Consider the following 500,842-nt stretch of genomic DNA (forward strand, 5'->3'; position numbering starts at 1 on the left):
TGTGTCGGTACCCGTGTCGACTGACTGAGGTAAGGGACGTTTTACAGCCCCTGACGGTGTCTGAGATGCCTGAACCGGTACTAACTGGTTTGCCGGGCGTCTCATTTCGTCAACTGACTTTTGTAATGTGCTGACATTATCACGTAATTCCATAACCAAAGCCATCCATTCCGGTGTCGACTCCCTAGGGGGTGACATTACCATCATCGGCAATTGCTCTGCCTCCACACCAACTTCGTCCTCATACATGTCGACACACACGTACCGACACACACAGCAGCCACACAGTGAATGCTCTATTGAAGACAGGACCCTCCTAGCCCTTTGGGGAGACAGAGGGAGAGTTTGCCAGCACACACCAAAAGCGCTATACAGTATATAACAACCCTAGAAGGTGTTGTTTTTATATATGCGCTCTCAATATATATTTATATCGCCAATTTATGCCCCCCCCTCTCTTTGTTACCCTGTTTCTGTAGTGCAGTGCAGGGGAGAGTCGTGGGAGCCTTCCTCACCAGCGGAGCCGTGCAGGAAAATGGCGCCGAGTGCTGAGGAGAATAAGCTCCGCCCCTTTTCCGGCGGGCTTTTCTCCCGGTTTTTCTAATAAACTGGCCTGGGTTAAATACATACATATAGCCTTAATGGCTATATGTGATGTATTTATTTGCCTCTAAGGTACTCTATATTGCTGCCCAGGGCGCCCCCAGCAGCGCCCTGCACCCTCCGTGACCGAGATCCGTGAGCTGTGTAGCAACAATGGCGCACAGCTGCAGTGCTGTGCGCTACCTCTATGAAGACTGAAGTCTTCTGCCGCCTGTTTCCGGACCTCCGTTCTGCCGTTCTTCAGCGTCTGTAAGGGGGATCGGCGGCGCGGCTCCGGGACGAACCCCAGGCTGACCTGTGTTCCGACTCCCTCTGGAGCTCAGTGTCCAGTAGCCTAAGACTTCAATCCTCCTGCAGGCAGGTGAGTTGCAAGTCTCTCCCCTAAGTCCCTCGTTGCAGTGCTCCTGTCGCCAGCAGGAGACACTGATTAGAAACCTAAAAAAAAACTTTTCTAACTAGCTCTTTAAGAGAGCCACCTAGATTGCACCCTCTCGGACGGGCACAAAAACCTAACTGAGGCTTGGAGGAGGGTCATAGGGGGAGGAGCCAGTACGCACCATGTGACCTAAAAGCTTTTTTAGATGTGCCCTGTCTCCTGCGGAGCCCGCTATTCCCCATGGTCCTGACGGAGTCCCCAGCATCCACTAGGACGTTAGAGAAATTATATTTGTAGCGTTTGGAGGTCACGAAATGATTAGAGAAATGTAAAGTTGAATCTCCACAATAGGCACCAAATCCGCACGGATGAGGCAGCATTACAATATAAATGTTACAGCTGCAGAAAGTAGCTGACTTACCTATTACAGGTTGAGTATCCCATATCCAAATATTCCGAAATACAGACTTTTTTGAGTGAGATAGTGAAACCTTTGTTTTTTGATGACTCAATGTACACAAACTTTGTTTAATACACAAAGTTATTAAAAATATTGTATTAAATGACCTTCAGGTTGTGTGTATAAGGTGTATATGAAACATAAATGAATTGTGTGAATGTACATACACTTTGTTTAATGTTGAAAGTTATAAAAAATATTGGCTAAAATGACCTTCAGGCAGTGTGTATAAGGGGGGTAATTCTGAGTTGATCGCAGCAGGAACTTTGTTAGCAGTTGGGCAAAACCATGTGCACTGCAGGGGAGGCAGATATAACATGTGCAGAGAGAGTTAGATTTGGGTGGGGTGTGTTCAATCTGCAATCTAAATTGCAGTGTAAAAATAAAGCAGCCAATATTTACCCTGCACAGAAACAAAATAACCCACCCAAATCTAACTCTCTCTGCACGTTATATCTGCCCAACTGCTAACAAAGTTCCTGCTGCGATCAACTCAGAATTACCCCCAAGGTGTATATGTAACATAAATGCATTCTGTGCATAGACTTAGGTCCCATCGCCATAATATCTCATTATGGTATGCAATTATTCCACAATACGGAAAAATCCCATATCCAAAATACCTCTGGTCCCAAGCATTTTGGATGAGGGTTACTCAACCTGTAGTATCATGTAAACAAACATAAGTACAAAGAGAACGGTCATTTCCTGGTCAGAAATCCATGAGAAATGCAGGTGTGGCTTAATAGATCTACAATGCCTAGGTAGACAACATATGGTCGACAGGTGCAATAGGTCAACAGGGTGAAACGGTTGACATGACAATCAATGGTCGACACAAAAATTGACAATTTTTTGTTTTTTTTTAGGCCACATCTTGTATATTCCATGTTATATGACCACCATCAGTACAAATGTGTACCCTTGTCAACACTTCAGGCAAGGTGTGTCCACCTGGATAGTAAATTAAGCAATTGTTGGTAAAACGTGTGGAATCTCCCCCTCAAAGAAACAATTTGCCGACCATTGTCATGTCGATCTTTTTCTTTAAGAACGGTCAACCTTTCATCTGTCGACTTTCGTACCTGTTGACCTATTGACTGTCTACCTAGACACTGTACATCAATTATCCAGATACCATCAAATGCACTTGGTTCTTCTCATGTGTAGATTAAAGCGCACCATGACATCTCTAATAAAAGTTGATCCAATTAAGAATATAATCACACATACACACACAATTTGACACTGTTTGTTGTCTCACTTATTTTTGTCATCAGTAATAGTTTACAGTTCTTTCTGCGAGTCCGATGGCTGACTAGGGGCTTTTAGACGCTAGAGGGGTCATAGTGCCGCATGCCTAATCCCTGCAGCACCATGTGTGAGGTCATCATCACATTCATAGTTTCCGGTCAGGTCTGGCCATTTGACCCATGCAGCGGACTATGGGGGTAATTCAGATCTGATCGCTGCTGTGCGTTTTCGCACTGCAGGCGATCAGGTCTTAACTGCGCATGCTCTGCAATGTGCACTCGTGTCCCGCAACAACAACGGGCATCGCCGGTCTGCGATGGTGTAAAAAATCCGATCGCACGGGCATTCGCAAGAGGATTGACAGGAGGAGGCCGTTTGTGGGTGGCAACTGACCATTTATTGGGAGTGTCAGGAAAAACGCAGGCGTTACCAAGCGTTTTCAGGGAGGGTGTCTGACGTCAGCTCCGGCCCAGTTCAGTCGGTTCTCATCGCACTGGAGGAGTAAGTCCTGGGCTGCACACAAACTGCACAAAGTGGATTTTCACAGCTCGGCGTACACGAGATCGCACACTTGCACTGCGAATTTACACTTCCTCTGGAGGCGGCGACTATCTAAACGCAGGATAGCAAAATTAGCAGCCCAGCGATCAGATCTGAATCACCTCCTATATACAGCGGACTATATATGGATAAGCTCTTACGGGTTCCCTGACAGATAGTTTACTGCGCATAGGAAAAATTGTTGTCTAAAATTTGTACAGTTGTGATGTGTTATTAGTAGCTAAAAGTCACCTAATATAGGGCCTAATTCAGACCCTGTCGCAAGTGTGCAAAAATCGCACCTCTGCGCATTCGCGTATGTGCAAGGTCCTAAACTCAATGCTTTTTGTGGGCGTCAACGCTACGCTTAAGGGGCGCGGTCCAGACAACGGAGGCGTGTCCGGACCATTGCTGGGGCGGCTACGTGACGTCACATGCAGCCGCTGTAACCTTTAACCTTCTCAGACTTGCCCTGTGCTGGCGTCCCCCCGCATGTCTAAGAAGTTGGTGGTAAATGTGTGTTTTCGCACATCTACGATCAGGTCTGAATTGCCCCCATAGTGCGTATGATGCATATTTGCTGACATTGTAAAACAGATTCTGGGGCACCTGGCTGCAGAGCCTGTGAACCTAATCAGCATGGATGGGATGTACTATACTGTTTTTTTTGTGGCCCTTGGAGCAGGACAACTCCCATAATGTAATGCTCACTCATTTGGAGTCTAATGGCATTATGAATATTCCTCTACAATACAAGCCACCTGTAGATTAGACTAAGAATGACATCTTGCATGCAGGAAGACACATTTGGCATTTAGAAGCTATGCACGGAAATGAGTGCTATTCCTGATGTGCAGCTAATTCATGCTACAGCCCATTTTTTTGTCATTCCGTTAGTAAGAGCAAGCGTTTCCGGATGCTGATCACTCATTTCCCATCTAAGCCATGTGTAGGCGAGGGCTGCTGACCTGTGCCGTGAGGAGCAAACACAAGTAAGTGGCCCCGCGTACTGCAGCTGGGGGTCACAGCAATAAGATAGCTGTGCGCAAACCATGGGGCCAGTGAAACAGGTTTTTATTTCAAAGACCTGCGCTCAACTACCATGCACTTAGTCGCTAGGGATAAGTAATTAATGCAGAGCAAGCTGTAGTAGCCAACAGAGAGCATTCTAGTGATCTGATACAAAAAGTATTCTGACAGCTTCAGTACAATACAGATAGCGTTCCAGTGACCTGTATACATTACAGAGAGAGAATTTTACTGATCTATATAAAATATAAAGAATGTAAGTGACCATTGTACAGTAGAAAGCACATTAGGGACCGATGCACTGTAGAAAGAGCTAGCTAGTGACAAATTAACTGTATGAAGACCATTTTATTAACCTTTGGAAAAAACAAACAAACAAACAAACAACAGCCCATACTAGTAGCTGCTATGCAAGGCTGCCCTGTTGTGGTGGCCACTACACAATAAAGGACCCCTAACATCTGTTGGCTTTACAATGTAAATCCTAAAGCATTGGCAGCTCTGCAGTGTAGCCTTTTCCAAAATCTGGCGTCATTAACACTGCAGACCTCTACAATTCACTCTTGATGTTAAAGTGTAATGTTTTCTTATCAAGATGCCACACACATCGTTATTGCAATGGAACACTGAGCAACAGAACAAAACTTTCTGTCTAAATATCTGTGAGTGCCGCAGCATCTTCCCTTTCTCTACTCATAAGCACTGAAGGCACCCAGGTGTTAAACTTGTCTACAGTAGGAGTGACGATCCATTTGCAATCCTATACACACACACACACACACACAGTATATGCTGTGTATATGCCCTGGAATGCAACCCAGATATCTGAGTGGTTTACTATGCAAGCCCCCAAACATCTAAAAGGTTTATACTGCCAATCTCAAGCACAGATGTAGTTTGGTTGCCGTCATACCCCACAGATGGTTCCCATCATTCTGATTGGTGGAGAGTGCTGCCAGGAGTGTCAGGACAAGCCACCATACAGAATGCTGACAGCCACGCTCCCTGCTGGGCTGGCCAGTCTGTCCCTGAATTATATGGCAGAGGGGTGGAGGAATGCCTCCACTGCCACTGACCATTTTGTAATGTAGTGCAGCACAAAGATACAACACATGGAACATTAGAGCAACTGACCCCGTACATGCTGTACTGTCTTCAGGTTTGGCTATAAGGACGCTATCTAACAGCATCTCATGTTAATGTATAGTATGTTTATATGCTATAGATCAAGGTTAGGTAACCGTTGTGGCACTACAAGTTACAACATGCCTTCCCCAGCTAGCAGGGACTCGTGTTCTCGCCATCTGCCCATATTAGTTACAGATTTGTGGAGGATTGGTGCAACAGATTTAGAAAGTGTCCAAAGCTCTTTTCAAACTGGCAAACAAAACGATTTATCAAAATGTGTTATCATACTTATACAGGTTGAGTATCCCTTATCCAAAATGCTTGGGACCAGAGGAATTTTGGATATGGGATTTTTCCGTATTTTGGAATAATTGCATACCATAATGAGATATCATGGTGATGGGACCTAAGTCTAAGCACAGAATGCATTTATGTTACATATACACCTTATACACACAGCCTGAAGGTAATTTTAGCCAATATTTTTTATAACTTTGTGCATTGAACAAAGTGTGTGTACATTCACACAATTCATTTATGTTTCATATACACCTTATACACACAGCCGGAAGGTCATTTAATACAATATTTTTAATAACTTTGTGTATTAAACAAAGTTTGTGTACATTGAGACATCAAAAAACAAAGGTTTCACTATTTCACTCTCACACAAAAAATTCCGTATTTTGGAATATTCCGTATTTCGGAATATTTGGATATGGGATACTCAACCTGTATATGAAAACGGTTAAATATAAACCCATAAAGCTAATCTATAACACTGCGTATGAATAGAAACACAAAGCATATGCATGAGAGATCCCGTATACAGGCGCACACGCCACCCAATCATAGCACTTTATCAGCCTGGACAGAAGGTCGGGCAGTGTTTGCCGGGCATTGTCATATTCCCTCTCCTTGGGCACAGCCTTTACTTGGCATGCAAGAATAAGAAAATGTCAGGAATATATATATATATATATATATATATATATATATAAAAAAGTAAAAGATAGTGTAATATATCCAGTCACAAAAATGTAAAGTCCCCTCCACCATCACTGTTTTCGTCACTTATTTTGTGCTGAAAAACTAAACTTAAGCGAACCGCTCAGGCCAATCTAGCACCAGCGATAGCGACGCGCAGGGTCACACATCGCTATCGCTGTGGGGGGTACACACGGAGAGATCATGCTTAAAATCTAAGCAATCTAGTCAGATTGCTTAGATTATCGCTCTGTGAGTACCCCGCTAAAATGATGCAAAAGCAAAACATTGGGAATGATTCAGTGGTGCGTGTAGTAGCATTTGCAACTGTGCTTTCGGATGCAGCGGACTCAGCCAGCAGCCGCTGTCTTCTGTTAGATCCGTCGCTTATGTACAAATAACGCAACGTGGAGAACAACGGTCGCATGATGGAACTTCTGAATCTATGGTGTCCAGAATGTCCGTCTCAACTAAGACACTGGACCAGGGTAACTGAAAACGAATTCACAATGGCTTGACTAGGACATACCCAGGAAAGTGGCGACATGCCCGCTTTTGTAGCCAATGCCAACCCATCCCACGTTACCGTCACCAAATGGTCACTGCAGTTATCATGTCGTTATGTGACTGTGAATATCCATCCTTAGCTGAAACAATCAAAGAAAAAACTTCCCTGATCTAGCGCCTTTCATATCACAATGAGAGCAGTGTTGTGAATGTCCTGGCCTAAGTATATACAGCAGAGTAAATGGGACGCATCATCGTGGCGTTATGAAAGCACCCATTTACCAATATCACATATATAGTGGGCTGGATGCAATGACACCCGAGTTCAGCAGCCGTGTGGGATGCCAGCAAACTCGGACATTTTTTAAAGCGACAAAAAGTTTGGCCGCTGAACTCAGGCGTCATTACATCTGGCCCATGGAGTTTTTATACAGGCGTTTTATTTATTGGGCTTAATTTCACTTGAACTGTTCAGTTTTTGCCATCTAACATCATTATTTTAGTGAGCCAACCTCTTACCAGTAAAGTACCTCAAACCTTTGGACACAACACATCTCATCTAGGACACAGAGTTCTGCTTCAATTTCTTGCACTTATTACCCAGTTAAAACTATTTGGCCCAAATTAAATAATTAAAGCTAAAAGCATCATTTCCACAAGTTACTTTCAATTATTTTACTCAGCCAAGTTTTCGCAAACTGAAAATAAGGCATGGGAAAATAAAAAGATTAAATAAATCATAGATTAAATTATTATTCATGTTGTAAAAGTATCTTACCTCAGCGGATGTCTGCCAGGAAGTAACATGGCTGCTATCAAATTTTACCTCAGCAGATGTCTGCCAGGAAGTAATATGGGCGCTTCCAAATTTTACATCAGCTGAATTCTGCCAGGAAGTAATATGGCTGCTATCAAATTTTACCTCTGCAGATGTCTGCCAGGAAGTAATATGGCCGCTTCCAAATTTTACCTCAGTGGATGTCTACCAGGAAGTAATATGGCTGCTATCAAATTTTACCTCAGCGGATGTCTACCAGGAAGTAATATGGCTGCTATCAATTTTTGATAGCTATAAAACCGTGTTTGCATCTCAAAAATACAAAAAAAACAGAAGTACAAATGTACACACACCAATACGAGTTAAATCACTACATAGTAAGAAGGCAAAAGTGGTTATTACTGGAGTACAAAAAATATATCAATATACTGTATATTAGTATGGTTATGGAGAAAACTAGCTGATTTACTTGCAGCTCTGTCAGCTGTGACAAAACTAGGATCTAAAAAGTTATTTTGTAATGACAATGATATTTATATCTTTAGAATACAAAAAAGCTTTTATTTTTTAGTATATATAACAGATAATAAAAGTTCAAGTGGTTATGTACATTTTGTCTTTAAAAGAAGATACATTTTGATGCTCAGAATAGAAGGAAAAACACAATTTATGATTGTGAACGCCATTTGTAAATGCAATGGGCGGGATGTAATGGAGTCTAAAATCGCCGGACGGTCTCTGACGTTTTTTTCAAGGGGCAATCATTTACAAGGCATAGTTTTGCCTTGTAAATGATTGCCCCTTTAAAAAAACACCCGAGATCGTCCGGCATCCCGTACTCCATTACATCCCGCCCTATATATCATAAACCTAACATAAAGCTAAAGAACACTCTTCTGACAGACAAAGCTGATTCACCTACTATTACTAAATGATGTTAACGCCGGAGGCGTCTGGTGTAAATAAGACACCTACTGTCTTCTGTGATCTGCAGCTGTTTTCGATGAAGCAGCCATCGAATCACTTGTGCGCACATCGGCCATCTGCGTAAGCCTGAGGCAACTCCGATTAGCCATTGTAGCTCCGTAGCAGAGTCCTGGAAATCTGCGTCAAGCTTGGCCACGGCACGTATAGAAAAGGGGGGCGCTCCTATTTTCAGTAAAGCTGCCCAGCACTACCACCTCCCCACCCCCAAAACGGCCACAGCCTGTCAATCAAGCTGCGGCCTAGGGAGCATTGCGTGCAACGACACAGGACCTTCGCAGGCCTCTCAGCCATCAGAGTTGTACTCAAACCATTGGGTTTGTGTATAGCTCTGAAATCAGGCCCAGACACTGATAGGACCTTTGAATTTGTCAGTATCAACAGATAACAGAATCACATTATTCAGATTGTAGTTATAATATATATTACACATGTCAGGAAAAAAGGTTCACTCTAAGCGTATGACAAGGCACCATAACAGTGGTATGATTTTAAGTTGAAGTATGTCAGCATTTTAATTATAAACAAATCTAGATGCTTCACAATAGAAAAAGAGGACACAGATGCCATGCTGGTGAATGCTAAGTGGATAAGTTAGAGGGTCGCAGAATGCAGCCACTGCATGACGAAACACTGAGATCACGCAGTTGTCTCAACTGTGACAGTAGTGGAGCATCCTGCATCCTCAGTCCTGCCCCACTCAGTTACAGGTCTAGACCAATGGCACGGAAAGGGTTGTCATCTGCCTGACACAGGTACAGATACACCAGAAACCCAGCGAACAGGACAAACAGGAAGAGTTGCAGCCACAGTGGTAAGAATCGCTTCACGGGCTTCTCTTCCTCCTCCTCCTTCTTTTTTGGACGGATAGGTTTCCGTGGCTCCACCCCTTGTGAATAGCTGGACTGATGACGTACCTGGGATATGTTTTGGTACATGCTTCCCGGGCTGCTGTAGCTTCTGTAAAGGTGTCGATAAAACGGAAACGTGAAATCAGAAAACGTGAGTTTCAGGGAATAACACACACAGTACATTCCCTCCCTAGGAAGAACCCAGTGTATGGGGCCCTTAAGTTTGTGAGTTAACCTCAGATCTCAGATTTCAACTATAAGTGACTTTTGTGTTTAATGACTTCACCATTTATGTACAAATCAAGATTATCATAGTTTGTAAAGATTGCCTGTTATGACCAGGCCATAACAATAATAATATTAATGATTATCTGGTTTTCTTTATTAGAATCCCCCATTTAGCCCTGCAGCCATTGGCTGGTCTCCCAGGCCACACATAACGTAGACTACGCTCCTGGCTCTTAGAATAAAAAATATATCCACTATGCACACTTACGTAGCTAGAACCTAAGCATATTCTATTTTAGGAATAATCGCCTTCTCTAGCTGCCATGGTTTGATAGATACGCTCTGTAGCAGAGTGTACACAACAGTTGCCTTAGGATCTCCTGTATGTATTCTATGCACTTATATAGTGCACATCTTCACCATGCTTTTTGTCTGACTTCAGGGGGTTTGTAAATCTTTATTATGAGAAGCTATCGCCACTGGGGTAAGACAAATAGTGTGGCAGTAGAACCCGTGGGAACTGCAGTAGTTCTTTATGAGGGAAAAACAATGGAATACTGAATCATAATACTTACGGTTTATTAATGTAAAATACGGTGCACATATCATTATCATGGTAACCCTATTGCTAGAATTACCACCGATTTCACCACCAATTGTCCTATTTGGAAGATTTGATAAATCCCTTACCATATGGGCTCTCCATACACCCTGATCCACACAGCTGCATCTACTATATAGCACCCACACATGTATAATATAATTTTCCCTTACCATGACAAAGCTGAATTAACTTTAAATTGTATATTATATACCCTTATTGTTATCCTGCCCTGTACAATCAGGCTCAGAGTTCCTCTGTGTTCTGTGATAGGGCATGGGTATCTCTACATTCACTGTAACTGCGTCCCACCTATAGGTGCAGCGTGCTTCTATAGCACACCTCCACTGTTCCCCCACATGCACTGTCTTGTATGGCCTTCAGAGGTGTTATCTCTAACTAATATGAAGATGAACCTTAGGAAATGTATAGTAATCTTACTATAATAAAAAAATAAGAATTTACTTACCGATAATTCTATTTCTCGTAATCCGTAGTGGATGCTGGGGACTCCGTAAGGACCATGGGGGATTAGCGGCTCCGCAGGAGACTGGGCACAAAAGTAAAAGCTTTAAGACTACCTGGTGTGCACTGGCTCCTCCCCCTATGACCCTCCTCCAAGCCTCAGTCAGGATACTGTGCCCGGACGAGCGTACACAATAAAGAAGGATTTTGAATCCCGGGTAAGACTCATACCAGCCACACCAATCACACTGTACAACCTGTGATCTAAACCCAGTTAACAGCATGATAACAGAGGAGCCTCTAGAAAAGATGGCTCACTACAGCAATAACCCGATTTTTTGGTAATAACTATGTACAAGTATTGCAGACAATCCGCACTTGGGATGGGCGCCCAGCATCCACTACAGACTACGAGAAATAGAATTATCGGTAAGTAAATTCTTATTTTCTCTAACGTCCTAAGTGGATGCTGGGGACTCCGTAAGGACCATGGGGATTATACCAAAGCTCCCAAACGGGCGGGAGAGTGCGGATGACTCTGCAGCACCAAATGAGAGAACTCCAGGTCCTCCTCAGCCAGGGTATCAAATTTGTAGAATTTTACAAACGTATTTGCTCCTGACCAAGTAGCTGCTCGGCAAAGTTGTAAAGCCGAGACCCCTCGGGCAGCCGCCCAAGATGAGCCCACCTTCCTTGTGGAATGGGCTTTTACAGATTTTGGCTGTGGCAGGCCTGCCACAGAATGTGCAAGCTGAATTGTACTACAAATCCAACAAGCAATAGTCTGCTTAGAAGCAGGAGCACCCAGCTTGTTGGGTGCATACAGAATAAACAACGAGTCAGATTTTCTGACTCCAGCCGTCCTGGAAACCTATATTTCCAGGGCCCTGACAACGTCTAGCAAATTGGAGTCCTCCAAGTCCCTAGTAGCCGCAGGCACCACAATAGGTTGATTCAGGTGAAACGCTGAAAACCACCTTAGGGAGAAACTGAGGACGAGTCCTCAATTCCGCCCTGTCCGAATGGAAAATCAGATGAGGGCTTTTACAGGATAAAGCCGCCAATTCTGACACACACCTGGGCCAGGCCAGGGCCAACAGCATGACCACTTTCCATGTGAGATATTTTAACTCCACATATTTAAGTGGTTCAAACCAATGTGACTTTTGGAACCCAAAAACTACATTGAGATCCCAAGGTGCCACTGGAGGCACAAAAGGAGGCTGTATATACAGTACCCCTTTTCTTTTTGGAAGAAAATTGACAGGGCCGAAATTTGAACCTTAATGGACCCCAATTTCAGGGCCATAGACACTCCTGTTTGCAGGAAATGTAGGAATCGACCTAGTTGAAAATTCCTCCGTCGGGGCCTTACTGGCCTCGCACCACGCAACATATTTTCACCAAATGCGGTGATAATGTTTTGCGGTTATATCCTTCCTGGCTTTGATCAGGATAGGAATGACTTCATCCGGAATGCCTTTCTCCTTCAGGATCCGGCGTTCAACCGCCATGCCGTCAAACGCAGCCGCGGTAAGTCTTGGAACAGACGGGGTCCTTGCTGGAGCAGGTCCCTTCTTAGAGGTAGAGGCCACGGATCCTCCGTGAGCATCTCTTGAAGTTCCGGTTACCAAGTCCTTCTTGGCCAATCCGGAGCCACGAATATAGTGCTTACTCCTCTCCATCTTATGATTCTCAGTACCTTGGGTATGAGAGGCAGAGGAGGGAACACATACACTGACTGGTACACCCACTGTGTTACCAGAGCGTCTACAGCTATTGCCTGAGGGTCCCTTGACCTGGCGCAATGCTTGTCGAGTTTTATAAACATGTGGAAGACTTCTGGGTGAAGTCCCCACTCTCCCGGGTGGAGGTCGTGTCTGCTGAGGAAGTCTGCTTCCCAGTTGTCCACTCCCGGAATGAATACTGCTGACAGTGCTATCACATGATTTTCCGCCCAGCGAAGAATCCTTGCAGCTTCTGCCATTGCCCTCCTGCTTCTTGTGTCACCCTGTCTGTTTACGTGGGTGACTGCCGTGATGTTGTCCGAATGGATCAACTCCGGGTGACCTTGAAGCAGAGGTCTTGCTGAGCTTAGAGCATTGTAAATGGCCCTTAGCTTCAGGATATTTATGTGAAGTGATGTCTCCAGGCTTGACCATAAGCTCTGGAAATCCCTTCCCTGTGTGACTGCTCCCCAGCCTCGCAGGCTGGCATCCGTGGTCACCAGGACCCAGTCCTGAATGTCGAATCTGCGGCCCTCTAGAAGATGAGCACTCTGCAACCACCACAGGAGAGATACCCTTGTGCTTGGTGACAGGGTTATCCGCTGATGCATCTGAAGATGCGACCCGGACCATTTGTCCAGCAGGTCCCACTGGAAAGTTCTTGCGTGGAATCTGCCGAATGGGATTGCTTCGTAGGAAGCCACCATTTTTCCCAGAACCCTTTCATTGATGTACTGAGATTTGGCTCGGTTATAGGAGGTTCCCGACTAGCTCGGATAACTCCCTGACTTTCTCCTCCGGGAGAAACACCTTTTTCTGGACTGTGTCCAGGATCATCCCTAGGAACAGAAGACGAGTCGTCGGAACCAGCTGCGATTTTGGAATATTGAGAATCCAATCGTGCTGCCGCAACACTACCTGAGATAGTGCTACACCAACCTCCAACTGTTCCCTGGATCTTACCCTTATCAGGGAATCGTCCAAGTAAGGGATAACTAAAATTCCCTTCCTTCGAAGGAGTATCATCATTTCGGCCATTACCTTGGTAAAGACCCGGGGTGCTGTGGACCATCCATACGGCAGCGTCTGAAACTGATAGTGACAGTTCTGTACCACAAACCTGAGGTACCCTTGGTGAGAAGGGTAAATTGGGATATGAAGGTAAGCATCCTTGATGTCCCGAGACATCATGTAGTCCCCTTCTTCCAGGTTCGCAATCACTGCTCTGAGTGACTCAATCTTGAATTTGAACCTCCGTATGTAAGTGTTCAAGATTTTAGATTTAGAATCGGTCTCACCGAGCCGTCCGGCTTCGGTACCACAACAGTGTGGAATAATACCCCGTTCCCTGTTGCAGGAGGGGTACCTTGATTATCACCTGCTGGGAATACAGCTTGTGAATGGCTTCCAAAACTGCCTCCCTGTCAGAGGGAGACATCGGTAAAGCCGACTTTAGGAAACGGCGAGGGGGAGACGTCTCGAATTCCAATTTGTACCCCTGAGATATCACCTGAAGGATCCAGGGGTCTACTTGCGAGTGAGCCCACTGCGCGCTGAAATTCATTGAGACGGGCCCCCACCGTGCCTGATTCTGCTTGTAAAGCCCCAGCGTCATACTGAGGGCTTGGCAGAGGCGGGAGAGGGCTTCTGTTCCTGGGAACTGGCTGATTTCTGCAGCCTTTTTCCTCTCCCTCTGTCACAGGGCAGAAATGAGGAACCTTTTGTCCGCTTGCCCACGAAAGGACTGCGCCTGATAATACGGCGTCTTCTTATGTTGAGAGGCGACCTGGGGTACAAACGTGGATTTCCCAGCTGTTGCCGTGGCCACCAGGTCTGAAAGACCGACCCCAAATAACTCCTCCCCTTAATAAGGTAATACTTCCAAATGCCGTTTGGAATCCGCATCACCTGACCACTGTCGTGTCCATAACCCTCTACTGGTAGAAAAGGACAACGCACTTAGACTTCATGCCAGTCGGCAAATATTCCGCTGTGCATCACGCATATATAGAAATGCATCTTTTAAATGCTCTATAGGCAATAATATACTGTCCCTATCTAGGGTATCAATATTTTCAGTCAGGGAATCCGACCACGCCAACCCAGCACTGCACATCCAGGCTGAGGCGATTGCTGGTCGCAGTATAACACCAGTATGTGTGTAAATACATTTTAGGATACCCTCCTGCTTTCTATCAGCAGGATCCTTAAGGGCGGCCATCTCAGGAGAGGGTAGAGCCCTTGTTCTTACAAGCGTGTGAGCGCTTTATCCACCCTAGGGGGTGTTTCCCAACGCACCCTAACCTCTGGCGGGAAAGGATATAATGCCAATAACATTTTAGAAATTATCAGTTGTTATCGGGGGAAACCCACGCATCATCACACACCTCATTTAATTTCTCAGATTCAGGAAAACTACAGGTAGTTTTTCCTCACCGAACATAATACCCCTTTTTGGTGGTACTCGTATTATCAGAAATGTGTAAAACATTTTTCATTGCCTCAATCATGTAACGTGTGGCCCTACTGGAAGTCACATTTGTCTCTTCACCGTCGACACTGGAGTCAGTATCCGTGTCGGCGTCTATATCTGCCATCTGAGGTAACGGGCGCTTTAGAGCCCCTGACGGCCTATGAGACGTCTGGACAGGCACAAGCTGAGTAGCCGGCTGTCTCATGTCAACCACTGTCTTTTATACAGAGCTGACACTGTCACGTAATTCCTTCCAACAGTTCATCCACTCAGGTGTCGACCCCCTAGGGGGTGACATCACTATTACAGGCAATCTGCTCCGTCTCCACATCATTTTTCTCCTCATACATGTCGACACAAACGTACCGACACACAGCACACACACAGGGAATGCTCTGATAGAGGACAGGACCCCACTAGCCCTTTGGGGAGACAGAGGGAGAGTTTGCCAGCACACACCAGAGCGCTATATATATATATACAGGGATAACCTTATATAAGTGTTTTTCCCCTTATAGCTGCTGTATTATTTAATACTGCGCGTAATTAGTGTCCCCCTCTCTTTTTTAACCCTTTCTGTAGTGTAGTGACTGCAGGGGAGAGCCAGGGAGCTTCCCTCCAACGGAGCTGTGAGGGAAAATGGCGCCAGTGTGCTGAGGAGATAGGCTCCGCCCCCTTCTCGGCGGCCTTATCTCCCGTTTTTCTGTGTATTCTGGCAGGGGTTAAATTCATCCATATAGCCCAGGAGCTATATGTGATGCATTTTTTTTGCCATCCAAGGTGTTTTTATTGCGTCTCAGGGCGCCCCCCCCCCAGCGCCCTGCACCCTCAGTGACCGGAGTGTGAAGTGTGCTGAGAGCAATGGCGCACAGCTGCAGTGCTGTGCGCTACCTTGTTGAAGACAGGACGTCTTCTGCCGCAGATTTTCCGGACCTCTTCTGTCTTCTGGCTCTGTAAGGGGGCCGGCGGCGCGGCTCTGGGACCTATCCATGACTGGGCCTGTGATCGGTCCCTCTGGAGCTAATGTCCAGTAGCCTAAGAAGCCCAATCCACTCTGCACGCAGGTGAGTTCGCTTCTTCTCCCCTTAGTCCCTCGATGCAGTGAGCATGTTGCCAGCAGGACTCACTGAAAATAAAAAACCTAAACTTAAACTTTTCACTAAGCAGCTCAGGAGAGCCACCTAGTGTGCACCCTTCTCGTTCGGGCACAAAAATCTAACTGAGGCTTGGAGGAGGGTCATAGGGGGAGGAGCCAGTGCACACCAGGTAGTCTTAAAGCTTTTACTTTTGTGCCCAGTCTCCTGCGGAGCCGCTAATCCCCCATGGTCCTTACAGAGTCCCCAGCATCCACTAGGACGTCAGAGAAAAAGTGATGCTAATATAGCTTAAAAAAATAAAACCTGTATATACGGTGAGTTCTGATATTATTACGTATTCATTAGTAACCTTGTGTATTCTAGGTAATAAAGAGCCCCCTACTGAAAGTTACAGATATTGGAAGTGACACTGGAGATCTGGAAGCCATTAAAAACAACCAAACTTATAGCCTTGAGCTACTAGAGATGTGTCCTGATACAGCTAACCTCAATACGCTATGCAGCGCAAGAGACCTGGCAAACGTTAGCCGGCAGATGCGTGAAAGTCTCTAGCATCAGGCGTCTTTCTTTGCTGAAAACGCATCATAGTCGTCATGTGATGCGTCCAAGACCCAGCAGGAAACTCTGCTGATTAATTTGATATGTGATACAGGTATACCGTGTGTGTAACTGTCTGTGTACAAAGCACAATGGGACTGGTATTGGAAAAAAGCTGCGGCTGCTACATTGTAGCACTTCATATACAGATTCAGAGACTCAGTCGCACACAGATCTACAGGTGTCATATCAAATTAAATCAGCAGTGTCTCCTGGTGCGTTCCAGCCACATAGCGTTGCGACTATGATGCATTTTCGGAAAATAAAAAAAAAATAAGATTTTACTCACCGGTAAATCTATTTCTCGTAGTCCGTAGTGGATGCTGGGACTCCGTAAGGACCATGGGGATTAGCGGCTCCGCAGGAGACTGGGCACAACTAAAGAAAGCTTTAGGACTACCTGGTGTGTACTGGCTCCTCCCACTAAGACCCTCCTCCAGACCTCAGTTAGGATACTGTGCCCGGAAGAGCTGACACAATAAGGAAGGATTTTTGAATCCCGGGTAAGACTCATACCAGCCACACCAATCACACCGTATAACTTGTGATACTATACCCAGTTAACAGTATGAAATATAACTGAGCCTCTCAACAGATAGCTCAACAATAACCCTTTAGTTAAGCAATAACTATAAACAAGTATTGCAGACAATCCGCACTTGGGATGGGCGCCCAGCATCCACTACGGACTACGAGAAATAGATTTACCGGTGAGTAAAATCTTATTTTCTCTGACGTCCTAAGTGGATGCTGGGACTCCGTAAGGACCATGGGGATTATACCAAAGCTCCCAAACGGGCGGGAGAGTGCGGATGACTCTGCAGCACCGAATGAGCAACCTCTAGGTCCTCCTCAGCCAGGGTATCAAACTTGTAGACTCTTGCAAAAGTGTTTGAACCCGACCAAGTAACAGCTCGGCAAAGTTGTAAAGCCGAGACCCCTCGGGCAGCCGCCCAAGAAGAGCCCACTTTCCTCGTGGAATGGGCTTTTACAGATTTAGGGTGCGGCAGTCCAGCAGCAGCATGTGCAAGTTGAATCGTGCTACAGATCCAGCGAGCAATAGTCTGCTTAGAAGCAGGAGCACCCAGCTTGTTGGGTGCATACAGGATAAATAGCGAGTCAGTTTTCCTGACTCCAGCCGTCCTGGAAACATATACTTTTCAGGGCCCTGACTACGTCCAGTAACTTGGAATCCTCCAAGTCCCAAGTAGCCGCAGGCACCACAATAGGTTGGTTCACATGAAAAACTGATACCACCTTAGGAAGGAATTGGGAACGAGTCCTCAATTCAGCCTTATCCATATAAAATACAGATAAGGGCTTTTGTATGACAAAGCCACCAATTCTGATACACGCCTGGCCGACGCCACGGCCCACAGCATGACCACTTTCCACGTGAGGTATTGTAGCTCCACGGATTTAAGTGGCTCAACCTAATGCGACTTCAGGAAATCCAACACCACGTTGAGATCCCACGGTGCCACTTGAGGCACAAACGGGGGCTGACTATGCAGCACTCCCTTAACAAAAGTCCGAACTTCAGGCAGTGAAGCCAGTTCTATTTTGGAAGAAAATCGATAGAGCCGAAATCTGGACCTTCATGGAACCCAATTTTAGGCCCATAGTCACCTCTGACTGTAGGAAGTGCAGAAATCGACCTTGCTGAAATTTCTCCTTTGGGGCCTTCCTGGCCTCACAGCACGCAACATATTTCCACCATATGCGGTGATAATGGTTTGCGTTCACTTCTTTCCTAGCTTTAAATAGCGTAGGGATAACTTCCTCCGGAATGCCCTTTTCCTTCAGGATCCGGCGTTCAACCGCCCTGCCGTCAAACGCAGCCGCGGTACGTCTTGGAACAGACAGGCCCCCTGCTGCAGCAGGTCCTGTCTGAGCGGCAGAGGCCATGGGTCCTCTGAGATCATTTCTTGGAGTTCTGGTTACCAAGCTCTTCTTGGCCAACCCGGAACAATGAGTATAGTTCTTACTCCTCTCCTTCTTATTATTCTCATTACCCTGGGTAAGAGAGGCAGAGAAGGGAACACATACACCGACTGGTACACCCACGGTGTTACCAGAGCGTCCACAGCTATCGCCTGAGGGTCCCTTGACCTGGCGCAATATCTTTGTAGCTTTTTGTTGAGGCGGGACGCCATCATGTCCACCTGTGGCCTTTCCCAACGGTGTACAATCATTTGGAAAACTTCTGGATGAAGTCCCCACTCTCCCGGGTGGAGGTCGTGTCTTCTGAGAAAGTCTGCTTCTCAGTTGTCCACTCCGGGAATGAACACTGCTGACAGTGCTAACACATGATTTTCCGCCCATCGGAGAATCCTTGTGGCTTCTGCCATCGCCATCCTGCTTCTTGTGCCGCCCTGTCGGTTTACATGAGCGACCGCCGCGATGTTGTCTGACTGGATCAGCACCGGCCGGTGTTGAAGCAGGGGTCTAGCCTGACTTAGGGCATTGTAAATGGCCCTTAGTTCTAGAATATTTATGTGTAGGGAAGTCTCCTGACTTTTCCATAGCCTTGGAAGTTTCTTCCCTGTGTGACTGCCCCCCAGCCGCGAAGGCTGGCATCCGTGGTCACCAGGACCCAGTCCTGTATGCCGAATCTGCGGCCCCCTAGAAGATGAGCACTCTGCAGCCACCACAACAGCGACACCCTGGCCCTTGGAGACAGGGTTATCCGCCGATGCATCTGAAGATGCGACCCGGACCACTTGTCCCACAGATCCCACTGGAAGATCCTTGCATGGGACCTGGCGAATGGAATTTCTTCGTAAGAAGCTACCATCTTTCCCAGGGCTCGCGTGCATTGATGCACCGACACCTGTATCTGTATTAGGAGGTCTCTGTCTAGAGACGACAACTCCTTGGACTTCTCCTCCCGGAGAAAACCTTTTTATCCTGTTCTGTGTCCAGAACCATACCCAGGAACAGTAGACGCATCGTAGGAACCAGCTGCGACTTTGGAATATTCAGAAACCAGCCGTGCTGTTGTAGCACTTCCTGCTACTCCGACGAACAACTGCTCCCTGGACCTCGCCTTTATAAGGAGATCGTCCAAGTACGGGATAATTATTTCGGCCATTACCTTGGTAAATACCTCGGTGCCGGGGACAGACCAACGGCAACGTCTGGAATTGGTAATGACAATCCTGTACCACAATTTTGAGGTACTCCTGGTGAAGAGGGTAAATAGGGACATGCAGGTAAGCATCCTTGATGTCCATTGATACCCTGAAATTCTCCAGGCTTGCAATAATCGCCCTGAGCGATTCCATTTTGAACTTGAACCTTCGTATATAAGTGTTCAAGGCTTTCAATTTTAGAATGGGTCTCACCGAACCGTCTGGTTTCGGTACCACAACATTTTGGAATAGTAACCCCCGCCTTGTTGAAGGAGGGGTACCTTGATTTCACCTGCTGGAAGTACAGCTTGTGAATTGCCGCCAGTACTACCTTTCTCCGAGGCAGCAGGCAAGGCTGATGTGAGGTAACGTCGAGGGGGAGTCGCCTCGAACTCCAGCCTGTATCCCTGTGATACTATTTGCAGAACCTAGGGATCCACCTGTGGGCAAGCCCACTGGTCCCTGAAGTTCCCGAGACGCGCCCCTACCGCACCTGTCTCCACCTGTGGAGCCCCAGCGTCATGCGGTGGACTCAGAGGAAGCGGGGGAAGATTTTTGATCCTGGGAACTGGCTGCTGGTGCAGCTTTTTCCTTCTTCCCTTGTCTCTGTGCAGAAAGGAAGCGCCTTTGACCCGCTTGCTTTTCTGAAGCCGAAAAGACTGTACCTGAAAATACGGTGCTTTCTTAGGCTGTGAGGAAACCGGAGGTAAAAAAAATTTCTTCCCAGCTGTTGCTGTGGATACGAGGTCCCAGAGACCATCCCCAAACAATTCCTCACCCTTATAAGGCAGAATCTCCAAGTGCCTTTTACAGGCAGCATCACCTGTCCACTGCCGGGTTTCTAATACCCTCCTGGCAGAATGGACATTACATTAATTCTGGATGCCAGCCGGCAAATATCCCTCTATGCATCCTTTATATATAAGACGACGTCTTTAATATGCTCTATGTTAGCAAAATATTATCCCTGTCTTAGAGTATTAATATTATCTGACAGGGTATCAGACCACGCTGCAGCAGCACTATTTATGCTGAGGCAATTGCAGGTTTCAGTATATAACCTGAGTGTGTATATACAGACTTCAGGATAGCTTCCTGCTTTTTATCAGCAGGCTCCTTCAAGGTGGCCGTATCCTAAAACCGCAGTGCCACCTTTTTTGACAGACGTGTGAGCGCCTTATCCACCCTAAGGGATATCTCCCAACGTGACCTATCCTCTGGCGGGAAAGGGTACGACATCAGTAACTTTTTAGAAATTACCAGTTTCTTATCGGGGGAACCCACGCTTTTTCACACACTTCATTCACTCATCTGATGGGGGAACAAAACACTGGCTGCTTTTTCTCCCCAAAAATAAAACCCCTTTTATGTGGTACTTGGGTTCATGTCAGAAATGCGTAACACATTTTTCATTGCCGAGATCATGTAACGGATGTTCCTAGTGGATTGTGTATATGTCTCAACCTCGTCGACACTGGAGTCAGACTCCGTGTCGACATCTGTGTCTGCCATCTGAGGTAACGGGTGTTTTTCTGAGCCCCTGATGGCCTTTGAGACACCTGGGCAGGCGCGGGCTGAGAAGCCGGCTGTCCCACAGCTGTTACGTCATCCAGCCTTTTATGTAAGGAGTTGACATTGTCGGTTAATACCATCCACTTATCCATCCACTCTGGTGTCGGCCCCACAGGGGGCGACATCCCATTTATCGGCCTCTGCTCCGCCTCCACATAACCATCCTCATCCAACATGACGACACAGCCGTACCGACACACCGCACACACACAGGAAATGCTCTGACTGAGGACAGGACCCCACAAAATCCTTTGGTGAGACAGAGAGAGAGTATGCCAGCACACACCAGAGCGCTATATAATGCAGGGATTAACACTATAACTGAGTGATTTTTCCCCCAATAGCTGCTTGTATACATATATTGCGCCTAAATTTAGTGCCCCCCCCTCTCTTTTTAACCCTTTGAGCCTGAAAACTACAGGGGAGAGCCTGGGGAGCTTTCTTCCAGCTGCACTGTGAAGAGAAAATGGCCCCAGTGTGCTGAGGGAGATAGCTCCGCCCCTTTTTCGCTGACTTTTCTCCCGCTTTTTTATGGAATCTGGCAGGGGTATTTATCACATATATAGCCTCTGGGGCTATATATTGTGATATATTTGCCAGCCAAGGTGTTTTTATTGCTGCTCAGGGCGCCCCCCCCCCAGCGCCCTGCACCCTCAGTGACCGGAGTGTGAAGTGTGTATGAGGAGCAATGGCGCACAGCTGCAGTGCTGTGCGCTACCTTGGTGAAGACTGATGTCTTCTGCCGACGATTTTCCGGACTCTTCTTGCTTCTGGCTCTGTAAGGGGGCCGGCGGCGCGGCTCCGGGACCGAACATCAATGGCCGGTTCCATGCGGTCGATCCCTCTGGAGCTAATGGTGTCCAGTAGCCTAAGAAGCCCAAGCTACCACCAGTTAGGTAGGTTCGCTTCTTCTCTCCTTAGTCCCTCATTGCAGTGAGTCTGTTGCCAGCAGATCTCACTTTAACATAAAAAACCTAAATATACTTTCTTTCTAGGAGCTCAGGAGAGCCCCTAGTGTGCATCCAGCTCGGCCGGGCACAGAAATCTAACTGAGGTCTGGAGGAGGGTCTTAGTGGGAGGAGCCAGTGCACACCAGGTAGTCCTAAAGCTTTCTTTAGTTGTGCCCAGTCTCCTGCGGAGCCGCTAATCCCCATGGTCCTTACGGAGTCCCAGCATCCACTTAGGACGTCAGAGAAAAGGTGATAGCAGAGCCTCGCAGAAGCTGGCGCTGAGAGGTGCTGTTTGGTGCAACTGCAGCAATGAAGTACAAGGACACATCTGTATACAGGGCCTGAAGGTTGGTTAGCAAACCAAAAAAGTTACCAACTGGGCAAAACCATGTTGCACTGCAGGTGGGGCAGATGTAACATGTGCAGAGAGAGTTAAGGGCCCCATACACTAATGCGACACGTCGGACCCTCATCTTGCAGGCGATTACCCCGGCAGCCTCCCGGACAGCAGGATCACATATGATACATCGTATGCGGTCCTTTTGCTTACAAAGTAACTTGTGCGATCCCAGCCAAGCCTGCGGGGTCCGACATATCACGAGTGCAGCACAGACAATCTGGGGGATCCGATCCAATGCTCACAGGACCGTGCATCGGATCGGATGTAAAACACATCTGAAATGCCCGATTTCATCCGATATATCGGCCCAAAATAGGATGAAATCGGGGAATTATCGTTCTAGTGTATGGGGCCTTTTAGATTTGGGTGTGGTGTGTTCAAATTGAAATCTAAATTGCAGTGTAAAAGTAAAGCAGCCAGTATTTACCCTGCACAGAAACAATATAACCCACCCAAATCTAACTCTCTCTGCACATGGTACATCTGCCTCCCCTGCAGTGCACATGGTTTTGCCCAATTGACAACTTTTTTTGGTTTGCTAACCAACCTGAATAACCCCCCACGGTCCCATAACTCCTCCAGGACTTTTAATATCACATCATTAAATAAGGGAAAACATTATTTATGTGTAAACCTGTAGGTGGGATTTCTTCACTAGTAGCTTGTACTGTATGCTAACATTTTGCTAGTTCTGCACGATACAAAATAGAAGACAAATAACAGCTTACTTGTTTTGCAGATCAGGCTGTAAAAAAAACAAAACAAATAACACATTTAGTTGAGCTTTGCAATTATCACAATATTGAAATCATGATGATGATTCACTATTTCTGGCATATCTCTCCATGTAGCAGCCAATCATTCTATTACAGGTTGAGTATCCCTTATCCAAAATGCTTGGGACCAGAGGTATTTTGGATATCGGATTTTTCCGTATTTTGGAATAATTGCATACCATAATGAGATATCATGTCGATGGGACCTAAATCTAAGCACAGAATGCATTTATGTTACATATACACCTTATACACACAGCCTGAAGGTCATTTTAGCCAATATTTTTTATAACTTTGTGCATTAAACAAAGTGTGTCTACATTCACACAATTCATTTATGTTTCATATACACCTTATATACACAGTCTGAAGGTCATTTAATACAATATTTTTAATAACTGTGTGTATTAAACAAAGTTTGTGTACATTGAGCCATCAGAAAACAAAAGTTTCACTATCTCACTCTCGCTTAAAAAAGTCCGTATTTCGGAATATTCCGTATTTCGGATATTTGGATATGGGATACTCAACCTGTAGTACATTTTTTAAAGAACGCTTTCAAAGCCACTGCGTCTTCTGCAGTTTCAGCCTCTGGATGTAAAGAGTCTGTTTTCTTTTTAATTTAATATTATCATAAGTCAATGGAGCTGTGAAAGGCGCTGCTTAGTAAACTTGCTCCCAAGACGGGGGTGGGAAGTGTAGAGGCTGCATACAATGTATTTAGCTTTTAAAATACCCATCAATAAAAGTGAAATGGTAGTTATTGTAAGAGCCATTTGTGCATTTCAGACCCAAAATCACAACACTGCTGTAAAAATAGGACTTTACCCAGACATCTTGGGAAGCTGGTGACTACACTAACGGACATCAGGGTGTATTTGGCGAATATTTTTGTGCAAAAGTTATCCCGATAAACTATAGCGACAGCTCCTCAGTGTCCGCAGAGTTTACAATATTATGGTATACTGACCAAAAATAGGCTTGGATGTCTCTTGCAGACTCGCAGCACAGCAATCCGCATATAGGGGATCATTCAGAGTTGATCGCTTGTTAGCAACTTTTGCAGCGCTGCGATCAGATAGTCGCCGCCTATGGGCGAGTGTATTTTAGCTTTGCAAGTGTGCGAACGCTTTTGCAGCCGACGGCACAAATACGTTTTTTGCCGTTTCTGAGTAGCTCTGGACTTACTAAGCCACTGCGATCACTTCAGTCTTTTTGGTTCCAGAATTGACGTCAGACACCCGCCCTGCAAACGCTTGGACACGCCTGCGTTTTACCAAACACTCCCTGAAAAAGGTCAGTTGACACCCATAAATGCCCTCTTTCTGTCAATCACCTTGCGATCGGCTGTGCAAATGGATTATTCGTAAAATCAATCGCCCAGCACCTATCCTCTTTGTACCCGTACGACGCTCCTGCGCAATGTGGCGCATACGCATGCGCAGTTTTGGCAAGAATTAACCTGATCGCAGTGCTGCAAAACGTTGCTAGCAAGCGATTAACTCGGAATGACCCCCATAATTCTAGGGGGCTGCAATGTGCCCATAGGCAACAACGTCCATATAGTGTAACTTCTGGTGCATCTTCCTGAGCGGGTGATATAGAAGATCTACTGTGTCTGGGTTGTCATTAGGTCAACCCCATATGGTCGACATAGACAAAAAGTTGACAGGTAAAAAGGTAGATAGTGGGCAAGGCCGACAGGTACAAAAGAGCGACATAGAGATGGAGCCATGCTCATCTATCCCTTTAATAGGATTAACTGAGCCAGTGCTGTCGGACTTAATTCCCTGCTGTACTGTTCTCTCTGTCCTGTATTGCAGCTGAGAACAATAGATGAAAGGCTTATGCTAATAAGCCTTGGTGCACCTAGGTGCAGCAGAGAAGGCTAGATGAGCAAGGCTCCATCTGTAGCACAAGAATGGTCGATACAAGTTTTGTTGTTTTTTTTTTGGGGGGGGGGGGGGGGGGGGTGTCATTTTGTATGTTTCTTTTAAAGTGACCACAATCAATAGAAACGTGTACCCACTCGCAGCTCACTTCACTCGACGCGCACAGGTTACTATTCATAAATCGTAGTCCATGTGGATGGTAAATCAAGCAAAAGTTGGGAAATCTTGTAAAAAATAAAAAAAACACCTAAAAAACAAGTGTCGACCATTATCATTTCCACCTTAGCGCATGTTGTCATTTCATAAGTTGACCTTTTATACCTGTTGACCTAATGCATGTCAACACTGTTGACTTATCATCCAGGTAATGTTCCCGACAGGTAATGCCATCTATAGATAACGTTGCCTATAGAAGCCTATGGACTTCTTTCCTAAAGAAGCCCTCAGAAAGGGATACGGCTGCACATGCGCATTTGGACTCTCGGGTTATCAACTGCGCCAGTTATGTGGGTAAATGGAAAATGTACATGGTTAATATAGGGATTTTTGTTTACTTACCATAAAATCTCTTTCTCCGATTCCATCTGGGGACGCTGCGCACTTACTGCTGGGTTAGAGTGTGTGGGTAAGGAGTTTGGCACAGAACCTATAGAAAACTAACTCCTCCCCCTCTAACCCCTCCCATCTCCAGCCTGACTAACAAGTACCTCAGTTAACGTTCAGATTCGGTATGAGACAAATAACTGCGTAAAGGCCTAACCACGTCCAATAAGACCAAATGGTTATTCTCTCCGGAGGAAGATGGAGTAAACGCCGGAAGTACAATGTCCTGATTTAGGTGGAAAGCAGACACCACCTTTGGAAGAAAGGAAGGTTTCGTACGCAAAACCACTCGATCATCATTAAAAACCAAGAAAGGCGGCCTGCAAGAAAGGGCCGCCAACTCCGAAACACGTCTGACCGAAGCAATAGCCAAAAGGAAAACAACCTTGGAGTGTGAGGAACCTTAAGTCCACAGATTCCAATGGTTCAAACGGAGACTTCTGAAGAGCCGTAAGAACCAAATTTAAGTCCCATGGCGGAACCAGGGAAACAAATGGCGGTTGAATTCTAAGTACTCCCTGAAGGAATGTCTGGACCTCTGGAACGAGAGCCAATCGTTTCTGAAAAAGCACAGACAAAGAGGAAACCTGCCCTTTAAGGGAGGAAAGCCGTAGGCCTTTGGCAAGACCATCCTGAAGGAAAGACAACAGCCGAGGAAGACGAAATAGGCCTGGTGTCAATCCACGTTTCTCGCACCAAGCAATGTAAATACGCCACACCCTGTGATAAATTCCAGAAGTCACTGGTTTCCTAGCTTGGAGCATTGTGTTCACGATTGAACGAGACAAACCTTTTGCTCTTAAAATGCTGGATTCAAGAACCATGCCGTCAAAGCCATACGATTTAAATCTCGGTGGCGACACGGTCCTTGAAGAAGAAGATCTAGTCGCAGAGGTAGATGGAAAGGTTCCCCGACAACCATGTCGCACAGAAGTGTGTACCACTGGCGACGCAGCCTATCCTGAACCACAAGAATGACTGGAAAGCCTTCTCTGCGGATTCTTTGAAGTAGACGTGGAATTAGAGGAATCGGTGGAAACACATATCCTAGGTGAAACTACCATGGAGCTGTCAAGGCATCAATGAGTGTTGCCTGAGGATTCTGCGTACGCGACCCGTATTGAGGGATCTTTTTGTTGAGACGAGACGCATTCAGATCTATGTCGGGCATGCCCCACAGAGACACTAGAGCAAGAAACACCTCCTGGTGAAGCTCCCACTCTCCCGGGTGAACTGTGTGACGGCTTAAGAAATCTGCTTCCCAATTTTCGACTCCCGGAATGTGAATTGTGGAGATGGCCAGGACCCAATGCTCCGCCCACGAGAGAATATGAGAGACTTCTTTCATGGCGTGCCAGCTTCGAGTTCCGCCTTGTCTGTTTATGTAAGTCACTGCTGTGACGTTGTCGGACTGAATATGCACTGGATGACCCTGGACCATGTCCTGTATTTGAATGAGAGCATACAGGATCACGCTCAATTCCAAAGTGTTGATCTGTAACTTCGACTCCTGACTGCTCCAGAGTCCCTGAAAGTGATTGGTTTGAAACACCGCTCCCCAACCTGCGAGACTGGCGTCCGTGGTGAGAACATCCAAGACCAAATTGTGAACGGAGCTCCCCTGGTCAGATTGTGGCTGTGAAGCCACCAGTGGAAAGATTGACGAGTCTGTATCGACAACCGGAACAATTGTGAGTCCAGGTGAGGTCCCATCCAAGTCCAACAGCTGAGAAGTTGAGCTTGAAGGGGTCGGGCATGAAATCTGGCATATGGCACTGACTCGAAGGTTGCTACCATCTTCCCTAACACCTGCATGCATCTGAGAACTGAGACTATCGGTAAATTTAACAGCGCTCGAATTCTGTACCGTAGGTCCCGAAACTTTTCCTGAGGAAGAAACACTTTCTGACTCCTGGTGTCGAATAACAGTCCTAGAAACACCATATTCTGAGAAGGAAGCAGTGACAATTTTGGAAAATTTATTATCCACCCGAAAGACTGCAGGGTGTCTATTGTGAACTGTAAGTGCTGGTGAAGAACCGTCTCCGATGAACAATCTACTAATCAAGGCTCCAAGTAGGGAGTAATGTTGACTCCCTGACACCTCAGTACCGCCACGACATGGCCCATGATTTTTGTAAACACCTGAGGGGCCGTGGAGAGTCCAAACGGGAGAGCCTGAAACTGAAAGTGCCAAGGCCGACTGCAAATCTCAGAAGATATTGGTGACCTGTCCAAATGGGAACATGTAGGTATGCATACTTTAGGTCTATGGAAGCCAAATATTCCTCCGTTTCCATGGACGCGATATTTGAACGAATGGATTCCATTTTGAATTTCTGGACAGAGAGATACGGATTTAAAGATTTGAGATTTAAAATGGGCCGAAACGAACCGTCCGGTTTGTTTACGAGAAAAAGACTCGAGTAAAAGCCTTGACCTCTTTGTTGGTTGGGAACTGGAAGAATCACTCCGTTGTGCAAAAGCTTGCCGTCTGGAGGAATCGCTTGGGAGAGGAGTGGCGAAAAATCAGTGTGGGACTGGTTCCTCGAGGTCTAAGATATATCCTCAGGAGATGACCCCCGTCACCCACCGATCTGGTTTCGACAGGAGCCACACTTCCTTGAACTGTAGTAACCGAGCCCCAACCACCAGTGATCCCTTGTCACAACTGAGGGCCTGAGCTGACGGAAGGCAGCCTCAGTTGTAGGGGCTGAGATGTACAGGAACATGGGAGGTTGTATCAGACCCCTGGACATGTAAGTAACATGAAGAGAAACCGCCCGAAGGCGTGACCACGACAACTTGAGTAAAAGTCAATGATATTTATTTATGACAAACTCCATGCATCACAGTAGCAGTAAAAAGTAACATAAAAATCAGCAGAGAAATAATAATACAGTTCCTGGGTACTACAGGGTGGCAGGGGCCACAGAGCTCTGGTGGTATGAGACAGTTCTTATTATCTGCAAGTTGGAAAGTTCTACCAGGCTCAACTGTAGCAATGAGGAAAGCCCAGGGTCGTACCAGCTGGTGTTCCTGGGAAAGCTGGACTGCTGTAGATAAAATGCTGCTGTGGGTACTGGTTAGAACCAGACAGGTGTTGGCACGGAGTGGATACTGGCTGGAACCAGTTAAATAATAAATAAAGCTTGAGAGCGATGCAATGTAGATGAAATGTAGAATTTGAGAGCGGAGAAATAATAATACCGGTGGAGAGTGGTAAACTGCAGAAAGGACACCGGCCCTTTAAGAGAAGCTGTACACTGCTGGAAGCTGAGCTGGAAGCAGGTGATGTTGTAGCTGGAAACAGGTGAGTCCAGAATGGATCGGAGAGTCAGGCTACACCGCAGATGGAATGCTGGTGCGGGTCTCTATAGCAGAAGTCTGGAGACAGGAGCTGGAACCTGAAAGACATTCACAGAAGAGAGACAAACTGGAACTAGGTTTGACAACCAAAGCACTGACGCCTTCCTTGCTCAGGCACAACCTATTTATACCTGCAGCAAGGAAGGCATTGGCTAGGCAATTATGCAAATTAATAATACTGACAACGGATTGGTAGGAAAGATCAGCTGACATAATCCAAGATGGCTGCGCCCATGCAGACACTTGGAGGGAAGTTTGGATTGTAATCCATGTGGTCTGGAAAACAGTAATGGCGGCGCCGGCCACCGGAGACAGGAGACGCCAGGCTGACAGATGCACATCCGACCACGCGGACACAGCGGAGGCCGCGGCTGACGTAATCGCCACTCTGAATGCAGAAGCTCAGGGACGGCGGCGGAGGCCGCGGGAGACGCCATGCCAGATGTATAAGGCGTTACTGTGACTGCGTCCAGAGAGACAGGAGAGGATGCGGGAATGTGCACATCAGGATAACAGATGGGATCCGGTCCTGGAGCGCTGGGCCAGCCTTAGGAGGCATCTGATAGGTAAGAAATGGCGTCCAGATACCCGGATCGTGACAGCACCCCCCCCTTTAGGAGTGGCCCCAGGACACTTCTTTGGCTTTTGAGGAAACTTGGAATGGAATCTCCGGACCAAGGCAGGAGCATGGACATCAGAAGCATTGGTCAATGAACGTTCCTCAGGGCCATAACCCTTCCAGTCAATAAGATACTGAAGTTGACCGTAACGGTGACGTGAGTGCAGGATCTTGGCTACTTCATACTCAACGCCTCGTTGAGTTTGGACTTTCGGAGTTGGAGGAAGTGAGGAATGAAACCGATTCAAGATTAGCGGTTTCAACAGGGAAACATGGAATGTCCTGGGTATCTTTAAGAAGGGAGGCAACTGGAGTCTGTAAGCAACAGGATTGATGACTTGATCAATTTTAAAAGGACCGATGAAGCGAGGTGCAAACTTCATACTGGGAACTCTCAACCTCAAATTCTTCGTGGATAACCATACCCGATCACCCACCTTGAGAGCAGGAACTGCTCGAAGCTTCTTATCCGCAAACTTCTTGTACCTGAACGATGCCTTGAGCAGAGCTGATCGTACGCTCTTCCAGATATTGGCAAACTGATGCAAGGTGATATCCACTGCGGGAACAGAAGTTGCTGGAAGCGGTTGGAACTCAGGGACTTTAGGGTGGAATCCAAAGTTGGTGAAGAATGGTGTTGAAGAAGATGAAGAATGATACTGGTTGTTATGACAGAACTCGGCCCAGGGAAGTAATTGAACCCAGTCATCTTGAGAGGAGGACACATAGATGCGGAGGAAGGACTCCAAGTCCTGATTCACCCTCTCAGTTTGACCATTGGTCTGAGGATGGTAAGCCGTGGAAAACTTTAGCTTGACTTGGAGGACTTTGTCACAACTGAGGGCCTGAGCTGACGGGAGGCAGCCTCAGTTGTAGGGGCTGAGATGTACCGGAACCTGGGAGGTTGTATCAGACCCCTGGACATGTAAGTAACATGAATAATAACTGCCCGAAGGCGTGACCACGACAACTTGGATAAAAGTCAAATGATGTTTATTATGACAACTCCGCAACACAGCAGCAGTAAAAGAAAACGTAAAAGTCAGCAAAGAATAAATACAGTTCCTGGGTACTACAGGATGGCAGGAGCCACAGGGCACTGGTAGTGTGAGATAGTTCTTATAATCTTCTAGATGGAAAGTCCTTACCAGGCCCGACTGTAGCAATGGAGATAACCCAGGATTGTGCCAGCTGGTGTTCCAGGAAAAGCTGGGTTGCTGAAGATAAAACGGCTGCTGTGGATACTGGCTGGAACCAGACTGTTGTTAGCACGGAGTAGATACTGGCTGGAACCAGTTAAATAACAAATGAACTTGGGAGCGATGAAATATGAACTGAAATGTAGAACTTGAGAGCGGAGAAATAATAATACCGGTGGAGAGTGGTAAAGTGTAGAAAGGACACCGGCCCTTTAAGAGAAGCTGTACTCTGCTGGAAGCTGAGCTGGAAGCAGGTAATGTTGTGGCTGGAAACAGATGAATCCACAATGGATTGGAGAGTCAGGCTACACCGCAGGTGGAATGCTGGTGCGGGTCTCTATGGTGGAAGTCTTGAGACAGGAGCTGGAACCTGGAAGACAATCACAGGAGAGAGACAAACAGGAACTAGGTTTGACAACCAAAGCACTGACGCCTTCCTTGCTCAGGCACAGTGTATTTATACCTGCAGCAAGGAAGGGATTGGCTAGGCAATTATGCAGATTATCAATACTGAGAACAGATTGGTGGAAATGATCAGCTGACAGAATCCAAGATGGCTGCGCCCATGCAGACACTTGGAGGGAAGTTTGGTTTGTAATCCATGTGGTAATGAAAACAGTAATGGCGGCGCCGGCCACCGGAGACAGGAGGCGCCAGGCTGACAGATGCACATCCAACCACGCGGACACAGCGGAGGCCGCGGCTGACGTAATCGCCACTCAGACACTCTGCATGCAGAAGAGCAGGGACGGCGGCGGAGGCCGCGGGAGACGCCATGCCAGGTGTAATATGGCGTTTACTGTGACAGCGTCCCAGAGTGACAGGAGAGGATACAGGAATGTACACATCAGGATAACAGATGGGATCCGGTCCTGGAGCGCTGAGCCAGCCTTAGGAGGCATCTGATGGGTAAGAAATGGCGTCCAGATACCCGGATCGTGACAGCACCCCCCCCTTTAGGAGTGGCCCCAGGACACTTCTTTGGCTTTTGAGGAAACTTGGAATGGAATCTCCGGACCAAGGCAGGAGCATGGACATCAGAAGCATTGGTCCATGAACGTTCCTCAGGACCATAACCCTTCCAGTCAATAAGATATTGTAGTTGACCGTAACGGTGACGTGAGTCCAGGATCTTGGCCACTTCATACTCAACGCCTCGTTGAGTTTGGACTTTCGGAGTTGGAGGAAGTGAGGAATGAAACCGATTCAAGATCAGCGGTTTCAACAGGGAAACATGGAATGTCCTGGGTATTTTTAAGAAGGGAGGCAACTGGAGTCTGTAAGCAACAGGATTGATGACTTGTTCAATCTTGAAAGGACCGATATAGCGAGGTGCAAACTTCATACTGGGAACTCTTAACCTCAAATTCTTCGTGGATAACCATACCCGATCACCCACCTTGAGAGCATGAACTGCTCGACGCTTCTTATCCGCAAACTTCTTGTACCTGAACGATGCCTTGAGCAGAGCTGATCGTACGCTCTTCCAGATATTGGCAAACTGATGCAAGGTGATATCCACTGCGGGAACAGAAGTTGCTGGAAGCGGTTGGAACTCAGGGACTTTAGGGTGGAATCCAAAGTTAGTGAAGAATGGTGTTGAAGCAGATGAAGAATGATACTGGTTGTTATGACAGAACTCGGCCCAGGGAAGTAATTGAACCCAGTCATCTTGAGAGGAGGACACATAGATGCGGAGGAAGGCCTCCAAGTCCTGATTCACCCTCTCGGTTTGACCATTGGTCTGAGGATGGTAAGCCGTGGAAAACTTTAGCTTGACTTGGAGGACTTGACATAAACTTCGCCAGAATTTGGCTGTGAATTGAACTCCTCGATCTGAGATAATTTCTTCAGGAAGACCGTGGAGTCGGAAGATCTCTTGTATGAATACTTGAGCCAACTTGGAAGCTGACGGAAGACCGGTGAGAGGAATGAAGTGTGCCATCTTGGTGAACCGGTCAACTACCACCCAGATGGTATTTAACTTGTTGCACATGGGTAAATCTGTAATAAAATCCATCGACAAATGGGTCCAAGGTCGACGGGGAACAGATAGTGGAACCAGTTGCCCCGCAGGCGACTGGCGGGATACCTTATGTTGAGCACACTTTGGGCAAGATGCAATGAACTCCAAGACGTCCTTTTTCAGAGTTGGCCACCAATAGGACCTAGAGATAAACTCCAGGGTTTTTTGGATACCTGTATGTCCGGCAAAACGGGAAGCATGGGCCCAATGCATGAGCTTCTTCCTTAGCATCGGTTTCACAAAACTTTTCCCTGATGGGGGCGTAGAGTCCATCCCTACCGTGGAGAATGCCAACGGATTTATAATAGGATGCTTGTCTGAAGACTCTGACTCATTTTCTTGCTCCCATGAGCGGGAAAGGGCATCGGCCTTGCGATTCTGAGAGCCCGGACAGAACTGGAGTTTAAAGTCGAACCTGGAAAAGAAAAGTGCCCATCTGGCCTGACGAGGGTTGAGACATTGTGCGCCTTTCAGATATAAAAGGTTCTTGTGGTCTGTAAGTATGGTGATTGAATGAGAAGCTCCCTCCAACAGATACCTCCACTCTTCTAGAGCGAGCTTGATGGCTAGCAACTCCTGGTCGCCAATGGCATAGTTGCGCTCAGCTGGGGAGAACTTCCGGGAGAAGAAACTGCAAGGGTGTAAATGGCCATCTTTAGCCCTCTGAGATAACACCGCTCCTACTCCAACGGAGGAGGCATCCACCTCTAAGATGAAAGGAGAGTCGATGTCAGGCTGTTTCAGAACAGGCGCAGAGATGAACCTTTGTTTTAAAAGATGAAATGCTTGCATGGCTTCTTCAGACCACTTGGACGGGTTAGCACCCTTCTTAGTGAAAGCAGTAATAGGCGCCACAATGGTGGAAAAGTCTCGTATAAACTTTCGGTAATAGTTGGCGAACCCTAAGAACCTCTGGACCCCTATCGGGTTAAGGGTACCGGCCAATTTTGGATTGCTTGTAGTTTCTCAGGATCCATCTCTAGTCCGGAACCGGACACAATGTACCCTAGAAACGGAATGGACTTGACTTCAAAGACGCATTTTTCTAATTTGCAATAGAGATGATTGACACGGAGACGGGACAGAACCTCTTTAACCCAAAAACGATTTCCTCTAAATCGTTGGCAAAAATGAGGATATCGTCTAGATAGACCACGACATGACGGTATAGAATGTCTCTGAAGATCTCATTGACAAAATGCTGGAAGACAGCTGGAGCATTGCTCAATCCGAAGGGCATGACGAGGTACTCATAATGTCCGTCACGGGTGTTAAAGGCGGTCTTCCACTCGTCACCCTCACGGATCCGGATGAGATTGTATGCACCTCTCAAGTCCAGCTTTGTAAAGATGGTAGCTCCGCTAACTCTGTCAAAGAGCTCAGTAATCAGGGGTAAAGGATAACGGTTCTTGATGGTAATGTCGTTCAAACCTCTGTAGTCGATGCACGGCCGCAGACCACCATCTTTCTTTTTTACAAAAAAGAAGCCTGCGCCGGCTGGAGAAGAAGAAGGTCGAATGAACCCTTTTGCTAGGTTCTCTTTAATATATTCCTCCATAGAATGCGTCTCAGGCAGAGACAACGGATAAGTTCGGCCTCGAGGTGGAACCTTCCCTGGAACGAGATCAATCGGGCAGTCCCATTCTCTATGAGGAGGAAGGATATCAGCAGAAGCTTTACTGAACACATCCGTGAAATCTTGATATGGAGGAGGTGGAACATCAGACGACCTGGGGGAGGAAGAACAGACAGGCAATACTTTAAACAAACATGTCTCAGCACAGGAGGAACCCCATGCCAGGATTTGCGTAGTCGTCCAATCAATTGTAGGATTGTGAAGACGGAGCCATGGAAGGCCCAGGACCACAGGATGTGTGGCTCTTGGAATCACTAAAAGTGAAATAAGTTCGGAATGAAGAACTCCCACTCTCAGACGAACTGGTAGAGTCCTTAGAGCAATAACTGTATCAAAAATTTTACTGCCATCCACGGCAGTTAAGGAAAAGGAGGAAGGAAGTCTCTCGGTGGGTAGGGACCACCGTTTAACATAGGCTTCGGTAATAAAGTTCCCAGCTGCTCCGGAATCCAGGAGGGCAATGACGTTCTGATAACGTTGAGCAACTTGAAGCGAGACTGGGAGATTACAATCTTGAGGGGATGGAGAGGAGATCATTACTCCTAGCCGGCCCTCTCCTTGGCGAGCTAGGGTCTGGAGTCCCGGACGTTTGGGACAAGCATTAACGGTGTGAGACGGAGCTGCACAATAAAGACAGAGAGACTCGGAGAGACGTCTTCGGCGCTCAGCAGGAGTTAAACGGGAACGGTCAATTTGCATGGGCTCATCTTTAGTTGGTGACAGTTGGCGAGGAGGAGGAGCAGAAGATTTTGGAGCAGATGATCTTCCACGCTCAGTTGCTCTCTCTCTCAAACGTAAGTCAACTTTTGTACAAAGTGAGATTAGCTCATCTAACTTGGAGGGTAAGTCTCTGGTAGCTAACTCGTCTTTAATACACTCAGATAAACCATGCCAGAATGCAGCATACAGGGCCTCGTCGTTCCATGCCAGTTCGGATGCCAGGATCTGGAACTGTATAAGATATTGTCCTACAGTACGTGATCCCTGGCGTAAACGGAGAATCTCAGACGAAGCTGAAGTTACCCGGCCTGGCTCGTCGAAGATGCGCCTGAATGTTGACACGAATGCAGTGTAAGAAGATAGCAGGGTGTCAGACCTCTCCCATAACGGTGATGCCCAATCAAGGGCTGAGCCACTGAGAAGAGAGATGATGTAGGCAATTTTTGTACGGTCACTGGGGAAATTGCCAGGTTGTAGCTCAAACTGAATCTCACACTGGTTGAGAAATCCCCTGCAGAATCTTGGAGAACCGTCAAATTTTGCTGGCGTTGGAAGATGAAGACGTGGAGCAGAAACGGGTAAGGTGGGTGGGGTTATAGCTGGAGTCACTGTGGTTGACGCACCGGACGCGTCTGATCCACGGAGTTGTCTGAATCCCATCCAGCCGAGTAGAGAGATCCTGGAGACAGCGGATGATGTGGCCCTGTGCAGCCTCCTGATGTTCAAGTCGGGCTGCCAGTTCTTGCATCGGCCTGGCCGCTTGATCCTGGTCTCCGGCTGGATTCATTTGGTCAGTGCTTACTGTCACAACTGAGGGCCTGAGCTGACGGAAGGCAGCCTCAGTTGTAGGGGCTGAGATGTACCGGAACCTGGGAGGTTGTATCAGACCCCTGGACATGTAAGTAACATGAAGAGAAACCGCCCGAAGGCGTGACCACGACAACTTGAGTAAAAGTCAATGATATTTATTTATGACAAACTCCATGCATCACAGTAGCAGTAAAAAGTAACATAAAAATCAGCAGAGAAATAATAATACAGTTCCTGGGTACTACAGGGTGGCAGGGGCCACAGAGCTCTGGTGGTATGAGACAGTTCTTATTATCTGCATGTTGGAAAGTCCTACCAGGCTCAACTGTAGCAATGAGGAAAGCCCAGGGTCGTACCAGCTGGTGTTCCAGGGAAAGCTGGACTGCTGTAGATAAAATGCTGCTGTGGGTACTGGTTAGAACCAGACAGGTGTTGGCACGGAGTGGATACTGGCTGGAACCAGTTAAATAATAAATAAAGCTTGAGAGCGATGCAATGTAGATGAAATGTAGAATTTGAGAGCGGAGAAAATAAGAATTTACTTACCGATAATTCTATTTCTCATAGTCCGTAGTGGATGCTGGGGACTCCGTCAGGACCATGGGGATAGCGGCTCCGCAGGAGACAGGGCACAAAAAGTAAGCTTTTAGGATCACATGGTGTGTACTGGCTCCTTCCCCTATGACCCTCCTCCAAGCCTCAGTTAGGTACTGTGCCCGGACGAGCGTACACAATAAGGAAGGATCTTGAATCCCGGGTAAGACTCATACCAGCCACACCAATCACACCGTACAACTTGTGATTTGAACCCAGTTAACAGTATGATAACAACGAAGAAGCCTCTGAAAAGATGGCTCACAACAATAATAACCCGATTTTTGTAACAATAACTATGTACAAGTATTGCAGACAATCCGCACTTGGGATGGGCGCCCAGCATCCACTACGGACTATGAGAAATAGAATTATCGGTAAGTAAATTCTTATTTTCTCTAACGTCCTAGTGGATGCTGGGGACTCCGTCAGGACCATGGGGATTATACCAAAGCTCCCAAACGGGCGGGAGAGTGCGGATGACTCTGCAGCACCGAATGAGAGAACTCCAGGTCCTCCTTAGCCAGAGTATCAAATTTGTAAAATTTTACAAACGTGTTCTCCCCTGACCACGTAGCTGCTCGGCAAAGTTGTAATGCCGAGACCCCTCGGGCAGCCGCCCAAGATGAGCCCACCTTCCTTGTGGAGTGGGCATTTACAGATTTAGGCTGTGGCAGGCCTGCCACAGAATGTGCAAGTTGGATTGTGCTACAGATCCAACGAGCAATCGTCTGCTTAGACGCAGGAGCACCCATCTTGTTGGGTGCATACAGGATAAACAGCGAGTCAGATTTTCTGACTCCAGCCGTCCTTGAAATATATATTTTCAATGCTCTGACAACGTCCAGCAACTTGGAGTCCTCCAAGTCGCTAGTAGCCGCAGGCACCACAATAGGCTGGTTCAAGTGAAAAGCCGAAACCACCTTAGGCAGAAACTGAGGACGCGTCCGCAGTTCTGCCCTGTCCGAATGGAAAATCAGATATGGGCTTTTGTACGATAAAGCCGCCAACTCTGATACTCTCCTGGCTGAAGCCAGGGCCAGTAGCATGGTTACTTTCCATGTAAGATACTTCAAATCTACCGATTTGAGCGGCTCAAACCAATGGGATTTGAGAAAATCCAAAACTACGTTGAGATCCCACGGTGCCACTGGAGGCACAATCGGGGGCTGTATATGTAGTACACCTTTGACAAAGGTTTGTACTTCAGGCACTGAAGCCAATTCTTTCTGGAAGAAAATCGATAAGGCCGAAATTTGAACCTTAATAGACCCCAATTTGAGGCCCATAGACAATCCTGCCTGCAGGAAATGTAGGAATCGACCCAATTGAAATTCCTCCGTTGGGGCCTTCTTGGCCTCACACCACGCAACATATTTTCTCCAAATGCGGTGATAATGTTGTGCGGTCACTTCCTTCCTGGCTTTAATCAAGGTAGGAAAAACTTCCTCTGGAATGCCCTTTTCTTTTAGAATCCGGCGTTCAACCGCCATGCCGTCAAACGCAGTCGCGGTAAGTCTTGGAACATACAAGGTCCCTGCTGAAGCAGATCCCTTCTTAACGGTAGAGGCCACGGCTCTTCCGTGAGCATCTCTTGAAGTTCCGGGTACCAAGTCCTTCTCGGCCAATCCGGAGCCACGAGTATTGTTCTTACTCCCCGTAGCCGTATAATTCTCAGTACCTTTGGTATGAGAGGCAGAGGAGGAAACACATACACGGACTGGTACACCCACGGTGTTACCAGAGCGTCCACAGCTATTGCCTGAGGGTCTCTTGACCTGGCGCAATATCTGTCCAGTTTCTTGTTGAGGCGGGAAGCCATCATGTCCACCTTTGGTTTTTCCCAACGGTTCACAATCATGTGGAAGACTTCTGGATGAAGTCCCCACTCTCCCGGGTGGAGGTCGTGTCTGCTGAGGAAGTCTGCTTCCCAGTTGTCCACTCCCGGAATGAACACTGCTGACAGTGCTATGACATGATTTTCCGCCCAGCGAAGAATCCTTGCAGCTTCTGTCATTGCTCTTCTGCTTCTCGTGCCGCCCTGTCTGTTTACGTGGGCGACTGCCGTGATGTTGTCCGACTGGATCAACACCGGCTGACCCTGAAGCAGCGGTTTTGCCAGGCTTAGAGCATTGTAAATCGCTCTTAGCTCCAGTATATTTATGTGAAGAGACGTCTCCAGGTTTGACCACACGCCCTGGAAGTTTCTTCCATGTGTGACTGCTCCCCAGCCTCGTAGGCTGGCATCCGTAGTCACCAGGACCCAGTCCTGTATGCCGAATCTGCGGCCCTCTAACAGATGGGCACTCTGCAACCACCACAGAAGAGACACCCTTGTTCTTGGTGACAGTGTTATCCGCTGATGCATGTGCAGATGCGATCCGGACCATTTGTCCAGCAGATCCCACTGAAATATTCGTGCGTGGAATCTGCCGAATGGAATTGCTTCGTAAGAAGCCACCATCTTTCCCAGGACTCTTGTGCATTGATGTACTGACACATTTCCTGGTTTTAGGAGGTTCCTGACAAGTTCGGATAACTCCCTTGCTTTCTCCTCCGGGAGAAACACCTTTTTCTGAACAGTGTCCAGAATCATTCCCAGGAACAGCAGACGTGTCGTCGGGGTCAATTGAGATTTTGGAAGATTCAGAATCCACCCGTGTTGTTGAAGCACTACTTGGGTTAGTGCTACTCCGACTTCCAGCTGTTCTCTGGACCTTGCCCTTATCAGGAGATCGTCCAAGTAAGGGATAATTAATACGCCTTTTCTTCGTAGAAGAACCATCATTTCGGCCATTACCTTGGTAAAGACCCGAGGTGCCGTGGACAAACCAAACGGCAGCGTTTGAAACTGATAATGACAGTTTTGTATCACGAACCTGAGATACCCTTGGTGTGAAGGGTAAATTGGGACATGCAGATAAGCATCTTTTATGTCCAGGGACACCATGAAGTCCCCTTCTTCCAGATTCGCTATCACTGCTCTGAGTGACTCCATCTTGAACTTGAATTTCTGTATGTACAGGTTCAAGGATTTCAGATTTAGAATAGGTCTTACCGAACCGTCCGGCTTCGGTACCACAAATAGTGTGGAATAATACCCCTTTCCCTGTTGTAGGAGGGGTACCTTGACTATCACCTGCTGAGAATACAGCTTGTGAATGGCTTCCAATACCGTCGCCCTTTCTGAGGGAGACGTTGGTAAAGCAGACTTTAGGAACCGGCGAGGGGGAGACTTTTCGAATTCCAACTTGTAACCCTGAGATACTACCTGCAGGATCCAAGGGTCCACCTGTGAGCGCGCCCACTGTGTGCTGAAAATCTTTAGTCGACCCCCCACCGCCCCTGAGTCCGCTTGCACAGCCCCAGCGTCATGCTGAGGGCTTTGTAGAAGCCGGGGAGGGCTTCTGTTCGTGGGAAGTAGTTGCTTGCTGCACCCTCTTACCCCTTCCTTTGCCTCTGGGCAAATATGACTGTCCTTTTGCCCGCTTGTTCTTATAGGAACGAAAGGACTGCGGCTGAAAAGACGGTGTCTTTTTCTGTTGGTAGGTGACCTGAGGTAAAAAAGTGGATTTTCCGGCTGTTGCCGTGGCCACCAGATCCGATAGACCGACCCCAAATAATTCCTCTCCTTTATACGGCAATACTTCCATATGCCGTTTGGAATCCGCATCACCTGACCACTGTCGCGTCCATAAACTTCTTCTGGCAGATATGGACATCGCACTTACTCTCGATGCCAGAGTGCAAATATCCCTCTGAGCATCTCGCATATAAAGAAAAGCATCCTTTAATTGCTCTATAGTCAATAAAATACTGTCCCTATCCAGGGTATCAATATTTTCAGTCAGGGAATCCGACCACACCACCCCAGCACTGCACATCCAGGCTGAGGCTATTGCTGGTCGCAGTATAACACCAGTATGTGTGTATATACTCTTCAGGGTAGTTTCCAGCCTCCTATCAGCTGGATCCTTGAGGGCGGCCGTATCAGGAGACGGTAACGCCACTTGTTTTGATAAGCGTGTGAGCGCCTTATCCACCCTAGGGGGTGTTTCCCAGCGCGCCCTAACCTCTGGTGGGAAAGGGTATAATGCCAATAACTTCTTTGAAATTAGCAGTTTTCTATCGGGGTTAACCCACGCTTCATCACACACGTCATTCAATTCCTCTGATTCTGGAAAAGCTACAGGTAGTTTTTTCACACCCCACATAATACCCCCCTTTGAGGTACCTGCAGTATCAGAGATATGCAAAGCCTCCTTCATTGCCGTGATCATATAACGTGTGGCCCTACTGGAAAATACGTTTCTTTCTTCACCGTCGACACTAGATTCATCTGTGTCGGTACCTGTGTCGACTGACTGAGGTAAGGGACGTTTTACAGCCCCTGACGGTGCCTGAGACGCCTGGACAGGTACTAACTAACTGGTTTTCCGGCCGTCTCATGTCGTCAACTGACTTTTGCAGCGTGCTAACATTATCACGTAATTCCATAATTTAAGCCATCCATTCCGGTGTCGACTCCCTAGGGGGTGACATCACCATTACCGGCAATTGCTCCGCCTCCACACCAACATCGTCCTCATACATGTCGACACACACGTACCGACACACAGCAGACACACAGGGAATGCTCTTATCGAAGACAGGACCCCACTAGCCCTTTGGGGAGACAGAGGGAGAGTTTGCCAGCACACACACCAAAGCGCTATAAAAATGTATATAAACAACCCTAAAAGGTGTTGTTTCTGTTATATGCGCTTAATATATATAAATATCGCCAAAATATGCCCCCCTTCTCCGTTTTACCCTGTTTCTGTAGTGCAGTGCAGGGGAGAGTCCTGGGAGCCTTCCTCACAGCGGAGCTGAGCAGGAAAATGGCGCTGTGTGCTGAGGAGAATAGGCCCCGCCCCCTAAAACGGCGGGCTCTTCTCCCGGAGTTTGCGATATATGGCAGGGGTTAAATACATCCATATAGCCTCAAGGGCTATATGTGATGTATTTTAGCCATAGAAAAAGGTATTATACATTGCTGCCCAGGGCGCCCCCCCCAGCGCCCTGCACCCTCAGTGACCGCTGGTGTGAAGTGTGCCGACAACAATGGCGCACAGCTGCAGTGCTGTGCGCTACCTTATGAAGACTGAAAGTCTTCTACCGCCTGTTTCCGGACCTCTTCAACTTCGGCATCTGCAAGGGGGGTCGGCGGCACGGCTCCGGGACCGGACTCCATGGCTGGGCCTGTGTTCGATCCCTCTGGAGCTAATGGTGTCCAGTAGCCTAAGAAGCAAATCCATCCTGCACGCAGGTGAGTTCACTTCTCTCCCCTAAGTCCCTCGTAGCAGTGAGCCTGTTGCCAGCAGGACTCACTGAAAATAAGAAACCTAAAAAACTTTTTCTAAGCAGCTCTTTATGAGAGCCACCTAGATTGCACCCTGCTCGGACGGGCACAAAAACCTAACTGGGGCTTGGAGGAGGGTCATAGGGGGAGGAGCCAGTACACACCATGTGATCCTAAAAGCTTACTTTTTGTGCCCTGTCTCCTGCGGAGCCGCTATCCCCATGGTCCTGACGGAGTCCCCAGCATCCACTAGGACGTTAGAGAAATAATAATACCGGTGGAGAGTGGTAAACTGCAGAAAGGACACCGGCCCTTTAAGAGAAGCTGTACACTGCTGGAAGCTGAGCTGGAAGCAGGTGATGTTGTAGCTGGAAACAGGTGAGTCCAGAATGGATCGGAGAGTCAGGCTACACCGCAGATGGAATGCTGGTGCGGGTCTCTATAGCAGAAGTCTGGAGACAGGAGCTGGAACCTGGAAGACATTCACAGAAGAGAGACAAACTGGAACTAGGTTTGACAACCAAAGCACTGACGCCTTCCTTGCTCAGGCACAACCTATTTATACCTGCAGCAAGGAAGGCATTGGCTAGGCAATTATGCAAATTAATAATACTGACAACGGATTGGTAGGAAAGATCAGCTGACATAATCCAAGATGGCTGCGCCCATGCAGACACTTGGAGGGAAGTTTGAATTGTAATCCATGTGGTCTGGAAAACAGTAATGGCGGCGCCGGCCACCGGAGACAGGAGACGCCAGGCTGACAGATGCACATCCGACCACGCGGACACAGCGGAGGCCGCGGCTGACGTAATCGCCACTCTGAATGCAGAAGCTCAGGGACGGCGGCGGAGGCCGCGGGAGACGCCATGCCAGATGTATAAGGCGTTACTGTGACTGCGTCCAGAGAGACAGGAGAGGATGCGGGAATGTGCACATCAGGATAACAGATGGGATCCGGTCCTGGAGCGCTGGGCCAGCCTTAGGAGGCATCTGATAGGTAACAAATGGCGTCCAGATACCCGGATCGTGACATCCCTGCAGAGACCTCGAAACGTCATGCGGCAGGCTTTTCGGTAGACTTGACGGCTGGTCTACGAGTTGCCTGTGTTCCTCTACCTCTGAATGCTCCTCTTCGTGGAAATCTTGAAAAGTCCCGAAAGGACTGGAAACTTCCTCTGCCCTGAGTACATAAGGACCTAAACTACCTAAACTTCGTGGGTTTCAGTTTTTGAGGAGCAACAGGAAGTAGTATTGGAAATAATCTTTGTTAGTTCCGAGCCAAAAAGAAACTCCCCTTCAAAGAGCATGGCTGTTAAAGTCTGTTTTGAATCTGATTCAGCATTCCAAACTCGAAGCCAGAGCGATCTTCTTGCTGTTACAGCTAAGGCAGATACACGTGATTGTAGCGCAGCAGAATCCAACAAGGCTTCACCTACATTAAGTCAAAGCTTCAGAAATTTGTTCCGCCAATTGAATAGCCTCCGATGGATCGTAAGACTGCATTCCAGCCACCACTTGTGCTAACCAGTCATCCACGGCCTTAAGAACCCAAGCGCCAGCGAGGATTGGACGTAGAGAAATACCAGATAGGAAAATAGAGGCAATTCTTAAGTCTGTGTTTACCCTATCTGTAGAATCCTTCAAGGTAACTGATTGTACTGAGGGAATAACCGTAGCCTTAGCCAAGTGTGTAATAGGAGCATCTACCTTTGGGGCGGTTTCCCAAAATTTTGTGTCCTTGTCTGTAAATGGATACAGAAATCTCAATTTCTTAGGGTACTGAAAATGAGAATCTGGTTTAAGTCTAGGTTCTTTCAAAATATCGGCAAAATGTGAACAGGAAGGGAAGACAGCTACTTGTCTTTTCTGCCTTTTGAAAAAGGCTGTTGAAGTCTCCGCCACTACCGTATCCTAGAGATTAAGAGTCTGACGAATGGCTTATACAGGTTGAGTATCCCATATCCAAATATCCGAAATACGGAATATTCCGAAATACGGACATTTTTGAGTGAGAGTGAGATAGTGAAACTTTTGTTTTTTGATGGCTCAATGTACACAAACTTTATTTAATACACAAAGTTATTAAAAAATAAGAATTTACTTACCGATAATTCTATTTCTCGGAGTCCGTAGTGGATGCTGGGGTTCCTGAAAGGACCATGGGGAATAGCGGCTCCGCAGGAGACAGGGCACAAAAGTAAAGCTTTCCGATCAGGTGGTGTGCACTGGCTCCTCCCCCTATGACCCTCCTCCAAGCCAGTTAGGTACTGTGCCCGGACGAGCGTACACAATAAGGGAGGAATTTTGAATCCCGGGTAAGACTCATACCAGCCACACCAATCACACCGTACAACTTGTGATCTAAACCCAGTTAACAGTATGATAACAGCGGAGCCTCTGAAAAGATGGCTCACAACAATAATAACCCGATTTTTGTAACTATGTACAAGTATTGCAGATAATCCGCACTTGGGATGGGCGCCCAGCATCCACTACGGACTCCGAGAAATAGAATTATCGGTAAGTAAATTCTTATTTTCTCTATCGTCCTAGTGGATGCTGGGGTTCCTGAAAGGACCATGGGGATTATACCAAAGCTCCCAAACGGGCGGGAGAGTGCGGATGACTCTGCAGCACCGAATGAGAGAACTCCAGGTCCTCCTTAGCCAGGGTATCAAATTTGTAGGATTTTACAAACGTGTTTGCCCCTGACTAAATAACCGCTCGGCAAAGTTGTAAAGCCGAGACCCCTCGGGCAGCCGCCCAAGATGAGCCCACCTTCCTTGTGGAATGGGCATTTACATATTTTGGCTGTGGCAGGCCTGCCACAGAATGTGCAAGCTGAATTGTATTACACATCCAACTAGCAATAGTCTGCTTAAAAGCAAGAGCACCCAGTTTGTTGGGTGCATACAGGATAACAGCAAGTCAGTTTTCCTGACTCCAGCCGTCCTGGAACCTATATTTTCAGGGCCCTGACAACATCTAGCAACTTGGAGTCCTCCAAGTCCCTAGTAGGTGCAAGGCACCACAATAAGCTGGTTCAGGTGAAACACTGACACCACCTTAGGGAGAGAACTGGGGACGAGTCCGCAGCTCTGCCCTGTCCGAATGGACAAACAAATATGGGCTTTTTTGAGAAAAAAACCACCAATTTGACACTCGCCTGGTCCAGGCCAGGGCCAAGAACATGGTCACTTTTCATGTGAGATGCTTCAAATCCACAGATTTGACTGGTTTTAAACCAATGTGATTTGAAGAATCCCAGAACTACGTTGAGATCCCACAGTGCCACTGGAGGCACAAAAGAGGGTTGTATATGCAATACTCCCTTGACAAAGTTCTGGACTTCAGGAACTGAAGCCAATTCTTTCTGGAAGAAAATTGACAGGGCCGAAATTTGAACCTTAATGGACCCCAATTTGAGGCCCATAGACACTCCTGTTTGCAGGAAATGCAGGAATCGACCGAGTTGAAATTTCTTTGTGGGGCCTTCCTGGCCTCACACCACGCAACATATTTTCGCCACATGTGGTGATAATGTTGTGCGGTCACCTCCTTTCTGGCTTTGACCAGGGTAGGAATGACCTCTTCCGGAATGCCTTTTTCCCTTAGGATCCGGCGTTCCACCGCCATGCCAACAAACGCAGCTGCGGTAAGTCTTGGAACAGACATGGTACTTGCTGAAGCAAGTCCCTTCTTAGCGGCAGAGGCCATAAGACCTCTGTAAACATCTCTTGAAGTTCCGGGTACCAAGTCCTTCTTGGCCAATCCGGAGCCATGAGTATAGTTCTTACTCCTCTACGTCTTATAATTCTCAGCACCTTAGGTATGAGAAGCAGAGGAGGGAACACATACACCGACTGGTACACCCACGGTGTTACCAGAACGTCCACAGCTATTGCCTGAGGGTCTCTTGACCTGGCGCAATACCTGTCCCGTTTTTTGTTCAGACGGGACGCCATCATGTCCACCTTTGGTATTTCCCAACGGTTTACAATCATGTGAAAAAAACTTCCCGATGAAGTTTCCACTCTCCCGGGTGGAGGTCGTGCCTGCTGAGGAAGTCTGCTTCCCAGTTTCCATTCCCGGGATGAAACACTGCTGACAGTGCTATCACATGATTTTCCGCCCAGCGAAAAGTCCTTGCAGTTTTTGCCATTGCCCTCCTGCTTCTTGTGTCGCCCTGTCTGTTTACGTGGGCGACTGCCGTGATGTTTTTCCCACTGGATCAATACCGGCTGACCTTGAAGCAGAGGTCTTGCTAAGCTTAGAGCATTATAAATTTACCCTTAGCTCCAGTATATTTATGTGGAGAAAAGTCTCCAGACTTGATCACACTCCCTGGAAATTTTTTCCTTGTGTGACTGCTCCCCAGCCTCTCGGGCTGGGCTCCGTGGTCACCAGCATCCAATCCTGAATGCCGAATCTGCGGCCCTCTAGAAGATGAGCACTCTATAACCACCACAGGAGAGACACCCTTGTCCTTGGATATAGGGTTATCCGCTGATGCATCTGAAGATGCGATCCGGACCATTTGTCCAGCAGATCCCACTGAAAAGTTCTTGCGTGAAATCTGCCGAATGGAATTGCTTCGTAGGAAGCCACCATTTTCTACCAGGACCCTTGTGCAATGATGCACTGTTTTTAGGAGGTTCCTGACTAGCTCGGATAACTCCCTGGCTTTCTCTTTCGGGAGAAACACCTTTTTCTGGACTGTGTCCAGAATCATCCCTAGGCACAGCAGACGTGTCGTCGGGATCAGCTGCGATTTTGGAATATTTAGAATCCACCCGTGCTGTTGTAGCAGTATCCGAGATAGTGCTACTCCTACCTCCAACTGTTCCCTGGACTATGCCCTTATCAGGAGATCGTCCAAGTAAGGGATAATTAAGACGCCTTTTCTTCGAAGAAGAATCATCATTTCGGCCATTACCTTAGTAAAGACCCGGGGTGCCGTGGACAATCCAAACGGCAGCGTCTGAAACTGATAGTGACAGTTCTGCACCACGAACCTGAGGTACCCTTAGTGAGAAGGGCAAATTTGGGACATAGAGGTAAGCATCCCTGATGTCCCGGGACACTATATAGTCCCCTTCTTCCTGTTCGTTATCACTGCTCTGAGTGACTCCATCTTGATTTGAACCTTTGTAAGTGTTCAAAAAATTTTTAGATTTAGAATAAGTCTCACCTAGCCTTCTGGCTTCAGTACCACAATATAGTGTGGAATAATACCCCTTTTCTTGTAGTAGGAGGGGTAATTTAATTATCACCTGCTGGGAATACAGCTTGTGAATTTTTTTTTTTTTTTTTTTTTCCATACTGCCTCCTTGTCGGAGGGAGACCTTGGTAAAGCAGACTTCAGGAGCCTGCGAAGGGGAAACGTCTCGACATTCCAATCTGTACCCCTGGGATACTACTTGTAGGATCCAGGGGTCCTGTACGGTCTCAGCGCCATGCTGAGAACTTGTCAGAAGCGGTGGAACGCTTCTGTTCCTGGGAATGGGCTGCCTGGTGCAGTCTTCTTCCCTTTCCTCTATCCCTGGGCAGATATGATCTTATAGGGACGAAAGGACTGAGGCTGAAAAGACGGTGTCTTTTTCTGCAGAGATGTGACTTAGGGTAAAAACGGTGGATTTTCCAGCAGTTGCCGTGGCCACCAGGTCCGATGGACCGACCCCAAATAACTCCTCTTCCTTTATACGGCAATACACCTTTGTGCCGTTTGGAATCTGCATCACCTGACCACTGTCGTGTCCATAACATCTTCTGGCAGTTATGGACATCGCATTTACTCTTGATGCCAGAGTGCAAATATCCCTCTGTGCATCTCGCATATATAGAAATGCATCCTTTAAATGCTCTATAGTCAATAAAATACTGTCCCTGTCAAGGGTATCAATATTTTTAGTCAGGGAATCCGACCAAGCCACCCCAGCTCTGCACATCCAGGCTGAGGCGATCGCTGGTCGCAGTATAACACCAGTATGTGTGTATATACTTTTTATGATATTTTCCAGCCTCCTGTCAGCTGGTCCTTGAGGACGGCCCTATCTATAGACGGTACCGCCACTTGTTTTGATAAGCGTGTGAGCGCCTTATCCACCCTAAGGGGTGTTTCCCAACGCGCCCTAACTTCTGGCGGGAAAGGGTATACCGCCCATAATTTTCTATCGGGGGGAACCCACGCATCATCACACACTTTATTTAATTTATCTGATTCAGGAAAAACTATGGTAGTTTTTTCACATCCCACATAATACCCTCTTTTGTGGTACTTGTAGTATCAGAAATATGTAACACCTCCTTCATTGCCTTTAACGTGTGGCCCTAATAAGGAATACGTTTGTTTATTCACCGTCGACACTGGATTCAGTGTCCCTGTCTGTGTCTGTGTCGACCGACTAAAGTAAACGGGCGTTTTAAAACCCCTGACGGTGTTTTTGAGACGTCTGGACCGGTACTAATTGTTTGTCGGCCGTCTCATGTCGTCAACCGACCTTGCAGCGTGTTGACATTATCACGTAATTCCCTAAATAAGCCATCCATTCCGGTGTCGACTCCCTAGAGAGTGACATCACCATTACAGGCAATTGCTCCGCCTCCTCACCAACATCGTCCTCCTACATGTCGACACACACGTACCGACACACAGCACACACACAGGGAATGCTCTGATAGAGGACAGGACCCACTAGCCCTTTGGAGAGACAGAGGGAGAGTTTGCCAGCACACACCAAAAACGCTATAATTATATAGGGACAACCTTATATAAGTGTTTTCCCTTATAGCATCTTTTTTATATATTTCTAACGCCAAATTAGTGCCCCCCCTCTCTGTTTTAACCCTGTTTCTGTAGTGCAGTGCAGGGGAGAGCCTGGGAGCCTTCCCTCCAGCCTTTCTGTGAGGGAAAATGGCGCTGTGTGCTGAGGAGATAGGCCCCGCCCCTTTTTCGGCGGCCTCGTCTCCCGCTCTTAACGGATTCTGGCAGGGGTTAAATATCTCCATATAGCCTCCGGAGGCTATATGTGAGGTATTTTTAGCCAAAATAGGTTTTCATTTGCCTCCCAGGGCGCCCCCCTCCCAGCGCCCTGCACCCTCAGTGACTGCCGTGTGAAGTGTGCTGAGAGGAAAATGGCGCACAGCTGCAGTGCTGTGCGCTACCTTTAGAAGACTGAGGAGTCTTCTGCCGCCGATTCTGGACCTCTTCTTATTTCAGCATCTGCAAGGGGGCCGGCGGCAAGGCTCCGGTGACCATCCAGGCTGTACCTGTGATCGTCCCTCTGGAGCTGATGTCCAGTAGCCAAGAAGCCAATACATCCTGCACGCAGGTGAGTTCACTTCTTCTCCCCTAAGTCCCTCGTTGCAGTGATCCTGTTGCCATCAGGACTCACTGTAAAATAAAAAACCTAAGCTAAACTTTTCTAAGCAGCTCTTTAGGAGAGCCACCTAGATTGCACCCTTCTCGGCCGGGCACAAAAATCTAACTGGCTTGGAGGAGGGTCATAGGGGGAGGAGCCAGTGCACACCACCTGATCGGAAAGCTTTACTTTTGTGCCCCGTCTCCTGCGGAGCCGCTATTCCCCATGGTCCTTTCAGGAACCCCAGCATCCACTAGGACGATAGAGAAATATTGTATTAAAATACCTTCAGGCTGTGTGTATAAGGTGTATAAGAAACATAAATGAATTGTGTGAATGTACACACACTTTGTTTAATGCACAAAGTTATAAAAAATATTGGCTAAAATGACCTTTAGGGCTGTGTGTATAAGGTGTATATGAGACATAAATGCATTCTGTGCTCAGACTTAGGTCCCATCACCATGATATCTCATTATGGTATGCTATTATTCCAAAATACGGAAAAATAAGAATTTACTTACCGATAATTCTATTTCTCGGAGTCCGTAGTGGATGCTGGGGTTCCTGAAAGGACCATGGGGAATAGCGGCTCCGCAGGAGACAGGGCACAAAAGTAAAGCTTTTACATGTCAGGTGGTGTGTACTGGCTCCTCCCCCTATGACCCTCCTCCAGACTCCAGTTAGGTACTGTGCCCGGACGAGCGTACACAATAAGGGAGGATTTTGAATCCCGGGTAAGACTCATACCAGCCACACCAATCACACCGTACAACTTGTGATCTAAACCCAGTTAACAGTATGATAACAGAGGAGCCTCTGAAAGATGGCTTCCTAAACAATAACCCGAATTAGTTAACAATAACTATGTACAAGTATTGCAGATAATCCGCACTTGGGATGGGCGCCCAGCATCCACTACGGACTCCGAGAAATAGAGTTATCGGTAAGTAAATTCTTATTTTCTCTATCGTCCTAAGTGGATGCTGGGGTTCCTGAAAGGACCATGGGGATTATACCAAAGCTCCCAAACGGGCGGGAGAGTGCGGCTGACTCTGCAGCACCGAATGAGAGAACTCCAGGTCCTCCTTTGCCAGGGTATCAAATTTGCAAAAATTTACAAACGTGTTCTCCCCTGACCACGTAGCTGCTCGGCAGAGTTGTAATGCCGAGACCCCTCGGGCAGCCGCCCAAGATGAGCCCACCTTCCTTGCGGAATGGGCCTTAACAGATTTAGGCTGTGGCAGGCCTGCCACAGAATGTACAAGTTGAATTTTGTTACAAATCCAACGAGCAATCGACTGCTTAGAAGCAGGTGCACCCAACTTGTTGGGTGCATACAGTATAAACAGCGAGTCAGATTTTCTGACTCCAGCCGTCCTTTAAATGTATATTTTTAAGGCTCTGACAACGTCCAACAACTTGGAGTCCTTCAAGTCGTCTGTAGCCGCAGGCACTACAATAGGCTGGTTCAGGTGAAACGCTGATACCACCTTAGGGAGAAAATGCGGACGCGTCCGCAGCTCTGCCCTATGTCGAATGGAAAATTAAATAAGTGCTTTTATAAAACAAAGCCGCCAGTTCAGATACTCTCCCGGCCGAAGCCAGGGCCAGTAACATAGTCACTTTCCATGTGAGATATTTCAAATCCACATTCTTTAGTGGTTCAAACCAATTGGATTTGAGGAAATCTAAAACTACATTTAGATCCCACGGTGCCACCTTAGGCACCACAGGAGGCTGTATATGCAGTACTCCTTTGATAAAAATCTGGACCTCAGGGACCGAGGCCAATTCTTTTTGGAAGAATATTGATAGGGCCGAAATTTGAACCTTAATAGATCCCAATTTGAGACCCAAAGACAATCCTGATTGCAGGAAATGTAGGAAAACGACCCAGTTGAAATTCCTCCATCGGAGCACTCCGCTGCTCGCACCACGCAACATATTTTCGCCCAATACGGCGATAAAGCTTCGCGGTGACTTCCTACCTTGCCTTTATCAAGGTAGGAATGACTTCTTCTGGAATGCCTTTTCCTTTTAGGATCTGGCATTCAAACGCCATGCCGTCAAACGCAGCCGCGGTAAGTCTTGAAAAAGACAAGGACCCTGCTGAAGCAGGTCCCTTCTCAGAAGTAGAGGCCACGGATCGTCCGTGACCATCTCTTGAAGTTCCGGGTACCAAGTCCTTCTTGGCCAATCCGGAGCCACTAGTCTTACTCCTCTTTGCCGTATAATCCTCAATACCTTTGGTATGAGAGGCAGAGGAGGAAACACATATACCGACTGGTACACCCAAGGTGTTACCAGCGCGTCCACAGCTATTGCCTGCGGATCTCTTGACCTGGCGCAATACCTGTCCAGTGTTTTGTTGAGGCGAGACGCCATCATGTCCACCATTGGTTTTACCCAACGGTTTAATAGCATGTGGAAAACTTCTGGATGAAGTCCCCACTCTCCCGGGTGAAGGTCGTGTCTGCTGAGGAAGTCTGCTTCCCAGTTGTCCACGCCCGGGATGAATACTGCTGACAGTGCTATCACGTGATTCTCCGCCCAGCGAAGGATCCTGGCAGCTTCTGCCATTGCCCTCCTGCTTCTTGTGCCGCCCTGTCTGTTTACATGGGCGACTGCCGTGATGTTGTCCGACTGGATCAACACCGGTCTTCCTTGAAGCAGAGGTTCCGCCTGGCTTAGAGCATTGTAGATTGCTCTTAGTTCCAGAATGCTTATGTGAAGAGACTTTTTCAGGCTCGACCACACTCCCTGGAAATTTTTTCCCTGTGTGACTGCTCCCCAGCCTCTCAGGCTGGCATCCGTGGTCACCAGGATCCAATCCTGCATGCCGAATCTGCGGCCCTCCAATAGATGAGCCTCCTGCAACCACCACAGAAGGGATACCCTTGTCCTCGGCGACAGGGTTATCCGCAGGTGCATCTGAAGATGCGACCCTGACCATTTGTCCAGCAGCTCCCTTTGCATGGAATCTGCCGAAAGGGATTGCTTCGTAAGAAGCTACCATTTTTTCCCAGGACTCTTGTGCATTGATGTACAGACACCTTTCCTGGTTTTAGGAGGTTCCTGACCAGGTCAGATAACTCCTTGGCTTTTTCTTCGGGAAGAAAAACCTTTTTCTGAACTGTGTCCAGAATCATCCCCAGGAACAGCAGACGAGTTGTCGGCATTAATTGGGATTTTGGAATATTCAGAATCCATCCGTGCTGCTTTAGCACCTCTTGAGATAGTGCTAAACCCATCTCTAGCTGTTCTCTGGACCTTGCCCTTATTAGGAGATCGTCCAAGTATGGGATAATTAATACGCCTTTTCTTCGAAGAAGAAATATTATCTCGGCCATTACCTTTGTAAAGACCCGAGGTGCCGTGGACAAACCAAACGGCAGCGTCTGAAACTGATAGTGACAGTTTTGTACAACGAACCTGAGGTACCCCTGGTGTGAGGGGTAATTGGAACGTGGAGATACGCATCCTTGATGTCCAAGGATACCATAAAGTCCCCTTCTTCCAGGTTCGCTATCACTGCTCTGAGTGACTCCATCTTGAACTTGAACTTCTTTATGTACAGGTTCAAGGACTTCAGATTTAGAATAGGCCTTACCGAGCCATCCGGCTTCGGTACCACAAAAAGAGTGGAATAATACCCCTTCCCTTGTTGTAGAAGAGGTACCTTGACTATCACCTGCTGAGAATACAGCTTGTGAATGGCTTCCAAAACCGTCTCCCTTTCTGAGGGGGACGTTGGTAAAGCAGACTTCAGGAAACGGCGAGGTGGCTCTGTCTCTAATTTCAACCTGTACCCCTGAGATATTATCTGCAGGATCCAGGGATTTACCTGCGAGTGAGCCCACTGCGCGCTGTAATTTTTGAGACGACCGCCTACCGCCCCCGAGTCCGCTTGCGAAGCCCCAGCGTCATGCTGAGGCTTTTGTAGAAGCCGGGGAGGGCTTCTGTTCCTGGGAAGGAGCTGCCTGTTGCTGTCTCTTCCCTCGTCCTCTGCCTCGTGGCAGATATGAATAGCCCTTTGCTCTCTTATTTTTAAAGGAACGAAAGGGCTGCGGTTGAAAGGTCGGTGCCTTTTTCTGTTGGAGAGTGACTTGAGGTAGAAAGGTGGATTTCCCGGCCGTAGCCGTGGCCACCAAATCCGATAGACCGACCCCAAATAACTCCTCTACGCATCGCCTGTCCACTGTCGTGTCCATAAAGCTCTTCTGGCCGAAATGGACATAGCACTTACCCGTGATGCCAGTGTGCAGATATCTCTCTGTGCATCACGCATATAAAGAAATGCATCCTTTATTTGTTCTAACGACAGTAAAATATTGTCCCTGTCCAGGGTATCAATATTTTCGATCAGGGACTCTGACCAAACTACCCCAGCACTGCACATCCAGGCAGTCGCAATAGCTGGTCGTAGTATAACACCTGCATGTGTGTATATACCTTTTTGGATATTTTCCATCCTCCTATCTGATGGATCTTTAAGTGCGGCCGTCTCAGGAGAGGGTAACGCCACTTGTTTTGATAAGCGTGTTAGCGCTTTGTCCACCCTAGGAGGTGTTTCCCAGCGCTCCCTAACCTCTGGCGGGAAAGGGTATAAAGCCAATAACTTCTTTGAAATTAGCAGTTTTTTTATCGGGGCACCCCACGCTTCATCACACACGTCATTTAATTCTTCTGATTCGGTAAAAACTACTGGTAGTTTTTTCACACCCCACATAATACCCTGTTTAGTGGTACCTGTAGTATCAGCTAAATGTAACATCTCCTTTATTGCCAAAATCATATAACGTGTGGCCCTTACTGGAAAATACGGTTGATTCGTCACCTTCACCACCGGAATCAGTGCCTGTGTCTGGGTCTGTGTCGACCGACTGAGGCAAGGGGCGTTTTACAGCCCCTGACGGTGTTTGAGGCGCCTGGACAGGCACTAATTGAGTGTCCGGCCGCCTCATGTCGGCAAACGACTGCTTAAGCGAGTTGACGCTATCCCGTAATTCCACAAATAAAGGCATCCATTCTGGTGTCGACCCCCTAGGAGGTGACATCCTCATATTTGGCAATTGCTCCGCCTCCACACCAATAACGTCCTCATACATGTCGACACACACGTACCGACACACAGCAGACACACAGGGAATGCTCTATACGAAGACAGGACCCACTAGCCCTTTGGGGAGACAGAGGGAGAGTCTGCCAGCACACACCAAAAAGCGCTATATATGACAGGGATAGCCTTATGATTAAGTGCTCCCTTATAGCTGCTTTTATATTAATATATATATAGCCATTTATTTTGCCCCCCCTCTCTGTTATACCCTGTTTCTGTAGTGCAGTGCAGGGGAGAGACCTGGGAGCCTTCCTGACCAGCGGAGCTGTGACAGAAAATGGCGCCGTGTGCTGAGGAGATAGGCCCCGCCCCTTTTCCGGCGGGCTCGTCTCCCGCTATTTAGTACATTTAGGCAGGGGTAAATATCTCCATATAGCCTCTGGGGCTATATGTGAGGTATTTTTAGCCTTTTTAAAGGTTTTCATTTGCCTCCCAGGGCGCTCCCCCCCCAGCGCCCTGCACCCTCAGTGACTGCCGTGTGAAGTGTGCTGAGAGGAAAATGGCGCACAGCTGCAGTGCTGTGCGCTACCTTAAGAAGACTGCAGGAGTCTTCAGCCGCCGATTCTGGACCTCTTCTTGCTTCAGCATCTGTGAGGGGGCCGGCGGCGTGGCTCCGGTGACCATCCAGGCTGTACCTGTGATCGTCCCTCTGGAGCTTCATGTCCAGTAGCCAAGAAGCCAATCCATCCTGCACGCAGGTGAGTTCACTTCTTCTCCCCTCTGTCCCTCGTTGCAGTGATCCTGTTGCCAGCAGGAATCACTGTAAAATAAAAAACCTAAGCTAAACTCTCTAAGCAGCTCTTTATGAGAGCCACCTAGAATTGCACCCTTCTCGGCCGGGCACAAAAATCTAACTGGAGTCTGGAGGGGGGTCATAGGGGAAGGAGCCAGTACACACCACCTGACCTGTAAAAGCTTTACTTTTGTGCCCTGTCTCCTGCGGAGCCGCTATTCCCCATGGTCCTTTCAGGAACCCCAGCATCCACTTAGGACGATAGAGAAAATCCCATATCCAAAATACCTCTGGTCCCAAGCATTTTGGATAAGGGATACTCAACCTGTATCAGTAATCTAACACCTGAGCTCGTAGATAGCTCCTCCTCATCCCAAGCTGAAGCATCCTCCCATTCGGGGACTACTTCACCTTCCTCTAAGGGAGAGACTGCAGAATCTAACTCCTCCCCTGGGAAAGTTAGAGCGGGTAACGGCTGTGGACGTTTAGTGGCAGTAGAAGTACCCGAAGGGGTCACTATTTTGTTCAAGGACTGGGCTAAATCAGAGAGACACTTGCCCATATATGTCGCCCACAGTGGCTTCTCGGAAGTCTGACTGGAATCAGCACTCGATCTGGACTGACGCAACTCCGATATGGCATCGGGCATGTTTTTGGCCCACAGAGACATAGACTGATCTGCAGAACCACCTGGCTGATCCGCTACTGCCGTTCCAGAGCACGTAGCAGAGAGTACCCGCATCCATGCTACCTTTTGAAAGATTGGACCCACATTGTGAACACGCAAAATAAACAACCGAGCCTACCTTCCCTTTTGAAGATTTGTCCGGCTTATTGGCCATAGTTTCTTTTTTTTTTCTTTTTTAAATTGGTCCACTAATTCAGTAATAAGTAATAAAAAACCTACACAACAGGGAATTAGAACTACGGTAAAACTCCCATATAATAATATGTCTAAAACACTAAATACCCCTCCTGTATGAATAACAAGTGAGATAGGTACTAATAGTGAACCCCACAGTAAGTAAAAAAGGTATCTCTAAAGAACTGCTCTGCAAATAAATAAAGGCAGCCCAAAATAAATACAGTGATACGAAGAATACTTGCTGTAGCCTGGTCCCCGTCTGTGATAAACAGAGTGAGAAGCACTGCATGTGTGGGAGTGTGTATCAGCTGGGCAGCATCTCCCATGCTGAAGCGCTTCCAGTGTGTAGAAGATGGCGCCCGGAGCTTCAGACCTCCCACAGAGATAGAGGGCGGATGTATGCGCTGGACTAGGAAGACGGGAAGTGTCTACTTCCCCTTCCGTCTCACCGCCACAAAAATGCCCTTCATGAAAAGGACCGTGCCAACACAACCGCCGCCCACGGCTCCCCTTCAATAAAAGGACCACGATAGTCACCGACAGTCTGGTGGCCAGCGGTAAGACTTCACCCCTGCACCGCCTGAACACAAGTCCGCTGCCCTGTTAAAAAGGCAGTGGTAAACATTAATGTGCACAGCGCCGCAGGCTCCGCTACCGCTTCGCTTGGCACAGATTACCGTTCCAATCGTAGTCCACATGGATCGTTAAGTATGAAAAAGTTCAAAAACAGGAAAAAATGTGAACAGCTCATGTCGACCTTTTGACCTGTTGACCTTCCAACCCTGTCGACCTAAACATTGTCGATCTTCAGACCGGATCCCAGGGGGGATACAACACTGAAAAGCCACACAACAAAAGGAGCAGCCCAATGCTGCCAATGCAGAAAGTGGCTGCCCTACCTGAGCCATTGCCTCCTCGGATTCTGTCCGGATAGAAAGCCCCAGTGACCGGAGTATGGTGACCCTCCAGAGGCATATTAGAGCGGGAATTTGCCCTCTACACTAGCTAACCCCACTCTAGTTCTACTTGCTGACTGTGTACAGGGACTAAGTACCTCATAAAACCAAAGAAAACAACAACAAAAAACCTAACTAAAAGCTATCGGTAAAGAAACTGTGTCTGTACTCCACAGACACAACTAAAATCCTTATCCACACACTCTAACCCAGCAGTAAGTGCGCAGCATCTCCCAGATGGATGACAGATAAATTAAGATTTCATTTTACCATTTTAATTGCTTATTAAAGCTGTAAACTGTTCAGTAAAACAAATGTGCATAAACAAACAATCTGCCCTGATTTCTTTGCATTGCACAATGGGGGTCATTCCGACCCGATCGCTCGCTGCAGTTTATCGCAGCGATCGGGTCGGAACTGCGAATGCACCAGCGCCGCAGTGCGCCGCCGCATGCCAGACGGCCAAAGGCCGTCGTTGCCTAGCGATCGCCTCTGAGGCAGAGGCGGTCGCTGGGCAGGAGGGGGCTGGACAGCGGCATTAAGCCGCCATTTAGGAGGCATGGTCCGGCCAACACAGTCGTGGCCGGATATTTGGGGGTTCGAGCCACGGCGGCTGCGTGACGTCACACGGGGCAGCGAAGAGGTTCTCCCGGCCAGCCGCAGGAGCTGCGCTGGCCGGGAGTAACTCCTGAGATGCAAAGGCGCTTTTGCATTTCTGCGGGGGGTTGGGGGGGTTTTGAGGGAGATGGCACTGACATGCAGGGCAGACTAGCCCTGTTCTGGGCGTCCCCCCGCATGTCTGAGTGCCTGAGCTAAATTTAGCACAGCTACGATCAATTCGGTATGACCCCCAATATTAGTACGAGTGAGACGCTCCATCTTGCTCAGCTCAGGTGATAGGATAAACCACAGACTGCAACAATTCAGCAGCCAAACAGCAGGGTAATCGTGAGGTTTGCAGTATACAGAACTTATTTGAATTCGCCAAGCAACAGCTTTTCTCAGACAGCAGAGCCTTTGTCTTACGCCCACTACCGCTCTCAGCTGCAGTGTGCAGGTGTGTCTGGCTGGGTGGGGAGGCCGAAATATCTTCAAAAGGTACATTGGGGGTAATTCAGAGTTGATCGCAGCAGCAAATTTGTTACCAGTTTGGCAAAACCATGTGCACTGCAGGGGGGCAGATGTAACATTTGCAGAGAGTGTTAGATTTGGGTGGGTTATTTTGTTTCTGTGCAGGGTAAATACTGGCTACTTTATTTTTACACTGCAATTTAGATTTCAGTTTGAACACACTCCACCCAAATCTAACTCTCTCTGCACATGTTACATCTGCCCCCCCTCTGCAGTGCACATGGTTTTGCCCAACTGCTAACAAATTTGCTGCTGCGATCAACTCTGAATTAGGCCCATTGTGCAAAATTGTAAAAGCCACATCAAAGTCTGAGTATCTACCCATTTAGTATTGAGCCTTTCAAATAAACTTTTTTACCCCCTAAAATTATATGATAATAAGTCCTCCTGCAGAGAGGAAATATCTGTCTGTTGCTCAAAAAAAAGGTTCCTAAAAATATGACCTCTTTTAATTTCTATTGCCTTTATATAATCTTATCCCATAAATTGAAATCTTCTTCAGTGCTCCACAAAATGAGGGTCACCATTATGGGGGTTATTCAATTAGCTGTTAATTTCAGATTCATTTCCGAGCTATTGAATTCACCCCCCTGCGTATTCGATTGCGGGCTGTTTTCTCCTGCTTTTAAGGCATTTTCGCAAATGCCTTTTCACCTTTTTTTTTTGTGTGTGTGTGTGAAAAGGCATTAGCGTGAAAAATGCCTCAAAATCTGTGAAAACAGCCTGCTTTTTCGCCGGCACAGATTAGAAAACAAGTGGATTCACTGGTCCACATGTTATTTCACTCCTGCAGAATTCTATGCCTAGGCGAAAAAACGTCCCTGCTATTGAATAGGGCGAATCCCCATTTGCCCTAAAAAATCGTGGAAAAAGTGCAGTTTGTTCACAAATTTATCGCGATTCACGGTAATTTAGCGTTTTTTTTACAGCTTAAACGCTAATTGAATATCCCCTAAGTCTACTTCAAATTCTATCATGGACATCATCACTTGGCCTCATTCTTTCCCTCTGTCTGAGTAACCAACTGCTCCTCCTTGCTCCATGAACCAATGCATCCCAGGGGAAACTAAGCATATTGGGGGTAATTCCAAGTTGATCGCAGCAGGACATTTTTTAGCAATTGGGCAAAACCATGTGCACTGCAGGGGGGGCAGATATAACATGTGCAGAGAGAGTTAGATTTGGGTGGGTTATATTGTTTCTGTGCAGGGTAAATACTGGCTGCTTTATTTTTACACTGCAATTTAGATTGCAGATTGAACACACCCCACCCAAATCTAACTCTCTCTGCAAATGTTATATCTGCCCCCCCTGCAGTGCACATGGTTTTGCCCAATTGCTAAAAAATTTCCTGCTGCGATCAACTCAGAATTACCCCCATTATTCAAACTGTGGCAAAACGAGTTCACCTGTGTATTTGCGCTAATGAGTGGCCATTTTGAGCTTCGTACATGAATACATAGTACTACCATTGTATAAGTCACTAGTTAGCCAAGCGTTTAATATGGCGTACAGTTTTGGGCACTATACAGCAAGGAGGACACAGGAGAACTTGTGAGTATTCAGAGGCTGGCAACCTCTATAATCAAGGCAATGGAAAGGTTTACTTATAAAGGAAGGCTAGAAAAAATGAGATTTGTGGTAAGAACTGACCGTTGTTAAATCTCTTTCTGTGAGGTACACTGGGCTCCACAAGGATTAACATCGGGGTGTAGAGTAGGATCTTTCTCCGAGGCACCAACAGGCTCAAAGCTTTGACATTCTTCCCAAGATGCATAGCGCCGCCTCCTATATCACCCCGACTCCGTGCACAGGAGCTCAGTTTCGTTAACCAGCCCAATGCAGTAGCAGTTACCAGAGACGACTGATAATGTCAAATATTATCTTAAAACATAAAGCTATACCGCTTTGTACACTATTACCGTTGAGCCGCTATGGCTGCTAGACCACGTGCACGTGCTACGCACTTTGTACGCTATTTGCGTACAGAGTCCTGCACGTGGTACGCACTTGGCGTACACACGCTGCGCTGAGTGTACGGAGTACACACAGCGGGCGCACACACAGTTGATAACCTTTATACCTTGTTAATGAAACAATGTAAGGATATGCTTATACTTTAAACCTTAACACAGTCAAGTACTGTAACGATGTAATACCTTAAAACCTTAACAATGCTTATACACCTTATAGCGATTAATACGCTATGGAAACCCTTTGCAGGAAAGTGAAAACACAACACCGGTTTGTGGTAAACCACTGGACTCTAACACCGCAGTGAATTATTCAGAGAAAAGGGGTAAACAGGTACAAGTTATACACTACAGACTAACAAGGAAATCTAGTGAAACTCTTCACCATAAATGGTGAAGAGAGGACAGGCGCTGTAACTGAGCTGGTTTCCTAAGCTGCTGTTGGAAACGGGATGATAGCTGTTCACCCCAAAAAAACATACATATGAATAAACAGAAAAATACCAACTGCGCTCAAAAATATATTTTTATATATAATTAAAACTGATGTAACAAATACACATATACAGATAAATACCTAAATACTAAAATCAGGCACTGCTGATATTGAAACATACATTAAGAAAATTTGAGCCTTATTGAGCCACTCTCCGGAAGTGCTTTTTCACTAGGGGCAATTCTTGTATAAACAAAAAATATTTAGCTGATGATCAGCTGATTGTTGGAGGATGTTGTAAAGTCCTGCAACGCATGCGTTGATGTGCAAAAAAATCAACAGGTATCCAGGTGAAGGAGGATATTTACCAAGTCCTTGGTGGTAGTTCAGCCGGGTATCCCACCTGGCGGGGTTCTGGAGCTTGCTCTCTATCCCTCGCAGCAAAGATGGTGGTTCTCCCTTGATTAATATCCACACCAAAAGGACTGGAATCTCCAGATGGAAAACAGCGTCCTGTATGTCACTTGCAGGAGTCCTCAAAGGTGCCCAGGTCAGAGATGTGGCCCCCCTAACGCGTTTCACTGTCACTTGGCAGCTTTCTCAAAGGTCTTTGAGAAAGCTGCCAAGTGACAGTGAAACGCGTTAGGGGGGCCACATCTCTGACCTGGGCACCTTTGAGGACTCCTGCAAGTGACATACAGGACGCTGTTTTCCATCTGGAGATTCCAGTCCTTTTGGTGTGGATATTAATCAAGGGAGAACCACCATCTTTGCTGCGAGGGATAGAGAGCAAGCTCCAGAACCCCGCCAGGTGGGATACCCGGCTGAACTACCACCAAGGACTTGGTAAATATCCTCCTTCACCTGGATACCTGTTGATTTTTTTGCACATCAACGCATGCGTTGCAGGACTTTACAACATCCTCCAACAATCAGCTGATCATCAGCTAAATATTTTTTGTTTATACAAGAATTGCCCCTAGTGAAAAAGCACTTACGGAGAGTGGCTCAATAAGGCTCAAATTTTCTTAATGTATGTTTCAATATCAGCAGTGCCTGATTTTAGTATTTAGGTATTTATCTGTATATGTGTATTTGTTACATCAGTTTTAATTATATATAAAAATATATTTTTGAGCGCAGTTGGTATTTTTCTGTTTATTCATAATAACAAGGAAATCTAAACAGAACAATAGAGAATAATGGCTACAGAGAATATACATACGTGGGGAATCGTTCGCAAGCGCGTCCTGGACCCAGTCCTCCGCTATTAGGTAGAAAGCGTAAAAGTCTTCTGACCGGCCAGGCAACAGTGGTCTTTTTATACACAACATGCATACACAATACAATGGTCACTGTAATCTCATTGTTCATTGGACACAGGGATATGTCTCTACATTACAGCAAAGGTCATAGGTGGATTTGAATAGGTAAGCGATGTTCTTTCCCAACTGCTCTGGTGGGAGGTATCCTCTGGATTCCTGCCGCATGTGTAATTTACAGCAAATACAGTTAATGTTCATATTCTACTTTTGTACATAACTATACGCAGGAGCAAGCGATCCTTTCCTAACTAACACCGGAATGTTACCCTTAAAATACCCTACAGCTGGATACTAGACATCACCTTCCAACCTTTATCTGACCCTTCCTATCATGCAAAGATGAATCTCTCTGTCCAGGAACTGTTTAAACTAATATTACTCGCTGTCATGGTCTAGGGGAACTACATCTACAAAATGCACTATTTGGGTTAAATATGCTATATTCTAATAGCACGCTACACACTCACAAACTCCGCCGTAAATACACATATCATGCGCACGAGTCGCCGGAGCGTCTCTTACGCAACTTGCGGATATGTGCATGCACGGGGGACTGGGTGCACGAGCAGCGGGCATGTGCATGAGGGGTAAGTACAAGGGATATGTATAACAATATTTTTCGACTTTGACACGACAAACATGAGTAGCCACATAGACCACACACACATCACAGGGGAGGGTGTCAGCGGCCAATGCCATATCAACCCAAAGAAGCAAAGTGCGTCAGGGTGGGCGCCTTGTGGAGCCCACTGTACCTCGCAGAAAGAGATTTAACAATGGTAAGTTCTTACCATAAATCTCGTTTTCTGCTGCGGGGTACACTGGGCTCCCCAAGGGTTAACATCGGGGATGTCCTAAAGCAGTTCCTTATGGGAGGGGACAGACACACTGTAGCGGGCACAAGAACCCGGCGTCCAAAGGAAGCATCCTGGGAAGCGGCGGTATCGAAGGCATAGAACCATATAAACGTGTTCCCTGAGGACCACGTCGCCGCCTTACACAATCGTTCAAGGGTCGCACCACGGTGGGCCGCCCAAGAAGGTCCAACCGACCGAGTAGAATGGGCTTTAATGGTAGCAGGAACCGGACGACCAGCCTGTACATAAGCATGTGCAATCACCATTCTAATCCATCTGGCCTGAGTCTGCTTGGAAGCAGGCCAGCCACGTTTGTGAAAACCAAACAATAAAAAAAGAGAATCAGATTTCTGAATGGAGAAAGTTCTCTTCACATAGATACGGAGAGCCCGTACCACATCCAAAGGCTGCTCTTTGGTAGACAACTCAGGAGAATTAAAGGCTGGAACCACAATCTCCTGGTTAAGGTGGAAGGAAGACACCACCTTTGGTAAATAACCTAGCCGCATTCGAAGAACCGCCGAGTCACGGTGAAAAATCAAATAGGGGGACTTACAGGATAAGGCACCCAAGTCCGAGACCCTTCTAGCTGAAGCAATCGCCAGCAAGAAGAAAACCATAAGGGAAAGCCACTTAAGGTCAGCAGATGCAAGAGGTTCGAATGGAGACTCTTGTAAGGCCTCCAAAACCACCGACCAGTCCCAAGGGGCCACAGGTGGCACATAAGGAGGCTGAATCCGCAACACACCCTGAGTGAATATATGGACATCAGGTAGGGTAGCAATTTTTCTCTGAAACCAAACCAACAAGGTAGAAATGTGAACCTTGAGGGAGGCCAGACGCAGGCCTAAGTCCAGGCCCTGTTGTAGAAAGGCCAACAGTTTGGCCGTACTAAACTTGAAAAAGTCATGAATGTGAAACGCACACCAAGCAAAGTAAGCATTCCAGACCCTATGGTAGATCTGAGCAGAAGCCAGCTTACAGGCCTTCAACATAGGTTGAACGACCGCCCCAGAAAAACCCTTGGCCCTTAGGACGGAAGCCTCAAGGGCCATGCCGTCAAAGCCAGACAGGCTAAATCCTGGTAAACACAAGGGCCCTGAACGAGGAGGTCTGGTCATTGTGGAAGTAGAAGGGGACGATCCCACGAGAAACCCAGTAGATCGGAGAACCAGTGCCGTCTGGGCCACGCTGGAGCGACCAGAAGCAGGTTTCCTCCTCCTTGCTTGAACTTCTGTATTACTCTGGGCAGGAGTGACACTGGAGGGAACACATACGGTAGCTGAAAGTTCCAAGGAATAGCCAGAGTGTCCACGAACGCAGCTTGATGATCCCTTGTCCTTGCTCCGAAGACCGGAACCTTGTGATTATGTCGAGACGCCATCAGATCCACATCTGGAAGGCCCCACTAGAAGTTGAAACGCCTCCGGGTGGAGGCTCCACTCTCCTGCGTGTACGTCCTGACGACTGAGATAGTCCGCTTCCCAGTTCAGGACGCCCAGAATGAACACTGCGGATATAGCCGGCAGATGGCGTTCTGCCCACTGAAGAATCCTTGATACTTCCTTCATTGCCATGCGGCTTCGAGTGCCGCCTTGATGATTGATGTACGCCACCGTGGTGGCGTTGTCTGATTGTACTTGAACAGGTCTGTTCTGTATGAGATGCTGGGCCATTGTCAACGCATTGAGCACTGCCCGCAGTTCCAGAATATTTATCGGGAGTAGAGACTCCTCCTTGGTCCACCGACCCTGAAGAGAGTGTTGTTCCAACACCGCGCCCCAACCTCTCAGACTGGCATCCGTTGTCAGAAGGACCCAGTCGGATATCCAGAAGGGACGGCCCCTGTTCAATTGTTGGTCCTGCAGCCACCAGCTCAGTGACATGCGGACCTCCGGAGACAATGAGATCATGTGAGATCTTATCCGGTGAGGCAGGCTGTCCCACTTGGTCAGAATCAACTTCTGCAGAGGGCGAGAGTCGAACGGAGCATACTCCCCCATGTCGAAAGCCGACACCATGAGACCTAGCACTTGCATTGCCAAATGTATCGACACTTGCAGATGAGATAGGAAGCATTGAATCCTGTCCTGAAGCTTCAGGACTTTCTCCTGAGACAGGGACAACCGTTGGTTGTGAGTGTCAAATAACGCTCCCAGGTGTAATATGCTCTGAGCAGGAACCAGGGAGGATTTCTTCCAGTTGATCAGCCACCTGTGGGCTGTCATGCACTGGACCGTCAGATCAAGATGATACAGGAGAAGTTCTGGGGAATTTGCCAGGATCAACAAATCATCCAAGTACAGTAGGATCCTGACACCTTGACGGTGGAGTGTGGCCATCATGACCGCCATTACTTTGGTGAAAACTCTGGGAGCCGTTGTCAAACCAAAGGGTAATGCCCGAAATTGGTAATGAAGGTTGCCTACCGCAAACCACAGGTACTGTTGATGAGATACCGCAATAGGGATATGCAGGTAGGCATCCTGTATGTCCAGGGAGACCATATAGTCCCCAGGTTCCATAGCCAGAACAATAGAGCGCAGAGTTTCCATATGAAACTTGGAGACCCGCACATGCTTTTTCAAGGACTTCAGATTGAGAATGGGCCGCGAGGACCCTTTCGGGACTAGAAACAGCGGTGAATAGTACCCCTTGCCCCTCTGAGCCAGAGGCACCTGTACCACCACTCCTGTGATCAGAATGGAATGTACCACCGAGTGCAACGTGTTTGCTTTTGCCAGATCCAGAGGCACATCTGTCAGGCAAAATCGATGAGGGGGACGATTCTTGAAGGGTACAGCGTAACCTCGAGCGACGACTTCCCTTACCGAGGCATTGGAAGTGGTCTTCAACCATTCCTGGGCAAAACCTAGAAGTCGGCCCCCCACCCTGGGATCCCCCAGAGGGAGATCCACCCCGTCATGCGGCAGGCTTGTCAGTTTTGGAAGCAGGCTGACGGGCAGCCCAAGCCCGCTTCGGTCTGGGCTTGACAGGTCTGGAAGCACGAGCTTGCCTTGGGTACGCCCGACCTTTTGCTTTACCTGGAGGACGAAAGGGCTGAGGGAAAGTACTTTTAGCCTTCTGCGTGGAAGGAGCCGTACTAGGTAGGCAAGTTGTTTTAGCAGTAGCCAGATCAGCCACAATCTTATTGAATGTCTCCCTTGAAAGAAAGCACCTCCAGGGTTTTCTTGGAATCCATATCCACCGACCACGATCTCAACCAAAGGATACATCTAGCCAAGACGGACGTAATAGTAGCTTGGCCACCAGCACCCCGGCATCGGAGGCCGTCTCCTTAAGCTACAGAGAAGCCGTGGTAATATACGAGAGACATTGTCGAGCATGCTCAGATGCGTTGGAAGGCAGCTCCACCTCTAGCACCTGAGCCCACGCCTCAACAGCTTCAGCAGCCCAAGTTGCTGCAATGGTTGGCCTAAGCATAGCCCCCATTAGGGTGTAAATCGCTTTCAAACAACCCTCCACACGTCTACCCGTCAGTTCCTTCAGAGAGGTGACGGTAGTTACTGGCAGAGCAGAGGAAACTACCATGCGCGCCACATGAGAATCTTCAGGGGGAGGAGTTTCCTAATTTTTTTACATAGCTCCGCAGAGAGAGGATAGCAAGCCAACAGTCTCTTATGCGGTGTGAATTCCGTTCCCGGATTATCCCATGAGTCCTGACGTATGTCAGCCAGGTGTTGAGAATGAGGTAAAACTTGTTTAACCACCATCTTACGGTTAACTCGGATTTTAAGAGACCGCCGCAGGCTCAGGATCCTCAGACACCTGAAGAATGAGCCTAATAGCATCAATCAAATCCGGGACATCCACCAATGACTTCCCCTCCCCATCAGAAACATCTGTGTCAGTGTCTGTAGGATCAGTATATGCGCCATCCTCGTCAGAGAACGTGTCTGGGATAGCAGTGGATTCGGAGGAGGTATTGGCCCATTTAGAAGACGACTTAGTCTCAGGCGGGCGAGAGAGACACTTGGATTTAGTCATCGATCGGTTCAAATGCTGTAACTGAGTGGAAAGCTGATCCTCCCATGGCGGGTTAACAGCAGGGACCATAAACTGTTGCAGTGGCAGAGGTGGTCCCACAGGGGGGCGTCAATTTAGTTACGAGCGTGTTTAACAATGTGGAAAATATATCCCAAGGTGGGTCTTGTGATGCCCCAGGTGTTACCGACCCACTGGGGGATAAGGAACCCCCTGAACCTAAACTCTCAGCTGCCATATTATCCTCCGTTACGTCCGTGGCCTCAGTACCACGCAGTGTGGGAGAGGCCCCAGCGTCGTTGCCACGTGAAGAAGACATAGCAGTGTGCACAATAATGGGCAACCTGGTACAAAGTGTAGCAGCCCTATACCTATCAAGAACTCTCAGAACAGAAGCCTAAGATGGCACATACCGGGAGTTCAATAGATATAGAATATATGGTGACTATAACTCACAAGTAAAAATACCCCGTCAGTATATCTTGTGATACAATCCTATATTATTATTATAGAAAAACCTGAAACACATGGCCCCCTCAGGTATAGCAATATAGGAATAGCACGCTGAGTGAAATACCCTGCAATACGGCAACCACGCAGCAGCTACATGCACACACACACACACACACACACACACACACACACACACACACACACACACATATAGTCACAAGTGTACCATGCAGAAATTATGAACCATAAACTGCACTGGACTAGCAATACAAAGTAATACTCAGTATGGCTATATGTGATAACTATAGATATAACAAACACAGTAAGCACTGGATGTATATCACAGGGTGCTTGTACCACACAACCCTGAATGTATGCACTCTTTCTTAACTAACACAGTCCCAGTGACAGGTAGAATACTCAAGTGTCCTGTAGGAAGCACAGCACTGGCAGTCAGGCGGTTCCACAGAGGAGGATTTTCCCCAGCAATCCCAGGAATAGCAAGGTTCTATCTGTAATGGCTGCTGACCGGGAATGAGGGAGAAGGAAGCAGCTCCAGGGCGGGAATATTGCATAAATGGTTCCGTGGGGCTGGGGGGGGGGGGGGGGGGGGGAGGGGCCTCAGGTCTGGCCTGCTCCCCCTGCTGGCATCCCCACCGGGCGTGCGGGCAGTAAAGAAAACGGTGGGGTAATGGTATATCGTCCCCCCTGACCTGTGCCCAAAAAGTATATCCCTGGTGGCTAGTGGAACATCAGCCCAGTAATCCGCGTCCACGACAGCGCGCGCGGCTTGCCTCCTACGGCCGCGCTGGATCGCGGTGCAAAGTGTGGCACAGAAGCCCCTTACCTCCCCCTTGTCAGCGGCCCCGCGATCCGGGAGACGGCGGCGTGTGTGTGACTCACATGAAGAGGGAAGAAGCCGGCGACTCCGCTGCAATGATCCGGCAACCGCGGCGCGGGAGTATACAGCGCCGCTGGGGGTGATGGAGCTGCATGCAGGAAAGTCTATGAGACTTTGCCTGCAGCAGCCCTGTAAATCTTCATACATTTCTTCTGTCTTTCAGTCTGTAAATGAAGCTCTGAAAAGGCTGCCTAGAGCAGCTCCTGTTAAGTGCCTGCATACTGCAAGGCACCAACTTACAAACTGAGCTCCTGTGCACGGAGGCGGGGTGATATAGGAGGCGGCGCTATGCATCTTGGGAAGAAGGTCAAAGCGTTGAGCCTGTTGGTGCCTCGGATCAAGATCCCACTATACACCCCGATGTTAATCCTTGTGGAGCTCAGTGTACCCCGCAGCAGAAATAAGGTTTATTTACAGTAAAAACAAATATTACATTTAATATCTAGAAATACTGTATGCATAGAAATATGTCTAACAAGCCAAGACAGAACAGACGAGAAACCTCTTCAGTTGCGAATGGAAGAAAGATGAATTGATCAATGACATTTTGCAGAAAATGCCCTTACTGGACTTTGGCTAGGTCTCCTTTATGACCCCACCCACCCCTCTTTGTTCAAGGAGTTCCAAGCGCGAAATGCTTCTCAGTAGGCGTGACTAAAAAAGAATAAGTACATGGGCAGAAATGCGTAAAAGCCAAAGGGCCACACTATGGGGTGAACAGTAAATGTGGCTCTACATGAAACCCCAAACCAACCACTTTCATATGTAACATTTCCATTTTGAGCTATTCTTTTTCTTGTTTAGCATTGCCTCTGCTCTTACCCTCTGATACACTTCTGGGTAACGGGAAGTTCTGGTGTAAACCTCTTCTTCATAAGTTTCATTGTCCCCTATTTAAAGGATAAAAGAGTAGTTACTAAGTGAAGCAAATGGGTCAAATTTGTACAAATACATATTCTAAAAGTAGTATGGGGGTCATTCCGAGTTGTTCGCTCGTTGCCGATTTTCGCTATACTGCGATTAGTCGCTTACTGCGCATGGTTCGTAGAGCGCATGCGCTTAGTTATTTTACACAAAAGTTAGGTATTTTACTCACGGCATAACGAAGCTTTTTCATTGTTCCGGTGATCGTAGTGTGATTGACAGGAAGTGGGTGTTTCTGGGCGGAAACTGGCAGTTTTCTGGGAGTGTACGAAAAAACGCTGGCGTTTCTAAGAAAAACGCGGGAGTGTCTGAAGAAACGCGGGAGTGTCTGGGCGATCGCTGGGTGTGTTTGTGACGTCAAACCAGGAACGAAACTGACTGAACTGATCGCAATGTAGGAGTAAGTCTGGAGCTACTCAGAAACTGCTAAGAAATTTCTATTCGCAATTCTGCTAATCTTTCGTTCGCAATTCTGCTATGCGAAGATACACTCCCAGAGGGTGGCGGCTTAGCGTGTGCAATGCTGCTAAAAGCAGCTAGCGAGCGAACAACTCGGAATGAGGGCCTATGTTCTGTATATTTAAGAGCAGTCACAGCGTGTTCTCAGAGGAGGTACAACAGGACATTGGTGGTCATTCAGAGTTGTTCGCTCGCTAGCTGCTTTTAGCAGCATTGCAAACGCTAGGTCGCCGCCCTCTGGGAGTGAATCTTAGCTTAGCAGAATAGCGAACGAAAGATTAGCAGAACTGCTACTAAATAATTCCTTGCAGTTTCTGAGTAGCTCCAGACCTACTCCTAGATTGCGATCACCTAAGTCCGTTTAGTTCCTGCTTTGACGTCACAAACACGCCCTGCGTTCGGCCAGCCACTCCTCCGTTTCTCCAGCCACTCCTGCGTTTTTTCCTGGCACACCTGCGTTTTTTAGCACACTCCCTGAAAACGGGCAGTTTCCGCCCAGAAACACCCACTTCATGTCAATCACACTACGATCACTCGAGCGATGAAAAAACGTCGCTCGAGCAAGTCTCCAAAGTTTTGTGTTAAATTAGTGAACACATGCGCGCAGTGCATGCGCATTTTTCACCTAATCGCTCCGTTGCGAAAAACGGCAACTCGGAATGACCACCATTATCCATATGAGATCCCGAAGCCTCGCTGTTAGAAGAGCATGCCGAGTTTTTGGACCATGTAACAAAGTAGTTACTCCTGACCAATGGGGGTCATTCTGAGTTGATCGCTAGCTACTTTCGGTCGCAGCGCGGCGATTAGGTCAAAAAGCGGCATTTCTGCGCATGCGTATGGTACGCAGTGCGCACGCGCGACGTACTTTCACACAAAACTATGCAGTTCCACACAAGGTCTAGCGGCGCTTTTCAGTCGCACTGCTGATCGTTGAGCGATTGACAGGAAGTGGGTGTTTCTGGGCAGAAACTGACCGTTTTCGGGGAGTAAAACGCAGGCATGCCAGTTAAAAACGCAGGAGTGGCTGGGGTAACGGGGGAGTGGCTGGCCGAACGCAGGGCGTGTTTGTGATGTCAAAACAGGAACTAAACAGTCTGCAGTGATCGCAAGGTAGGAGTAGGTCTGGAGCTACTCTGAAACTGCATGAAAATATTTTCGAGCAGTTCTGCTAACCTTTCGTTCGCACTTCTGCTAAGATACACTCCCAGAGGGCGGCGGCTTAGCGTTTGTAGTGCTGCTAAAAACAGGTAGCGAGCGAACAACTCGGAATGAGGGCCAATATGTGAAGCAAATAAAGGTTAAGTAAGTAATTTAACTATTCAAATAACTATTCATGAGACAGGGAAAAAAAAGTTTTAAACAGTAACTATACAATGACTTATGGCTTTTTCAATCACGTTATTATAAGTTAGACAAAAAAGAGCAGTTATATCCTGATTATATAGTGTCGGCATATTTTACAGCAAAGTATCCCACACCCATCGTATCGGTCATATACAAACTTCCTCTTACTCCATAAAGGAATAAATGGTGTCTCTTTAAACATGCAGCTTTATCCACAAATCCCTTTCTTAATTCTTTTATATCCTGGAAACACAACATTAATAAGGGACCGAGCTGTAAGCAAAGTAGCTGCAGTTGCAGCAGCCGGAATTACTAATACGAGTATCTGATCAACTAATGTGGGGGTTTATTCATGTTCAAGCTGAAACACATGCCGCCGACTGATTTTACACCCTCCGCCCTCTGTACTTGAGGAGAGGTCACAAATAGGCTTACCTACCACATACTGTAGGCATGGAGCTTTTGATATTCGCTCATGCTACTCCCACAAGGCAGGGTGGTTATGTGCAATCGCATTGTCACCGCCCACTCTGAGACTACCTATTTCATGGAAAGACAGATCAGGCTAGATTGTAAAGAACTCAGAATAGGAGAGACCTGCACAAATCTGCACGCGCTCTATGGGGGTCATTCCGAGTTGATTGCTCGCTAGCAACTTTTTGCAGCGCTGCGATCAGATAGTCGCTGCCTATGGGGGAGTGTATTTTCGCTTTGCAAGTGTGCGAACGCCTGTGCGGCTGAGTAAGGTCAGAGCTACTCAGAAACTGCAATCACTTCAGCCTGTCCGGTCCCGGAATTGATGTCAGACACCCGCCCTGCAAAGGCTTGGACACGCCTGCATTTTTTCCAAACACTCCCAGAAAATGGTCAGTTGCCAGCCATAAACGCCCCTCTTTCTGTCAATCACCTTGCGATCGACTTTGCAAATGGATTCTTTGTTAAATCCATCGCCCAGCATGATCCTCGTTGTACCCGTACGACGCGCCTGTGCATTGCGGTGCTTACGCATGCGCAGCTTTGCTGAGTTTTAACCTGATTGCAGCGCTGCAAAAAGTTGCTAGCGAGCAATCAACTCGGAATGACTCCCTATGTAAAAACTAACCATTTGTGTCCAGTAACAGAGATCCCACTAAGGGGTAATGGTGAGTCTTATAAAGTTTGATGTACAGGGCAAAACCGGGATGGTTGTACCATGTAAATGATTGCCACTTTAAAAAAAAAAAAAACAGGAGAACTCTCACAAAATCTCTCACTTTCTGATTCTCACACACTATTACATTCCCCCTAAGGGATCTATTCAATTGATGTCGGATTCTTTGCGACGGAAAGGATCCGACAGTTCAGTACTCAATTTGAGGCCAAATCTGACAGGTTTTGGCCGTTTCCGACAATGTAAAACCAACTTTTTTTAAAGTCGGATTGACACTGTCGAAAACGGGACTAAAACCTGTCGGATTTCGCCGCAAATCAGACAAAACACGTGGATCCGCGGCTAATCCGCCGATCCACGTTTTCGGACAAGTCGGAAAAACGTCAGCCCCACTGAATAGGTTGAATCATGATTTGACCTAAAAGAGTCGGAAACTGCCGTCTTTCTGATTAGACGGCAGTTCTCACTAGAATTGAATATACCCTAAAATGTACGAATTGTAGCAAAACATTGGGGGTCATTCAGAGTTGATCGCACGTAGCAACTTTTTGCTGCTTGTGCGATCAACTAGATGGGGAAGTGTATTTTAGCATTGCAGGGATGCGATCGCTTGTGCAGTCCTGCTATGCTAAAAAAGTTTTGTGCAGAACAAGACCAGCCCTGCAGTTACTTACCCAGTGCGACGGATCCAGCGATGAAGGTCCCGGAATTGACGTAAGACAACCGCCCTCCAAATGCCTGGACACGCCTGCGCTCGGATCTCCACGCCCGGAAAACGGTGAGTATCCTCCCCGGACGCCTCCCCGCTGTCAATCTTCTTGTGATCGCGCTAGCGATCAATTTCTTCTTTCTTCCGGTCATTGCCCGGCGACGGCTGTCACTGGGCTATGACACACGTGAGCATTGCGGGCGCCGCACATTTCCGACCCGTTCACACCGCATTGATGAACTGCTGCGTGCAAACGGGTTGGAATGACCCCCCCCTTAAGCATAAGAATTAAGTATGGAAACGGGTCCATAGATATTGAGGCTGCGTGTAGTCCCTTGACCAGCCTGAGGGCCATCATTACACAAGTATCATACTACTCACTTCAGTAGCCTGTCACTCTACTAAAGCACTCTGCACAACTTGCATTCTACAGTTTGCCCAATTATTGCAGAGGAAAGATGGTGCCACAAGCAGCGTGCAGACTGAGCCTGCAGCAATGAGATCAGTCAGTAGTCCATGCTCCCATCTACTTGTCCTCAGTGTCATAGTATGCATTACTTGTACTGAGCTGAATGAACGTGTGTGCAGGTCAGTGTATCATGGAGGAATGCTGTAAGTCAGCTAAAGGAGCAAAATGAAGCAACTGCCAACTTGTGCCTTGTATGTAATATCGAGAGAGCACACTAGAGCGAGGAATCTGCTTACACTGGGGTATTTCAGCCCAATCTATTATGTTATATATTAACAGTGCTAAATATGAAGAAAAAATAAATAAAGAGTTGTGTCCTTGTATTTGGTATTAAACAATAGTCCCTACTGGCCCTCATTCCGAGTTGATCGCGCGCTAGATGCTTTTAGCAGCATTGCACACGCTAGGTCGCCGCCCTCTGGGAGTGAATCTTAGCATAGCAGAATAGCGAACGAAAGATTAGCACAACTGCTAATAATAAGAATTTACTTACCGATAATTCTATTTCTCGGAGTCCGTAGTGGATGCTGGGGTTCCTGAAAGGACCATGGGGAATAGCGGCTCCGCAGGAGACAGGGCACAAAAAAGTAAAGCTTTTACCAGATCAGGTGGTGTGCACTGGCTCCTCCCCCTATGACCCTCCTCCAGACTCCAGTTAGGTACTGTGCCCGGACGAGCGTACACAATAAGGGAGGCAATTTGAATCCCGGGTAAGACTCATACCAGCCACACCAATCACACCGTACAACTTGTGATCTAAACCCAGTTAACAGTATGATAACAGAAAGAGCCTCTTAAAGATGGCTCCTTAACAATATAACCCGAATTTGTTAACAATAACTATGTACAGTATTGCAGATAATCCGCACTTGGGATGGGCGCCCAGCATCCACTACGGACTCCGAGAAATAGAATTATCGGTAAGTAAATTCTTATTTTCTCTATCGTCCTAAGTGGATGCTGGGGTTCCTGAAAGGACCATGGGGATTATACCAAAGCTCCCAAACGGGCGGGAGAGTGCGGATGACTCTGCAGCACCGAATGAGAGAATTCCAAGTCCTCTTTTGCCAGGGTATCAAATTTGTAGAATTTTACAAACGTGTTTTCCCCCGACCACGTAGCTGCTCGACAGAATTGTAATGCCGAGACCCCTCGGGCAGCCGCCCAAGATGAGCCCACCTTCCTTGTGGAATGGGCCTTAACAGATTTAGGCTGTGGCAGGCCTGCCACAGAATGAGCAAGTTGAATTGTGTTACAAATCCAACGAGCAATCGTCTGCTTAGAAGCAGGGGCACCCAACTTGTTGGGTGCATATAGTATCAACAGCGAGTCAGATTTTCTGACTTCAGCCGTCCTTGAAATGTATATTTTTAAGGCTCTGACAACGTCCAACAACTTGGAGTCCTCCAAGTCGCCAGTGGCCGCAGGCACCACAATAGGTTGGTTCAGGTGAAACGCTGATACCACCTTAGGGAGAAAATGCGGACGAGTCCTCAGTTCTGCCCTATCCGAATGGAAGATTAGATAAGGGCTTTTATAAGATAAAGCCGCCAATTTAGATACTCTCCTGGCGGAAGCCAGGGCCAGTAACATAGTCACTTTCCATGTGAGATATTTAAAATCCACCTTTTTCAATGGTTCAAACCAATGGGATTTGAGGAAATCTAAAACTACATTTAGATCCCACGGTGCCACCGGAGGCACCACAGGAGGCTGTATATGCAGTACTCCTTTAACAAAAGTCTGTACCTCAGGAACTGAGGCCAATTCTTTTTGGAAGAATATTGACAGGGCCGAAATTTGAACCTTAATAGATCTCAATTTGAGACCCATAGACAATCCTGATTGTAGGAAATGTAGGAAACGACCCAGTTGAAATTCCTCCGTCGGAACACTCCGATCCTCGCACCACGCGACATATTTTCGCCAAATGCGGTGATAATGTTTCGCGGTGACTTCCTTCCTTGCCTTAATCAAGGTAGGAATGACTTCTTCTGGAATGCCTTTCCCTTTTAGGATCTGGCGTTCAACCGCCATGCCGTCAAACGCAGCCGCGGTAAGTCTTGAAAGAGACAGGGACCCTGTTGTAGCAGGTCCCTTCTCAGAAGTAGAGGGCACGGGTCGTCCGTGACCAACTCTTGAAGTTCCGGGTACCAAGTCCTTCTTGGCCAATCCGGAGCCACTAGTATTGTTCTTACTCCTCCTCACCGTATAATCTTCAATACCTTTGGTATGAGAGGCAGAGGAGGAAACACATATACTGATTTGTACACCCAAGGTGTTACCAGTGCGTCCACAGCTATTGCCTGTGGATCTCTTGACCTGGCGCAATACTTGTCCAGTTTCTTGTTGAGGCGAGACGCCATCATGTCTACCATTGGTCTTTCCCAACAGTTTATTAGCATGTGGAAGACTTCTGGATGAAGACCCCCCTCTCCCGGGTGAATATCGTGTCTGCTGAGGAAGTCTGCTTCCCAGTTGTCCACGCCCGGGAAGAACACTGCTGACAGTGCTATTACGTGATTCTCCGTCCAGCGAAGAATCTTGGCAGCTTCTGCCATTGCACTCCTGCTTCTTGTGCCGCCCTGTCTGTTTACATGGGCGACCGCCGTGATGTTGTCCGACTGAATCAACACCGGTTTTCCTTGCAGGAGTGGTTCCGCCTGGCTTAGAGCATTTTAGATTGCTCTTAGTACCAGAATGTTTATGTGAAGAGACTTTTCCAGGTTCGTCCATACCCCCTGGAAGTTTCTTCCTTGTGTGACTGCTCCCCAACCTCTCAGGCTGGCGTCCGTGGTCACCAGGATCAAATCCTGTATGCCGAATCTGCGGCCCTCCAATAGATGAGCCTTTTGCAACCACCACAGAAGATATACCCTTGTCCTTGGCGACAGGGTTATTCGCAGGTGCATCTGAGGATGCGACCCTGACCATTTGTCCAACAGATCCCTTTGGAAAATTCTTGCATGGAATCTGCCGAATGGAATTGCTTCGTAAAAAGCCACCATTTTTCCCAGGACTCTTGTGCATTGATGTACAGACACCTTTCCTGGTTTTAGGAGGTTCCTGACAGGTCGGATAACTCCTTGGCTTTTTCCTCGGGAAGAAAAACCTTTTTCTGAACCGTGTCCAGAATCATCCCTAGGAACAGCAGACGTATCGTCGGAAAACAGCTGCGATTCTTGGAATATTTAGAATCCAGTCGTGCCGTCGAAGAACTACTTTAGATAGTGCTCTTCCGACCTCCAACTGTTCTCTGGAACTTGCCCTTTTTAGGTCGTGCAAGTAAGGGATAATTTAGATGCCTTTTTTCTTTGAAAAAACATCTTTTCGGCCATTACCTTGGTAAAAAGGCCCGGGGTGCCGTGGATAATTCAAACGGCATCGTCTGAAACTGATATTGACAGTTCTGTACCACGAACCAGAGGTACCCTTGATGAGAAGGACAAAATTTGGACATGGAGGTAATCCTTGATGTCCAGGGACACCATATAGTCCCCTTTTTTCCGGTTCGCTATCACTGCTCTGAGTGACTTTATCTCGATTTGAACCTTTTATGTAAGTGTTCAAAACATTTTAGATTTAGACTATGTGTCACCAAGCCGTCTGGCTTCAGTACCACAATATAGTGTGGAAAAATAATACCCTTTTCCTTGTCGTAGGAGGGGTACTTTGATTATCACCTGCTGGATATACAGCTTGTGAATTGTTTCCAATGCTGCCTCCCTGTCGGAGGGAGCCGTTGGTAAAGCAGACTTCAGGAACCTGCGAGGAGAAGATGTCTCGACTCTCCAATCTTTACCCCTGGGATAATACTCGTACGATCTAGGGGTCAACTTGCGAGTGATCCCACTGCGCCCTGAGACTCTTGAGACTACCCCCCCACCTTGAGTCCGCTTGCACGGCCCCAGCGTCATGCTGAGGACTTGGCAGACGCGGTGGAGGGCTTCTTTTCCTGGGAAAGGGCTGCCTGCTGCAGTCTACTTCCCTTACCTCTATGTCTGGGCAGATATGACTGGCCTTTTGCCTGCATGCCCTCATGGGAAAGGAAAGATTGAGGCTGAAAAGACGGTGTCTTTTTTAGCTGAGATGTAACTTGGGGTAAAAAAGGTTGGATTTCCCAGCTGTTGCTGTGGTCCCCAGGTCCGATGGACCGACCCCCAAATAACTCCTTCCCTTTATACAGCAATACTTCCATCTGCCGTATGGGATCTGTATCACCTGACCACTGTCGTGTCCCTGACATCTTCTGGGAGATATGGACAACGCACTTATCTTGATGCCAGAGAGCAAATATCCCTCTGTGCATCTCACATACATATATATAGAATGCATCCTATTAAATGCTCTACATGAATAAAATATTTTCAGTCAGGGAATCCGACCAAGCCAACCCAGCACTGCATCTCCAGGCTGATGGCGATCGCTGGTCGCAGTATAACCACCGTATGTGTGTATATACTTTTTAGGATATTTTTCCAGCTTCCTATCAGCTGGCTCCTTGAGGGCGGCCGTATCTGGAGACGGTAACGCCACTTGATAAGCGTGTGAGCGCCTTATCACCCTAAGGGGTGTTTCCCAACGTACCCTAATTTCTGGCGGGAAAGGGTATAACGCCAATATTTGCTATCGGGGTAACCCTACGCATCATCACACACTTCATTTTATTTTATCTGATTCAGGAAAAACTACAGGTAGTTTTTTCCACTCCCACATAATACCCTTTCTTGTGGTACTTGTAGTATCAGAAACACGTAACACCTCCTTCATTGCCCTTAACGTGTGGCCCTAATGAGAAATACGTTTGTTTATTCACCGTCGACACTGTATTCAGTGTCCGTGTCTGTGTCGACCGACTGAGGTAAATGGGCGTTTTTAAAACCCCTGACGGTGTTTCTGAGACGCCTGGACCGGTCCTAATAGATTGTCGGCCGTCTCATGTCGTCAACCGACCTTGCAGCGTGTTGACATTCTCACGTAATTCTCTAAATAAGCCATCCATTCCGGTGTCGACTCCCTAGAGAGTGACATCACCATTACAGGCAATTTCTCCGCCTCCTCACCAACATCGTCCTCATACATGTCGACACACACGTACCGACACACAGCACACACACCGGGAATGCTCTGACAGAGGACAGGACCCACTAGCCCTTTGGGGAGACAGAGGGAGAGTCTGCCAGCACACACCAAAAACGCTATAATTATATAGGGACAACCTTATATAAGTGTTTCTCCCTTATAGCATCTTTTATATATATACAATATCGCCAAAATCAGTGCCCCCCCTCTCTGTTTTAACCCTGTTTCTGTAGTGCAGTGCAGGGGAGAGCCTGGGAGCCTTCTCTCCAGCTTTTCTGTGAGAGAAAATGGCGCTGTGTGCTGAGGAGATAGGCCCCGCCCCTTTTACGGCGGGCTCGTCTCCCGCTATTTTTGAAGTTAGGCAGGGGTTAAATATCTCCATATAGCCTCTGTGGGCTATATGTGAGGTATTTTTTGCCTCTAATAAGGTTTTTATTTGCCTCTCAGAGCGCCCCCCCCAGCGCTCTGCACCCTCAGTGACTGTTGTGTGAAGTGTGCTGAGAGGAAAATGGCGCACAGCTGCAGTGCTGTGCGCTACCTTTATGAAGACTCAGGAGTCTTCAGCCGCCGATTTTGGACCTCTTCTCTCTTCAGCGTCTGCAAGGGGGCCGGCGGCGCGGCTCCGGTGACCATCCAGGCTGTACCTGTGATCGTCCCTCTGGAGCTAGTGTCCAGTAGCCAAGCAGCAAATCCACTCTGCACGCAGGTGAGTTCACTACTTCTCCCCTAAGTCCCTCGTTGCAGTGATCCTGTTGCCAGCAGGACTCACTGTAAAGTAAAAAACCTAAGCTAAACTTTCTCTAAGCAGCTCTTTAGGAGAGCCACCTAGATTGCACCCTTCTCGTTCGGGCACAAAATCTAACTGGAGTCTGGAGGAGGGTCATAGGGGGAGGAGCCAGTGCACACCACCTGATCTGGTAAAAGCTTTACTTTTTTGTGCCCTGTCTCCTGCGGAGCCGCTATTCCCCATGGTCCTTTCAGGAACCCCAGCATCCACTTAGGACGATAGAGAAAAATAATTCCTTGCAGTTTCTGAGTAGCTCCAGACCTACTCACAGATTGCGATCACCTCAGTCCGTTTAGTTCCTGGTTTGACGTCACAAACACGCCCTGCGTACGGCCATCCACTCCCCCGTTTCTCCAGCCACTCCTGCGTTTTTACCTGGCACGCCTGCGTTTTTTAGCACACTCCCTGAAAACGGCCAGTTTCCACCCAGAAACACCCACTTCCTGTCAATCACACTACGATCACGCCAGTGATGAAAAAACGTTGCTCGAGCTTGTGTAAATATACTAAGTTTTGTGTGAAAGTACTTAGCCGTTTTTTTACTTGATCGCTGCACTGCAAAAATCGGCAGCGAGCGAACAACTCGGAATGACCACCATAGGGTTAAGAATTGTTATGATAGTAAATAACTTATACATTTATAAAATATGAAACTAACGCAACAATTTCATGGGATAGGCCCCATGCAAATACAGGTTGAGTATCCCATATCCAAATATTCCGAAATACGGAATATTCCGAAATACGGACTATTTTGAGTGAGAGTGAGATAGTGAAACCTTTGTTTTTTGATGGCTCAATGTACACAAACTTTGTTCAATACACAAAGTTATTAAAAATATTGTATTAAATTACCTTCAGGCTGTGTGTGTAAGGTGTATGTGAAACATAAATGAATTGTGTGAATGTACACACACTTTGTTTAATGCACAAAGGTATAAAAAATATTGGCTAAAATTACCTTAAGGCTGTGTGTATAAGGTGTATATGTAACATAAATGCATTCTGTGCTTAGATATCTCATTATGGTATGCAATTATTCCAAAATACGGAAAAATCCCATATCCAAAATACCTCTGGTCCCAAGCATTTTGGATAAGGGATACTCAACCTGTATGTGTATTGAAACAAAAGATGGGACGAGGAAACAATTAAGGCTATGGGGGTAAATCCAAGTTGATCGCAGCAGGATTTTTGTTAGCAGTTGGGCAAAACCATGTGCACTGCAGGGGAGGCAGATTTAACATGTGCAGAGAGAGTTAGATTTGGGTGTGGTGTGTTCAATCTGCAATCTAATTTGCAGTGTAAAAATACAGCAGCCAGTATTTACCTTGCACAGAAACAAAATAACCCACCCAAACCTAACTCTTTCTGCACATGTTATATCTGCCTCCCCCTGCAGTGCACATGGTTTTGCCCAATTGCTAACAAACTTGCTGCTGCGATCAACTTGGAATTACCCCCTATGACCCTCATTCCGAGTTGTTCGCTCGCTAGCTGCTTTAAGCAGCATTGCACACGCTAAGCCGCCGCCCTCTGGAAGTGAATCTTAGCTTAGCAGAATTGCGAATATAAATTTCTTAGCAGTTTCTGAGTAGCTCCAGTCTTGCTCCTACATTGCGATCAGTTCAGTCAGTTTCGTTCCTGGTTTGACGTCACAAACACACCCAGCGTTCGCCCAGACACTCCCCCGTTTCTTCAGACACTCCCGCGTTTTTCCCAGAAACGCCAGCGTTTTTTCGCACACTCCCAGAAAACGGCCAGTTTCCGCCCAGAAACACCCACTTCCTGTCAATCACACTACGATCACCGGAACGATGAAAAAGCTTTGTTATGCCGTGAGTAAAATACCTAACTTTTGTGTAAAATAACTAAGCGCATGCGCTCTGCGAACCTTGCGCATGCGCAGTAAGCCACTAATCGCAGTATAGCGAAAATCGGCAACGAGCGAACAACTCGGAATGACCCCCACTATGCGGTATCCAATCATTACATTGTCATCAACATTGATGTTTGTGGAGTGCTAGGTGCTAGGTGATATTCTAAAAAAAAAAAACAAAAAAAAAAAAAAAACACAAATCATCTGCTTTACAAAATAAACAAAAACTTTTTTTCAACATATACTGACTATGGGGGTCATTCAGAGTTGATCGCCCGCTAGCTACTTTTTGCAGCGATGCGATCAGATAGTCGCCGCCTATAGGGGAGTGTAATTTCGCTTTGCAAGTGTGCGTACGTCTGTGCAGTCGAGCAGTGCAAAAACATTTTGTGCAGTTTCTGAGTAGCTCTGAACTTACTCAGCCCTTGTGATCACTTCAGCCTGTCTGGTCCCGGAATTGACGTCAGACACCCGCCCTGCAAACGCTTGGATACGCCTGCGTTTTCCCAAACACTCCCAGAAAACGGTCAGTTGACACCCACAAACGCCCTCTTCCTGTCAAGCTCCTTGCGATCGGCTGTGCGAATGGATTCTTAGTTAAATCCATCGCTCAGCAACGATACTCTTTCTACCCGTACGACGCGCCTGTCCGTTGCGGTGCATACGCATGCGCAGTAGTGACCAAAAAATAGGATTTTAATACCTACCGGTAAATCCTTTTCTCCTAGTCCGTAGAGGATGCTGGGGACTCCAAAAGGGCCATGAGGTATAAACAGGATCCGCAGGAGACATGGGCACACTATAAGACTTTTACTGGGTGTGAACTGGCGCCTCCCTCTATGCCCCTCCTCCAGACCTCAGTTATAGGAACTGTGCCCAGGTGAGACGGACATTTCGAGGAAAAGGACTTTTGTTAAACTAAGGGTGAGAAACATACCAGCTCACACCACACCACACAACTGGATTAACAGGAATACCAGATAACAGTATGAACGAAAAACAGCAACAAGCTGAACATAACAGATACACAACCTTCGTGTAACCGAAAACAACAACCAACAATACAACTGCAAGTAACAGTCCGCACTGGGATGGGCGCCCAGCATCCTCTACGGGCTAGGAGAAAAGGATTTACTGGTAGGTATTAAAATCCTATTTTCTCTTACGTCCTAGAGGATGCTGGGGACTCCAAAAGGACCATGGGGTCTATACCAAAGCTCCAGACCGGGCGGGAGAGTGCGGACGACTCTGCAGCACCGATTGAGCAAACATGATGTCCTCCTCAGCCAGGGTATCAAACTGGTAGAACTTAGCAAAAGTGTTTGAACCCGACCATGTAGCTTCTCGGCAAAGTTGAAGTGCCAAGACCCCTCAGGCAGCCGCCCAAGATGAGCCCACCTTCCTGGTAGAATGGGCCTTTACTGACTTTGGCAACGGCAACCCAGCCGAAGAATGAGCGTGCTGAATTGTATTACAAATTCAGCGTGCAATAGTCTGCTTGGAAGCAGGATTTCCAATCTTGTTGGAAGCATACAGGACAAACAGAGCCTCCGTTTTCCTAACGAGAGCCGTTCTGGCGACATAAATTTTTAAAGCTCTTACGACATCAAGAGATTTTGGCACTGCCACAGCATTCGTAGCCACAGGTACCACAATAGGTTGATTTATGTGAAATGAAGAAACCAGCTTCGGCAGAAATTGTTGACGAGTCCTCAATTCCGCTCTATGCACATGAAAAATCAAATATGGGCTCTTGTGAGACAAAGCCGTCAATTCTGGACACTCGTCTGGCAGACGCCAAGGCCAAAAGCATGACCACTTTCCAAGTGAGAAACTTTAACTCAACCTTTCGCAAAGGTTCAAACCAGTGAGACATAAGAAACTGTAACACCACTTCAAGATCCCACGGTGCCACAGGTGGCACAAACGGAGGATGGATATGCAGCACTCCCTTCACGAAAGTCTGAACCTCAGGAAGGGCGGCCAATTCTTTTTGAAAGAAAATGGATAAAGCTGAAATCTGCACTTTGATGGAACCCAATTTCCGGCCTGCATCCACGCTTGCCTGCAAAAAATGGAGGAAACGACCCAAGTGAAACTCCTCCGCAGGAGCGGTTTTGGTTTCACACCACGCCACATATTTTCTCCAAATACGGTGATAATGCTTCGCCGTGACCTCCTTTCTAGCCTTCAGGAGAGTGGGGATGACTTCCCCGGGAATACCTTTACGAGCTAGGATTTGGCGTTCAACATCCACGCCGTCAAACGCAGCCACGGTAAGTCCGGAAATACGCATGGCCCCTGCAGTAACAGGTCCTCTCTGAGAGAAAGCGGCCAAGGATCTTCTATGAGCAATTCCTGAATATCCGGATACCAGGCCCTCCGTGGCCAATCTGGAACGACGAGTATTGCCTGAACCCTTGTTCGTCTTATGATCCTCAACACTCTTGGAATGAGAGGAAGTGGAGGGAACACATATACCGACCGAAACATCCACGGAGTTACCAGGGTGTCCACTGCACTGGCTTGGGGGTCCCTTGACCTGGAACAATACCTCGGAAGCTTCTTGTTGAGGCGAGACGCCATCAAGTCTATTTGAGGAATTCCCCAACGCCTTGTCACTTCTGCAAATACCTCTTGATGAAGGGCCCACTCTCCTGGATGGAGATCATGTCTGCTGAGGAAGTCTGCTTCCCAGTTGTCCACGCCGGAAGAAAGACTGTTGACAGAGCGCTCACGTGCTGTTCCGCCCAGCGGAGAACTCTTGTGGCCTCCGCCATTGCCGCTCTGCTCTTTGTTCCGCCCTAACGGTTTACGTGCGCCACCGCGGTTATGTTGTCTGACTGAATCAGGACAGGTACACCTTGAAGAAGGTTTTTCGCTTGCAGAAGGCCGTTGTAAATGGCTCTTAACTCCAGAACATTTATGTGGAGACAAGATTCCTGGCTTGACCATTTTCCCTGGAAACTTCTTCTTTGTGTGACTGCACCCCAGCCTCGGAGACTTGCATCTGTGGTCAGCAGGACCCAATCCTGGATTCCGAACCTGCGTCCCTCTAGAAGGTGAGAACTTTGCAGCCACCACAGGAGAGAAATTCTGGTCCTGGAAGATAGATTTATTTTCCGGTGCATGTGCAGGTGAGACCCGGACCATTTGTTCAGTAGGTCCCACTGAAACACCCGGGCATGAAACCTGCCAAACGGAATGGCTTCGTAAGCCGCAACCATCTTCCCTAGCACTCGAGTGCATTGATGAATCGACACTCTTGCCGGTTTCAGAATCTCCTTGACCATGGTCTGGATTTCCAGAGCTTTTTCCGCCGGAAGAAACATTCTCTGTAGTTCCGTGTCTAGGATCATGTCCAAGAAGGGCAGCCGAGTTGTCGGGGTCAACTGAGACTTTGGCAAATTTAGAATCCAACCATGATGTTGCAGAACCGTCAGGGAGAGTTCCACATTTCTTAGCAACTGCTCCTTTGATCTCGCCTTTATCAGGAAATCGTCCAAGTACGGGATAATTGTGACACCCTGCTTGCGTAGGAGTACCATCATTTCCGCCATCACCTTGGTGAAGACCCTCTGGGCCGTGGAAAGCCCAAACGGCAACATCTGAAATTGGTAATGACAATCCAGCACCGCAAATCTCAGGAAGGCCTGATGAGAAAGATATATCAGGACGTGTAAGTAGGCATCTTTTATGTCGACTGACGCCATAAAATCCCCTCCTTCTAGGCTGGAGATCACAGCTCGAAGAGATTCCATCTTGAACTTGAAAGTTTTCAAGTACGGATTGAGGGATTTTAGGTTCAGGATTGGTCTGACCGAGCCGTCTGGCTTTGGCACGACAAAGAGGCTTTATTCGAGCCGTCTGGCTTTGGCACGACAAAGAGGCTCGAATAAAACCCTTCCCCCCGTTGGGACGGGGGAACCGGGACAATGACCCTCTGTTGACACAGCTTTTGTATCGCAGCATTTACTACTTCTCTTTCTGGAATAGAAACTGGCAAGGCTGATTTGAAAAAGCTACGGGGGGGCATCTCCTGAAACTCCAGTTTGTACCCCTGGGGACACTATGTCTAAGACCCAAGGATCTAGGCCCGATTGAAACCAGACCTGACTGAAGATTTGGAGACGGACCCCCACCGGCACGGCCTCCCGTAGGGGAGCCCCAGCGTCATGAGGTGAACTTGGCAAAGGTGGGGGAGGACTTTTGGTCCTGGGCGCCAGACACAGCAGGCGACCTTTTTCCCCTTCCTCTATCTTTTGAAGCGAGGAAGGATGAGCCCCTTCCTTTTTTGTATTTATTAGGCTGAAAGGACTGCATCTGATAATGGGGCGCCTTTTTCTGTTGTGCGGGAACATAAGGAAGAAAATATGACCTACCCGCAGTAGCGGTAGACACCAGGTCAGCAAGGCCGTCACCAAACAAGACACTACCTTTAAAAGGGAGAGCTTCCATAGCTTTCTTGGGAGTCAGCATCAGCATTCCATTGATGAATCCACAGCGCCCTCCTGGCCGAGACCGCCATGGCATTGGCCCTTGATCCCAAGAGGCCAATATCCCTCGCCGCATCCTTTAGGTAAGCTGCAGCGTCCCTGATATAACCAAGAGTCACAAGAATGTTATCCTTATCAAGGGTATCCATGTCAGATGCCAAATTATCAGCCCACTAAGCAATAGCACTACTCACCCACGCCGACGCCACGGCAGGCCTGAGGAGTGCACCAGTAGTGACGAAAATGGTCTTCCATGTCGTTTCCTGCTTGCGATCCGCCGGATCCTTGAGGGCAGCCGTGTCAGGAGATGGAAGCGCCACCTTTTTGGACAGTCGGGACAGAGCCTTGTCCACATTGGGAGACGACTCCCATTTCTCCCTGTCGTCAGATGGGAAAGGATATGCCATAAAAATTCTCTTGGGAATCTGCCACCTCTCGTCAGGCGACTCCCAAGCCTTTTCACAAAGAGCGTTCAGTTCATGAGAGGGGGGAAACGTCACCTCGGGCTTTTTTCCCTTATGCAAACAAACCCTCGTATCTGGAACAGCAGGCACTTCAGAAATATGTAAAACATCTTTAATAGCCACAATCATGTACTGAATACTCTTAACCAATTTCGGATGTAAACTGGCCTCACTATAGTCGACACTGGAATCAGAGTCTGTGTCGGTATCCGTATCTGCCATCTGGGTAAATGAACGTTTTTGTGACCCTGAGGGGGCCTGTACCTGAGACAAAGCGTCCTCCACGGATTTTCTCCACGTTTGTGACTGAGAATCAGATTTATCTAGCCTGTTAGACAATAACACCACATTTGCATTCAATGTACTCAACATATTCACCCAATCAGCAGTCGGCTATGCCGACAGTTACTCCCAAATCCTTCTCCGCGCCCCCAGTAACTTCCTCCGGGGAGGAACACTCAGCCTCAGACATGTCGACACGCGGTACCGACACACCCACACTGGCCAAAGGGGACAGACCCACAGGGAAGCCTGTAGAGAGAACACAGAGGGAGTATGCCAGCTCACACCCCAGCGCCCATATACTACTAAATAAATAATATATGATGTCTGCGCTGTAAATATATAGCACCAATTGCCGGTGCCCCCCCGTTTTGCTCCCTGTACTTGTAAGGAGAGTGGAGGTCCGGGCCAGCGTCTCTGCATGCACTGTGAAGTAGAGAAAATGGCGCTGGTAAGCTGTGCGGCTAAGCCCCGCCCCTTCCCGGCGCGCTATAGTCCCGTTAAAACTTAAAATATACTGGCGGGGGTACATACACAGTGCCCAGGCACCCCTAATATGTATATTTGCCAGTGGAAAAAAGGCTCCAGTAACCTGCTGCCCAGGGCGCTCCCCCCCAGCGCCCTGCGAGTGCCGTTGGTGTGTGAGAGCATGGAGCGCAGCGCGACCGCTGCGCTGTACCTCCGTTACTGAAGTCTTCTGCCGTCTTCTGTTCTTCTAATACTCACCCGGCTTCTTTCTTCTGGCTTCTGTGAGGGGGGTGACGGCGCGGCTCCGGGAACAAGCAGCTAGGCGCACCAAGTGATCGAACCCTCTGGAGCTAATGGTGTCCAGTAGCCTAAGAAGCAGAGCCCTTAACTCAGAAGAAGTAGGCCTGACTTCTCTCCCCTCAGTCCCACGAAGCAGGAAGCCTGTAGCCAGCAGGTCTCCCTGAAAATAAAAAAGCCTAACAAAGTCTTTCCAGAGAAACTCAGTAGAGCTCCCCTAGTGTGTGTCCAGTCTCTCCTGGGCACAGAATCTAACTGAGGTCTGAAGCAGGGGCATAGAGGGAGGAGCCAGTTCACACCCAGTAAAAGTCTTATAGTGTGCCCATGTCTCCTGCGGATCCCGTCTATACTCCATGGTCCTTTTGGAGTCCCCAGCATCCTCTAGGACGTAAGAGAAAACGGCAGTGTGCGAACGGGTCGGAATGACCCCCTATATTGGAAGCAGGGACTCCATTTTTGTATTTATCTTTTCTTTTTTTTTTAAATCAAGTGATTTTTATTGAGTTTTGTGTCACAGAAACATAACAAAACATCAACATTGAAATTTAACTATAACAATAACAATTGCCATCAATAAACAGATATTTTCAGATCACAATTTGGTGTGCGTGTTAATTCTTATCATATATATATCCACGACAAAGAGTATCCATATTATTACAAATGTCGCTCATGTGCTTAATACCTGCCCGCCCAGCCTTGTGCTACTCCAGCGGTCCCACATCTCCGTAAATCGAGAGGTGGAACCCCGTATTTTATACATATGTCTCTCATGACGAATTACCTCGTTCACCAACGCCCTCCAGTGCTCCACCCTAGGTACACCAGCAGAGAACCAGACCCTAGCGATAACCACCTTAGCTAGCGTAGTGAGACACAGGACATATTTGTACAGTAAAACAGAGTGTGTTTCCTCCAAATCTAACCCAAATAAACATATACCAGGATCTAATGTAGGGAGGGACGGTGCTGTCATGGTCACATCACACCACACTTTATGCCAGAAAAGGGAAATCTCAGGGCAATCCCACAGTAAGTGCCAAAATCCGGCATCGGCTGCCCGACACCTGGGGCAGTTTGAATCTTCCCTAAGACCAGCCCTCTGCATAGTAACCGGAGTGCGATAGGCCCTGTGCAGAATGTAGAAAAAAACCTGTTTATACCTTATACATGGCGTAGTGTATTTAAGGGAACTCATAATCTGGAGCCACTTCTCATGGGACAATTGCCCCAAATCAGTCTCCCATTTAATACGGAGATTAATTAATAGATCGGGATAGCTATTATTATTTAAAGCAGCATATATGGTAGACACCCTCCCCCTCTGACTCATAGAAGCAAGCAGCGTCCTAACAGGTGAGTCAGCAATCAATGGTGGGCCGCGAGGGAATTGGGTCTGTACAGCATGTCTAAGCCGAAAATACCGGAACATAGCAGTGTTAGGTACATCAAATTCGATCTTCAGTTGCTGAAATGACTTCAGCACTCCACCGTGGTATAGCTGACCCAGCGCCATGACACCCCTAGCAATCCATATATTATCTAGCGACATCTCATATAGCTCAGGGTATGCACTATTAAACCACAGTGGGGTACAGGTATCATGTCCCTCCCAGTCAAATAAAGTGTGCGCATAGCGCCAGATAAGCAAGGCTTGACGCAACAGGGGAGGCAAGCCAGACGTTGAGAGACCAGAAAGGAGAAGCTGAAGAGGAGAGAGAGAGAAAGCAGGAGAACACTCCGTCCGCTCAGCCAGAAACCCCCTCACCGTAGCACCCAGAGAATCCCCGGTCCACTCACTCAGATGGGCCAGCTGAGCCGCCACATAGTATAGTCTGAGATCCGGGAGACTTGCCCCGCCGGACATCTGAGATCTGCATAGTGTTCTGATAGAGACCCGCGCCGGCCTGCCACTCCATATAAAATGAGGATAAAACTCCCTCAATAACAGTAAAGATCTTCTTGGGAAGGTAGACGGGGAATTGTGCAGAACATAAAGGAACTTTGGCTGCATCACCATTTTAAATAAATTAACCCTACCCGGGACAGATAACGGTAATTTTTTTCCAGCTATGAGCCTTCTCTTTAAATGTCGCTAATATGGGGTCAATATTTTGGGCCACATAGCTACGCGCCATAGGAGTAATCCAGATGCCTAAATACTTGAACCGCAGTGTCCATTGCAAAGGATACGCCCCCCGTGTGTTTTCAGGGAGAAGGCCAGAAATAGGAAAAATGTGGGATTTGTCCCAGTTAATTAGCAGACCGGAAAAGATACCAAAATTCTCCACTACCTGTAACACTGTTTGTAGGGAGTCATCAGAGTCCTGCAGGAAAAGAAGCATGTCATCCGCGTATAGCGCCACCACATCCACATGACCCCCAATCTCAACTCCCCTGACCCCGCCATTACTGCGCAGCAGAGTGGCCAACGGCTCCACGGCGATCGCAAACAGTGCAGGAGATAGGGGGCAACCCTGTCGAGTGCCCCTCTCCAACGCAAAAAGCTCAGACGTGAAACCATTGGCCGTCACACGATCCACAGGCAAGGAATACAACAACTGGATAAAGCTAATAAATCGAGGGCCAAAAGCAAATTTCTCCAGCACCCCCCACAGGTACCTCCATTCTACGGAGTCGAACGCTTTGGCCGCATCAAGGGACACCACCACCGCGTCCGACCCCCCCATATCACTTCTCTGGAGATGACAGAACAATCTACGCAGATTTTGGGCCGTGGATTTACCCGGCATAAAGCCAGTCTGGTCTGGATGAATTATTGCTGCAATTACCAAATTCAATCGAGATGCCAAGATTTTTGCCAGTATTTTGACATCAGTATTGAGGAGGGAAATGGGTCGATAAGACTCGGGGAGCAGGGGGTATTTCCCTGGTTTCAACAGGACAATTATATTGGCCTCGGCCATAGAACGCGGGAGAGCCCCACCCTCTAAGAGTAGTTCAAACAATTGTAAGAGATAGGGGGCAAAAAAAGTAATGTATTTTTTATAGACTTCACCCGGAAGTCCATCGGATCCCGGTGCCTTAGACGCCGGGAGAGACAGGATCGCAGCCTCCACCTCCTCCTACGTGATAGGCGCATCCAGAGCCCCCGAGTCCTCCCGGGACAAGCATGGCAAGGTCAACTGAGCCAAAAACTCCCCAAGCTGATCATCAGAGTAACCGGCTCGGGAGGCATAAAGCGAGGAATAATAACTACGGAAGGTCTCCGCCACCATTGATCCAGAATAACACAGTTGGCCAGCAGAGTTTTTCACACACTGAATTACTGTTCTAGGGGAATCAGACCGGGCCAAAAAGGCCAAGTAGCTGCCATTCATCTCCGCCCGAAAATACTGCTCATGTCCCGCAAAAAGGAGTCTACGCCTGGATTTCTCAAATAAACAATCCGACCACTCACTCTGCGCGTTCTTCCACAACAACTCATCAGACCTCAAATGGGTAATAAGATATTGAGATTCCAGCCGCCGGCACAAAGATTCCAACCGCACCTCCTCCCTCTTACTGAACGCTTTAACTTCAGAGATCCGCTTTATAAAGGAGCCCCGCAAAAACGCTTTAAAGGCATCATGCTTCAGCGACAGAACACTGTATAGTAAATTATCTTCCTGGAACCCTTCCCAGGCGGCAATCAGATCCGCACCCCCCCCCAGTAGAGTCAACCAAAATAAGAATTTACTTACCGATAATTCTATTTCTCATAGTCCGTAGTGGATGCTGGGGACTCCGAAAGGACCATGGGGAATAGCGGCTCCGCAGGAGACTGGGCACAAAAGTAAAAAGCTTTAGGACTACCTGGTGTGCACTGGCTCCTCCCCCTATGACCCTCCTCCAAGCCTCAGTTAGGATACTGTGCCCGGACGAGCGTACACAATAAGGAAGGATTTTGAATCCCGGGTAAGACTCATACCAGCCACACCAATCACACCGTACAACTTGTGATCTGAACCCAGTTAACAGCATGATAACAGAAGGAGCCTCTGAAAAGATGGCTCACAACAACAATAACCCGATTTTTGTAACAATAACTATGTACAAGTAATGCAGACAAACCGCACTTGGGATGGGCGCCCAGCATCCACTACGGACTATGAGAAATAGAATTATCGGTAAGTAAATTCTTATTTTCTCTAACGTCCTAGTGGATGCTGGGGACTCCGAAAGGACCATGGGGATTATACCAAAGCTCCCAAACGGGCGGGAGAGTGCGGATGACTCTGCAGCACCGAATGAGAGAACTCCAGGTCCTCCTCAGCCAGGGTATCAAATTTGTAGAATTTAGCAAACGTGTTTGCCCCTGACCAAGTAGCTGCTCGGCAAAGTTGTAAAGCCGAGACCCCTCGGGCAGCCGCCCAAGATGAGCCCACTTTCCGTGTGGAATGGGCTTTTACAGATTTTGGCTGTGGCAGGCCTGCCACAGAATGTGCAAGCTGAATTGTACTACAAATCCAACGAGCAATCGTCTGCTTAGAAGCAGGAGCACCCAGCTTGGTGGGTGCATACAGGATAAACAGCGAATCAGATTTTCTGACTCCAGCCGTCCTGGAAACATATATTTTCAGGGCCCTGACTACGTCCAGTAACTTGGAATCCTCCAAGTCCCTAGTAGCCGCAGGCACCACAATAGGCTGGTTTAAGTGAAATGCTGAAACCACCTTAGGGAGAAATTGAGGACGAGTCCTCAATTCTGCCCTGTCCGTATGAAAAATTAGGTAAGGGCTTTTATAGGATAAAGCCGCCAATTCTGAGACCCGCCTGGCTGAAGCCAGGGCTAACAGCATTACCACTTTCCATGTGAGATATTTTAAGTCCACAGTGGTGAGTGGTTCAAACCAATGTGATTTTAGGAATCCCAAAACTACATTGAGATCCCAAGGTGCCACTGGAGGCACAAAAGGAGGCTGTATATGCAGTACTCCCTTGACAAACGTCTGAACTTCAGGAACAGAAGCTAGTTCTTTTTGGAAGAATATTGACAGGGCCAAAATTTGAACCTTAATGGACCCTAATTTGAGGCCCATAGACAGTCCTGTTTGCAGGAAATGCAGGAATCGACCCAGTTGAAATTCCTCTGTAGGGGCCTTCCTGGCCTCGCACCACGCAACATATTTACGCCAAATACGGTGATAATGTTGTACGGTTACATCCTTCCTGGCTTTGATCAGGGTAGGGATGACTTCATCCGGAATGCCTTTTTCCTTCAGGATCCGGCGTTCAACCGCCATGCCGTCAAACGCAGCCGCGGTAAGTCTTGGAACAGACATGGTCCCTGCTGGAGCAGGTCCTTTCTTAGAAGTAGAGGCCACGGGTCTTCCGTGAGCATCTCTTGAATTTCCGGGTACCAAGTCCTTCTTGGCCAATCCGGAGCCATGAGTATAGTCTTTACTCCTCTCCTTCTTATGATTCTCAGTACTTTTGGTATGAGAGGAAGAGGAGGGAACACATACACTGACTGGTACACCCACGGTGTTACCAGAGCATCCACAGCTATTGCCTGAGGGTCCCTCGACCTGGCGCAATATCTGTCCAGTTTTTTGTTGAGGCGGGACGCCATCATGTCCACCTTTGGTTTTTCCCAACGGTTCACAATCATGTGGAAGACTTCTGGGTGAAGTCCCCACTCCCCCGGGTGAAGATCGTGTCTGCTGAGGAAGTCTGCTTCCCAGTTGTCCACTCCCGGAATGAACACTGCTGACAGTGCTATCACATGATTTTCCGCCCAGTGAAGAATCCTTGCCACTTCCATCATTGCCCTCCTGCTTCTTGTGCCGCCCTGTCTGTTTACGTGGGCGACTGCCGTGATGTTGTCCGACTGGATCAACACCGGCTGACCCTGAAGCAGAGGTCTTGCCTGACTTAGGGCATTGTAAATGGCCCTTAGTTCCAGGATATTTATGTGAAGTGACGTTTCCATGCTTGACCACAAGCCCTGGAAATTTCTTCCCTGTGTGACTGCTCCCCAGCCTCTCAGGCTGGCATCCGTGGTCACCAGGACCCAATCCTGAATGCCGAATCTGCGGCCCTCTAGGAGATGAGCACTCTGTAACCACCACAGGAGAGACACCCTTGTCCTTGGAGACAGGGTTATCCGCTGATGCATTTGAAGATGCGATCCGGACCATTTGTCCAGCAGATCCCACTGAAAAGTTCTTGCGTGGAATCTGCCGAATGGAATCGCTTCGTAAGAAGCCACCATCTTTCCCAGGACCCTTGTGCATTGATGTACTGACACTTGGCCTGGTCTTAGGAGGTTCCTGACTAGGTCGGATAACTCCCTGGCTTTCTCTTCCGGGAGAAACACCTTTTTCTGTACTGTGTCCAGAATCATCCCTAGGAACAGCAGACGTGTCGTCGGAATCAGCTGCGATTTTGGAATATTTAGAATCCATCCGTGCTGTCGTAGTACTACTTGAGATAGTGCTACTCCGACCTCTAACTGTTCTCTGGACCTTGCCCTTATCAGGAGATCGTCCAAGTAAGGGATAATTAAGACGCCTTTTCTTCGAAGAAGAATCATCATTTCGGCCATTACCTTGGTAAAGACCCGGGGTGCCGTGGACAATCCAAACGGCAGCGTCTGAAACTGATAGTGACAGTTCTGTACCACAAACCTGAGGTACCCTTGGTGAGAAGGGCAAATTGGGACATGGAGGTAAGCATCTTTGATGTCCAACAACACCATATAGTCCCCTTCTTCCAGGTTCGCTATCACTGCTCTGAGTGACTCCATCTTGAACTTGAACCTTTTTATGTAAGTGTTCAAGGATTTCAGATTTAAAATGGGTCTCACCGAGCCGTCCGGCTTCGGTACCACAAACAGCGTGGAATAATACCCCTTTCCCTGTTGTAGGAGGGGTACCTTGATTATCACCTGCTAAGAATACAGCTTGTGAATGGCTTCCAATACCGCCTCCCTGTCGGGGGGAGACGTTGGTAAAGCAGACTTCAGGAACCGGCGAGGGGGAGACGTCTCGAATTCCAATTTGTACCCCTGAGATACTACCTGCAGGATCCAGGGGTCCACTTGCGAGTGAGCCCACTGTGCGCTGAAATTCTTGAGACGTGCCCCCACCGTGCCTGAGTCCGCTTGTAAGGCCCCAGCGTCATGCTGAGGACTTGGCAGAAGCGGGGGAGGGCTTCTGTTCGTGGGAAGAGGCTGTCTGCTGCAGTCTTTTTCCCCTTCCTCTGCCCCGGGGCAGATATGAGTGGCCTTTTGCCCGCTTGCCCTTATGGGGACGAAAGGACTGAGCCTGAAAAGACGGTATCTTTTTCTGCTGCGAGGTGACTTGGGGTAAAAAGGTGGATTTCCCAGCCGTTGCCATGGCCACCAGGTCCGATAGACCGACCCCAAATAACTCCTCCCCTTTATACGGCAATACTTCCATATGCCGTTTGGAATTCGCATCCCCTGACCACTGTCGCGTCCATAATCCTCTTCTGGCAGAAATGGACATCGCACTTACTCTTGATGCTAGAGTGCAAATATCCCTCTGTGCATCTCGCATATATAGAAATGCATCCTTTAAATGCTCTATAGTCAATAATATATTGTCCCTGTCCAGGGTATCAATATTTTCAGTCAGGGAATCCGACCAAGCCACCCCAGCACTGCACATCCAGGCTGAGGCGATTGCTGGTCGCAGTATAATACCAGTATGTGTGTATATACTTTTAAGGATATTTTCCAGCTTCCTATCAGCTGGTTCCTTGAGGGCGGCCGTATCAGGAGACGGTAACGCCACTTGTTTTGATAAGCGTGTGAGCGCCTTATCTACCCTAGGGGGTGTTTCCCAACGCGCCCTAACCTCTGGCGGGAAAGGGTATAATGCCAATAACTTTTTAGAAATTAGCAGTTTTTTATCGGGGGAAACCCACGCTTCATCATACACCTCATTTAATTCATCTGATTCGGGAAAAACTACGGGTAGTTTTTTCACACCCCACATAATACCCTTTTTTGTGGTACTTGTAGTATCAGAAATGTTCAAAACCTCCTTCATTGCCGTGATCATGTAACGTGTGGCCCTACTGGAAAATACGTTTGTTTCCTCACCGTCGACACTGGAGTCAGTGTCCGTGTCTGTATCGACCTGAGGTAACGGGCGCTTCAGAGCCCCTGACGGTGTTTGAGACGCCTGTACAGGTATTAACTGATTTGCCGGCTGTCTCATGTCGTCAACAGTCTTTTGTAAAGTGCTGACACTATCACGTAATTCTTTCCATAAGACCATCCAGTCAGGTGTCGACTCCCTAGGGGGTGACATCACTAACACAGGCAATTGCTCCGCCTCCACACCATTTTCCTCCTCATACATGTCGACACAACGTACCGACACAGCACACACACAGGGAATGCTCTGATAGAGGACAGGACCCCACTAGCCCTTTGGGGAGACAGAGGGAGAGTTTGCCAGCACACACCAGAGCGCTATATATATATATACAGGGATATCCTTATATAAGTGTTTTTCCCGAATATAGCTGCTGTATATATTTATATGCCAATTTAGTGCCCCCCCTCTCTTGTTTTACCCTGTTTCTGTAGTGCAGGACTGCAGGGGAGAGTCAGGGAGCCTTCCTCCAACGGAGCTGTGAGGAAAAAATGGCGCCAGTGTGCTGAGGAGATAGGCTCCGCCCCCTTTTCGGCGGCCTTTCTCCCGCTTTTTTATGTAAACATTGGCAGGGGTTAAATGCATCCATATAGCCCAGGAGCTATATGTGATGTATTTTTTGCCAAAAAAGGTATTTTTATTGCGTCTCAGGGCGCCCCCCCCCAGCGCCCTGCACCCTCAGTGACCGGAGTGTGAAGTGTGCTGAGAGCAATGGCGCACAGCTGCAGTGCTGTGCGCTACCTTATTGAAGACAGGACGTCTTCTGCCGCCGATTTTCCGGACCTCTTCAGTCTTCTGGCTCTGTAAGGGGGCCGGCGGCGCGGCTCTGGGACCCATCCATGGCTGGGCCTGTGATCGTCCCTCTGGAGCTAATGTCCAGTAGCCTAAGAAGCCCAATCCACTCTGCACGCAGGTGAGTTCGCTTCTTCTCCCCTTAGTCCCTCGGTGCAGTGAGCCTGTTGCCAGCAGGTCTCACTGAAAATAAAAAACCTACTTTAAACTTTTACACTAAGCAGCTCAGGAGAGCCCCTTAGCCTGCACCCGTCTCGTTCGGGCACAAAAATCTAACTGAGGCTTGGAGGAGGGTCATAGGGGGAGGAGCCAGTGCACACCAGGTAGTCCTAAAGCTTTTTACTTTTGTGCCCAGTCTCCTGCGGAGCCGCTATTCCCCATGGTCCTTTCGGAGTCCCCAGCATCCACTAGGACGTTAGAGAAAAGGGGTTAAGCTTCCACATTTTTGCACCCCGCTCCCAACCAATATTAACTGTGACTAATTAAATGTGACTATTATATGGCGGGGGGACATATACTGCTAATATATGAAACAATCGGCTGTTAATATGGGCTCGTAGGAAGACGTATCTGCCATATTGGTCAGTTTCACATTCATCCAGATGAAATTGTACGGACTTTCTAATCATTACAGAAACGCCTCTGGCACTGCTAGAGAAAGTGGAATGATACACGTGACTGACCAAGGGTTTTCTAAGTGCCAACACCCTACCTCCATGCAAATGTGTTTCAGAAAGACAAATTATATCCGCCTGATATTTTTTAACCTGAGTCAGGACTAACGATCTTTTGATTTTTTCATTCAATCCCCGAACGTTCCAGCTGAGCAGACGGAGCCCCTCAGAAACAGTAGACATAGAAATCGTAACGGAAAGGGGTAACAGGATAGGTTAAAGAGACATACAGCAAAACCTGGCATCGCAACATAGCAAGGCTGAGCAAATAATACATAGGGACAGGAACAACCAGTCCCCCTACGTCCCAGGAGGCAAAAGAGCACAGAGCAATATAATACAGAAATAACGCGTCATTGAAAAGTACGCACAGAACTAAAAAATGATAGCTTAGAAAAAAACAAACTAACCCCCCCCCCCCCCCGCACCCACCCTGTATCACCTCGCAAACTTAAGGCATACCTGGATCACATAACTCCCATTAAGTAACCAAACTAAGGGATAAGGGCCTAACCAAAGAACCTAAGGAAAAGCCCTTACACTATTTTCAGTAAGAGCTCTCCACAACTCGTAGAAAAAAAGTAGTACCCCAACCCTGAAAAAAGAAAAAATAGGATTTTGGTACTTACCAGGTAAATCCTTTTCTTTGAATCCATAGGGGGCACTGGAGTACTCTTGGGATATGGACGGGCGTAGCCGAACAAAGGCACTGAATATTTAAATTTAGGACTCTCCCCCCCCTCCATATCCCCGAGTACCTCAGTGTACTCTCTCAGTGTTTTTTACTGAGCGAACAGGAACTATATAGAGAGGTTGACAATGGAGAATACCTATAACATAACGGACAACCACAATGTTGACCCATAACCTTACTGTCAACTAAACAGTTGACACCATAACCATAACATAACGGACAACAACAATGTTGACCCATAACCTTACTGTCAACTAAACAGTTGACACCATAACCGATAGAACTTTATAATTTGAACCAATCGGTGAAAATGTGTTACCATAAGCTCCTCTGAGCTTAATATCAATCAAGTAAAACTGGTTACCCTAAGCTCCCTTGAGCTTAAAACAACCCAGGTAAAACTGCTCTGGGTGGGCGTCCAGTGCCCCCTATGGATTCAAAGAAAAGGATTTACCTGGTAAGTACCAAAATCCTATTTTCTTTATCATCCACTAGGGGTCACTGGAGTACTCTTGGGACGTACCAAAGCTTCCCTCGTGGGCGGGAGAGCTGTTTGATACTTGTAACAGTAGGCAGGCAAAGCTAGATGCTGATGCCGCCATGTAAACGTGCACAAACGTGGTGCACTGAAGGCTATGTAGCCGCGTCGTAGACGCTCCACGACCCGCTGGGTCTGACATTCCCACAGAACCTGTGGGATGAGCTATTACTGACGTAGGCGATTGTAACTTAGCCTTAAAGTAAGCCTGACTTGTAGTCATTATTATTATCCCACTGGATAATGTCTGCTGAGAAACTGGCTAACCCCAGTTGGCAGAATCATAGAGAACAAACAACGTATTCATATCACGTATTGTAGACATTCGGGACATATATAAACGCGTAATGCGTGTACCACAATCAGAATTCTAGAATGTGCTGTCCACACAGGAACCACTATTGGTATATTGATGTGAAGAATACGAAAGCGGAATTCGTCCGAAGATCTGCTTTGTCATGAGAAAACTCAAATACGGTGGCTTGGAATACAAGGCACCCAAATATGAAAACAAAACCCTTGCCGAAGCCAAGGCTAGAAGAAAAATGTTTTCCAAAGTGAGAAACTTAATCCCCCTTTGTAAGGGTTCAAAATATGAAAACTGTAAGAAATCTGAACCCAACCTCAAGCCACCTGGCGCTGTAGGTGGGATAAATAGAGTCTGAACTTTGATTACATCTTGTAGAAAGATGTGTACAGACGCAATAGAGGCAAACGTCTTTGAAAATAAGTTTACCATACAGATACCTGCACCCTCAGTGCAGATAAACGCAGTTTTCCATCCCACCCCGTTTAACAGAATACGGGTAACTTGAAGGATGATGTCGGATACTTCCGAGGTTTACCACCTATGTAAGCACACGAAATTTTGTAATAATGAGCTGCCTAAAGCGGCTTCTAGCTCGTAACATGGTTGTATAACCGATACTGTAACGCTCTATTTCTTAAGAGGGCGGTCTGAACCCCGTCAACCGCAGCTGCGGTACCTAGGTAATAGGTACATTGTACTTATGGGTAAAGGAACGTTCCCTGATGCAACAGGTTGGACGTATTATGAGTGGCCCAAGATCGTGTGCCAGTATTCCTTGGAGATTCAAGAAGCAAGCTCTCGGAAACCCATGAGATATCACCAGTATGACTGTGACGAACTGTCTTATTATCCGTTTTGGCAACGGAGAGAGCAGCGGAAAATGGTGGAGCCAGATACACGATGCTGAATGACCACATGAATGTGAGAGACTCCACCGCCACTGCCCTTGTGATCTGTTGTCTTGTACACATACTGAGCTTTTGTAATTGTGGCGAGATGCCATCATGTATACCTGAGGGTAACCCCCTTCTGTGGACTCACATATGAAACACCTCTGGATTTAATGTCCAGTTTTCAGGATCCAAATTCTGACGGGTGAGATCATCTGTCTAACAGATGTCCAGTCACGGAATGATCTCTTGACATTTTCACATAATGGTGTTCTGAGCCATTGAGGATTTGAGTTACCTGCCGCATTGCCATGCGGCTTCTTGGTTCTCCCTGGTTGTTGTGTATGCAACTCCCGTTGCATAGTCTGACTGGCCTTGGTCAGACTGAAACGAAACATGTAGTGCATTGTAAAATGCATGGAGTTCCAGGACTTTTATCGACAGCAATCTGTCGTGATTTTAGAACCTCTTTTTTAAACTACAACTCCTGAACCTCTGCGACTGTCGTCCAGAGTATATACACCCTCGGCCCTCTGTGGGAAACGCGAGTGAAGGCCGGCGAACTTAAAGCGCTTTGAAACACATCATTATTTTAAACAGGCGAATACACCAATGTATCGCTAGTGTGCGTGTTTAGCACTAATTACTAGATGTGTAGTAGGTAAATGTCTTTGATTTACCGTATTTATAATCCTACTTAGGAATCGCTTTGAACATGATCTGCCACCTATACATTAGTAGCGCAAATTAGAGGAACTAATTAGAGGAACTCTGTTGAGACAGAGTTTTTATGAGCAGATCATCTAAGATAGAGGCACTCTGGTGATACAGAGTTCTAATGAGCAGATAGTCTAAGTATGGAAAGATTGTCACCGTCAGGACTCTGAGATGAGCTACCACCAACATCACTTAGGTAAATACCCGAGGCGTTGACCAGAAGCCAAACGGTAGACCTGGAATGGTTAATAGTTGTGGCGTTTTGCCAGCGTTAGAACCTATTAACAACCAGAATGGGTAAATACGCATTGTGAAGATCACGTGCAATTATGCAATGTTGTGGCTCCAATATGCAAATGCTAACCGCTGAAAATCCATTTTCAAACTGCATTAAGTGACTTGCTGTTTGTTCCCCCAAACAGAGGGGAATAAATAACCCTGACTCTGCTGGTGTACTACTGACTGGATATAAAACAGCTGAAAACCAGCAGAGACTAAATGGCAACCTGCCAAAACTGTAAATAGCTGAGACCTCATGAGTTGATGTCTCCCGCAATGTAACGTGTAAAGACGCGCTTCCACAATAGGAACATGTAGATGGCCTAAGAGGTCATCAAGCCACTGGCTTGCAGACTATAGCGTCTTTACAAGTCGTTACTGTTTTTGTTTGAAAAACTGAAGTCTAAAGGAATTAAACGCCTGCACAAGTATTTCCGTTTTGATACTGGCTGCAGTAATGTCAAATTTAAGACCAACAAGCTATGGCCTTGTCGTGGTTAAACTAGCGACGATGAAAGTGACCGGCGTTAGCAGAAGCTTTACAGATATACTCTGCCGCTTCTTTAAAGCGTGATCGTCCCTGTTTCCATACATATAGTCTAGTGACTGAAATGTATTCTTTGACCAAGCCGCATTTACCAATGGCGGATCGCGTCTTTTTGGAAACGATTCAATAGAGCGTAGTGTACTCAGTCTATGTAAAATTAAAGACAGTGACGCACTGGGATTTAGCAATATATGTTGTCAAAAAAACCCCACTATATGCGTGCTGGTGTAATGCACCCTTCTCACTCGTAGTTATTGGTGTGAGATCTGACATAGAATCGTGCATTAAATTATAAGACCAGATAATTGAAAAGACTGTCTTTAGTCTTGAATTGCCAATGTTAACATAGGATCTTTCAAAATTATTTTTAGTCTGCGCTAGAGCCTTACTCGCTATGCAGACAGACCCCACAATAGGCAACGAACAGACACTTGCACGACTTATTGAAGTTCTTTTGTGTCATATATATATTTTTATTGCTGAAAAGCATATTAAAGGCAGCCGTAGCCTGGCCTCAAAAAATTATATGAAACTCATGGTTGTTTCCCTCTACGGAAATCTTTAGTAAAAGGCGAAAGATTTATTCCCTGTGAAGAGAAACCAGAGTATTCTTTATGTGAAAAGTTCACATGGGCATGTGCAACCCGAACCCAATTCCCACTAACACCCCTTCGCCTCTGGTGGCTTAGAGATGTAGGGCAGGAATGTTCCAGAATTATGTGAAAACCTGAACCAAAAATTCCCACTAACACCCCTGCGCCTCCTTGTGGAGTAAAGGTGTATGGCCGGAATGTTCTGGAATTATAAACTGGAAGAAACAGTAATGATTAAACTGGCCCTTCATGCATACACTGAAAAACACATGACAGGTTTCCTGTGCAGTGTTAATATATATGCTTAATAGCCTATTATACAGTTAATATAGGCTTAATAGCCTATTAAACTGTGATAATCATTTTAGCTTCCCAGTTAATAGAAACCCTTGTATTAACATTATATGGTAACCATAACAGAAAAAACAGGAAGCATGTTAAAAAATGCCTGCCCTGTTTACAATCAGAAACATAGTTTAGGTTTAAACGTGACTATATTACCATGCAGCCTTATGGCATTTACTTCCCCTCATCCCCCTTGCAGCTGCGCTGCTTGAGTTACCTGCAGCGGACGGGAGCGGGTGCAGGGAGCCAAGATGAAGCAGGGAAGCGCCTGTAAAGTGCCGGGGAGCTGTGGTCCGGACGAACGGTAGCGCCTTTCATCTTTCAGCAGTGGCCGGGTAATCAGCGGCGGCTGCGGTGGCGCTGGGAGAGCGGCCGGCGTCTTTGAGTGACGTGCGGCCGCTCAGAGCTGTGTCCCCGTCAGCACCTTCTACAGCAGTGGCCGGGTAATCAGCGGCGGCTGCGGTGGCGCTGGGAGAGCGGCCGGCGTCTTTGAGTGACGTGCGGCCGCTCAGAGCTGTGTCCCCGTCAGCACCTTCTACAGCAGTGGCCGGGTAATCAGCGGCGGCTGCGGTGGCGCTGGGAGAGCGGCCGGCGTCCTTGAGTGACGTGCGGCCGCTCAGAGCTGTCTCGCCGGCAACGGCTTTCATCCTACTGCAGTGGCCGGGTAATCAGCGGCGGCTGCGGTGGCGCTGGGAGAGTGGCCGGCGTCTTTGATTGACGTGCGGCCGCTTAGTGTCCCCGCGATCTCGTAGTGGTTACAGCGTCTAATCAGCGGCAGAGAGCAGCGGCGCGCAGTAAAGTAAACCTTTTCTCCCACACAGCAGGGCGGCAGCGTGAGCTGACCGCCCTGACACCCCACCATACCTTTTCTCAGTTTGACGGGGCTTTCTGGCTGTGACGGGCTTCTTTCTTGTAAGCTCCGTCTCATCTTGGCTGTGACGGGGCTTCTTCTGTAAGCTCCGTCCAGCCTTCTCTCCAGCTCTTCGTCTCATCCTGGCTGTGACGGGGCTTTCTGTACGCTCTGTCCAGCTTGCAGGAGACAGTGGCTGCCTGTGGCTGTGAGGGTGCTCTTTGTGAGGACCGACACGCCATGCGCTGCCTTGCAGCGCCTGTGGCTGTGAGGGTGCTCTTTGTGAGGACCGACACGCCATACGCTGCCTTGCAGCGGCACCATCCCGGACCCATGTTTTTCAAGAAACTGGGACGGGAAGTGTAAAAATAAAAAATAAAAAGTAAAATGAAAAATTTAATAAAATCTTCAAATGTGGGCATTCCCACAAGCCGATGTTCATGCTGTGAGCACCGAAAAAACACAGAGAGTACACTGAGGTACTCGGGGATATGGAGGGGGGGGGGGAGAGTCCTAAATTTAAATATTCAGTGCCTTTGTTCGGCTACGCCCGTCCATATCCCAAGAGTACTCCAGTGACCCCTAGTGGATGATAAAGAAAAACAACATAACCAGACACATACCCCAATACAAAGCAGCAAATAGCAGTAAAATAATGTGGGACTGACCGTTACCGCCTTATCATAACGATGCAGAGCGAGCAATAACATAAATTTGCCCCACTCCCATACGCCCCACATTGCATATATCCTCACATTGCATTTATATTCACAGGAATATGCATTAGATAAATAGGTGCAAAAAAAAAAAAAACTGAAAGCAGCCTCAGAGCAACAACACAGTATTAAGGAGGACGTGGTTGACGCTCCAGCCATGCACCGGCATCTTGAGGAGATGTGAAAAAATGTGTGGTGTTGTTAAGCACCACCCGCAACTTGGCTGGAAACATCATAGCATATTGTATATTGCGGTCTCTGAGCTGACGCTTGACTTGAATAAATTGAGATCGGCTCTTTTGCACCTCCAGGGCAAAATCAGGAAATACGGAAATATTATGTCCATCTTGTTGGATAGGGCCCTTTGTTCGGGCCAGACGGAGCACAGTGTCACGGTCCTTGAAATGCAGGAAGCGTGCAATAAATGTTCTAGCCGGGGCCCCCGGTGGCGGCGGTCTAGGCGGGAGCCTGTGCGCCCTCTCCACCGCAAATTGAGAGGTAAACGCCTCCTTGCCAAACAGATCAATAAGCCACCCTTCAAGAAATGACTCCGGGGAGTTGCCCTCCGCTCTCTCGGACAACCCGACAAATCGGACGTTGTTGCACCGCAATCTCCCTTCGATATCTGACATTTTAGCCTGCATAGATGTCACTTGGGTAGACCGGTCCGCCACTCTCAACTGCAAGGGTGGAGCAGCATCCTCCAAAGCCGATATCCGATGTTCAGTTTCACCTACACGCTCTCGGATCTTCGGCATATCCTGCCTTAGCAGAGAAACATCCATTTGTACTTGCCCAATCCGGTCCGTAACCCTCTGTTCGGACGCAGAGATAGCCTGCAATATTTGCTGGGTAGAATGTACCTGCTCATCATAGTCGGAGGTGTCCACCTCGGCCGCAGTCGAGGGCGGGCCGGCTTCACCCCGCTTTGCCGACGTAGATGCCTGCTGTGATCTGGCAAATTTCTTCAGTTTCGCAGCAGCGTTAGCCGCACTCTGTCCTCCCTTCACCATGGTGCCCCTGGACGGGAATGCAGATCCACAGGAGTATTACAGCAGGTTCAGCACACGGGTCAGGGCCGCCCGGGCCGGGCAGAGATGGCACCCCAAATAAACGGAACAAGTATGTGGGCACACTGCAGATAGTCAGGAAGCAGGTGTACGTTGTGTAAATTGCAGCAGAATAAAAGCTGAGTCAGGGACACCCAGGCTATCACCACAGGATAACAGGCAGTTAATGTAGGGCAGCCGGTTTCAGTGAAGTATATACAGTCCATCCAAGAGAAAACATAAAGGACACTGGCTTTGCGAGGCCTCGTGGAAGTATTAAGCCCAGGAGGGAGACAGGATGGTAACCATAGTCATCGCTCCACACAGCACCGCAGGGGGAGAAGGAGCAGCAGGGCTAAAAATGGCGGCTTTTCGCAGGTTTTTTCCGCCCAGGCTCGGTCTCCAGCGTCACCGCAGCGGGGCCTCAGGCATGCACCCCCACCGGACAGCAGATAGTAGGGTCCCCTCCTCTGCAGCCCCCAGCCGTAGGACCAGCTCACAGGCACCGCCGGGCGCGCGGACACGCGCCGCTCCCGGAGCTCCGGCGGCGGCCGGCGGGGAGGCAGGGAGCCGGGGACCTCGCTGGAAGGTCCACAGCAGCTCAACCGCGCCGCACAACGGGTCAGCAAGGGCAGCAGCAGAGGCAGCACACACTCAGGGGCCAGCTGGCAGGGAGCAGGATCCACGGGTTGGGGAAAACGGATGAGTTTGCAGGATTTTTAGTGGAGAGCTAAGGCTGCACGCAGCTACTCCATACCGATCCAAGCCACGCCCCCCCTTTGTATTTATCTTTTCAAAAACCTAACTAAATATTTGAAATAAGTGAAACATCTCCTACCATTGTCATCATCATAGTTTCTTCTACTATATTGTTCCCTGCTCGTATAGGAAGAATCTGGAGGTGAGAAAAAGGAAAAGATAACGGATTCATTTAACTATCTATCAGCAGAAGATCTGGTTAGTGAGATGAAGAAAAAACAAACAAATCTAAATCCTTTAAAAAAAGAGTCAATAAATACGTAAGTCCTAAATAAATCTTTATGTGCATTTCCACGGTGTATTTAAGTAAGCATACTTGTATGCATTTATACACAGTGGGACGGATGGTAGTAGTTCTGATACTTGGAAGGGACTTCTATATGTTTTCATACTATGCAGACACGTGCTGGGAGCAAAAACATCTTAACATCTTAATAGTGTCAAACTATTGTCTATTTTTCCATTTATTTGCATACAATATGGGGCAACATTGTTGGAAGTGTTGAAGAACTGGAAAAATACTACCTTCATAAGGATATATGTTGGGACAATCCAAAGGGCACATATGATCCAATTTTTTTTTTTTATTGAATCTTATATCTGTTGTGTGAGTTGGGAACTCATCGTTAGTGGTCTCTGCTGCTGTGGAGTGAAGCACCAGAGGATAATCTACTGTTTTATAGAGTTTCATGGCATCCTTCTATGTCCTCTGGTACATCCATACTCTTTTGTATCATTTTTTTGTAATGTGTTGGTGCCATTCTCCCCTACTTTCACCCAGTCCTGCTCGTGTAAGTTTAAGGACCTTAGATCCTCGGTGTGCTGTATTTTTCATTCATCTCATGGATTTGCGTCCTGCTTTCTGTACTGTATAACGGTCTTCAATAATCGAGAACCAATCTCTGCACTGCCTCCCCATAAACCTTTCTCACTGTCAATAACACTACAATGTCCTCAGATTACTGGGGCCCAGTAATATGATCTTGTGTGTTTTTCCACTTGCGACTGAACTTGATGTAACATGAAGTTGACAAAGTTTATAAAAGATGTTGACGCAACTGCGGACTATGAGCGTACCCAAAGATGAGCCTTTTTTCCAACAGATCTTTTGCACCAAGGGCAGGTGCAAGTGCGCACTGATAATCACCACAAAACTGGGTGACAATTGGGTGTTTGCATGTATGCTATGTTTCCTGAGGGCGCATCGAGGGCACATTCACAAAACTGCAGTCTGATGGGTACACAGTGGGACCGCTTGCACCACTTATAGTGCTGTTGCAAGCGCACGTCAATACCGCTGGCAGTTATGAAAGCAACCATGCAGGTAGGGGCACAGTGGTTGCACAGATAAGTACAGCTTGACATACGGGCAAATACCTGCATTGCTCCATGCAAGCAGTGAGGGTGCAATTGTGTGTTTGACTTGCATGCAATTCTGCATCAACCATTATGTTATTATTTGTGTTCTTGCTATTCTTATGGCTGGTCCTATTACTAATCCTTGCTTCCTTTCCTAGGCATAAAAAGGATTCTCTACGGTAAATCAAACAAGGCTTAATTTAGCCACAAACCCAAAAATTATTTTCAGCTACACTATTATATCTGTTGCACTCTGCTTCTCTTTCCTACAGGCAGGTACACATTTCAGAACGTTTCAAGGGGCTGTTGGAATACTTCACTGTGTGGAGGAATTCTGTCGGCATTTCAAAAAAGATTCTGAATACAGACTGTACCAGTAAAACCGGTTTTGTGATCTATGCAATGAATGAGACTATGCATTTTAGGTAATGAACAGTAAGAGAGAAAGGGCATGAGTTACACACGCTGGAAGTGTTCATGTGGCGAGTGATTTTTTTTGCAACTGTGCAAAAATTTCTGAAAACCGCTACGGTGCATGTGTTACACAGAGGTTCTGTTGCGTTCAGGACAGATGGTATAAGATGGGCGTTTACTGAAAACAAATATTTTATGAATATTTATGCATACATTTATCCAGAAAAGGAGTTATGGTAGACTTACCATTGTTAACTCTCTTTCTGCGAGGTACATTGGGTTCTACAGGGAAAACATCAGAGTGTAGAGTGGATCTTGATCCAGAGGCACCAACAGGCTAAAGCTTTAGGCTGTCCCAGGATGCATTGGGGCCTCCTCTATAACCCTGCCTCCAGGCACTGAGAGCTCAATTTTGTTACACTGTCCAATGCAGGAGCAGGCAAGAAAGAAGGCAGATGTTAGTCACATAAAACCACATTCTCACGACAGGAGAAGGTACTAGCAGCTAATGCCATACAAACCCAAAGAAGCTAGGTGCGTTAGGTTGGGTGCCCTGTGGAACCCAATATACCTTGCAGAAAGAGAGTTAACAATCGTACGTATACCATAACTCTCCTTTTCTGCAGCAGGTTAGATTGGTTTCCACAGGGAAAACATCGGGGATGTCCTAAAGCAGTTCCTCAAGGGAGGGGACGCGCCTTAGTGGATGTGAGAATACGGCATCCAAAGGAAACATCCTGGAAAGGCGAAGGTATCAAAGGCAAAGAAACGTGTTCACTAAAGAACACGTAGCTGCCTTGCACAATTGTTCTGCGGGCGCGCCACGGCGGGCTGCCCAAGAAGGTCCAACAAACCGAGTAGAATGGGAATTAATAGCAGCAGGAGCTGGGAGTCCAGCCTGCGCATAAGCTTGTGCAATCACCATTCTAATCCATCTGGCCAAGGTTCGCTTATTCGCAGGCCAGCCACGTTTGTGGAAACCAAACAGGATAAAAAGGGCATCTGACCTCCTAATAGAGGCAGCCCTCTCCACATAGATACAGAGAGCCCTAACCACATCCAAAGAACGCTCTTTGGGAGACAAATCCGAAGAGATAAAGACCGAAACCACAATCTCTTGGTTAAGGTGAAAAGATTACACCACCTTAGGTAAATAATTTGGTCGAGTTCGTAGAACTGCCCAGTCACTGTGAAATATCAAAAAGGGTGGATGACAGGACAAAGTGCCTAAGTCAGACACCTTTCTTGCAGAGGCAATCGCCAGCAAGAACAGGACCGTGGCCATTTGCCATTTAAAGTCCACTGATTCAAGAAGTTCAAATGGAGACTCTTGCAGAAAATTTAGCACAACAGCCAGATCCCAGGGAGCCATAGGGAGGCTGAAGCCGCAGGACATCCTGAGTGAATTTACGAATGTCAGGTACAGACGCAATTTTTCTCTGAAACCATACCGACAAGGCAGATATATGAACCTTGCGGGAGGCCAGACGAAGAACTAAGTCCAGGCCTATTTGCAGAAAAGCCAGAATACTGGAAGTTCTAAATCTATATGCATCAAAATTCTTATCCGCACACCAGGTGAAGTAAGAATTCCAGACCCTGTAATAAATCCGGGCAGAGGCCGGTTTGTGGGCCTTCAACATAGTTTGGATAACCGCCTCAGAGAATTCTTTGGCCCTCAGGAGTGATGCTTCAAGAGCCACGCCGTCAATGCCAGTCTAGCCTGGTCTGGGTAAAGACAAGGGCCCTGTACGAGGAGGTCTCGGCGCTGAGAAGAGGATGCTCTGTCGACAGACCCTGCAGGTCTGGGAACCAATGCCGTCTGGGCAATGCTGGAGCGACTAGAAGTAGTATTCCTCCTTCTTGTTTGAACTTCCTTAGTACCCTGGGCAGGAGTGACACTGGAGGGAACATGTAGGGCAGCCGAAAGTTCCATAGGACTGCCAGTGCATCCACGAACGCTGCTTGAGGATCCCTGGTCCTTGATCCGAAGACCGAAACCTTGTGACTTTGTCGAGACACCATGAGGTCTATATCCGGTAGGCCCCACCTGTCCACTAGGAGTTGAAAGACTTCTGGATGAAGACTCCACTCTCCGGCGTGCACGTCCTGGCGACTGAGGAAGTCCGGGTGTCCTGAACTGGAAAACGGGTGTCCTGAACTGGGAAGTCCGCTTCCCAGGGAATGAACACTGCCGATATGGCTGGCAGATGGTGTTCCACCCAACAAAGGATTTTTGACACTTCCATCACAGCCGTGAGGCTACGAGTACCGCCTTGATGGTTTATGTATGCCACTGTGGTAGCATTGTCTGATTGTACTTGAATAGGCCTGTTCTGTACTAGTGGTAGGGCTCTAGGATGTTTATCGTGAGAAACGATTCCTCCTTGGTCCAGCGACCCTGAAAAGAGTGTTGCTCCAACACCACTCCCCATCCCCTCAGACTGGCGTTCGTTATCAGCAGGACCCAGTCGGGGATCCAGAAGGGACGGCCCCTGCTTAATTACTGGTCCTAGAGCCACCAGGTCAGTGACAGACGAACCTCCGGAATCAAAGAAATCATGTGAGATCTGATCAGAGTAGGTAGGCCGTCCCACTTGGAAAGGATTAACCTCTGTAGTGGGCAGGAATGAAATTGAGCACACTCTACCATGTCAAAAGCCAACAACATCAGGCCAAGTACTTCCATCGCCGAGTGTATCGACATTCTGGGGCGATGAAGGAAGCATCGTATTCTATCCTGAAGCTTCAGGACTTTTTCTGGAGACAGAAACATTCTCGGACTGTGCGTGTCCAGGATTGCCCCCAGGTGCACCATGCTCTGAGCTGGGACCAGAGAGGACTTCTTCCAATTGAAAAGCCACCCGTGGGCTTGCAGGAAGGTTACCGTCAGTTGTAGATGACTGAGGAGGACTTCGCCAGAATCAGCAGGTCGTCCAAATATGGCAGGATTCTGACTCCCTGGCGACGGAGCTGGGCCATCATTACGGTCGTGATCTTGGTAAAGATTCAAGGAGCCGTAGCCAGTCCAAACGGCATAGCCTGGAATTGGATGTGAAGGTTGCCAATAGCAAACCGCAGGAACTGCTGATGCGATATGGCAATAGGAATATGCAGATATGCATCCTGTATATCCAGCGATAGCATATAGTCTCCGGGTTCAATAGCCAGCACAATGGAGCGCAGTGTTTCCATACAAAACTTGGGCACTTCGAGACCAGAAACAGGGTCGAGTAATAACCTCTGTCTCTCTGGGACTGAGGTACTGGTACAACCACTCCTGTACTCAGGAAGGAACTCACCACCATTTGTAGAGCTTGCACCTTCAACGGATCCGAAAGGAGGGCCGTAGTGCAGAACTGGCGAGGGGGACGTCTCTTGAACGAGACAGTGCACCCGTGAGAGACAACTTCCAGTACCCATGCCTCTGAAGTGGTCTTTAACCAGACCTGGGCAAACTGTAGAAGTCAGCCTCCCACCATGGGATCCTCCAGGGGGGCCTGCCCCCCGCCCTGTCATGCAGCAGGCTTGTCATGTTTTGAAGCAGGCTGCCGGGCTGCCCAGGATTGTTTTGCCTTGGCTTTGTGGTTTTGGGAGTACGAGATTGTCTCGGGAATGCCTGACCTTTTGCTTTCCCTTGAGGCCGAAAGGAACGAAGGCCCTCATTCCGAGTTGTTCGCTCGCAAGGCGATTTTAGCAGAGTTACACACGCTAAGCCTCCGCCTACTGGGAGTGAATCTTAGCATAGTAAAATTGCGAACGATGTATTCGCAATATTGCGATTACAAACTACTTAGCAGTTTCAGAGTAGCTTCAGACTTACTCGGCATCTGCGATCAGTTCAGTGCTTGTCGTTCCTGGTTTGACGTCACAAACACACCCAGCGTTCGCCCAGACACTCCCCCGTTTCTCCAGCCACTCCCGCGTTTTTTCCGGAAACTGTAGCGTTTTTATCCACACGCCCATAAAACGCCGTGTTTCCGCCCAGTAACACCCATTTCCTGTCAATCACATTACGATCGCCGGAGCGAAGAAAAAGCCGTGAGTAAAAAAAAACTATCTTCATAGCAAAAATACTTGGCGCAGTCGCAGTGCGAACATTGCGCATGCGTACTAAGCAGAAAAACGCTGCGATGCAAAGAAAATTACAGAGCGAACGACTCGGAATGACCCCCGAAAAGCGGTACCTTTTGCCTTCTGTGTAGAAGGATTAGTAGTGGGGAGAAACGCAGTCTTAGCGGCTGCTAAGTCAGACACTATTTTATTTAGGTCTTCCCCAAACAAAATGTTCCCAGTGAAGGGGAGTACCTCCAAGGTCTTTTCGGAGTCCAGGTCCACTTTTCATGACCTCAACCACAGAATGCGGCTAGCCAGGACAGACATGGTCGACGCCTTGGCTGCCAATACACCCGCCTCAGAGGACGCCTCCTGTACATAATAGTCGGGGGTGGTCATTGTCAGATATATCCTCGGGCAGCTCTTCCTCTAATGCCTGAACCCACGCCTCAATAACTTTTGCAGCCCAGGAGGCAGCTATAGTGGGTCTATGAATGGCTCCAGTAAGGGAGTATATAGATTTCAGGCATCTCTACACACGCTTATCTGTCAGTTCCTTCAGTTAGGCGACAGTGGTGACAGGCAGAGTGGACAACACCACGAGGCGGGTGATGTGAGAATCCACCAATGGTAGAGTCTCCCATTTGTTACATAACTCTGCAGAGAGGACAGCGAGCCAAGGCCTGTTTTGGCAGAGGGAATTTCTTCCCTGGATTAGACCAGAGTACCCATCTGATGTCCAGAAGATGATCAGAATGGGTAATATAGTTTTAACCACATCTGCTGTTTAAACTTATTAGTTTTCTTTGCCACTGTAGTGGAATCCTTCTCAGTGATTTGAAGGATATGCTTAATAGCAGCCACTAAGGCAGGGACATCAATCTGCAAGGGAGAATCCTCATCCGTAACACAGGATTCAGTGTCTGACTGTATGATGAGACATCAGATGAGACATCAGAGAGGTTAGTGGATTGTGAGGAGGAAGCAGCCCGCTTATAGGACCCAGAAACACGGGAGTGACCTGGTGTAGATTTCTGTCTAACCAGAGACTGATTTAATTGCTGCAGTTGGTTAGACAAATTTTCCGCCCATGGCGGATTACCCATAGGGACAATATGTGGTGGCAGTGGGGGCCACCTAAGGGCATAGGGGTCGCTAGGCGTTCCACCAGAGTACCCAGTAGGTTGGTGAACGCAGCCCAGGGTGGCTCCAGTGTAGCTGCAGGAGCTGCGGGCTGACTGGGAGGTGTATGATAATTAGTACACAGACCATCATATAACACTTCCCCCTCTGGTAAATCCTTGGAGCATGCTCTGCATGATGCAGGAGCTTTCACAGATTTACTGCCCTTTCTGTTAGACATTATATGTGAATGCAACAACAGAGTGACTTAGTTCGATAAAGCCAGACACAGTACAATACCTACGAATACATTCTGTATTATGTGACTGAATACACAGTAGAATATACGTATTGGATAAATACTGTGTAGCACTATATTATGAGACCCAGACGCACCTAATCCCTTCGGGTACAGAATATAGTGACAGTTATACCTGGGAAACACTGAGAGTGAAACCACACAGCAGATACAGGCACACACAATCACAGGCAATGCAGAAATGATTATCACAATAAAGCTGCACTGGACTAGTATATCCTCAGTGACCGGAGGATATATCAGAATACTCGTAGAATATATTCTGTAACAGGTACACTCTTTCTCAACTAACGCTGTCTGTGACAAGACATGTAGGATACTCAAGTGTTTGTAAAGTCTCAGCGCTGTGTACAGGCGGCTTTACAAGGGAGACCTTGCCCTGCAATCCCGGAGACCAACAGCAGCTATGCTCACAAGATGGCGCCCAGCACTTCAGTCAGGGAGTGATGGGGAGTGTGAGGCAGCTACAGGGCGGGAAGATGGCACCCTGAGCCGGGGCTACAGGTCAAGCGCCGCCTCCCCTATGCTGGGCTTCCACCCCGGGTACTGTGAGTCTTATTAAATGAGGTGTTAGTACACCCGACCTGTACTCAGATGCCCTGGTGGTCTAGTGGGGTCCCTGCCCAGTGACAGTGTCCACGCCAGCGCCGCAAGCCGTCTCCCTAGGTCGTGGACGGAACACAATTTAATGGCGGGTCCCGCCTAGGGGACCCTCTTACCTCCTCCCCGCAGCAGCCACGCAATCCAGGAGAGCGGTCTGCGACTGTGTGCCTGAGTCGGGACATCTCCGCCGCAAGTACCCGGGAACCAGGCCGCGGGAGTATGCAACGCCACTTGGGAGTTGATGGAGTTGCACTGCTGAATAGTCACACTGACAGCCCAGTCAAGATAGAAAATTTCTTCAAAAAAAGCTTTTCAGGGCTGCTGCAGGCACCAACTCGAAACTGAGCTCTCAGTGCCTGGAGGCGGGGTTATAGAGGAGGCCCCAATGCATCCTGAGACAGGCTAAAGCTTTAGCCTGTTGGTGCTTCTGGATGAAGATCCACTCTACACCCCAATGTTTTCCCTGTGGAAACCAATGTAACCTGCTGCAGAAACAGAAATGCCCTCATTGTATATAACACAAACATTTCCATTTGCTTCACACCTAGAAAGGTAGTCTTTTTCACTTTTGTGAGCTGAATTTGGTTGATTTTTTGCACAGCGTCCATTGAAGTGGACATATGATTTTACATTAACTGTGCAAAAAAAATAATTGAGCATTTGATCAAAACATCTACTATATTATGCCCTAAATGTTGCTCTTTTTTTCTTTTGTTGCACCTTACCTGCTATCTTTGAGTGAAAAGATTTTACAAAAATCCCTGAAGTGCTAGGTGTTGGTGAACTTTTCTCCACCATTTAATTTTGACCTTATTATTTTTGTAGAAATTAAAAGCTGCCACTAGGTGGCGTAAATTCTAGTTTCAGTAGTGGTCCAACAAAGAGGACACCGTGAACCAGCGATGTCAAAACAGAGTTTCTATAGGAGATAATGACTTGCAGCTGTCCACTGTAGTGACCTCTTTGCATTAAAGTGTTATTGCTGAATCTTTACTCCCCTATGTATGTTGTGTTTTACTACAACTGTGGGGGTAATTCAGACCTGATCGTAGCAACAAATCTGTTAGCAGTTGGGCAAAACCATGTGCAGTGCCGGTGGGGCAGATATATCATGTGCAGAGAGAGTTAGATTTGGGTGTGTTATATTGTTTCGGTGCAGGGTAAATACTGGCTGCTTTAATTTAACACTGCAATTTAGATTTCAGTTTGAACACACCCCACCCAAATCTAACTCTAACTGCACATGCTATATCTGCCCCCCCTGCAGTGCACATGGTTTTGCCCAACTGCTAACAAATTTGCTACTACGATCAGGCCTGAATTACCCCCTGTGTTGTTGTGACGGAACCATTGATGGGAAAGTTCTATCTCCTTTTGTTTCTTCTCTCAAAAACTAAATATTAGAATTTAAAACAAAATTACATTATTTTATCATCTTACCATCCTCATCATCAAAGTGTCTTTTACTATATTGTTCCCTGCTCTCAGGAGAAGAATCTAAAAGTAAAATGACAAAAGGTTACTGCACATTTTATTCATGGATAGGTTTTCCTAAATTGCTGGAACGTGGGGAGCATATTGTGTCCTCAATACAATTTACAACTGAATGATGGCATACAAAGAAAGGGAGTCGACAGGAGTTTCAAAAGCAGAATCTGCAACTACTATAGATTGTAAGCTTGCGAGCAGGGCCTTCCTACCTCTATGTCTATCTGTTTTGCTCAGTTTTGTTCTACTACTGTTATAATTGTAGAGCGCAACGGAATATGCTGCGCTATATAAGAAACTGTTAATAATAATAAATGCTGTTGCTTGCATGCTGCGGGCCGGCCAGCACAGGTCGCCCAGCATGCCAAACACCACCCAGCAGTGGGTGTTTCTGGGTGGTAACTGACCGTTTTCAGGGAGTGTGTGTAAAAACGCAGGCGTGTCAGATAAAAACGCAGGGCATGTTCGTGACGTCAAAACAGGAACTGAATAGTCTGCAGTGATCGCAAGCTAGGAGTAGGTCTCGAGCTGCTCAGAAACTGCACAATCTTTTTTTGCAGCAGCGCTGTGATCCTTTCGTTCGCACTTCTGCTAAGCAAAGATACACTCCCAGGGGGCGGCGGCTTAGCGTTTGCACGGCTGCTAAAAGCAGCTAGCGAGCGAACAACTCGGAATGAGGGCCTATGTCCATACAATTTGCACAGTGAGTGAATGGAAAGTAACTCTGTAGTTTATTGGTCTGTGATGTTTTAGTTCTGAATAGATTATGCGGTGAGATGGCCATATTTTTAGTGTCGTTTTTTCTATTTAAGATTATTGTGAATAATCTTTGATGGATTAATTTAATTTTCTATTATTCAATTTTGTTTTTTTTAATCAGCTGTATAACATTTTAAATCTTTGACATTTTTTTAACTCATTATGGCGCCATTTGGCGCTGACAGTTTTGTTTCACAATACATTTAATGAAAAATTAACTAAACTTAGAATAAGTAAATATGAGTAAGTAAAAGGCACAGACTAGATTTGCTGTGCTATACCTTATTGAAAAATAAGAATTTACTTACCGATAATTCTATTTCTCGTAGTCCGTAGTGGATGCTGGGGACTCCGTCAGGACCATGGGGAATAGCGGCTCCGCAGGAGACAGGGCACAAAAGTAAAAGCTTTAGGATCAGGTGGTGTGCACTGGCTCCTCCCCCTATGACCCTCCTCCAAGCCTCAGTTAGGATACTGTGCCCGGACGAGCGTACACAATAAGGAAGGATTTTGAATCCCGGGTAAGACTCATACCAGCCACACCAATCACACTGTACAACCTGTGATCTGAACCCAGTTAACAGCATGATAACAGCGGAGCCTCTGAAAAGATGGCTCACAACAATAATAACCCGATTTTTGTAACAATAACTATGTACAAGTATTGCAGACAATCCGCACTTGGGATGGGCGCCCAGCATCCACTACGGACTACGAGAAATAGAATTATCGGTAAGTAAATTCTTATTTTCTCTGACGTCCTAAGTGGATGCTGGGGACTCCGTCAGGACCATGGGGATTATACCAAAGCTCCCAAACGGGCGGGAGAGTGCGGATGACTCTGCAGCACCGAGTGAGAGAACTCCAGGTCCTCCTCAGCCAGGGTGTGCCCCTGACCAAGTAGCAGCTCGGCAAAGTTGTAAAGCCGAGACCCCTCGGGCAGCCGCCCAAGATGAGCCCACCTTCCCTGCGGAATGGGCATTTACATATTTTGGCTGTGGCAGGCCTGCCACAGAATGTGCAAGCTGAATTGTACTACACATCCAACTAGCAATCGTCTGCTTAGAAGCAAGAGCACCCAGTTTGTTGGGTGCATACAGGATAACAGCAAGTCAGTTTTCCTGACTCCAGCCGTCCGGGAAACCTATATTTTCAGGGCCCTGACAACATCTAGCAACTTGGAGTCCTCCAAGTCCCTAGTATCCGCAGGTACCACAATAAGCTGGTTCAGGTGAAACGCTGACACCACCTTAGGGAGAAACTGGGGACGAGTCCGCAGCTCTGCCCTGTCCGAATGGACAATCAGATATGGGCTTTTGTGAGACAAAGCCGCCAATTCTGACACTCGCCTGGCCGAGGCCAGGGTCAACAGCATGGTCACTTTCCATGTGAGATATTTCAAATCCACAGATTTGAGCGGTTTAAACCAATGTGATTTTAGGAATCCCAGAACTACGTTGAGATCCCACAGTGCCACTGGAGGCACAAAAGGGGGTTGTATATGCAGTACTCCCTTGACAAACTTCTGGACTTCAGGAACTGAAGCCAATTCTTTCTGGAAGAAATTCGACAGGGCCGAAATTTGAACCTTAATGGACCCCAATTTGAGGCACATAGACACTCCTGTTTGCAGGAAATGTAGGAATCGACCGAGTTGAAATTCCTCCGTGGGGGCCTTCCTGGCCTCACACCATGCAACATATTTTCGCCAAATGCGGTGATAATGTTGTGTGGTCACCTCCTTCCTGGCTCTGACCAGGGTAGGGATGACCTCTTCCGGAATGCCTTTTTCCCTTAGGATCCGGCGTTCAACCGCCATGCCGTCAAACGCAGCCGCGGTAAGTCTTGGAACAGACATGATCCTTGCTGAAGCAAGTCCCTTCTTAGTATCTCTTGAAGTTCCGGGTACCAAGTCCTTCTTGGCCAATCCGGAGCCACGAGTATAGTTCTTACTCCTCTCCTTCTTATAATTCTCAGTACCTTGGGTAGGAGAGGCAGAGGAGGGAACACATACACCGACTGGTACACCCACGGTGTTACCAGAGCGTCCCAGCTATTGCCTGAGGGTCTCTTGACCTGGCGCAATACCTGTCCAGTTTTTTGGTCAGACGGGACGCCATCGGGTCCACCTTTGGTCTTTCCCAACGGTTCACAATCATGTGGAAGACTTCCAGATGAAGTCTCCACTCTCCCGGGTGGAGGTCGTGCCTGCTGAGGAAGTCTGCTTCCCAGTTGTCCACTCCCGGAATGAACACCGCTAACAGTGTTATCACATGATTTTTCGCCCAGCGAAGAATCCTTGCTGCCATTGCCCTCCTGCTTCTTGTGCCGCCCTGTCTGTTTACGTGGGCGACTGCCGTGATGTTGTCCGACTGGATCAGCACCGGTTGACTTTGAAGCAGAGGTCTTCCTAGGCTCAGAGCATTGTAAATTGCCCTTAGCTCCAGTATATTTATGTGGAGAGAAGTCTCCAGACTTGACCACACTCCTTGGAAATTTCTTCCCTGTGTGACTGCTCCCCAGCCTCTCAGGCTGGCATCCGTGGTCACCAGGACCCAGTCCTGAATGCCGAATCTGCTGCCCTCTAGTAGATGAGCACTCTGCAGCCACCACAGAAGAGACACCCTTGTCCTTGGAGACAGGATTATCCGCTGATGCATCTGAAGATGCGATCCGGACCATTCGTCCAGCAGATCCCACTGAAAAATTCTTTCGTGAAATCTGCCGAATGGAATCGCTTCGTAAGAAGCCACCATTTTTCCCAGGACTCTTGTGCATTGATGCACTGACACTTGGCCTGGTTCTAGGAGGTTCCTAACTAGCTCGGATAACTCCCAGGCTTTCTCCTCCGGAAGAAACACCTTTTTCTGGACTGTGTCCAGAATCATCCCTAGTAACAGCAGACGTGTCGTCGGAATCAGCTGCGATTTTGGAATATTTAGAATCCACCCGTGCTGTCGTAGAACTACTTGAGATAGTGCTACTCCGACCTCCAACTGTTCTCTGGACCTTGCCCTTATCAGGAGATCGTCCAAGTAAGGGATAATTAAGACGCCTTTTCTTTGAAGAAGAATCATCATTTCGGCCATTACCTTGGTAAAGACCCGGGGTGCCGTGGACAATCCAAACGGCAGCGTCTGAAACTGATAGTGACAGTTCTGTACCACGAACCTGAGGTACCCTTGGTGAGAAGGGCAATTTGGGACATGGAGGTAAGCATCCTTGATGTCCAGGGACACCATATAGTCCCCTTCTTCCTGGTTCGCTATCACTGCTCTGAGTGACTCCATCTTGATTTGAACCTTTGTATGTAAGTGTTCAAAGATTTCAGATTTAGAATAGATCTCACCGAGCCGTCTGGCTTCAGTACCACAAATAGTGTGAAATAATACCCTTTTCCTTGTTGTAGGAGGGGTACTTTGATTATCACCTGCTGGGAATACAGCTTGTGAATTGTTTCCAATAATGCCTCCCTGTCGGAGGGAGACGTTGGTAAAGCAGATATCAGGAACCTGCGAGGGGGAGACGTCTCGAATTTCCAATCTGTACCCCTGGGATACTACTTGTAGGATCCAGGGGTCCACTTGCGAGTGAGCCCACTGCGCGCTGAAACTCTTGAGACGACCCCCCCCCCACCGCACCCGAGTCCGCTTGTACGGCCCCAGCGTCATGCTGAGGACTTGGCAGAAGCGGTGGAGGGCTTCTGTTCCTGGGAAGGGGCTGCCTGCTGCAGTCTTCTTCCGTTCCTCTACCCCTGGGCAGATATGACTGGCCTTTTGCCCGCTTGCCCTTATGGGGACGAAAGGACTGAGGCTGAAAGACGGTGTCTTTTTCTGCTGAGATGTGACTTGGGGTAAAAAGGTGGATTTTCCAGCTGTTGCCGTGGCCACCAGGTCCGATGGACCGACCCCAAATAACCCCTCCCCTTTATACGGCAATACTTCCATGTGCCGTTTGGAATCTGCATCACCTGACCACTGTCGTGTCCATAAACATCTTCTGGCAGACATGGACATCGCACTTACTCATGATGCCAGAGTGCAAATATCCCTCTGTGCATCTCGTATATATAGAAATGCTCTATAGTCAATAAAATACTGTCCCTGTCAAGGGTATCAATATTTTCAGTCAGGGAATCCGACCAAGCCACCCCAGCGCTGCACATCCAGGCTGAGGCGATCGCTGGTCGCAGTATAACACCAGTATGTGTGTATATACTTTTTAGGATATTTTCCAGCCTCCTATTAGCTGGCTCCTTGAGGGCGGCCGTATCTGGAGACGGTAACGCCACTTGTTTTGATAAGCGTGTGAGCGCCTTTAATTAATTTATCTGATTCAGGAAAAACTACAGGCAGTTTTTTCACACCCCACATAATACCCTTTTTTGTGGTACTTGTAGTATCAGAAATATGTAACACCTCCTTCATTGCCCTTAACATGTAACGTGTGGCCCTAATGGAAAATACGTTTGTTTCTTCACCGTCGACACTGGAGTCAGTGTCCGTGTCTGTGTCGACCGACTGAGGTAATGGGCGTTTTAAAGCCCCTGACGGTGTTTGAGACGCCTGGACAGGTACTAATTGGTTTGCCGGCCGTCTCATGTCGTCAACCGACCTTGCAGCTTGTTGACATTATCACGTAATTCCCTAAATAAGCCATCCATTCCGGTGTCGACTCTCTAGAGAGTGACATCACCATTACAGGCAATTGCTCCGTCTCCTCACCAACATCGTCCTCATACATGTCGACACACACGTACCGACACACAGCACACACACAGGGAATGCTCGGACAGGACCCCACTAGCCCTTTGGGGAGACAGAGGGAGAGTTTGCCAGCACACACCAAAACGCTATAATTTTACAGGGACAACCTTATATAAGTGTTTTCCCTTATAGCATCTTAATATGTAATAATATCGCCACAAAAATGCCCCCCCTCTCTGTTTTAACCCTGTTTCTGTAGTGCAGTGCAGGGGAGAGCCTGGGAGCCTTCCCACCAGCAGTTCTGTGAGGGAAAATGGCGCTGTGTGCTGAGGAGAATAGGCCCCGCCCCCTTTTCGGCGGGCTTCTTCTCCCGTTTTTCTGACAACCTGGCAGGGGTTAAATACATCCATATAGCCTCAGGGGCTATATGTGATGTATTTTTAGCCAGAATAGGTACTTTCATTGCTGCCCAGGGCGCCCCCCCAAGCGCCCTGCACCCTCAGTGACCGTTGGTGTGAAGTGTGCTGAGAGCAATGGCGCACAGCTGCAGTGCTGTGCGCTACCTTAAGAAGACTGGGAAGTCTTCAGCCGCCGATTTCTGGACCTCTTCTCTCTTCAGCATCTGCAAGGGGGTCGGCGGCGCGGCTCCGGTGACCCATCCAGGGTGACCCATCCAGGCTGTACCTGTGATCGTCCCTCTGGAGCTAGTGTCCAGTAGCCTAAGAAGCCAATCCATCCTGCACGCAGGTGAGTTCACTCCTTCTCCCCTAAGTCCCTCGATGCATTGAGCCTGTTGCCAGCAGGACTCACTGAAAATAAAAAAACCTAACAAAACTTTTACTCTAAGCAGCTCTTTAGGAGAGCCACCTAGATTGCACCCTTCTCGGCCGGGCACAAAGATCTAACCGAGGCTTGGAGGAGGGTCATAGGGGGAGGAGCCAGTGCACACCACCTGATCCTAAAGCTTTTACTTTTGTGCCCTGTCTCCTGCGGAGCCGCTATTCCCCATGGTCCTGACGGAGTCCCCAGCATCCACTTAGGACGTCAGAGAAAACTGTAGTACCTTTGTAATGTATGCTCGTGCTCTCATTTGTTTGAATGAAAATATGCAAATCTGGACACAAAGGGGGTAATTCTGAGTTGATCGCAGCAGGAACTTTGTTAGCAGTTGGGCAAAACCATGTGCACTGCAGGGGAGGCAGATATAACATGTGCAGAGAGAGTTAGATTTGGGTGGGTTATTTTGTTTCTGTGCAGGGTAAATACTGGCTGCTTTATTTTTACACTGCAAATTAGATTGCAGATTGAACACACCACACCCAAATCTATCTCTTTCTGCACATGTTATATCTGCCTCCCCTGCAGTGCACATGGTTTTGCCCAGTTGCTATCAAAAATTCTGCAGCGATCAACTTGGAATTACCCCCAAAGTATCCATGTTTTTCTACAAAATGACAGTGTCATCTGTTATGAACCAATCATTTTCTGTTACTTTCTTACTTGCAGAAGATGGCAATGTTGTTCTTTCGCTTTCAAACTCCAAAAGTTTCTTTTCGTATAATGTACGAGTGGAGCCTAAAGCGAGATAAAAAAAAGAACACAATGTAAGAAATACAAATACATCAATTTGATGAGACGCCTGGCATAATATAGACACTAGGGATTCCCGTGCTTGAATACTGTTTCCCAAATGTTGTGCCTTAATTCGCCAATAGTGTAACAAGGGCCTGATCCGGAGATGGACGCAGTGTCGATGTTTCAGCAGTTGCACATTCTTTTTGTTTCTGTGCTTGAGTGAAAAGTCCTTAAAATCCAAATTGCGCACTCGGGAATCCCAAGTGGCCAATGGTGTTCGCCACTGCATACAGCTTTTCTAACACTTTAAAAGCAAATTATGATCACCGGGCGTTTTCCAGGAGGTGACCTAAAGTAAACGTCAATAGGGTCAGTTTCATGGGTGTGTTATTGGAGTGTCATGGTGGTGTCTGGGAACACGGCTGCATTGTCAATCATAAATCCACTGCTTCATGTTTAGTTGGATTTGAGGAGAGTAGCTAGGAGACACCATAGGCTACTGCAGATGTTGTGACCGATGTTGGAGTGTTTACAATCTCTATTGCAATTGTACAGACCACTGTGTGTGAAGGTAAGCCTCTCGTCACTCATACACTCCATCACACAGACCACGGAGCCTGAAGGTAGACCTCTTAGGGTTTGTACACTCCATCACACAGATGACAGAACCTGAAAGTGAGCATCTCAGCAGTCAAACACTCCATCACACAGACCACGGAGCCTGAAGGTGGGTCTCTCAGCGCTCGTACACACTATCACACAGACCACGGAGCCTTAAAGTGAGCGTCTCAGTGCTTGTACACTATCACAGACTACAGAACCTGAAAGTCAGCATTTCAGCAGTCATATATTCCATTTGCTACTGTGCTTGACTGAAAAGTCCTGAAAATCCTTACTGCGCACGCGGGAATCCCAATTCATGGGTGTATACTTCATTGCACAGACAATGGAGCCTGAAGGTGGGCATCTTAGTGCTTGTACACTTCATCACACAGACCACAGAACCTGTAAGTGGGCATCTCAGTGCTCAAACACTCCATCACACAGACCCTGAAAGTGGGTCTCTCAGTGCTAGTACACTCCATCACACAGACCATAGAGCCTGAAGGTGGGCATCTCAGTGCTTGTATACTCCATCACACAGACCACAAAACCTCAAGGTGGGTCTCTCTGCGCTCGTACAGTCAATCACACAGACCACTGAGCCTAAAAGTGAGCGTCTCAGTGCTTGTACACTTTCACACAGACCACAGAGCATGAAGGTGGGCGTCTCCGTGCTCGTACACTCCATCACATAGACCACAAAACCTGAAGGTATGTCTCTCAGCGCTCGTACACTCCATCACACAGAGCGTCTCAGTGCTCGTACACTCCATCACACAGACCACAGAGCCTGAAGGTGGGTGCCTCAGCACTTGTACACTCCATTGCGTGATTGAGCACAAAGCAAAGGCTAAGATTAGCATCTGCATATTTCTGCAACTGCTGAGAGGGTATCTGCATTACCAACCATCTCTGAAACAGTCCTGTTTGTCGCATAGGAATTGGTATAAGGTAGCAGTAAGCATAACAAGTCACACGTATTGGAACTCTGTCTAAATCCACACTGCGACCGGTGTCGCTAGACCACCGTGGCCACATGTATAGTGCGGTTTGGACAAGACATCAACCATTTGCAAACAAATCTAGTCTGCATCTACCTATCATGCCTAATATGCAGATAGTCTATAATGTAGGAATGGTTTATGAACGTCATTCAGTAAGGATTGCAATATCTGCTAAAAAGCAGTCGCTGCGATCAATTGTTTACAAATAGCACAGAATTTCTGCAAATAGCCTGCGATCAAATAGCCCAGAAAGAGAGAAAAAACACCCATTGCAGAAATTGCGAATGCATCGCAATATGCGGGCTGATCACAAAACCATACGCAATTCCCAAACATTGAAGATTTTTCCTATCTGCGACAGGCAAGGTTGTCCACAATTCTTGTGACACAAGAGTCTAGAAGTGGTCATCGCTGACGTCAGAGACCCTACTTAAAAACGCCTGGGCATGCCTGCGCTTTTTCAGACACAACCCAGAAAACGCCAGGTTTCCGCCCAGAAACGCTGGCTTCCTGTCACTCAGCGGCTGCATTGCAATCACGATGTGTATGCATTTTCTGTCGCTATTTTTAATCGGACGGATTGCGATTTGCAAATTTTGCAATCCTTACTGAATGAGGTCATATGTGTAGAATGTGACAAATAAAATAACAAGTAGTATAGCTGCATGAACCCATAAAGCAACGTGTAATGCGGGAATCTATAGCCCAGATGTAACAGCCTGTAACTTGCACAAACCAGCAATTTAGACCACAGATTTAAAGCACCGGTAATTTAAAAGGCTAGACCAACCTGGTTTCGCCTTTAAATTATTGGTATTTTAAATCTATGGGATAAATCGAAGGAATCTCGGTGGTTTCTGCATTTTGCAAGCAATTCCATATGGCAGTGGTTGCCAAACTTTTTTTTTTTTATCTCGGCACTCTAGAACAGTGATTTTCAACCTTTTTTTTTTTTACTTGCGGCACACCGAACACTTTTTTAAAATTGCAAAGGCACACCATCAGTTCCCCACAGAAAAAAACAAACAAAAAAACACACACATTGGCCCTCACAGTAAAAATAAAAAAATAAAAAAATCCACACATAAATTGTTTGTTTGTGTAGGCCAATCACATTGCTCCCCACATGAATCATGTTGCTCCCCACATGAATCATGTTGCTCCCCACATGAACTCACATTGTTCCCCCCATAAATCCTAATGCTCCACACATGAATTACCGTATTTTTCGGACCATAAGACGCACTTTTTCTCCCCAAAAATGTGGGGGGAAAAGTATGTGCGTCTTATGGAGCGAATAAGCCGTTTGCGGGTAGCGGGTAGTGGCGGCGGCCGGCGGGTAGCAGAGGCTGGCGGGTAGCGGCGGGTCCTGGATGCTACTGCTGTGCCGTCATCAGCAGAGCGTCATGTAACTCCCCCGCTCCCTCATACCTCCTCCCTCCTGTCGGGTAGCGGCGGCCGGCGGGTAGCGTCGGGTCCTTGATGCTGCTGCTGCTTCTGTGCCGTCATAAGCAGAGCGGCCACATCTCAGCAGCAGAGCCGGTGTCAGGTGACTCCCCCACTCGCCCCCACCTCCTCCCTACCTCCTCCCTTCTCAGGAGACGCAGGGAACCACTGGTACTGTCAGTGTGTGTGTGTGTATGCTGTCTCTGATGTGTGTGTGTCTGTGTGTTCTGGCTCTGATAGAAGGCTGCACTGTATTGAGTCTGAGAAATCACAGAAATATCTCTTAGAAGTCAGAATATATATTTTTCCAGTTTTCCTACTCTAAAAACTAGGTGCGTCTTATGGTCCGGTGCGTCTAATGGTCCGAAAAATACGGTATTCACATTGTTTCCCCCATAAAGCCTATTGCTCCCCACAGGAGAAAACATAAGAAATATGAGCCCCTACCGGTCAGCTGTCGTCCTCCCTGTCCCTCAGTGGCGGGGGTTGTTCCTAGTGGAGTGCTGCGAATACTGAGCAACGGGCGGTCGGGCAGGTGTGAATGTGGGTGGGCAAGGAAAGCTGTGTATGCAGGCGGGAACTGGAAGATGTGCATGCAGGCGGGTGGGCTGGCTGGATGGTGATACGCGGCGGCCGTGACCTATGATATCACACCGCCACGTCTTCAAGGCAAACGTCACGGCCGGAGCATGACTGATCCTCTAAGAAGAGCCCGGGCCAACAGTTCACTCTGAAGTTGCAGGAAGCTGCTCTGGCTCCGCGGCACACTGATTGAAAAAGCCTGCTCTAAATTATTAGAATTTTTTTCTTGGTACTCCTAGGCCAAAAAAGTTTCTAATTGAGAAATTTAGAAATGAATATTAAATTAAGTAAATTGCGTTTATACTGTATGTCATCCTTGGTTTCAATTGTGTTTTGAAGGACAGTATTTTCTTCTGTTTGCCCACATATGATACGATTGGCAGCCACCAGCACTGGTTTTGCCTATTACACTGACCATAATTTGAATTGGTCCTGGACCACCAATCCAAGGCACCCCTGGAAGTGTCCCGAGTCACCCCAGGGTGTCACAGCACACAGTTTGAGAACCACTGCCATATGGGCATATGTCAGGTTTTCTGTAGCTGAAGCTCATATCTTTATGTTCCATTTGAGGATTGTAACATAACTGCATCACCCATTTTATTATTTAAGAACCGGTTCCAAGGTTCCAAGGCGCTCTCTTCTTTCATATTCATTGTGTTATGCTCATGGAAGTGATGCTGTAAATATGCATGTTTAAAGGGGAGCGAATATGAATTTTGTGAATTCCCCATATACCGGCGGGATAAAACAATTATAAAAACATTTGCCATGTCAGAGGATATGAGTCCATGGGTTCCACTCTAACATTGCCACAGTCTGTGCAGCGTCTGTATATTCCCTCTGGTTGCCTTGAGTTCCTCCCGGGTGTGGTATGGAAGATCAACAGTGTCTAGGTCGACAGGGTCTCTAAGTCGACATGACTTAGATTTTTTTAATGTCGTTTTCTCCGTACAGTGACCGGGAACCCCAATTAGTGCACCGTATCCCCTCGTATGGCTCGCCATGCTCCGGGCAAGGTGCCTCGCTCCGCTGCGCTCGGCACAGGTTACCATTCCCAACCATGGTCCGCGTGGATCGTTAAGTATGAAAAAGTCCAAAAAAAAGAAAGAAAAAAAAGTTGTAAAAAAACTTGTGTCGACCTTTTAACCTGTCGACCTAGAGACCCTGTCAACCAATAGTGGTCAACCTAGTTAATGTCGACCTAGAGACCGGATCCCGTTCCTCCTGTCAAAGTCAGAAAAATATCACGCTGCCATATATGCACCTCATGCGTGTGCACGCTACATATTTAATCAAAATAATGGATTTTATAAGTTAATATTCCCCTGAGTCCAGCAGGTATCAGTGGGTCTCAAATGGCTCTTTGACCTTAGAGATTCCCCAAACAATAGTTTGCATGTTGGGAGGGCTTCACATCTTCATATGCATAGGTAAGCACAGGAATAGTAATTGAAGATTAATTGTATTCCAAATCAGTATCTTTCCTGCAGACGGAGTACAATAGCCTTTAATTACACTGAGCTTTGAGACTCAATGAGGAGGGCCAACACCTGTGTTTACAAATGGGGCTGGATTTGTCTCCAGAAGAATGATTGCTGAGATGTCATTGTCTCAACTGAGAGTGGACAGTGAGATAGTATTCGCCAAACAATAGCTTCCCACAAGACAGGAATGTGTTGGTCATCACCCATTGTTTTGCATAACCAAGGCCACTGATGCAGCTGGCTCACATGCTGTGAGGGACACACACATCTTGTTGTTGACACACCCCCACAGCTGGAATGCATGTATGATATTATCCACTGGAAATCACAGGGCTCACTCACTCACACAGCTACCTGGCACCCAGCAGCATGGCGGCTACATCCCCAGGACTGACCTCCAAACTAAAGGCTAAGTATTGAATTCACATGGCTAGATAAGGAAATATAGACAGATTGCTTTAAGGTCAATGGTGCTGGTTTAAATAGGATATTGTAACTTGGTTGTGTGATTGTTGGGTGTTTGTGTTGATACTCTGTGAAGTCTGTGATGAATTGGAACAGTAGACAATCTGTAGCATAGTATTTGTGGTATTTGTTTGCCTATGGTGATTTAAAATAGATTGTGCTGGTTAGTTATAATATATCTTGTTAATCAAATACCACCATGCAGTTACGTTTGAACATGTGCTGGTAGCAATGGCAGGCTGATATGTGTGGTTACATTGTGATCTGGTCTTGTGATGAATATGCTCTGGTTATTAAGATACTGAAGTTGTTTGGAATGTGAAATTGAATAAGATGGTTCTAGGAAGTTGTTTGGAATGTGAAATTGAATAAGATGGTTCTAGGAAGTTGGATTGAAATTGTGAAAGGTGATTTAGATGGTTTGGAATTGTAAAATCAGAACATATGCATTGTTCTGAGGCTTGGACATTTTGGAATAAAATGGAGTCTTGTGTCTTCTGCTATGTGATTGTGGTGTAGCAGAGAGTGCCATGTGTTTGGACCTGCAAATCTAAAATGGCTGCTGTTGGGTATTTTCCCCTCCCCCTTTCAACCATGTGGTGCAGTCTTTGGAATCATGGGAGCTTTCCCAAAATGGAGTCTAGCTTCTGTCCCATGCGGTATTGTAGGGTTGTGTATATAGGGACAGCCAGTATGGGTAAGGTCAAGTATTTTCTCCACAAAGATTCTCAGCATTGACTAACTGCGCAGCGATTGTTCCTCACATGTGTAAGTTTTCTCCGCAATCATATTGATCTTACTGTTATTGTGAGCCATATCTCTCTCTCTCTTCTCCTCTTTCTCTCTTATTTTCCCTTAAAACGTAATTGTATTGTATTGTATTTCCCGTGTAGTTATCTGGTTAGTTAGTCTATGTTATATTGTAGTGTATGACTTGTATTGTATTAATTCTTTTGCAAGTATAACATTCATAATATATATATAAGGCGTTGGACCCTAAGCACGGTATCTGTGTATTTCTTATAGTGTTAAGTATTCTCAGAGCGTCGGTGACGCTCAAACAGCTTTGAAGTTAATAAGGTTACACTGTGTTGCATCTACACTCTACCACTACACAGAGGTTTACAGTATAAGTACATTCCTTAAGGTATAGTTATTCTAGTTTAATTCTGTAAGTATCTGCAATGCCTGTGTTCACACCCTGTGCACAGCGTCTGCACATACCCTTGCGGTACCTTTTGCGCCAATTGCGTACTGTGTTCTTTAACCTTTAACGTGTTTTTAATAGGACAAATATTATAGACATTGTCACTCCCATAGTGCAAATAATATACTGGTGGATTAACTGGCTTGCAAATAAATATTAGGCTGTCCCACAGGGAGCTGTACTGGGACAGGAACCTCTAAAGTTTTGCGGAATATTTTGGCGTAATATAAAATAAGAATTTACTCACCGGTAATTCTATTTCTCGTAGTCCGTAGTGGATGCTGGGAACTCCGTAAGGACCATGGGGAATAGCGGGCTCCGAAGGAGGCTGGGCCCTCTAGAAAGATTTAGGACTACCTGGTGTGCACTGGCTCCTCCCACTATGACCCTCCTCCAAGCCTCAGTTAGGACACCGTGCCCGGACGAGCAGACATAAGGAAGGATTTAGAATCCCGGGTAAGACTCTTACCAGCCACACCAATCACACCGTACAACTCGTGATACTATACCCAGTTTGACAGTATGAAAACAACTGAGCCTCTCAACAGATGGCTCAACAATAACCCTTTAGTTAACAATAACTATTTACAAGTATTGCAGACAATCCGCACTTGGGATGGGCGCCCAGCATCCACTACGGACTACGAGAAATAGAATTACCGGTGAGTAAATTCTTATTTTCTCTGACGTCCTAGTGGATGCTGGGAACTCCGTAAGGACCAAGGGGATTATACCAAAGCTCCCAAACGGGCGGGAGAGTGCGGATGACTCTGCAGCACCGAATGAGAGAACTCCAGGTCCTCCTCAGCCAGGGTATCAAATTTGTAGAATTTTGCAAACGTGTTTGCCCCTGACCAAGTAGCTGCTCGGCAAAGTTGTAAAGCCGAGACCCCTCGGGCAGCCGCCCAAGATGAGCCCACCTTCCTTGTGGAATGGGCATTCACAGATTTTGGCTGTGGCAGGCCTGCCACAGAATGTGCAAGCTGAATTGTACTACAAATCCAGCGAGCAATAGACTGCTTAGAAGCAGGAGCACCCAGCTTGTTGGGTGCATACAGGATAAACAGCGAGTCAGATTTTCTGACTCCAGCCGTCCTGGAAACATATTTTCAGGGCCCTGACAACGTCTAGCAACTTGGAGTCCTCCAAATCCTTAGTAGCCGCAGGTACCACAATAGGCTGGTTCAGGTGAAACGCTGACACCACCTTAGGGAGAAATTGGGGACGAGTCCTCAATTCCGCCCTATCCATATGGAAAATCAGATAAGGGCTTTTACATGACAAAGCCGCCAATTCTGACACTCGCCTGGCTGAAGCCAAGGCCAATAACATGACCACTTTCCAAGTGAGATATTTCAGATCCACGGTTTTTAGTGGCTCAAACCAATGTGATTTTAAGAAGCTCAACATCACGTTGAGATCCCAAGGTGCCACAGGAGGCACAAATGGGGGCTGAATATGCAGCACTCCTTTCACAAATGTCTGAACTTCAGGTACTGAAGCTAGTTCTTTTTGAAAGAAAATCGACAGAGCCGAGATCTGTACTTTAATGGAGCCTAGTTTTAGGCCCATATTCACTCCTGCTTGCAGGAAATGCAGAAATCGACCTAGTTGAAATTCCTCTGTTGGGGCCTTTTTGGCCTCGCACCATGCAACATATTTCCGCCACATGCGGTGATAATGCTTTGCCGTAACATCTTTCCTGGCCTTAATAAGCGTAGGAATGACTTCTTCCGGAATACCCTTTTCCTTTAGGATCCGGTGTTCAACCGCCATGCCGTCAAACGCAGCCGCGGTAAGTCTTGGAACAGACAGGGCCCCTGCTGTAGCAGGTCCTGTCTGAGCGGTAGAGGCCACGGGTCCTCTGAGAGCATCTCTTGAAGTTCCGGGTACCACGCTCGTCTTGGCCAATCCGGAACCACGAGAATGGTGTTTACTCCTCTCTTTCTTATTATTCTCAATACCTTTGGTATGAGAGGCAGAGGAGGGAACACATAAACCGACTGGTACACCCACAGTGTCACTAGAGCGTCCACAGCTACCGCCTGAGGGTCCCTTGACCTGGCGCAATATCTTTTTAACTTTTTGTTGAGGCGGGATGCCATCATGTCCACCTGTGGTTTTTCCCAACGGTTTACCAGCATCTGAAAGACTTCTGGATGAAGTCCCCACTCTCCCAGGTGGAGGTCGTGTCTGCTGAGGAAGTCTGCTTCCCAGTTGTCCACTCCCGGAATGAACACTGCTGACAGTGCTAGTACATGATTCTCCGCCCATCGGAGAATTTTTGTGGCTTCTGCCATCGCCATCCTGCTTCTTGTGCCGCCCTGTCGATTTACATGGGCGACTGCCGTGATGTTGTCTGACTGGATCAGTACCGGCTGGTGTAGGAGCAGGGATTTTGCTTGACTTAGGGCATTGTAGATGGCCCTTAGTTCCAGAATATTTATGTGAAGGGAAGTCTCCTGACTCGACCATAGTCCTTGGAAGTTTCTTCCCTGTGTGACTGCCCCCCAGCCTCGAAGGCTGGCATCCGTGGTCACCAGGACCCAGTCCTGTATGCCGAATCTGCGGCCCTCTAGAAGATGGGCACTCTGCAGCCACCACAGTAGAGACACCCTGGTTCTTGGAGACAGGGTTATCAAGCGTTGCATCTGAAGATGCGATCCGGACCACTGGTCCAACAGGTCCCACTGAAAGATTCTGGCATGGAACCTGCCGAAGGGAATTGCTTCGTAAGAAGCCACCATCTTTCCCAGGACCCGCGTGCAGCGATGCACTGATACCTGTTATGGTTTCAGGAGGTCTCTGACTAGAGATGACAACTCCCTGGCTTTCTCCTCCGGGAGAAACACTTTCTTCTGGACTGTATCCAGAATCATACCCAGGAACAGTAGCCGTGTCGTCGGAACCAGCTGTGACTTTTGGATATTCAGAATCCAGCCGTGCTGGTGCAGCACCTCCTGAGATAGTGCTACTCCCACCAACAACTGTTCCTTGGACCTCGCTTTTATTAGGAGATCGTCCAAGTACGGGATAATTAAAACACCCTTTCTTCGAAGGAGTATCATCATTTCCGCCATAACCTTGGTGAATACCCTCGGTGCCGTGGACCGTCCAAACGGCAGCGTCTGGAATTGGTAATGGCAATCCTGTACCACAAATCTGAGGTACTCCTGGTGAGGATGGTAAATGGGGACATGCAAGTAAGCATCCTTGATGTCCAGGGATACCATGTAATCCCCCTCGTCCAGGCTTGCAATAACCGCCCTGAGCGATTCCATCTTGAACTTGAATTTCTTTATGTACGTGTTCAAGGATTTCAAATTTAGAATGGGTCTCACCGAACCGTCCGGCTTCGGTAACACAAATAGTGTGGAATAATAACCCCGGCTTTGTTGAAGTAGGGGTACCTTGATTATCACCTGCTGGGAATACAGCTTGTGAATTGCCGCTAGCACCGCCTTCCTGTCTGAGGGAGCAATCGGCAAGGCAGATTTTAGGAACCGGTGGGGTGGGGACGCCTCGAATTCCAGCTTGTACCCCTGAGATACTATTTGCAGGATCCAGGGATCCACCTGTTAGCGAACCCACTGATCGCTGAAATTTTTGAGGCGACCCCCCACCGTACCAGGCTCCGCCTGTGGAGCCCCACCGTCATGCGGCGGACTTGGACGAAGAAGCGGGGGAGGACTTTTGCTCCTGGGAACCTGCTGTTTGTTGCAGCCTTTTTCCCCTACCTCTGCCTCTGGACAGAAAGGACCCGCCTTTTCCACGCCTGTTTTTCTGGGTCCGAAAGGACTGAACCTGATAAAACGGCGCCTTCTTAGGCTGTGAGGGGACATGGGGTAAAAACGCTGACTTCCCAGACGTTGCTGTGGAAACTAGGTCCGAGAGACCATCCCCAAATAATTCCTCACCCTTATATGGTAACACTTCCATGTGCTTTTTTGAATCTGCATCTCCTGTCCACTGGCGAGTCCATAAGCCTCTCCTAGCAGAAATGGACAATGCACTTACTTTAGATGCCAGTCGGCAGATTTCCCTCTGTGCATCTCTCATATATAAGACTGAGTCTTTTATATGGTCTATGGTTAACAGGATCGTGTCTCTGTCTAATGTGTCAATATTTTCTGACAGTTTATCTGACCACGCAGCGGCAGCACTGCACATCCAAGCTGACGCAATAGCTGGCCTAAGTATAATGCCTGTGTGTGTATATACACAGACTTCAGGATCGCCTCCTGCTTTCTATCAGCAGGTTCCTTGAGGGCGGCCGTATCCGGAGACGGTAGTGCCACCTTTTTAGACAAACGTGTGAGCGCTTTATCCACCCTAGGAGGTGTTTCCCAACGTGACCTATCCTCTGGCGGGAAAGGGAACGCCATTAGTACCTTCTTAGGAATTAGCAATTTTTTATCAGGGAAAGCCCACGCTTCTTCACACACTTCATTTAATTCCTCTGACGGGGGAAAAAATAAGAATTTACTTACCGATAATTCTATTTCTCATAGTCCGTAGTGGATGCTGGGGACTCCGTAAGGACCATGGGGAATAGCGGCTCCGCAGGAGACTGGGCACATCTAAAGAAAGCTTTAGGACTATCTGGTGTGCACTGGCTCCTCCCCCTATGACCCTCCTCCAAGCCTCAGTTAGGATACTGTGCCCGGACGAGCGTACACAATAAGGAAGGATTTTGAATCCCGGGTAAGACTCATACCAGCCACACCAATCACACCGTACAACTTGTGATCTGAACCCAGTTAACAGCATGATAACAGAGGAGCCTCTAGAAAAGATGGCTCACTACAGCAATAACCCGATTTTTTGGTAACAATAACTATGTACCAGTATTGCAGACAATCCGCACTTGGGATGGGCGCCCAGCATCCACTACGGACTATGAGAAATAGAATTATCGGTAAGTAAATTCTTATTTTCTCTAACGTCCTAAGTGGATGCTGGGGACTCCGTAAGGACCATGGGGATTATACCAAAGCTCCCAAACGGGCGGGAGAGTGCGGATGACTCTGCAGCACCAAATGAGAGAACTCCAGGTCCTCCTCAGCCAGGATATCAATTTTGTAGAATTTTACAAACGTATTTGCTCCTGACCAAGTAGCTGCTCGGCAAAGTTGTAAAGCCGAGACCCCTCGGGCAGCCGCCCAAGATGAGCCCACCTTCCTTGTGGAGTGGGCATTTACAGATTTTTGGCTGTGGCAGGCCTGCCACAGAATGTGCAAGCTGAATTGTACTACAAATCCAACGAGCAATAGTCTGCTTAGAAGCAGGAGCACCCAGCTTGTTGGGTGCATACAGGATAAACAGCGAGTCAGATTTCCTGACTCCAGCCGTCCTGGAAACATATTTTCAGGGCCCTGACAACGTCTAGCAACTTGGAGTCCTCCAAGTCCCTAGTAGCCGCAGGCACCACAAATAGGTTGGTTCAGGTGAAACGCTGAAAACACCTTAGGGAGAAAATGAGGACGAGTCCTCAATTCCGCCCTGTCCGAATGGAAAATCAGATAAGGGCTTTTTCAGGATAAAGCCGCCAATACTGACACGCGCCTGGCCCAGGCCAGGGCCAACAGCATGACCACTTTCCATGTGAGATATTTTAACTCCACAGATTTAAGTGGTTCAAACCAATGTGACTTTTGGAACCCAAAACTACAGTGAGATCCCAAAGTGCCACTGGAGGCACAAAAGGAGGCTGTATATGCAGTACCCCTTTTACAAACGTCTGAACTTCAGGGACTGAAGCTAGTTCTTTTTGGAAGAAAATTGACAGGGCCGAAATTTGAACCTTAATGGACCCCAATTTCAGGCCCATAGACACTCCTGTTTGCAGGAAATGTAGGAATCGACCCAGTTGAATTTCCTCCGTCGGGCCTACTGGCCTCGCACCACGCAACATATTTTCGCCAAATGCGGTGATAATGTTTTTCGGTTACATCCTTCCTGGCTTTGATCAGGATAGAGATGACTTAATCCGGAATGCCGTTTTTCCTTCAGGATCCGGCGTTCAACCGCCAAGCCGTCAAACGCAGCCGCGGTAAGTCTTGGAACAGACAGGGTTCTTGCTGGAGCAGGTCCCTTCTTAGAGGTAGAGGCCACGGATCCTCCGTGAGCATCTCTTGAAGTTCCGGTTACCAAGTCCTTCTTGGCCAATCCGGAGCCACGAATATAGTGCTTACTCCTCTCCATCTTATCAATCTCAGTACCTTGGGTATGAGAGGCAGAGGAGGGAACACATACACTGACTGGTACACCCACGGTGTTACCAGAGCGTCTACAGCTATTGCCTGAGGGTCCCTTGACCTGGCGCAATACCTGTCGAGTTTTTCCCAACGGTTTATAAACAAGTGGAAGACTTCTGGGTGAAGTCCCCACTCTCCCGGGTGGAGGTCGTGCTGAGGAAGTCTGCTTCCCAGTTGTCCACTCCCGGAATGAATACTGCTGACAGTGCTATCACATGATTTTCCGCCCAGCGAAGAATCCTTGCAGCTTCTGCCATTGCCCTCCTGCTTCTTGTGCCACCCTGTCTGTTTACGTGGGTGACTGCCGTGATGTTGTCCGACTGGATCAACACCGGCTGACCTTGAAGCAGAGGTCTTGCTAAGCTTAGAGCATTGTAAATGTCCCTTAGCTTCAGGATATTTTTGTGAAGTGATGTCTCCAGGCTTGACCATAAGCACTGGATATTCCTTCCCTGTGTGACTGCTCCCCAGCCTCGCAGGCTGGCATCCGTGGTCACCAGGACCCAGTCCTGAATGCCGAATCTGCGGCCCTCTAGAAGATGAGCACTCTGCAACCACCACAGGAGGGACACCCTTGTCCTTGGTGACAGGGTTATCCGCTGATGCATCTGAAGATGCGACCCGGACCATTTGTCCAGCAGGTCCCACTGGAAAGTTCTTGCGTGGAATCTGCCGAATGGGATTGCTTCGTAGGAAGCCACCATTTTACCCAGAACCCTTGTGCATTGATGCACTGAGACTTGGCTCGGTTTTAGGAGGTTCCTGACTAGCTCGGATAACTCCCTGGCTTTCTCCTCCGGGAGAAACACCTTTTTCTGGACTGTGTCCAGGATCATCCCTAGGAACAGAAGATAAGTCGTCGGAACCAGCTGCGATTTTGGAATATTAAGAATCCAATCGTGCTGCCGCAACACTACCTGAGATAGTGCTACACCGACCTCCAACTGTTCCCTGGATCTTAGCCTTATCAGGGAATTGTCCAAGTAAGGGATAACTAAAATTCCCTTCCTTCGAAGGAATATCATTATTTCGGCCATTACCTTGGTAAAGACCCGGGGTGCCGTGGACCATCCATACGGCAGCGTCTGAACTGATAGTGACAGTTCTGTACCATAAACCTGAGGTACCCTTGGTGAGAAGGGTAAATTTTGACATGAAGGTAAGCATCCCTGATGTCCCGAGGCATCATGTAGTCCCCTTCTTCCAGGTTCGCAATCACTGCTCTGAGTGACTCAATCTTGAATTTGAACCTCTGTATGTAAGTGTTTAAAGATTTTAGATTTAGAATCGGTCTCACCGAGCCGTCCGGCTTCGGTACCACAACAGTGTGGAATAATACCCCGTTCCCTGTTGCAGGAGGGGTATCTTGATTATCACCTGCTGGGAATACAGCTTGTGAATGGCTTCCAAAACTGTCTCCCTGTCAGAAGGAGACATCGGTAAAGCCGACTTTAGGAAACGGCGAGGGGGAGACGTCTCGAATTCTAATTTGTACCCCTGAGATATCACCTGAAGGATCCAGGGGTCTACTTGCGAGTGAGCCCACTGCGCGCTGAAATTCATTGAGACGGGCCCCCCACCGTGCCTGATTCTGCTTGTAAAGCCCCAGCGTATACTGAGGGCTTGGCAGAGGCGGGAGAGGGTTTCTGTTCCTGGGAACTGGCTGATTTCTGCAGCCTTTTTCCTCTCCCTCTGTCACGGGGCAGAAATGAGGAACCTTTTGCCTGCTTGTCCATGAAAAGACTGCGCCTGATAATACGGCGTCTTCTCATGTTGAGAGGCGACCTGGGGTACAAACGTGGATTACCCAGCTGTTGCCGTGGCCACCAGGTCTGAAAGAGCGACCCCAAATAACTCCTCCCCTTAATAAGGCAATACTTCCAAATGCCGTTTGGAATACGCATCACCTGACCACTGACGTGTCCATAACCCTCTACTGGTAGAAATGGACAACGCACTTAGACTTGATGCCAGTCGGCAAATATTCCGCTGTGCATCACGCATGTATAGAAATGCATCTTTTAAATGCTCTATAGGCAAAAATATACTGTCCCTATCTAGGGTATCAATATTTTCAGTCAGGGAATCCGACCACGCCAACCCAGCACTGCACATCCAGGCTGAGGCGATTGCTGGTCGCAGTATAACACCAGTATGTGTGTAAATACATTTTAGGATACCCTCCTGCTTTCTATCAGCAGGATCCTTAAGGGCGGCCATCTCAGGAGAGGGTAGAGCCCTTACAAGCGTGTGAGCGCTTTATCCACCCTAGGGGGTGTTTCCCAACGCACCCTAACCTCTGGCGGGAAAGGATATAATGCCAATAACATTTTAGAAATTATCAGTTGTTATCGGGGGAAACCCACGCATCATCACACACCTCATTTAATTTCTCAGATTCAGGAAAACTACAGGTAGTTTTTCCTCACCGAACATAATACCCCTTTTTGGTGGTACTCGTATTATCAGAAATGTGTAAAACATTTTTCATTGCCTCAATCATGTAACGTGTGGCCCTACTGGAAGTCACATTTGTCTCTTCACCGTCGACACTGGAGTCAGTATCTGTGTCAGCGTCTATATCTGCCATCTGAGGTAACGGGCGCTTTAGAGCCCCTGGCGGCCTATGAGACGTCTGGACAGGCACAAGCTGAGTAGCCGGCTGTCTCATGTCAACCACTGTCTTTTATACAGAGCTGACACTGTCACGTAATTTCCAACAGTTCATCCACTCAGGTGTCGACCCCCTAGGGGGTGACATCACTATTACAGGCAATCTGCTCCGTCTCCACATCATTTTTCTCCTCATACATGTCGACACAAAAGTACCGACATACAGCACACACACAGGGAATGCTCTGATAGAGGACAGGACCCCACTAGCCCTTTGGGGAGACAGAGGGAGAGTTTGCCAGCACACACCAGAGCGCTATATATATACAGGGATAACCTTATATAAAAGTGTTTTTCCCCTTATAGCTGCTGTATAGTTAATACTGTGCCTAATTAGTGCCCCCCTCTCTTTTTTAACCCTTTCTGTAGTGTAGTGACTGCAGGGGAGAGCCAGGGAGCTTCCCTCCAACGGAGCTGTGAGGGAAAATGGCGCCAGTGTGCTGAGATAGGCTCCGCCCCTTTTTCGCAGACTTTTCTCCTGCTTTTTTATGGATTCTGGCAGGGGTTAAATGCATCCATATAGCCCAGGAGCTATATGTGATGCATTTTTTGCCATCCAAGGTGTTTTTATTGCGTCTCAGGGCGCCCCCCCCCAGCGCCCTGCACCCTCAGTGACCGGAGTGTGAAGTGTGCTGAGAGCAATGGCGCACAGCTGCAGTGCTGTGCGCTACCTTGTTGAAGACAGGACGTCTTCTGCCGCCGATTTTCCGGACCTCTTCTGCCTTCTGGCTCTGTAAGGGGGCCGGCGGCGCGGCTCTGGGACCCATCCAAGCTGGGCCTGTGATCGTCCCTCTGGAGCTAATGTCCAGTAGCCTAAGAAGCCCAATCCACTCTGCACGCAGGTGAGTTCGCTTCTTCTCCCCTTAGTCCCTCGATGCAGTGAGCCTGTTGCCAGCAGGTCTCACTGAAAATAAAAAACCTAAACTAAAACTTTCACTAAGAAGCTCAGGAGAGCCCCTAGTGTGCACCCTTCTCGTTCGGGCACAGAGATTTAACTGAGGCTTGGAGGAGGGTCATAGGGGGAGGAGCCAGTGCACACCAGATAGTCCTAAAGCTTTCTTTAGATGTGCCCAGTCTCCTGCGGAGCCGCTATTCCCCATGGTCCTTACGGAGTCCCCAGCATCCACTTAGGACGTTAGAGAAACTACAGGTAGTTTTTTCTCCCCAAACATAATACCCTTTTTAGTGGTACCTGTATTTATATCAGAAATGTGTAACACCTCTTTCATTGCCTCAATCATGCAGTGAATGGCCTTAGTGGGCATCAGGTTAGACTCATCGTCGTCGACACTGGTGTCAGTATCAGTGTCGACATCTGGGTCTGCTTGAGGTAGCGGGCGTTTTAGAGCCCCTGACGACCCATGCGACGCCTGGGCAGGCACGAGCTGAGAAGTCGGCTGTCCCACATTTGGCATGTCGTCGATTTTCTTATATAAGGAGTCTAGACGTGCACTCATTACTTTCCATAAGCCCATCCACTCAGGTGTCTGCCCCGCAGGGGGTGACATCCCTTCTAAAGGCATCTGCTCCGCCTCCACATCATTATCCTCATCAAACATGTCGACACAGCCGTACCGACACACCGCACACACACAAGGAATGCTCCGAATGAGGACAGGACCCACAAAAGCCCTTTGGGGGGACAGAGTGAGAGTATGCCAGCACACACCAGAGCGCTATACAATGCAGGGACTAACCGAGTTATGTCCCCTATAGCTGCTTTTTATATTATATATATTGCGCCTAAATTTAGTGCCCCCCCTCTCTGTTTTTACCCTGTTCTGAAGTGTAGACTGCAGGGGAGAGCCAGGGAGCTTCCTTCCAGCGGATCTGTGAAGGAGAAATGGCGCCAGTGTGTCTGAGGGAGATAGCTCCGCCCCTTTTCCGCGGCCTATTCTCCCGCTTTTTCCTGGATTCTGGCAGGGGTATTTACCACATATATAGCCTCTGAGGCTATATATTGTGGTATTTTGCCAGCCAAGGTGTTTTTTATTGCTGCTCAGGGCGCCCCCCCCAAGCGCCCTGCACCCTCAGTGACCGGAGTGTGAAGTGTGCTGTTAGGCGCCGGGGTCCGCTCGTCGGTGCGGCCCGGCGCCTATCAACCAGGGACGCCGTGCGCGTACAGCCGCCGGCTCCCTGGCAACGCTAGACGCCGGGCGCACGGAGCCGCACGGACCCTAGCAACGGGGACGCCACTGACGGACCGCGTTCCCCGTTGCTGGGTCCATTTTAATTAATAGGACACCTGTTTCCTGGCCATGCAGCTAGGCAGCTGTATGGCATCTAATCCAATCAGCCTCTAAACAGCTGATTGGAGGACTCCCTGTTAAATGCACTTCCTGGGCTTCTCACAGACGCCGGTAATAGCTTCTTGCATGCTGTATCTGTTTGCTGAGAGTGTTTCCAGTCCTGCTGTATCCGGTCGTTCCTGTTCTCAGTTGTCCTGTACTCGGAAGTCGTCATCTGTTCCTGGAGTCCTGACTGAGCACCTTTGAACATCCAGTGGTGTTCGTGAGTCACGGCGTAGCCGTGTGCTGCGGCTTGGCCGCTTTATCATTTATTATTTATTATTTGTGTTTCGGAGCTTTTGCGGAGGATTCCGCTCCCACAGATCCACTCTGGTATCCAGCGGTGCTGGGTAGGAGTAACGGACTAGTGGATTTTGGTTGTCCTTTTCCCTGGCGGGTTTCCGCTTATACCTCAGCTTTTGTCAGTTAGCTTGTAGCCCCTGGCCTGGTTGTTTAGTCAGAGGGCCCCTTGTTATCACCCTGTCTCGGATTTCCCTTTGTCTCCCATTAAGACCTGAGGGGGCATCGGAGTTGGGCAGACATAATCCGCCCTTCAAACGCGGCTGCCATGGGCTCAAGCAACCATAGTCTCGCAGGGGATTTCTGACAGCACGGGCGAGACAACGGAGTTAGGGCGCCAGGGGCTACTTTCTATTCCCGCTTCCTTCCCCAGCATTACGTTCCAGTGCTCCGGTCCTTGCAAAAGGACCTCCTCAGACCAGAGTGCTGGAATCATAACATGTGCATGAGGAGCAATGGCGCACAGCTGCAGTGCTGTGCGCTACCTTGGTGAAGACTGATGTCTTCTGCCGCCGTTTTTCCGGACCTCTTCTTGCTTCTGGCTCTGTAAGGGGGACGGCGGCGCGGCTCCGGGACCGAACACCAAGGACTGGGCCTGCGGTCGATCCCTCTGGAGCTAATGGTGTCCAGTAGCCTAAGAAGCCCAATCCGGCTGCAAGCAGGCGAGTTCGCTTCTTCTCCCCTTAGTCCCTCGCTGCAGTGAGCCTGTTGCCAGCAGGTCTCACTGAAAATAAAAAACCTAAACTATACTTTCTTTCTAAGGGCTCAGGAGAGCCCCTAGTGTGCATCCAACCTCGGCCGGGCACGAAATCTAACTGAGGCTTGAAGGAGGGTCATAGTGGGAGGAGCCAGTGCACACCAGGTAGTCATAAATCTTTCTAGAGTGCCCAGCCTCCTTCGGAGCCCGCTATTCCCCATGGTCCTTACGGAGTTCCCAGCATCCACTAGGACGTCAGAGAAATAAATGTTAATAACAGTTTCAAGCTGTCCTCATGGCTAATGCATGAGTGGCAGAAACAAGATGCATCCCTTTATTACAGAGTCCTAGTCAATAATGACCATCTCAAGGTCTATACTGTTCCCCAAGTGACTATAGGATAAACACACTATGGCAGTGGTTTCCAAACTTTTTTGAATCACGGCGCCCTAGAATATCAGAATTTTCTTCACGGCACCCCTAGGCCAAAAATTTCTTATTGAGAAATTTAGAAAGAAATATTACATTTAGTAAATCACGTTTATATGTCATCCTTAGGGTCAGTTGTGTGGTGAGGGACAAGATTTGCTTCTGTTTGGCCACATATTTTATGACTAGCAGCCACCAGCACTGGTTTTGCCTATTATATTGACCATGAATAATTTGAATTGGTCCTGGACCACCAACCCAGGGCACCCCTGCAAGTGTCCCGAGGCACCCCAGGGAGCCACGGCACACAGTTTGGGAACCTCTGCACTATGGGGAAGACTTACCGCTCTTCCCGTTTTGAGGGTACTTTGATCAGAATTACTGGCATAGCTGCAAATATTGTGCTACTGTTGTGTTGAATTGATGGCATATTTTGACATTCAAGTAGCAAAGGGCTAGGAATAACATACTGCCAATGATAATACCTTTGAATGAGAGTACTGCAACTGAACCAATAGGAAGGATCTGTGCTGAAACAGATGCCTCAATTATAAATACATTTTTACCCTACTTTCATAAAAGCTTTTTAATGACACCAACAACAAGACAAGACAGGGAATATGTCAACAACAAAAAATAATATTACCAACAGTGTTTTAAGAATATGGTAATTGTCAAAATTGGCTTTACACTGAATAATCTGCTATATAAAATACTAGCAGAATACCTGTCCTTTGCTACGGGATGAGGATGGTAAATTAGAATGATAGTTGTTTGTTAATTTACGTTGGTTGGAGATCTAGTATATAGGCATATCTTGCTTCCGTAACCCACTTTGTGTAGTGGCCGGAACCCTTTTTGGTCTCCCAAGGGACCCTACTCTTCCCGATATACAACTCTCAGTCTGTGGCTTCCTGCTGCCTCCATTCCCCTCCTCACATCATGTCAGTGCACCTGTGAAATTATCGATTTTTTTGCAGTTTATTATATAGCGTAGCACATTATGCATCTCCTGATATACTCTGTGCTGCAGGGGGACCGTGCTACTTCCACTATATAACTCTCAGTGTGTGGGTTCGTGCTACCACCATTCCCCTCCTGACATCATGTCACTGGCCCTGTCACATGCAGCCCTGCCCTGCCTGACATATCATGCATGTCCTGATATACTCTGTGCTGCTGGGGGACACTGCTCCTCCCACTATATAACTCTCAGCGTGTGGCTTCCTGCTAACTCGATTCCCCTCCTCACATCATGTCACTGCCACACGAGGCCCTGTCATCACTGACATATCATGCATGTCCTGATATAATCTGTGCTGCTATCCCACCCTTAGGGGTGCTAGGGCTGTGTTACCCCCACAGTGTTTGTTCCCAGAGTGTAAACCATATGTGTACCAAGTTTGGTGCAAATTGCTCCAGGTATTCCAGAGTTATGCTGTTTGCTGAAATACTCTGTGCTGCTGCCTCACCCCCAGGGATGCTAGGGGTCTGTTACTCCCACGGCAGGGGCGTAGCCAGAACTTTGTGGGCCACATAGCAACATTTTGTAGGGACCCCTATCCAAATGCTTCTAGAGAAACACTTCTCCATAGCAGGTGTTCATTTTATACCCCATAGTAAAGTCCTAGTATATATTCTGGACCATAGTAGTGCTTTAGTTATTTTATGAACCATAGAAGTGCTCCAATTCGCATTATACCATAGTGTAGGGCTGTCAGTACACATTATGCCACACAGTACCCCCAATTCACATTATAACAGTGTCCCCAGTTCATATTATGCCACATTAGAGTGCCACAGTTCATATTTTGCAAAACATAGTGCCCTCCAGTTCATTTTGAACCACATTACAAAGAGAAGGTCCAGGGGCCAAAAGTAGATATTTGCAAACGTTTGTAAGTACACTATGTATCTCTAATGGTGGAAAATATATGTCACATGTAACTGTGACAGGGAAGGTGGCTCCTCTCAGCTCTTGGCCCCATAGCAGCTACACTGCCCGCACCTATGGTAGCTACGCCTTTGCCCCACAGTGTTTGTTCCCAGATTGTAAATCATATGTGTACCAAGTTTGGTGTAAATTGCTGCAGGCATTCCGGAGTTATGTATATATATATTTCCGTGGATGGGCAGTGACATTTGTAAGACCGGTTCTTAGCAAGCACCTCGGACCTAAGGCCAAGTTTCAAGATTGTAAGCCTTGTGGTTTAAGAGATTTTGTGATGAGTCAATCAGTGAGTAAATCTCCTTTTTTACTATATATATATATATATATATATATATATATATATATATATATATATATATATATATATATATATATATATATATATATATATATATATATATATATATATATATATATATATATATATATATAGAGAGATTTTCATTTCATTTCATGATGAGTGATGGAATAAAATGCAATATATTTTGGATAAGTCAACATACCAACTACAGGTCCATGTGATAGGCCATATTTCTTTAAGCTCTTAATGATTTCCTCATTGCTCATATTTCTGTATTTCTGCATGTTTGACAATATCTGAAAATGAAAAGATTTGTAATCAATCATACAATTGTACTGATTATGGTCCTCTTCCAGCAGCAGCAGATGGGATCACATCTCCCTGGGTTCCGACACAGTGCGCAGACTCAGGGGACGCTGCGTGCAACTGGGGGTGATGCGGTCGCATTTAAGTTATACAAACGCCTCTGCCTGATTGGGGCGTTTTCGGGATGGCCGCTGCGATGGAGAAAATGACGGCTGCCCGACTACCTTTGCAGCCAGGAGGTTTCCCTTATTCATCGATGCAATCTCATCCTGACCGCCGGTTTCCTGTAATCAACCCGTATAGTCCAATGTGCATGGATAAACAGGAGGAGATTCAAATGTTTTTTTGGGCACCAAAAGTAATGGGTGCCCATCAAAGTAATTCAATTGTTGCTCCAATTGGGTGCCCATTACTTTTTAAAGGCCCAAACACACTGGACGATTTTGAGCTGAAAGCAGATCACTTTTGGTGTGTTGAGCTGCTTTCAGCTCAAAGCCGCCCAATGTGTATGAACAAGTGATGAGCGCTCCCGCTTCATCGCTGGCGGCCGCCGTTCATCTGCTGGTATTACCAGTAGATGAACGGCGAGGTGAGCGGCTTTCCATAACGTCCTGCTATGAAAAGCCGCTCACCCCCGCTGACATCGCTGGGCAGGGGGGGAAAGCGCTCAGTGTGTATGCACTGGGCGCTTTTCAGCCCAGCGATGTCAGCGATCATCGCTGTGAATACACGCTGGGCAAAAACGCCCGGTGAGTATGCATCTTTAGCGCCCATAAGCACCGGGACAGCTTAACCCAACTAAAAAAGTTCCTGTAACGTGAAAAGTCCCATTTGGGCACCCAAACAGAACATTTTTCGCACACATTTCTGCTCGCCACCTAAGGAAGCTGCAAGCGGAAATGTCCACGGCAGCAGTGATTGCGGCTGAATGGCAAAACAATTTAATTGCTCCTGTCGGGTACCTAAAAAACAACTGAATAGCCCCCTTAGCATCAATATCTAAGAACTGTACCTTCCAGACACAAAGTTAGAATATGTTCTGCTATTAGAATGGGTAGTTTTGCAGCATACGCTGGCTACTACACAGGCACAGCGTTTCATAATGTACAGTACTGTATGTCTAAATGCTGCAATTACTTTGCATGGTTCCCAGAATATACAATGCAGGATGGAGTCCCTGGCAGGCTAGCCTAATGGGGGCAAACGCAGGCATTCTGCAAAATGGGAGGCTTATGTGACACTGGGCCTAATTCAGAAATGGAAGCAAACCTGACTTTTTATGCCTTTGAGTGATTATCGGCCAACTGCGCATGGTTTTGCGACGGTGGTCATGGTGAGGATTTATTTGCAAAGTGATTGACAGTCAGGGACCGTTTGAGGGGCGGTTACGGAGAGCGGCAGAAAAAATGCAGGCGTGTTGTGACAGGTTTTGGGACATGTCTCAGCCTACAGCTGCGATCCCATATGCAGCTGCAATGGGTCCGGTTCCTGCAGCCATGCTGCACTATCATAGGGCCACTCGGAAGTTTGATAATCGATGATGATCTGTGACCAACACAGCAACTGTGCATGCAGCCGCTGGGACTTGCAAAGCCGCTGGTGGGCGTCACAAATCCAGTCAGCTTCGGCATTTGCATATTTTTGCACAGTCACAGTTTGCAGCTGCATTAGTGTACATCTCTGAATTAGGCCCCCTGAACGAACAGGATGGTGGGTGCGAAGGCTGATATGCAGAACATGCCACTATAGCACTTTACCTCATTACTGAGGAGCAGTAAAAAGGTACGCCGATGAGATGTATTAAACTCCCCCTTCGGCAATCCCTGCCAAAGCCCACAGCGCACTAACCTAGTGCTGATGCGCTGTGCCTCTCCCGCCAGCCTGCTATACTGGGCATACCCTACTATCGCGAGATCTCCCCCCGTGCAGCCCGGAGCCAGCAGCCGCCGAAGTCAGGGATATCGATAGCTGCATGTGTTGGACCAGTCAGCGCTGCTGACCGTTCATACATTGCTGACCGTTCATACATTGCCTAGCGTTTCGGCGTGCTATCTTGTAGACAGCATCCCCGATATCAACAGGGTGATTTGTCACACTCCTCCGCAGTAATACATGGGTGAGAGGCGGTGTCAGACTTCTCCCCAATAACACCACTTAATAAATCAATAGGGGTAGGTGGCCCACATGTGGATATTGCAGGTGATGAACAGGTGCTGGCAGGAAACAGTCACCCGTTGTGGGGTCAGGGGTAAACTCAAGCAAGTAGCCCAAGTAGTGACAAAAATGTAGTGGCTGACATACTAAGACTTGGAGAGTGATAAAGTGGACAGAGATAAAGTACCAACCAACCAGCTGCTGTCATTTTTCAAACACAGCCAGTAACATGGCAGTTAGGAGCCGATTGGCTGGTGCTTTATCTTTCTCCAAGGCTTAGTGCATAGGGCCTAATTCAGAACTGATCGCTAGGATGCGTTTTTTTCATCCCTGCGATCAGATAGTCGCCGCCAGCAGGGGGAGGGGGAATTCGGTGTGCAGGGATGCAATCACAGCCCAGGACTTACTATTCCAGTGCGATGATCGGGGTCGGAGCCGACATCACAAACCCTCCCTCCAAACACCTGGTCCCGCCTGCGTTTCTCCGGACACTCCCTGAAAACGGTCAGTTGCCACCCACAAACGGCCTCTTCCTGTCAGTCACCTTGCGATCCGTCCATCCCGTCGGTATGCACCGATGCCCGGTGAAGTCCGACGCGCCGGCGCTTTGCGGTGCATACGCAGTACAGACCCGATCGCTCGCTGTGCGAAAACACGCAGCAGCGATCGGGTCTGAATTAGGCCCATAGACCCCTAAATTAGTGAAGTCCCACACGATATGTGGTATTACTGACTTAGCACAGAAACGTACATTTGTTTACACCTTAAACAAACTATATAATACAAATAGACCAAACATGTAAAAGCAAAATAGTAGCTACCATATAATTTATTTCTTTTAACCGTATAATTCACAACGTTTTATTTAATCTCAAGTGACAGGACTATATTTAACAATTGATAACCGCTATTTCTCCCATTTCCCACAGGTAAAGGTGTTATCACAGGCTATTGAAGATTAAAAAGGGGTGGTCACTACTTACTGCTAGTCCTCACTCCCCTACACTCAGGTATGGGGAATACAATAATGCTGCATGGGGCCGTTGACCCGATCGAACAGCACCGCCAAGCTGCTGACCGGATATGCCAATTGGAAGCCATCTATGATCCCTTGGGGAATCGGGAAAATAAAAATCCCCAACTGTTTTCGGAGAATCTGGATTTTTAAACATGTTTCATATTCCCGATTCCTCGAGCCGGGCCGTCGGGGGATCGGCAAGTAGCAGCAATGTGTTTCTGATGTATGGTGGCCTTTTCTGAAGTTTTAGTTAAAGTAACTCCATACAGAGATGGCGTTAGCAGTAAAGACCTCGCTGCCTGCAGTGGGGACCCAGTAAAGCCTTTAGTCATTCATATCAGATTCCGTTCTAACTAATGGATTGTTAGGGTGCAGTTTACCCAGCTGTGTAACACAGCCGCATGCATATACTGTACATTGGGAAAGTCCCCATGCAGTTCCTGTTATTTACTATTGGCGTACAGAGTGCTGTTCAGTGGGTATGGTTCATTATGTCGACATGAGTTAGGTCAACATACATTGGGTCAACCAGGTTTGGTCGACAAGCATTAGGTCGACATGGTTTTTTTTACTTTTTCTGTGTCGTTTTCTTCGAAAAGTGACAGGGAATCCCAATTAGTGCACCGTAACCCCTCGCATGGCAAGCGACACGTGCCTCGTTACGCTACCGCTGCGCTCAGCACAGGTTACCGTTCCCAATTGTAGTCCACGTGGATCGATAAGTATGAAAAAAGGTCAAAAAAGAAAAACAAATTGTGAAAAACTCATGTCGACCCAATGCATGTCGGCCTAACCGCCGTCCCTGTTCAGTATGCTGGATACAATTCGCAATCTTTTTTTCTGTTTGTATATGAATGACTATCACAATCACGATACCACTGGTTACAGCCAAGAGACTGTAAAAAAAAAAATAAAATGTTGTTAACGCCAGACACTGTAATTATATAAGCCCGGGTTATAGCTGTTAGGAAAGGTGAAGCGCAGAAGCGAAGCGTTAGTCAGGAGTGATGTCCATCAGCTACCACCTACATGGGAATGACTATATTATTCTGTGTACAGCGCTGCAGCATATGTGTGCGCCGTAAAGATACACATAATAAATAATACATCTCACCAGCAGCAGTAATAACAGATGATGAAGCAGCTGCTTTGCTGGGACGAAGCAGCTGTTGTGGAGCTAGAGAGAGCACTGTCAGGCACCCGCCCGCAGGGCATTATGGTAGCTGTAGTTCCACAAGAGCCACTGGTTATATAGCTGGCTACACACACTACTAGTAGGAGGCATGTATGACCACTCACACTCACTGAGCATACACTACAATAACAGCCTGAGGGAAGGTAATGATTACTAATACTGCTGCTGCCACTGTCACTACTACTACTACTACTAGTACTCCGCTGACTGACTAAAATGGGCGGCAAAGCGCTCGCGCCCCAGCCCGCCGCGCCCCTCCCATCTGCAGCCCTCCCCCGGGCGCCCGACAGCATCAGGCGGCCCCCGGCCAGTGGAAGGAGGGCACAGAGCCCCGCTCTGGTCCTCTCACCTCGCTCACGCTGCTCGGGTGTGACAGGGATATGAATGCGGCTCCAGCTTCGCGCCGTGTGCGTGTAGTATCCGAGGGTGGAAGTAGTAGGCGGGAGGGAGACAGGGGGTGGCGCCGGTATAGGCGGGATTGTGACCGGGGGAGGCAGTACCGGAGCAGGCCAGGGCTGGGGGCGGCGACATGGGAGGGGTGTCGGGGGGGGGAGAGGGCCTCTGTCGTCACCCGAGTGACAGCTCGTCCTCAGGGAGTGGCAGGAGGAGGCGGCGAGGAGGGCAGGTACGTCCCGAGCACACTGGCTGCTGCATTGCTATTGCACGCTGTGACAAGTCATATGGATGCACACTGCACAGTAGTGCCTGGCACAGGCATGTAGCAGGGTGTGAGCTTCCTATACAGGCTGCATGTGTACAGTACAATACAACTAGTGCACCCAGTATTACTTATTGAAGTGATTTATAAGGAGGAGCCATACTGAGGGCCGTCTATATATGTCAGGCATGTGATGCCACTTATAACCACACAGGAGGGAGCTCTAACATAACAACTATCTCTACTTACAATGTAAGCACACAGTAAACCTAATATAACCCCACAGAATACATATTCTGAGCAGATGTAGGTAAGAGAAATAGGGGGGGATGGATCACAAAATACCAGACTATCAGCATAGAACATTGTGTTCCACAATGCCAGCACACAAGTTTGTATTTGTTACGTTAGTTTTCTCTGGCTGGGTCCACAGGATTATCCACAGGATAACATTGGGATATTGTCGAGCGACAGCGAAAATGGCACCAACACGGTCACGAGCTTTCTGGCCTCCCAGGATGCATTGGGGCCTCCACTATATAGTCCCGCCCACTGACTCAGTCAGATCAGTTTTTTTGCCTGGTGCGGCAGGAAGCCGCATGGTCACAGGGCTGCTGTGAAAGCAGCCTCAAGTTTTCATTACTTTATTTCTCTGACGTCCTAAGTGGATGCTGGGGACTCCGTCAGGACCATGGGGATTAGCGGCTCCGCAGGAGACAGGGCACAAAAGTAAAAGCTTTAGGATCAGGTGGTGTGCACTGGCTCCTCCCCCTATGACCCTCCTCCAAGCCTCAGTTAGATTTTTGTGCCCGGCCGAGAAGGGTGCAATCTAGGTGGCTCTCCAAAAGAGCTGCTTAGAGTAAAAGTTTGTTAGGTTTTTTATTTTCAGTGAGTCCTGCTGGCAACAGGCTCACTGCTACGAGGGACTTAGGGGAGAGAAGTGAACTCACCTGCGTGCAGGATGGATTGGCTTCTTAGGCTACTGGACACCATTAGCTCCAGAGGGAGTCGGAACACAGGTCTCACCCTGGGGTTCGTCCCGGAGCCGCGCCGCCGACCCCCCTTGCAGATGCCGAAAAGTGAAGGTCCAGAAACGGCGGCAGAAGACTCTTCAGTCTTCATAAGGTAGCGCACAGCACTGCAGCTGTGCGCCTTTGTTGTCAGCACACTTCATAGCAGCAGTCACTGAGGGTGCAGGGCGCTGGGGGGGGGGCGCCCTGGGCAGCAATGATAGTACCTTATTCTGGCTAAAAATACATCACATATAGCCCCTGGGGGCTATATGGATGTATTTAACCCCTGCCAGGTCTCAGAAAAACGGGAGAAGAAGCCCGCCGAAAAGGGGGCGGGGCCTATTCTCCTCAGCACACAGCGCCATTTTCCCTCACAGAAATGCTGGTGGGAAGGCTCCCAGGCTCTCCCCTGCACTGCACTACAGAAACAGGGTTAAAACAGAGAGGGGGGGCACTTATTTGGCGATATGTATATATATATTAAAATGCTATAAGGGAAAAACACTTATATAAAGGTTGTCCCTGTATAATTATAGCGTTTTTGGTGTGTGCTGGCAAACTCTCCCTCTGTCTCCCCAAAGGGCTAGTGGGGTCCTGTCCTCTATCAGAGCATTCCCTGTGTGTGTGCTGTGTGTCGGTACGTGTGTGTCGACATGTATGAGGACGATGTTGGTGAGGAGGCGGAGCAATTGCCTGAAATGGTGATGTCACTCTCTAGGGAGTCGACACCGGAATGGATGGCTTATTTAAGGAATTACGTGATAATGTCAACACGCTGCAAGGTCGGTTGACGACATGAGACGGCCGGCAAACAAATTAGTACCTGTCCAGGCGTCTCAAACGCTCATTTACCTCAGTCGGTCGACACAGACACGGACACTGACTCCAGTGTCGACGGTGAACAAACAAACGTATTTTCCTTTAGGGCCACACGTTACATGTTAAGGGCAATGAAGGAGGTGTTACATATTTCTGATACTACAAGTACCACAAGAAGGGTATTATGTGGGGTGTGAAAAAACTACCTGTAGTTTTTCCTGAATCAGATAAATTAAATGAAGTGTGTGATGATGCGTGGGTTTCCCCCGATAGAAAATTATTGGCGGTATACCTTTTCCCGCCAGAAGTTAGGGCGCGTTGGGAAACACCCTTTAGGGTGGATAAGGCGCTCACACGCTTATCAAAACAAGTGGCGGTACCGTCTCCAGATAGGGCCGCCCTCAAGGAGCCAGCTGAGAGGCTGAAAAATATCCTAAAAAGGTATATACACACATACTGGTGTTATACTGCGACCAGCGATCGCCTCAGCCTGGATGTGCAGCGCTGGGGTGGCTTGGTCGGATTCCCTGACTGAAAATATTGATACCCTGGATAGGGACAGTATTTTACTGACTATAGAGCAGTTAAAGGATGCATTTCTTTATATGCGAGATGCACAGAGGGATATTTGCACTTTGGCATCAAGAGTAAGTGCGATGTCCATATCTGCCAGAAGATGTTTATGGACACGACAGTGGTCAGGTGATGCAGATTCCAAACGGCACATGGAAGTATTGCCGTATAAAGGGGAGGAGTTATTTGGGGTCGGTCCATCGGACCTGGTGGCCTCGGCAACAGCTGGAAACTCCACCTTTTTTACCCCAAATCACATCTCAGCAGAAAAAGACACCGTCTTTTCAGCCTCAGTCCTTTCGTCCCCATAAGGGCAAGCGGGCAAAAGGCCAGTCATATCTGCCCAGGGATAGAGGAAAGGGAAGAAGACTGCAGCAGGCAGCCCATTCCCAGGAACAGAAGCCCTCCACAGCTTCTGCCAAGTCCTCAGCATGACGCTGGGGCCGTACAAGCGGACTCAAGTGCGGTGGGGGGTCGTCTCAAGAGTTTCAGCGCGTAGTGGGCTCACTCGCAAGTGGACCCCTGGATCCTACAAGTAGTATCCCAGGGGTACAGACTGGAGATTCGAGACGTCTCCCCCTCGCAGGCTCCTGATGTCTGCTTTACCAACGTCTTCCTCCGACAGGGAGGCAGTATTGGAAACAATTCACAAGCTGTATTCCCAGCAGGTGATAATCAAAGTACCCCTCCTACAACAAGGAAAGGGGTATTATTCCACACTATATTGTGGTACTGAAGCCAGACGGCTCGGTGAGACCTATTCTAAATGGGAAATCTTTGAACACTTACATACAAAGGTTCAAATCAAGATGGAGTCACTCAGAGCAGTGATAGCGAACCAGGAAGAAGGGGACTATATGGTGTCCCTGGACATCAAGGATGCTTACCTCCATGTCCCAAATTGCCCTTCTCTCCAAGGGTACCTCAGGTTCGTGGTACGGAACTGTCACTATCAGTTTCAGACGCTGCCGTTTGGATTGTCCACGGCACCCCGGGTCTTTACCAAAGTAATGGCCGAAATGATGATTCTTCTTCAAAGAAAAGGCGTCTTAATTATCCCTTACTTGGACGATCTCCTGATAAGGGCAAGGTCCAGAGAACAGTTGGAAGTCGGAGTAGCACTATCTCAAGTAGTTCTACGACAGCACGGGTGGATTCTAAATAACCAAAATCGCAGCCGTTTCCGACGACACGTCTGCTGTTCCTAGGGATGGTTCTGGACACAGTCCAGAAAAAGGTGTTTCTCCCGGAGGAGAAAGCCAGGGAGTTATCCGAGCTAGTCAGGAACCTCCTAAAACCAGGAAAAGTGTCAGTGCATCATTGCACAAGAGTCCTGGGAAAAATGGTGGCTTATTACGAAGCGATTCCATTCGTCAGATTCCACGCAAGAACTTTTCAGTGGGATCTGCTGGACAAATGGTCCGGATCGCATTTTCAGATGCATCAGCGGATAACCCTATCTCCAAGGACAAGGGTGTCTCTCCTGTGGTGGTTACAGAGTGCTCATCTTCTAGAGGGCCGCAGATTCGGCATTCAGGATTGGATGCTGGTGACCACGGAGGCCAGCCTGAGAGGCTGGGGAGCAGTCACACAGGGAAAAAATTTCCAGGGAGTGTGATCAAGTCTGGAGATTTTTCTCCACATAAATATACTGGAGCTAAGGGCAATTTACAATGCTCTAAGCTTAGCAAGACCTCTGCTTCAAGGTCAGCCGGTATTGATCCAGTGGGACAACATCACGGCAGTCGCCCACGTAAACAGACAGGGCGGCACAAGAAGCAGGAGGGCAATGGCAGAAACTGCAAGGATTTTTCGCTGGGCGGAAAATCATGTGATAGCACTGTCAGCAGTGTTCATTCCGGGAGTGGACAACTGGGAAGCAGACTTCCTCAGCACAACCTCCACCCGGGAGAGTGGGGACTTCATCGGGAAGTCTTCCACATGATTGTGAACCGTTGGAAAAGACCAAAGGTGGACATGATGGCGTCCCGCCTGAACAAAAAACTGGACAAGTATTGCGCCAGGTCAAAAGACCCTCAGGCAATAGCTGTGGACGTTCTGGTAACACCGTGGGTGTACCAGTCGGTGTATGTCTTCCCTCCTCTGCTTCTCATACCCAAGGTAGTGAGAATTATAAGACGTAGAAGAGTAAGAACTATACTCGTGGCTCCGGATTGGCCAAGAAGGACTTGGTACCCGGAACTTCAAGAGATGCTCACAGAGGACTCATGGCCTCTGCCGCTAAGAAGGGACTTGCTTCAGCAAGTACCATGTCTGTTCCAAGACTTACCGCGGCTGCGTTTGACGGCATGGCGGTTGAACGCCGGATCCTAAGGGAAAAAGGCATTCCGGAAGAGGTCATTCCTACCCTGGTCAAAGCCAGGAAGGAGGTGACCGCACAAGATTATCACCACATGTGGCGAAAATATGTTGCGTGGTGTGAGGCCAGGAAGGCCCCATGAAGAAATTTCAACTCGGTCGTTTCCTGCATTTCCTGCAAACAGGAGTGTCTATGGGCCTCAAATTGGGGTCCATTAAGGTTCAAATTTCGGCCCTGTCGATTTTCTTCCAGAAAGAATTGGCTTCAGTTCCTGAAGTCCAGAAGTTTGTCAAGGGGAGTACTGCATATACAACCCCCTTTTGTGCCTCCAGTGGCACTGTGGGATCTCAACGTAGTTCTGGGATTCCTAAAATCACATTGGTTTAAACCGCTCAAATCTGTGGATTTGAAATATCTCACAGGGAAAGTGACCATGCTGTTGGCCCTGGCCTCGGCCAGGCGAGTGTCAGAATTGGCGGCGTTTGTCTCAAAAAAGCCCATATCTGATTGTCCATTCGGACAGGGCAGAGCTGCGGACTCATCCCCAGTTTCTCCCTAAGGTGGTGTCAGTGTTTCACCCGAACCAGCTTATTGTGGTACCTGCGGCTACTAGGGACTTGGAGGACTCCAAGTTGCTAGATGTTGTCAGGGCCCTGAAAATATAGTTTCCAGGACGGCTGGAGTCAGGAAAACTGACTTGCTGTTATCCTGTATGCACCCAACAAACTGGGTGCTCTTGCTTCTAAGCAGACGATTGCTAGTTGAATGTGTAGTACAATTCAGCTTGCACATTCTGTGGCAGGCCTGCCACAGCCAAAATATGTAAATGCCCATTCCACAAGGAAGGTAGGCTCATCTTGGGCGGCTGCCCGAGGGGTCTCGGCTTTACAACTTTGCCGAGCTGATACTTGGTCAGGGGCACACCCTGACTGAGGAGGACCTGGAGTTCTCTCATTCGGTGCTGCAGAGTCATCCGCACTCTCCCGCCCGTTTGGGAGCTTTGGTATAATCCCCATGGTCCTGACGGAGTCCCCAGCATCCACTTAGGACGTCAGAGAAAATAAGAATTTACTTACCGATAATTCTATTTCTCGTAGTCCGTAGTGGATGCTGGGCGCCCATCCCAAGTGCGGATTGTCTGCAATACTTGTACATAGTTATTGTTACAAAAATCGGGTTATTATTGTTGTGAGCCATCTTTTCAGAGGCTCCGCTGTTATCATGCTGTTAACTGGGTTCAGATCACAGGTTGTACAGTGTGATTGGTGTGGCTGGTATGAGTCTTACCCGGGATTCAAAATCCTTCCTTATTGTGTACGCTCGTCCGGGCACAGTATCCTAACTGAGGCTTGGAGGAGGGTCATAGGGGGAGGAGCCAGTGCACACCACCTGATCCTAAAGCTTTTACTTTTGTGCCCTGTCTCCTGCGGAGCCGCTAATCCCCATGGTCCTGACGGAGTCCCCAGCATCCACTACGGACTACGAGAAATAGAATTATCGGTAAGTAAATTCTTATTTTTTATAGACTTACTGTTTTTGTTTGAGCGACTTCTCTTAACAGCGTCTTAAACGTGTATTAGAAAGAGTCGCTCCAACAACTCCCCACCGGGTCGCAACAACGCTTACCTTCGCGGTACAGTGCTGTCTCGACGGGCGTCTGTGTCGGATGTTCTAGCAGGTCCAGCAGACGTTACCAGGCTGTGGCCGGAGCATGGGGAGACAGTGAGTATATGGACTTCCTCTTACTAGAGGGGTCAGGACACAGCTACGCTGATTTGGTGGAGACTACAAACAGCGTGTTGATGCGCTGAACATCTCGAGTGTGACAGCGCTACGCTCCGGGGATCATAGGCGCCAGGACTAGGTGAGGCCGCGATCCTGGGAGTTTAAGTCAACAGGGGGTTTCAAACGCTCTCCTGGCCGTCCCTCCTCCGAGTTCATGGCCAGTTCCCGCGGGTCTCTCGTGTCATGGACTGAATAACCTCACTTCCGGCTCAGACGCTACCACGAGGGTACTCGGTCGCAGCTTAGACGCTGCGGTTGTGTACACTGGATATAAACCCGCCCAGACGAGTCGCAGGCCTTTAGTGTCTGCATGCACGTGGAGTCGCTCAGCGTCCGTGTCCGTTGGTGAGCGTCCGTGTCCGTTATCAGTTACCAAGAGCGGCAGTGTACACCAGTAGCGTCTGAATCCACTCAGCGTCTTTCGAGCGTCTTTGCTTGGATATGGAAGTGTGGTGAGTCTCCCTGTATCCCGCTCCCTGGAGGCAGGGTATACAGTACTAAAAATTCCTTCTACTTCTTAGTGTGCACTGTTAATTTTTAGTACCTATTGCATATGAGACCTGTATATTACTGTGTTTTCTGCATGTTATGTTGAAAAAGAACCAGTTAAACAGAAGTACAAATTTCCTACTTATGTATAAGTTATTATGGAGGTTGTATTCTCATATGACAATGTCTAATGCTTTAACATGTGACTGACTGCTAGTATGTGTGCTGACTTTTCTGTGTAATGTCAGTCCTGTTCTGACCCTCAAATCAGGTGCACTGTGGTCAGATTGATTTCACCTCTATATACTGATTATAGGGTGTGGTTCAGTCACAAAATTGTGTAGTCAATATCAGAAAAAATGTCTGTGAGCGGCAAAAGTGATGAGGAGAATTTGTCAAGCACTCCTACAGCCCTAACATGCTTATCTTGTAAGTCAGGGGTAATTGATATGATTCAATTGGTCACTTATGAGGGTTTGTGTGCAAACTGTTTCGCTTTTCAGCGAAGTAAAAAACAGGAGTTAGTTCAACCTCCAGTAGAGCCACCATGGAATATGTTCGCAAAGACTCTGTCTTCAATAGCGGACAGGTTAGCTCCAGTAGCACCACCTCAGGGGTTAGGTTACACTATGAACCCATACATGCAGCTCCCTTCCTATGGTTTGGTTCCAGTAGCCTCTACAAGCAACCAAGGGGTAGGTAAGACTAAGACAGATACGTCTGTATGGCAGACTACACAAGAGGATACATCGGATGATGATGCGGAAACAATAGATTCAACTCCGTATGATGATCAGTCGCAGAGCTTTAGTTCAGATGATGTAGCTGAACTCATTAATGCAGTAAAGGTTGTGCTTTCTCTGGAAGAACCAGCCAAGACAGCGTTAAAAGCAAAAGCACCTGTATTCAAACGAACAAAGTCAGTGAAAGCTGAATTTCCAGCGTCAGAGGAGTTGACGGAAATGATGGATGAGTCTTGGGCAGCGCCCGGTAAAAAGTATAAGATTCCTAGGAGATGGGATTCTTATTATCCATTTCCTGCTGGAGATTGTTCGAAGAGAGAAGTTCCTCCAAAAGTAGATGCACATGTTCTGCGACTCGTGCACAAATCTGCTTTGCCACTGTCATCTACCTCTTTGAATGATGTCACAGACAGGAGGGTAGAGAGCCTATTGAAAAATATTTTTTCTCTTGTGGGTGCAGTGGTAAGACCTGCTATGGCTTCGGCCTGGGTAGCAAAGGCAATGGGCGAATGGATAGAGGAACTAGAGAATGACATCCCCTCTCCTACTAGGGAGCAAGAGGATCGTCTTTGCCGTTTAAGACAATCTGCCCAGTATTTAGAAGAAGCAGCCATTGATGTAGGCACTGTTGCTTCTAAAGCTTCAGCCCTGGCAGTAGTCGCTCGCAGAGCAGTCTGGCTACGGACCTGGAAGGCAGATGCGGAGTCCAAGAAGGAATTGGAAGCATTGCCTTTCATGGGTAATATATTATTTGGAAAACCTTTATCGGATATCCTAGGGTCAGAGGCTGAATCGAAGAAGGTCAGATTTCCGGCTACCTACAACCCTAAGTCCAAGGGTTTAAAATTTTGCTCATTTCGCTGGCAAAGCAAAGCGAAAGGTAAAGAGGAGCCTAAACAACCCCAGTTTAAATCCAGGGGTAAGAAGCAGTGGGCTAGCAAAAAGCCAGCTTCCAAACCTGAACAAAAGCCCTCAGCCTGAAGAGACGGGCCTCCGCCTGGAGGATTCCAGGGTTGGGGGCCGACTCCTGCAATTTGCACACACATGGCAACAGTCAACAACAGATGCCTGGGTGCAGAAGGTAGTATCTCAGGGGTATGGGTTCCCATTCAGGAGGCAGCCTCCTCAAAGATTTTTTTGCACCAGCCCGTCTCGTATAGAGTCGAAGGCCAATGCCCTGCAAGAAGCAGTCCAAAAATTACTGCAGTCAGGTGTGATTGTCCCAGTACCTCCATCACAAAGGGGACAGGGGTATTACTCCAATCTGTTTCTAATCCAGAAACCAAATGGGTCATATCGACCAATTCTAAATCTGAAGATGTTGAACAATTACATATGGATCCCGAAGTTCCACATGGAGACGTTACGCTCCATAATGTTGGCTATGGAACCGGGAGACTATATGGTATCTCTGGATGTGCTGGATGCTTACCTACATGTGCCTATAGCACTATCACATCAGTGTTACCTCAGGTTTGCCATCCTCAAGGAACACTTCCAGTTCCAAGCTCTGCCCTTCGGGCTAGCTACAGCACCCAGGGTGTTTACCAAGATCATGGTGGTTATGGCAGCTTGTCTGCGCAAACAAGGGATAAGGATATTCCCATACCTAGACGACCTATTAATCTTAGCACAGTCGCAAGATTTACTGTTGAGCCATCTCCAACAGACGATAGTTTGTTTACAGAGACACGGGTGGCTCATAAATTGGGAGAAGTCGTCCCTGAATCCATCACAGCGGATGTTTCATTTGGGAGCCATATTGGATTCAGACCTACAGAGAGTTCTCTTACCAGAGAAGAAAATAGTCAAGGTGCAGGTCATGGCTCAGGAAGCGTTGCAAGCCCAGACAATGTCAGTCCATGCAGCAATGCGACTGTTGGGTCTGATGGCATCAATGTTCGACATGGTGGAATATGCGCAATTCCACTCCAGACCATTGCAGCATCTCATTTTGACAAAATGGAACGGAAATCATCAAACAATAAAGAAGCAGATGATAAAGATTCCAGTAAATGTAAAAAGGTCTCTAGCATGGTGGCTACAGACAGACCATTTAAACAAGGGGAGACCCTTTTGGATAAAAGAGTGGCAAGTCCTGACGACAGATGCCAGCCTGCAAGGTTGGGGGGCGGTACTCGGAAGCCTATGGTTCCAGGGAAAATGGACCGCAAGGGAAAGTCGCCTGCCGATAAATCTGTTAGAAATAAGAGCCATTTACTTGGCCCTAGTTCAGGCAAAGGACAATCTACAAGGAAGACCAGTCCAGATCCGCTCAGACAATGCGACGGCAGTAGCATACCTAAATTATCAAGGAGGGACTCACAGCAAGAGTCTGATGGAGGAAGTAACTCCCATTCTAAAGTGGGCAGAACTCCATCTCCCAGCATTGTCAGCAGTATTTGTCCCGGGTGTACTAAATTGGGAAGCGGATTTTCTCAGTCGGCACACCATTCAGGAAACCGAATGGGCACTACACCCAGAAGTGTTTCAAACACTGGTGAACAGATGGGGTCTACCGGAGATAGACCTTATGGCGTCTCGTCTAAACAACAAAGTTCCGAGGTACGGATCAAGAACAAGGGACCCAGGAGCAGTCCTGGTAGACGCACTGTCAGTAGAATGGAGGTTTCAGCTGGCATATCTGTTCCCTCCAATATCTCTGTTACCCAGAGTAGTGAGAAAGATAAAACAGGCAAAAGGAGCAATCATTCTAATAGCTCCAGCTTGGCCAAGAAGGCATTGGTACACAGATCTGTGGAGAATGTCCGTGGAAGCACCGATACTGCTCCCTCAACGTTCAGATCTGTTAATGCAGGGTCCTTGTTGTCACAGTCATCTGGATCGCCTGTCTTTGACGGCGTGGCTGTTGAAACCTCTATCTTAGAGGCTAAAGGATTTTCAAAGCAAGTAATCCAAACCATGCTTAGAGCAAGAAAGCCTTCTTCGGCCCGTGTATATCATAGAATATGGCAAGCCTATATTCATTGGTGTTCTGGAAAAAATTACAATCCAAGAGCCTTTAAAGTAGCTAGAATTTTGGATTTTCTGCAGGCACGATTGGATAAAGGGTTGAAGGTTGCTTCCTTGAGGGTGCAAGTCTCAGCGTTGACTGTATGGTTTCAGCAGAAGATTGCTGACCTACAGGATGTACGTACTTTTCTCTAACGTCCTAAGTGGATGCTGGGGACTCCGTAAGGACCATGGGGAATAGCGGCTCCGCAGGAGACTGGGCACATCTAAAGAAAGCTTTAGGACTACCTGGTGTGCACTGGCTCCTCCCCCTATGACCCTCCTCCAAGCCTCAGTTAGATCTCTGTGCCCGAACGAGAAGGGTGCACACTAGGGGCTCTCCTGAGCTTCTTAGTGAAAGTTTTAGTTTAGGTTTTTTATTTTCAGTGAGACCTGCTGGCAACAGGCTCACTGCATCGAGGGACTAAGGGGAGAAGAAGCGAACTCACCTGCGTGCAGAGTGGATTGGGCTTCTTAGGCTACTGGACATTAGCTCCAGAGGGACGATCACAGGCCCAGCCATGGATGGGTCCCAGAGCCGCGCCGCCGGCCCCCTTACAGAGCCAGAAGACAGAAGAGGTCCGGAAAATCGGCGGCAGAAGACATCCTGTCTTCACCAAGGTAGCGCACAGCACTGCAGCTGTGCGCCATTGCTCCTCAGCACACTTCGGTCACTGAGGGTGCAGGGCGCTAGGGGGGGGCGCCCTGAGCAGCAATAAAAACACCTTGGCTGGCGAAAATACATCACATATAGCCCCCAGGGCTATATGGATGAATTTTAACCCCTGCCAGAATCCATAAAAAAGCAGGAGAAAAGTCCGCGAAAAAGGGGCGGAGCCTATCTCCTCAGCACACTGGCGCCATTTTCCCTCACAGCTCAGTTGGAGGGAAGCTCCTCTGGCTCTCCCCTGCAGTCACTACACTACAGAAAGGGTTAAAAAAGAGAGGGGGGCACTAATTAGGCGCAGTATTAACAATACAGCAGCTATAAGGGGAAAAACACTTATATAAGGTTATCCCTGTATATATATTGCGCTTTGGTGTGTGCTGGCAAACTCTCCCTCTGTCTCCCCAAAGAGCTAGTGGGGTCCTGTCCTCTATCAGAGCATTCCCTGTGTGTGTGCTGTATGTCGGTACGTTTGTGTCGACATGTATGAGGAGAAAAATGATGTGGAGACGGAGCAGATTGCCTGTAATAGTGATGTCACCCCCTAGGGGGTCGACACCTGAGTGGAATAACTGTTGGAAGGAATTACGTGACAGTGTCAGCTCTGTATAAAAGACAGTGGTTGACATGAGACAGCCTGCTACTCAGCTTGTGCCTGTCCAGACGTCTCATAGGCCGTCAGGGGCTCTAAAGCGCCCGTTACCTCAGATGGCAGATATAGACGCCGACACGGATACTGACTCCAGTGTCGACGGTGAAGAGACAAATGTGACTTCCAGTAGGGCCACACGTTACATGATTGAGGCAATGAAAAATGTTTTACACATTTCTGATAATACGAGTACCACCAAAAAGGGGTATTATGTTCGGTGAGGAAAAACTACCTGTAGTTTTCCTGAATCTGAGAAATTAAATGAGGTGTGTGATGATGCGTGGTTTTCCCCTGATAACAACTGATAATTTCTGAAATGTTATTGGCATTATATCCTTTCCCGCCAGAGGTTAGAGTGCGTTGGGAAACACCCCCTAGGGTGGATAAAGCGCTCACACGCTTGTAAGGGCTCTACCCTCTCCTGAGATGGCCGCCCTTAAGGATCCTGCTGATAGAAAGCAGGAGGGTATCCTAAAATGTATTTACACACATACTGGTGTTATACTGCGACCAGCAATCGCCTCAGCCTGGATGTGCAGTGCTGGGTTGGCGTGGTCGGATTCCCTGACTGAAAATATTGATACCCTAGATAGGGACAGTATATTTTTGCCTATAGAGCATTTAAAAGATGCATTTCTATATATACGTGATGCACAGCGGAATATTTGCCGACTGGCATCAAGTCTAAGTGCGTTGTCCATTTCTACCAGTAGAGGGTTATGGACACGTCAGTGGTCAGGTGATGCGTATTCCAAACGGCATTTGGAAGTATTGCCTTAATAAGGGGAGGAGTTATTTGGGGTCGGTCTTTCAGACCTGGTGGCCACGGCAACAGCTGGGAAATCCACGTTTGTACCCCAGGTCGCCTCTCAACATGAGAAGACGCCGTATTATCAGGCGCAGTCTTTTCGTGGACAAGCGGGCAAAATGTTCCTCATTTCTGCCCCGTGACAGAGGGAGAGGAAAAGGCTGCAGAAATCAGCCAGTTCCCAGGAACAGAAACCCTCTCCCGCCTCTGCCAAGCCCTCAGTATGACGCTGGGGCTTTACAAGCAGAATCAGGCACGGTGGGGGGCCCGTCTCAATGAATTTCAGCGCGCAGTGGGCTCACTCGCAAGTAGACCCCTGGATCCTTCAGGTGATATCTCAGGGGTACAAATTAGAATTCGAGACGTCTCCCCCTTGCCGTTTTCCTAAAGTCGGCTTTACCGATGTCTCCTTCTGACAGGGAGACAGTTTTGGAAGCCATTCACAAGCTGTATTCCCAGCAGGTGATAATCAAGGTACCCCTCCTGCAACAGGGAACGGGGTATTATTCCACACTGTTGTGGTACCGAAGCCGGACGGCTCGGTGAGACCGATTCTAAATCTAAAATCTTTGAACACTTACATACAGAGGTTCAAATTCAAGATTGAGTCACTCAGAGCAGTGATTGCGAACCTGGAAGAAGGGGACTACATGATGTCTCGGGACATCAAGGATGCTTACCTTCATGTCAAAATTTACCCTTCTCACCAAGGGTACCTCAGGTTTATGGTACAGAACTGTCACTATCAGTTCAGACGCTGCCGTATGGATGGTCCACGGCACCCCGGGTCTTTACCAAGGTAATGGCCGAAATGATGATATTCCTTCGAAGGAAGGGAATTTTAGTTATCCCTTACTTGGACGATTCCCTGATAAGGGTAAGATCCAGGGAACAGTTGGAGGTCGGTGTAGCACTATCTCAGGTAGTGTTGCGGCAGCACGACTGGATTCTCAATATTCCAAAATCGCAGCTGGTTCCGACGACTTGTCTTCGGTTCCTAGGGATGATCCTGGACACAGTCCAGAAAAAGGTGTTTCTCCCGGAGGGGAAAGACAGGGAGTTATCCGAGCTAGTCAGGAACCTCCTAAAACCGAGCCAAGTCTCAGTGCATCAATGCACAAGGGTTCTGGGTAAAATGGTGGCTTCCTACGAAGCAATCCCATTCGGCAGATTCCACGCAAGAACTTTCCAGTGGGACCTGCTGGACAAATGGTCCGGGTCGCATCTTCAGATGCATCAGCGGATAACCCTGTCACCAAGGACAAGGGTGTCCCTCCTGTGGTGGTTGCAGAGTGCTCATCTTCTAGAGGGCCGCAGATTCGGCATTCAGGACTGGGTCCTGGTGACCACGGATGCCAGCCTGCGAGGCTGGGGAGCAGTCACACAGGGAAGGAATATCCAGGGCTTATGGTCAAGCCTGGAGACATCACTTCACATAAATATCCTGAAGCTAAGGGCCATTTACAATGCTCTAAGCTTAGCAAGACCTCTGCTTCAAGGTCAGCCGGTGTTGATCCAGTCGGACAACATCACGGCAGTCACCCACGTAAACAGACGGTGGCACAAGAAGCAGGAGGGCAATGGCAGAAGCTGCAAGGATTCTTCGCTGGGCGGAAAATCATGTGATAGCACTGTCAGCAGTATTCATTCCGGGAGTGGACAACTGGGAAGCAGACTTCCTCAGCACGACCTCCACCCGGGAGAGTGGGGACTTCACCCAGAAGTCTTCCACATGATTATAAACCGTTGGGAAAAACTCGACAGGTATTGCGCCAGGTCAAGGGACCCTCAGGCAATAGCTGTAGACGCTCTGGTAACACCGTGGGTGTACCAGTCAGTGTATGTGTTCCCTCCTCTGCCTCTCATACCCAAGGTACTGAGATTGATAAAATGGAGAGGAGTAAGCACTATATTCGTGGCTCCGGATTGGCCAAGAAGGACTTGGTAACCGGAACTTCAAGAGATGCTCACGGAGGATCCGTGGCCTCTACCTCTAAGAAGGGACCTGCTCCAACAAGGACCCTGTCTGTTCCAAGACTTACCGCGGCTGCGTTTGACGGCATGGCGGTTGAACGCCTGATCCTGAAGGAAAAAAGGCATTCCGGATGAAGTCATCCCTATCCTGATCAAAGCCAGGAAGGATGTAACCGCAAAACATTATCACCGCATTTGGCGAAAATATGTTGCGTGGTGCGAGGCCAGTAAGGCCCGACGGAGGAAATTCAACTGGGTCGATTCCTACATTTCCTGCAAACAGGAGTGTCTATGGGCCTGAAATTGGGGTCCATTAAGGTTCAAATTTCGGCCCTGTCAATTTTCTTCCAAAAAGAACTAGCTTCAGTCCCTGAAGTTCAGACGTTTGTAAAAGGGGTACTGCATATACAGCCTCCTTTTGTGCCTCCAGTGTCACTTTGGGATCTCAATGTAGTTTTTTGGGTTCCAAAAGTCACATTGGTTTGAACCACTTAAATCTGTGGAGTTAAAATATCTCACATGGAAAGTGGTCATGCTGTTGGCCCTGGCCTGGGCCAGGCGCGTGTCAGAATTGGCGGCTTTATCCTGTAAAAGCCCTTATCTGATTTTCCATTCGGACAGGGCGGAATTGAGGACTCGTCCTCAGTTTCTCCCTAAGGTGGTTTCAGCGTTTCACCTGAACCAACCTATTGTGGTGCCTGCGGCTACTAGGGACTTGGAGGACTCCAAGTTGCTAGACGTTGTCAGGGCCCTGAAAATATATGTTTCCAGGACGGCTGGAGTCAGAAAATCTGACTCGCTGTTTATCCTGTATGCACCCAACAAGCTGGGTGCTCCTGCTTCTAAGCAGACTATTGCTCGTTGGATTTGTAGTACAATTCAGCTTGCACATTCTGTGGCAGGCCTGCCACAGCCAAAAATCTGTAAATGCCCACTCCACAAGGAAGGTGGGCTCATCTTGGGCGGCTGCCCGAGGGGTCTCGGCTTTACAACTTTGCCGAGCAGCTACTTGGTCAGGAGCAAATACGTTTGTAAAATTCTACAAAATTGATACCCTGGCTGAGGAGGACCTGGAGTTCTCTCAATTGGTGCTGCAGAGTCATCCGCACTCTCCCGCCCGTTTGGGAGCTTTGGTATAATCCCCATGGTCCTTACGGAGTCCCCAGCATCCACTTAGGACGTTAGAGAAAATAAGAATTTACTTACCGATAATTCTATTTCTCGTAGTCCGTAGTGGATGCTGGGCGCCCATCCCAAGTGCGGATTGTCTGCAATACTGGTACATAGTTATTGTTACCAAAAAATCGGGTTATTGCTGTAGTGAGCCATCTTTTCTAGAGGCTCCTCTGTTATCATGCTGTTAACTGGGTTCAGATCACAAGTTGTACAGTGTGATTGGTGTGGCTGGTATGAGTCTTACCCGGGATTCAAAATCCTTCCTTATTGTGTACGCTCGTCCGGGCACAGTATCCTAACTGAGGCTTGGAGGAGGGTCATAGGGGGAGGAGCCAGTGCACACCAGATAGTCCTAAAGCTTTCTTTAGATGTGCCCAGTCTCCTGCGGAGCCGCTATTCCCCATGGTCCTTACGGAGTCCCCAGCATCCACTACGGACTACGAGAAATAGAATTATCGGTAAGTAAATTCTTATTTTTTTCTCTGACGTCCTAGTGGATGCTGGGAACTCCGTAAGGACCATGGGGAATAGCGGCTCCGCAGGAGACTGGGCACAAAAGTAAAGCTTTAGGACTACCTGGTGTACACTGGCTCCTCCCCCTATGACCCTCCTCCAAGCCTCAGTTAGATTTTTGTGCCCGACCGAGAAGGGTGCACACTAGGGGCTCTCCTGAGCTCTTAGTGAAAGTTTAGTTTTAGGTTTTTTATTTTCAGTGAGACCTGCTGGCAACAGGCTCACTGCATCGAGGGACTAAGGGGAGAAGAAGCGAACTCACCTGCTTGCAGAGTGGATTGGGCTTCTTAGGCTACTGGACACCATTAGCTCCAGAGGGACCGAACACAGGCCCAGCCTCGGAGCTCGGTCCCAGAGCCGCGCCGCCGGCCCCCTTACAGAGCCAGAAGCAAGAAGAGGTCCGGAAAATCGGCGGCAGAAGACATCCTGTCTTCACCAAGGTAGCGCACAGCACTGCAGCTGTGCGCCATTGCTCCTCAGCACACTTCACACTCCGGTCACTGAGGGTGCAGGGCGCTGGGGGGGGCGCCCTGAGCAGCAATAGAAACACCTTGGCTGGCGAAAATACATCACATATAGCCCCCAGGGCTATATGGATGAATTTTAACCCCTGCCAGATTCCACATAAAAGCGGGAGAAAAGGCCGCCGAGAAGGGGGCGGAGCCTATCTCCTCAGCACACAGGCGCCATTTTCCCTCACAGCTCCGCTGGAAGGACGTCTCCCTGACTCTCCCCTGCAGTCCTGCACTACAGAAACAGGGTAAAAAAGAGAGGGGGGCACTAATTTGGCGTAATATTAACAAATAGCAGCTATAAGGGGGAAAAACACTTATTTAAGGTTATCCCTGTATATATATATAGCGCTCTGGTGTGTGCTGGCATACTCTCCCTCTGTCTCCCCAAAGGGCTAGTGGGGTCCTGTCCTCTGTCAGAGCATTCCCTGTGTGTGTGCTGTGTGTCGGTACGTTGTGTCGACATGTATGAGGAGGAAAATGATGTGGAGGCGGAGCAATTGCCTATAATAGAGATGTCACCCCCTAGGGAGTCGACACCTGAGTGGATGATCTTATGGAAGGAATTACGTGACAGTGTCAGCTCTTTGCAAAAGACAGTTGACGACATGAGGCAGCCGGCTACTCAGCTTGTGCCTGTCCAGGCGTCTCAAAAGCCATCAGGGGCTCTAAAACGCCCGTTACCTCAGATGGTAGATACAGACGTCGACACGGATACTGACTCCAGTGTCGACGGGGAAGAGACAAACGTGACTTCCAATAGGGCCACACGTTACATGATTGAGGCAATGAAAAATGTTTTACATATTTCTGATAATACCAGTACCACTAAAAAGGGTATTATGTTCGGTGAGAAAAAACTACCTGTAGTTTTTCCTGAATCTGAGGAATTAAATGAGGTGTGTGATGAAGCGTGGGTTTCCCCCGATAAAAAAATTATTGGCATTATATCCTTTCCCGCCAGAGATTAGGGCGCGTTGGGAAACACCCCCTAGGGTGGATAAAGCACTCACACGCTTATCAAAACAGGTGGCTCTACCCTCTCCTGAGACGGCCGCCCTTAAGGATCCTGCTGATAGAAAGCAGGAGGGTATCCTAAAATGTATATACACACATACTGGTGTTATACTGCGACCAGCAATCGCCTCAGCCTGGATGTGCAGTGCTGGTTTGGCTTGGTCGGATTCCCTGACTGAAAATATTGATACCCTAGACAAGGACAGTATATTACTGACTATAGAGCATTTAAAAGATGCATTTCTATATATGCGTGATGCACAGCGGGATATTTGCCGACTGGCATCAAGAGTAAGTGCGCTGTCCATTTCTGCCAGAAGAGGGTTATGGACGCGACAGTGGTCAGGTGATGCGGATTCCAAACGGCATATGGAAGTATTGCCGTATAAAGGGGAGGAGTTATTTGGGGTAGGTCTGTCAGACCTGGTGGCCACGGCAACGGCTGGGAAATCCACATTTCTCTGACGTCCTAGTGGATGCTGGGAACTCCGTAAGGACCATGGGGAATAGTGGCTCCGCAGGAGACTGGGCACAAAAGTAAAGCTTTAGGACTACCTGGTGTGCACTGGCTCCTCCCCCTATGACCCTCCTCCAAGCCTCAGTTAGATTTTTGTGCCCAACCGAGAAGAGTGCACAATAGGGGCTCTCCTGAGCTCTTAGTGAAAGTTTAGTTTTAGGTTTTTTTATTTTCAGTGAGACCTGCTTGCAACAGGCTCACTGCATCGAGGGACTAAGGGGAGAAGAAGCGAACTCACCTGCATGCAGAGTGGATTGGGCTTCTTAGGCTACTGGACACCATTAGCTCCAGAGGGACCGAACACAGGCCCAGCCTCGGAGTCCGGTCCCAGAGCCGCGCCGCCGGCCCCCTTACAGAGCCAGAAGCAAGAAGAGGTCCGGAAAATCGGCGGCAGAAGACATCCTGTCTTCACCAAGGTAGCGCACAGCACTGCAGCTGTGCGCCATTGCTCCTCAGCACACTTCACACTCCGGTCACTGAGGGTGCAGGGCGCTGGGGGGGGGCGCCCTGAGCAGCAATAGAAACACCTTGGCTGGCGAAAATACATCACATATAGCCCCCAGGGCTATATGGATGAATTTTAACCCCTGCCAGATTCCACAGAAAAACGGGAGAAAAGGCCGCCGAGAAGGGGGCGGAGCCTATCTCCTCAGCACACTGGCGCCATTTTCTCTCACAGCTCAGTTGGAGGGAAGCTCCCTGGCTCTCCCCTACAGTTACTACACTACAGAAAGGGGTTAAAAAAGAGAGGGGGGCACTAATTAGGCGCAGTATAACAATACAGCAGCTATAAGGGGAAAAACACTTATATAAGGTTATCCCTGTATATATATATAGCGCTCTGGTGTGTGCTGGCAAACTCTCCCTCTGTCTCCCCAAAGGGCTAGTGGGGTCCTGTCCTCTATCAGAGCATTCCCTGTGTGTGTGCTGTGTGTCGGTACGTTGTGTCGACATGTATGAGGAGGAAAATTATGTGGAGGCGGAGAAATTGCCTTTAACAGAGATGTCACCCCCTAGGGAGTCGACACCTGAGTGGATGAGCTTATGGAAGGAATATGTGACAGTGTCAGCTCTTTACAAAAGATTGATGACATGAGACAGCCGGCGACTCAGCCTGTGCCTGTCCAGGTGTCTCAAAAGCCATCAGGGGCTCTAAAACGCCCGTTACCGCAGATGGCAGATACAGACGCCGACACGGATACTAACTCCAGTGTCGACGATTAAGAGACGAATGTGACTTCCAGTAGGGCCACACGTTACATGATTGAGGCTATGGAAAATGTTTTTACACATTTCTGATAATACCAGTACCACTAAAAAGGGTATTATGTTGGGTGAGAAAAAACTGCCTGTAGTTTTTCCTGCATCTGAGAAATTAAATGAAGTGTGTGATGATGCGTGGGTTTCCCCCGATAAAAACTGTTAATTCCTAAAAAGTTATTAGCATCATACCCCTTCCCGCCAGAGGATAGGGCACGTTGGGAAACACCCCCTAGGGTGAATAAAGCGCTCACACGCTTGTCTAAACAGGTGGCACTACCGTCCCCGGATACGGCCGCCCTTAAGGAACCTGCTGATAGAAAGCAGTAAAATGTATATACACTCACACGGGTGTGATACTGCGACCAGCAATCGCCTCAGCCTGGATGTGCAGTGCTGGGGTGGCTTGGTCGGATTCCCTGACTAACAATATTGATACCCTAGATAGGGACAATATATTACTGACTATAGAGCATTTAAAAGATGCATTTCTATATATGCGTGATGCACAGAGGGATATTTGCCGACTCGCATCAAGAGTAAGTGCGCTGTCCATTTCTGCCAGAAGAGGGTTATGGACAAGACAGTGGTCAGGTGATGCTGATTCCAAAAGGCATATGGAGGTATCGCCTTATAAAAGGGAGGAGTTATTTGGGGTAGGTCTAACAGACCTGGTGGCCACGGCAACGGCTGGGAAATCCACATTTTTACCCCAGGTAGCCTCTCAACATAAGAAGTCCTTTGGGCCCCATAAGGGCAAGCGGGCAAAAGGCTCCTCATTTCTGCCCCGTGGCAGAGGGAGAGGAAAAAGGCTGCAGCAAACAGCCAGTTCCCAGGAACAGAAGCCCTCTCCCGTTTTCTGCAAAGTCCTCAGCATGACGCTGGGGCTTTGCAAGCGGACTCAGGCACGGTGGGGGCCCGTCTCAAAAATTTCAGCGTGCAGTGGGCTCACTCACAGGTGGACCCCTGGATCCTTCAGGTGGTATCTCAGGGGTACAAATTGGAATTCGAGACGTCTCCCCTTCGCCGTTTCCTAAAGTCTGCTTTACCGACGTCTCCCTCCGACAGGGAGGCGGTATGGGAAGCCATTCACAAGCTGTATTCCCAGCAGGTGATAATCAAGGTACCCCTCCTACAACAGGGAAAGGGGTATTATTCCACGCTGTTTGTGGTACCGAAGCCAGACGGCTCGGTGAGACCTAATTTAAATCTGAAATCCTTGAACACTTACATAAAAAGGTTCAAATTCAAGATGGAGTCACTCAGAGCGGTGATTGCAAACCTGGAAGAAGGGGATTATATGGTGTCTCTGGACATCAAGGATGCTTATCTCCATGTCCCAATTTACCCTTCTCACCAAGGGTACCTCAGGTTTGTGGTACAGAACTGTCACTATCAGTTTCAGACGCTGCCGTTTGGATTGTCCACGGCACCCCGGGTCTTTACCAAGGTAATGGCCGAAATGATGATACTCCTTCGGAGAGAAGGCGTCTTAATTATCCCTTACTTGGACGATCTCCTGATAAGGGCAAGATCCAAGGAACGGTTAGTAGTCGGAGTAGCACTATCTCAAGTAGTGTTACGGCAGCACGGGTGGATTCTAAATATCCCAAAATCACAGCTGATTCCGACGACACGTCTGCTGTTCCTAGGGATGATTCTGGACACAGTCCAGAAAAAGGTGTTTCTTCCGGAGGAGAAAGCCAGGGAGTTATCCGAGTTAGTCAGAAACCTCCTGAAACCAGACCGGGTCTCAGTGCATCAATGCACAAGGGTCCTGGGAAAAATGGTGGCTTCCTACGAAGCGATTCCATTCGGCAGATTCCACGCAAGAACATTTCAGTGGGATCTGCTGGACAAATGGTCCGGATCGCATCTTCACATGCATCAGCGGATAACCCTGTCCCCAAGGACAATAGTGTCTCTCCTGTGGTGGTTGCAGAGTGCTCATCTTCTAGAGGGCCGCAGATTCGGCATTCAGGACTGGGTCCTGGTGACCACGGATGCCAGCCTGAGAGGCTGGGGAGCAGTCACACAGGGAAGAAATTTCCAGGGCTTGTGGTCAAGCCTGGAAACGTCACTTCACATAAATATCCTGGAACTAAGGGCCATTTACAATGCTCTAAGCCAAGCAAGACCTCTGCTTCAGGGTCAGCCGGTGTTGATCCAGTCAGACAACATCACGGCAGTCGCCCACGTAAACAGACAGGGCGGCACAAGAAGCAGGAGGGCAATGGCAGAAGCTGCAAGGATTCTTCGCTGGGCGGAAAATCATGTGATAGCACTGTCAGCAGTGTTCATTCCGGGAGTGGACAACTGGGAAGCAGACTTCCTCAGCAGACACGACCTCCACCCGGGAGAGTGGGGACTTCATCCAGAAGTCTTCCACATGATTGTAAACCGTTGGGAAAAACCAAAGGTGGACATGATGGCGTCCCGTCTCAACAAAAAACTAGACAGGTATTGCGCCAGGTCAAGGGACCCTCAGGCAATAGCGGAAGAACTATACTCGTGGCTCCGGATTGGCCAAGAAGGACTTGGTACCCGGAACTTCAAGAGATGCTCACAGAGGACCCATGGCCTCTACCTCTAAGAAGGGACTTGCTCCAGCTGCGTTTGACGGCATGGCGGTTGAACGCCGGATCCTGAAGGAAAAAGGCATTCCGGATGAAGTCATCCCTACCCTGATCAAAGCCAGGAAGGATGTAACCGCACAGCATTATCACCGTATTTGGCGTAAATATGTTGCGTGGTGCGAGGCCAAGAAGGCCCCTACAGAGGAATTTCAACTGGGTCGTTTCCTGCATTTCCTGCAAACAGGACTGTCTATGGGCCAAAAATTAGGGTCCATTAAGGTTCAAATTTCGGCCCTGTCGATTTTCTTCCAGAAAGAACTGGCTTCAGTTCCTGAAGTTCAGACGTTTGTCAAAGGAGTACTGCATATACAGCCTCCTTTTGTGCCTCCAGTGGCACCCTGGGATCTCAATGTGGTTTTGGGGTTCCTAAAATCACATTGGTTTGAACCACTTACCACTGTGGACTTAAAATATCTCACATGGAAAGTGGTAATGTTGTTGGCCCTGGCTTCAGCCAGGCGCGTGTCAGAATTGGCGGCTTTGTCCTATAAAAGCCCTTACCTGATTTTTCATACGGATAGGGCAGAATTGAGGACTCGTCCTCAGTTTCTCCCTAAGGTGGTTTCAGCGTTTCACCTGAACCAGCCTATTGTGGTACCTGCGGCTACTAGGGACTTGGAGGACTCCAAGTTGCTGGACGTAGTCAGGGCCCTGAAAATATATGTTTCCAGGACGGCTGGAGTCAGAAAATCTGACTCGCTGTTTATCCTGTATGCACCCAACAAGCTGGGTGCTCCTGCTTCTAAGCAGATTATTGCTCGTTGGATTTGTAGTACAATTCAGCTTGCACATTCTGTGGCAGGCCTGCCACAGCCAAAATCTGTAAAAGCCCATTCCACAAGGAAGGTGGGCTCATCTTGGGCGGCTGCCCGAGGGGTCTCGGCGTTACAACTTTGCCGAGCAGCTACTTGGTCAGGGGCAAACACGTTTGCTAAATTCTACAAATTTGATACCCTGGCTGAGGAGGACCTGGAGTTCTCTCTTTCGGTGCTGCAGAGTCATCCGCACTCTCCCGCCCGTTTGGGAGCTTTGGTATAATCCCCATGGTCCTTACGGAGTCCCCAGCATCCACTAGGACGTCAGAGAAAATAAGAATTTACTCACCGGTAATTCTATTTCTCGTAGTCCGTAGTGGATGCTGGGCGCCCATCCCAAGTGCGGATTGTCTGCAATACTTGTACATAGTTACAAAAATCGGGTTATTATTGTTGGAAGCCATCTTTTCAGAGGCTCCTCTGTTATCATACTGTTAACTGGGTTCAGATCACAAGTTGTACGGTGTGATTGGTGTGGCTGGTATGAGTCTTACCCGGGATTCATAAATCCTTCCTTATTGTGTACGCTCGTCCGGGCACAGTATCCTAACTGAGGCTTGGAGGAGGGTCATAGGGGGAGGAGCCAGTGCACACCAGGTAGTCCTAAAGCTTTACTTTTGTGCCCAGTCTCCTGCGGAGCCGCTATTCCCCATGGTCCTTACGGAGTTCCCAGCATCCACTACGGACTACGAGAAATAGAATTACCGGTGAGTAAATTCTTATTTTTTTATTATTTTAATCATTATGACAGGGGAGGCACTGCCTCCCCTGACTGCACGTCCCTGGGGCATAGAGGGAGGAGCCATTCCACACTATTAAACTCTTAAAGTGCCCATTGCTCCTAGTGGACCCGTCTATACCCCATGGTACTAAAATGGACTCCTGCATCCTCTACGGACTACGAGAAAAGGATTTACCGGTAGGTAATTAAAATCCTATTATTCAAGTTGCAGATGCAATTTATTTACATTATTGTTTTGATATTTGCAGTTGGTCTGCGTCAGGAAAACAGGAATCCATGTTTTTGCGGTTTATTTTATTATTTCATTAGTACTTTTCTATCATATATTCAACCTTTACAGGATCCAGTTTAAACTCCTCTTCCTCAACTATAATGCCTTTTCACTCTCTTCTCCCCTTGTCTCATATCTCATTTCCCTTGCACACCCTCCAACCCGCTCTGGTCACCCACTGACCGTTGACTCTCCTCCCCATTAGTGATGGCCATCGATGCTTTAAACCATCAGTAGAAACCCATTGATGGTTTAGCATGCGCAGACTGCGCCCATTGGACCAGTACCACTGATTTTGTCTCAACATCAGACGCTACCATAGATGGTGTGGCATCAGTGCGGCTCCATCGATGAGGGAGGAGGGACCCATTCAAAACCCCACATGCCATCAACCATAGGACTTTAATGGTTGATGGCCATCCCTACTCTTCACTGATTACCACCCCTCCATTACTTCTCACACACTGCCCCTAACTAATCTATGGAATGCTCACCCTCTTTCTGTTAGACGCTGCTCTAACATCCAGTTTTTAAGATGTTCCCTCAAAACTCACTTATCATCCTAGCCTATAGGATCTTACCTCCAACATACTCAACCCTTTGTATTTCCCGAATACTGCTTCTGTACTTACAGAATGTAAGCTTTCATGACCAGGGCCCTCCTTTCTCTTGTTTCATCTCTTCCCTTAGATCCACTATCTCAGTCAATTGGTATACGCTATATATTTAGGGTTACACTTATATATTTCTCATACGTCCTAGAGGATGCAAGATTGCACTATTACCACTGTATGTAGCAGTACGGGCACAGCACAGAGCAGAGTGCCCCATGCAGCATATTCTATCCATGACTAAGTGCTGAGGCATGAAACGCGTAGGACCGTGTGACCGGAAGTACGTCATTTCCGCGACCGGAAGTGCTCCGCATCCGCAATTCGGCCGTGCATACAGTGAAGCAGGAGCTTGGAAACTAGCCACAGGAGCCAGAAGTCACCACTACAACAAGGTAGAGATAGGGAAAGCTAGCTTATAACTACCTGCTGAGGACACCCCAGAAGGCATATATATGGAATCCAAACATACTGCTTAGAAAATAAAAATTCCGGAAACTCATCTCATTAATTCAAAAAAGAGCTGTAAACATACTGGTATCTTCCCCTTCCCCTCATAGCGCTTTGATATAACCTTTATTGCTAAAGTCGAAGCAGCTCACATATACAGGCGCAGAACTGGGAATTTTTACACCCCTTTTAACTACAAATCTGCAGCATGACGCTGGGGCTGCCTTGCGGGAGTACGCTCGGGTGTGAGCACGTCTGAAACTTTTCAGTCAGATCTGGCTTCAATCTGGCCTGGACCCATGGGTCATACAAATAGTGTCCCATGGATACAAACTGGAGTTTCAAGACGTCCCCCCATGCCGATTTTTCAAATCGATCTTGCCAGCTTCTCTTCCAGACAGAGAAGTCATAACAGCTGCAATTCAAAAATTATGTCAGGATCAAGTCATTGTACTGGTACCCTTGTCACAGCAAGGAGAAGGTTTTTATTCAAGCCTTTTCGTAGTTCCGAAGTCGGACGGCTCGGTCAGACCAATTTTAATCCTGAAAAATTTGAATCTCTACCTCAAAAGGTTCAAGTTCAAGATGGAATCTCTGAGGGCAGTGATTTCCAGTCTGGAGGAAGGGGAATTCATGGTGTCAGTAAACATAAAAGATGCTTACTTGCATGTTCCCATTTATCCTCCTCACCAAGCTTATCTGAGATTCGCAGTACAGGATTGCCATTACCAGTTCCAGACGTTGCCGTTCGGACTCTCCATGGCACCGAGGGTATTCACCAAGGTGATGGCAGAGATGACGGTCCTCCTTCGACAGCAAGGAGTCAATATAATGCCTTACCTGGACGATCTCCTGATAAAAGCGAGATCCAGGGAACGGTTGGGGCAGAACATTGCACTCTCCCTGTCAGTACTCCAACAACACGGTTGGATCATGAATTTTCCGAATTCACAATTGGAACCGACGACAAGATTGTCCTTTATGGGGATGATACTGGACACAGAAGTACAGAGAGTATTTCTTCCAGTAGAAAAGGCTCTGGAAATCCAGAGAACGGTCAAACAAATTTTGAAACCAACAAGAGTGCCAATACATCAATGCATTCGGTTGTTTGGGGAAAATGGTGGCGGCCTACGAGGCCATACAGTTTGGTCGATTCCATACCAGAGTATTCCAGTGGGACCTGTTGGACAAGTGGTCCGGATCCCACATGCACCGGAAGATAATCCTGTCCTCCAAAGCCAGGATTTCGCTCCTGTGGTGGCTACACTGGTCTCACCTACTAGAGGGACGCAAGTCTCCGAGGCTGGGGAGCAGTCACAAAGGGGGAAAGCTTCCAAGGAAAATGGTCAAGTCAGGAAACCTGCCTTCACATAAACGTTCTGGAATTGAGAGACATTTACAACGGTCTTCTACAAGCGGTACATCTTCTTCAAAATCAACTCGTGCAGATCCAGTCGGACAATGTAACAGCAGTCACGTACATAAACCGTCAAGGCGGTACGAAAAGCAGAGCGGCAATGGCAGAGGTGACAAAGATCCTCCTCTGGGCAGAAAAGCATGCAAGAGCTCTGTCAGCAATTTTCATTCTGGGAGTGGACAACTGGGAAGCAGACTTCCTAAGCAGACACGATCTCCATCCAGGAGCATGCGGCCTCCACCAAGAAGTCTTCACAGAGGTGACAAGTCTTTGGGGAGTTCCTCAAGTAGACATAATGACATCTCATCTCATCAAGAAGCTTCAGAGATATTGTTCCAGGTCGAGAGACCCTCAAGCAATAGCAGTGGATGCACTGGTGACCCAGTGGGTGTTTCGGTCGGTATATGTCTTCCCTCCACTTTCACTAATACCAAAAGTTCTAAAAATCATTAGAAGAACAAGGGTTCAAGCAATCCTCATTGCCCCAGACTGGCTAAGGAGGGCTTGGTATCCAGATCTTCAGGAGTTGCTTATAGAAGATCCTATGCCTCTTCCTCCTCGCGAGGACCTGCTGCAGCAGGGGCCGTGTGTGTATCAAGACTTACTGCGGCTACGTTTAACGGCAGGGCTGTTGAGCGCCGGATCCTAGCCCGAAAGGGTATTCCCAAAGAAGTCATCTCCACTCTTATTCAGGCCAGGAAAGGAGTAACGTCTAAACCACAGGTTCTCAAACTCGGTCCTCAGGACCCCACACAGTACATGTTTTGCAGGTCTCCTCACAGAGTCACAAGTGAGATAATTAGCTCCACCTGCAGACCTTTTAAACTGTGTCAGTGAGTAATTAATACACCTGTGCACTTGCTGGGTTACCTGCAAAACATGCACTGTGTGGGGTCCTGAGGACCGAGTTTGAGAACCTATGGTCTAAACATTACCACCGTATTTTGAGAAAATGTGTGTCTTGGTGTGAATCCAAAAAGGTGAGAGCCTATGTTTGGGAAGACCTGTCTAGAGACTATTACAATAATCAATGTGGGAGATAATGAGAGCATGGATTAAAGTTTTTGCTGTGTCTTGTATAAGATATGGTCTTATTTTGGATATGTTTCTTAGATGAATGTAACCTGATCTTGAGACAGATTGAATGTGGGTAACAAAGGACAGTTCAGAGTCAAGAGTGACACCTAGGCAGCGAGCTTGTGGAGTAGGGATGATTGCAAAGTTCTCAACAGTGATAGAGATATCAGGTTGGTAACTACTATTGGCCGGTAGAAATATAATTAATTCTGTTTTGGAAATATTAAGTTTGGGGTGGCGGCGAGATGTCATCCAAGATGAAATGGCAGAAAGGCATTCAGTGACACAGCCGAATACAGATGGTGACAAATCTGGAGAGGATAGGTAGATTTGAGTATCATCCACATACAGATGGTACTGAAATCCGAAATAGTTGATTAGTTTGCCAAGAGATGTGGTATAGATAGAGAAAAGCAGAGGACCTAAAGGGGGGCACTCACCAAGCAATATTCTAAGCAATCTGACTAGATTGCTTAGAATTTCAGCATTATCGCTCCGTGTGTACCCCCCTCAGCGATAGCGATTCGCAGCCCCGCGCATCGCTATCGCTGCTGGCCAATCTAGCGGGTCGCTCTCTTCACCCGCTGGGTGAAGTGAGCGCCCCCCCATCTCCCCCCGCACGCTCAGCACAGATCGCGCTGTGCTGAGCGGCGAGAGAGATGTATGCTGAGCAGTTCGCTCAGCACACATCTCTCCTGCATCAGCCCGTCTATATGGGCCTTAAGACTGAGCCTTGCGGTACTCCAACTGAGAGAGGTAACGAAGAGGAGGTGGAATCAGAGAAATTAACACTGTATGATCGATTAGATAAGTATAATGAGAACCAAGAAAGGGCTGTGTCCTGAAGACCCAGGGATTGTAGTGTTTGTATGAGAAGAGAGTGGTCAGCAGTGTCAAAAGCAGCAGAGAGATCAAGGAGAATAAGTAGTAAGTAATGGCCTTTAGATTTAGCAGTGACCAAATCATTCACTACCTTAGTCAGTGCTGTCTCTGTGGAGTGTTGGGCACGAAATCCTGACTGAAGTGAGTCCAGTAGGCTGTATATATATGTGTGTGTGTGTGTGTGTGTGTGTGTGTGTGTGTGTGTGTGTGTGTGTGACCTCCAGCAAGCCACAAATGTGCATGTGTCTACTCAAACGATCAGAAACAGACTCCATGAGGGTGGTATGAGGGCCCGACGTCCACAGATGGGGGTTGTGCTTACAGCCCAACACCGTGCAGGACGTTTGGCATTTGCCAGAGAACACCAAGATTGGTAAATTCGCCACTGGCGCCTTTTGCTCTTCACAGATGAAAGCAGGTTCTCACTGAGCACATGTGACAGACGTGACAGAGTCTGGAGACGCCAAGGAGAACGTTCTGATGCCTGCAACATCCTCCAGCATGACCGGTTTGGCAGTGGGTCAGTAATGGTGTGGGGTGGCATTTCTTTGGGGGGCCGCACGGCCCTCCATGTGCTCGCCAGAGGTAGCCTGACTGCCATTAGGTACCGAGATGAGATCCTCAGACCCCTTGTGAGACCATATGCTGGTGCAGTTGGCCCTGGGTTCCTCCTAATGCAAGATAATGCTAAACCTCTTGTGGCTGGAGTGTGTCAGCAGTTCCTGCAAGACGAAGGCATTGATGCTATGGACTGGCCCACCCGTTCCCCAGACCTGAATCCAATTGAGCACATCTGGGACATCATGTCTCGCTTCATCCACCAACGCCACGTTGCACCACAGACTGTCCAGGAGGTGGCGGATCCTTTACTCCAGGTCTGGGAGGAGATCTGTCTCTCCAAAAGGCATTGTCGGGGAACTGTCTTCAAATAGAGCATCCCCTGTGTGTGTGGTGTGTCGGTACTCTTGTGTCTGCATGTTTGACGAGGAAGGCTATGTGGCAACGGAGCGGGTACAAATGAATGTGGGGACGGCGCCGACACCCGATTGGATGGATATGTGGAAGGTTTTAAATGATAATGTTAATTCCTTGCATAAAAGGTTGGATAAAGCTGACGCCTTGGGACAGTCAGGGTCTCAACCCATGCCTGATCCTACAGCGCAGGGGCCGTCAGGGTCTCAGAAGCGCCCACTATCCCAAATTGTTGACACAGATATCGACACGGATTCTGACTCCAGTGTCGATGGCGATGATGCAAAGTTGCAGCCTAAAATGGCTAAAGCCATCCGCTACATGATTATAGCAATGAAAGATGTGTTACACATCACAGAGGAAACCCCAGTCCCTGACAAGAGGGTTTATATGTATGGGGAAAAAAGACAAGAGGTGACCTTTCCCCCTTCACATGAGTTAAATGAGTTATGTGAAAAGGCTTGGGAACCTCCAGATAGAAAACTGCAGATTTCCAAACGGTTGCTTATGGCGTATCCTTTCCCGCCAACGGACAGGTTACGCTGGGAATCCTCCCCTAGGGTAGACAAAGCTTTAACACGCTTATCCAAGAGGGTAGCCCTGCCGTCACAGGATACGGCCACCCTAAAAGATGCTGCGGATAGAAAGCAGGAGGGTATCCTGAAGTCCATTTATACACATTCAGGTACCCTACTAAGGCCGGCAATTGCGTCGGCCTGGATGTGTAGTGCTGTAGCAGCATGGACAGATACCTTATCTGAGGAACTTGATACCTTGGACAAGGATACTATAGTACTGACCCTGGGGCATATAAAAGACGCTGTCCTATATATGAGAGATGCCCAAAGAGACATTAGCCTACTGGGCTCTAGAATAAATGCAATGTCGATTTCTGCCAGAAGGGTCCTGTGGACTCGGCAATGGACAGGCGATGCCAACTCAAAAAGGCACATGGAGGTTTTACCTTACAAGGGTGAGGAATTGTTTGAGGACGGTCTCTCAGACCTGGTCTCCACAGCTATGACGGGAAAGTCAATTTTTTTGCCATATATTCCCTCACAACCTAAGAAAGCACCGTATTACCAACAGGGCCGGTTCTACCACTTGTGGCGCCCAGTGCAAGAGTTTCCACTGGCGCCCCCCCCCCCCCCCCCCCGGTGGCAAAACAGTTAGTGTGCGGGGGGGGGGGCTGGCTTCATAGGGGAGGGGCGTGGCCAGTTATGCTCACAGTAGCTGTGCCCCCCAGTTGATTTGCCCCTGTAGATATGCCCCCTTTTTATTTGCCCCCAGTATTTGTGCCTCCTCTTTATTTGCCCCCAGTAGTTGTGCCCCCTCTTTATTCAATGACGTCTCTCCCATAGCGCCGCACAGACACTAGAGGTCAATAACGACCTCTAGTGTCTGTGCCTGGAGCCGGCTGCAGTGGACGCCCACACAGCCCACGGTGTCTGCTGCAGCCGGGGAGTGGAGTGCGGGCAGGAGGCGGTGCCTGCGGGGTGACTGCGGCCGCGCCCCCAGGCCGCAGCGCCCCGGGCAAAGGCACTGCTTGCCCGCACCAAGATCCGCTCCTGATTACCAAATGCAGTCCTTTCGATCACAAAAAGGCAAGAAAGTCCGAGGTGCGTCCTTTCTTGCCAGAGGCAGGGGTAGAGGAAAGAAGCTGCACAATACAGCTAGTTCCCAGGAACAGAAGTCCTCCCCGGCTTTCTCTAAATCCACCGCATGACGCTGGGGCTCCACAGGCGGAGCCAGGACCGGTGGGGGCGCGTCTCCGAAATTTCAGCCATAAGTGTGTTCACTCACAGGTGGATCCCTGGGCTATAGAGATTGTGTCTCAGGGATACAAGCTGGAATTCGAAGTAATGCCCCCTCACCGTTACCTCAAATCGGCCCTGCCAGCTTCCCCCATAAAGAGGGAAATAGTGTTAGCTGCAATTCACAAATTGTATCTCCAGCAGGTGGTGGTAAAGGTTCCCCTCCTTCAACAGGGAAGGGGTTACTATTCGACAATGTTTGTGGTACCGAAACCGGACGGTTCGGTCAGACCCATATTGAATTTAAAATCCCTGAACATATACCTGAAAAGGTTCAAGTTCAAGAATGAATCGCTCAGAGCGGTCATCGCAAGCCTGGAGGAGGGGGATTTTATGGTGTCTCTGGACATAAAGGATGCTTACCTTCATGTCCCCATTTATCCACCTCATCAGGAGTACCTCAGATTTGTGGTACAGGATTGTCATTACCAATTCCAGACGTTGCCGTTTGGTCTGTCCACGGCACTGAGAATATTTACCAAGGTAATGGCAGAAATGATGGTGCTCCTGCGAAAGCAAGGAGTCACAATTATCCCATACTTGGACGATCTCCTCATAAAGGCGAGGTCCAGAGAGCAGTTGCTGATCAGCGTGGCACGCTTTCTGGAAGTGTTACAACAGCACGGCTGGATTCTAAATATTCTAAAGTCGCAGTTGATTCCTACGACTCGTCTGCCCTTCCTGGGCATGATTCTGGACACAGACCAGAAGAGGGTTTATCTCCCGATGGAGAAGGCTCAGGAGCTCATGACACTGGTCAGAGACCTATTAAAACCAAAACAGGTGTCGGTGCATCACTGCACGCGAGTCCTGGGAAAGATGGTGGCGTCATACTAGGCCATTCCCTTCGGCAGGTTCCATGCGAGGACCTTTCAATGGGATCTGTTGGACAAGTGGTCCGGATCACATCTTCAGATGCATCGGCTGATCACCCTATCCCCCAGGGCCAGGTTGTCTCTCCTGTGGTGGCTGCAGAGTGCTCACCTTCTCGAGGGCCGCAGATTCGGCATTCAGGACTGGGTCCTGGTGACCACGGATGCAAGCCTCCGAGGGTGGGGGGCAGTCACACAGGGAAGAAATTTCCAAGGTCTGTGGTCAAGTCAGGAGACTTGCCTTCACATCAATATCCTGGAACTAAGGGCCATATACAACGCCCTACGTCAAGCGGAGACCCTGCTTCGCGACCAATCGGTGCTGATTCAATCAGACAACATCACCGCAGTGGCTTATGTAAACCGCCAAGGCGGCACAAGGAGCAGGGTGGCGATGGCGGAAGCCACCAGAATTCTTCGATGGGCGGAGAATCACGTACGAGCACTGTCAGCAGTGTTCATTCCGGGAGTGGACAACTGGGAAGCAGACTTCCTCTGCAGGCACGACCTCCACCTGGGAGAGTGGGGACTTCATCAGGAAGTCTTCACGCAGATTGCAAGGCGATGGGAACTACCACAGGTGGACATGATGGCATCCCGCCTCAACAAAAAGCTACAGAGGTATTGCGCCAGGTCAACAGACCCTCAGGCGATAGCTGTAGACGCACTAGTGACACCGTGGGTGTTCCAGTCGGTTTATGTGTTTCCTCCTCTTCCTCTCATACCCAAGGTGCTGAGAATCATAAGAAAAAGAGGAGTGAGAACAATACTCATTGTTCCGGATTGGCCAAGAAGGACTTGGTATCCAGAACTGCAAGAAATGCTCACAGAGTACCCATGGCCTCTGCCTCTAAGACAGGATCTGTTGCAACAGGGACCCTGTCTGTTCCAAGACTTACCGCGGCTGCGTTTGACGGCATGGCGGTTGAACGCCGGATCCTAGCAGAGAAAGGCATTCCGGATGAGGTTATTCCTACGCTGATAAAGGCTAGGAAGGACGTGACGGCTAAACATTATCACCGTATATGGCGAAAATATGTTGCTTGGTGTGAGGCCAGGAATGCCCCTACAGAGGAATTCCAGCTGGGCCGTTTCCTTCACGTCCTACAGTCGGGAGTGACTTTGGGCCTAAAATTGGGGTCCATTAAGGTCCAGATTTCGGCCATATCCATTTTCTTTCAAAAAGAACTGGCTTCTCTTCCTGAAGTTCAGACGTTTGTAAAGGGAGTGCTGCATATTCAGCCCCCGTTTGTGCCTCCAGTGGTACCTTGGGATCTTAACGTGGTGTTGAGTTTCCTGAAATCACACTGGTTTGAGACACTTAAATCTGTGGAGTTAAATATCTCACGTGGAAGGTGGTCATGCTATTAGCCTTGGCTTCGGCTAGGCGTGTGTCAGAATTGGCGGCTTTGTCACATAAAAGCCCCTATCTGGTTTTCCATGTGGACAGGGCAGAATTGCGGACACGTCCTCAATTTCTGCCAAAAGTGGTGTCATCTTTTCATATGAACGAACCTATTGTGGTGCCTGTGGCTACTCGTGACTTGGAGGATTCCGAGTTACTAGATGTAGTCAGGGGTTTGAAGATTTATGTAGCCAGAACGGCTAGAGTCAGGAAAACTGAGTCGCTGTTTATCCTGTATGCATCCAACAAGCTGGGTGCTCCTGCTTCAAAGCAAACTATTGCTCGCTGAATCTGTAACATGATTCAGCAGGCTCATTCTGCGGCTGGATTGCCGCTGCCAAAATCAGTGAAAGCCCACTCCACAAGGAAGGTGGGCTCTTCTTGGGCGGCTGCCCGAGGGGTTTCGGCATTACAGCTTTGCTGAGCGGCTACTTGGTCAGGTTCAAACACTTTTGCAAAGTTCTACAAGTTTGATACCTTGGCTGAGGAGGACCTTGTGTTTGCTCATTCGGTGCTGCAGAGTCATCCGCACTCTCCCGCCCGTTTGGGAGCTTTGGTATAATCCCCATGGTCCTTACGGAGTCCCCAGCATCCACTAGGACGTTAGAGAAAATAAGATTTTACTTACCGGTAAATCTATTTCTCGTAGTCCGTAGTGGATGCTGGGCGCCCGTCCCAAGTGCGGACTTCTTCTGCAATGCTTGTATATAGTTATTGCTTAAATAAGGGTTATGTTATGGTTGCATCAGGGTTTATCTGATGCTCTGTTGTTGTTCATACTGTTAACTGGGTATATTTATCACGAGTTATACTGTGTGATAGGTGTGGCTGGATTCCAAAATCCTTTCCTTGTACTGTCAGCTCTTCCGGGCACAGTTTCCTTAACTGAGGTCTGGAGGAGGGACATAGAGGGAGGAGCCAGTGCACACCAGTATCCTAATTCTTTCTTAAAGTGCCCTGTCTCCTGCGGAGCCCGTCTATTCCCCATGGTCCTTACGGAGTCCCCAGCATCCACTACGGACTACGAGAAATAGATTTACCGGTAAGTAAAATCTTTTTATTACCGGTTCTGACTTTGGTGCACACTATACACTATGCAACACCAGATATGTCTGTGAACAGTGTCATTCACAGACATTTCACTAGGGTTGCAGCATGGCAGATACCGATATATCTTCCAGATACATTGTTTCCTCTTCCTCTGTGTACAGGCTACTGACTCACCCATGCTGGCTTCCTGTGTGTACGGGCTACTGACTCACCCATGCTGGCTTCCTGTGTGTACGGGCTACTGACTCACCCATGCTGGCTTCCTGTGTGTACGGGCTACTGACTCACCCATGCTGGCTTCCTGTGTGTACGGGCTACTGACTCACCCATGCTGGCTTCCTGTGTGTACGGGCTACTGACTCACCCATGCTGGCTTCCTGTGTGTACGGGCTACTGACTCACCCATGCTGGCTTCCTGTGTGTACGGGCTACTGACTCACCCATGCTGGCTTCCTGTGTGTACGGGCTACTGACTCACCCATGCTGGCTTCCTGTGTGTACGGGCTACTGACTCACCCGTGCTGGCTTCCTGTGTGTACGGGCTACTGACTCACCCGTGCTGGCTTCCTGTGTGTACGGGCTACTGACTCACCCGTGCTGGCTTCCTGTGTGTACGGGCTACTGACTCACCCATGCTGGCTTCCTGTGTGTACGGGCTACTGACTCACCCATGCTGGCTTTCTGTCTGTATGGGCTAATAATCAAATAGTGTAAGGCTGCCACCAATTATCGATGATCGGATGGTCAGGCATGAAGATGAAAAAATCTTCCATTATGCCAGACTGATCCGATCATTGATCAGCCACATCTGGCAGTGTAGCACTGGCGCAGCCACCCACCCAACATTTCCCCTGTTACTTCACAGCAGAGGAAGGGGGAAATGTTTTCTTTCCAGGGGAAGAAAGCAAATATAGTGTGACCATACACTGTGACATATCTTGAGGTTCTTCGGATTGTCATATAAAATGTCAGTCGGTCTGAAAAACATTTTATCTGACAATATATGCTCAGCATTATCTCACAGCGTGTGCGCAGCATTCAGACATGTTCTTCCTGCCCTGCTCTCTGCCTTGTCTTGTCAACAGTTTTCTTTTTGCCCAGATAGATAGTGGGACAGGGCCGTCTTAACAGCAATGTAGGCCCCTGGGCACAGCAATGCACTGGGCCCCCTTACCCATCCTCCAGCGGTAGGGGTGGGGGGTGCTATCAGTGGCTGCTTTGATGTCCCGTGGGCAGCAGTGGGTGTTTTATCTTCCACTCAGCATATAGGACCTGGAGCAGTAATTTATGCTAATTACTCCTTTACTGCACAGATGGGGCTAAACTGTAGAATGGGGCATCGGGCTGAATGTTGAAGCCCAGGTACATGACTTCCAGGGTGGTAGGGGGTGTTTAATACGTAGGGGAGGGGTGGATAGTAGAGTGGGCTTAATATTTATCATGTTCTGGTGGGAGGGCAGCTTGCTTGACTGCAGATATCTCAAGTTTCTGAAAATATATTTCTGAGCTTGGAATGGGATAAAAAAAACTAGAGAGTCCCACCTGTCAGAAGGTAGTGGGGACTTGGGGATCAGAGTTCAGGAGCCAGAGCAATTCACTAACGAAAATCTAAAACTGCATATTAGGCGTGTGGAGCTGGAGCAGGGACCAGCTGAATGAAGGCTGATATCTCTGGTTCTGGGCATAGTAGAGACAAGCTGCCAGTGTCCACCAAAAGTGGAGAGTCCCAGCTTTTGGATTATACCCTCAGAAAACTCTAAGTCAGACAGAACCCCAGATATCTGGCTGGTAAGAGCAATTAACAGGCTTGGATGGGGACCATTGCTTTCAAGTCGGATATCTCTGGTTCCCCAGGGCCGATTATCAAAAATCTGGTACCCCTGGAAAGAGGCTATCAGCCTAGGGCCCTTATACCCCTGGGGCCCTTGGGCAAGAGCCCATTGAGCCCATACGAAAAGACGGCCCTGTAGTGGGAGAGCCTGGCCTTTTCCATAACTTGTGGGAGCTCCTCCATAAAGTTTCAGCATTTTTATTGGGACGCTCATTTAATACCGGGGTTCCCACTAGATTTGCCAGCCTGCCATTGCTAACTACAAAGAATGCTGCAGAAATAAAATAAAAAGGGAAATAAATATGTCAGATAGGAATCAGTATGTTATACCGGTGCACGAGAGCACGGCGTCAGTATTTTGTTACGTTTTTTTGGTTAAGAACACTGACCGGTGAGTAAAGGGTGTTCTACCCTTCCCCACCCCCCCAAAACCCTAACCATCCCTACCCGCAGCCTAATCCTAACCTCTTCCTTAGTGCCTAACTCTAACCAACCCCCGGAGATGCCTAAACCTAACCCCTGTCCCCACTGTCTAAACCTAACCCTCCCCCGCAGCCTGACCCGAGCCTCACCTGGGGGGTGCCTAACCCACCGTCCCCGCAGCCTAAACCGAACCCCTTCGCCTGCATGATTCCTAAATTTCCTTCACCCGACCTTAAACCTATCCTTGCAGCTATACTTACGGCCAGGATGCCGGCTGTCGGGATTCCGGCGTTGGTATCCTGGCCCATTCGGAGTTCCGATGTTGGGATTTTGAAGGGTGTCAGGATTCCGGCTGCCATGTTGCAGACAGCCGGCATCTTGACTGCATCCTGTCAGATAGTGTAGTTGCTATACTGTAGTTCAGCGGTGGCCAACCCATGGCTCTTTCATCCTCCGCATGTGGCTCGATACGCTCCTGGCCACCGCTGCCTGACACTCACAGGCCGGCACACAGACAGGTCTCCAGGGGCTGTGTCTATCTTCAATTTGCCACCGGCCCGTGAGCCAATCAGAGCCCGCAGACCGACAGCTGAGGCTCCTGATTGGCTGCCGGACCATGAGCCCTGATTGGCTCAAGGACCGGCGACGAATTGAAGATAGACACCTCCGCCAGAGACTGAGGGGTAGGAGAGGCGCATGCTGCGCTCTCCTTCCCCTCACAGCAGCAGCTGAGCAGCGCAGTGAGCAGCACTTTTTTTTGGGGGGGGGGGGGGTTAGGCACTGTGGGAGCATGTGTATCAGCAATGGGGGCATACCTGGCACTGGTGGCATATTTGGCATTGGGGGCATATATGGCACTGTGGGGGCTTATCTGGCACTGTGGGGACACGTGTATCTGCACTGGGGGCATATATGGCTCTGTTTGGGTATATCTGAAACTAGGGGCATATCTGGCACTGTGGGGACATGTGTGTCTGAACTGAGGGCATATCTGGCACTGTGTGGGTATATCTGGCACTAGGGGCATATCTGGCACTGTGGGGACATGTGTATCTGCACTGGGGGCATATCTGGCACTGTGGGGACATGTGTATCTGCACTGGGGGCATATCTGGCACTGTGGGGATGTGTATCTGGCACTGGGGGCATATCTGGCACTGTGGGGGCATGTGTATCTGCACTGGGGGAATATCTGGCACTGTGGGGGCATGTGTATCTGCACTGGGGGCATATCTGGCACTGTGGGGATGTGTATCTGGCACTGGGGGCATATCTGGCACTGTGGGGGCATGTGTGTCTGAACTGAGGGCATATCTGGCACTGTGTGGGTATATCTGGCACTAGGGGCATATCTGGCACTGTGGGGACATGTGTATCTGCACTGGGGGCATATCTGGCACTGTGGGGACATGTGTATCTGCACTGGGGGCATATCTGGCACTGTGGGGATGTGTATCTGGCACTGGGGGGCATATCTGGCACTGTGGGGGCATGTGTATCTGCACTGGGGGAATATCTGGCACTGTGGGGGCATGTGTATCTGCACTGGGGGAATATCTGGCACTGTGGGGGCATGTGTATCTGCACTGGGGGCATATCTGGCACTGTGGGGATGTGTATCTGGCACTGGGGGCATATCTGGCACTGTGGGGGCATGTGTATCTGCACTGAGGGAATATCTGGCACTGTGGGGGCATGTGTATCTGCACTGGGGGCATATCTGGCACTGTGGGGATATGTGTACCTGCACTGGGGGCATATATGGCACTGTGGGGACATGTATCTGGCACTGGGGGGACATGTGTATTTGGCACTGTGGGGCATATGTATTTGGCACTGTAGGGGCATACATGTATTTGGCACTGTGGGGGCATACATGTATTTGACACTGTGGGGACATATGTATTTTGAACTGTGGGGCATATATGTATCTTGCACTCTGGGGACATATGTATCTGGTACTGGGGGCATATATGTATCTGGCACTGTGGGGGCACCCATTTTTTGGCATTTTTATATGTTTGTGGTACTGTACAACATGACTAAACGGGGTTATGACACAAGGTCACACTCCTACAAATGTCATACCGAAAGGTGTTCGCACAAAAATGGGACATGGCTTTGTGACAACTAGGCCACGCCCCCATTTTTTGTGCATGCATGATAGTGGCTCTTGCCTATGGATCTTTCCTGGCTCTTTGCCTCTGACTGGTTGGCCACCCCTGCTGTAGTTCTTTCCTTACTTCAGTAATTTGTAAGGACACTAGAGGGTACTGTGGATACATGTATGTTATACTCTGCAAGTCTCATTTGTAAAATGACAGGATTTAGAAAACAAATGGGAAAATATTTTTTTTCTTAGGTATAAGATGTAGTTTGTTATGGTGTGTACACACGGTGATATATTTTCTTACGATTCTGACGATCCGATGCGATGCCGATGTGCGGTCCCAAGTGTTCGGCATCGCAAGCCTAGATAGACTGTGAAGGTAAGTCAATTTTGACTATCTCGTAGAAAAGATACTTAGCCAAAATCGCACATAGGGGGTCATTCCGAGTTGATCGCTAGCTGCCGTTGTTCACAGCTCAGCGATCAGGCTAAAAATCGTAATTTCTGCGTTTGCGTATGCAATGCGCAGGCACGTCGTAAGGGTACAATGAGCATCGTGGGTTTGCACAGAGTGTAACGAACATTCCAGTCGCACGGCTGAACGCAGGAAGAGTGACATGAAGTGGGCGTTTCTGGGTGTCAACTGACCGTTTTCAGGGAATGCTTAGAAAAACGCAGACGTGGCTGGGCGGGTGTGTGACGTCAAAAGCCGTCCCTCCGTCGTTAGAATCAACGCCCACGAAGAGTAAGTACAGGGCTGGTCTTGTTTTGCACAAAATGATTTTGCAGGCACTCTGCTGCACAAGCGTTCGCACTTCTGCAAAGCAAAAATACACTCCCCGGTGGGCGGCGACAATGCGTTTGCACGGCTGCTAAAAACTGCTAGCAAGCGATCAACTCGGAATGACCCCCAAAGTCCATATCGCAAGCACAGTCATTATGTGCTTGCGATGCCGACCTAGCCTCCGTCGCATAGTGAGAATCGGGGTTAGCCCGAATCTCACTGTGTGTATGCACCTTCAGACAGTGTTTCTAACCATCTAATCAAGACACTCGCCAGTAGTGTACTATTTGCAGAAAATAATATTTCTCTAACGTCCTAGTGGATGCTGGGGACTCCGTAAGGACCATGGGGAATAGACGGGCTCCGCAGGAGACATGGGCACTTTAAGAAAGAATTTAGATTCTGGTGTGCTCTGGCTCCACCCTCTATGTCCCTCCTCCAGACCTCAGTTTGAGACTGTGCCCGGACGAGCTGGGTCCTGTTCAGTGAGCTCTCCTGAGCTTGCTGTGAGAAAGTATTTTGTTAGGTTTTTTATTTTCTCTGACGTCCTAAGTGGATGCTGGGACTCCGTAAGGACCATGGGGATTAGCGGCTCCGCAGGAGACTGGGCACAACTAAAGAAAGCTTTAGGACTACCTGGTGTGCACTGGCTCCTCCCACTAAGACCCTCCTCCAGACCTCAGTTAGATTCTTGTGCCCGGCTGAGCTGGATGCACACTAGGGGCTCTCCTGAGCTCCTAGAAAGAAAGTATATTTAGGTTTTTTATTTTACAGTGAGATCTGCTGGCAACAGACTCACTGCAGCGAGGGACTAAGGGGAGAAGAAGCGAACCTACCTAACAGGTGGTAGTTTGGGCTTCTTAGGCTACTGGACACCATTAGCTCCAGAGGGATCGACCGCAGGACCTGACCTTGGTGTTCGTTCCCGGAGCCGCGCCGCCGTCCACCTTACAGAGCCAGAAGCATGAAGAGTCCGGAAAATCGGCGGGAGAAGACTTCGGTCTTCACCAAGGTAGCGCACAGCACTGCAGCTGTGCGCCATTGCTGCTCATGTACACCTCACACTCCGGTCACTGATAGGTGCAGGGCGCTGGGGGGGGCGCCCTGAGGGCAATATATGACACCTTGGCTGGCAAATCTACATCATATATAGTCCTAGAGGCTATATAGATGTAAAATTACCCCTGCCAGTATTCCAGAAAAAGCGGGAGAAAGTCCGCCGAAAAAGGGGCGGGGCTTCTCCCTCAGCACACTGGCGCCATTTTCTCTTCACAGTGCAGCTGGAAGACAGCTCCCCAGGCTCTCCCCTGTAGTTTTCAGGCTCAAAGGGTTAAAAAGAGAGGGGGGGCACTAAATTTAGGCGCAATATATGTATACAAGCAGCTACTTGGGGAAAAATCACTCAGTTATAGAGTTAATCCCTGCATTATATAGCGCTCTGGTGTGTGCTGGCATACTCTCTCTCAGTCTCCCCAAAGGACTTTGTGGGGTCCTGTCCTCAGTCAGAGCATTCCCTGTGTGTGTGCGGTGTGTCGGTACGGCTGTATCGACATGTTGGATGAGGAAGGTTACGTGGAGGCGGAGCAGAGGCCGATAAATGGGATGTCGCCCCCTGTGGGGCCGACACCAGAGTGGATGGATAGGTGGAAGGTATTAACCGACAGTGTCAACTCCTTACATAAAAGGCTGGATGACGTAACAGCTGTGGGACAGCCGGCTTCTCAGCCCGCGCCTGCCCAGGCGTCTCAAAGGCCATCAGGGGCTTAAAAAAACGCCCGTTACCTCAGATGGCAGACACAGATGTCGACACAGAGTCTGACTCCAGTGTCGACGAGGTTGAGACATATACACAATCCACTAGGAACATCCGTTACATGATCTCGGCAATGAAAAATGTGTTACGCATTTTCTGACATGAACCCAAGTACCACATAAAATAAGAATTTACTTACCGATAATTCTATTTCTCGTAGTCCGTAGTGGATGCTGGGGACTCCGTAAGGACCATGGGGAATAGCGGCTCCGCAGGAGACTGGGCACAAAAGTAAAGCTTTAGAGCTACCTGGTGTGCACTGGCTCCTCCCCCCATGACCCTCCTCCAAGCCTCAGTTAGGATACTGTGCCCGGACGAGCGTACACAATAAGGAAGGATTTTGAATCCCGAGTAAGACTCATACCAGCCACACCAATCACACCATATAACTTGTGATCTAAACCCAGTTAACAGCATGATAACAGAGGAGCCTCTAGAAAAGATGGCTCACTACAGCAATAACCCGATTTTTTGGTAACAATAACTATGTACCAGTATTGCAGACAATCCGCACTTGGGATGGGCGCCCAGCATCCACTACGGACTACGAGAAATAGAATTATCGGTAAGTAAATTCTTATTTTCTCTAACGTCCTAAGTGGATGCTGGGGACTCCGTAAGGACCATGGGGATTATACCAAAGCTCCCAAACGGGCGGGAGAGTGTGGATGACTCTGCAGCACCAAATGAGAGAACTCCAGGTCCTCCTCAGCCAGGGTATCAAATTTGTAGAATTTTACAAACGTATTTGCTCCTTACCAAGTAGCTGCTCGGCAAAGTTGTAAAGCCGAGACCCCTCGGGCAGCCGCCCAAGATGAGCCCATCTTCCTTGTGGAATGGGCTTTTACAGATTTTGGCTGTGGCAGGCCTGCCACAGAATGTGCAAGCTGAATTGTACTACAAATCCAACGAGCAATAGTCTGCTTAGAAGCAGGAGCACCCAGCTTGTTGGGTGCATACAGAATAAACAACGAGTCAGATTTTCTGACTCCAGCCGTCCTGGAAACCTATATTTCCAGGGCTCTGACAACGTCTAGCAACTTGGAGTCCTCCAAGTCCCTAGTAGCCGCAGGCACCACAATAGGTTGATTCAGGTGAAACGCTGAAAACCACCTTAGGGAGAAACTGAGGACAAGTCCTCAATTCCGCCCTGTCCGAATGGAAAATCAGATGAGGGCTTTTACAGGATAAAGCCGCCAATTCTGACACGCACCTGGCCCAGGCCAGGGCCAACAGCATGACCACTTTCCATGTGAGATATTTTATCTCCACATATTTAAGTGGTTCAAACCAATGTGACTTTTGGAACCCAAAAACTACATTTAGATCCCAAGGTGCCACTGGAGGCACAAAAGGAGGCTGTATATACAGTACCCCTTTCACAAACGTCTGAACTTCAGGGACTGAAGCTAGTTCTTTTTGGAAGAAAATTGACAGGGCCGAAATTTGAACCTTAATGGACCCCCATTTCAGGCCCATAGACACTCCTGTTTGCAGGAAATGTAGGAATCGACCTAGTTGAAAAATTCCTCCGTCGGGGCCTTACTGGCCTCGCACCACGCAACATATTTTCGCCAAATGCGGTGATAATGTTTTGCGGTTATATCTTTCCTGGCTTTGATCAGGATAGGAATGACTTCATCCGGAATGCCTTTCTCCTTCAGGATCCGGCGTTCAACCGCCATGCCGTCAAACGCAGCCGCGGTAAGTCTTGGAACAGACAGGGTCCTTGCTGGAGCAGGTCCCTTCTTAGAGGTAGAGGCCACGGATCCTCCGTGAGCATCTCTTGAAGTTCCGGTTACCAAGTCCTTCTTGGCCAATCCGGAGCCACGAATATAGTGCTTACTCCTCTCCATCTTATAATTCTCAGTACCTTGGGTATGAGAGGCAGAGGAGGGAACACATACACTGACTGGTACACCCACTGTGTTACCAGAGCGTCCACAGCTATTGCCTGAGGGTCCCTTGACCTGGCGCAATACTTGTCGAGTTTTATAAACATGTGGAAGACTTCTGGGTGAAGTCCCCACTCTCCCGGGTGGAGGTCGTGTCTGCTGAGGAAGTCTGCTTCCCAGTTGTCCACTCCCGGAATGAATACTGCTGACAGTGCTATCACATGATTTTCCGCCCAGCGAAGAATCCTTGCAGCTTCTGCCATTGCCCTCCTGCTTCTTGTGTCACCCTGTCTGTTTACGTGGGTGACTGCCGTGATGTTCTCCGAATGGATCAACTCCGGGTGACCTTGAAGCAGAGGTCTTGCTGAGCTTAGAGCATTGTAAATGGCCCTTAGCTTCAGGATATTTATGTGAAGTGATGTCTCCAGGCTTGACCATAAGCTCTGGAAATTCCTTCCCTGTGTGACTGCTCCCCAGCCTCGCAGGCTGGCATCCGTGGTCACCAGGACCCAGTCCTGAATGTGCGGCCCTCTAGAAGATGAGCACTCTGCAACCACCACAGGAGAGACACCCTTGTGCTTGGTGACAGGGTTATCCGCTGATGCATCTGAAGATGCGACCCGGACCATTTGTCCAGCAGGTCCCACTGGAAAGTTCTCGCGTGGAATCTGCCGAATGGGATTGCTTCGTAGGAAGCCACCATTTTTCCCAGAACCATTTCATTGATGTACTGAGACTTGGCTCGGTTATAGGAGGTTCCCGACTAGCTCGGATAACTCCCTGACTTTCTCCTCCGGGAGAAACACCTTTTTCTGGACTGTGTCCAGGATCATCCCTAGGAACAGAAGACGAGTCGTCGGAATCAGCTGCGATTTTGGAATATTGAGAATCCAATCGTGCTGCCGCAACACTACCTGAGATAGTGCTACACCGACCTCCAACTGTTCCCTGGATCTTACCCTTATCAGGGAATCGTCCAAGTAAGGGATAACTAAAATTCCCTTCCTTCGAAGGAGTATCATCATTTCGGCCATTACCTTGGTAAAGACCCGGGGTGCCGTGGACCATCCATACGGCAGCGTCTGAAACTGATAGTGACAGTTCTGTACCATAAACCTGAGGTACCCTTGGTGAGAAGGGTAAATTGGGACATGAAGGTAAGCATCCTTGATGTCCCGAGACATCATGTAGTCCCCTTCTTCCAGGTTCGCAATCACTGCTCTGAGTGACTCAATCTTGAATTTGAACCTCCGTATGTAAGTGTTCAAGATTTTAGATTTAGAATCGGTCTCACCGAGCCGTCCGGCTTCGGTACCACAACAGTGTGGAATAATACCCCGTTCCCTGTTGCAGGAGGGGTACCTTGATTATCACCTGCTGGGAATACAGCTTGTGAATGGCTTCCAAAACTGCCTCCCTGTCAGAAGGAGACATCGGTAAAGCCGACTTTAGGAAACGGCGAGGGGGAGACGTCTCGAATTCCAATTTGTACCCCTGAGATATCACCTGAAGGATCCAGGGGTCTACTTGCGAGTGAGCCCACTGCGCGCTGAAATTCATTGAGACGGGCCCCCACCGTGCCTGATTCTGCTTGTAAAGCCCCAGCGTCATACTGAGGGCTTGGCTGAGGCGGGAGAGGGCTTCTGTTCCTGGGAACTGGCTGATTTCTGCAGCCTTTTTCCTCTCCCTCTGTCACGGGGCAGAAATGAGGAACCTTTTGCCCCCTTGCCCACGAAAAGACTGCGCCTGATAATACGGCGTCTTCTTATGTTGAGAGGCGACCTGGGGTACAAACGTGGATTTCCCAGCTGTTGCCGTGGCCACCAGGTCTGAAAGACCGACCCCAAATAACTCCTCCCCTTAATAAGGCAATACTTCCAAATGCCGTTTGGAATCCGCATCACCTGACCACTGTAGTGTCCATAACCCTCTACTTGCAGAAATGGACAACGCACTTAGACTTGATGCCAGTCGGCAAATATTCCGCTGTGCATCACACATATATAGAAATGCATCTTTTAAATGCTCTATAGGCAATAATATACTGTCCCTATCTAGGGTATCAATATTTTCAGTCAGGGAATCCGACCACGCCAACCCAGCACTGCACATCCAGGCTGAGGCGATTGCTGGTCGCAGTATAACACCAGTGTGTGTGTAAATACATTTTAGGATACCCTCCTGCTTTCTATCAGCAGGATCCTTAAGGGCGGCCATCTCAGGAGAGGGTAGAGCCCTTGTTCTTACAAGCGTGTGAGCGCTTTATCCACCCTAGGGGGTGTTTCCCAACGCATCCTAACCTCTGGCGGGAAAGGATATAATGCCAATAACATTTTAGAAATTATCAGTTGTTATCGGGGGAAACCCACGCATCATCACACACCTCATTTAATTTCTCAGATTCAGGAAAACTACAGGTAGTTTTTCCTCACCGAACATAATACCCCTTTTTGGTGGTACTCGTATTATCAGAAATGTGTAAAACATTTTTCATTGCCTCAATCATGTAACGTGTGGCCCTACTGGAAGTCACATTTGTCTCTTCACCGTCGACACTGGAGTCAGTATCCGTGTCGGCGTCTATATCTGCCATCTGAGGTAACGGGCGCTTTAGAGCCCCTGACGGCCTATGAGACGTCTGGACAGGCACAAGCTGAGTAGCCGGCTGTCTCATGTCAACCACTGTCTTTTATACCGAGCTGACACTGTCACGTAATTCCTTCCAACAGTTCATCCACTCAGGTGTCGACCCCCTAGGGGGTGACATCACTATTACAGGTAATCTGCTCCGTCTCCACATCATTTTTCTCCTCATACATGTCGACACAAACGTACCGACACACAGCACACACACAGGGAATGCTCTGATAGAGGACAGGACCCCGCTAGCCCTTTGGGGAGACAGAGGGAGAGTTTGCCAGCACACACCAGAGCGCTATATATATACAGGGATAACCTTATATAAGTGTTTTTCCCCTTATAGCTGCTGTATTTTTAATACTGCGCGTAATTAGTGCCCCCCTCTCTTTTTTAACCCTTTCTATAGTGTAGTGACTGCAGGGGAGAGCCAGGGAGCTTCCCTCCAACGGAGCTGTGAGGGAAAATGGCGCCAGTGTGCTGAGGAGATAGGCTCCGCCCCCTTCTCGGCGGCCTTATCTCCCGTTTTTCTGTGTATTCTGGCAGGGGTTAAATTCATCCATATAGCCCAGGAGCTATATGTGATGCATTTTTTTGCCATCCAAGGTGTTTTTATTGCGTCTCATGGCGCCCTCCCCCCAGCGCCCTGCACCCTCAGTGACCGGAGTGTGAAGTGTGCTGAGAGCAATGGCGCACAGCTGCAGTGCTGTGTGCTACCTTGTTGAAGACAGGACGTCTTCTGCCGCCGATTTTCTGGACCTCTTCTGTCTTCTGGCTCTGTAAGGGGGCCGGCGGCGCGGCTCTGGGACCTATCCATGGCTGGGCCTGTGATCGGTCCCTCTGGAGCTAATGTCCAGTAGCCTAAGAAGCCCAATCCACTCTGCACGCAGGTGAGTTCGCTTCTTCTCCCCTTAGTCCCTCGATGCAGTGAGCCTGTTGCCAGCAGGTCTCACTGAACATAAAAAACCTAAAACTAAACTTTTCACTAAGCAGCTCAGGAGAGCCACCTAGTGTGCACCCTTCTCGTTCGGGCACAAAAATCTAACTGAGGCTTGGAGGAGGGTCATGGGGGGAGGAGCCAGTGCACACCAGGTAGTTCTAAAGCTTTACTTTTGTGCCCAGTCTCCTGCGGAGCCGCTATTCCCCATGGTCCTTACGGAGTCCCCAGCATCCACTTAGGACGTTCGAGAAAAGGGGTTTTATGTTTGGGGAGAAAAAGCAGCCAGTGTTTTGTTCCCCCATCAGATGAATGAATGAAGTGTGTAAAGAAGCGTGGGTTCCCCCAATAAGAAACTGGTAATTTCTAAAAAGTTACTGATGGCGTACCCTTTTCCCGCCAGAGGATAGGTCACATTGGGAGATATCCCTTAGGGTGGATAAGGCGCTCACACGTTTGTCAAAAGGTGGCACTGCCGTCTTAGGATACGGCCACCTTGACGGAACCTGCTGATAAAATGCAGGAGGCGATCCTGAAGTCTGTATATACACACTCAGGTTATATACTGAGACCTGCAATTGCCTCAGCATAAATAGTGCTGCTGCAGCGTGGTCTGATACCCTGTCAGATAATATTAATACTCTAAGACAGGGATAATATTTTGCTAACATTGAGCATATTAAAGACGTTGTCTTATATATAAAGGATGCACAGAGGGATATGTACCGGCTGGCATCCAGAATTAATGCAATGTCCATTCTGCCAGAAGGGTATTAGAAACCCGGCAGTGGACAGGTGATGCTGCCTGTAAAAGGCACATGGAGATTCTGCCTTATAAGGGTGAGGAATTGTTTGGGGATGGTCTCTGGGACCTCGTATCCACAGCAACAGCTGGGAAGAAAATTTTTTACCTCAGGTTTCCTCACAGCCTAAGAAAGCACCGTATTTTCAGGTACAGTCCTTTCGGCTTCAGAAAAGCAAGCGGGTCAAAGGCGCTTCCTTTCTGCACAGAGACAAGGGAAGAAGGAAAAAGCTGCACCAGCAGCCAGTTCCCAGGATCAAAAATCTTCCCCCGCTTCCTCTGAGTCCACCGCATGACGCTGGGGCTCCACAGGTGGAGACAGGTGCGGTAGGGGCGCGTCTCGGGAACTTCAGGGACCAGTGGGCTTGCCCACAGGTGGATCTCTAGGTTCTGCAAATAGTATCACAGGGATACAGGCTGGAGTTCGAGGCGACTCCCCCTCGCCGTTACCTCACATCAGCCTTGCCTGCTGCCCTCGGAGAAAGGTAGTACTGGAGGCAATTCACAAGCTGTACTTCCAGCAGGTGAAATCAAGGTACCCCTCCTTCAACAGGGCCGGGGTTACTATTCCAAAATGTTGTGGTACCGAAATCAGACGGTTCGGTGAGACCCATTCTAAAATTGAAAGCCTTGAACACTTATATACGAAGGTTCAAGTTCAAAATGGAATCGCTCAGGGCGATTATTGCAAGCCTGGAGAATTTCATGGTATCACTGGACATCAAGGATGATTACCTGCATGTCCCTATTTACCCTCTTCACCAGGAGTACCTCAATATTGTGGTACAGGATTGTCATTACCAATTCCAGACGTTGCCGTTGGTCTGTCCCCGGCACCGAGGTATTTACCAAGGTAATGGCCGAAATAATTATCCCGTATTTGGACGATCTCCTTATAAAGGCGAGGTCCAGGGAGCAGTTGTTCGTCGGAGTAGCACTATCTCGGGAAGTGCTACAACAGCAAGGCTGGATTCTGAATATTCCAAAGTCGCAGCTGGTTCCTACGACGCGTCTACTGTTCCTGGGTATGGTTCTGGACACAGAAAAGGATAAAAAAGGTTTCTCCCGGAGGAGAAGTCCAAGGAGTTGTTGTCTCTAGACAGAGACCTCCTAATACGTATACAGGTGTCGGTGCATCAATGCACGCGAGCCCTGGGAAAGATGGTAGCTTCTTACGAAGAAATTCCATTCGCCAGGTCCCATGCAAGGATTTTCCAGTGGGATCTGTTGGACAAGTGGTCCGGGTCGCATCTTCAGATGCATCGGCGGATAACCCTGTCTCCAAGGGTCAGGGTGTCGCTGTTGTGGTGGCTGCAGAGTGCTCATCTTCTAAGGGGGCAGATTCGGCATACAGGACTGGGTCCTGGATGCCAGCCTTCGAGGCTGGGGGGCAGTCACACAGGGAAGGAACTTCCAAGGCTATGGAAAAGTCAGGAGACTTCCCTACAAATAAATATTCTGGAACTGAGGGCCACTTACAATGCCCTAAGTCAGGCTAGACCCCTGCTTCAACACCGGCCGGTGCTGATCCAGTCAGACAACATCACGGCGGTCGCTCATGTAAACCGACAGGGCGGCACAAGAAGCAGGATGGCGATGGCAGAAGCCACAAGGATTCTCCAATGGGCGGAAAATCATGTGTTAGCACTGTCAGCAGTGTTCATTCCCGGAGTGGACAACTGAGAAGCAGACTTTCTCAGAAGACACGACCTCCACCCGGGTGAGTGGGGACTTCATCCAGAAGTCTTCCAAATGATTGTACACCATTGGGAAAGGCCACAGGTGGACATGATGGCGTCCCGCCTCAACTAAAAGTTACAAAGATATTGCGCCAGGTCAAGGACCCTCAGGCGATAGCTGTGGACGCTCTGGTAACACCGTGGGTGTACCAGTCGGTGTATGTGTTCCCTTCTCTGCCTCTCTTACCCAGGGTAATGAGAATAATAAGAAGGAGAGGAGTAAGAACTATACTCATTGTTCCGGGTTGGCCAAGAAGAGCTTGGTAACCAGAACTCCAAGAAATGATCTCAGAGGACCCATGGCCTCTGCCGCTCAGACAGGACCTGCTGCAGCAGGGGGCCTGTCTGTTCCAAGACGTACCGTGGCTGCGTTTGACGGCATGGCGGTTGAACGCCGGATCCTGAAGGAAAAGGGAATTCCGGAGGAAGTTATCCCTACGCTATCTAAAGCTAGGAAAGAAGTGAACGCAAACCATTATCACCACATATGGCGGAAATATGTTGCGTACTGTGAGGCCAGGAAGGCCCCAAAGGAGAAATTTCAGCTAGGTCGATTTCTGCACTCCCTACAGTCAGAGGTGACTAGGGGCCTAAAATTGGGTTCCATTAAGGTCCAGATTTCGGCTCTATCGATTTTCTTCCAAAATTGAACTGGCTTCACTGCCTGAAGTTCAGACTTTTGTTAAGGGAGTGCTGCATAGTCAGCCCCCGTTTTTGCCTCCAGTGGCACCGTGGGATCTCAATGTGGTGTTGGAATTCCTGAAGTCGCATTGGGTTGAGCCACTTAAATCCGTGGAGCTATAATAAAACCTCACGTGGAAAGTGGTCATTCTGTGGGCCTTGGCGTCGGCCAGGCGTGTATCAGAATTGGCGGCTTTGTCATACAAAAGCCCTTATCTGTATTTTATATGGATAAGGCGGAATTGAGGACTCGTTCCCAATTCCTTCCTAAGGTGGTATCAGTTTTTCATGTGAACCAACCTATTGTGGTGCCTGCGGCTACTTGGGACTTGGAGGATTCCAAGTTACTGGACGTAGTCAGGGCCCTGAAAAGTATATGTTTCCAGGACAGCTGGAGTCAAGAAACTGACTCGCTATTTCTCCTGTATGCACCCAACAAGCTGGGTGCTCCTGCTTCTAAGCAGACGATTGCTCGCTGGATCTGTAGCACGATTCAACTTGCACATTCTGCGGCTGGACTGCCGCACCCTAAATCTGTAAAAGCCCATTCCACGAGGAAAGTGGGCTCTTCTTGGGCGGCTGCCCGAGGGGTCTCGGCTTTACAACTTTGCCGAGCTGTTACTTGGTCGGGTTCAAACATTTTTGTAAGAGTCTACAAGTTGATACCCTGGCTGAGGAGGACCTAGAGTTTGCTCATTCGGTGCTGCAGAGTCATCCGCACTCTCCCGCCCGTTTGGGAGCTTTGGTATAATCCCCATGGTCCTTACGGAGTCCCAGCATCCACTTAGGACGTCAGAGAAAATAAGATTTTACTCACCGGTAAATCTATTTCTCGTAGTCCGTAGTGGATGCTGGGCGCCCATCCCAAGTGCGGATTGTCTGCAATACTTGTTTATAGTTATTGCCTAACTAAAGGGTTATTGTTGAGCCATCTGTTGAGAGGCTCAGTTATATTTCATACTGTTAACTGGGTATAGTATCACGAGTTATACGGTGTGATTGGTGTGGCTGGTATGAGTCTTACCCGGGATTCAAAATCCTTCCTTATTGTGTCAGCTCTTCCGGGCACAGTATCCTAACAGGTCTGGAGGAGGGTCTTAGTGGGAGGAGCCAGTGCACACCAGGTAGTCCTAAAGCTTTCTTTAGTTGTGCCCAGTCTCCTGCGGAGCCGCTAATCCCCATGGTCCTTACGGAGTCCCAGCATCCACTACGGACTACGAGAAATAGATTTACCGGTGAGTAAAATCTTATTTTCAGGGAGCTCTGCTGGCAACAGACTCCCTGCATCGTGGGACAGAGGGGAGAGAAGCAGCCCTACTCTCTGAAGCTAGGTCCTGCTTCTTAGGCTACTGGACACCATTAGCTCCAGAGGGATCGTACACAGGATCTCACCCTCGTCGTCCGATCCCAGAGCTTTGGTATAATCCCCATGGTCCTTACGGAGTCCACAGCATCCACTAAGACGTTAGAGAAAATAAGATTTTACTTACCGGTAAATCTATTTCTCGTTGTCCGTAGTGGATGCTGGGCGCCCGTCCCAAGTGCGGACTTCTTCTGCAATGCTTGTATATAGTTATTGCTTCAATAAGGGTTATGTTATGGTTGCATCAGGGTTGGACCTGTTGCTCTGTTGTTTTTCATACTGTTGAATGGGTATATTTATCTCAAGTTATACGGTGTGATTGGTGTGGCTGGTATGAATCTTGCCCTGGATTACCAAAATCCTTTCCTTGTACTGTCAGCTCTTCCGGGCACAGTTTCTCTAAATGAGGTCTGGAGGAGGGACATAGAGGGAGGAGCCAGAGCACACCAGAATCTAAAGTCTTTCTTAAAGTGCCCATGTCTCCCGCGGAGCCCGTCTATTCCCCATGGTCCTTACGGAGTCCCCAGCATCCACTACGGACTACGAGAAATAGATTTACCGGTAAGTAAAATCTTATTTTTTGTTCTATTAAGTATAATTAATTTAAAAAGGGACATTTTGTTGGTTTAACACAGCTTTTTTAACTACATCAGTACGTCATGCACAAACCTTTCCCATATTGTTATCCAGATACAGTAGTCACATTTACTAATTATTACTGAGTGAATATACACACTAATTTGGATAAACAAAATCTTGATTTTTGCTATGAACCTCTGAAACATGTTCACCTTTAATTTGAACTTCAGCTGGTCCTGCTATATCATGTAGCTGCATATAACATTCTTCAGTCAAATGACGCACCAATTATGATGTTTATTATGCTCCTAACCTATGGTTGAAAGGTTCTGGCCATGTCCAAATTTAGTATTTTTTATTGTTGGCAAATTCTGTAGATTCTCAAAGGGACTGAGGTCTCGTTTGACCATTAAATCTTCCCCCACTTGTTATAAGGGTCTCCCACATGCTTTCTGGCAAACTATATAGTAAAAGAGAGCGCATTATGCGCTCTCTTTTACTATATATTTATATATTATAGTTTTTGTTAGTTTACCTTGGGATATCAGATTACCTTATGAGAGCTGCTACTTATGCCAGCAATAGATAATATTTGTGGTCTTTAGGTTTTTAATTATTGAAGCGCCTGATTTTGATTCCTTTTTGTAAGGTATTTTAGATTTTCTGGCAAACTAGGTGAGATTTCTTTGTGTCGCTTCCCCAAAACTGTAGCTTTAGCTTTCTGACTGGTACTGTACTTCTGTTAGTTTGTCTTTCTCGGGTGTGGTAGGGTATGCCGGTTGCCGGGCTCCCGGCGACCAGCATACCGGCGCCGGAATCCTGACCGCCAGCATACTGACAGCTGGGTGAGCACAAATGAGCCCCTTGCGGGCGAGCTACGCTCGCCACGCTATCTATTCTCCCTCCAGGGGGGTCGTGGACCCCAAGAGGGAGAAAAGATGTCGGTATGCCGGCGGTCGGGATTCCGGCACTGGTATGCTAGTCGTCCGGAGTCAGGCCGCCGGCAAACAGAAGACCACACGTTTTTCTGTGCTTGATATATCCCCCATGGCCTCTTTCCTTGTGAATCACATTGTGTCCTTCCTGGTTTTCCCATCTTTATGTGTCCCTTGGTATCCTGGTTTTCTGATCCTAGTATACATGTATGTGCCTTTCCGTGTCTACTTATGACCCTTTCTTGCATTGTGTCTTCCTTCCTAGTATTTCCAATTCACAAGTTAGCTCCTTGTCCGCTTTTTTGTCTTTTATGCAATTCAGAGTGCAGCATTCCATTGTGGCGCTTAAATAAATGTATAAGGCCTTGTCCAGTTCAGGGTGATCATTGCATGAGCAGATACACTGGCAATCAGGGCCTCTGTTTGCAATGTCAACGTGAACATGCTGTTGAATATAAATAATATATGCTTCCAGCATTAACATTAGATTACAATCTGATGCAAGCAGGGCCCTTCTTCCTTAACCACTGTTCTCACGTGCACTTCTGTCAAGCGCTGTCAGGGGCTGCAGAGCACTCTGGGACTTTACCAAAAAACAACAGTATTGGTAATATAATGCAATTGTGTCAGTAGCACTTTCATTTACAGATAATAGAGCGTGGAACATCTTTTCTATTTTGTCCTAGAGGATGATGGGCACTCTCAAAAGACCATGGGGTATAGACGGGAGCCGCAGGAGACATGGGCACTTTAAGACTTTCAAAGGGGCGTGACCTGGCTCCTCCCTCTATATCCCTCCCCAGACTCAGTTTTAGAAATGTGCCCGGATGAGACACAGGGCACTCGGGGAGCTCTTAGAATTTCTCTGAAAAGACTTAATGTTAGGTTTTTTATTTTGGGGAGATCTGCTGGCTACAGACTCCCTGCTTCGTGGGAAAGAGGGGAGAGCAGTCTAGACCCACTTCTAATGAGTTTCAGGGCTCTGCTGCTGCTGACAGGATGCCTTCAGCTCCTGAGGGGAGATGAACGCCGGGCTCTCCTGGATGCTCCCTCCTACAGCTTGCCGTCCCCCCTCTTCAGCCAGAAGTCAGAAGACGGCATATAAGAGGTACCGCACAGCGGCTTGCTCAGTGCGTGCCAGGCTCCCGTTCAGGTCACACCGCTGGGTGCAGGGCGCTGGGGGGTGCTCCCTGGGGAGCTTGTTACCTCTATAAACTGGCTGGCCATGATATTCAGTGCCCAGGCACTGTCCGCAATACCCCCGCCAGGATAAATATATAAAATTAAGCGGGACGAAGCGCGCCATGTTGGGGGCGGGGCTTCTTCCTCACTGCTCACTGGCGCCATTTTCCTCCTCCTCAGTGAAGTCGCTGGTCCTTCCTCACCCGCAGCAAGTACCAGGGGGCTCAAAACAAGGGTGGGGGGCATATTTATTTATTATAAGTAAAGCGCAGCAGCTCTGGGACATTTATTAGTGTGGTCAGACCTGCTTATTTGGCGCTGGGGTGTGAGCTGGCTATTTCCCTTTGTGTTCCCTCACAGGCTTGGTGTGTGTGCTGTCTCTGAGTAGTCGACATGTCGGAGGCAGATTATCCTTCTTCGGGGGATAATTTATCAGGGACACCAAATATTTTGGGGGTGGCCCTGTCGGCACCGCCGACTGCAGATTGGTTAACTACATTGAATGCCTTGCATGCTAGTATCACGTCATTAAATCAAAAATTTGATCAGTCTGAATCTCAATCCCAGGTGTGGAAAAGATCAGTGGAGGACGCTTTACTACAAATGCAAGACCCTGCGGGGTCGCACAAGCGTAGTTTTGACCAGTTAGTTGACACGGGTACCGACACGGACTCGGAGGCCGATGTCGATTATGCTGATTCTAGGTTGGACCCTAAATTGGCTAAGAGTATTCAGTATATGATTGTTGCTGTCAAAGATATCTTGAATATTAATGAGGACCCTATTACACCTGAAACCAGGGTCCTTATTTACAAGGAAAAGAAGCGCTCGGTTACCTTTCATCCTTGTTTCGAACTGAATGCTCTCTTTGATAGCATTAGGAACAGGCCTGATAAAAAATTTCTGATTCCTAAAAGGATCAGGGTGGCATACCCCTTTCCCGAGTCTGATAGGGATACGTGGGAAAATCCCCCCACAGTAGACAAAGCCCTGGCGCGTTTGTCAAAACAGATAGCCCTCCCTACAGCCCAATCGGCGGCCCTTAAGGAGCCGGCGGACCGTAAGCAGGAGGCTACCCTAAAGGCTATTTTCACTACTACAGGGACGCTGCTCAGGCCTCTTATTGCGTCTGTGTGGGTCAGTAGTGCTATTGAAAAGTGGGCAGACACTTTGTCTTCTGATTGGGATACTCTGGATAGAGATAACATCCAGGGAACGCTTGGTTATATCAGAGATGCAGCTGCATACTTGAAAGAGGCTGCAAGGGATGCTGGCCTGCTAGGTGCTAAGGCGAATGCTATGTCCGTTGCGGCTAGGCGGGCGCTCTGGACTCACCAGTGGAATGCTGATGCTGATTCCAAGAGAAATATGGAGTCTCTTCCTTTTAAGGGAGGTGAACTTTTCGGGGACGGTCTTACTGATTTAGTATCAGCAGCTACCGCGGGTAAATCTACCTTTTTACCTTCTGTTCCTACGCAACAGAAGAAACCGCCACATTATCAAATGCAGTCCTTTCGGCCCAACAAGTATAGAAGAGGCCGAGGAAACTTCTTCCTGGCTACCAGAGGTAGAGGAAGAGGCAAGAAGGTACCCGCATCCTCGGGTTCCCAAGAGCAGAAGTCCTCCCCGGCTTCTGCCAAATCCACCGCATGACGCCAGGTCTCCCTTACAGGGGCCCGCACCAGTGGGGGCATGCCTAAAGCTTTTCAGTCAGGTCTGGGTTCGTTCGGGTCTAGACCCTTGGGTATTGAGTATTGTGTCCCAAGGGTACAAACTGGAGTTTCAAGACGTTCCCCTTCACCATTTTTTCAGATCAGCCTTACCAGCTTCGCTTCCGGACAGGGCTCTGGTCTGCGGTGCAGTACAAAACTTGTGTCAAAATCAGGTTGTGGTCCCGGTACCCCTGGCACAGCAGGGGCAGGGGTTTTATTCAAGCCTGTTTGTGGTGCCGAAGTCGGATGGCTCGGTAAGACCAATCCTCAACCTGAAATCTCTAAATTTCTTCCTGGTGAAATTCAAATTCAAGATGGAGTCTCTCAGAGCGGTGATCTCCAGTCTGGAGGAGGGGGAATTCATGGTCTCATTGGACATCAAGGACGCCTTCATGTCCCCATTTATCCTCCTTATCAAAGTTTCCTGAGGTTTGCTATCCAGGATACGCACTACCAGTTTCAGACATTGCCGTTTGGTCTATCCACGGCTCCGAGGATTTTCACCAAAATAATGGTAGAAAGGATGGTTCTCCTGCGCAAGCAAGGGGTTACAATTATCCTGTACTTGGACGATCTCCTGATAAAAGCGAGGTCCAAGGACAAATTGTTGCAGGACATTGCACTATCCCTGTCAATTCTACAACAGCACGGCTGGCTCCTGAACTTGCCGAAATCACAGTTAATCCCGACAACCCGGTTGGCGTTTTTGGGCATGATACTGGACACAGTCCAACAGAGAGTGTTCATCCCCATGGAGAAAGCTCGGGAAATTCAGAGTCTGGTAAAACTCTTGCTAAAACCGAAAATGGTCTCCATTCATCAATGCATTCAATTGCTGGGAAAAATGGTGGCGGCATACGAGGCCCTCCAGTTTGGGAGGTTCCATGCCAGAGTGTTCCAGTGGGACCTGTTGGACAAATGGTCCGGATCCCACCTTCATATGCACCGGAGGATAATTCTATCTCCCAACACCAGAGTCTCACTTCTGTGGTGGCTCCACAGCTCTCACCTCCTTGCGGAATGCCGGTTCGGGATCCAGGACTGGATCCTGGTAACCACGGATGCAAGTCTCCGAGGTTGGGGGGCAGTCACTCTGTGGGTGAGCTTCCAAGGAAGATGGTCAAGTCCGGAAACACATCTTCACATAAACGTTCTGGAACTGAGCCATTTACAACGGCCTCCTACAAGCGGAACATCTTCTTCGTAACCTGTCGGTTCTGATCCAATCGGACAATGTCACGGCAGTGGCTTACATCAACCGCCAAGGTGGCACGAGAAGCAGAGCAGCAATGGCAGAAGCCACGAAAATTCTTCGTTGGGCCGAAAAACATACAAGCGCTCTCTCAGCAATATTCATTCCGTGAGTGGACAACTGGGAAGCAGACTTCCTCAGCAGACACGACCTTCATCCAGGAGAGTGTAGCCTCCATCAGGAGGTCTTCGCACTGATCACAGTTCGATGGGGGGTTCCCCATATAGACATGATGACGTCTCGCCTCAACAGAAAACTTCTGAGGTATTGTTCCAGGTCCAGGGACCCTCAGGCGGAGGCAGTGGATGCGCTGACAACACCCTGGGTGTTTCCGTCGGTGTACATTTTCCCTCCGCTTCCTCTCATCTAGGGAGGCCAATGTCGAGCCGTTTTTTCAATCCCAGGATTCGGGATTGAAAAACGGTCAATCCCGGGATTCCCGGGATCCCGGGATTGCAGTAGGGACCAGTGAAGGTTGTAGGGAGCAGCGCTGGAGGGAGGGTGTAGGTAGTGGTGCGGGAGGTAGGGAGGGTGTAGGTAGTGGTACGGGAGGTAGGGAGGGTGTGGGTAGCGGTGCGGGAGGTAGGGAGGGGTAGGTAGCAGTGCGGGAGGGTGGGTGTAGGTAGTGGTGCGGGAGGGAGGATGTAGGTAGCGGCGCGGAAGGGTTGGTAGCGGCGCGAGAGGGAGGGTGGGTGTAAGTAATGACACTTACTATTAGGCGGGTGGCCGCGGCAGCCATGGACTCACTGAACGCTGGAGCATTTCAAATGAAGCGCCGGCCGCCAGCCAACCAGAGCTGGCGGACCGGCAGCCAATCAGGGAAGCGGTCGCAGCAGTGGCGTCTGATTGGCTGCCGAGCCGCCAGCTCTAATTGGCTGGCGGCCGGCGCTGCATTTGAAGTGCTGCCGCGTTCAGCTTGTCCATGGCGGCCGCCCGCCTAATAGTAAGTGTCATTACTTACACCCACCCTCCCGCACATGCGCACTGTAATCCCTTGAATCCCGGGATTGGAAGCTCCAATCCCGGGATTCAAATCCCGGCATTTTTGGGCCCAAATCCCGGGATCCCGCCGATCCCGATCCCGGGATTGGCCTCCCTACTCTCATCCGAAAGGTGTTGAGACTTCTAAAAAGAACAAACATTCCAGCGCTCCTTGTAGCCCCAGATTGGCCAAGGAGAACGTGGTACCCGGATCTTCAAATGTTACTAGTCGACGATCCCTGGCCTCTTCCTCTTCGCGAGGACCTGCTGCGGCAGGGGCTGTTCGTCCACAAAGACTTACAGCGGCTACGTTTGACGGCATGGCGGTTGAACGCCAGATTTTAGCCTGGAAGGGTATTCCCAGTGAAGTTATACCTACTCTTATTCTTGCCAGGAAGGCTGTGACGTCAAAGCACTATCACTGTATTTGGAGGAAATATATTTCCTGGTGCGAGTCCAAGAGAGCTCCAGTGGAGAAATTTGACCTTGGACGTTTTCTCCATTTTCTACATAATGGAGTGGATGCGGGCCTTAAATTAGGCTCCATTAAAGTGCAGATTTCTGCCTTGTCCATTTTCTTTCAGAAACAATTGGCCTCACTTCCTGAAGTGCAGACCTTTGTGAAAGGGGTGTTGCACATCCAACCTCCTTTTGTGCCCCTGTGGCACCTTGGGACCTTAACGTCCTATTATCGTTCCTTCAGTCACATTGGTTTGAACCTTTGCGTGGAGTTAAAATTTCTCACTTGGAAAGTTGTCATTTTGTTGGCGTTGGCATCCGCAAGGCGGGTGTCAGAGTTGGCGGCCTTGTCTCACATGAGCCCTTATTTAATTTTCCATGAAGATAGAGCAGAGTTGCGAACTCGGCAACAATCTGCCAAAGGTGGTTTCCTCTTTTCATATCAACCAACCTATTGTGGTGCCAGTGGCTACTGGCGCTTTGGCTGAGAATAAGTCTCTGGATGTGGTCAGAGCTTTAAAGATTTATGTAGCCAGGACCGCTCCATTGAGGAAAACAGAGTCTCTGTTTATTTTTTATGCTCCCAATAAGATTGGGGTTCCTGCTTCCAAGCAGACCATTGCCCACTGGATATGTCAGACGATTCAGCAGGTATATTCAACGGCAGGCTTGCCGTTGCCGAAATCAGTGAAGGCCCATTCCACTAGGAAGGTGGGTTCGTCCTGGGCGGCTGCCCGGGGTGTCTCGGCATTGCAACTTTGCCGAGCTGCTACTTGGTCGGGGTCGAACACGTTTGCTAAATTCTACAAGTTTGTACCTTGGCCGATGAAGACATTAAATTTGGTCTATCGGTGCTGCAGAGTCATCCGCACTCTCCCGCCATCTATTGAGCTTTGGTATAAACCCCATGGTCTTTTGAGAGTGCCCAACATCCTCTAGGACGAAATAGAAAATAGGATTTTAAATACCTACCGGTAAATCCTTTTCTATGAGTCCGTAGAGGATGTTGGGCGCCCGTCCCAGTGCGTACTGTATCTGCAGTTTAGTTCTGGTTACACACAGGTTGTGTTTTGGGGTTTTTCTTCAGCTTGTTGCTGAGGTTTTGTCCATGTCTGTTGACATGTGTTCAGTTATCTGCCATGTTATACGGCATGCTTATGGCGTGAGCTGGTGTTGGCTCACCTTGTTTGTTAAATCCTTTCCTCGTAATGTCCGTCTCGCCGGGCACAGTTCCAAACTGAGTCTGGGGAGGGATATAGATGGAGGAGCCAGGTCACGCCCCTTTGAAAGTCTTAAAGTGCCCATGTCTCCTGTCTATACCCCATGGTCTTTTGAGAGTGCCCAACATCCTCTACGGACTCATAGAAAAGGATTTACCGGTAGGTATTTAAAATCCTATTTTTAACTGTGTCACATATTTCCAAGGCCCTTTTTGAAAATTTTGAGATAAATAGCACAGTCTGAGTAAATAGCCTATAAAAGCCTATATACAGTTATTTAAGCACATAACAGCTTAAAATTAAGCTGTAAAAGTGTTTTCTTTCTTCTACTTCAGTAATGATTAGACATTATTTAATTTAGATGTTGGATTAGGATGAAGTTATGTAATAAACCAGGAGCCTTTTACGACTTCATTACTCTCCCAGAATGTTTAGGAGGCCCCAGAATCTCTGATGACTCTCCTCCGGAAGAGTGGGCAAGTCTCCCGGAGCTGCCCGCCCGCAGCCACCTACTTCCCGAGTGAAGTGGGTGGTAAAGGTGGCCAGTGATGCGTTTTGAGCAGAATCACGTCATGCTGGTAATTGTGCGCTGTGTAGCTAGATTATACATAATTTCATGGAGACATAAAAGAGCAATTATAGGAGAAACTATATCACATATAGGATGTAGTAAATGTATGGTGTTTGTAATATGTAGGCAATATACTGTATAAATTGCTGTGATTATTATACAAAGTTATTTAAAGAAAATATGTAACAATTTACATTAGTCCCTGCTACAGTGAAGTTAACATTCTATATTCCACACTGATAGGGCCCTGGTCAGGAGACGCCTTGATGCGGCTTTGGGGCTTAGTCAGAGGCGGAACTACCGCCAGTGCAACCAGTGCGTTGCACTGGGGCCCGCCACTGTCCAGGGGCCCAAAGCATGTAATGAGTCAAACTGACTCATTACATGCCGCTGCATGCTGCGGGCAACCGCTGCCCGCAGCACACAGCCGCCCGGACAGAAGAGGAGAGCAGCGCAAGCAGCGGACACGGGGGAAGGAGGTGGAGGAGGGAGCCGCAGCAGCGCTGTGTTATAGGTTCAGGCGCTGCTGCTGCTGTTCCTCTCACTGGCGCACGAGTACACAGAAACCCCCCATGATTAACTTAAAAGATTTTTTTCGGATCGCGGGTCACGGTCGTAGCTCCGCCCCCCCGCAGCATTAGGCTCCGCCCACTCACTGCATTTTACCCGCGATTCGCGGGCCTGTGGTGAGGGGATGGCATCATTCCAGCCTAGTGCTGGAGAGAAGATTCAACGGGTTTCCTAGTCCTGCCGATAGCCATAAAATCAGGTGAATTAATCCATCAAAGCAGCAGTGTACACTTGTGTGTGTGTGTGTGTGTGTGTGTGTGTGTGTGTGTGTGTGTGTGTGTGTGTGTGTGTGTGTGGGGGGGGGGGTAAAATAGGTCTGTGCATTATGGTATAGTTCAGTTAAACACCCAGAATATGCACATGTGCACAGATGTTTATTATGCTCAAATCTGCATATTTGTCCTAGAGCTTGTCACATGGGCCCTGAAACGGTTATTTCATGACACCTCAATATACGATCGATTATTTGCAGGGGGTGCGTGTTGTGGCTGGGGGGGGGGGCTGTCTGCCGTAATGTGTAACAAGGGCACGCTGTCTGCCGTACTGTGTAAAAAGGGGGATGCTGTCTGCCGTTATGTGTAAAAAGGGCACGCTGTCTGCCTTTATGTGTAACAAGGGCACGCTGTCTGCCGTAATGTGTAACAAGGGCACGCTGTCTCCCGTAATGTGTAACAAGGGCACGCTGTCTGCCGTAATGTGTAACAAGGGCACGCTGTCTGCCGTAATGTGTAACAAGGGCACGCTGTCTGCCGTAATGTGTAAAAAGGGCACGTTGTCTGCCGTAATGTGTAACAAGGGCACGCTGTCTGCCGTAATGTGTAAAAAGGGCACGTTGTCTGCCGTAATGTGTAACAAGGGCACGCTGTCTGTCGTAATGTGTAACAAGGGCACGCTGTCTGCCGTACTGTGTAAAAAGGGGGATGCTGTCTGCCGTACTGTGTAAAAAGGGGGATGCTGTCTGCCGTTATGTGTAAAAAGGGCACGCTGTCTGCCGTTATGTGTAACAAGGGCACGCTGTCTGCCGTAATGTGTAAAAAGTGTACGCTGTCTGCCGCTATGTGTAACAAGTGCACGCTGTCTGCCGTAATGTGTAACAAGGGCACGCTGTCTGCCGTAATGTGTAACAAGGGCACGCTGTCTGCCGTAATGTGTAACAAGGGCACGCTGTCTGCCGTAATGTGTAACAAGGGCACGCTGTCTGCCGTAATGTGTAAAAAGGTACGCTGTCTGCCGTTATGTGTAACAAGGCCACGCTGTCTGCCGTAATGTGTAAAAAGGGCACGTTGTCTGCCGTAATGTGTAACAAGGGCACGCTGTCTGCCGTAATGTGTAACAAGGGCACGCTGTCTGCCGTACTGTGTAAAAAGGGGGATGCTGTCTGCCGTACTGTGTAAAAAGGGGGATGCTGTCTGCCGTTATGTGTAAAAAGGGCACGCTGTCTGCCGTTATGTGTAACAAGGGCACGCTGTCTGCCGTAATGTGTAAAAAGTGTACGCTGTCTGCCGCTATGTGTAACAAGGGCACGCTGTCTGCCGTAATGTGTAACAAGGGCACGCTGTCTGCCGTAATGTGTAACAAGGGCACGCTGTCTGCCATAATGTGTAACAAGGGCACGCTGTCTGCCGTAATGTGTAACAAGGGTACGCTGTCTGCCGTAATGTGTAAAAAGGCACGCTGTCTGCCGTAATGTGTAACAAGGGCACGCTGTCTGCCGTTATGTGTAACAAGGGCACGCTGTCTGCCATAATGTGTAAAAAGGCACGCTGTCTGCTGTTATGTTGTGTAACAAGGGCACGCTGTCTGCCATAATGTGTAAAAAGGGGGATGCTGTCTGCTGTTATGTGTAAAAAGGGCACGCTGTCTGCCGTTATGTGTAACAAGGGCACGCTGTCTGCCGATATGTGTAAAAAGGGGACGCTGTCTGCCGTTATGTGTAAAAAGGGGGATGCTGTCTGCGGTAATGTGTAAAAAGGGGACACTGTCTGCCGTTATGTGTAAAAAGGGACGCTGTCTGCCGTAATGTGTAAAAAGGGGACACTGTCTGCCGTAATGTGTAAAAAGGGGACGCTGTCTGCCGTTATGTGTAAAAAGGGGACGCTGTCTGCCGTTATATGTAAAAAGGGGGATGCTGTCTGCCGTAATGTGTAAAAAGGGGGATGCTGTCTGCCGTAATGTGTAAAAAGGGGACACTGTCTGCCGTTATGTGCAAAAAGGGGAATCTGTCTGCCGTAAGGTGTAAAAGGGTCTCTACCTGGTGTAGTGGTGCTACTGTGCGGCGTAATTTGAATAATGGATACTACTGTGCACCGTCTTTGAATTGGTATTATTTTGTGGCAACACCCCTTCCCCATGAAGCCACGCCCCTATGTATTTTTGCACGCGCCTACGGCGCGCACTGCCCCTGTTTTGCATGCAGGGGTGGGGCGCCGATGCTGTTTCTTGTACACGGTGCGGAAATGTCTAGTTACGGCACTGTTACTAGGTATCCATTTCTCTGGCCCTGAGCAGGTCCCCCTCACCAGATACTCTCCATGGGTGAGGGGGTGGACTTGGATGGGACAAGGGGGGGGGGGGGGGGCAAAGCATTTTGTCGCACCTGGGCCCACCGCTCGCTAGTTCCGCCACTGGGCTTAGTCACACATTTGCGCAAATATGTGTTACCAAGATGTCTGAATTCTAATATTATGTGGGATTTATATCTGGTTACTGTTATCATTCAGGGTGCTGGGGGAAACTATGTCTCTCTTTTTTTCCTGGTCAGGATCAGACAGGCCAATCAGAAGTTATTTTGAATGAAGCCATGCTTCTGGATGTGGCCACTGAACAATATATTACACGATTGTGCGCTATATCATTCAATGTGTACTGGATGGTCGATGCAGTCATCCAATCTGCTGACAGCCATCTAGTGTATACCCAGCTTAAGGAAGCAATAATAACTGCTCCTATAACTGGTTTAATGTGTGGTTGTGTGTATATGACAGGTCATCTTATAAGTGGAAATTAAATATTCTCCAGAGTTGATAGTTTGTGGAACGTGCCTTGCTTGTTTTCGCACTGCGCATGTTCCAGAAACTACTGCAAAGTATTTTTCACTTGAAAATTTACTTAAAAATTTTTTTTACATTGACTATTGCAGCTAAATTGATTCACTTTTTATATCAAACTATGCTGTGTATTATTTTGAATAGGTATGTGTCATGGTGTTGAAAGTGCCACAGTAACCTGTTGACAAGATGCAAATATCTTGGAAAAGAACGAATCAAGAGTAGGGAGAAGGTGGAAAGAAAGAAGGGGAGTGGAGGAGAGATCTTCTAGGTATCGTAATACAAACATGGTTACGGTTTTATGTTTTTGACGTAGTCATCCGTAGTCTTATAGTCTAACCAGGGCAAACAAGTGGCTGTAAAACCAGATTATCTGTCCGGCGAGGAATATAGGATATCTTCCATAGACGTGAAATAGTTCAGTTTGTTGAGCCAGTCTCTACGACATGGTGACATTGTAGATTTCCACAAGACCGGGATAGCAGCACGAGCTGCATTCCCTATATGTCTGAGGAGACAGGATTTAAATTGAGATAACGGGACTTGAGAGTGGTTGAGTAGCCAAAAAGCAGGGTCAAGCGGAACTTCAATCTGTAATATTTGCCGAGAGATATCAATAACATTGGACCAATACGTGACTAGCCTGGGACAGCTCCACCAAACATGCTTCAGGGTCCCAATATCCGAAAAACATCGCCAGCATCTGTTAGAAACTGATGGGTATATTGCATGCAGTAGAGAAGGGTGTCTGTACCAGCGCATGAGAATTTTATATTGTGTTTCCCTAATTGTAATGCATGTAGAGCTGTTTTTTTGCCAAGCCGAGTCAGATGAAGTAATACCCAAGTCTTTTTCCCAGGATTTAGCCCATGAGGGGATGGGGGAGCCCGGATGTAACAGCAAAGTCTTATATAAAACTGAAATAGTGTGAGCGTAGGAGATAGGAGCAACACACATCTTTTCAAAGTTTGTAAGCTCTCTTTTAGCTAATAATAACGTATTACCCATCTTCGTGTAATAACATACCTGCAGAAATTTCCAGAAATCGGATTGTGAAATATTCAATTTTTCACGTATTTCCTCAAGTGATTTGAGTCCAGAATTAGTCACCAACTGGCCGGCCCTAAAAAGTCCCTCTAAAGCCCAAGCTGAAAAATGGGAAATATGTAAGCCTGCCAAGAAGGAAGGGTTAACAAGAAAGGAGGTCAGTGGACCTAAGATAGAGGTTATATTTGTTATGCGTCTAATAGATTTCCAGATTGCTAATGTCGGGATAAGGTAATTGTAGGGTGAGGGGGAGTAAATTTGTGTATGGTAGGGAGGGAGCCAGTGCAGAATATCTATAGGAGTCCTCATGAAACAACTCTCCAAAGCCACCCATTGCTTGTTTTCTCTATCCCTGGTCCACTCCAGAACCCTGTACAGCGTGGTAGTAGAGCTTAAAGTCTGGAAGTTGAGGGCTCCCAATCAAGCGAGAGCGAGACAGAAAGGAAAGCTTGATTCTAGGGTGTTGTCTAGCCCAGACAAATTGATGGAATAAAGACCTGAGAGATTTGAACCAAACCTCAGGGATCTGTATTGGCAGGGTTTGAAACAAGTATAAAATTTTGGGGAGAGTGTTCATCTTGATTATATTAATTCGCCCTAGCCAGGAGAGCTGTTTCAGAGTCCACCTCGAAAACTCATTTCTAATAGAGGCAAGGATTGGAGAAAATTTTACAGAAAAAAGACAAGAAAGGTCTCTAGTGATCTTGATTCCTAAATATGTTATGTGTGAGGGATGCCAAATAAATGGAAAAGCTATTTTCAGACCTTGTATCATCTTGGGAGGGGCGAAAACATTCAAAGCAAAAGATTTAGAAAAGTTAATTTTAAAATTGGAGAGAATGCTAAATTTCTCAAATTCCAACATAAAATTGGGTAATGAGGTCACTGGATAGGATATAGTAGCAAGGAGGTCATCCGCAAATGATGCAAGTTTGTATTCAGAACCACCCACCTGAGTCCCTAGAATCTGGGAGTTTGATCTTATGGCCAGGGCTAGCACTTCAATACATAACACAAAAATTAAAGGGGAAAGGGGGCAACCTTGTTGGGTACCATTACTAACTGAAAAAGCGTCTGATAAAGTACCGTTAACCCTCACTGTAGCCGTAGGAGACAAATAAAGAGCTAAAATTCTATGTAAGGCAGTTGGACCCAGACCCATGTGCTCAAGCATTGACCTCATGAATGTCCAATTCACTCTATCAAACTCCTTTTCGGCATCCGTAGATAGGAGAATGGAGGGTGTGTTTGTCCCAGAGGTGAAGTGAATCAAGTTGAGAATTTTAGAGGTATTATCTCTTGCTTCCCATCCTCTAACGAACCCAACTTGATCACTATGGATAATTTGGGGTAGGAAGGCATTGATTCTATTCGCTATAATTTTGGCATATATCTTGAGGTCAACGTTAAGCAAAGAGATAGGTCTGTAGCTTGGGCACAGGGAAGGGTATTTTAACAGGTTTATGGATCACCGATGTATGTGCTTCTAGTGACTGAGTAGAAAAATTTGAGTCACTGGAAACTTCATTGAAAGCTTTAAGTAACATAGGGGCCAGTATGTCCCGAAAAGCTTTATAATAACCAATCGTGAATCCATCTGAACCTGGATCTTACCAGAAGGGGAAGTGGAGATAGCCAATTCAATCTCACGCAAAGTAAAAATTGCTCTAACGCTTCTCTAGCGTCCGGTGAAATGGAGGGGAATGAGATCAAGGAAAGGTAATTAAGGACATCCTGCGAAGAAGGAGTTGGTAGATTTTTAGAAAATGGATCCGAAAGGTTATAAAGAGAATGGTAATATTTCTGAAATGAGGAAGCAGTTTTAGAGGTTTCCGAGAAAGACTTGCCTGATTTATCAAGTTAATGAACCCAACAGCTCTCTGAGCTCTCAAAAAGCGTGCTAAGCGTTTGCCCGGCTTATTACCCCACAAATAAAATCGTCTTTTACATTTAGTTACGGAGAGCTTAATCCTGTCCGAGAGTATTTTATTTAAGGAGGTACGTGCTTACGACACTTTGAAGTAAGCCTCAGCAGAGAGAGAGGCTTTATGTGAGGATTCATGACATCGAATCCATTAAAGCAAGGCAGCAATTTGGGCAGACTTATGTTTTTGTTTTTTTATAAATGAGCCTAAGCGGATAAATGCACCCCAAAAAACACACTTGTGGGCCTCCCAGATAGTGAACTGAGACATGGCTGGAGTATCGTTACGTTTCAGAAAAGCTACTAAGGTGGAGTAAATTTCAGATTTACAGTAGTCATCTGTTAAGACAGTCTCATTAAGTCCCCAAGTCCATTGTTTAGGAGAAGGAAATGGCAAAACCAAAGTCAGTGAAACAGGTGCGAGGTCAGACAAGGTGATTGACCCAATTTTAGCATCTGCTAGTAAATGGAGGTGGCTGTGACTTAAAAAAAAGATAGTCTAAGCGAGAGTAACTGTTGTGAGGGTGGGAAAAAAAGTGAAGTCTTTCTCAGATGGGTGGAAAACTCTCCAGGAGTCGGCCAGCTGGTGCTCATGCAAAATCTTTATAACTCTGCAATATTTAGCTGCTGAAAATTTAGGTGCGTTAGTAGAAGTGTCTATAGCAGGATTCAAAGACCAGTTGAGGTCTCCGCCAAGGATTGTTATATCTTTTACTAAAGGAGCTATCAAATCTAATGCATTATTAATGAAAGTTATTTGTGCCTGGTTTTGGACATAGATATTGACTAAAGTAAAGGGTTGACGGAAAATGAAACAAGTGAGTAAAAGAAGTCTACCGAGAATTAACCTATGTACGTTGATATCGGATAAAAGGAGTCTCCTTGAAAATAGAATAGCTACATCTTTTGATTTGCCATCCGGGTTGTTACTATAAAACCCAGTGGGTAAATGGTGATCTCTAAGAGAAGGTGGGCGTGGGCCTATTTTAAAATGAGTTTCCCGAATCATCCCTATATCAGTTCTGTCAGCCCAGAGTGAACGTAGTAGTTTGGACCTTTTTTCAGGAATACTTAGTCCTCTAGCATTTATGGACGAGGTCACAAGTTTAGTCGGAGCAGACATAGACGGAAAAACTAACAAAGGCTTGAGAGAAGATCCCTTGAGAGACGAAGTTGAGGGGGTTTGAAAAAGAGGGATATAAAGAAAATAGGAAAGGCAGAAAGGCATCATTAGAGAAAGTAGACAATAATAACATCAAATGAGAAAACGGCAGCTGAGAACATGGGATCAGGACCTTTTCCCAACATCTCAGCAAGTAGTAACTTAAAGCGGTTTGGGGGTAAAGGGGGCCTGTGTTAGCCATCCCTCCAATGTATAACCTTAGTAACCACGTAACAACAACAACGCCACTTCTAAAACATGTAAAGATACCAAGTCAGGAACAAATGACAATAATAAAACAATCTTACATGTAATTCGAATAGAAGACAGTGCATCAAAAGAGGACAAATCCACTAAAGATGTCCATCTGTATTACCGTAAGTGGCTTCGAATAAGAGAAAAAATGTGAATAACCATTCTGAAATGTACATCAACACCTGTAGCAAAGACAGACCTAGTACTCGGTATAAAATCTTTTCAAAAGAAGAACAATCCGCGGGGAGTGGAGAGCGACGCCTCGGTCAGTGAGCTTCTGCCATGTTGATTTCTTCTCTAAAATCTTCGAAAATTCCAATTGGGCTAGAGGGTCCAACCAATCTGGGGTGTCTATCAATGGGAGGCCTAAGGTTGTGCAAAAAAGATGGGAGGTCTGATGGCGAATGCAAGAGACGAGGCTTTCCAGAAAAGAACACTTGTAGACTGAACGGGAAACCCCATCGATACTTTATCTGGCGCTTGTGTAGTTCGTCTGTTAAAGGTCGTAATGCTCTCCGCTGCGGTAACATATGCCAAGATAAATCCTGATATATCTGGATAGTGGTCCCGTTAAAGTCCACGCGATCTAATTGCCAAACTTTCTGCATTATCTTTTCCTTCTGGGAATGGTAATATAATCTGCATATCACATCCCTTGGATTGTCTGAAGAGGACCCTCTAGGCTGAAGGGCTCTATGAGCTCTGTCAAAGATGATTTAGTCATTAGGATCAGCGTCAAGGATCTAGTTGAAGATTTTCTTAGTGCAGGAAGTAGAGTAGGAGGTTGTAAGTCCTCAGAGAGGCCTCTGATTCTGATATTATTTCTTCTCCCCCCGTTATCCAAGTCATCAATCCAAGCTTTCATGGCGCATAGTTCAGCTGTTTGAAGAGCTATAATATCAGCCACGTTAAAGAAAGCAGTGTCTCTGGATTCTTGGCCATCTTCCAACTCTGTGAGACGCTCAGAAAGCACGGTCAAGTCCTGTTTGTCTGACGAAATCTCTTGTCTAATGGTGGTTTGAAGGTCTTGTTTAGTAGGCAACGTCTTGATGTAAGCCAAGATTTCTTGACGGTCTTTCCCCATTGTATTGGATGTATGAGGAGGTGAGTCTGCCATTGTAGCGGGACTTGGTGGATCAGACGTGTTCGGGGAAGAGACCGAGCAGGGCTTAGAGCTGATGAAGCAGGGAGAAGGAAAGATCTCAAGTCAGCTTGAGGAGTTACAGGCTTGGGACGAGGGTTATTGGTCTTATGCAATGATTTTCCAGTCCTGCCCATACCGCGGGTGAGTTAAAGTAGATCGGCAGATAAGATCATTGATTCAGAAACGTCATAGTGGAGATATGCAACACAAAGAGAGATGTCGACGAACACAGGCCCCCAGTGGCCACTGGCTTGGAAGTCATGATGAACCCAGGTAGTCACAACGCATTGTGAGTCAGGGGCATCTTAAAGGGTACAGCACAGGACCTCTGTCCCCGAGGACAAATCACTCGGTGACGGATGCTATCTATGGCATAAAATTCTGCAAAGGGAGGGCAAGTGAGAGGTAATAGTGAGCCTGGGAGGCCTTCCAGAAGCCTGGCATATAAGACTTGGGTGGAATGATGAGTAAAGGTAACAGGCAGGTGCATGGCTCTTCCAAAATTATCCCACGGCGAAGCAGAAGGCTATATCAATCAATCATGTAGCTTAAATCAAGGAAATACGAGAAATAAGACAGCACACTTGAAGTTCAGTATAGCAGCCACAGTGGGAGCCCTTGTATAAGGAACAGTGCGGCTGCTATGGAAATTACAGAGCAATGTGGGCTCTATTCAAAGTTTGGTGATATAACATAATCATACAGTCACATGTGAGGATTCCTAAAAGTCAAATATGGCAGAGGGTAGGAGGCTCAAATAGACTCAGTTTATATTGCATGGGGTAATGCAGTGGAGAAGTGAGGAGGCTGTAGTCAAAATATGTTGATCACTGGGTGTATTCACCAGCGGCCATTCACTACAAGCAGCTGCCCTAACAGTGGTCAAATTCTCCCCACGGGGGGGCCTCCCGCCAGGTATTGATACCGGCGAGTCACCCCTCACTCAGTGGGGAAGATGGTGCCGCTCCCAGGCACCTGCAGAGAGCGCTACCGCCAGACGGATCCCATAGCCCAGTACAGACTGCAGCCGGAGGTAATGAGAGGGGCCTCTGTGTGCTGGAGAGGGCTCGTCAGTGCAGACAGTGCTGTGAGCTGCAACGGCACGCCTCCGTTGCGGCCCGGCAGTGGAATGGTGAAATGGAGTTCCTGGCTCATGGGAAGGGGGAGGGCCGCTACCCGCAGAGACGGTACAGACCGGCTCCACAGCTCTCATCTGCCCCAGGCAGTGCACAATGAGCGGGGTAGCAGCCTCGGACCCACAGAGCATGTCAGGGAAGGAGGGAGAGTGTTTTATTAAAAATGGTAGGCAGGAGCTCCGGTACTGTGCAACTCTCCTGCATGCTAGCCAGACCATGCCCCCAATAAAAGTACTTTCAGTGATAGTGAATTCCTTACCAACTTGTCTGTACAGCAGGGGCATAACCAGAACTTTATGGACCACATAGCAACATATTGAAGGGGCCCTGTTCCAATGCTTATTGAGACAACTCTCTGCAGCAGTTATCAATTGTATGCCCCATAATAGTGCCCTAGTTCATTTTCTGACCCATAGTATTTTGCTAATAAATATTATGCCCCATAGTAGTGCCCTAGTTTATTTTCTGAACCATAGTAGTGCCTTAGTTATATTATGCCCCATAGTAGTGCCCTAATTTATTTTCTGAACCATAGAAGTGCCTTAGTTAATATCATGCCCCATAGTAGTTCCTTAGTTCATTTTATGAACCATTGTAGTTCCCTAGTGTACATGATGTCTTGGGCTGCCGGTACACATTATGCCACATAGTATCTCCAATTCACATTGTGACTCAGTGTCCTCAGTTCATAATATCCCACATTACAGTGGCCCCTGCTCATACTGTGCCACATTAGCTTGACTTCCAGTTCAAATGATGCCACGTTACAGTGCCCCAGTTCATATGCCACACTGCATTATAATTAACAAGACTAAGGGGCCTATTTACTAAGCTTTGGATGGAGATAAAGTCGCTGGAGATAAAGTACCAGCCAATCGGCTCCTAACTGTCATTTTTCAAACACAGTCTGTGGAATAGCAGTTAGGAGACGATTGGCTGCTACTTTATCTCCAGCAAACTTATCTCCATCCAAGACTTAGTAAATAGACCCCTAAATTATGTATGAATTTGTAACTGTAGGTGAGGACTGGTGCATTTCTCCATAGAAGAAAAACACTAAATTATTAAATATAATTGTTAAACATCTGCCTATACCTACATCTTAATGATAAAATATTGTTATTTTATAGTCACCAAACCTAAACAATATATACTTTATTCCCAATATTTTCCAATTTTCCTTTCTAGACTGTAATTTACATGGCTCACGACAGGCGTCTTTTTTTTTGCATCTGTGTGTGACTGAGTCTGTATACTAAGTGATACGATGCAGCGACCGCAGCTTTTTCCATGCCACGTTCTGTTGTGCTCCGTATGCAGACTCAGGGGTAGATGTATGATTAGGCACTGGGGGGATTATCAGTGCACTTTATGCGGTCAATTGACCGCCTGTCAGGATCCCGGCGGTTAGGATACTGATGCCAGAATCCCAACACCAGCTGAAATACCGGCGGTCAGAGTCCTGACCACCGGTGGTTACCCCTCTTGGGTGGTGGTCCACGCCACCACCCGGAGGGGAATAGAAACCTGTAGCGTCCGAAGGTTGCCACCGGGCCCAAAGCGCTTGCCCCGGGATCCCGGCTGTCGGGCTCCTGACCACCGGGATCTCGCACTGATCCCCTTCTCCCTCATGTATTAAGAAGGAGATGTTCGTCGTTATCGGCACTAATATCTTTGCGATAGCTCGCCGGTGTGCCACCCAGTGTATGAACAGTTAGTGGCACTGACCACTGCGACAGTTGTAGCTATTGGTTTCGACACCTACAGCTGTTGTTGCCCCATTCACAGCCACTGTACCTGGCTGCTGCAGCTGCTAGCTCTGGGCTGCACTGGAGAACTTGCAATGCTTACAAGATCTCGCAAATGCCCAGTGGGGCCAACCGGGCAGTGAGACACAGTGGATATTTTTCATATCCTATGGACTAATAGTTTGTAGGATCTAAAATCTCTACCAGGATCTGAGTTTTCAGCTTACATTGGTAGTTTCCAACTCCAGAACGTAAGACTCCGGAAAGTACAGATATGCATAAGCAAGGGTGCTTAAATGACAAAGAATGAGCCTCTAATGAAGGGGTCTATTCATGAAGCAGTTAAAAGAGTGGAGAAGTGAGCCTGTGGAGAAGTTGCCCATGGCAACCAATCAGCTGCTTCATACAATTGTATAGTATGCAAATTATAAATGTAACTTCGATGCCGATTTGTTGTCACGGGCAGCTTCTCCACTGGCTCACTTCTCCACACTTTTCACTGCTTCATGAATAGACCTCTAAGGGGTATATTCAATTGAAGTCGGATCCATTCAGATATGCATTTGTCGGAATGGATCCGACGTGTGCTGTTCAATGGCAATCTCAATTCGACTTTAAAAAAAGTCGAATTGAGATGAGGGAGCGGGGAGACGGGGGATAGCAGCGCTACAGCAGCATTGTAGGAGGATGTGGCACCGCTGCCAGATCTCACGGCAGCGTCCACCAGGCTCCAGAAAGCGAAACCTCTCTTGCTGGAGCCGGGTGGACGCTGCCATGAGCGGCGGCTGTACCATATCCTCCTTCAACGCTGCTGTACTCTCCCCCGAATTGAGATGGTCGGAAACAGGGCCAAAACCTGTCGGATTTGGCCCCGTTTCCGACAGAAGCATGCGGATCGGCAGCTATTCCGCTGATCCACGTGCTTTCCGACAAGTCGAATTCCCCGAGTTGTTGGATAAAAAAGCCAGGGATTGAATAAGTCGGAACCCCTTCCGACCGGAAAAGGTTGAAAACTGCCGTCTTTCCGACAAGCCGGCAGTTTCGACTTCAATTGAATATACCCCTAAGTCATTTGTACTTAAGGTGTCTATTTGCCAAGCCTTGAATGGAGATAAATTGGATTGAGATAAAGTACCAATCAATCAGCTCCTAACTTTCATTTTCAAACACAGCCTGCGGCATGGCAGTTAGGAGCTGATTGGCTGGTACTTTATCTCTGTCCGCTTTATCTCCACCCAAGGCTTAGTAAATAGACCTCTAAGCATGCTGTTATTAAAGACTGGACTTCAAAAGTTGGGAACCAGCGTTACATGAGTCTACATTCTGTTACATACATTGGGGTTGTTAGCCGTCTCACTGGCAGGGTTCTTAAAACCTAATATTTCCATCTACATTCTTTGCCAGTTTGCATTTGTCAGGCACCTGTTTTTTCCCTCTGAATTTGTACTACACAAGTAAAACATAAGTACAATCATGAATATGCAATTGTTGTAAACACTACAGTGTTGTAGAAGACAGATGTGTTAGAATTTCTGTATTAGCAATAACACATAATACGTTTACTATTAAGTCACTATGGAGAAATGTAAACTGTTTCTTCATTGTCTTTTTACATTACATTACCACATGTGACATATAGTACTATGCTTTGTGGCTAACCTCGCGTAATGCCATTATGTTGTATGAATTGTCACAGGATGCCCAATACATGCACGGTACCACCACAGTATCTAAATGTTTGCACGATGTTGGTTTCAGGTTACATACTCTGTTCCAATTTTCAATGCCAGGTTGTTGGGGGGTTTTTTTTAAATAAGTGATGACTTTGTACTGATTTTAGAAACCTACTGAAGGGGAAGAAAATCACTTCATAATTCCAATTTATAATAACAGTGGCGTCGGTTTGCATGTAAATTGGGGGGTGACCTTGTGGGCTTGAGACCACGCTTCCTGGTATATAACATTTTGGGGGCATTCTTCCCAACCATCGGCAAGAATCTCTGTAGATCGGGCATTGATTATCTTTACAAGGGAGTACATCACATAGGTGTTTCAAAGATCTTCTATTATACATTGACATCCAAGAACACTTTACAAGGTATACGTTCAAGATCCCGGCAATTGTTTTGGTGATTTGACTTTAAAGAAAGAAATTCCGCAGCTGGTATTATTTTCCATAGCAGATGCTAGCTGTAATGGCATCCCACTACCAGGCCGAATGTGACGTGTGAAGATCTGAAAGTGTTAATGCCACTCGCTTTAGATACCACTTTAACTAAGGAAGAATTATGTTACCTCCAATTTAATATGACGTTACTAAAATAAACACACGTTGGGTGATATATGAGTTTAGCAACACAATACTTAAGATTTGATATCTAGTTCATACTTACCTACTCCCAGGTTTTTGGGGTCTCCCAGGCTCCCAGAATAATGAGTCCTCCTGCCGCATCCTGCGCACTGCCTAGTGAAGTGGGCAGGATGGGGCAAATAATGCCAGGGATTGCAGTCCATGGGGAGAGGGCGGAGCCAATCTGACACTTCTATCATAATTGCATCATTTTGGCACCACCCACTCTTCTTAGATGGGGATGAGGTCTAGTGACACAGATAGTGCAACCTTACCCAGACCTCCATCAACCACCTGCATATCCTCTTTGAGATTAATAAAATTGATAAGTATTATTTAATCTGAGATAATAGTCGCAGTGCTTAAACAAACATATTGTAAAATGACATAGGGGTATATTCAATTAGGGTCAAAAACTGCCGTCTGTGAAAAGACAGCAGTTTACGACTTTTTCAGGTCGAATCGTGATCCGACCTATTCAATCCCACCTGTTTTTTTCCGACAAGTCTGGGAATTCGACTTGTCGAATAGTACGTGCAGAGCCGGCCCTAACCAATATGATGCCCTAGGCAAGATTTTGTCTGGTGCCCCCTAGCACCACCGCTGGTTCCGCCTCTGACCTTGCACCTCTTTCCCAGCACCATCACCCCTCACCGATAGCAGTCCTTATTTTGGTGTTTGTACCTCCTATATTTTAAATAGGAACAGTTTGAACATTTGGCGCACAGCCCAAAAAGGGGTGTGTTTTTGCTGGCAAGGGGCATGGCCACACAATAGTAACCCCAATTCCAATTACGCCACACAGTAATGCAACTTCATTCACATTTGATCATGCGATAGTGTTCATAATTCATATTACATCCCACAGTAATATCACTTTACATTATAAACGTTACTACTTACGGTAGAGCCCGTTATTCACATTACATCACACCCTATTGCTCTTTATTCACATTAGACGACACAGTAGTGCCCTTTCTATACGCAACGCCACATAGTAGAGCACCTTATACACATAATGCCACAGAGTAATGCCCCTTACACATGAGACACATTATTAATGTCCTTATAAACATAATGCGCCTTACACATTATGACAACCTTTATTAATGCCCTTTTACACATAATGTCCCTTACACATATGCCGCACATTATTAATGCCCTTATACACATAATGACACGCATAGTGCCCCTTACACATATGTTGCACATTATTAATGCATTTTTACATGACACACATAATGCTCCTCACACATATTCGGAACACTACTGCACAACCAACCCACTCACATGCACACAGCACTCACACTTCCACTAACACTGTGACCTCTGCCTCTGCTTGGATACAGATGTGTCCTCACAAATCTTGCATCAATGCTAACGTCGGGCACCTTTTTTTAATGAAAAAAATTTGCATTGCTATGTGGCTAGGATGCACAAGCAGCTTCTACTGATTAAAATGATATGCAGCATGCCGATATACTGTGTGACACTGCGGCTGTATCTGCATATGAAATGCTACACAAAGAATATAGGCATGCCACATATCATTTTAATCAGCAGAAGCTGATGATGCCCCTAGGCATATCAAATGCCCTAGGCAATTGCCTAGTTTGCCTATGCCTATGGCCGGCTCTGAGTACGTGAATCGGCGGTGTAGCCGCCTATTCACGTACTTTTGAGGGAAACGGGGCCAAATTCGACAGGATTTGGCCCCGTTTCCAACCATCTCAGTCCGACGTAAAAAAATGTCGGACTGAGATGAGGGACCTTACAGGAGGAGAGGGGGGAAGAGCCGCGGGGAGACGGGGGACAGCTGCGGGCATACAGGGGAGAGCAGCGCTGCAGGAGGATGTGTCACAGCCGCGCCGCTCACGGCAGCGTCCACCCGGCTGGACACTGCCGTGAGGTCAGGCGGTTGTGAGACATCCTTCTGCAGCGCTGCTCTGCTCCGTCTGCTCGCGTCTCTCCCCGCTGGTCTCCCCCCTCTCCTCCGCTTACAGGTCTCATCTCAATTCGACTTTTTTTAAAGTCGAACTGAGAAAGGATTGAATAGGGGTTGTCGGATCCATTCCGACAAATGCATGTCGGAATGGATCCGACCCTAATTGAATATACCCCATAGTGTAAGTAAATGTTTACAAGACAGAAATAAAGTAAACGGCATAACAAAAATAAACCTACAGGAAAACATGCCAGTGTGAGTCTGGAGAATGAACGCTGGTATCTCACAACAAGCAGTGTTCCAAAAATACCCTTATAGTTCATTTCCATCTATTGGCAGCTAAGGAAGTGATCATTCTACGTGAGGTTCTAGGGCTAAACTCATAAGGCTTTGACTTGAAATTTAGTTTGCTAAGAATGTGACAGGAAACCTATGGTTTTGGCTACATGCCAGAAATGATTGCAGCACATCACAATCTCTTCCGACAGATAGGACATCAGCTATCATTGCTTTCCACTACCAGGCTGCTGGTGATGTGTCTGGGGGTGGAAAGGTTTATACCACTAGAAGTGACATTTGACAATACAGAAATTAAACAAAATGGGACTAAAACAGACAATCACTAATCCCCAAAGGCACCTGAGAAGTTCACAACAGCACAAGTTGTCTTGTTAGTTACTTCCAAATAGAAAAAAAATCCCTTTTATAATCTTCGGATTTTCTTCCCTATTTACTCTGCTGCAGAGAGAGCACGTTCAGGCTCCATGCTAAGTACGGTTCAGCCCATGTCCATATGACCATATCTTCAGCTGCGATATCACCTGCTGATTCAGCTGTGCCTATGCCAGACTCATCACCATCATAAACTGTATTAGGCAAAGTACCATGATGATGATAATTATCGATGACGTCGTCTATAAAAGAGGAGGACGCATCAGCCGTTGTTATGGATGAAGAGGGCTCTGTAGAGGGGTGGTCTTCTGTATGCCGACTGACGGGATCCCGGCGCACAGTATACCGGCGCCGGGATCCCGACTGTCGGTAAGCCGGCGGTCGGGCTCCCGGCGCCGGTATGCTGGTCGCTGGGAGCCCGACCGCCGGCATATCGTAGTGAACCCTAGAGGGGTGGTCTTCTGTATGCCGACTGACGGGATCCCGGCGCACAGTATACCGGCGCCGGGATCCCGACAGCCGGCATACCGACACTTATTCTCCCTCGTGGGGGTCCACGACCCCCCTGGAGGGAGAATAAAATAGTGTGGCGCGCCACCGTGCCCGTAGCGTGGCGAGCCCGCAAGGGGCTCATTTGCGTTCACCACACTGTCGGTAAGCCGGCGGTCGGGCTCCCGGCGCCGGTATGCTGGTCGCCGGGAGCCCGACCGCCGGCATATCGTAGTGAACCCCTGTAGATTGTGTATGTTCAGTAGCGCCCTTTTGGAGAGAACATCACATACTGCAGGGTGAAGGCCGTGCACTAGACAACACAACCGGTGCTCAGCAGTTACAAGATTCCCTACTCGTACCGTTACAATTGGACCATCTGTGACTATTGCAACAATATCATTTTCAAGCATCACATTAAACCTCATTTAAATGTGTTTAAAAAAACTTCACCTTTTTCTGCAGTCATCGATCCCTGAACTCTGACCATACACAAACTCCAGAATTTGTTTTGGCCATGTAAGACAATATTCATATATGTTTTATTAGCAGTAGAGTGCCTTTCATCAAATGCAGCAGAAAATGTCCAAAATGTTAAATGCCAGTTCGTCTAAAGTGGTCATTCGCTTGCATCTAGTGATGGATTTTCTGAAGGCCCAAAATAATTATTATTTATCAATTTATTACCAGCTATTTATATAGCGCACACATCTCACTTCTATTTTTTTTTTTTTTTTTATTATTATTTTTAATGTGTGGATCTAAGTACTGCTTAATTTAAACATGTCTCCCACTACTGATATTCTTTAATAGAATTACATGGTACGACATACAGTATAAGATGATGATGTGAAATATACCTTATATACTGGTAGCAGTAGCATACTTCTGATGTTATTTGTATATCTTCTGTATAATTCATGGTATCCATCTAGATAATATTGCTATACTACTGTTATTTATTGGAAGAAAACACATATGTGGGTAAATTTATTAAAATGGGAGTTCTATTTAAGATAGGATGTTGCCCATAGCAACCAATCAGATTTGACTTCTCATTTATCTAGCACCTTCTAGAAGATAATACCTGGAATCTGATTGGTTGCTATTGGCAACATCCCATCTTAACTAGAACTCCCATCTTAGTAAATCCACTGTCTTTTTCTACTGTTCGTACTTTATTGAAAACTGTAATAAACAGATTATACACAAAAAAATAATAATTATATATATATATATATATATATAATCGAGACAAAATATGCTTATATATATGTGTGTGTTTAAATATGCTATGCTGCTTTGCAGAGATGGGGCATTGGGCTGCACGTGCCTGACCTGAAGTCAGACCATGGGGATCATTCAGATCTGATCGCTGCTGTGCGTTTTTGCACAGTGGGTGATCAGGTCCAAATCGCATGCGTATGCACCGCAATGCGCAGGCGCATCGCACAGCTACAACGGGCATCGCCGGTCAGTGATGGGATGGTGCAAGGATCCATTCGCACGGGCGTAAGCAAGGTGATTGACAGGAAGAGGCCATTTGTGGGTGGCAACGGACTGTTTACAGGAAGTGTCCAGAAAAACGCAGGCGTGCCCAAGCGTTTTGAGGGAGGGTGTCTGAGGTCAGCTCCGGCCTCAATCAGCAGGATTCAATCGCACTGGAAGAGTAAGTCCTAGGATGCGCAGAGACTGCACAAACTGATTTTTAGCAGCTCTGCTAACACATGGGATCGCACACTTGCACAGCGAAAACACACTGCCCCTGTAGGCGGCGACTATCTGATCGCAGGACAGCAAATAACGCAGCCCAGCAATCAAATCTGAATAACCCCCCATGTGCAGTGGCCGAACTACCACCAGTGCAAGCGGTGCCTTGCACTGGGGCCTACCACTGTCAAGGGGTCCAAAGCCAGCGCGGCATGTAATGAGTCAAACTGAATAGGGAGGTGGAGGAGGGAGCCGCAGCAGCGCAGTGTGATTGGTGGAGGTGCCACTGCAGCTGTCCCTCTCCTTCCACATAGGCTGGCCCCCGCTGTGAATGCTGGGATGCGCTTCCCTCATCACTACGGCGACGGCCAGCCTATGTGGAGGGATAAGTACAGCTGCAGCGGTGACTCCACCAATTACATTGCGCTGCTGCGGCTCCCGAGTCCCCGTCCCTCCTCTTCTCCCATGCCCGGGATCTGCCAGAAGCTGCTGCACCGAGGAGCCTGACTGCCAGCGGAGACGGTAAGTATAATCTATTCTTTCTGTCTATCTATTCTGTCTGTCTGCCGCAATGTGTAAAAAGGGGGACGCTGTCTGCCGTAATGTGTAAAAAGGGGACGCTGTCTGCCGTAATGTGTAAAAAAGGGGACGCTGTCTGCCGTAATGTGTAAAAAGGGGACTGTCTGCTGTAATGTGTAAAAAAGGGGACACTGTCTGCTGTAATGTGTAAAAAGGGGACGCTGTCTGCCGTAATGTGTAAAAAAGGGGACGCTGTCTGCCGTAATGTGTAAAAAGGGGGACTGTCGGCTGTAATGTGTAAAAAAGGGGACACTGTCTGCCGTAATGTGTAAAAAAACGGGATGCTGTCTGCCGTAATGAGTAAAAAACGGGACGCTGTCTGCCGTAATGTGTAAAAAAAGGGACGCTGTCTGCCCTAATGTGTAAAAAGGGGACGCTGTCTGCCGTAATGTGTAAAAAATGGGACGCTGTCTGCCATAATGTGTAAAAGGGGGGCGCTGTCTGCCGTAATGTGTAAAAAAGGGGACGCTGTCTACCGTAATGTGTAAAAAGGGGGACTGTCTGCTGTAATGTGTAAAAAAGGGGACGCTGTCTGCTGTAATGTGTAAAAAGGGGACACTGTCTGCCGTAATGTGTAAAAAAGGGGACGCTGTCTGCCGAAATGTGTAAAAAGGGGGACTGTCTGCCGTAATGTGTAAAAAAACAGATGGCTGTCTGCCGTAATGTGTAAAAAAAACAGGACGCTGTCTGCCGTAATTAGTAAAAAACGGGACGCTGTCTGCCGTAATGTGTAAAAAAAGGGACGCTGTCTGCCGTAATGTGTAAAAAAGGGGACTCTGCCATAATGTGTAAAAAAGGGGACGCTGTCTGCCGTAATGTGTAAAAAAGGGGACGCTGTCTGCCGTAATGTGTAAAAAGGGGGACTGTCTGCTGTAATGTGTAAAAAAGGGACGCTGTCTGCTGTAATGTGTAAAAAGGGGACGCTGTCTGCCATAATGTGTAAAAAAGGGGACGCTGTCTGCCGTAATGTGTAAAAAGGGGGACTGTCTGTCGTAATGTGTAAAAACACAGGATGCTGTCTGCCGTAATGTGTAAAAAACGGGACGCTGTCTGCCGTAATGTGTAAAAAACGGGACGCTGTCTACCGTAATGTGTAAGAAACGGGACGCTGTCTGCCGTAATGTGTAAAAAAGGGGACTCTGCCATAATGTGTAAAAAGGGGATGCTGTCTGCCGTAATGCGTAAAAAGGGGACGCTGTCTGCCGTAATGTGTAAAAAAGGGGATGCTGTCTGCCGTAATGTGTAAAAAAGGGGACGCTGTCTGCCGTAATGTGTAAAAAATGGGACGCTGTCTGCCATAATGTGTAAAAGGGGGACGCTGTCTGCCGTAATGTGTAAAAAAAAGGGGACGCTGTCTGCCGTAATGTCTAAAAAATGGGATGCTGTCTGCCGTTATGTGTAAAAGGGGGACGCTGTCTGCCGTAATGTGTAAAAAGGGGGACTGTCCGCTGTAATGTGTAAAAAGGGGATGCTGTCTGCCGTAATGTGTAAAAAAGGAGACGCTGTCTGCCGTAATATGTAAAAAGGGGACGCTGTCTGCCGTAATGTGTAAAAAGGGGAATCTGTCCGCCGTAATGTGAAAAAGGGGGACGCTGTCTGCCGTAATATGTAAAAAAGGGGGACGCTGTCTGCCGTAATGTGTAAAAAGGGGGACTGTCCGTTGTAATGTGTAAAAAGCGGACGCTGTCTGCCGTAATGTGTAAAAAGGGGGACTGTCTGCCGTAATGTGTAAAAAAACAGATGGCTGTCTGCCGTAATGTGTAAAAAAAACAGGACGCTGTCTGCCGTAATTAGTAAAAAACGGGACGCTGTCTGCCGTAATGTGTAAAAAAAGGGACGCTGTCTGCCGTAATGTGTAAAAAAGGGGACTCTGCCATAATGTGTAAAAAAGGGGACGCTGTCTGCCGTAATGTGTAAAAAAGGGGACGCTGTCTGCCGTAATGTGTAAAAAGGGGGACTGTCTGCTGTAATGTGTAAAAAAGGGGACGCTGTCTGCTGTAATGTGTAAAAAGGGGACGCTGTCTGCCATAATATGTAAAAAAGGGGACGCTGTCTGCCGTAATGTGTAAAAAGGGGGACTGTCTGTCGTAATGTGTAAAAAAACAGGATGCTGTCTGCCGTAATGTGTAAAAAACGGGACGCTGTCTGCCGTAATGTGTAAAAAAGGGGACTCTGCCATAATGTGTAAAAAGGGGATGCTGTCTGCCGTAATGCGTAAAAAGGGGACGCTGTCTGCCGTAATGTGTAAAAAAGGGGATGCTGTCTGCCGTAATGTGTAAAAAAGGGGACGCTGTCTGCCGTAATGTGTAAAAAATGGGACGCTGTCTGCCATAATGTGTAAAAGGGGGACGCTGTCTGCCGTAATGTGTAAAAAAAAGGGGACGCTGTCTGCCGTAATGTCTAAAAAATGGGATGCTGTCTGCCGTTATGTGTAAAAGGGGGACGCTGTCTGCCGTAATGTGTAAAAAGGGGGACTGTCCGCTGTAATGTGTAAAAAGGGGATGCTGTCTGCCGTAATGTGTAAAAAAGGAGACGCTGTCTGCCGTAATATGTAAAAAGGGGACGCTGTCTGCCGTAATGTGTAAAAAGGGGAATCTGTCCGCCGTAATGTGAAAAAGGGGGACGCTGTCTGCCGTAATATGTAAAAAAGGGGGACGCTGTCTGCCGTAATGTGTAAAAAGGGGGACTGTCCGTTGTAATGTGTAAAAAGCGGACGCTGTCTGCCGTAATGTGTAAAAAGGGGGACTGTCTGCCGTAATGTGTAAAAAAACAGATGGCTGTCTGCCGTAATGTGTAAAAAAAAACAGGACGCTGTCTGCCGTAATTAGTAAAAAACGGGACGCTGTCTGCCGTAATGTGTAAAAAAAGGGACGCTGTCTGCCGTAATGTGTAAAAAAGGGGACTCTGCCATAATGTGTAAAAAAGGGGACGCTGTCTGCCGTAATGTGTAAAAAAGGGGACGCTGTCTGCCGTAATGTGTAAAAAGGGGGACTGTCTGCTGTAATGTGTAAAAAAGGGGACGCTGTCTGCTGTAATGTGTAAAAAGGGGACGCTGTCTGCCATAATGTGTAAAAAAGGGGACGCTGTCTGCCGTAATGTGTAAAAAGGGGGACTGTCTGTCGTAATGTGTAAAAAAACAGGATGCTGTCTGCCGTAATGTGTAAAAAACGGGACGCTGTCTGCCGTAATGTGTAAAAAACGGGACGCTGTCTACCGTAATGTGTAAGAAACGGGACGCTGTCTGCCGTAATGTGTAAAAAAGGGGACTCTGCCATAATGTGTAAAAAGGGGATGCTGTCTGCCGTAATGCGTAAAAAGGGGACGCTGTCTGCCGTAATGTGTAAAAAAGGGGATGCTGTCTGCCGTAATGTGTAAAAAAGGGGACGCTGTCTGCCGTAATGTGTAAAAAATGGGACGCTGTCTGCCATAATGTGTAAAAGGGGGACGCTGTCTGCCGTAATGTGTAAAAAAAAAAGGGGACGCTGTCTGCCGTAATGTCTAAAAAATGGGATGCTGTCTGCCGTAATGTGTAAAAGGGGGACGCTGTCTGTCGTAATGTGTAAAAAGGGGGACTGTCCGCTGTAATATGTAAAAAGGGGATGCTGTCTGCCGTAATGTGTAAAAAAGGAGACGCTGTCTGCCGTAATATGTAAAAAGGGGACGCTGTCTGCCGTAATGTGTAAAAAGGGGAATCTGTCCGCCGTAATGTGAAAAAGGGGGACGCTGTCTGCCGTAATATGTAAAAAAGGGGGACGCTGTCTGCCGTAATGTGTAAAAAGGGGGACTGTCCGTTGTAATGTGTAAAAAGCGGACGCTGTCTGCCGTAATGTGTAAAAAGGGGACGCTGTCTGCCGTAATGTGTAAAAAGGGGACGCTGTCTGCCGTAATGTGTAAAAGGGGGACGCTGTCTGCCGTAATGTGTAAAGAAGGGGACGCTGTCTGCCGTAATGTGTAAAAAGGGGAATCTGTCTGCCTTAATGTGTAAAAGGGGCTCTACCTGGTGTAGTGGCGCTACTGTGTGGCGTAATTTGAATAATGGAGACTACTGTGCACCGTTATATGAATTGGTATTATTTTTTGGTCACACCCCTTCCCCATGAAGCCACGCCCCTATATATTTTTGCGAGCGCCTACTGCGCGCACTGCCCTTGTTTTACATAGAGGGGGTGGCTTCAATGCCGTTTCTTGCACACAGCGCTAAAATGTTTAGTTAAGGCACTGTTGCTAGGTATCCATTACCCTGGCCCTGAGCAGGTCCCCCTCACCATATCCTCTCCAGGGGTGAGGGGGTGGACTTGGACGGGATGAGGGGGGGGGGGAGCCAAAGTATTTTGTTGCAGCTGGGCCCACCGCTTGCTAGTTCCGCCACTGCCCATGAGCAATACTACATAGAGGAGGACAGTCTCTTGAGATAAATAAAAAGAATCCCAGCGAGAACTTCACATTGACAGCGTGTTTATGTAACGCTGTCCCTGAAAGGATTTTGCTTCGTAGCAAGGAAAGTAAATAAAATTGCTAATAATTGCGTTGATTTTGGCTAAAAATATTTGCGGCAATACACGCTATTATTGTTAAATAGACCCCTTACTCAGAACACCGCATGCAATACCCTGGTTACGTCCCTGCAGTCAGGCTGTAGATTGCTGCAGAAACCAGTACATTACAGAGCTGAGATGTCCGTGCGGCCAGACCTCCATGTCTGTGTTTTTAAAGGATACAAAGCCAGGAACCGGGATTCACAGTAATCTTGTGCAAAAGTCATCTCTGGGATCACAATAATAAAACAAAAATACAATTTCTTGAGCAGATATTAGCTTTATTATAGATGTGATCTAAAAATGGAATTGTCATTTAAGAGATAAAAGTTCCAATACATTATTGGATAAAAATAACAAAAAAAGAAACAAAAACGGTACGGATGGTGTAATGGTTAGCATTACTGCCTCACAGCACTGAGGTCATGGGTTCGATTCCCACCATGGCCCTAACTGTGCGGAGTTTGTATATTCTCCCCGTACTTGCGTGGGTTTGCTCCGGGTACTCCGGTTTCCTCCCACAATCCAAAAATATACTGGTAGGTTAATTGGCTCCCAACAAAAATTAACCCTAGTGTGAATGTGTCTGTGTGTACATGTGGTAGGGAATATAGATTCATTGTAAGCTCCACTGGGGCAGGGACTGATGTGAATAGGCAAATATTCTCTGTACAGCGCTGCGGAATATGTGTGCGCTTTATAAATAACTGGTAATAAATAATTTTGTTGTTTACCTAGATCATTACTCAATTACTGAGACTTAAACTAGCCACAAGACGTATGGCCACAGAATGACCCCGATCCTCAACAATAATCTAATCACAATCAATCAGATCATTGTTGACATGTTGGTAAATGCAGTTGGAAAGGTTACTGCTATTGCTGTGTGTGCAGTTATCTTCTGACTCTGACAGCTGGCCCCACCTTGGCTGAACTAATTAATTAATGTTTAGGGACCTATTCATCAAGCATTTTTTTTTTCACACAATTACTAACAGCAATTTTTGTGCATAATTTTGTGAATTAATGGTATGTGCTATCAGCCTAAATTAGTGCTGCAGATTGCAGTCCCTAGCTATTTGTAATTTGGTCCCATAGGCAAATGCAGGCGGGGTTTCCAGATGCCCAGAAACCTCCCTTGCACACTGCCTGGCCAGCGGCCACTACATGCAGTATAAATGGTGGAATGGAGCTGCTTTTTGTTGGACTTGGGACATCAAGGGAGCCAACGGGGAATGCAGTAGTAGGGGCACACAGGCCTCCCGACTGCCGCAGCCAAGTTGGATGCTGATCTCTGCTCCTGTGCAGTTCCTGTTGCAGAGACTGGAACCGATATTTCTTCTGCTTGATAATGGTTTGGGGTAATGACTTTTCAGTTTGTTATTGAACGTGCCCACAGTATACCTACATACATGGCCTCTACTGCCAAGAGTTCCTTCAAAAACATTCATTGCTAAAATTCTACATTCTAAGGTCCATGGTGCTGTTCTTCACCTTATCAGATCCAAAGGTCAATTAAAATATAATGGACCGAGTTTCATCTTCCCAAGATTTCTCAGCTGTTGTCCCAAAGTCTTATTCCCAGTTTCTCTAACGTCCTAGAGGATGCTGGGACTCCGTAAGGACCATGGGGATAGACGGGCTCCGCAGGAGACATGGGCACTTTAAGAAAGACTTTGACTCTGGGTGTGCACTGGCTCCTCCCTCTATGCCCCTCCTCCAGACCTCAGTTTGATACTGTGCCCAGAGGAGCTGGGTGCATTTCAGGAGCTCTCCTGAGTTTCCTGTAAGAAAGCATTTTTGTTAGGTTTTTTATTTTCAGGGAGCCTGCTGGCAACAGACTCCCTGCATCGAGGGACTGAGGAGAGAGAAACAGACCCACTTCTCTGAATTTCAGGGCTCTGTTTCTTAGGCTACTGGACACCATTAGCTCCAGAGGGAGTCAGAACACAGATCTCACCCTGGAGTTCGTCCCGGAGCCGCGCCACCGTCCTCCTCACAGAGCCGGAAGATAGAAGCCGGGTGAGTATGAGAGGAAAAGATCTTCAGAGGCGGCAGAAGACTTCATTGATCTTCACTGAGGTAACGCACAGCACTGCAGCTGTGCACCATTGCTCCCATACACCTCACAAACGGCAGTCACTGTAAGGGTGCAGGGCGCAGGGGGGGGGCGCCCTGGGCAGCAATATAAACCTCTTATTTAGCAAAAGAGAGCATATATGCAACTGGACACTGTATATATGCATGAGCCCCCGCCAATTTTACACTTTTAGCGGGACTGAAGCCCGCCGCCGAGGGGGCGGGGCTTCTCCCTCAGCACTCACCAGCGCCATGTTTTTCTCCACAGCACCGCTGAGAGGAAGCTCCCCGGACTCTCCCCTGCTTATACCACGGTAGAAGAGAGGGTTTTAAAGAAGAGGGGGGGGGGGCACCACATAATTCGGCGCAGATAATAATAACAGCGCTACGGGGTAAACATTAAATTGTTGTGTTTTTCCTGGGTCATATTGCGCTGGGGTGTGTGCTGGCATACTCTCTCTCTGTCTCTCCAAAGGGCCTTGTGGGGGAACTGTCTTCAGTAGAGCATTCCCTGAGTGTGTGGTGTGTCGGTACGTGTGTGTCGACATGTCTGAGGTAAAAGGCCCTCCTAAGGAGGAGATGGAGCAAATGTGTGTGTGTGGTGTCTCCGTCGACAACGCCGACGCCTGATTGGATATGTGAAATTAAGTGCTAAGATGAATTTATTACACAAAAGATTGGAGAACAGACAGGGAATCTACCCATGTCTGTCCCTATGTCACAGAGACCTTCAGAGTCTCACAACGCTCACTATCCAAAATAATAGACACAGATATCGACACGGAGTCTGACTCCAGTGTCGACTACGATAATGCAAACTACAGCCAAAACTGGCAGAAAAGTATTCAATATATGATTGTTGTAATAAAAGATGTTTTGCATATCACTGATGACTCATCTGTCCCTGACACGAGGGTACACATGTTTAAGGGGAAGAAAGCTGAGGTAAATTTCCCTCCTCTCATGAAGAAAAAGAGCGGGAATCTCCAGACAAGAAGCTGCAGCTTCCCAAAAAGAATTCTCAGGGAGTATCCTTTCCCTAATGGGGCCAGGATACGATGGGAATCTTCCCCTAGGGTGTACAAGGCATTGACACGTTTACCCAAAAGGTAGCGCTGACTTTACAGCTATCCTCAGGGATCCTGCAGATAGCATGCAGTAAAAGTACTTTGAAGTCCATTTACACACATTCTGGTACACTACTCAGACCAGCGATTGTGTCGGCATGGGGTTATAGCGCTGTAGCAGCGCAGACAGATACCTTATCAGCGGAGATTGAAACCCTAGATAAGGATGCCATGTTATTGTCCCTAGTATATATATATATATATATATATATATATATATATAAGACATGCCCAAAGGGACGTTAGTCTACTGGGTTCTAGAGTCAACGCTATGTCGATTTCTGCTAGACGTGTCCTGTGAAACATGCAATGGACAGGTGATGCCGACTAAAAGAGGCATATGGAGTTGTTGCTTTACAAGGGTGAGGAAATGTTCGGAGAGGGCCTCTCGGATCTCGTCTCCACGGCTACGGCAGGTAAATCAAATTTTTTGCCATATATTCCCTCACAATCTAAGAAAGCGCCTCATTATCAAATGCAGTCCTTTCGTTCCAATAAAAACAAGAGAGCACGTGGATCGTCCTTTCTTGCCAGAGGTAAGGGCAGAGGTAAAAAGCTGCACAACACAGCTAGTTCCCAGGAACAGAAGTCCTCCCCGGCCTCTGCTAAATCCACCGCATGACGCTGGGGCTCCTCTGAGGGAATCAGCTCCTGTGAGGGCACGTCTTCGACTGTTCAGCCACGTCTGGGTCCACTCACAGGTGGATCCATGGGCAATAGAAATTGTTTCCCAGGATTACAAGCTGGAATTCGAAGAGTGCCTCCTCGACGGTTTTTCAAATCGGCCCTACCGAAACAATCCCTGGAAAGCGAGATAGTGTTACATGCGATTCACAAATTGTGTCTGCAACAAGTGGTGGTAGAGGTTCCCCTGCTTCAAAGAGGGCAGGGGTACTACTCAACTCTGTTTGTGGTTCCGAAACCGGACGGTTCGGTCAGACCCATTTTAAATTTAAAATCCCTGAACCTTTACTTAAAACGGTTCAAGTTCAAGATGGAATCACTCAGGGCGGTCATCGCCAGCCTAGAAGAGGGAGATTTTTTGGTATCTCTGAACATAAAGGATGCATACCTGCATGTCCCCATATATCCTCCTCATCAGGCGTACCTGAGATTTGCGGTACAGGATTGTCATTACCAATTTCAGACGTTGCCGTTTGGGCTTTCCACGGCCCCAAGAATTTTCACCAAGGTAATGGCGGAAATGATGGTGCTCCTGCGCAAGCAGGGTGTCACAATTATCCCGTACTTGAACGATCTCCTCATAAAAGCGAGATCACGGGAGAAGTTGCTGAGCAGCGTATCACTTTCACTGAATGTGTTACAGCGACACGGCTGGATTCTCAATATTCCAAAGTCGCAGCTGAATCCTACAACTCGTCTGCCCTTCTTGGGCATGATTCTGGACACAGACCAGAAAAGGGTTTTTCTTCCAAAGGGAAAAGCGCAGGAACTCATGACTCTAGTCATGAACTTGTTGAAACCAAAACAAGTGTCAGTACATCATTGCACTCAAGTTCTGGGAAAGATGGTGGCAACATACGAAGCCATTCCATACGGCAGATTCCATGCAAGGGCCTTCCAATGGGACCTATTGGACAAATGGTCCGGGTCGTATCTGCAATTGCATCAGCGGATCACCCTGTCCCCCAGAGTATCTCTCCTGTGGTGGCTAAACAGTGCTCACCTTCTAGAGGGCCGCAGGTTCGGCATTCAGGACTGGATCCTGGTGACCACGGACGCGTGCCTCCGAGGTTGGGGAGCGGTCGCACAGGGAAGAAATTTCCAAGGACTTTGGTCAAGTCAAGAGACTTGTCTTCACATCAACATCCTGGAACTAAGGGCCTTATACAACACCCTACGTCAAGCGGAGATCTTACTTCGCAATCGACCAGTTCTGATCCAGTCAGACAACATCACCGCAGTAGCTCATGTAAACCGCCAAGGCGGCACAAGGAGCAGAGTGGCAATGGAGGAAGCCACCAGAGTTCTTCGCTGGGCGGAGAATCATGTAAGCGCTCTGTCAGCAGTGTTCATTCCGGGAATGGACAACTGGGAAGCAGACTTCCTCAGCAGACACGCTCTGCATCCGGGAGAGTGGGGACTTCATCAGGAAGTCTTCGCGCAGATTGCAAGTCGGTGGGGACTACCCCAAATAGACATGATAACATCCCGTCTCAACAAAAAGCTACAAAGGTATTGCGCCAGGCCAAGAGCCCCTTAGGCGGTAGCTGTGGACGCCCTAGTGACACCGAGGGTGTTCCAGTCGGTATATGTGTTTCCTCCTCTTCCTCTCATACCCAAGGTGTTGAGGATAATAAGAAAAAAGGGGAGTGAGAACAATTCTCATTGTTCCAGATTGGCCACGAAGGACCTGGTATCCGGATCTGCAAGAAATGCTCACAGAAGATCCGTGGCCTCTTCCTGTAAGGCAGGACTTGTTACAACAAGGTCCCTGTCTGTTCCAAGACTTACCGCGGCTGCGTTTGACGGCATGGCGGTAGAACGCCGGATCCTAGCGGAAATAGGTATTCCGGATGAGGTCATTCCTACGCTAATAAAGGCTAGGAAGGACGTGACATCTAAACATTATCACCGAATATGGAGAAAATATGTTTCTTGGTGTGAGGCCAGGAATGCTCCTACGGAAGAATTCCACCTGGGCCGTTTTCTTCACTTCCTACAAACTGGAGTGAATTTGGGCCTAAAATTAGGCTCCATTAAAACTTCAGATTTCGGCCTTATCCATTTTCTTTCAAAAGGAATTGGCCTCATTACCTGAAGTACAGACTTTTGTGAAGGGAGTACTGCATATTCAGCCTCCTTTTGTACCTCCGGAGGCGCCTTGGGACCTTAACGTGGTGTTAAGTTTCCTTAAGTCACATTGGTTTGAACCACTTAAGACAGTGGAGTTGAAATATCTCACCTGGAAGGTGGTCATGCTGTTAGCCTTGGCTTCGGCTAGGCGAGTTTCGGAATTGGCGGCTTTATCACATAAAAGCCCCTATCTGGTTTTCCATATGGATAGAGCGGAATTGCGGACCCGTCCTCAATTCCTGCCTAAGGTGGTCTCATCCTTTCATATGAACCAACCTGTTGTCGTGCCTGTGGCTACGCGTGACTTGGAGGATTCCGAGTCCCTTGATGTGGTCAGGGCTTTGAAAATTTACGTGGCCAGAACGGCTAGAATCAGAAAAACAGAAGCACTGTTTGTCCTGTATGCAGCCAACAAGGTTGGCTGCACGGCTTCAAAGCAGACTATTGCTCGCTGGATCTGGAACACGATTCAGCAGGCGCATTCTACGGCAGGTTTGCCGTTACCAAAATCGGTTGAGGCCCATTCCACTAGGAAGGTGGGCTCTTCTTGGGCGGCTGCCCGAGGGGTCTCGGCACTACAGCTGTGCCGAGCTGCTACTTGGTCGGGGTCAAACACCTTTGCAAAGTTCTATAAGTTTGATACCCTGGCTGATGAGGACCTCCTGTTTGCTCAATCCGTGCTGCAGAGTCATCCACACTCTCCCGCCCGTTTGGGAGCTTTGGTATAATCCCCATGGTCCTTATGGAGTCCCAGCATCCTCTAGGACCTTAGAGAAAATAAGATTTTAAACCTACCGGTAAATCTTTTTCTCGTAGTCCGTAGAGGATGCTGGGCGCCCGTCCCAAGTGCGGACTACTTCTGCAAGACTTGTATATAGTTATTGCTTACAGAAGGGTTATGTTATAGTTTCATCGGTCTTGGACTAATGCTATGTTGTTTTTCATACTGTTAACTGGGTAGTATATCAGAAGTTATACGGTGTGATTGGTGTGGCTGGTATGAATCTTGCCCTTGGATTACAAAAATCCTTTCCTTGTACTGTCCGTCTCCCCTGGGCACAGTTTCTCTAACTGAGGTCTGGAGGAGGGGCATAGTGGGAGGAGCCAGTGCACACCCAGAGTCAAAGTCTTTCTTAAAGTGCCCATGTCTCCTGCGGAGCCCGTCTATCCCCATGGTCCTTACGGAGTACCAGCATCCTCTACGTACTACGAGAAAAAGATTTACCGGTAGGTTTAAAATCTTATTTTGTCCAAGTAGAGATACGTTTGCATGATTTCCAGATCTTCTGCTCCATGTTATTTCCTACTCATATATAAGATTGGTTTTGGGAGGCCGTACTCATTTCTTAGAATCTCCCCAGAAGATTGTGGCCTGGTTTGGGCTTCGGACTCCTTGATGGGGTAACCCTGCTTGACTGACTTAAGTGCGTTTCAGTTATCACCCTTGTTTGATTATACAGTATGTAACGGTCTGTATTTATCATCTGTTAGTAGTCAGTTGCCTCCAAGGTTTCTTGAGTTTTGTCTGCTCAGTCTTTCAATCTTAATGATAGGATGTTTTTCCTTTAGTACCCTAGGGGGCCTCTTCATTGCCTCTTTAATCCAGGGCTGGATGCACCATGGCCTTAGTGTACTTGGGTGTAGCAACCAAGGTGGCTGCTTAGGGCCCTGTGTGTCTCAGGGGGCCCTGTGGGTCCCAGGTAGGGGGGGGCGATAAGGCTGTATTGAGTGCATTTCCCGTGGACCACGACTGCAATCAAAAATTTTAGCGCACTGGGCTGGCTGTATACTCCAATAATGGGGTATAGGGACCTGCTACATTCAGTGAGGGGAGCACAGATCCAAAATGCAGTAACTGAGTGATGTAATAATGGAAGTTAGAGGTGATGGAACATGGTATAATCAGTGAAGGGGGAACGTAATATATTGTAATAGAATATAGGGAGTAAAAATAACAAATAATGTAAGAGGCATTAATCGGGAATGAAAATATAGTGCTATTTATAGTTTGAAGGAGGGGGGCCCTAAATTGGTATCTTGCTTAGGGCCCCGTGAGGTCTAAATCCATTTCTGGATCCATGAATGTTGTAGTTGGGGGCATGGTATACAGGGTGGGTGGACGGACTTGGGGGGAAGCTGTTTGTTGTTGCTGCCCATGTATTAGAGGTAATGGCTGGCAGATTAACAACAGAGTGGCCCAGTCTGGTGTTGGGTGCTGGGGTGTCTCCTATTTAGGCTATATATATTTCTTCTAGACAAATACAATGATCTTCTTGACAAAGTCAAGCTCTTATTAATCATGATGACACGGACACCTATTATTCTCCTGGTGTTTTGCGGAGGGGGCCTGAATGCAACCTTCGGTAACCCATTTCACTGCTAGCACGCCGTATGGAGTTATTGTGTACGTAGGCTTTACGTATTGTGATAGATACTACTTGACTGCCTTTGCTTGTTTTCAAGTAGTTACCCCAGTTTCTTCATTCCTTAATGTTCCCCCTAATATGGTACCTGCTAACCATGCCGGATACGGAGTCCCTGAATACAGCCGAGCCACTTGTTTTTATGTGATGTGTCTAATCTGGCCTGTTTCTCGGGCTTATCACATATATTGTATAGCTTTTACAGGTATTGCGCTATCCGTGGGAAATAGAGCAGCTCACCTCAGAGATTAAATGATAAATATATGTATTAGTGAGCGCTAAGTGGGCACTGTAAATAAGCAAATAAATGGTTAATATTTATAGGGGCCCATTTATCATTGCATATTTGCGGCTTAATCATTTTCGGGGTCTAAACCCAGCAGTCTTAGCTGGCAGAGGGTTCCCCTGTGCGTCGGAATGCGCAAAGTACAGATTATCGCTACCCTGCCCATCAGACTGGCGGTGATTGTCTGCTGCCACCTGGCCGGTGGGAAGGGGGCAGCGACGGCCCAGTGGTGAGTCCAGCAATCCGATGCTCGGATTACTGCTGCAGCAGGAGGCGTCTACTTGTAATAGTCGTCTCCTGCTGCATCACCATACAGCGCTATCGCTGCTGCTTCCGGGGAAACATAAGCGTTAGCTCATCCACATCTGAATCGGTGTGTGTTACTGCATCATATGTGTCAGTGTTTGCTGACCATGTAACACGAGACAATGAACACTTTGTTGTATTATCAGAAGCAGTCTGTAAAGATCCTATTGTATTTTTATTTTGTATACACAAGCATACTTTTAAACCAAGGGCCCTCATTCCGAGTTGTTCGCTCGCTAGCAGTTTTTAGCAGCTGTGCAAACGCATTGTTGCCGCCCACTGGGGAGTGTATTTTCGCTTTGCAGAAGTGCAAACGCCTGTGCAGCAGAGCGCCTGCAAACACTTTTGGTGCAAAACAAGACCAGCCCTGTAGTTACTCTTCGTGTGCGTTGATTCTAACGACGGAGGGGCGGCTTTTGACGTCACACACCCGCCCAGCGAACGCCCAGCCACACCTGCGTTTTCCCCGACACGCCTGCGTTTTTCTAAGCACTCCCTGAAAACGGTCAGTTGACACCCAGAAACGCCCTTTTTGTCTGTGCGATTGGAATCGTCGCTAGAACCAGTGCAAAACCACAATGGACTTTGTACCCGTACGACGCGCGTGCGAATTGCGGTGCCTACGCATGCTCAGATTAGCCTTTTTTACACTGATCGCTGCGCAGCGAACAACGGCAGCTAGCGATCAACTCGGAATGACCCCCAATATGCCTTATATCCACTCCTAATGACTAAGTAAATGTTTTTACTTTTGTTCTCCGATATGCACAGAATTGAAAGTGGAGCAGGAGATCGGATTGCATGGACTGTACCTCTGGGATGTTGGCATGTCAACTTGTTTAACCAGTCTTATAGGACAGAAGCTTTTGTTTGTTAAGGTAAACTTGAGATTTGCAAAAGTACATTACAACACTTGCATAGTATTCATCCAATTACATAATGAACAAAGACCATGGGGTAAAGGTAATACGGTCCGAGTTTCCGTAGGTCCAGGATTTTCGTCCAAAAATGGCTGTATTGTTAAAGCGGCAATCATTTACAAAGCAAACCCATTTGCCTTGTAAGTGATCGCCACTTTAAACATACGGCCATTCTCAGACGAAATTCCAGACATCCGGCAACTTGGACCCTATTACATTTCCCCCCATAAATCTGTGGCAGAAAGAGGGACTACTGTATAGTCAAAACTGTGTAACTATTTGAGCAACCAAATTAAATGTAAATAAACGTTGGCCATTGGTGGACGTGACATTGTGGATACAAGGCCGCACCCCCTTTCACATGCGCAAGGGAAGTCCTGCAGTGGACTTTTACAGTGTTGGTAGGTATGCACCTAGAACTGTGGGAATGCTTTTGCAAACGGCCTTACTTGGTAGGCTTGACCTCAGAATTTGAAGCTACACTAATATTAAATGCAAAATACGCCCTGCTTTGCACCTTTGAGGTCTTACCTGCCAAGATTCGTCGGCTTGCAAGAAGCTGCCATTTTCGTCACTATACCCCATGGTGTCTGCTGTAACATTGGTCAGTATCTTTAATGTGTAATTTTCAATGTGAATAACAAAGAAAAGGAAATCTAGCGAACACTGTGTACAAAGTGACAGTGCTGATGCTATCAAGCGTGTAAATGCACTCGTCTTCAGTATCACACAATTCACACGTTGCACGGGTGTGGTAAGAAGAGTCGACAGAGTCTGAATGTTGACGTGAATATTAGTTAGATGTGATAGTCACATATGTTGACTTGGTTAATATTTCTCCAAGTTCATTTAACATGTCGACACCAGAATGCCTACATAAAGTGGTTAGGGTTAGGCACTAAGGGGTAAATTTACTAAGATGGGAGTTCTATTTAAGATGGGATGTTGCCCATAGCAACCAATCAGATTCTACTTTTCATTTATCTAGCACCTTCTAGAAGATAACACATGGAATCGAATTGGTTGCTATGAGCAACATCCCATCTTAAATAGATCTCCCACCTTAGTAAATTTATCCCTCAGCGGGGAGAGTTAGGGTTAGGCTGCGGGAGGGGGGGATGGGTTAGAGTTAGGCTGCGGGGAAGGAGGGTTAGGGTTAAGGGGGGTAGAAGGTGAGGGCTAAAATACTCACCTAGCAAGTGTCCGGATTCTGCGGGTCGGGATGCCGCTGTCGGTATTCTGATCGCCAGCATCCCAAGCGCTGGGATCCCGATACCATCCCCTACCAGTGGCAACCACAGTTTGATGTCCAAAGCATGTAAATCCCTTATACAAGGTGAGTGCACCCCTGGAAACTGCAATTAGTGACCCTAAAAAAATGTGCACACTCTCCGCTGCTTTATATCATTTTAGTAAACTCACACTGCTAAGCGAAATATCGTGTAGGCACTACTCTATGGGCGCAATTCAGAGTTGATCGCAGCAGCAAATTTGTTAGCAGATGAGCAAATCTATGTGCACTGCAGGGGGGGGGGGGGGGCAGACGTAACATGTGCAGAGAGAGTTAGATTTGGGTGGGGTGTGTTCAAACTGAAATCTAAATTGCAGTGTAAAAATAAAGCAGCCAGTATTTACCCTGCACAGAAACAATGTAATTCATCCAAATCTAGCACTCTCTGCACATGTTATATCTCCCCCCCCCTGCAGTGCACATGGTTTTGCCCAACTGCTAACAAATTTGCTGCTGCGATCAACTCTGAATTACCCCCTATGGTTCAAAAAACACCCTCTGCCCAACTCTGCCACCTGTATGAACTCATGCTGCATTCAGAGATCCTGCACTACGCCTCGCTTCAACTAAAATATTTTCTACCAACAGTTCAGTATCTTAAATCTTAGCTGCACCTCTTGAGGAGAACTCACCAGCGATAGTTTTATGTAACAATATGTAACCTAATTTCAATCAAAAGGACGCTTTGGTAGACACAGTGGGATGGCTACCACTTTATCACACATGTGGTCTAACTACAAGTGGTGCTTTCATCTTCTCAAAGTTGCTATATCATTCATTCAAATGTACCGATAGTGTCACATTTTGACAATAACAATATTTAAAAAAGTATTAAAACTATTTTTCCATATAAAAACTTATTACAGTACAAATCACAATTAATATATACTGTATATTTAAAAAAATTATTTTTAGTTGTTTTTTTTTTTTTAAGTATCTTCTATATTGTTTTATACATATTAGGCCCAAAAAAGGCTTACTTTTGTAATACACTTGCAATTTATTTGAAAGATTTAGATGCTGTATGATCCAGGAATCCTTGTGACATCACTGGAATGTGTATACAAATGTGAATCATTCATAATGGCATTTTAAATTGTAACATTTACAAGGCGAGCCAAAGTTTTACTGTGTACATCTTTAGCCACCAAGCACTTCCATGTTGCCAGGCAATAGCATAGCAACCACCTCAATAGATACAAATATGAAACCATGTGGGTGGGGACTGTAAAGGACAGATCTGTGTGTGGACAATATCAGTAATACCAGTGTTACACACTGCTTCATTGCTTAGCCTTGGTGCACCATAAATACTCTCTTATTGAGGCTGCATCAAGTAGCTAATTAATGAATGCATTCTCTTCTGGATGGGGCCGAGGGCTTCCAGAATATAGCTCTGTTAAAGAGAGACACTCACCTTGTTCTAATCTCGGGAAACAAAGGCAGTGTTTTTTAGGGATCTATTCAATTTGCTACAAAGTTGGTAAACAGTCTACACACCGTATTGTATTTTATCAAATGTTCTTTACAAAGTTTATGGCACTCATAATGCTAGTCTCACACTGGATGTACTCGCATATTCTTTAACCCATATCCAGAATGATCTATATCCAGATCTTATAAGAGTTTTTTTCAGGGAAGTAAAAAAATGTGGCCTCATTTTATGTACTTAAGTCTTATCTATTCTATAACTGGTTTACGTGTCTGTCTAATGCTGGGTACACACTGATAAATGGGTCTGCAGATAAATCTGTAGGTGGATCGGGCAGTGTGTTGGGCGGTAACCGGACTCTGGGTCGACACACATCACCTATCGGTCGACATTGAGTATGTCAACACAGGAAATAGGTTAATGTGGCCATAAGGTCAACATGGGGGGGTATTCATTTTTTGAACTTTTTCATACTTTACGATCCACTTGGACTACAATTGGGAACGGTAACCTGTGCACTAATTGGGGTTCCCCGTCACTTTATGAAGAAAACAACACCAAAAAAAAAACCATAAAAACCTGATGTCGACATTTTTCCATGTCAACCTTGTTCATGTCGACCTAATGGCCGTGTCAACCTATTTCCTGTGTCGACCTAGTCACTGCCGACCCTGAGTCCCATATCCGTGTTGGGCATACACACGGCCCGATCCGTTGTGACTGACGTCACAAACTGAGTCTTTCATGAGGATCTGGCTCTGAAAACTATACATCCACAGCTGGGGGCACATGTAGTCCCCGCTTATATCTCAATATAATATAATATGCTGCGTTATATAAGAAACTTCATAAATAAATATTGATAACAGAATACAATTCTAAATTGTTTTTCAATACTGTACACCTTTTGCCCTTAACGTGGATCAAACACCAGTTGAAGATTATATTAAGCACTAGGTGCTTCATCGCGCCCTACGGGCGCTCTTCACACCGTCGCAAGGGGCTACGCCCCCTTAACCCTTGCATGCCTTTCTGGGGTTTAATATTTGTATTATATGGAGTATTACCTGCATTCCTTTGTTAGTGGTTAAATATTGCACAATGAAAGGGCGTGCGATGGTGAAGGAGGCGCAGCCCCTTGCGACGGCGTGAACAGCACCTGCAGGGCACGATGTACAGAATGTAGCGGGTGCGGGGGGGACTGCGGATGGTGTCTGTAGATGCTGCGGGTGGAGGGGAGGCAGAAGTGGGGGTGGGGCCCGGATGGGGAAGGTTCGGGAGGTGCTGCGCGTGGGGGAGGGGCAGAGGAGTGGGGGATGCAGATGGGGGAGGGGTCCGGAGGCACTGCAGGTGGGGGAGGGGCAGGGGTGCCACGGGTGGGAGAGGGGCAGGTGTGGGGATGTTGTGGATGGGTGAAGGGTTCCGGAGGTGCTGTGGGATGGGTGTGCCGGGGGTTGGGTAGGGGACCGCAGGCACCATGGGTAGGGTAGGGGCAGGTACGGGTGTTGCGGCGGATGGGAAAGGAGGTCCGGAGGTGCTGCAGGTGGTGGAGGGGCAGGTGCGGGGGTGCCATTGGTGGGGGAGGGGTGGGGGAGGGGGGGACCGCCAATGGAGGAGGGTGTCTGCAGATGCTGCGGGTGGAGGGGGGCAGGTGTGGGGGGAGACGTATAAGGGGGGTGAATGGTGGAAGGGGCCTGGAGGTGCTGTGGGTGGTGAAGGGGTGGAGGAGTGGGAGCCACGGGTGGTGTAGGGGGTCTGGAGGCACAGCATGTGGGGGAGGGGTGGAGTGCCGCATGTGGTGGAGGGGAAGGTGCGGAGGTGTAGTGCATTGGGGAGAGGTCTGGAGGCGCTGCGGGTACTGTACATGCCATAAAAGGTAGTTGGAGGGTATGCAGTAACAGGGCCAGGACAGGGGTGACAGGGTCAGTACAGGGTTGACGGGGCCAGGACAGGGGTGACGGGGCCAGGACAGGGGTGACGGGGCCAGGACAGGGGTGACGGGGCCAGGACAGGGGTGACAGGGCCAGGACAGAAATTATAGGGACAGGATAGGGGTGACAGGGCCAGGGTAGGGGCGGCAGGACCAGGACAGGGGTGACGGGGCCAGTATAGGGTTGACAGGGCAAGCACAGGGGTGACAGGGCCAGGATAGGGGTAACAGGGCCAGCATAAGGGTGACAGGGCCAGGATAAGGGTGAAAGGGCCAGGATAAGGGTGAAAGGGCCAGAATAAGGGTGGCAGGGCAAGGCCAGGGGTGACAGGGACATGACAGAACACAGGGCACGGGAGAGATTGGTATTAGGGACAAAACAGTGGTGACAGACAGATGTGTCTTACCGGAGTCACTGCTGCTGGCTGCTGCTGTTCCATTCCAACCTGTTGGGATCTGCTGCTGCTGGAGACTTGGCATGGCTGACTCTCTCAGGCTGGAGTCCTGCTTTCTCTGCCAGTCCGCATCCCTCCCCCCCTCCTCAGTCACACACCGCAGACCTCGCGCAGCTGCCGGGCACTGTGGTAAGGTGAGACTGGAAATGACTGGTTAGCCCCCAGGAGATGCTGCGGCTGGAGGGAGGAGGGGGTCATAGCATGCACGTGGCGCGGACCTCACGGCTTCCGGGCACTGTGGTAAGGGGAGACTGGGAGTGACTGGTTAGCTCCCAGGAGACGCTGCGGCTGGAGGGAGGAGTGGGTCAGAGCCTGCAAGCAGCTCGGATTTCTGCAGCGCTACCCGCCAGCTAAAGTGTGTGAATGAGCTGGGCGCACTCCACTGCGGGTGGCAGCGCTGCAGCTAGCGGTGGGGTTGCCGGGGCTGGAGATAACAGAGGCAGTATGGAACCTGCACAGCGGCAGGTGCCCCACTAAACTGCAGCTAAGAAGCGTGGAGTGTGTCAGAAATTGACGCTCCTCCGCACCAGAGAGACCCTGCTGAGTATGCCGATGTGGGGGGTCAAGCACACAGTGAGCCGGTGCCCGTCTGTCTGTATGACATACCCCTCACACACCCCCATACCTCCCAAATGTCCCGATTTTCGCGGGACAGTCCCATTTTTTGGGAGCTGTCCCACCCGCGGGTCGCAGTGTCCGGCGGTGGGGAAGGGGCAGTTGGAAAGCTCCTGTACTCGCTGTTCTGCTTAGCAGAGCAGCGGTGAATAGTGGAGACAGAGGGAGAGGGGGCATCAGGGGGTACGGATTACGGGGGAAGTTCCAGCAGCAGAGCCGGATTAAGGGGGGGGGGGGGGGGTGGCCAGGGGATACGTACCGTTGGCCCCACAGTTTTAGGGGGCCCCCCGGCTGGAGTAGCTCTGTCCCAGCTCAGAAGCTCCCCCCGTCCTGCCAGCAACAGCGGCAGCATTGTGCTACAGTCAGCACACGCTGCTGCATATTGGCAGGTCTGTGGTGTTGCAGGGAGGCAGCAGTCTCCCTGCTTTCTTCTCCCTGTGCGGGTGTGCAGGGGGAGCGACCACCTCCTCTGGATTTAGCCCTAGCTGAGGGGCCAAAATCCCATAAAAAAATAAAAATAAAAATCGGAATTCGCATAAGGGGGCGTGGCCGCGCGGGGCGCAATTAGGCCACGCCCCCAACCCACAGCAGGCACAGCAATGAGATAGGGCTCCCCTGTCTCAAGTGCCCTGTGCCCCCCGGACTCATAATCAGCCCTGGGGGCATGCCAGCAGCTCACAGAGCGCTGGGCAAGCCCCCTCACTGACGAAAACGGGGGCCCTCCCGTGAAGCCACGCCCCCTTTTCGCCGAGTGTGTTTCCCTCCTTCTGCCTGGAGAAAGCTCCTGCAGAAAGCTGGGCGGTATGCACCCCTGCCTGTGACATGCCCATGCTATCTGCTTCTGCTCCTAGTCTCCTGTAGATTTGGCCAGATCTCTGTGACTCATTTGAATAACTCCGCCCACTGTTGTGACTCCACCCAGCGTTAGCAAATGAATCACAAGGTCACAGAATAGGGCTATTATATAGGAGATTGACCATACCATTCGCCCAACGTAGCCATCTCATATCAGAAGTGCTCCAGGTGGGGCTTGAACTCACAACCTCAGCAGAGAAGGGGGACAGGGGCAATAAATACTCTGGCACAACATTTAATGAACCAGTGAATGATTGGTCCATCATACTAGCTAATGAGGGCCAGGATATAAAGCCACATTAAGGAAACTCACTGGATTTTCCTGTGCAGCCACTTTGGTATGGTACTACTTAGCCTGAGAGTATGGAGGCTAATAAGCAGGGCTTAAAGTGGTCCTGGAGAGGTGGTGGAACTCATTTACTTCGCACCACCATTACAGGTGGTGGAACTCAGTTCCACCTCGTTCCCCCCCACTTTAACCCCTGCTAATAAGAATCCGCTATCCCAACAAAAATGTTTGGACTTCATTGCTGATACCTCAAAGCCTGGTCGCACCCCCTTAGGTAAATCCCAAACACCATGAGATGGTATGTCAGCTGATACAGACAAGGGCTGAGGCTAAGATGTGCTCCAGGTACAGGCATGAAGTAAGGACAGGCGGCAAAACAGTATAAGTTCAGGAATGTCAAGGCCATGATCAGACTAATGAGGGATCAATAACACAAAATCAATCAGAATACCAGGAAGCAACTCGGGTAACACGTGGTCAGCGGGCAAAACAACCAGCACTGAATGTATCAAGTACAGGTTGAGTATCCCATATCCAAATATTCCGAAATACGGAATTTTTTGAGTGAGAGTGAGATAGTGAAACCTTTGTTTCTGCTGCGGGGTACACTGTGGATACAGGCGATCCCACTAGATCACCAGGGCATGGGCGCAGGTCAGGTTTTCTCTCTAAACCAATTCTTATTTCTCTAACGTCCTAGAGGATACTGGTACTCCGTAAGGACCATGGGGATAGACGGGCTCCGCAGGAGACATGGGCACTTTAAGAAAGACTTTGGATCTGGGTGTGCACTGGCTCCTCCCTCTATGCCCCTCCTCCAGACCTCAGTTTGATACTGTGCCCAGAGGAGATGGGTGCACTTCATGGAGCTCTCCTGAGCTTCCTGACAGAAAGTATATTTGTTAGGTTTTTTTTATTTTCAGGGAGCCTGCTGGCAACAGACTCCCTGCATCGAGGGACTGAGGGGAGAGAAGCAGACCTACTTCTGTGAGTTTCAAGGCTCTGCTTCTTAGGCTACTGGACACCATTAGCTCCAGAGGGAGTCAGAACACAGGTCTCACCCTGGAGTTCGTCCCGGAGCCGCGCCGCCGTCCTCCTCACAGAGCCGGAAGATAGAAGCCGGGTGAGTATGAGAAGAAAAAGAAGACTTCAGAGGCGGCAGAAGACTTCATGATCTTCACTGAGGTAACGCACAGCAGTGCAGCTGTGCGCCATTGCTCCCACACACCTCACACACGGCAGTCACTGTAAGGGAGCAGGGCGCAGGGGGGGCGCCCTGGGCAGCAATATAAACCTAATTTCTGGCAAAAAAGATATATATACAGCTAGGCACTGTATATATAAAGAGCCCCAGACAGTTTTTATTATATTTAAGCGGGACAGAAGCCTGCCGCCGAGGGGGCGGGGCTTCTCCCTCAGCACTCACCAGCGCCATTTTCTCCACAGCACATCTGAGAGGAAGCTCCCTGGACTCTCCCCTGCTTATCCAAGGTGAAAGGGGGTTTCAGAGAAGAGGGGGGGCGCACATAATTGGCAGCAAACAATAGTTTCTCTATCGTCCTAGTGGATGCTGGGGTTCCTGAAAGGACCATGGGGAATAGCGGCTCCGCAGGAGACAGGGCACAAAAAGTAAAGCTTTTCCAGATCAGGTGGTGTGCACTGGCTCCTCCCCCTATGACCCTCCTCCAGACTCCAGTTAGATTTTTGTGCCCGGCCGAGAAGGGTGCAATCTAGGTGGCTCTCCTAAAGAGCTGCTTAGAAAAAGTTTAGCTAGGTTTTTTATTTTACAGTGATTCCTGCTGGCAACAGGATCACTGCAGCGAGGGACTGAGGGGAGAAGGAGTCAACTCACCTGCGTGCAGGATGGATTGGCTTCTTGGCTACTGGACATCAAGCTCCAGAGGGACGATCACAGGTACAGCCTGGATGGTCACCGGAGCCGCGCCGCCGGCCCCCTTGCAGATGCTGAAGTCAGAAGAGGTCCAGAATCGGCGGCTGAAGACTCCTGCAGTCTTCTAAAGGTAGCGCACAGCACTGCAGCTGTGCGCCATTTTCCTCTCAGCACACTTCACACGCGGTCACTGAGGGTGCAGGGCGCTGGGGGGGGGCGCCCTGGGAGGCAAATGTAACCTATATAAAGGCTAAAAATACCTCACATATAGCCCCCAGAGGCTATATGGAGATATTTAACCCCTGCCTGATTTCTCTAAATAGCGGGAGACGAGCCCGCCAGAAAAGGGGCGGGGCCTATCTCCTCAGCACACGGCGCCATTTCCTCTCACAGCTCCGCTGGTCAGGACGGCTCCCAAGTCTCTCCCCTGCACTGCACTACAGAAACAGGGTAAAACAGAGAGGGGGGGCAAATTTATGGCGATATTTTGATATAACAAAGCAGCTATAAGGGAGCACTTATTATAAGGCTATCCCTGATATATATATATATAGCGCTTTTGGTGTGTGCTGGCAAACTCTCCCTCTGTCTCCCCAAAGGGCTAGTGGGTCCTGTCTTCGTTAGGAGCATTCCCTGTGTGTCTGCTGTGTGTCGGTACGTGTGTGTCGACATGTATGAGGACGATATTGGCGTGGAGGCGGAGCAATTGCCAAATATGAGGATGTCACCCCCTAGGGAGTCGACACCAGAATGGATGCCTTTATTTATGGAACTACGGGATAGTGTCAACACGCTAAAGCAGTCGTTTGACGACATGAGACGGCCGGACAATCAATTAGTGCCTGTCCAGGCGACTCAAACACCGTCAGGGGCTGTGAAACGCCCTTTGCCTCAGTCGGTCGACACAGACCCAGACACAGGCGATGACTCCAGTGGTGACGGTGACGAATCAACCGTATTTTCCAGTAGGGCCACACGTTATATGATTTTGGCAATGAAGGAGGCGTTACATTTAGCTGATACTACAGGTACCACTAAACAGGGTATTATGTGGGGTGTGAAAAAACTACCTATAGTTTTTCCTGAATCAGAAGAATTAAATGACGTGTGTAATGAAGCGTGGGTTGCCCCTGATAAAAAGCTGATAATTTCAAAGAAATTATTGGCATTATACCCTTTCCCGCCAGAGGTTAGGGAGCGCTGGGAAACACCTCCTAGGGTGGACAAGGCGCTAACACGCTTATCTAAACAAGTGGCGTTACCCTCTCCTGAGACGGCCGCACTTAAAGATCCATCAGATAGGAGGATGGAAAATATCCAAAAAAGTATATACACACATGCAGGTGTTATACTACGACCAGCTATAGCGACTGCCTGGATGTGCAGTGCTGGGGTAGTTTGGTCAGAGTCCCTGATTGAAAATATTGATACCCTGGACAGGGACAATATTTTACTGTCGTTAGAACAAATAAAGGATGCATTTCTTTATATGCGTGATGCACAGAGGGATATCTGCACACTGGCATCACGGGTAAGTGCTATGTCCATTTCGGCCAGAAGAACTTTATGGACGCGACAGTGGACAGGCGATGCGGATTCAAAACGGCATATGGAAGTTTTGCAGTATAAAGGGGAGGAGTTATTTGGAGTCGGTCTATCAGATTTGGTGGCCACGGCTACAGCCGGGAAATCCACCTTTCTACCTCAAGTCACTCCCCAACAGAAAAAGGCACCGACCTTTCAACCGCAGCCCTTTCGTTCCTTTAAAAATAAGAGAGCAAAGGGCTATTCATATCTGCCACGAGGCAGAGGTCGAGGGAAGAGACAGCAACAGGCAGCTCCTTCCCAGGAACAGAAGCCCTCCCCGGCTTCTACAAAAGCCTCAGCATGACGCTGGGGCTTCTCAAGCGAACTCGGGGACGGTGGGGGGTCGTCTCAAAAATTACAGCGCGCAGTGGGCTCACTCGCAAGTAGATCCCTGGATCCTGCAGATAATATCTCAGGGGTACAGGTTGGAATTAGAGACAGATCCACCTCGCCGTTTCCTGAAGTCTGCTTTACCAACGTCCCCCTCCGAAAGGGAGACGGTTTTGGAAGCCATTCACAAGCTGTACTCTCAGCAGGTGATAGTCAAGGTACCTCTTCTACAACAAGGGAAGGGGTATTATTCCACTCTTTTTGTGGTACCGAAGCCGGATGGCTCGGTAAGGCCTATTCTAAATCTGAAGTCCTTGAACCTGTACATAAAGAAGTTCAAGTTCAAGATGGAGTCACTCAGAGCAGTGATAGCGAACCTGGAAGAGGGGGACTTTATGGTATCCTTGGACATCAAGGATGCGTATCTCCACGTTCCAATTTACCCCTCACACCAGGGGTACCTCAGGTTCGTTGTACAAAACTGTCACTATCAGTTTCAGACGCTGCCGTTCGGATTGTCCACGGCACCTCGGGTCTTTACAAAGGTAATGGCCGAGATGATGATTCTTCTTCGAAGAAAAGGCGTATTAATTATCCCATACTTGGACGATCTCCTAATAAGGGCAAGGTCCAGAGAACAGCTAGAGATGGGATTAGCACTGTCTCAAGAAGTGCTAAAACAGCACGGGTGGATTCTGAATATTCCAAAATCCCAGTTAATGCCGACAACTCGTCTGCTGTTCCTAGGGATGATTCTGGACACGGTTCAGAAAAAGGTTTTTCTCCCGGAGGAAAAAGCCAAGGAGTTATCCGAGCTTGTCAGGAACCTCCTAAAACCAGGAAAGGTGTCTGTACATCAATGCACAAGAGTCCTGGGAAAAATGGTGGCTTCTTACGAAGCAATTCCATTCGGCAGATTCCACGCAAGAATTTTCCAAAGGGATCTGTTGGACAAATGGTCAGGGTCGCATCTTCAGATGCACCTACGGATAACCCTGTCTCCAAGGACAAGGGTGTCTCTTCTGTGGTGGTTGCAGAGTCCTCATCTATTGGAGGGCCGCAGATTCGGCATACAGGATTGGATCCTGGTGACCACGGACGCCAGCCTGAGAGGCTGGGGAGCAGTCACACAAGGAAGAAACTTCCAGGGAGTATGGACGAGCCTGGAAACGTCTCTTCACATAAACATTCTGGAACTAAGAGCAATATACAATGCTCTAAGCCAGGCAGAACCTCTGCTTCAAGGAAAACCGGTGTTGATCCAGTCGGACAACATCACGGCAGTCGCCCATGTGAACAGACAGGGCGGCACAAGAAGCAGGAGTGCAATGGCAGAAGCTGCAAGGATTCTTCGCTGGGCAGAGAATCATGTGATAGCACTGTCAGCAGTGTTCATCCCGGGAGTGGACAACTGGGAAGCAGACTTCCTCAGCAGACACGATCTTCACCCGGGAGAGTGGGGACTTCATCCAGAAGTCTTCCACATGCTGGTAACCCGTTGGGAAAGACCAATGGTGGACATGATGGCGTCTCGCCTCAACAAAAAACTGGACAGGTATTGCGCCAGGTCAAGAGATCCGCAGGCAATAGCTGTGGACGCGCTGGTAACGCCTTGGGTGTACCAGTCGGTGTATGTGTTTCCTCCTCTGCCTCTCATACCAAAAGTATTGAGAATTATAAGGCAAAGAGGCGTGAGAACGATACTAGTGGTTCCGGATTGGCCAAGAAGGACTTGGTACCCGGAACTTCAAGAGATGATCACGGAAGATCCGTGGCCTCTACCTCTAAGGAGGGACTTGCTTCAGCAGGGTCCCTGTCTGTTTCAAGACTTACCGCGGCTGCGTTTGACGGCATGGCGGTTGAACGCCGGATCCTAAAGGAAAAAGGCATGCCGGAAGAAGTCATTCCTACTTTGATTAAAGCAAGGAAGGAAGTAACCGTGCAACATTATCACCGAATTTGGCGAAAATATGTTGCGTGGTGCGAAGATCGGAGTGCTCCGACGGAGGAATTTCAACTGGGTCGATTCCTACATTTCCTGCAATCAGGATTGTCTATGGGTCTCAAATTGGGATCTATTAAGGTTCAAATTTCGGCCCTGTCGATTTTCTTTCAAAAAGAATTGGCTTCAGTCCCTGAAGTCCAGACCTTTGTTAAGGGAGTGCTGCATATACAGCCTCCTGTGGTGCCTCCAGTGGCACCGTGGGATCTCAATGTGGTTTTGGACTTTCTAAAATCTCATTGGTTTGAACCACTAAAAAAGGTGGATTTGAAATATCTCACATGGAAAGTGACCATGCTTCTAGCCCTGGCTTCGGCCAGGAGAGTGTCAGAACTGGCAGCTTTATCTTACAAAAGCCCATATCTGATTTTCCATTCGTCCGCATTTTCTCCCTAAGGTGGTGTCAGCATTTCATCTGAACCAGCCTATTGTAGTGCCTGCGGCTACAAGTGACTTGGAGGACTCCAAGTTACTGGACGTTGTCAGAGCATTAAAAATATATATTGCAAGGACAGCTGGAGTCAGAAAATCTGACTCGTTGTTTATATTGTATGCACCCAACAAGATGGGTGCTCCTGCGTCTAAGCAGACGATTGCTCGTTGGATCTGTAGCACAATCCAACTTGCACATTCTGTGGCAGGCCTGCCACAGCCTAAATCTGTAAAGGCCCACTCCACAAGGAAGGTGGGCTCATCTTGGGCGGCTGCCCGAGGGGTCTCGGCATTACAACTTTGCCGAGCAGCTACGTGGTCAGGGGAGAACACGTTTGTAAAATTTTACAAATTTGATACTCTGGCTAAGGAGGACCTGGAGTTCTCTCATTCGGTGCTGCAGAGTCATCCGCACTCTCCCGCCCGTTTGGGAGCTTTGGTATAATCCCCATGGTCCTTTCAGGAACCCCAGCATCCACTAGGACGATAGAGAAAATAAGATTTTACTTACCGATAAATCTATTTCTCGGAGTCCGTAGTGGATGCTGGGCGCCCATCCCAAGTGCGGATTATCTGCAATAATTGTACATAGTTATTGTTAACTAATTCGGGTTATTGTTGAAGGAAGCCATCTTTCAGAGGCTCCGCTGTTATCATACTGTTAACTGGGTTTAGATCACAAGTTGTACGGTGTGATTGGTGTGGCTGGTATGAGTCTTACCCGGGATTCAAAATCCTCCCTTATTGTGTACGCTCGTCCGGGCACAGTACCTAACTGGAGTCTGGAGGAGGGTCATAGGGGGAGGAGCCAGTGCACACCACCTGATCTGGAAAAGCTTTACTTTTTGTGCCCTGTCTCCTGCGGAGCCGCTATTCCCCATGGTCCTTTCAGGAACCCCAGCATCCACTACGGACTCCGAGAAATAGATTTATCGGTAAGTAAAATCTTATTATTACAGCGCTACTGGGTAAACACATTGTGTGTTTTTCCTGGGGTATTAGCGCTGGGTGTGTGCTGGCATACTCTCTCTCTGTCTCTCCAAAGGGCCTTGTGGGGGAACTGTCTTCAGATAAGAGGATTCCCTGAGTGTGTGGTGTGTCGGTACGTGTGTGTCGACATGGCTGAGGTAAAAGGCTCTTCTAAGGAGGAGATGGAGCAAATGTGTGTGTGTGGTGTCTCCGTCGACAATGCCGACACCTGACTGGATATGTGGAATTAAGTGCTGAGGTAAATTTATTGCACAAAAGATTAGAGAACAGACAGGGAATCTACCCATGTCTGTCCCTATGTCGCAGGGACCTTCAGAGTCTCAAAACGCCCACTATCCAAAATAATAGACACTGATACCGACACGGAGTCTGACTCCAGTGTCGACTACGATGATGCAAAGTTACAGCCAAAACTGGCAGAAAAGTATTCAATATATGATTATTGTAATAAAAGATGTTTTGCATATCACTGATGACCCATCTGTCCCTGACACGAGGGTACACATGTTTAAGGGGAAGAAAGCTGAGATAACATTTCCCCCCTCTCATGAACCAAATGAATTGTGTGAAAAAGAGCGTGAATCTCCAGACAAGAAACTGCAGTTTCCCAAAAGAATTCTCATGGCGTATCCTTTCCCTGCTAGGGCCAGGATACGATGGGAATCCTCCCCTAAGGTGGACAAGGCGTTGACACGTTTACCCAAAAGGTAGCGCTGACATACCAAGATACAGCTACCCTCAGGGATCCTGCAGATAGCTTGCAGAAAAGTACTTTGAAGTCCATTTACACACATTCTGGTACACTACTCAGACCGGCGATTGTGTCAGCAGGGGTTTATAGCGCTGTAGCAGCGTGGACAGATACCTTATCAGCGGAGATTGAAACCCTAGATAAGGATACCATGTTATTGACCCTAGGATATATAAAAGATGCTGTCTTATATATAAGACATGCTCAAAGAGACATTGGTCTACTGGGTTCTAGAGTCAACACTATGTCGATTTCTGCTAGTCGTGTCCTGTGGAACATGCAATGGACAGGTGATGCCGACTAAAAGAGGCATATGGAGGTTTTACCTTACAAGGGTGAGGAATTGGGTGGAGAAGGGCTCTTGGACCTGGTCTCCACAGCTATAGCTGGTAAATCTGATCTTTTGCCTTATATTCCCTCACAGCCTAAGAAAGCACGACATTATCATATGCAGTCCTTTCGGTCGCAGAAAAACAAGAAAGTACGAGGAGCGTCCTTTCTTACCAGAGGTAAGGGCGCAGGGCACAGCTAGTTCCCAGGAACAGAAGTCCTCCCCTGGCTCTACTAAATCCACCGCATGACGCTGGGGCTCCACTAAGGGAGTCCGCCCCAGTGGGAGCACGTCTTCGACTCTTCAGCCACATCTGAGTTCACTCACAGGTGGATCCCTGGGCAATAGAAATTGTTTCTCAGGGTTACAAGCTGGAATTCGAAGAGGTGCCTCCTCGCCGGTTTTCCTTATCGGCCCTACCGGCTTCTCCCCCAGAAAGGGAGATAATATTAAATACAATTCACACATTGTATCTCCAACAGGTGGTGCTCAAGGTTCCCCTCCTTCAACAAGGAAGGGGATATTACTCAACCTTGGCTGTAGTCCCGAAACCAGACGGTTCGGTCAGACCTATTTTAAAATTAAAATCTCTGAACCTATACTTGAAAAGGTTCAAATTCAAGGTGGAATCGCTCAGAGCGATCATCGCCAGCCTGGAAAGGGGGGGATTTTATGGTGTATCTAGACATAAAGGCTGCATACCATCATGTTCCCATTTATCCACCCCATCAGGCGTACCTGAGAATTACGGTACAGTATTGTCATTACCAATTTCAGGGTAATTGGCGGAAATGATGGTGCTCCTACGCAAGCAAGGAGTCACAATTATCCCATACTTGGACGATCTCCTAATAAGGGCGAGATCAAAAGAGCAGTTGTTGAACAGCGTGTCACTTTCACTGAAGGTGTTACAGAAACACGTCTGGATTCTCAATATCCCGAAGTCACAGTTGGTTCCTACGACTCGTCTGACCTTCTTGGGCATGATTCTGGATACAGACCAGAAAAGGGTTTTTCTTCCGATAGAAAAAGCTCAGGAACTCATGACTCTAGTCAAGAACCTGTTGAAGCCAAAACAAGTGTCAGTGCATCATTGCACTCAAGTCCTGGGAAAAATGGTGGCGACGTACGAAGCCATTCCCTTCGGCAGGTTCCATGCAAGGACTTTCCAATGGGACCTATTGGACAAATGGTCCGGGTCACATCTGCAAATGCATCAGCGGATCACCCTGTCCCCCAGGGCCAGGGTATCTCTCCTGTGGTGGCTGCAGAGTGCTCACCTTCTAGAGGGCCGCAGGTTCGGCATTCAGGATCGGATCCTGGTGACCATGGACGCGAGCCTCCGAGGTTGGGGAGCAGTCACAGAGGGAAGAAATTTCCAAGGCCTTTGGTCAAGTCAAGAGACTTGTCTTCACATCAACATCCTGGAACTAAGGGCCATATACAACGCCCTACGTCAAGCGGAGACCTTACTTCGCGACCGACCAGTTCTAATCCAGTCAGAAAACGTCACCGCAGTAGCTCATGTAAACCGCCAGGGCGGCACAAGGAGCTGAGTGGCGATGGCGGAAGCCACCAGAATTCTTCGCTGGGCGGAGAAACATGTAAGCGCACTGTCAGCAGTGTTCATTCCGGGAGTGGACAACTGGGAAGATGACTTCCTCAGCAGACACGACCTGCATCCGGGATAGTGGGGACTTCATCAGGAAGTCTTCGCACAGATTGCAAGTCGGTGGGGACTGCCCCAAATAGACATGATGGCGTCCCGTCTCAACAAAAAGCTACAAAGGTATTGCGCCAGGTCAAGAGATCCTCAGGCGATAGCTGTGGACGCCCTAGTGACACCGTGGGTGTTCCAGTCGGTCTATGTATTCCCTCCTCTTCCTCTCATACCCAAGGTGTTGAGAATAATAATAAAAAGAGGAGTGAGAACAATAATCATTGTTCCGGATTGGCCACGAAGGGCCTGGTATCCGGATCTGCAGGAAATGCTCACAGAAGATCCGTGGCCTCTTCCTCTAAGACAGGACCTGTTGCAACAGGATCCCTGTCTGTTCCAAGACTTACCGTGGCTGCGTTTGACGGCATGGCGGTTGAACGCCGGATCCTAGCGGAAAAAGGTATTCCGGATGAGGTCATTCCTACGCTAATAATGGCTAGGAAGGACGTGACATCTAAACATTATCACCGAATATGGCGAAAATATGTTTCTTGGTGTGAGGCCAGGAATGCTCCTACGGAAGAATTCCATCTAGGCCGTTTTCTTCACTTCCTACAAACTGGAGTGAATTTGGGCCTAAAATTAGGCTCCATTAAAGTTCAGATTTCTGCCTTATCCATTTTCTTTCAAAAGGAATTGGCCTCTCTACCTGAAGTACAGACTTTTGTGATGGGAGTACTGCATATTCAGCCTCCTTTTGTACCTCCGGTGGTGCCTTGGGACCTTAACGTGGTGTTAAGTTTCCTTAAGTCACATTGGTTTGAACCACTTAAAACAGTGGAGTTGAAATATCTCACTTGGAAGGTGGTCATGTTGTTAGCCTTGGCTTCGGCTAGGCGAGTTTCGGAATTGGCGTCTTTATCACATAGCCCCTATCTGGTTTTCCATATGGATAGGGCGGAATTGCAGACCCGTCCTCAATTCCTACCTAAGGTGGTCTCATCCTTTCATATGAACCAACCTATTATCGTGCCTGTGGCTACACGTGACTTGGAGGATTCCGAGTCCCTTGATGTGGTCAGGGCTTTGAAAATTGACGTGGCCAGAATGGCTAGGATCAGAAAAACAGAAGCACTGTTTGTCCTGTATGCAGCAAACAAGGGCGGCGGCCCTGCTTCAAAGCAGACTATTGCTCGCTGGATCTGTAACACGATTCAGCAGGCGCATTCTACGGCAGAATTGCCGTAACCAAAATCGGTTAAGGCCCATTCCACTAGGAAGGTGGGCTCATCTTGGGCGGCTGCCCGAGGGGTCTCGGCACTACAGCTGTGCCGAGCTGCTACTTGGTCGGGGTCATACACCTTTGCAAAGTTCTATAAGTTTGATACCCTGGCTGAGGAGGACCTCCTGTTTGCTCAATCGGTGCTGCAGAGTCATCCGCACTCTCCCGCCCGTTTGGAAGCTTTGGTATAATCCCCATGGTCCTTACGGAGTCCCAGCATTCTCTAGGACATTAGAGAAAATAATATTTTAAACCTACCGGTAAATCTTTTTCTCGTAGTCCGTAGAGGATGCTGGGCGCCCGTCCCAAGTGCGGACTTCTTCTGCAAGACTTGTATATAGTTTTGCTTACATAAGGGTTATGTTATAGTTTTCATCGGTCTTGGACTGATGCTATGTTGTTTTCATACTGTTAACTGGTTAGTATATCACAAGTTATACGGTGTGATTGGTGTGGCTGGTATGAATCTTGCCCTTGGATTAACAAAACTCCTTTCCTCGTACTGTCCGTCTCCTCTGGGCACAGTTTCTCTAACTGAGATCTGGAGGAGGGGCGTAGAGGGAGGAGCCAGTGCAGACCCAGATCCAAAGTCTTTCTTAAAGTGCCCATGTCTCCTGCGGAGCCCGTCTATCCCCATGGTCCTTACGGAGTCCCAGCATCCTCTACGGACTACGAGAAAAATATTTACAGGTAGGTTTAAAATCTTATTATCGCCCACAGTACCCGGTGGTTTTGCCAGCAGAGGGGATAAGGCTTAGACCTGAAGCCCAGCCCCAGGGCGCCATTTCTAGCAAGTGTTCCCGCCCTGCATCTCTGTCTTTTCCTCACTCCCTGTCAGTGTCTGCGGCGCCATTATCCCTCAGCTCACTGTTCCTGGGACTGCTTGGGCAAATCCTCCTATGTAAAGCCGCCTGGTTGTCAGCGCTGTGCCTTTACATGACACTTAAGTATTCTACCTGCCTTTTTAGACAGTGATAGTTAAGAAAGAGTGCTCTTAGTCAGGGTTTTATAGTACAATTACCCTGTGATATACATCCAGTTCTTACTGTGTACTGTTATATCTATTGTTATATAGCTGTGTAAGCTAGTCCAATGCAGTATTATTGTCAGTAATAACCTCTGCATTGTACAAACTGTGACTTTCTGTGTGTGCATTTGATAGCTGAGTGGTGTCCATTTCGTGTCTTTCACTCAACCTGCTATCCCTTGATAATGCTGATTTGATTACCTTATAACCTTCACAATAATGGGTAAGAGACACAGTACGCAATTGGCGTATGGAGTACCGTAAGGGTACGCACTTAGCGTAGCATACGCTCGGCCGTGATCGAGACGCACATGCGGCACGCTCGCTCACAGCTTAATGCGTGGTGTCGAGCACGCTATAGGCGAGCGACTACCGTAATGCTACGCTACCAGCGTAGCGGACGCTCGAGACCACGAGGAGATCACGAGCGGCGCAGATGCTCACAAGATGACAATCAGTAAACCTTGAATGTAACACACAGAAAGGATACTCTTATACTGTAAACCTTGTACTGAAACACTGTAGCGATATAACGCTGCTTAACATGATTAACACTAAAGCTGTTTGAGCGATCGAGACGCTCCTATTATCCACTGCAATGTAATGAACACACGATACCGTGCTAAGGTTCCAACACCTTTACTAACCAGCTTTTAAGTTATATCAAAAAAGGTAAAACAGTTCACAAGTCATACACTACAGACTAACATATAATTCTAACAGATTATCTAGACAGAAATATACTATAACGTTACAATCTTATACTAAGCAGAGAGAGAGAGAGAATGTGGCCAATACAAACAAAGAGCGAGATGATTACAGAGAATTACTTACACACACTGGGAATGATCGCTGCGCAGCCTGGTACCAGCTCCGAGTTAGTCAATATGAAAACCGTTTGTGGAGTGAGAGCGAGCTGCCCAGGCTGGCTGATCTTATATACACTGAGTACAGTATACTACAAAGGGACCTATAATCTCATTGTTCATTGGACACAGGAATGTCTCCTCGCATCATAACAAAAGGTCATAGGTTAGTTTGAACAGGTGGGCTGTGACTATATCAAACTGCTCAAGTGGGAGGGAATCTGAAGATTCCCGCCGCATGGGTAATGAATCGCAAATATATGAAATGTCCAGAATCTACTAATGGCCATAACTATACGCAGGAGCGATTAATCTTTACCTAACCAACACCGGATTGTTGCTATTAAAATGTTCTTTAGTTAGGTACCAGGCACAGCTGTTCAAACCCTGTCTGGCCCTTCGTACCATACAAAGAGGAATTCCTCTGTCCAGCGACCATTTACATTAAACAAACTTACAGTCATTATTAAGGGGAACATTATCTATAAAACATACTACAGGTTGAGTCTCCCTTATCCAAAATCCTTGGGACCGGAAGAATTTTGGATATCGGATTTTTCCGTATTTTGGAATAATTGCATACTATAATGAGATATCATGGTGATGGGACCTAAGTCTAAGCACAGAATGCATTTATGTTTCATATAAACCTAATACACACAGCCTGAAGGTAATTTTAGCCAATATTTTTAATAACTTTGTGCATTAAACAAAGTGTGTGTACATTCACACAATTCATTTATGTTTCATATACACCTTGTACACACAGCCTGAAGGTCATTTAATACAATATTTTTAATAACTGTGTATTAAACAAAGTTTGTACACTTTGAGCCATCAGAAAACAAAGGTTTCACTATCTCACTCTCACTGAAAAAATTCCGTAATTCGGAATATTCCGTATTTCGGAATATTTGGATATGGGATACTCAACCTGTATTTGGTTCTATTATTAAACGATTGAGTCGCCCGCTAGACGCACACAAACTCTACCGTAAATGCACATACCACGCGCTCGAGCGCATGGCCGAGGCGCCATCACGCGGCTGCGTATATCCGCACGCACGGGAGAGAATGTGCATGTGCAGCAGGCACGCGCATGAGGTGAATATATGGCAACGTGTAGCATGATATTTTTCTGACTTTGACAGTCCACCCTTTGGCAGTCATCAATAACTGCCACTTCCTAAAACAGTTCAAAAAGAGAAAAATATATGTCATGTATAAATACATTTCTATGATTGGGTAAGGGAGAAGAGAGGAAGGTGGGAAAAAGTTATGACCTAGTGAAATAGTAGAAGCATGTGTGTATGAGTCCATGTTTGAGGGGTCATATATCATCGTGTCGTACGTGTTTTAAATCAAGCTTCGAGGTATTGCGAAGTATACATTTGAATTCCTTCTTATCCCGTATTACGGGCCTGTGGATGGGCTGTCAAACTTTACCGAGCTCTTTTCGGCTTTTTGGTTGCAACAAAATGGGGGAGCACATTTTAGTTGATGATACATGAATGGGGGGATATGTGAGTGCTGATATCTGTGCCTATGTTCCCTATCGACTATGTGTGTCATTACCTGAAGGTTGTAGAAATGAAGATAAGAAGCAATTATGGTAAATGCAGTCATAAACTATGTGAGTTTAATATACATTTGTTGATTGAGGTCTTGTCTTGTGTCTTGTCTCGATGTACATGTTGACTGTAGTCTCTTTGGGCTTTTGCTATAATGCGAGCAAAGCCATTTCAATGTCCATAAAATTTTAAATCACTAAAGTTCTGGGCTAGCGTTTTCATTAAAGTCACTAGGGATATTGGGGGCCGGCAACATAGTCCATAAAAAAATCTTTGTATAAATGTAGTCTTCAAATCCTTCTTCCAAGCGAGTCTTTGTACCTTGGAGAAAAAACAAAGGAGAAACAGGTGAAAGAAACGGATCTTGGAATCACATTTTATCACAGCGTGGTCTCAATGGTTGGGTCGTAAATCAAATCAATTTTGTTATGCGATACAGTCATTACTTCAGGCGGTACCTTTCCAATATAACATAATCCCTCTGAGTTTGGGGCAAGCCACTCATCCGCCTTTCTCCCGCATATGAAATATGCATCATCGGGGATAACATATGGGACTGAATATGTCATTATCATGTTACAAATTTTCCATATGAAATCTCCTAACCCTAATTCTTCCATCTGTTTAGTACACGTATCAGTTTGTACGATCTGTGCACAGTATCCTGGTGATACTTCTCCAACTCTCATTGTCCTACTTCCTAGGGTATACCTATATCGGAAATATTTTTCTACTGTGGCGTATGAGCTCTGTATCTGTAGGCATTCTGTCGGCTCTATGTGAGAATGTCATGGTTTGATTACTCCATGACACTTCCCAATTTCCCGGCTTTCGGGGATTGGAAATGTTAAAGCACACTAAGGACCTATCCACATGATATTGGTGGAGCTTCAAACTAGGAGGACTAGAGATATTAAACCTCTTGTCCACCGGCCTCCCACCACTTAGCTCAAGTACCTCCCCTATCGTTAATGGGAATGGTACTAGTCCTGATTTGCTATGACCTTGAGGTACTTGAGAGCATACCCAACAGTCTGTCTGATTTAACACTTTACCCACTAAGGAGTGATAGTCACTCAATGGATGCCGGTCCATGTGGACATTAAAACTGGACTGACATTTCTTTATGCACCCATCCTCAACTAAGTTATTACAATGCCTACAGATGCAATTTTCTTCAGCTAACAATCCTTCACAATGTCTACAAATAACATGGCTGCTAGATCGTTTTCTGGTACTCGCCTTTGCTTGGTGATTGTGTTGCTATTGGAAATTTACGCCTCCGTCTCAGTCATCAGAAACCCATTCTGGATCCTTTCTCGACCTCACTGGTACTCTCACCGAAACAGACTGCTCTGGTCAACATCATGGTCAACAGGAAAATCCGGATCACAGTCTCTTGGGGCGAGTCCATCTTACAGGAGGAGAAAGAGAAATTTGTAATGGGGGTACAAAAAAAAACAGTTTGAGGGGGAGAGAAACTTGTTACGATAATTAGTTCTCTAGTCTTGTTGTTCTTCTTGTTCTGTTGTCATCTCAAAGGTGCTGTCTCTCAGTCTTCCAAACGAACACTCCGGTGATACAATATTCCTTCCAAATCAGCGATCTCTCTGTAAGGAGCAAAAATCTTGCATTACCATTTGTCTAACTGATGTGTGACATACCATCTTTAAAGCATGAGAACACGAGAGAGAGAGAAGGAAAAAAAAAACAAATGAGAGAGAGAACAATTCATATATATATATGTTACATAAACCAACAATAAACAACGAAACATTGTCAGATCTTCAGTTCACCATCAGGCTGTCACATCTACATGTCCAATGGTATCTTTGCATAGTCTCTCCCACCAGTATTTCCATTCTCCACCCTTTGTATCTGGCCAGGATACATCGATGCTGGTAGGTCATACTGGGGTTTGGTAGACTTCTGAAAAGGTCAGGTAGTCAGGTGATGTTGGAGCTGTTGTGGTGAACGTCAGAGATGGGGAAAAAGAAACATTTTACAGATACATTACAATTCTTACCCGGTCATTCCTGTGTCTTCAAGGAATGACCTCCCAATTTGTTAACTGTTACCTCAGGCTTTATCAAGGTTAATGATCAACTTTCCTAATCATAGATTATATGTGTGGACCAAAATTTGACATGTGTGATACCTGATTATACTTCCGAGTGTCGTAACTCTGCTCGTGTTCTTGTCTAGGGGGTCTGACTTTATGTGGGCTGTTGCAGTTACTGGCATAATGCCCTTCTCTTTTACAATGATAACAAATCCTTGGTTTCCTCCATGTGCCAATGGCCTGGGGTTTTGGTTGATTTGATGCCTCCTCTAATGCTTGGATGCTCATCACCATCAACCGCTCTTCCTGTGTTTCCCTGGTTCTTTGACTATTATGGTCATGTCGTTGTCTAGGGGGTGTATATATCTTGTGTGTGTTTTTAGACCTACAATCTCGTGCAACATGACCTTCCCTTAAGCAGTTGTAACACCTTCTTACTTTTGACCTATTCACAGGGGTTTGTGGCTTGCTTTTAATGTTCCGGTCATGATTAATAGCGGACTCTTTCAAATCGGCCACTGAGATATCTCTCCAGTTAGGTAGAGAGGCTTGTATACTCGTTCTTAATACTTCCTTTAAATCATTTATTAACACATAAACCGCTACTTTCCTGTAGTGTACATTTGATTTAATATCTTCTATACCAGTGTATCTAGCCATTTCCTGCAGTGCCCGATGAAAGTAATTAGAAGTGATTTCCCCCTCTCTTTGTCTTATGGAGAAGATTTCTTTCCACTCGACAACGGCTGGGAAATATACTCCTAACTGTCGGTTGATCTGCTTGATATTCTCCTGATTGTGTTCCTCCGTACAAGGTACTTCGGTGTCTAATTCACAATCAGTAATAAATTTCGCAGAGTCAACATTGGAGGGCAGACATGCCCTCAGCACTGCCCGCCAACCTTTGTTGGTGGGTTCTGCAGAATTACCTAACTCTAATGTACTTCTGACATGCGGCTAGATTTCTCCTGGGATCAGGGAATTCAGACATAATTGTCATCAATTCCATCCTGGACCAGGGACATTGCATAGCAATGTCTCTGATGGGAGTGACCTTGTGACTATTAGTCCTTTCATTGGGGATTGTGTTCACCCTGACAGGATTTTGTTCCATTATGCTATTTTGTGTTAACTCTTCGGTGTAAGATGCATTTGTCTGTGAGTAACATACAATACCGTACTTACCTGTTGACACGACCTCACCTGACCCTCCGTTAGGGGGTTTGATTATTGCCTTTACCGAATTGGTCGTGTCCACCTGGACGTCTTGTGTGATGGCTGCTAGAAAAGATGCCGACATCGTGCTAGGTTCACTTTCTTGCTGGTAATCCTGAGGGAAGTTTAACATGGGGTGCAACTTGCATGGGTTAATAGTTGTACATTTAACAGTATTACAATTATTCTTGTTACATTTATTACAATTGTTCTTATCATCTATAATACAGTTGCTAAGTGCATGTTTATCAAACACCAGTGTGCCATTCTCTGTAACCACCTTCTCTCTCGCTGCCATTTTTTTTGTTACCACAGTGAGAGTCAGCTGTATGAGCTAATCCTCCTTGTATTTCACCTTCTTGTTGCCATAATTGTAAACAATCATAATATTTGATCCGTCTCTTTGCAGATTTAATGAGACATATCCTTCTCCTTAGATTCTGTAACACCTCGGGACTAAAACTGCCTACCAGTGGGAACTTTTCCCCATCATGCACAGTCATTCTTTCCCATTCATCGCACAAAACTTCTGTGTGTGAACCGTATTTCTCACACATTACATACCTTGCCGACCCGATTGGTCGGTTTACTGAATCAACCCGAACCGAGGTTGATCGCCCCCTACCTGAACAACTGGCCCCCATCTTTGTAGGTGTTGCTTTCACTACCTCTGAACTTCAAATCAGGGTCTTCAGCAAAACCTTACAAAAACCAAGATGTCCGGGGTAGGCCGGCGGTGGCAGTTTACCGAGTACTCCACTCACTCGCCCACGTCGACCAATACGCCCACACACTTCTCTAGCGCTGGCGTACTCAACCTAGGGCCCCTGCGACCTGAACCTCTATTTACTGGAACATGTGGGTGCGATCCGGAGAGCACTTAACCCTTTCCAGTAACTATTGGTTGTTGGATAGTTCCCAAGTGACTAGCGAACTTCCCTTAAAATAAAAAAAATTACACAAATCACGTTAGAATGTACAAATAGCGTTTATGACCCCTAGCGTACGCAAATGGTACTGGGTCAAGTTACTAACTAATGCACACAATTACGTGCGGTACAATCGTTCTGCACATAAGCAACTAATCTTATGTGCGGAGCGACCAGTGGAATCGAAAATTGTGGCTGCGAATTCCTTTAGCCTGAGCTTAATGGCCTAGATGGGTACCGCACCAACCCTTTCTGGTGTTGTGCTCCTTTATTCTTTATCTATAGCGGACTTCTTAGTCTGCTGTACCTGGACCTCCTGGTCTGTCTGGACCTCCTGGTCTGTGCTACAGTAGACCTCCTGGTCTGCTATACTCTAATGCTCTTTTTTAAATGTTTAACAAGGGATGCCTCCCAAACCACCATGCAGTCACTTACACGTATGTACCTTCACGAGAACTCGATGATTTCCTTGGTTCAAACCCCAAAAATTAGAAACTTATATATATGTATACACACTTTCACCTCATGTACTCTTTACTTTCGTTTCTGCGCAGAAATCCCTTTCATTCAGTATCGCAGGCTAATCCCGAGGAGTTACAACTAGAGTAGGATCTATTAGCTTAAAATTTCGGACACTGAGATCGTTTTGCGCTATTTTCGCGTTGCCTCCTTATCGCCTAATTAAAACAATACTATCGTGTGATTTGTATTATGTGGGCGTACCCAGATGCTCCGTTGCGTAATATACGCTCCGTGCGTCAGCCCTTGCGTCGCGTACACTAGTCCCGCCCTTTGTTAGAGACACGTGTACGCCAGCCAGGTATATCCACAGAAATACAATTTAACACGTTTATATCAATGTAGATGATCTTTCACTGTAATCATCTACTGAACACCACACCAAACTTCCTTGTATTTTAGGCAAGTCGTGCGCGTGTATTACAAATTACTCCTTAACGTATTATTTTTACTCTTTAACTACCAATAGCAACAAATCTTTCTCAGCACGTTATCAATTGTGAAATGGCAACCAGGAAAGTGATATGTGAAAATACACAAGTGAAAAGAAATACAGGTGTGTGCGTGCGTGTATACGCAAAACAGAAATAAACAGTTTTAAAAGACACTAGCGTATTGTTCTTACCTCCGGTTCCGGATTCCACCAGCACTCCTTCAACGTAGCGAAACAGACGCTTATCTAGCCAGCACTACTGTATCCCGATACGAAGGGATACTGCCTTCCCGCCCTTGCTGACAGATAACGTTTGTTTTCGCTAGTGCGGATATGTGGAGGACGGGCGAGCCGCCAATTGATAATGCTGATTTGATTACCTTATAACCTTCACAATAATGGGTAAGAGACACAGTACGCAATTGGCGTATGGAGTACCGTAAGGGTACGCACTTAGCGTAGCATACGCTCGGCCGTGATCGAGACGCACATGCGGCACGCTCGCTCACAGCTTAATGCGTGGTGTCGAGCACGCTATAGGCGAGCGACTACCGTAATGCTACGCTATCAGCGTAGCGGACGCTCGAGACCACGAGGAGATCACGAGCGGCGCAGATGCTCACAAGATGACAATCAGTAAGCCTTGAATGTAACACACAGACAGGATACTCTTATACTGTAAACCTTGTACTGAAACACTGTAGCGATATAACGCTGCTTAACATGATTAACACTAAAGCTGTTTGAGCGATCGAGACGCTCCTATTACCCACTGCAATGTAATGAACACACGATACCGTGCTAAGGATCCAACACCTTTACTAACAATTTTTTAAGTTATATCGAAAAAGGTAAAACAGTTCACAAGTCATACACTACAGACTAACATATAATTCTAACAGATTATCTAGACAGAAATATACTATAACGTTACAATCTTATACTAAGCAGAGAGAGAGAGAGAATGTGGCCAATACAAACAAAGAGCGAGATGATTACAGATAATTACTTACACACACTGGGAATGATCGCTGCGCAGTCTGGTACCAGCTCCGAGTTAGTCAATATGAAAACCATTTGTGAAGTGAGAGCGAGCTGCCAAGGCTGGCTGATCTTATATACACTGAGTACAGTATACTACAAAGGGACCTATAATCTCATTGTTCATTGGACACAGGAATGTCTCCTCGCATCATAACAAAAGGTCATAGGTTAGTTTGAACAGGTGGACTGTGACTATATCAAACTGCTCAAGTGGGAGGGAATCTGAATATTCCCGCCGCATGGGTAATGAATCGCAAATATATGAAATGTCCAGAATCTACTAATGGCCATAACTATACGCAGGAGCGATTAATCTTTACCTAACCAACACCGGATTGTTGCTATTAAAATGTTCTTTAGTTAGGTACCAGACACAGCTGTTCAAACCCTGTCTGACCCTTCGTACCATACAAAGAGGAATTCCTCTGTCCAGCGACCATTTACATTAAACAAACTTACAGTCATTATTAAGGGGAACATTATCTATAAAACATACTATTTGGTTCTATTATTAAACGATTGAGTCGCCCGCTAGACGCACACAAACTCTACCGTAAATGCACATACCACGCGCTCGAGCGCATGGCCGAGGCGCCATCACGCGGCTGCGTATATCCGCACGCACGGGAGAGAATGTGCACGTGCAGCAGGCACGCGCATGAGGTGAATATATGGCAACGTGTAGCATGATATTTTTCTGACTTTGACACCCTATATTCCATAACCTGAGGGGGCTTGGTGCGTCAGGTGTTATCTAATATAGGATTTTCACAAAGATATACTGTATTACGTATTTTTCTTTGTAATTTAGTCACCATATCTCTCATTTATCTCTGCTAGTGCTGACTACACTGCGCAGGGGTTTGGGTTCAGAGATATAGTGCTGCTGATAATTGTACTGTGTTAACCTCATACTGCAAGTTCTACTATGTCTGCTTCTGAGGGTAACGGTTCTGGGGCTGAACACACTGCCGGTGTGGCTGACGCCACAGGGCCATATGAGGAGAATATAGCAGCTGTGGGCTCTGGTTCTGGGGGCTCCTTGCCCCCCAGTGGAACTGTGGCAACGGAGGCACATACTGACCCACCGTGGGCCGCTTTTTCCACGCTTCTGCATACGCTAGTTCATAAACTAACTCCCCCTATGTGACCCCCAATGCCGGTACAACCGTATGTGGTCCCTGCAGCTAACCCGCCGTGGGCGGACGATTTATCTGCTCAATTAAAGAAGTTGAACAAGTCCATGACTACTAAAAAGTCTGACCTACGCTCACCTAAGTCCAAGAGGTCCTCTAAGTGAGCGCTTATCTCCTCACAATCCACTGCTGTCACTGACACCTCGTCTGATGAAGACGGCACATTTACTGACCCCTCAGGTTCTGACTCAGATACGGCTAATGGGGAGGGTAGTTCACATGTGGATGTTCCTGATCTTTTGGAGGCTATTAAGTTAATTCTGCAGATTACGGATGATCCCGAGCCATCTGTCCCTCCTAAGAAACCAGATAGCTTCAAGCGTCAGAAGGTGGTTAAGCAAGTTTTACCTCACTCTGACCACCTAGTGGATATACGTCAGGAACCCTTGGAAAACCCGGGTACGAAGTTTGTGCCTCAAAAGAAGATGCTGGCTCGCTATCTCCTCGCTCCTGAGCTGTCTACAAATTGGGAAACGCCTCCTCCAGTGGACTCACATGTGGCTAGGATGGTGGTTTCCTCAGCTCTACCTGTCACTACCGATACGTCTCTAAAAGAGCCTACGGATAAACGTGTGGAGTGTTGTCTGAAAGCGATTTATACCCTAGCGGGTGCTGCGCAAAGGCCCACTTTTGCAGCTACATGGGCTGCTGAGGCTATTGAAGCATGGGCCTTGGAGTTAGAAGCTTAAATCTCTTCTGACCATGCTAGACAATGCTTGTCATATATTGTCACAGCTTCTCGATATATTAAAGAGGCGGCTTCTGATGCCGGTATCCTAGCAGCCAAGGCCTCTACTACGTCAGTTCTGGCTCGCCGGATACTGTGGCTGAGATCCTGGTCTGTGGATCTGGACTCAAGAAAAACCCTGGAGGTACTCCCTTTCAAGGGAGATATTCTGTGTGGGGAGGACTTAAATAAGATTGTGGCTGACTTGGCTACTGCCAAAACTGCCTGTCTGCCTAATAACGCTCCTTCTGTGTCGAAGGTTAAAGGTACGTCCTTTCGCCCTTTCGCCCTTTCGTCCTTCAGGTAAAGCAAAAGGTCAGGCGTACCATAAGCAGGCCCGCACTTCCAAACCTGGTAAGCCGAAGCCCAAAACAGCCTGGGCTGCCCGTCAGCCAGCTGCCAAGACCGATAAGCCTGCCGCATGACGGGGCGGGCCTCCCCCTGGGGGATCCCAGGGTGGGGGGCCGGCTTCTAGGGTACACACAGGAATGGTTGAAGACCTCTTCAGATGCCTGGGTACGGGAAGTCGTCACACGAGGTTACGCCATAGCCTTCAAATACCGACCCCCTCATCGATTTTGCGAAACAGACGTCCCTTTGGACCAGACAAAGGCAAACACTCTACACTCCGTGGTACAGACCCTCCTGGATACAGGAGTCGTAGTACAGGTGCCTCTTGCTCAGAGGGGCCGGGGGTACTATTCTCCGCTGTTTCTGGTCCCGAAACCGAATGGGTCTTCCCGGCCCATTCTCAACCTCAAGGCATTGAGCAGGTTTGTGAAGGTTTCCAAGTTCCATATGGAAACCCTTCGCTCTATAGTTCTGGCCTTGGAACCTGGGGACTACATGGTCTCCCTGGACATACAGGATGCTTACCTGCATATTCCTATAGCAGTGTCACATCAACACTGAGGTTCGCTATTGGCAACCTACATTACCAGTTTCGGGCGTTACCTTTTGTTTTAACAATGGCTCAGCGAGTCTTCACCAAAGTTATGGCGGTGATGACGGTGGTACTCCGCCGTCAAGGGGTCAGGATACTGCCGTATCTGGACGACTTGTTAATCCTGGCAAATTCCCCAGATCTTCTCCTGCGTCATCTGGATATGACGGTCTGGTTTCTACAAGCCCACGGGTGGCTCATCAACTGGAAGAAATCCTCCCTGGTCCCTGCTTAGAGCATGGTGCACCTGGGAGTTGGACACTCACAACCAGAGGTTGTTCTTGTCTCAGGAGAAAGTCCTGAAGATTCTGGACAGGATTCGTTGCTTCCTTTCTAGTCCGCAAGTGTCGATACATTCGGCGATGCAGGTGCTGGGCCTAATGGTATCAGCATTCGACATGGTGGAGTATGCTCAATTCCATTCTCGCCCCCTGATTCTAGCCAAGCGGGACGGCCTGCCTCACTGGATCAGATCTCAAATGATCGTCGTGACTCCGGAGGTCAGTCTGTCGCTACACTGGTGGCTCCGGGACCAGCAATTGTGCAGGGGTCGTCCCTTCTGGATATCCAACTGGGTCCTGTTGATGACAGATGCCAGTCTGAGAGGTTGGGGCGCAGTGCTGGAGCAATACTCCCTTCAGGGTCGGTGGACCAAGGAAGAATCTCTCCTCGATCAACATTCTGGAATTGCGGGCGGTCTTCAATGCGTTGAACTTGGCCCAGCATTTAATTCAGAGCCGTCCTGTTCAAGTACAGTCGGACAACGCCACCACAGTGGCTTACATAAATCATCAAGGCGGCACTCGAAGCTGTTTGGCAATGAAGGAAGTCTCACGGATTCTACGTTGGGCGGAACGCCATCTACCGTCCATATCGTCAAGATTCATTCCGGGAGTCCTGAATTGGGAAGCGGACTTTCTCAGTTGTCAGGACGTGCATGCCGGCGAGTGAGGCCTCCATCCAGAAGTGTTTCAACTACTCGTGGAAAAGTGGGGTCTTCCAGACGTGGATCAGATGGCGTCTCAACACAATCACAAGGTTCCGGTCTTCGGAGCAAGGACAAGGGATCCTCAAGCAGCATTCGTGGATGCGCTGGCGGTGCCGTGGAGGTTTCGGCTGCCGTATGTGTTCCCTCCGGTGTCACTCCTGCCCAGGGTAATTCGGAAGTTCAAGCATGAAAAAGGAAATCTGCTTCTCATAGCTTCAGCGTGGCCAAGACGGCACTGGTTCTCAGACCTGCAGGGCCTATCGTCAGAGCGTCCAATTCTACTTCCACAATGCCCAGACCTCCTCGTTCAGGGCCCTTGTGTCTACCAGGACCTAGCCCGGCTATCTTTGACGGCGTGGCTCTTGAAGCTTCCGTCTTGAAGGCTAAGGGGTTTTCTGAAGGGGTCATTAAAACTATGTTGCGGGCCCGGAAACCGGCATCTGCTCGGATTTATCATAGGGTCTGGCATTCCTACTTTGTTTGGTGCGCATTTAACAATTATGACGCTTCCAAGTTTAGTACAGCCAAACTTTTGGCTTTTCTGCAGCGGGGCCTAGATTTAGGCCTGCGTCTGGCCTCCCTCAAGGTTCATATTTCTGCCTTGTCGGTGTGGTTTCAGAGAAAAACTGCGACTTTACCTGATGTTCATACTTTCACTCAGGGTGTGTTGCGTATCGAACCTCCCTATGTCCCGCCTGTGGCTCCTTGGGACTTGTCAGTGGTTTTGGAGGCATTGCAGGAGCCTCCATTTGAACCTCTTGGTTCAGCTGACCTTAAGTGGCTTTCCCTTAAGGTGGTGTTCTTGCTGGCTATTGCCTCTGCTAGAAGAGTGTCGGATCTGGGTGCCTTGTCTTGTAGTTCCCCATATCTGATTTTTCACCGTGACCGGGCGGTTCTTAGGACTCGTCCCGGATATTTACCTAAGGTGGTTTCTTCGTTCCACCTTAATCAGGAGATTGTGGTTCCGGCCTTTGTCTCTCCTGATTTGTCTCCCAAAGAGCGGTCTTTGGATGTGGTACAGGCTCTCAGTATCTATGTGAAGAGAACTGCTTCTATTCGAAAATCTGATTCTCTCTTTGTTTTGTTTGGATTTCACAAACGTGGCTGGCCTGCTCATTAGAAAACTCTGGCCAGATGGATTAGAATGGTGATTGCACATGCTTATGTGAGGGCTGGTCTGTCAGCTCCTGCTCACATTACGGCCCATTCTACTCGGTCTGTTGGACCTTCTTGGGCGGCCCAACGTGGTGCGACCCTTGACCAATTGTGCAAGGCGGCTACGTGGTCCTCTGGGAACACATTCATAAGGTTCTATGCCTTCGATACTGTCGCTTCCCAGGATGCTTCCTTTGGACGCCGGGTTCTTGTGCCCGCTACAGTGCGTCCCCTCCCATAAGGAACTGCTTTAGGACATCCCCACTGTCCATCCTTGTGGAGCCCAGTGTACCCCACAGCAGAAAATGAGTTTTACGGTAAGAACTTACCATTGTCAAAACTCTTTCTGCGAGGTACACTGGGCTCCACAAGGCGCCCACCCTGATGCAATTAGCTTCTTCGGGTTGGTATGGCATTAGCCGCTGACACGTCTCCTGTCGTGAGAATGCGGTGTTGTGGCTACTAACCGTTGTCGTCTCTTTTCCTGCTACTGCATTGGGCTGGTTAACTAAAAACTGAGCTCCTGTGAAGGGAGGCGGGGTTATAGAGGAGGCAGCGCTGTGCATTCTGGGAACAGTCAAAGCTTTGAGCCTGTTGGTGCCTCGGATCAAGATCCTATTCTACACCCCATTGTCAATTCCTTGTGGAGCCCAGTGTATCTCGCAGAAAGAGTTTTAACAAAGGAAAGTTCTTACCATAAAACTCGTTTTTTTGATGGCTCAATGTACACAAACTTTGTTTAATACACAAAGTTATTAAAAATATTGTATTAAATGACCTTCAGGCTGTGTGTATAAGGTGTATATGAAACATAAATGAATTGTATGAATGTAGACACACTTTGTTTAATGCAAAGTTATTATAAATATTGTATTAAATGACCTTAAGGCTGTGTGTATAAGGTGTATATGAAACATAAATGCATTCTGTGCTTAGACTTGGGTCCCATCACCATGATATCTCATTATGGTATGCAATTATTCCAAAATACGGTAAAATCCCATATCCAAAATACCTCTGGTCCCAAGCATTTTGGATAAGGGATACTCAACCTGTACCTGCCTTCAATGCCAAGAGTGTGCGGAAAATGGGCTGCAGCCAGGAAGTGGGAGGAGAGTAAGATATGCAGGTGAGACAAGATTAACAGAACCAAAGGGTTCAGGAGCAGATGAAGCTCAACTGGCCGCGCTGCTCGTCTCAGTACGAGATTATGTGGAGTACATTAGCTCTTTTTTTGCAGGAACTTCACACTATGGTTCTAACAGCTACTTATAATTCATTAATTACTAGGGTACAAGCAATTGTTTGCATGTTTAAAGTGAACCCTATCATGCCCACTTCCTTGTGATTGATAAGTAGTAGTATGTCCAAGATGAGTATTGTAATTTTATATATATATATATATATGTCTCACGCCGGCACTCAGGACTGCATATCGGAATAAATCACTGACGCATAAAGTAGCTTATGCGTCAGTGATTTATTCCGATATGCAGTCCTGAGTGCCGCCGTGAGAGACATATGTATGGAGCTGTATGCTAATTGCAGCTTAATTCGGAGGGCACCGGGCAAGTTAATGGTGGAGATTATCTGATTGCCAGATTGTTGGATTCTATATATATATATATATATATATATATATATATATATATATAATCTAGATCCTCTTTTATATACTGGATGCATGCAGACTGGTCACTTTAAAGTAGAGGAGGTGGCTCAAACGGGTTGGGTATGTGTTCGCCGGTCGGAATCCCAGCTTGCAGATGGCGAGGGGGCGAGCGGAGCGGTTATATTCGTACTCTATGGGTGTCGTGGACACCCACAAGTGGGAATAATCCCTGTTAGTCAGCATGCCGACTGTCGGGACTGTAAGGGGGCGGGATTCCGGCGTCAGTATTGTGACCAGTGGTCTCCTGACCGCCGGTCACGCAAATGACTCCTGGCTCAAACAAGCCAGGACTAAATATAGCAGCAATTGATAATAGCCAGTCCCTGTGCTTGTCTATCTGTGTTAGCTAGCATGTTTTGGGGAAAATCATAGCTTGGGTAACCTAAAATCATTGTAGTTCTTTGTAGTGGTGTCAGGCTCAATCCAAACACACAGCATCATCTCACTATCGGTTACTCAGAATGGCTGCTGCGTCCAGTAAATCCTCATCGGGAAATGCATTCACTGGCCTTGGCACTTCCACAAAATGGAGGCGACACACCTCCCCCAAAATGGCCACAGCCTGTCAATTAGGCTTCCAGAGCCACAGCAGTATCGGGGCTTATGGGCACTCCAGCACAGGTGCTGTCAACAACATCGGTCAGTAGTGACCGAGGCACCTATTGCGTGCGGGTCTGAAGCAGGCCCCTCAGTCTAGGGCTAAGTAGAATATGCTTATTTTATATTAGTCGTATACTTGCTACAGTCCGGCGACTAGATATTCCTAAACGTCATGAAGTACAGCCTGTATATAAAGCTGAACTGTATGAGCAGCTGCGGATTTTAGAACGCTTCTCCTGAATGTGCACTGGCCCTCCTCCCATTTAGATTTGATCCCATAAAAGGTGGTTTAAGAAGTTGGGATGAGCCAGAAATAGACCGTAGGTTTGTGTTCAGCTCCAAATAAATGAAATCATTAGACTTTTAAGTTATTTCAAATGTTTGTTTTTTTGGTAGAAGAAAGACAAGAGAACTCCCTGGATAAACTAAGGGGGTTATTCAGACAGCGATCGCAGTCTGAAGCCCTTTAGGGAGTACGCTCGCACACCCCGGGAGCCCAGTAAGATGCTAAAAGCAGGCAGAGGCGGTCATGGTGCGGGAGGGGGTGTGCCAATGGCGTTATAACGCGTTGGCGGGGCTGGGTCCGGAAAACGCAGGTGTGTCCGGACAGTTGCGGGGGTGGGGGGTGGGGGTGGGGGTGGATGGCTGCGTGGCGTCACACACAGCCTCTGCGATCCAGTACGCGGCGGGTAGCCGTCTTCTAGCCGGGGGGGGGGGGGGGGGGATGGCTGCGTGGCGTCACACACAGCCTCTGCGATCCAGTACGCGGCGGGTAGCCATCTTCTAGCGCAGCTAGTCTGCGCAGGCAGGGTGCTACTCGCCGGGTGCATAAGCATCGCCGCTGTGTGATGCTTTTGCACCCTTGCGGGGTGGTGTGGGGGAGGGGGGGGGGCAGGGCATGACATGCAGGGCTTACTAGTCCTGTGCTGGGCGTCCTCCCGCATGTGAGAGAAACTGATCGTAGATGTGCTAATTTTAGCACTTCCACGATCGGATCTGATTTACCCCCTAAGCTTGGGAAGATGATCATTTTTGAACACACTGACCTGACGTATAATAGTCATTAGTAGTTTTGGCCACTAAGCAATGTGGGGTTGGTTTTTTTTCACATATATATGAAGTACACTGCTCAAAAAAATAAAGGGAACACTAAAATAACACATCCTAGATCTGAATGAATGAAATATTCTTATTAAATACTTTGTTCTTTACATAGTTGAATGTGCTGACAACAAAATCACACAAGAATTATCAATGGAAATCAAATTTATTAACCCATGGAGGTCTGGATTTGGAGTCACACTCAAAATTAAAGTGGAAAAACACACTACAGGCTGATCCAATTTTGATGTAATGTCCTTAAAACAAGTCAAAATGAGGCTCAGTAGTGTGTGTGGCCTCCACGTGCCTGTATGACCTCCCTACAACGCCTGGGCATGCTCCTGATGAGGTGGCGGATGGTCTCCTGAGGGATCTCCTCCCAGACCTGGACTAAAGCATTCGCCAACTCCTGGACAGTCTGTGGTTGGTGGATGGAGTGAGACATGATGTCCCAGATGTGCTCAATTGGATTCAGGTCTGGGGAACGGGTGGGCCAGTCCATAGCATCAATGCCTTCATCTTGCAGGAACTGCTGACACACTCCAGCCACATGAGGTCTAGCATTGTCTTGCATTAGGAGGAACCCAGGGCCAACCGCACCAGCATATGGTCTCACAAGGGGTCTGAGGATCTCATCTCGGTACCTATCGGCAGTCAGGCTACCTCTGGCGAGCACATGGAGGGCTGTGCGGCCCCCCAAAGAAATGCCACCCCACACCATTACTGACCCACTGCCAAACCGGTCATGCTGGAAGATGTTGCAGGCAGCAGAACGTTCTCCTTGGCATCTCCAGACTCTGTCACGTCTGTCACATGTGCTCAGTGAGAACCTGCTTTCATCTGTGAAGAGCACAGGGCGCCAGTGGTGAATTGCCAATCTTGGTGTTCTCTGGCAAATGCCAAACGTCCTGCACGGTGTTGGGCTGTAAGCACAACCCCCACCTGTGGACGTCGGGTCCTCATACCACCCTCATGGAGTCTGTTTCTGATCGTATGAGTAGACACATGCACATTTGTTGCTTGCTGGAGGTCATTTTGCAGAGCTCAGGCAGTGCTCCTCCTGTTCCTCCTTGCACAAAGGCGGAGGTAGCGGTCCTGCTGCTGGGTTGCCTAGGGGCAGCACTTTTTGGGGAGCGACACTTGGATGCTTCTGTTAGTACTGTCAGACTGAAATGTACCAGTAACTTCAAAATATTTCCGCTGTACTGTACTATATGCCATCTTGAATAGAGTGTAAACGGGTAAGACATGTACATACCGCCTCTGTAAGCTCTCCAACTTAGTAAGGGTGGTCTTCTGTTTGCCGGCGGTCGGGCTTCCGGCGCTCAGTATACCGACACTTATTTTCCCTCGTGGGGGTCCACGACCCCCATAGAGGGAGAATAAAATAGTGTGGCGCGCGTAGCGTGGCGAGCGCAGCGAGCCCGCAAGGGGCTCATTTGCGCTCGCCAAGCTGTCGGTAAGCCGGCGGTTGGGCTCCCGGCGCCGGGATGCTGGTCGCCGGGAGCCCGACCGCCGGCCAGCCGTAGTGAACCCCTTAGTAAATATGTATACAAAATAAAAAAATGTCATTGTGACTTTTATTTATTATTCTATGATATTGTCTATCATGTAATGAGTAATTATAACCAATCAAATAAAATAATAAAATTGTGGGGGGTGGGGGGGTTTCTGTTGTGTCTAGGAGTGCCCTCACCCCTAAATCCACCCATTTCCTCCAAGTCTTGCAACCTCTTTTCTGAGTGGTATCTGGTGAGCCTTCTAGTCAATTCAGATGTTGTCCCTCAATTCTCTTATATTGTTACACTTAAGGGCCCCATACACTACTGCGACATGTCTGTCTAATATGTCGCAGGCAATCACCCCGGCAGCCTCACGGGCGGCAGGATCGCCCAAGATACATCGCATGCTGTCCTTTTGCATACGATATATCTTGGGCGATCCCAGGAATGGCTGCGGGGTCGGACATGATTTCTAGTGCAGCACAGTCAATCTGGAGGATCCGATGCTCACGGAAACGCGCATCAGATCGGATCCATCTCCAAAATGCCCGATTTTATCCAATATATTGGGCACGATGCCCGAAATCGGATGAAATCGGGCATTATCGTTCTAGTGTATGGGGCCCTTTACAGTAAGCTATTCCATTATAGGGCAAGCATTGCCTGCACAGTCGCATCATTATACATTGCCCTGCTTCCAATCTTGCATGAAAAAGACCCTCATCAGGCGCGATGGGAGTGTGGTCACTGAAACTTTGGATTGTGGGGATTGGGCTTGCATCCTTGGAGGACCGGCAAAATTCTCAAGTAATGTGTGTATTAAAGAAAATGCTTAAAAACGTCTTTTACTTTCCAACAAGCTGTCCTAATAAATAATTAGGGAAGTTCTCATATGAACAGTTGCAGCTGATGGTCTCACTGCGAGTTAATAGCAAATCCGGGATCTTTGTGTATTAATGATATGCATATTCTCCATATCTAAATATATACATCTGTGGTTCTATGAGTTATATGCAACTTCTTCACATCTCCGCTTGCTGCAGGAGCGTAACTGTATGTAATGTGGCACTCACAAAGTTTAGCAAGGGCGTGCCAACGCACAAGCCGCGATTAGCTTACAGCCAGCAACAGATTTGAAATTTGCTTCTCTATCAGCACTGGGAGGTCCCTTCAGCCAATCAGGGAGCGCCACGTCGTGGCACTCTCCTGATTGCCTGTGTGCTTCTGAGCTGACAGGCAGGCTGCACACTGAAGATACAATGTAGCGCATAGGCGCTACATTGTATCCAATGGTGGGAACTTTGCGGTCAGCGGTGAGGTTACTTGCGGTCAACCGCTGACCGCAAAGTTCCCACCATTGGATACAATGTAGCGCCTATGCGCATAGGCGTGCGCAGCACATTTTATTAGGGGGTGCACCATCGGAGGGGTGTGTCTAGCACCATCTATTGACGGTCAATGCAATATAAAATATCCACACTTGTACCAATCCTAATAAAGCAGGTACATTGGGGGTCATTCCGAGTTGATCGTAGCTGTGCTAAGTTTAGCACAGCTACGATCCTTAATTCAGACATGCGAGGGGACGCCCAGCACAGGGCTAGTCCGCCCTGCATGTTAGTGCCGCCCCCCCCCCCCCCCCCCCCCCCCCCCGCACAAATACAAAAGCATCGCACAGGGGCGATGCCTTTGTATTTGAGGAGTAACTCCCGGCCAGGGGTGGTCTTCAGTATGCCGAATGTCGGGATCCCGGCGCCGGAATCCCGACACTCGGCATACCAACAGCTATTCTCCCTCGTGGGGGTCCACGACCCCCCTGGAGGGAGAATAAAATAGTGTGGCGCGCTTAGCGCGCCACCGTGCCCACAGCGTGGTGAGCGCAGCGAGCCTGCAAGGGGCTCCCGGCGACCAGCATACCGTACTACACCCTGTGCCGGTGCACTGCGGTGCATGCGCAGTTCGGACCCGATCGCACGGCTGCAAAGATCGGGTCGGAATGACCCCCATTGTCAGATGTTGTGGTGTGCACCAAACAAACACCCCTGATGGCACTCACTACAATTACAGTGCTCCTCCTCAGCCTGGTCTGGCTCCCCCTCTCTTTCCACTACAAGCTGCAGCAGCTTACTTACAAGTCAGTCACTCACTGACACTGACAGTGCTCCTCATCAGTGGCTGGCGTTGGCATAGCATAGAAGGAGAGAGGTGGGCATGTGGCGGGTGTGACGGGTGGGCATGCGAACAGCATGATGTAATCACATCACATTACGCTGTTTTTGTACATGGAGGTGGAGCCGGGAGTTTGAAAGCCAGTGGCAGTGGCACTCTTGATTAACCCAGGCGTCCAGTCAGTAATGCAGTCCTAACAGGGTACAATGCAGAGGGGACAGTAATCAGCCTGCTCGGCGATCACTGCATCAGGCATGTGAGATTGGGGTGCTGGACATTAGGGGGTGCCTGTGCGCACCAGGCACCCCCCCTGCGCACACCTATGCCTATGCGCTACATTGTATCTTCAGTGTGCAGCCTGCCTGTCAGCTCAGAAGCACACAGGCAATCAGGAGAGTGTCACGACGTGGCGCTCCCTGATTGGCTGAAGGGACCCTCTGTGACAGGAGTCACGGGGGGTCTCGGCAGTCGGGGAAAGGGGTCCCATGTGTAAACATGGGACCCCTTCCAGTGCGTGGTTCGGGTTTTTCGGTTTGTTTTTTTGCCAAGTACGTGGATTACAAGCTCAGAAGAGGACAGTTCTACACTGGATTTTTGTGAGTATAAATTTTATTTTCAGGTACCCCATGGATTCTACTTGGAGAAGTGGACCGAGCCACGTGTGAACATAGGTAAGTATGTGTGAATGTAGGTGTGCATGTATGCAATAAAGTTTTACTTTCAAGGTGTGTGAGTTCTGTTTTTATTTGGGTATTTTTTTTGTAGTAGTACTACAGGTACCAGCAGGCCCGTTTTTCTACCGCATGTTGGTACTTGTGGTTCTCCAAGTACCAGCTTGCGGGGGAGGCTTGCTGGGACATGTAGTACTGCAACAAAAATCAATATTCTTATTTTTACACATGGCTGTCAGCCCCCCATCCGCAGCCCTTGGATGGGGTGGGGGGGGGACAACCTGGGGCTTCACCTCTGGCCCTTGGGTGGCTGGAGGGGGGGGACCCCTTGGTTTAAGGGGTCCCCACTCCTCCAGGGTACCCCGGCCAGGGGTGACTAGTTTGTGATTTAATGCCAGTGCCGCAGGGACCGATATAAAAGTGTCCCCCGGCTGTGGCATTATCTCTCTGACTAGTGGAGCCCGGTGCTGGTTCAAAAAATACGGGGGACCCCTACGCTTTTTGTCCCCCGTATTTTTTGCACCAGGACCGGACGCAGAGCCCGGTGCTGGTTGTTTAAATATGGGGGAACCCCAGTCATTTTTTCCCCCATATTTTTTCAACCAGGACCGGCTCAAAGAGCCCAAGGCTGGTTTTGCTTAGGAGGGGAGACCCCAAGCATTTTTTTTTTACATTTTAACTCTTTAAACACTTTTTTAAGGTACACAATGAAGCCCTGCACGGATCTCACAGATCCGGACGAGATTCATTGTGTTAATGTCGGCAGTGTTTTACTAATCACTCACGTAAAACACTGCCCGACATTACGAATGACATCGACATCGGAAAAAACGAAAATGCAGAATACGACAGCATAGTAAATGAGGCGTAAAAAAAAACAAAAAGTTGCAAATTCACACATTCGATGTCATTCGTGTTTGAACTTTAACCTCATTCTGAAAAATATGAATTTTAGTAAATATACCCCACTGTGCCAGTAACAGTGGTGTCACTAAGGGGGAGCTGACAGCACCGGGTATCACCATCCAAGGGGGTGACACCAAAATGCTGGTTCCTCCTAAGTGATATGGCACCGTACGCTACACCAGTGGTTTCCAAACATTTTTGAATCACGGCGCCCTAGAATATCAGATTTTTTTTCACGGCACCCCTAGGCCAAAAATTTCTTATTGAGAAATTTAGAAAGAAATATTACATTAAGTAGATCGCGTTTATAATATATGTCATCCTTAGGGTCAGTTGTGTGGTGAGGGACAAGATTTGTTTCTGTTTGGCCACATATTTTATGACTGGCGGCCACCAGCACTGGTTTTGCCTATTATATTGACCATGAATAATTTGAATTGGCCCTGCACTACCAACCCAAGGCACCCCTGCAAGTGTCCCGAGGCACCCCAGGGAGCCACGGCACACAGTTTGGGAACCTCTGCGCTACACTATTGTGTTATTGTGCATCACCCGGCACCCAGTCACTGAGGAGGAGCTGGCAGTGTGGGGAGAGTTCCTGGGTGCAGCCCAGCATATCAGGGAGTGTTAGGCAGAGTTACACCCCCTTCAGCGTGAGCAGAGTCTGTTTTGTTTGCACTGGGTGAATCCGACCCCAGTAATGCCACTGCTGAAACATTGCATTGCATTTAATTGAATTGACCTCTGAGATTTGAAAATGAAATACCTAAGTAGTGATTAACTAAGCCTTAGAGGCGTTGGGTATGGGATGCCGGTGGCCGGGATCCTGAGCGCTATAATACGAGCAGGGGGGCGAGCCGCGCTTTTACCTGTTAGCCTGGATTCCGACTTGTGGCATTGTCACTAGCCGGGATCCCGACTACCGACAATGTAACTACATCCCTTGTAGAGAGATAAAGTAGAGATACAGTACAAGACAATCAGCTCCTAACTGCCATGTTACACGCTGTGTTTGAAAAAATAAGAATTTACTTACCGATAATTCTATTTCTCATAGTCCGTAGTGGATGCTGGGGACTCCGAAAGGACCATGGGGAATAGCGGCTCCGCAGGAGACTGGGCACAAAAGTAAAAGCTTTAAGACTACCTAGTGTGCACTGGCTCCTCCCCCTATGACCCTCCTCCAAGCCTCAGTTAGGATACTGTGCCCGGACGAGTGTACACAATAAGGAAGGATTTTGAATCCCGGGTAAGACTCATACCAGCCACACCAATCACACCGTACAACTTGTGATCTGAACCCAGTTAACAGCATGATAACAGAGGAGCCTCTGAAAAGATGGCTCACAACAATAATAACCCGATTTTTTGTAACAATAACTATGTACAAGTATTGCAGACAATCCGCACTTGGGATGGGCGCCCAGCATCCACTACGGACTATGAGAAATAGAATTATCGGTAAGTAAATTCTTATTTTCTCTGACGTCCTAGTGGATGCTGGGGACTCCGAAAGGACCATGGGGATTATACCAAAGCTCCCAAACGGGCGGGAGAGTGCGGATGACTCTGCAGCACCGAATGAGAGAACTCCAGGTCCTCCTCAGCCAGGGTATCAAATTTGTAGAATTTAGCAAACGTGTTTGCCCCTGACCAAGTAGCTGCTCGGCAAAGTTGTAAAGCCGAGACCCCTCGGGCAGCCGCCCAAGATGAGCCCACTTTCCGTGTGGAATGGGCTTTTACAGATTTTGGCTGTGGCAGGCCTGCCACAGAATGTGCAAGCTGAATTGTACTACAAATCCAACGAGCAATAGTCTGCTGAGAAGCAGGAGCACCCAGCTTGTTGGGTGCATACAGGATAAACAGCGAGTCAGATTTTCTGACTCCAGCCGTCCTGGAAACATATATTTTCAGGGCCCTGACTACGTCCAGCAACTTGGAATCCTCCAAGTCCCTAGTAGCCGCAGGCACCATAATAGGCTGGTTTAAGTGAAATGCTGAAACCACCTTAGGGAGAAATTGAGGACGAGTCCTCAATTCTGCCCTGTCCGTATGAAAAATTAGGTAAGGGCTTTTATAGGATAAAGCCGCCAATTCTGAGACACGCCTGGCTGAGGCCAGGGCTAACAGCATTACCACTTTCCATGTGAGATATTTTAAGTCCACAGTGGTGAGTGGTTCAAACCAATGTGATTTTAGGAACCCCAAAACTACATTGAGATCCCAAGGTGCCAAAGGAGGCACAAAAGGAGGCTGTATATGCAGTACCCCCTTGACAAACGTCTGAACTTCAGGAACTGAAGCTAGTTCTTTTTGGAAGAATATTGACAGGGCCGAAATTTGAACCTTAATGGACCCTAATTTTAGGCCCATAGACAGTCCTGTTTGCAGGAAATGCAGGAAACGACCCAGTTGAAATTCCTCTGTAGGGGCCTTCCTGGCCTCACACCACGCAACATATTTACGCCAAATACGGTGATAATGTTGCACAGTTACATCCTTCCTGGCTTTGATCAGGGTAGGGATGACTTCATCCGGAATGCTTTTTTCCTTCAGGATCCGGCGTTCAACCGCCATGCCGTCAAACGCAGCCGCGGTAAGTCTTGGAACAGACATGGTCCCTGCTGGAGCAGGTCCTTTCTTAGAGGTAGAGGCCACGGGTCTTCCGTGAGCATCTCTTGAAGTTCCGGGTACCAAGTCCTTCTTGGCCAATCCGGAGCCACGAGTATAGTCCTTACTCCTCTCCTTCTTATGATTCTCAGTACCTTGGGTATGAGAGGCAGAGGAGGGAACACATACACTGACTGGCACACCCACGGTGTTACCAGAGCGTCCACAGCTATTGCCTGAGGGTCCCTTGACCTGGCGCAATATCTGTCCAGTTTTTTGTTGAGGCGGGACGCCATCATGTCCACCTTTGGTTTTTCCCAACGGTTCACAATCATGTGGAAGACTTCTGGGTGAAGTCCCCACTCCCCCGGGTGGAGATCGTGTCTGCTGAGGAAGTCTGCTTCCCAGTTGTCCACTCCCGAAATGAACACTGCTGACAGTGCTATCACATGATTTTCAGCCCAGCGAAGAATCCTTGCAACTTCCGTCATTGCCCTCCTGCTTCTTGTGCCGCCCTGTCTGTTTACGTGGGCGACTGCGGTGATGTTGTCCGACTGGATCAGCACCGGCTGACCCTGAAGCAGAGGCCTTGCCTGACTTAGGGCATTGTAAATGGCCCTTAGTTCCAGGATATTTATGTGAAGTGACGTTTCCATGCTTGACCACAAGCCCTGGAAATTTCTTCCCTGTGTGACTGCTCCCCAGCCTCTCAGGCTGGCATCCGTGGTCACCAGGACCCAGTCCTGAATGCCGAATCTGCGGCCCTCTAGAAGATGAGCACTCTGCAACCACCACAGGAGAGACACCCTTGTCCTTGGAGACAGGGTTATCCGCTGATGCATTTGAAGATGCGATCCGGACCATTTGTCCAGCAGATCCCACTGAAAAGTTCTTGCGTGGAATCTACCGAATGGAATCGCTTCGTAAGAAGCCACCATTTTTCCCAGGACCCTTGTGCATTGATGCACTGACACCTGGCCTGGTTTTAGGAGGTTCCTGACTAGGTCGGATAACTCCCTGGCTTTCTCCTCCGGGAGAAACACCTTTTTCTGTACTGTGTCCAGAATCATCCCTAGGATCAGCAGACGTGTCGTCGGAATCAGCTGCGATTTTGGAATATTTAGAATCCATCCGTGCTGTCGTAGTACTATTTGAGATAGTGCTACTCCGACCTCTAACTGTTCTCTGGACCTTGCCCTTATCAGGAGATCGTCCAAGTAAGGGATAATTAAGACGCCTTTTCTTCGAAGAAGAATCATCATTTCGGCCATTACCTTGGTAAAGACCCGGGGTGCCGTGGACAATCCAAACGGCAGCGTCTGAAACTGATAGTGACAGTTCTGTACCACAAACCTGAGGTACCCTTGGTGAGAAGGGTAAATTGGGACATGGAGGTAAGCATCCTTGATGTCCAGAGACACCATATAGTCCCCTTCTTCCAGGTTCGCTATCACTGCTCTGAGTGATTCCATCTTGAATTTGAACCTTTGTATGTAAGTGTTCAAGGATTTCAGATTTAAAATAGGTCTCACCGAGCCGTCCGGCTTCGGTACCACAAACAGCGTGGAATAATACCCCTTTCCCTGTTGTAGGAGGGGTACCTTGATTATCACCTGCTGGGAATACAGCTTGTGAATGGCTTCCAATACCGCCTCCCTGTCGGGGGGAGACGTTGGTAAAGCAGACTTCAGGAACCGGCGAGGGGGAGACGTCTCGAATTCCAATTTGTACCCCTGAGATACTACCTGCAGGATCCAGGGGTCCACTTGCGAGTGAGCCCACTGCGCGCTGAAATTCTTGAGACGGGCCCCCACCGTGCCTGAGTCCGCTTGTAAGGCCCCAGCGTCATGCTGAGGACTTGGCAGAAGCGGGGGAGGGCTTCTGTTCCTGGGAAGAGGCTGTCTGCTGCAGTCTTTTTCCCCTTCCTCTGCCCCGGGGCAGATACGAGTGGCCTTTTGCCCGCTTGCCCTTATGGGGACGAAAGGACTGAGCCTGAAAAGACGGTGTCTTTTTCTGCTGAGAGGTGACCTGGGGTAAAAAGGTGGATTTCCCAGCCGTTGCCGTGGCCACCAGGTCCGATAGACCGACCCCAAATAACTCCTCCCCTTTATACGGCAATACTTCCATATGCCGTTTGGAATCCGCATCACCTGACCACTGTCGCGTCCATAACCCTCTTCTGGCAGAAATGGACAGCGCACTTACTCTTGATGCCAGAGTGCAAATATCCCTCTGTGCATCTCTCATATATAGAAATGCATCCTTTAAATGCTCTATAGTCAATAATATATTGTCCCTGTCCAGGGTATCAATATTTTCAGTCAGGGAATCCGACCAAGCCACCCCAGCACTGCACATCCAGGCTGAGGCGATTGCTGGTCACAGTATAATACCAGTATGTGTGTATATACTTTTTAGGATATTTTCCAGCTTCCTATCAGCTGGTTCCTTGAGGGCGGCCGTATCAGGAGACGGTAACGCCACTTGTTTTGATAAGCGTGTGAGCGCCTTATCTACCCTAGGGGGTGTTTCCCAACGCGCCCTAACCTCTGGCGGGAAAGGGTATAATGCCAATAATTTTTTAGAAATTAGCAGTTTTTTTATCGGGGGAAACCCACGCTTCATCACACACCTCATTTAATTCATCTGATTCAGGAAAAACTACGGGTAGTTTTTTCACACCCCACATAATACCCTTTTTTGTGGTACTTGTAGTATCAGAAATGTTCAAAACCTCCTTCATTGCCGTGATCATGTAACGTGTGGCCCTACTGGAAAATACGTTTGTTTCCTCACCGTCGACACTGGAGTCAGTGTCTGGGTCTGTGTCGACCACCTGAGGTAACGGGCACTTTAGAGCCCCTGACGGTGTTTGAGACGCCTGTACAGGCATTAACTGATTTGCCGGCTGTCTCATGTCGTCAACAGTCTTTTGTAAAGTGCTGACACTATCACGTAATTCCTTCCATAAGACCATCCAGTCAGGTGTCGACTCCCTAGGGGGTGACATCACTAATACAGGCAATTGCTCCGCCTCCATACCATTTTCCTCCTCATACATGTCGACACAACGTACCGACACACAGCACACACACAGGGAATGCTCTGATAGAGGACAGGACCCCACTAGCCCTTTGGGGAGACAGAGGGAGAGTTTGCCAGCACACACCAGAGCGCTATATATATATACAGGGATAACCTTATATAAGTGTTTTTCCCTTATATAGCTGCTGTATAGATTTATCTGCCAAATTAGTGCCCCCCCTCTCTTGTTTTACCCTGTTTCTGTAGTGCAGGACTGCAGGGGAGAGTCAGGGAGCTTCCCTCCAACGGAGCTGTGAGGAAAAATGGCGCCAGTGTGCTGAGGAGATAGGCTCCGCCCCCTTCTCGGCGGCCGTTCTCCCGCTTTTTTATGAAAAAACAGGCATGAGTTAAATGCATCCATATAGCCCAGGAGCTATATGTGATGCATTTTTTGCCCCCTAAGGTGTTTATATTGCGTCTCAGGGCGCCCCCACCCAGCGCCCTGCACCCTCAGTGACCGGAGTGTGAAGTGTGCTGAGAGCAATGGCGCGCTACCTTATTGAAGACAGGACGTCTTCTGCTGCCGATTTTTCCGGACCTCTTCTGCTCTTCTGGCTCTGTAAGGGGGACGGCGGCGCGGCTCTGGGACCCATCCATGGCTGGGCCTGTGATCGTCCCTCTGGAGCTAATGTCCAGTAGCCTAAGAAGCCCAATCCACTCTGCACACAGGTGAGTTCGCTTCTTCTCCCCTTAGTCCCTCGATGCAGTGAGCCTGTTGCCAGCAGGTCTCACTGAAAATAAAAAACCTAAAACTAAACTTTTTTCTAAGCAGCTCAGGAGAGCCACCTAGACTGCACCCTTCTCGTTCGGGCACAAAAATCTAACTGAGGCTTGGAGGAGGGTCATAGGGGGAGGAGCCAGTGCACACCAGGTAGTCTTAAAGCTTTTACTTTTGTGCCCAGTCTCCTGCGGAGCCGCTATTCCCCATGGTCCTTTCGGAGTCCCCAGCATCCACTAGGACGTCAGAGAAATGACCATTAGGAGCTGATTGGCTTAGTAAATAGACCTCTTGGTACCAATGCACTCAGATTGGGAAAGGAGGGTACAGGGTACATTCAGAGTACTTACAAAAATACAAGGGGATACTTTGTATAATTTAAATTCATTTTGTATGGTGCCTACATTGGCGTTTATATAATGGGTGCAATGGGTGCGGTGCACACGGGCCCCTGGGTCCAGGGGGGGGCCACACTGCACCCATTTTAACACTTACCTTTCCGGAGTCCAGCGCCTGGACCTGCAATCGCGGTGAAAATGGCCGCCACGCATTCGCGGAATCCAAACTGGTCTCCGGATCATGGCGGGCGCCATGTTACATTTACTATATCTATCTATCTATCTATCTATCTATCTATCTATCTATCTATCTATCTATATCTATATATATATCTATATATATATATATATGTTGAGTAACCCTGCGCTACAGTTTGATAAGCTACATATGCCTGCCTAGATGTACAATGTAGTGATGTTCTAGTACCAATGATTCATGTCAGTAACGTAAGAGGACCACACCTTTTTTCTTTAATAGAGATGACAGCATGAGATTCGAGCATTGCAGCCATTCATAATGTGTGTTTTAAATCCTATCCATCAAGTTCCATTAATTGTAAAGTTATTAAGGTAATTATTATTATGGCTAGTTAAAGGATTAAGTCTCATTAGGGTTTAGCATTTCTAATTTACAGAAAGCTAAGACAAGTTAATAAGGTTTAAGTAGTTACATTATTTTATTAAACCTGTTAGTGAAGTGTATTTATAAATCCTACAATGTAACTAGCATCAACGGTTTGGTAGGCAGTCATGTTGTTGACTGTTACAATGTCAACAGTCAAAAGTCGATACCATAATGACGATATGGGTAAAATGTTGACACATGAAATGTTCACAGTTAAAATGTTGATAATAGAATTGTTAGGATCAGGCTTTAAATTGGGTGTTGACATTATCTACCAGTCAACACTGTGGCTGTTGACATTTTGAACATGTGGAAAATTTGACTGTGGACATAATGTACTTGTCTCCATGATCAGTGGTTCTCAAACTCAGTCCTCAGGACCTCAAACAGCTCACAATTTCCAGGTCACCCGGCAGAAGCAGAGGTGTAGTCATTACTCACTGACAGGGTCAGACTGGCCCACAGGGGTACCAGGGAAACCACCGGTGGGCCCCACTGCTTGAGGACCCAATCCTTCCTCTAGGGATCAGGTTCAAGACTGTGCACTTGTATTATACATGGTAGATATGTTGCATTACACTGCACTAAGCTATTGTGTATTTCAAGCCTCAGTGGAGGCTGGCCACACCCCTAAGTAGGGCCCCCTATCACTGCATTCCCCCGGTGGGCCCATCATGCCCCAGTCCGACACTGCTCACTGACACATTTCCCAGGTCACCCATCAGGAGCACAGGTGTAGTCATTACTCACTGACACATTTCCCAGGTCACCCGGCAGGAGCACAGGTGTAGTCATTACTCATTGACACATTTCCCAGGTCACCCGGCAGGAGCACAGGTGTAGTCATTACTGACTGACACATTTCCAAGGTCACCAGGCAGGTGCACAGGTGTAGTCCTTACTCATTGACACATTTCCCAGGTCACCCGGCAGGAGCACAGGTGTAGTCATTAGTCACTGACACATTTCCCAGGTCACCCGGCAGGAGCACAGGTGTAGTCATTACTGACTGACACATTTCCAAGGTCACCAGGCAGGTGCACAGGTGTAGTCATTACTCACTGACACATTTCCCAGGTTACAGAGCAGGGGCACAGGTGTAGTCATTACTCACTAACACATTTCCAAGGTCACCTGGCAGGTGCACAGATGTCGTCATTACTCACTGATACATTTCTTAGATCACCCAGCAGGAGTGCAGGTGTAGTCATTACATCACTGACACATTTTAAAAGATCCAGAGCTGGAGATAATTATTTCACTTGCAATTTTGTGAGGACACCTGGAAAACGAAAACGTGAACTGTTTGGGGTTCTGGGGATCCAGTTTGAGAACCTAAAGTCTACGTTATAGTATCTAAAAAATAGGGGCAGGGGTTCAGTATGTTTGGCCGGCAGACGGGATGCCAGTGATCACAATCCCAGTGGACTGGATCCCGATCTTTGAAATTCTGTCAGAGGCAAGGTGAGTATCCCCTAACCCACCCTTCCTACAGCCTAACCCTAACCTCCCCCCTGGTGGTGCCTAAACCTAACACCCCCCCCCCCCCCCAGTGATGCCTAACCCTAACACCTTCCGCTCCCCTTCCTGGGTGCCACCTAAACCTAACGAACCACCCCGAGCCCTAACCCAGCTGCTATACTTACAGTTGGGATGTACTAGACCTTCACTGGCTCCCCTTCCCTTTCAGAATCCATTTCAAGCTTCACACACTTGCTTACAAAGCCCTCACCCACTCCTCTCCCATCTACATCTCTGATCTTATCTCGCTTTACACTCCCACCCGTCCTCTTCGCTCTGCTAATGCTCGCCGACTCTCCTGCCTACGGATTACTTCCTCCCACTCCTACCTCCAAGATTTTTCACGTGCTGCACCACTTCTCTGGAATTCCCTACCTCTCCCCCTCAGACTCTCCACCTCTCTACAAAACTTCAAACGGGCTCTCAAGACCCACTTCTTCACCAAACCCAGCCAAATCTCATCCTAAACCTCTGTTCCACGCTCTCTATGTACCCCATCTGTCTCACCCCTGTCTGTCTACCCCTCCCCTTTAGAATGTAAGCTCTCACGAGCAGGGCCCTCTTCCCTCATGTGCTTACCCTTTTCTTACTTTAATAATCTTCAGCTGCACCAAATCCAGCAGTCTTCTGCCACCTGATACTTATTCCAGTGTCATCTGCTGATGTAGCTATGTTTATTTACCCTGTACTTGTCCTATATTGTAGTCAACTGTAAGTTGCTGTTTTCCTGGTTGATTATTTGTTTATGTACTCTGTAATTGGGCGCTACGGAACCCTTGTGGCACCATATAAATAAAGGATAATAATAATAATAATAATGCCGGCTGTCAGGATTCCAGTGTCTGTCTCCTGATCCTTTCTGCATTTTTACGGCGTCGGTATTCCAACTGCCTGGATCCCCACAGCCGGTATCTTAACGGCATCCCAACAGCAGTTCTATATTGTGAACAGCTGCTGATATTGCAAATGAGTAAAATAGAAACATTTCTTGCCAGCTTGTCCATTTGGGATGGAGTTAATGTGCCGGCCATTTGAAGTGCAAAAATGTGCTTTCATTTGCAATGCTAAGTGTGTATACCCTGTTGAATAGTGCACAGTGTTGCACAGCTCATCATCCTTTAGCTGGGACTGGGGGAGGATGGATGACAATGGGAGACTGCTGTGGGAAGGAGAAGAGTGAGGTCACTGCTGGGCTGGAGGCCTGGGTGCACATCACGTGTCCAGTGTGGGGAGCAGCAGCAGGGCTGAGCCTTGCTGCCAGGAAGGAAATGTTACTAGCTGCAGAAACAAAGGCTTTGCGAGCGGGTGTACAGGACAAATCACTGCTTAATGACCACTGACATTTCACATCCTCGCCGTCACAAAATCCAATTACACACATGCAATGCAACGACACTTACATGCAGAGCCTAAAAATGCAGATTAGATCTCCCATCTGCTGGCCGATCAAGCAATACAATAAACCTGCCACCCCAGTCAGCATTGAGATCTTCCCCCTACGTCTAAACGATGCACACTTCCTGTCTGCACCATAACATTCAAACTTTACTGCCTATGATTTGCAGGAGCATCCAGATCAAAATAGGGTTGTGTTACCAGGTAATTTGCAGACTGTCATTTTGCATGTGATCTGTTAAGTGCAATGCATTACGTGAAATCCCAGGCTTAGAAAATAGAAGTGTTTTTTTCTTTCAAGATTAGAGATAACTAATCTGGTTCTTTTATGTTTATCCTATTCAGATGATGGCTCATGTTTTCCCTTTTTATGTTGTTTATTTACACTCTAATAGCTGAGTTCTTTGTAAGGTAGTAACTATTACTGGCATGCTTGATACATTTTTACTGAATTGTTTGTTGCAAGTAATAAAATATGATTGTAAATGGAATTGTTTTGAAGAATATTTGAGTTCAAACTGTAATCAAAAGTTGGAAGTGATCAAACTGTTGGCCAGATTGATCAAGCCTTGGAGAGTGATAAATAGCATTGGTGATAAAGTACCAGCCAATCAGCTTTTAACTGTCATTTTTCAAACACAGCCTGTAACATGGCAGTTAGGAGCTGATTGGCTGGCGCTTTGTCACTGTGCAAAGGCTTGATAAATATGGGCCACATACAAAAGCTGAGATGACTTAAATTCATTTTGTTTTAATCCTTAAATTATTATGGTTACTGCAAATGGAACCCCCCCCCCATCCCTCATTTGACATTGCTAAGGCCACAGAATAATGTATACATTATTCCCTTATTTTCATACTCTGTTTCTAATTCTTCTATTTCGCATGGAAATATATTTATTCTACAAAACGTTATTCCATTCTCCCAAATGCTGGATACATTGCAGAGTCCTATTGGCATAAGAAGCTTTGCAGAGTCAAAACAACCCAGTCTTTTGTTTTGCTGGAAATGTTACAGATTTATCTGCGGGCACATTGCAGAATCAGGACACAGTGGCACACCTCTACGCGGGCACAGCCAGAGATTAGCGGGAAATCTTCAAGAAACCTTACCACGGGCTAATTAGAAACACAGAAGAAGAAGAAAAATTAGTTGTCTTGTAAAACACTTCTAACAGAGTAAAAATACATCAGTGCTTTCATTACTGCCTTAGGGGAAATGTATTTTTAACGTTTAGGAGGCTGTCATTACATGTTCTAAGGAAATGTACCTTTCTTGTAGGGCAGATATGGAGGATGCATCTGTTGCTTCCTATGATGAATCCTCTTCTGAAGGTAATTCCTCGTAATGCCTATAAGGGCTGTTGACAAATTGTATTATACATCCCAGTCATGTTGGAGTGTATATGTTTTGATTCCTGTACATATTAAGAAGAGAAATGGGAGAGGACACAGAGGACTCGTACCGATTTGCTAAATGGAAATAATATAGGGGAGGGGGGTTAATACAGTTTTTGGAGCTGCTCTTCTGCAGCTTATGTATAGCTACGGTGCTGATTCAGTGTTTCCCACTGCTGTTCCCCAAATTGCCAGCACAGTTTGTGTTCATTTAAAAAGCCGCAGTTTTGACCATAAGTAAAGCACCAAATATCGCTATAAGAGAACCAGTGCGTGTCGGTCGCATATGCACGAGGTTTATGCTGGGCATGTACTTGTGTCTTACTTACACTCATGTTTAATAACCATTCATTTTATTTGCAACAGATTCAGAATCAACTTCCCGTCTTGTGTATGGCGGGAAAAAACAGGTTTGCTTAAAAACACACAAAAACACAATATGCCATTTGGGCAACGTAAAAAAATACTAGTCCCCATCAGCCTAGAATTTGCAAGCAGTTCTAGAGCAGTGGACTATAAAAGTCTGCGTGTGTTTGCAATTATGTGAACGTATCCTTGCTGTTCTTGGCCTAGGCTAAGTCACCCATGACCCTCTCAGTCTTTCTTACCATGACGCAAGTTGGTGCAACTGGAAGAATCGCACATCTGCATGAGCGCGTACACGTGTGCCCAATTTTGTGTATATGCACAAAATATATATGATATGCCAATTGGCATCAGGCTCTTCTACCTCTTAACTTGACACAACCCCTGTACACATTTATAATACCATTGAAATGCATGTAATACTTTCGTTTCCAGAGTGTAAACTGAAAACTGTGTGGGGAGGAGCGAGTTCAAAGTACCTGGGGGCCAAGATTACAAGGGGAACTTAACCTGCCCCCTTTTCCCCCATCCCACCAAGATGGCTGTTGCTGGCTGTAGATCTTCTCAACCACCTTCTCGGTAGACGGAATCATTAATAATGTATTATTCCCTTGAATGGTTCAAGCATGGACGTAAATCTGAAATGTACGGTTTACATTCTTCTACATGATAAAAGTATTCCTATGAGGACATTGCATGGCATATAAGTAGTTTTGCCTTCAGTACGTTTTTTTTTTCTCCATCGCGGAGGTGAGTTATTATTGTTTAGTCCTTTTTCTTAAGCTCATTATTAAATGTCTACTGATTTTTCACCTTCCCTCCACTTTGTCTCATGATTTCCTAAACCATTTAAGTGACGTAGCCTGATTTCTTCTTTTCCTATATTTTAGATAATAATCAGTCTATGAATGGAGAATCCATAGGCCTATCAGAAGATCTAGATACTAAAAGCCTTCTATCAGATCTTGTAAATGGGTCTGATTTGCCTCCATCAGTCGTGGAGAAGGTTGCAGCAAGTGACCAATTGAAACTGGAGGAGAACTTGGAGTCAGAAGACCTTATTAACAATAACAAAGGTGCATCTGAGCAAGTGTCTTTCGCAGACCAAAGACTTGTAACTTCAAGGGATGCTACAGCAATCAACGATCAACTATCCTTTGCAGACAACCATACGCAACTGTCTTTTATGCAATCTGAAGACATGGAATATAAAGAGATTCTTAATACAGTACATGACTCCGCTCACTGTTCGGATAGAAAGAGGGAACAAGATGGGGGAGAACTGTACAATGGGCAAACAAAACATGTTTTAGTAAATCACGCCATAAAAAGGGTCGCTGGGGATATAGAAGGTACTGGCACAATATCTCCAGATGAGAAGGACAATGAAGAGATCAGCATGGAGACAACAGTTTGGACAGAGATGCATGACCCCAGCAAAGAGGATTTGTTAAGTCTTAAGCAAAATCCAGAGGATCAAAAGGAATCCAACCAAGCTGAGTTTAGCTTATATGAAAAGCCTGAAGAAAAAGACTTCCTGAAATTAAAGAATTCTAAATATGAAGCTATATATCTCTCAGAGACGTTTGCTGAGCATAACAGTGAGTTGACTATTTCAAACAAAGCTTCGGTACCGAATGTTGGCACACCTATAAGGTCCCAGGATTTATTTGAAGATACTTGTAATAATTTATTCTCTGACATCTGTAATGAAACTATACATATTGCAAATAATTCAGATGTGAAAAATTCTGGCAAACACTTACAGGACAGTAAACGTAATGTTATGTCTGGTATGAATGAGACAGTACCTGGTGTAGGGCACCTTGGTTTGTTGGTAAACAGCACGACTTGTGAAACCGAAAAACCCATAAAATCTCGCTCCCTTGATTTCCAGTCGAAGCACGCTGATTTACCAAAATCCAACGGTACTAGAACAAGTAAGAGGAAAACGGAGCATCAACTCTTAAAAGGTGGAAGATCAGGGCTGCAATATGAAATCGATACCGATTCACATGAGCTGGAGTTTGTTGAAAAGGAGAACCTTTCTGAAAAAGAAGAAAGCAGCGAAGAAGACAACATAGATAATTCTCCTCATTACGGCGGCTCAAGAGACCGTCTCGATCACAGAAAAGAAAGGCATCAATATGTGTCGGACAAATTAGACCCCGATGTCCTACACCTTCTTGAAATGCATCTACGCAAACAGCAGCTGGTTGACATTAAGGAAGAAGGAGAAGAAGAACTGCTAGATGTGCACATTAACAAAGAGAAGTCCCGATCGGAATCGTTCAAGCTGTTGCGGAATATTCCTCCGGTGTTAGATATGGTTCTTGAAGAGCCTGAGCTGGAACATGCCGTAGAGCTGTTAGAAGAAGGCAGCAAAACCCCTTCAGATATAGATTCTGATGACAGCAGCAATATCTGTGCTATGGAAATGTGTCTAATGGAGTCTCTGCAACATGATTTATTGAGTAAAAGTAGCAAGATCGATAAGCATGAGATAGCTAGCATTCTCCAAACGGCGAGTCCTGAAATGTCTGGAGAAAACAAAAGCAAACAGAAGGCAGGCACACTGCATTATAAAGACAGCAACATTAAATGTGAAAGCAGTAAAACTACAGAAGCCGATACTTACATAGCACAAGCAAGAGAGCCAAGTGGTCCAGAGATGATAACGGCAATTTCTACAGTACAGGGAGACTTTGGCTCTGACTTTGGCTCAGAACATGCCGCACTGGGAAATGCCCTTGATAGTGGAGAGCAGACAGATTTTATTCTTTCTGATTCGGGGAGAGGGGCGCCTGATCCGTCTGTACCACTTGGTGACACAGTAGACTTTGTTAGTATGGGCCCACCAGGCCAGTCATGCCTATGTGTTGACTCTGTACCCTCCGACGTACATGAGAAGAGACTATCAAGTGTAGTGACCCATTCTACACACACAGGAACAACACTACATGGAAGTAAAGAAGATGCCTTTACTGGGTCTGAAACTACTTTTATAGAGTCTGTGAAAACTGAAAACACCTCAGGTTTATCATGCCCCACAGCTGCTGGAGACCTGAAACCGCATGATAACACTGAACCCTATTTGGAAACTAAAATACCATCTTTGGTCGATGGTTGTCAGAAAGCTCCTATCCATTGTCGAAGTGACAACGATGATTTTATAACTGGAAATTATTCTACTCCGCAACATGATGGCATAGCCAAAGCACTGGGAAGTGAAGAGATTAGCCTCACAGACCTCACCAAAGATCTACAGGTTAGATGCACTCTGAGATTACTGTAGCTGCAATAATCTGTATTCACTGTCAGGTGCCTACTAGAGGAAGATGGTCATTGCTTTTGGTATGTTAGAATGCTTAAACCCGCTGTTCTAGTATCTAGTAGTGAAAATATTATCGTTTTACGTGAATGAATATTTTGTACACTAGTTTTTTAACTGTGTAGTACAGTAGATATATAGTACAAAAAAAAACCAACATATGTGCTAATTTATATTACAATTGATCCACAATATACAATTAAATAGAATACAAATTCAATCAATGCTTCCGCGGGGATGGTTCCTGTAGGCAGAGGACCCAATAGAATGGTCGATATAACGTTTTCCCAGGAGGAGGCAAACTTTACCAATGATTAATGTTCATTGACAATGTTCATCACATTCATCAATTAAAAGGACATTTATTGATGAATATAGTGGACATTGTCAATGGGCAGTAATCTTTGGTAAAGTTTTATGCTCACCAGGTAAATGATATAGAGATATATATATATAATATATATATATATATATATATATATATATATATATATATATATATATATATATATATATAATTATTGTGTGTAATTATAAAATTGTAAGTTGATGTAAAGACCGATTCCCAAAATCTTTTGAATCACTGCGCCCTAGAGTCTCTTTTCACGGCACCTCTAGACCAAAAGTTTCTTTTTGAAAAATTCTAAAGTAGTATTAAATGAAGTAAATTGTGTTTATATGCTGCGGTGGCTGCTGACCCTGAGCTGCAATGTCGACCAAAGTGTGCAGGGGGGAGCTGGCCAGCACGTATGAACATACATGCGAAATTGTATGTAACATATATGTCCTTGCTTCCTTCCCCGAGAATCAGCAGGTATTCATGTACAGGACTCAGGATTACACTGCTCAGCCTGTCAATCCCCCGGACTCCCATTGGTTGGTTTCATAGGAATCTGAGGGCAGGCTAAATGACGATTGACAAGCTGAGCAGTGTAACCCTGAGTCCCATGCTGCAGCAGCTGCTGATTCCCGGGGGAAGAAAGCCAGGACATATGTTACATACAACTTCACATGTATGTACATATGTGCTGGCCAGCTCCCCACTGCACACTTTGGTCGGCGCTGCAGCCTTGCAGCAGCAGCTGACGCTGTTTATATGTGATTAGTTGTGTGATGAGGGACAAGGCTTGCTTCTGTTTGTCCACATATGATGTGATTGGCAGCCACTAGCACTGGTTTTGTCTATTACCTTGACCATAAATATTTTTTAAGCGGTCCTGGACCACCAATTCAAGGCACCCCTGCAAGTTTCCCGGAGCACCCCAGGGTTCCACGGCACACAGTTTGAGAACCACATAGTTAAGAGTAAATCCAGCTAGAAGGTGTATGATCGATGAGTTAGAATGGACAGGGGTTCCTTCTAGGAGATGCAGTTAGCTTCCCGATGGATGGGATCCCAGCAGTCAATATACTGAGGACGGGATCCGGTCTAAAGATCGACACTGTCTAGGTCAACAATGTTTAGGTCGACCACTATAGGTAGACAGTCACTAGGTCGTCAGGGTTGGAAGATCAACAGGGTTTCTAGGTCGACATGTGCTAGGTCGACAGGTCAAAAGGTTGACATGAGTTTTTCACATATTTCTCTAACGTCCTAGTGGATGCTGGGGACTCCGTAAGGACCATGGGGAATAGACGGGCTCCGCAGGAGACATGGGCACTTTAAGAAAGAATTTAGATTCTGGTGTGCTCTGGCTCCTCCCTCTATGTCCCTCCTCCAGTTTGAATCTGTGCCCGGACGAGCTGGGTGCTTTTCAGTGAGCTCTCCTGAGCTTGCTGTGAGAAAGTATTTTGCTAGGTTTTTTATTTTCAGGGAGCTCTGCTGGCAACAGACTCCCTGCATCGTGGGACAGAGGGGAGAGAAGCAGCCCTACTCTCTGAAGCTAGGTCCTGCTTCTTAGGCTACTGGACACCATTAGCTCCAGAGGGATCGTACACAGGATCTCACTCTCGTCGTCCGATCCCAGAGCCGCGCCGCCGTCCCCCTCGCAGAGCCGGAAGACAGAAGCCGGGTGAGTATGAGAAGCAAGGAGACTTCGAAATCGGCGGCAGAAGACTCCGATCTTCACTGAGGTAACGCACAGCATTGCAGTTGTGCGCCATTGCTCCCACACACCTCACATACTCCGGTCACTGTAAAGGGTGCAGGGCGCAGGGGGGGGGGGGGGCGCCCTGGGCAGCATATGGACCTCTTTTGGCAAAAGTACACATATATACAGTTGGGCACTGTATATATGTATGATCCCCCGCCAAGAAATTGTATATTTAAGCAGGACAGAAGCCCGCCGTCGAGGGGGCGGGGCTTCTTCCTCAGCACTTACCAGCGCCATGTTTTTTCTCCACAGCACCGCTGAGAGGAAGCTCCCCAGCCTCTCCCCTGCAGATACACGGTAGAAGAGGGTAAAAAGAGAGGGGGGGCACATAATTAGGCTCAAAAATCAATATAAACAGCAGCTACTGGGTTAACATTAAGTTACTGTGTTATTCCTGGGTTAATAGCGCTGGGGTGTGTGCTGGCATACTCTCTCTCTGTCTCTCCAAAGGGCCTTGTGGGGGAATTGTCTTCAGATGAGCATTCCCTGAGTGTGTGGTGTGTCGGTACGTGTGTGTCGACATGTCTGAGGTAAAAGGCTCCCCTAAGGAGGAGATGGAGCAAATGTGTGTGTGAGGGGTGTCTCCGTCGACAACGCCGACACCTGTTTGGATATGTGTAATTAAGTGCTAAGGTGAATTTATTGCACAAAAGATTAGAGAACAGACAGGGGGGTATATGCAATTGCGGTCGAATTCCCGAAATTGTCGAATTTCGGGTCATTTTCGCCCAAAAAAAAATTTCGTCAATGCAATTCAGTGCTTTCCGTCAAAAAAAACGGACTTTCAAAATTCGACTTTTTGAAATTCGAATTTTTTCAAATTCGACTTTTCTGCAATGATACAAGTGCTGCAATTCGACAAAAGCATATTCAATTCAAGTTTGGAAATTCGACAGCAGTGCTTTTAGACAGTAAATTCGTCATTTTCAATCCGCCACACTTTGGAGGGTGAAAACAATGAAAAAAAATTTAAACATGTTTTTTTTTTTAGGAATAGCATATCTATTTATATTAGAAGGGATTAGGTACTTTTTTTTTTTTTTTTTTTGGAGGCACAAATATTATTTATATTTTTTTTTAAATATTATTTTTTTTTTATTGCTGGAACGGTAAAATCCTAAAAAAAAATGGCGTGGGGTCCCCCCTCCAAAGCATAACCAGCCTCGGGCTCTTCGAGCTGGTCCTGGTTCTAAAAATGCGGGGAAAAAATTGACAGGGGATCCCCCGTATTTTTAAAACCAGCACCGGGCTCTGCGCCTGGTGCTGGTGCAAAAAATACGGGGGACAAAACGAGCAGAGGTCCCCCGTATTTTTCACACCAGCATCGGGCTCCACTAGCTGGACAGATAATGCCACAGCCGGGGGTCACTTTTATACAGTGCCCTGCGGCCGTGGCATTAAATATCCAACTAGTCACCCCTGGCCGGGGTACCTTGGGGGAGTGGGGACCCCTTCAATCAAGGGGTCCCCCCCCCAGCCACCCAAGGGCCAGGGGTGAAGCCCGAGGCTGTCCCCCCCATCCAAGGGCTGCGGATAAGAGGCTGATAGCCTTGAGTAAAATGAAAAGAATATTGTTTTTTCCAGCAGTACTACAAGTCCCAGCAAGCCTCCCCCGCAAGCTGGTACTTGGAGAACCACAAATACCAGCATGCGGGAGAAAAACGGGCCCGCTGGTACCTGTAGTACTACTGGGGGAAAAATACCCAAATAAAAACAGTACACAGACACCGTGACAAGTAAAACTTTATTACACACTGCCGACACACACATACTTACCTATGTTCACACGCCGACATCGGTCCTCTTCTCCATGTAGAATCCACGGATACCTGAAAAGAAAAGATCAATATACTCACCTCAGCCAGGGTCCAGAGATAAATCCACGTACTTGGCAAAAAAAGAAAACGAACACACGGACCACCGGACTGAAAGGGGTCCCATGCTGACACATCAGACCCCTTTCCACGAATGAGACCTGTCAGTGACAGCTGTCACACAAAGGTCTCTAAAGCCAATCAGGAAGCGCAACGAGTTGCGCTCACCTGATTGGCTGTGCGCTGTCTGAACTCAGACAGCGCATCGCACAGCCCCGTCCATTATATTCAATGGTGGGAACTTAGCGGCTAGCGGTGAGGTCACCCGCCGGTCAGCGGCTGACCGCGGGTAACCCCACCGCTGACGGCAAAGTTCCCACCATTGAAACTAATGGAGCGGCTTTGCGATGCGCTGTCACAGCACAGACAGCGCACAGCCAATCAGGTGAGCGCCACGGAAGTAGCGCTTCCTGATTGGCTGAAGGGACTTCAGTGACAGGAGTCACGTGATGTCCCGGCATTCGGGGGAAGGGGTCTCATGTGTCAGCATGGGACCCCTTTCAGTACGGCATGGAACGGGTGTTCGGTTTGTTTTTTTAACAAGTACCTGGATTATACTCTGGACGTGGATGTACCTCTGGACGCTGGAAGGTGAGTATAATTTTTTCACAGGTACCCTCGGATTGTCGGAGACCGTGGCAGTCGGCGTGTCAACATAGGTAAGTATGTGTGTGTCGGCAGTATGTAATAAAGTTGTACTTGTCACGGTGTGTGTGTCCTGTTTTTATTTGGGTATTTTTTCCCCAGTAGAACTACAGGTACCAGCGGGCCCGTTTTTCTCCCGCATGCTGGTACTTGTGGTTCTCCAAGTACCAGCTTGCGGGGGAGGCTTGCTGGGACTTGTAGTACTGCTGGAAAAAACAAAATTCTTTTCATTTTACTCAAGGCTATCAGCCTCCCATCCGCAGCCATTGGATGGGGGGGACAGCCTCGGGCTTCACCCCTGGCCCTTGGGTGGCTGGGGGGGGGGAACCCCTTGATTGAAGGGGTCCCCACTCCCCCAGGGTACCCCGGCCAGGGGTGACTAGTTGGATATTTAATGCCACGGCCGCAGGGCACTGTATAAAAGTGACCCCCGGCTGTGGCATTATCTGTCCAGCTAGTGGAGCCCGATGCTGGTGTAAAAAATACGGGGGACCCCTGCTCGTTTTGTCCCCCGTATTTTTTGCACCAGCACCAGGCGCAGAGCCCGGTGCTGGTTTTAAAAATACGGGGGATCCATGCCCAATTTTTCTCCGCATTTTTAGAACCAGGACCAGCTCGAAGAGCCCGAGGCTGGTTATGCTTTGGAGGGGGGACCCCACGCCATTTTTTTTTTTTGTTTTTTCCCCGTTTTTTCCAGTTTTTTAAAATTGCGGCAAAATCCGGCAAATCGGCCGATTTTCGCCCGCGGGACTGTCGAATCCGTTTTGCATTGAATATGGTGAATTCCAGCAGCCACCTGCCGGAATTCACCTGTCGAATTGTGTCGAATTTAAAAACGGCGATAATTTGCCGCGATTCGCCGTGAATTGCATATACCCCAGGGAATCTACCCATGTCTGTCCCTACGTCGCAGAGACCTTCAGAGTCTCTCAATGCTCACTATCCAAAATAATAGACACTGATATCGACACGGAGTCTGACTCCAGTGTCGACTACGATAATGCAAAGTTACAGCCAAAATGGCAGGAAAGTATTCAATATATGATTATTGTAATAAAAAATGTTTTGCATATCACTGATGACTCATCTGTCCCTAACACAAGGGTACACATGTTTAAGGGGAAGAAAGCTGAGGTAAATTTCCCTCCTCTCATGATGAAAAAGAGCGGGAATCTCCAGACAAGAGACTGCAGTTTCCCACAAAGAATTCTCAGGGAGTATCCTTTCCCTACTAGGGCCAGGATACGATGGGAATCTTCCCCTAGGGTGTCAAGTTTGCCCAAAAGGTAGCGCTGACTTAACAGCTATCCTCAGGGATCCTGCAGATAGCGTGCACATTCTGGTACACTACTCAGACCGGCGATTGTGTCGGCATGGGTTTATAGCGCTGTAGCAGCGTGGACAGGTACCTTATCAGCAGAGATTGAGACCCTAGTATGTGTGTGTATATGTATGTATATATATATATATATATATATATATATATAGATATGCAGCAAATAGAACCATGCAGCGGCACTCAGAGACTGGATCCCAATAAATGATGTGCAAAAAAAGAGGACTTTAATCCATAACAACAGATAAGGTGACCAACGTTTCGGGGCGCATCATTTATTGGGATCCAGTTTCTGAGTGCCGCTGCATGGTTCTATTTGCTGCATATGTATTACTCCAGAGGGCACCTGAGCAGTATTCTTTTGGGGTGAGTGCCAGCTCTTTTCAAGATATATAGATAGATAGATATATTAAAGATGCTGTCTTAGGTATATATATATAAAACATACCCAAAGAGACATTAGTCTACTGGGTTCTAGAGTCATCGCTATGTCGATTTCTGCTTGACGTGTCCTGTAGAATATGCAATGGACAGGTGATGCCGACTTGAGAGGAATATGGAAGGCTGAGGATTGTGTGGAGAAGGGATCTCGGACCTGGTCTCCACAGCTATAGCTGGTAATTCTGATCTTTTGCCTTATATTCCTGCACAGCCTAGGAAAGCACGACATTATCAAATGCAGCCTTTCGATCACAAAGGAACAAGAAAGTCCGAGGTGCGTCCTTTCTTGCCAGAGGCAGGGGCAGTGGAAAGAAGCTGCACAACACAGCTAGTTCCCAGGAACAGAAGTCCTCCCCGGCCTCTACAAAATCCACCGCATGTCGCTGGGGCTCCACAGGCGGAGCTAGGCCCGGTGGGGGCACGTCTTCGAAATTTCAGCCACAAGTGGGTTCACTCCCTGTTGGATCCCTGGGCAATAGATATTGTGTCTCAGGGATACAAGCTGGACTTCGAGGAGATGCCCCCTCACCGACGGCCCTGCCGGCTTCCCCCCACGAGAGGGAAATAGTGTTAACTGCAATTCACAAATTGTATCTTCAACAGGTGGTGGTCAAGGTTCCCCTCCTTCAACAAGGAGGGGGTTATTATTCGACCATGTTGTAGTCCCGAAACCGGACGGTTCGGTCAGACCCATATTGAACTTAAAATCCCTGAACATATACCTGAAAAGGTTCAAGTTCAAGATGGAATCGCTGAGAGCGGTCGTCGCAAGCCTGGAAGGGGGGGATTTTATGGTGTCTCTGGTCATAAAGGAGGCATACCTTCATGTCCCCATTTATCCACCTCATTAGGCGTACCTCAGATTTGTGGTACAGGATTGTCATTACCAATTTCAGACGTTGCCGTTTGGTCTCTCCACGGCACCGAGAATATTTACCAAGGTAACGGCGGAAATGATGGTACTCCTGCGGAAGCAAGGGGTCGCAATTATCCCATACTCGGATGATCTCCTCATAAAAGCGGGATCAAGAGAGCAGTTGCTGATCAGCGTAGCACTTTCTCTGGAAGTGTAACAGCAGCACGGCTGGATTCTAAATATTCCAAAGTCGCAGTTGGTTCCTACGGCTCGTCTGCCTTTCCTAGGCATGATTCTAGACACAGACCAGAAAAGGGTTCATCTCCCGATAGAGAGAGCTCAGGAGCTCATGACACTGGTCAGGAACCTATTAAAACCAAAACAGGTGTCAGTGCATCACTGCACTCGAGTCCTGGGAAGGATGGTGACATCATACGAGGCCATTCCCTTCGGCAGGTTCCATGCGAGGACCTTTCAATGGGACTTACTGGACAAGTGGTCCGGATCACATCTTCAGATGCATCGGTTAATCACCCTATCCCCCAGGGCCAGGGTGTCTCTCCTGTGGTGGCTGCAGAGTGCTCACCTTCTCGAGGGCCGCAGATTCGGCATTCAGGACTGGGTCCTGGTGACCACGGATGCAAGCCTCCGAGGGTGGGGAGCAGTCACACAGGGAAGAAATTTCCAAGGTCTGTGGTCAAGTCAGGAGACTTGCCTTAACATCAACATCCTGGAACTAAGGGCCGTATACAACGCCCTACGTCAAGCGGAGACCCTGCTTCGCGACCAACCGGTTCTGATTCAGTCAGAAGCCACCAGAATTCTTCGCTGGGCGGATAATCACGTAAGCGCACTGTCAGCAGTGTTCATCCCGGGAGTGGACAACTGGGAAGCAGACTTCCTCAGCAGGCACGACCTCCACCCGGGAGAGTGGGGACTTCATCAAGAAGTCTTCACGCAGATTGCAAGTCGGTGGGAACTGCCACAGGTGGACATGATGGCATCCCGCCTCAACAAAAAGCTACAGAGGTATTGCGCCAGGTCAAGAGACCCTCAGGCGATAGCTGTGGACGCACTGGTGACACCATGGGTGTTCCAGTCGGTCTATGTATTTTCTCCTCTTCCTCTCATACCCATAAGAAGAAGAGGAGTGAGAACAATACTCATTGTTCCGGATTAGCCAAGAAGGACTTGGTATACAGATCTGCAAGATACTCTCACAGAGGACCCGTGGCCTCTTCCTCTAAGACAGGACTTGTTGCAACAGGGGCCCTGTCTATTCCAAGACTTACCGCGGCTGCGTTTGACGGCATGGCGGTTGAACGCCGGATCCTAGCAGAGAAAGGCATTCCGGATGAGGTTATTCCTACGCTGATAATGGCTAGGAAGGACGTGACAGCTCAACATTATCATTGTATATGGCGAAAATATGTTGCTTGGTGTGAGGCCAGGAATGCCCCTACGGAGGAATTCCAGCTGGGCCGTTTCCTTCACTTCCTACAGTCAGGAGTGACTTTGGGCCTAAAATTGGGTTCCATTAAGGGGGTGTGGTTCGTTTTATCGACAGTATCTAGGTCGACAATGTTTAGGTCGACCACTATAGGTCGACATGGATGGAAGGTCGACAGGGTTTCTAGGTCGACGGGTCTAAAGGTCGACATGAGGATTTTTTTGTTTTTTGTGTGTCGTTTTCTTCGTAGAGTGACCGGGATCCCAAATTAGTGCACCGCGTCCCCTCGCATGGCTCGCTTCGCTCGCCATGCTTCGGGCATGGTGCCTTCGCTCCGCTACCGCTTTGCTCGGCACACTTTACCGTTCCAATCGTAGTCCACGTGGATCGTTAAGTATGAAAAAAAAAAACCAAATTTTTTTTTTAAACTCATGTCGACCTTTAGACCTGTCGACCTAGCACATGTCGACCTAGAAACCCTGTCGACCTTCCATCCATGTCGACCTAGTGACTGTCGACCTATAGTGGTCGACCTAAACATTGTCGACCTAGACACTGTCGATATTCAGACCGGATCCCCCATTAAGGCCCAGATTTCGGCCCTATCCATTTTCTTTCAAAAAGAGCTGGCTTCTCTACCTGAAGTTCAGACGTTTGTAAAGGGAGTGCTGCATATTCAACCCCCTTTTGTGCCTCCAGTGGCACCTTGGGATCTTAATGTGGTGTTGTGTTTCCTGAAATCACACTGGTTTGAACCACTCAAAACGGTGGAATTGAAATATCTCACGTGGAAGGTGGTCATGCTATTAGCCTTGGCTTCGGCTAGGCGTGTGTCAGAATTGGCGGCTTTGTCACATAAAAGCCCCTATCTGGTTTTCCATGCGGATAGAGCAGAATTGAGGACCCGTCCACAATTCCTGCCGAAAGTGGTTTCATCTTTTCATATAAACCAACCTATTGTGGTGCCTGTGGCTACTACTGACTTGGAGGATTCCGAGTTGCTTGATGTGGTCAGGGCTTTGAAGGTAGCCATGACAGCTAGGGTCAGGAAAACAGAGTCTTTGTTTATCCTTTATGCTTCCAACAAGCTTGGTGCTCCTGCTTCAAAGCAAACTATTGCTCGCTGGATCTGTAACACGTTTCAGCAGTCTCATTCTGCGGCTGGATTGCCGCTGCCAAAATCAGTTAAGGCCCATTCCACTAGGAAGGTGGGCTCTTCTTGGGCGGCTGCCCGAGGGGTCTCGGCATTACAGCTGTGCCGAGCGGCTACTTGGTCAGGTTCAAACACTTTTGCAAAGTTCTACAAGTTTGATACCCTGGCTGAGGAGGACCTGGTGTTTGCCCATTCGGTGCTGCAGAGTCATCCGCACTCTCCCGCCCGTTTGGGAGCTTTGGTATAATCCCCATGGTCCTTACGGAGTCCCCAGCATCCACTAGGACGTTAGAGAAAATAAGATTTTACTTACCGGTAAATCTATTTCTCGTAGTCCGTAGTGGATGCTGGGCGCCCGTCCCAAGTGCGGACTTCTTCTGCAATACTTGTATATAGTTATTGCTGTAATAAGGGTTATGTTATAGTTGCATCAGGGTTTAACTGATGCTCTGTTGTTGTTCATACTGTTGACTGGGTAAGTTATCTCAAGTTATACGGTGTGATTGGTGTGGCTGGTATGTATCTTGCCCTGGATTACCAAAATCCTTTCCTTGTACTGTCGTCTCTTCTGGGCACAGTTTCCCTAACTGAGGTCTGGAGGAGGGGCATAGAGGGAGGAGCCAGTGCACACCAGAACCTAAATTCTTTCTTAAAGTGCCCATGTCTCCTGCGGAGCCTGTCTATTCCCCATGGTCCTTACGGAGTCCCCAGGATCCACTACGGACTACGAGAAATAGATTTACCGGTAAGTAAAATCTTATTTTTTTTCTTTTTTTTGACTTTTTCATACTTAACGATCCACGTGGACTATGATTGGAACAGTAATCTGTGCCGAGTAAAGGGAGGCACCTTGCCCGAAGCTCACGAGCCATGCGAGGGGACACGGTGCACTAATTGGGGTTCCCGGTCACTCTACGAAGAAAACGACACCCAAAAAAACTCCACCTCATGTCGACCTTTTGACCTGTCGACCTAGCAGATATTGACCTATAAACCGTGTCGACTTTCTAACCCTGTCGACCTAGTGACTGTCGACCCTATAGTAGACACTGTCGATCTAATGATCCACACCCCCTGAAGACGCCGCAAGTCTAAATACAGACGCCAGTCGGGATACCGGCGTCACAATACCAACTACCGGAATTCCGAACGTCCATCCAGCGGTACACACTGGCATCCTGCCGCGGTGGGGGAAGAAAGTAAGCTTAGGTTTAGGCATGAGATGGGTGGTTAGGGTGCAGGGCTGGGAAGGTTAAGGTTAGGGACCCGGGGAGGTTAGGGTTAGGCACCAAGCTGGGAGGGTTAGGGGTAGGCTCCATCAGAGAGGGTTAGGCATCACCGGGGAGGGTTAGGGTACTTTACAGGGGGCTATCGGGATTCTAATGGACAGGATGCCACAGTCAGGATTCTGACCGGCATTCCGTCCATCGGGAAATCATACTGAACCCCCTCCTAGTACAGTACTAAGTTGCATTATTAAATACCACTGCTCAATGGCCCTCATTCCGAGTTGTTCGCTCGGTAATTTTCTTCGCATCGCAGCGATTTTCCGCTAATTGCGCATGCGCAATGTTCGCACTGCGCCAAGTAAATTTGCTATGAAGATTGGTATTTTTCTCACGGCATTACGAGGTTTTTTCTTCGTTCTGGAGATCGGAGTGTGATTGACAGGAAGTGGGTGTTTCTGGGCGGAAACTGGCCGTTTTATGGGAGTGTGTGAAAAAATGCTGCCGTTTCTGGGAAAAACGCGGGAGTGTCTGGGCGAACGCTGGGTGTGTTTGTGACGTCAAACCAGGAACGACAAGCACTGAACTGATCGCACTGGAAGAGTAAGTCTCGAGCTACTCAGAAACTGCACAGAGAAGTCTTTTCGCAATATTGCGAATCTTTCGTTCGCAATTTTGATAAGCTAAGATTCACTCCCAGTAGGCGGCGGCTTAGCGTGTGCAATGCTGCTAAAAGCAGCTTGCGAGCGAACAACTCGGAATGAGGGCCAATATTTGTTAACCAGAGCAGGCTGTGTTTTCCTTGCATATAAAATTATAAAATAATACTTCCCTCTTCATCTGAGTGCATTGCTCCTAAATGTGGATTTGCTTCTAAATGTAAATGATGCATAATGCGTTACCAACTGCAGCTCAGATCTCTATTACATACTGCAGCCCTCCTTTAAATCTCTCCTGAATAATACCCCTTTTCCATCTAATTACGCGCGTCGCAGCCGGGAGCCTGACACGGGTGCTACCCGGCTGAGACCCGCGTCTGCCCCCTTTCCATCTGCCGTTTCCAACCCGGCATATTGCCGGGTTGGTGACGTTGCCGGTGACGCAGCAGGGGCGGCGCTGGGAGTTCACATGATCTCCCAGAGCCGCACTCCCATACAGTGTGAATGGGAGCCGTGTCGCTTCCGTTTACATTGCACAGCTTACCGGGTCGAACCCGTGTTCAACCCTGCAAGCTACCCGAGTTGGAATACCGGGTCAATCGACCCGGATTATGCCAACTCAGCCCTTTTACACCAGCCAGCAACACGGGTTATGCGCGTTCATGTGCAATAACCCGTGTTGTATGCTGGCTGGTGGAAAGGTGTAAGTAGCACAGTATGTGTGATTTTCTGTAGGAAAATGAAAATATGTGACACAAGTAGAAGCTTAACATACATTGACCACGTTTGCTAAAGCATCCTATATAATAAAAGACTACTGCTGCTCCTCGTCTCTATGGGGGGAATTCAAGTGTTTTGCGTGCCGCCGGCCGCTAGATGGAGCCCGACTGAGCTATTCAATTGTTGCTCCATTGGGGCTGACATTACTGTTATGCTGTTCCGTCATTTTGATGGGCTGCTAACTAGTATTACATATATTTCAGGTCCCCTTGATAGACAACAAAACAACAATTTTGTATACTAGAGTTAGCATGAAAGATACAGCGTAATATTCCCCATGGGCACGGTGACTGAATCACTTGATCTGAAACCAATTTGTCTACACACATGCGGTGGGCCAAGGTTAGGCCGAAAACATGCACAGCAGGCACCTATTCTTGCTGACAGTTTGAGCGAAAGAGACACTCTGCGCGGCTAAGTTTCCCGAAAGCTGATGCGCAGAGAGGGGTTGTTTGGCGCAACTGAAGCCACAATGTATGAAGACCCATCAGTAATTAAGGGGGACATTTACTAAGCAGTGAAACGTGTGGAGAACTTGCCCATGGCAACCAATCAGCACTGAAGTAACATCTATAATTTGCATACTATAAAATGATACAGAGCAGCTGATTGGTTGCCATGGGCAACTTCTCCAATGTCCCCCTAAGAGAGAAATTGTAATAATTAAATTGTTGCTTAACAACAATAAGGCAAAAGAGAAAATATATGTTCGACTGATAGTAACAACATAAACTGGCAGAGGCAGTAAGAATGCTTTTTAATCACATCTACATTTTTTTTTTTTTACGGGCTTAATCTAAGCTGGTTATTTAAATAGTTTGTTATGACCTAAGGATCCAGAAAATATCACAATTCTCATCAAGTGGATAATGGAAATACAGATTATACGTCTTAATACACAATTAATTAGTGGTCCCACATGCATCACATCTTTGAGGTCAATGTGTTTCTTTGTGTTCTGTACACACAGAAATGTCTTCAGTTTAAGACAGAAAAAAAAAAAAGCTTTCATCTGCCCACTGCAGCAGGCGGTTTACGTAAAAGCAGTGCTTTATGTCCCTTAGATAGGTTTACAGTCTTTCTCAGAGAATGGGCCACATGTAATGAAGTCCGAGTTGGCCGGAGGTGCAGGTTCCCTGCCGAACTTGGATGGTTTTTTAAAGTGCCAATCATTTACAAGGCAAAACCATGCCTTTAAAAAAACTTCTGAGTTCATCCAGGAACCTGCACCTCCGGCCAACTCAGACTTAATAACATCCGACCCAATGTCTCATTGTGAGGCAGTTTGAGATATCTTCTTCTCCTTCTTCCTCTTCCACCTCTTCTTCCTCTTCCTCATAAGAGCACTTTTATGCTCTTACCTTTTTGTGTGTAGTGTACCTGTTTCCCAGATCATTCGATAAGATGGGTAGCACTGTGGCACATAGGTTAGCATTGCTGCCTCGGAGCTCTGGTGTCATGGTCTCTACCTGTGTGGGGTTTGTATGTACTCACTATGTTTGCATACATTTCCTTCAGGTGTCCCAATTTCATCCCATGTTTTAAACACTTGTTGATAAGTGTATTAGGTTCTACAGAAACTATCCCTTATGTATCTCTGTGGTAGGAAATATAGATTGCACACTGCCCTGGGGCATACTTACTAACTTTTAAATCCTCTACTGGAAGGAACATGCCGCTAGTCACTGAGGGGGTGGAGCCAGATGCTTCTTATCATTAGGTATCATCATGCACCCTGTACCACTCATTTCTCAGCCACTAGGGGACACTGGAACGTGCTGACACTGGGGTATAGACTGGTGGCTATAGGGAGCCTGGCACTTACAAGGGATTCGGGAGGGAGACCTTCCTCTTCCAGGAATCTGTGGGGCTCATAAAAGTTGGGAGTTCACCAGACCTTCCTGGGGAGTATGCAAGCATGAATTAGGACAAGGGGAAAGTATAGGAGAAGTGAAGAGAAACCTAGGGCAGATCCTTGGATGACACTGACCGAAAGGGGGAGTGAGAGGGAGGTGGTTGCAGGTGTTGAGACCAGGAATAAGCTGTGAATAAGTGGGAGATACACTATGAGAGAACTGTGTACACACTTGAGCGATGTGTACCCAGCCAGTGTGTCAGGCCATCATATCGGAACCTGGGTACACATTGAGCAATATTAATGACCGTGCCGTCCTTCATTAGCATACTACAGGATGCTAGCAATACTGTCAGGATTGATGTGCAGCACATTAAACCTGACGACATACCTAGCGACCGCGCACACCCGCATATCGGGCATATACACACTGCTCGATATGCGCCTTGTGAGCAATATATCAATCAGATCCTCCAGAAGATATATCGCAGTGTGTACCCAGCTTAACAGAGGCTCATGGCATGCAGAATTTGCAAAAGATTAGAAGGTGGTCAACTGTATTAAATGCGGCCTGTCACTGACCTAGTTTGGGCGTGTTGTGAACTCGGGGGTTCTCCCGATGGTAGGGGAGAGGAACCACAGTTGGGTCGGAACAGGGATGGCTTGATATAGGTCTTCCTCATACAGGACTCTGACAGTAAAGCTTGGTGAAAATATTAAAGAACTTTATTGCAGGAAGGGAGCAACACAATGTCACATAGCAGAGAAGGAACGTATGGGGGGAATGTCCAGGCCTATAGGAGAACTTGTAAGCAATGTTAAAGATTCCAGGAAAAGAAGTACTTGTGAGTGTTGGTACAAGATAATAATGACTGAAGAACTTGTGAGTGATGTTTTTAAAGATACTGATGATTTGAAGAACTGGTGAACGGTGGTTAAAGACTCTGATGATTCGGAACACTTGTGAACGGTGGTTAAAGACACTGATGATTTGTATGACTTGAGAGCGGTGACTAAAGATACTGATGATTTAAAGAACTTGAGAGCGGTGGTTAAAGACACTAATGATTTGTATGACTTGAGAACGGTGATTAAAGACACTGATGATTTGTGGAACTTGAGAGCGGTGGTTAAAGACACTGGTAACTTCCAAAACTTGGGAGCGGTGGTTAAAGACACTGATGACTTGTAGAATTTGAGAGCGGTGTTTAAAGACACTGATGACTTGTAGAACTTGAGAGCGGTGTTTAAAGACACTGATGACTTGTAGAACTTGAGAGCGGCGTTTAGCCCGCAGCACACGCTGACTCCAAGAAGCACTGGTGACTGGATTGCAGAGGAACACACCAGCCGCTGTATACGCTGGAACTGTGCAGCAACTGGCACCTGGAAGCGCCGGAGACACTGGGGTACGACTGCAGAGAGATTCGCCGGGAACAAGAGCACTGGCATCCACTTCAGGGGAAAAGATGATACTCAGGCGCCGAGGCACTGCCCGGCGTCTGCCTTTGAATCTCCCGCCTCCGCTGGATTGGTGGAACAGTTTGATGACGTCACCTGCTCCCCGCCCACGTGATGCCGGGTGTCATGGCGGCGCCCCTGCCCCGGGGAACCGCCGGGAGCCGTGCCAGCCAGACGCCGGAGCCCGTGGACCACCGAAGGCAGAGGCCGCAACACAGACCAGCAGGCACGCAGGGGTAAGCGCGGTGAACGCCACCTATGGCGTGTGACACGGCCGAGACGTGAATAAAGATAAGCCCTTCGTTTTATCAGTGAGGAAGTCATTGGTGACCTTGGTGGAGTGGGTCTAGCAGATGGTGTGAGGAGAGGAAGATGGTGAGGTGGTTCTAGACCAAACACTCAAGGAACTTGGAGGAGGGTGTGTAGGGGAGGGGAGAAATTCTTGAGAATATATTTCCTGACCAAGGGCTCACAAAATAATTTGAGGGGTCAATCTTGGTGCGATTTGGTTTGTGTGAGCCGTATTCAATGCAAATTTGCACTGCAAATTGCATATGCAATCCAATTCCAAACTCACATTGCTTTTTCAGAGAACATTCAGGTTTTTTTTTTTTGTTTGCAACCGCCTGAGATTATGAAAAGTTAGTGGAAATCTTTATTTTAACTTAAAGATATGTGAACTTGCTTCAGAACCCCCTTGGCCCATCGGCTGTGCTGCAGGGCCGACGCGATATGTCTGTTCACAGACATTATCGAGGGTACACACCCGCCGGCATGCCCATGATATAGCGGCTGTTCAGTTGAAAGCCCGATATATTGGCCAGTGTGCACCCAGCTAATTTCGCATTCACAGACTCTCACCTAATTGGATAGATCCCTAAACATTTACCGAGCATCCCCTTGTGTCTATAAATGTTTACCAGATCCCTACTTATGCGTGTGTAAATATTTTAAAGGCATGTTTATCGTATATAAATTATTAATACAAAATTAAACCTACTTTATCTTAAACTACATCAAGCTTAAATACTTTAAGGGTGATTTAAAAAACCAGCGGGATTTGGTGCCGTCAAACATGGTTTAAGTAAGAGAAGGATAAGCACATGAGGGGTTGAGGGCCCTGCTCGTGAGAGCTTACGTTCTTAGTACATACCTCTCAACTGTCCCGATTCCAGCGGGACAGTCCCGCTATTTGGACACTGTCCAACCTGCGGGCAGCATTGCAGAGCAGAGAGTGATCGCTGAATTCATGCTGTGTGCATGGCATGTATTCACTGCTGGGAGGGGAGCAGGGGGCTGCCCAGCTGCTCGGCGAGCACTAGGCACGCCCCCAAAATGACGAAAAACAGGTCTGTGACACTCGGCCGCAACCATAAGCCGTGCCCCTTTTCGGGTCGCACGCGGCTACACCGCACGAGCGTCCTGGCCCTGGATTCTTAAAAGTTGGGAGGTATGATAGTATATATTTCTAGGTGTAATTACTTTTCTCTGACGTCCTAAGTGGATGCTGGGACTCCGTAAGGACCATGGGGAATAGCGGCTCCGCAGGAGACTGGGCACAACTAAAGAAAGCTTTAGGACTACCTGGTGTGCACTGGCTCCTCCCCCCTATGACCCTCCTCCAGACCTCGGTTAGAATCTTGTGCCCGGCTGAGCTGGATGCACACTAGGGGCTCTCCTGAGCTCCTAGAAAAAGAAAGTTTGTTTTAGATTTTTTATTTTCAGTGAGATCTGCTGGCAACAGACTCACTGCTACGAGGGACTAAGGGGAGAGAAGCGAGCCTACCTGCTTGCAGCTAGCTTGGGCTTCTAGGCTACTGGACACCATTAGCTCCAGAGGGATCGAACACAGGGCCCGACCTCGATCGTCCGGTCCCGGAGCCGCGCCGCCGTCCCCCTTACAGAGCCAGAAGCAAGAAGACAGTCCTGGAAATCGGCGGCAGAAGACTTCGGTCTTCATCAAGGTAGCGCACAGCACTGCAGCTGTGCGCCATTGCTTCCCATGCACACCTCACACTCCGGTCACTGATGGGTGCTGGGGGGGGGGGGGGGGCGCCCTGGGCTGCAATATTAAGTACCTTGGCTGGCAAAACTACACATAATATAGTCATAGAGACTATATATGTGTAAAATCCCCTGCCAGATATACCTACAAAGAAGCGGGAGAAGTCCGCCGGAAAAGGGGCGGGGCTATCTCCCTCAGCACACTGGCGCCATTTTCCCTCACAGCTCCGCTGGAAGGATCGCTCCCAGGCTCTCCCCTGCAGTTTCCAGACTACATAGGGTAAAAAAGAGAGGGGGGGCACTAAATTTAGGCGCAATATTGTGTATACAAGCAGCTATTGGGAAAATCACTCAGTTACAGTGTTAATCCCTGTGTTATATAGCGCTCTGGTGTGTGCTGGCATACTCTCTCTCTGTCTCCCCAAAGGGCTTTGTGGGGTCCTGTCCTCAGTCAGAGCATTCCCTGTGTGTGTGCGGTGTGTCGGTACGGCTGTGTCGACATGTTTGATGAGGAGGCTTATGTGGAGGCGGAGCAGTTGCCGATAAATGTGATGTCACCCCCTGCGGGGCCGACACCTGAGTGGATGGACTTGTGGAAGTACTTACGTGAAAGTGTCAACTCCTTACATAAAAGGTTTGACGACATAGCAGATGTGGGACAGCCGGCTTCTCAGCTCGTGCCTGCCCAACTGTCTCAAAAGCCATCAGGGGCTCTAAAACGCCCGCTACCTCAGATGGCAGACACAGATGTCGACACGGATACTGAATCCAGTGTCGACGACGATGAGACTAATGTAACTTCCAATAGGGCCACACGTTACATGATTGAGGCAATGAAAAATGTGTTGCACATTTCTGATGTTACCCCAGGTACCACAAAAAAGGGTATTCTGTTTGGAGAGAAAAAACTACCAGTAGTTTTTCCCCCATCTGAGGAATTAAATGAAGTGTGTGAAGAAGCGTGGGCTTCCCCCGATAAGAAACTGGTAATTTCTAAAAGGTTACTAATGGCGTACCCTTTCCCGCCAGAGGATAGGTCACGTTGGGAAACATCCCCTAGGGTGGATAAAGCGCTCACACGCCTGTCAAAGAAGGTGGCACTACCGTCTCCGGATACGGCCGCCCCAAAGGAGCCTGCTGATAGGAAGCAGGAGGCTATCCTGAAGTCTGTGTATACACACTCAGGTATTATATTGAGACCGGCTATTGCTTCAGCATGGATGTGCAGTGCTGCAGCTGCGTGGTCAGATTCCCTGTCAGAAAATATTGATACCCTAGACAGGGACACTATATTGCTAACCGTAGAGCATATAAAAGACGCAGTCTTATACATGAGAGATGCACAGAGGGATAGTTGCCGGCTGGCATCTAAAATAAGTGCAATGTCCATTTCTGCCGGGAGAGGATTATGGACTCGGCAGTGGACAGGTGATGCAGATTCTAAAAGGCACATGAAAGTTTTGCCTTATAAAGGTGAGGAGTTGTTTGGGGATGGTCTCTCGGACCTCGTTTCCACAGCCACAGCTGGGAAGTCAGCATTTTTACCCCATGTTCCCTCACAGCCAAAGAAAGCACCGTATTATCAGGTACAGTCCTTTCGACCCCAGAAAGGCAAGCGGGTTAAAGGCGCGTCCTTTCTGCCCAGAGGCAGAGGTAGAGGGAAAAAGCTGCAGCATACAGCCAGTTCCCAGGAGCAAAAGTCCTCCCCCGCTTCCTCCAAGTCCACCGCATGACGCTGGGGCTCCACAGGCGGAGCCAGGTACGGTGGGGGCCCGTCTCAAAAACTTCAGCAATCAGTGGGCTTGCTCACGGGTGGATCCCTGGATCCTTCAAGTGGTATCTCAGGGGTACAAGCTGGAATTCGAGACGTCTTCCCCCCCTCCCCCTGCCGTTTCCTCAAATCTGCCTTGCCAACAACTCCCTCAGGCAGGGAGGCAGTGCTAGAGGCAATTCACAAGCTGTATTCCCAGCAGGTGATAGTCAAGGTGCCCCTCCTTCAACAAGGACGGGGTTACTATTCCACAATGTTTGTGGTACCGAAACCGGACGGTTCGGTGAGACCCATTTTAAATTTGAAATCCTTGAACACTTATATAAAAAAATTCAAGTTCAAGATGGAATCGCTCAGGGCGGTTATTTCAAGCCTGGACGAGGGGGATTACATGGTATCACTGGACATCAAGGATGCTTACCTGCATGTCCCCATTTACCATCCTCACCAGGAGTACCTCAGATTTGTGGTACAGGATTGTCATTACCAATTCCAGACGTTGCCGTTTGGTCTGTCCACGGCACCGAGGGTATTTACCAAGGTAATGGCTGAAATGATGATACTCCTTCGAAAAAAGGGAGTTTTAATTATCCCATACTTGGACGATCTCCTGATAAAGGCGAGGTCCAGGGAGCAGTTGTTGGTCGGGGTAGCACTATCTCGGGAGGTGCTGCAACTAGTGATGAGCGAGGTTCGGTTTTACTCGGTTTTACTCGGTTTTACTCGGTTCTCAAAACGGCATCTTATTGGCTATCCAAAACACGTGACATCCGTGAGCCAATAAGATGCCGTTTTGAGAACCGAGTAAAACCGAGTAAAACCGAGTAAAACCGAATCCGCTCATCACTAGCTGCAACAGCACGGTTGGATTCTAAATATTCCAAAGTCACAGCTGGTCCCTACGACACGTCTACTGTTCCTGGGGATGGTTCTGGACACAGAACAGGAAAAAGTGTTTCTCCCGGAGGAGAAAGCCAAGGAGCTGTCATCTCTAGTCAGAGGCCTCCTGAAACCAAAACAGGTGTCTGTGCATCACTGGACGCGAGTCCTGGGAAAAATGGTAGCTTCCTACGAAGCAATTCCATTCGGCAGGTTCCATGCAAGGACTTTTCAGTGGGACCTGTTGGACAAGTGGTCCGGATCGCATCTTCAGATGCATCGGCTGATAACCCTGTCTCCAGGGACCAGGGTGTCTCTGCTGTGGTGGCTGCAAAGTGCTCATCTTCAAGAGGGCCGCAGATTCGGCATACAGGACTGGGTCCTGGTGACCACGGATGCCAGCCTTCGAGGCTGGGGGGCAGTCACACAGGGAAGAAGCTTCCAAGGACTATGGTCGAGTCAGGAGACTTCCCTACACATAAATATTCTGGAACTGAGGGCCATTTACAATGCCCTAAGTCAGGCAAAACCCCTGCTTCAAAACCAGCCGGTGCTGATCCAGTCAGACAACATCATGGCAGTCGCCCATGTAAACCGACAGGGCGGCACAAGAAGCAGGACGGCGATGGCAGAAGCCACAAGGATTCTCCGATGGGCGGAAAATCACGTGTTAGCACTGTCAGCAGTGTTCATTCCGGGAGTGGACAACTGGGAAGCAGACTTCCTCAGCAGGCACGACCTCCACCCGGGAGAGTGGGGACTTCATCCAGAAGTCTTCCAACTGATTGTAAACCGTTGGGAAAGGCCACAGGTGGACATGATGGCGTCCCGCCTCAACAAAAAGCTAGAAAGATATTGCGCCAGGTCAAGAGACCCTCAGGCGATAGCTGTGGATGCTCTAGTGACACCGTGGGTGTACCGGTCGGTTTATGTGTTCCCTCCTCTTCCTCTCATACCCAAGGTACTGAGGATAATAAGGAGAAGAGGAGTAAGAACTATACTCATTGTTCCGGATTGGCCAAGAAGAGCTTGGTACCCGGAACTTCAAGAAATGATCTCAGAGGACCCATGGCCTCTGCCGCTCAGACAGGACCTGCTGCAGCAGGGGCCCTGTCTGTTCCAAGACTTACCGCGGCTGCGTTTGACGGCATGGCGGTTGAACACCGGATACTGAAGGAAAAGGGCATTCCGGAGGAAGTCATTCCTACACTGATTAAAGCTAGGAAAGAAGTGACCGCAAACCATTATCACCGCATTTGGCGAAAATATGTTGCGTGGTGTGAGGCCAGGAAGGCCCCAACGGAGGAATTTCAGCTGGGCCGTTTTCTGCACTTCCTACAGTCAGGGGTGACTATGGGCCTAAAATTGGGTTCCATTAAGGTCCAGATTTCGGCTCTGTCGATTTTCTTCCAGAGAGAACTGGCTTCACTACCTGAAGTTCAGACTTTTGTTAAGGGAGTGCTGCATATTCAGCCCCCTTTTGTGCCTCCGGTGGCACCTTGGGATCTCAACGTGGTGTTGGATTTCCTAAAGTCACATTGGTTTGAGCCTCTTAAAACCGTGGAATTAAAATATCTCACGTGGAAAGTGGTCATGCTGTTGGCCTTGGCTTCGGCCAGGCGTTTGTCAGAATTGGCGGCTTTGTCATGTAAAAGCCCTTATCTGATTTTCCATATGGATAGGGCAGAATTGAGGACTCGTCCCCAGTTTCTCCCTGAGGTGGTATCAGCCTTTCATTTGAACCAACCTATCGTGGTGCCTGCGGCTACTAAAGACTTGGAGGCTTCCAAGTTGTTGGACGTAGTCAGGGCCCTGAAAATTTATGTTTCCAGGACGGCTAGTGTCAGGAAAACTGACTCGCTATTTATCCTGTATGCACCCAACAAGCTGGGTGCTCCTGCTTCAAAGCAGACTATTGCTCGCTGGATCTGTAGTACGATTCAGCTTGCACATTCTGCGGCTGGACTGCCGCATCCTAAATCAGTGAAAGCCCATTCCACGAGGAAGGTGGGCTCTTCTTGGGCGGCTGCCCGAGGGGTCTCGGCTTTACAACTTTGCCGAGCAGCTACTTGGTCGGGGTCAAACACAGTTGCTAAATTCTGCAAGTTTGACACCCTGGCTGAGGAGGACCTAGAGTTTGCCCATTCGGTGCTGCAGAGTCATCCGCACTCTCCCGCCCGTTTGGGAGCTTTGGTATAATCCCCATGGTCCTTACGGAGTCCCAGTATCCACTTAGGACGTCAGAGAAAATAAGATTTTACTCACCGGTAAATCTATTTCTCGTAGTCCGTAGTGGATGCTGGGCGCCCATCCCAAGTGCGGATTGTCTGCAATACTTGTATATAGTTATTGTTTAACTAAAGGGTTATTGTTGAGCCATCTGTTGAGAGGCTCAGTTATTATTCATACTGTTAACTGGGTATAGTATCACGAGTTATACGGTGTGATTGGTGTGGCTGGTATGAGTCTTACCCGGGATTCAAAATCTTTCCTTATTGTGTCAGCTCTTCCGGGCACAGTATCCTAACTGAGGTCTGGAGGAGGGTCATAGGGGGAGGAGCCAGTGCACACCAGGTAGTCCTAAAGCTTTCTTTGGTTGTGCCCAGTCTCCTGCGGAGCCGCTATTCCCCATGGTCCTTACGGAGTCCCAGCATCCACTACGGACTACGAGAAATAGATTTACCGGTGAGTAAAATCCTATTTTCATTAAATCATTACCATAAAGCAATATTTATTTGTCTGTAATGCACCACATTTTATTATCAAGAGGATGCCCTGTAATTCAGTGATAGTGCTGATGTGATTGATAAATATGTATTTTTTTCTTTACCTGGTTTGGGGCTTTCTGCTAGCCCATGGCGATTTCTTATTTGCAGATTTCAAGTAAATACACACACCATTTTTTGTATAGCATTATTCATAAGCACAGATAATTTAGTTTTTTACTGAATAGCTTTGTGTACTCAAAAATAATTCAAAAGTGCTGCACTCTGCCATATTTCTGTGAAAGACTATCTCTTTACAACATGAATGAAATCAGAATTAGAGTTCTCTTCTTGTATCTTCCTCCCCCTCCAGCTTGTGTCGGCTGGTGTCCAATAAAGCAGCTATTGCTTGGGAAGTACTTACCTTGATAAGCTTTGTGTAAATACAACTCAACCCATCTAAAAAGCTACAAAATGTTCCACTTGAAATTGAGCCCAAGGGTTCTGTGGCTTCAGGATTACACTGGACGACTGGATAATTTAGACAGCGTTTAGTAGGATGTCAGTCAGGATGATAGCTGACTGGCAGCTAGTGAGTGTTGGTGCAAGACTGTGCTTGACTTAAAAGTACGGCCCAGGTGTATCAAGCCTTGGAAAGTGATAAATTGCACTGAGATACAATACCAGCCAATCAGCTCCTAACTGTCATTTTACAGGCTGTGTTTTAAAAATGACAGTTAGGAGCTGGTTGGTTGATACTTTATCGCCATGCAGATTATCACTCTCCAAGGCATGATAAATCTGAATCTAAATATCCGAAGAGCATCCTTGCTCAGGTGGCGGCTCTCCAAAAATGTTGGATTTTGGATATCAGATTTTCCGATATAGGAGACGCCTCCTGTAATTGGTACTATTTCATAATATTTATCCTATTGAAATTTGTTTTATAAATTGCGCTGTGATTTATGTGTCACTTGGGGTCATATATAGGCCCTCATTCCGAGTTGATCGGTCGCAAGGCGAATTTAGCAGAGTTACACACGCTAAGCCGCCGCCTACTGGGAGTGAATCTTAGCTTCTTAAAATTGCGACCGATGTATTCGCAATATTGCGATTACTAACTACTTAGCAGTTTCTGAGTAGCTCCAGACTTACTCTGCCTGTGCGATCATTTCAGTGCTTGTCGTTCCTGGTTGACGTCACAAACACACCCAGCGTTCGCCCAGGCACTCCCACCGTTTCCCCGGCCACTCCTGCGTTTTTTCCGGAAACGGTAGCGTTTTCAGCCACACGCCCCTGAAACGCCGTGTTTCCGCCCAGTAACACCCATTTCCTGTCAATCACATTACGATCGCCGGAGCGAAGAAAAAGCCGTGAGTAAAATTACTTTCTTCATAGTAAAGTTACTTGGCGCAGTCGCAGTGCGAACATTGCGCATGCGTACTAAGCGGATTTTCACTGCGATGCGATGAAAAATACCGAGCGAACAACTCGGAATGAGGGCCATAATCCATGTGTTTACGTGGGTCACACACATCCAGTGATCACTACTGTTACTTATACCACTGGTTTCCAAACTTTTTTGAATCATGGCGCCCTAGCATATCATAATTTTTTTTCACGGCACCCCTAGGCCAAAAATTTCTTATTGAGAAATTTAGAAAGAAATATTACATTAAGTAGATCGCGTTTATATGTCATCCTTAGGATCAGTTGTGTGGTGAGGGATAAGATTTGCTTCTGTTTGGCCACATATTTTATGACTGGCAGCCACCTGCACTGGTTTTGCCTATTATATTGACCATGAATAATCTGAATTGGTCCTGGACCACTGATAAAGCTAAATATTTATCGTGTATATAACCCTTTATGAGGTCTAAGAACACTGTACGTTATCTACGTAAGAAGTACCGTAAGGGTACGCAAGTTGCGTATCGATCGCTTAGCCGTGATCGAGACGCTCAGGCGTCACGTTCACTCACGGCCAAGTGATCGCAGGCAGGCAGAATATTGGCTGTTGACTTATCGTAATGATTCGCTATAGCGTAGCAGCGCTCGGGACCACGAGGAGATCACCAGCGATGCAGACGCTCACAACGTTAAACCTTTATATCTATACCTTCAGCAATGAAATACACAGTAAACCTTAGTGTGGAGACAATGTGTAAGTGCAACCTTGTGTAACCTGATTACCTACAAAGCTGCTTGAGCGTCACCGACGCTCAGAGAATACTTAACACTATAAAGAATACACAGATACCTGGCTTAGGGTCCGAAACCTATTATATGTATTATGACTATTACTTGCAAAAAGAATCACAGTACAAAGCATACACTACAGTATAACATAAACCAACTAACCAGATAACTACACAGGAAATACAATACAATACAATTCAAGTCTAATCAAGGGAAAATACGAGAGAAAGAGAAGAGAGGGAGAGAGAGAGAAATGGCTCACAGTAAGACAATATGATTACTGAGAAAACTTACGCACAAGGGGAACGATCGCATGCGCCTCGATATCCAGCTCCCGATTATCAGCAATGAGAACCGTTGAAGAGAGTGAAGTTGGATATGGTCGGCCTGCTATTTATGCTCCACACACAATACAATTCAATGGTCCCTACAATCTCATTGTTCATTGGACACAGGAATTCGGCTTCGCATTATAACAAAAGGTCATAGGTTGATTCATACAGGTGGGCTGTGACTATTTCCAACTGCTCAGGTGGGAGGGAAACTGAGTTTCCCGCCGCATGGGTAATAAAGTGCAAATAAAGTAAATGTTCATAAACTTCTTATGTCCATAACTATTCGCACGAGCGATTGATCTGCTCCAAACCAACACCGGAATATTTCTAATTAAATATTCTTCCGATGGATACTAAACACCACTGTATTACTCCTATCTGACCCTTCGTATTAAACAAAGAGGGATTCCTCTGTTCATGAACATTCTATATTAACCAAACTTTCAGAATCTATCAAAGGGACCATGATCTACAAAATACATTATTAGTGAAAATATGTAATGATTGAGTCGCACGCTATGATCGCATAAACTCTACCGTAAATACGCATACCATGCGCCTGCGGGTGCCCGCGACTGTGAGTATGCGCACGTACGGGAGAGCGTACGCATGCGCAGCACGGACCTGTGTGCGGTGCAAATATGGTAGCGTGCATAGAGATATTTTTCTGACTTTGACACCACCAACCCAGGGCACCCCTGCAAGTGTCCCGAGGCACCCCAGGGAGCCACGGCACACAGTTTGGGAACCTCTGACTTATACTGTATGAGCGATGTTTCTTAGTTTGGCCTTGTTGTTCTCTATATAGTATTCCACAGAGCAGCAGCTAGGTATTTATATTATTTTAATTTTCCATTCTTGCTATTTTTACACTTTTTGTACACCAGCGCCAGGAAGAGATGTGTTTTGCTAGTGAACCTTTCATATGCCGTGTTCATGGGCAAAAACCCAGGTTTTAGGCTTGTATCTGAAAGGGGTACTACTGAAAACTCTATCCCAGAGATGCTACTGTAAAAAAAAAAAAAAAATAATAATAAAATATTTGCACCAAATGTATATAAACCTCAATTCTCTCTATATAGAGAGTGAATATTATTAGTTTCTGATTTAATACAGAGCAATTCCACCAGTTACAGAATCACCTTTTACTGTGATAAACTCTATTCTCAGCTGCCACCACTAAAGCGAGCAAATCATTATAACCCAACGGATCGAATATGATATCCCGGCAGACGTGATCCCGGGTGTCAGTATACAGACAGCGGCATCCCATCTGCGTCGGCATCAGTCTCCTGAAAGCCGGGATCCCGACAGCCGGCATTTTAACTGCATCCCAACTCAACAGCCCACAATAAACCCCACGTAAAATACTATCAAATTAGCTTAAGTGCTATCCTGTGTAAGTTATCTTTGATAAATCAGACTACTTTCAAAGTCAGTAACAGAATCGCCATTCATGAGAACAATCAGGCAGCATATAAACTAAATGGGGAAAATGTAGGGATAACGGTAGTTGAAAAGGATCTGGGTGTGCTCATCGATAATAAACTTGGTAGCAATTTGCAATGTCAAAATGCAGCAGCAACGGCTAATAAGGTGTTATCATGCATAAAACGGGGTATGGAGACAAGGGATAAGAGTGTAATCCTGCCACTGTATAAATCATTGGTGCGACCACACCTGGAATATTGTGTACAGCAGTGGCGGATCCAGGGAGGGGGGCACGCGGGCCCGTGCCCCCCCTGTCATGTCTGGCACTTTAAACAAACAATCACTTGTTCACATCTTGGACAGGTTAACGGAGTCCGCCGGCGAAGTTTCCGTACAAGCCGCTATTAGCGCTAAGCGGCACTGTTCGGGATCAATGAGATCTGTGATCTGGGGACGGTTAGGCTGTGATCACAGATCTCATTGATCCCGAACAGTGCCGCTTAGCGCTAATAGCGGCTTGTACAGGAGCTTCGCCGGCGGACTTCGTAAACCTATCCAAGACGTGAACAAGTGATTGTACCACCAGAGCCTGGCAACTGGACCACCTTCAAGGGAGTCAAAGGTACACACCACCACACTGTTGTTTGCGGACACTTTACCCTGAGGAGCAGCGGGGGTTAATATCACAAACTGGCAGGAAAATCCTGTTCACTTAGGATACCAACGGATTCTGGTTGATCTTGATATATACCAGTACTGCCCAGAGCTCAGCCTTAGACAGTGTGAGACTCCGACGTGGCTGCAGCAGCGGCCACCATCCATTTAGAGGCTGGATGCTGGCAGAGGTAGCGGCTCCTCTCAGGATGTTCTTCTTGCGTGGTGGGGTTGCTTGAGAGGTAGCACATGGTGGTGACAGCGTTTTCACTCCTCAGCGGCATAATGTGAATTTTGGCTCATACCGTGTGCTATAATTTGAATTTCGTCTCATACTGTGTGCTATAATGTGAATTTCGGCTCAAACCGTGTGGTATAATGTGAATATCGGCTCATATTGTGTTCTATAATGTGAATTTCAGCTCATACCGTATGGTATAATGTGAATTTAGGCTCATACTGTGTGGTATAATGTGAATTTAGGCTCCTACTGTGTGGTATAATGTGAATTTCGGCTCAAACCGTGTGGTATAATGTGAATCTCGGCTCATATTGTGTTCTATAATGTGAATTTCAGCTCATACCGTATGGTATAATGTGAATTTAGGCTCATACTGTGTGGTATAATGTGAATTTAGGCTCCTACTGTGTGGTATAATGTGAATTTCGGCTCATAACGTGTGGTATAATGTGAATTTCAGCTCATACTGTTTGCTATAATGTGAATTTTGTCTCATACTATGTGCTATAATGTGAATTTCGGCTCATACCGTGTGCTATAATGTGAATTTAGGCTCATACCATGTGCTATAATGTGAATTTCGGCTCATACCGTGTGCTATAATGTGAATTTCGGCTCATACCGTGTGCTATAATGTGAATTTCGGCTCATACTATGTGCTATAATGTGAATTTCGGCTCATACCGTGTGCTATAATGTGAATTTAGGCTCATACCATGTGCTATAATGTGAATTTCGGCTCATACCGTGTGCTATAATGTGAATTTCGGCTCATACCGTGTGCTATAATGTTTGTTTCCCCAGTGAATCTTTCCCTTCATGCCTCTGTAAACCTCACTACAAATGTCTCACTACTCCCTCTTACTCCTACAGAGACCTTAGGTACCCACTGCCTCTCCCTGTCCCCCTCTCCTTGTTACCCACTGCCACCTCCCCCTGGTATCACCCACTTTTTCCTCGTTACCCACTCTGCCTCTCACTGTCACCCTCTCTCTGTCACCCACTGCCTCTCCGTCTCCCACTATGTTTCCTTCATCCACTGCCTCTCCCCTGCGTCACTATAAACCCATCACCCTCTCCCTCGTGTCACCCGCTGCCTCTCCAAAGTGTCACCCTCTTCCCGTCTTACGAATACGATGTTCCCTTTGAGGCTATGACCCTTGTTGCTAGGTCATGCCCTTGTTGTGAGGCCACGCACACCTTCATGGACCGCACGCCTTCGGCATGCACAAGGTGCCCCCCCTGTCATTTTTTCCTGGATCCGCCCCTGGTGTACAGTTTTGGGCACCATACTATAAAAAAGATATCTTGGAACTCGAAAGGGTTCAGAGGCGAGCCACCAAACTGGTTAAGGGGTTAGAGGCATTGGACTATGAGGAAAGACTTAAAAGGCTTAATATGTTCACACTGGAAAAGAGGCGACTGAGAGGGGACATCATTAATATTTATAAATACATTAAGGGGACAATACAAGGAGAAAAAATTCCATACCCAACGGAGAAAAGGATTCTTCACAGTAAGAGCAGTAAGGATTTGGAATTCTCTTCCAGAGAAGGTAGTAATGGTGGACACAATCAATAAGTTTAAAAATGGGTTGGATAAATTCCTAGCTAAAAAAATATCCAGGGATACAGCATTTAATTAATATTTAAAGAAAAAAAAAAATTATATTAAATAATGTAATTACAATAGGTTGAACTCGATGGACATTTGTCTTTTTTCAACTACAACAACTATGTAACTATGGGGGTCATTCCGAGTTGTTCGCTCACTAGCTGCTTTTAGCAGCATTGCGCACGCTAGGCCGCCGCCCTCTGGGAGTGTATCTTAGCTGAGCAGAATTGCGAACGAAAAATTAGTAAAACTGCTACTAAATAATTCTTATCAGTTTCTGAGTAGCTCCGGACCTACTCACAGATTGCGATCACCTCAGTCCGTTTAGTTCCTGGTTTGACGTCACAAACACGCCCTGCGTTCGGCCAGCCACTCCCCCGTTTCTCCAGACACTCCACTCAACGCTAAGTTGCCGCCCAGAAACGCCCCTTTCCTGTCAATCATTTAACGAACAGCAGTGTGACTGAAAAGCGCCGCAGAAGCCACCGCAAAACTGCTAAGTTTTGTGTTAAATAACTAAGCGCATGCGCCCTGCGTGCCTTGCGCATGCGAAATTTGCAACAAATCGCAGCATAGCAAAAATCGGCAACGAGCAAACAACTCGGAATGACCCCCTATGTAACTATGAGACATCGGGGGTCATTCTGACCCGATCGCACGCTGCAGTTTATCGCAGCGGTGCGATCGGATCAGAACTGCGCTGGCGCCGCAGTGCGCCAGTGCATTCCAGACGGTCGGAGGCCATCAGCCCGCTACAATCGCCTCTGCCTGTGCTGGACGTCCCCCTGCATGTCAGTGTGAATGATCGTAGCTGTGCTAAATTTAGCACAGCTACGATCATCTTGGAATGACCCCCATTGTTACTATGTGTGTGCACACAATCTATATATTCAGCTTCCAGCATTAACTCTCGATTTTCACAATTGTATTGCAAAATGGGAAATCCTGGGGATACATATGCACACATTTGGTAAAAGTATGACAATGTGTTACCTGGGCACATTTTTTAATAAAGTAACAAAATCACCCTGCTGTGGTAACGGAATCACCAAGTGGGTAATGAACTTGGTAAAACTGAAATACAAAACTGAATTTTTAGGTAATATCTCAAAATCTGAATAAATAATCAAACCTTTTTTTTTTTTTTTTTTTTTTTTCAGTAACAGAATCAAATTTACAGTTGTACGTTTTAATTTAACCATATGCTGAAGAGAAAAATATTTACGGCTGTTGAATTGCCTAATCTCCATTATGTTAACACTGATCATGAGATATTATTATTATTATTATTATTATTATTATTAACCATACTACACCAACATACATCTCTTCGCTTACCTCAAAATATCTCCCAATCTGGCCCCTTCGATCTTCACAAGATCTGTGTCTCTCATCCGCACTCATTACTTGCTCCCATGCACGATTACAGGGCTTTCTTCGGGCTGCACCCGCTCTGTGGAATGCCCTACCACGTACATTAAGACTCTCCTCTAGTCCTCAAACCTTCAAGCATTCCCTGAAAACTCACCTATTCAGACAAGCTTATCAAATTCCTGAACCGCTCAGATTACCTTCATAGCTTTCCTATCCAATTATGGCCCTCATTCCGAGTTGTTCGCTCGCTAGCTGCTTTTAGCAGCATTGCAAACGCTAGGTCGCCGCCCTCTGGGAGTGTATCTTAGCTTAGCAGAATTGTGAACAAAAGATTAGCAGAACTGCTACTAAATAATTCCCTGCAGTTTCTGAGTAGCTCCAGACCTACTCCTAGACTGTGATCACCTCAGTCCGTTTAGTTCCTGGTTTGACGTCACAAACACGCCCTGCGTTCGGCCAGCCACTCCCCTGTTTCTCCAGCCACTCCTGCGTTTTTACCTGGCACGCCTGCGTTTTTTAGCACACTCCCGGAAAACGGCTAGTTTCCGCCCAGAAACACCCACTTCCTGTCAATCACACTACGATCACTCGAGCGATGAAAAAACGTCACTCGAGGGTGTGTAAAACTACAAAGTTTTGTGTGAAAGTACTTAGTGCATGCGCATTTTTTGCAGTTTTTTCACCTGCTCGCTGCGCTGTGAAAATTGTCAGCGAGTGATCAACTCGGAATGACCACCTATATCCCCACAGTACAGTCCACACATATCCCCCACATATATTTAATTCTTCACTCTCCCTTCCTCCTGACCCTGGTTCATCACTGCTGTCATGTGATATCATGCAGCCCACCAAGAACCCTTGCAATCTGGTGGACAGCTATGCAATAGATATCGCCTATCCTTGTGTATCAGTGCCTGTTTCCCCGTAGATTGTAAGCTTGCGAGCAGGGCCCTCCTACCTCTGACTGTTTGTTTTTACCCAGTTTTGTCTTCTAATTATGTCCAGTTGTAAAGCGCAACGGAATTTGCTGCGCTATATAAGAAACTGTCAATAAATAAATATTAATAATATTATGTGATTATTTAATAAAACACATATTGCCATTGCTCATACTTGTCTACCCTCCCAGAAGCTGCAGGAGACTCCCAATTTTTAGGGTAGTCCCTCACAGCCCCGGAATGGTATGTGGCTCTCCCACATCCTGCCCGCTTCACTAGGATGAGGATAAAAGCACTCTAAACGGTTTGAAGGGGGTGGGGCTAAAAGATGTAAATTATGTAGTTGGATGACATGATAGTCCGGCCCCGCCCCCTAAAGTAACCTGTTGCGTCTACTCTCTGGGCTTCTCCCAGAGAGGAGAAAAATACAGTAGACAAGTGAATTGTTTTATCTGCCCATAATATTGCTTTCATTCAGGGAACACTGATAATATGAAGCACTAGATCATAAATCAGAATTATTTTCCTCTATTAGCAAAATACAGCGGAATAATAACGCCAACATCTTGTGTCTGTGATGACTTCTATGTTTTAGGCTCTGTGTCCATATTTTCATGGAATTGAAAATATATATATATATATATCATTTATTTTTTTCTTTCTTTATTCCAAAGGCACATGTGAAATCTGCAAATGAACCAATCTCTGCAGAAATGAGTACACTACATTTAGATCTAGAAGAGAAGATTTTGTCTATCCTAGAGAAAGCCCATGCTGCTGATTGCAGATCGTCTCATCTACAAGGTGAGTCAGTAAAGATTCTGATAGATTATTATGTGTGATATAGAGGCCTCTTTATCGTTGAATATTAGCGGTTTAATCCCCCAAGAACACTTGTTTTTTGTGGGTTAACTTTGAACATTTAGCATCCTCTGATTCCACTGGCATTTCTATAATGGGTGCAGTGTGTGCGGTGCACACGGGCCCCTGAGTCCAGAGGGGGCCCCCACCGCACACGCTGCACCCATTTTCTCAATACTCACTCCTCCGGAGTCCCGCGGCGATGTCCACGGCGGTGTTAAAACTCTGTGAAAATGGACCAGCGGCAATTTTCACGGAGTTCTGCGCATGCGCAGTAGAGAAATCTCAGGGAAAATGGCTGCCGCGCCATTTTCCCGGAGATCTGCGCATGCGCAGTAGAGTCTGAGCGCTCTAGTGCTCAGACTCTCCCCGCTGCCGGCAGAGAGGAGGGGGCCCGAACGGAGGAGGCTGCACCCGGGCCTCCTCCTCTCTTAAAACGCCCCTGCCCCTGAATGTATGACAGAGGGACCTCAACAGGTATCAGAGATGTATTATTAGCAGTTTCTCATATAGTGCAGCATATTCCGTTGCGCTTTACAATTGGAACAACAGTCAGAGAAAAAAAACTGGGTAATAGCAGACAGACATAGAGGTAGGAAGGCCCTGCTCGCAGGCTTACAGTCTCTAGAGAGATTTGCAAAAACTGGGTAGGCTCCCGCACAGGTCTATTATTTAGCTAATAGTATTATTTAGATACCAACATTTTGTTTATTTTCTAGTGGCTAACGCCCAATTTCCAAACTGTTGGCGGTGCACCAAGGGTTCAGTAATTGCTTACTGGTATTGAGTACACAAAGAGAGAGAAAGACCCTTTTGTTGGCGCACTCATTCATAAACATAGTACGGATGGTGTAATGGTTAGCATTACTGCCTCACAGCACTGAGGTCATGGGTTCGATTCCCACCATGGCCCTAACTGTGCGGAGTTTGTATATTCTCCCCGTACTTGCGTGGGTTTCCTCCGGGTTCTCCGGTTTCCTCCCACAATCCAAAAATATACTGGTAGGTTAATTGGCTCCCAACAAAATTAACCCTAGCGTGAATGTGTGTGCATGTACATGTGGTAGGGAATATAGATTGTAAGCTCACTGGGGCAGGGACTGATGTGAATGGACAAAATATTCTCTGTAAAGCGCTGCGGAATATGTATGCACTATATAAATAACTGGTTATAATAATAAATAAGAAAATAAACATACATTTAAAATATAACTTTAATTCAGTCCATTAAAATATCATGACCCCCAACCCCATGAATAGTGTAAGGGTTAAAGAGATTAGATAAAAGAGAGATCCAAAAACTTGAATTTATTTACCCTTAATTGGTTAAATTGTGGTGGAAAGCACCTAGAATCAACAAGCCCTATATTAGGCTATGGGGGGTACTCAATGTAAGTCAAAACTGCCGTCTTGTCGGAAAGATCGGTCTGCCGTTTTTCCAACAGGTTGGCAATTCCGACTTTTTGGAAAACCCGTGGATCGGCAGATTAGCCGCGGATCCACGTGTTTTGTCGGGTTCGCGGCCAAATCCGACAGGTTTTAGCCCCGTTTCCGACAATGTCAATCTGACTTTAAAAAAAGTTGGATCGACATTGTCGAGAACAGGCACATCCTGTCGGATTTGCCTGCTAATTGAATACTGAAAAGTCTGATCCTTTCCATCGGAAAGGATCCAACGTCCGTTGTATACCCCCCTATGTCTGGCACGCCATGGAATACAGTTTGTACATGTATTATCAGTGTAAGGTTACATATTGTTATCAAAATTAAGATCAGGAACAGATGTTCTATATCAGGAAATAGGGTGTCTATTATCGTAACAGAAAAATGGTAACCGCTAAGGCCTGAAGTGCTTGGTGCCAAGAGAGGCTGGAAGAATAAAAGGTGCTGAATTTGCTGTCGGCGTTAGACTGTGATATATGTACACAAAAATACGGCCAGCTTTACTTTTTTTTAATTTGTTCTGCTGGCAATACAATAGGAGAGCCACACAGGCTCCAAGAAGCACATGGCCACACAAAAGTCTCCGCTGGGCGCTGCTATGGATCCCTTCTCCTTCCCTGCAGCCTGTGCGCCCAGCCAATGACAGCTGAACCATCGCTCAGCTGCCCTCTCTGTGCTGTCTGCTGCCGCTTAGCCACCCGCCAGCGTTTGATAGTGCAGTGGAGTCGGGATCCGGGAGCACAGCACTGCAGATCGGAATGTAGGAGAGTTTCGATTTATGGTGTGGCGAGGTGCCCTTTTGGAAAGGGGGGCCTGGGATACTAACCCCCAGAGCCCCCCTTTAATCCAGCTCTGGATACGTCCCCGCCCCCCCCCTCCCCCATTCTCGCCGTCAACCACAACCCCCATAGGCTTCTATGGAGAGTGTGATGCTGCCAGAATTACCATCGGCTACCACCAACTAAAGATGGCGGTAGCCCGCTGCAGCCTATGGGCTATACACTACAATCTTAGCTGGCAAACGGTTCCCCCGGAATCCTCTCCGCCAATGGTCGCCGCTCGTGCGGTCAGTAGGACCACACATGCACAGAAGCCTCAGCAACACTTGGTTAATACATTGGCGTGATGCCATTGCATATTGCTGGACCTCATAATCCCTCAATGCAAACAAGACCTCTATATTACATTATGCAGGGTTGTTGTAAGATAGATAAGTTGTTTATTATGCTGTTATGTAGTTGAAGAAAACAACAAAAAAAGAGCTAAAAGCAAATGTGTTCCCTATTAAGCTAACTTGTACCATATAAGTATAATGTACTCTCTCTGCTATCAGGAATAGGTAGCATCATGTACTTGGCATCTACATGATTCCAAAAATGTCTGAAGTTCTGCGGGTTTTATCTCACAGCTGATTGTTAGAACAGCATGTTCTTGGAATTGCACATAGTAATTACAGATCGTAAATGAAGTGGATGCTAGCTGTTTAGATTGACATGTAAGTCTGACCACAAGCTATTTTCTGCTTAACCTGCAGCTTTTTAACGATGTTGTAATAGCCTCAAACTATGGGCCTGATTCTGATTTGGAAGTAAAGCAAAAAACAAACAACAACAAAAACAAGTAGCTGTTGTTCACCTGGACAAAACCGTGTTGCCCTGCAGGTGGGGCAGATGTAACATGTGCAGAGAGAGAGAGATTTGAGTGGGATGTATCCAAACTCAAATCTAAATTGCAGTGTAAAAATAACGCTGTTCTATGGGCTACATGCAAAAGCAGACACTATTTACCCTGCACAGAAACAATATAAATGTATTTGCTCCCCTCTCATTACAACATGGTTTGTTCCAGATATACAGTTACTTGCTTTTTTTGCTTGACTTTTGAATCAGAATCAAGCCCTATTGTGTGTGTGTGTGTGTGTGTGTGTGTGTGTGTGTGTGTGTGTGTGTGTGTGTAGGGAGGGTGGGGGATTGCATTTGCTGTCAAATTAATTCTCCCAGCCGAATCATCATGGCACTAGCTGCGCTTCACACAAAAGTGTTCTCTGCCCTATAGGGAGCAATTTTGTGCAAATGTGGCATCCGGCCAGGCGAACGGTGCGAGATGGGGTGTCGTTGGCCGGCGTTTAAATGCTGCGGCAACGGCAGTTCGCACTCTTTGCCCAGAATTGAATCCCTCACTCTGGGGTACATTTACTAAGCAGTGATAAGAGTGGAGAAATTTCCCCATCAACCAATCAGCACTGAAGTAACATCTATAATTTGCATACTATAAAATGATACAGAGCTGCTGATTGGTTGATGGGGAAATTTCTCCACTGGCTCACTTCTCCACTCTTATCACTGCTTAGTAAATGTACCCCTATGTGCCTTAGGGAATGACATAACAACATTGAAATTAGCAAAACTACTAATAAAACAGGAACAAAAAGTCACTAAATAGTATTCACGATGAAACGGTGTAATTGTTACTTCTACATCTTGGCTGTGTTTTGTGGAATTGCTAGAATGGCTGAGAGTCTGCAGTCAGACCTCTTACTATAAACACATGCACTCAGCCTCCCCTCCCGGGTGCGAGGTTAGCAGATCTTTTGAACACTCTTCCTTATGAGGAGAAGAATTCCTTTCCAGTGCCTTACTCAGAATAATCCTCCAGAAATCTCTCTGCTGGATGACCCAGTAAGGATTGTAGAACACGGCTGCTGTAATTTGTAATAATCACCTTCCTTCCACTCCCTCCTCATACTTGTATCCCCTGCTTCTGTGATACTGTCATGGTAACTGTGTGAGGAACTGAGAAACTGCAGATCCGTGTGGGGCCTGACCACGGCCATTGTCTGTCTGTTGCAGCTTTCAGGTCATTTATTTAGATTTTAATAAGTAACTTTTGAATAGAAAACATGTTTCATTAGATACTGCTGTATTTATATTGTAAGGCACTAAAAGATGGCTCACATTAAGGGGTATATTCAATTAGGGTCGGATCCATTCCGACATGCATTTGTCAGAATGGATCCGACAAGGGCTATTCAAAGCCCATCTCAATTCGACTTTAAAAAAGTCGAATTGAGATGAGAGGGGGGAGAGCCGCGGGCAGACGGGGGAGAGCAGCGGTGATGCAGGGGACACAGCGGCCAGCAGCGCTGCAGGAGGATGTGTAATAGCCGCCAGACCTCACGGCGGCGTCCACCCGGCTCCAGCAAGCGGGACCTCACTTGCTGGAGCCGGGTGGACGCTGCCGCGAGCGGCGGCTGTGCCACATCCTCCTGCAGCGCTGTGCTGTAGCGCGGCTCTCCCCTGTCTCCCCGCTGCTCTCCCCCGTCTGCCCGCAGCTTTCCCCCCTCTCCTCCTCTCAGGTCACTCATCTCAATTCAACTTTTTTTTAAGTCGAACTGAGATGGTCGGAAACAGGGACAAAACCTGTCGAATTTGGCCCCGTTTCCCTCAGAAGCACGTGAATCGGTAGCTATACCGGCAATTCACGTACTATTCAACAAGTCGAATTCCCCGACTTGTCGACTAAAAATGCTTGGGACTGAATAGGTCGGAACCCCTTCCGACCTGAAAAAATAAAAAACTGCCGTCTTTTTGACAAGACGGCAGTATCGAGCCTAATTGAATATACCCTTAAGTCTGACTGGGCAATTCCATTGTTTTCCCGACCACTGTCACTAGTGGCCGCTCGATGGAGCAATTCAATTGCTGCTGCTGTGTTCGGACGGGAATGCCGCAGGCGCACACATCTCTGCTCGCAGCTGCGTACGGTTGGGTGCCCTAACCAGGACTTTAGATGGGCTTAGCCGGGTAAAGCGGTCTATTTGAGCGCAATAAACTCTGGCCACGGTCCCACCCTGCTCCCGTCCCAAGGCCGTCCGGCTATGGTGCCGCGGCCCCGCCCTGCTCTCTCCCCAAGCCCCTCCGGCTACGACGCTGCGGTCCCGCCCTGCTCCCTCCAGCTCACTAGGAGACACACGTTTGAGGAGCATTTTGCAGCGGTAGCAGCACATTGTAAAGTGAGTCGCTGCCAACAAGTTTGTGTCCCTGGGTTATATACATTGTCGGCACAGGGCAGTAATGTGTATACCACTGCCCACCAATGATTATTTCTCTATCGTCCTAGTGGATGCTGGGGTTCCTGAAAGGACCATGGGGAATAGCGGCTCCGCAGGAGACAGGGCACAAAAAGTAAAGCTTTTCCGATCAGGTGGTGTGCACTGGCTCCTCCCCCTATGACCCTCCTCCAGACTCCAGTTAGATTTTTGTGCCCGGCCGAGAAGGGTGCAATCTAGGTGGCTCTCCTAAAGAGCTGCTTAGAGAAAGTTTAGCTAGGTTTTTTATGTTACAGTGATTCCTGCTGGCAACAGGATCACTGCAGCGAGGGACTGAGGGGAGAAGGAGTCAACTCACCTGCGTGCAGGATGGATTGGCTTCTTGGCTACTGGACATCAAGCTCCAGAGGGACGATCACAGGTACAGCCTGGATGGTCACCGGAGCCGCGCCGCCGGCCCCCTTGCAGATGCTGAAGACAGAAGAGGTCCAGAATCGGCGGCTGAAGACTCCTGCAGTCTTCTAAAGGTAGCGCACAGCACTGCAGCTGTGCGCCATTTTCCTCTCAGCACACTTCACACGGCAGTCACTGAGGGTGCAGGGCGCTGGGAGGGGGGCGCCCTGGGAGGCAAAATGAGTACCTATAAAGGCTAAAAATACCTCACATATAGCCCTAGAGGCTATATGGAGATATTTAACCCCTGCCTGATTTCTCAAAATAGCGGGAGACGAGCCCGCCGGAAAAGGGGCGGGGCCTATCTCCTCAGCACACGGCGCCATTTCCTCTCACAGCTCCGCTGGTCAGGACGGCTCCCAGGTCTCTCCCCTGCACTGCACTACAGAAACAGGGTAAAACAGAGAGGGGGGGCAAATTTATGGCGATATTTTTATATAACAAAGCAGCTATAGGGGAGCACTTATTATAAGGCTATCCCTGATATATATATAGCGCTTTTGGTGTGTGCTGGCAAACTCTCCCTCTGTCTCCCCAAAGGGCTAGTGGGTCCTGTCTTCATTAGGAGCATTCCCTGTGTGTCTGCTGTGTGTCGGTACGTGTGTGTCGACATGTATGAGGACGATATTGGTGTGGAGGCGGAGCAATTGCCAAATATGGGGATGTCACCTCCTAGGGGGTCGACACCAGAATGGATGCCTTTATTTATGGAACTACGGGATAGTGTCAACACGCTAAAGCAGTCGTTTGACGACATGAGACGGCCGGACAATCAATTAGTGCCTGTCCAGGCGACTCAAACACCGTCAGGGGCTGTGAAACGCCCTTTGCCTCAGTCGGTCGACACAGACCCAGACACAGGCGATGACTCCAGTGGTGACGGTGACGAATCAACCGTATTTTCCAGTAGGGCCACACGTTATATGATTTTGGCAATGAAGGAGGCGTTACATTTAGCTGATACTACAGGTACCACTAAACAGGGTATTATGTGGGGTATGAAAAAACTACCTATAGTTTTTCCTGAATCAGAAGAACTAAATGACGTGTGTAATGAAGCGTGGGTTGCCCCTGATAAAAAGCTGATAATTTCAAAGAAATTATTGGCATTATACCCTTTCCCGCCAGAGGTTAGGGAGCGCTGGGAAACACCTCCTAGGGTGGACAAGGCGCTAACACGCTTATCTAAACAAGTGGCGTTACCCTCTCCTGAGACGGCCGCACTTAAAGATCCATCAGATAGGAGGATGGAAAATATCCAAAAAAGTATATACACACATGCAGGTGTTATACTACGACCAGCTGTAGCAACTGCCTGGATGGGCAGTGCGGGGGTAGTTTGGTCAGAATCCCTGATTGAAAATATTGATACCCTGGACAGGGACAATATTCTACTGTCGTTAGAACAAATAAAGGATGCATTTCTTTATATGCGTGATGCACAGAGGGATATATGCACACTGGCATCACGGGTAAGTGCTATGTCCATTTCGGCCAGAAGAGCTTTATGGACGCGACAGTGGACAGGCGATGCGGATTCAAAACGGCATATGGAAGTTTTGCCGTATAAGGGGGAGGAGTTATTTGTAGTCGGTCTATCAGATTTGGTGGCCACGGCTACAGCCGGGAAATCCACCTTTCTACCTCAAGTCACTCCCCAACAGAAAAAGGCACCGACTTTTCAACCGCAGCCCTTTCGTTCCTTTAAAAATAAGAGAGCAAAGGGCTATTCATATTTGCCACGAGGCAAAGGTCGAGGGAAGAGACAGCAACACGCAGCTCCTTCCCAGGATCAGAAGCCCTCCCCGGCTTCTACAAAAGCCTCAGCATGACGCTGGGGCTTCTCAAGCGGACTCGGGGACGGTGGGCGGTCGTCTCAAAAATTACAGCGCGCAGTGGGCTCACTCGCAAGTAGATCCCTGGATCCTGCAGATAATATCTCAGGGATACAGGTTGGAATTAGAGACAGATCCACCTCGCCGTTTCCTGAGGTCTGCTTTACCAACGTCCCCCTCCGAAAGGGAGACGGTGTTGGAAGCCATTCACAAGCTGTACTCTCAGCAGGTGATAGTCAAGGTACCTCTTCTGCAACAAGGGAAGGGGTATTATTCCACTCTTTTTGTGGTACCGAAGCCGGATGGCTCGGTAAGGCCTATTCTAAATCTGAAGTCCTTGAACCTGTACATAAAGAAGTTCAAGTTCAAAATGGAGTCACTCAGAGCAGTGATAGCGAACCTGGAAGAGGGGAACTTTATGGTATCCTTGGACATCAAGGATGCGTATCTCCACGTTCCAATTTACCCCTCACACCAGGGGTACCTCAGGTTCGTTGTACAAAACTGTCACTATCAGTTTCAGACGCTGCCGTTCGGATTGTCCACGGCACCTCGGATCTTTACAAAGGTAATGGCCGAGATGATGATTCTTCTTCGAAGAAAAGGCGTATTAATTATCCCATACTTGGACGATCTCCTAATAAGGGCGAGGTCCAGAGAACAGCTAGAGATGGGATTAGCACTGTCTCAAGAAGTGCTAAAACAGCACGGGTGGATTCTGAATATTCCAAAATCCCAGTTAATGCCGACAACTCGTCTGCTGTTCCTAGGGATGATTCTGGACACGGTTCAGAAAAAGGTTTTTCTCCCGGAGGAAAAAGCCAAGGAGTTATCCGAGCTTGTCAGGAACCTCCTAAAACCAGGAAAGGTGTCTGTACATCAATGCACAAGAGTCCTGGGAAAAAATGGTGGCTTCTTACGAAGCGATTCCATTCGGCAGATTCCACGCAAGAATTTTCCAAAGGGATCTGTTGGACAAATGGTCAGGGTCGCATCTTCAGATGCACCTACGGATAACCCTGTCTCCAAGGACAAGGGTGTCTCTTCTGTGGTGGTTGCAGAGTGCTCATCTATTGGAGGGCCGCAGATTCGGCATACAGGATTGGATCCTGGTGACCACGGACGCCAGCCTGAGAGGCTGGGGAGCAGTCACACAAGGAAGAAACTTCCAGGGAGTATGGACGAGCCTGGAAACGTCTCTTCACATAAACATTCTGGAACTAAGAGCAATATACAATGCTCTAAACCAGGCAGAACCTCTGCTTCAGGGAAAACCGGTATTGATCCAGTCGGACAACATCACGGCAGTCGCCCATGTGAACAGACAGGGCGGCACAAGAAGCAGGAGGGCAATGGCAGAAGCTGCAAGGATTCTTCGCTGGGCAGAGAATCATGTGATAGCACTGTCAGCAGTGTTCATCCCGGGAGTGGACAACTGGGAAGCAGACTTCCTCAGCAGACACGATCTTCACCCGGGAGAGTGGGGACTTCATCCAGAAGTCTTCCACATGCTGGTAACCCGTTGGGAAAGACCAATGGTGGACATGATGGCGTCTCGCCTCAACAAAAAACTGGACAGGTATTGCGCCAGGTCAAGAGATCCGCAGGCAATAGCTGTGGACGCGCTGGTAACGCCTTGGGTGTACCAGTCGGTGTATGTGTTTCCTCCTCTGCCTCTCATACCAAAAGTATTGAGAATTATACGGCAAAGAGGCGTAAGAACGATACTAGTGGTTCCGGATTGGCCAAGGAGGACTTGGTACCCGGAACTTCAAGAGATGATCACGGAAGATCCGTGGCCTCTACCTCTAAGGAGGGACTTGCTTCAGCAGGGTCCCTGTCTGTTTCAAGACTTACCGCGGCTGCGTTTGACGGCATGGCGGTTGAACGCCGGATCCTAAAGGAAAGAGGCATGCCGGAAGAAGTCATTCCTACTTTGATTAAAGCAAGGAAGGAAGTAACCGTGCAACATTATCACCGAATTTGGCGAAAATATGTTGCGTGGTGCGAAGATCGGAGTGCTCCGACGGAGGAATTTCAACTGGGTCGATTCCTACATTTCCTGCAATCAGGATTGTCAATGGGTCTCAAATTGGGATCTATTAAGGTTCAAATTTCGGCCCTGTCGATTTTCTTTCAAAAAGAATTGGCTTCAGTCCCTGAAGTCCAGACCTTTGTTAAGGGAGTGCTGCATATACAGCCTCCTGTGGTGCCTCCAGTGGCACCGTGGGATCTAAATGTGGTTTTGGACTTCCTAAAATCTCATTGGTTTGAACCACTAAAAAAGGTGGATTTGAAATATCTCACATGGAAAGTGACCATGCTTCTAGCCCTGGCTTCTGCCAGGAGAGTGTCAGAATTGGCAGCTTTATCTTACAAAAGCCCATATCTGATTTTCCATTCGGACAGGGCAGATCTGCGAACTCGTCCGCATTTTCTCCCTAAGGTGGTGTCAGCATTTCATCTGAACCAGCCTATTGTAGTGCCTGCGGCTACAAGTGACTTGGAGGACTCCAAGTTACTGGACGTTGTCAGAGCATTAAAAATATATATTGCAAGGACAGCTGGAGTCAGAAAATCTGACTCGTTGTTTATATTGTATGCACCCAACAAGATGGGTGCTCCTGCGTCTAAGCAGACGATTGCTCGTTGGATCTGTAGCACAATCCAACTTGCACATTCTGTGGCAGGCTTGCCACAGCCTAAATCTGTAAAGGCCCACTCCACAAGGAAGGTGGGCTCATCTTGGGCGGCTGCCCGAGGGGTCTCGGCATTACAACTTTGCCGAGCGGCTACGTGGTCAGGGGAGAACACGTTTGTAAAATTTTACAAATTTGATACTCTGGCTAAGGAGGACCTGGAGTTCTCTCATTCGGTGCTGCAGAGTCATCCGCACTCTCCCGCCCGTTTGGGAGCTTTGGTATAATCCCCATGGTCCTTTCAGGAACCCCAGCATCCACTAGGACGATAGAGAAAATAAGATTTTACTTACCGATAAATCTATTTCTCGGAGTCCGTAGTGGATGCTGGGCGCCCATCCCAAGTGCGGATTATCTGCATAAGTTGTACATAGTTATTGTTAACTAATTCGGGTTATTGTTAAAGGAAGCCATCTTTCAGAGGCTCCGCTGTTATCATACTGTTAACTGGGTTTAGATCACAAGTTGTACGGTGTGATTGGTGTGGCTGGTATGAGTCTTACCCGGGATTCAAAATCCTCCCTTATTGTGTACGCTCGTCCGGGCACAGTACCTAACTGGAGTCTGGAGGAGGGTCATAGGGGGAGGAGCCAGTGCACACCACCTGATCGGAAAAGCTTTACTTTTTGTGCCCTGTCTCCTGCGGAGCCGCTATTCCCCATGGTCCTTTCAGGAACCCCAGCATCCACTACGGACTCCGAGAAATAGATTTATCGGTAAGTAAAATCTTATTTTATTTTAAAGGCAGTAATATATACATTGCTGGGCCAGCCCATTATGTAAATAGCCTTTCTAAGGAAAGATTTTGAGCAAAGTCTTTCGCCTCCTGAAAATCTCTTGCTCTTTGGGAAAATAGCTCAGGGTGTATGCACTACTTTGGGTGAAAAAAATATCTTTCAGAGATGTTGTCAGTCTTTTGAAATGAAAACCTCCTAATGTGTATGGTCCTTTACCCTAGTTTTGTAAGAAACAAACATGATACTTAAGGTGGGTACATACTGATAGATATATCTACAGATCAATTGATTGGCAGATATATCTATGGACGGATCGGGCAGTGTGCTGTGCATACACACTGCCCGATCCGTCGGGGACTGATGTCATGACCTGGGCGGGCGTGTACACACGGCCGCCCAGTTCAGCTGTCAATCACCGCCGGCTGCCGCAACATGTGTATGGGCGGTCGGCCGACTGCCCATACAGACACAGCGACAATTATCGGTAGATATATTGGCCGTCGGCTGTGCTGCAGGGCCGACATGATATGTCTGTGAACGACGGAGTTCACAGACATATCGCCCGTACATACTGGCCGACGGACCCGCGACATATCGGCCAGTGTGTACCCACCTTTAATTTGTAAATACTATCCAAAATATTTGCAAACCATGGTATTGCTGACTGTAATATTCATCAAGATCTATAAGGTTACATATAACAAATAGTGGGGTCTGTGTATTCCAACTTGGAGAGAGATAAAGTAGCAGCCAATCAGCTACTTACTTCAATGATACAGGTTGTAGAAAGTGGGGATTGATACATCGCAGCCCCAAATCTCTGTGGGGGGAGGGGGCGTGGCAATAATAGATGTACTAATCCTATAATAATGAGGAAGGTATATAAATGTGTATGGGTTTCCTCCCGCAATCTAAAAATAGGATCCAAGCAACAATAGCCCTAGCGTGAATGTGTGTGTTCGTGTACATTCTCCACTGGGGCACAGACTGATGTGAATGGCCAAATGCTCTCTGTAAATCGCTGCGGAATATGTGTGCGATATAATATATAAATAATAAGAGGGTAGTCCCACGGGAGTCACCTGAGCAGAGAGTACCTTGACTCCACTGATTTTACGTATTAAATAAACACCATTTATATTCATTTACATTTTGACATATAATTGCAGTAATCATAGTTGCATTACATTTCTCATATGTCCTAGAGGATGCTGGGGTCACCATTAGAACCATGGGGTATAGACGGGATCCGCAGGAGACATGGGCACTTTAAGACTTTGAAAGGGGTGTGAACTGGCTACTCCCTCTATGGAAGAAAAACAAAAGGGATTTTTCCCACGCACTCTGCTGGCTGTTAGTAAGAAGAACTATATACTATGTAATAATAGAAAATGTAGAGCTCTTCGTTACATATGTTTTGCAAAAGATATGATAAGCCTCCAGGCCACTTCACGGCTGCTCTATTACTGGAGGTCCCTAACTAAGCATAAGTCCAGGGCTTGGACCCCACAAAGTCGGCTCAGGCCCGACCACCCTAGGGCAGCACACCATTGAAATACTAAAGTGTTAATATGTGTTAAGAAAGAAGCAGAAGCTATGGGTTAGAAAGTGCTACAGAAATAAGGGTGTTAATAAAATACTCAAAAGAGTAATATTAGTGAAAAAATAGGAGTGTTACATAAGTGCTAAATAAATAATATGGCGTGCTACCCCAAGGTAGCCCAGTCACACCAGACCTGAGGGGTACCACTCCCCAAACTCACACATAGCATAATAATATTAATATCCACTATGGGTCATACAATTGCTTAATGTACGGCCACATGATAATGGCACATACAAAATATATCCAGATTGAGAGCTATATTATTAACACCCTTATTTTTGTAGCACTTTCTAACCCATAGCTTCTGCTTCTTTCTTAACACATATTAACACTTTAGTATCTCAATGGTGTGCTGCCCTAGGGTGGTCGGGCCTGAGCCGACTTTGTGGGGTCCAAGCCCTGGACTTATGCTTAGTTAGGGACCTCCAGTAATAGAGCAGCCGTGAAGTGGCCTGGAGGCTTATCATATCTTTTGCAAAACATATGTAACGAAGAGCTCTACATTTTCTATTATTACATAGTATATAGTTCTTCTTACTAACAGCCAGCAGAGTGCGTGGGAAAAATCCCTTTTGTTTTTCTTGTCTATAGTAACCCCCTCCCGCAGCACCTGAGGATTGTTTCCAGCTTGATTAGAGCAGTTTGCCACTATTTATTGCAGTTCAGAGAGGCATAGATGGAGCCAGCATTAGGAGGGCATGCTGGGTCCTGTGGTGCCATTTGGAGGATACAGGGGTGCCTCCAGGTAAGCTAGCTCTCAATCTGGATATGTTTTGTATGTGCCATTATCATGTGGCCGTACATTAAGCAATTGTATGACCCATAGTGATTATTATTATTATTATTATTATTATTATTATTATTATTATTATTATTATGCTGTGTGTGAGTTTGGGGAGTGGTACCCCTCAGGTCTGGTGTGACTGGGCTATCTTGGGGTAGCACGCCATATTATTTATTTAGCACTTATGTAACACTCCTATTTTTTCACTAATATTACTCTTTTGAGTATTTTATTAACACCCTTATTTCTGTAGCACTTTCTAACCCATAGCTTCTGCTTCTTTCTTAACACATATTAACACTTTAGTATTTCAATGGTGTGCTGCCCTAGGGTGGTCGGGCCTGAGCCGACTTTGTGGGGTCCAAGCCCTGGACTTATGCTTAGTTAGGGACCTCCAGTAATAGAGCAGCCGTGAAGTGGCCTGGAGGCTTATCATATCTTTTGCAAAACATATGTAACGAAGAGCTCTACATTTTCTATTATTACATAGTATATAGTTCTTCTTACTAACAGCCAGCAGAGTGCGTGGGAAAAATCCCTTTTGTTTTTCTTGTCTAGAGTAACCCCCTCCCGCAGCACCTGAGGATTGTTACCAGCTTGATTAGAGCAGTTTGCCACCATTTATTACTCCCTCTATGCCCCTCCTCCAGACTCCAGTTTTAGAATTGTGCCCAGGCAGACTGGATGCACACTAAGGAGCTCTACTGAGTTTCTCTGAAAAAGACTTTTGTTAGGTCTTTTATTTTCACGGAGAACTGCTGGCAACAGTCTCCCTGCTTCGTGGGACTAAGGGGAGAGAAGTATGACCTACTACCTGGGCAGCAGAAAAGCCTCAAAATAAACTGGCAAGAGGGGACATAAGTGCCTAGGCACTGTCCTAACCCCCGCCAGTATAACTATATATTTAAAAAAAGCGGGACTGAAGCGCGCCATTAGGGGGGCGGAGCTTCGTCCTCACAGCTCACACAGCTCAGCGCCATTTTCCTCTACACAGGCTGCAGAGACGCTGGTCTTCTCACACTTCTGAATAAGTGTCAAAGGCCAATGCTATGGCAGTTTCAACTAGGCGAGCATTATGGATCCATCAATGGAATGCTGATGCTGACTCCAGGAAGAATATGGAAGCTCTGCCATATAAAGGTGGTGTCTTGTTTGGTGACGGTCTCGCTGATTTGGTATCTACGGCTACCGCGGGTAAGTCATCATTTTTGCCTTACGTTCCTTCACACCACTATCAGATGCAGTCCTTTCGGCCCAATAAATACAGGAAAGGCCGAGGTTCTTCCTTCCTTTCTACTAGAGGAAGGGGAAGGGGTAAAAGATCACTGGCCTTGGCAGGTTCCCAGGAGCAGAAGTCCTCCCCGGCTTCTGCCAAATCCACCGCATGACGCTGGGGCTCCTCTGCAGGAGTCCGAACCGGTGGGGGCACGTCTCAAACTCTTCAGTCAGTTCTGGGTTCGTTCAGACCTGGACCCATGGGTTTTAGAAATAGTGTCCATGGGGTACAAGCTAGAGTTTCAGGACGTTCCCCCTCGCCGATTTTTAAAATCGGCCTTACCAGATTCTTTTCCGGGCAGGGAGGTAGTATGCAATGCAATACAAAAGTTGTGTCAAAATCAGGTCATTATCAGGGTTCCCCCGTCACAACAGGGAGAAGGCTTTTATACGAGCCTGTTTGTGGTTCCGAAGCCGGACGGCTCGGTCAGACCAAGCCTGAACCTAAAATCCCTCAATTTCTACCTAAGAAAATTCTAATTCAAGATGGAGTCTCTCCGAGCAGTGATCTCCAGTCTGCAGAAAGGGGATTTTATGGTGTCTGTGGACATAAAGGATGCCTACTTACATGTTCCCATTTATCCTCCGCATCAGGCTTACCTGAGGTTTGCAATTCAGGATTGTCATTACCAATTTCAGACGTTACCGTTTGGTCTGTCCACGGCTCCGAGAATTTTCACCAAAGTGATGGCGGAAATGATGGTTCTCCTTCGCAAGCAAGGAGTCACAATTATCCCATACTTGGACGATCTCCTGATAAAGGCGAGGTCCAGGGACCAGTTGGTGCAGAACGTTACACTCTCCCTGGCAGTTCTGCAACAACATGGTTGGTTTCGAAACTTGCCAAAATCACAGTTGATTAAACGACACGGCTGTCATTTTTGGGAATGATTCTGGACACAGAATTACAGAGAGCTTTTCTTCCAGTGGAAAAGGCTCTGGAAATTCAGAGCCTGGTCAAACAAATTCTGAAACCAGCAAGAGTGTCAGTCCATCAATGCACTCGTTTGCTGGGGAAGATGGTGGCGGCCTACGAGGCCATTCAGTTTGGCAGGGTTCCATGCCAGAGTGTTCCAGTGGGACCTGTTGGACAAGTGGTCCGGATCCCAACTGCACATGCACCGAAGAATAATTCTGTCTGCCAAGACCAGAATCTCACTCCTGTGGTGGCTGCACAGCTCTCACCTCCTAGAGGGGCGCAGGTTCGGGATCCAGGACTGGATCCTAGTAACCACGGATGCGAGTCTCCGAGGCTGGGGGGCAGTCACATAGGGGGAAAACTTCCAGGGAAGATGGTCAAGCCAGGAGACTTGTCTACACATAAACGTTCTGGAGTTAAGGGCCATTTACAACGGCCTTCTTCAAGCGGAACATCTGCTTCGCAATCTGCCCGTCTTGATCCAGTCGGACAATATAACAGCAGTAGCGTACATAAACCGCCAGGGCGGAACAAAAAGCAGAGCGGCAATGGCGGAAGCCACAAAGGTTCTCCGCTGGGCGGAAAGACATACAAGCGCCCTGTTAGCGATTTTCATTCCAGGAGTGGACAACTGGAAAGCAGACTTCCTCAGCAGACACGATCTTCATCCAGGAGAGTGGGGTCTTCATCAAGAGGTCTTCACAGACGTGACAGGTCTTTGGGGAATTCCTCAAATAGACATGATGGCGTCTCATCTCAACAAGAAACTTCAGAGATATTGTTCCAGGTCGAGGGACCCTCAAGCAATAGCAGTGGACGCCTTAGTGACACCATGGATGTTTCAGTCGGTGCATGTGTTCCCTCCACTTCCTCTCATTCCAAAGGTACTAAAGATCATAAGAAGAACAAAGGTTCAGGCGATCCTCATTGTTCCAGACTGGCCAAAGAGGGCTTGGTATCCAGATCTTCAGGAGTTACTCATAGGAGATCCCTGGCCTCTTCCTCTTCGAGAGGATCTGTTACAGCAGGGGCCGTGCGTGTATCAAGACTTACCGCGGCTGCGTTTCACGGCATGGCGGTTGAACGCCAGATCCTAGCCCGAAAGGGTATTCCCAGTGAAGTCATTCCCACACTTCTTCAGTCTAGGAAAGGAGTAACGTCTAAACATTACCACCGTATTTGGAGAAAATATGTGTCTTGGTGTGAATCCAAGAAGGCTCCTACGGAAGAATTTCAGTTAGGACGTTTTCTCCATTTTCTACAAGCTGGTGTGGATGCGGGCTTAAAGTTGGGCTCAATTAAAGTACAAATTTCAGCCTTATCGGTTTTCTTTCAAAAACAATTGGCCTTCCTTCCAGAAGTTCAGACTTTCGTGAAAGGCGTGTTGCACATCCAGCCTCCATTTGTGCCCCCAGTGGCACCATGGGATCTTAACGTGGTGTTGCAGTTCCTTCAATCACATTGGTTTGAACCTTTACAGAAGGTGGAGTTGAAATTCGTCACATAGAAAGTGGTCATGCTGTTGGCCTTGGCATCCGCAAGGCGGGTATCGGAGTTAGCGGCTTTGTCTCACAAGAGCCCTTATTTGATCTTCCATGAAGATAGAGCAGAGTTGAGGACTCGTCAGCAATTTCTGCCGAAGGTGGTTTCATCGTTCCACATAAACCAACCTATTGTGGTGCCAGTGGCTACTGACGCCTTAGTGGAGTCGAAGTCTCTCGATGTAGTCAGAGCTTTAAAAGTTTATGTCGCCAGAACGGCTCAGATTAGGAAAGCGGAGGCTCTGTTTGTCCTGTATGATCCCAACAAGATTGGGGCTCCTGCTTCCAAGCAGACTATTGCACACTTGATCTGTGTTTCGATTCAGCATGCTCATTCTACGGCTGGATTGCCGGTACCGAAATCGGTGAAGGCCCATTCTACCAGAAAGGTGGGCGCGTCCTGGGCGGCTGCCCGGGGGGTCTCGGCATTACAACTTTGCCGAGCAGCTACTTGGTCGGGTTCAAACACTTTTGCAAAGTTTTACAAGTTTGATACCCTGGCCGAGGAAGACCTCATGTATGGTTTATCGGTGCTGCAGAGTCATCCGCACTCTCCCGCCCGTTTGGGAGCTTTGGTATAAACCCCATGGTTCTAATGGTGACCTCAGCATCCTCTAGGACGTATAAGAAAATAGGATTTTAATACCTACCGGTAAATCCTTTTCTCTTAGTCCGTAGAGGATGCTGGGCGCCTGTCCCAGTGCGTACTGTATCTGCAGTTATTAGTTATGGTTACACACAGGTTGTGTTACGGTTATAGTCAGCCTGTTGCTGACATTGTTCATGTCGTTGACTTGAGTTCTGTTGAATGCCACGTTGTACGGCGTGTTTGTGGTGTGAGCTGGTATGTATCTCACCTTAGTTTAACAATAAATCTTTTCCTAGAAATGTCCGTATCCCTGGGCACAGTTCCTATAACTGGAGTCTGGAGGAGGGGCATAGAGGGAGGAGCCAGTTCACACCCCTTTCAAAGTCTTAAAGTGCCCATGTCTCCTGCAGATCCCGTCTATACCCCATGATTCTAATGGTGACCCCAGCATCCTCTACAGACTAAGAGAAAAGGATTTACCGGTAGGTATTAAAATCCTATTTTCTCATAAACCTTTACATACCTTCCTCGTCACTATAGGATTAGTACAGATATGTCCTCTCTCATCTTTGTTGCAGTCACAGTCGCGCCTTGTCATGAGCGCCGGGTGTCTTTTTGAGCATTTTGCTGAAAATGTGTCTTATTTGTGTCGCTATGTGAATAAGACGCACAAGCAGACTCGGCTGATTAAAATGATATGCGTCGCAGCTGTATCTGCATACGAAATGCTGTTTTCCAGGAAAATGGAGGCTAGATAAATGGAGGACACATCTGTAAATCTTTTATTAGCACTTTCACCCACCCCCTCTACTCTAATAGATCTTGTGCTGCGCTGTATCAACCCCCACATTCTATATTCATAGGAAGGCTGGACACCTTCAGATACAGCGGCGCCATAATTCACTCCGTATTGAGCACAGTTCATTCTACATATGTCACAGGCTGTGTTTGAAAAATGACAGTTAGGAGCTGGTTGGCTGGTACTTTATCTCTCTCCAAGGCTTAGTACATAGATCCCACTGTCCCTAAATATTAGACCTGCATATGGTATTGCGACTTACCTGGTATACAGCGGCATATTTATAATGGGTGCAGTGTGTCCGTTGCACACGGGCCCCCGGGATCCAGGGGGGCCCAACCCGCTCACCAGCACCCATTTTTGTAATACCTCTGCGGAGTCCCTCGCCGGCGGCAGCATCTATACACAAATCTCCCAGTAAATGGTGCAGCGGCCATTTTCCTGGAGCTTTGCCCCTAGTGCTTTGAACTCTATTGCGCTGCCAGGCGCTGGTTGCAGAGGAGGGCGCCCGGACGGAGGAGATTCATGAGATTCATTCAAAATCTTCTTTCATGTGAAGTCTAAAGTGGCATGTTTGGTGTAAAACTGTAACAATCTGTCCTGCATTTGTTTTCTCTCTTAATAAAATTGTATCATTTATTTATTTGTGTGTGTGTGTGTGTGTGTGTGTGTGTGTGTGTGTGTGTGTGTGTGTGTGTGTGTGTGTGTGTTCCGTTTCTGTTTTTCATACTTTGCTCTCCCAAATTAGCTGAAGCTGAACTACTGTGGAAAGAGAGCGTAGAGTTAAGAAATGAATGTAAGTCTCTCTCTAAAGAAGCAGCGGAACTTCTATCAATATTCACTCAGCAAACATCTGTGCACAGGTATGAGCTTCTGTATGCATTTCTGTTACTTTATTGTTGTTGTTGTTGTTCGTTGTTTTCTCTGTACAGTGCCGGCATATTACGCAGTGCTATACAGAGAATTTTTAGTCCCTGCTTTAGTTTACCCAGAAGCCACGTAACCTACTATTATGTTTTATGTGGAAGGAAATTGTGTAGCTCAGAGGTTCCTAAACTGCGTGCCGTGGCTCCCTGGGGTGCCTCGGGACACTTGCAGGGGTGCACTGGGTTGGTGGTCCAGGACCAATTCAGATTATTCATGGTCAATATAATAGGCAAAACCAGTGCTGGTGGCTGCCAGTCATAAAATATGTGGCCAAACAGAAGCAAATCTTGTCCCTCACGACACAACTGACCCTAAGGATGACATATAAACGCGATCTACTTAATGTAATATTTCTTTCTAAATTTCTCAATAAAATATTTTTGGCCTAGGGGTGCCGTGAAAAAAATTCTGATATTCTAGGGCGCCGTGATTCAAAAAAGTTTGGAAACCACTGGTGTAGCTGCTTCACAGGTGGATGCTATTGTCACAGTCGCTGCGTCTTTGTACGCACAGGAAGCGTGCCAATATGCAAATGCCGCAGGAGACGTCTTGTGTAAACAGACACCTCCTTACCTGCCTCTCTGATCTGCTGCTGCGACCAAAGACTCTGCAGTAGATCATCTGCGTGAACATCGCCCATTTGAGTCACCTCAAGTTATTCAGAATGTCCAGGAAAATCACGCTGCCGGGGCCAAGGATGCAGCCACTGGTTTTGGTACGCCCATAAAAAATGGGCCAACACACGCCCCCTTTTTCTGGACCTCTCCCCGTCGCCGTCCCCGATCATCAGCAGCATGCAGCGACTTTTGGCGCACTGCAACTGACATCACATAAACAGATCTGCATATGCGTTATTCGGCACTTGCGCAGATCTACAAAGATCAGATCTTTTCCAAGACAAAGCCGGCAAACCCGATCTTAATCAAAGAACTCTAGAAATGTGCATATCAAAGAATATTACATCACCATTGTTTCATCATTTCAGCGTAACAAATTGTACTTTCCTGACGGAGGAAAATAAGAGCACTGAAGAGGTGTAATAATAATTGATCTCTTTATTTTTCTATTTGCTTTCAGCTGAAAGTTTTAAAAATAATACACATCAGTTAATTGCCATCATTCCGAGTTGATCGCTCGCTAGCTACTTTTAGCAGCCATGCAAACGCATAGTCGCCGCCCACGGGGGAGTGTATTTTCGCTTTGCAGGAGTGTGAATGCCTATGCAGCCGAGAACAAGACCAGCCCTGTAGTTACTTATTCTGTGCGATGATTGCTGCAACGAATGACACGGTAATGACGTCAGATACCCGCCCAGCCGCGCCTGCGTTTTTCCAAACACTCCCAGAAAACGGTCAGTTAACACCCAGAAACTCCCACTTCTTGCCAATCTCCTTGCGTCCAGCAGTGCGACTGAAAGCGTCGCTAGAACCTGTGCAAAACCACAATGCACTTTGTACACTTACGCCGCGTGCGCGCATTGTGGTGCATGCGCAGTTTTGCCGTTTTTTTAAATGATTGCTATGCAGCGGACAACGGCAGCTAGCGATCAACTCGGAATGAGGGCCAATGCCTACAAGGGTGTGAAGCGCCATGTGTTCTTTGAGGTGGCAAAAAATCCAGGTTTGGATCATTGGGTCGACCAGACATAGGTCGACAGGGTCAACAGATCAGCTTGAAAAAGGTTGACAGGTACAAAAGGTCGACATGGAAATGGTCAACACCATTATTTTTATTATTTTTTTCATGTCATTTTGCTTGTTTTACTACATGTAATCCAAATGAGTGGAAACCTGTACGCTCGCCAGGCATCGCGCAAGGTACCTCATCCCGTTATCACTACGCTCAGCACAGGTTACCATTTCCAGTTTAGTCCATGTCATGTCGGCCATTTGAACATGTCGACCTTTTGAACCTATCGTCGACTGGTCATCCAGAACCCCAAAAAGCCTTAGGAACCGTTTCAGAGTTGCATGCAGCTCAGATTTGAGAACGGATCTTGCAATTTTTCTCACAGTGCAACCACTGTAGCCGAGCACACGCAACTTTGAGCCAATACTAGGAATTCAGAGTCTTAGACACATTTCCATTTGTACATTCGCTCTTAGGATAAGTGTTGTGTGCAAGTAGACGTAATTGCAGGCTGTTCAGCAGTAACCTGCCTGATTTCACACAATGGGGCAGATGTACGGTATTAACCCTGGAGAATGCATAAAGAAGTGATAAGTGCAAGGTGATAACGCACCAGCCAGTCAGCTTGTAACTATCAATTTACATATTGGAGCTGATTGGCTGGTGCGTTATCACCTTGCACTTCTCACCGATGTATCACTTCTTCATGCCTTCTCCAGGGTTAATAAATCTGCCCTAATGTCTCTTGCGCTAAGGATAGGACTAGCACAAATGCTAGCCGATGATGATGGTGGATACTTTCACAAACAGATGCATAGGGGCGGAGCAGCCACAAATATACATACATCTCTGAATAGAGGCAAAGATCCACATTTATTTCTGTGGTCACATCTGTGGCTGTAACGTGGGACTTTGAATCAGACCTTTAGTGTATGTCCATCTTCTAATAAAATCGATTCTCAATGTATGTAAGACACTGCAATATTAATGTCTGTATATAACTTATATGATACAAAATAGTTTTGTCTTTGATCTCACAGTATGTGTTTACCTTGTATGCCGAAATAATCTATAATGAGCTGTTCCTCCAGGCATCCGACAAGACCCGGCGCACACCAGGCAAAGGCTGGAGGCAGCATTCCTAGCGACACTAAACCAAGTAACAAGGAAGCACTCGGTAGTAGCAGTAAGGCTAATCCCAGGAATAAGAAGAAGGTACTGCTCCGTTGCTTTGTTATTTTATTTACTGTGTTAACCAGTGCATTGTGGTTTCATTGGATCAGCTGCAGGGGTGAAAACATCTAGTCTATTATTACAATTGTTGTCTGAAATCTATTATGTATTACAGCTTCACACATGAACTCTGGATCTCTGTAGTGTTAATTATCATTTGGTTCCTCCTTAAAGAGTATGGAGACTGGAATCATGTGAAACAATGTTAATAATAGAACAGTTATTGCCTAAGTGAATCAGCAGATGGCACCTGAATATGTTTTTAAGAATATAAGTAAAAAATAGAAATGAGAATATACAGCAGTTGCTTGCATACATACATACATACATACATACATACATACATACGAAGCAGGAATCTTGCACCACTATGTGGTCTTTGGAAAGCAAATATCTGTTTTCTTATAAATTTATGTATACAGATATGGGATACTTGATCAATCCGTTAGCTAAAAATAAAAAAGACAAAAACAAAATATCGATGCTGCTCAGTGATGATATTGTCCTCACAGACATAATTACACAGTGCTCCCTGCTAGAGGCACTGGGGGTCATTCCGACCCGTTCGCACGCAGCGGTTCTGGGTGAGTAACTGCAGGCCTGGTTTTGTTTTGCAGGAAACTTTTTTAGCATAGCAGGGCTGCACAAGCGATCGCAGCCCTGCTATGCTAAAATACACTCCCCCATAGGCGGCGTCTAGTTGATCGATCGAGCAGGAAATAGTTGCTACGTGCGATCAACTCGGAATGACCACCACTGTGAGGAGTTCTGCTCAACCGTTGTAATGAAGAGGGGGATGCAGGGAGCTGTGTGGGCAAATATTAATATCATATATATAGCGTCTGGTGCCGCAAATTTATGAAGAGATGAATATACTTTTAATATTGGGACCTGCCCCATTGGAGCTTCCAGTTGCTAGCCAGCTGCAGGGGACATGGGGCGGTGATAGTGCCGTCCCCAGAGCCCTAGTGTTCATTTTGTCAGAATCTAGTGAACCTATCACTGTGTAGTCTTTACTCACTGACACATTTCCAAGGTCACCCAATTGGCGCACAGGTATTATTTTATTTATTTATTACCAGTTACTTATATAGCGCACCAATATTCCGCAGCGCATTACAGAGAATATTTGCCCGTTCACATCAGTCCCTGCCCCAGTGGAGCTTACAATCTATATTCCCTACCACATGTACACACAGACACATTCACGCTGGGGTTAATTTTTGCTGGAAGCCAATTAACCTACCAGTATATATGTGTGTGTGTGTGTGTATATATATATATATATATATATATATATATATATGTATATATATGTAAATCCAAGAAAAAGCAGGAGCACTCACCAGTCTTCAAAGCAATAAAGGGTTTTTAATCAGACCATCAATGTAAAGATAAGATCAATGTTTTGGTCTATATGTAGACCTTTGTCAAGATAACTATATACTGAAAGAATCACCCTTATATACCCTACATAGATCCACCCACCAATTTATCAAAGCAACACCCCCACACCCTATACAAAGATTATAATAATAATAGACATCGCACATACATATAAAATATGTATAAGAACAACTATCAGAACACCAATCATCACCCTACCTGATTCCAGTCGTGATTACAGGCACCGATCGTGTATAGGCAAATAAGAATACATTCATAGCCATAGCGCTCCGGCGTGCGTTCCACAGGCGTCCTCACTTCCTGTCAATGGAGCGCATCAGCTGACCGGAAGTCAAGCGCTACCATGACAACAGAGCGTCGAGACTAGACAGCGCTGAGTCCGACACAGCCTCGTAGATATATTAGGAGCGCAAGCTCCCACAAGAGTCAAATAGTCCTAGCATTTAATAGTATTACCCTCACCACTCGTAATATAGATCATGAAATACAAATAATCAATCCGTCAATCGTAAGTGACACGTTGCTATAGCAACTTTGCCGGCATATAAAGAGTATATCAAAAATCAGGACTGGATAGGCAGGGCGATATTGGTATCAAGGGAGGCTACATAGTTTTATATATATATATGGATATATGGATTGTGGGACGAAACCCACGCAAGTACAGGGAGAGTATACAAACTCCACACAGTTAGGGCCATGGTGGGAATGAAACCCATGACCTCAGTGCTGTGAGGCAGTAATGCTAATCATTACACCATCCAACTGCCAACACAGGTGTTGTCATTACTCACTGACACATTTCCTAGGTCACCCAATGGGTGCACAGGTGTAGTCATTAGTCACTGACACATTTCCCAGTTCACAGAATAGGGGCACAGGTGTAGTCATTACTCCCTGACACATTTCCCAGGTCACCAAGCTGGGGCACAGGTGTAGTCATTACTCACTGACACATTTCCCAGGTCACCCAATGGTTGCACAGGTGTAGTCATTAGTCACGGACATATTTCCCAGGTCACAGAGCAGGGGCACAGGTGTAGTCATTACTCACTGACACATTTCCCAGGTCACCCAGCATGAGCGCAGGTGTAGTCATTACTTACTGATGCATTTTAAAAGACCCACAGGTGGAGCTAATTATTTCCCTTGTGATTTTGTGAGGCGACCTGGAAAACATGAACTGTTTGGGGTCCTAAGGGCTGAGATTGATAACCTATGCACTACAAGCTTTTAGTCCCAAGCATTCTGGATAAAAGATCTCATCTGTTAAAAATGTAAAATTAGTGATAAAATAAATATTTCCCATTAAATGTATTAAGGTGTTTTATTTCACTGTGGTTATTTTTTTAATGGATGCAACGCCCTGTTCTTTTTTATTTAATATAACAGATTCCCAGTTATCCGTTACAATGATGCACACATAATGACCCTGTTACCGCTGTCCTCATGTTTAGGGAGAAGACCAGCTTCAGCTCTTGAGCAAAAAATACAACTTTTTACGGCAAGAAGCGCCTGAAATCATGCGGGATCTCCATGTCCTGCAGCGGGACTTAAAGAACCTCCCTCCACATCATAGCAAGGTGAGGGTTACAATGCTCTACTCTGGTTGCCACGTCATAGAGCCAGTCTCTGCTAAAACCTAGAACGTCATTGCAGTGTTATACCTCTCGGCTATCCTGACTCGCGGCTCTCAAAAGGGGCGGAGGGTTACCCAAAGTAGGTGCTTTTGGGCAGCTCAGGGATGGAACTTATTTTGCCTTGATTTCACTTGTTTGAATGTTGGAAGGTATGACAGTATTCTATGTGTTGTTCTTCCCGACATTAATCTCATTGCAGGTGTATGAAATCTCTGTGCAAACTCATTGTCCAGTCTGACTAGTTTTGTTCCGGATAAGTTTTCATCAAACCAACTTTGTTAAAGAACTTCTGCACTCCAGAGCACACTTAGGGGTAAATTTACTAAGCTCCCGATTTTGACCGAGATGCCGTTTTTTCATCAAAGTGTCATCTCGGTAATTTACTAAACACTAATCACGGCAGAGATGAGGGCATTCGTAATTTTTTGCAAGTCCAAGTAAAAAATTACGAATGAATACACCATCGGTCAAAACGCGGCTGTTTAAGTATGAATCTCGGTCATTTACTAAGAAGTGCAAAGCAAAAAACAAACAAACACTGCCGTGAAAAATTACAACTCGTAAAAAAGTGCTAAAAAAAAACAGACCTACTTTTTTTTTCCGTGATTGGATAGGCATGCAGGGATCCATGAGATCCGTGCATGTATATCAGTGGGAAGGGGTGGGAAAGTTGTTATTTTATTTAAAAAAATTGCGTGGGGTCCCCCCTCCTAAGCATAACCAGCCTCGGGCTCTTTGAGCCGATCCTGGTTGCAGAAATATGGGGAAAAAATTGACAGGGGTTCCCCCATATTTAAGCAACCAGCATCGGGCTCTGCGCCTGGTCCTGGTCCCAAAAATACGGGGGACAAAAAGAGTAGGGGTCCCCCGTATTTTTAAAACCAGCACCGGGCTCCACTAGCTGGACAGATAATGCCACAGCCGGGGGTCACTTTTATATAGTGCCCTGCGGCCGTGGCATCAAAAATCCAACTAGTCACTCCTGGCCGGGGTACCCTGGGGGAGTGGGGACCCCTTCAATCAAGGGGTCCCCCCCCCCCAGCCACCCAAGGGCCAGGGGTGAAGCCCGAGGCTGTCCCCCCCCCCCCATCCAATGGGCTGCGGATGGGGAGGCTGATAGCCTTTGTTGTAAAAGAAAAGATATTGTTTTTAGTAGCAGTACTACAAGGCCCAGCAAGCCTCCCCCGCATGCTGGTACTTGGAGAACCACAAGTACCAGCATGCGACGGAAAAACGGGCCCGCTGGTACCTGTAGTACTACTACTAAAAAAATACCCAAAAAAAGACAAGACACACACACCGTGAAAGTATAGTTTTATTACATACATACACACATACATACATACTTACCTTAAGTTCCCACGCAGGTCGGTCCTCTTCTCCAGTAGAATCCAAGGGGTACCTGTTGAAGAAATTATACTCACGAGATCCAGGGGTCCAGGCTCCTCGGGAAATCCAGGGGTAATCCACGTACTTGCATAAAATAAGAAAACGGAAAGCCGAGCCACGAACTGAAAGGGGCCCCATGTTTTCACATGGGACTCCTTTCCACGAATGCCAGAAACCCACTCTGACTGATGTCTAAGTGGGTTTCTTCAGCCAATCAGGGAGTGCCACGTTGTAGCACTCTCCTGATCGGCTGTGTGCTCCTGTACTGAGTGACAGGCAGCACACGGCAGTGTTACAATGTAGCGCCTATGCGCTACATTGTAACCAATGCTGGGAACTTTCTGCTCAGCGGTGAGGTCACTTTAGGTCAACCGCAGGGCAGAAAGTTCCCATCATTGGTTACAATGTAGCGCATAGGCGCTACATTGTAACACTGCCGTGTGCTGCCTGTCACTCAGTACAGGAGCACACAGCCGATCAGGAGAGTGCTACAACGTGGCACTCCCTGATTGGCTGAAGAAACCCACTTAGACATCAGTCAGAGTGGGTTTCTGGCATTCGTGGAAAGGAGTCCCATGTGAAAACATGGGGCCCCTTTCAGTTCGTGGCTCGGCTTTCCGTTTTCTTATTTTATGCAAGTACGTGGATTACCCCTGGATTTCCCGAGGAGCCTGGACCCCTGGATCTCGTGAGTATAATTTCTTCAACAGGTACCCCTTGGATTCTACTGGAGAAGAGGACCGACCTGCGTGGGAACTTAAGGTAAGTATGTATGTATGTGTGTATGTATGTAATAAAATTATACTTTCACGGTGTGTGTGTGTCTTGTCTTTTTTTGGGTATTTTTTTAGTAGTAGTACTACAGGTACCAGCGGGCCCGTTTTTCCGTCGCATGCTGGTACTTGTGGTTCTCCAAGTACCAGCATGCGGGGGAGGCTTGCTGGGCCTTGTAGTACTGCTACTAAAAACAATATCTTTTCTTTTACAACAAAGGCTATCAGCCTCCCCATCCGCAGCCCATTGGATGGGGGGGGACAGCCTCGGGCTTCACCCCTGGCCCTTGGGTGGCTGGGGGGGGGGACCCCTTGATTGAAGGGGTCCCCACTCCCCCAGGGTACCCCGGCCAGGAGTGACTAGTTGGATTTTTGATGCCACGGCCGCAGGGCACTATATAAAAGTGACCCCCGGCTGTGGCATTATCTGTCCAGCCAGTGGAGCCCGGTGCTGGTTTTAAAAATACGGGGGACCCCTACTCTTTTTGTCCCCCGTATTTTTGGGACCAGGACCAGGCGCAGAGCCCGATGCTGGTTGCTTAAATATGGGGGAACCCCTGTCATTTTTTTCCACATATTTTTGCAACCAGGATCGGCTCAAAGAGCCCGAGGCTGGTTATGCTTAGGAGGGGGGACCCCACGCATTTTTTTTAATTATTTTACAGTGTTTAATTAAAAAAAAAATAAACCCCAGCACGGATCACACAGATCCGGCCGAGATTGATTGTAAAAAAAGTCGGCAGTGTTTTGCTAATCACTGCCGTAAAAATAGAAAAAAAACCACGAATGACATCGACATCGGAACAAAAGAAAAACCCGAATACGACAGCTTAGTAAATTAGTCGTAATCAATTCAAAAAGTTGCAGTTTTACACTTTCGATGTCATTCGTGATTGAACTTTGACCTGAATCTGGAAAATACGAATCTTAGTAAATTTACCCCTTAGTTTATGTGCAGTGTAACAAGTTCTCACTTTTACTCCGCAGTTCATGGCATTTACAGAATTACATATTTTACAGTATGTCGTTTTAAAAACAGCATTGTCAGTGCAGTTCAGAAGGTCAACTTTTATGTTCTTTCACAATACCTTTACCACATCTTTGCTTCTTAAGGTATTTACTTTTTAAACTCTTGTTCCGTCTATGTTGTTGCCACACTATTTCTCTGGAATACTAGGTAAAGAGAAATCCTTTTTATATATATATATATATGTATATAACCTAGCTGAAGCATTTTAAAAATACATCCAAGGCCTCAAGGTTTGTTATGGAAATTAATTTTCTCATACGTCCTAGAGGATGCTGGGGACACTTCAAGAACCATGGGGTATAGACGGGATCCGCAGGAGACATGGGCACTTTAAGACTTTGAAGGGGTGTGAACTGGCTCCTCCCTCTATGCCCCTCCTCCAGACTCCAGTTTTAGAATTGTGCCCAGGGAGACTGGTCACACACAGGGGAGCTCTACTGAGTTTCTCTGAAAAGACTTTATGTTAGGTTTTGTATTTTCAGGGAGGACTGCTGGCAAAGGTCTCCCTGCATCGTGGGACTTAGGGGAGAGAAGTCAGACCTACTTCTAATGAGTTTAAAGGCTCTGCTTCTTGGCTACAGGACACCATTAGCTCCTGAGGGTTTGGAACACTAGGTACGCCTAGGGGTTCACTCCCAGAGCCCGCCGTCACCCCCCTTGCAGAGCCAGAAGACAGGTGAGTAGAAGAAGATAGAAGACTTCAGTGACTGCTTTCTGAGGTACCGCACAGCGATCGTGCTGCGCGCCATGCTCCAACACACAGCGGCACTACAGGGCGCGCGCTGGGGGGGGGGGGGGCGGCGGCGGCACCCTGGGCAGCATAAAATCCTCATTTTCAGGCTGGCAGAAGTGGAATATAGTGCCTGGGCACAAAATCCGAACCCCTGCCAGTATATTATATTAAAAAAATAGCGGGGCTGAATCGCGCCATTCAGGGTGTGGGGCTTAGCCCTCACAGCTCTCACCAGCGCCATTTTCTCGTCACAGAAGCTACAGAGACGCTGGTCCTCTCCTCCAAACACTGCTGTACAAGTAACAGGGTGCAAAACGGGGGGGGGGGGGCACATAATTTGGTGCAAATATAAAAGCGCTACTGGTCTGGGGCTTTATATTAAGGTTTCAGATCTGGGATTGAGCGCTGGGTTGTGAGCTGGCAAACTCCCTCTGTGTTTCTCTGACGGGCTTTACTGTGGGTCTGTCCCCTATTTGCCCAGTGTGTCTGTGGGTGTCGGTACACGTGTGTCGGCATGTCTGAGGCTGAGTGCTCTTTCCAGGAGGAGACTGTGTTAGGGACGGAAACGGCTGTGGGAGTGACCCTGTCGGCACCGCCGACTCCTGATTGGATAAATGTGTTGAATGCCTTGAATGCTAATGTGGCTCTTATTAATAAGAGATTGGATAAATCTGACTCTCAGAACCAGGCATGGAAGAAGTCTGTGGAGGATGTGTTATCACAGTTCCAGACCCCTTTGGGGTCACATAAACGTTCATTTGCTCAGTTGGCAGACACAGATACCGACACGGACACTGACTCCAGTGTCGACTATAGTGATGCCAGATTAGACCCAAAATTGGCAAAGAACATTCAGTACATGATTGTGGCAATAAAAGACGTGTTACATATCACTGAGGACCCTGCTGTTCCTGATACTAGGGTCTGTATGTTTACGGGAAAGAAACCTGAGGTAACATTTCCGCCCTCTCATGAACTGAATACCTTTTTTGAAAAAATGTGGGAAAATCCTGACAAAAAGTTTCTGATTCCCAAAAGGATTCAGGTTACGTATCCGTTCCCCTCTGGGGATAGAGAAAGTGGGAATCATCCCCCGTTGTGGACAAGGCCCTATCACGGTTTTCTAAAAAGGTGGCTTTACCGTCTCCTGACACGGTGCCCTTAAGGATCCTGCGGATCGTAGACCGGAAAATACATTAAAATCCATTTACGTCGCCACAGGTACACTGCTCAGACCAACCATTGCATCAGCGTGGGTGAGTAGTGCTATTAAAAAATGGGCAGATAACTTGTCATCTGATTTAGATACCCTAGATAGGGATAGCATCCTGTTAACGCTGGGTTATATTAGGGACGCTGCGGCATACCTAAAAGAGGCGGCGAGAGATATTGGCATTTTGGGACAAAGCCAATGCCTTGGCAATCTCAGCTAGAAGAGCATTGTGGATTCATCAATGGAATGCTGATACTGACTCTAAGAAAGCTATGGAGTCGCTCCCATATAAAGGTAGTGTCTTGTTTGGTGACGGTCTCACTGAGTTGGTATCTACGGCTACCGCCGGTAAGTCGTCATTTTTGCCTTATGTTCCTCCACAGCAAAAGAAAGCCCAATTTCAGATGCAGTCCTTTCGACCAAATAAATACAAAAAAGGCCGGGGTTATTCCTTCCTCGCTAATAGGGGAAGAGGAAAAGGTAAAAGATCTCCGGCCGTCGCAGGTCCCCAGGAGCAGAAGTCCTCCCCGGCTTCTGCCAAATCCACTGCATGACGCTGGGGCTCCTCTGTGGGAGTCCGCACTGGTGGGGGCACGTCTCAAGCTCTTCAGTCAAATCTGGGCTCGTTCGGCCCTGGACCCATGGGTTTTAGAAATAGTGTCCCAGGGGTACAAACTGGAGTTTCAAGTCGTTTCCCTTCACTGATTCTTCAAATCGGCCTTACCAGCTTCTCTTCCGGACAGGAGGGTTGTATGCGATGCAATACAAAAGTTGTGTCTAAATCAGGTCATTATCAGGGTTCCCCCGTCTCAACAGAGAGAAGGCTTTTATTCCAGCCTGTTTGTGGTCCCGAAGCCGGACGGTTCGGTCAGACCAATTCTGAACCTAAAGTCCCTCAACCTTTACCTAAGAAAATTTAAATTCAAGATGGAATCTCTACGAGCAGTGATCTCCAGTCTGGAGGAAGGGGATTTCATGGTGTCGGTCGACATAAAAGATGTGCAATCTAAAATATAGGCAGGTGACAATGCGCTGCTTACAGCTGCTAGTTTAGATATCATAAAAAGAGGTTTCTCCTCCCTCAAATCAAAACAGACAAGTACAAAACATATATGATACCACTGAACCAGCGCTGTGTAGGGGTCAAATTAGGATCATATTCCAGTAGTTTTCCTTAGTTCTCAATTTGTATCGGAAAAAAAGGAAAATTGCAAAGCATAGTGCATTACCTTAGGTTACATGATTTTTTAATCACTTAAAAATTGACACTTAAAAACAAATGACAATCGTGGAAGCTGAATAACAAAACAATCTCCACTACACAAAGTTAAAATCTGCACAGCATGTGCTATTAGGCATTCTTCTGTGGGCCGAATCCTGACAAAATAGAGCAATGGATAATTACCACGAGCTGGTGAGAACCGAAAAATCAGTTCTATAAGCGTGTGAACATCAGGCTTTCCAACTGCAGCTTGGAGAGTTCTCTGGTGTCATAGGCCTTCCAGGTCTGGCATTGATGGTGCCACGTCCTCCTTCAGTCAGGTCAGTCCACAAGAGCACCCACGCGTTCCGACCCTTCCTGGGTCTTTCTCAAGGTCAGCTCCTCTGAATGCCTTCTCTATCTCTCTCCGTGATTTAAAAGTCCCTCCCTTGTTCCTGATTGGTCCCGGCACAGCTGGTCTCTATACAATAATCATCCTACAAGTCTGTGACACTCGTGTGCCAGGACCGCCTCCTATATGGCATCTCCAGCCTCCTCATTCACTCACGATCTCGCTCTCCGGTCACGTGATCAAAACAAACAAAGACGTCACTAGATCATGTGCTCAATTCTGTCCCGTAGTAACATCTACCACGAGCGCTCGTCGTCTAGTCGTGTGTTGCGGCTCACGTCATCACGTCTCCCGATCACATGACCGCTCTCTGGTGTATATCGTTACCATAGAGACCTTCCTCTTCTGCAATCATTTAGCTTCGTTGGTTACTATGGTAATCGGAACCAGTCGTGTTCCCGGATCACTCCGCTTTTCATAATCAAGGAGGCTTCTCATGAATAGGAGATTTAGGTTGGTGTCCAGTTCTTTGGAACATACATATCAATACGATCTAAAAGGTTTAAAAATAAAAGTAAATTACCAATGTCACGATATGATAAAACTTACTACAGGAACCACTTGACTTCAAAGTCTAAATTTAGTCCCCCCGGTTGGAGGGTACCCATATCATAGATTAGTTTCATTTCGGCCTTCGCTAATTGAGTGGAAAGGTCCCTCCTTCTCCAGTGTCCCTGTATCCATTGTAAACCTACATACCTACCCCATAAAAGATGCCTACTTATTTACCTGAGGTTTGCTATTCAGGATTATCATTACCAATTTCAGACGTTGCCGTTTGGTCTGTCCACGGCTCCGAGGATTTTCACCAAGGTAATGGCGGAAATTATGGTTCTCCTTCGCAGGCAAGGAGTCACAATTATCCCTTACTTGGACGATCTCCTGATAAAGGCGAGCTCCAAAGACAAGCTGGTGCAGGACATTACGCTATCCCTGACAGTTCTACAACAACATGGTTGGATCCTAAACTTGCCAAAGTCACAGTTGAATCCGACAAAACGGCTGTCGTTCTTGGGAATGATTCTGGACACAGAATTACAGAGAGTGTTTCTTCCAGAAGAAAAGGCACTGGAAATCCAGAGTTTGGTCAAACAGATTCTGAAACCGGCGAGTGTATCGATCCATCAAATCAATGCACTCGTTTGCTGGGAAAGATGGTGGCGGCCTACGAGGCCATTCAATTTGGCAGGTTCCATGCCAGAGTGTTTAAGTGGGACCTGTTGGACAAGTGGTCCGGATCCCATTTACACATGCAACGGAAAATAATCCTGTCCTCCAAGACCAGAATCTCACTCCTGTGGTGGCTGCACAGCTCTCCCCTCCTAGAGGGACGCAGGTTCGGGATCCAGGACTGGATCCTAGTGACCACTGATGCGAGTCTCCGGGGCTGGGGAGCAGTCACACAGGAGGAAAACTTCCAGGGAAGATGGTCAAGCCAGGAAGTTTGTCTACACATACACTTTCTAGAGTTAAGAGCCATTTACAACGGTCTTCTTGAAGCGGAATGTCTCCCTCAAAACCTGCCCGTACTAATCCAGTTGGACAATATAACAGCAGTAGCTGACATAAACCGCCAGGGTGGAACAAAGAGCAGGGCGGCAATGGCAGAGGCCACAAAAGTTCTCCGCTGGGCGGAAAGACATGCAAGCGCTCTGTCAGCAATCTTCATTCCAGGAGTGGACAACTGGGAAGCAGACTTCCTCAGCAGACACAGTCTCCATCCAGGAGAGTGGGGTCTTCATCAAGAGGTTTTCACAGAAGTGACAAGTCATTGGGGAATTCCTCAAATACACATGATGGCGTCTCGCCTCAACAAGAAACTTCAGAGATATTGTTCCAGGTCGAGGGATCCACAAGCAATAGCAGTGGACGCGCTGGTGACACCGTGGGTGTTTCAGTCGGTGTACGTGTTCCCTCCACTTCCACTCATTCCAAAGGTGCTAAAGATCATAAGAAGCGATCCTCATTGTTCCGGATTGGCCAAGGACGGCTTGGTATCCAGATCTTCAGGAATTACTCATAAGAGATCCCTGGCCTCTTCCTCTACGAGAGGATCTGTTACAGCTGGGGCCGTGCGTATATCACGACTTACAGCGGCTACGTTTGACGGCTTGGCGGTTGAACACTGGATCCTAGCCCGAAAGGGTATTCCCAGTGAAGTCATTCCCACACTTCTTCAGGCTAGAAAAGGAGTAACGTCTAAACATTATCACCGTATTTGAAGAAAATATGTGTCTTGGTGTGAATCCAAGAAGGCTCCTACGGAAGAATTTCACTTAGGAGATTTTCTCCATTTCCGGCAAGCAGGTGTGGATGCGGGCCTAAAGTTAGGCTTGATTAAAGTACAAATTTCGGCCTTATCGGTTTTCTTTCAGAAACAATTGGCCTCCTTTCCAGAAGTTCAGACTTTCGTGAAAGGAGTTTTGCACATCCAGCCTCCGTTTGTGCCCCCAGTGGCACCATGTGATCTTAACGTGGTGTTGCATTTCCTTCAGTCACATTGGTTTGAACCTTTACAGAAGGTAGAGTTGAAATTTCTCGCTTGGAAAGTGGTCATGCTATTGGCCTTAGCATCCGCAAGGCGGGTGTCTGAGTTAGCGGCTTTGTCTCACAAGAGTCCTTATTTAATCTTCCATGAAGATAGAGCAGAGTTGAGGACTCGTCAACAATATCTGCCGAAGGTGGTTTCATCGTTCCACATGAACCAGCCTATTGTGGTGCCGGTGGCTACTGACGTCTTTGCTGAGTCAAAATCTCTCGATGTGGTCAGGGATTTAAAGATTTATGTCACCAGGATGGCTCCACTTAGGAAAACAGAAGCTCTGTATGCTTCCAACAAAATTGGAAATCCTGCTTCCAAGCAGACTATTGCGCACTGGATCTGTCATACGATTCAGCAGGCTCATTCTACGGCTGGATTGCCGTTACCGAAATCAGTGAAGGCCCATTCTACCAGAAAGGTGGGCTCATCCTGGGCGTCTGCCCGGGGGGTCTCGGCATTACAACTCTGCCGAGCAGCTACTTGGTCGGGTTCAAACACTTTTGCTAAATTTTACAAGTTTGATACCCTGGCTGATGAGGACCTCATGTTTGGTCAATCGGTGCTGCAGAGTCATCTGCACTCTCCCGCCCAGTCTAGAGCTTTGGTATAAACCCCATGGTTCTTGAAATGTCCCCAGCATCCTCTAGGACGTATGAGAAAATAGGATTTTAATACCTACCGGTAAATCCTTTTCTCTTAGTCCGTAGAGGATGCTGGGCGCCCATCCCAGTGCGTCCTCTATCTGCAGTTATTAATTCTTGGTTATTGGTTATGGTTACACACAGGTTGTGTTTCTGTTATAGTCAGCCTGTTGCTGACATTGTTCACGCCGTTGACTGGACTTCTGTTAAATGCCATGTTGTACGGCGTGTTTGTGGTGTGAGCTGGTATGTATCTCACCATAGTTTAATAATAAATCCTTTTCCTCAAAATGTCCGTCTCCCTGGGCACAGTTCCTATAATGAGTCTGGAGGAGGGGCATAGAGGGAGGAGCCAGTTCACACCCCTTCAAAGTCTTCAGTGCCCATGTCTCCTGCGGATCCCGTCTATACCCCATGGTCCTTGAAGTGTCCACAGCATCCTCTACGGACTAAGAGAAAAGGATTTACCGGTGGGTATTAAAATCCTATTATTATTTTTTTGCATAGGGATAAAAGCTGCATTCCCCAATTATTACTGCTTGTTCATTATTTTAAATACATGTCTCATGAAAGAGGGTAAGAACCAGAAGCTCCATGCATGTCATATTGCTGAGGGCAGGAACCAGAAGCTCTGTGCTTACACCGCCATATTGCAGAGGGCAGGAGCCAGAAGCTCTGTGCTTACACCCTCATATCGCAGAGGGCAGGAACCAGAAGCTCTGTGCTTACACTGTCATATTGCAGAAGGCAGGAACCAGAAGCTCTGTGCTTACACCGTCATATTGCAGAGGGCAGGAACCAGAAGATCTGTGCTTACACCGCCATATTGCAGAGGGCAGGAGCCAGAAGCTCTGTGCTTACACCCTCATATCGCAGAGGGCAGGAACCAGAAGCTCTGTGCTTACACCGTCATATTGCAGAAGGCAGGAACCAGAAGCTCTGTGCTTACACTGTCATATTGCAGAGGGCAGGAACCAGAAGCTCTGTGCTTACACCGTCATATTGCAGAGGGCAGGAACCAGAAGCTCTGTGCTTACACTGTCATATTGCAGAAGGCAGGAACCAGAAGCTCTGTGCTTCCGCCGTCATATTGCAAAGGGCGGGAACCAGAAGCTCTGTGCTTACACTGTCATATTGCAGAAGGCAGGAACCAGAAGCTCTGTGCTTACACTGTCATATTGCAGAGGGCAGGAACCAGAAGCTCTGTGCTTACACCGTCATATTGCAGAGGGCAGGAACTAGAAGCTCTGTGCTTACGCCGTCCTATTGCAGAGGGCAGGAACCAGAAGCTCTGTGCTTACGCCGTCATATTGCAGAGGGCAGGAACCAGAAGCTCTGTGCTTACACCGTCATATTGCAGAGGGCAGGAACCAGAAGCTCTGTGCTTACGCCGTCATATTGCAGAGGGCAGGAACCAGAAGCTCTGTGCTTACACCGTCCTATTGCAGAGGGCAGGAACCAGAAGCTCTGTGCTTACGCCGTCATATTGCAGAGGGCAGGAACCAGAAGCTCTGTGCTTACGCCGTCATATTGCAGAGGGCAGGAACCAGAAGCTCTGTGCTTACGCCGTCCTATTGCAGAGGGCAGGAACCAGAAGCTCTGTGCTTACGCCGTCCTATTGCAGAGGGCAGGAACCAGAAGCTCTGTGCTTACACCGTCATATTGCAGAGGGCAGGAACCAGAAGCTCTGTGCTTACACCGCCATATTGCAGAGGGCAGGAACCAGAAGCTCTGTGCTTACACCGTCATATTGCAGAGGGCAGGAACCAGAAGCTCTGTGCTTACACCGTCATATTGCAGAGGGCAGGAACCAGAAGCTCTGTGCTTACACTGTCATAACAGCAATTATTTTTTATTACTTAATATTGTATACTTTGGCATCTCAAATATTATCAGCCAACATGACTACTTTTACCTACCTCCTGGCCACCACGTTCTTTGGAGGACTGTGCAGATTCACAGGGAGTTGGGAAGTCGACTACATGCAGAAGGGTGGGTGGGGGATTTTCTTGTAAACATGCCCACCGGGGGCGTGGCCACATCCATTATTAGATATACAATGTGCCGTGGCTATGCCTCCTGTCCCGGAAGTATGCACATCACAGTGTGATAATTTTCTTTTTCTACTTTTCCCATTTTTTCCCCCATTGCTGTAACCCCAGCTCAATTAGGCACCTGGTGTTTATACTCAGCCCATGTTACTGCAGCTGGAAAATATGTGAGATAAGCAGAAAAGAACATGTAAACAGGGTCAGATTGACATATCTATAGCTGTAAAAGTGCTGGTTATTAATAAAAAATAATTGTTATCCATGTAAATGTCACAATGTTTAGGTTTGGGTTTTTGTGTGTGTGCGTCAGTAGAGGGCGCTAGAGAGAAATCTGTTGCCTTGAACAGAGTGCTCGTTAGTACGGGTGTGGTTTTATACATAGAGAGAGCAATTCTCTTTCATACTATCAATAAGTGCCATATTGCAAACCAGCAGAAAACTTTCCTTAATGTTTAGCAACGAATTATAAGTTGCATATTCCTCTACACTACAAGTGAGTGAGAATGTATGCCTGCCATGTCCTACATATTTCATGGGTAGGTTCTACTTTCCAGGTGTCAGAGCAGTTTGTGATTTTTATGATTAGTAATCCTTGATTGCAATTATTACTTAAGGCATGGGTCTTCAACCTGCGTCCCTCCTGCTGCTGTAGAACTACACATCCCAGCATGCCCTGCCACAGTTTTGCCATTAAGACATGCTAAAATAAGGGCAGGGCATGCTGGGATGCATAGTTCCACAGCAGCTGGAGAGCCGCAGGTTAAAGACCCATGACTTTTAAGGGAAGATAAAGTGGAGAAGTTGCTCCTAGCAACCAATCATTTCTCTAGCAGAGTCTGTAAAGTGACAGAAGGTGAGTAGTTGCTACGGGTAACTTCACTACTTTTTCACTCTCAAGGGTTTGATACCTCTCCCACTTAGTCCAGGAACAGCGATATTTTATGGGATCACTTGGAAAAAAAAATACAAACTACCGCCCTATATCTCTGCCAGTGCGCACAATAGCGGCATTTATGTAGAAGCAGAAGCTTGCGCCAACCAATAGGATGAGCTGTATGTAACACAGTAGGCACAGCGGAGAGCATAGTTTTACAGAGTGAGGTTACTGATTATAATCTTAAGGGGAGCAGAGGCCACATTTCAAAATGAGGGCGCCAGGATGGGTGGGATGAGGCACTTTCCCTGGCTCCTAGGAATTTTCTGTGTGTGTAGTGGGTGGGAGGAGCCAGGTCTTGATGACATCATTGCACTTTGTTTCAATGATGTCATTGGCCAACCTCCTCCCACATTCCTCGCTGGCCGTAACTGCACATCCATCCTAGTTTTGTTGCTTTGTTTAAGTAGATGCAAGCTACTTAGTTCAGTGTGAGACTTTTATTAACCTGTATAAACCCAGCAAGTGTGACATCCGTAGTCGTCACAAGTATTCCTCCCCAATCACACTTTTATTTAAAGAGATACTTTTGAGGCGGTCATTGCATTGTCAGCTGCCATCAGAGTGATTAACCAGTCAGGTGTTTAAATAGGATTATTGTTGCAGTGCATGTGGACTGGTTTACAGTGCATGTAATACACACCTAGCATACTTTTACCAAATTCCTCCTGCTGAGCTGTATTACCTCCTCTTCCTCCTTTCCTCTTCTCCGCTTCTTGTGCAGACAGGTTTTTGGCATTTTTGTGAAGTAAGATCACTGAGGTCTCTTACATGTTGGAAAGATGCCAGATGTTTTAATAAGAGTTCTTGTTGTTATTATTACAATAAGGAAAATGCAAGCACGTCTCATAGCCGATAAAAGGAGAAAAAGATCTGCGAGCAAAAATGTGTTTGCAGCATGGCTTGTGCAGCAAGCAGGGGAAAGTGTTTGTGTTAGCTTTATGTATTAACCTTTTGTGTGCTAGTACGGACATGATCGGAATGTTTACAAGAAACAGTTGTCATTGGTTTAAATACGAACTCTTTAGTGAGATCTTCTCCGACAAGGCCTTCCTATATCAACCCTGTTTTACTAATCATTGCATTGCAACTGCCACCACTGCTTATAAAACACTTAACATGGCAATCCTTTATACCGATGCTGTCTTTATAGATTGTAAGACTGCCAGCGGCACCCTCTTACCTCTGTGTATGTCTCTATTATTCCCTGTTCTGTTTTATCAGAGTTTTGTAAAGCACAATAGAATATGCTGGATAGGGCCGGCTCCACCATTAGGCAGCTGTAGGCAGTGTAGAGAGATAAAGTTCCAACCAATCAGCCCATGTCGTTTTTCGAACACGGCCTGTGACATGGCAGTTAGGTGCTGATTGGCTAGTATTTTATCTCTCTCCACTTTATCGCTCTCCAAAGCTTATGCTGGCCTTACATCAGGACGATATTGCACCGACCAGCCAACTAGTTTGCTCCCACATGCAGAAAAACACCCCAAAATGGTTGGTTCCACTAGTTGGGAAAATCAAACTTGTATGATTTGACCTAAGTAATCATTCAGGTGTAGGGGGAACTGCCCCCTAACTGAACAATAAGTAGGCAGACACTGAATGCTAGTGTCCACCTACTTTTGAAACACTAGGACAGCAGACTACTCACCAGGACCTCCGACCTCGGGCACATACCAGTAGATCCTCTGTGACCTCCAGGGACCACCTCACCGCCGCCATCCTGCTCCAGCTGCAAGGTCCAGACACATCCTCACTGACGCCATCCCGCTCCAGCCACTAGGTCCAGGTACTTTCTTACCGTTACTATCCCACTCCAGCTGCAGGGTCCAGGCACGTCCTCACCGCCGCCATCCTGCTCCAGCCACTGGGTTCAGGCGCGTCCTTACCATTACCATTCTGCTCCAGCTTCAGGGTCCGGACACATCCTCACTGCCGCCATCACGCTCCAGCCACTGGGTTCAGGTACGTCCTTACCGTTGCCATCCAACTCCAGCTGCAGGGTCCAGGCACGTCCTCACCGCCGCCATTCTGCTCCAGCTTCTGCAGGAACTAGGGACCACCTAACCGCCGCCATCCCGCTCCAGCTGCAGGGGCCTCACAGTGCTGCAGGCTAGAGATGCAGGGTCCAGGGTCCCCACAAGCTCCAGCCTCAGGGTACATATGGTGCTGTGCTGCACAGACACCACTCCATGGGGGTCATTCCGAGTTGCAGCCGCGCAAACGCATTGTCACCGCCCACTGGGGAGTGTATTTTCGCTTTGCAGAAGTGCGAACGCCTGTGCAGCAGAGCGCCTGTAAAATCTTTTTGTGCAAAACAAGACCAGCCCTGTAGTTACTCTTCGTGTGCGTTGATTCTAACGACGGAGGGACGGCTTTTGACGTCACACACCCGCCCAGCCACGCCTATGTTTTTTCTGCCACGCCTGTTTTTTCTTAGCACTCCCTGAAAATGGTCAGTTGACTCCCAGAAACGCCCACTTTATGTCAATCTTCCTGCGTTCGGTCGTGCGACTGGAATGTTCGTTACACTCTGTGCAAACCCACAATGCTCATTGTACCCGTACGACGCGCCTGCGCATTGCGGTGCATATGCATGCGCAGAAATGACGATTTTTAGCCTGATCGCTGCGCTGCGAACAGCGGCAGCTAGCGATCAACTCGGAATGACCCCCCATATATCACAACTCCCAGGTGTCACCATCACAAGCACACACACATTGGCTGGCACCCAGGTGGCACTATCATCCGTTAGCGCTTTCTCAGTCCCAGTAAGCATACTGGTGCCACCGTCCCTATAACCACTCTCATGAGAGCCAAATTCTACAGATAGCGGAGGTGATCTGTTACCAGTGGGAAAAAGCATGTGTAGGTATGGCTTGTGGCAGCAGCTGGACATACAGTATATTGGTGGAGTGCTCGCAGCTAGTTCCCACTCCTGTTTGTGCCAGTGTGCACAGGTGGCAGCATGTTTTCTAAGACATCTGCCCTGTACACTTGTGTTTGACACGTTGATGCCGTTTTCCTAATGCAAGTTTTTAAGAATAATGGCTGCTACACTTTGGGCTAGATTTACTAAGTGGTGGCCTTTGCAAGCCGCCAATTCTCTGCAGTTTCGACCCCTAGATTTCAAATATACAAGTCTGGCCTTGATTTAATATTATTGCTGTTCTAAATTTACGAGTCAAATTCAGGTTTGTATGTTATTACACCGCAGCCGCAAGGATGCGTCGGTGCAATTCCGTCTAATTTAAATTTTTAATGCAGCGGGAGGGGTGTGTAGGAGATAGACAGCCACTGGCGTATCTATAATGGGTGCAGTGTGTGCGGTGCACACGGGCCCCTGGGTCCAGAGGGTCTCTCCCGTAGCCGTCACCGCCGCTGCTAGCGCACTGAGCACTAGAGACTCTGGCACAGTGCCAGAGTCTACAGCACATGCGCAGGACTCCGGAAAAAATGGCACGGCGGCCATTTTTCGGAGTCCTGCGCATGCGCTGTAGACTCTGGCACTGTGCCAGAGTCTCAGTGCTGAGAGCGCTAGCAGCGGCGGTGACGGCTACGGGAGAGGAGGGGGCCCACACACGGAGCCTGCACACGGGTCCCCTCCATTCTAGAAACGCCGCTGTAGACAGCTCCTGTTAGCATTAACGAGGATCCTATTGCTGCACCTGGGGATGCAGCCTTGGATCACCATGGCGACCATCGGTTGCGTTTCGTAATGTTACAGGCACCGGCCAGTCTAAATTCACTTAAATTTATGATTTTACTCCTGCTGGGAGACAGGGCCAGAGAAGAGCCCGTCCCGGTGAAGAGTTGGAAGCAGCGTGACCGTTTACGGTAAGTACCGATGATCAGTACTTTGCACATTTGCAGGACCCGTTCTGCAACACAGGACGCAGGGGCGGCATTGGACTGTCAGTGATTGACAGTCTGATTCTGTTTGGGGCTGGGAGGGGACGGTGACGGGCTCCATTTGTGAAGACGGCGGCATGTCGCCGCCATTTAGGGGGAGGGTAGAGGCCAGGAGTCTTCGTCGCTGCACAAAGTTTCCTGGCCTGTGCCACGGGCGGTTTGAGCGTCTCCGTGGGTGCCACAAGCCGCCTGATGGTGCCAGGGAAGATCCTTGGATGCAGTTTGTTACGCCCCTGCTGCATTACCACATTAGTGCTAGCGCTGCTGCTTCTATGTAAGCAGCAGCCATAGCACCTCCAGCCACATGCAATACTTACCTGGACCCACTGTGTAGAAGTAGTTCAAAAGGTACATTTTCACATTTTAAAATAATAAATAGACATGCACAATTTTTTTTCCCTTTAAACCCCCCCGAAAAAAAAAAAAAAATTTTATTCAAAACATAGAGAAGTAGGCAGAACCTGTCCGCCTACTCCTTTGACATCACAAGTTGGAGAGAAGCTGGATGGCCTGCTGAAAAAGTTGGCTGGTTGACATGTATGATGAAAAAAGTTGACAGTTTGGATGGTTGGACATGGCCCACGTTAGTACATTTCCCCCTTAAGCTTTTCCCTAGTGTTCTAAGGAAAATAAGCATCTTGGTGGCAGGTGAAGAAGCCGTCCCTTTTGAGACCACTGTGGTGATAATGCATTCATTTGTATGTGGTCACTAGGGAGGAGTTTAAAAGTCTGACAACCCTTTTTGTTTGTTCCAACTAAGCATCACTGAGCCTAATTCAGCATGGATTGCAAAAGCAAAATCTTTCTTTAATGGGCAAAACCATGTGCACTGCAGGGGGGGCAGATATAACATGTGCAGAGAGAGTTAGATTTGGGTGGGGTGTGTTCAAACTGAAATCTAAATTGCAGTGAAAAAGTACAACAGCCAGTATTTACCCTGCACAGAAACACTATAACCTACCCACATCTATCTCTCTCTGCACATGTTACATCTGCCCCACCTGCAGTGCACATGGTTTTGCCCATTAGAGGAAGATCTTGCTTCTGCTATCATCCTTAAATTAGGCGCATTGTGCTTTATCTCTGATGTCTAATTTTAAAACCGAGTTCACGAGCTTTGTCTCCTGAGTGTTGACGGCATTAATATAAAGGGAAGCACTTGCTTGCTATTTTCTTTTCTTCACAGAGAAGTTTAATTTGTAATATTTTGTACATTGCTTGTTAATACACGCAAAACAACCTGCATATACGCCGCTCTGCAAACAGTGTACATATAGAAATGTGGGAGGAAGAGAATAGACAGACGACCATGGCATGCTGATGGATTATTCTGCCTTTGACCACCTAATGCTTACAGTAGCTCACAAACTGGATTGTTCTTGCTCTCGCCTGTCTCTGCTTACTTACATCGCTGTACATTTCTTCTGTTGGAGAGAGTTCAGCGCGGCTCATCTGTAGAGATGGGGAAGGTTGGCTCTCTCCCCCACCATAGAAAGCCTGGAGGTACTGATACGGCAGTAGTGCTATCACTGTCAGCTTATTGAGTGTATTAAGCCTGGAGAAGTGATAAAGCAGTGATAAGTGCAAGGTGATAACGCACCAGCCAATTAGCTCCAATATGTAAACTGACTGTTAGGAGATGATTGGCTGGTGCGTCATCACCTTCCACTTATCACTGCTTTATCACTTCTCCAGGCTTAATACATCTGCCCCTGAGTGCATTACTCCTTCAGAAATGGGTGACCAAACAGTCAGTGGAATCTCTCTAAGAACCCTGACTGCTTTGTATGACTATAATCCCGAAAGTAGGTTGTAGACTATTTTTATATAGGAAGGAATAATGGGTGTCGACAGTGTCTAGGTCAACACCCGTTTGGTCAACACCTATTGGTCGACAGTGGCTAGGTCGACACTAGAAATAGGTTGACACGGCCATTAGGTCGACATGAGTTTTTCATGGGGGGGGAGGGTTGTGTCGTTCTCTTCGTAAAGTGACCGGGAACCCCAATTAGTGCACCGCGGCCCCTCGCATGGCTCACTTTGCTCGCCATGCTTCGAGCAAGGTGCCTCGCTGCGCTCTGCACAGGTTACCGTTCCCAATCGTAGTCCACGTGGATCGTAAAGTAGGAAAACGTTTTTAAAAAAAGAAAAAAATTGTGAAGAACTCATGTCTACCTTTTTGCATGTCGACCTTGTTCATGTCGACCTAATGGTTGCGTCGACCCATTGCTAGTGTCAGCCTATTCACTGTCGACCAGTGGGTGTCGACCCAGAGTCCGGATACCGTTCTCACAGGCGTATCTATAATGGGTTCAGTGAGTTTCGCGCATGCACGGTAGGAAAATCACTGGGGAAATGGCCGCCGTGCCATTTTCCTGGAGATCTGCGTATGTGCCCTAGACTCTGGGACAGCTAGTCCCCGGAGTCTCTGCGCCACCGGCTAGAGAGGCGGGGTCCCAGATGGAGCCTGCACACGGGCCTTCATCTTTCTAGAAACTCCCGCGGCCGTTCTTATACCCCTTTTACACATACATCATGGGGGGGTTTTCTCTGTATTTTCTGCACATTTTTCCAGATGTTAGAAATATGTAGTCATGGGCCGTTATTATAGCAGCGAATAGCAAATGCTCCTGTGACTCTTGCTGGATGAATCCCTGCGTCTCCTTGCGATACGTCAACCACTGATTGATGGTGATCTTAGATCATTGATGGCTCTTGTGGCTGTTTGTTCTCTCATACATTCAGCTGTGGCAAAAATGTTGTTTTGTTTGTTAAAATTGTGTGATACCTTTTCTCACAGTGGTGCTTGTACGGTTTAGGTTGGTTTGGTGCTGTACTGCTCTGCTTACTGCCTATAATATGACACCAATGTGTGCATGGCCTGCAGCAAATCCACCCCCACCTGGGTGCAGCGGAAAGCCCATCAGAATACTACGTTTGTTTAGCAAGAAGTCTCTTTAAGATATGTTCCTGGTTACCTGTGCTGTCACGGTGCTTTGCAGTCCACGGTAATATGGTTGCCTTATTTATACATATACGTGGTGTTATTTATCTTATTGTTGGGCTGTGGGTGGTGTGGAAGCCTGGCACGGCGTCAGTACCCAGTTCTGACACTTCCTGTCTTCTCCCTGTCCTTTTTGTCCATATTTGGTTAGTGGAATGTGGTATGTCAGGGGATGGAGTTACAGTCTAATTCTTCTCTTGTAGAGAATCAGCCTGGGAAAAGCAGACGGAACAGAGATGCTCAAAATAGGCTTATTCTGGATAGAAAAAAAAACCAACAAAACTGTCTCAAAAACAGATTTCATAGCACATGATGTCATTGGCAAAAGTGAACGCCCTGATCTTTTTCTTTATTTTTTCCTCCCGTTTTTTGTTCTTCAGGATTGCACACACACACCTGTATAGAATGGGGTTCTGTGAGCCTGTTCCTAATTTATTTACTTGTGCGCATGGCTCTAATGTGTCCCGAGTTCATGCGTAGTTGCGAATGAGACATATTGGGGGGTATTCAATTGTTTGAAAAGTCAGTTGGGAGTCTGTTTTTTACCTATCTAATAGAAAAAAATAACAGACACCTAACCGACTTTTCAAACAATTGAATTCCACCCAATGGGGCAGATGTATTAAGCCTGGAGAAGGCATAAGGAAGTGATAAACCAGTGATAAGTGCAAGGTGATAAAGCACCAGCCAATCAGATCCTAACTGTTAATTTACATATTGGAGCTGATTGGCTGGTGCGTTATCACCTAGAGTTTATCACTGCTTTATCACTTCCTTATGTTTTCTCCAGGTTAATACATCTGCCCCAATGTCTCGTAAATATTGTGAAAATGTATTGTGTGCGGCGATAGGTCAGGGGGTTTCGTCTTATAGCGTCAGAGGCAGAACTCTGGGAGGCAACGGAGTCATCTGCCGCCGGGCTCCTGCTCTGAAGGGGGGCACCTCTCCTCCCATTCTGTGACACCATTGAATTAAGTTAATTGATAGCTGTCGCTGTCTTTTCAGTGACCGACTTTCTTATTATACTGAATATACACATTTTACAAGTATCACACCCAGGATTAGAAACCACAACCTATTACACTGGAAGCAGACACCTTACTGATGAAGCTGTTCGCTCCTGTATAGGAAATATGAGAATTTTAACTATATGAAGATACTTCTCTGACATTTACGCGTAACTTCATATAGTTAGAATTCTTATGCTTCCTCTATAGAAGCAAATAACTCCATCAGTAAAGTGTCTGCTGTTAGTGTAACAGGTCATGGGTTCTAATCCTGGGTATGACTGCTAAGAGATGTGTGATTTAAAATAAAAGACAATTAAATGTATAAATACAGTATATACATTTTTTTCAGAACACTCCATACACACACACACACACATACATACATACATACATACATACATACATACATACATACATACATACATACATTTATCTTAATATTGGAAATAGGGGGACACCAATATTTATCTTGCCTCCGGGCAACTGTGACGAACTTACGCCACTGTATAGCGTGTTACGGAATTGTCACAGGTATGTCGTTAAAGTGATGGGGGCAGTTTTAAGATCCTTAATACAACTTGAATGGGTCTGACTTTTCTATAGAACACGTTTACTTTATTCACAAGAATATACTGGCAACTCCATCATTGCTGGACTGTGTAGTTTGAACTGTAAGGAGATTTCAATGGCGCCAGATTGCAGCATAATCCAGGCCTGAGATGACTCTGGCGTAAACAAAAACTTTATAAATTCTACTTTCTGCTTTGTCTGTTTAAACCATATTTAAAAAAAAAAAAAAATATATCAACTTTTCAACTTTTTAGGTTTGATTCTTTGCGGTCAGATCTACAAATAGGCAGCAATTTTATGAAATGAGATTAGGTAGAGTTGGTATGTAGTACTTGGCTCTGGGATGATTCACGGATGTCTAAATGATTCCAGCATGTTCTGTTCCGAAACTAGAGTTGTGCTGATTGGTTTCCCATGTTTTGATAACATCAGTTTCTCAGTTTGGAGTTATGTGTTAGATTTAGTCACAGGATTGCCAAATTGCCCAGAACTCTGTTCCAGGGAAACAGTCAGGGGCAATCACTGAGCCCACAAATTCTGTTCCCTTTATTTTATTATTGCTTTCTACTACATACTGTACTGTATGAATTTAGCAATGTTGTAGTGTTGCTAAATGACATGACAAAGCAGAAGGGGTGGGGTGCACAGATGGCTTTCTATAAATTGCCGAGGAACCCTTTCCTCACTGCAAACCTTATGTTGTTTTGTAATGCGTTACAAATGTCTTTATTTTTTTGTTTTTGTTTTTACACTGTGGTTGGTAATCTGGAAGAGGTGTGGCATATAAGTGTGGATCATCGAACAGAATTAGATTGACCCCATATGGTTAATATGCAGTAAGTCGACATGTAAATGGTAGACACTTGAAAAGGTCAACAGGTACAAAAGGTCAACACAGTCAAACGGTTGGCATGGAAATGGTTGACACAGAAAAAGTCGACACCAGATTTTTTTTAAATAAAATTTGAAGTGTAATCTTTTATCTTAAAGCATGTGACCCCGTGCTACCGCGGTTACTATTACTAATCGCAGTCCAAATGGTACATGATAAAACAAAAATAGTAGAAAAAATCCTCCCCCCAAAACAAGTGTCAACCATTGCCATTTCAACCATTTGAATAGGTCGACCTTTTGTACCTGTCGACATTAAGCACTGTCAGCATTTTACATGTTGACCTTTTGTACCTGCTAACCTAATGCAAGTCAACCATATGGGGTTGACCTATTGATTATCGACCTTTAATCCAGAACTCGTGGCATACAGCACTGTGCCTACACTTCTGATAACACTTCCAGAGACAAATGTAACATTTGGTCTTATGGGCTATAATAATACAGTTCTATTGAATTTAACCAGAGACACTGAGGGGTATATTTTACTAAGGTGTGACTTTTTTTTAGAACTAACAGAAGTTCTAAGCTTTCCTAAAGTTCCTGTAGTTGGATCCCTAGATCGTAATAAAGTATAATCAACACAGCTATGTTACTGGACACAGATGCTTCAGAGGACACCAAATCTCTGCAAATATAAACATCCCAACGGCCTTTGTAGTAGATTTCGTGGTCCAGGAGAATTAGAAGCATTTTGTGTCTTTTACTTTTAGCAGTGATGAAATAAATGGTCACTTCATTCAGCTTAGTCTATCCAAGGAGAGTCCAATACTTTGTTTGAGATGAGTGTAGGCTCCTCAGAAGCATGGAGGGGAATGGAAATTGAGAGGTAGGATAGGAAGAGAGAGGGGTTTCAGTTAGAATAATGTTTTCTTCTCAATGGGAGTAATAATCTCCTGCTTGAATAATGATGGACAGGTGCCCATTGAGAGAGAGAGAATTAAGCTGGGTACACAGTCACGCTGTCCGATTGTTTTTTTGTTTGTTGTCCTGACAATCGGGCAATTTGAATGATACATTTGAATATGTCCGCCCACAAGGAGGATGACACAATTTTCTGTCTTGGGTGACTGATCCGATAATCAAAGGAGTATGTTTGTGGTCATGAATTTTCTGGGTTTGTTTTGGTGAATCTCTAAAACGATCATTGATACTCACTATACCAGTGGTTCCCAAACTTTTTTGAATCACGGCACCCTAGGGTATCTGAATTTTTTTTTTAACGGGACCCATAGGCCAAAACTTTCTTTTTGAGAAATGTAAAAAATAAATATTAAATTAAGTAAATTGTGTTTATATGTCATCCTTAGGTTCAATTGTGTGGTGAGGGACAAGATTTGCGTTTGTTTGACCATAAAGTCTATGATTGACAGCCACCAGCACTGATTTTGCCCATTACATTGACCATAAATACTTTGACTTGGTCCTGGACCACCAATCCAAGGCACCCGAGGGTGCCACGGCACATAGTTTGAGAACCACTGCACTATACTATAAAACAGGCCAAGCTTCTGATTATTGCCAAATTGGTCCATTAATTGTATAGTATCTACCTAGTTTTAGAGAGCGAGGGATTATATGTGTTTTTGTAAACGGTTATGAGCACATGAGACTGGATTATGAGATAGCAGAAAGGTAGCGAAGGAGAAAAAATAGAGAAGATTCATTTGGTCCCACAAATGAAAAAGAAGGTTCCAGCAGGAAATAAATTGAGCAGGTTGTTTCTCAGGGAGCAAGGCCGGATCACGTCATTTTTGTCTCTGAATGAGAAATTAAGATATTGGCCGAGGAAGGTGGTCAGAGTGATTGCTTTCTGAGTTTGGAGACATGTATTATAGAGGAGTGTCAGGTTAGAAGTGTGAGTAAAGACGAGCAATTGGGAGTGTGACACTATCTAGAGCATTTCAGTAGGAGTGATGGATAGCAGTACCTATGAGAAAGCCATGAGAAGTGTGAGGATTTTGCCATTGCCTTTATACTTTATGGGAGATTTTCTTTAAAGAACTTTGTTTCTTTAGTGTGCTAAGGCAGAGATCAGGGTTCACTCAGAGAATCTGGAGCCTCTGGGCAATGCACTAACGTGATTAAGAATTTGTACTGGCAGGTGAAGGCAGCAGTATGTAGGGATGGCCAACAGTGTGGTTATCATCGAGGGTTACCATCGATGGTGATGTGACAACTAACCATCGATGGCTTCCAACTATACAGTGGATGACCGTCGATGGTTTACATAACTGATGGTCATCCCTGTTCTTTCACTGACTGGCTTGTGGGCCAATCAGAACATGAGGTGTGGCTTCACAAGTGTTGGGGGCGGAGCTATGCTCCATGTCCCGCCACCTCATTAAAAAAATAAAATAAATTTGGTCTCCACCATCAGTGGCAACAGCATTGTACATCGGCCGTAAACCATAGATGATTTTGAATCATCAATGGTCGTTGGCCATAAGTAGTAGAATGTAGAAACTGAGAAGAGATTCTTGGAGAGGGGTAGAAAATGAATAGACCTGACATATCTGCAGTCATGAGGAAGCTAAAGTGCAAAGAGGTTAGAGCTATAGAGCACTCGTACATGTGATCTGGGAGATGCATAGAGCTGTTAAAGAAATAAAAAACTGAACAAAGTAAAGACAAATCCCAATCAAGGCCCTCAATCGAGTTGTTCGCTCGTTATTTTTTTTTCGCAACGGAGCGATTAGTCGCTAATGCGCACGCGCAATGTTCGCAGTGCGTCTGCGCCAAGTAAATTTGCTAATAAGTTTGGTTTTTTACTCACGGCTTTATGAAGAAATTTCTTTGTTCTGGTGATTGGAGTGTGATTGACAGGAAGTGGGTGTTTCTGGGCGGAAACTGGACGTTTTATGGGTGTGTGCGAAAAAACGCAGCCGTTTCTGGGAAAAACGCGGGAGTGTCTGGAGAAACGGGGGAGTGTCTGGGCGAACGCTGGGAGTGTTTGTGACGTCAAACCAGGAACGAAACTGACTGAACTGATCGCAGTGGAGGAGTAAGTCTTGAGCTGCTCAGAAACTGCAAAGAAATTTCTATTCGCAATTCTGCTTATCTTGCGTTCGCAATTCTGCTATGCTAAGATTCTCTCCCAGTAGGCGGCGGCTTAGCGTGTGCAATGCTGCTAAAAGCAGCTAGCGAGCGAACAACTCGGAATGAGGGCCCAAGTTAGTGGCCGTTGCAATGAGTAGACAACAGACGGCCCACAGAGACTGGCCAAAAGAGAATGTTAGTTATTTGGAGGCACAAGAAGAATGTGGATGCTCTGTAGGGATGTTGAATCCCCTAGGATGCTTAGTGGGAGGGGTGGGGATGCAGAACATAAAAAATTAGGTACTGAAGCAGAGAAGCATTCCAGGAATTGTTGGGGTGATCCAGAGGGTCAATAAATCATGACGTCAAGTGATGGAACATATGGCAGAACTGTGAATACATAGCGGTGGGGAGGAGTCCTCCAACTCCACTTCCTTGTCTGTTTGGAAGTGTGGGTGAAGTGCAGACTACCATGTGAAAGGGCTTCAGGTGCGGGAATGTTTGAGTCAGGCATTTTTTTTTTTTGCCAGAATGTAAAGGTTGTTTGAGAAGAAGAGATGATACATGGAAGTTAGTTCAAGGTTCTGCAGTGAGCGATAATCCGTGCAGTCCTATGTCATACAGCCTGCAATGCTGGTGACATGGCAAATGGAAAGGGAACAGAAACATAGAATTTGACGGCAGATAAGAACCACTTGGCCCATCTAGTCTGCCCCTTTTTTTATCCTTTAGGCAATCTCAACCCTTTTTGAACCTTAATTCTTTGTAAGGATATTCATATGCCTATCCCAAGCATGTTTAAATTGCTCTACAGTCTTAGCCTCTACCACCTCTGATGGGAGGCTATTCCACTTATCCACTACCCTTTCTGCGAAGTAATTTTTCCTTAAATTTCCCCTGAACCTGCCTCCCTCCAGTCTCAGTGTATGTCCTCGAGTTCTAATATTTCTCTTCCTTTGAAGAATGTTTCCCTCCTGAACTTTAAGACCCTTGATATATTTGAAAGTTTCTATCATGTCCCCCCTTTCTCTTCTCTCCTCCAAACTATACATGTTAAGATCTGTTAGCTTTTCCGGGTAAGTTTTGTGATGTAGGCCATGCACCATTTTAGTTGCCCTTCTTTGTACACTCTCTAATGTATTTATATCCTTCTGGAGATATGGTCTCCAGAACTGGACACAGTATTCCAGATGGGGCCGTACCAATGACCTATACAGTGGCATTATCACTTCTTTTTTCGTGCTACTGATTCCTCTCCCTATGCAACCAAGCATCTGACTTGCCTTTCTCATTGCTTTGTTGCATTGCTTTCCTGCCTTCAAGTCACTTGAAATAGTGACTCCTAAATCCCTTTCCTCCTCAGGTGTTTCTGGAAATGTACAAAGTGATTCTATCATGCCACATTTCTGATCGGGATATAATGGGCTTTTATTTTAGGTGGTTGGGAAGTAATGTTACAAAATGTTTTTAGTCCATTTTATTATTAAGTTAGGAATTAGTGTTATTTGGTTACGCACATGCATCTAATTCACCAAAAAGTTTCACGGCATACGCATCCCTCTGTGTCTGCACACAAAGGGGGTGATTCAGACCTGATCGTAGATGTGTTCAATTTAGCACATCTACGATCAGCTTCTCTGACATTCAGGGGGACGCCCAGCACAAGTCTAGTCCGCCCCGCATGTCAGGCCCTACCCCGCCGCACAAGTACAAAAGCATCGGTGGCGATGCTTTTCTACTGTACGAGTAGCTCCCAGCCAGCGCAGCTCCTGCGTGCTGGCAGGGAGCTACTACTTGTTGCCCGAGTCGCAGCGGCTGCGTGTGACGTCAAACAGCTGCTGCAGCCCGCCCCCCTCAACGGTCCGGTCACGTCTGTATTGGCTGGACCGCGCCCCCTAAACGACGGCCAAACGCAGCCGAACATTCCCCCATCCCGCCCAGCGACTGCCTCTTCATGTCAATCAGGTAGAGGCGATCGCAGGGCTAAGACAGGTGTCGGCGCGTGCACACTTCAAACCTGATCGCTGCTGTGCGAACACACACAGCAGCGATCAGGTCTGAATTAGCCCCAAAGTGTCAGGGCCGATTGAGCTGCACGGACGTTGTCATGTATTGGGTGGTGACTGGGAGATTGCTATGGAGACGCACAAATATATTCCATCTGATGGGTGTGTTATGGGAGTGTTGCAGGAGTGGTCGCAGACTCAGACATTTAATCGCGTACATTGTAGTCCGTACTCTGACGGAGATTCTGCACTCATAGTGGGCGTCCCAGCCTTTCCGCAGCCAGACACATGGCTGTCAGCAGAGGAATGGCTGATGCCAGCATTAGCATAAAGTTGTATATGCAACTAACGCGAAAGGCGATATTACGGTCGCAGCAGCATCCAATGCAGAAATCGGCCCCAAACACTCAGCAAAATGAGGACCGGGGTGACCCACCCGAAATAGCATTGGGACACATGTCTCTGCTCGTGTAAAACTGGATAAGTGCCCCAGATGTAGAAAATGATTGTAATCCGCTCCAGGGACACGTTTCTCCGCAGTGAAAGTGAAAAACCAATGATGTCATTCCACAGGAAAAAATAAGTCTTATTATATTCCCTACAGATGTAAGACTGCTGAAAAATACATTCCCTGAATGCACATCTGGATCCAGGGCGAAACAGGAACTTATATTGTGGCAGTGGTCAGCGTGCTGAGAGATGACAGCAATACAAAAGTGTTCATATGATACCCCGGGGAAGAGTAGATGTTAAACACCACCAGTGTGTGTGTGTGTGTGTGTGTGTGTGTGTAATATATGGGAGCCTGACTGCTTCCCTAATATGGGAGCAGTATGAGTTACTGGTGCATGGGATCCCGACGCTCGAAATACCGACGTCGGGATCCCGACGCTCAAAATACCGACGTCGGGATCCCAATTGTTACGAAGCAGACAGGGGTCCCCAACCCCCTAACCCTCCCTCCCTGCAGCCTAACCCTAACCTCTCCCCTTGGTGCCTAAACCTAACCAACCCCCTGTCCCTGCTGCATAACCCTCACCCTCCAAGGGGGGTGCCTAACCCCCCACCCCTGCAGCCTAACCCACCATCCCTGCAGCCTAGCCCTAACCCCCCACCCCTGCAGCCTAACCCACCATCCCTGCAGCCTAGCCCTAACCCCCCACCCCTGCAGCCTAACCCACCATCCCTGCAGCCTAGCCCTAACCCCCCACCCCTGCAGCCTAACCCACCATCCCTGCAGCCTGGCCCTAACCCCCTGGGACGCAGCCTAACCCTAACCCTCCCAGAAGCAGCTTAAACCTAACCCCCCCCCCCCCCCCCCCCCCAAACACCACCGCCCCACCGTGGCGTGGTGTCTTCTCATTCGTGATTCCAGCTGTCGTTATTCCGGTGCCTTGATGGTTCACCCATTCTGGATGCCGGTGTTGGCATTCAGAATAGGGTCGGTATTCCAGCGTCGGTATTTTGACTGCTGGGATACTGACTCCTTTCCTGATATTTGTATATATCAATATCACACACACACACGCCAGTAAGAAGTATGTCAGTGTAATGACATTGTAATGTAATACTAATGAAAAGCGTCTGACTACAAGCAGAATTCCTTTTTAGTGAGCTGAGAAAACATTATTGTGTGTATTGCACATAAGAGATAACTTCTCTTCCTGCCAAGGAGGCGAAGAACAATTGTTTGACATTTTTGTTAGTTATCAAACAGAATCCAATGCTTTATTTTTACTATATTAGGACATTGCGTGTAGCTCTGTGTGCACACTGTACATTTCCCCTCTACTGTACATTTACTCTCGTCTGCACTCTCTAGGTTTATTTTTATCCCCTGTAATGCCCCAGTTAAACTCTCCAGTGTTTGATTGTTATATTGCACCATGTTGATTTTTTTCTGGCACCCAAAGAGACACATGTACAGTCAGTGTTTTTAAATGAAGATGCGTCTGTTCTCCTTGCCGCAACAATTATCCACCCAGTGCATTGCGTATCATACTAATCACAGGCGTCACCGGTAATTTAGAAGTGTACAGTAATATAAGCATCGGGAAAGTTAATCTTTATTTGACCTTTTGATAATCAATTATGATTTTTAACATTATTGTTCATTTGGATAGCAAAAGCATATTCCATTACGCTTTACAATTGAGAACAAACTAGTAATAGAATGAGACTGGTTAATAACAGACAGACAAAGAAGTAAGAGGGCCCTGCTCGCAAGCTAACAATCCATAGGGATCATCTGATAAAGTACAGGCAGTCTGAAAAAGCTCTTCCAGGAATTGTTGTTCCACAGGACAATTTTTCAGAACTGGTATTGCACTCACACTCACAGTGTGTGTGTATGTATGTATATATATATATATATATATATATATTTCTCATACGTCCTAGAGGATGCTGGGGTCACTTCAAGAACCATGGAGTATAGACTGGATCCGCAGGAGACATGGGCACTTTAAGACTTTCAAAGGGGTGTGAACTGGCTCCTCCCTCTATGCCCCTCCTCCAGACTCCAGTTTAGAATCTGTGCCCAGTGAGACTGGATGCACTCTGAGGAGCTCTACTGAGTTTCTGTGAAAAGACTTTGTTAGGTTTTTTATTTTCAGGGAGAACTGCTGGCAACAGTCTCCCTGCATCGTGGGGCTTAGGGGAGAGAAGTCAGACCTACTTCTGTGAGTTTAAAGGCTCAGCTTCTTTGGCTACAGGACACCATTAGCTCCTGAGGGTCTGATCGCTAGGTACACCTAGATGCTCGTTCCCGGAGCCGCGCCGTCACCCCCCTTTCAGAGCCAGAAGACAGGTGAGTAGAAGAAAACAGAAGACTTCAGTGACGGCTTCAGAGGTACCGCACAGCGGCCACGCTGCGCGCCATGCTCCCACGCTCAGCGGCACTACAGGGTGCAGGACGCGCGGGGGGGCAGCATATATACCTCAATATAAGACTGGCAACAGGGGACATAGGTGCCAGGGCACTGTCCTAACCCCCGCCTGTACAAAGATTTTAACAACAAAATTAGCTGAACTGAAGCGCGCCATTACAGGGGCGGGGCTTAGCCCTCACAGCTCACATCATCGCCATTTTCTCTTCACAGAAGCTGCTGAGTCGCTGGTCCTTCCTCACACTGCTGTACAAGTAACAGGGTGCAAAATGGGGGGGGGGGCACAGTGATTTTTGGTGCAATATAAGTTATTATAAAAGTGCTAGCAGGTCTGGGACATTCTGTAACTGTGTCAGAACCGGGTTTAAGCGCTGGGTGTGAGCTGGCAAACTCCCTCTGTGTCTCTGACAGGCTTTATTGTGGGTCTGTCCCCTGTATTGCCAGTGCGTGTGCTGGGTGCACGTGTGTCGGCATGACTGAGGCTGAAGGCTCTTCCCAGGAAGAGACTGTTAGGGACGCAGACGGCTGTGGGAGTGACCCTGTCGGCACCGCCGACACCTGATTGGGTGAATGTTTTGAGTGCTCTGAATACTAATGTGGCTCTGATAAATAAGAGATTGGATAAATCTGAATCTCAGAACCAGGCTTGGAAGAAATCCATAGAGGATGTGTTGTTACAAGTCCAGACCCCCTCGGGGGTCACAAAAACGTTAATTTACCCAGCTGGCAGACATGGATACCGACACGGACACTGACTCAAGTGTCGACTATAGTGATGCCAGATTAGATCCAAAATTGGCAAAGAGCATTCAGTACATGATTGTGGCTATAAAAGACGTATTACATATCACTGAGGACCCTACTGTTCCTGATACTAGGGTCTGTATGTATAAAGGGAAGAAACCTGAGGTAACGTTTCCTCCCTCTCATGAACTGAACGCGCTTTGTGAAAATCCTGACAAAAAGTTTCAGATTCCCAAAAGGATTCCAGTGGCGTATCCGTTTTCCTCTGGGGATAGGGAAAAATGGGAGTCACCCCCGATTGTGGACAAAGCTCTATCACGGCTGTCCAAAAAGGTGGTGCTTCCTTCTCCTAACACGGCAGCCCTAAAGGATCCTGCGGATTGTAGGCAGGAAAATACATTGAAATCCATTTATATCACCACGGGTACGCTACTCAGACCAGCCATTGCATCTGCGTGGGTGAGTAGTGCTATTGAAAGATGGGCAGATAACTTGTCATCTGAAATAGATACCCTGGATAGGGATAGCATTCTTTTGACACTAGGTTATATCAGGGACGCTGCAGTCTACCTGAAGGAGGCTGCAAGGAATATTGGCCTCTTGGGATCAAGGGCCAATGCCATGGCAGTCTCAGCTAGAAGAGCATTGTGGATTCATTAATGGAATGCTGATGCTGACTCTAAGAAAGCTATGGAGTCTCTACCGTATAAAGGTGGTGTATTGTTTGGTGTCGGCCTCGCTGAGTTGGTATCTACGGCTACCGCGGGTAAGTCATCGTTTTTACCTTATGTGCCTGCACCACAAAAGAAAGCACACCACTATCAGATGCAGTCCTTTCGGCCCAATAAATACAGAAAAGGCCGAGCGTCTTCCTTCCTTGCTACTAGAGGAAAGGGAAAAGGTTTACGATCACCGGCCGTGGCCGGTTCCCAGGAGCAGAAGTCCTCCCCAGCTTCTGCCAAATCCACCGCATGACGCTGGGGCTCCTCTGCGGGAGTCCGCACCGGTGGTGGCACGTCTCAGGTTCTTCAGTCAGTTCTGGGCTCGTTCGGCCCTGGACCCATAGGTTGTAGAAATAGTGTCCCAGGGGTACAAACTGGAGTTTCAAGACGCTCCCCCTCGCCGATTTTTCAAATCGGCCTTACCAGCTTCCCTCCCGGAGAGGGAGGTGGTATGCGCCACAATACAAAAATTGTGTCTCAATCAAGTCATTGTCAAGGTTCCCCCGTCGCAACAGGGAGAAGGCTTTTATTCGAGCCTATTTGTGGTCCCGAAGCCAGACGGCTCAGTCCGACCAATCCTGAACCTCAAATCCCTCAATTTCTACCTAAAGAAATTCAAATTCAAGATGGAATCTCTCCGGGCAGTGATCTCCAGTCTGGAGGAGGGGGATTTTATGGTGTCGGTAGACATAAAGGATGCCTACTTACATGTTCCCATTTATCCTTCACATCAGGCTTACCTGAGGTTTGCAGTTCAGGATTGTCATTACCAATTTCAGACGTTGCCATTTGGTCTGTCCACGGCTTCGAGGGTTTTCACCAAGGTAATGGCCGAAATGATGGTTCTCCTGCACAAGCAAGGAGTCACAATTATGCCGTACTTGGATGATCTCCTGATAAAGGCGAGGTCCAGGGAACAATTGCTGCAGAACATTACGCTATCCCTGACAATTCTGCAGCAACATGGTTGTCTCCTAAACTTGCCAAAATCACAGTTTATTCCGACGAGACGGCTGTCGTTTTTGGGAATGATTCTGGACACAGAATTACAGAGAGTTTTTCTTCCAGTGGAAAAGGCTCTGGAAATTCAGAGCCTGGTCAAACAAATCCTGAAGCCGCCAAGAGTATCGATCCATCAATGTACTCGGTTGCTGGGGAAGATGGTGGTGACCTACGAGGCCATTCAGTTTGGCAGATTCCATGCCAGAGTATTTCAGTGGGACCTGTTGGACAAGTGGTCCGGGTCCCATCTGCACATGCACCAAAGGATAACCCTGTCTTCCAAGACCAGAATCTCACTCCTGTGGTGGCTGCACAGCTCTCACCTCCTAGAGGGGCGCAGGTTCAGGATCCAGGACTGGATGCGAGTCTCCAGGGAAGATGGTCAAGCCAGGAAATGTGTCTACACATAAACGTTCTGGAGTTAAGGGCTATTCACAACGGCCTTCTGCAAGCGGAAGATCTTCTTCGCAATCTGTCCGTCTTGATTCAGTCGGACAACATAACAGCAGTAGCGTACATAAACCGCCAAGGCGGAACAAAGAGCAGAGCGGCTATGGCAGAGGCCACAAAGGTTCTCCGTTGGGCGGAAAGACATACAAGCGCTCTGTCAGCGATCTTCATTCCCGGAGTGGACAACTGGGAAGCAGACTTCCTTAGCAGACACGATCTCCATCCAGGAGAGTGGGGTCTTCATCAAGAGGTCTTTGCAGAAGTGACAAGTCTTTGGGGAATTCCTCAAATAGACATGATGGCGTCTCGCCTCAACAAGAAACTTCAGAGATATTGTTCCAGGTCGAGAGACTCTCAAGCAATAGCAGTGGACGCCCTAGTGACACCGTGGGTGTTTCAGTCGGCGTACGTGTTTCCTCCGCTACCACTCATTCCAAAAGTGATAAAGATCATAAGAAGAACAAAGGTTCAAGCGATCCTCGTTGTTCCAGACTAGCCAAGGAGGGCTTGGTATCCAGATCTTCAGGAATTACTCATAGGAGATCCATGGCCTCTTCCTCTGAGGGAGGATCTGTTACTGCAGGGGCCGTGCGTGTTCCAAGACTTACCGCGAGTTCGTTTGACGGCTTGGAGGTTGAACGCCGGATCCTAGCCCGAAAGGGTATTCCCAAGGAAGTCATCCCCACTCTTATTCAGGCCAGGAAAGGAGTAACATCTAAACATTACCACCGTATTTGGAGAAAATACGTGTCTTGGTGTGAATCCAAGAAGGCTCCTACGGAAGAATTTCAGTTAGGACGTTTTCTCCATTTTCTACAAGCCGGTGTGGATGCGGGCCTAAAGTTGGTCTCCATTAAAGTACAAATATCAGCCTTATCGGTTTTCTTCCAAAAACAATTGGCCACCCTTCCAGAAGTTCAGACTTTTGTGAAAGGCGTGTTGCACATCCAACCTCCCTTTGTGCCCCCTGTGGCACCGTGGGATCTTAACGTGGTGTTGCAATTCCTTCAATCTCATTGGTTTGAACCTTTACAGAAGGTGGAGTTGAAATTCCTCACTTGGAAAGTGGTCATGCTGTTGGCCTTGGCATCCGCCAGGCGCGTGTCTGAATTGACGGCCTTGTCTCACAAAAGCCCTTATTTGATCTTCCATGAAGATAGAGCAGAGTTGAGGACTCGTCAGCAGTTTCTGCTGAAAGTGGTTTCGTCGTTCCACTTGAACTAACCTATTGTGGTTTAGGAAAACGGAGGCTCTGTTTGTCCTGTATGCTCACAATAAAATTGGGGCTCCTGCTTCCAAGCAGACTATTGCGCGCTGAATCTGTCATACGATTCAGCAGGCTCATTCTACGGATTGCCGTTACCGAAATCGGTGAAGGCCCATTCTACCAGAAAGGTGGGCTCGTCCTGAGCGGCTGCCCAGGGGGTCTCGGCATTACAACTTTGCCGAGCGGCTATTTAGTCGGGTTCAAACACCTTTGCGAAGTTCTACAAGTTTGATACCCTGGCTGATGAGGACCTCATGTTTGGTCAATCGGTGCTGCAGAGACATCCGCACTCTCCCGCCGTTCTAGAGCTTTGGTATAAACCCCATGGTTCTTGAAGTGACCCCAGCATCCTCTAGGACGTATGAGAAAATAGGATTTTAATACCTACCGGTAAATCCTTTTCTCTTTGTCCGTAGAGGATGCTGGGCGCCCGTCCCAGTGCGTACTGTATCTGCAGTTATTAGTTATGGTTACACACATGTTGTGTTACGTTTATAGTCAGCCTGTTGCTGATGTTGTTCATACCGTTGACTTGCGTTGTATTGAATGCCATGTTGTACGGCGTGCTTGAGGTGTGAGCTGGTATGTATCTCACCTTAGTTTAACAATAAATCCTTTTTCTTCCTGGGCACAGTTCCTATAACTGGAGTCTGGAGGAGGGGCATAGAGGGAGGAGCCAGTTCACACCCCTTTGAAAGTCTTAAAGTGCCCATGTCTCCTGCGGATCCCGTCTATACCCCATGGTTCTTGAAGCATCCCCAGTATCCTCTACGGACTAAGAGAAAAGGATTTACCGGTAGGTATTAAAAACCTAATATATATATATACATATACAGGTTGAGTATCCGATATCCAAATATTCCGAAATACGGAATATTCCGAAATACAGACTTTTTTTGAGTGAGAGAGTGAAACCTTTGTTTTCTGATAGCTCAATGTACACAAACTTTGTTTAATACACAAAGTTACAAGAAATATTGGCTAAAATGACCTTCAGGCTGTGTATATAAGGTGTATATGTAACATAAATGCATCCTGTGCTTAGATTTAGGTCCCATCACCATGATATCTCATTATGGTATGCAATTATTCCAAAATACGGAAAAATCCCATATCCAAAATACCACTGGTCCCAAGTATTTTGGATAAGGGAGACTCAACCTCTATCTATCTATCTATCTATATATATATATATATATATATATATATATATATGGGTGGTCTTCTGTATGCCGACTGACGGGATCCCGGCGCACAGTATACCGGCGCCGGGATCCCGACAGCCGGCATACCGACACTTATTCTCCCTCGTGGGGGTCCCGTAGCGTGGCGAGCGCAGCGAGCCCGCAAGGGGCTCATTTGCGCTCGCCACACTGTCGGTAAGCCGGCGGTCGGGCTCCCGGTGCCGGTATGCTGGTCGCCGGGAGCCTGACCGCCGGCATATCGTAGTGAACCTATATATATATGGAATGCAAATTGTCACTATGCTAAATTAAAAGCACTTTTCTAAGATTTTACTCAAGTCTCCGAGTGCCGCTGTTTGGAAGTTTGTCGTCTATAGAAATAGATCTTCAGAGGGCACCGGAGCAATCTACCACCGGTTAGGTGAGTGCCGATCTGTGTGAACTAACTATATATATATATATATATATATATATATATATATATAGAGGAATCCACCGCACTCGCCATTCCCCGGAAAAGGATGCACTCATGTACTCCCCACCCCCAGGTTGGGGTGCAGTGGGCTGTGACCGCCTGCTCAAATATACATATACAGGTTGAGTATCCCATATCCAAATATTCCGAAATACGGAATATTCCGAAATACGGACTTTTTTGAGGGAGAGTGAGATAGTGAAACCTTTGTTTTCTGATGGCTCAATGTACACAAACTTTGTTTAATACACAAAGTTATTAAAAATATTGTATTAAATGACCTTCAGGCTGTGTGTATAAAGTGTATATGAAACATAAATGAATTGTGTGAATGTAGACACACTTTGTTTAATGCACAAAGTTATAAAAAATATTGGCTAAAATGACCTTCAGGCTGTGTGTATAAGGTGTATATGGAACATAAATGTATTCTGTGCTTAGATTTAGGTCCCATCACCATGATATCTCATTATGGTGTGCAATTATTCCAAAATACGGAAAAATCCCATATCCAAAATACCTCTGGTCCCAAGCATTTTGGATAAGGGATACTCAACCTGTATTGAGAACCCCGCACTCTCCTTAGCAATTTCATTCACCTTAATACTTTAATACATAGCTGGATAAATAATGGAGTTTTAGTTCATGAATTGTATGATGCATCTAAAGGACCCTACACACTGGGTATATTAGTGAAAGATATGAACAATCTCGTTCATTAATGAACGAGATACCGTTCATGACTTTCAGTGTGGATGCACCAGCGATGAACGATGCGCGGCCCCGCCCTCATTCATCGTTGGTGCCCCGTCGCTTGTGCATGCAGGCCAATATGGATGATCTCGTCCATATTTACCTGCACTGCTATGGAGCCGGGTGACGGGGGAGTGAAGAAACTTTTCTCCCTGTCACCTCCCCCCCCCCCCCCCCGCCGCCAGGTCGCCCGTCTGCCATATCGGCAGTCAGGCAGCTCGGCGGTGGGTCGCGCAGTGTGTAGGGCCCACAAGCTTGCAGCCCATATCAAGGAGCCCCATTAATTATCCAGTTATGCATTAAAGCATTAGGGTGAATGAAATTTTATATATATATATATATAGTGTGTGTGTGTATATATATATATATATATACTGTGTGTGTGTGTGTGTGTGTGTGTGTGTGTGTGTGTGTGTGTGTGTGTGTGTGTGTGTATATATATATATATATATATATATATATATATATATATATATACATACACACATCGCAGAAGGAAGTCAGGAGTATTAAGCAATATTATTATTAGGGCGGTGTGTTTTAGTATAGCCAGGGCCGGTGCAAGGTCTCTGTGCACCCTAGGAAAAGCTTCAGCCTAGCGCCCCCTAACCTGCAAACCCCACCACCACGACCACCACCTCCCGGAGGGGAGATGCTGGTGGGCTGGGGTGGATTGCATCATTATACATATACAGTACAGAGAAAAGGGAAAACACTTAAGGACTTTTAAAGTGATAAAGTACATTGTAAAAAGACTAAAGAGTAAAAAAAAAATTGTGACCTTGTTCACAATCTACTTTCACTTTTAAAGTGCCTGAGTGCCTGCTATTCTTTATATACTGTATATGGGGTTTAGTGGGGATATTTAATTGGGGTTGGGTACAGGATGCCACCTGTCAGAATACCGACAGTGGCATCTTTACCACTATAATACCAACATCTTGAATTAAATGAATTAACCTTACCCTTTACCCTAACCCTCCCTCTCCGCAGCCTAACCCTAACCCTCCCTGGCATGCTAAAATTCAGGATGCCAGCTGTCAATATTCCGGCATCATATAGTTGTATGCTCCTTATTGTGTTCCAACTGTAAGTTCATTACTGACCCGCCTACAGAGACATCCTTCATTTTTTTGGTAGATCAATTCAGTAGTGCCCTCCAGTAGCTGGCGCCCCTAGGCAGCAGCCTAAAGCTGCCTAACGGTAGAGCCAGCCCTGAGTATAGCCAGTAAATGAAAGCAACCTGCAGGTCTTTACCCCAGGATTGGGCAATATCTCCTCTTTACAGATGTACAGACAGTTTCAGAGGTCTGAACAGTGTGTGTCACACTTTTATTTTATAAAGAAAGACATCAGTTGCCACAGAGTTGTTTGAATTGATCTGTGCCAATAATAAATAGTATGAAAATTCCATTTTCAGATCGGTTGAATGGTAAATGCTGGTTGTTGGGGTTGTGTTTTGTTTTTGTTTTTTTGGGGTTTTTTTTTTTTTTTGGGGGGGGGGGGGGGGGGTTAAGCACTGTCCACTGCAGTATATCTTTGAAGTGAGCAGTTGACACTGTCAAGAAATGTGAACTGTCATTACAACACAGCCTCACTCATCTTACTTAAGTTCTTTGATGCCAAATTAATTACTAGGATTACAATTCAAGTGGAAGACCTTGAAGACGGTCCTTTTCTTATCACCGTTTCATGGCTTTCCTCTTGTAATATATGTGTCTGACCCTCCTCCTTCATTCCGAGATAACAACGCTCCATTTAGTTGCCAGTCACAGATGCGTTCTCTTTATCCTAGCCGGCCTCTCTGTCTGCGCAGAGGTAACATATGTATTAATACAGGTTGAGTCTCCCTTATCCAAAATGCTTGGGACCAGACGTATTTTGGATATCGGATTTTTCCGTATTTTGGAATAATTGCATACCATAATGAGATATCATGATGATGGGACCCAAGTCTAAGCACAGAATGCATTTATGTAACATATACACCTTATACAAACAGCCTGAAGGTCATTTTAGCCATTATTTTTAATAACTTTGTGCATTAAACAAAGTGTGTCTACATTCACACAATTCATTTATGTTTAATATACACCTTATATACACAGCCTGAAGGTCTTATAATACAATATTTTTAATAAATTTGTGTATTAAACAAAGTTTGTGTACACTGAGGCAGCAGAAAACAAAGGTTTCACTATCTCACTCTTACTCAAAAAATTCCGTATTTCGGAATATTCCGTATTTCGGAATATTTGGATATGGGATACTCAACCTGTACTGTATGCCGAAGACGGCAGCCGCCACACAAATAAAACACACCAAGGTTTGTTCACGAGCGTGCAAAAATAGTGGCGAGGCACAAATATCGGAGCGTTCACATATGTAGTAGGAAGCTGCCGGGCCGCCTTCCCCCACAAAGGGACTGCTTTTGTACTAATAATAATAATTTTATTTATATAGCTCTCTTTCTCCAATAGGATCCAAGGAACATGTAGAATAAGTACTGAGGACATGCTAGCATCAATAATCACCTTATACTTCCAATGTTGTGCCATTTGTGTTAGCCAGGTGCATATTGTACAGATACGTGTATAAACCCCCATGTGATAAAAGCACGCACACGTCAGGGCTGAGTAAGGCGCATAGGGGTATTTGTGGGTATTTAGAAGTGGAACCAGTCAGTTTATAGCTATTACCTTCTAGAAGATGCTAGATGAATGATAAGTAGACTCTGATTAGTTGCTATAGGCAACAGCTCCTTTTCTAATAGCCATACTTGCCTACATTCAGGTCACAAAGGGAGGGGGGGGGGGGGGCGTGGAGGAGGCGGTATGGGGCTGTAGCCCCGCCCCCTGCTTTACAATGCCCACATTACTGCGTTGTAAAGCGGAGGGCAGGGCTACGATGACGTGATTTAGCATGAATCCCCTTCTGTGTGACGGGTTGGTGTGCAACCGAGATGACCAGGGGGATGAAGTGAGCGGCATGCGGGAGACTTACCCACTTCCCGGGAAGGGGGCAGGAGTGCCACCCGATTTTTGGGAGCCTCCCGGCCTTTCTGAGAGACTAGGCAAGTATGCTAAAAACCTGCACTTTAGGTAATATACCCCATAGTGTCTGTGTTTCCGTAGTGCCTTGTAGGGCATATATGCTAGCTTATACTAATGCCAGTTTCTGTAGGACTGTTTATCCATCCGCAACTGGCATTATTAGTGTCGGCCCCTGCAGCAGCCCCACGCTGGGTGCAAGAGTTTAGGACCCCATACACTAGAGAGATAATGCCCGTTTTCATCCGATTTCGACCTTTCGGGCCAATAAATCGGATAAAAGTGGCAAATCGGATTTTTTTTTTACATCCAATCTGATGCACGGTCCCGTGAGCTTCGGATCAGAGCTCCTAGATCGTTAGTGCTGCACTCGTGATATGTCGGATCCAGCAGGCATGGCTGGAATCGCATACGATACATCGTATGCAAAAGGACCGCATACAATGTATCGTATGCGATCCTGCAGCCCGGGAAGCTGCCGGGTGGCTCAAGGGAAATCGCATCCGACTTTCGCCTCCGACATGTCGCTGCAGTGTATGGGACCCTCTTCATCAGGAACAGGCTTTCCTCCTGGAAATAGCACGGAACTCACAACATCCAAAGTCAGGGTCCAAACTACGCCCAAACCTTATTTTCTTCCTGCATTTGTTACTCCGTGTCATTATAAGAACCTGGGGAGAGATGTGTGCTGAGCATGCGGGGGGGGGAGGGGGAGCTCATTTCACCCAGCGGGTGGAATGAGCGACCTGCTAGATTGAGCCATGCAGGCCAATCTAGCAACAGCGATAGCCCTGCGCATCGCTATCGCTGTTGGGGGTTCACACGGAGCGATAATGCTTCAAATCTAAGCTCCGTGAGTACCCCCCTTAAAACATGTTTTGATAATTTTGCTAGATTATGGGGAACATTAGGTTTAGGCTGTGGGAAGGGAGGGTTAGAGTAAGGGGGGAGGGTAAACATACTTACCCTACCCCTGATGTGAGTCTCTGTTTCGGGGTGGCGGTGTGAGTCATATGACCTCCAGCATCCCATATCCCGTACAAAACACCCAGGAGATCAGATACTGCTCCTCATAAATACCCATGATTTTTTACAATTGTATTTTCTTATTCTATCCCAGTAGGACCTTTCATTATTAAATGTTTATTTGACATAGTAAAACCTTAAACAGATTGCCTTAATTATCATATTTATGCAGAATGAGTTTCAAAATGATTTACCTTGTATTTCTCCTAAACCCATTGCTGCATTTGTGTTAACTAATCAAGTGAGAGGGGCTTACAATACATGGAGGAATACGTTTATAGTTTGTAGAGGAGGCAGCGATCCAGAAGCTTAATCTGAAACAGAGCTCCTTCTTAGAAACCTCTCCAGGAACTATTTTATCACAATTATCTTGTGATGTCGTCTTCTACGTGCTGATCCACAAATTGTAGATGGGTTTGTTTTTTATGCTGAAGACCCAGCTTTCAGCTTTGTAATTGCAATAACTTCTGTGGTTTCGTCCAATATGCTTCAAATGATACTGTAAGTGTAATTTATGGTTCCCATGTTAAGAGGTATAGGGGGTCATTCCGAGTTGATCGCTAGCTGCATTCGTTCGCTGTGCAGCGATGAGGCAAAAAAACGTCACTTCTGCGCGTGCGTATGCAACGTACTATTACAATGAACGATGTAGTTTCACAGGGTGTAGTATGGCTGACCGGCGGTCTCCTGACCGCCCTTCAGCTTACCGACGCCGGGATCACGGCGGGGAGGGGCGAGTGCAGCAAGCCCCTTGCGGGCTCGCTGCGCTCGCCACGCTGCGGTCGCCACGGGTTCTATTCCCACTCTATGGGTGTCGTGGACGCCCACGAGTGGAAATAGTCCCTGTTGGTCGGCATGCCGACCATCGGGAAAGTGAGCCATCGGGCTCGCGGAGGAGGTCATGTGACTGTCGGTCAGCTGACCGGCGGTCACATGAATACCACCCGTTTCACACAGGGTCTAGCAAAGCATTTCAGTCGCACTGCTGGCCACAGAGTGATTGACAGGAAGAGGGCGTTTCTGGGTGTCAACTGAACGTTTTCAGGGAGTGTTCGGAAAAACACAGGCGTGGCTGGGCGAACGAAGGCCGTGTTTGTGACGTCAAAACAGGGACTAAACAGTCTGAAGTGATCGCAAGCGCTGAGTAGGTTTTAAGCTACTCAGAAACTGCACAAAAAAACTTTGTAGCCGCTCTGCGATCCTTTCGTTCGCACTTCTGCTAAGCTAAAATACACTCCCAGTGGGAGGCGGCATAGCGTTTGCACGGCTGCTAAAAACTGCTAGCGAGCGAATGACCTCCATAGTTACCAACTAGCATTTGTCTGTGGCTTTGCTCGCGTGGATGTCTGTTATTGCTCAGCGGAACTAATTTTTCAGACAGTAGTGACAGTAAAACAGTAGTGCCATCTAGAATTATGATGTACAGTATTTGTATAATATACACATTGATCACAACATGGCTTTGTAAACAGTATTTGCAGTTTTTCCTTATGGGATTAACACAAAAAGATGCTTAGGGTTACTAACTCGTGAAAAAGCCACGTAAAGCTGCCCACGGGAGAAGCAGCTGGTCCTGAGATCTACGCCTGCAGCACTGACCGTTTGCATCTGCAAATTGTTGATCGTCATAGTGAAGCAGATGCTTATAGGAAACTGCAGGCGCTTGAATTGAAAGGGGAAATCGTTGGGGATAAGGGGTATACGTGGTATAAACACAGTCTCACCTGCGTCTGATCACGATAAAATCTAAGCCATAATTAGGTATCTATGCAGAGAAGTCACTTGAAGTCAGGTACCGTTGCATAACTTGAGTCAAGTTCCGCAAAAGCATGATTGTAACACCAAATTTCAGTGAGCCGATTGTCAAGCGCCTGGTTTTTCATTTATTGCTCCTCTCCCCGATGTCACATCTAGATCATACATAGCTGACGTCACACGCAGCCGCTGCGGGCCGGGCAGCGACGAGTAGCTCCTGGCCAGCACGCTAAAGCTGCGCTGGCTGGGAGCTACTCCTGAAGTGCAAAAGCATCGCCGCTGTGCAATGTTTTTGCACTTCTGCAGGGAGGGGCTGGCACTGACATGAGGGGCGGGATAGCCCTGTGCTGGGCGCCACCCCGCATGTCTATGGACATGATCGTAGCCCTGCAAAATTTTGCAGGGCTACGATCAACTCTGAATGACCCCCATAGTCCGCACGTCTCCCCGGCACCCCAAAACCCGCAGCTTCGGTGCCCTCCTGGAGGGTAGATGCCCCCAAATATATGGTCCAGGTAACAGGCGTCACTCAGTCACTTAATACACATCGAAACACTCCAAACCTCACAATACTGTAAGGGTTTGTAAGCGCAGTTTACTTTTTTTATACGGCCTAGTCTATATAAAATCTGTTTGGAGCCAGCTGCTAAATGTTCTTACTTGCCCACCAATGAAAATGGGTTTGATTATGGAACTACGTATTTATTTATCTATCTATCAGTTCTATTTATAAGCTCAGTGGCTTTCAGATTGGGTACAGAAATAAAACTCCCTTTTTGGCCTCCATCGTTTACATTTTTCATGTAAGTTTCTGCCGTTTCATCTCCTCCCTCGCTGAAGGTATTCCAGATGTTGTTGCTCAGTTTCTCTACATTCAGGGATTCTTCCCATTCTGACAAGCTGTGATTTCAGCTTTGACCGCATCAGATCAGACTGTTTGCAGAAGGAATTCTTCAAGGTCTGACGTAATGCCAATGTCTGGAAGACCACTATAACAAAGAACCCCCCCTACCTAGCATACAGTTCTATAGGAATGTTGCATCTAGTAGGAGTAGATAGCATCTTTCCCTTCCTGGCCCGTCTCTGCGCTGGTCTGTTCCCAGATACATAACCTTACTGCACATTTGACTTCTGCCCTGGCAGGTTGACCCTGTCACATAAAACATTTCTGCCACAAAGTGCTCATTCAAGAGGCTCTGACTTCCTTGGAAACTTTTTTTCAGCACACAATATATGGGATGATGTAATGCTGTAGTATATGCTCAATATAACGCCATTCACCCATATTGTTATTACTTTTAGGTACTGTAATATCACACAAAGTGATTATACAGAGAGAAACTTTTCTTAATACAGTATTACTGCATGCCATTGCAAATGAAATGTTAAACTTTGAAAGATAAGACCCAAGTCTGCCCGTGTACACGCACACACTTATGCGTTAGGGTTAATTTTTGTCGGGAACCAATTAATCTACCAGTATATTTTCGTATTCTGGGAGGAAACCGGAGTACCCAGAGTAAGCCCACGTGAGCACGAGGAGAATATACAAACTCCACACAGTTAGGGTCATGGTGGGGATCAAACCCATGACCTCAGTGCTGTGAGGCAGTAATGCTAACCATTATACCAACCGTACTGCCCATGTGGGTACGTGTGTGTATTTAGTATACATTTTGAAGTCAAAGGTGGCGTTTTATTTTTTAAATAAAGTGACCCTTTATAGTGCAGTCACCACTTACTGTAACATTATGTGTTTCTTGTTATAACATGTCACCATTGGCGAATGGGCCCCTCTGGAAGATGACGCAGCGAGGGGTTCGAGTTGGAAGGGCTATTCTCTCTGCTGGCACCCAAATCTTTTAAAATTAGGTTATTGGCAGGACCATTGTTATTCTAATTTGGATCTTTTTTTTGTGAAGCCTTACAAATTTACAGTGCTGTATATAGGAGGTGAATAGAGAACACATTATACAATGCAGAGAAAACAACCAATACAGGTTGAGTATCCCATATCCAAATATTCCGAAATACGGAATATTCCGAAATACGGACTTTTTTGAGTGAGAGTGAGATAGTGAAACCTTTGTTTTCTGATGGCTCAGTGTACACAAACTTTGTTTAATACACAAAGTTATTAAAAATATTGTATTAAATTACCTTCAGGCTGTGTGTATAAGGTGTATATGAAACATAAATGAATTGTGTGAATGTAGACACACTTTGTTTAATGTACAAAGTTATAAAAAATATTGGCTAAAATGACCTTCAGGCTGTGTGTATAAGGTGTATATGTGACATAAATGCATTCTGTGCTTAGATTTAGGTCCCATCACCATAATATCTCATTATGGTATGCAATTATTCCAAAATACGGAAAAATCCCATATCCAAAATACCTCTGGTCCCAAGCATTTTGGATAAGGGAGACTCAACCTGTAATACATAATTCCACAAAGCAATATTATACAGTCATTATGCAGATCCAGCTACTGACAAGACATTGAGTAGGTAAGTACCATACTTACCTACTCTCCCAGAAGGAGACTCCTGATATTTCAGGTTGTCCCGCGGAAGAGTGGGTGCCTCTCCCGCATCCCGACCACTTCCTAGTGAATTGGGCAGGATGCAGAGATAATTCCCGGGAATCGCTGGTCTGTATGGAGAGGTTGGGGCTAAAATGACACAAAACATGTTTTAGCCTCACCCCTTCCCACAAGGACTTGCAATTTACGGCATTTTCGCTCTGATGGGGTGGGACTTAATGATTTCAAGGGCCCACCCCCGAAGTGATCAGCTACATCTCCTCTTGGGTCTTCTGCCGCAGAGGAGAACCATGAAGTCGGTAAGTATGGGTTCTACACGTGTGGCGCAGTCCAGTGTTCAGGTGCATGGGCTAGAGAAGCAGTAGTAGAGGGTTGCAGCACTAGGAAGGAAAGCACGAGGAGAGAGGGCTCTGCTTGTGAGGGCTTCCATCCTAGAGGGAAGAGGCAGACACAAACAATGAGCCAGGACAGTTAGTAGTACATGGGATTAAACGGAGCCGTTTCTTTAATAGAGGGGAAAAAAAAGTTGGGTTTTTGATGTGACATTTACACTTTTGCACGCCTTTCCCAGCTTCCCGCACACTCAGACGCTCTTCTGTATTGTGAAGGCATTCCACTAGTGCAGAAAGTAGGCATGCCATGCACCTTGATTTACGCTGGGCAGAATGATCTCCAGTGGGTTCCACAGTCTAACAGCCCTCCCAGTGACAGTGAGCGAATCCTATTCTATGTTGGTGCTGAAAGCTTAGGGCGTTAGAGATGGACGCAGATCTTGCTTCTGCAGCAAGATCTGCGTCCATCTACTCTCACGCTGGTGGCCGTCCAGCACAGGGCAAGGCTGCCCAGCATGTGTGTGGCGCCACACTGTGATGCGTTTGCAATTTAATTGCGAACGCATCAATTAGAGTCCGGCGCCATTTTTTTCTCAGAGCGCCTGCACGTGACATCACACAGCTGCCCCCGAAAACAGTCCGGACACGCCTGCGTTGTCTGGACCACGCCCGCATGCGCACACCTGATGGAGACGGCCACTGCATGCAAATGCAGCAGCTGCGTCCATCTCTGAATTTCCCCCTTAGTTCCTCCAGTCTTTGTCTGCCTTTCTCATGTGTATAGTGCTGGGTGTAACCCTATTGTAGGACGAATCGTTGACTTGTCCTTGAATATATAGTAACATCCTTAATTGGGTCACCTACCAACATAAATAAAAATATCATTACAAATTCCATCCTATTATCACTTGTGAGCCACCACTTCAGTCAAAAATATTCTTTATCCACCTATAAATGCGTCACCTCTACAACCTGTGCGGGAAGGTGTGAAAGGCAAGAAATATACAGATACAATTTCCTCTGCATCCAAAAAAAGATGATGAACCGGACATTTGACCCTCGCAACTCCTTGAAACCCAATTTACAAATTTTGTCTAAAATTTCGATTCCCCTTGTTCTCTTTCAAAGACTTGGGAGCCCTTAGGTGAATCATTTGAAAGTGTTGCAGCTTTTCTAGGCCGTGGTGATAGGCAATTTATCCTTCTTGGACAATTTTGGGCCATTGGGGCTAATTCAGACCTGTTCTCTCGCTAGGGTTTTTTTTGCAGTCCTGTGTTTGCATAGTCGCCGCCCATAGGGGAGTGTATTTTCGCTTTGCAAGTGTGCGAACGCATGTGTAGCAGAGATGTACAAACAGATCTTGCGCAGTCTCTGCGTAGCCCAGGTCTTACTCAGACGCTGCGAACACTTCAGCCTGTCCGGGACCGGAATTGACGTCAGGAACCCTCCCTGAAAACGCTTGGGCACGCCTGCGTTTTTCCAAACACTCCCAGAAAACGGTCAGTTGACACCCAAAAACGCCTTCTACCTGTCAATCACCCTGCGAACGCCCATACGAACGGATCCTTCACACAAACCCATCGCTGAGCGGCAATCTGCTTTGTACCCGTGCGACGCGCATGTGCGGTTTAGACCTGATTGCCCGCTGTACTAAAACGCAGCCTAGCGATCAGGTCTGAATTAGGCCCATTGTCCATGGCTATTGGGCCAGCTGACACATGGGTTCCTTTTTTGTATGAGGTTTCTATCTCTATGCTGCACTATTTCCCCAGCTTTTTCCTTGACAAAACACTTGTGTGGACGAGCCCTTAATGGTATCAGACTTTAGAGCACGTTGCCAGGAGAATGTGTGCCCTGGAGAGAACCTGCATATTTTGGCAACCACTCCCTTCCATTGTATCTGAAAAGCAAACCCTTGCAGATACTGATGGAGGAACTCCGGGGAAAAGTCTTGAACACAGGTCTGAAAGGTAAAACACACAGCGAGACAGACATAATAACTCACGTGGATTACTCTCATAAAATTGCATTTTAGTGCAACATTTTCGCTGAACCGAACCATTCAGCAATTTGGTTTTTACTTTTTACCTGTCCAGTGCAAGTAAGATCATAAAGCAACAGTCTGAAATACCAGGTTAGTAAGGGCTCAATTTATCGACTAGCACTTGTACATAGCGGTATTCCTAGCCAAGGACCCAACACCATCATTACACCCTCTTTATCCCTTCCTTCCAAATTAATCTTACCTCAACGCTACAGCAATCCTGATAATCTCATTCACATCTCTCCAACAAACTCCTACCCCCTATCCTGTGCCCTCAGGAATGCCAGATCTGTTTGCAACAAACTGGCCCCCACTCATGACCTTTTCATTTTCAACTCCCTGCATCTCCTGGCCATTACAGAAACCTGGATTACTCCCTATGACACCACTTCTCCTGCTGCTCTCTCTGCTGGGGGCCTCATTTTCTCACACACACCCCGACCCGGGGATCGCCATGGAAGTGGTGTTGGGATCCTTTTACCCTCTAGCTATACATACCAACTTAGACCTCCAGAACCGTCCCTTACATTCCCTACATTTGAGGTCCATGCGATACGCCTCTACCAACCTACTAATCTTCGAGTTGCTGTCATTTACTGTCCACCTGGTATTTCCTCCAAATTCCTCGACAACTTTGCTTCCTGGCTACCTCACTTCCTCTCTTCTGACATTCCCTCCATTATCCTAGGTGATTTCAACATCCCTATCGATAACTCCACAAAATCACCTGCCTCTAAACTCCTTAACCTCACCTCTTCACTTGGTCTCTCCCAGTGGACCACCTCACCCTCCCATCTGAACGGGAGAACACTGGATCTGGTTTTCACTCACCACTGCGATATTTCTGATTTCTCCAATTCCCCTTTTCCCCTCTCTGACCACCACCTGCTCGCTTTCAACTTATCTGTCTCTGCTTCCCCATCTCTCCCTCCTAAGGCTACCATCTCTAAGCATAACATTGAGGCTATTGACACCTCATCCCTATCCTCCCTGTTTGACTCACTTCTCTCTCCTCTTCTCTCTCTCACATGCCCTGAACAAGCCACATCCCTATACAATGCATCTCTTACTTCTGCCCTTGAGGCCGAGTGACAGTGGAGGAAATCACGCTCTAAGGCAGACTTCCTCCATTTCAAATTTATGCTCTCATCCTTCAGTACTGCCCTTTACCTCGCTAAACAATCATACTTCAAAATTCTCATCTTTACCCAGTATTCCAACCCCCGTCGTCTCTTTGCCACTGTTAACTCCCTCTGTCCACCACCACCTCCTCTCCCTTCCTCATTGTCTGCTCTTGACTTTGCCACTTATTTCACATCCAAGATTGACTCCATACATCAGGACATCACATCCCACCAGACCAGCAACCAGCCACCACCCATCCCTTGCCACCCCTCTCCTTCCCTCTTACCAAATCTGACATCTTTCTCCCATGTATCTGGTGAGGAAGTCATGGCCCTCATCCATTCCTCCCTCCCCCCCACAACCTCCCCACTTGACCCTATCCCCTCCCACCTCCTCCGCTACCTCTCTTCTTCTGCCTGTTCCCATCTTGCCCACCTTCTGAATCTTTCCCTCTCATCAGGCACTGCCCCCTCTGCCTTCAAGCATGCTCTTGTCTCCCCTATGCTTAAAAAACCTACCCTTGATCCAAACACTCTCTCCAACTATCGACCCATCTCTCTCCTCCCTTTTGCCTCCAAACTTCTTGAGCGTATTGTCTATAATCGCCTCACTGCCTTTCTTTCCTCTCACTCACTGCTTGACCCATTCTAGTCTGGTTTCCGTTCTCCACTCCACTGTAACTGCCCTCACAAAAGTCTGCAATGACCTCCATGCAGCCAAATCTAAGGACCACTACTCTCCTCTTATTCTTCTTGACCTCTCTGCTGCTTTTGACACTGTGGACCACCCTCTCCTTCTGCAAATCCTTCACTCTCTTGGTCTGCATGATACTGCCGTCTCCTGGCTGTCCTCCTACTTCTCTGATCGTTCCTTCTCTGTCTCCTCTCATGACGCTACCTCCCTCCCCCACTTCTACTAACTGTTGGTGTCCCCCAAGGCTCTGTTCTTGGTCCTCTCCTTTTCTCTCTGTATACGTCCTCTCTAGGTGAACTCATTAGTTCTTTTAACTTCCAATATTACCTTTATGCTGATGACACTCAAATCTACCTTTCTTGCCCTGATCTCTCCACGGCTCTCCTCACTCGTACCTCCAACTGTCTTTCTGCTATCTCTTCCTGGATGTCCCAAAGCTTTCTTAAACTCAGCATGTCTAAGACTGAGCTGATCATCTTCCCTCCCTCCCACACAACCTCACCTCCCACAATCTCATTATCCATTGATGGCACTACTATCTCCTCTAGCCCCCAAGTACGCGGTCTTTGCGTAATTCTTGACTCCTCCCGCTCCTTCAAACCAAACATTTAGCACCTCTCACAAACCTGTCATTTTCATCTCAAAAAACATTTCCAGGATCGGACCTTTTCTCACCCAGGATGCCACTAAAACCATTATTCACTCACTGAATATTACTAGACTGGACTACTGTAATCTCCTCCTAACTGGCCTCCCTGACACTCCAATCTATCCTCAATGCTGCAGCCCGGCTCATCTTCCTCACCAAATGCACTACATCCACCTCCCCTCTCCTACAAGACCTTCACTGGCTCCCCTTCCCTTTCAGAATCCAATTCAAACTTCTCACTCTCACTTATGCTAGCCATACATCAGGGCGATATTGCTCCAACCAGCCAACTAGTTGGCTGGTTGGAACGATAATCTGGCAGTGTGTGGGAGGAAACCATTATCAGCTGAAAAACCATTATCACGCTGAAAAACGTCCAGAAACGGTCTGTCCAACTAGTTGGGAAAATTAAATCAGTTTGATTTTTCCCAACTAATCGTTCAGGTGTAGGGAGATCTTTCCCCTCAACTGAACGATAAGTAGGCGGACACTGGCCGCAGTGTCCGCCTACGTCTTTACTGCCCGAGCTGCCTGTCAGCAGCAGGTCCACAGGGGATCAGTGCTGGGGGAACATTCTTTGCAGCCCCACTAGCTAATGTGGCACCTCCACACTGCATCCGCGAGAAGGGCAACCCGCTACCCATGATCGCGGCAATTCCCGCACCCGCGATCGCGGCAATTCCGCAATGTACCACCAGCGATCACCGAGCCCCCCCAACCCCCACCGGCACCCTCACCGGCGATCACATTCACCTGATTCCATGGATCCGTGTTGGTGGCATTGATAGTGCAGGAGTTGGGAGGAGGACCAGGGGCAGCCGCATCAATCCATCACTGCTACTGGACTGCCCCTGTCAGGTGGCACTGTGCCCCTATATTTCCTGCTGGTCTTCCCCTATCAGCTGGCACTGTGCCCCTCTGTTTCCTGACGGTCTCCCCCTGTAAGGCCGAGCTTCCTGGCAGTGACAGCATTACAGTGGGGAGTAGGATTGATGCTGCTGCAGCTGTATAAAGGTGGCGGCGGTGCAGCTGGAGGCGCAGAGACTGGTCCTAAGGTACTGTAGTGTCCAGGGTGAGCCCCGAGTGTGTCAGGGCACAAGCGGTGTGGCTGCTGGGCAGGCACTTTTGAATGAAGTGCGCGTGACGTGGGAGGTGCAGAGGGTAGTGGGGCAGTGCTACAGTTGGTTGCTGTCAGGTGGGGAGGCAGCATCCACTGCGGATAGGCAGCTTGAGAGCACAGCATATGGGGTGAGAGACTAGAGGCTGGCATGGCTACCGGTATCTTGTGTGGGTACAGGGGGAGGATGGTGGATGTAGGGGTGTATTGTATGAGGAAATGGGGGAGAATGGATTATATGTGGGTCCTGGGAGAGTATAGTGTATGTAGTTACAAGGGGAGGGTGGAACATGTGGGGTACAAGAGAAGCATTGGGCATAAGGGGTAGGATGTATGCATTCAGGGTCTGAATGGGGTTGGGAATACAGTGAGAAAATGGTGGTATGCTATGGGGTATAGTGAATATGCAGTACAGGATAAGAATGGCATTACCAATAGAGGATGGAGTAGTATATGGTGGATGGGGGTACATGGTGACTAATACCCATTTGACATCGCAATGCCGGGTCGCACCCGGAAATTGGAAACAGGTCCATCCCGAGTGCAACCCAGCATTGGACCCTTACACACTGCCTCTTTTACCAGCCTGTCACATCGGGACCCCAGCAGTGGTGGCGACGGAGCGGGAGGAGGTTCAGGGGCAGCTGTAGCCATCTATCACTGCTGCTGGGCTGCCTCTGTCACTATCTCACTAACCTCACTATCACTTACAGTACATCATACAGTGCCCACCCAGCCCGGCACCACTGACATGACATGAACAGTAATGGGCCCTACACACTGCGCGATTGACCGCAGAGGTGCCCGGCGGGCGATACGGTCGGGTTACCCGGCAGCGGGGAAGGGGGGGGAGTGAAGTTTCATCACTCCCTCCATCACCTTGCATGCTAATATGGACGAGATTGTCCATATTGGCATGCATGTATAAATGACCCGGCACTAACGATGAACGAGCGTGTGGCCGCACATCGTTTATCGTTGGTGCATACACACTGAAAGATATGAACGATATCGCATTCATTAGTTAATGAGATCGTTCATATCTTTCAGTGTAATCTGCCAGTGTGTAGGGCCCATAACAAATACAACACAGCAACAACATTAGATACATCTCCTTACTGTTTCTTACTACACTTAGGCATTTTGCAACATATTATTCTTATTTATACACTGGTTACAAGAATTTGAAACACATAATAGCTGAGTGCAAGGAATCCAGCACCCTGCCCAGTATTTATCACAATGGTTTTTTTTTTATGCAGATGTGATAGATATATTTCATTTAAATTCGCAGTGTGAAAATTATTATTTTCATTTGAATTTACGATTCTGTTCTTGCCAGGAGATGGAGTCCGATAAGAGCCGGAAGCTGCGTGATTGCTTACGCTATCACACTGCTTGCTGGTTTGAGTCATTGGCGCAAACGGTGCATGCGATACTTTAAGCTTTAATTTATTTAATACTTTCCTGGTTCTGCTGTCCAGAAGTAGTACAAAATGTACATTTTAACATAATAAATAGGCATGCAATTTTTTTTCTTTAAAACCCCCACAAGTACCGTATTCATTTATTCAAAACATGCAGAAGTAGGCAGACACTGTCCACCTACTTCTGTGACATCACAGGTTGGAGAGAAGTTGGCTGGTTGGCTGGTCTGATGAAAAAGGTGGTTAGGTGTGTGGGCCAGTGTTTTAGTTGGACAGACAAGTTGGATGGTTGGTCAGTTGGATGGTTAGAGGAAAGTTGGTCTGATGTATGGCTAGCATAACAAAGCCCTCACCCACTCCTCTCCCATTTACATCTCTGACCTTATCTCCCTTTACTCTCCTAACCGTCCTCTTCGCTCTGCTACTGCACGCGGACTCTCCTGTCTTCTGATTACTTCCTCCCACTCCTATCTCCAAGATTTTTCATGTGCTGCTCCCTATCTCTGGAATTCTTTACCTCTCCCCCTCAGACTCTCCACCTCTCTACAGAACGTCAGACGGGCTCCTAAGACCCACTACTTTACCAAACCCAGACAAATCTCATCCTAACCCTCTGTTCCATGCTTTCTATGTACCCTGTCTGTGTCACCCCTGTCTGTCTACCCCTCCCCTTAGAATGTAAGCTCTCACGAGCAGGGCCCTCTTCCCTCATGTGCTTATCCTTTTCTTACGTTAATAATCCTCAACTGCCCAAATCCTGCAGTTTTTTGGCCACCTTGGAACTTATCTCTGTCGTTCACTGGTGTAGTTATGCTTAGTTACCCTGTACTTGTCCTATATTGTCTTCAACTGTAAGTCATGTTTTCCTGTTTTGATTATGTGCATATGTACTCTGTAATGTGGCGCTGTGGAACCCTTGTGGCGCCATATAAATAAAGGCTAATAATAATAATAATAATAAATACTGTATTGCAGTGTACTGCAGTGATACAGTATGAAGTACCTCTGCAATTTCTGAATGTAGAACATCTACAACAACAGCCTTTACCTGTAGCCTTAGCTCCATACTGAGCGTGGGCAAGTCATGGCCGGTGACTTGTAACGGATTCTGTAAGGGGGGTGTATAAGAGTGAAAATGGCCCATGCACAGTGAGTCTTAAGAGGACTTTGGATGCTGGACTGCACAGTAGGTATGTATAGTGCCATCCTGTGATGGCGCAATTATTATTTTTTTTTATACCAGAGAAGAGCTTATCGCAGTTTGTTAGATGGCTCAGACACTGCAGTCACACCAGACCATTGTTTACGGTATGTACGAAATTTAAGGGGATTGCTGATGAAATCTGTGTTTTTTTTCTGCGGTATTACCAGTTATTTATATAGCGCACACATATTCCGCAGTGCTTTACAGAGAATACTTGGCCATTCACATCAGTCCCTGCCCCAGTGGAGCTTACAATCTATGGGCCTGATTCAGACCTGACCGCTGCTGTGCGTTTACGCACAGCGTGCGATCAGCAATAGACTGCGCATGCATATGCACTGCAGTGAACGCGTCGGCAAACAACAACAGGCATTGCCGGTCAGCGACAGGCTGGTGCGAAAATTCTAATCGCACAGCCATTCGCATGCTGATTGACAGGAAGTGGGCGTTTGTGGGTGGTAACTGACCGTTTTCTGGGAGTGTCTGGAAAAACGCAGGTGTTCCCAAGTGTTTTCAGGGAGGGTGTGTGACGTCCGCGCCGGCCCCCATCAGCCTGTTGTCATCGCACTGTAGGAGTAAGTCCTGGGCTGCGCACACAGTGGGAAAAAGCATCCACTGGTGAATGAGGTGCGAACGGATTTGCAGCTGTCCACTGACAGAGGGATTTTTTAGCTGCTTGGCGTACACATGGGATCGCACACTTGCACGGCGGATATTCACTTCCCTTGGAGCGGCAACTATCTGATCACAGGACTACAATTTTAGCAGCCCAGCGCCCAGGCCTGAATCACCCCCTTTATTCCGTATCATATGTACATGCAGACACATTCGTGCTTGGGTTAATTTTGTTGGGAGCCAGTTAACCTACCAGTATATTGTTGGAATGTGGGAGGAAACCCAAGCACGGGGAGAATATACAAACTCCACACAGATAGGACCATGGTGGGAATCAAACCCATGACCTCAGTGCTATGAGGCAGTAACCATTACACCATTCGTACTGCTCTGCCCAATTCAGTGATAAGGGGTTATCACTGCTTGATAAATAGACCACTAAATGCATTGTTAGTTTTCCTCTAAACTGACTTCTAAAAGCTTGTCATAAATTAGCCCAAATGTGTTTTGACTACACTAAAAAAATCTGCATGGATTCCTATTAGTAGTCACTGTGGGGATAATTCCGACCTGATCGCTAGCGGGCTACTTTTAGTACTGCTGTGATCCGGTAGTCGCCGCCTAGAGGGGAGGGGGGATTCGCTGTGCAGGGCTGCGAACCGCTGCGCAGAGTTTCTGCACCGCTCGGGACTTACTCACCTGCTGCGATGATCTTGTCCGGAGCTGACGTCAGGATCCCTCCCTGAAGATGGCTGGACACGCCTGCGTTCAGCTGGACACGCCTTCAAAACAGTGAAAAGACACCCCCGGGCGGCCATTTCCTGTCGATCTTCTAGCGTTCGCCGCTGCAAACACTTTCTTCGTTCATTTTGTCGCTGCACGGCGACGGCTGTCGCCAGGAAGCGATGCGCCTGCGCATTGTCGCATGCGCAGTTCTGACCCGTTGGCACGTCTGCAAAAAATTGCAGCGTGCGAACGGGTCGGAATGACCCCCTGTGTGCTTAAAACTCTACACAAGACACAATTGCATGGAATATAGGGGGTAATTCTGAGTTGATCGCAGCAGCAAGTTTGTTAGCAATTGGGCAAAACCATGTGCACTGCAGGGTGGGGCAGATATAACACGTGCAGAGAGAGTTAGATTTGGGTGGGTTATATTGTTTCTGTGCAGGGTAAATACTGGCTGCTTTATTTTTACACTGCAATTTAGATTGCAGATTGAACACACCACACCCAAATCTAACTCTCTCTGCACATGTTATATCTGCCTCCCCTGCAGTGCACATGGTTTTGCCCAACTGCTAAAAAATTTCCTGCTGCGATCAACTTGGAATTACCCCCCATAGGGCCTAATTCTGACCCTATCGTAGCAGCAAATTTGATAGCAAATGGGCAAAACCATGAGCACTGCAGGTGGGGCAGATATAACATGTGCAGAGAGAGTTAGATTTGGGTGGGTTATATTGTTTCTGTGCAGGGTAAATACTGGCTGCCTTATTTTTACACTGCAATTTAGATTTCAGTTTGAACACACCACACCCAAATCTAACTCTCTCTGCACATGTTATATCTGAGTTGATCGCAGCAGGAATTTTGTTAGCAGTTGGGCAAGACCATGTGCACTGCAGGAAGGGCAGATATAACATGTGCAGAGAGAGTTAGATTTGGGTGGGGTGTGTTCAAACTGAAATCTAAATTGCAGTGTAAAAATAAAGCAGCCAGTATTTACCCTGCACAGAAACAAAATAACCCACCCAAATCTAACTCTCTCTGCAAATGTTATATCTGCCCCCCCCTGCAGTGCACATGGGGGGGGTGATTCCGAGTTGTTCGCTCGCTAGCTGCTTTTAGCAGCATTGCACACGCTAAGCCGCCGCCCTCTGGGAGTGTATCTTAGCTTAGCAGAAGTGCGAACAAAAGATTAGCAGAATTGCGAATAGAAATTTCTTACCAGTTTCTGAGTAGCTCCAGACTTACTCAGCCATTGCGACCAGCTCAGTCCTTTTCGTTCCTGGTTTGACGTCACAAACACACCCAGCGTTTGCCCAACCACTCCCCCGTTTCTCCAGCCACTCCTGCGTTTTTCAACTCGAACGCCTGCGTTTTTCCGCACACTCCCATAAAACGGCCAGTTTCCGCCCAGAAACACCCACTTCCTGTCAATCACACTACGATCAGCACAGCGATGAAAAAGCTTTGTTATGCCGTAAGTAAAATACCTAACTTTTGTGTAAAATAACTAAGCCCGCATGCGCTCTGCGAACCTTGCACATGCGCAGTAAGCGACTAATCGCAGTATAGCGAAAATCGGCAACGAGCGAACAACTCGGAATGACCCCCATGGTTTTGCCCATCTGCTAACAAATTTGCAGCTACGATCAGATCTGAATTAGGCCCATAGTAAGCACAATACAAAGCAGCTAAGTAAACAGTCCTTAGAATCCTGCGCAATCAGTACTGACTCATCTCGGGATAGCCAAGTTCTCCTGCAGCTTTGTAAGGCTTCAAATTGTTTTTGAGACTCCATCAGTTCTCCTTAGTAAAACATCTCATGTTTGCTTTGCCCACTCCACACTTCCTAATGTAATGTAGAGTTGTCCCATATGTGTGCCGTTTCCTGCAAAAAAGAGGTACTTCACATTCATACAAATATATATGGAAATGGGATTATTCCACCTCCTTGTTCTGTCCTTGAAGAATTCCACTATCTGTGCCTTCAATCTCACACACCCCTGGACTGAAATTGCTAAATCTGTTTTTGTTTTTTGTGTTTAGTTAGAGGGGGTAACATTCATTACATTGCGCAATAAGCGGTACGAAATGTTCTTGTACCATTTTGTGTATTTTCCATTTATTTCAGCAACTGTAAATCCCACCTACTGTGTCAAGTAGACCGTCTATTTACGTTATAAAATATATATGAAGCATATGTTAAACATGTTTTCTGTGTTCTTTTACGCAATATTTTTGTTCTTATTTAAGCACGGATGGTGTAATGGTTAGCATTACTGCCTCACAGCACTGAGGTCATGGGTTTGATTCCCCCCATGGCCCTAACTGTTTGGAGTTTGTATATTCTCCCCGTACTTGCGTGGGTTTCCTCCGGGTACTCCGGTTTCCTCCCACAATCCAAAAATACACTGAAAGGTTAATTGGCTCCTGACAAAATGAACCCTAGTGTGTAAGTGTGTGCATATACATATGGTAAGGAATATAGATTGTAAGCTTCACTGTGGCAGGGACTGATGGGAAAGGCCAAATATTCTGTAAAGCGCTGTGGAATATGTGTGCGCTATATAAATAACTGGTAATAAATAAATAAATGACATATTTGTTTCTTATCTAATTTAATGTGTGTACTGTGCTCCTGCACCATCTCTCCACATGCTTCTATACAGTGAATGGCGGTCAGAACTCTGATTGGTGGGTAGCTCCAGCCATCCACCAATGAGCATGCGGCCAGCCATTCCCTGCCTGGCTGCAGGCTGGGAGGCAGGTAGAGAATGCTGTCTGGCCGCTATGATTTTGTGACCACCACTCACTCCTGTTCAGCTGTCAATCACCGCCGGCTGCCGCAGCATGTGTACAGGCGGTCGGCCGACCGCCCATACACACACAGCGACGCGCCAATATATCGGTAGATATATTGGCCGTCGGCTGTGCTGCGGGGCCGACGTGATATGTCTGTGAACGACGGAGTTAAAATCAGCAACCATTGTTCACAAGTGTTCTACTTTGGTTTCCACCTAACTTGTGAGAAGAACCCCAGGGCCCCAGCAAAAATGGCTGCTACTACCGCGAAAGTCACGGAAAATGATAGTGCGTCTTTTAGATGGCCGCTCCTATTATGTCTACAGATACCAATAAAAGCTTCCTTGTTAAACAGCACATTAACTGTATTACTAAAACAGGCATAGGCAACTTTTGGCACAAGTCGCACAAGTTGGAACTTGAAGATGTTTTGAATGGTACCCGCAGAATCCGTCGCTCTCCTATGCTGGCTGTGCAGCTCCTACTCTCACAGATGAGGCCTAGTCTGATAGAATAGACACACTCAGATTGGGGACCCAAACATGACCCGCATTCCCAGCAAAACCTGGGCACCTGGGGGGTCATTCAGAGTTGATCGCACCAGCAAATTTGTTAGCAGTTGGGCAAAACCATGTGCACTGCAGCGGGGGGTGGGGGGGGGGGGATCAGATATAACATGTGCAGAGAGAGTTAGATTTGGGTGGGTTATATTGTTTCTGTGCAGGATAAATACTGGCTGCTTTATTTTTACACTGCAATTTATATTTCAGTTTGAAAACACCCCACCCAAATCTAACTCTCTCTGCACATGTTATATCTGCCCCCCCCCCCCCCCTCCTGCACTGCACTGCACTGCACATGGGCCCTCATTCCAAGTTGATCGCACCAAGCAACTTTTTGCTGCTGGTGCAATCAACTAATCTCCGCCTATGGGGCGAGTGTATTTCTGCATAGCAGGGTTGCGATTGCTTGTGCAGCCCTGCTATGCTAAAAAAGTTTCCTGCAAAGCAAGACCAGCCCTGGACATACTTACCCTGTGCGACGGATACAGCGATGATGGGCCCAGCTTTGACGTCAGACATCCGCCCTCCGTTAGCCTGGACACGCCTGCGTTTTTCTTACCACTCCCCGAAAACGGTCTCCAGCGGTCAGTTGACGCCCCGGAGCGCCTTCCTGCTGTCAATCTTCTTGCGATCGCCGCTGCGACCGCTTTTTCTGCTGTCAGAGTCGTTGCCCGGCGACGGCGCGCGTGCGCTTTACGGCCCCCGCGCGTGCCCAGTAGTGACCCAGTCGCAGCTGTGCGAACGAAAGCACGCTGCGATCGGGTCAGAATGACCCCCATGGTTTTGCCCAACTGCTAACAAATTTGCTGCTGTGATCAGGTCTGAATTAGGCCCCTGGTGAGTGAATCCAACCACAGTAAGTCCTGCTCGCAGACTACTAATAGTGTTTAGCTGAAGCTTTATTTCAACAGCAGATCATACCTCTTTTGTCTTCAGATGGAACAAAAGAGAACGTTACATAAATAGAAGGTGTTGAGCTGCGAATGTTTGCAGAAACGTCTGTTAAAGAGAAGAGTTTGTAGCTCCTAAAATGAAAAGCTCTCTTTTGGGATTGAATAGCAAATTAGGCATTTTCTTCACTCCGCTTTATCGAACATACAGTCTGCTGTCACTTGCTGTGTCATTTATCTTTAGTATTTGTTCTGATATTCTTCCTATATAAACACACCCCAGGACACGTTATTTAGAGATTGGCCTAGGTCTTGCATGGGATGCAGGGAATTCACCAGACCCATGTTTAACAGCTTTGGTGTGCGGTGATCCTGTTTATGCCAATCGCCTTGGTGTTCTGTGGGCCTAATTCAGAGCTGATCGATCGCACCCTAAATCCAATTGTGTTGTGCGCACGTGCAGCGGCCACACTGTGCGTGTGCACACGCATCTCACTGGTGCGATCGCTTCTGCCTGATTGACAGGCAGAAGCGGTCGCGGGGCGGGAGGAGGTATGCCAGTGGTGTTAGAACGCTGTTGGGGAAGGGGGGGGGGCGCGGTCCGGGCAACGCAGGTGGGTCCGGACCGTTGCTGGGGTGGCTGCGGTGGCTGCATGATGTCACACTATTTTTATTGCATCTACGAAGAGCTCTGAATCACCCCCGATGTCCTCTTGTCTGCTGTGTGAATAACATTTTCATATAGTGACTGTTTCATTTGTCAGCGACTCCTGCAGTTTTATTTAATACTGTTAACAGGCCTGCTTTTCTCTCCATATTTGTGATGAGAGATCGCCTGATTACATGTGCCCCAGTTCACTCTGTGGCCTCAACAGCAGTTTTGGAGAAAAAAAAAATAACAATAAAATATACAGGGGTGGTCTTCAGTATGCCAACTGTCGGGATCCCGACAGCTGGCATACCGACACTTTTTCTCCCTCGTGGGGGTCCACAACCACCCTGGAGGGAGAATAAAATAGCGTGCTCATTTGCGCTCGCCACACTGTCGGTATGCCGGCGGTCGGGCACCCGGTGCCGGTATGCTGGTCGCCGGGAGCCCGGCCGCCGGCATACCATACTACACCCAATATATAGATCTAGTTATATGAATAAATGTAGAATTTTGCCTAAAAGCAAAATTGCCGCTGCTATTCAACCAGCTCCTGTGACAACAGCTTGCCGCAATTTCCCTTCATATTTCTCTTGGCTGTCAGCCAGGGAGAGGTGCCTGTTACAGAAGCTGGCAGGGGTAGCTGCTGAACTGTGTGGCTCCTGGGCATGGGAGCCTCTTGGCTCTAAATATGGATTGGCGGACAGATGCTTATTTTAAATGATTTGATTAGAGGGAGCAGTCCTGAAAGAGTAGTCTCTTTCATACTAAATTCAAGTTTTGTTTGTATAGAATAGAAAGCTGTTGCTCAGTAAGCAAACCGTTACAGGTAAGAGAAACCAGATAAACAAACATTAATTAGTAGCTAAAGGGGGAAATGTATCAAGCCACTGAGGGCGGGATGTACTAAAGGGAAAATGTGATAAAACCTCAGTTTTCGGGGGGGGGTTACCGCATTTTCGTATGTACTAACCCCCGGCAGCCACGTTGTCACCGCACAGGGTATCGCCATCTGGATGGCGATACCCTATAGAAGCCTATGAACTTCTTAACGCCGTCCGCCGCAACCCGCCGCAGACGCCGACCTTCCTCCGCCCCGGCATCTCTTCTTCCAGGCAGCCTGGACCCGGAAGGTAAACTCCTCTTCCCCTTAGTAACGCAGCCTGAGGTCCTTCCGGCTGCAGGGAGGAGGAGGAGGCGCCGGGGACAGACTGCTGCCTGCTTCCCGACAGGGGAGCAGGTGAAGAGCCCGGGCAGGTGATGGAGACCACCCGCACAGCACCTCACAGGTGTCGCTGGAGGCCTCCGTCACCGCATTGCGATGTTGATCTCATATGTTAGTACATATGCGATCAACATCGCTGCGATGTATGTTAATACATCCCGCCCTGAGAGAGATAAAGTGGACTAGTTGCTCAATCTGTTTCAAACTGTCATTTATCTTGCACAGTATTTAAAATGACAGAAATGTGTCGGTTGATCTTGGCGACCGCTCCACTCTTCTCTGCAGGGCTTGATAACATCTTCCCTTAAGTGAGATTTGCAGTCTATTTTAAACCAATGATGGCAACCTGGAACACTTAAGGGGTGCTTAACAGTGCTTCTCAAATGCAGTTCTCGGGACGCCCTAGCAGTGCATGTTTTCCAGGTCTCCTCACAGAGAGTCTGATTCATGTTTGTAAGTAAAGCAATACAAGCAAGTAATTTTGTGTCTGGAACACATGTTGCAATGCATGGGGAGCAAATACATTTATAATTTGTCTGTGCAGGATAAATACTGTCTGCTTGTGCATGTAGCCCACACTCTAGACAGCTTTATTTTTACTCTGCAAGTTACAGATGTAGACACGCTCAATATGTGCAGGCTGGGCGCACCTAGTCGCATCTGTGCCATGCTGTACCTAGCTGCGGCCACGCAATACATTCTTAATAGGAGCTGGCGCAACTAAGATGCATTAGAACCAGCTGTGGATCTTTTACAGTGTATCAGTCAGTAATGAATACTATACACCTGTGATCCAGCATAGGGAGATAGGGAAAGCATGCACTGTTATGCTGGGTACACACTGGCCGATATACTGGCCATTCAGTTGAACGGCCGATATATCGCAGGTCCGTTGGCCAGTGTGTACCGGCAATATGTCTGTGAACGCCGTTGTTCATAGACATATTGCGTCAGCCCTGCAGCACACACGATGACCAATATAGCTACAGATATTTTGATATATAGGGCTGTGTGTGTACGGGGGGTCGACTGACCACTAGTACACATGCTGCACCAGCCGGCAGGGATTGACGGCTCAACTGGGCGGGCACATGTAAATGCCCGCCCAGTTTGTGACGTCATTCACGACGGATCGGGCAGTGTGTATGTACAACACACTGCCTGATCCGCCTGGGGATATATCTGCAGATATGTCTAGTGCAGTGATTGCTAACCTTGACACTCCAGCTGTTGTTGAACTACACATCCCAGCATGCCCTGCATCAGTTTTGCTATTTGGCCTTGCTAAAACTGATGCAGGGCATGCTGGGATGTGTAGTTCAACAACAGCTGGAGTGTCAAGGTTAGTCATCACTGGTCTAGTGTGTACCCACCTTAAGTGTGTCCTGAGGACTTTATTTTAGAAGCAGCGCTGGAAAGGTCAGTAGATTACCCTTCTGTCAGTAACAAGGTAAAACCATACCTTTAATCATAGAAAGAGACACCTACTGTATGTGTAATGTCAGCTGGCCTTCTGCCTCCTGAGTTCCTCTTTGCTCTTTATGTTCATTATCAAATGCTACCATTCCTGCTCAAATACATTGGAGACTTTGTCAAGTGTGCTCAGAGCCTCATAACTGAAGTGCAAAGAAATTAGTTTGGTCTTTTAATGGTACTTACTGTACATTCACTGAAAGGATCTGTGAAAGTGGCATTGGTCGGAAAATGTTCATTTTATCCACACTATACCACAGCTGTGCCCCTTTTTATTAGCGATCTCTGAGGGAGCAACGGTCATTTACTAAAGTGTAAAAAAAAGCAGACGTGCAGCGCAGGCCATGAAACGTACTTGCCTACTTTTGAAAAAGCATTTCAGGGAGATTGTGAAAGCAACAGCTAAGAGCGCGGCATTAACGTGGACCTGTATTGCTGTGCCTGAGCTCCGTAAAGGCCCATACACACTGGACGAGATAGTAAAAGATCTCTCTCAGAAGGGCCAGTCTGAGCAAGATCGTTTACAGTCTCGTCCAGTGTGTACACTCAATGTTCTTAACGCTCCCGTGCATCGTTGATGACCTCATCCCTCATCTGAACATGTCCAGACGAGGGAGGTCCACGATATGCAGCATGGCCGTCGTCCCAAATGCCGCCTCCCTTTCCCGCTGGCATTGGCAAGTGTGTATGCTGCCAGGTCCCCGCCGCCACCAATATCGGGGAAGCCTTTACTGTCTATGGGGCTTTAGATCTACTTGTTAATAAAAATACAGCGATACATTTCAGGGCCTGTTCTTGTATTATGTTCTACTCACAAGTGGTGACAATGAATGTAGCCATAGGAATCATTGGGGTCATTCCGAGTTGATCGCTAGCTGCCGTTGTTCGCTGCACAGCGATCAGTGTAAAAAAAAAGGCTAATCTGCGCCTGCATATGCACCGCAATGCGCACACGCGTCGTACGGGTGCGAAGTCCATTGTGGTTTTGCACTGGTTCTAGCAACGATTCCAATCGCACAGCCAAACGCAAGGAGATTGACAGGAAGAGGGCGTTTATGGGTGTCAACTGACCGTTTTCTGGGAGTATTTGGAAAAACGCAGGCGTGGCCGGGCGTTTGCTGGTCGGGTATCTGACGTCATTACCGTGTCACTCGTCGCAGCAATCATCGCACAGGATAAGTATCTACAGTCCTGGTCTTGTTTTGCACAGAATGTGCTTGCAGGCGCTCGGCTGCACAGGCGTTTACACTCCTGCAAAGCGAAAATACACTCCCCGGTGGGCGGTGACAATGCGTTTGCACGGCTGCTAAAAACTGCTAGTGAGTGATCAACTCGGAATGAGGGCCATTGTGCCTTATAACCAATGCAGAGAAATGTCACTGGTGATCTCATTTAAGTGTATGTACCACTGATTTTATTTTTATTTTAAGGACATAACTGCTACATAATGGGGGTAACTTGCAATAAGGATGATTGATCAGGGACGTGCAGGCAGGGAAGGCACTGCCTCCCCTGTCATTACATTAATAATTAAAATAATACAATATACTTTAGCCTTTGTATTACTTTAATCATTTATACCCTGGTTTTCAATGTGTTTGGAGGCACATCTTTCGGTGCCTCCCGCTGCCAATGTAAAGCGACAGGAAACGGGGGGCGGGGCCAAGCATTAGGCAGCAGAATCCCATTGAAAAAAGCCCTTGAAGCGGCACCTAAAGAAGTGCCTCTGTGACAGGGGCGTGCTGTCAGCCCATATGAAAGCACGCCCCTGTCACAGAGTCTGATGTGATTGGCCAGTGTAGGATTCCGGGGGCGGGGATGGACACCAAGGTAATGCCCACCCAGTGGCGTAACTACCATAGGTGTGGGGATGCGGCTGCTACGGGGCCCTAGATGTCAGCATGGCCCGCCGCTCCCCTGCACCCAATCACGCTGGCAGGAGGAGAAATAGATGTCCCAGCAGGGAAGCAGCGCAGCAGGCGATTGCTGCAGGGGTGAGTCCCGATCTCACCTCTCTTGGTGGGGCCCCGGATTGCGTGCATTACATTGCTGGGGCCAGGCACCGCAGTGCAGATGGCTGCTATCTGTGTGTGCAGCCTGGTGCGGGGTGTGAGAGGGTGCCGGCCGCGGCTGCTGGGAATGGGAACCGTTACCGCGGTGGAGATCCTGCGTGTGCAGCCTGGTACAAGGGTGCGAGGGGGTGCCAGCCGTGGCTGCTTGGAACCGCAGAGATGGATAAGTGTGTGGGTCGTGAGGGGGGGTGTCGGCTGCCGATGCGTGTGTGAACAGTGCAATATAGGCAGGGTGCAATAGGGAGGGAGGGGATGCTGGAAGCCGCTGTATGTTTGGGGTTGTATTCTCCCTATGCTTGCTGTGCCCACCTCCTACCCCTCATGTATGTGTATATATCAGGGACACTGGCATATATTATGTAAGTGTATGTACACACAGTCCATGTATGGGTGTTGCTGAGGCAAGACGACAGCACTGCAGCATGTAATAGAGAAAATTTATTGCTTCAACGTTTTGGGGTCTCAGTTGACAGTGTAACGGAGACGCCGAAACTTTGAAGGAATAAATTGCTCAATATTACATGCTGCAGTGCTGTGCTGTGTGGTCTTGCCTCAGCAACACCCATACCTGGACTCTGTTTAACTCTGCAAGGGCACACAGCCTACTTTAACTATACCAAACCATTGGAAGTACAGTATATAATTTATATATTTAAACAATCCATGAATGGTAGGCACTCCAAATCATTGAACACACAGGCTTATCGCCTGTTATCCTGTCAGTGTCACGCTCTCCCTGTCACCCTCTCTCTGTCACACACTGCTGTCACCCTATCCCCAGCGTCACCCTCTCCCTGCCACCCAATGCTGTCCATGTCACCCACTGCTGTCACCCTCTCCCCGGCGTCAACCTCTCCCTGTCACCCAATGCTGTCAGTGTCACCCTCTCCGTCACCCAATGCTGTCAGTGTCACCCTCTGTCTTTCACCCGCCGATGTCCTCCTTTCCCTGGCGTCACCCTCTTCATAATATTTATTTTTTATTTTATAAAATTGACGATATATTAGCTGCCTGCTCTTCGCAAGTTTAATCAGGCAGGCTGCGGGCATTGGCGGTGGCTGCATCGGACTGAGATGCAAATTAGTGGCAAGGGGGCCGGGGTGGTTGATGGTGGCGATTTTGGAGGACATTGGATTCTGTGGTGGTAGTGGGCATCGGTTTGTGGAGTGGTAGAGGGCAACAGCTCGGTGGTGGTAGGGGTCAATGGCGGGCCTCGTCATACATTATGGATGCTGTGCCTCACCAGCAACTGACCTCACCACACACCACTATGATTGATAGACTGTTCAGGGAGTCAGGGAGATTGCTGCTATGTCAGGGAGTCACCCTGACATTCAGGGAGACTTGGCAAGTATGCATAGATGATTGTGCAGAAAGTCTCTTATTAATGAAGAAAGACAGAAACTGTGACAGTGAAACTAGCTGATCTGGCACAGGAAGCCAATTTGCATCAAACTTACACTGGCAACCGTTTGTAAACTGTAAAAAAAAAAAAAAAAAGCCAAAGGGCTGTATTAGCCCCCAAAAACACAGATGTTGTATGGTATTTTATATAATATCTATAATTTGGCTGACTTGTTGAGAGTAGTCACCCTAACATGGCAACATTTGACTTGCAATTTAATAAACCATTTTCTAAGGTAACTAAAAAAAAATTGCTATTTTGTTCCGTCTGGAGTCAGCTTAGGCTTCAGCTTCAGTCGTGCACATTGTACATTAGGGACCACACTGTGCACTTTTGGAAAAAAAAAATTCAATTAAAATTGCTGATAGTAAATTTTGGACGACAATAGCATTTTCTGGGGGGAAAGGAAATCAGTGTTAAATAGAAAAGTATTGAGATAATATGGGGAAAAAGATTTCAAGGTGTTAAAATTAGAGATGGTCTGGAATGATGAACACACAAGGAACGAAGCAAAATTAGGTAAAAAGGTCATGAGTTAGAGAATATAATTCACAATTGATGAAAAGAGGAAGAAAAAATAGAAAGAAGTAGTGTGTGCTGCAATATCCCTACGTTATTTGTCTATCATCAGGGAAGGTGCGGTTCCACCTAAACAAAATTAGGGCAGTTAATGAACTTAGGACCTAAGGATTGTAGTAAGGATTGCAGTTTCTGCTTAAAAGCAATTTCTGCAATCAAATAGTTGCCACCCAGAAATTGAGAAAAAACGCCCATTGCAGAAATTGTAGTGGACTCCTTCAAGTTCCTGGGGACCACAGTCTCCCAGGACCTTAAATGGGGGTTCAACACTGATGCCACTGTCGGGAAAGCGCAGCAGAGGTTGTTCTTCCTCAGGCAACTAAGGAAGTTCAACATCCCACAGAAGCTTCTGCTCCTCTTCTACTCTATGATTGTGGAGTCGGTACTGTGCTCCTCGATACTGGTATGGTACAGCTCCGCCAGCACAAGGGACAGATGCAGGCTCCAAAGGGTGGTCAGAACCGCAGAGAAGATCATCGGGGCCGACCTTCCCTCAGTCCAGGACCTGTACCTGTCCAGAGCTAAAAAGCGGCCAAGAAAGATAGTAAAGGACCAGCTACACCCCGGCCACAGCATGTTTAACTTGCTTCCGTCAGGCAGGCGTTACAGGGCCGTCCCCACTGGGTCCACCAGAAGCCTCAAAAGTTTCTTTCCCCAAGCGGTCCGCCTGCTGAACTCCTGAACATTGACTGACTAGACGTACATGTAACTAACTTGTGTCCCTACGGTATGCCTGTCTGTGTGACTTTACTTGCCCCCGACCTGCTAATCTGTTACCTACTTGGCTGTTGTATAGCAAACCGAAGACAAATTCCTAGTATACACAAGTATACCTGGCCAATAAAGCTGATTCTTATAGGCAATTACCGGAACATTGGAAATTTTCCCTAGCTGCGCCATGCAAGATCGTCCACAATTCTTGCGACACAAGAGGCTGGGAGTGGTCATCGCTGACATCAGAAACCCTCCTTAAAAACACCTGGGCACGCCTGCGTTTTTTCAGACACACCCAGAAAACGACAGGTTTCTGCCCAGAAAAGCCGGCTTCCTGTCAGTCAAACAGCGGCTGCATTGCGATCACGATGTGTATGCATTTTCTGTCACTATTTTTACTCGCACCTGCAGCCGTTCGATAATCATCCGGATTTCAATTTGCAAATTATGCAATCCTTACTGAATTAGGTCCATAGTCTACATGGGCATATCCCCTACAGCAGGGATTTTTCAGCATGCGGCCGTCCAGCTTCTTTGGATCTATACATTTCAGCATGCCCTTGCACAGTTTTGCTTGGCTGTGTAGTTCCACAGCTACTGGAGGGCCGCATGTTGAATACCCCTGTCCTACAGAATCCAGTTTGACCTCCTTACCCTAATATTCGAAGCACGTCATCGTGTCTCTCCTTTGGACACCCCCCCACCCCACCCTCGCCCTGTCCGGTCTTCCGCTAACTGGCACCTTGCTTCCGCTGATTACCACCCAACACTCCTGTATTCAAAATATCTTCCTGCTGCTGCCCTCCTCTGGAACTCACTCCCCCCGCCCTGTCAGATTGTCTCCAGACTGTATCCTTTTTACGGTGCCCTGAAAACGCATCTTTTCATTTAAAGCCCATCCGCTCTTCTCACATTTTTCAATTTCAACTCTCTGCCCTCCTGTCGTATTTCTACCCAGTTAACCCCCCGGCTATACCCCAACTCCACCAGTCTGTTAGCTCTCATGATCTTTCCCTGCACTTATCCCGCTCTCCATTATACTCTGGTCTCACAGTCAGCAACTCCTACCTATCCCAGGGCACTGGATCGGATTGGGTACGAAATGTCTGTGTTCCTCATATTGACATGAGAAAGTCGAATTGTTCATGAAGATAGTGATGACATGTTGACATGTTAGAATGTTGACTTTTCGTCCCAGTTACCCAGCAGTGACTTCCTGTGTCCTGGTGGCTGCAGCTGCTCCAGTGGCGTATTCCGAGTCTCAGTGGACCGTCACTTCCAGGTCAGATCTCTAATCTTCCACTATTTGAGTATTTCCCCGCTATCCCTAATCCTAATAGTCCCCTGTAACGCCTAACCCTAACGCCCCCGCAGACTAACATCTACCCCCGCAGCCTAACCCTATCCTTTCCTCTCACAGTCGGACCCTGATGTCGACATCTCATCTGTCAACATTCTGAGAATGCTGACATGTTAAAAGAGAAAATGCAGGTGCACACTCTAAATACTAAACACTGCTAATCAGAATAATTATAATAAACTTTGCAATATAACAGAGTAAATTTGAGGCGCTTAGCATAATTTTGGCCAAAAATAAGGGCCCAAACCACAACCAGGTGAGCTAGGAATGGCCAAATATCTGTATAGTGCTGCTGAATATGTATGCACTATGTAAATGGAATGTAGTTATGTGACCGTTAATAAATAAATAAATAATACATTTACAGGTTGAGTATCCCATATCCAAATATCCGAAATACGGAATATTCCGAAATACGGACTTTTTTGAGCGAGAGTGAGATAGTGAAACTTTTGTTTTCTGATGGCTCAATGTACACAAACTTTGTTTAATACACACAGTTATTAAAAATATTGTATTAAATGACCTTCAGACTGTGTATATAAGGTGTATATGAAACATAAATGAATTGTGTGAATGTAGACACACTTTGTTTAATGCACAAAGTTATAAAAAATATTGGCTAAAATGACCTTCAGGCTATGTGTATAAGGTGCATATAAAACATAAATGCATTCTGTGCTTAGATTTAGGTCCCATTGCCATGATATCTCATTATGGTATGCAATTATTCCAAAATACGGAAAAATCCCATATCCAAAATACCTCTGGTCCCAAGCATTTTGGATAAGGGATACTCAACCTGTACTGTATAATTTGACATCGCATTTGCATCTGGGGCCTGCTCCCTGCTGCTGCATTGGGATGGTAGTAGTATATATTCAGGGCCGGATCTAGCCCTTGTGGCGCCCCGGGCGGAAAATATGGGTGTGGCTTCATGGAGGGGCGTGGTCAGTTATGCCCACAGTAGAGTTGTTGTGCCCCCAGTATTATTGCCCCCAGTAGAGTTGTGCCCCCTAGTTTGTGCCCCCAGTATTATTGCCCCCAGTAGAGTTGTGCCCCCTAGTTTGTGCCCCCAGTAGTATTGCCCCCAGTAGAGTTGTGCCCCCTAGTTTGTGCCCCCAGTATTATTGCCCCCAGTAGAGTTGTGCCCCTTAGTTTGTGCCCCCAGTAGTATTGCCCCCAGTAGAGTTGTGCCCCCTAGTTTGTGCCGCTTACAAAAACAAAAAATAATAATACCATCTCCGCTCCTGATTCCCGACCGCTGCTGCCCTCCGTGTCCGGCCGCCGGCGCCGCTCCTCTGATCTATGGGAGAGACATCATGACGTCTCTCCCATAGCACCGCATAGACACTAAAGGTCAATCATGACCGCTAGTGTCTGTGTGCCGCTCCCACAATGCAGTGTGGTGCGCGATAAAGTCATCGCGCACAGCACAGCACCGGGGGCCACCACCAGCAGCTGATCTTGCCGCCGCGGCGGCCTCCGGAAGGCGGTGCCCCGGGCAAAAATCCTGCGTGCCCGTAGCAAGATCTGCTACTGTATATATTGACTACTGGAAACATCTGACTCTGCTGCTCATCACATTTTTACATTTGGAGTTTGAGCCTTTGTAAGAGATCTCAGAGTTAATCAAGTGAAATAATAGTGGTTCCTAGAACTCTAATTGAACTCAGTTTAGTATATTGTGTGATACAGTGAGACATTGTATTCAGAGTAATGACTGGAGATTTATCTGTGTAAAGTCACGCTTGGATTAACTATAAATTTGGCATTTTTTTAATTGGTCTTAATCCATTATTAAGCCAATGCTGACTTTTTTTTTTGTTAGAAAGCTCAGTGCGGTCCGTAAAATGTGATCACGGACATCACAAACTGAATGTTCTCGAGCACAGTTTGAAATGCTGGAAACATTCAAAGAGATTAAGATTAAACCAGCCATGATCTTCCAGAGAGAATCACATATGATTCAGAGGTTAAAAATGAAAGCAAGAGAGAGAAAAAAATAATTATTTAAAGTGAAAGCGCCGCACATGCGCATTACTACACTGTGATTTTGTTATCATGATCCTGATACTATTTCTTGTATGTATGCATATTTTGAAATACCCAATAAAAATATTTGAAAAAAACCTGCAAGTGTCTGAGCACGCCACTATGTAGGTATTGTTCGTAACTGTGCTCAATATTTTTGTAGGTGCAATCTAATTAATATGTATATCCTAAAAATTCAGTGTACTGTGGGCCTAATTCAGACCTGATTGCTCCGCTGCAAATTTGGAGAGGGCTGCGATCAGATAGTCGCCGCCCATAGAGAGTGAAAACCCGCCCTGTGCAAGTGTGCGAATGCATGCGTACGCAGTGCGAATCTGCAAATCCGTTTGCAACTCACCATTGAATGATTTTTCCAGTCTGTGCGTAGGCCAAGACTTACTTCTACAGTGTGATAGAATCAGGCTGTTTGGGGCCGGAGCTGACGTCACACATCCTTCCTGAAAACGCTTGGGAACGCCTGCGTTTTTCCTGACACTCCCAGAAAAAGTCCAGTTACCACCCGCAAACGTCCTCTTCCTGTCAATCACCTTGCGTACTGCTAGCGATCTAAATTTTGACACCATTCTGTCGCTGTTTGGGCTCGTGCCTGTGCATTTCGGTGCATATGCATGCGCAGTCATTCGATAATCGGCCGCTGTGCGATTTAGCACAAAAGTGTTCAGGTCTGAATTAGGCCCTGTGTGCGGTGGGAAAAATGGAACTGCAATTGGTACGAACTACAACAGAATATGCTAGTGTTTGCCGGCGGCTTCGCTCGCGTGGATGTCTGTTATTGCTCAGCGGAAACTAGTTTTACAAAGACAGTAGTGCCATCTAATATTGTGATGTATATTTTATATTGTACACATTGATCTCAAAGTTTCTTTGTAAACAATATTTGCAGTTTTTCTTTAGGGATAAACACAAAAAGATGATAGGGGCTACTAACTCGTGAGCAAACCACGTAAAGCTGCCCACAGGAGAAGCAGCTGGTCCTGAGATTTACAACTGCAGCCCTGAGCGTTTGCTCCTGAGACTTGTTGATCGTCATAGCAAAGCAAGCACTTGAATTGAAAAGGAATTTTTGTGGGGGATAAGGGGTATACGTGGTATAAACACAATCTCACCTGCTCCACATCCCATTAGAATCTCTGCCTCAATTAGGTTCCACCGCAAAGCAGTCACTTTAAGTGGGGTTCCGTTGCATAACTTGGGCAGAGTCGAGTTCCACAAACATATGATCGGAACATCAACGTTCCGTGCGCTGAGTGTCAAGCATCTTGTTTTTCCTTTATTGCTCCTCTCCCTGATGTTGCATCGAGATCACACGTACCTCAGTTTCTTTCTAGGTCACTAAGCTATACAATAGAAAAAAACACCATCCAAATTAATCCTGTAGTTTTTGCATGAACAAAGAAAAATTCCTATTTTTTCTTTCTTTCTCCATAGTTCATAAACAGTCCCTAGAAGTGTATTTCTCAAAAAATTTGCTATGTACAGACACAACCCTTACAGTTTTATTATGTAAAATGACTAATGGCAAAATGTAACCCTATTGTGTGTGTTGCGTGGTGGATAATTAATTAGATTGTAATCCCCACTGGCACTGATATAAATGGCTCCAACATTTTGTGCAAAGCAGAGTCTATCATATATACATAAAATCTGCAGTAGCGGCATCGGGGCCGGCGACACCCAGTGTTGCCCCATGGGAGGAGGCTTTTTTTGCTCGCTAGCAGTTTGTAGCAGCCGTGCAAACGCTAAGCTGCCGCCATTCTGGGAGTGTATTTTAGCTTAGCCGAAGTGCGAACGAAAGGATCGCAGAGCGACTACAAAATGTTTTTTTGCAGTTTCAGAGCAGCTCCAGACCTACTCAGCGCTTGCAATCACTTCAGACTGTTCAGTGTCTGTTTTGACGTCACGAACACGCCCTGCGTTCGCTCAGCCACGCCTGCGTTTTTACTGGCACGCTTCGTTTTTTCGAACACTCCCTGAAAACGGTCAGTACACATCCAGAAACGCCCTCTTCCTGTCAATCACTCTGCGGCCAGCAGTGCGACTGAAATGCTTCGCTAGACCTTGTGGAAAACTGCATCGGCCGTTGTGAAAGTACGTCGCGCGTGCACATTGCGCCGCATGCGCAGAAGTGCCGCTTTTTTGCCTGATCGCTGCGCAGCGACCGAAAACAGCTAGCGAACAACTCGGAATGACCACCATAGTAATAAAGGGCCTAATTCAGACCTGAGAATTTGCAGAGGGTTGCAATCGGATAGTCACAGCCCAGAGAGAAAATCCGCCCCGTGCAAGTCTGAGTACGCCGTGCGAAAAGTTTAGCAAATGCCGGCCAGCTGCAAATCTGTTGGCAACTCACTCACCATCAAATGGTTTTTCTAGTCTGTGTGTAGCCCAGTACTTACTCCTGCAGTGCGATACAAACAGGCTGACCGGGGCTGGAGCTGACATCACACACCCTCCCTGAAAACGCTTGGGAACGCCTGCGTTTTTCCTGACACTCCCAGAAAATGGGCAGTTACCACCCCCCAAACGTCCTCTTCCTGTCAATCAATCTGCGTATGCCTAGCGATCAAAAAAGATGCAGGATTTTTTTGCGGTTTGGCCTCGCGATCCGTATGCATGTACAGTCATTCAATAATCGGCCGCTGTGCGATTTCGCACAACAGCGATCAGGTCTGAATTAGGCCCATTGTCTATTGTAATCATTTGGAACTGAGCCATAGAATCCAGAAACTGGAAACACATTAGAGCTAGGGATGGCCATCAGTGTGTTCGCCATCGATGGCGGAACTGTGAGTGGGCATTGATGGTCACCAACTATGCTATGGGAGAGCGTTGATGGTTTCACCCACCGATGGTCATCCCTGTTATTTCAGTGAATGACCTGTGGGCCAATCACGGCGCCTCGCAAACCAAAAATAAATAAAAATGTTTATTATGTGCCATCGATGGAGGGAAACCATCTGGTTCTCTCCCATCAATGGCAAAAGCATTCGACATCACCCATAAACCATCAATGATTAGGAATCATCTATGGTCTTTGGCCATCCCTAGTTAGAGCCGGTACGGCAAAAACAGGTCTCTGGCTCCTACATATCGCATGTCTGAGGCACCCGAAGCATAATCCCCGATAAGTGCTACTTATCCGGGCTAATAGTTTAGCCCTGGGCCGATCCATTAGCTGCGGTAAATATCCGTTTATAGCCAGGGCTTAGCGCGGAACCTTTAGTGGAAGTAAAGGGAAGGGAAGGATGGTTCGTGTCTTGCTCTAGGGAGGAGGGTTAAGAAACCTGTATTTATTTAAGAAGAAAAAGGTTTTGGTTTATTTTTGGGTGCAGAGTTGTCCCTTTGAGGTCACTGACCAGTAGTGATTGTGTAACACTGTGGTATCACACTGCACTTTTCTTTCTAATTTGAACATGTAGAGGTTCCAACTGCTGTTGACATCAGTGAAAATGCTGCTTGTCTTGTTACATACAGCCGTGTTTGGTCCACAACACAGAGTTCCAAATCTCCGTCTGTTGCAATAGAATGGTCGGTGAACCCTGGTAGCAGTGAAGCACGCAACCCCTGTCATGTAGCAGTGAAGCACGCAACCCCTGTCATGTAGCATTGAGGTACGCATCCCCTGTCATGTAACAGTGAGGTATACAACCCCTGTTATGTAGCAGTGATGTACGCAACCCCTGTCATGTAGCAGTAAAGTACGCATCCCTTGTCGTGTAGCAGTGAGGTACGCAACCCCTGTCATGTAGCAAGAAATTAAAGAGCTGGTGGTAAAAGACCATGCGCCTATAGCTGCCCTTGTCCCAAAAGGTAGAAAAGTGTCACCCACACTTTCAAAGAACAAGACAAGAAGATTTTACCAAGAGAGTCTGGGGCGCTTGAATCAAATAGTCGTGTTCACCGGGAATATGACTATTAAACACAAATAACAAAGAATGCAAACATAGCATAATACTGTTTAACTGAATGTGGAAATGATGGTAAGACAATGTGACTGGACTCGTACCGCAAGATGAGTAAAATTCGCTTTGAGAAATCCAGCCACTGCTGTAATTGGTCCCAGCAACCCTGCTCCTACTTCTCCCGAGGGTTCAGATTCTTCCCGATATACTCACAAAGGGTACATGTGGGAGTAAAATTCCAGATAGTGTAATACTATTTATTAAATATGCAGATGTGAATAACAAATGGACTCTCACCATCAAGTAGATGTTAATAGGCACAAATGAAAACCACTCCAAATATATGCACGGGTCCCTGTTGTAATTGGACTCCTTATCCTTGTTCTTTACTCTCCTGAAAATCAGGATCCTTCCCAATTCGTTCACAATAGGTATATGTGAAAAAGAAGGCTCCAATAGTGTAAAACCATTTATTTAAAACTAATTAAAAACATAAACATGGGCAGAAAATGGACTCTCACCATCCAATAGATGTAAATGGACAGAAAAGCAAATTTTCAGAAGATCGCCAGGCGTCCCCAGGAATCGTCACCAAACAAGCAGGTAAGTAGTTCCAATCACCGCCCAGAACCTCCACCAACGCGTTTCGATAACCTTCTGTTATCTTTTTCAAGGTGTAGGAGGTAACTGCATGGTGAGTGGTATTTATACCAAACAATGAAGCCAAATAAAAAACCTAATTCCAGACATAGACCAACTGCTCCTCTATAATCCCTATTCCTATCCATATAAGAATGGCAGACATCTGCTCCCCAAATGTCCGTTTTTGGGTTTTCCCCTGTGCATATGATAGATCAACAGGTGCATATCAAGGTCCATCTAATGAATAACTATTTCCGGTGGATGGAAGCGCAGAGAAAGGGCTGTCCCATCCCTAATTACATCCGGCGGAAGGAGGTCACCAGATTCTCGTGTATTATAGATGTTACAGTATACGCCACACTTCCGGCGGAAGTCCCTCGATCAGACGCAACATCACATCCGGCGGAAGGAGGTCATCACAATTTCCGTCCTTGATGCCGCACTTTCCTACCAGTTTTTTCGTCCGCTTCCGGCAGGGGAAGAGGATCTGCCATAACATCCTGCTAGACTCTTTCACCAGCGGACGTCACAAAGTCCTTTGCGTTCCATCTCGAATAGTGCGTGTCACAGGGGATGCGGATGTTTTAGTGGACCGGATGTTTATCAATTGTTGTCAGGAGCAACCCAATAGATAGAGAAAAATACAACACAATTAGCACCAGACAATATAAAATGATCCAACCTCAAATAAATTTAAAGGAACCATTTGGTTTCAAAATCTCTGTTGAGACCGGAGGGCTCTAAGGTTTTATAATTAAAAATGCATTGCATTTCATAATTAGCTAGTTTCTTTTCTCCTCCCCTTTTATCTGGGTGGATTTTCTTTAATGCCATGAAATTTTTGATATGTTTTACATTACAATCATGGATTTTCTTGAAATATGACGATAGAGCATGGGTGTCAAGCCCTTTCTTGATGTTCCGAAGGTGCTCGCTAATTCTCACTTTAAGTGCCCTGCTGGTCCGACCAATATAAAATTTACTGCAACTGCACTCAATGCAATAAATCACACTCGTTGTATGGCACGTAATGAAATCGGTGATCAAGCACTTCTTTTCATTAATCACCACATCTACTTTTTTATTACCAAATGTATTAGGGATATTCTTACAGGCTAGACATTGTCCGCATCTATAGAAACCCTGTGATACAATTTTTGGGCCACTAGACGGACCCTCATGGAGACTATGTACTAATTTAGATTGCAGGTTGCGGGCCCTCCTATATATGCACACCGGATTATCCGGTAGCTCAGCTCCTATCACTGGATCTCTTTTTTAATATAGGCCAGTGTTTCTTCAATATTCCCCTTACTTTGTTGTGTTGGGTAGAATAATCAGTAGTGAAGGCCCATTTAAATCTGTCATTTCCCTCGTTATTCCGATTATTTTTCTTGGTCATTAGATCAGATCTTTCTATGTTAGTAACTTTTCTTAAAGATTCCCTTACTTCACTTTCGTCATAGCCACATTTGACGAAGCACTCTTCCATCTCTGTGGCTTGAGTCATGAAGACCGGATGGTCTGTACAATTCCTTTTGAGCCTCTTAAATTGGCTACCAGGTATAGTATTGAGCCAATTATCATGGTGACAACTTAGCCTATCAATGTAGGCCCTAGAATCAGTCGGTTTGACATATGTTTTAGTTTTCAAACACGTCTTCCACATAGATGGTGAGATCCAAAAAATGGACCTCCTTATCACTAATATCAAAAGTTAATTTAATATTTAACTCGTTAGTATTAAGGTAAGAGCAAAATGACTGTAATATGTCTGCTTCTCCCTGCCAGACAAACAAGACGTCGTCTATATATCTGTGCCAGGACACCAGGTTCGCCCCGAAAGGACAGTTCTCCCATACAAACTCATCCTCCCATGCGCCCATGAAAAGGTTCGCATAGCTAGGGGCGAACCTGGTGCCCATGGCTGTCCCACACCTCTGGATGTAGAATTCATCCCTAAAAACAAAGTAGTTATTTTGAAGAATGAAGTTAATCCCCTCTATTATAAATTCCTGAAGGTGGGGCGATAGCTCAGATTTTGTTAGAGTCTGTTTAACTGCTTTAAGTCCTTGTTGATGATTAATTATGGTGTATAGTGAGTGAACATCAGCTGTCACCAAAAGGTAGTTACTCTCCCATTTCAAATTATTTAATACGGATATTGGAGAACACCAAGAAGGAATCATGTACAACATAGGGATCATTGGAGTAACAGGGAACAGAGAAATTGGCAAAGTCCTACGATCACACGTAATAGATTTGCACCACTGAGGGAAAATTAACATCAGACTCCTTTTTTAGACAGAGGGAGGAGACACCCAAACCCAAGATAAATCATCGAGGTGAGAGGGGTGGCAAAAAAAAATAAGAGAGCTAATTGATAAGTATAATAAGAAAGGAGTCCTAACAGATGAGGAAAGTAAATTCCTATTCATGGAACATCCGGTCATACCGACCATATATGTATTGCCTAAAATACATAAGAGTCATGAGAATCCCCCGGGGAGACCAATTGTCTCCGGGGTAGACTCTTTGTCGGCAAACCTTTCCAGCATGATTGATCATCATCTCCAACCCCTTGTTATGTGTAATCGTTCACATCTAAGAGACACGGGTGATATTCTAAATGTATTAAATAATTTGAAATGGGAGAGTAACTACCTTTTGGTGACAGCTGATGTTAACTCACTATACACCATAATTAATCATCAACAAGGACTTAAAGCAGTTAAACAGACTCTAACAAAATCTGAGCTATCGCCCCACCTTCAGGAATTTATAATAGAGGGGATAAACTTCATTCTTCAAAATAACTACTTTATTTTTAGGGATGAATTCTACATCCAGAGGTGTGGGACAGCCGTGGGCACTAGGTTTGCCCCTAGCTATGCGAACCTTTTCATGGGCGCATGGGAGGATGAGTTCGTATGGGAGAACTGTCCTTTCGGGGCAAACCTGGTGTCCTGGCACAGATATATAGACGACGTCTTGTTTGTCTGGCAGGGAGAAGCAGATATATTACAGTCATTTTGCTCTTACCTTAATACTAACGAGTTAAATATTAAATTAACTTTTGATATTACAGGTTGAGTATCCCATATCCAAATATTCCGAAATACGGAATATTCCGAAATACGGACTTTTTTGAGTGAGACTGAGATAGTGAAACCTTTGTTTTTTGATGGCTCAATGTACACAACCTTTGTTTAATACACAAAGTTATTAAAAATATTGTATTAAATGACCTTTAGGCTGTGTGTATAAGGTGTATATGAAACATAAATGAACTGTGTGAATGTAGACACACTTTGTTTAATGCACAAAGTTATAAAAAAATATTGGCTAAAATTACCTTCAGGCAGTGAGTATAAAGTGTATATGAAACATAAATGCATTCTGTGCTTAGATTTAGGTCCCATCACCATGATATCTCATTATGGTATGCAATTATTCCAAAATACGGAAAAATCCGATATCCAAAATACCTCTGGTCCCAAGCATTTTGGATAAGGGATACTCAACCTGTAGTGATAAGGAGGTCCATTTTTTGGATCTCACCATCTATGTGGAAGACGTGTTTGAAAACTAAAACATATGTCAAACCGACTGATTCTAGGGCCTACATTGATAGGCTAAGTTGTCACCATGATAATTGGCTCAATACTATACCTGGTAGCCAATTTAAGAGGCTCAAAAGGAATTGTACAGACCATCCGGTCTTCATGACTCAAGCCACAGAGATGGAAGAGTGCTTCGTCAAATGTGGCTATGACGAAAGTGAAGTAAGGGAATCTTTAAGAAAAGTTACTAACATAGAAAGATCTGATCTAATGACCAAGAAAAATAATCGGAATAACGAGGGAAATGACAGATTTAAATGGGCCTTCACTACTGATTATTCTACCCAACACAACAAAGTAAGGGGAATATTGAAGAAACACTGGCCTATATTAAAAAGAGATCCAGTGATAGGAGCTGAGCTACCGGATAATCCGGTGTGCATATATAGGAGGGCCCGCAACCTGCAATCTAAATTAGTACATAGTCTCCATGAGGGTCCGTCTAGTGGCCCAAAAATTGTATCACAGGGTTTCTATAGATGCGGACAATGTCTAGCCTGTAAGAATATCCCTAATACATTTGGTAATAAAAAAGTAGATGTGGTGATTAATGAAAAGAAGTGCTTGATCACCGATTTCATTACGTGCCATACAACGAGTGTGATTTATTGCATTGAGTGCAGTTGCAGTAAATTTTATATTGGTCGGACCAGCAGGGCACTTAAAGTGAGAATTAGCGAGCACCTTCGGAACATCAAGAAAGGGCTTGACACCCATGCTCTATCGTCACATTTCAAGAAAATCCATGATTGTAATGTAAAACATATCAAAAATTTCATGGCATTAAAGAAAATCCACCCAGATAAAAGGGGAGGAGATATCCAAAAGAAACTAGCTAAGTATGAAATGCAATGCATTTTTAATTATAAAACCTTAGAGCCTGCCGGTCTCAACAGAGATTTTGAAACCAAATGGTTCCTTTAAATTTATTTGAGGTTGGATCATTTTATATTGTCTGGTGCTAATTGTGTTGTATTTTTCTCTATCCATTGGGTTGCTCCTGACAACAATTGATAAACATCCAGTCCATTAAAACATCCGCATCCCCTGTGACACGCACTATTCGAGATGGAACGCAAAGGACTTTGTGACGTCCGCTGGTGAAAGAGTCTAGCGGATGTTATGGCAGATCCTCTTCCCCTGCCGGAAGCGGACGAAAAAACTGGTGGGAAAGTGCGGCATCAAGGACGGAAATTGTGATGACCTCCTTCCGCCGGATGTGATGTTGCGTCTGATCGAGGGACTTCCGCCGGAAGTGTGGCGTATACTGTAACATCTATAATACACGAGAATCTGGTGACCTCCTTCCGCCGGATGTAATTAGGGATGGGACAGCCCTTTCTCTGCGCTTCCATCCACCGGAAATAGTTATTCATTAGATGGACCTTGATATGCACCTGTTGATCTATCATATGCACAGGGGAAAACCAAAAACGGACATTTGGGGAGCAGATGTCTGCCATTCTTATATGGATAGGAATAGGGATTATAGAGGAGCAGTTGGTCTATGTCTGGAATTAGGTTTTTTATTTGGCTTCATTGTTTGGTATAAATACCACTCACCATGCAGTTACCTCCTACACCTTGAAAAAGATAACAGAAGGTTATCGAAACGCGTTGGTGGAGGTTCTGGGCGGTGATTGGAACTACTTACCTGCTTGTTTGGTGACGATTCCTGGGGACGCCTGGCGATCTTCTGAAAATTTGCTTTTCTGTCCATTTACATCTATTGGATGGTGAGAGTCCATTTTCTGCCCATGTTTATGTTTTTAATTAGTTTTAAATAAATGGTTTTACACTATTGGAGCCTTCTTTTTCACATATACCTATTGTGATCGAATTGGGGAGGATCCTGATTTTCAGTAGAGTAAAGAACAAGGATAAGGAGTCCAATTACAACAGGGACCCGTGCATATATTTGGAGTGGTTTTCATTTGTGCCTATTAACATCTAATTGATGGTGAGAGTCCATTTGTTATTCACATCTGCATATTTAATAAATAGTATTACACTATCTGGAATTTTACTCCCACATGTACCCTTTGTGAGTATATCGGGAAGAATCTGAACCCTCGGGAGAAGTAGGAGCAGGGTTGCTGGGACCAATTACAGCAGTGGCTGGATTTCTCAAAGCGAATTTTACTCATCTTGCGGTACGAGTCCAGTCACATTGTCTTACCATCATTTCCACATTCAGTTAAACAGTATTATGCTATGTTTGCATTCTTTGTTATTTGTGTTTAATAGTCATATTCCCGGTGAACACGACTATTTGATTCAAGCGCCCCAGACTCTCTTGGTAAAATCTTCTTGTCCTGTCATGTAGCAGTATATATACATTCTCTTGTCATGTAGCAGTGTATATACAACCTCCTGTCATGTAACAGTGAAGTACGCAATCCCTATCATGTAGCAGTGAGATACAGTAAGCAACTTCTTGTCATGTAGCGGTGAGGTACGCAACCCCTGTCATGTAGCGGTGAGGTACGCAACCCCTGTCATGTAGCGGTGAGGTACGCAACCCCTGTCATGTAGCGGTGAGGTACGCAACCTCTTGTCATGTAGCAGTGAGGTACGCAGCGCCTGTCATGTAGCAGTGAAGTACGCAACCCCTGTAATGTAGCGGTGAGGTACGCAACCTCTGTCATGTAGCAGTGAGGTACGCAACCCCTGTCATGTAGCGGTGAGGCACGCAACCCCTGTCATGTAGCAGTGAAGTACGCAACCCCTGTCATGTAGCGGTGAGGTACGCAACCCCTGTCATGTAGCAGTGAAGTACGCAACCCCCGTCATGTAGCGGTGAGGTACGCAACCTTTGTCATGTAGCAGTGAGGTACGCAACCCCTGTCATGTAGCGGTGAAGTACGCAACCCCTGTCATGTAGCGGTTAGGTACGCAACCCCTGTCATGTAGCGGTGAGGTACGCAACCCCTGTCATGTAGCGGTGAGGTACGCAACCCCTGTCATGTAGCGGTGAGGTATGCAACCCCTGTCATGTAGTAGTGAAGTACGCAACCCCTGTCATGTAGCGGTGAGGTACGCAACCCCTGTCATGTAGCGGTGAAGTACGCAACCCCTGTCATGTAGCGGTGAGGTACGCAACCTCTGTCATGTAGCAGTGAGGTACGCAACCTCTGTCATGTAGCAGTGAGGTACGCAACCCCTGTCATGTAGCAGTGAAGTACGCAACCCCTGTCATGTAGCGGTGAGGTACGCAACCCCTGTCATGTAGCGGTGAAGTACGCAACCCCTGTCATGTAGCGGTGAGGTACGCAACCTCTGTCATGTAGCGGTGAGGTACGCAACCCCTGTCATGTAGCGGTGAAGTACGCAACCCCTGTCATGTAGCGGTGAGGTACGCAACCCCTGTCATGTAGCGGTGAGGTACGCAACCCCTGTCATGTAGCGGTGAGGTACGCAACCCCTGTCATGTAGCGGTGAAGTACGCAACCCCTGTCATGTAGCGGTGAGGTACGCAACCCCTGTCATGTAGCGGTGAGGTACGCAATCCCTGTCATGTAGCCGTGAGGTACGCAATCCCTGTCATGTAGCGGTGAAGTACGCAACCCCTGTCATGTAGCGGTGAGGTACGCAACGTCTGTCATGTAGCGGTGAAGTACGCAACCCCTGTCATGTAGCGGTGAGGTACGCAACCCCTGTCATGTAGCAGTGAAGTACGCAACCCCTGTCATGTAGCGGTGAGGTACGCAACGTCTGTCATGTAGCGGTGAGGTACGCAACCCCTGTCATGTAGCGGTGAGGCACGCAACCTTTGTCATGTAGCAGTGAAGTACGCAACCCCTGTCATGTAGCAGTGAAGTACGCAACCCCTGTCATGTAGCGGTGAGGTACGCAACCCCTGTCATGTAGCGGTGAGGTACGCAACCCCTGTCATGTAGCGGTGAAGTACGCAACCCCCGTCATGTAGCGGTGAGGTACGCAACCTTTGTCATGTAGCAGTGAGGTACGCAACCCCTGTCATGTAGCGGTGAAGTACGCAACCCCTGTCATGTAGCGGTGAGGTACGCAACCCCTGTCATGGAGCGGTGAGGTACGCAACCCCTGTCATGGAGCGGTGAGGTACGCAACCCCTGTCATGTAGCGGTGAGGTACGCAACCCCTGTCATGTAGTAGTGAAGTACGCAACCCGTCATGTAGCGGTGAGGTACGCAACCCCTGTCATGTAGCGGTGAAGTACGCAACCCCTGTCATGTAGCGGTGAGGTACGCAACCTCTGTCATGTAGCAGTGAGGTACGCAACCCCTGTCATGTAGCAGTGAAGTACGCAACCCCTGTCATGTAGCGGTGAGGTACGCAACCCCTGTCATGTAGCGGTGAAGTACGCAACCCCTGTCATGTAGCGGTGAGGTACGCAACCTCTGTCATGTAGCGGTGAGGTACGCAACCCCTGTCATGTAGCGGTGAAGTACGCAACCCCTGTCATGTAGCGGTGAGGTACGCAACCCCTGTCATGTAGCGGTGAGGTACGCAACCCCTGTCATGTAGCGGTGAAGTACGCAACCCCTGTCATGTAGCGGTGAGGTACGCAACCCCTGTCATGTAGCGGTGAGGTACGCAACCCCTGTCATGTAGCGGTGAAGTACGCAACCCCTGTCATGTAGCGGTGAGGTACGCAACCCCTGTCATGTAGCGGTGAGGTACGCAATCCCTGTCATGTAGCGGTGAGGTACGCAACCCCTGTCATGTAGCGGTGAAGTACGCAACCCCTGTCATGTAGCGGTGAGGTACGCAACCCCTGTCATGTAGCGGTGAAGTACGCAACCCCTGTCATGTAGCGGTGAGGTACGCAACCTCTGTCATGTAGCGGTGAGGTACGCAACCCCTGTCATGTAGCGGTGAAGTACGCAACCCCTGTCATGTAGCGGTGAGGTACGCAACCCCTGTCATGTAGCGGTGAGGTACGCAACCCCTGTCATGTAGCGGTGAAGTACGCAACCCCTGTCATGTAGCGGTGAGGTACGCAACCCCTGTCATGTAGCGGTGAGGTACGCAACCCCTGTCATGTAGCGGTGAAGTACGCAACCCCTGTCATGTAGCGGTGAGGTACGCAACCCCTGTCATGTAGCGGTGAGGTACGCAATCCCTGTCATGTAGCGGTGAGGTACGCAACCCCTGTCATGTAGCGGTGAAGTACGCAACCCCTGTCATGTAGCGGTGAGGTACGCAACGTCTGTCATGTAGCGGTGAGGTACGCAACCCCTGTCATGTAGCGGTGAAGTACGCAACCCCTGTCATGTAGCGGTGAGGTACGCAACCCCTGTCATGTAGCGGTGAGGTACGCAAACCCTGTCATGTAGCGGTGAGGTACGCAACCCCTGTCATGTAGCGGTGAGGTACGCAACCCCTGTCATGTAGCGGTGAGGTACGCGGTGAGGTACGCAACCCCTGTCATGTAGCGGTGAGGTACGCAACCCCTGTCATGTAGCGGTGAGGTACGCAACCCCTGTCATGTAGCGGTGAGGTACGCAACCCCTGTCATGTAGCGGTGAGGTACGCAACCCCTGTCATGTAGCGGTGAGGTACGCAACCTCTGTCATGTAGCGGTTAGGTACGCAACCCCTGTCATGTAGCGGTGAAGTACGCAACCCCTGTCATGTAGCGGTGAGGTACGCAACCCCTGTCATGTAGCGGTGAGGTACGCAACCCCTGTCATGTAGCGGTGAGGTACGCAACCCCTGTCATGTAGCGGTGAGGTACGCAACTCCTGTCATGTAGCGGTGAGGTACGCAACCCCTGTCATGTAGCGGTGAAGTACGCAACCCCTGTCATGTAGCGGTGAGGTACGCAACCCCTGTCATGTAGCGGTGAGGTACGCAACCTCTGTCATGTAGCGGTGAGGTACGCAACCCCTGTCATGTAGCGGTGAGGTACGCAACCCCTGTCATGTAGCGGTGAGGTACGCAACCCCTGTCATGTAGAGGTGAGGTATGCAATCCCTACCTATTCTATTTTGACATCTAGAAGTATTATATTTTGCAGAACGTGTGACAAAAATTTATGCATTCCCAGAAACATCTCATTCCCCAAACAGCCTATTTTCCGGCTTGTGCTGTATGCTCAGACCCTCAAAGCATGTTGCAAGCTCCAGATGATTCTCCCACTGTGCTGACTTGAAAATGACTCATGTTGTTTTAGTCACTTTTTATTTTTGTACTTGTGTGGACAGTGCCCAGGCTGACGTCCTGTTCTGCTAACTCATGCTTAAACTTGTGGTGAAATGATTGGATTAGGACCCTGTGTTAGGATGTGCAGCAAGTCTTCTTAGCCTGAAGGCATTTGCTGTCGTGTAAATCTCTACGTGGTATAGTCAATTGTCTGTTATGCCAATTGTAGCTGATTCCAGTGGATATTGTAGAGCTATAAAATATATATAGACCTACTCTAATGTACGTTTCTAAATATTCCTATTGGTTCTAAAGAAACCTCCGCTATCATGGAAAGCAATGTGACTGAAAGGCGCGGGACCTCGTATACACTTTGCTGCTTCTTTCCCCCTGATTGTAACGTAGAAATCTTGCTGCAACAATTCCCGACTCTTGAGTATGTTGAGTCATTTTTCTCTCAAGATACATCCAAAGCAAGGCGCGGCGGTATTTCTATGTCAGGCACACAATGCGGACATGTGCCCCTGGCCATAGCATAGAGACGCAGATTGACAGTGCTCGTTTTAATTAGAGATGTGCTGTTCAGTTCTCTAGAAATCCAAATCTATCTGAAATTTGTGGATCCAAACCGAACCAAAACTCCCGAGGAGATCCAATTTGAACAGTGTCCCGGTTCGGATCTTCCCGCAGTTTCGAATTCAGATTTTGGATTGCAAACATTACATAATTTTAGCTGCTTTTATCTATTTTTATCAATGATTAGCTTTTTTTTTTTTTTTTTTTTTATATACATATGTTATGTATATATAATATATTTCTTTTGTATTTTTTTACTGAACTGTAAAACCATATCTGAACCGAACCACTTAAGGGTGCTCTTGCCAAAACCAAAACATGATGATGAATTAGAACCAAAACATGTGGGAAACACAACACCCATTTCTAATTTTAATTGCAAAAGTCTCTTAACCCTATCTATACACAATATAATGTTATGAAGTCATATATATACACAAGAGATAAGTGTCTTAACAAGTCTAAAGGTGGGTACACACTAACAGATATATCTGCAGATCAATTGATCGAGCAGTGTGTTCAGCATACACACTGCCCGATTCGTCGGGGACTGACGTCATGAACTGGGCGGGCGTGTACACACGCCCGCCCAGTTCACCTGTCAATCACCGCCGGACGACCGCCCCGTACACACACAGCGACGCGCCAATATATCGGTAGATATATTGGCCGTCGGCTGTGCTGCGCGGCCGACGCGATACGTCTGTGAACGACAGAGTTCACAGACGTATCGGCCAAACACACTGGCCTACGGTCCCGCGATATATCGACCGTTCCCAATTGTAGTCCATGTGGATCGTAAAGTATGAAAACGTTTTTAAAAAATGGAAAAAATTGTGGGAAAACTCATGTCGACCTTTTGTCACGTCGACCTATAAACCATGTCAACCTAATACATGTCGCCCTAAGTGTGGTCGACCCAGAGACCGGATACCGCTGCTCACATGCCGATAGTAGGTCTACTAGATTTTTTTTTATTTAAAGCCATTTTACCTTGATTACTAGATTTGGAATGTAAAATGTTTATAAACATTATTATATTAGAATTAACAAAGGTGTTTTCTTTTCCACAGCCTGTCAGCGTTCTTTTCAACTTGCTGTGGGGCAGCCTGATCACCGGTGGTACCATGCTCTTTGTGTGGTGGATGAATAAGCAGCTGGGCTGAGCGCTCTCTCCGTACCCGGTGACTGCAATCCTTTCTGACGGAACCTGCAGGACACATACTACAAAGGTTGCTGAATCAAGGATGTGCATTACCTCAAAGCATACAGTCATGGCGATGTATGTGCCGGATTAATGTGTCCTCAAGAAAAAAAAAACACTTAATTTCCCAGGATGCCTACATTTCATTGCATTGCAGACTTCTAACTCTGTTAAACTGTGTTCAATTAAGAAAACAAGGAGATAGAGCATATCAACTTTAAAGAGAAAACAGGCAACATGTATTATTCAGCTTCAACAAATCTACTGACAAACAATGTGACTCAAGTTATCTATATATGGGAAAAAAAAATCGCCTAACAGCATTGAATGTTGACATTTGCCCCCCTAAATGCACAGTTACATTGAACTTTTATGTATATACAACATAGCACGCAGAAAACGGGATCTATGACTTTAATTGTACTGTATTATCAAACCTCATGGCGATATGTACTAACAACTTTACTGCTCATTCCATTAAGGAGAACAGCCACTGAAGAGATCTCTATGTAAACCATTCCACCCTCTGAGTCCTTCCCTTGACACCCTGCTAAAGATGTGTTTTCCAGGTCCGCGGCTGAAGTATGATCAAAGTTGAAACCATTGTTTTCAGTTGGGTGTTCTACGTCCCTAGAAACTCCCCAGTTCTTTGTGAAGTCCTCAGCCGCAGTGTCTTGGTTATACATCCTTCTATTTCAGCCATGCTGGGGTAGAGTAAGTCTACCTGTCAAGGGAAGAGACGACTGTGGTTAAAAAAAAGCATGGAGGTTGTATTGTTTTCAGCTGTTCAGAGATAAGAGAAGTAATGAGTGGCTAACTGGTTGTATGAGTAACCCCAATCCTACATCTCCAGCAAGGAGTGATATCATATTGCTAATACAACTGTCACAAAATACTATTTCACAGTAATATCACTGTAACAGTGTCTTATTGCATTACATAGTATACACACACTACATAATTGGTGCCCCATATTACTGTGTCAACCTTTAATGGATATTGTATCCTAAAGTGTGGCATTTTTGGCATTCTCATAATCCTCCTGCAATTAACAGGCTTAAAATAGCCAGTGGTAAAATAATAATAATAATAATATTTATGCCTTGAACAATTCTATTACTCAAGTGTCACCGCAGTGTTCTTCTGATTAATAGATTTCCCAGATTTCTTAAATTGTGCTTTACTAAACGTCATCGTCGCTCACATGGGGTATCACAATGCACAACTGAAAAGTGACTGAATGTGTTTTAAATAAAACGGAACACTGCATTGTACACTGATGACCCCTTGTACAGTTTAGTACAGGCCTGGCCAACCTGTGGCTCTCCAGCTGTTGTAAAACTACAAGTCCCATCATGCTTTGCCACAGTTTTGCTATTAAGGAATGCTAAAACTGTGGCAGGGCATGCTGGGATGTTTAGTTTCACAACATCTGGAGAGCCACAGGTTAGCCAAGCCTGGTTTAGTACATTACTAGGGGTTTTGTTAAACGCAGCCGTGTTGGCCTTGTACACATAAATGGTTAATAATAGGTGAGCACCTGACCCACAGCAAGGTCTCTTGTTGCAGGAGCTCCAGGGAGATAAATAAAAGCAGACACTTTAGGTTCTCTTACGTTCTAGGTACGTATTCCCCTTATTTCTAAGATGATAACTTGCAGCATATCAGTCATGTCTAAACACCAAGAAAGTGCACAGTCCAACAGGTGGGCAAAAGTCCATAGAACATTGTAGAAGTTTCCGCCATAAATATTAATTATGCGAGTTTTTTTTTTTTTTTTTTTTTTTTATTTAGGTGAAACTAATTATGAAGCTAAAATAAGGTGAATTTTCTTTACAAAATTAACAGGTGATAAATTATAATTAAACATTTATTTCTAACAACCAGTTTATGGAAGGACAGTGGCATCACTAGAGGGGCGCAAACCGCACCGGGTGACACCAAGCCGGGACCTGGCCGTGCATGATAACGTCACAGTGTAGCTCCCAGTCCCTGACAAGGAGCTGGCAGTGTGGGGAGCGTCCACTACTGTGCATGCCCCAGAGTGATGCCAGGGGGGATGGGCTGTGAGTCCATGATCCCTCCCCCCATACGCCCACCCTTGAAAAGGGCCACTCCCCTTTTGGGTCCGTCTAATGTATTGAATTACACCAATCCTAGTGACACCACTGATTCCAGATAAACCGTTTGGTTACTGTACATCTCTTGCTATAAGTAATAGAGTAGCAGAGACGCCATTTTTTGAGTTAGTGTAATAATAGCGAGGGTGAGTTTATTAGAAACTCCATTGATAGATTGTGTTGATGGTAAAATTTGCAGCCACTTTCAAATTAGTACAAATGAATTGCTCTCTTGGGTTCAGATATTATCACTTGCCTATCCCCTGAACTAGAGTAAAATATATATATATATATATATATATATATATCAGAATAATTCCACAGGATTGTTTCAGACAATTATTCTTTATTAAATGCACGGATAAGATATTTTTCAAATAAATAGAATAATAACAACAAGTTGTTTGACGCGTTTCGCAGGATGGCTGCCCACTTTATCAGAAAAGCGTGCTGTTATTTTATGTAAACACTTGGTTTCTCTGGAATCCTCGTTTTAAAGGGTCAGGGACATAGATGATATACAGGTCTCAGTGACAATCCTCCTGCTGTAATTATCACATTTATTGGAAAAAAAAAAAAATCTAATTCAGGTATTTAATAAAGAATAACTATTTGGAATACATTCCTGTGGAATTATTCCGTTATATTTTAAAAGAACATGACTATACCTGCGCCCAAGAGAGCATCTCCTTAGTACTATATAGCGTTTATTAGAAACAATAGCATTAAAAGACCCTCCTTTAGGAAGTGTAACATTGAATTTGATATTGTATTAATCCAAGATGATTTTAAAGTGGAACCCGCTCCTTCTCACAAAAAAAGGCAGCCATTTTGTGGGAATCAAAATACAGCCTATCAATTCACTAGATACTGGTGAGTAATGATGGTCCGCATGTTACTGAATGGCGGTTTCAGACCACAAAATGGCTGCTCCATCATGTGACAAACCGATTCTTTCAGAAAGTAAGATGTTAGACTTTTATAACACTTTCTGACATTAAAATTTTATTAATATATCATGGAGTTAGTTTCTCCTAAAATATGCCTATGGAGTATAAAAAATCATGTGTGAGATATATATATATATATATATATATATATATATATATATATATATATATATTAGCATAGTCGATGGATATCTGTCAAGCAAATGCTGAAAGGACACCGTGAGGCATATAGAATGTGTACGTTTAATAGTTTACAGCCAAACGGCATGGAAATCCAATTCCAAGTCCTCAAGGGAGAAGTTGCCCTGACACGTATGTGCCTCCTTTTATACATGTAAAGCTATATTTAACACATATTTATGTATGAAATGCTAAACTTGTAAACTAACCTTAAGACCCCTCCTCAGCGCCGTTTTTTTATAGATATATAGACTGACAAGGTGTTTTGCGCTTTCTGAAAATAAGACTGGCAGGACTACATGTTGGATAGTACATAAAGGCACCAGGATCCTCTCTGCGGACAGCAGTAGGCAGAAAGGCCAGCGTCTCTGTTCAGCAAGGGCTGAATATTTGTGCAGGTCAGCACCTAACTATTGCAGCATGGCAGCTTCTCATTGCGAAATAAGGGTGGGGTAGCATGGTCATGGTGTGTTTCCTTATTTTACTAGTTCTGCACATACTGAATGGCATGTGGTCCTAAATGCATTTTCCACTAATAGATATTTTTCCATTATATTCTGGCTTGTGTATAGAATAGTGATACTTTGTGTTCTCGTGTCTCATTTTGTTTGTTTAAAGTGTTTCTTATCTACAAAAGGTTTTGTGTTTTTATATATATATATGCATCCTTGTTTCCTACCCCAGTTACCTTTTTTTTTTTTATACAGTGTTTTCTCGGTTATTGTTTTGCTGTACTGATGTGTCTTGATTATTTGTTACGCCAAAAATGTAGTTGTTTAATGTCCTATCTGGATAATTGATATGTGCGCCGAAACGGCTTGATAGTGCATGTTGATATCGTGAGCACGTTTCCAGTTTCACCTCATACATGGCACACGCAGCCCCAGAACCAACACTCCTCTATGTTACAAGATCTAGTTTACCTGTAACTTTATGCAAGTTAATGAGACTGTATCAATAAAAAGCTTGTGTGAAAAAGAAGATCTGTCCGATGTGTTCTATTTCACATAGTTTCTTCCTCTACTTCATTTTCAGGCCAGATTTCCATACTGGCGATGGTGCTACTCTACTGGGAATCCAACACGCCACAGATCTATCTCCATCGCTGGTATTCAATGCACATTGCACTGAGAGATTGTAATAAGTGGCCAAATATGAAGCAATGAATGTGTTATTCATTTTTCTCTGACGTCCTAGTGGATGCTGGGACTCCGTAAGGACCATGGGGAATAGCGGCTCCGCAGGAGACAGGGCACAAGAATAAAAGCTTTAGGATCAGGTGGTGTGCACTGGCTCCTCCCCCTATGACCCTCCTCCAAGCCTCAGTTAGATTTTTGTGCCCGAACGAGAAGGGTGCAGGCTAGGTGGCTCTCCTGAGCTGCTTAGTGTGAAAGTTTTAGTTTAGGTTTTTTATTTTCAGTGAGTCCTGCTGGCAACAGGCTCACTGCACCGAGGGACTAAGGGGAGAAGAAGCAAACTCACCTGCTTGCAGAGTGGATTGGGCTTCTTAGGCTACTGGACATTAGCTCCAGAGGGACGATCACGGGCCCAGCTTGGATGGGTCCCAGAGCCGCGCCGCCGGCCCCCTTACAGAGCCAGAAGGCAGAAGAGGTCCGGAAAATCGGCGGCAGAAGACCATCCTGTCTTCAGACTAAGGTAGCGCACAGCACCGCAGCTGTGCGCCATTGCTCTCAGCACACTTCACACTCCGGTCACTGAGGGTGCAGGGCGCTGGGTGGGGAGCGCCCTGAGACGCAATATAAATGATAATACCTTAGGTGGCAAAAGAATACATCACATATAGCTCCTGGGCTATATGTGATGTATTTTAACCCCTGCCATTTTTACACAAAAAAGCAGGAGATAAGGACGTCGTGAAGGGGCGGAGCCTATCTCCTCAGCACACAAGCGCCATTTTCCCTCACAGTTCCGCTGGAAGGACGGCTCCCTGACTCTCCCCTGCAGTCCTGCTTCAGAATCAGGGTAAAAAAGAGAAGGGGGGGCACTATTGGCAGCAAATGACAATATAAACAGCAGCTATAAGGGAATAACACTTATATAAGGTTATCCCTGTATATATATATATAGCGCTGGGTGTGTGCTGGCAGACTCTCCCTCTGTCTCTCCAAAGGGCTCGTGGGGTCCTGTCCTCTATCAGAGCATTCCCGGTGTGTGTGCTGTGTGTCGGTACGTGTGTGTCGACATGTATGAGGAGGAAAATGATGTGGAGGCGGAGCAATTGCCTGCGTTAGTGATGTCACCCCCTAGGGAGTCGACACCTGACTGGATGATCGTGTTCAAACAATTAAGTGATAATGTCAACACTTTGCAAAAAACTGTTGACGACATGAGACAGCCGGCAAATCAATTAGTGCCTGTCCAGGCGTCTCAGACACCGTCAGGGGCCCTAAAACGCCCGTTACCTCAGTGGGTCGACACAGACCCAGACACAGATACGGAGTCTAGTGTCGACGGTGATGAGTCGAACGTAATGTCCAGTAGGGCCACACGTTACATGATCACGGCAATGAAGGAAGCATTGCACATTTCTGACACTACAAATACCACTAAGAAGGGTATTATGTGGGGGGTGAAAAAACTACCAATAGTTTTTCCTGAGTCAGATGAATTGAATGAGGTATGTGATAAAGCGTGGGTTTCTCCCGACAAAAAACTGCTAATTTCTAATAAATTATTGGCACTATATCCTTTCCCATCAGAGGTTAGGACACGTTGGGAAGCACCCCCTAGGGTAGATAAGGCGCTCACACGTTTATCTAAACAAGTAGCGTTACCGTCTCCTGATACGGCCACCCTCAAAGAACCAGCTGATAGAAGGCTGGAAAATATCCTAAAAAGTATATACACACATACTGGTGTTATACTGCGACCAGCAATCGCTTCAGCCTGGATGTGCAGTGCTGGAGTCGCGTGGTCGGATTCCCTGACTGAAAATATTGATACCCTGGATAGGGACAATATATTGTTAACTATAGAGCATTTGAAGGATGCATTACTATATATGCGTGATGCACAGAGGGATATTTGCACCCTGGCATCAAGAGTAAGTGCTATGTCCATCTCTGCCAGAAGAACGTTATGGACGCGTCAGTGGTCAGGGGATGCGGATTCCAAACGACATATGGAAGTATTGCCGTATAAAGGGGAGGAGTTATTTGGGGCTGGTCTTTCGGACCTGGTGGCCACGGCAACGGCTGGAAAGTCCACCTTCTTACCCCAGGTCACTTCACATCAACAGAAGAAGACACCGTCTTTTCAAACTCAGTCCTTTCGTTCCCATAAATACAAGCGAGCAAAAGGCCATTCCTTTCTGCCCCGGGGCAGAGGAACGGGAAAAAGACTGCACCATGCAGCCGCTTCCCAGGATCAGAAGCCTTCCCCTGCTTCTGCCAAGTCTTCAGCATGACGCTGGGGCTTTACAAGACTCAGGCTTGGTGGGGGCCCGTCTCAAGAATTTCAACGCGCAGTGGGCTCACTCGCAAGTGGATCCCTGGATTCTACAGGTAGTATCGCAGGGGTACAAACTGGAATTCGAGGCGTTTCCCCCTCGCCGGTTCCTGAAGTCTGCTCTGCCAAAGTCTCCCTCCGACAGGGAGGCAGTTCTGGAAGCCATTCACAAGCTGTATTCCCAGCAGGTGATAATCAAGGTACCCCTCCTACAACAAGGAAAGGGGTATTATTCCACGCTGTTTGTGGTACCGAAGCCGGACGGCTCGGTGAGACCAATTTTAAATCTGAAATCCTTGAACACTTACATAAAAAGGTTCAAATTCAAGATGGAATCACTCAGAGCGGTGATAGCGAACCTGGAAGAAGGGGACTATATGGTGTCTCTGGACATCAAAGATGCTTATCTCCACGTCCCAATCTACCCTTCTCACCAAGGGTATCTCAGGTTTGTAGTACAAGACTGTCATTATCAGTTTCAGACGCTGCCGTTTGGGTTGTCCACGGCACTTCGGGTCTTTACCAAGGTAATGGCCGAAATGATGATTCTTCTTCGAAGAAAAGGCGTATTAATTATCCCTTACTTGGACGATCTCCTGATAAGGGCAAGGTCCAGGGAACAGTTAGAAGTCGGAGTAGCACTATCTCAGATAGTGTTACGTCAGCACGGGTGGATCCTAAATATTCCAAAATCGCAGCTGATTCCAACGACACGTCTTCTGTTCCTAGGAATGATTCTGGACACAGTCCAGAAGAAGGTTTTTCTCCCGGAGGAGAAGGCCAAGGAGTTATCCGAGCTAGTCAGGAACCTCCTAAAACCAGCCCAGGTGTCAGTGCATCAGTGCACGAGGGTCCTGGGAAAAATGGTGGCTTCTTACGAAGCAATTCCATTCGGAAGATTCCATGCAAGAACGTTTCAGTGGGATCTACTGGACAAATGGTCCGGTTCGCATCTTCAGATGCAGCAGCGGATAACCCTGTCACCAAAGACAAGGGTGTCTCTCCTGTGGTGGTTGCAGAGTGCTCATCTTCTAGAGGGCCGCAGATTCGGCATTCAGGATTGGATCCTGGTGACCACGGATGCAAGCCTGAGAGGCTGGGGAGCAGTCACACAGGGAAAAAACTTCCAGGGCTTGTGGTCAAGCATGGAAACATCTCTTCATATAAACATTCTGGAACTACGGGCCATTTACAATGCCCTAAGTCAAGCGAAACCCCTGCTTCAGGGTCAGGCGGTATTGATCCAATCGGACAACATCACGTCAGTCGCCCACGTAAACAGATAGGGCGGCACGAGAAGCAGGAGGGCAATGGCAGAGGCTGCAAGAATTCTTCGCTGGGCGGAAAATCATGTGATAGCTCTGTCAGCAGTGTTCATTCCGGGAGTGGACAACTGGGAAGCAGACTTCCTCAGCAGACACGACCTTCACCCGGGAGAGTGGGGACTTCACCCAGAAGTCTTCCACCTGATTGTAAACCGTTGGGAAAAACCAAAGGTGGACATGATGGCGTCACGTCTAAACAAAAAATTAGACAGATATTGCGCCAGGTCAAGGGACCCTCAGGCAATAGCGGTGGACGCTCTGGTGACACCGTGGGTGTACCAGTCAGTGTATGTGTTCCCTCCTCTGCCTCTCATACCAAAAGTACTGAGAATCATAAGAAGGAGAGGAGTAAGAACGATACTCGTGGTTCCGGATTGGCCAAGAAGGACTTGGTACCCGGAACTTCAGGAGATGCTCACGGAAGACCCGTGGCCTCTACCTCTAAGAAAGGACCTGCTCCAGCAGGGGCCTTGTCTGTTCCAAGACTTACCGCGGCTGCGTTTGACGGCATGGCGGTTGAACGCCGGATCCTGAAGGAAAAAGGCATTCCAGATGAAGTCATCCCTACCCTGGTCAAAGCCAGGAAGGATGTAACCGCAAAACATTATCACCGCATTTGGCGAAAATATGTTGCGTGGTGTGAGGCCAAGAAGGCCCCTACAGAGGAATTTCAACTGGGTCGTTTCCTCCATTTCCTGCAAACAGGACTGTCTATGGGCCTAAAATTAGGGTCCATTAAGGTTCAAATTTCGGCCCTGTCTATTTTCTTCCAGAAAGAACTGGCTTCAGTACCTGAAGTTCAGACATTTGTAAAAGGGGTACTGCATATACAACCTCCTTTTGTGCCTCCAGTGGCACCTTGGGATCTCAATGTTGTTTTGAGGTTCCTTAAGTCACATTGGTTTGAACCACTCACCACTGTGGACTTAAAATATCTCACATGGAAGGTGACGATGCTGTTAGCCCTGGCTTCAGCCAGGCGTGTGTCAGAATTGGCGGCTTTATCATATAAAAGCCCTTACTTAATTTTTCATTCTGACAGGGCAGAATTGAGGACTCGTCCTCAATTTCTCCCTAAGGTGGTTTCTGCTTTTCACATGAACCAACCTATTGTGGTGCCTGCGGCTACTAGGGACTTGGAGGACTCCAAGTTACTTGACGTTGTCAGGGCCCTGAAAATATATGTTTCCAGGACGGCTGGAGTCAGAAAGTCTGACTCGCTGTTTATCCTGTATGCACCCAACAAGCTGGGTGCTCCTGCTTCTAAGCAGACTATTGCTCGTTGGATTTGTAGTACAATTCAGCTTGCACATTCTGTGGCAGGCCTGCCACAGCCTAAATCTGTAAAAGCCCATTCCACAAGGAAGGTGGGCTCATCTTGGGCGGCTGCCCGAGGGGTCTCGGCTTTACAACTTTGCCGAGCAGCTACTTGGTCAGGGGCAGACACGTTTGCTAAATTCTACAAATTTGATACCCTGGCTGAGGAGGACCTGGAGTTCTCTCATTCGGTGCTGCAGAGTCATCCGCACTCTCCCGCCCGTTTGGGAGCTTTGGTATAATCCCCATGGTCCTTACGGAGTCCCAGCATCCACTAGGACGTCAGAGAAAATAAGATTTTACTTACCGATAAATCTATTTCTCATAGTCCGTAGTGGATGCTGGGCGCCCATCCCAAGTGCGGATTGTCGGCAATACTTGTACATAGTTATTGTTAACAAAATCGGGTTATTGTTGTTGTGAGCCATCTTTTCAGAGGCTCCTTCGTTGTTATCATACTGTTAACTGGGTTCAGATCACGAGTTGTACGGTGTGATTGGTGTGGCTGGTATGAGTCTTACCCGGGATTCAATATCCTTCCTTATTATGTACGCTCGTCCGGGCACAGTATCCTACCTGAGGCTTGGAGGAGGGTCATAGGGGGAGGAGCCAGTGCACACCACCTGATCCTAAAGCTTTTATTCTTGTGCCCTGTCTCCTGCGGAGCCGCTATTCCCCATGGTCCTTACGGAGTCCCAGCATCCACTACGGACTATGAGAAATAGATTTATCGGTAAGTAAAATCTTATTATTAATATAATGATAGCTTGCACTAAGAGAGGAAAGCAGCGCTGGTGAAGAGGAAAGGTGATCTCTGTTCATCGCTGGTAACCAAGGACATTTAAATGCCATGCCGGTAAGGACTAACTTTCCCTTCCCCAGGGAGTTCTGTAGCCGCTACATTTAGGAAAATAATACAAACACCGTGTAACGTGACTGTGAGGGAATGACTGCTATGACGCAGTGCTGTCAGTTATACATCGGGTTGTGGTCAGTCATTGTGGTAGTACGTTGTACATATTCATTATGGCTATATGGCTAATATATGGTATAATCTAAAAGTATGTATACAGTATATGGAATTCTATAGAAGTATCTAGTGCAGTGATCTCCAACCCGTAGCTCGCCGTAGTATTTTCGGTAGCTCAAAGAGCTCATGGGCTTGGGCAGTCACTGGCACTCCTCCTCCCTTCATTTTTAATATGGTGCCGGCCGTCAGCCAATCAGAGCTCATGGACCGGCAGTGGCGGCACCTGATTGGCTGCCGGACCGCGAGTTTTGATTGGTTCACTTACCGACACCATATTTTAAATGCCCGCCGCTGCCAGAGACTCTGTCGCCCTCACCGCAGCCGCTTTCCAGAATTCACAGGAGAGGCGCGCGCTGCGCTCTCCTCCCCTTCCGTCCCTCATACACAGGAGGAGCAGCACCGGCAGCAGTAGAAGAAGCCAGCAAGGGTTAGCACTGTGTGGGGCACTGTATCGGACACTGCGGGGGGGAGGGGGGGGCATTATTTGTGTATCTGGCTGCTGAGGGGCATTATTTGTGTATCTGGCACTACACGGCGGGGCATTACTTGTAATTGTGAGGCCACACCCACTTTTGTGAGGGCACACCCACTTTTGCAGGAACGCACGCGCATTGGGGGGAGGGGGTAGCTCCTTCAGAGGTTTTATTTTCCAAAAGTAGCTCACACCTCAATTAAGGTTGGAGACCACTGATCTAGTGTATACTTTATATGGAGTGATAAATGCAGTCCGCTGCTGGGACACCGGAGGCCATGATCCCGCTGTCGGTATATTGACGGCCGGGATTGCGGCCGCCGGTATCTCATACCGATCACTTTCATTCCATATATGTACCATATACTCCTGTATGAAGTATTATAGGAGTATGAATGTCAATGTTGTAAAAATGGTAGCAGTAGTTCATACTAGGAATAAGGAACTGTAATGGAATCTAGAGATGAGCGGATTCGGTTTTACTCGGTTTTACTCGGTTCTCAAAACCGAATCTTATTGGCTCACGGATGTCACGTGTTTTGGATAGCCAATAAGATTCGGTTTTGAGAACCGAGTAAAACCGAGTAAAACCGAATCCGCTCATTATTGGAATCTTGGCTCTATACGCACACATGAGGAAGGTACTGTGCATCATACAACAGGCAAAGAATAGCATAAAGGAAACTTGCTAATGCATTGTACCACCTGTGCTGACCTGGTTGTGTTACACTGTATGGCTAGACGTGTTTGGACACCCATTCTCTTAAGTGATTGGCCATATGAGCCACACCCAGTGCTAACAGGCGCATCAACCCAAGCATGGAGCTGGCAGTAAAAGGGGTCATAGCGCAACAGCTTCCTAACAAGTCCGTTCACCATAGTTGTGCCTTGGCAGAGATGCCCTGGACATCGGTAGGTGCCGCTATTGTGAAGTGGAAATGCAACGCTCACATAAAGGCAGGTGCTGAACCACAAATATGGTCTGGCCTCTGTTGTAACACTCTCTGCTGGGTTCCAAGCTGCCCGTGACCTGTTGTTTGGGCTCTTCATGGATTGGGTGTCCATGGCTAAGCAGTCACAAGCACATTGTGAAGCGGTGTAGCACCAGCACCGGGTATGGGTCATTAGGTTGACATGGAAAAAGGTTTACATGAGTTTTTTCATTTTTTTTGGTGTCATTTTCTTCGTAAAGTGACGGGGAACCCCAATTAGTGCACCGTGTCGCCTCGCATGGCGACCGAACTTCAGGCAAGGTGCCTCGCTCCGCTACCACTGCACTCGGCACAGGTTACTATTCCCAATCGTAGTCCACTTGGATTGTAAAGTATGAAAAAGTTTAAAAAATTGAAACAATTTTTGAAAAACTCATGATCTAGTACATGTCGACCTAATGACCGTATCCCGTAGCACCAACAGTGTGGAGATGCCAATAGCCGCAGCTCTGCCAAGTTACGTTGTGCTTAATCTGCGATTTTGTACGTGAGTAAAACTGATTGCGGTGCGGTTTAAGTTGCAGCCCAGCGTCTACAGTACACTGTGAGCGGCTTTTCACTGATTCTGCAAAGTATAGAAAACCAGCCAATCAGCTCCTGTCACTTTTCAAACACATATACCCAAGAGTGAGTGCGCTATGTGAATAGGTAACAAATGTTTGCCTTCACTCATAAAATCCAAGAGACTTGTTTAAAGTACATTTACTAAAGCACATACATAATTACAATTTGTTACAATGCTGAAACAATTGTAGCAGCCACAATTATGACATTTATCACACAGGTATTGAAACGGGTGGTCTTCTGGTTACCGGCGGTCGGGCTCCCGGCGCTCAGTATACCGGCGCCGGGAGCCCGACAGCCGGCATACCGACACTTATTTTCCCTCGTGGGGGTCCACGACCCCCATAGAGGGAGAATAAAATAGTGTGGCGCGCGTAGCGCGCCACCGTGCCCGTAGCGTGGCGAGCGCAGCGAGCCCGCAAGGGGCTCATTTGCCCTCGCCACACTGTCGGTAAGCCGGCGGTCAGGCTCCCGGCGCCGGTATGCTGGTCGCCGGGAGCCCGACCGCCGGCCAGCCGTAGTGAACCCATTGAAACATACATTTAGCACATTTGTGCCATAAATAAAAGCTCAATAAAATACCAATAAATTTGGCAAGTAATTAAGCCAATAATACTCAAGTTATAAAGGTGATTAGCTCTTTATAAAAACACTCAATATAACTTAGAACAGCCGCTAATTAATCATAGCGTATATTGGGGGTCATTCTGAGTTGATCGTAGCTGTGCTAAATTTAGCACAGCTACGATCATTTACACTGACATGCGGGGGACGCCCAGCACAGGACTATCCCGCCCCGCATGTCAGTTCGGCCCCTCCTCACAGAAGTGCAAAGGCATCGCACAGCGGCCATGCTTTTGCACTTTAAGAGTAGCTCCCGGCCAGCGCAGCTTTAGCGTGCTGGCCGGGAGCTACTCATTGCTCCCCATCCCGCAGTGGCTGCATGTGACGTCACGCAGCTGCTGCGGCCCGCCCCCCGTTTGGTCCGGCCACGCCTGCGTTGGCCGGACTGCTCCCACGAAACCGCAGCCAAACGCCACCGTTCCGCCCCCTCCCGCCCAGCGATCGCCTCTGCCTGTCAATCAGGCAGAGGCGATCGCATCCCTGCTACGGCCTTCGGCCGTCTGGCATGCGCCGGTGCACTACGGCGCATGCGCAGTAGGGACCCGTTCGCTCTGCTTCGTTAAAACGCAGCGAGCGAACGGGTCAGAATGACCCTCGTTGGTACCTGTAATAGGAAACAATAAGGTCTCACAGCCACAGAGTGGATGCAGTCTCAGATCTTCCTGTCACTGGCGTCCCAGTACAGGATGGTCGGAGTGGCTAAGGACCACCGTGAGCAACACGGCAGCAAGAACGGCTGGATGCCTCAATGTGTTGCACAGCAACAGAGGTAGCAGGAGACCACAGTGGGCGGCAGGAGTGGCTGGAGACCACGGTGAACAATGTGGCAGCAGGAGCGGCCGGAGACCACGGTATGCGGCACAGGCAACAGGAGCGGCAAGAGCGTTGGAGCTGATAGATTTAAATCGGGCGGTACTCCAATAAGTGACGTCAACGTGTTTCGTCCCGTGGATTCTCGGGACTTCCTCAACACTGATTCTGCAAAGTATAGAATACCAGCCAATCAGCTCCCGTCACTTTTCAAACACAGCCTATAACATGGCAGTTAAGAGCTGATTGGCTGGTACTTTATCTCTCTCCATTTTATCTCTCTCCAAGGCTTAGTACATCTCCCCCACAGTGATTAAAGAACATGGGATGTAATGATGTCGAATTCAGACTTTTTTTAAAGGGGCAATCATTTACATGACACGGTTAGCCTTGTACATGAATGCCTCTTAAAAAAAAAAAAGTCAGAGCTTGGCCGGCATCCCGCACGGCCGCCCAACTCAGATTTCATTATTACACCCCGCCCCGCGTTTCTGCAAAATGGCCTTTTCCGCCACAAAAGTCAATATGCTTAAAATTTTGCTATAGCTCTGCTCACCTTGCGGCAGATGTATTAAGCCTGGAGAAGTGATAAAGCAGTGATAAGTGAAAGGTGATAACGCACCAGCCAATCAGCTCCAATATGTAAATTTACAGTTACTAGCTGAATGGCTGGTGCTTTATCACCTTCCACTTATCACTGCTTTATCACTTCTCCAGGCTTAATACATCTGCTCCCCCTATGTCTTAAAGGTACCGTAACCACAACAGCAGAGTTCTCTCACGTGGTCAAAAGGGAAGCCACCTGCACGCAACTAGTATAGAAAAGGTGCAAATCTGCACTGGTGATAACTAGCAGCAAACCAGGCGCACACGTACTATGGAGACGGTCCCATTGCAGGAGTCATACAGGATTCCTGACAATCTGAGAACATGTCTGTTGACCCAATGTTTACGTCCCTCCCTTGGCGTCTTTATTTCTAACCCTGTTCCTGTGTTTGGCTCAGTGCTAAGAGCAAGAACACGTTCGTCCATATTTCATGTGTTCTCATGGGAAGTGTTTGTCATCCTAATCCCTGATTTGCACTGTTATTGTTCCATGCCTGAACGCTGTGGGTAGTGTACACCCAGACAAGCCAGGTGTAACATCGGACGTGACACTGAGGAAGACACTGATACCATTATATGGGACAACTTTTAGGCAGATATGTGGTGTTTTTAGTTTTGTGGCCTTTTCTGCTGTTTTTTTTTATTTTATTTTTTACTTTTCATATATTACTGTAATTAAATAAATGTACTGAAGCGCCACCTACCTTAATTTGCTGCTTGTAATACATCCTGTAATACATCCCGACTCCTGTGGCTTCTTCACTGCAGTGACTCCGCCCCCACGGTCTTGTGCTCAGACCGTATAGTGTAGTTCAGTATGGGAACCACCTGGTGGACGGAAAGGGCTCCCTTGCAGCAGAGAACAGGTAGGAATTGGTCGTGTTATAGTGATTAATTCAATATTTATGCATGTCTCCCCGAAACTCCACTTCACTGACAGCCAATAACAGCTAAGGGAAATCCCTCTTGAATTACAAATCAAGGACATATCTAATTTCTGTAATGAAGGCGAATATGAAGGTGGGGTTATTCTAGTTACTCCCACACTGACGGGCCCAGTTCTGCTAGTCCCCTCTATGACAAGGTACCCCGACATATATGTATGTATATATGTGTATGATATGTGGCAACAGTTTACTGTAGTTTCTAAAAAAAAAAAAAAAAAATGTGTCTTACCTGTTTGTTGTTTTCAGTGTTTCTCCCTGCAGCCTAGCACAGCTGAAGGCATGTCACTGATCAAGTCAGAGCACATGTGAAGAACTCCCTTTTATAGTCAAGGTGGGAGTGTCATTTGTCAGTCTGGGAGGGGGGGGAGGAGTCTGTCTGGACCATTTATCTGCATGACCAACACCAGAACAGCTGGCCGGGACTAGGGAGTAGGTGACAAAGTGCCCCTGTTGCAAGAAACGTGTTGGATATTTGGCCGTGGATAAGTGACGTTCCATGGTGACTCCTGAACTTCCGGCTGGGACGGAGAGACGCCGGCGAAGAGAAACAGCGCAGAGGAAGACCGTGTTACTACGACCAAAGGACCAGAGTTAATGAAGCCACCTGGGTCCTTAACATTGTGTCAAAACTGTGCTGCTCCAAGTGGGACTTTTTTATCGGAAGTATAGTGAGAGTCGGGGACGCCAACACAGTTTAACAATCATTTATTACAATATCATTGACAATAATAAAAATATACTTATCCACATTCCTTATGACGATTATACAGGATAATCAGAATCCTAGCATAAGGCGTCCAAGGGAGCCTCCTTCGTTGTGTAGCGCCTAGGTCTTGTCAGTCATCGTCACCCTATTCCCAATCTCAGGACTCAATGGAGGCTGCCATCAGTCTGCCGTGACCCTCTATGTAACCCAGAATTCTGGGCGGTGGTCAAGGGATCATATCTCCAAATACATGTTATTGGAGTCCCTTGTCACTGGTACAATATTGTGTAATCTATTGTTGTATAGAATTCTAATTTAGGACAAACAGCCTTTCACATCTGTGTATTTTGGATGTCCCGGTCACTTGATCAAAGTAAACATCTGTTTGTTGACCACAAATAGATCTATTGTCTAGCCTATTATATAACCCAAAAGGAGAACAATTTCTGATTAACATACTACAAGGAAACAGCTTGTTCCTACAAGGATGCACAGTGAAAGTCTTACAACACAAATATATGGCTATGGGGGTCATTCCGAGTTGATCGCTCGCTAGCAGTTTTTAGCAGCCATGCAAATGCTATGCCGCCGCCCACTGGGGAGTGTATTTTAGCTTAGCAGAAGTGTGAACGCATGTGCAGCCGAGCTCTGCAAAAACAGTTTGTGCAGTTTCAGAGTAGCTCTGAACCTACTCAACGCTTGCGATCACTTCTGCCTATTCGTGTCCGGATTTGACGTCATACACCCGCCCAGCGAACGCCCAGCCACGCCTGCGTTTTTTCCGACACGTCTGCGTTTTTACAAACACTCCCTGAAAACGGTCAGTTGACACCCAGTAACGCCCCCTTCCTGTCAATCTTCTTGCGGCCGCCAGTGCGAAGGATAACTTCGCTAGAACCTGAGCACAACCACAAAGAGCTTTGTACCTGTACGTCGCGCGTGTGCGCATTGCGGGGCATACGCATGCGCGGAAATGCTGTTTTTTCACCTGATCGCTGCGCTGCGAAAATCGGCAGCAAGCGATCAACTCGGAATGACCCCCTATGTGTAGACATTTTATACATACAGTTGGCTTTAGGTTAGAAATAATTTTGTTACATGAGCGTACCCTAATGTCATTGTGGCAGCTGGACTCCTATTTTATCTGTACAGAGCTATAATCATTAATAGGAGGCACATTGCACCTTATATGTATTTATGTTATTAACCCCCCTTTCTTTCAGCATTGGATTGTAGTGCAATTTCACAGTAATATACGTGTGTGTGTGTGTGTGTGTGTGTGTGTGTGTGTGTGTGTGTGTGTGTGTGTGTGTGTCTCTCTTTGGTGGAGCTGGCCCTCCCCTGCTCAATGTAGCAGCAGCATCTTGGTGCCCTACTAGGAAGGATACCCTGGCAAATACATATATACATTGCCAAAGCATCTGCTGGAATACTCGTCCACATATATGTATATATATATATATATATATATACACACACACACACACACACACGGCCCAGGAGGTACTGGCTAGTAACAGAGACAGATTTGCACACAATATAGCCCAGGGGGGCATGTGGCCACTATACACAGGTGCAGCAGTATATACATGTGGGCATTATTCACAGGTGCAGCAGTATATACATGTGGGCATTATTCACAGGTGCAGCAGTATATACATGTGGGCATTATTCACAGGTGCAGCAATATATACATGTGGGCATTATACACAGGTGCAGTAGTATATACATGTGGCCATTATACACAGGTGCAGCAGTATATACATGTGCGCATTATACACAGGTGCAGCAGTATATACATGTGGGCATTATACACAGGTGCAGCAGTATATACATGTGCGCATTATACACAGGTGCAGCAGTATATACATGTGGCCATTATACACAGGTGCAGCAGTATATACATGTGCGCATTATACACAGGTGCAGCAGTATATACATGTGGGCATTATACACAGGTGCAGCAGTATATACATGTGCGCATTATACACAGGTGCAGCAGTATATACATGTGGGTTTTATACACAAGTGCAGCAGTATATACATGTGGGTTTTATACACAGGTGCAGCAGTATGTACTGCTGAAAATATGGTGAGTTTTGAATAAATATGTGGACAAGATCGGCAGGGAAGGCTCTGCCTCATAGACTTTTTACTCCAGAGTTTTGACTATAAAAATGATTAGAATAATAGAAAGAAAAAGATATTTCTAATAGATTCTTTGTCTTTTTCATATACTTTATACAGTCCAAACTCTGGGTTATACGTTAGTATGACAGGAAAGGCTCTGCCTCCCCTCAATCCACTGATATATATATATAGGACTGCAGCACCCAGGTAAAATCTGCCACTCTACTCACCGTCAGTGAAGCCAGATGCAGTCCATAAGACTGCACTGGCTTCACTGTGATTGGCAGCGACTTCCTATTGGAAGTATTACCTGCCAGACACAGACACTACAGGCAGTCCTCCGGGACTGCCAGACCGGGCTGATAGTTCCTCCTGTAGGAAGCCAGCTCCCTGCCTCTTCAGCCCTAGCTGGCTTCTATGGACTCTAGCCTGTGCAGCCTACAGAAGCCATGGTTTTGCGCAAGAACACGCAAGCCGCTGCTTGTGCAAATACGCCGGTCCCGGCTCCAGTCAGACTCATTATGCAGGGGCTCTCTTCCTTCTCCGGCGGACCAGGCAGCGCCAGCCCCACTCCACATATATAGGAGCCGCCGCTGATAGATAGATAGATAGATAGATAGATAGATAGATAGATAGATAGATAGATAGATAGATAGATAAAATATGCACATACAGATGTGTACACCTATCCTTAAATTGCACCAAATAGCCCCGTTTAGCACGCCACAGATTTTACAACATTATTATTTCCTAATAAAGTATCTTAATCTGCTACTTTATACCAATACATTTGAGGCAAAAATACTAATCCTAAGTATATAATACACTATAGACAAAATAAGACGCAAACGTCAGGGAAAAGTGCGTAATCTGGGTAAACAGGGAAAGACAGGGGTCCTATACGAGTGACTTGCGCCAACGATCTTTATGATTATTCTGCTACTTTACCACTTCCTTTGAAACATGAATACTAATCCTAAACAAGGTAATTACTGCAATATAGCAAATTCAGAAGCAAAAAAAGTGCTCAGGAATGGAAATAGCTGCCTATGGCAGGGCGCCCGTGTCGCACCAGGCATCTTGCGCCACATGGTGCAAAAAGTTTTGTAATCTTTTTTTTTTTTTTATGGCGTTTCCCATTCATTTCAACCTCCCATTCATTTCAGTGGAGTTTCTAAACACCTGAATCCACAGTGAAACTAACAGGTTATTAAAGTGAATTGAGAAAGCGGTCTTTGGTGGTCATTCTGAGTTGTTCGCTCGCTAGCTGCTCTTAGCAGCATTGCAAACGCTAGGCCGCCGCCCTCTGGGAGTGTATCTTAGCAGGATAGCAAACGAAAGATTAGCATAACTGTTACTAAATAATTCTTTGCAATTTCTGAGTAGCTCCAGACCTACTCACAGATTGCGATCACCTCAGTCCGTTTAGTTCCTGGTTTGACGTCACAAACACGCCCTGCGTTTGGCCAGCCACTCCCCCGTTTATCCAGCCACTCCTACGTTTTTACCTGGCACGCCTGCGTTTTTTAGCACACTCCCTGAAAACGGCCAGTTTCCGCCCAGAAACACCCACTTCCTGTCAATCACACTACGATCACTCGAGCGTGGAAAAAATGTTGCTCGAGCTTGTGTAAATCTACTAAGTTTTGTGCTAAATAACTAAGCGCATACGCGCTGCGTACCATGCGCATGCGCATTTTCCACCTAATCGCTCCGTTGCGAAAAACGTCAACGAGCGAACAACTCGGAATGACCACCTTTATGTATCTGGAAGAACTTACAAATGCATGCGAAAGCAAGCCTCCAGTGCTTAGTAACAGCATTTGAATGTGTTCTAATTATATATTCTAGCTGCAATGGTATACCTTTACATGACAATTTTACAACTTTTTACCTCCAGCCAAGGTTCTGTGCCTTTAGTGCTGTGTCACAACGCATTGCAGCTGTTACAGAATAGAAACGCAACGTTTCCCTAGGCAAGTTCTCACAGGCATCAAAATTCATGATTAATAATGTCATTGCTTAATGCCAGATAAAAGTGGGATAAGTACTTTTCTCTACTTTTTGATATCTGAAACTAAGAAAAATACAGCAAAAAGCTCTTAGCAACATTCTAAACTATGTGATACATCAACCACGTTCCACTCGATCCGTGCCACTAAAAAGTCACATGAGATATTTATAAAGCTATAGGAACTTCCTGCCGAACCTATTGCGAGTTTTCTTTCTAGTGAATCATGAAATTGTCAGATTCCTCCGAATATGTTTACAACGTGATAGTAACCACTTCTACTTTTCCATAAACGTGGGGAGAATGATTTACTCGATATGTACTGAAATGTTTTAACTATTCCATTAGATTAGCCAATAAATGTATGGTTTGAAAATATGTTGGAAAAGCAGAAGTATATTCATCCATTTAGTACAAAATAAAAAAACTGTGTTAATTCTGATAATGGGCCATATTCAGGGTTGTTAGCAAACCAATAAAGTTAGCAATTGGGAAAGACCATGTTGCACTGCAGGTGGTGGGGCAGATGTAACATGTGCAGAGACTTAAGGGTCCCATACACTAGAACGATATAATGCCCGATTTAATCCGATTTTGGGACGATAAATCTGATTAAAAGTGGCAAATCGGATTTGTTTTACATCCGATCTGATGCGCGGCCCCGTCAGCATCGGATCGGAGCCCCTAGGTCGTGATATGTCGGATCCCGCAGGCATGGCTGGGATCGCATACGATACATCGTACGCAAAAGGACCGCATACGATGTATCGTATGCGATCCTGCCGCCCGGGAAGCTGCCGGGTGGTTCAAGGGAGATCGCTAGTGTATGGGGCCCTTAAGATTTGGGTGGGGTGTGTTCAAATTGAAATCTAAATTGCAGTGTAGAAATTAAGCAGCCAGTATTTACCCTGCACAGAAACAATATAACCCAACTGCCATTTATATTACTGGATTCTCAGCAACGAGATGAGTTTATGTTTGCATGCAAAGTTTCTAAAAAAAACTTTGAGCTTTCTTATAATGGAGCAGTTGAGCAATTTTCTTTAAAGTAATATCAATCAATAAGATTAGTAATACTTGCAAATCTTATTTATTTATTACCAGTTATTTATATAGTGCACACATATTCCACAGCTGAGAATATCTCATCAGTCACTGCCCCAGGGGAAGAAACCGGAGTATCCGGAAGAAACTCACTCAAACATGTGGAGCACATACAAACTACACACAGTGAAGGACGTGACGGGAATCAGGCCCAAACCTAAACGTGCTGCCTATAGGTGCTTAATTATGTGATATTTTGAAATTTACCAAAACAAGAAGGATAAAATTGAAATGATATGAAATCTTCCGCCCAACCTGATCTATAATTACTATCTCCTAAACCGAAAGGAAATGTGTGTTGTCCTCTTGGAAGATAATTGAGAAAGACCAAAATAAGTGCACCCCATTGTAAGGTCCTGTTTTCTCGGGCAACTTCACATGTAGCCCAGTTGCTGCATCCACTGGATAACTTGGGTTATGATATGGGTGGCAAGAACACTGCAAAAAGAAGGTACAAATTAGGGGTGTGGTATGGAAGGTAGATCGTAACTGGGTCGACCACTATTGGTCGACAGTAACTAGGTCGACAGGTTCTCTGTCAACATAGTCTTTAGGTCGACAGGTCAAAAGGTCGACATTAGTGGGGGGGTTTGTGTCGTTTTATTCGTAGTCCACGTGGATCGTTAAGTATGGAAAGGTTCAAAAAAAGAAAAAAATTGTGGAAAACTGATGTCGACATTTTGACCTGTCGACCTAGAAACCCTGTCGACCTAGTTACTGTCGACCAATAGTGGTCAACCTAGACACTGCCGACCTAGAGACCGGATACCACAAATTAGGCCATGTCCCCAGTCTTCCCAGACCATGCACGCCTACATACACATTCAGCAAGGTCATGCATAGGATGTAATGATTTGGGGAGATAAATTCAAACTGACATGCGGGGCGGGATAAATTTAGCACAGCTACGATCAACTCGGAATGACTCCCTATGGGCCTAATTCAGAGTTGATAGCAGCAGCAAATTTGTTAGCAAATGGGCAAAACCATGTGCTCTGCAGGGGTCCAGACATAACATGTGCAGAGTCAGATTTGGGTGGGGTGTGTTAAAACTGAAATCTAAATTGCAGTGTAAAAAAAAAGCAGCCAGTATTTACCCTGCACAGAAACAAAATAACCCACCCAAATCTAACTCTCTCTACACATGTTACATCTGCCCCCCTGCAGTGCACATGGTTTTGCCCATTTGCGAACAAATTTACTGCTGCGATCAACTCTGAATTACCCCCTATGTAAGGAATGCTGGCGGTCATGTGACCACTGCCAGAATCCCGGCGCCGGAACATCGGTGGCAAGTATCGGGGAGACTGTTAGGACCCGGGGGAGTATTCCGGTGTACAATAAACCGCATAATATACTTATGAATATACTTATATACTTACATCAGAACTTAGATGAAATTGTCCAGAGTCTCTGAATACCCCACTTTTCTTGTGGGTATACTTGTTATTTGCATTGATTGTGGCAGTGGCAGTGGGTCTGGATATGATAATACTGCTCTGTGCTTCATCTATCATGCACCAAGAAGTAAAAAGGAAATCTGCGGTGATGGGGGGGCTGGTGTGGGGGGCTGATCCTTCAGTGGCCTCGTAACCACTTTTATTTTATACATCAGTTGCGATTCCCGCAATAAAATGCTTTTACCCTGTCACTGCAACTGTTATGTAGGTCATTATCGCATGTATGTGAAGTGAATACAGCTATAACTGTGCATGCAAAACATATGTTACAGTACTTACTGATTGCTTGTTTAACACTGACAGCTCGCAGTGCCCTGGATGCGACTGTTTGGGGGTGACGGTGGGGAGCATCTTACAAAACCAGGCAATTGATCTGACACTAGAACCTCAGATGAAGCGGTGCATCATAGAAGCTGTCCATTCGCTTCTTTTAACTCAAGACGGTTCCTGCGGCTTTTCCATAGTTACCCATAGCCATTGCGTACAAAGACTCAGCGGCAGAACAATAAGTGTCCAGCCCTGAGTCTGCCCCTTGGTCCAGTAAAACTAACCTGAAAAGCCAAATACAATTATACGACTTTTAGTTACTGAATTAGACAATTCGCCACTTATAATGTCAGGAGAACCAGATAAGTCACAAAATGCGTTTATTGAGATAACATAGAAAGGGGCCGATGCAGAGTTGAATGTAAGTTGGCTGTAGTTACACCGCATTGCTTGCACAGAGTAAAGTGCAGATATATTCCACTGTTGGTGAATAATATGGATTTATGTGACCGCCTCTACCCGTAGGCATGACTTCATAGCCATCATCATTAACAGGCTGCACTTGCACCAGCACTATCCTTGGTGCAAGAGATCTACCTGAAAACAGCATTCACACACCACCAGGCTTCCGTATCCATCATCTATGGATCCAAGCTTCATTCATACAACAGTCCAGCTCCCGTAGAGAATCACCACATCAACCAGTGGCAAACAGCTCTTCATGCAGATAAGTGTCATTTCTAAATTACCAGGTGAAGGAACCTGTGTTAAACTGGGCATAGACTATACAATTATCAGGCAGATCTGGCTAGTTGGTATGAAAATCTGGTAATGGATGAAAATAAAATGACAATTGACCATTTACTTCCAAACACCTGGAAAATGGACAAAAATTCTAGTTCAGGCAAATTGGTTAAATCTATGGGGTAAATTAAATTCAACGTGGATTGAATAGCACCGGGAGGGAGCTCCCAGAGCTATTCAATTCAGCATGATGTCATCCCTGACTAGAGGATTCTCGCATACCTCTGGGGGTGCAAACAGAAATCCGACAATTAGGTCTGCGATGCTGTTTTGTGACCTAGTGTTGCGCAAACAGCATTGTAGTGAGGCAGTTTAGTCGGACAATGCCCGTTCTCGGGACTAGACACCCTGTTTAGTGTGGGAGTACGGGCATCCTCCAACTTAGCATCGCAGTGAACTGAATAGTGTCAGGGATATACTAGCCGGGACTGGTGATTCCGAACTGGGTTCAGGATGGGTGGTAGACTCTCTGGGATGGAAGTGTCCTAGTTGGACGAGGTTCTGTGTTAAGTGTCGGCTGATACTGGTACTTTTGGGCTAATTTCAGACTGGGAGGCGATCTCTCTGGGATGGAAGCGAGCTGGCTGAATAAAATTCCTTCTCATAAAGTGTACTTTAAGACGTGGACTTAAAGATGAAGAAGAAGAATACGATGATGGTACTGAAGATCTGGATGGACTCCACGGGGATAGGCGTAGGAGCCAGATAACGTGATCGGAGGCTGAGTCGCTCCTTCGCAGATTGAAGCGGTGACGGAGGTGGCTGAAGCAGGATGACGTCAGCAGTTGGACCACTCGGAGCCGTTTGGGTCTAGGTGCATGGGAGCTAGGTAGGCAGGGACCAGAAATCAGGACGGAACTTACAACAGTAACCAGGAGGGCACACACTGGAAACTGGGAGCACAGAGCACTAACATGCAGTCTAGCTGCAGAAGACGTTGCACTGGCGTCAGAATGCCCCAGAATGCTGCAGCAGGATTGTCTGAATTGCCTCTGATTGGCCTTTGCTGAGCATGTGACCCAGACCAAGATGGCAGCGCCCTGAGCCCAGCACCGCCCGCACTACAGCCACACTAGACTCCCTGATGTCACCCGCCTCCTCCTGCTCCAAAGACCTCCCGGTGATCATCAGCAGCTCACTCCCGCCAGCTGCCGGCAATGCGGAGGAAGCGGCCACAATGCTCGGACGGGTAAGCCACGACTTCCCGGCGCCACACTCCCGCTGCCCTTGACAAATAGCTCTGGGAGCTCCCTCCCGGTGCTGTTCAATACGCATGGAATTGAATTGACTCTTATGATTTAACCAATTTGTCTGAACGACAGGTTTTGTCCATTGTCCAGTGTTTGGGTTCAAATGTTTGATTGCCATTTGCTCCCATCCATTACCAGATTTTCATTCCAACCAGCCAAGTCAGATCTGGGAGATGATCTGCCAGATAATTGCTAGTCTATGACCAGCTTAAGCGGCACATGAAGACACTCAAGGGTAAATTTACTAAGATGGGGTGTTGCCCGTAGCATCAAATCACATTCCATGTATTATCTTTTAGAAGGTGCTAGATAAATATAAAGTAGAATCTAAATGGTTGCTATGGGCAACTTCCCATATAAAATAGAACTCCCAAGTTAGTAAATTTACCCCTCAGAGTGGCCTCTGCTGTAGCTTACCAAAACGGTTTGTGGAACATTGGAGGTGGATTGTCCCAGTATTCCCAGTGGGGAAGTGTGGCTCTCCACACACAGCATTGCACTGAAGAAGGTGGGGCAGAAATATCTTGGTCTGCGTCAAATCAGTTTTAAACACCAAATCCTAAAACAAATTATTTACAGTATGAAAGAAGAGTAAGAATAGAGATCATTATTCACCAGCAAACCTGGATAGAGTCATTAGGATCCAGGCTGCACAAGATGAGCCCCAGATATTATATTCATGAAGAGTATATTTGGTTTTCATGATGGGAAGTGTCTATGGAACATGTCTTATGACTTGCCTTATTTCCTGGATTCTTGGAATGTTTCCAGATCCCGGAATACATCATCTAACAGGCTAAAAGGTCAAGATCAGTATACTACTTGCAGGTTTAGGATTTATATATTATGCTATAGGCATTCCTTCCATCCACAGCCAATAACATTTATTAATGTCAGAGCCAGGGCCGGATCTAAGGGGGGGGGGGGGCGAAGGGGGCGACCGCCCCCCCCCCCCCCCCTAACACAGTCATAGCCATGCCCACTTTTGAGCAGAAGAGAGCTCTCCTGGGAGAGCCTGAGGCAGAACGATGTGCTGCAGCTTATACCACAGCAGCACAGAGGAGCCAGGAGAGCAAGGGTTACAGAGCATTTGCCCCTCACTTGCTGGTGTGTGGGTACTAGGGCTAATAAATACAATTACCCCATAGCACAGTCACATGTACATAGAACAATCACAAAGCTCTATCTCAGTCTCACTCAAAAAGTTCAGTCAGAATTAAGAGAGGAGGAGTTAGGATTGCAGATGGGAGGAGTTGGGACTGTAGAGTCAAGATTAAACAGTAAACCGCCCCCCCCTAAAGAAAAGTCTAGATCCGTCCCTGGTCAGAGCCAAGTTTTCAGTACTACATAGTGCAGCAATGAACGTTCATCCAAAATCAAATAATTCCAGAAATAATGAAGATCTATACATTACTTTTAATGAATTTGCGTTTTCCCTAATACTCTTGTATATTCGGTTATGTAGGTATACCCATATCAGTATCAGTCTCATCACGCATGTTAGATTACAGCGTGTAAAAGAATACTAAGCTGTCTCTTCCTCTCTGCAGTAACTGTTCAGTATCTGATTATCAGCGACAGAATACACAACAGGGGTTATGTAATAGGTTCCAATTTCATAGAACCGGTTGGATTTCAGCGAGAGGGCTGGGAGGAGGCCAGGGACGTGGATGTCTATTACATTAATCACACCAACAGGACCACCAGCTGGATAGACCCAAGAGAGCTACAGCCAGGTTATGGGATCAGACTGCAGAGGATCCAGGGAGGCTGCTGAGCAGTGGCAACCTTCCTGCATGATGTACAGCGAGCAGCGGTAGTGGGCAGAGGAGAAGTTTAACAGGTGGTGGGTGGTGGCACTGATCTTGCTCCTCCCCCTGAAGCACAAAATAGTATTTTTGAAACTTTTTTGGGCCATGCCCCCTCAGTGCCCAAGCCTGGCAGAGCTCTCAATGGTACTGCAGAGGATATACAACTGTACCCATCTTGTGCTCTGGGTATGGAAAATCCAATCATAAATGGATGTCTAGCTGAGCTTGAGTGAAGGACCGCCATTTGGCTGCTTCAGAATCCAAACACATTTTTACCACAGGCCCTTATGTCAAAGGTGTAGAATTCAATGTAGCCAACTGGACTTCTGCTTGGGTGTTCAGACTTACAATCATGGTGTTGTCCTGGATTGTGGCCTGACACTTAGGCATCAGATGTCGGCAAAGATCAAATCTTCATTCTTTCATCTGAGGAACATAGCTTTGTCTGGCTGCCTATAAAATGGCAACTGCTGTTGCATTGGCTGATAGAATTTCAAATCCCAACATAACCAGGATCTAAGGCACTTGAAGCATCTTATAATACTTTATTTCTCATACGTCCTAGAGGATGCTGGGTACGACATCAAGACAATGGGGTATAGACGGGATCCGCAGGAGACATGGGCACTCTAAAGACTTTTCATTGGGTGTGAACTGGCTCCTCCCTCTATGCCCCTCCTCCAGACCTCAGTTTTAGAAATGTGCCCAGGTCGACTGGATGCACTCTGAGGAGCTTTCCTGAGTTTCTCTGAAAAGACTTATGTTAGGTTTGTTATTTTCAGGGAGAACTGCTGGCAACAGACTCCCTGCTTCGTGGGACTGAGGGGGCAGAAGTAGGAACCAACTTCCTGAAGAGTTTCATGGCTCTGCTTCTGGCTGACAGGACACCATTAGCTCCTGAAGGGAACTGAACACTAGCCGTGCCTAGATGCTCACTCCCACAGCAGGCCGTCACCCCCTCACAGAGCCAGAAGTCAGAAGACAGGTGAGTAGAAGAAGACAGATCGTCTATCAAGAAAAGTGACGGCTGAGGTACAGCGCAGCTGGCGGGAGCGCAGCGCGCCATTGCTGCCCACACACGCAGGTGTGGCATACTGGAATGTTAACAGATATTGGAAAGTTCCAAAAGCCATTTAATTCTTATCAGTGAGTGGGGGAGTTTTATGGCCCCAACACCAGTTCTGGCAGACCCTGCCACATGTAGGGGTTTAGAACAGGAAGTGCAGGGGGATTTTAGCAAAAGGAAAAAAGCACAGGACAGTTCAGTGTGAGCTGAGGACTGAGATGGAGGGCACAGGCTAGTGTCCAGGAGAAACGCAGTCTGGGGACTGTGGAACACGCATCTATAACTCCACAGTCCCTGGCATTATGGAACAGCATGTAGGTGCTGCTAGGAAGAGCAAGAGATATCCAGATTTGCAGTGTGAGAGAAGTTACAGCATAAACAATCAGTGGAAGAAATAAAGGGGATCTTCACCTTCAGGGGTACCCCAGAAGCAGGATGGGAGGTGTGAGTCTGCGGGAGAGGACGAGCTGGGTGAGTGGTAGGAAACCACGTTTGGCGGAAGGCCCCCAGTAACGTGTCCATGAGAGATCCCGTTTAGATAGAGCCCCTAGCGAATGGGGGAGAACACACTGAAATTAATCTCAGTTTGCGGAAGCCGCACTACTGATTCCCAGAGACTGCGCTGGTATGTACTGTACTGTAATGCTGCCACATCACTGTAAATGCTGTTATTGCCAATGAAGCAAATGAAAGGAGATGTAACCTGATGTAACCCATATGAATATTACGCTGGAGAGAAGAAAAAGAAGTTAAATGTTACTGTCGTGATAACCCTGTCTGAACTGTGAATAAACTGCTTGCTTATGTGATGAGACGGCCTGGCGTGACAATGCTTTTTAAAATCAGCTGATGGACCTGGCGCTGCCCGGCTATCACACAGGCACTGCAGGGTGCAGGGAGCGGGGGGGGCTCCCTGGACAGCAAAAACACCTCTATAAACTGGTAAAAAGGGGGCATAAGATGCCCAGGCACAGCCCTACCCCGCCAGTATAAATATTATGAAAAGTTTCTGAGGTAAAAAGGGCGGAGCTGCCCGGGGGATCTCGGCATTGCAACTTTGCCGAGCAGCTACTTGGTCAGGGTCAAACACATTTGCTAAATTCTACAAGTTTGACACCTTGGCCGATGAGGACCTCAAGTTTGGTCAATCGGTGCTGCAGGGTCATCCGCACTCTCCCGCCCGTACTGGAGCTTTGGTATAGACCCTATGGTCTTGATGTCGTCCCCAGCATCCTCTAGGGCGTATGAGAAAATAGGATTTTGATAACTACCGGTAAATCCTTTTCTCCTAGTCCGTAGAGCATGTTGGGCGCCTGTCCCAGTGCGTACTTTACCTGCAGTTTAGTTATTAGAATTACACAAGTTGTGTTATCTTAGTTTTCAGCATGTTGCTGCAATTGGTTCATGCCTGTTAGCGTGTGTTATGTTGAATGCCATGTGTGCGGCATGGTTGAGGGTGTGAGTTGGTAGATATCTCACCACTAGTTTAAGTAATTCTTTCCCTCGAAATGTCAGTCTCCCTGGGCACAGTTCTTACAACTGAGGTCTGGAGGAGGGGCATAGAGGGAGGAGCCAGTTCACACCCAATGAAAAGTCTTTAGAGTGCCCATGTCTCCTGCGGATCCCGTCTATACCCCATGGTCTTGATGTCGTCCCCAGCATCCTCTACGGACTAGGAGAAAAGGATTTACCGGTAGGTATCAAAATCCTATTATTACTACTCACTTACTTTGTTTCACACAAGAAGGTCTTTATATTCCTAATCACTTACTTTGTTTCACACAAGAAGGTCTATTAATAGTACTTCATTTGCTGGTCAAGCTTGTAGCTTGATAGCACTGACTGTCTCCAACTCTCTACCTTGCACAGTTTGAGAGGCAGCGCCATAACAGGGCTTTACTGCGCCCTGTGCCGGCCAAGCTCGCTGAATAAGGATGTCATGCAAAGGGGGTGTGGCTGCTAGTGCCAGGAATTGGAGCACTGATCGGAGCAACTCTTGGGATGCCCCAGGGAGCTGTAAGAGCTACAGTGTGCATCCAAAGCTCCAGCACTGTAGCAATGATTCTGGCTGCAGGTTGCTGTTCCAGGTATTTTGCGAGTCAGATGCAGGGGCTGTGGGCACGGCACCTCCTGCTGCACACCTCTAATTGCAGCTCTGGCGAGAAGCCTGCACTCTAGAAGCTTTCAAAAACCTACAAAAACAGACTCCAGACTTACCTGTTTACTCATTAATGCCACTTAGTTTATAATAAAAGAAAAAAACTATTCTAATGCTTAGGGGGGGGGCAAACAAACAACGATTTTAGTGGGCTTTGTTATTGCAAATGTAGAGCATTTTGAGTATGTATATGTGTATGTATATATATATATATACACATATACACACACACACACACACACACACACACACACACACACATTATTGCTATTATAATATAAGGCAAAAACGTAGCTGAGGACTGTGCCTACTCTCTGTCATCACACTGACATACAGGATGTTACAGGAAATGTGGTGTAATAGCGCAAGATAAACTAGACTTCTAATAATGTGACGTTTCTCTGGTTCACACTATTGTGAACTATAAAAATGTAATTAGAAGAAACAAACTCTATACAGGATTAAACTGTATTTTACTTGTTACTATATATTGAGCAAATGTAAAGATTTATAGCTACAATAGGGAAGAGTACGGAATAAACCGTAGCACGGTATTTAATTGGACAGAAGCTCATTGGTTGCTTTGGGCAACTACTTCACTTTATCTCGCTTCAGGGCTTGATACATCTCCCCTTTAGTGTTTACAAATAATGCTTTGCTTTTCAGTGAATATGTAGTCATTCACTGCATTCCCTGGTTCAGTGGAGATTACTATCTATATTCCCCGCAGAAAGAAAAAAAAGTGCAGATGCACACTCTATAGTAGCAAGCCCTGCTAATCAGAATAATTATCATAAACTCTGCAATCTAACATAGAGCAAAACTGAGGTGCTTGGCATAATGTGTGGCCAAAAAATATGGACCCACCGACCAACATTCAGGTGACCTCATCTGGTGGGTCCCTAACATTGAGATTCAAGGCCAGGGAATGGGACCTCCTGGTCAGCACAGGCCAACCGCCCCAAGGCACCACACTATAGGGCTAATTCAGACTGGATCTTTTTGTGGCGTGTGCATGCGCAGTGGCCACACTGCGCGAGCGCACCCCGGGAGCCCAGTGAGATGCTATAAGCATCTCTGGGCTGCGATCGCCTCTGCCCGATTGACAGGCAGAGGCGGTCGCAGGGCAGGAGGGGGTGAGCCAACGGTGTGGCGTGGTCCGGACAACGGAGGCGTGTCTGGACCGCTGGGTGGGCGGGCTGCGGTGGCTGCGTGAGGTCACACGCAGCCGCTGCGACCCGGGACGAGGCTAGTAGCTTCCTGCCAGAGCGCAGGAGCTGCGCTGGCAGGGAGCTACTCAGCAAGTACAAAAGCATTGCCGCCGTGCAATGTTTTTGTACCTGTGTGGGAAAGGTATGGCCTGACATGCGGGGTGGACTAGCCCTGTGCTGGGTGTCTTCCCGCATGTCAGAGTAACTAATCGTAGATGTGCTAAATTTAGCACATCTACGATCAACTCTGAATCACCCCCTATATAATAATAACAACAACAACAACAACAACAACAACAACAACAACAATATATTCATTAAAACACACTAGAGTTCTCAACAACAACAACAACAACAAAAAAGAAAGCAGGGAGAGTCAGTATTTTTGAGGTGAACTCACTTCCCACTTGGTTAAATTTAAAAGAGAAATTCTAATTTTATTAGGTATGCTTTAAAATAATGGTATCCTCAAAATTGTATTTGTTACGCAGTCTAGTGGAAGATGTACCAAAGCTTAGAGATAAAGTACCAACCAATCAGCTCCTGTCATTTTACTGGCTGTGCTTGTAAGCAGCTGATTGGTTGGTATATTATCACTCTCCACTTTATCTCTCTCTAAGGTTTGATACATCTCCCCCAAGGAAAGAAACCCTGTGCCCAACCCTTTTCTCGTACTGTAGGTTGGATAGTGTCCGCAGTCCCTGACAAAGCTAGCAGTATTATCGCTCTTAGCATCTGTTCTCATCCTGCACATATGGACGACTGCACAACGTTCTCATTTGTGCTCGGTGTATTCTCAGGATCTTATCGTGTACATACCCGGTGATGACAGGATCACTTATTTTGATTTATATTGTAATAGACATTTCTCAGTATCTGGTTTACTTCTCTGTGTGCGGACAGTTCCACTTGTCAGGTTCTATAAAGGAGGTGTATCAAGTCTTCTATAGCGTGAGGAAGGAGACAAGGGGAGAAGTTGCCCAGGGCATCCAATCAGCTTCCAGATATAATTTATCACGTACATCCTGTAATATAATAGGTAGAAAATGATTGGTTGATATTGGCAACTTCACCTGTACTCACTAACCAATTTCTTGCTGGATTTGTACTTTCTTCAGAAGTCGGGAGGTTGTATATAGTGTGTGCATGCACACCAGATCCCGGCCTTTTCAATCTGACCTTTTCAGGAGAGTTGGAAGCCGGCTAATGTGCCTGCATACACACTATACCATTATAATACAATTATCGGCTGATTGGTGCGATAATTGTATAGGGTGTAGCCGGCTTAAGTCCTGAGCGTAAATCTAAGTATCTGTTCTTTTTCTGCTTGTATGGAAAACTGTACTATATAATTCAAGTTGTCCTCTATAGGGCCGGAGTAAGGGTCTCAGGATGATAGACGTATAAAAAGACAGGGCTGCCATCAGAAATTATGGGGCATGGGACTGACAAAACAATTTCTACATCCCATACTTTAGTATGGGGAGTGTAGAAATTATGACAAATAAAGGATAATGAACATGCCCCAATGTGTTCTATTTTTTTTTTATGGGGGGGGTCCCTCCTGTGAGGGACAATGTTTTTTTTTTGTTTTGTTTTTTCTGTTAGGAACCAATTTATTTTTTTCCTGTGGGGGCCAATGTGTTTTTTTCTGTTTTTTTCTTATGCAATGTTTTTCACCTGCTGTTGTGATTATTTCGAGTTGCAGTACATATTCAGATGCCTGCATCAAGAAGTGTAGTAGAAATGTGTTGGGTGTCCCTGGCCAGTTACAGTGGGTTGGCTAATTAGACTCAGATATAATGTAGTATGGGGGTATTTTGTGTGTATGTATGGGCATGTTAGTATGGGAGCAGAGGCCCTAGGTACTGCAAACCACCCACAGCAAGACCACCACAAGCATTTGTGGGAACACAACAGACTGCCGCCCTCACCAGCTGTCACTGCACTGTAACCGAAGGGGCCCAGGGCACCAAAAAGTCTTATTACATCTCTGGCTAAATGTGGATTTCTGAGACAAGCCTTACTACGCCCTCTTTCACTTCTGCAGAGATCATGCTCTATAGGCATATAGGAAACTGACCTGCCCAAGCTATTACACAGAACCGCTGAGATCTTATTCGCTTAAATCACCAGATCAGCCACGCCCCCATGACTGTCCTTACTTTCAATGTCCTTTGCAGCTCTAATTTACACCGTTGTGTCCATTTATATCGTAGTGATGAGCGGATTCGGTTTTACTCGGTTCTCAAAACCGAATCTTATTGACTCACTGATGTCACGTGTTTTGGATAGCCAATAAGATTCGGCTTTGAGAACCGAGTAAAACCGAGTAAAACCGAATCCGCTCATCACTATTTATATTTTTTATTTCCTTTTTGTAGGAGTGTTTGTAGATTTTTTTATATTCCAACAGCATGGGGTCTGTGTGCAGACTCCATGTGGGCCACCTCCTCTATACGGCGCATGCACAGGTCTCTGGAAACATGGCGCCCACCATGTTCCGGAGACCAATTTAACTACGTATCATGAATGTGTAAACACAGCAGGCCTATATATCAATCAGACTGCCCATCTGGCACTTCCGGCAGATGGGCTGGTCCGGTGCTCCGGCTCTCTGGTTTAGCTAACCTCACCAGTCTCCATGGAAGTGTGGGCATGCCGCGAGTCCACGCCCTCCAGTGTCATCTCTTTCCCAAGTAAATGATGCACACGCACCCAGCACATGATGTAAAAGAGAGCGTGATTCATCAGAGCAGGCCACCTTCTTCCAGTGCTTCATGATCCAGTTTTGACGCTCATGTGCCCATAGTCCAGTAGATGCTTTTGATGGGGACAGCATGGTCACTGTGACTGGTCTGCAGCTACACAGCAAGCTGCGATGCTCTGTATGTTCTGACACCTTTCTATCTTAGCTAGCAATCACTTTTTCAGCAATTTGTGCTAGAGTAGCTCTTCTGTGGGATCGGACCAGACGGGCGAGCCTTCACTCCCCATGCTCATCAATGAGCCTTGGGTACCCCTGACACTTTGCTGGCTCTTCGATTGTCCTTGCTTGGTAGGTGCGGACCACTGCCCCACAAGACCTGCTGTTTATTGCTGTCGTTTAGTCATCACACTTTGGCCCTTGTCAAATCACTCAGATCCTTATGTTTGTGCAGTTTTTCTGGTTCCAACACATCAGCTTCAAAATCTGCCTATTCACTTGATGCCCAATATATCCCACCCCTGTATAGTCTCCATTGTAATCAGATAATCAGCTATTCACTACACCTGTCAGTGGGTTTAGTGTTATAGTTAATGGGCCTAATTCAGACCTGATCGTAGCCGCTACGATCAGCCACCCTGACATGCGGGGGGACGCCCAGCACAGGGCTAGTCCCCCCCACATGTCTGGCCCTCCCCCTGCTACACAGGTACAAAAGCATTGCACAGTGGCGATGCTTTTGTACCTGAAGAGTAGCTGCCTACCAGCACAGCTCCTGAGCACTGGCAGGAATCTACCCGTCACTCTCCGGATCGCATCGGCTGCGTGTGACATCACGCAGCCGCAGCGGCCAGCCCCCCCCCCCCCCCCCCCCCCCCAACACATGGTCCGGGCATGTCTGCCTTACCTGGACCGGGCCCCCAAATGGTGTCCTGACGCCGCCGGCCTGCCCCCTCCCGCCCAGCGAACGCCTCTGCCTGTCAATCAGGCAGAGGCGATCGCTGGGCAGAGATGCCGATCGCATCTCTGGCATGCGCCGGCGCACTGCGGCACCAGCGCATGCGCAGTTCAGACCTGATCACCCGCTGTGCAAAAATGCACAGCAGCGATCAGGTCTGAATGAAGCCCAATGTATGTTGGTTTGCTTCTCTGGAGTGGTGGACAGGGCGGCAGTGCGCCCTGTGCCGGCCCGGCGCCTAAACTCAGGACATCATGACATCACACCACCAGCTCTGGTATGTGGAACATTGGAGCGTCCACAGGTTGTAGGATGCGGATCTGCAGAAGCTTCCAGGGTGCCGTACATGATCATATGGTTACAACACAATTGGATGCTGCAAAATAATATATTATACAATGAATTTAACAACTCCATCTACTGTATCTATGTACAAGGGAGCAGCGTTCACTGTTCAGTTGATACAGTGTTGCAATTTATTGAATCGTCTTAGCAAGATGTCTGATAGAGATTACCATTTAGCTGTTTTTGTGAACTCGTTGAGCTGTTTCAATAAATTTCAACATTATATTAACTGAACAATGAGTGCGGCTCCTATTTATCTACACTGCTGGGATTAAAACGGTATTTTATTGTTTATGGAACATGCACCGTGTGATCCTGCTTCAAAATCAAAACAAATTCTTCTTTCCTGCAAGAGTGTAAGTGGTTATGTCCAATACGTAATGTGAATACTGTGAAACTAAATTATATATATGTGAGAGAGAGAGAGAGAGAGAGAGAGAGAGAGAGAGAGAGAGAGAGAGAGAGAGAGAGAGAGAGAGAGAGAGAGAGAGAGTTGATCCACTGCACTTGCCCCTCCTAGATCTGGGGTACATGCGGTGTGTGACCACATTGTTCAAATAAACATCGCAGAGGCTCTGCGCTCACTGTAATAAACCTGGGGATTTAGAGCCTAATTCAGACCTGATTGCTCCTCTGCAAATTTGCGATCACATAGTCGCCGCCCATAGAGAGTGAAAACCCGCCCCGTGCAAGTGTGCGAATGCATGCGGACACCGTGCAAAAATTTAGCCAGAAAGTGGAACAGCTGCAAATCCGTTCGCAACTCACTCACCATCGAATGATTTTTCCATACTGTGCAGTGTGTGCGTAGCCCAGGACTTACTCCTTCAGTGCGATATAAACAGGCTGATCGGGTCCGGAGCTGACGTCACATACCCTCCCAGAAAACGCTTGGGAACGTCTGCGTTTTTTCCTGACACTCCCAGAAAACGGCCAGTTACCACCCCCAAACGTCCTCTTCCGGTTGCTGTTTGGCCTTGCGCCTGTGCAGTGAAAATGCATGCGCAGTCATTCGATAATCGGCCGCTGTGCTAATTCGCACAACAGCGACCAGGACTGAATTGGCCCTTAGTTAATTGAAAAATGGGGTACTTTGACAGGGGCTGCAAGCTTAAATGTTTTGATCAAAATATAAACTATATTCCCGTGCTTTGCTATGGTGAGTGTAGAGCCACCTGTGCAGGTCGCGTGCTGCTTCGTGGTGCCTCAATTGTGGTTCACACATGCCAATTTTTTAAGGGAGCATGGCCACACCTCTGTGTCTAAGCCACACCTCCTGCTATTGCCCAGGCTCTCTACAGCCCTGCCTGTGATACACACGCCCAGTATTATAATACTAATAATCATTTTATTTATATAGCGCTCTTTCTCCAACAGGATCAAGGTGCTTTACAGACATCAAAAACAGTGCACATAATACAGAATATTTAAGTAATATAGCAATAGATAAGCCACACAGACATAATAAAAGAAAACCTTAAGCACACAGAAAGCATAATGCATGATTGGTGTAGGCATTTTGGGTAATAACTTCCAAGGGTTGTGTATTCCACCCTCACAAGGTACCAAGTGCGGCAGCCATCTTGGGCGCTCAGCGTAGGATTACCCAGGGTGGAATAGTCCACCCCTAGAAGAGAGGACACAAAATGTGGGTGATTTCAGAGTCCTAAAGTTCAGAGTAGGGTTCTGACAAAACCACAAGGTCCATGTATTTTTCATCCCATCCACAAGCGTACCAGATGAGGCAGCCATATTGGGCGCACTTCGAAGGTTACACTGTGGGAGGTGAGCCATACAAGGGCCCAGTGGGAAAACTGACACTTGTGTAGTAGTATGATGTACCCTGTATGGAGGGCGCAATGGAAGGGTTCGCAATCATTGGAGGTAAACATTGCAGGAAAAGCACACAGTGGGGTGGTAGTGAAAAAAGAAAAAAAATGATACACACACACACACACACACATTATATATATATATATATATATATATATATATATATATATATATATATATATATATATATATATATATATCAAACCAACAATTGGGTCGGCACTCGCATGACTGACCAAACACAAAACGCTCGGGTGTGATAGTGTAGGAGCTTCCGCAGTATAGCAAATATATTGATTCACGCTTTTTAGCATTTATTAAGATATTTACTGTTAATCACAAAATGGGTTCATGTGTCCTTAAGAAAAATATTGCTGAGTTGGTCAGAATACTATATTTGCTGAATATCTTGTCCTGAAGCATGACTTGTACAAAGACAAATGCAACATTAAATGTATCCAAGGCGGACAAAGCAACACCAGATATATCCAAGGCTAATTGAGAAGAATGCTGAAAGAAATCTTCTGAGTTTATGTCCGAAAGACTGATAAACGAAACAATAACCATTTTTAAGGCTGTTCTAGTTGCCACTTGGAACATTGTATGACAATCGATGTATTTCAAGATATACATGGTGTATTCTGATTGGCTAAATGTATTGGCAAACATGAATCCTTTGTTTTTAAGCTATAAATAATAAAGCCATGACGGCCCCCTAGGAGGTCATTTATGATTTGCTTCGGTTACACATGAACTTGTGTCATCTTATCATTCATTGACCTCCAACCGGTTGCTAAAGGAACAGAATTCTGACTGATGACTGCAGAGAGTTTATAGACCAGACCTGAATAGGTTAACATACCCCAACATTTGGGGGCATCGTCCCGGGATATTCCAGCATCTCCTCCACCGGCAACAAATCCTCTGATCTTTCAGGAACCGCTGATGACAAAAACCGGTAAGTGAGACTTAATGTGTAGATTTCTACCTGCTCACTTGGCTCAGCGTTTTCTTGAATGCATCTGGGAAAGTCCAGTCGAGAAGATCAGAGAATATCTTAAAGAGCCCAGTATCAGTCAGAAGAAGAAATTTTTTTTAAGGTAAAATATATATTGTGATGTTATATTGTTGAATTGTGGGTAAATATCTTCAGCTAATTTGTCACAAGTGTACAGGGGGAATTAATCAAATATTCAGAAAAATTTTACATTTTTAAAAGGTGGCGTATGGCCAAGGTGTATTCTAATGCTGATAAACAGTTTGAATTGAGAAATAACCAAAGAGGTGTGTGCAAATCTTGTACCGGTGTTGTTGTGTTAAGAAAATACAAAGGGTCTGTAGCACCGAGATTGGTGGCAATTACAAGCACTGAAGTCTCATTTGGTTATGTGGAAAATGATGATGAATTTTATTGTACGATAGGTTGTCATTTTAAAAAGAGAATTGTTGGAACATTACATTGAGAATGATTGGTCTAACATCATAACCTATTGGCCTAGGAACCACATAATCCCAGGTCTAAGACCCATTTGCCCGTGCAGCCTCAAACAGCTGCCGTGCACATAGATAACAGATATAGCATTTACTGTCATCCTTGTTTTTGGATCCTTGCACTGTTGTATGTACTCTGTCAATATGCTTTTGAAAAGGTGGGGGGAGTCGGGGTGTCTGCTGAATAATGAAACCAGTGTCAGTAACTAGATTCTCCTGCACACATTGTACTGTATATATTGTATGTCCCTATGCAAGACAGTTAAGGGGTAGGATTGGGTCAGTAATAAAGAACAGCTACTGTCTGAAAGAAAACAAGGGATAAACTTACATGGTAACCCCAATATAAAGGAGTCTCAGGTATGATTGCCTGCGGTGCACAGGACACATAATTTTCCAGACACAAGGTGAACGAATTCCAAGAATAGTGGGGAGTTTACCAAGAACACAAGGAACAACAGGGATACTGGTACAAGCAGGAGTCTATATAGGCAGGGGGATAGACCCTTGGAGTGACTTAACAATAATATTAGGGACGCATCTCAGTGATCCAGAAGAAATAATCTATTATGCAGGTCTCACTTGGGGAGCAGTACTAACAGATTTTCCACTAATACAGGGAGGAAGGGGCAACACTACAACCCCAGTCATTTGTCCACAGACGGATTTAAGGAGCTCTTTAGGTACAAGGATAGAAGAGATTCTTCAGAGTCAGCGTCTCACAAGGAGATTTTAAGTCCCTCATAAGGAGTTACTAAAATACCACATCAGGAGGGGTTCCGCGCACGTTCACCCAGGCATGGGAGCGCGGTCTGTAAAGATGTCAGGGCCCGACAAACCCGTGGATATTGTTAGTAACAGGGAGGGGAGAAAAGCTATGAAAGTAATAAGTTAAGTCCCTCATAAGGGGTTACTAAAATACCACATCAGGATGGGTTCAAACCCGTGGATATTGTTAGTAACAGGGAGGGGAAGAAAGCTATGAAAGGAATAAGAAAAATTTACAAAACAGCAGGTTTTCCGTCAGAAGGGACACTAGACCTAGAGAAATGGAAAAAAAAAAAAAAAAATTGCCTCCTGTAACAAGAGTTGGATAATTAAGCATAATAGTAGAGATCAAGCATCCATCTGGATCACTGTAGCACAAGAATTGCAGAAAATACAAGGAATGGTGTGAAAACCAGCAAGAAAAACCTAAAGCATGAAGAAGTGGCTTCCCGAGGTACCTCCCTGCCAAAACACCATCTGAACAAGAAAATGATCAAGTGACCCTTGTACTGCCAACAGGTCACCAATATCAATGCATTATAGACTCGGGAGCAAGCCGAACAATTTTAAAGCAGCAAGAGGTACCAAGTGAATTAATGACCACTGAGACCTAGTCCAGCAACAGCACCTCCACACTATACCCCAGAGCCGGCCATAGCTATAGGCAAACTAGGCAATTGCCTAGGGCATCTGGTATGCTTAGGGGCATCTGCAGCTTCTGCTGATTAAAATGATATGCGGCATGCCTATATTCTGTATGTAGCATTTCATATACAGATACAGCCACAGTCTCACCCAGTATATAGGCATGCTGCATATCATTTTAATCAGCAGAATCTGCTTGTGCATCCTAGCCACATAGCAATGCAAATAAGATGCATTTTCATAAAAAAGGTGCCCGACGTTAGTATTGAGGCAAGATATTTGAGGACACATCTGTATCCAAGCAGAGGCAGAGGTCACAGTGTTAGTGGCAGTGTAAGTGCTGTGTGCATGTGAGTGGGTTGGTTGTGCAGTCATTTTCGGAATATGTGTAAGGAGCATTATGTGCATTAATAATGTGCAACATATGTGTAAAGGGCACTATGTGTGTTATTATGTGTATAAGGGCATTAATAATGTGCGGCATATGTGTAAGGGACATTATGTGTAAAAGGGCATTAATAAAGATTGTCATAATGTGTAAGGCACATTATGTTTATAAGGACATTAATTATGAGTAAGGGGCATTACTGTGTGGAATTATGTGTATAAATGCATTACTAATGTGTGGCATTATGTGTATAGGGTGCTCTACTATGTGGCGTTGCGTATAGAAAGGGCACTACTGTGTCATCTAATATGAATAAAGAGCAATAGGGTGTGGTGTAATGTGAATAAGGAGTAATTCAGTGTGATGTTATGTGAATAAGGGGCTCTAATGTGATGAGTAATGTTTATAAGGTAAAGTAACACTACTGTGGGATGTAATATGAATTATGGACACTATTGCATGATCATATGTGAATAAAGTTGCAGTACTGTGTGGCGTAATTGGAATTGGGGTTACTATTGTGTGGCCATGCCCCTTGCCAGCAAAAACACACCCTTTTTGGGCTGTGCGCCAAATGTGCGAACTGTTCCTATTTAAAATATAGGGGGTACAAACACCAAAATAAGGACTGCTATGGGTGAGGGGTGATGGTGCTGGGAAAGAGGTGCAACCAGTGGTGGTGCTAGGGGGCACCAGCCAAAATCTTGCCTAGGGCATCATATTGGTCAGGGCCGGCCCTGCTATACCCCACCCCTATACCCAGACATGCATGCACACCCAGGTACCCCTAGTATGAACAGAATTGAATCATCTGCAAGCTCACTAACAGTGAAATTGAAAAGAGATGAAACAGGAAAATAGAACAACGTTTGAAAGTGGAAAGATGTACATGACAAGACTTAAGAGATGGTGTCATGCACAGACACTCAGGGCACCAGCAGCCCTAGACTTGAAACAGGAGAAGACTGAGTCCATCAGAACTTACTATGATAAAGTCACTATACGACACACAAGATGATAGAATATGAGGGTGTGCAACTCCCGTGTCGGCAACAGTGTACTCAGTCAACACTGGCAGTTCGATAAAAGTGACTTTACCCACAGGAGACACAAGGGTTTCAAGAGCTGTTTTTATGCACAACCAGATTCCTCTACATTTACTTACAGATCAGGCCATTGCAACGACTGGATTGGGAGGTTAAGCCCTACCCCTGCAAGAAAGCAAAGATGTAACCTGAAATACAAGCTTGCTATACAAGTCTATCTCTCACAGGAAAAGTAAGACAAAGAGGAACAACAACTCCCAGCATGAACATCATTATGTTGAACACCAGCCTGGGTGGACTTGGACTAAGAAGATGACATGCCAGCAGCAGTGAGAAAGAATATGCAAGTGAAGAAAGGACAAAGTATGAAGAATAATGAATGAATCATAAAGAGAGGTGATTGGAAAAAGAAAAGTTGAGAAACAATATGAAGGTCGCATGAAAGTTTGGAGACTAAAGGAAGTCTGCTTTAAAAAGGACAAAGAAAGACATCTGACAAGTGGTCAGTACTACATGGCAAGATTACAGAGATAATGCCATGATTTAAAGCAACAGAAGCTCCAGGGTTTAAAGCAAATAATAAGGAACAAGACAGAAAGAGTTCCAAAAGACAAATAAATTATGCTTCTTCTGCCAATATGAAGTACAAGCTTCTTCAGGTACTCCCCAGTGAACATAATGTCTCCAGAGGAAACAGCAGAAGGTATAATTACAGTCACCTTGCCCACTGGAGAAATACGTTTGTGCCTAATGAATACTGGAGCCAGCACACGCAGAAGACAGCAGAGGGAGATACCACAAGAACTGAGGAATTCAGAAATTCTTAAAAGGACAGGAGATGCAAGAACTACAGTCACCAATACCAGCCCAGTTCTTGACCTCGGAGTACATGTCCAGTGACTTTGCTGAAGCACAATGTACTAAAGCTTATCCAAGGAGAATACAGTACACACCAGCAGAAGTTTAACTTTCCAGCAACTTATCAAAGGAAAGAACAAAAAGCCATTTAGCAGCAAGTTAGAACAGAAGTTCAGTATTGGCTCATTCCCGCAGTACCAGTTGTAGAAGAAAGTAAGCAATACTACTGGACCAGGATAGCCCTGTGGAGGGGCTATATCACCAAGTGATTTATCCACAAAACACACAGCTAAATACAGGATGTGAATGAACTGTTGATTGCCACCACTACTAAAAGAAGTACCAAGAAGGGGCAGTGTCCTTAGTGAAGTTTCTGGAAGAACAAGACTGCAGAGCCTCAAAAGGAGAAATTGCAGCTAGTCAAGCAAGAGTTAATCTTCCTAGGACACTCAAGGTACCCGACATCTAACAAAAGTGAGAAGAAAAAGATTTATACTGCAAGCTAAGATGCCAACTAGTGTCAAGCAAGTCAGATGATCATTCCTGGGCCTAGTAGGACACTACAGAACATGGATACCTCTAGCACCAGACATGCAAGCATTGTATGACAACACTGAAAGGGAGGAGGGTCCGCATCCTACATACAGCAACAGATGAATTAAGCTATTGAACACTTGGAAACAGCAGTTGCCTCATCTCAAGCCCTAGAACTACCTGACTATTAAAGAAAGAGGCCATACATAGAAGTCCTTACGCAAAATCATGGACTGAGGTGAAGACCAGTGGCCTACAACTCAAGCAAGCTTGACAGCAGTAATCAAAGAGCACCTACCGGCATCAGAGCAGTGATAGCAGCAACAGTCCTAGCAGAGTACAAGAGCACAAACACAGTGCTGAATCAGTAGTCCTAGAAGAGGACAAGAGCACAGGCATAGTGCTGAATCATGAACTTATCATCCAGGGTCCACATGCAGGTACAGAGAAGCTTCAACAAGCAAGAACCAGACACCTGTCAGTGGCAAGGTTGACCATGTATGAAGTAGCACTGCCAGAGTGCGACAAGTAACCATCAGAAGATGTATTACCCTCAACTCAGCAACCCTTTTCCAACATTAATCAATAAAGGTGTTGAATCTCAAGATTCAAAAGGAGGGAAAAACAGATTATCTACTGATGAATGGGAAAGCCAGAAGTTTCTAACATTCACTCATGAAGGTAAACAATATTGTTGGACACGATTACCCCAAGGGGGAGCAACCAGTCCATCAGATTTCTCAGAGGCAATGGCATTAATCCTGCAGAAATGGAGACCGCACTTTACAGACACCCAGTTAGTTCAATATGTCGATGATCTGCTTATTGCTGCACAGACAGAAGAGAAGTGCAAAAAAGGAAACAGCATCACTACTCATCTTTGTGACAGAAGAAGATTGCAGAGTGTCAAAAGCCAAACTACAGCTAGTACAGAAAAGAGTTATCTTTTTAGGACACTGCATATCCCAAGGAACAAGGCATCTTACTGATGAAAGAACAAAAGCAATAACTCAAGCAAAAACCCCAAGAACATTAAAAGAAATCAGAGCTTTCCTGGGCCTTATTGGTTACTGCAGAGAATGGATACCCTCAGCCTCATTACTAATGCATCCCCTATATGAATTAACAAAAAAGGAGGCGTCAGCAGAAAACAGGGACACCATTGAAGAAGCAGTAAGAAAACTAAAGCAAGCCATAATAACAGCCCCAGCATTAGGATTACCTGATTACAACGAGCCTTTTAACCTATTCTGCCATGAAAACAGAGGGCATTCTTTAGGGGTGCTCACCCAGAAATACGGACCAAAACAAAGACCAGTGGCATACTGTTCAGCCCAGCTAGATCCGATTATCAGAGGAGCACCATCCTGTGTCCGAGCAGTGGCAGCAGCAGCGATACTCAAGGAAAAGGTGAGAGAGACCTTGTGCTTGACCATCCACTGTGTATACAAGTACCGCACGCTGTAACAGAAATACTAAGTCAAGAAAAAAGCAAGCATCTTTCTGCAGCCAGACTTACCAAATATGAAGTAGCGCTATTAAGCGCCTCCCATGTCACCATCACAAGATGAACTGTACTAAACCCAGCTACACTCCTTCCCATCAACGATTCAAAAGAGGGGAGGAGAGGGGAAAATGGTAATGATGGTGAATCGTCAGATGAGGAGGAAAATGCTGCTACAGACGCAGAAAATACAACACAAACATTTCCACATGATTGCCTAGCCCTCATGGAATTAGAGACTTTACCTCTTCCTAATGTCCAAGATACACCACTGGACAATCTAGACATGAACCTGTTCGTCGATGGATCAAGATATTATGATAATGGATCCCCAAGGACAGGATATGCAGTAACAACTGAAACTGAAGTCATAGATTCTGGACCAAGAATGTCAGCACAAGAAGCAGAACTCATAGCAATGACCAAAGCCTGCATACATGCTGAAAACATGACAGCTAACATCTACACGGATTCACGCTATGCCTTGGGGGGTGTCCCAGAATTACGCTGTTATTTGGAAAAGTAGGGACTTCAAAGGTGCAAACGGAAAACCCATCAAACATGCCAGTTTGATTATGGAACTCTTCAGAGCATTGGAACTACCTAAAAGGATTGGCATAATCAAGGTACAAGCACATACTAAGAGCCAAACCATGGAAGCTAAAGGAAATGCATTTGCAGATGCAGAAGCCAAGAGAATTGCCTTACAATCAAAAGAACCTGAGCAAGTCTTAGTAGCTCAAGATGTGAAGCAAATGCCTAGTGAAGAGGAGCTGATCAAAATTCAACAACAAGCATCACAAGGAGAAAAGGAGAAATGGAGATGATTGGGGGCAGAAGAAGATGAACATGGACTTTGGAAGTCAAGAGAATTAAAGTACTGTCTACCAGCAGCTCTATTTCCACCTATGTTACAAGTAGCTCATGGACAAGTACATCATTCAAAGGAAGCCATGGTAAATAGAGTACAAGAGCACTGGATAGCTCTAGGCTTCAATAAAGCTGCAACAAACTTTGTAGCAGGATGCTGGATCTGTGGAATCAGCAATCCAGGACAAAGAACCAAGACACCTCTAGGAACTATACCCAAAGCCTCTTACCCATTTCAAAGACTACAAATTGACTATATACAGTTGCCACGAAGCGGTCCATATGAATATGTACTAGTAGCAACGGACATGTTTAGTCACTGGGCCGAAGCCTGGCCAGTAGGCAAAGCCACAGAAAAAACCACTGCAAAGAAACTGATAGCAGAAGTAGTATGTAGATTTGGGATACCTGAGGTTATAGAATCAGATAGAGGTACACATTTCACAGGAGAAGTCATGCAGCATATAATGAAAGATTTGGGGGTACAGCAGGCCTTCCACGTGCCTTACCGTCCCCAGGCGAGTGGGGAGGGGGAACATCTGAACTTTGACCTTAAACTAAAACTACAGAAAATGATGACAGAAACCAAAAAAAACTTGGCCAGAATGCCTACCTATAGTCTTGTTCAATATTAGGACCACACCCATGAGACCTAGTAAACTGACTCCATATGAAATATTGTTTGGGTCAGCTCCAAGAACAGGTTGTTATTATCCACAACAATTACAACATAATCATGGTGATTTAACAGGTTATGTACAGGAGGTCTGTAAAACATTGACTAACCTCCATTGCCGAGTGTTTTCTTCCATTCCAGACCCAGAAGGATCAGCTACGCATAAGCTAAATCCAGGAGATTGGGTCTATTTAAAGAGACATGCGAGAAAGACCTTTGAACCAAGATATGATGGTCCATATCAAGTGCTGCTAACCACGCCTACCTCAATCAGGGTGAAAGGTCGTGATACCTGATTACACGCCTCCCACTCGAAGAAGCTGACAGTGACTCTCCAGCCAGAAGAATGAAGTTGCTTATCCTTTGGTTGTTGTTAGGGGTAATCCCCAAGGTTTGGACTATAAGTCCAGGGGACTGGTTTACTGAAAGGGAATAGTTCAGGCCTAGTGTAGGTAGAATAGGGAGAAAAAAGTGGAATCAAAAAGAGGGGAAATGATAGTGTAGGAGCTTCCGCAGTATAGCAAATATATTGATTCACGCTTTTTAGCATTTATTAAGATATTTACTGTTAATCACAAAATGGGTTCATGTGTCCTTAAGAAAAATATTGCTGAGTTGGTCAGAATACTATATTTGCTGAATATCTTGTCCTAAAGCATGACTTGTACAAAGACAAATGCAACATTAAATGTATCCAAGGCGGACAAAGCAACACCAGATATATCCAAGGCTAATTGAGAAGAATGCTGAAAGAAATCTTCTGAGTTTATGTCCGAAAGACTGATAAACGAAACAATAACCATTTTTAAGGCTGTTCTAGTTGCCACTTGGAACATTGTATGACAATCGATGTATTTCAAGATATACATGGTGTATTCTGATTGGCTAAATGTATTGGCAAACATGAATCCTTTGTTTTTAAGCTATAAATAATAAAGCCATGACGGCCCCCTAGGAGGTCATTTATGATTTGCTTCGGTTACACATGAACTTGTGTCATCTTATCATTCATTGACCTCCAACCGGTTGCTAAAGGAACAGAATTCTGACTGATGACTGCAGAGAGTTTATAGACCAGACCTGAATAGGTTAACATACCACAACAGGTGCCCTCCTTGAAGTTGGAAACTCCACCATGTATACACGCAGGTAGGCGGCACTCACAAGTTTTATACTTAAGAATAAATCAGACGGACAGCGTCAGCGTTCAACGTTTCAGTCTATTGACTTTTTTCAAGAACACATGTGCAAAGTGTAAAACATACCTTAAATCGTGTGGTCTGTTCTGGGCGCCATGCTCCGCTTCCGGCCTCCTCCAGGACTCAGTCCGTTTAGTTCCTGGTTTGACGTCACAAACACGCTGTCACAACTGAGGGCTGGTGCTGACCAGGGGGAGCCTCAGTTGTAGGGGCTGAGGTATATGTGTACCTGGGAGGCAGTACAGGGTTCTTAGACAAGCAGGGAACCTTTAGAACAAATGCCCGAAGGCGTGACCAAGACAACGAAGGAAAGTTCAAAGGTTTATTAAACACAGTTCAGAGGAATACGGATGACTTGGTACAGGTAACAGGAATCACAGTTCAGAGAAATACTTGGGATCGATGACGGAGCACCGATGGAGACTTGGGATCGATGGCGGAGCACCGATGGAGACTTGGGATCGATGGCGGAGCACCGATGGAGACTTGGGATCGATGGCGGAGCACCGATGGAGACTTGGGATCGATGGCGGAGCACCGATGGAGACTTGGGATCGATGGCGGAGCACCGATGGAGACTTGGGATCGATGGCGGAACACAGATGGTTACTGGGGATCGATGGCGGAACACCGATGGTTACTGGCAGGGCAGAGCACCGCTGGAAGCTAGAAGCTGGAAGCCGGTCTCAGGTAACTGCCAGTCACAGGGAGCAATGTAGACACTGCAGAGTCAGGCTGTACAGCAGAGAAAGTCCATGGAAGAACTGCACACTGGAATCACTGAAGACAATTGAAGCACTGACAACTCTTTCCAGCCCAGGAACAAGATATTTATACCAGCTGGGAAACAGGGATTGGCTGGCTGATTAAGCAGAGTCCAGAGTGCAGCTGCTGGGTAATCAGGCCGAGAGCAGAGTACAGCTGATAGGCTGAAAAGTAACATGTGATGAAAACAAACATGGCTGCGCCCATGTTTGAACTTGGAGGGAAAGACTGTTTGTAACTTGCATGTGAAACTTAACCCTGATGCTGCCAGAATCACAGTAAAGAGATTAGAAACAATGAGATGCAGCGTGCTGCACACAGACAGTGCAGATGGAATCCAGGCTTGGAACACTGGGACAGTCTCAGGAGACATTTGGAAGGTAAATACTGATAAGGAATTACCTGGATCGTGACAGCACCCCCTCCTTTAGGAGTGGCCCCAGGACACTTCTTATAAATTCTTTACCTGAACAAACGGAAGGATCTAGATTGAATCCTGATGAACTTGAACTGGCTGGAACCAGATGAGACTGTACTGGACCTATGGACGAGACCAGATTGAGTCCAGACAAACTTGAACCGGCTGAGACCGGCGGAGACTTTGGGCCGACGGATAGGACAGGATTTAGTTTGGAGACCGTTGAATCAGCTGGAACTGAAGTAGTCTTTGGACCTACGGATGGAACCGGATTGGGTCCAGAAAAGCTTGAACCGGCTGGGACCGGAGGAGTCTTTGGATTGACATTCGAATCAGCTGGAACTGAAGGAGTCTGAATCCGGTTAGAACCGGAATGAGTGGTATCTGAGTGTTCAGTTAGACCATCCTGGACATGGTCCATGCTGGATGCCAACAGGGTGGTGCTCTCTGAAGACGGCAAACAGGAGTTCATAACTGCATCTGTAGCACAAAAATTTCCATCTGGGAACTTGGCTCTGGATACTTCCCTTGGGGCTGAAACTTTGGTGACCCCTCCTGGGATTGACGAATCAGACACCTCTCTCAGGGTTATTTTCTCCAGCACCCCTCCTGGGGTTGACAGATCAGAAACTCCTTTTTGAGAAGACTCATATGCCCCTACTAGAGCTTGAACATTGGATACCCCTCCTGGGGCTGTAGACACAGACGCCCCTTCTTGGGCTGTAGACACAGACGCCCCTTCTTGGGCTGTAGACACAGACGCCCCTTCTTGGGCTGTAGACACAGACGCCCCTTCTTGGGCTGTAGACACAGACGCCCTTCCTTGGGCTGAGGAAAGTTCGGACACTAGGATCTGGTACTGTACCAGATATTTACCGACTGTTTGTGTCCCCTGACGTAGCTGGAGGATATCAGAGGAGGCTGAGGTCACACGACCTGGTTTGTCAAAGATGCACCTGAAGGTTGCCACAAAGTCTGCATATGAAGAGAGCACGGCATCCGACTGCTCCCATAGAGGTGATGCCCAATCGAGGGCGGAGCCACTGAGGAGGGAGATGATGTAAGCAACCTTGGTGCGGTCAGTTGGGAAACTGCCAGGCTGTAACTCGAAATATATCTCACACTGATTTAGGAAACCCCGACAGGCTTTTGGGGAACCATCAAACTTGGCAGGTGTCGGTAAATGGAGACAAGGAGCAGAAACAGGAATGGTGGGTGGGGATACCACCAAAGGTACTGCAGTCGGCACACTGGATGCCCCTGAACCACAGAGGGTTACTTGTATTCCATCCAGCCGAGAGGAGAGGTCCTGGAGACAGAGAATCACATGGCCCCGTGCAGCCTCCTGACGTTCAAGGCGGGCTGCAAGTTCTTGCATCGGCCTGGTCGCTTGGACCTGGTCTCCGGCCGGATCCATGAGGTCAGTGCTTACTGTCACAACTGAGGGCTGGTGCTGACCAGGGGGAGCCTCAGTTGTAGGGGCTGAGGTATATGTGTACCTGGGAGGCAGTACAGGGTTCTTAGACAAGCAGGGAACCTTTAGAACAAATGCCCGAAGGCGTGACCAAGACAACGAAGGAAAGTTCAAAGGTTTATTAAACACAGTTCAGAGGAATACGGATGACTTGGTACAGGTAACAGGAATCACAGTTCAGAGAAATACTTGGGATCGATGACGGAACACCGATGGAGACTTGGGATCGATGGCGGAGCACCGATGGAGACTTGGGATCGATGGCGGAGCACCGATGGAGACTTGGGATCGATGGCGGAGCACCGATGGAGACTTGGGATCGATGGCGGAGCACCGATGGAGACTTGGGATCGATGGCGGAGCACCGATGGTGACTTGGGATCGATGGCGGAGCACCGATGGAGACTTGGGATCGATGGCGGAGCACCGATGGAGACTTGGGATCGATGGCGGAACACAGATGGTTACTGGGGATCGATGGCGGAACACCGATGGTTACTGGCAGGGCAGAGCACCGCTGGAAGCTAGAAGCTGGAAGCCGGTCTCAGGTAACTGCCAGTCACAGGGAGCAATGTAGACACTGCAGAGTCAGGCTGTACAGCAGAGAAAGTCCATGGAAGAACTGCACACTGGAATCACTGAAGACAATTGAAGCACTGACAACTCTTTCCAGCCCAGGAACAAGATATTTATACCAGCTGGGAAACAGGGATTGGCTGGCTGATTAAGCAGAGTCCAGAGTGCAGCTGCTGGGTAATCAGGCCGAGAGCAGAGTACAGCTGATAGGCTGAAAAGTAACATGTGATGAAAACAAACATGGCTGCGCCCATGTTTGAACTTGGAGGGAAAGACTGTTTGTAACTTGCATGTGAAACTTAACCCTGATGCTGCCAGAATCACAGTAAAGAGATTAGAAACAATGAGATGCAGCGTGCTGCACACAGACAGTGCAGATGGAATCCAGGCTTGGAACACTGGGACAGTCTCAGGAGACATTTGGAAGGTAAATACTGATAAGGAATTACCTGGATCGTGACACACGCCCAGCGTTCGACCAGCCACTCCCCCGATTCTCCAGCCACTCCTGCGTTTTTAGCTGGCACGCCTGTGTTTTTTAGCACACTCCTTGAAAACGGCCAGTTTCCGCCCAGAAACACCCACTTCCTGTCAAGCACTCACCGATCAGCAGTGCGACTGAAAAACGTCGCTCGAGCTTGTGTAAATCTACAAAGTTTTGTGTGAAAGTACTTAGCACATGCACGCTGCGTACCATGCGCAGATTTGCCATTTTTTAACTTGATCGTTGTGCTGCGAAAATCTGCAGCGAGCGAACAACTCGGAATGAGGACCATAGTACATATATAAATCCACTTAGAACAGCTTTCTAAACTTTTAACCATGCAATGTAATTTGAAAAAAAACAAACAAAAAAAAAACAATATTGATTTGAGTAAAATACCCAACTAAGTTTCCAAGGAAACATTAAGAAGCGCTAATAATATATGTATACAAAGCAGAGCCGGATTAAGGGGGGGGGGCCCAGGGGGTACATTACCCTGGGCCCCCCGCTCCAAGGGGCCCCCCGTCCCTGCCGTACACCACAGGGTGTGTGGACAGTGCTCACTCCGGCTGCTACTGCGGGGCGAAAGGATGCAGTCTGTGTGACGGTGCAGGGTTGCGGCTGCCATGGCCCCAGACTGTCTTCAGGGGCCGCCGCTCCTCCTGTACCATGTCACACTACACTCACTGCATTGTGCATTTTCCCCCTCCTCTCCCCGCGCACCGGAGCATTCCCCGCACCCCCGCTGGAGTTCTGAGATGCCCGGCTTCAGTGGCCCCGCACCATGCCTCGTAGCGCCTGACGGTCTAAATGTTTTTATGAGACGGAGACAGTTCTGTCTCCGTCTCTACACTGACTGGGGCGGCCAGGTCCGGAGCTGCCGTTCATGCGCGGCAGCTACTCAATCATTGAGTCAGAGAGCTCTGATGACTGCCAGAGCTCTCGGTGCTTTAGATTGGAGATGGCTGGATCAGGGCCGTCTTTTCGTATGGGCTCAATGGGATCTTGCCAAAGGGCCCCAGGAGTAAAAGGGGCCTAGGCTGATAACTGAGGGTCCCCTCTTTCCAGGGGTACCAGATTTTTGAAAATCGGCCCTGGGGAACCGGAGATATCCGACTTCAAAAGCAGTGGTCCCCATCCAAGCCTGTTAATTGCTCTTCCCAGCCAGATATCTTGGGTTCTGTCTGACTTAGAGTTTTTCTGACGGTATACACCAAAAGCTGGGACTCTCCCATTTCAGTGGACACTGGAGCTTGTCTCTACTATGCCCAGAACCAGAGATATCAGCCTTCAAGCAGCTGGTCCCTGCTCCAGCTCCACACGTTTCATATGCAGTTTTAGATTTTTGTTGGTGGATTGCTCTGGCTCCTGAAGTCTGATCCCCAAGTCCCCAGTACCTCCTGAAAGGTGTCCTCAGTACCTCCTGAAAGGTGGGACTCCCTAGGTTTTTTTATCCCATTAAAGCTAAGAAATCTATTTCCAGGAACTGGAGATATCTGCAGTAAAGCAAGCTGCCCTGACCCCTGGAAAATTCTGAATATAAACCCCTCCCCTGTGTATTAAACACCCCCTACCACCCTGGAAGTCATGTACCAGGGCCCCTTCATTCAGCACAATGTCCCTTTCTACAGTTTAGTGTTCTCCTTCCTGCCCCATTTGTGCAGTAAAGGAGTAATTAGCAAAAATTATTTCTCCAGGTCCTACATACCGAGCGAAAGATAGAACCCCCCTATCCCCCACGGGACATCAAAGCTGCCGCTGATAGCACCTCCACCCCTACCGCTGATGGATGGGTATGGGCCCCAGTGCATTGCTGTGCCCAGGGGCCTACACTGCTGTTAAGACGGCTCTGGGCTGGATTGGTGCTGCTGCACATCCGGTTTAGTCTCTCGGCTCTCTCCTTCTCTTCCCCCGCCCGAAGCAAGCAGCAAACATTGTGCGGCACAATCAGGGGCAGTGCACACTACAGGAAGTCCCCATGTACTGCCAGCTGTGGCTTGCAGAGTATTCTATTTGCTGCCTGGCCATATATATCTTTTTTTTTTTTTTTTTTTTTTGCAAGGGGTCAGGGATTTCCATATACAGTATGTACCTTATATATACTGTATATATACACAAATGTATCATATATGTGCCTTATATAGATATATATGTATATATATATATATATATATATATATATATATATATATATACACACACACACACACACACACACACACACACACATGTATATACTCGGTGTGATTTATTGAATTTCTGTGGCAGTCCTTTGAGTACCATCCCACGCTTGCAACTACATGTGTGTGTATGTGTGTAGATATGATATATACGTGTCTGTGTGTGGAACCCCCCACCTACAAATCCTGCGTTTGCTCCTGCTCCTCCAGCAGCTGTCCTGTGGTGGGGGTGAAGTAGTTACCGGACACCGTTCCAGAAGTGTCCTCGACTCAGCCTGTGTCTGGGTCCGCGGGCCTGCCCTCACTAGCTGTGACTGACCAGAGAGCCCTGTGGCCTCCTACCCCTCACCCACCTGTGTGTGGCCCCATGTACCCCCCTGCCTTGTGTGTGTGTGTGTGTGTGTGTGTGTGTGTGTGTGTGTGTGTGTGTGTGTGTGTGTGTGTGGCACCCTCTACCGCCCCTCAGCCTGGTGTGTGCCCCCGTGTGTGTGTGTGTATGACCCCTTGTGCCCTTCCCCCCCCCCCCACAGCCCACTGTGTGTGGTCCCTCTACCCCGTGTCATTTGTGTGTGTGGCACCCTCTACCCCCCCCCCCCTCATCCTGGTGTGTGGCCCCCTGTGTGTGTATGACACCTTGTGCCCTCCTGCCCCCTAACCCCCTGTGTGTGGCCCCTCTACCTCCTGTCTTACGTGTGTGTAGCACCATCTACCCTCCCCCCTCACGTTGTGTGGCCGTCTGTGCCCGCTACCTGTGTGTGTGTCACCCTGTGCCCCCCTACTCCTGTGTGTATAACATTCTGTGCTCCCCCATGTGTGGTGCATTGTGTGTCCCCTGTCCCTGTGTTCGTGATACCCTGTGCCCCCATTCCCCTATGTTTGATACACTTTGCACCCCCTGCACCGCTGTGTGTGTGGCGCCCAGTGAGATATATAGCAATGCAGGTGGCACTCAGAGACTATTAGCATTTAGTGAAAAAAACTGAAATGTTATTTCAACGCTTCCCGGATCGAGTCCCCTTCGTCAGGAAACGCAGCATTCATAAATGCTACAGGTTTCTGAGTGCCGCCTGCATTGCTATATATATTTATGAAGTGACACTTCACACTAGAGCGCACCAGAACAAGATAATTTATAGCAGAGGGCAGAGTGCCGGAACAAGCCTGATTTTATATATATATATATATATATATATATATATATATATATATAATAAGATTTTACTCACCGGTAAATCTATTTCTCGTAGTCCATGCTGGGAACTCCGTAAGGACCATGGGGAATAGACGGGCTCCGCAGGAGACTGGGCACTCTAAAAGAAAGATTAGGTACTATCTGGTGTGCACTGGCTCCTCCCTCTATGCCCCTCCTCCAGACCTCAGTTAGGATATTGTGCCCGGAAGAGCTGACACAATAAGGAAGGATTTTGAATCCCGGGTAAGACTCATACCAGCCACACCAATCACACCGTATAACTCGTGATACTATACCCAGTTAACAGTATGAAATATAACTGAGCCTCTCAACAGATGGCTCAACAATAACCCTTTAGTTAGGCAATAACTATATACAAGTATTGCAGACAATCCGCACTTGGGATGGGCGCCCAGCATCCACTACGGACTACGAGAAATAGATTTACCGGTGAGTAAAATCTTATTTTCTCTGACGTCCTAGTGGATGCTGGGAACTCCGTAAGGACCATGGGGATTATACCAAAGCTCCCAAACGGGCGGGAGAGTGCGGATGACTCTGCAGCACCGAATGAGAGAACTCAAGGGCCTCCTCAGCCAGGGTATCAAATTTGTAGAATTTAGCAAACGTGTTTGCCCCTGACCAAGTTGCAGCTCGGCAAAGTTGTAAAGCCGAGACCCCTCGGGCAGCCGCCCAAGAAGAGCCCACTTTCCTCGTGGAATGGGC

The 500,842-nt window shown here is 47.2% G+C and overlaps 2 protein-coding genes and 1 non-coding gene across 5 annotated transcripts; 1 reads left to right on the top strand and 2 right to left on the bottom strand.

Annotated features, from left to right (window-relative positions):
* Nucleotides 1-2,501: 2,501 nt before the first annotated feature.
* On the bottom strand, nucleotides 2,502-148,341 carry EMD (emerin). Its single transcript, XM_063936401.1, has 8 exons — nucleotides 148,259-148,341; nucleotides 143,439-143,532; nucleotides 121,472-121,546; nucleotides 114,459-114,515; nucleotides 105,225-105,281; nucleotides 69,270-69,337; nucleotides 23,470-23,486; nucleotides 2,502-9,606 (listed from the first exon to the last, which is right to left on the bottom strand). Exons 2-8 carry the CDS (start codon nucleotides 143,518-143,520, stop codon nucleotides 9,351-9,353), a joined length of 612 nt encoding a protein of 203 aa, XP_063792471.1. The 5' UTR covers nucleotides 143,521-143,532; nucleotides 148,259-148,341; the 3' UTR covers nucleotides 2,502-9,350.
* On the bottom strand, nucleotides 101,329-101,442 carry LOC134953756 (U5 spliceosomal RNA). The gene has a single exon (XR_010185760.1). It is a non-coding gene; the product is annotated as a U5 spliceosomal RNA (small nuclear RNA).
* A 39,760-nt stretch (nucleotides 148,342-188,101) lies between the features above and the next one.
* On the top strand, nucleotides 188,102-450,053 carry LOC134948437 (uncharacterized). 3 transcript variants are annotated; one of them, XM_063936399.1, is made up of 9 exons: nucleotides 188,102-188,177; nucleotides 243,463-243,569; nucleotides 296,604-296,656; nucleotides 297,976-300,353; nucleotides 333,065-333,194; nucleotides 352,728-352,842; nucleotides 355,627-355,750; nucleotides 358,633-358,758; nucleotides 445,692-450,053. In XM_063936399.1, the coding sequence occupies exons 3-9, from the start codon at nucleotides 296,611-296,613 to the stop codon at nucleotides 445,782-445,784; spliced, it is 3,012 nt and encodes a 1,003-aa protein (XP_063792469.1). In that variant the 5' UTR covers nucleotides 188,102-188,177; nucleotides 243,463-243,569; nucleotides 296,604-296,610; the 3' UTR covers nucleotides 445,785-450,053. The 3 variants fall into 3 exon arrangements, with proteins under 3 accessions (XP_063792469.1, XP_063792468.1, XP_063792470.1); XM_063936398.1 differs by lacking the exons at nucleotides 188,102-188,177; nucleotides 243,463-243,569 and adding an exon at nucleotides 295,440-295,525; XM_063936400.1 differs by lacking the exons at nucleotides 188,102-188,177; nucleotides 243,463-243,569; nucleotides 296,604-296,656 and adding an exon at nucleotides 295,449-295,525.
* The last annotated feature ends 50,789 nt before the right edge of the window (nucleotides 450,054-500,842 follow it).

This window comes from Pseudophryne corroboree, chromosome 8, assembly GCF_028390025.1.
Source record: "Pseudophryne corroboree isolate aPseCor3 chromosome 8, aPseCor3.hap2, whole genome shotgun sequence".
NCBI lineage: Eukaryota > Metazoa > Chordata > Amphibia > Anura > Myobatrachidae > Pseudophryne > Pseudophryne corroboree.

Excerpts from the sequence above, each read along its gene's own strand:
- EMD (XM_063936401.1), bottom strand. The coding sequence starts at position 143,520 with ATGCAGAAATACAGAAATATGAGCAATGAGGAAATCATTAAGAGCTTA. Across the intron at positions 114,516-121,471 it reads AACATTGCCATCTTCTGCAA|ATTCTTCTCCTGAGAGCAGG; the intron begins GTAAGAAAGTAA and ends TTTTACTTTTAG. Across the intron at positions 69,338-105,224 it reads AAACTATGATGATGACAATG|GGGACAATGAAACTTATGAA; the intron begins GTAGGAGATGTT and ends TCCTTTAAATAG.
- LOC134948437 (XM_063936399.1), top strand. The coding sequence starts at position 296,611 with ATGGAGGATGCATCTGTTGCTTCCTATGATGAATCCTCTTCTGAAG. Across the intron at positions 352,843-355,626 it reads CAGCAAACATCTGTGCACAG|GCATCCGACAAGACCCGGCG; the intron begins GTATGAGCTTCT and ends CTGTTCCTCCAG. Across the intron at positions 358,759-445,691 it reads TCCCTCCACATCATAGCAAG|CCTGTCAGCGTTCTTTTCAA; the intron begins GTGAGGGTTACA and ends TCTTTTCCACAG.